The following is a 576,716-nucleotide window of genomic DNA, read 5'->3' as shown; positions in this document are numbered from 1 at the left end:
TAGCCCTGTAACAATAGTGAGGGCCGACTGCTGTCCCTCTACAAACAGTGATTGCTACCTGATGGCCCTTAAAAAAAAATTGTGGCATTCAGAATCCCTCCTTCATAAATTAAACATTGATGTGTGATCATGTATTACCCATGACCTGGCCAGATAAGATAGAGAAATGTTAAAATTACATTTCTTGGTGATTGTTTTTTTCACTATTGAAAGCAGTGCAGATGTGCAAAAATGCAGCAAAAACACTGCAGTTGAATATAGCCCAAAGTATGGAGGTGCATTTTTTCTTTTATTTATTTTGCCTTATTTACAAGTCATTATCCTGGAAAGAATGTTTCTTAAAATGGATTTTACTGGAAAAAATTTTTAACTTCAGTTTTGTACTTTTTATTGTCAGTCCGTAAAAGTAGAGCAATACTCTGACAACATTGTTCCCAGCAGTGACCTGGGATTCAGAGATGCTTTCACATGTCTTCCCCATACTGTTCACATGCTATTTCAGCACTGTTTCCATCAATTTCAGTAATTTTTAGATCCCCTCCAGACATCCTGGGGTAAAGGGGTGCCGGAAAAGTGCTCGAGTTTATAACTTCCATTATACTCGTTACTCGGGTCCTTACGATATGCTCGACTCGAGTAACGATCACCCGAGTATTTTAGTGCTTGCTCATCACTAATACTGATGCCATTACTTACAGGACAATTTCTAAACTACTGAAGGTTGCAGAGAGCACTGCAGGGGCCATAACCTTGATGTGGAAACATAATTTCTCAATAAACTATATGTAATACATGCAACCTTCATGGGTTGTATGCATACTCACCATGCAAGAATCCGTTGCTGAGCATAAAACATATTCAAGCACGTTTAAAGTTTGCGCAATAGCATTTAGACAAGTCTGTGAAATACTTGGAGAATGTAATCTGGTTAGATGAGACCAAAATTAAACTCTTTGGATGCCATAATACATATCACCCCAAAAATGCCATACCAACTGCTTAGTTTGCATGTGGAAACATCATGGAGTTTGGCTGTTTTTCAACATATGGCACTGTCAAACTTCATGTAATTGAAGGAGGGATAAACGGACAAATGTGCTGCGATATTCTTGATAAAAATTTGCTGCCATCTACCAGGATGATGAAGATGAAATGAGGGAAAACATTTCAGCAAAACAATGAATAAAACACACAGCCAATTAAACTCTTAATTGGTTTCAGAGAAAGAAAACAATAGAATGACCCAGCCAATCACCTGACCTTAATCCAATAAAAAACTTATGAAAGGAACTAAAGATCAGAGTTCATGGAACTTTCAGGATTTGTGTGGAAGAATGGGCTAAACTCACACCTTAGCAATGCTTGCAACTAGTTTCTCAATACAGGAGGCATCTTAAAGCTGTAATTGCCAACAAATTATTTTGTACTAAGTATTAATTAAATTTCAATAAGTGCATTCAATACTTTTTACCAGTTTCATTTCTCATTATTACACATAACTTAATTTATAGACATCTATGGTTTGATATATTTGCCTGTGATGATTGTATGGGATGTTACCAACATCTGGGGAGAATTTCATGTCCACAGCATGATTAGAAATATATTTACTGAGAAAATTGGTGACTTGTTCAATACTTATTTCACCCTCTGTATATGTTAATTGCTTTAAGGCGCAATATTTAAAAATATCCCAGCTCAAAATCCACTATAGGGAAAGCGAATAATTTCATGGACAAAGTCACATTGTAATATATAAAAGTAGCAACCCCAACGGATGATATATACTTAATTGCAGCTGTTGGACTGTGCAATTGATGCATTGGCATGAGTTTGGCCATTGCAACAAATAAATAACATGGTTGAAGTGAGAATTCCTTAACAATAAAGCCCTTATATTTACAGTATGTGTTCTAACAAAATTAAGCATAATAATAAGATATGGCTTAATGGCACATAGGGCAGCCATTCATTGTTAAGGTTGAATCCTCGTTTTCTAAATGGTTTTTTTAGAAAGAGTTATTTTCTGAGCTCTCATGGCCTTTGACCAAGCCCCATGATATAACTCCCTTTTTCTGCCTTATCATGTACCGTACTTTTCAGACTATAAGACGCACTTTTTTCCTTCCAAAATGTGGAGGAAAATGTGGGGTGCATCTTATAGTCTGGATATATTGGCTCTAGCTCTGGTGGGGAGGTGGGGGACAGGTATCAGATGAGCAGCGGGTCAGAGAGACAGGAGCCGGCAGCTCCAGCTAACTCCTGTGCCCGCTGCTAAAGAGAAATTAATATGCACTGCATTCCATGCCCATGGACATGGAGGGCAATGAATATTCATTTATTCCTGGCATCCTGGTATGATTGATTGGCCCCATCCCCTTTACTCTTACCTTCCTCCGCTTCCTCGAAGCATACTGCTCCTCTGCCAGCAGCTGATTAATGCTTGTAAGTAGCGCATGGACATCATGCGCTGCTCACAAGCAGAGCACAGCTGCCGGAATACTCACTGGGTGTTCATCAGAGATCGTGTTGAGTATCCATTCCTCTTCAGTAGCACGCATTGTCAGCCGCCCACTTCCTTCTGCCGGCGGTCACATGTGCCAATACTTAAGAGAAATGAATATTTTGATTATTCATTTCTCTTAAGTATTGGCACACGTGACCGCCGGCAGCAGCAGGAAGCAGGCTGCTCACAGTGCACACACTAAGCAATGGATACCAAGCATTAATCAACTGCTGGCACAGGAGCAGGACGCTGCGACTGCGAGGGAGCGGAGGAAGGTACGAGTAAAGGTTTGTTTTTTTAATCTTTTCTGATAGGGCCATGAATACCAGGACTGGGATGGGACCAATCATACCAACAAGGGGATGGGGCCAATCAATCATACCAGCAAGGGGATGGGGCCAATCAATCATACCAGGAACTGGATGGGGCCAATCAATAAATTATACCAGACTAAGAATGAGACCAAGCATGCCAGGATGGAGATGGGGCCAATCATACCAGAATAAGGATGGGGCCATGCATACCAGAATAAGGATGGGGCCATGCATACCAGGATGGAGATGAGGGTACCATATTTACCAGGATGGTTGCGCTTAAGTACAGAATTGACCACATTTGCTTCAGTTTGTTTTCTTCCTAATTTCCTCCTCTAAAACCTAGGTGCCTCTTATGGTCCGGTGCGTCTTATAGTCCGGAAAATACTGTATACACATTTCTGTTGTTTCTCAATGCCCAATCAATGAATAGCCAGGTGATGAATTCACGCAAGCAATGAATAGCCAGGTCTTTCACCGGGAAGGAACAACCATGGGAAGGGCAGCATCCAATAAAGGAAAACCACCTATGCCAAAACACGTGATGGTGTCTCCGCGGTGTTGGATGTTGTGATCTCCCCGAGGTCATTCATTGCTTGCATTGAGAAACACGTGATGGTGTCTCCACGGCTTTTCTACATGCATTTGCTTATTTCCCATAAGGGATGCAGGCAGTGTTCTTGATCACTGCGTTGAGAAACACGTGATGGTGTCTCCGCGGTGTTGGATGTTTTGATCTCCCCGAGGTCATTCATCCTCATCTTTATAGTCTTTTCACTAGGCACTGCTCCTAATAGCCAGTTTCCTACTCCACACTGATGAGGGGCAAATACCCCGAAACAGCTGTCTGTGGATGGATACCATGTTTTGGCATAGGTGGTTTTCCTTTTTTGGATGCTGCCCTTCCTGTGGTTGTTCCTTCCCGGTGAAAGACCTGGCTATTCATTGCTTGCGTTGAGAAACACGTGATGGTGTCTCCGCGGCTTTTCTACATGCATGACTGATTTAAGGGCATAAAAATTAGAAGTTTGAAAATTGCTAAGTTTTATAAATTTTTGCCAAATTTCTGATTTTTTCAGAAACAAACGCAAGTCATAGTGAAGAAATTTTACCACTATCATGAAGTACAATATGTCACAAAAAACAATCTCAGAATCAGTGAAATTGGCCCGGTCAGGAAGGTCAAGACAGGATGCAGGATGAAGGGGTTAACACTGTTTTTTAACCCCTTAAGGACCGCCAATACGTCTTTTAACTGACCTGAGATATAAGAGAATAGCATCCCCATACAGGTGACAATCCAGCAGCTGCCTGCTGTACACTATAGCTGACAACTTGCTGCATCAGCCACAATCAGTGTTTGCACCATCCAAATCTGTTTAACCTCTTAGATGCTGCTGTCAATAGTGACTATATCATATAAAGGGTTAACAGAGTGTGGGGGTTCCTCTTTATCCCAGTTTTTGCCCTCAGATCATGAATTGCCATGGCAAACATCAGGACCACACAATCATGACCAAATAGTGGCCTTAGAGTCTGATGGCTGTAATCTGTTCAGAAGTTTTTAGTAATGTTTGAAAATTGCTAATTTTTAACATTTTTCTCAAATTTTTGATATATTTTATAAATAAACACAAAACATATCGACCTAAATTTACCATTATAATAAAGTATAATGTGTCACGAGAAAACAATCTCAAAATCAGTTGAATTTGTTGAAGCGTGCCAGAGTTATTACCACATAAAGTGATAGTGCTCAGATTTAAAAAATTAGGCTCCGTCACTAAGGGGTTGATATTGTGTTGCATTACTACTGTATATGTGTTTAATAAACAACTATATTTATATATACATGACCACAATCTCAATGTTCTTTACATGTACTGATGCAAACCCTCAAAATAAGCAGTGAAATTCCAGGATGTGTGGTAGCAAAACATGCAGTACACTTTCCATGTTTCTATAAGGGTACAATTTGGTGAATGTGCTGAAGGTCACTACACTGTTGCTGACCAGAGGAGCTGCCTAGCAACCAGCCTGGCATCTGGCGGCATGTCTCATTAGAAGCCAGCATGCTGAGATGTTAATCCCAAGATGGCAGCTCCCATAAACTGTGATTATTTCATGTTTAATTACTTATATCTACTGTCTCATTACTGTAATATATCATAATTTATGTGAAGGTAATAGGTCCTCTTTAAGCATGTTGTGTTGCAGGGGGGGGGGGCATATCAGGTAATAGAAGTGCTATGTAGAGCAATTAATCTAAAAAGCCTAACATCTGTTACTGTTCAAACAGTACTAATGATATTACTAATAATGATGATAGCATTTTAACATGTCGGAAATAAATTAAAAGTTGTGTTAGTGGCCTGTTAAGAAGGGGCTACTGTTCTGCTTAGCTTTTATGCCCTATGAGTTAATTCTTATTAGAGTTATTAGAGTAGAGGTTTTTCTCCCAGGTTACTTTTTCTACCCAGTTCTACTATTAATTTTACAAAATTGCATTCAGAAATAGACCTTTCAGTACACAAAACAAAATGGTAATAGCTTACCTTTCATATGGATGTGTGTGGCAGATTCCAAAAGAAAAACTAAATAGTACTGTAGGTTCTATTATATATTTGTACAAACCTATGCTTACCAGAAGAAATGCTTCTTCGGAAGAATGCCTCCACATACACAGCAGGTGAGTCTGTATAGTAACTCAAGGAAGTCATGTTACTTTATGCAACTCATAATTCCACTGAATAGAAAAGCAATGGTATAACCATTTCAATCTGAGGGCCAGTTGGTAAAACCATTTTCATCAGTGTATATTATATAAAAAAGAAGAGGCAAAATGTCTATGAAACATGAGCATTATTACTTATTTTGAACCTTTGAACTCCCTGGTTCTTAGACATAACTAAGAGTTATTATGCATTTCAAACGGTTCTAGACCTTTTGCCTAATCTTTTTGTGAAATACACACTAATCATAATGTATTTAATAAATATGAAATAAATATTGATTTTCCCTACTTGTGAGTTGGATCCTATACTACTGTGAAACCTTCTATATTGGATTGACTCTCCCGAGTGCTCCTGTGCACTGCGTTTCCTGTGATTGCTAGCTGATAGGAGTGTGAGCTGAATCATTTTTCTCCTTTTTTCATTATTTGATATTTTTTATTGTGCATGATGAAAATGAGATGACTACTGGAAAATTATCTCTGCAGAACAGCAGATCTTAACCTATTATTATGGTTAGTACTCAGATTGAAAACTTCAAGTCTTCATGTTATTTTTAATTTTAACAAAATTTACACTTGGGAGTTAGTAGCATGTCCGGCATATTATATATAGAGTTATAAATAAAATATAAAACACATATAACATGCTCTTGATATGATAGGACTTATAGATATGTCAGGACAAATTGTCAACAAAGGGGGAGAATGCATATCCATCCAGAAACCCCTGCATCTACTCTGTGTAAATTCTCGGTAATACAATAGTTTACTTTAATTTTCACTGTCTATATATATAATTTTCTAAGGGGTACTTCCGTCTGTTTGTCCCGGAAATCCCGCGTCGCTGATTGGTCTCGCCAGCTGCCTGTCATGGCTGCCGCTACCAATCAGCGACGGGCACAGTCCGATTAGTCCCTCCCTACTCCCCTGCAGTCAGTGCTCGGCGCCCGCTCCATACTCCTCTACGGTCACCGCTCACACAGGGTTAATGCCAGCGGTAACGGACTGCGTTATGCTGTGGGTAACGCACTCCGTTATCGCTGCTATTAACCCTGTGTGACCAACTTTTTACTATTGATGCTGCCTATGCAGCATCAATAGTAAAAAGATGTAATGTTAGAAATAATAAAAAAACAAAAAACCTGCTATTCTCACCTTCCGTCGAGGCGCGCGCGGCTGCCGCCAGCTTCCATTCCCAGAGATGCATTGCGAAATTACCCAGAAGACTTAGTGGTCTTGCGAGACCACTAAGTCATCTGGGTAATTTCACAATGCATCCTGGGAACGGAAGATGGCTACAGCCGTGCGCATCGCCAGAGCTTCGCTGGATCCCTGTGGGTGAGTATATATTTATTTTTTATTTTAATTATTTTTTTAACAGGGATATGGTGCCCACACTTCTGTATACTACGTGGGCTGTGTTATATACTGTGTGGCTGCTGTATACTACGTGGCTAGTGTTATATACCGCGTGGCTGCTGTATACTACGTGGCCAGTGTTAGATACTATGTGGCCTGTGTTTTGAACTGCGTGGGCTGTGCTATATATTACGTGGGCAGTGTTATATACTGCGTGGCTGCTATATACTGCGTGGGCTGTTATATAGTAAGTGGGCTGTGTTATATACTGTTTGGGCTGTGTTATATACTGAGTGGCCACTGTTATATATTGCGTGGCCTGTATTATCGCATCAGGTGTTCTACAATATGTATGTATGTATGTATGTATATAGCAGCCACATAGTATACAGCACAGGCCACATACTTTTTGTCTGCTATATACTACATGGCTCCTATATACTACGTGGCCTGTGCTATATACTATGTGGCTGCTATATACATACATACATACATACATATTCTAGAATACCCGATGCGTTAGAATCGGGCCACCATCTAGTCAATATATACATACTTACAGTTGCATTCCTGGATACACACTTTTCTTGTACTATTGCAGAATTAGATTTTGTATTTGAGCCAAATCCATGTACAACCTTCATTTACATTGTGATATTTTGTATACTAACATGCCCACACTCCTGTCTTGTGCGTCCCTGCTTTTTTACACATGTGTATATATTTCCCCCTCCCCATCCTGATTTTTTTTCTAATAAAAGTTTTGCACTTTGATTATCAGGATCGTCATTCTTTCTCTTTTCCAATAACTCTTTTAAATATAGAATACAATGCAAAAAAAAGGGGGAAAATCTAGTCAACATAACAAACTATAGTACAGTGCAAAAGTTTTAGGCAGGTGTGGAAGAAATGTAATAAAATAATCATGCTTTCAAAAAACTGTTATCTCTCCAAGATGTTTGGATCAACCTCACTCCAAGTCTGCTTAAAATTTGTGTGACTAAAAGTACTCGTACTATTTTGAATGTGTAGGGAGGTCACACCTAATATTGATTTGATTTTGATTTCTCTTTTCTTCATTCACTTTTCAATATGTTAAATGATTTAAATAAAAAAAGAATAACACTTCTATTTTTTAAATGTTCTTGCTTTCCAACATTTTTCCCACAATTGCCAAATCTTTTGCACAGCACTATATATTTAAACAATATATTTTATTTAATTACAAATTATCTTTCAGAAAGTGATTTTTATATTTTTTTCTTAGGAGAGGGGAGTTTTTGGTCATCATTCTGATAACGCTTTGATACTTTAAAAATGTTAGATAAGCGCAAAGACATCATAGTAGTCAGCTGAAGCCATAAATGTAAGGAACTGGAGTGTAATAGAAATAATCAGACTATCCAAGAAGCCAAGAAATAATTATGATTCTTTGTGCTCAAAAAGCAAATTATCAGTTAATTACTCCAAGGAAAAGGTAATATGCACTTAGGTTCACAGTAATTCCCAACACTGCATTATGAATGGCTCAAACTTAATTGCTGAAGTATTAATTGAAGCTCTTGCTAAATTAAGTATGTGCAAAAAAATTGAATTTTAGGTTAATGTTATGTAAGATATTCTTCTAAGGTTTGATACTTGATTATTTTAGGAATTTCAATGTGAAGTCATAGAGCATACAAACCTTACACTCCATTGAGAAAATCTGTAATAATTAATTAATTGTGCTTTGAGCATGTAAGAATAAGTAAATTAAGCATTTTTATTAAACTTGTATGCAGGCCTTTTCATTCTCATCCTACTATCAATAATCAAACTGATGTAGTGAATGGATAAAGTTAACAATAAGTGAGTGTTGTATTCACTGGAAGATAATATTAATTTTTGTTTTATGTTGAGAACTATATTTATATATGATTATAGCAAACTGTCATTTATTGAGTATAACCCTGTGCAAATACTATGACATCGTTTAGGGGAGAATGATTAAAACCTATAGAGACGTTGCTAATAGAGATGAGCGAATTTGCTCGGGTTCCCTCTTGGTCAGCAAAGCTATAGTTCTTGCCAAATAAGCTGCGGGGGGAACCCGGCTTCCTGGATCGCGCCAGCCGATGAGCTGATCGGCGCCGCAGCTGCATGTGTCACGGCTGTTTCACAGTCTCAACACATGTATGGAGAGCCTGTTTATTTGTCTCCATACATGTGTCATGACTGTCACAGTCGTGACACATGCAGCTGCAGTGCCGATCAGCTGATCAACCGGCGCCGATCAGCTGATCAACCGGCACAATCCAGGAAGCCGGGTTCCCTCTGTAGCTTATTCGGCAAGCGCTATAGCTTGCCGAATAAGAGGGAACCCAAGCAAATTCGCTCATCTCTAGTTGCTGATAAGAATCAGCAAAGTTGCAGTTTGAAAACTGAGAGGTAAAATGTGATTGAAATTTGTTGGGAGCCAGAGCAAAGACAAGAAATCAATGGCATTTAAAACCAGAATGCAAGAGGTAAAGTACATTTCAGAATATAAGTAGAATGCGCTGCCAAGAAAAGGTACAACAATGTTATGATTGTTTCATAGTTACAGATTGAAAAAAGACGTAGGCCCATCAAGTTCAACATTTCTCTATTAACATATATTATCTATCACAAGATTATTTATAACTCAAAATGCAATTTTCTATACAAAAAAAGCATCTAGAATCTTTTAGAAATGCTGAAACAGTATCTGCTAGGGTTGAGCGAAATGGATCGTTCATTTTCATAAGTCGCTGACTTTTGGCAAAGTCGGCGTCTCATGAAACCGACCCGATCCCTGTGTGGGGTCGGCCATGCGGTACATGACTTTCGAGCCAAAGTCGCGTTTCAATGACGCTAAAAGCGCCATTTCTCAGCCAATGAAGGTGGACGCAGAGTGTGGGCAGCGTGATGACATAGATCTCAGTCCCCACCATCTTAGAGAAGGGCATTGCAGTGATTGGCTTGCTTTCTGCAGCGTCACAGGGGCTATAAAGGGGCGTTCCCGCTGACCGCCATCTTACTGCTGCTGATCTGAGCGTAGGGAGAGGTGCCGCTTCGTCAGAAGCAGGGATAATGTCAGGCAGGGTACATAAAGCCACAAACCGCTTGTGCTGTAGCGATTTCCACTGTCCAACACCACCTTTTGTTTGCAGGGACAGTGGAAGCTACATTTTTTTTTCCTCAGCGCTGTAGCTCATTGGGCTGCCCTAGAAGGCTCCCTGATAGCTGCGTTGCTGTGTGTGTACGCCGCTGTTCAAACCAACTGCTTTTTTCAAAGCACAAATCCTGTTGTTCCTTCCTTTCTGCACAGCTATCTTGTGTGTTTGTCCACACTTTTGTGTGCAGCAGTCCTTTTCATAGCTGCCTGCCATACTTTTCTGAGATTACTGCAGGGAGATAAAGATTGGCAAGTCTGCCTCTGTGCCATTGCTGTGTGTGGCATCTGTCTCTCATTGTGTGCCACCAAAAACCAGTGTGTAATACTGGGCCTTTTTTTTTTTTTTTTTTTTAATTCTCCCTGAAAAAAAAAAAAAATAGTGGGAGATAAAGATTGGCAAGTCTGCCTCTGTGCCATTGCTGTGTTTGGCATCTGTCTCTCATTGTGTGCCACCGAAAACCAGTGTGTAATACTGGGCCATTTTTTGGGGGGGTTAATTCTCCCTGTAAAAAAAAAATTAATAGTGGGAGTCTGGGAGATAAAGATTGGCAAGTCTGCCTCTGTGCCAGTCCTGTTTGTGGCATCTGTCTCTCATTGTGTGCCACCGAAAACCAGTGTGTAATACTGGGCCATTTTTTTGGGGGGGTAAATTCTCCCTGTAAATAAAAAATTAATAGTGGGAGTCTGGGAGATAAAGATTGGCAAGTCTGCCTCTGTGCCATTGCTGTGTGTGGCATCTGTCTCTCATTGTGTGCCACCGAAAACCAGTGTGTAATACTGGGCCTTTTTTTTTTTTGTAAATTCTCCCTGTAAAAAAAATAAATAAATAGTGGGAGATAAAGATTGGTAAGTCTGCCTCTGTGCCATTGCTGTGTGTGGCATCTGTCTCTCATTGTGTGCCACCGAAAACCAGTGTGTAATACTGGGCCATTTTTTGGGGGGGTAAATTCTCCCTGTAAAAAAAAAAATTAATATTGGGAGTCTGGGAGATAATGATTGGCAAGTCTGCCTTTGTGCCAGTCCTGTGTGTGGCATCTGTCTCTCATTGTGTGCCACCGAAAACCAGTGTGTAATACTGGGCCATTTTTTTTTTTTTGTAAATTCTCCCTGTAAAAAAAAAAAATTAATAGTGGGAGTCTGGGAGATAAAGATTGGCAAGTCTGCCTCTATGCCATTGCTGTGTGTGGCATCTGTCTCTCATTGTGTGCCACCGAAAACCAGTGTGTAATACTGGGCCATTTTTTTTTTTTTTGTAAATTCTCTCTGTAAAAAAAAATAAATAGTGGGAGTCTGGGAGATAAAGATTGGCAAGTCTGCCTCTGTGCCAGTCCTGTGTGTGGCATCTGTCTCTCATTGTGTGCCACCGAAAACCAGTGTGTAATACTGGGCCATTTTTTTTGGGGGGTAAATTCTCCTTGTAAAAAAAAAATTAATAGTGGGAGTCTGGGAGATAAAGATTGGCAAGTCTGCCTCTGTGCCAGTCCTGTGTGTGGCATCTGTCTTTCATTGTGTGCCACCGAAAACCAGTGTGTAATACTGGGCCATTTTTTTTTTTAGGGGGGTAAATTCTCCCTGTAAAAAAAAATTAATAGTGGGAGTCTGGGAGATAAAGATTGGCAAGTCTGCCTCTGTGCCAGTCCTGTGTGTGGCATCTGTCTCTCATTGTGTGCCACCGAAAACCAGTGTGTAATACTGGGCCATTTTTTTTTTTTTTGTAAATTCTCCCTGTAAAAAAATAAATAAATAGAGGGAGATAAAGATTGGCAAGTCTGCCTCTGTGCCATTGCTGTGTGTGGCATCTGTCTCTCATTGTGTGCCACAGAAAACCTAGTGTGTAATATTTTTTTTTTTTTAATTCTCCCTGAAAAAAAAAAATAGTGGGAGATTAAGATTGGCATTTCTGCTTGAGTGCCGGTCCTGTGTGTGCCATCTGTCTCAAATTATTGGGGCACAGAAAACCTAGTGTGTAACATTGGGCCTGATTTTCCTTTCAGTGTCAGGCACCTATAAAGGTATATATAAATCCTACATAAGTTTGAGTTCACCTTATAAGTTGTTTTACAGTAACAAATACCATTACTTTGGTTACGTTTTGCAAACAATGAGGAAGTCTAGTGGAAGAGGTCGTGGCCGTGGGCGGTCATTGTCAGCTGGTAATGATGGTAGTGGTGGTGGAGCATCAGGTGGTCGTGGTAAAAGCAGTACAGCACCTAAGTCTCGAGTTGTTGAGCCAGGTTCGTTGTCTGGCTACACAAGGCCTCGAACGCTCTCTTTTCTGGGAGTAGGAAAACCACTTTTGAAGCCGGAGCAGGAGGAACAAGTATTGGCTTTCATTGCTGACTCTGCCTCTAGCTCTTTTGCCTCCTCCTCGGAAAGTGCCAAATGTCAGAGCAGTGCATCGTCAGTGGATGCTCCCGGTCAGGAACAAGTCGCTTCCTTGTGTCCTTCACCCTGAACAACAGTGAAGGATGCGTCAGTCGACACAACAGGTTACTCCATGGAGCTCTTTACACATACCGTTCCTGGGTTAGACAGTGAAACAGTTAACAGGCCATGCCCATTAGGCAGAATTAAACCCAGCGGAGACTATGGTGCCCCGTCACGAAGGCTATACCACCGGCTTACACGGTGACACAGACGAAGTTGCACACAACATAGAAGAGGAGGTCATAGATGACCCAGTTGTTGACCCCGATTGGCAGCCATTGGGGGAACAGGGTGCAGGCGGCAGTAGTTCTGAAGCGGAGGAGGAGGAGCCACAGCAGGCATCAACATCACAACAGGTTCCATCTGCCGGGCCCGTATCTGGCCAAAAACGCTTGGCAAAACCAAAACCAGTTTGAGGACAGCGTGGCCATCCGGTTAAAGAAGCTCAGTCTGCAATGCCTGAAAAGGTATCCGATAGTAGAAAGAGTGCAGTCTGGCATTTTTTTTAAACAACATCCAAATGATCAGCGCAAAGTCATCTGTCAAAAATGTTCAACTACCTTAAGCAGAGGTCAGAATCTTAAAAGTCTAAATACAAGTTGCATGCATAGACATTTATCCACCATGCATTTGCAAGCCTGGACTAACTACCAAACATCCCTAAAGGTTGCAGCACCCTCGGCCAATGAAGCTAGTCAGCAACGCTACATCCCTTCCCTCACTGTAAACCCACCATTTCCCACACCACCTGCAGTATCTGTGCAGCTTTCGTCACCAGGCCAAAGCAGTCAGGGAATCACCAGGTTTACAGTAGGAAACACTGCATGTAGGGCACCGGCAAGAATACCATCTCCAACCCTCTCTCACTCACCCATGTCCACCGGCACCACCGCTAGTTCCACGATCTCCAGCTCTCCAGTCCAGCTCACCCTACATGAGACTCTTGTTAGGAAAAGGAAGTACTCATCCTCGCATCCGCGTACACAGGGTTTGAACGCCCACATTGCTAGACTAATCTCAGTTGTCAGGTGTGCAGTGGTCGAAGCTACAAGACCTGTGTCAAGTCCTTCAGTGTTTTGAGGAATGCACATGGCTGGTTAGTGCAGACAACGCCATAATTAGCATGAGCATCCCCCTAATGCGTCTGCTGATGCAAAGTTTGACGCACATAAAGGAGCAGGCGTCTGCAGCCGAGGAAGAGGAAAGCCTTGATGACAGTCAGCCATTTTCTGGTCAGGGCCGTGTAGAGGACGCGGTAGCGGGCGAAGAGGAGGAGGAGGACGAGGAGGATGATGGGGATGAGTACTTTTTTAATGAGGAAGCTTCTCCTGGGCCAACCGAAATTAGTGGCGTTGCAAGGCCGGGTTCTCTTTTTTTAAGGGAGACAAGTGACGTAGATTTGCCTGTAACTGCCCCTCAAACCAGCACAACCGCAGATTTGACAACTGGAACTTTGGCCCACATGGCGGATTATGCCTTACGTATCCTCAAAAGGGACCCACGCATTATTAAAATGATGAGCGATGACGATTACAGGTTGGCCTGCATCCTTGACCCTCGCTATAAAGGCAAATTGCAAAATATTATGCCACATGAGAACCTCGAACAAATATTAGCAACCAAACAAGCTACTCTTGTAGACCGTTTGATTCAGGCATTCCCAGCACACAGCGCCGGTGATGGTTCTCCCAAAGTCAGACACACCATTGTAACATGAGGGGCCCTGGGACGGTACCGCCGGCCACAAGAGAGTTCACCCCCCCAGCTCAAACTGTGCTCTACCACGTGCAAAATTATCTTGCACAGCTCCACCAATGTTTAGTCTATGCGCTGACATCATTCAATGCCTGGCACTGACAATACCAATTTGTTGACATCTATGATGCTAGTTAAAGTAGTCTGGGTCAGTGTCCTATATTGACACCAGTAAATACTTACTGCCAAATTACTTTGTCAGAAACTCAGCAGATGAGCCCACCCCTGTACCTAAGTATGCCACACTTTTTTTTTGTTGTTGTTTTGCGAGACATTAACATCTATTTATTTTTTGTGAGTACTAACTGTGTCAGACACTCCTTGCAATCGTCCTCCACTGACCACACCAATGCTGCCTGTGTACCCCTGGAACCTATTTTAAAGTGCATAGAGCCTATTTTTAGTTATTTTAGGCCTAGTAAGCCTGTCTGCGGTCCCTCCTTGCAATCCTCCTCCTCCGCTGACCACAATGCTGCCTGTGTATCCATGTAACCGATTTAAAACTGCCTTGAGCCTATTTTTAGTTATTTTAGGCCTAGTAAGCCTGTCTGCGGTCCCTACTTGCAATCCTCCTCCTCCGCTGACCACACCAATGCTGCCCGTGTACCCCTGGAACCTATTTTAAAGTGCATAGAGCCTATTTTTAGTTATTTTAGGCCTAGTAAGCCTGTCTGCGGTCCCTCCTTGCAATCCTCCTCCTCCGCTGACCACAATGCTGCCTGTGTATCCATGTAACCGATTTAAAACTGCCTTGAGCCTATTTTTAGTTATTTGAGGCCTATTAAGCCTGTCTGTGGTCCCTCCTTGCAATCCTCCTCCTCTGCTGACCACAATGCTGCCTGTGTATCCATGTAACCGATTTAAAACTGCCTTGAGCATATTTTTAGTTATTTTAGGCTTAGTAAGCCTGTGTGCGGTCCCTACTTGCAATCCTCCTCCTCTGCTGACCACACCAATGCTGCCCGTGTACCCCTGGAACCTATTTTAAAGTGCATAGAGCCTATTTTTAGTTATTTTAGGCCTAGTAAGCATGTCTGCGGTCCCTCCTTGCAATCCTCCTCCTTCGCTGACCACAATGCTGCCTGTGTATCCATGTAACCAATTTAAAACTGCCTTGAGCCTATTTTTAGTTATTTTAGGCCTAGTAAGCCTGTCTGCGGTCCCTACTTGCAATCCTCCTCCTCCGCTGACCACACCAATGCTGCCCGTGTACCCCTGGAACCTATTTTAAAGTGCATAGAGCCTATTTTTAGTTATTTTAGGCCTAGTAAGCCTGTCTGCGGTCCCTCCTTGCAATCCTCCTCCTCCGCTGACCACAATGCTGCCTGTGTATCCATGTAACCGATTTAAAACTGCCTTGAGCCTATTTTTAGTTATTTTAGGCCTAGTAAGCCTGTCTGCGGTCCCTCCTTGCAATTCTCCTCCTCCGCTGACCACAATGCTGCCTGTGTATCCATGTAACTGATTTAAAACTGCCTTGAGCCTATTTTTAGTTATTTGAGGCCTATTAAGCCTGTCTGCGGTCCCTCTTTGCAATCCTCCTCCTCCGCTGACCACAATGCTGCCTGTGTATCCATGTAACCGATTTAAAACTGCCTTGAGCATATTTTTAGTTATTTTAGGCCTAGTAAGCCTGTGTGCGGTCCCTACTTGCAATCCTCCTCCTCTGCTGACCACACCAATGCTGCCCGTGTACCCCTGGAACCTATTTTAAAGTGCATAGAGCCTATTTTTAGTTATTTTAGGCCTAGTAAGCCTGTCTGCGGTCCCTCCTTGCAATCCTCCTCCTTCGCTGACCACAATGCTGCCTGTGTATCCATGTAACCAATTTAAAACTGCCTTGAGCCTATTTTTAGTTATTTTAGGCCTAGTAAGCCTGTCTGCGGTCCCTACTTGCAATCCTCCTCCTCCACTGACCACACCAATGCTGCCCGTGTACCCCTGGAACCTATTTTAAAGTGCATAGAGCCTATTTTTAGTTATTTTAGGCCTAGTAAGCCTGTCTGCGGTCCCTCCTTGCAATCCTCCTCCTCCGCTGACCACAATGCTGCCTGTGTATCCATGTAACCGATTTAAAACTGCCTTGAGCCTATTTTTAGTTATTTTAGGCCTAGTAAGCCTGTCTGCGGTCCCTCCTTGCAATCCTCCTCCTCCGCTGACCACACCAATGCTGCCCGTGTACTCCTGGAACCTATTTTAAAGTGCATAGAGCCTATTTTTAGTTATTTGAGGCCTATTAAGCCTGTCTGCCGTCCCTCCTTGCAATCCTCCTCCTCCGCTGACCACAATGCTGCCTGTGTATCCATGTAACCGATTTAAAACTGCCTTGAGCATATTTTTAGTTATTTTAGGCCTAGTAAGCCTGTGTGCGGTCCCTACTTGCAATCCTCCTCCTCTGCTGACCACACCAATGCTGCCCGTGTACCCCTGGAACCTATTTTAAAGTGCATAGAGCCTATTTTTAGTTATTTTAGGCCTAGTAAGCCTGTCTGCGGTCCCTCCTTGCAATCCTCCTCCTTCGCTGACCACAATGCTGCCTGTGTATCCATGTAACCAATTTAAAACTGCCTTGAGCCTATTTTTAGTTATTTTAGGCCTAGTAAGCCTGTCTGCGGTCCCTACTTGCAATCCTCCTCCTCCGCTGACCACACCAATGCTGCCCGTGTACCCCTGGAACCTAATTTAAAGTGCATAGAGCCTATTTTTAGTTATTTTAGGCCTAGTAAGCCTGTCTGCGGTCCCTCCTTGCAATCCTCCTCGTCCGCTGACCACAATGCTGCCTGTGTATCCATGTAACCGATTTAAAACTGCCTTGAGCCTATTTTTAGTTATTTTAGGCCTAGTAAGCCTGTCTGCGGTCCCTCCTTGCAATCCTCCTCCTCCGCTGACCACAATGCTGCCTGTGTATCCATGTAACCAATTTAAAACTGCCTTGAGCCTATTTTTAGTTATTTTAGGCCTAGTAAGCCTGTCTGCGGTCCCTACTTGCAATCCTCCTCCTCCGCTGACCACACCAATGCTGCCCGTGTACCCCTGGAACCTATTTTAAAGTGCATAGAGCCTATTTTTAGTTATTTTAGGCCTAGTAAGCCTGTCTGCGGTTCCTCCTTGCAATCCTCCTCCTCCGCTGACCACAATGCTGCCTGTGTATCCATGTAACCGATTTAAAAGTGCCTTGAGCCTATTTTTAGTTATTTTAGGCCTAGTAAACCTGTCTGCGGTCCCTCCTTGCAATCCTCCTCCTCCGCTGACCACAATGTTGCCTGTGTATCCATGTAACCGATTTAAAACTGCCTTGAGCCTATTTTTAGTTATTTTAGGCCTAGTAAGCCTGTCTGCGGTCCCTACTTGCAATCCTCCTCCTCCGCTGACCACACCAATGCTGCATAGAGCCTATTTCTTTATTTTATGTAATATTAAAAAAGCCATGATGGACTACGCTGTCCCACGCTACGAGCTACCCAGTCGACACTTCTTTTGCAAGAAAAGCCATCCCAGCCCTCCACCAGCACCACCTCCATTGTCCATGCACTCTGGCAATCTGTGAGTACAAAGGTGCACCTGACAACAGACGCATGGACCTGTAGGCATGGCCACGGAAGGTTACGTGTCCATTACGGCGCAATGGGTTAATGTGGTGGATGCATGGTCCACAGGGGACAGCCTACTAAGTCTGTCTGCAGTCCCTAATTCAAATTGTCCTCCACTATCTAAATCTGAGCTTCAACCTTCTGGCTCTCATTAAGTGCTTTTTAAAAAAAAATTGGTGGGTACGGCCTACTAACGGTGTCTGCCGCTCCCTGGTGTTGTCCTCAACTGTATAAAGCTGAGCTTCAGTCTTTAGGCTTTCGGCCTAAAGTATCAGATATTAAACTGCATTTGGCCTTCAACTTTGGTTACGGCCTACTAACGGTGTCTGCCGCTCCCTGGTGTTGTCCTCAACTGTATAAAGCTGAGCTTCAACCTTCTGGCTGTCATTAAGTGCTTTTTTAACAAAAAATTGGTGGTTACGGCCTACTAACGGTGTCTGCCGCTCCCTAGTGTCGTCCTCAAGTGAATAAATCTGAGCTTCAACCTTCTGGCTCTCATTAAGTGCTTTTTTTAAAAAAATTGGTGGTTGGGGCCTAATAACTCTGTTTGCCGCTCCCTGGCGTTGTCCTCAACTGTATAAAGCTGAGCTTCAGTCTTTAGGCTTGCGGCCTAAAGTATAAGATATTAAACTGCATTTGGCCTTCAACTTTGGTTACGGCCTACTAACGGTGTCTGCCGCTCCCTGGTGTTGTCCTCAACTGTATAAAGCTGAGCTTCAACCTTCTGGCTGTCATTAAGTGCTTTTTTAACAAAAAATTGGTGGTTACGGCCTACTAACGGTGTCTGCCGCTCCCTGGTGTTGTCCTCAACTGTATAAAGCTGAGCTTCAACCTTCTGGCTGTCATTAAGTGCTTTTTTAACAAAAAATTGGTGGTTACGGCCTAATAACGGTGTCTGCCGCTCCCTGGTGTTGTCCTCCATTGTATAAAGCTGAGCTTCAGTCTTTAGGCTTTTGGCCTATAGTAGCAGATATTAAACTGCATTTGGCCTACTAGGGTGGTTGGGCCCTTAAAACAGTGTCTGCTGCTCCTGGGTTTGCTACTCCACTGAACAAAGCAATGCCGCCTGTTTAGTCCTGTTACCAATTTTGAACTGCATTTAGCCTACTTTATTCTTTGGCCCTATATCTGTGTTTCCTCCTCATCCTGCCCATTGCCCAGCCACTGCTAGATGAGTCTGCTGGTACATTGACCTAGACCACTACATTCCGTTTGCACTCTACACAGCCAGAATCTGACCCTGCTGAAAGTAAGTTTCCCCTTCCCGCATGTTATACCACCTTACACAGGGACAAAGAGGAAGGTGCAGATGAAAGTGCAGGTTCCTTCATCAGGTGGGGGGGCATACTCGTTGGCGACGTCACTCAGGGCCCCTCAGAGTATGCAAAAGTGTCGCTGCTGGTGGGAGGCGCCCCCGCCGTGCAAACACACCGCTGTACTTTGAGGGGCCCTGTGCCAGTGCCAATGCCAACGAGTGGGCCCCCCCTGCTTGCTTAGGATCACAGCACTTGCAAACTTGACATACTTACCTCTCACTGCTCCACCGCCGTGATGTAGTCCACGTTTCCTGGGCCCACTAAAACCTTGAACCAGCCCTACCCCCCACAACTTTTGCCAAATGACCCCCAATTTCCAATGCCCAACTATTATTATAAAGTTAATTAAGATTGACAAGCTTCAGAAACAAGAATGGATGTTTTTGGCATTAAAATGGGCACTGTAGGTGTTTTCCTGGCCTCCACTCACTGCCAACTATGCTTCTCCATTGACTTGCATTGGGTTTCGTGTTTCGGTCGATCCCCGACTTTTAGCGATAATCGGCCGACTGCACTCGACTCGACTTTAGACAAAGTTGGGTGTCGCAAAACCCGACTCGATCTTAAAAAAATGAAAGTCGCTCAACCCTAGTATCTGCCATTGCTACCTCTTGAGATTGGGCATGCAACAGTCTGGCAACTCCTGAAAAGAACTCTTACTTATGTAGAAAGCATAATCACTTTTCCTCTATTTATAGTGAATGCCACACGGTCCTTTGTAAGGTCCTTGTGGAGCGCCCCCAGATGCAGGGCCGCGGGGTACTCGATACCGGGCCTCTCTGTCTCAGTTCTGGGGTCGTCACGGTGGCTAGACCCGGTCCGTGACCCTGCTAAGAGGTGTCCAATGAAAGGGGTAGATGGTGGTGTGCGGTGCAGGTAGCAATAAATGACGAAGACACAGAGTTGCAGTCTCTTTACCTCTTTACTGAAGGCTTCAAGATCCTCAATCCAGAGTACTGTTAACAGGGCTGTCTGAGACTGGCCGGTCCAATGGCACCTCCAGGGTTCCCTTTGCAGGTGGAAATCTGTGCCTTCCTTCTAGTGCCTGTGTGTTGTAGTACTTCCCTGCTGAGCAACACGGGATAGTCCTCACAACTGTTGTGTCTGTTTCTGATGTTCTTTCCCACAACTTATGTCTATTCTGATGTTCTTCTCCGTCCCCCAGATGATATGGATAGGACGCACCCGTATGACGGGTAGGCCTGGAGTTATTCCAAGACCCTAGTGATGCCCCTCTCCCACAGTTGCCCCCTATGTCTGCTTAGGTGATTTAGGTGAGACAGCCAACCTATAATTAACTGTCCTGCCATTGGTTTGAAGTAATGCTTGGAGCCCAATACTTCCTTGGCGTTCCCGGCCACGCGCCTCAGTAGGATGTTGCCTCGATCTTACAGCACGACTCCTACTGGCTTTTATCTCCTTTTTGCTTTGATCTCATTTCTCACTCTCCACAATAAACCTCGCTTCTTGTCCTTTCTTGAGATACCGCCGCGATGTAGTGCAGGCGCGGTTCCTTAACGTTCTTTTCTGTTTGCTAGGCCTCTGTCAGGATCCCACCCCTGACAGGGACCCCTCTGAATCTTCCCCCGCAACACCCTCTGCCACAGGATGTTGCCTGGTTCCAACCCAGTCAGCTTTCTGTCTAACTTTCTAACTAACCCCCAGTTTTACCAGATTGTGAGGAGTGGCCTAATACATAGCGTCCTTAGCTCCCCCTGGAAGCCAGACTATGAAGTGTATTGGTGTCTGTGATACCTGGTCAGGTGAACTCCTTCAGTGCCATCAGACGTACCATCACTCCCCTTAGCGGCGGAGCATCAGTACTGCAATGACCAGGACTCTGGGGAACTGCACTCCCCCCTGGTTAAATCCAGGACTGGGAAGAAAACAACAATACATGTCAGCAAAAGACATACAAATTTTGAAATGCAGTAAACAAGTAACATGTGAAAGTAACAATGCTTCCCTTTATGGGAGGTGAGGACTCTTGAACGTTACAAACATGGTTTAATATTTTAAATAACAGTCTATAAATAACTTTGCTTACCCAGCCAGATATTCTACTTAAGTGCAAATTCCGAACAATAATTTAACGTTGCCTTTAAGGACGTATAAGCTGGATCCACTAAAGGCCTATGATAAAACTTCTAAAATATAAATTAACTTTTCTTCATCTTTCTTTTCTAAGTGCAATATTTTCTTTTTACTCTCTGATTGTCTCATGCAGGACCGCCTGTCTGTCTGCCCAGGCCTACTGCCTCTTTTCTTAGTACAGGACCACTGAGCCATCTCTCTATGGCTCCTAGGAGGACCACTAACCCCTATGGGTTCACTTTCCTGTCATCATTCTCTAGCACATTATGAAACATTTTCTATAATTAACTAACTAGCTACATATAACTTTTCTATATAAAACATTATTTCGACTTATTCTCTTTTAAGATGACATTGTATCTTGAATACAACTAACGAACATTCCCTTTAAGAGGGTACCAAGTCTCTCTGATGTAGTGCAGCTACTCATGCTGCAAGTCCGTGTAGGGCAGGAACTCCGATGTGGTTTCCAGGAACAGTTTCTTCGCAAAGAGTTCTCTTTGTTGTAAAACCAGTAGAGGGCACCCTTAAGAGGGTGCGAACTATTTACAAAGCAGTTTGTGAACCATTCACCATCCATGATTCGGTAGTCTTTATGTTGTGAATTTGGATTCTGGGCTCCCCCGGTGGCCGCTTGTGGAATTGGACTTGTCATCCTCTTTCCTGTTTCACCTGATTCCATCAGTAGTGGGTGTCGCTATTTAAGCTCATTTCTCTGGTGGTTTCTTGCCGGTCAACAATGTTATCTGATGCCTCTCAGAGCTTGTCCCTCTATAGGCTTGCTATGATCTCTGCCTGCAGAGATCATGACAGTTTGACCGGCCAATAAAGTGTTAAAGACCCAGGTTGAGAAAGGAGAGTTATAAGAAGTCTGCTGGAATTTTTTTTTTTTTTTTCCTCCAGTCTGCCTTGCTGCAGTCTTTTTTCTCTCTCTCCTCCTAATCTCTGTATGCTCTGTGTGCACCTGACAATAATGGATCTCCAGAGTGTAACTGCGGGTGTGAATAATCTCATCATGAAAGTACAAAATTTACAAGATTTTGTAGTACATGCTCCGGTATCTGAGCCGAGAATTCCTTTGCCGGAGTTCTTCACAGGGAATAGATCTAGCTTCCAGAATTTCCGAAATAATTGTAAGCTTTATTTGTCCCTGAAGTCTCGTTCAGCTGGAGACCCTGCTCAGCAGGTTAGGATTGTGATTTCCTTGCTCAGGGGTGACCCTCAAGATTGGGCCTTCTCATTGCCAGCAGGGGATCCTGCGTTACGCGATGTGGATGCGTTTTTTCTGGCCTTGGGCTTGCTTTATGAGGAACCTCATTTGGAACTTCAGGCAGAAAAAACTTTGATGGCACTATCTCAGGGGCAAGACGAAGCTGAAGTTTTCTGCCAAAAATTCCGTAAATGGTCTGTGCTTACTCAGTGGAATGAGTGCGCCTTGGCGGCAACTTTCAGAGAGGGTCTCTCTGATGCCGTTAAGGATGTTATGGTGGGGTTCCCTTTGCCTGCAGGTCTGAATGAGTCCATGACAATGGCTATTCAGATTGATAGGCGTCTGCGGGAGCGCAAACCGATGCACCATCTGGCGGTGTCTATGGAAAAGACGCCAGAAAGTATGCAGTGTGATAGAGTTCTGTCCAGGAGCGAGCGACAGAATTTTAGACGGAAGAATGGATTGTGTTTCTATTGTGGGGATTCTGCTCATGTTATATCGGCATGCTCTAGGCGTACAAAGAAGCTTGATAAGTCTGTTTCCATTGGCACCATTCAGTCTAAGTTTATTTTGTCTGTAACCCTGATTTGCTCTTTGTCATCCATTGCCACGGACGCCTATGTTGACTCTGGCGCCGCTCTGAGTCTTATGGATTGGTCCTTTGCCAATCGTTGTGGTTTTGATTTAGAGCCTTTGGAGACTCTTATTCCTCTGAAGGGGATTGACTCCACCCCATTGGCTAATAATAAACCACAATACTGGACACAAGTAACCATGCGTATCAATCCGGATCACCAGGAGATTATTCGTTTCCTGGTGCTGTATAATTTACATGACGATTTGGTACTGGGATTGCCATGGTTGCAGTCTCACAACCCAGTCTTGGACTGGAGAGCTATTTCTGTGTTGAGCTGGGGATGTAAGGGTATTCATGGGGACGTACCTTTGGTTTCTATTTCGTCGTCCATTCCCTCTGAAGTCCCTGAGTTCCTCTCTGATTATCAAGACGTCTTTGACGAACCCAAGCTTGGGTCGTTACCTCCGCACCGTGAGTGCGATTGTGCCATAGATTTGATACCGGGTTGTAAATGTCCAAAGGGTCGTTTGTTTAATTTGTCTGTGCCGGAACATGCTGCTATGCGGGAATATATAAAGGAGTCTTTGGAAAAGGGACATATTCGTCCATCTTCTTCTCCCTTGGGAGCTGGGTTTTTCTTTGTCTCAAAAAAAGACGGCTCTTTGAGACCATGTATTGATTATCGGCTTCTGAATAAGATCACTGTTAAGTATCAATACCCATTGCCATTGCTTACTGATTTGTTTGCTCGTATAGAGGGTGCTAAGTGGTTCTCTAAAATTGATCTTCGTGGGGCGTATAATTTGGTGCGGATCAGGCAGGGGGATGAGTGGAAGACCGCATTTAATACGCCCGAGGGCCACTTTGAGTATTTGGTCATGCCTTTTGGTCTTTCTAATGCCCCTTCAGTTTTCCAGTCTTTTATGCATGATATTTTCCGCGATTTTCTGGATAAATTTATGATAATATATCTGGATGATATTCTGATTTTTTCTGATGACTGGGACTCTCATGTCCAGCAGGTCAGGAGAGTTTTTCAGGTTCTGCGGTCTAATTCTTTATGTGTGAAGGGGTCTAAGTGCGTTTTTGGGGTCCAGAAAATTTCCTTTTTGGGGTATATTTTTTCTCCCTCTTCCATTGAGATGGATCCCGTCAAGGTGCAAGCTATTTGTGACTGGACTCAGCCCTCCTCTCTTAAGGGTCTTCAGAGATTTTTGGGCTTTGCCAACTTTTACCGCCGATTTATTGTTGGTTTTTCGGATGTCGTTAAACCACTGACTGATTTGACCAGACAAGGCGCTGATGTTGCTAATTGGTCCCCTCATGCTGTAGAGGCCTTTCAGGAGCTTAAGCGCCGTTTTGCCTCTGCCCCTGTGTTGCGTCAGCCTGATGTGAATCTGCCTTTTCAGGTTGAGGTTGACGCTTCGGAGATCGGTGCTGGGGCAGTGTTGTCGCAGAAAGGTTCCGACTGCTCCGTCATTAGGCCTTGTGCCTTCTTTTCTCGCAAATTTTCGCCCGCAGAGCGGAATTATGATGTTGGGAATCGGGAGCTTTTGGCCATGAAGTGGGCGTTTGAGGAGTGGCGCCATTGGCTCGAGGGGGCTAGGCATCAGGTGGTGGTATTGACTGACCACAAAAATTTGATTTATCTTGAGACTGCCAGACGCCTGAATCCTAGACAGGCGCGCTGGTCTTTATTTTTTTCTCGCTTTAATTTTGTGGTGTCATACCTACCGGGTTCTAAGAATGTTAAGGCAGATGCCCTTTCTAGGAGTTTTGACCCGGACTCTCCTGGTAATTCTGAACCCACAGGTATCCTTAGGGAGGGAGTAATTTTGTCGGCCGTTTCTCCTGATCTGCGGCGGTCCTTGCAAGAGTTTCAGGCGGATAGACCGGATCGTTGTCCGCCTGATAGACTGTTTGTTCCGGATGATTGGACCAGCAGAGTCATCTCTGAGGTACATTCTTCTGCATTGGCAGGTCATCCCGGAATTTTTGGTACCAGGGATTTGGTGGCAAGATCCTTCTGGTGGCCTTCTCTGTCACGAGATGTGCGAGTCTTTGTGCAGTCATGTGACGTTTGTGCTCGGGCCAAGTCTTGTAGTTCTCGGGCTAGCGGACTGCTGTTGCCCTTGCCTATTCCTAAGAGGCCTTGGACACACATCTCGATGGATTTCATTTCAGATCTGCCTGTTTCCCAGAAGATGTCTGTCATCTGGGTGGTCTGTGACCGTTTCTCTAAAATGGTCCATTTGGTTCCTCTGCCCAAGTTGCCTTCTTCTTCTGAGTTGGTTCCTCTGTTTTTTCAGAATGTTGTCCGATTGCACGGTATTCCTGAGAATATTGTTTCTGACAGAGGTACCCAATTTGTGTCTAGATTTTGGCGGGCATTCTGTGCTAGGATGGGCATAGATTTGTCTTTTTCATCTGCTTTTCACCCTCAGACTAATGGCCAGACCGAGCGGACTAATCAGACCCTTGAGACATATCTGAGGTGTTTTGTCTCTGCTGACCAGGATGATTGGGTTGCTTTTTTGCCATTGGCAGAGTTCGCCCTCAATAATCGGGCCAGTTCTTCCACCTTGGTGTCCCCGTTTTTCTGTAATTCGGGGTTTCACCCTCGATTTTCCTCCGGTCAGGTGGAATCCTCGGATTGTCCTGGAGTGGATGCGGTGGTGGAGAGATTGCATCACATCTGGGGGCAGGTTATGGACAATTTGAAGTTGTCACAGGAGAAGACTCAGCGTTTTGCCAACCGTCATCGTCGTGTTGGTTCTCGGCTTTGTGTTGGAGATTTAGTGTGGCTGTCTTCTCGTTTTGTCCCTATGAGGGTCTCTTCTCCTAAGTTTAAACCTCGGTTCATCGGCCCTTATAGAATATTGGAGATTCTTAATCCTGTTTCTTTCCGTTTGGACCTCCCTGCGTCCTTTTCCATTCATAACGTTTTTCATCGGTCGTTATTGCGCAGGTATGAGGTACCTGTTGTACCTTCTGTTGAGCCTCCTGCTCCGGTGTTGGTTGAGGGTGAGTTGGAGTACGTTGTGGAGAAAATTTTGGACTCTCGTGTTTCCAGACGGAAACTCCAGTATCTGGTCAACTGGAAGGGTTACGGCCAGGAGGATAATTCTTGGGTCAATGCATCTGATGTTCATGCTTCTGATCTTGTTCGTGCCTTCCATAGGGCTCATCCTGGTCGCCCTGGTGGATCTGGTGAGGGTTCGGTGCCCCCTCCTTGAGGGGGGGGTACTGTTGTGAATTTGGATTCTGGGCTCCCCCGGTGGCCGCTTGTGGAATTGGACTTGTCATCCTCTTTCCTGTTTCACCTGATTCCATCAGTAGTGGGTGTCGCTATTTAAGCTCATTTCTCTGGTGGTTTCTTGCCGGTCAACAATGTTATCTGATGCCTCTCAGAGCTTGTCCCTCTATAGGCTTGCTATGATCTCTGCCTGCAGAGATCATGACATCTTTAAAACAGTGATGAACCAAACAAAAAGGCAAAATAGGGATCCAGGGTCAACTAAGGGATCCCTTTAAGAGTTAACCCTGGTCGGGTTATAGCAGCAGAGAAAACACAAAAAGACAAACAGTTAACTATTTACATACTCGTGGTTCTGAGGTTTATCCTCATAGAAGGTTACACTGCATCAATTGGTGGCGGACACTCACCGGCCGGGGAGGTCGCGGTCCTCTGTCCTCGGCGGATGCAAAATCAGTATGGTTAGTTGGTCTCCCAGACACGGCCAGATCACCCGGTGTCTGGATTCGAATATCGGCTGTTGTTGCAAGTTCAGTGGCAGCAAAAATACACACCGTGGCAACAGTAGTGGTGTTGGTCAAATCAGGGTTAATTGTCAGCGGGACAGCAGGAGGCGCTACTACCGGCTCGCATCGTTGGACGTCTCGAACGCACCACCCCTGCGCGCTCCGGTGGCGGGTGTAGGTCACCTTATCCCCTTTACATGGTAGCTGATTGTCATATCGATTGCGGGAGGGAGTTTTCACATTGTAGCTGGTAAAGAAGATGTCAGTCGGCAGTCCCGGTTCTTGTATAGAGCCCCAACCCCGCTTCGGGTTGAAGGCTACGACCGTCCCCTGCCTTACCGAGTTCCTCCTGTTGTGTTCAGTCTTTGATCTCTGTACTCTCGGTGGGTCATTTGGTTCCATCTCCTTTCGGTTTTGCCATTGTCGAATTAAGCATTGCTTATACTGTTCCCAGGTGAGCGCAGCAATGTTGAGGCCCTCCTGCCTGGCCCAGTCTGGCCCGATCCATGGGGTGTCCCACTGGAAGGTCACCTCCTCTGAGCTTACATCTAGCGGTTCCCCCATCGTGGTTGGTAGCGGAGGCACCAGCTTCTCCATGGTGCCTGGGGTCAGTATCACTAGCTCAGCGGTGAAAACTCGGTTATTGTCAGGCTGGGGAGCAGTCACGGGAGCAGGGTCGGTCAGGAGAGCAGGATCGGTCGGGGGAGCATGGACGCTTTCCATACCTGCATCTGATGTGATTCCACCGATGTCGATCTGTTCCGTTGACAAGGACACTGGAATCGGCTGCAGCCCGGACTGCGGTTCCTCCAGGGCGGTCTCCTGATGCAGCTCCGACCCCCATTGCTTCGCATCGGCTGGCTCCATGTTCGGGATCGCCTGGCTCGGCTCCGCCGCCTGTGGCTCCGAGAGGTCCGGATCCTCCAGCTGCAGTGGATTCGGGTCCGTCTTCAGTAGACGAGTACAGGCCGGGATCACTTCGCCGTCACTCGGGTACTCGCTGATCTTCTTCGTTGTCTCGAGATCGGCAGCTGCACATGCACATGGTTCCGCCATTGCTTCGGGGTAGAGCTCCCTCTTCACCTCGTTCCCGCCGTTGTAAATCAGGGGGTGGTTCTCCTCTGCTTCTGGGCAGGTCGTCATCTCGCAGCAGTAGTCGGAGGGGGCGGTTGCTGCTTTTGGCACCGCTTTGGTAGTCTCCTCCCATGGCATGCCCTACTTCCTCCTCTGCACTCCTCTTGGCGCTGCAATGGCGGCAGTTTTGGCGGGAACTTTTGGCGGCAAGTGGCAATACACAGTCTTTGCAACAAGTCACAGTCCAAGCACAATAAATCACAGTTCCAAGGCACACATGACCTGATTCTTCAGGCTTAAGTAGATCCTGTTCGTGACGCCAAGTTTGGAGCGCCCCCAGATGCAGGGCCGCGGGGTACTCGATACCGGGCCTCTCTGTCTCAGTTCTGGGGTCATCACGGTGGCTAGACCCGGTCCGTGACCCTGCTAAGGGGCGTCCAATGAAAGGGGTAGATGGTGGTGTGCGGTGCAGGTAGCAATAAATGACGAAGACACAGAGTTGCAGTCTCTTTACCTCTTTACTGAAGGCTTCAAGATCCTCAATCCAGAGTACGGTTAACAGAGCTGTCTGAGACCGGCCGGTCCGATGGCACCTCCAGAGTTCCCTTTGCAGGTGGAAATCTGTGCCTTCCTTCTAGCACCTGTGTGTTGTAGTACTTCCCTGCTGAGCAACACGAGATAGTCCTCACAACTGATGTGTCTGTTTCTGATGTTCTTTCCAACAACTTATGTCTATTCTGATGTTCTTCTCCATCCCCCAGATGATATGGATAGGACGCACCCGTATGACGTTTGAAGTAATGCTTGGAGCCCAATACTTCCTCGGCGTTCCCGGCCACCGGCTACGCGCCTCAGTAGGATGTTGACTCGATCTTACAGCACGACTCCTACTGGCTTTTATCTCCTTTTTGCTTTGATCTCGTTTCTCACTCTCCACAATAAACCTCGCTTCTTGTCCTTTCTTGAGATACCGCCGCGATTTAGTGCAGGCGTGGTTCCTCAACGTTCTTTTCTGTTTGCTAGGCCTCTGTCAGGATCCCACCCCTGACAGGGACCCCCCTGAATCTTCCCCCGCAACACCCTCTGCCACAGGATGTTGCTTGGTTCCAACCCAGTCAGCTTTCTGTCTAACTTTCTATCTAACCCCCAGTTTTACCAGATTGTGAGGAGTGGCCTAATACATAGCACCCTTAGCTCCCCCTGGAGCCCAGACTATGAAGTGTACTGGTGTCTGTGATACCTGGTCAGGTGAACTCCTTCAGTGCCATCAGACATACCATCACTCCCCTTAGCGGCGGAGCATCAGTACTGCAACGACCAGGACTCTGGGGCGCTGCACTTGGAAGGAATAAATCATGTGCCAGCTCCTTGTATTGACCACTCTCCTCTGTTACCTGCCCAGCACAGCCTCATCCCGATTGGTTATCTGCCTCTAAGCTTTGTGACTTCATACAAAGGAGACATCAGTCAAGCAGGAGGAGACTGCGCTGGTCGGGGAATAGAGCTGGAATGACAGACTTAAAATCTGAGATAGCTCTTCAGCCTCATTTGCGTATCAGTTCAAATACTGATTTCCTGGTAATGGTAAAACAGACTAGCCATGTACATATATTGCTGGCCTTGTCTTTGAAAGAACTCCAAGTGCATATAAATAGTTTTGGAGTGAAATCATACTGACAAATTCCTTTTAAGTAAGTACAAAGTTTTTTTTATGCCAACTAAAAATTCTCTTTTTTCAGGGAACAATAACAGGCTAGCCAGCTGTTTTAATATTGAAAAAGCAATGGCATGTCAACAAAACTTTTAAAGATTAGTGCTCTTTCATGAGCTGGTTAATGTTTGTGTGTGGGTACCCTCCATAGATTGTGTTTCCCAGTATTAGTATTATGAAACACTAAAAAACACAGTGGGCTGTCAGGAGATTTTTGTTGCTTGGTTGTCTGGTGGCTACATAGTAGAGAAGGTAAAGAGATGACCGCCAACAATGGCAGTCCCAGCAGCAGTAGTACAGTCTAGCACTGGAAAATAAAATGTGCAGCAAGGGGATATTTGTCTGTTACGCCTTTCAATAGTATTGACAGAAGCTGCATGGTGGAAAAAGAGGACTGAGTAGGCAAGGAGAGGTCTGATAGTCTAGAGTGCTGACAGCAGCAGTAATACAGCATAGATTACATGATAAACAAGGGGTAGATGACCTGCTGTGCATGGGTGATCTGCACTGGTAGCAACAGAATGCTGTAGAAGACAGACAATGAACAGTCAGGCAGGCAGATGGTATCACCGAATTAATCAATCACATCAGATGTAGGTGCAAGAAAGTTGGCAATTATCCACTTTGACAAATGTAAGTTTTCCCATGCTTGCGGTGGATGACTGGGTTTGCTTGGGTATGGCAAAGCCTGGGACATGCTGATTAACTGTCACGGGTGTGTCAGATGTGATAGACAGTCATCCTCCATCTGACTATAGAAGGTCTTTGCAATCAGCTCAAGCACCTTATTGATTTTTGCATCTCTGTTATGGAGTGAAAGCCTTCTCCCTCTAGGACCCAACCATTACCTCCACCTTCTGCTGATAATTTCACACCTGAGCTGTAGGTTTAAATACATTCAATTGCTGCAGTATGGTGCTAGTGTTAGCTCTCACTTGTCTCTTTCTAGTTGGAAGTACTAACAGTCATTCAGTTCCTTCTCAGAGGACTCTTCGAGGATTGCTGGCATGACATGTCGGTTGTCTTCCCTAGCCACGTGTTCCCCTCATTCGTCTACCCTCTCTGTCTTTAGTAGTTGTGGTGACTGACTAGTGCACATCCCATCCTCTTCCAAACCAGGGCCTATTGCTAGGGTCAGGCAGGGATTACGTTCCTGCTCAGCTATAGGTGCTGAACCTATATAGGGACAGTTAGGGCAGACAGGGTGATCAAAGATCTGCCTAGGGGTCTCCACTCCCCACTTGTCTAGTGTTTGGGCTCCCCCTCCCTCTACTCGTTGTTGTGCACTTACTTATCCTTCACCCAGTGTGACAATAACCTTTTTGACAGTACACTAGTGGCTGAAGATAACAGCATGCCCACAGCAAGTTGGGTAAATTGTTGCCATTGAATCAATCTGCCCTCCCAGAATTCCAACAGCTGACATGTGCGCGCAATGGGCGCGAGCAGAGTCGTGATCTGCACAAAGTGGTATCATTAAAAACGTCAGCTCGGCATGCAAAAAATAAGCCCTCACTCAACCCCAGATCACGAAAAATGGAGACGCTACGGGTATTGGAAAATTGCACCAATTTTTTTTTTTTTTTAGCAAAGTTTAGGTTTTGTTTTCACTGCCTAGATAAAAAATGAACCTAGACATGTTTGGTGTCTATGAACTCGTAATGACCTGGAGAATCATAATGGCAGGTTCAAAAGTACAACTCGTCCCACAAAAAATAAGCCCTTATATGACCATATTGACGGAAAAATAAAAAAGTTATGGCTCTGAGAAGAAGGGGAGTGAAAAACGAAAATGAAAAAGCAAAAAAAGCTCCTGGGGTTAAGGGGTTAATTCCCCATCGCACAAAAATGAAGAGGAGAGAACATGGTCTAAAATTGCTGTTTGCTGTTACAGTCCACTGTATAATTGTGCATGTACAGCGGCAAAATTGAAACATTAAAACAGGTATGAAAAAAAGTAAAATGTATTTATAATATTTTCCAATTTTTTATTCTGTTTTTTTTATGTCTGTGTATAATCCATATGTCTCTTTTATCCATCCCTATCGCATCCATTTTTTCTGTGTATAGCTTAATAAATAAAACGTCAAATACTGTTTCCTATCTTTATAATTGTATTGGAACTGTGAAAAATGCTTGACATACATATGGTAACCTGCATGTAATCCATTTATACACACCCATTGACTTTTATAGGCAAGTAGTGGATGCTGCAATTTGAAAAATTAGACTAGTAAACAATTGCAAAACCTTTACCTTTTTTTTTTTTTTGGTTACCACACTCTTGACCAAAAATGTGATGTAACTTATATAACCCTAAAATGCTATACACATAGGTTTACAAATAAAAATCTACTTGTGGCAATGGCATAAAGTATGATTATTGAATGCACGGTTGCTAAATTAGACATTGGAAAATGAATTGCGGTAGAATAAAAAGGCTTCCTAAACCTAAAGTGGGGGGAAATAAGTATTTGATTCTTGCTGATTTTGTAAGTTTGCCCACTGACAAAGACATGAACAGTCTATAATTTTAAGGGTAGGTTAATTTTAATATTGAGAGATAGAATATCAAAAATAAAATCCATAAAATCACATTGTATAAATTATATACATTTACTTGCATTTTGCAGTGAGAAATAAGTATTTGATCCCTTACCAACTAATAAGAGTTCTGGCTCCTACAGACCACTTAGATGCTCCTAATCAACTCGTTACCTGCATTAAAGACAGCTGCCTTACATAGTCACCTTTATAAACGACTCCTGCCCACGGACTCAATTAATCAGTCAGACTCTAACCTTTACAACAAGGGCAAGACAGAGAGCTTTATAAGGATGTCAGGGACAAGATCATAGACCTGTACAAAGCTGGAATGGGCAACAAAACCATATGTAAGACGTTGGGTGAGAAGGAGACAACTGTTGGTGCAATAGTAAGAAAATGGAAGAAATACAAAATGACTGTCAATCGACATCAATCTGGGGCACCATGCAAAATCTCACCTCGTGGGGTATCCTTGATCATGAGGAACATGAGTGATCAGCCTAAAACTACATGGGGGAAACTTGTTAATTAATTCAAGGCAGCTGTGACCACAGTCACCAAGAAAACCATTGGTAACACATTACACCGTAAAGGTTTAAAATCCTGCAGGTCCTGCAAGGTCCCCCTGCTCAAGAAGGCACATGTGCAGGCCCATCTGAAGTTTGTCAATGAACACCTGGATGATTCTGTGAGTGACTGGGAGAAGGTACTGTGGTCAGATAAGACAAAAATTGAGGTCTTTGGCATTAACTCAACTCGCTATTTTTGGAGGAAGAGAAATGCTTTTTATGAACCAAAGAACACCATTCCCACTGTCAAGCATAGAGACGGAAACATTATGTTTTGTGGGTGTTTCTCTGCTAAGGGCACAGGACTACTTCACTGCATCAATGCTAGAATAGATGGAGCCACATGCCCTAAAATCCTGAGTGACAACTTCCTTACATCTGCCAGGACATTAGAAATGAGTCATGGGTGGGTCTTCCAGCAAAACAATAAACCAAAACATGCAGCCAAGGCAATAAAAGATTGGCTCAAAAAGAAGCACATTAAGGTCATGGAGTGGCATAGCCAGTCTCCAGACCTTAATTCCATAGAAAACTTAAGGAGGGAGTTGAACCTCTCAGTTGCCAAGCAACAGCCTCAAAATCTTAAGGATTTAGAGATGATCTGCAAAGAGGAGTGGACAAAAATTCCTCCTGACATGTGTGCAAACCTTATCATCAACTACAAAATGTGTTTGACTTCTATGCTTGCCAACAAGGGTTTTACCACCACGTATTAAGTCTTGTTTGCCAGAGGGATCAAATAGTTATTTCTCACTGCAAAATGCAAACAATTCTGTGTAATTTATACAATGTGATTTTCTGGATTTTATTTTTGATATTCTATTTCTCAATGTTAAAATTAACCTACGCTTAACCCCTTTCTGGCATTGGACGTACTATTCCATCCATGTGACCTAGGACTTAAGTCCCATGGATGGAATAGTACGTCATAGGTGATCAGCCGTGCTGACGGGGTGAGCACGGCTGATCGCCGCCAGGTGCCAGCTGATTCTCACAGCTAACACCCGGCTCTAAGTGCCAGGAGCAGTCACGGAGCCGGCAGAGGTGCTGGATCGGAGACACCGCGGCATGACGCGGGGACCTGATAGCTGCCATGGAGACCCGATGTCCACCATGATGACATCTGGGTCTCCAGACTTGAGATACTTTCTCAGTCTCTCAGGTCAGTGTAATAGAAACTGCAGTGCTGACTGCTTCTATAGCATGCAGATCTGCATGCTATAGAATTGATCAGCCTGCACAAAATGATTGTCCCATAGTGGGACAAAGTGTAGAAGTAAGAATTTAAAAAAATAATAATAATAATGGTAAAAATATTTTTAAAAAATAATAAAAAATAATAATGAAAAAATCTATATTTATTCTATCAATAAATAAATATTTGAATTAAAAAAATTTAAACAGTAAAAGTACACATATTTAGCATTGCCGCTTCCGTAAAACTTGACCTATAAAACTGTCCCACTAGTTAACCCATTTAGTGAACACCATTAAAAGAAAAATAACAAGGCAAAAAAACAATGTTTTATCATCATACTGCCAAACAAAAAGTGGAATAACACGCGATCAAAAAGATGGATATAAATAAACATGGCATCACTGAAAACATCATCTTGTCCCATAAAAAACAAGCCACCATATAGCTCCATCACCATAAAAATAAAAAAGTTATAGCTCTCAGAATAAAGCGATGAAAAAATAATTATTTTTTATATAAAATAATTTTCATTGTATAAAAGCGCCAAACATAAAAAAATGAGGTCAAGACAAAGCAGCCCCTGGGACTACTCTACACAGCGCGACGGACTGGACGTCTATGAGTTTTGTTAAAGATATTTCTGATGAAGGTCTTGTGATTTGACCGAAAACGTTTAAATAATCTTTCAACAAGATGCACAAATAAATGGGATGTTCACTTTTTTCATCTGAAAGAAACCATTTGAGTGTCAAGTGATTTATTACTATAAAAAAATGAGGTATCACTGTCATCATACTGACCCAAAGAATAAAACTGCTTTATCAATTTTACTACATGCGGAAGGGTATAAAAGACCCCCAAAAGAAATTCATGAGTTGCTATTCTTTGTTCATTCTGTCTCACAAAAATCGGAATAAAAAGCGATCAAAAAAAGTCATGTGCCTAAAAATGGTACCATTGAAAACGTCAACTCGTCCTGAAAAAAACAAGAACTCACATGACTCTGTGGGCCAAAATATGGAAAAATTATAGCTCTCAAAATATGGTGATGCAAAAGCTATTTTTTGCAATAAAAAGCATCTTTTAGTTTGTGACAGCACAGCAGGCAAACATAAAAACCAGCCTTAAAAACCCTGTGTAAGTAGTAAATCAAACCCGCCTTTATCACCTCCTTAGTTAGGGAAAATAATAAAATAAAAAAAAATGTATTTATTTCCATTTTTCCATTAGGATTAGGGTTAGGGCTAAAGATAGGGTTAGGGTATGTGTCCACGTTCAGGATTGCATCAGGATTTGGTCAGGATTTTCCATCAGTATTTGTAAGCCAAAACCAGGAGTGGAACAATTAGAGGAAAAGTATAATAGAAACACATGCACCAATTCTGCATTTATCACCCACTCCTGGTTTTGGCTTACAAATACTGATGGAAAATCCTGACCAAATCCTGATGCAATCCTGAACGTGGACACATACCCTTAGGGTTGGGGCTAAACTTAGGTTGGATTGGGGTTAATCTAAAGGTTAGGTTTGGGGCTAAAGTTAGGGTGGTGGATAAAGTTAGGGTTGGGGCTAAAGTTAGGATTAGGGTTAGGGTTGGGATTAGGGTTAGGGTTGGGATTAGGGTTAGGGGTGTGTTAGGGTTAGGTTTGTTGTTAAGGTTATGGTTAAAGTTGGGATTAAGGTAAGGGCTGCGTTGAGGTTAGGGTTGGAGTTAGAATTGGGGGTTTGCACTGCTTAAGCACATCAGGGGTTCTCCAAACGCGACATGGCATCCAATATCAATTCCAGCCACCTTTGCATTGAAAAGTCAAATGGCGCTCCTTCCCTTCTGAGCTCTGCCATGCGCCCAAACAGTAATTTACCCCCACATATTGGGTATTGTTGCAATAGCAAAGCAACTTTTGTGCTCCAATTTCTCCTGTTATCCTTGGGAAAGTAAAAAATTGGGGACGAAAAGATCATTTTTGTGAAAAAATGTTTTTTTATTTTTGCGGCTCTACATTATAAACGTCTGTGAAGCACTTGGGGTAAAAAGTGCTCACCATACATCTAGATAAGTTCCTTAGGGGGTCTACTTTCCAAAATGGTGTCACTTGGGAGGGGTTTCCACTGTTTAGCCACATCAGGGGCTCTCCAAACACGACATGGCATCCGATCTCAATTCCAGCCAATTTTGCATTGAAAAGTCAAACGGTGCCCAAACAGTGATTTACCCCCAGATTTGGGGTATCGGCGTACTCAGGACAAATTGTACAATAAATTTTGGGGTCAAGTTTCTCCTGTTACCCTTGGTAAAATAAAACAAATTGGATCTGAAGTAAATTTTTTGTGAAACAAAGTTAAGTGTTCATTTTTTTAAACATTTCAAAAATTCCTGGGAAGCACCTAAACTTCTTGATTGTGGTTATGAGCACTATGAGGGGTGCAGTTTTTAGAATGGTGTCACTTTTGGGTATTTTATATCATATAGACCCCTAAAAGTGACTTCAAATGTGATGTGGTCCCTAAAAAAAAGGTGCTGTTAGGCCGGCCTCACACTAGCGAGTTATACGGACGTATGAGTGCATAAACTATGTCCGTAAAATACGCATTACACACGGCCCAATGAATCTCTATGGCCCAGCTCCTATCTGCCATATATTACGCATCCGTAATATACGGTCTTGTACGGCCATAGAAAATCGCAGCATGCTGCGTTTGTCACCGTATTGCGCAAAAAAATCGCCAATGAAAGTCTATGGGGGCGTGAAAAATACGGATTCCACATGGACCAGCAGTGTGACTTGCGAGAAATACGCAGCGGTGTTAGTGAAAAGCCGGTAATTCAATTGCCGGCTTTTCATTTCTCCTTCACAAACCTGACAGGATATGAGACATGGTTTACATACAGTAAACCATCTCATATCCCTTTTTTTTTACATATTCCACACTACAAATGTTAGTAGTGTGTATGTGCAAAATTTGAGTGCTGTAGCTGCTAAAATAAAAGGTTTTAATGGCGAAAAAAATTGGCGTGGGCTCCCGCGCAATTTTCTCCGCCAGAGTGGTAAAGCCAGTGACTGAGGGCAGATATTAATAGCCTAGAGAGGGTCCATGGTTATTGCCCCCCCCCCTGGCTACAAACATCTGCCCCCAGCCACCCCAGAAAAGGCACATCTGGAAGATGCGCCTATTCTGGCACTTGGCCACTCTCTTCCCACTCCCGTGTAGCGGTGGGATATGGGGTAATGAAGGGTTAATGTCACCTTGCTATTGTAAGGTGACATTAAGCCAGATTAATAATGGAGAGGCGTCAATTATGGCACCTATCCATTATTAATCCAATTGTATGAAAGGGTTAAAAAAACACACACATTATTAAAAAGTATTTTAATGAAATAAACACACAGGTTGTTTTAATATTTTATTGCTCTCTCAATCCACCTGAAGACCCTCGCTCTGAAAAATAATAAACCAACAATATACATACCTTCTGATGATCTGTCACATCCCACGAAGTAAATACATCTGAAGGGGTTAAATCATTTTACAGCCAGGAGCTGTGCTAAAGCACTCGCTCGTGCCTGTAAACCCTGGGTACTGAAAGGAAAGCTGGGTGATCTGTATTTACCTTGAGTTGCGGTGATGCGCCCTCTGCTGGATGGAAACATGAAGAAATGTACGGCAACACTCACCGATCCCAATGTGGTGCAAATTCTTTATTAGAAGCTTGAAGAAACCATCACATTCACGGCCCGGGATGGTGGAACAGGAAAGGAGGTGAGCAGGATATGACGACGGCCGTTTCGCGCCTACGTCAGCGCTTCAACGGGTCTGAAGTGTGGGAGGGTGACATGGATATAAATAGAAAAAAGACAGAAAGGGAGGAAGAACCTCCCTGCTCACGTCCCTTCCCTCCACCCACTCCGGACAAACATACACATGTGCCAAAGATACAATACATTTAAAATCAATAATAAAATCCGGAAACAAGAGTCCGGAATAAGTACTGACCCTGTCAGAGCTCCCATATATAGCAAAAAATATATGGTTACAATACGAGAAATACAGGAAAAATATCCCCATTATATAAAAAATACGCCACGTCTGCTAACAATAGGCATCCAAAAGGACATATACTAGCACAGAGGAACAAAAAAAGGTATAAATATAAATAAATAAATCAAACGAACAGCAGGGGAACATCATCAGAAAGGAAGAGAAGGGAAAACAGAAAAACAAGAAGACATTACAAAAAAATTACAAAAAAATAGACATGTCAATCCTGTCATTTATGCTAGCAGGACCCATAGTGCACGTGCGCATGATCCATATGGCCTCCCTTCTCAAAAGTAACTTCTGTAAATCACCCCCTTGTACGGGTAAAACCACCTTCTCCACCCCGGCAAATGTAAGGACCCCTGGGTCACCCTGATGTACATCCTTAATATGTTCAATTAGCCTCGGTACACCCTTACCTGTCCGGATGGATCGAAAATGTTCTCTAAACCGCACACAAAGTTTACGTATAGTCTTACCTATATAAAACCTTTTGCATGGACAAAACAGAACGTACACTACATAATCAGTTTTGCACGAGATAAATTGCTGTACAAGATGTCTTATAGGGCCAATATTTAGAACCTGTCCTGTTATGTGGTATTTACACGAAAGGCAATGACCACAACAAAAATTGCCTTTAGGGACTGATTTTTCAAGCCATGTGGTCCTAGGATTGGAAATACGGTTACGGACCAATACATCTCTCACCCGTGTGCTACGTTTATTAGAAATAAGAGGTCCCCTGGCCGCTCTGTCAGAGAAGTCCTTGTCCCTGGCCAAAACATGCCAGTGTTTCTGTATAGATGCCCTGATCTCGTGGTCCATTGGACCATAACGAAAACAAAAAGTAAAACGCTGCCCTGATAGTGCCTTGGTGTTATTATTAGTTCTATCCGGTGTCCACACATTAACCCGTTCCATTGCCTCATATAATACGTCATCAGAGTACCCCCGCTCACGAAACCTAGCACATAAATCTTTAGACTGATGTTCAAAGCCCGATCGTGTATTATTAACTCTTCTCGTATGGAGAAGTTGGCTATAAGGCAATGATCGTTTAATGTGTGCGGGGTGAAAGCTACTCGAATGTAATAAAGAGTTAGACGCGGTGGGTTTACGATAAACAGACGTACATATCTCCCCATCAAGAATCTCAACCGCCACGTCTAAAAATTCTAGGTGGGAACCTCCAAACACCGATGTAAAAGACATCCCCATGGAGGTATTGAGGTATCGGACAAATGACTCAAAGTCCTCCTCCGTCCCATCCCACACCAGGAACATGTCATCGATATATCTCAAAAAAAGTTTAATATGCTTAAAAAACTGATTATTAGAGGAATAAACATAAACCTCTTCAAACACCGCCAGATACGAATTGGCGAAAGTACATGCAGCCGGGGTCCCCATGGCAGTCCCAGTGGTCTGAATGAACCAGGTATCCAAAAAACTAAACGCATTATGGGTTAGTATGAACTTTAACCCATTGCAAACAAAATCAACAAAGGTGTCGCTCTTATCAGTAGTGTTCAAAACACGTCTGATCGCGTCAACCCCTGCCAATTGTGGGATCCTGGTATAAAGGTTGACCACATCAATGGACGCCAGGGAGAACCCCGGCAGCCATGTAAATTGTTGTATATGTTGTAAAAACGATTTTGTGTCCCTGATGTAGGAGGGGACGGAGCGGAGTAGAGGTGACAGCAGCCAATCCAGATATTGGAAGAGGGGTTCGGTTAACGAACCGACCCCTGAAACAATCGGTCTTCCGGGGGGGGGGGGGGTGATGGATTTGTGCACCTTGGGGAGGTAGTACCAGTGAGGCCTGGTGGGGAACTCAGGAAAAAGTCTCTCGGCTTTTTTCTGAGTAATGACTTCCAGTTCAACTGAAGTCCGCAAAAAAGAGCGTAACTAAGTCTTGAACTTAGCAGTCGGGTCCCCTGATAACTTTCTATAAGTATCTTCATCTGACAATTGTCATTTTGCCTCAAGAAGGTAAGCCTCTCTGGATATCAAAACAACCTTACCCCCCTTGTCTGTCGGGCGCACAATGACATCAGTCCACCCTGCCATCTCCCTTAAAGCTGTCCTCTCAGGACCTGTCAGATTATATGGAGCCCGTTTATACACCAAGGCCTCCATATCCCTCAACACCAAAGTCTGGAACAAATCCACCAAATTCCCCGGGGAGGTAACAGGCATAAAGGAAAAGGGGACACCACCCATAAATGGAGTAGCCTGACCCGGGGAGTCAACCATGGGGCCAGTATCATAAAAGCTTAACAGCAAGGCCGCATCCTCACGGACATCAGCCAATGCTCCCTCATCCGAGCCAGCCATAAACCCGAGTGGGCCTATGGTGCAAGGTTGCTCCCCTTCCAAAGCTACAGGGCTAACCGTAGTACCAGAAAAAGATTTATGGAGATAAATTTTTCTAATAGCTTTAAACATTTTTGTTGTGGTCATTGCCTTTCGTGTAAATACCACATAACAGGACAGGTTCTAAATATTGGCCCTATAAGACGTCTTGTACAGCAATTTATCTCGTGCAAAACTGATTATGTAGTGTACGTTCTGTTTTGTCCATGCAAAAGGTTTTATATAGGTACTAGATGGCAGCCCGATTCTAAAGAATCGGGAGTCTAGAATCCATATATACTTTATTTATTCAAATGTAAGAATAATACAATTAATAAATAATAGTAAGAAAGAACAAAAAATGGCTGCACTCACCAGCTCTTGACAATTCTTGTTATTTAAGGTACAGTTACACAGGATCCATGAACATGCTTATGAGGGGAGTGATGAAAGACATCAGACAACAACTTTGCGTGTTGTGGCAAATGCCACAACAACGGTTCTTTGCTTAAGAACAATAATGTAAATAATAAATAATATGTATCAATAACTATGTATATTGGTATGTTCTTTCTTGGCACAAATTGCAGGAAGTAGTATTCTAGGCAATTATATATTAGATGGGCATTTCCTGAAGGAAATACATGGTGCTTGAACAGCGCTACCAGCTTTACAGCAGCACTTTTCACACACGGGACTGGGGGGGCGCGCTTACTTTTGCACCCGGGGCCGGGGGCGCGCTTACTTTTGCACCTGGGGGCGCACTTACTTTTGCACCCGGAGGCGCACTTACTTTTGCACCCAGGGGCGCACTTACTTTTGCACCCGGGGCACACTTACTTTTGCACCCGGGGGCTCACTTACTTTTGCACCCGGGGGCGCACTTACTTTTGCACCCCGGGGCGCACTTACTTTTGCACCCGGGGGCGCACTTACTTTTGCACCCGGGGGCGCACTTACTTTTGGGGCCGCACTTACTTTTGGTGGGCGGGGCTCCTCGGCCTCCGATTTGGTTGGTGGGGCCCCTCGTCCTCCGATTTGGTGGGTGGGGACCCTCGGCCTCCGATTTGGTGGGCGGGGACCGGCCTCCGATTTGGTGGGCGGGGACCCACGGCCTCCGATTTGGTGGGCGGGGACCCTCGACCTCCGATTTGGTGGGCGGGGACCCTCAGCCTCCGCTTTGGTGGGCGGGGACCCTCGGCCTCCGATTTGGTGGGCGGGGTCCCTCTTCCTCCGATTTGGTGGGCGGGGCCCCTCGGCCTCCGCTTTGGTTGGCGGGGCCCCACGGCCTCCGATTTGGTGGGCGGGGTCCCTCTGCCTCCGCTTTGGTGGGCGGGGCCGCTCGGCCTTCGATTTGGTGGGCGGGGCTCCTCGGCCTCCGATTTGGTTGGTGGGGCCCCTCGGCCTCCGATTTGGTGGGCGGGGCCCCTTATCCTCCGATTTGGTGGGCGGGGACCCTCGGCCTCCGATTTGGTGGGCGTGGCCTCTCGGCCTCCGATTTGGTGGGCGGGACCCCTCGGCCTCCGATTTGGTTGGCGGGGCCCCTCGGCCTCCAATTTGGTGGGCAGGGACCCTCGGCCTCCGATTTGGTGGGCGGGGCCCCTCGGCCTCCGATTTGGTGGGCGGGGACCCTCAGCCTCCAATTTGGTGGGCGGGGACCCTCGGCCTCCGATTTGGTGGGCGGGGACCCTCGGCCTCCGATTTGGTGGGCGGGGCCCCTCGGCCTCCGATTTGGTGGGTGGGGCCCCTCGGCCTCCGATGTGGTGGTCGGGGCCGTTCGGCCTTCGATTTGTTGGGCGGGGCTCCTCGGCCTCCGATTTGGTTGGCGGGGCCCCTCGGCCTCCGATTTGGTTGGCGGGGCCCCTTATCCTCCGATTTGGTGGGTGGGGACCCTCAGCCTCCGATTTGGTGGGCGGGGACCCTCGGCCTCCGATTTGGTGGGCGGGGCCCCTCGGCCTCTGATTTGGTTGGCGGGGCCCCTCGGCCTCCGATTTGGTGGGTGGGGACCCTCGGCCTCCGATTTGGTGGGCGGGGCCCCTCGGCCTCCGATTTGGTTGGTGGGGCCCCTCGGCCTCCGATTTGGTGGGCGGGGACCCTCGGCCTCCGATTTGGTGGGCGGGGACCCTCGGCCTCCAATTTGGTGGTCGGGGACCCTCGGCTTCCAATTTGGTGGGCGGGGACCCTCGGCCTCCGATTTGGTGGGCGGGAACCCTCGGCCTCCGATTTGGTGGGCGGGGCCCCTCGGCCTCTGATGTGGTGGGCGGGGCCCCTCGGCGTCCGCTTTGGTGGGCGGGGCCAGGCCCCTCGGCCTCCGCTTTGGTGGGCGGGGCCGCTCGGCCTTCGATTTGGTGGGCGGGGCTCCTCGGCCTCCGATTTGGTTGGCGAAGCCCCTCGGCCTCCGATTTGGTTGGCGGGGCCCCTCGGCCTCCGATTTGGTGGGCGGGGACTCTCGGCCTCCGATTTGGTGGGCGGGGACCCTCGGCCTCCGATTTGGTGGGCGGGGACCCTCGGCCTCCGATTTGGTGGGCGGGGACCCTCGGCCTCCGATTTGGTGGTCGGGGACCCTCGGCCTCCGCTTTGGTGGGCGGGGCCCCTCGGCCTCCGATTTGGTGGGCGGGGTCCCTCTGCCTCCGATTTGGTGTGCGGGGCCCCTCGGCCTCCGATTTGGTGGGCGGGGCCCCTCAGCCTCCGATTTGGTGGGCGGGGCCCCTCGGCCTCCGATTTGGTTGGCGGGGCCCCTCGGCCTCCGATTTGGTGGGCAGGGACCCTCAGCCTCCGATTTGGTGGGCGGGGCCCCTCGGCCTCCGATTTGGTGGGCGGGGCCCCTCGGCCTCCGATTTGGTGGGCGGGGCCCCTCGGCCTCCGATTTGGTTGGCGGGGCCCCTCGGCCTCCGATTTGGTGGGCAGGGACCCTCGGCCTCCAATTTGGTGGGCGGGGCCCCTCGGCCTCCGATTTGGTGGGCGGGGACCCTCGGCCTCCGCTTTGGTGGGCGGGGACCCTCGACCTCCGATTTGGTGGGCGGGGACCCTCGGCCTCCGATTTGGTGGGCGGGGCCCCTCGGCCTCCGATTTGGTGGGCGGGGCCCCTCGGCCTCCGATGTGGTGGTCGGGGCCCCTCGGCCCCCGCTTTGGTGGGCGGGGCCGGGCCCCTCGGCCTCCGCTTTGGTGGGCGGGGCCGCTCGGCCTTCGATTTGTTGGGCGGGGCTCCTCGGCCTCCGATTTGGTTGGCGGGGCCCCTCGGCCTCCGATTTGGTTGGCGGGGCCCCTTATCCTCCGATTTGGTGGGCGGGGACCCTCGGCCTCCGATTTGGTGGGCGGGGACCCTCGGCCTCCGATTTGGTGGGCGGGGACCCTCGGCCTCCGATTTGGTGGGCGGGGCCCCTCGGCCTCCGATTTGGTTGGCGGGGCCCCTCGGCCTCCAATTTGGTTGGTGGGGCCCCTCGGCCTCCGATTTGGTGGGCGGGGACCCTCGGCCTCCGATTTGGTTGGTGGGGCCCCTCGGCCTCCGATTTGGTGGGCGGGGACCCTCGGCCTCCGATTTGGTGGGGGGGCCCCTCGGCCTCCGATTTGGTTGGTGGGGCCCCTCGGCCTCCGATTTGGTGGGCGGGGACCCTCGGCCTCCGATTTGGTGGGCGGGGACCCTCGGCCTCCGCTCTGGTGGGCGGGGACCCTCGGCCTCCAATTTGGTGGGCGGGGACCCTCGGCCTCCAATTTGGTGGGCGGGGACCCTCGGCCTCCGATTTGGTGGGCGGGAACCCTCGGCCTCCGATTTGGTGGGCGGGGCCCCTCGGCCTCCGCTTTGGTGGGCGGGGCCGCTCGGCCTTCGATTTGGTGGGCGGGGCTCCTCGGCCTCCGATTTGGTTGGCGAAGCCCCTCGGCCTCCGATTTGGATGGCGGGGCCCCTCGGCCTCCGATTTGGTGGGCGGGGACTCTCGGCCTCCGATTTGGTGGGCGGGGACCCTCGGCCTCCGATTTGGTGGGCGGGGACCCTCGGCCTCCGATTTGGTGGGCAGGGACCCTCGGCCTCCGATTTGGTGGTCGGGGACCCTCGGCCTCCGCTTTGGTGGGCGGGGCCCCTCGGCCTCCGATTTGGTGGGCGGGGTCCCTCTGCCTCCGATTTGGTGTGCGGGGCCCCTCGGCCTCCGATTTTGTTGGCGGGGCCCCTCGGCCTCCGATTTGGTGGGCAGGGACCCTCGGCCTCCGATTTGGTGGGCGGGGCCCCTCGGCCTCCGATTTGGTGGGCGGGGACCCTCGGCCTCCAATTTGGTGGGCGGGGACCCTCGGCCTCCGATTTGGTGGGCGGGGACCCTCGGCCTCCGATTTGGTGGGCGGGGACCCTCGGCCTCCGATTTGGTGGGCGGGGCCCCTCGGCCTCCGATGTGGTGGTCGGGGCCCCTCGGCCCCCGCTTTGGTGGTCGGGGCCGGGCCCCTCGGCCTCCGCTTTGGTGGGCGGGGCCGCTCGGCCTTCGATTTGTTGGGCGGGGCTCCTCGGCCTCCGATTTGGTTGGCGGGGCCCCTCGGCCTCCGATTTGGTTGGCGGGGCCCCTTATCCTCCGATTTGGTGGGCGGGGACCCTCGGCCTCCGATTTGGTGGGCGGGGACCCTCGGCCTCCGATTTGGTGGGCGGGACTCCTCGGCCTCCGATTTGGTTGGCGGGGCCCCTCGGCCTCCGATTTGGTTGGTGGGGCCCCTCGGCCTCCGATTTGGTGGGCGGGGACCCTCGGCCTCCGATTTGGTTGGTGGGGCCCCTCGGCCTCCGATTTGGTGGGCGGGGACCCTCGGCCTCCGATTTGGTGGGGGGGCCCCTCGGCCTCCGATTTGGTTGGTGGGGCCCCTCGGCCTCCGATTTGGTGGGCGGGGACCCTCGGCCTCTGATTTGGTGGGCGGGGACCCTCGGCCTCCGATTTGGTGGGCGGGGACCCTCGGCCTCCAATTTGGTGGGCGGGGACCCTCGGCCTCCAATTTGGTGGGCGAGGAACCTCGGCCTCCGATTTGGTGGGCGGGAACCCTCGGCCTCCGATTTGGTGGGCGGGGCCCCTCGGCCTCCGATGTGGTGGGCGGGGCCCCTCGCGCTTTGGTGGGCGGGGCCAGGCCCCTCGGCCTCCGCTTTGGTGGGCGGGGCCGCTCGGCCTTCGATTTGGTGGGCGGGGCTCCTCGGCCTCCGATTTGGTTGGCGAAGCCCCTCGGCCTCCGATTTGCTTGGCGGGGCCCCTCGGCCTCCGATTTGGTGGGCGGGGACTCTCGGCCTCCGATTTGGTGGGCGGGGACCCTCGGCCTCCGATTTGGTGGGCGGGGACCCTCGGCCTCCGATTTGGTGGGCAGGGACCCTCGGCCTCCGATTTGGTGGTCGGGGACACTCGGCCTCCGCTTTGGTGGGCAGGGCCCCTCGGCCTCCGATTTGGTGGGCGGGGTCCCTCTGCCTCCGATTTGGTGTGCGGGGACCCTCAGCCTCCGCTTTTGTGGGCGGGGCCCCTCGACCTTCGATTTGGTGGGCGGGGCTCCTCGGCCTCCGATTTGGTTGGTGGGGCCCCTCGGCCTCCAATTTGGTGGGCGGGGACCCTCGGCCTCCGATTTGGTGGGCGGGGACTCTCGGCCTCCGATTTGGTGGGCGGGGACCCTCGGCCTCCGATTTGGTGGGCGGGGACCCTCGGCCTCCGATTTGGTGGGCAGGGACCCTCGGCCTCCGATTTGGTGGTCGGGGACCCTCGGCCTCCGCTTTGGTGGGCAGGGCCCCTCGGCCTCCGATTTGGTGGGCGGGGTCCCTCTGCCTCCGATTTGGTGTGCGGGGACCCTCAGCCTCCGCTTTCGTGGGCGGGGCCCCTCGACCTTCGATTTGGTGGGCGGGGCTCCTCGGCCTCCGATTTGGTTGGTGGGGCCCCTCGGCCTCCAATTTGGTGGGCGGGGACCCTCGGCCTCCGATTTGGTGGGCGGGGACCCTCGGCCTCCGATTTGGTGGGCGGGGACCCTCGGCCTCCGATTTGGTGGGCAGGGACCCTCGGCCTCCGATTTGGTGGTCGGGGACCCTCGGCCTCCGCTTTGGTGGGCGGGGCCCCTCGGCCTCCGATTTGGTGGGCGGGGTCCCTCTGCCTCCGATTTGGTGTGCAGGGACCCTCGGCCTCCGCTTTGGTGGGCGGGGCCCCTCGGCCTTCGATTTGGTGGGCGGGGCCTCTTGGCCTCCGATTTGGTTGGTGTGGACCCTCGGCCTCCGATTTGGTGGGCAGGGACCCTCGGCCTCCGATTTGGTGGGCGGGGACCCTCGGCCTCCAATTTGGTGGGCGGGGACCCTCGGCCTCCGATTTGGTGGGCGGGGCCCATCGGCCTCCGATGTGGTGGGCGGGGCCCCTCGGCCTCCGATGTGGTGGGCGGGGACCCCCGGCCTCTGATTTGGTGGGCGGGGCCCCTCGGCCTCCGATTTGGTGGGTGGGGACCCTCGGCCTCCGATTTGGTGGGCGGGGACCCTCGGCCTCCGATTTGGTAGGTGAGGCCCCTCGGCCTCCGATTTGGTGGGCGGGGACCCTCTGCCTCCGATTTGGTGGGCGGGGACCCTCGGCCTCCGATTTGGTGGGCGGGGACCCTCGGCCTCCGATTTGGTGGGCGGGGCCCCTCGGCCTCTGATTTGGTGGGCGGGGCCCCTCGGCCTCCGATGTGGTGGTCGGGGCCCCTCGGCCTCCGCTTTGGTGGGCGGGGCCGGGCCCCTCGGCCTCCGCTTTGGTGGGCGGGGCTGCTCGGCCTTCGATTTGTTGGGCGGGGCTCCTCGGCCTCCGATTTGGTTGGCGGGGCCCCTCGGCCTCCGATTTGGTTGGCGGGGCCCCTTATCCTCCGATTTGGTGGGCGGGGACTCTCGGCCTCCGATTTGGTTGGTGGGGCCCCTCGGCCTCCGATTTGGTGGGCGGGGACCCTCTGCCTCCGATTTGGTGGGCGGGGACCCTCGGCCTCCAATTTGGTGGGCGGGGACCCTCGGCCTCCAATTTGGTGGGCGGGGACCCTCGGCCTCCGATTTGGTGGGCGGGGACCCCCGGCCTCCGATTTGGTGGGCGGGGACCCTCGGCCTCCGATTTGGTGGGCGGGGACCCTCGGCCTCCGATTTGGTGGGCGGGGCCAGGCCCCTCGGCCTCCGCTTTGGTGGGCGGGGCTGCTCGGCCTTCGATTTGGTGGGCGGGGCTCCTTGGCCTCCGATTTGGTTGGCGAAGCCCCTCGGCCTCCGATTTGGTTGGCGGGGCCCCTAGGCCTCCGATTTGGTGGGCGGGGACTCTCGGCCTCCGATTTGGTGGGCGGGGACCCTCGGCCTCCGATTTGGTGGGCGGAGACCCTCGGCCTCCGATTTGGTGGGCAGGGACCCTCGGCCTCCGATTTGGTGGTCGGGGACCCTCGTCCTCCGCTTTGGTGGGTGGGGCCCCTCGTCCTCCGATTTGGTGGGCGGGGTCCCTCTGCCTCCGATTTGGTGTGCGGGGACCCTCGGCCTCCGCTTTCGTGGGCGGGGCCCCTCGGCCTCCGATGTGGTGGGCGGGGCCCCTCGGCCTCCGATTTGGAGGGCGGGGACCCCCGGCCTCCGATTTGGTGGGCGGGGACCCTCGGCCTCCGATTTGGTGGGCGGGGACCCTCGGCCTCCGATTTGGTGGGCGGGGACCCTCGGCCTCCGATTTGGTGGGCGGGGCCCCTCGGCCTCCGATGTGGTGGTCGGGGCCCCTCGGCCTCCGCTTTGGTGGGCGGGGCCGGGCCCCTCGGCCTACGCTTTGGTGGGCGGGGCCGCTCGGCCTTCGATTTGGTGGGCGGGGCCCCTCGGCCTCCGATTTGGTTGTCGGGGCCCCTCGGCCTCCGATTTGGTTGGCGGGGCCCCTCGGCCTCCGATTTGGTGTGTGCTCTGCCTGGGGCCACTGTGCTCTGCCTGGGGCCCCATATGCTGCCTGGGGCCCCTGTGCTCTGCCTGGGGCCCCTGTGCTCTGCCGGGGGCCCCATGTTCTGCCTGGGGCCCCTGTGCTCTGCCTGGGGCCACTGTGCTCTGCCTGGGGCCCCATATGCTGCCTGGGGCCCCTGTGCTCTGCCTGGGGCCACTGTGCTCTGCCTGGGGCCCCATGTTCTGCCTGGGGCCACTGTGCTCTGCCTGGGGCCCCATGTTCTGCCTGGGGCCCCTGTGTTTTGCCTGGGGCCACTGTGCTCTGCCTGGGGCCCCATATGCTGCCTGGGGCCCCTGTGCTCTGCCTGGGGCCCCATATGCTGCCTGGGGCCCCTGTGCTCTGCCTGGGGCCCCTGTGCTCTGCCTGGGGCCCCATATGCTGCCTGGGGCCCCTGTGCTCTGCCTGGGGCCCCTGTGCTCTGCCTGGGGCCCCATGTTCTGCCTGGGGCCCCTGTGCTCTGCCTGGGGCCCCATATGCTGCCTGGGGCCCCTGTGCTCTGCCTGGGGCCCCATATGCTGCCTGGGGCCCCTGTGCTCTGCCTGGGGCCACTGTACTCTGCCTGGGGCCCCATAGGCTGCCTGGGGCCCCTGTGCTCTGCCTGGGACCACTGTGCTCTGCCTGGGGCCCCATATGCTGCCTGGGGCTTCTGTGCTCTGCCTGGGGCCACTGTGCTCTGCCTGGGGCTCCATATGCTGCCTGGGGCCCCTGTGCTCTGCCTGGGTGTAGGACACTAGTGACGTCACTTATCTCCGGACATTAGCTCCGGACATTAGCTCCGGACATTAGCTCCGGACATTATCTCCGGACATTAGCTCCGGACAAAGCCACGGAAGTTGGCACAAATTGCAGGAAGTAGTATTCTAGTCAATTATATATTAGAAGACTATACGTTAACTTTGTGTGCGGTTTAGAGAACATTTTCGATCCATCCGGACAGGTAAGGGTGTACCGAGGCTAATTGAACATATTAAGGATGTACATCAGGGTGACCCAGGGGTCCTTACATTTGCCGGGGTGGAGAAGGTGGTTTTACCAGTACAAGGGGGTGATTTACAGAAGTTACTTTTGAGAAGGGAGGCCATATGGATCATGCGCACGTGCGCTATGGGTCCTGCTGGCCTGAATGACAGGATTGACATGTCTATTTTTTTGTAATTTTTTTGTAATGTCTTCTTGTTTTTCTGTTTTCCCTTCTCTTCCTTACTGATGATGTTCCCCTGCTGTTCGTTTGATTTATTTATTTATATTTATACCTTTTTTTGTTCCTCTGTGCTAGTATATGTCCTTTTGGATGCCTATTAGCAGACGTGGCGTATTTTTGATATAATGGGGATATTCTTCCTGTATTTCTCGTATTGTAACCATATATTTTTTGCTATATATGGGAGCTCTGACAAGGTCAGTACTTATTCCGGACTCTTGTTTCCGGATTTTATTATTGATTTTAAATGTATTGTATCTTTGGCACATGTGTATGTTTGTCCGGAGTGGGTGGAGGGAAGGGACGTGAGCAGGGAGGTTCTTCCTCCCTTTCTGTCTTTTTTCTATTTATATCCATGTCACCCTCCCACACTTCAGACCCGTTGAAGCGCTGACGTAGGCACGAAACGGCCGTCGTCATATCCTGCTCACCTCCTTTCCTGTTCCACGGTCCCGGGCTGTGAACGAGATGGTTTCTTCAAGCTTCTAATAAAGAATTTGCACCACATTGGGATCGGTGAGTGTTGCCGTACATTTCTTCATGTTTCCTGCTGGTTGATTCTTCTTCATACGAGCACCTCTACCGCAACATCAGAACCTCGTTTACCCGGGGAGAGACCGCAGTCAGTTCTTAATCGTACAGCAGCTGTGCAGTCGCGCTTGTTTTTTTCTTTTTGTGCAGCCCTCTGCTGGAGGTCCTCATGAACTGGAGCCTTGGAAAAGTTCCCACGCTTGAGTTCATATGAGGACATCCAGCAGGGGGCGCATCACCGCAACTCAAGGTAACTACAGATCACCCAGCTTTCCTTTCAGTACCCGGGGTTTACAGGCACGAGCGAGTGCTTTAGCACAGCTCCTGGCTGTAAAATGATTTAACCCCTTCAGATGGATTTACTTCAAGGGACGTGACAGATCATCAGAAGGTATGTATATTGTTGGTTTATTATTTTTCAGAGTGAGGGTCTTCAGGTGGATTGAGAGAGCAATAAAATATTAAAACAACCTGTGTGTTTATTTCATTAAAATACTTTTTAATAATGTGTGTGTGTTTTTTTTAACCCTTTCATACAATTGGATTAATAATGGATAGGTGTCATAATTGACGCCTCTCCATTATTAATCTGGCTTAATGTCACCTTACAATAGCAAGGTGACATTAACCCTTCATTACCCCATATCCCACCGCTACACGGGAGTGGGAAGAGAGTGGCCAAGTGCCAGAATAGGTGCATCTTCCAGATGTGCCTTTTCTGGGGTGGCTGGGGGCAGATGTTTGTAGCCAGGGGGGTCCAATAACCATGGACCCTCTCCTGGCTATTAATATCTGCCCTCAGTCACTGGCTTTACCACTCTGGCGGAGAAAATTGCGCGGGAGCTCAAGCCAATTTTTTCCGCCATTTAACCCTTTATTTTAGCAGCTACAGCACTCAAATTTTGCACATACACACTACTAACATAAGTAGTGTGGAATATGCAAAAAAAAAGGGATATGAGATGGTTTACTGTATGTAAACCATGTCTCATATCCTGTCGGGTTTGTGAAGGAGAAATGAAAAGCCGGCAATTGAATTACCAGCTTTTCACATATCTCGCGCTGTATTAAATTTAAATACAGTATATGTATATATATATATATATATATGTGTGTCTCAATGACATATATATACATACTGTATATATGTTTTAATGAACATTTGAGCACATAAATCCATTAGATGTCGGTTTTGCAAGCTTGCGAGATAATCTCGCAGTACGGATGCCATACGGATTACATACGGAGGATGCCATGCGCAAAATACGCTGTCACACCCTGCCTACGGATGACATACGGATCACTATTTTGGGAACATTTCTGCGTATTACGGCCGTAATAAACGGACCGTATTTACATACGCTGAGTGTGAGGCCGGCCTTAAAATGAGAAATTGCTGGTCAACTTTTAACCCTTATAACTTCCTAACAAAAGAAATTTGGTTCCAAAATTGTGCTGATGTAAAGTAGACATGTGGGAAATGTTACTTATTAAGTATTTTGTGACATATCTCTGTGATTAAAGGGCATTAAATTTCAAATTTGGAAAATTGCTAAATTTTCACCAAATTTCCATTTTTTTCACAAATAAACACAAGTCATATCAAAGAAATTTTACCTCTATCATAAAGTACAATATGTCACGTGAAAACCTTGTCAGAATTACCAGGATCCATGGAAGCGTTCCAAAGTTATTACCTCATAAAGGGACAGTGGTCAGAATTGTAAAAATTGGCGTAGTCATTAAAATGCAAACCACCCTTGGGGGTAAACGGGTTAAAATTATTGACTGTTCATGTCTTTGTTAATGGGCAAACTTACAAAATCAGCAAGGGACCAACTACTTATTTCCCTCACTGTATGTGTAAATACTCTAATGTGTGACAACATCTTTGACGACAATTGAAAAAAGAAATAGATGGTAAAATGTTAAAAATTCTGATTGCCCTTGTAATAACTGTTGCTCAAAAGTAGTAACCAACCTTAACCCCTTTCTGACCTCGGACGGGATAGTACGTCCGAGGTCAGATCCCCTGCTTTGATGTGGGCTTCGGCGGTGAGTCCACATCAAAGCCATGACATGTCAGCTGTTTTGAACAGCTGACATGTGCATGCAATAGCGGTGAGTGGAATTGCGATCCACCTGCCGCTATTAACTGGTTAAATGCCGCTGTCAAATGCTCACAGCGGCATTTAACTACCGCTTCTGGCCGCGCAGCCGGAAATGCGCTCATCACCGACCCAGTCACATGATCGGGGTCAGCGATGCATCAGGATAGTAACCATAGAGGTCCTTGAGACCTCTATGGTTACTGATGCCGGTTTGCTGTGAGCGCCACCCTGTGGTCGGCGCCCATAGCAAGCCTGTAATTAAGTTACATAGGAACGATCTGATGATCGCTGCTATGTAGCAGAGCCGATCAGGCTATGCCAGCTTCTAGCCTCCCATTGAGGCTACTAAACCATGGCAAAAGTAAAAATAAAAAAAATTAAAAAAATATGAAATAAAAAAAAATGAAAGTTTAAATCACCCCTTTTTTGCCACATTCAAAATAAAACAATAAAAATAAAATCAAACCTACACATATTTGGTATCGCCGCGTTCAGAATCGCCAGATCTATCAAGTAAAAAAAGGATTGACCTGATCGTTAAATGGCGTAGCGAGAAAAAAATTCAAAACGCCAAAAATATGTTTTTTTGGTCACCATGACATTGCATTAAAATGCAATAACGAGCGATCAAAAGAACGTATCTGCACCAAAATAGTATCACTAAAAACGACAGCTCGGCACGCAAAAAATAAGCCCTCACACGACCCCAGATCACGAAAAATGGAGACCCTGTGGATATCGGAAAATGGCGCAATTTTTTTTTTTTTGCAAAGTTTGGAATTTTTTTTCACCACTTAGATAAAAAAATAACCTAGACATGTTTGGTGTCTATGAACTCATAATGACCAGGAGAATCACAATGGCCAGTCAGTTTTAGCATTTAGTGAACCTAGAAAAAAAACAAAAAACACGTATGGGATTGCACTTTTGTTTTGCAATTTGACCGCACTTGGAATTTTTTTCCGATTTTCTAGTACACGTCATGCTAAAACCAATGATGTTGTTCAAAAGAACAACTCTTCCCGCAAAAGACAAGCCCTCACATGGCCATATTGACGGAAAAATAAAAAAGTTATGGCTTTGGGAAGGAGGGGAGCGAAAAATGAACACGGAAAAACGGAAAATCCCAAGGTCATAAAGGGGTTAAGGCTCTTTTGCACGTCAGTTTCTTTTCAAGTATGAAAAAACTGACCCAGCTTCATCAGTGATTTCGGTCAGAGTTTGGTTTGAGTTTCCTTAGCTTTTATTGTATGTGAAAAACAAAATCTTGATCTTTACAGCTGATGAAAAAGCCTTCCGATTGTGGTCCGATTTTTTTTCATGGATTCATAGACTTGCATTGTCAATTTTGATCTGTATTGGACAAGTTTACTAGACTTTGCTTGAACTGCTCAGTCCAATAAAAATCACAGACATGTGAACAGCCCCATTCTCTGTTGTAAGTATGAATGCTATCTGTGAAAACCACGGATAGAACTTGTACACAAAAAAATAGACCTCTGAATCCAGACCACACCGCAAAAAGAAAAAAAATCGCTCTACCCTGACAGATTAAGTAAATTATGTAATTTTCTATTATGAACATGTAGATCTGTCAGTGAGTTTTGCTGAAGTAAGGCAGACATTTCAACAGCTCATGGTATTCCCTGTTCTACTTTAATAATAATCGCTGGGTTTTCACATTTTAAATGAATACTTTCATACATTTGCAGGCGCTTATTGGATTTTAGAAATAGTGTTGAGGATAATGAACTTGAACTTTTCTATGAGGATTTAATGAATTTCCATTCATAACAACATGTTAGGCTTACAAGCAGGAATTGTAAAGAAATTGTTTCTTTGTTTACTTGCATTGCTGATAATCCTTCATTTTGTTTGCAGTGGTAATAAAACAAATGATCTCTACACAATGAAGGCAAGATTTGGTTATTTGCACCCTGGTAACTTAATAGGTCCTTTAGAATTTATCCTGTGGACATAAAAAGTCACCGAGAACATGATGTATAAGAACATAAGAATAATTCCCTTCACTTTTCAGACTGATCAATTCAGTATCTGTAAAGAAAAGAAGAAATTACACTCTGATTAATTTTCTTATGCAAGTACCATATAATGCTTGACCTTTTCCGAAAATAGTTGTTTGATATATGTAGTTTTTATCTGTATTGTGTCCTCTCAGTACTATGAACAAAAGAAACTGAGTAGGTGATTTCATTTGTCACAAAAAGATATATGTGGAAATGAATTACCTCTTAATAAATGCATAATACAGATTGTAGAGCATTCATTAAGGAATGGGTTTCATATCAGAATTGTATACAGCTGTATACAATAGGCAGCTAGAAGGCCAGGGAGAGGTAGGAGCAATTTCTTACCTCTTTGCGCTCAATACAGAAATCAAAGAACAATCCTCTAATTTGAGAAACATTATTTTCAACAAGGACATTTCCCTGCAACTATAAAAACCCTGTCCATAAATACTGGTCTGCCTATTTAGTTTAGATTAACCATTCTTCATTACATCGCTTCCCTTACTTGTCACTTTACTATTTTATAGATATGTGGTTTTCTGTGTACAAATATGTGAATATAAGATGATATCTTAAACCATGCCATGTTTTCTCTACTGACTAATACTGTACAAGCATACCTTTACCTAGTGCACGTTTACAGAAATATTCTTTAATTAGGAGAAAACTGTTAAAATTCCACCCATTGGTGTGTCTTGAAACGCAGTGATTGAATGAGGAAGAAGAAAAAGACCATGCAATGTGACGTGCACACCTAGAGTATACAATATGGAAAAATTGACAACTATATTCCACCAAATGACAAAAAATTAAAACCACATAAAAAAAATTACAAAAAAGAAGTGATATACAGTGGGTGCAGAAAGTATTCAGACCCCTTTAAATTCTTCACTCTTTGTTTCATTACAGCCATTTGGAATATTCAAAAAAGTTCATTTTCTTTCTCATTAATGTACACTCTGCACCCATCTTGACTGAAAAAAAACAGAAATGTAGCAATTTTTGCAAGTTTGTTAAAAAATAAAAGCTGAAATATCACATGGTCATAAGTTTTCAGTCCCTTTGCTCAGACATTCATATTTAAGTCACATGCTGTCCTTTTCCTTGTGATCCACCTTGAGATGGTTCTAATCCATCATTGGGGTCCAGCTGTGTTTAATTAAACTGATAGGACTTGATTTAGAAAGGCACACACCCGTCTATATAAGACCTTACAGCTCACAGTGCATGTCAGACCAAATGAGAATCATGAGGTCAAAGGAACTGGCCAAGGAGCCCAAAGACAGAATTGTGGCAAATCACACATCTGGCCAAGTTCACAAAAGAATTTCTGCAGTACTCAAGGTTCCTAAAGGTACCTTCACACTAAACGACTTTGCAACGAGAACGACAACGATCCGTGATGTTGCAGCGTCCTGGATAGCGATATCGTTGTGTTTGACACGCAGCAGCGATCTGGATCCCGCTGTGATATCGCTGGTCATTGCTGAAAGTCCAGAACTTTATTTGGTCGTCAGATCGGCGTGTATCATCGTGTTTGACAGCAAAAGCAACGATGCCAGCAATGTTTTACAATGGTAACCAGGGTAAATATCGGGTTACTAAGCGCAGGGCCGTGCTTAGTAACCCGATGTTTACCCTGGTTACCATTGTAAAAGTAAAAAAAAAACACTACATACTCACCCTCTGATGTCTGTCACGTCCCCCGGCGTCCGCGCTGCTGCTCAGAGCTTCCTGCACTGAATGTGTCAGTGCTGGCCATAAAGCAAAGCACAGCGGTGACGTCACCACTGTGCTTTAGAGCCGGCGCTTACACAGTGCAGGGAAGCTGAAGGCGAGGGACGCGACAGACACGGCAATGTAAGTATGTAGTGTTTGTTTTTTTTACATTTACACTGGTAACCAGGGTAAACATCGGGTTACTAAGCACGGCCCTGCGCTTAGTAACCCGATGTTTACCCTGGTTACCCGGGGACTTCGGCATCATTGGTCGCTGGAGAGCTGTCTGTGTGACAGCTCTCCAGCGACCACACAGCGACGCTGCAGCGATCGGCATCGTTGTCAATATCGCTGCAGCGTCGCTTAATGTGACGGTAGCTTAAGAGCACAGTGGCCTCCATAATCTTTAAATGGAGGAAGTTTGGGACCATCAGAAGTCTTCCTAGACCTGGCTGTCCAGCCAAACTGAGCAATCTTTGGAGAAGAGCCATGGTGACAGAGGTAAAGAAGAACCCCAAGATCAGTGTGGCTGAGCTCCAGAGATGCCGTAGGAAGATGGGAGAAAGTTCCCCAAAGTCAATTATCACTGCAGCCCTCCACCAGACAGGCCTTTATGGCAGAGTGGCCCAACAGAAACCTCTCCTCAGTGCAAGACATATGAAAGCATGCATAGTTTGCTAAAAAAATAAAACACATGAAGGACTCCCAGGCTATGAGAAATAAGATTCTCTGGTCTGATGAGACAAAGATAATAATATGTCATGTCGGACACTGTTCAGACCAGGTCGTCTGACAGACAGCGGTAATTCTGCATTTGACCACTGTTTGCTCTTTGGCGTCGGCTAGTTTTCGTCTGGCTGCTCCGGGGTTAATTTATCTGATCCTCGGATTGGAAGCTGGGCCATGCCCATTTACTTTAAATGGTTCTCCTGATCTTTGGGCGTCGCCGATTATAGCTTCTGTCTATTCCGTAGTTATCTCGGTCCGGAGTGGAGAGCTGGTTGTTGGAGAATCGTTGCTGGTGGTGTATTTTCCTTTGTCTTATTTACTCCTTCCTATATTTGTATTTATTATGCCCTGCACCTTTATAGTGTATTCCTGATTGACTGCGGCATGGTGTATATTTTCCTTTATCCTTGTTTGTTATAACTGTGGGTTTTGGTCTATTGCATTCACTGGGTGGTGGGCGGTGGTGCTCAGTCTAGGGCTGAATCAGGAGTCAGGGTGAGGGTGGAGGCCTGAACATGCACACCTTCAGTGTAAACTTCAGGTAGAGGGTCAGACAGGGTTTCCCTAGTCTGAGGGAAATTGCAGGGGCCCGGGTTATTAGCTCTCGCCCTCTTGGTATCCTCGTGACATAATAATAATAATAGTAATGTTATTTATATGGCGCCAACATATTCCGCAGCACTTTACAATTATAGAGGTGATTTGTACAGACAATAGACATTACAGCTTAACATTAATCACAGTTCAAAACAGATACCAAGAGGACAGAGGGCCCTGCTCGCAAGCTTACAAACTATGAGGAAAAAGGGGAGACACGAGAGGTGGATGGTAACAATTGCTTTCCTTGTTCGGACCAGCTATACTGTAAGGATCGGGTGTTCATGTCGGGCTGCATGAACCAGTTAACAGCCTAAATATGTAACAGTACAGACACAGAGGGCTATTAACTGCATAAAGTGTATGAGAAGTCTATGTGCGAGGAACTTTTGGTTTAACTTTTTTGAATGGGCTACCCAGGGATAGTTAGGTTAATGCTTTGAGGTGGTAGACCAGTCTGAACAAATGCGTTTTTTAGGCACACTTAAAACTGTGGGAATTGGGTGTTAATCATATTAGCCGGGGTATTATATTCCAAAGAATTGGCGCTGCACGTGAAAAGTCTTGGAGACGAGAGTGGGAGGTTCTGATTATTGAGGATGTTAACCTCAGGTCATTAGCAGAACGGAGAGCATGGGTAGGGGGGTAGACTGAGACCAGGGAGGATATGTAGGATGGTGCTGAGCCATTGAGCGCTTTGTGGATGAGGGTAATAGTTTTGTACTGGATTCTGGAGTGGATGGGTAACCAGTGTCATGACTGGGACAAGGTAGAGGCATCGGAATACCAGTTGGTGAGGAATATGATCCTAGCTGCAGCATTCAGGACAGATTGGAGAGGAGAGAGTTTGGTAAGAGGAAGGTCAGTTAGTAGAGAATTACAATAGTCCAGATGAGAATGAATAAGTGAAACAGTAAGAGCTTTTGCAGAGTCAAAAGTAAGAAAAGGGCGAATTCTAGAAATTTTTTTGAGATGTAGATAAGAAGAGCGAGTCAGTGATTGAATGTGGGGGGTGAATGAAAGCTCAGAATCAAGTAGGACCCAAAGGCAACGGGTATGTTGCTTGGGAGTAATGGTGGAACACACGGAGATGGCAATGTCAGGGAAAGGTAAGTTAGTAGAGGGAGAGAACATGAGGAGTTCAGTTTTTGACAGGTTCAGTTTCAGATAGAGGGAGGACATCATGTTAGAAACAGCGGTAAGACAATCACTGGTGTTTTCTAAAAGGTAGGCGTGATATCAGGAGAAAAGTGTATAATTGGGTGTCATCAGCATAGAGATGGTACTGGAACCCAAATCTACTGATTGTTTGTCCAAAAGTGGGCAGTATACAAAGAGAAGAGGAGGGGGCCTAGGACTGATCCTTGAGAAACCCCAACAGAAAGGGGAAGGTGAGAGGAAGAGGAACCAGCAAAATATACAGTGAAAAAGTGGTCAGAGAGATAGGAGGAGAACCAGGAGAGAATGGTGTCCTTGCTGCCAATGGAGTGTAGCATAGTGAGGAGGAGCTGATGATCCACAGTATTGAATGCTGCGGAGAGATCCAAGAGAATTAGCATGGAGTAGTGACCAATAGATTTAGCTGTTCATAGATCATTAGAGATTTTAGTGAGGGCAGTTTCAGTAGAGTGTAGAGAGCGGAAACCAGATTGAAGAGGGTCGAGAAGAAGGTTATCTGAGAGATAGCAGATAAGACGGGAGTGGACCAGGCGTTTGAGGAGTTTAGAGACTAAGGGAAGATTAGAGACAGGTCTATAATTAGGGGCACCGTTTTGGTCGAGGGATGGTTTTTTAAGTAATGGATGCTTGATGGCATGCTTAAATGAGGAGGGAAAGATACCGGAAGAGAGTGGTTGCATATTTTTGTTAGGTGAGAGATGACAGCAGGGGAAAGGGACTGGAGGAGATGTGATGGAATGTGGTCACTGGTGCAAGTGTTCGAGCAAGAAGATGCAAGGAGCCTGATTACTTCTTCTTCTGTAACTTGTTCAAAGTCAGAGAGTGAACTAGATGCAATGGGGGAGGGAGGACAGTGCATGGTGTGAAGGAATTGGGAGATAATTTCCTGTCGGATGTGGTCAATTTTATCTTTGAAGTAATTGGCCGGATTCTCAGGGCGGAGATCCGTGGTTGGGGCCTGCACTCTTGGGTTGAGTAGGGAATGAAAAGTGTCAAAGAGACATTTAGGATTATTGGACAGTGAGGTGATGAAGGTGTTAAAATACGTTTGTTTGGAGACGTGAAGGGCAGAGTTATATGTTTTAAGCATGAACTTATAATGGATTAAATCTTCGGGTAGATTAGATTTTCTCCACAGACGTTCGGCACACCTGGAGCACTGCTGCAGTAAATGTGTTTGCAGCATGTGCCACGGTTGTCGCCGTCTGTGCTGAGTTGTTTTATGTGTTGGAGGTGAAATTTCATCCAGGGCACTTTTTCAGGGTTTCATTGTAATGCTTTAGTGCAGAATCAGGACATGAAATGGAGGAGTTAGGGGCCAATGAGGACTGCAATTTCTTCTGGTTGTTAATGACCTGTATGTTTCTATAAGTGTGGAAAGTGGGGGTGACCTGAGCGGGATGGCAGTTCTTGATAGAGAATGAGAGAAGGTTGTGGTCAGAGAGTGGGAGAGGAGAGTTTGTGAAATCATCCACTGATCAAAGCCAGGAGAAGACCAAGTCGAGGGAGTTTATGTCTTCATGCGTTGTAGAATTAGTATGCTGTGAGAGGCCGAAATAGGAAGTTAGAGATAAAAGATGAGAAGCAGATGGTGAGAGGGGAAAAGTAATGAGGATGTTGAAATCACCTATGATGAGGGTGGAGATATTATAGGAGAGAAAGTGTGGAAGCCAGGTGGCAAAGTGATCCAGGAACTAATGAGAGGGGCTGGGAGGATGATACACCACTGCCACTCGCATGGAGAAGGAGATGTAGAGTCTGACAGCATGGACTTCAAAAGAAGGGAATACAAGTGAGGTTACTTGGGGGATAACATTTGGTTGATAGGAGCAGGCCAACGCCTCCACCTGCTCTGTTGTCCGATCTTTGGGTATGAGAAAAGTGTAGTCCACCATATGAAAGAGCAGCAGCAGCGGTGGTGTCTGATTGCTGGTTCCAGGTTTCAGTAAGAGCCAGGAGGTTAAGAGAATTAGAAAGGAAAAAGGCCTGGATGAAGGGGAGTTTATTACACACTGAGTGAGAATTCCAAAGGGCACAATTGAAAGAGGCAGAAGGCATGCATGGGATATTAATAAGGTTAGAGGGGTTTCTGAGTATAACAGTTAGGTGGTTAGACTTGCTATAACATGGGGGGGCCAGGGTTTGGAGAGATGTCTCCAGTGACTAGGAGAAGGAGGATAGAAAGAGTGAGCAGATGGTTAAGTGATTTGTGAGAGCGTCTCTTGTGTTGGATGGTGGGACTGAATGGATCTGCGCTGTTAAGCAATGTGAACAGAGCGTGAGTTCTATACATAGGAGAGGAAAGGACAGAGGGGCCGATATGAAAGGAGTGTAAAGAGTTAATGCAAGGGCTGTGAATGTGAGTGAATGCAGCAGCCAGGATATAGATTATACAAATGCATATTGTGAATATTTGTTCTGTTCCAAATGAACAGGGAATAGATTTATTTAATTGTCTTAACTGTCTCCTGCCCTGTCTAACTGCCATTTTGTAACTGCCAGTACTTTGACAAATGTACTTTGATTAAATGTGCACAAATTAAAGTGCATGAATGCTCCCCTTCAGGAATGCTTCCCCAAACTATGTCTTAACTTATAGGAGGCTAGCTCTTAGATCTTACTTTTTTTCTCTCGTTAGCAATCAATCAAACTAAGTTAAGACTGCAGGACACACTAAATGTAGTGAACAGATAAACAAATGTCCAGGCCTACATGGATCACAAACCACTTTGAAAACAGTTATATGCCTCTCTACATAAGGGACAAGCAGTAGTAAGTTCAATAGCTTTATACAAAAACAAATGCTTGCTAAGATGGCTTACAAATCTAGATACATGCAGGATTCAATCCCGGAAAAAGAATGAGTTAGATATGATTCAGATCGCTTGTTGACATTGAACGGAGTGAAAAGACATGCAAGGTAGTTGAGTTCAGATGTTGAATGATATGATTACCATTCAGGTTGCTTGCTGACATTGAATAGAGTGAAAAGACATGCAAGGTAGCTCAGTTCAGAGATTGAATGATATGATTACCATTCAGGTCGCCTTCTGAAATTGAATGGAGTGAAAAGACAATGAAGGTAGTTCAGTTCAGAGGTTGAATTATATGATTACCTGTATGTAGAGAATAGAGATGTGTGTTAGATTCATCCATGTTGTAACTGCCAGTACTTTGATAAATGTACTTCGATTAAATGTGCACGAATAAAAGTGCACGAATGCTCCCCTGCAAAGATAGACCTTTTTGGTGATAATTCTAAGCGGTATGTGTGGAGAAAACCAGGCATTGGTCATCACCTGCCCAATACAATCCCAACAGTGAAACATGGTAGTGGAAGCATTATGCTATGGGGGTGTTTTTCAGCTGCAGGGACAGGATGACTAGTTGCCATTGAAGGAAACATGAATGCGGTCAAGTACCGAGATATCCTGGATGAAAACCTCTTCCCGAGTGCTCTGGACCTCAGACTTGGCCGAAGGCTCACCTTCCAACAAGACAATGACCCTAAGCACACAGCTAAAATAACAAAGGAGTTGCTTCAGAACAACTCTGCGACCATTCTTGACTGGCCCAGCCAGAGCCCTGACCTAAACCCAATTGAGAATCTCTGGAGAGACCTGAAAATGGTTGTCCACCAACATTCACCATTCAATCTAATGGAACTGGAGAGGACCTGCAAGGAAGAATGGCAGAAGATCCCCAAATCCAGGTGTGAAAAACTTGTTGCATCATTCTTAAGAAGACTCATGGCTGTACTAGCTCAAAGGGGTGTTTCTAGTCAATACTGAGCAAAGGGTCTAAAAACTTATGACCATGTGATATTTCAGCTTTTCTTTTTTAATAAATTTGCAAACATTTTTCCATTTCTGTTTCTTTTCAGTCAAAATGGAGTACAGAGTGTACGTTAGTGAGAAAAAAATGAACTTTTTTTAATTTACCAAATGGCTGCAATGAAACAAAGACTGATATATTTAAAGGGGTTTGAAAACTTTCTGTATCCACTGTACACTATATAAATTCAAATATGCATGTTTTTTTCAATATCTGACATGATTGCGTCAATTTGCACTGTGAAATGAGTACTCTATCAACAAGGCCGCTCTGCCAGGAAGAAGCAATTACTACAAAAGAAACATTAAATAAAAAACAGATTAATGTTTGCAAATGCACACAGGAACAAAGACTTAAATTTTTGAAGACATGTCCTGTGGTCTGATGAAACTAAAATTGAACTTTTTGGGCATAGTGACCGTCGTTACATTTGAAAGAAAAAGAGAGAAGCTTAGAAGCTTAAGAACACCATCTCAACTATGAAACACGGGGGTGGCAGCATCGTGTTGTGGGGTGGTTTTGCTGCATGGGGGACTTGCGCACTTTCATAAAATAGATGACATCATAAGAAAAGAAGATTATGTGTTAAAACTGAAGCAACATCTCAAGTCATCAGCCAGGAAGTTAAAGCTTTGGGAGGAAATGGGTCTTCCAAATGGACACTGACCCGAAGCATACTGCCAAAATGGTAGCAAAGTGGCTTGAGGATAACAAAGTCAATATTTTGGAGTGGCCATCACAAAGCCCTGATCTCAATCCTACTGAAAATGTATGGACAAAGCTGAAAAGACAGGTGCGAGCAGGTATTATATCAAAATGCCTTTATTACATGTTCCTCATGGCAACAATTTAAAAACAATAAATCTGTACGCATAACAGGACATATAAGGTTATTTCATAATATGGTATTGGCAGACCCAGTATCCAAATAATAAGTCCCTCAATAAGTGAAAACAAAGTGTAATCAAATATAACTCATAAAAAATATATCTCATAAAAAAATATATAGTGCACTCAAATCCACCATGTATTGCATATATCCACTCCAGAATATAAAATATAATTGCAGTGTGCTATAAGCCAAAAAATAGGCAAACCATGTGCTTCAATCTTAACAAAGTGCTATGTGCTGGGAGGGACTCAAAAAATTGCAGGTATATACCTTTAAGGATCGCCACGCCCTGTGATCGCGCACCCCGACTCGCATTTCGAAGATTTCCTTCGTCAGGGGGTGATTACTGTAAGGTCCAGGGGACGTTTTATACTGTGCGTCCTCCTATCACTGTAGCCCCGAGTGTTACTGGCGCGTGCGCGGTCAGGAGGACCCGGAAATTGTTGCCATGAATATGTAATAAAGGCATTTTGATATAATACCTGCGTGGGGTTTCTCTGGCAGTCCATAGCTTGGTTGATTTGGTTCTTAGCCTTGCAGCGCTGGAGTCCTGGGTTCTAATCCCACCTTAGACAACATCTGCAAAGAGTTTTTATGCTCTCCTCGTGTTTGCGTGGGTTTCCTCCGGGCACTCCAGTTTCCTCCCACACTCCAAAGACATAGTAATAGGGATCCTAGATTGTGAGCCCCATTGGGGACAGCAATGATAATGTGTGCAAAACTGTAAAGCGCTGCGGAATATGTTAGCGCTATATAAAAATAAAGATTATCATTATTTAACATGCTCATATTATTGTAAATTCTCAATTGCGAAAGAATCAGGCCGAATATGCTAATAACACTTGTGTCAAACTCCATAAGGTGCGGAGAAGATGAAAAACGTTAATTTCTCCATTGACTCTGTGTGAGTACATTGGACTGCACTCAGATAACATATGAGTGCAGTCCGATGTTTCACACTTACCCAAAGACTTGTATGAGTTCATGTGATCTAAATATTAAAGCTACATGCAGCATGCTGTGATTGTTTTCTTATGCCGGAATTGGCATGACAAAATGATTGCAGGTCTGCACTGCCCCATAGTATCACAGCGGCCCGAGTGCTACCTGATAAAATATTGCTCTCGGCCATATTAGAAGTCAGTGTGACCGTACTATGTGAATAGTTGAAACAGTCCAATCACACAGAACTAAGAATGAATGATAACTAAAATTACTTTTTGGCTATGACATGCAACAATGTGTAAGCTATCAAAATAGTTTTCTGATGCAAAAAACAGGAATTATTAATTAAGACGCATGCACTTTATAATTAATTTTGCACATTCTTCCAGACTAGACATTAATAGTATGCAATATTATATACCTCGAGCAGTTCAGATCACACTCAGTTCAAAGAGATCTGAGCTGTAGTAAATTAGAACGGCAGCTACATAGCTACATGAGCATGATGTTGTAGTTCTGTGCCCTGTGTCTAAGACCAGGGCTGCCACTAGGAATTTCAGGGCCCCATACTGACAAAATTTTCAGGGCCCCCCCCCCAAGACTCCACCCAGACTTCACCCAAACCACGCCTCCACCCCTCAAACTGTCCACAGCCCCACCGCTCTATTGGAAAAACTCCACTTCTCACCACACATTAACAGTTCCCATCACCAGATCACACATATAGCCAGCAGCTTTTCTTTTGGCCAAAAGATTTTTTAAGTCGCCACTACGACAAGGTAGTATTTTTAGATTTTTTTCAATTTTTAAAATGACCAATAATATCATCTGAAAGGGACAAATACCACCGCACCATGACCAGACACAATATTACTACCACATAGAGACCTATATTACCACATACAAGGAGCAAATACTGCCACACCATGTCCAGATCACATATTACCACCACATAGTGACTGAATAGTACCACATACAAGGAACAAATACAACCACAGCATGACTAGACCACATATTACCACCACATAGTGACCAAATAATAGCACATACAAGAAACAAATACAGCCACACCATGGCCGGACAACATATTACCACCACATAGTGACTGAGTACTACAATACTGATCATTAATAAAAAAAACACAATACTAATATCACCATAAGTGCCATTATACACAGGAAATCTGTACTTAGAATGCAGTGTCTGTGTAAAGGTATTAAAGTGATTACTGGTGACTTTATACACACAAGAACTGTATATATTGAACATGTTATACTGTGATCGATGACATTATAGACAGGAGCTCTGTATATAGTCTAAGTGTACAGGTAATACAGTGATCACTGGTGACATTATACACACGAGGACTGTATATATTGTACAGGTTATACTGTGATCAATGACATTATACACAGGAGCTCTGTATATAGTGTTAGTGTACAGGTAATACAGTGATCATCGGTGACATTATACACAGGAGCTCTGTATATAGTGTATAGTGTACAGGTAATACAGTGATCCAGGTGACATTATACACAGGAGCTCTGTATACAGTATTAGTGTACAGGTAATACAATAATCAACAGTGACATTATACACACGAGAACTGTATATATTGTATAGGTTATACTGTGATCAATGACATTACACAAAGGCGCTCTATATATAGTGTCAGTGTAAAGGTAATACAGTGATCACTGGTGACATTATACACAGGACCGCTGTACAGTATATAGTATACATTGTATAGTGTCAGTGTCAGCATAGCAGAAAACGAGGCGGCTGGAGCCCAGCTAAAGACCAGCAGTATCACTCAAAGCCACCAGAGGGAGCCCACGAACAGAACTCAACAAAGTACCATCCAATACCACAGGAGGGAGCCCGAGAACGGAATTCACAACAGTACCCCCCCTTGAGGAGGGGTCACCGAACCCTCACCAGAGCCCCCAGGCTGATCAGGACGAGCCAAATGAAAGGCACGAACCAAGCACGAAGCAGCATGGACATCAGAGGCAACAACCCAGGAATTATCCTCCTGACCATAGCCCTTCCATTTAACCAAGTACTGAAGCTTCCGTCTCGAAATACGAGAATCCAAGATCTTCTCCACCACATACTCCAATTCTCCCTCGACCAACACCGGAGCAGGAGGATCAACAGAAGGAACCACAGGTACCACATAGCTCCGCAACAATGACCTATGGAACACATTATGGATGGCAAAAGATGCTGGGAGGTCCAAAAGAAATGACACAGGATTGAGGATTTCAGAGATCTTATAAGGACCAATGAAACGAGGCTTAAACTTAGGAGAGGAAACCTTCATAGGAACATAACGAGAAGACAACCAAACCAAATCCCCCACACGAAGTTGGGGACCCACACAGTGACGGCGGTTAGCAAAGCGTTGAGCCTTCTCCTGTGACAGCGACAAATTGTCCACTACGTGGTTCCAAATCTGCTGCAACCTGTCCACCACAGAATCCACACCAGGACAGTCAGAAGGCTCAACCTGCCCTGAGGAAAAACGAGGATGAAAACCGGAGTTACAAAAAAAAGGCAAAACCAAAGTAGCCGAACTAACCCGATTATTGAGGGCGAACTCAGCCAATGGCAAAAAAGTAACCCAATCATCCTGATCAGCAGAAACAAAACATCTCAGATAAGTTTCTAAGGTCTGGTTAGTTCGTTCAGTTTGGCCATTTGTCTGAGGATGGAAAGCCGAAGAAAAAGACAAATCAATGCCCATCTTAGCACAAAAGGGACGCCAAAATCTGGACACAAACTGGGACCCTCTGTCAGACACAATGTTCTCCGGAATACCATGCAAACGAACCACATTCTGAAAAAACTGCGGAACCAAATCAGAGGAGGAAGGTAACTTAGGCAAGGGCACCAAATGGACCATCTTAGAAAAATGGTCACAAACCACCCAGATGACAGACATCCTCTGAGAGACAGGAAGATCCAAAATAAAATCCATGGAAATATGCGTCCAGGGCCTCTTTGGGACAGGCAAAGGCAAAAGCAATCCACTGGCACGAGAACAGCAAGGCTTGGCCCGAGCACAAATCCCACAGGACTGCACAAAGGAACGCACATCCCGCGACAAGGAAGGCCACCAAAAGGACCTAGCCACCAAATCTCTGGTCCCAAAAATCCCAGGATGACCCGCCAACACTGAACAATGAACCTCGGAAATAACTCTACTGGTCCATCTATCCGGGACAAACAGTCTCTCCGTTGGACAACGGTCAGGTCTATCGACCTGAAACTCCTGCAGCACCCGCCGCAAATCAGGGGAGATGGCAGACAGAATCACCCCCTCTCTGAGGATACTAGCTGGTTCAGGAACTCCCGGAGAGTCAGGCACAAAACTCCTAGAAAGGGCATCAGCCTTCACATTCTTAGAGCCCGGAAGGTACGAAACCACGAAATCGAAACGGGAGAAAAACAGCGACCAGGATTTAGCCGCTTGGCCGACTCCAGATAAATCAAATTCTTGTGATCCATCAAGACCACCATACGATGTTTGGCTCCCTCAAGCCAATGTCGCCACTCCTCAAAGGCCCAATTCATTGCCAACAACTCCCATTGTGAAGAGCGGAACAAAAATGGTTACCTCAATGAACCAAAAAGAATTTGTGATCAATATTGACCTGTCCATTCAAGGACATTTTAGCTATAGTGTGAAATCCTATTTTTTTTGTGAAACTGCCACTTAGGCGAAACTGTACTGTTTTGTTTGTTGTGAAACTATCACATAGCCGAAACTGTTTTTTTTGTCTTCTCTTTTTTCTCTTTGTTTAAACAAGCAAAACTTGTATAACCACTGAAACTACCTGTACAACTATATAAAGAGGGGATAGCACCTTGAAGGCAGGCGTGCGTCAGAGGCTTCCCAGTGATATACTATACGAGACGTGTCTTGTGTATTATTTCTGGTGATTCCCCACTTCCAAAGGCTGCTCCGACTGAGTGTGGTCCCGACATTTCCTGGCGCCCGAACAGGGACCCGAGGTCTGTGTACTCCTTCAAGAACACCGGCAGAATACGAACGAAAAGAGAATCTGGGATAATGGACGGCAGATGAATAAAAACCTGGCCAGGTAAGAGACACTGTTAGATCTCTTATATCTGCCCTGCACTGTCCGTAAAATTTTCTGTGTCGTGTCCTTTAGCGGGTAGTTCTAGTAGAGGAGGATACCTATAGCTCGGGTTCTTGAACTACTTAGGAATTGACCACCTCACGGAGTACGGCATTGAATGAGAGTGAATGTGAATAGAAGGTGTGTGGAAGTTGGGAATAGCCCTATAAGCCGCCCAGGGTGTTGAAACAGAAGAAGTGACTGTCCCACTGGGCAACGTGGTTGCGTCCTTTCGGGGAGACCTCCGCGCCTATGTTCAATCTCTGATCCTGTCTTTGACGAAAACCTGGTGACGGATAAGTGTATGATAGTATGAGCCCAGGACAGATAAATTAGCCTGGGACAAGATACGTTGTATTTTGATCCTCTGTCTGGTTGCATTTGTGTTGTTTGCTATAGGTGTAGGAATCAGGATTTTCTTACATCAACACGGTACGCAGAAGCCGTTAAACATCCTAGCTCCTTAGGAAGAAGGTAACGAGGTATTCTCATACCCAAACGCCACCTAGGGCAAGAAAAGAAAAAAGCTCAGGATAAGAAAATGGGGAATAAGCAAACAAAGTCGGAACCAGAAGAATTAGATATCTATACTATCATAAAGGAGAGAAGTGGTGAAGATGCCACTAAGGGGCTGAGAAAGATTTTTAGTAAGTTTGGAGTTACTAAGGCAGAAGCCTTTAGTAGAAAAAAATGGGAAGGAATTCAGGAAAAAAAAAAAGGCATAATCAGAGACAAGAAATGGATAGATCAGATCCAAGCGTTGATTGATGTCTCTAGGGTAGCAGAAAAAGAGGGATGGACATATAATCAACAGAATAAAAAGTGGTGTATTAGACCCGCAGGCTATGGAGAAAAACAAAATGTGGAATATAAGAACACCCCACCCCCATACCTTAACCCACATGCCCCATCTTTTCTCCAAACACCACCTCAAAGTTTAGCCGGACCAGGAGGATGGGTATGTCCGCACTGTGGACAACAAAATCCAGACTGGAGAAATGATTGCCTAGCCTGTGGTACACCTAGACATGGCGCTGTACTTGCCCCTGTTAGGGTAGTACCAAGACCCTTTAGGGAACCTGGTGCTGACGGAGTAATGGGAACTAGATATCACCAAACTCGACAATATTTCCCTTGGTCCCCCGCTGAAGGCATGTCTCTCTTGCATAACGCACCAGATCCCACCCAGTGTCCAGTTAGATTTGCACAATATATACAGCAAATTATGCAGACTCACGCTGGCGTTTGGGCAGATGGAGAAGAATTATGTAGAATGAAAATGACTCCTGGACTCTTCCAGGAGCTATTAGCAAATCTACAGGTACATAGGCCCCAGGCAGGAGATGGTGCCTTACAAACGATAGAATCAGGTACGCAATTTGTAGATCACTTAATGGTTTTCATGAGGGAAAAACAGAGGCAGAGAGGAACAACGGGAGTGGTGGCTCAGAAATCTGGACAATCAGTAGACGAATATTATCTAAGTGTAGAAAATAATTTCAGAGATGAAGGCATGGATCTAACCGCTTCAAGAATGATGAGGTTAGTTACAAAAACCTTTATAGATGGATTGTCTCCAAAAGTGAAGGAAAAGCTTAAGGCCGCAACCCCTGATTGGAGAACCTTGGAAGACCCACACCTGGCTAGACAGAAAGCTGTAGGGATAGAAATGGACTTAAGAGAAAATTCTAAGCCAGTAAGAATTGCACAGGCTAATACTGGCTCTGCTAATCAAAAGTTTACTTGTCATTACTGTAAGAAGCCAGGACATTTCCAAAGGGAATGTAGGAAGAGAAAAGCAGATATAGATTCAGGAACCTTTGTACCCAAAAACAGGATAAATAACCCAGCGCCTGATCAAACAGACAGCTCAGAATGACTGAAGGTTATGCAGGTCTCTCTTCCTTCTAGAAGACCAATAATACAAGTTGAGGTTGAGGGTAAAAATGTACCTTTTCTGATAGATACGGGAGCAACATCCTCCATTTTAAATCAAGACTTTTTACCATATCCTGACAATATATCCTCAAAGGTAACATATGCAGAAGGGTATGATGGTAAAATTCAGGCGTTGCCCTTTACAAAACCTTTAAATGTGAGCTTTGGCCCTAAAACCTTTGTATCCAAATTTTTATTTGCTAAAGGTGCACCTACCTGCTTGCTGGGTACTGATGTCTTAAGTAAAATGCACGCAAACATCCATTTTAGAGAAAATGGCACAGTTATGCTGACCATCCCTGAAGATGCAGAAACTCTGGAACAATATGTTAGAATACAGGGAATGGAGGATTTTCCCGAAATTTACACTCAACAAGCAAAAATTGACTTGTCTCGGGTTCCTGACAGCCTATGGGCAAAAGGAGACACTGATGTAGGATTCTTATCAGTAGCTCCTATACTGTTAGAAACTGCCCCGGGAACCATTTTACCTCAGCTTAGGCAATACCCCATCAGCGCCCAGCAAGAACTGGCGATTTCTCAACAAATTCAGGATTATGTGTTACAAGGTGTTTTGGTAGAAATCAGGTCACCCGCCAATACACCCTTATATCCTGTTAAAAAGAAAGTTTCCTCCAAAGAAACTATGGTGAAATATCGCATGGTGCACGACCTACGGGAAATCAATAAGGTTTTGGCACCGGTCACCCCTGTGGTACCGAATCCTCATACCTTACTGTCTCAAATTCCCAGCACTGCTGCATATTTTACGGTAATTGACTTATCAAACGCATTTTTTTCTGTGCCACTACATAAGAACTGTTGGCATTTGTTTGCCTTTACATTCAAGGGTAAACAATTAGCATGGACAAGATTGCCACAAGGTATGGTACACTCACCAACTTTGTACTCTGAAGCAATGCAGACCGTGCTGAAAAATTTCACCCCAGAACCAGGAGTAGTCATTCTACAGTATGTAGATGACTTACTTATTTGTTGCCCTGATGAGCAGACGGCAGTTACCTCAACTGTTAATTTCTTAATTTTCCTAGCGCAAGAAGGCTGTAAAGTAAATAGACAGAAACTCCAGGCTTGTCAACAAACAGTCGTGTTCTTAGGTCACTGCATATCACAGGGCATCAGACACCTCACACCTCAACGTACGGAAGCCATACGTAACATGCTTGAACCCAGGAATCACAAACAGCTGCGTGCTTTCCTGGGTATTGTTTCACACTGTAGACAGTGGATCATACATGCAAGTCAACTCATGCAGTCTTTATATGACTGTATTGCCAACACGCCATATTCACTCAGTGAAGAGGCTAAACAGTCATTTTCCTCTTTGAAAACAGCACTGGTATCAGCTCCGGCTTTGGGACTCCCAGACTACACTAAACCTTTTCAATTGATGGCAGCTGAGATATCCTCACATGCTACAGGGGTGCTCACACAAAAACATGGAAACAAACAGAGACCTGTGGCATACATATCAGCTCATCTGGACCCTGTAGCTAGAGCCGCACCTTCTTGTGTAAGGGTACCATCACACAGTACCATTTTGATCGCTACGATGGTACGATTCGTGACGTTCTAGCGATATCGTTACGATATCGCAGTGTCTGACACGCAGCAGCGATCAGGGACCCTGCTGAGAATCATACGTCGTAGCAGATCGTATGGAACTTTCTTTCGTCGCTTGATCACCCGCTGACATCGCTGGATCGTTGTTTGTGACAGCGATCCAGCGATGTGTTCGCTTGTAACCAGGGTAAACATCGGGTAACTAAGCGCAGGGCCGCGCTTAGTAACCCGATGTTTACCGTGGTTACCAGCGTAAACGTAAAAAAACCAAACAGTACATACTCACATTCCGGTGTCTGTCCTCCGGCGTCTCAGCTTCTCTGCAGTGTGAGCGCCGGCCGGAAAGCGAGCACAGCGGTGACGTCTGACGTCACCGCTGTGCTTTCCGGCTATGGCGCTTACACAGTGGAGAGAAGCAGAACGCCGGGGACAGACACCGGTATGTAAGTATGTACTGTTTGTTTTTTTTACGTTTACGCTGGTAACCAGGGTAAACATCGGGTTACTAAGCGCGGCCCTGTTCTTAGTTACCCGATGTTTACCCTGGTTACCGGGGACTTCGGCATCGCTCCAGCGCCGTGATTGCAACGTGTGACCGCAGTCTACGACGCTGGAGCGATATTTGTCATGGTTCTCAATGGCGAGAGAACATAGCCCAGCATATATGAGAACTAGCTCTTGGAAGATGGAAACTATACTGACCATGAACTAAACCTGCCACACAACTAGAAGTGGCCGGGTAGCATGCCTACGTTTTTTAACCCTAGATGCCCAGCGCCAGCCGGAGAACTACCTAATCCTAGCAGAGGAAAAGACAGTCCTGGCTCACCTCTAGAGAAATTTTCCCAAAAGGCAGACAGAGGCCCCCACATATATTGGCGGTGATTTTAGATGAAATGACAAACGTAGTATGAAAATAGGTTTAGCAAAATCGAGGTCCGCTTTCTAGATAGCAGGAAGACAGAAAGGACACTTTCATGGTCAGCAGAAAACCCTATCAAAACACCATCCAGAAATTCCTTTAAGACTCTAGCATTAACTCATAACACCAGAGTGGCAATTTCCGATCACAAGAGCTTTCCAGACACAGTAACGAAACAGCAGCTGTGAACAGGAACAAAATGCAAAAACACACAAGGACAAAAGTCCAACTTAGCTGGGAGTTGTCTAGTAGCAGGAACAAGCACAGAAGGCTTCTGATTACATTGTTGACCGGCAAGAAACTGACAGAGGAGCATGGTTATATAGCGACTCCCACATCCTGATAGGAGCAGGCGAACAGAGGGGATGATGCACACAAGTTCAATTCCACAAGTGGCCACCGGGGGAGCCCAGAATCCAATTTCACAACAGTACCCCCCCCTCAAGGAGGGGGCACCGAACCCTCACCAGAACCACCAGGGCGATCAGGATGAGCCCTATGAAAGGCACGGACAAGATCGGAGGCATGAACATCAGAGGCAGTGACCCAAGAATTATCCTCCTGACCGTATCCCTTCCATTTGACCAGATACTGGAGTCTCCGTCTGGAAACACGAGAGTCTAAGATCTTTTCCACAACGTACTCCAACTCACCCTCAACCAACACCGGAGCAGGAGGCTCAACGGAAGGCACAACCGGTACCTCATACCTGCGCAACAATGACCGATGAAAAACATTATGAATCGAAAAGGATGCAGGGAGGTCCAAACGGAAGGACACAGGGTTAAGAATCTCCAATATCTTGTACGGGCCGATGAACCGAGGCTTAAACTTAGGAGAAGAAACCCTCATAGGGACAAAACGAGAAGACAACCACACCAAGTCCCCAACACAAAGCCGAGGACCAACACGACGACGGCGGTTGGCAAAAAGCTGAGTCTTCTCCTGGGACAACTTCAAATTGTCCACCACCTGCCCCCAAATCTGATGCAACCTCTCCACCACAGCATCCACTCCAGGACAATCCGAAGATTCCACTTGACCGGAGGAAAATCGAGGATGAAACCCCAAATTACAGAAAAACGGGGACACCAAGGTGGCAGAGCTGGCCCGATTATTGAGGGCGAACTCCGCCAAAGGCAAAAAAGCAACCCAATCATCCTGATCCGCAGACACAAAACACCTCAAATATGTCTCCAAGGTCTGATTGGTCCGCTCGGTCTGGCCATTAGTCTGAGGATGGAAAGCAGACGAAAAAGACAAATCTATGCCCATCCTAGCACAGAATGCCCGCCAAAATCTAGACACGAATTGGGTCCCTCTGTCAGAAACGATATTCTCAGGAATACCATGCAAACGAACAACATTTTGAAAAAACAGAGGAACCAACTCGGAAGAAGAAGGCAACTTAGGCAAGGGAACCAGATGGACCATCTTAGAGAAACGGTCACACACCACCCAGATGACAGACATCTTCTGAGAAACAGGCAGATCCGAAATAAAATCCATCGAGATGTGCGTCCAAGGCCTCTTCGGGATAGGCAAGGGCAACAACAATCCACTAGCCCGAGAACAACAAGGCTTGGCCCGAGCACAAACGTCACAAGACTGCACAAAGCCTCGCACATCTCGTGACAGGGAAGGCCACCAGAAGGACCTTGCCACCAAATCCCTGGTACCAAAGATTCCAGGATGACCTGCCAACGCAGAAGAATGAACTTCAGAGATGACTCTACTGGTCCAATCATCAGGAACAAACAGTCTACCAGTTGGGCAACGATCAGGTCTATCCGCCTGAAACTCCTGCAAGGCCCGCCGCAGGTCTGGAGAAACGGCAGACAATATCACTCCATCTTTAAGGATACCTGTGGGCTCAGAATTACCAGGGGAGTCAGGCTCAAAACTCCTAGAAAGGGCATCCGCCTTAACATTCTTAGAACCCGGTAGGTACGACACCACAAAATTAAACCGAGAGAAAAACAACGACCAGCGCGCCTGTCTAGGATTCAGGCGCCTGGCAGACTCAAGGTAAATTAAATTTTTGTGGTCAGTCAATACCACCACCTGATGTCTGGCCCCCTCAAGCCAGTGACGCCACTCCTCAAAAGCCCACTTCATGGCCAAAAGCTCCCGATTCCCAATATCATAATTCCGCTCGGCGGGCGAAAATTTACGGGAAAAAAAAGCACAAGGTCTCATCACGGAGCAGTCGGAACTTCTCTGCGACAACACCGCCCCAGCTCCGATTTCAGAAGCGTCGACCTCAACCTGAAAAGGAAGAGCAACATCAGGCTGACGCAACACTGGGGCGGAAGAAAAGCGGCGCTTGAGCTCCCGAAAGGCCTCCACAGCATCAGGGGACCAATCAGCAACATCAGCACCCTTCTTAGTCAAATCAGTCAATGGTTTTACAACATCAGAAAAACCAGCAATAAATCGACGATAAAAGTTAGCAAAGCCCAAAAATTTCTGAAGTCTCTTAAGAGAAGAGGGTTGCGTCCAATCACCAATAGCCTGAACCTTGACAGGATCCATCTCGATGGAAGAGGGGGAAAAAATGTATCCCAAGAAAGAAATCTTTTGAACCCCAAAAACACACTTAGAACCCTTCACACACAAGGAATTAGACCGCAAAACCTGAAAAACCCTCCTGACCTGCTGGACATGAGAGTCCCAGTCATCCGAAAAAATCAGAATATCATCCAGATACACAATCATAAATTTATCCAAATAATCGCGGAAAATGTCATGCATAAAGGACTGGAAGACTGAAGGGGCATTTGAAAGACCAAAAGGCATCACCAAATACTCAAAATGGCCCTCGGGCGTATTAAATGCGGTTTTCCACTCATCCCCCTGCTTGATTCGCACCAAATTATACGCCCCACGGAGATCAATCTTAGAGAACCACTTGGCCCCCTTTATACGAGCAAACAAATCAGTAAGCAGTGGTAACGGATATTGATATTTAACCGTGATTTTATTCAAAAGTCGATAATCAATACACGGCCTCAAAGAGCCGTCTTTCTTAGACACAAAGAAAAAACCGGCTCCTAAGGGAGATGACGAAGGACGAATATGTCCCTTTTCCAAGGACTCCTTTATATATTCTCGCATAGCAGCGTGTTCAGGCACAGACAGATTAAATAAACGACCCTTAGGGTATTTACTACCCGGAATCAAGTCTATGGCACAATCGCACTCCCGGTGCGGAGGTAGTGAACCAACCTTGGGTTCTTCAAAAACGTCACGAAAGTCAGACAAGAATTCAGGAATCTCAGAGGGAATAGATGATGAAATGGAAACCAAAGGTACGTCCCCATGAGTTCCTTTACATCCCCAGCTTAACACAGACATAGCTCTCCAGTCGAGGACTGGGTTATGAGATTGCAGCCATGGCAATCCCAGCACCAAAACATCATGTAGATTATACAGCACCAGAAAGCGAATAACCTCCTGGTGATCCGGATTAACACGCATAGTCACTTGTGTCCAGTATTGTGGTTTATTACTAGCCAATGGGGTGGAGTCAATCCCTTTCAGAGGTATCGGAGCCTCCAGTGGCTCCAAATCATACCCACAGCGTTTGGCAAAGGACCAATCCATAAGACTCAAAGCAGCGCCAGAGTCGACATAGGCGTCCGCGGTAATAGATGACAAAGAACAAATCAGGGTCACAGATAGAATAAACTTAGACTGTAAAGTGTTAATTGAAACAGACTTGTCAGGCTTCTTAGTACGCTTAAAGCATGCTGATATAACATGAGTTGAATCACCACAATAGAAGCACAACCCATTTTTTCGTCTAAAATTCTGCCGCTCGCTTCTGGACAGAATTCTATCACATTGCATATTTTCTGGCGTTTTCTCAGTAGACACCGCCAAATGGTGCACAGGTTTGCGCTCCCGCAGACGCCTATCGATCTGAATAGCCATCGTCATGGACTCATTCAGACTCGCAGGCACAGGGAACCCCACCATAACATCCTTAATGGCATCAGAGAGACCTTCTCTGAAAATCGCCGCCAGGGCGCACTCATTCCACTGAGTAAGCACAGACCATTTGCGGAATTTTTGGCAGTATATTTCAGCTTCATCTTGCCCCTGAGACAAGGACATCAAGGCCTTTTCCGCCTGAAGCTCTAAATGAGGTTCCTCATAAAGCAACCCCAAGGCCAGAAAAAACGCATCCACATTGAGCAACGCAGGATCCCCTGGTGCCAATGCAAAAGCCCAGTCTTGAGGGTCGCCCCGGAGCAAGGAAATTACAATCCTGACCTGCTGTGCAGGGTCTCCGGCAGAGCGAGACTTCAGGGACAAAAACAATTTGCAATTATTTTTAAAATTTTGAAAGTGAGATCTATTCCCCGAGAAGAATTCAGGCAAAGGAATTCTAGGCTCAGACATAGGTGCATGAACAACAAAATCTTGCAAATTTTGTACCTTTGTGGCGAGATTATTCAAACCTGTAGCTACACTCTGAAGATCCATTTGAAACAGGTGAACACAGAGCCATTCAAGGATTAGAAGGAGAGAAAGAGAGGAAGGCTGCAGTATAGGCAGACTAGCAAGTGATTCAATTAAGAGCACACTCAGAACTAGAGGAAAAAAAAAAAAAAAAAAAAAAAAATTGTAGCAGACTTCTTTTTTCTCTCCTTTCTCAGCCAGTAATTTAACCCTTTTTTAGGCCGGTCAAACTGTCATGGTTCTCAATGGCGAGAGAACATAGCCCAGCATATATGAGAACTAGCTCTTGGAAGATGGAAACTATACTGACCATGAACTAAACCTGCCGCACAACTAGAAGTGGCCGGGTAGCATGCCTACGTTTTTTAACCCTAGATGCCCAGCGCCAGCCGGAGAACTACCTAATCCTAGCAGAGGAAAAGACAGTCCTGGCTCACCTCTAGAGAAATTTTCCCAAAAGGCAGACAGAGGCCCCCACATATATTGGCGGTGATTTTAGATGAAATGACAAACGTAGTATGAAAATAGGTTTAGCAAAATCGAGGTCCGCTTTCTAGATAGCAGGAAGACAGAAAGGACACTTTCATGGTCAGCAGAAAACCCTATCAAAACACCATCCAGAAATTCCTTTAAGACTCTAGCATTAACTCATAACACCAGAGTGGCAATTTCCGATCACAAGAGCTTTCCAGACACAGTAACGAAACAGCAGCTGTGAACAGGAACAAAATGCAAAAACACACAAGGACAAAAGTCCAACTTAGCTGGGAGTTGTCTAGTAGCAGGAACAAGCACAGAAGGCTTCTGATTACATTGTTGACCGGCAAGAAACTGACAGAGGAGCATGGTTATATAGCGACTCCCACATCCTGATAGGAGCAGGCGAACAGAGGGGATGATGCACACAAGTTCAATTCCACAAGTGGCCACCGGGGGAGCCCAGAATCCAATTTCACAACAGATATTCATACGATCGCTGCGACGTCACGGATCGTGCCGTCGTAGCGATTAAAATGGTACTGTGTGACGGTACCCTAAGAGTAGTATCCGCAATTTCACTGTTATTAGATAAAGCTTCTGAGATTGTTCTTGATCACCCACTTCTAGTTCAGACCACTCATGATGTACATGGCATTCTTAACCAGGTCCAACCTAAACATATTTCAATGGCCAGACACCTCCGTCTCCAATGTTCCCTACTACTGCCGCCCAACATTTCCTTTGCCAGGGTTCAGACTCTTAATCTCGCGTCTTTGCTCCCTTTAGAGTCTGAGGGGGGTACCATACCTGAGGAAACTGCACTCTCCAACTCCTTTGACCCATCAGAGTCAATGCATGATTGTGTACAATTAATGGAACAAGAGACTCAGGGCTTACGTAATGTACGTGACAAGCCACTCTGTAATGCTACATTTGAACTTTTCATAGATGGCAGTAGATATGCAGATATGAATGGACAATTTCATACAGGTTATGCGGTAGTAACTCAGCATGAAGTGCTGAAAGCAGAACCTCTCCCTGCTAATCAGTCTGCACAAGAAGCAGAACTTACGGCATTAGTTGAAGCTCTAAAAATAGCCAAAGATCAGACAGCAAACATATACACTGATTCTAGATATGCACATGGCATTATTTTCGATTTTGGCGTAATATGGAGAGCCAGAGGTTATATGACTGCTTCAGGCCAACCTGTTAAACATGCCTCCCTCATTAGACAGATTCTGGAGGCAGCACAAGAAACTAAAGAAATAGCGGTGATAAAGGTAGCTGCACATGTGAGACTCGACACCGAGGAAGCCAGGGGTAACGATAAAGCCGACAAAGCAGCAAAACAGGCAGCACGTAAACCCTTACATCATGCCCACACACTAGATAGCTCTGAAGATGATGAGGAGAGATTGAAGGAAGCCCAGAAACAGGTAGACGACGAAGAACGAGGGCAGTGGCAGAAAAAAGGGGCAGAAGATCAGCAAGGATTATGGAAAAAAGGAACTTTGTTGTGTTTACCCAGAGCCTGGTACCCCGCAGTGGCGAGTGACCTCCACCTACCTACGCATGTATCGGCAAACGGTATGACGCTCAAGGTAAAAGAAAGGTGGTTGGCTCCAGGCTTTGGTAATTTCGCTCGGAACATGTGTGCTGCATGCGCTATATGCCTGGCACACAATCCAGGTCAGACCATTAGAACCCCAACCAAGCATCATGTAAGACCACTGTATCCCTTTCAAAGACTCCAGATCGATTACATCCAGCTTCCTAGGTACAATGGATACGAATATGTGCTTGTGTGTGTGGACATGTTCTCAGGGTGGCCAGAGGCTTGTCCAGTTCATAAAGCCTCAGCAAAAACTACTGCCATTAAAATAGCACATGAACTGATACCCCGTTACGGCATGCCTGAGGTGATCGAGTCAGATAGGGGTACCCATTTTACTGGAGAAATATTCCAGAATGTTATGAAAATGTTGGGAGTAGAAAACCAGTTTCACACTCCGTATCACCCACAGAGTTCAGGTAAAGTGGAAAGATTAAATGGAACAATAAAATTAAAAATCCAGAAGGCCATGGCAGAAACAGGAAAGCCTTGGACCGAGTGTCTACCACTTGCCCTGTATTCCATCCGAAACGCCCCAAGGGGGAAGGCTAAGCTGTCACCACATGAGATTCTTTTTGGTAGAGCAGCAAATTTGGGTTGTTATTTTCCACAACAACTGATGTTGAATACTGAGACTTTAACTGCTTATGTACAAGAATTACAAAAACGTTTAACTAAAGTGCATTCGCAAGTTTTTGCTTCCCTTCCAGATCCAGAAAATCTCGAAGGAGGCCACAAGTTGGAACCTGGTGATCAAATCTACGTGAAAAGACACACCAGAAAGACTCTGGAACCGAGATTTGACGGACCTTTCCAAGTCCTGTTAACAACTCCAACAGCAGTCAAGCTTGAAGGAAAGGCATCATGGATACATGCAAGCCATTGCAAAAAAGCAGTATAAGACTCATGATATTGATGTTAATAATGTTAACCTCAACGGAGGCATGGGAAAGATTGAATTCTCTAGCCCCTTTGAACAATAGATTCGTACAACATCATAGAAAATTAGTGCATGATTTGTTAAATAATACGCAACCCCTGGCAGATTGTTGGATCTGTACCCATTCACCAGTATCAGCCACAAGTATACCTTTTCTAGCAGTTCCCGTGTCAGCTGAAGAAATATTCGCTTGGCCTAATTGTTCAGACAACCTGGCCAACAACCAACCTGGCAATACTAGACTATGGAATACTACAATCGCCATACCAGTTGTGGGATGGGTAGAATTTCCTTGGTGGCAGGGCAATCTTACAGGAAAAATAGGCAACTTACAATATTTAGCACTCAGAGGAGGAGCATGGGTACCTAGGAATAAGACTGGATTAACTGATTTAGGACAGGTCCCCACTGAAAATCTACAGCTCAGTTTCAGTACAACCACCCCTTCCTCTGATGCTTTCAAACCTACAGTATTGGAAAGGTACATACATAATAGAAAATGGGAACATTCCGAGTTGTTCCCCCAAGGTGATGCAAACAGTTGTACAAGTAAGCCGGGGAACCTGGTTTGTAATGAATCCGATGAGTATGTCAACGGAATGCATGTATGTGGGAATCCCGCAGCCGGGTACTGTAGCCCCTTGGGACAAAAACCCTCTTGGTGTATGCTTCAGAATGTATCTAGTTTTGTGGATTTGGCTCACAGATTGGTATTGCAGCACTCAGCTTTGTGGGATCTGCCTGAGGGTACATTTTGGATATGCGGAGAAGGAGCATATAAATGGCTTCCCGTAGGTATAAAGGGTACTTGTACATTAGGACGCCTAACCCCGGCTACTTTCATAATTTCGAACAAACAAGTGAATATGCAAGCCGTGCCCAAGCACACACTGTATAAAAGAGCTGCAGATAACTCACCACGTCCCTCGGGGAGGCCACATATAGTACAAATGGGAATTCCCAACAAAATTGCTAGTACCATTTTTATTTATCCTATGTTAACACAGATGTGGGATAAATTAGTTAGAGCCACGGATTATCTAGATGACCAGATTTGGGATATATTGGACATATTAAATACTAGTATAGCTGTACAGAATCAGCTTATAATAGTCACTAACCAACATACCCTGGTATTGGATTACCTAACTGCCTCACAAGGGGGTATGTGTCAAATCATCGGACCCACCTGCTGTCATTATATAGACCCGAATAGTACTATGAGTATGAGATTTAAATTAGAAGACGTACAACGACTCAGGGATCAGTATGACAAAGACAATGACCAAAATAAGGATAGCTGGTGGTCAGATATCTTTTCTTTTCTTAACCCGGCCAATTGGTTCAGGGGGATCGGTGGGTGGGTTACCGGGATTATGCAAAGCCTAATACATACAGTTATAGTTATTGTAATTATATATGTATTATTCAAGGTTGTACTCAAGGGTATCTCGGTATGCACAAATAAATTTTGTGTAATGGATGCGAGAATATAAAGTTTTTTTTTGTAATATCACAAAAAGAATGACTAAAATAATCGTCTATATGACAAGGTTTTGAATGGAATATGTCAAAGGGGGGATTGTGAAGAGCGGAACAAAAATGGTTACCTCAATGAACCAAAAATAATTTGTGATCAATATTGACCTGTCCATTCAAGGACATTTTAGCTATAGTGTGAAATCCTATTTTTTGTTTGTGAAACTGCCACTTAGGCGAAACTGTACTGTTTTGTTTGTTTGTTGTGAAACTATCACATAGCCAAAACTGTTTTTTTTGTCTTCTCTTTTTTCTCTTTGTTTAAACAAGCAAAACTTGTATAACCACTGAAACTACCTGTACAACTATATAAAGAGGGGATAGCACCTTGAAGGCAGGCGTGCGTCAGAGGCTTCCCAGTGATATACTATACGAGACGTGTCTTGTGTATTATTTCTGGTGATTCCCCACTTCCAAAGGCTGCTCCGACTGAGTGTGGTCCCGACATTACCAACATCATAATTATGCTCGGCAGGCGAAAACTTTCTAGAAAAGAATGCACATGGCTTCATCACAGAGCCATCAGAGCCTCTCTGAGACAAGACAACCCCTGCTCCAATCTCAGACGCATCAACCTCGACCTGAAAAGGGAGAGAAACATCCGGCTGACTCAAGACAGGAGCCGAAGAAAACCGACGCTTCAGCTCCTGAAAGGCCTCAACGGCCGCAGAAGACCAATTCGTCACATCAGCACCCTTTTTGGTCAGATCAGTCAAAGGCTTAACCACACTAGAAAAATTAGTGATGAAGCGACGGTAAAAATTAGCAAAGCCCAGGAACTTCTGAAGACTGTTCACAGATGTAGGTTGAGTCCAATCATAAATGGCCTGGACTTTAACTGGATCCATCTCAGTAGTAGAAGGGGAAAAAATAAATCCCAAAAAGGAAACCTTCTGGACTCCGAAGAGACATTTAGAGCCCTTCACAAACAAGGCATTAGCACGCAGGACCTGAAATACCATCCTGACCTGCTTCACATGAGATTCCCAATCATCAGAAAAGACCAGAATATCATCCAGGTATACAATCATGAATCTATCCAGATACTCTCGAAAGATGTCGTGCATAAAGGACTGAAACACAGAAGGGGCATTAGAAAGCCCAAATGGCATCACCAAGTACTCAAAATGGCCTTCGGGCGTATTAAATGCTATTTTCCATTCATCGCCCTGTTTTATACGCACAAGATTATACGCACCTCGTAGATCTATCTTGGTGAACCAACTAGCCCCCTTAATCCGAGCAAACAGATCGGACAGCAGAGGCAGAGGGTACTGAAATTTGACCGTGATTTTATTAAGAAGGCGATAATCTATACAGGGTCTCAGAGAACCATCCTTCTTGGCCACAAAAAAGAACCCTGCTCCCAAGGGTCACGAGGACGGGCAAATATGCCCTTTCTCCAAGGACTCCTTTATATAACTCCGCATAGCGGCATGTTCTGGCACAGATAAATTAAAAAGTCGACCCTTTAGCGAACTTACTACCAGGAATCAAATTTATAGCACAATCACAATCCCTATGAGGAGGTAGGGCACTGGATTTAGGCTCATCAAATACATCCTGGTAATCCGACAAAAATTCAGGGACTTCAGAAGGAGTAGAAGAAGCAATTGACACCAAAGGAACATCGCCATGTACCCCTTGACAACCCCAACAAGACACAGACATTGATTTCCAATCCAATACTGGATTATGAACCTGCAGCCATGGCAAACCCAAGACGACAACATCATGCAGATTATGTAACACCAGAAAGCGAATATCCTCCTGATGTGCAGGAGTCATGCACATGGTCACTTGAGTCCAGTACTGAGGCTTATTCTTGGCCAATGGCGTAGCATCAATTCCCCTGAGTGGAATAGGGACTTGCAAAGGCTCCAAGAAAAAACCACAGCGCCTGGCAAAATCCAAATCCATCAAATTCAGGGCAGCGCCTGAATCCACAAAAGCCATAACAGAGTAGGATGACAGAGAGCAAATCAAAGTAACAGACAAAATAAATTTAGGCTGTACAGTACCAATGGTGACAGACTTAGCGAACCTTTTAGTGCGCTTAGGACAATCAGAGATAGCATGAGTGGAGTCACCACAGTAAAAACACAACCCATTCTGACGTCTGTGATTTTGCCGTTCAATTCTGGTCAGAATCCTATCACATTGCATAGGCTCAGGCTTCTGCTCAGAGAACACCGCCAGATGGTGCACCGGTTTGCGCTCCCGCAAACGCCGATCAATCTGAATGGCCAAGGACATTGATTCATTCAGACCCGCAGGCGTGGGGAAACCCACCATAACATCCTTAAGGCCCTCAGAAAGACCCTTTCTGAAAATTGCTGCCAGGGCACACTCATTCCATTGAGTAAGCACAGACCACTTCCTAAACCTCTGGCAGTAAACCTCCGCTTCATCCTGACCCTGAGACAGAGCCAGCAAGGTCTTTTCTGCCTGGTCTACTGAATTAGGCTCCTCATAAAGCAATCCAAGCGCCAGAAAAAACGCATCAACATTTAGCAATGCAGGATCCCCTGGCGCCATGGAGAATGCCCAATCTTGAGGGTCGCCACGTAACAAAGAAATAATAATTTTAACTTGCTGAGTAGGGTCACTAGAAGAGCGGGGTTTCAGAGCAAGAAACAATTTGCAATTGTTTTTGAAATTCAGAAACTTAGATCTATCTCCAGAAACCAAATCAGGAATTGGTATTCTAGGCTCTAACATAGGATTCTGAACTAGATAATCCTGAATGCTTTGTACCCTTGCAGTGAGATGATCCAAACTAGAGGACAGACTTTGAATATTCATATCTGCAGCTGAGTCCTGAACCACCCAGAGATTAAGGGGAGGAGAGGAGCAAAACACACAGCAGAGAAAAAAAAATGAGCTCAAAACTTCTCTTATCCCTCTTTTGCGATGCATTAACACTTTAGGGCCAGCTGTACTGTTATGGACCTGGTGGTTAGGAACACTAGGAATGACCTTATAGGTAAACCAGAAATATAGGACAAGCTCTGGGGATGTGGGAACTTTACTGACCGCAACCCTGATCCTATAACACACACTATAGGCAGCCGTGGAGCGTACCTAACTCTCCCTAGACGCCTCTTCACAGCCTGAGAGCTAGCTACCCCTAGAGAGAAACAAAGCCTCACTTGCCTCAGAGAAATTTCCCCAAAGTAAAGTCAGCCCCCCACAAATAATGACGGTGAGTTGAGAGGAAAATACAAACATAGGAATGAAAACAGGTTTTTATCAAATGAGGCCCACTAATACTGAATAGTAAGAAGATAGCAAGGGAACTGTGCGGTCAGTATAAAATACTACAAAAATATCCACGCAGAGAATACAAAAGACCCTCACACCAACTCACGATATGAGGGAGCAACTCTGCTCCCCAGAGCTTCCAGCTAGCAAGGAAATAGAATATAAGCAAGCTGGACTGAACTTAACATGTACTGAGAAACATTTTCCAAACGCAATGAGCAAAAATGAACTAACATGAACTTAGCTTCTCCTGGAGGAGACAGGTCACAAGGGAAGTCCCAGAGAGATCTGAACCAATACTGAATACAACGACAGCTGGCAACAAGTAAAGATCTAGGTGGAGTTAAATAGGCAGCCAGCATAGCAGAAAACGAGGCAGCTGGAGCCCAGCTAAAGACCAGCAGTATCACTCAAAGCCACCAGAGGGAGCCCACGAACAGAACTCAACAAAGTACCATTCACGACCACAGGAGGGAGCCCGAGAACGGAATTCACAACAGAAGTCCTTCATCTTAGCTTTCCATCTTCATCCAGCACAGACCGCAATCACTACCAGCCAGGGCTCATCTGCAGGAAATAACACAGTTAGCTAGAGCACCGCTTGCAGAACACATTACTTAATTTTTTCCCAACTTCTAAACTACACGAGATGAAGAAAAAAAGGTGACATGGTGTCGTTCCGCACAGCAACAGGACCACCTCCCGCATTTAAAACAGTATTCTCCAAAAATAAAATAAATGCATCACTGCAGTAATAATCTCCCTTAATTAGCCCTTATGGTGATAATATCCCCCATCCTGGCCCCTGTGTGTCTCATTCCTGGCTCCAGACATATGTTCCCCCATCCTGGCCCCATATGTTCTACCATCCTGCCCTCATGAGTATCCATTCTGCCCTCATGTGATGTCCGATCCAAATCAATCTGTCCCATTATCCTACCCCAAATGTCCCATGATCGTGCCACATCTGTCCTGGGTTCATGCCACATCTGCCCCTGTGATCTTGCCCATCTGCCTCCATTGTGTCCATCCTGCCCATGATCCTGCACCATCTGTATCCATCCTGCCCCATCTTTCTTCATCTTGCCCCATGATCCTGCTCCATCTGTCTTCATCCTGCCCAATGAACCTGCCCCATCTGTCTCAGTCTTGCCCCATGATCCTGCCCCATCTGTCTCCAGCCTGCCCCATGATTGTGCCCCATCTGTCTCCATCTTGCCCCATGATCCTGCCCCATCTGTCTCCAGCCTGTCCCATGATTGTGCCCCATCTGTCTCCATCTTGCCCCATGATCCTGCCCCATCTGTCTCCATCCTGCTCCATGATCCTGCCCCATCTGTCTCCATCCTGCCCCATGATGCTGCCCCACTGCCTCCATCCTGCCCCATGATCCTGCCCCATCTGTCTCCATCCTGCCCATGATCCTGCCCCATCTCTTTCCATCCTGCCCCATGATCCTGCTCCATCTGTCTCCATCCTGCCTCATGATCCTGCCCCATCTGTCTCCATCCTGCCCATGATCCTGCACCATGTCTCCATCCTGCCCCCTGTGTCTCCCATCCTGCCCCCTGTGTGTCCCATCCTGCTCCCTGTGTCTCCCATCCTGCCCCCTGTGTCTCCCATCCTGCCCCATGTCTCCCATCCTGCCCCTGTGACTCCCATCCTGCCCGCAGTGTCTCCATTCTGCCCGTGTCTCCCATCCTGCCCCAGTGTCTCCATCCTGTCCCCTGTGTCTCCATTCTTCCCCCTATGTCTCCATTCAACCCCCTGTGTCTCTATTCTTCCCCTGTATCTCCATTCTTCCCCCTGTATCTCCATACTTCTTCATGTATCTCCATACTCCCTCATGTCTGTAGAACTGTGATTTCTGTTATGCTGTAATGTCTATTGTCTGTACAAGTCCCCTCTATAAGTTGTAAAGCGCTGCGGAATATGTTGGCGCTATATAAATAAAAATTATTATTATTATTATTATGTCTCCATTCTTCCCCCTGTGTCTCCATTCTTCCCCATATCTCCTTTCTTCCCCCTGTGCCTCCATTCTTCCCCGCATCTCCATTCTTCCCCCGGTGTCTTCATTCTTACCCTGGTGTCTCCATACTTCCCTCTGTGTCTCCATACTTCCCCCTGTGTCTCCATTCCTCCCCCTGTATCTCAATTCTTCCCCCATGTTTCCTTTCTTCCCCCTGTATCTCCATTCTGCCCCCTGTATCTCTATTCTGCCCCTGTGTCTCCATATTTTCCTGTGTCTCCATTCTTCCAAGTGAATCTCCATTGTTCCCCCGTATCTTCCATCCTGCCTCCATGTCTCCCATCCTGCCCCTGGCGTGCCACCTTCAATAAAAATAAAAAAACTTTCTACTTACCTGGCCGCGCTCCTGCAGTGAAGTTCCATCAATGCAGTCCTGGCACGCACTCACCGGCGAATGACATTGACCTGTGACGCAGGGTCAGTTACTGCCTCGGCAGAATCCTGCTGCTGGGGCCCAATGACCAGAAGAGATGGGGCCCGATGCAGGCCCCTTCTGGTCATCGGGCCCCATATGCCATTCAGGGAAGTATTGCCCTGATGGCTGCCCTGTCTAGGACTGGTTGTGGGTGATGGAGGAATTTTATTGACACAACAGTCTGCAGACAAACTCATTAATCAATATGCCCTTCAATTTTATATAGCCTTGTGTCAATATTGATGCAGCTCAGCACATTCTCCCAGTGCTTGTCTCTGCCTCCCTGTCATGTCTCTTGACATCATTGTTTTACAATTACTTGCAGAACTTTGTGCCAGTGCAACAGTCTCTCATACAAGGGGAACAGTCTCTTGCTGTATTTGGCCTAGCAGTTCTCTTCAGGCTAAGCTCACACTAGGTTTTTTCTCTGCACTCTTGGCAGAAAAGTAGAGCATCAAAAACCCATGTTTTGGTGCGTTTTTTGCTATGTTTTTTGCTGCATTTTTCAGGATCCTAAAGTTCAGCTTTGTTTGTATCGCAGAAGCATGAACACAGGTCACCAATATAAGACATACCGTATGTTCATGAAAAATACACATACAAATGTAACAGCTGAGGGAGGGTAATTGGTCTGAAATAATTTACCAAAGACACCAGCAGTGCATAGAGTTATGATGACACTGTATAACTTTCACACTTTGATCAGCCATTGATTTGTTCAGGCATGCTCTTCAATCTCACATCTTTGTTGGCCAATGTTTACTTTTTAAAAAATAAAATTGAAATGCCAGAATAATGTTTTTTTGGTTGCTATTAGTGTTGAGCGATACCTTTCCGATATCGGAAAGTATCGGTATCGGAAAGTATCGGTCGATACCGGCAAAGTATCGGATCTCGCCGATTCCGATACCCGATACCAACGCAAGTCAATGGGACGAAAATATCGGAATTAAAATAAACCCTTTCTTTCCTTGTAGGTTCATTCTACATGAAGGAAAACAACTAAGAATAATGTAGGATGTATTGGGGGAGGTGGCGGAGACATTAAAGGCATAGAGGTTTAGCCTAATCAAATAGAATAGCAGGAATTATAATTTTTTTTAAAGACGTTCGGAGTTACAAAGATATTGACTATGTTAAGTTTTTTTTATTTTGTCAGATACTGATGTTTCACTACTTCCACGCCCTTCACCCTCTTTTTTACTTCTCCCACACTTTCTTCTTCATCATCATCAGCATCTTTGACATCAAGTTCTTCTTCACCTTATTCATCTTCTTCTTCATCTTCTACCTATAATTTTTTTTGTTACATTGTTCATATTCTTTTTATTTAACTATTATTCTTCTTCATATTCAAGTTCTTCATCATATTCTTATTTGTGACTGGTAGGGTTGAGCGACTTTCATTTTTTTAAGATCGAGTCGGGTTTTGTGAAACCCGACTTTGTCCAGAGTCGAGTCGAGTGCAATCGGCCGATTATCGGTAAAAGTCGGGGATCGACCGAAACACGAAACCCAATGCAAGTCAATGGGGAAGCATAGTCGGCAGTGAGTGGAGGCCAGAAAAACACCTACAGTGCCCATTTTAATGCCCAAAACATCCATTCTTGTTTCTGAAGCTTGTCAATCTTAATTAACTTTATAATAATAGTTGGGCATAGGAAATTGGGGGTCATTTGGCAAAAGTTGTGGGGGGTAGGGCTGGTTCAAGGCTTTAGTGGGCCCAGGAAATGTGGACTACGTCATGGCGGTGGAGCAGGGAGAGGTAAGTATTTCAACGTTGCAAGTGCTGTGATCCTGAGCAAGCAGGGGGGGCCCACTCGTTCGCATTGGCACTGGCACAGGGCCCCTCAAAGTACAGCAGTGTGTTTGCATGGCGGGGGCGCCTCCCACCGGCAGCGACACTTTTGCATACTCTGAGGGGCCCTGTGCCCGTGACGTCGCCAACGAGTATGTCCCCCCCACCTGATGAAGGAACCTGCACTTTCATCTGCACATTCCTCTTTGTCCCTGTGTAAGGTGGTATAACATGCGGGAAGGGGAACCTTACTTTCAGCAGGGTCAGATTCTGGCTGTGTAGAGTGCAAGGGGAATGTAGTGGTCTAGGTCAATGTACCAGCAGACTCATCTAGCAGTGGCTGGGCAATGGGCAGGATGAGGAGGAAACAGATATAGGGCCAAAGAATAAAGTAGGCTAAATGCAGTTCAAAATTGGTAACAGGACTAAACAGGCGGCATTGCTTTGTTCAGTGGAGTAGCAAACCCAAGAGCAGCAGACACTGTTTTAAGGGCCCAACCACACTAGTAGGCCAAATGCAGTTTAATATCTGCTACTGTAGGCCAAAAGCAAGAAGGTTGAAGCTCAGCTTTATTCAGTTGAGGACAAACAACATGGAGGGGCAGACACCGTTAGTAGGCCCTAACCACCAATTTTTAAAAACACAGCACTTAATGAGAGCCAGAAGGTTGAAGCTCAGCTGTATTCAGTTGAGGTCAGACTCAACACCAGGGAGGGGCAGACACTGTTAGTAGGCCGTAACCAAGTTGGTCAAATGCAGTTTAATATCTGATACTATAGGCCGAAAGCCAGAAGGTTGAAGCTCAGCTGTGTTCAGTTGAGGGAAAACACCAGGGAGCAGCAAACAGAGCTATTAGGCCCCAACCAGCACTTAACCCTGCTGTTCTGTTTAGATTTCACATACACTTGTGAAAACAAAACAAAACAAAACAAAAATTAAAAAAAAAAAAATTCCCACAGAGAGTACCCCCCTAATGACGAAAAGTCAGGGAGCCTCAAGTCTCAGAATCACACGCTGAATTTTTATAACATTATAGAATTTCAAAAACGGTCATTTTTGACCTAACAGAACAGCAGGGTTAAAAAAATAAAAATAAAAAATAAAAAAAAATATATATATATATATTAGAGCCAGAAGGTTGAAGCTCAGCTGTATTCAGTTGAGGTCAACACCAGGGAGGGGCAGACACCATTAGTAGGCCGTAACCAAAGTTGAAGGCCAAATGCAGTTTAATATCTGATACTATAGGCCGAAAGCCAGAAGGTTGAAGCTCAGCTGTATTCAGTTGAGGGCAAACACCAGGGAGGGGCAGACACCGTTAGTAGGCCCTAAACACCAATTTTTTTTTAAACAACAGCACTTAATGAGAGCCAGAAGGTTGAAGCTCAGATTTATTCATTTGAGGACAACTTGAATTAGGGACTGCAGACAGACTTACCAGGCTGTCCCCTGTGTGGACCATGCATCCAATACATTAACCCATTGCGCCACAAAGGACACGTAACCTTCCGTGGCCATGCCTACAGGTCCATGTGTCTGTTGTCAGGTGTACCTTTGGACTCACAGATTGACATAGTGCATGGACAATGCGGTCTTTTACATGCTGGTGGAGGGGTGGGATGGCTTTTCTCGCAAAAGAATTGTCAACTGGGTAGCCCATAGCGTGGTACAGCGTAGTCCATCATGGCTTTATTAATATTAAATAAAATAAAAAAATAGGCTCTATGCACTGTAAAATAGGTTCCAGGGGTAAACGGGCAGCATTGGTGTGGTCAGTGGAGGAGTAATGCAAGTAGGGACCGCAGACAGGCTATCAAAGGCCTAAAATAACAAACAATAGGCTCATGGCAGTTTTATATCGGTTACATGGATGCACAGGCAGGCAGCATTGTGGTCAGTGGAGGAGTAATGCAAGTAGGGACCGCAGACAGGCTATCAAAGGCCTAAAATAACAAACAATAGGCTCATGGCAGTTTTACATTGGTTACATGGATACACAGGCAGGCAGCATTGTGGTCAGTGGAGGAGTAATGCAAGTAGGGACCGCAGACAGGCTATCAAAGGCCTAAAATAACAAACAATAGTCTCATGGCAGTTTTAAATCGGTTACATGGATACACAGGCAGCATTAAGGTCAGTGGAGGAGTAATGCAACTAGGGACCGCAGACAGGCTATCAAAGGCCTAAAATAACAAACAATAGGCTCATGGCAGTTTTACATCGGTTACATGGATACACAGGCAGGCAGCATTGTGGTCAGTGGAGGAGTATTGCAAGGAGTGTCTGACACAGTTAGTACTCCAAAAAAATAAATAGATGTTAATGTCTCGCAAAACAACTATAAGTAAAAAAAGGGTGGCATGCTTAGGTACAGGGGTGGGCTCATCTGCAGAGTTTATGACAAAGTAATTTGGCAGTAAATTAGTATTTACTGGTGTCAATATAGGACACTGACCCAGACTACTTTAACTAGCATCATAGATGCAAACAAATTGGTATTGTTTGCCAGTGCCAGGCATTGAATGATGTCAGTACATAGACTAAACATTGGTGGAGCTGTGCGAGATAATTTTGCACGTGGTAGAGCACAGTTTGAGCTGGGGGGGGGACTCTCTTGTGGCCGGCGGTACCGCCCCAGGGCCCCTCATGTTACAACGGTGTGTCTGATGTTGGGTGCGCACCACCACCACCAGAGACACTACATTGTACTATGAGGGACCCAGTGGCAGTGCCGTCGACCAAAAGCGGGCACACCCACCTCTTCAGACAATCAGCACTGTAACGGGTGCTTGCGCCAAGTGGCGAGACAACGGCCCCGTGGGGGGATTTTTCCCATTGGGGGAGGTGTAAACATGTCGTATGCTGGACAAACAGCTGCTGCAAATTAACAGATTGGAACACTCAGTAAGACCAGTCCACAAGCAAGACCTTTTTATAGGAAAGCTAGGTGTCAGCCGGGAAAGGTGGGGCAAAATAATTTGAAATCCAGGAGTGGTTCATTTTAATGAAGGTGAGATCATCCACATTTTGGGTAGCCAGACGAGTCCTTTTTTCGGTTAATATTGAACCGGGAGCACTGAATACTCTTTCTGATAGCACACTAGCTGCTGGGCAAGCAAGCTCCTGCAACGCATATTCTGCCAATTCAGACCAGGTGTCTAATTTTGATGCCCAGTAATCAAATGGGAATGACGGTTGAGGGAGAACATCGATAAGGGAAGAAAAATAGTTGGTAACCATACTGGACAAATGTTGTCTCCTGTCACTTTGAATAGATGCTGCAGTACCTGTCCTGTCTGCGGTCATTGCGAAATCACTCCACAACCTGGTCAGAAAACCCCTCTGTCCAACGCCACTTCTGATCTGTGCACCTCTAACACCTCTGCCATGTAGCCCCCTGCAGCTTGTGTGAGACTGAGAACCATCACCGGCGCTGTGTGCTGGGAATGCCTGAATCAAATGGTCTACAAGAGTAGCTTGTTTGGTTGCTAATATTTGTTCGAGGTTCTCATGTGGCATAATATTTTGCAATTTGCCTTTATAGCGAGGGTCAAGGATGCAGGCCAACCAATAATCGTTATCGTTCATCATTTTAATAATGCGTGTGTCCCTTTTGAGGATACGTAAGGCATAATCCGCCATGTGGGCCAAAGTTCCAGTTGTCAAATCTGCGGTTGTGCTGGTTGGAGGGGCAGTTACAGGCAAATCTACGTCACTTGTCTCCCTTAAAAAAACAGAACCCGGCCTTGCAACGCCACTAATTTCTGTTGGCCCAGGAGAAGCTTCCTCATTCAAAAAGTACTCATCCCCATCATCCTCCTCGTCCTCCTCCTCCTCTTCGCCCGCTGCCGCGTCCTCTACACGGCCCTGACCAGACAATGGCTGACTGTCATCAAGGCTTTCCTCTTCCTCAGCTGCAGACGCCTGCTCCTTTATGTGCGTCAAACTTTGCATCAGCAGACGCATTAGGGGGATGCTCATGCTTATTATGGCGTTGTCTGCACTAACCAGCCATGTGCATTCCTCAAAACACTGAAGGACTTGACACAGGTCTTGTAGCTTTGACCACTGCACACCTGACAACTCCATGTCTGCCATCCAACTGCCTGCCCGTGTATGTGTATCCTCCCACAAAAACATAACAGCACGCCTCTGTTCGCACAGTCTCTGAAGCATGTGCAGTGTTGAGTTCCACCTGTTGCAGCGTCGATAATTAGGCGATGCTGGGGAAGGTTCAAAGACCGCTGATAGTTCTGCATATGGCTGGAGTGTACGGGCGAACGGCGGATATGCGAGCAAAGTCTGCGCACTTTGAGGAGCCGGTCGGGTAGCCCCGGGTAACTTTCAGGAAGCACTGCACCACCAGGTTTAAGGTGTGAGCTAGGCAAGGAATGTGTTTCAGTTGGGAAAGGGCTATGGCAGCCATTAAATGCCTTCCGTTATCACTCACAACCTTGCCTGCCTCAAGATGTACAGTGCCCAGCCATGACTGAGTTTCATTCTGCAAGAACTCGGACAGAAGTTCTGCGGTGTGTCTGTTGTCGCCCAAACACTTCATTGCCAATACAGCCTGCTGACGCTTGCCACTAGCTGTCCCATATTGGCACACCTGGTGTGCAACAGTGGCAGCTGTGGATGGAGTGGATGTGCGACTGCGGTGTGTGGACGAGCTCTCGCTTCTGCATGAGGAGGAGGAAGAGGAGGAGGGGGGGCGAACGCCTACAGCCAACTCTTTCCTTGACCGTGGACTAGGCAAAACTGTCCCAATATTGCTGTCCCCTGTGGACCCTGCATCCACCACATTCACCCAGTGTGCCGTGATGGACACGTAACGTCCCTGGCCATGCCTACTGGTCCATGCATCTGTTGTCAGGTGCACCTTTGTAGTCACAGACTGCCTGAGTGCATGGACGATGCGGTCTTTAACATGCTGTTGGAGGGCTGGGATGGCTTTTCTAGAAAAGAAGTGCCGACTGGGTAGCTCGTAGCGTGGTACAGCGTAGTCCATCAGTGCTTTGAAAGCTTCGCTTTCAACTAACTGGTAGGGCATCATCTCTAATGAGATTAGTCTAGCAATGTGGGCGTTCAAATCCTGTGTACGCGGATGCGAGGATGAGTACTTCCTTTTCCTAACAAGAGTCTCGTGTAGGGTGAGCTGGACTGGAGAGCTGGAGATCATGGAACTAGTGGTGGTGCCGGTGGACATGGGTGAGTGAGAGACGGTTGGAGATGGTATTCTTGCCGGTGCCCTACATGCAGTGTTTCCTACTGCAAACCTGGTGATTCCCTGACTGCTTTGGCCTGGCAACGAAAGCTGCACAGATACTGCCGGTGGTGCAGGAAATGGTGGGTTTACAGTGAGGGAAGGGATGTAGCGTTGCTGACTAGCTTCATTGGCCGAGGGTTCTGCAACCTTTAGGGACATTTGGTAGTTATTCCAGGCTTGCAAATGCATGGTGGATAAATGTCTATGCATGCAACTTGTATTTAGACTTTTAAGATTCTGACCTCTGCTTAAGGTAGTTGAACATTTTTGACAGATGACTTTGCGCTGATCATTTGGATGTTGTTTAAAAAAATGCCAGACTGCACTCTTTCTACTATCGGATAACTTTTCAGGCATTGCAGACTGAGCTTCTTTAACCGGATGGCCACGCTGTCCTCCAACAGGTTTTGGTTTTGCCATGCGTTTTTGGCCAGATACGGGCCCGGTAGATGGAACCTGTTGTGATGTTGATGCCTGCTGCGGCTCCTCCTCCTCCGCTTCTGAACTACTGCCACCTGCACCCTGTTCCCCCAATGGCTGCCAATCGGGGTCAACAACTGGGTCATTTATGACCTCCTCTTCTATGTCGTGTGCAACTTCGTCTGTGTCACCGTGTAAGCCGGTGGTATAGCGTTCGTGACGGGGCACCATAGTCTCCGCTGGGTTTGATTCTGCCTCAGTACACTGCGAGGGCAATGTTCTGGTCTGAGTCAAAGGAACAGCATAGTAATCTGGCTGTGGCTGTGCATCTGTGCACTCCATGTCCGATTCAACTTCTAATGGGCATGGCCTGTTAACTGTTTCACTGTCTAACCCAGGAACGGTATGTGTAAAGAGCTCCATGGAGTAACCTGTTGTGTCGACTGACGCATCCTTCACTGTTGTTCTGGGTGAAGGACACAAGGAAGCGACTTGTTCCTGACCGGGAGCATCCACTGATGATGCACTGCTCTGACATTTGGCACTTTCCGAGGAGGAGGCGAAAGAGCTAGAGGCAGAGTGAGCAATGAAAGCCAATACTTGTTCCTCCTGCTCCGGCTTCAAAAGTGGTTTTCCTACTCCCAGAAAAGAGAGCGTTCGAGGCCTTGTGTAGGCAGATGACATTTTTGGCTCAACAACTCGAGACTTAGGTGCTGTACTGCTTTTACCACGACCACCTGATGCTCCACCACCACTACCATCATTACCAGCTGACAATGACCGCCCACGGCCACGACCTCTTCCACTAGACTTCCTCATTGTTTGCAAAACGTAACCAAAGTAACGCTATTTGTTACTGTAAAACAACTTATAAGGTGAACTCAAACTTCTGTAGGATTTATATATACCTTTATAGGTGCCTGACACTGAAAGGAAAATCAGGCCCAATGTTACACACTAGGCTTTCTGTGCCCCAATAATTTGAGACAGATGGCACACACAGGAGCAGCACTCAAGCAGACTTGCCAATATTTATCTCCCACTAATTATTTTTCTTTGAAAAGGGAGAATGTCCCCAAAAACAAACAAAATTGCCAAGTATCACACACTGGTTTTCGGTGGCACACAATGAGAGACAGATGCCACACACAGGACTGGCACTGAGGCAGACTTGCCAATATTTATCTCCCACTAACTATTTTTTTTTTGAAAAGGGAGAATGTCCCCAAAAACAAAAAAAATGGCCAAGTATCACACACTGGTTTTCGGTGGCACACAATGAGAGACAGATGCCACACACAGGACTGGCACGGAGGCAGACTTGCCAATATTTATCTCCCACTAATTTTTTTTTTTGAAAAGGGAGAATTTAGAAAAAAAAAAAAAGGCCAAGTATCACACAGTGTTTTTTGGTGGCACACAATGAGAGACAGATGCCACACACAGGACTGGCACGGAGGCAGACTTGCCAATATTTATCTCCCACTAATTTTTTTTTTTGAAAAGGGAGAATTTAGAAAAAAAAAAAAAAAAGGCCAAGTATCACACAGTGTTTTTCGGTGGCACACAATGAGAGAGAGATGCCACCCACAGCAATGGCATGGAGGCAGACTTGCCAATATTTATCTCCCACTATTTTTTTTTTTTTTAAAGGGAGAATTTAGAAAAAAAAAAATGGCCATGTATCACACAGTGTTTTTCGGTGGCACACAATGAGAGACAGATGCCACACACAGGACTGGCACGGAGGCAGACTTGCCAATATTTATCTCCCACTAATTATTTTTTTTTGAAAAGGGAGAATTTAGAAAAAAAACAAAATGGCCAAGTATCACACAGTGTTTTTCGGTGGCACACAATGAGAGACAGATGCCACACACAGGACTGGCACGGAGGCAGACTTGCCAATATTTATCTCCCACTAATTATTTTTTTTTTAAAAGGGAGAATGTACCCAAAAACAAAAAAAATGGCTTATTATCACACAGTGTTTTTCGGTGGCACACAATGAGAGAGAGATGCCACCCACAGCAATGGCACGGAAGCAGACTTGCCAATATTTATCTCCCACTAATTTTTTTTTTTGGAAAGGGAGAATTTAGCAAAAAAAAAAAAAAATGGCCAAGTATCACACAGTGGTTTTTGGTGGCACACAATGAGAGACAGATGCCACACACAGGACTGGCACAGAGGCAGACTTGCCAATATTTATCTCCCTGCAGTAATCTCAGAAAAGTATGGCAGGCAGCTATAAAAAGGACTGCTGCACACAAAAGTGTGGACAAACACACAAGATAGCTGTGCAGAAAGGAAGGAAAAACAGGATTTGTGCTTTGAAAAAAGCAGTTGGTTTGCACAGCGGCGTACACACAGGCACAGCAACGCAGCTATCAGGGTCAGGGAGCCTTCTAGGGCAGCCCAATGAGCGACAGCGCTGAGGAAAAAAAATGTAGCTTCCACTGTCCCTGCAAACAAAAGGTGGTGTTGGACAGTGGAAATCGCTACAGCACAAGCGGTTTGTAGCTTTATGTACCCTGCCTATCACTATCCTTGCTTCTGAAGAAGCGGCAGCAACCTCTCCCTACGCTCAGAGCAGCAGCAGTAAGATGGCGGTCGGCGGGAACGCCCCTTTATAGCCCCTGTGATGCCGCAGAAAGCAAGCCAATCAATGCAATGCCCTTCTCTAAGATGGTGGGGACTGAGAACTATGTCATCACGCTGCCCACACTCTGCGTCCACCTTCATTGGCTGAGAAATGGCACTTTTAGCGTCATCGAAACGCGACTTTGGCGCGAAAGTCGTGTACCGCATGGCCGACCCCACACAGGGATCAGCTTGGTTTCATGAGACGCCGACTTTGCCAAAAGTCGGCGACTTATGAAAATGAACGATCCGTTTCGCTCAACCCTAGTGACTGGCATTCCCGTAGTTGTTATCTATAAAAGTTTGAAGATTACACCTTCCGTTCTGCCTGTCACAAAACTTTATCCAGGGGCACCACGAGGAGGAACAGACTCACTCCCATACACTGCTTAGTCTTCTTCTGCTTATAATTTAGATAATATCTTTTGCTCTGATATTTATTGTTATGCTTAATGTTCTTCTGCTCTTTGTACTGCAGCCTCTTGTTCTTCTGCTTCTCGGTCTCCCATGTCGTCGTCGTCTCCAGGGTCGTCGTCATCTCAGTGGTTGTCGTCTCTGGTGTCGTCATCATCTTAGGGGTGGTCTTCTGGGTCATCGTCTTTAGGGTCTTGAACTTGGAAATGTAGCAGAAGGTACAAGAGCAAAAGACACTGCCGAGAACCAGCTGACGGTACTGGAACCCGGATGGGTAGCCAAAGGTCCAAGAGCCAATGGAACTACCGAGGACCAGCTGACGTTACTGGAACCCGGTTACTAAGCAGGAGGTACCCGTGCCTGAAAGCACTACCAAGGACCACCTGACGTTGGTGGAACTCGGATACCCAGAGGGAGGCACCTAAGCCAAAGGCTCTGCCCGGAACCAGCTGACGGTGCTGGAACCAGGATGGGGACCTATTTTCAAGCTTGTCTTCCTAGAGCCCCAACTAGTGGTGTTGGAGCAAAGGGTCAGCAGGGGGAGCAGAGTGTAGGCCGAAGCCTGCACTGGAGGCATTTGGAGGTCTGTTGTGTCTGCGTGGCATTTGCAGGACACGATGCTGGCTACACAGCAGGGGAACAGCTGGCGTTACTGAACCCCACTGACACATTGGCTGGTGTTTTTCTCTGTGCAGCTAGCACTTCCAGGCACCAATTGGCGGTGTTAGAGCCCAGGGTCAGCAGGAGGAGCAGAGTGTAGGCCGAAGCCTGCACTGGCGGCAGCTTTGTGTCTGCGTGGCTTTTGCAGGACACGTTGCCAGCTACACAGCAGGGGAACAGCTGGCAGTGCTGAACCCCACTGACACATTGGCGGGTGTTTTTCTCTGTGCAGCCAGCACTTCCGGGCACCAACTGGCGGTGTTAGAGCCCAGGGTCAGCAGGAGCAGAGTGTAGGCCGAAGCCTAATTGAACCAATTTTAAAGGTAACTTTTAACCCCCCCTCAGATGTTACAAACTAGAAGAGCCACACCTTATGCAGCAGTAGTGCTGCACAAGTCAAAGGTTGCTCTTTTAATTTTGTTCCTTGCACACTCTGAATGAAACACGCACAACATTTTGGCCCTTATACAGTCAAACTGTCTTGAAGGCGGGAGTTCCCTTCTTAATGAGACGCAGCACAGCTGTCAAAAATCCCACCTTGGTGCTGGGCGCAGCCTCCTGAGCTTCGCTATTTGCTGTACAGGAGTCTGCGCTGTCGTGTTATCCCTTGGCCATGCGCTGTTAGCGCTGCCCGTCTTCAGACATCATTTCATGTCGGCCGGTGCGGTTCGCGATGCCCATGAATCCCAGCCCCGCAGTGACTTTTCCTTAGTTCACACTGCGGGGCTGGGATTCATGGCCTTGCGCAGTACATATGTTCGCCTCTCACACTCGGGTCCTTACACCTGCTTCAGACTGTGCGGCGTCAGCTGATCCCTTATCGCATGCCACGGCCATGAAGCCGTACAGTCTGAAGAAGGCGGAAGGAGATGAGTGACAACAGGCGAAGATATGCACTGCTCATGCCCGTCAATCACACCCTCGCAGTCAAAATAAATAAGACACTGAAAGGCGTTGTGTCGGGCAGGGTGGCCACAGAGGCGCAGCCAGCCAAACAATGATGTCAGAAGACGGGCAGCGCTACCAAGGGGGTTGCAGCATGTCATTACAAAGGATAGTCACACCTCAAGGACGGTTTAATGGTCTCAGGGGACACATTTTAGACCTGTTGCGTTTGGCGTGTGCAAGGAGAGTAACTTAATGAGCCACCTTGTACAAATGCAGCATTACTGCTGTACAAGGTGGCTGTTATACATGCCAACGCCTGAGGTAGGGGGACAGGTTTCCTTCAATTTCAGTTCTTGTGTCTGCGTGGCATTTGCAGGACACGATGCCGGCTACACAGCAGGGGAACAGCTGGCGTTATTGAACCCCACTGTCACATTGGCTGGTGTTTTTCTCTGTGCAGCTAGCACTTCCGGCACCAACTGGCGTTGTTAGAGCCCAGGGTCAGCAGGAGCAGAGGGAGCAGAATGTAGGCCGAAGCCTAATTGAACCAATTTTAAAGTTAACCTTTAACCCCCCCTCAGGTGTTACAAACTAGAAGAGCCACACCTTATGCAGCAGTAGTGCTGCACAATTCAAAGGTTGCTCTTTTAATTTTGTTACTTGCCCAAGCTGAATGAAACACGTACAACATTTTGGCCCTTATACAGTCAATCTGTCTTGGAGGCGGGAGTTCCCTTCGTAATGAGACGCAGCACAGCTGGCAAAAATACCAACTTGGTGCTTGGCGCGGCCTCCTGAGCATCGCATTTTGCTGTACAGGAGTCTGCGCTGTTGCGTTATCCCTTGGCCATGCGCTGTCCGTCTTCTGACATCATTTGATGTCGGCCGGTGCGGTACGCGATGCCCATGAATCCCAGCCCCGCAGTCTCTTTACATTGTTAAAACACTGCGGGGCTGGGATTCATGGCCTTGCGCAGTACATATGTTCGCCTCTCACTCGGGTCCTTACACCTGCTTCATACTGTGCAGCGCCAGCTGATCCCTTATCGCATGCCACGGCCATGAGGCCACACAGTGTGAAGAAGGCGGAAGGAGATAAGTGCCATGTGAAGATAGGCACTGCTCATGCCCATCAATCACACCCTCGCAGTCAAAATAAATAAGACACCGAGGGGCGTTGTGTCGGGTAGGGCGGCCGCAGAGGCGCAGCCAGCCAAACAATAATGTCAGAAGACAGGCAGCGCTACCAAGGGGGTTGCAGCGTGTCATTACAAAGGAAAGTCACACCTCAGGGACGGTTTAATGGTCTCAGGGGACACATTTTAGACGTGTTGCGTTCGGCGTGTGCAAGGAGAGTAACTTAATGAGCCACCTTGTACAAATGCAGCATTACTGCTGTACAAGGTGGCTGTTATACATACAAACGCCTGGGGGGGAGACAGTTTCCCTTCAATTTCAGTTCTTGTGTCTGCGTGGCGTTTGCAGGACACGATGCCGGCTACACAGCAGGGGAACAGCTGGCGTTGCTGAACCCCACTGACACATTGGCGAGGTGTTTGGCTCTGTGCAGCCAGCACTTCCGGGCCCCAACTGGCGTTGTTAGAGCCCAGGGTCAGCAGGAGGAGTAGAGGGATCAGAGTGTAGGCCAAAGCCTGCACTGGAGCAAGTTGAAAGGGAACCGTTAACCCCCCCCCAAAAGGCGTTTGTAGCTGAAAGAGCCATCTTGTACAGCACTAATGCTGAAAAAGGTAAACTTAGCTCTTTTAATTATGGTCCTTGCAAACGCTGAACTTGACACTTATGAAATGTGTCCCCTCACACCATTAAACCGTCCGGTAGGTGGAACTTTCATTTGTCATGTGACGCAGCACAGTCGTCATTCTTACCCCCTTGGCGCCATGCGCCGCATCCTCAGCATTGTTTGAATGTGTCCCGGAGCCTGCGCTGTTATGTTAGCCCTTGGCCATGCACACATTTTGCGCTGCCCGTCTTCTGACATCATTTGTTGTCAGGCTGGCTGCGCCTGTGCGGCCGCGCTGGCCAAGATCCCGCCTCGCTGTGTCATCTAATGTAATCACTCTGCGGACCTGTGATCCATGGGCATGAGCAGTGCATATCCTCGCCTCTCACTCCCCTCCCTACGGCTTCTTCAGACTGTGCGGCGTCACGGCCGTGGCATGCTATTAGGGATCAGCTGACGTTGCACAGTCTGAAGAAGGCGTAGGGAGATGAATGAGAGGCGGAGGTTAAGATATGCACTGCACATGTCCATGGATCACAGGCCCGCAGTGGGATTAAATCAGAAGACACTACGAGGCGGGATCTCGTCCAGCGCGGCCGCACAGGCGCAGCCAGCCTGACACAAAATAATGTCAGAAGACGGGCAGCGCTAAGTGTGCATGGCCAAGTGTTATGGTCCTGGTGGTTAGGAACACAAGAACTGACCTGATAAACCAGAAATAAAGGACAAGCTCTGGGAATGTGGGAACTTTACTGACCGCAACCCTGGTCTTATCAACACACACTATAGGCAGCCGTGGAGCATTCCTGACAGGCCTAGACGCCTCTTCACAGCCTGAGAAACTAGCTATCCCTAGAGAGAAACAAAGCCTCACTTGCCTCAGAGAAATTTACCCCAAAGTATAGACAGCCCCCCACAAATAATAACGGTGAGTTAAGGGGAAACACAAACGTAGAAATGAAAACAGGTTTTAGCAAATGAGGCCCGTTAATCACTAAATAGTCAGAAGATAGCAAGGAATCTGTGCGATCAGTATAAAATACTACCAAAATTATCCACGCAGAGAATACAAAAAAACCCCACACCGACTCACGATGTGAGGGGCGCAACTCTGCACCCCAGAGCTTCCAGCAAGCGAGAAAATAGCATATAAGCAAGCTGGACTGAACTCATCATATACTGAGAAACATTTTCAAAAAAGCAATGAGCAAGAATGAACTAGCAAGACTTAGCTTCTCCAGGAGGAGACAGGTCACAAGGGAAGTCCCAGAGAGATCTGAACCAGTACTGAATACAACGGCAGCAGGCAACAAGTAAAGGTCCAGGTGGAGGTAAATAGGCAGCCAGAATGGCAGAAAACGAGGCAGCTGGAGCCCAGCTACAGACCAGCTCAAAGCCACCAGAGGGAGCCCAAGAACAGAACTCACAGTGGTACACTCATGACCACAGGAGGGAGCCCGAGAACGGAATTCACAACAGCCAAGGGCTAACATAACAGCGCAGGCTCCGGGACAGATTCAAACAATGCTGAGGAGGCAGCGCACGGCGCCAAGGGGGTAAGGATGATGGCTGTTCTGCGTCACATGACAAATGAAAGTTCCACCTACCGGACGGTTTAACGGTGTGAGGGGACACATTTCATAAGTGTTAGGTTCAGCATGTGCAAGGAGCACCACGAAAAGAGGCACTTTTTAACTTTTGCATCATTACTGCTGCACAAGGTGGCTCTTTCAGTAACAAACGCCTGGGGGGGCAGGTTCCCTTAAATTTAAGTTGTTGTGCCTGCGTGGCGGTCGCATGACATGTTGACGTATACACAGCAGGGGAGCAGCAGGCATTACTGAACCCCACTAACACATTGGCGAGGTGTTTGGCTCTGTGCGGACAGCACTTCCGGACAACAACTAGCGGTGTTGGAGCCCAGGGACAGCAGGAGGAGGAGGTGGAGGAGATAGGAGGGATTGCCACACACACAGCTGGGGAACAGCTGACGTTACTGAACCCCAATAACAGAGGAGCGACTGTTGACTGTGCGGCCAGCACTTCCAGACAACAACTAGCGGTGTTGGAGCCCAGGGACAGCAGGAGGAGGAGGTGGAGGAGATAGGAGGGATTGCCACACACACAGCTGGGGAACAGCTGATGTTACTGAACCCCAATAACAGAGGAGCGACTGTTGACTGTGCGGCCAGCACTTCCAGACAACAGCTAGTGGTGTTGGAGCCCAGGGACAGCAGGAGGAGGAGGTGGAGGAGATAGGAGGGATTGCCACACACACAGCTGGGGAACAGCTGATGTTACTGAACCCCAATAACAGAGGAGCGACTGTTGACTGTGCGGACAGCACTTCCAGGCAACAACTAGCGGTGTTGGAGCCCAGGGACAGCAGGAGGAGGAGGTGGAGGAGATAGGAGGGATTGCCACACACACAGCTGGGGAACAGCTGACGTTACTGAACCCCAATAACAGAGGAGCGACTGTTGACTGTGCGGACAGCACTTCCAGACAACAACTAGCGGTGTTGGAGCCCAGGGACAGCAGGAGGAGGAGGTGGAGGAGATAGGAGGGATTGCCACACACACAGCTGGGGAACAGCTGACGTTACTGAACCCCAATAACAGAGGAGCGACTGTTGACTGTGAGGACAGCACTTCCAGGCAACAACTAGCGGTGTTGGAGCCCAGGGACAGCAGGAGGAGGAGGTGGAGGAGATAGGAATAGGAGGTATTGCCACACACACAGCTGGGGAACAGCTGACGTTACTGAACCCCAATAACAGAGGAGCGACTGTTGACTGTGCGGACAGCACTTCCAGGCAACAACTAGCGGTGTTGGAGCCCAGGGACAGCAGGAGGAGGAGGTGGAGGAGATAGGAGGGATTGCCACACACACACAGCTGGAGAATAGCTGACGTTACTGAACCCCAATAACAGAGGAGCGACTGTTGACTGTGCGGACAGCACTTCCAGGCAACAACTAGCGGTGTTGGAGCCCAGGGACAGCAGGAGGAGCAGATAGGAGGTATTGCAGCATACACAGCAGGGGAGCAGCTGACGTTACTGAACCCCAATAACACGGCAGCAAGTGTTGACTGTGCGGACAGCACTTCCAGGCAACAACTAGCGGTGTTGGAGCCCAGGGACAGCAGGAGGAGCAGAGGAACACAGTGTAGGCCGAAGCCTGATTGGAGAAAGTCGAAAGGGAACCTTTAACCCCCCCAAGGCGTTTGTAGCTGAAAGAGCCAGCTTGTGCAGCACAAAGGATGCAAAAGGAAAAGGTGGCTCTTTTCATTATGCTCCTTGCAAACACAGAACTAAACACTTATAAAATGCGTCCCCTGATACCGTGAGACTGTCCCGGAGGTGGGACTTTCCTTCGTAATATGATGCAGCACAGCCGTCATTCCTACCCCCTTGGCGCCGTGCCCCGGCTCCTCAGCGTTGTTTGATTCCGTCCCGGAGCCTGCGCTGTTATGTTATCCCTTGGCCAGGCACACTTAGTGCTGCGCATCTTCTGAAATCATTTGGTGTCAGTCTGGCTGCGCCTGTGTGGCCGCTCTGGCCGAGAGCCCGCCTAGCAGTGTCGTCTAATGTAATCCCACCACGGGCCTGGGTTCCGTGGCCATGCGCAGTGCATATCCTCGCCTCTCACTCCCCTCCCTCTGGCTTCTTCAGACTGTGTGGTGTCACGGCCGTGGCATGCTATTAGGGATCAGCTGACGGTGCACAGTCTGAAGAAGGCGAAGGGAGATGAGTGAGAGGCGGAGGTGAAGATATGCACTGCGCATGCCCATGGATCCCAGGCCCGCAGTGTGATTAAATCAGAAGACACTGCTAGGCAGGATCTCGGACAGCGTGGACGCACAGGCGCAGTCAGCCTGACACCAAATGATGTCAGAAGAGGGGCAGCGCTAAGTGTGCCTGGCCAAGGGATAACATAACAGCACAGACTTCGGGACAGAATCAAACAATGCTGAGGAACCGGCGCACGGCGCCAAGGGGGTAAGACTGACGGCTGTGCTGTGTCACATTACGAAGGAAAGTCCCACCTCCGGGACGGTTTTACGGTATCAGTGGACACATTTTATAAGTGTTAAGTTCTGCGTGTGCAAGGAGCTAAACAAAAATAGCTACCTTTTCCTTGTGCAGCATTACTGCTGCACAAGGTGGCTCTTTCAGTAACAAATGCCTGGCGGGGGGGGACAGGTTCCCTTACATTTCAGTTGTTGTGTCAGCGTGGTGGTCGCAGGACACATTGCCGGCTACACAGCTGGGGATTAGCTGACGTTACTGACACCCAATAACACTGGGCCGTATGTTTTGACTGTGCAGACGGCACTTCTGAGCCTCAACTGGCGGTGTTGGAGCCCAGGAATGAAAGTTCAGGTGGTAGAAAGATGAACACAACAGGAGACCTGGACACTGTAGACAGTCACCTAATTATTTATTCAGGAAGAGGAGTGGCAAATTCATGCGAGATCCAGGCCTGGTTCATTTTCAGGAAAGTAAGCCGGTCAACATTATCGGAGGATAGTCGCATGCGACAGTCAGTTAGTACACCACCTGCAGCACTAAAGACGCATTCCGATAATACACTAGCCGCAAGGCAAGCCAGCACCTCCAATGCATACTGGCTTAGCTCTGGCCATGTATCCAGCTTTGAGACCCAAAACTTGAAAGGGGAAGAGCCATCTGGGAGTACAGCAAGAGGGCAAGACATGTAGTCTGTCACCATCTGAAGGAACCGTTGCCTCCTGCTGACTGGAGCCGTCTGTGATGGTGTAGACTTTTGTGGCGGGCACACAAAACTGTGCCACAGTTGGGCCATACTGGTCTTGCCTTGGGCAGAGGCACTGCTTCTGCTCCCTCTTTGTGCAGAGCCTCCTCCACTGCCTGGACGCACTGAGCTGCTTTGTAATGCACTAGCAGCACTTCTCTCAGTTGGACTGGAGAAGATGATGGAATTCACCAGTGTGTCTTGGTACTCCAGCATTTTTCGCTCCCGGTTCAACGGTGCGATGAGGCTTTCTACGTTGTCCCAGTAGCGAGGATCGCGGAGGGTGAACACCCAATAATCAGACATGTTGAGAATGTGGGCGATGCGGCGGTCGTTTCTCAGGCACTGCAGCATGTAATCCACCATGTGCTGCAGACTGCCAACTGGCCAAGAAACGCTGTCCCCTGCTTGAGGCATGATCTCTGCCCGCTCGTCATCACCCCACCGTCGCTGTACACACTGACTACTGGATAATTGTGTAACTCCCTCCTCTGGACAGATGTCTTCCTCCTCCATTGACTCCTCCTCATCCTCCTCACAAAGTGTCCCCTGCCTACGCGTTTGTGAGGAACCACTTGGCGCTGACTGTCCAGAAGATGATGGAAATGGTGAATCCTCATCCTCCACCTCTTCCACAACATCATCCCTTAGCGCTTGCAGTGATTTTTCAAGCAGGCAGGTAAGGGGGACAGTCATGCTGACTAGTGCATCATCTGCACTCGCCATCCGCGTGGAATAATCGAAGGGACGCAACACCTGGCAGACGTCCTTCATAGTGGCCCACTCTGTGGTTGTGAAGTCTGAACGGCACGGAGTGCGACTTCTTTGCGCCTGATGCAGCTGGTACTCCATTACTGCTTGCTGCTGCTCACACAACTGCTCCAACATATGTAATGTAGAATTCCACCTGGTAGGTAGGTCACATATGATGCAATGTTCCGGAAGGCGGAATCGGCGCTGCAGAGCCGCAATACGTGATTTTGCCATGCTGGAACGCCGCAAGTGAGCACACTCTAGGCGGACCTTGTGCAGCAGTGCATCAAGATCTGGATAGTCCCTCAAAAAACTCTGCACGACCAAATTGAGCACATGTGCCAGACATGGGATGTGAGTGAGGTTGCCGAGGCCCAGAGCTGCCACCAGATTTCGGCCATTATCACACACTACCATGCCTGACTGGAGATTCGCTGGCACAAACCACACATCGCTCTCCTGCTTGATGGCATTCCAGAGCTCCTGCGCTGTGTGGCTTTGATTCCCCAAAGAAATTAATTTCAAGATGGCCTGTTGACGTTTGGCCACGGCTGTACTCATGTCGGTCGTAACAGGTAAACGTTCATGGGTCCATGTGGAGGTGGACTGTGACGGCTCCTGCAGCGATTATTCTGAGGAACTTGTGTAAGAGGAGGAGTCAATGCGTACAGACTGGATTCCTGCAATCCTTGGAGTGGGCAGGACACGTCCTGCGCCACTCGCACGATCTGTACCCGGCTCAACAACATTAACCCAATGGGCAGTGAGGGAAAGGTATCGCCCCTGTCCATGTTGACTGGTCCACACATCGGTGGTGAGGTGGACCTTGCTACTGACGGCGTTCAGTAGCGCATGTTTTATGTGTCCCTCCACATGCTTGTGCAGGGCAGGGACGGCTTGCCTTCTGAAATAAAAGCGGCTGGGCACATTGTACTGTGGGACTGCCAATGACATCAAGTCACGGAAGCTGTCAGTCTCCACCAGCCTGAATGACAGCATTTCCAGTGACAGAAGTTTGGCAATGCCTGCAGTCAGAGCCTGTGCTCATTGGTGGTTTGACGAGAAAGGCCGCCTTTTCTCCCATGCCTGTACTACCAATGGCTGTAGACTGGGCTGGGAGTGTGAGGATGACTGGGAACGTGGTGCTGCGGGTGGAATTACAGTGGGTCTCTGGACAACAGGGCCAGAGGTTCTTCCACGGCGATCCTGGGAGGAAGCCGAACCAGCTGCGTGTGAGCTGGAGGAAGAGGCAACATGAGCTGAAGAGGAGGTAGCTGCCGCTGTTGGTTGGCCTAGCTCTTCAGTGTGTTTTTGTAACTCCGCCGCGTGCCTGATCCGCACATGTTTCTACATGTTGGAGGTATTGAGGTTGCTGACATTTCTCCCTCTTTTGACTTTGTGATGACACACCTTGCATTTGACATAGCAAATGTCATCTGCAACTGTGTCAAAAAAGGACCAGGCCTGCAAGTCTTGGGAGCGCCCTTTTTGGCTTTTGGAAGAGACATGCTCCTAACAGGTGCCAAAGTGGAGGCTACAGCATCCGCAGTCTTCCCCCTCCCTCTCCCTCTTTGGCCCGTTCGGGGAATCTCTTCCTCAGAGCTGCTCTCACCACCTTCCTGTCCCTCAGCCAAGATGGGTCAAGGACCTCATCATCTACACTACCCTCTGCCACCAACTGCTCCTCCTGGGTAGTCTCAGCAACAGAGCACGCACCAGAAAGTGGCACCTGAGTGTCATCAACGGATGCGTCCTGCGATGTGGTGACCGGAGGCACTGGCCCACCCGCCTCTTCAGACTCAGAGAGAAAAAGCTGTTGGGCATCACTGCACACTGCCTCTTTTTCCATTTCTCCAATGCTGCTTGGCTGGCCCCGTTTCCAAGCCAAGAGATTCAGAGAACAGAAGTAGAGACGGCTCCTGTCCTGGGCTCTCTGTCTGCCTAGGCAATTTGGCAGGTGGTGAAGAGACAGATGGGTGCTCTCCAGTGCTCTGTGTCTGAGAGGATGTGGCACTAATTGAAGTCGATGCGTTAGCTGCCATCCATCCGACAATGGCTTCAATTTGGTCTTCACGCAGCAGTGTATGGTGCTCTACAACAAAGCTGCGCATGAAGGACTGTTCCCTGCTGAAACTGGGCGATGATGAGTCACCGGTGCCCGCAGCAGGCACAGAATCTGTTATGGTCCCAATGGCAGGGGACCTCCGAGATTACCGCAAAGTCTGCAAAACATAAATACTCGCTCATAGGGAAGTGGTAACTAGGCTGACCATATACCTGATCCTAGCGCAAACACTAACAGCAGCCGGGGAACGTGCCTACGTTGATCCTAGACGTCTCGCGCCAGCTGGAGAACTAACTAACCCTATCAGGGAAAATAAGACCTCTCTTGCCTCCAGAGAAAAGACCCCAAAGTAATACAAGCCCCCAACAAATAATAACGGTGAGGTAAGGAGAAAAGAGAAAACGTAAGAATGAACTAGATTTAGCAAAGAGAGGCCTACTGACTAATAGCAGAATATAGTAAGAAGACTTATATGGTCACCAAAAACCCTGCAAAATATCCACGCTGAATATCCAAGAACCCCCAAACCGACTGACGGTGTGGGGGGAGAATATCAGCCCCCTAGAGCTTCCAGCGATATCAGGAATCACATTTTGTACAAGCTGGACAAAAAATAAGAACAATGCAAATGATCAAAAGTACGAAAGCAGGACTTAGCTTATCTTGCAAAGAACCAGGACCTGAAGACAGGAGCAAACAGAAGTGAACTGATTACAACGATGCCAGGCACTGGACTGAGAATCCAGAAAGTTTAAATAGCAACACCCATGGTCTAACGAAGCAGGTGAGTACCAACCTGGTAAAAGACAATCCAAGTGCCAAATCACTAGTGACCACAAGAGGGAGCCAAAAGGTATAGTTCACAACAGTACCCCCCCTTTAAGGAGGGGTCACCGAACCCTCACCAAGACCACCAGGGCGACCAGGATGAGCAGCGTGGAAGGCACGAACCAAATCGGCCGCATGAACATCAGAGGCGGCCACCCAGGAATTATCCTCCTGACCATGACCCTTCCATTTGACCAAATACTGAAGCCACCATCTAGAGAGACGAGAATCCAAGATCTTCTCAACTACATACTCCAACTTGCCCTCAACCAACACCGGAGCAGGAGGCTCAACAGCAGGAACCACAGGCACAACGTACAGCCGCAACAAAGACCTATGAAACACGTTGTGAATGGCAAACGACACCGGAAGATCCAAACGAAAAGAAACCGGGTTAAGAACTTCCAAAATTTTATAAGGACCAATAAAGCGAGGCTTAAACTTAGGAGAGGAAACCTTCAGAGGGACATACCGAGAAGACAACCAAACCAAATCCCCAACACGAAGTCGGGGGCCCACACCGCGGCGGCGGTTGGCAAAACGCTGAGGCTTCTCCTGTGACAACTTCAAGTTGTCCACCACATGATTCCAAATCCGCTGCAACCTATCCACCACGGAATCCACCCCAGGACAGTCAGAAGACTCAACATGACCCGAGGAGAAACGAGGATGAAAACCAGAGTTGCAGAAGAATGGCGAAACCAAAGTATCGGAACTAGCCCGATTATTAAGGGCAAACTCCGCCAATGGCAAGAAGGTCACCCAATCATCCTGGTCCGCAGAAACAAAACATCTCAAATAAGCCTCCAGTGTCTGATTAGTTCGCTCCGTTTGACCATTAGTCTGAGGATGGAAGGCAGATGAAAACGACAAATCAATGCCCATTTTAGCACAAAAAGATCGCCAGAATCTGGACACAAACTGGGATCCTCTGTCGGACACGATATTCTCCGGAATGCCGTGTAACCGAACCACATTCTGAAAAAACAAAGGAACCAGATCGGAAGAGGAAGGCAACTTAGGCAAGGGTACTAAATGGACCATCTTGGAAAAACGATCACACACCACCCAAATGACAGACATTCCTTGAGACACCGGAAGATCAGAAATGAAATCCATGGAAATGTGTGTCCAAGGCCTCTTCGGGACGGGCAAGGGCAGAAGCAACCCGCTAGCACGAGAACAACAAGGCTTAGCCCGAGCACAAGTCCCACAGGACTGCACAAATGACCGCACATCCCGTGAAAAGGAAGGCCACCAAAAGGACCTAGCCACCAAATCTCGGGTACCAAAAATTCCCGGATGCCCTGCCAACACCAAGGAATGAACCTCGGAAATGACTTTGCTGGTCCATTTATCAGGAACAAACAGTCTGTCGGGTGGACAAGAGTCAGGTCTACCAGCCAGAAATCTCTGCAACACAAGTCGCAAATCAGGAGATATGGCCGACACGATTACTCCCTCTTTAAGAATACCAGCCGGCTCCGAGACTCCAGGAGAGTCAGGCACAAAGCTCCTAGAAAGAGCATCAGCCTTAACATTCTTCGAACCAGGCAGGTACGAGACCACAAAGTCAAAACGAGAGAAAAACAATGACCAACGAGCCTGTCTAGGATTCAGGCGCTTAGCAGACTCGAGATACATCAGATTTTTGTGATCAGTCAAGACCACCACACGATGCTTAGCACCCTCGAGCCAATGACGCCACTCCTCAAATGCCCACTTCATGGCCAACAACTCCCGATTACCAACATCATAGTTCCGCTCAGCAGGCGAAAACTTCCTAGAGAAAAAAGCACATGGTCTCATCACAGAGCAACCAGAGCCTCTCTGCGACAAAACAGCCCCAGCACCAATCTCAGAAGCATCCACTTCAACCTGAAAGGGAAGTGAGACATCAGGCTGGCACAAAACAGGCGCCGAAGTAAACCGGCGCTTCAGCTCCTGGAAGGCCTCCACGGCTGCAGGAGCCCAATTAGCCACATCAGAACCTTTCTTGGTCATATCCGTCAAAGGTTTAACAACGCTAGAAAAATTAGCGATAAAGCGACGATAGAAATTAGCAAACCCCAAGAACTTCTGAAGACTCTTAACAGAAGTGGGCTGAGTCCAATCATGAATAGCTTGGACCTTGACTGGGTCCATCTCCACAGCAGAAGGGGAGAAAATAAAACCCAAAAAGGAAACCTTCTGCACTCCAAAGAGACACTTTGAGCCCTTCACAAACAAAGCGTTATCACGCAAAACCTGAAACACCATCCTGACCTGCTTTACATGAGAATCCCAATCATCCGAGAAAACTAGAATATCATCCAGATACACAATCAAAAATTTATCCAGATACTTCCGGAAGATATCATGCATAAAGGACTGAAACACTGAAGGGGCATTAGAGAGCCCAAAGGGCATCACCAAGTATTCAAAATGACCTTCGGGCGTATTGAATGCAGTTTTCCATTCATCTCCCTGCCTAATGCGCACAAGGTTGTACGCCCCACGAAGATCTATCTTGGTGAACCACTTGGCACCCTTAATCCGAGCAAACAAGTCTGACAATAGTGGCAAAGGATACTGAAGCTTAACAGTGATTTTATTCAGAAGCCGATAGTCTATACAAGGTCTCAAAGACCCGTCTTTCTTGGCCACAAAAAAGAATCCCGCACCGAGAGGGGAAGAGGATGGACGAATATGCCCCTTCTCCAAAGATTCCTTGACATAAGAACGCATCGCGGCATGCTCGGGTACAGACAAATTAAATAATCGTCCCTTAGGAAATTTACTGCCAGGAATCAAATCTATAGCGCAGTCACAGTCCCTATGAGGAGGAAGAGCACTGGACCTGGACTCACTGAATACATCCTGATAGTCACACAAATACTCAGGAACTTCTGAAGGAATAGAAGTAGCAATAGACACCGGCGGAGAATCGAAATGAATTCCCTGACAACCCCAACTTGACACAGACATAGCCTTCCAATCCAAAACAGGATTATGGGTCTGTAACCATGGCAGACCTAAAACAACCAAATCATTCATTTTATGCAGAACAAGAAAACGAATCACCTCCCGATGTTCAGGAGTCATGCACATGGTCACTTGTGTCCAATACTGCGGTTTATTTTCCGCCAGTGGCGTAGCATCAATTCCTCTGAGAGGAATCGGAACTTTTAAAGGCTCCAGGACAAAACCGCAGTGTTTGGCAAACGACAAGTCCATAAGACTCAGGGCAGCACCTGAATCCACAAATGCCATAACAGGGTAGGAAGACAATGAACAAATTAACGTCACAGACAAAATAAATTTAGGCTGCAAATTACCAATGGTGACAGGACTAACAACCTTGGTTAGGCGTTTAGAGCATGCTGATATAACATGTGTAGAATCACCACAGTAAAAACACAGCCCATTCTGACGTCTATGATTTTGTCTTTCGGTTCTAGTCAGGAATCTATCACATTGCATTGAGACAGGTGTCTGTTCAGACAACACCGCCAGAGGTTTAGCGGATTTGCGCTCCCGCAAACGCTGATCAATCTGAATAGCCAGCGCCATAGAATCATTCAGACTTGTAGGAATTGTAAAACCCACCATCACATTCTTAATGGCTTCAGAAAGGCCATTTCTGAAATTTGCGGCCAGAGCACATTCATTCCATCGAGTAAGCACGGACCACTTCCAAAATTTTTGGCAGTACACCTCAGCTTCATCCTGGCCCTGAGAGATGGCCATTAGAGCTTTTTCTGCCTGAATTTCAAGATTAGGCTCCTCATAAAGCAATCCGAGCGCCAGAAAAAACGCATCAACATCCGCCAATGCCGGATCTCCTGGCGCTAACGAGAAAGCCCAATCCTGAGGGTCGCCACGCAAGAAGGAGATAACAATTTTTACTTGCTGAGCTGAATCTCCAGACGAACAAGGTTTCAAAGATAGAAACAATTTACAATTATTCCTAAAATTCCTAAATTTAAATCGATCTCCAGAGAACAGCTCAGGAATAGGTATCTTAGGCTCTGACATAGGACTGCTAACAACAAAATCCTGAATGCCCTGCACACGAGCAGCAAACTGATCCACACTAGTAATCAAGGTCTGAACATTCATGTCTGCAGCAAAGTTTCAAGCCACTCAGAGATAAAGGGGAGGAAGAAAAAAAAACAAAAACTCAGAACTTCTTTTCTTTTAATCCCACTTCAGCAATGCATTAACTATTTAATGGCCTGGCATACTGTTATGGTCCCAATGGCAGGGGACCTCAGAGATTACCGCAAAGTCTGCAAAACATAAATACTCGCTCATAGGGAAGTGGTAACTAGGCTGACCATATACCTGATCCTAGCGCAAACACTAACAGCAGCCTGGGAATGTGCCTACATTGATCCTAGACATCTTGCGCCAGCCGGAGAACTAACTAACCCTATCAGGGAAAATAAGACCTCTCTTGCCTCCAGAGAAAAGACCCCAAAGTAATACAAGCCCCCAACAAATAATAACGGTGAGGTAAGGAGAAAAGACAAACGTAAGAATGAACTAGATTTAGCAAAGAGAGACCCACTGACTAATAGCAGAATATAGTAAGAAGACTTATATGGTCAGCAAAAAACCCTGCAAAATATCCACGCTGAATATCCAAGAACCCCCAAACCGACTGACGGTGTGGGGGGAGAATATCAGCCCCCTAGAGCTTCCAGCGATATCAGGAATCACATTTTGTACAAGCTGGACAAAAAATAAGAACAATGCAAATGATCAAAAGTACGAAAGCAGGACTTAGCTTATCTTGCAAAGAACCAGGACCTGAAGACAGGAGCAAACAGAAGTGAACTGATTACAACGATGCCAGACACTGGACTGAGAATCCAGGAAGTTTAAATAGCAACACCCATGGTCTAACGAAGCAGGTGAGTACCAACCTGGTAAAAGACAATCCAAGTGCCAAATCACTAGTGACCACAAGAGGGAGCCAAAAGGTATAGTTCACAACAAGAATCCCCAGGAACTCTCCCTGCTCCGCGCCCACGCCCACGTGCCTTACTCCCTGCCTTCTTCATCTTGGTTGACTGATAAAGATAAGCAGAAAAGTACTAACGGCTTTGTGTGCTTATTCCTGAACAACTCCTAACAGGTATAAGAAACACTAATTTTCTAAAGTGTGGACTAGACTTTAATATGAGCTAATGTGGCCTACACAACTGTAAAGTGGTGTGTTTGGTGAACTTTATTATTTATTTATTTTGTGGGGGCTGAACTGACAACAGGGAGAGCTGCACTCACACGGAGACCGTGCAGACAGCCGTAAACGGCGCTGCAAGGCCCCAAAAACACTCCTCTACGTTATCCTATCTAGTGTTTTTCCACAATTTAGCTGGATACGGGTGGAAAGACACTAATAGGAATTTTTTGAAAAAATGTGCAGCAGCCTGCACTACTTACAAAAAAGGAAAATGGATTTTACGGTGTGACGCAGTGACGCACCCTGAGCTGGATACAACCGGCTATGGCTGCACACAGACTACAGGGCGAGCTGCAGTCACACGGAGACCATGCAGACAGCCGTAAACGGCGCTGCAAGGCCCAAAAACACTGCTCTACCTTATCCTATCTAGTGTTTTTCCACAATTTAGCTGGATAAGGGTGGAAAGACACTAATAGGAATTTTTTGAAAAAATGTGCAGCAACCTGCACTACTTAAAAAAAAGGAAAATGGATTTTACGGTATGACGCAGTGACGCACCCTGAGCTGGATACAACTGGCTATGGCTGCACACAGACTACAGGGCGAGTTGCAGTCACATGGAGACCGTGCAGACAGCCGTAAACGGCGCTGCAAGGCCCCAAAAACACTCCTCTACGTTATCCTATCTAGTGTTTTTCCACAATTTAGCTGGATAAGGGTGGAAAGACACTAATAGGATTTTTTTGAAAAAATGTGCAGCAGCCTGCATTACTTAAAAAAAAGGAAAATGGATTTTATGGTATGACGCAGTGACGCACCCTGAGCTGGATACAACCGGCTATGGCTGCACACAGACTACAGGGCGAGCTGCAGTCACACGGAGACCGTGCAGACAGCCGTAAACGGCACTGCAAGGCCCAAAAACACTCCTCTACGTTATCCTATCTAGTGTTTTTCCACAATTTAGCTGGATACGGGTGGAAAGTCACTAATAGGAATTATTAGAAAAAATGTGCAGCAGCCTGCACTACTTGAAAAAAAAAATAGATCAGTATGAGGCAGTGAACCACCCTTCCTGAACTGAATACAACCAGCTATGGCCTATGGCTGCACACAGACTAGAGAGTGGGCTGCACTCACACACACACACACACACACACAGACCTTGCAGATCGCTGTGAAAACAGCGCTGCAAGGCAAAAGCAAGGTGATTAGTAGGTGAACACAGCGGTTGCTACATTAGCCTTGGAAAAGAACAATGAAGCAAATCGCTATCTCAACTGGCCCTCAGTCAGCACACAGCGTCCTGTCACTAACTGAATTCACAGCAGAGTGAGCGCAAAATGGCGCCAGCGACTTTTAAACTGCAGCATGACATCATTTCAGCAGCCAATCACAGCCTTGCCAGTAGTTACATGCCCTCCATGCTGAACAAGATGTGCCCACACTCAGAATCATTCCTCATTGGCTGAATTCGTGCAGTTTGAATCCTGGGAACTTCCGATTCTGGTATCCGATATGCGGCAAGTATCGGATCTCGGTATCGGAATTCCGATACCACAAGTATCGGCCGATACCCGATACTTGTGGTATCGGAATGCTCAACACTAGTTGCTATAACTCCATGAAAAGTATAATAAGCTATTAAAATGTCTTATCTACCCCAAAAATATGCCCTTGTACAGCTCTATCCAAAATATGAAAAAGTTAGTTTTATGAAAATGGCGAAATAAGCAATTTTTTAAAATACATTTCAAAATTATTTTTCATCACCACTGAAAAGAAAGCTATACATGTCTGATATCTCCATAATTGCAGTGGTCTTGGATACTGACATGTCATTCTTACCAAACAATAAATACCATAAAAACAAAACACAAAAAACAATTGCAGGATTGCATTTTTTTTTTTATTTCACCTCACTTGGATTTTTTCCTCATTTTCCAGTGCAATGAAAAGTAAAATGGATGGTGCCATTCAAAAGTACCTTTGTATGGCAATATTGAAAGAAAGGTAACAAAAAGATAAGGCTTTTAGAAGAGAGGGAGGAAAAAAGAAAATTGCACAAACGGAAAATAGCCCAGTGGGGAAAAAAATCTATGTCCATCTGCAAAATGTGGAGACCTCTTTGCTCTGTACAGTGGCCATTAAAGGTTTCCTAGCTTCTTCTTCTTCTTCTTCCTGTGAGAGGATCACGCGACCACTGCAGCCAATTACCAGCTCTGATCAGCTCCAGCCTTGACATTTTGTAGGAGCAAAAATGTAAAAAATTGCTGTTCTAGCTTTGACACAATGTGAAATCTTCAGTAAATCGATGCTGAAGTTTAGTAGCAGCAGACATGAGAATGCCATCCTTTGGGTCAAGAAGCCAGAAGAGACAGTGCTGAGTATGGAAAAACAGGCTGGACTGGTAAGAGAGTTTTGTTTGGGAGAACTCATTCAATAAACATGAAAGGGTAAAAAGTAATTAAAATTTATTGCAGTGATGACGAGCCATAATTTGTTCTTCATAATCTGTGCGTTCAATTATTTATTATGCTGTACAATGTGAGGGTGGCAATGAAACACTGGGATCCACAGTGGGATAGACTTACAATTGTAAAACAACTATTTTTTCATCTTTAGTAAATAATTAATTGTTATATAGAATGTAGGTCCGCAAGGACAGGGTCCTCTCCCCTCTGTACCAGTGTGTCACTGTAAACCTGTTTACTGTAAATGATATCTATAACTCTGTATGTAACCCCTTTCTCATGTACAGCACCATGGAATTAATGGTGCTATATAAATAAATAATAATAATAATAATAATACATTTTGCTTGGAAAAACAAAGGATTTGCTCATGAATGATATTATTATTTTACCCGTGAGGTCTTGCCTAAGCGCAATTAAATTCATAAATGATAATCCTAGAAAACCATGGAGAAATAGCAATCTCTTTAGGTAAAATCTTGATTTCTAGTGATAAAATAGGAAACTGAGACATGTTCAGAAAACAGTTCACTCTGAAATGTCATTAAAGGGACTCTGTCACCTGAATTTGGAGGGAACAATTTTCAGCCATAGGGGTGGGGTTTTCGGCTGTTTGATTCACCCTTTCCTTACCCGCTGGCTGCATGCTGGCTGCAATATTGGATTGAAGTTCATTCTCTGTCCTCCGTAGTACATGCCTGCACAAGGTAATCTTGCCTTACGCAGGCGTGTACTATGGAGGACAGAGAATGAACTTCAATCCAATATTGCAGCCAGCATGCAGCCAGCAGGTAAGGAAAGGGTGAATCAAACACCCGAAAACCCCGCCTCTATGGCTGAAAATTGTTCCCTCCAAATTCAGGTGACAGAGTCCCTTTAGACCATGTTGCCTCAGCTTTCTCCCTTTATCAGAGATCAATGTAGTAACAGTGCTGGTACAGAAGCTGACAGACATTTGTCTTACTTGTCTTTACCCTATGGCATTAGTGGTGGGGTGGCCTTTTTATATTTAATGAGTTTGACAGCCAAAAAAAAAAGACTGGTAATGGCTTGTTAATGAGATATGGAACTAGACATTGTTATCTGAGTCTGAAGTTACTGGGATATTAACAAAGCATTAATGCAATCAAGCCCAAGAAGGTGGGGATTTGGTTTACAGATATTATGGATCTGTAACAAGTGAGATCAAAATGTTCTCAGCATAATATTCCAAGTCATTTTGATTAAGTATGTCAAGAATTGTAGAAAAATTGGAGAGTTTGCATAATATAAAAGAAAGGAACAAGCTTTTTACTTGACGTATTGATCTTTTTATAACAATGTACATGTCTTGCAGTTAGACTAAATAATTGCTAGAGTTAAAAGACACTTTTGGGTTATGGTTTTTACTGTTCTATTCTTCTGTTCTCATTCTTATAGTGTTTCATCCACATTAACCTCTATACTTAAATATTTTCTTGTTATCACTGAATAGAAACTAAAAGGTAAAATGAGGTTTCATCTGAAGTTACTGTGCCATCCATACTGCAAATGGTCTGGGTCAATCTTGGTGAACTGTTGAAGCATATCAGTTTTGTACAGGTGTCATTTATAAATTGACAATATTAATATAATTGAGGTGTATGGATAACCCCATATTCCAGAGACTGAAAACAAGCTGTTATCAATTTTCTCCAAAACTGTGGTTGCTGTTGCTACTAGAGATGTGCGAACCTTACAAAGTTCAGTTTGGATTTGGCGAATGGACCGATGTTCGCCGAATCATTTGCCAAAAGGTTTCTTCAAACATATCTGAACCTTATTAAATTCAATGGGAGGCAGAATCAAATGCATAGACAACACCTTCAGGGTGGCAAAAAGATCCCATAAAGCTCAAATTAGGGGCAGACACCATGAAAAGTGGCATCAATTGACACACAGTAGAAATTTTAATGGCTCAGCAGTCAGGCTTGGGCCATGCATGAAATACAATCTGAGCCAGCATTTACAGCTTGGAACTGAAGTTTCAATGAGGACCTCATGGTTAAGGGAGCAGTGTAAGCTTTCTAAGCTGGGAGATCTGATAACTCATGCAACACCTCCAATTTTTTTTCTATTCCAGCCACACTCAGATGGCACACATATTGGTTTCATAAAGTACTATTGGTAGAAAAATGTAAGGAAAGTAACACAGGTTGTTGACTGATCAATTGACCCACAGTACAGGTTGGGCCATTTATATGGATACACCTAAATAAAATTGAAATGGTTGGTGATATCAACTTCCTGTTTGAGGCACATTAGTATATGGGATGAGGCGAACTTTTCAAAATGGGTGGTGACCATGGCGGCTATTTTGAAGTCAGCCATTTTGGATCCAACTTTATTTTTTTTCAATGGGAAGAGGGTCATGTGACACATCAAACTTACTGAGAATTTCACAAGAAAAACAATGGTTTGCTTGGTTTTAATGTAACTTTATTCTTTCATTTATTACTTACGAGTTTATGATCACATATAAAATATGTTCAAAGTGCTGCCCACTGTGTTGGATTGTCAATGCAACCCTCTTCTCCCACTCTTGACACACTGATAGCAACACTGCAGAAGAAATTCTAGCAAAGGGTTCCAATATCGTTGTTTCAGATGCTGCACTGTTGTGAATTAGACTTTTTTGGCTCCCTCTTGTGGTCACTAGTGATATGACTCTGGGATTGTCTTTCCTCAGTTTGGCACCCACCTGGGTCGTTAGTCCAGGGGTGTTGCTATATAAACTTCCTGGTTTCTCAGTCCTGTGCCTGGCATCGTTGTAATCAGTTCCTTTTTGTTTGCTCCTGTCTGCTGGTCTTGGATCTTGCAAAATTAAGCTAAGTCCTGCTTCCTTGTTTTTTGGTTATTTGCTTTGCTTTTATTTTTTGTCCAGCTTGTACTAAATGTGATTCCTGATTTTGCTGGAAGCTCTAGGGGGCTGGTGTTCTCCCCCCGGGCCGTTAGATGGTTCGGGGGTTCTTAAATATCCAGCGTGGAAATTTTGATAGGGTTTTTGCTGACCATATAAGTCATCTTACTATATTCTGCTATTAGTCAGTGGGCCTCTCTTTGCTAAATATCTAGTTCATTCTTACGTTTGTCTTTTCTCCTTACCTCACCGTTATTATTTGTTGGGGGCTTGTATCCAACTTTTGGGGTCTTTTCTCTGGAGGCAAGAAAGGTCTATCTTTTCCCTTCTAGGGTTAGTTAGTTCTCCGGCTGGCGCGAGACGTCTAGAACCAACGTAGGCACGTTCCCCGGCTGCTGCTATTTGTGGTGCTAGGATTAGATATATGGTCAGCCCAGTTACCACTGCCCTATGAGCTGGTTTTTTGTGTTTGCAGACTTGGTATGTACTTTTGAGACCCTCTGCCATTGGGGTCATAACAGTATGCCAGGCCAAGGTTGAATGTTTAATGCATTGCAGAAGTGGGATTACAAGAAAGGAAAGTCTGAGTTTTTTTTTTTTTCCTCTCTTTTTTCCTCCCCTTTACCTCTGAGTGGCTTGTGCTTGCTGCAGACATGAATGTCCAGACTTTGATTACAAGTGTGGATCAGCTTGCTGCTCGTGTGTTATGACCCCAATGGCGAGGGTCTCAGAGGAACGTGGAAGTCTGCAGAATACAAAAATCCAGCTCATAGGGCAGTGGTAACTGGGTTGACCATATATCTACTCCTAACGCCAACACTAGAAGTAGCCGGGGATCATTCCTACGATGATTCTAGATGACACGCTCCAGCCGGAGAATCTAGCTACCCCTAGTAGAGGGAAACAAAAGACCTTTCTTGCCTCCAGAGAAGGGGACCCCAAAGCTGGATAGAAGCCCCCCACAAATAATAACGGTGAGGTAAGAGGAAATGACAAACACAGAAATGAACCAGGTTTAGCACAGAGAGGCCCGCTAACTGATAGCAGAATAAAGAAAGGTAACTTATATGGTCAACAAAAACCCTATCAAAATCCACACTGGAAATTCAAGAACCCCCGAACCGTCTAACGGTCCGGGGGGAGAACACCAGCCCCCTAGAGCTTCCAGCAAAGGTCAGGATATAGATTTGGAACAAGCTGGACAAAAATACAAAACCAAAACAAAATAGCAAAAAGCGGACTTAGCTGATATAACTGGAACCAGGATCAGTAGACAAGAGCACAGCAGACTAGCTCTGATAACTACGTTGCCAGGCATTGAACTGAAGGTCCAGGGAGCTTATATAGCAACACCCTTAACTAACGACCAGGTGCGGATAAAAGGAATGACAGAAAAACCAGAGTCAAAAAACTAGTAACCACTAGAGGGAGCAAAAAGCAAATTCACAACAGTACCCCCCCCTTAGTGAGGGGTCACCGAACCCTCACCACGACCACCAGGGCGATCAGGATGAGCGGCATGAAAGGCACGAACTAAATCGGCCGCATGAACATCAGAGGCGACCACCCAGGAATTATCCTCCTGACCATAGCCCTTCCACTTGACCAGGTACTGAAGCCTCCGCCTGGAGAGGCGAGAATCCAAGATCTTCTCCACCACGTACTCTAACTCGCCCTCAACCAACACCGGAGCAGGAGGCTCAGCAGAAGGAACTACAGGCACAATGTACCGCCGCAACAAGGACCTATGAAATACATTGTGAATAGCAAACGACACAGGAAGATCCAGACGAAAAGATACAGGATTAAGGATTTCCAATATCTTGTAAGGCCCAATAAAACGAGGTTTAAATTTGGGAGAGGAGACCTTCATAGGAACAAAGCGGGAAGAAAGCCATACCAAATCCCCAACGCGTAGTCGGGGACCCACACCGCGGCGGCGGTTGGCAAAGCGCTGAGCCCTCTCCTGTGACAACTTCAAGTTGTCCACCACATGATTCCAGATCCGCTGCAACCTATCCACCACAGAATCCACCCCAGGACAGTCAGAAGGCTCCACATGACCCGAAGAAAAGCGAGGATGGAAACCAGAGTTGCAGAAAAAAGGCGAAACCAAGGTGGCGGAACTAGCCCGATTATTAAGGGCAAACTCAGCCAACGGCAAGAATGTCACCCAATTGTCCTGATCAGCAGAGACAAAACACCTCAAATAAGCCTCCAAAGTCTGATTGGTTCGCTCCGTCTGTCCATTAGTCTGAGGATGGAAAGCAGACGAAAACGACAAATCAATGCCCATCCTACTACAAAAGGATCGCCAGAACCTGGAAACGAACTGGGATCCTCTGTCTGACACAATATTCTCAGGGATGCCGTGCAAACGAACCACGTTCTGGAAAAACACAGGAACCAGATCGGAAGAGGAAGGCAGCTTAGGCAAAGGAACCAAATGGACCATCTTGGAGAAGCGATCACATATCACCCAGATAACGGACATGCCCTGAGATAGCGGAAGATCAGAAATGAAATCCATGGAGATATGTGTCCAAGGTCTCTTCGGGACAGGCAAGGGCAAGAGCAAACCGCTGGCACGAGAACAGCAAGGCTTAGCTCGAGCACAAGTCCCACAGGACTGCACAAATGACCGCACATCCCTTGACAAGGAAGGCCACCAAAAGGACCTGGCCACCAGATCTCTGGTGCCAAAAATTCCCGGGTGACCTGCCAACACCGAGGAATGAACCTCGGAAATGACTCTGCTGGTCCACTTATCCGGGACAAACAATCTGTCAGGTGGACAAGACTCAGGCCTATCAGCCTGAAATCTCTGCAACACACGTCGCAGATCCGGAGAAATAGCTGACAAGATAACTCCATCTTTAAGAATACCAACAGGATCAGCGACTTCAGGAGCATCAGGCACAAAGCTCCTAGAAAGAGCATCGGCCTTCACATTTTTTGAACCTGGTAAATACGAGACAACAAAATCAAAGCGGGAGAAAAACAATGACCAGCGGGCCTGTCTCGGATTAAGGCGCTTAGCAGACTCGAGATACATCAGATTTTTGTGATCAGTCAAGACCACCACACGATGCTTAGCACCCTCGAGCCAATGACGCCACTCCTCAAATGCCCATTTCATGGCCAACAACTCCCGATTGCCCACATCATAATTTCGCTCGGCAGGCGAAAACTTCCTAGAGAAAAAGGCACAAGGTTTCATAACAGAGCAACCAGGGCCTCTCTGCGACAAAACAGCCCCTGCTCCAATCTCTGAAGCATCCACCTCAACCTGAAAGGGAAGTGAGACATCGGGCTGGCACAAAACAGGCGCCGAAGTAAACCGGCGTTTCAACTCCTGGAAAGCCTCCACGGCAGCAGAAGCCCAGTTAGCTACATCGGAGCCCTTCTTGGTCATATCCGTCAAAGGTTTCACAATGCTAGAAAAATTAGCGATAAAACGACGGTAGAAGTTAGCGAAACCCAAGAACTTCTGAAGACTCTTAACTGACGAGGGCTGAGTCCAATCAAGAATAGCTCGGACCTTGACTGGGTCCATCTCCACAGCAGAAGGGGAAAAAATGAACCCCAAAAAGGGAACCTTCTGTACACCAAAGAGACACTTTGAGCCCTTGACAAACAAAGAATTTTCACGCAAAATTTTAAAGACCAACCTGACCTGCTCCACATGCGAATCCCAATTATCAGAAAAAACCAAAATATCATCCAGATAAACAATCAAAAATTTATCCAGATACTTCCGGAAAATGTCATGCATAAAGGACTGAAAAACTGAAGGCGCATTGGAGAGCCCAAAAGGCATCACCAAGTACTCAAAATGACCTTCGGGCGTATTGAATGCGGTTTTCCATTCATCACCTTGCTTAATACGCACAAGGTTGTACGCACCACGAAGGTCTATCTTGGTAAACCACTTGGCACCTTTAATCCGGGCAAACAAGTCAGACAACAGCGGTAAAGGATACTGAAATTTGACAGTGATCTTATTTAAAAGCCGATAATCAATACAAGGCCTCAAAGATCCGTCCTTTTTTGCCACAAAAAAGAATCCCGCACCAAGAGGGGAAGAAGACGGACGAATATGTCCTTTCTCCAGAGACTCCTTGATATATGAACGCATAGCGGTATGTTCAGGTACCGACAGATTAAACAGTCTCCCCTTAGGAAACTTACTGCCTGGAATCAAATCTATAGCACAGTCACAGTCCCTATGAGGAGGCAGTGCACTGGACTCAGACTCACTGAAGACATCCTGATAATCAGACAAATACTCCGGAACTTCCGAAGGCGTAGAAGAAGCAATAGACACAGGCAGGGAATCCCCATGAATACCCCGACAGCCCCAACTTGAGACTGACATAGCCTTCCAGTCCAGGACTGGATTATGGGTCTGTAACCATGGCAGCCCTAAAACAACCAAATCATGCATTTTATGTAAAACCAGGAAACGTATCACCTCGCGGTGTTCAGGAATCATGCACATGGTAACCTGTGTCCAATACTGCGGTTTATTTGCTGCCAATGGCGTAGCATCAATACCCCTAAGAGGAATAGGATTTTCTAATGGTTCAAGAGTAAAACCACAGCGCTTAGCAAATGACAGATCCATAAGACTCAGGGCAGCACCTGAATCTACAAACGCCATGACAGGATAAGACGACAGTGAGCAAATCAAAGTTACAGACAGAATAAATTTAGGTTGCAAATTACCAACGGTGACAGGACTAACAACCTTAGCTATACGTTTAGAGCATGCTGAGATAACATGTGTAGAATCACCACAGTAGTAGCACAAGCCATTCCGGCGTCTATGAATTTTCCGCTCATTTCTAGTCAGGATTCTATCACATTGCATTGAATCAGGTGTCTGTTCAGACAACACCATGAGGGAATTTGCGGTTTTTCTATCACATTGCACCGAATTAGGTGTCTGTTCAGACAACACCATGAGGGAATTTGCGGTTTTGCGCTCCCGCAACCGCCGGTCAATTTGAATAGCCAGTGCCATAGTATCATTCAGACCTGTGGGAATGGGAAAACCCACCATAACATTCTTAATGGCTTCAGAAAGGCCATTTCTAAAATTAGCGGCCAGTGCACACTCGTTCCAATGTGTCAGCACGGACCATTTCCGAAATTTTTGGCAATACACCTCAGCCTCGTCCTGCCCCTGAGACATAGCCAGCAAGGCCTTTTCTGCCTGAATCTCAAGATTGGGTTCCTCATAAAGTAAACCGAGCGCCAGAAAAAACGCATCAATATCAGCCAATGCCGGATCTCCTGGCGCCAGCGAAAAAGCCCAATCCTGAGGGTCGCCCCGTAAGAACGAAATAACAATTTTTACTTGCTGAGCAGAGTCTCCAGATGAACAGGGTCTCAGGGACAAAAACAATTTACAATTATTCACGAAATTCCTAAACTTAAACCTGTCTCCGGAAAACAGTTCAGGAATCGGTACTTTAGGTTCTGACCTAGGATTTCTGATAACATAGTCTTGTATGCCCTGCACACGAGTAGCCAGCTGGTCCACACTTGTAATCAAGGTCTGGACATTCATGTCTGCAGCAAGCATAGCCACTCTGTGGTAAAGGGGAAGAAGAAAAAAAAAAAAAAAAAACTCAGAATCTTCTTTCTTATAATCCCTCTTCTGCAATGCATTAAACATTTAATACTGGCCTGGCAAACTGTTATGACCCCAATGGCGAGGGTCTCAGAGGAACGTGGAAGTCTGCAGAATACAAAAATCCAGCTCATAGGGCAGTGGTAACTGGGTTGACCATATATCTACTCCTAACGCCAACACTAGAAGTAGCCGGGGATCATTCCTACGATGATTCTAGATGACACGCTCCAGCCGGAGAATCTAGCTACCCCTAGTAGAGGGAAACAAAAGACCTTTCTTGCCTCCAGAGAAGGGGACCCCAAAGCTGGATAGAAGCCCCCCACAAATAATAACGGTGAGGTAAGAGGAAATGACAAACACAGAAATGAACCAGGTTTAGCACAGAGAGGCCCGCTAACTGATAGCAGAATAAAGAAAGGTAACTTATATGGTCAACAAAAACCCTATCAAAATCCACACTGGAAATTCAAGAACCCCCGAACCGTCTAACGGTCCGGGGGGAGAACACCAGCCCCCTAGAGCTTCCAGCAAAGGTCAGGATATAGATTTGGAACAAGCTGGACAAAAATACAAAACCAAAACAAAATAGCAAAAAGCGGACTTAGCTGATATAACTGGAACCAGGATCAGTAGACAAGAGCACAGCAGACTAGCTCTGATAACTACGTTGCCAGGCATTGAACTGAAGGTCCAGGGAGCTTATATAGCAACACCCTTAACTAACGACCAGGTGCGGATAAAAGGAATGACAGAAAAACCAGAGTCAAAAAACTAGTAACCACTAGAGGGAGCAAAAAGCAAATTCACAACATCGTGTGCAGGGCATACAAGATTTTGTTACCAGTAGTCCAATGTCTGAACCTAAAATACCTATTCCTGAACTGTTCTCTGGAGACCGATTTAAGTTTAGGAATTTCAGGAATAATTGTAAATTGTTTCTATCTCTGAGACCCCGTTCATCTGGAGACTCAGCTCAGCAAGTAAAAATTGTTATCTCTTTCTTACGGGGCGACCCTCAGGATTGGGCCTTCTCGCTAGCGCCAGGAGATCCGGCATTGGCAAATATTGATGCGTTTTTTCTGGCGCTCGGATTGCTTTACGAGGAACCCAATCTTGAAATTCAGGCAGAAAAAGCCTTGCTGGCTATTTCTCAGGGTCAGGATGAAGCTGAAGTGTATTGCCAAAAATTTCGGAAATGGTCCGTGCTTACTCAGTGGAATGAGTGTGCTCTGGCCGCAAATTTCAGAAATGGCCTTTCTGAAGCCATTAAGAATGTGATGGTGGGTTTCTCCATTCCTACAGGTCTGAATTATTCCATGACGCTGGCTATTCAAATTGACCGGCGTTTGCGGGAGCGCAAAGCCGCGAATCCTCTGGTGGTGTTGTCTGAACAAACACCTGATTTAATGCAATGTGGTAGAATTCAGACTAGAAATGAACGGAAAAATCATAGACGTCAGAATGGGTTGTGTTTTTACTGTGGTGATTCTACACATGTTATATCAGCATGCTCTAAACGCCTAACTAGGGTTGTTAGTCCTGTCGCCATTGGTAATTTGCAACCTAAGTTTATTTTGTCTGTGACTTTAATTTGCTCATTGTCCTCCTACCCTTTTATGGTGTTTGTGGATTCAGGTGCTGCCCTGAGTCTTATGGATCTGTCGTTTGCCAAGCGCTGTGGTTTTGTTCTTGAGCCGTTGGTAAATCCTATCCTTCTTAGAGGTATTGATGCTACGCCATTGGCGGAAAATAAACCGCAGTTTTGGACACAGGTAACCATGTGCATGACTCCTGAACATCGGGAGGTGATTCGTTTTCTTGTTCTGCATAAAATGCATGATTTGGTCGTTTTGGGTCTGCCATGGTTACAGACCCATAATCCAGTCTTGGATTGGAAGGCAATGTCTGTGTCAAGTTGGGGCTGTCAGAGAATTCATGGTGATTCCCCGCCGGTGTCTATTGCTTCCTCTACTCCTTCGGAAGTTCCTGAGTATTTGTCTGATTACCAGGATGTATTCAGCGAGTCCAGGTCCAGTGCTCTTCCTCCTCATAGGGACTGTGACTGCGCTATAGATTTGATTCCAGGTAGTAAATTTCCTAACGGAAGATTATTTAATCTGTCTGTACCTGAGCATACCGCAATGCGTTCGTATATCAAGGAATCTCTGGAGAAGGGGCATATCCGTCCATCCTCTTCCCCTCTTGGTGCGGGATTCTTTTTTGTGGCCAAGAAGGACGGATCTTTGAGACCTTGTATTGACTATCGGCTTCTGAATAAAATCACTGTTAAATTTCAGTATCCTTTGCCTCTGTTGTCGGACTTGTTTGCCCGGATTAAAGGTGCCAAGTTGTTCACCAAGATAGATCTTCGTGGTGCGTACAACCTTGTGCGCATTAAGCAAGGAGATGAATGGAAAACTGCATTTAATACGCCCGAAGGTCATTTTGAGTACTTGGTGATGCCTTTCGGGCTCTCTAATGCTCCTTCAGTGTTTCAGTCCTTTATGCATGATATTTTCCGGAAGTATCTGGATAAATTTATGATTGTTTATCTGGATGATATTCTGTTTTTTTCTGATGATTGGGACTCGCATGTAGAGCAGGTCAGGATGGTGTTTCAGGTTTTGCGTGAGAATGCTTTGTTTGTTAAGGGCTCAAAGTGTCTCTTTGGAGTACAGAAGGTTCCCTTTTTGGGTTTTATTTTTTCCCCTTCTGCGGTGGAGATGGACCCAGTCAAGGTCCGAGCTATTCATGATTGGACTCAACCCACGTCAGTTAAGAGTCTTCAGAAGTTCTTGGGTTTTGCTAACTTCTACCGTCGTTTTATCGCTAATTTTTCTAGCGTTGTTAAACCTTTGACGGATATGACCAAGAAAGGTTCTGATGTTGCTAACTGGGCTCCTGCAGCCGTGGAAGCCTTTCAAGAGTTGAAGCGCCGGTTTACTTCGGCGCCTGTTTTGTGCCAGCCTGATGTCTCACTTCCCTTTCAGGTTGAAGTGGATGCTTCTGAGATTGGGGCAGGGGCCGTTTTGTCGCAGAGAGGCCCTGGTTGCTCTGTAATGAGACCATGTGCTTTTTTCTCTAGGAAGTTTTCGCCTGCTGAGCGGAATTATGATGTTGGCAATCGGGAGTTGTTGGCCATGAAGTGGGCATTTGAGGAGTGGCATCATTGGCTCGAGGGTGCTAAGCATCGTGTGGTGGTCTTGACTGATCACAAAAATCTGATGTATCTCGAGTCTGCTAAACGCCTGAATCCTAGACAGGCCGCTGGTCATTGTTTTTCTCCCGTTTTGACTTTGTGGTCTCGTATTTACCAGGTTCAAAGAATGTGAAGGCTGATGCTCTTTCAAGGAGCTTTGTGCCTGACTCTCCTGGAGTCGCAGAACCAGTTGGTATTCTCAAAGAGGGAGTTATCCTGTCAGCCATTTCTCCGGATTTGCGACGTGTGTTGCAGAGATTTCAGGCTGGTAGACCTGACTCTTGTCCACCTGACAGACTGTTTGTTCCTGATAAGTGGACCAGCAGAGTCATTTCCGAGGTTCATTCCTCGGTGTTGGCAGGGCATCCGAGAATTTTTGGCACCAGAGATCTGGTGGCTAGGTCCTTTTGGTGGCCTTCCTTGTCACGGGATGTGCGGTCATTTGTGCAGTCCTGTGGGACTTGTGCTCGAGCTAAGCCTTGCTGTTCTCATGCCAGCGGGTTGCTCTTGCCCTTGCCTGTCCCGAAGAGGCCTTGGACACACATTTCCATGGATTTCATTTCAGATCTTCCGGTGTCTCAGGGCATGTCTGTCATCTGGGTGGTATGTGATCGCTTTTCCAAGATGGTCCATTTGGTATCTTTGCCTAAGCTGCCTTCCTCTTCCGATCTGGTTCCTTTGTTCTTTCAGAATGTGGTTCGTTTACACGGCATTCCTGAGAATATTGTGTCTGACAGAGGATCCCAGTTTGTTTCCAGGTTCTGGCGATCCTTTTGTGCTAAGATGGGCATTGATTTGTCGTTTTCGTCTGCCTTTCATCCTCAGACTAATGGACAAACGGAGCAAACTAATCAGACTCTGGAGGCTTATTTGAGGTGTTTTGTTTCTGCAGATCAGGATGATTGGGTGACCTTCTTGCCGTTGGCTGAGTTTGCCCTTAATAATCGGGCTAGTTCCGCTACTTTGGTTTCGCCATTTTTTTGCAACTCTGGTTTCCATCCTCGTTTTTCCTCGGGACATGTGGAGCCTTCTGACTGTCCTGGGGTAGATTCCGTGGTGGATAGGTTGCAGCGGATCTGGAATCATGTGGTGGACAACTTGAAGTTGTCACAGGAGAAGGCTCAGCGTTTTGCCAACCGCCGCCGCGGTGTGGGTCCCCGACTTCGTGTTGGGGATTTGGTATGGCTGTCTTCTCAATTTGGTCCTATGAAGGTCTCCTCTCCTAAATTTAAGCCTCGCTTCATCGGTCCTTACAAGATATTGGAAATCCTTAATCCTGTGTCCTTTCGCTTGGATCTTCCGGTGTCGTTTGCCATTCACAACATGTTCCATAGGTCTTTGTTGCGGCGGTACGTTGTACCTGTGGTTCCTTCTGTTGAGCCTCCTGCTCCGGTGTTGGTTGAGGGCGAGTTGGAGTACGTGGTGGAGAAGATCTTGGATTCTCATCTCTCCAGGCGGAGGCTTCAGTATCTGGTCAAGTGGAAGGGCTATGGTCAGGAGGATAATTCCTGGGTGGTTGCCTCTGATGTGCATGCGGCCGATTTAGTTCGTGCCTTTCACGCTGCTCATCCTGATCGCCCTGGTGGTCTTGGTGAGGGTTCGGTGACCCCTCCTTAAAGGGGGGGTACTGTTGTGAATTAGACTTTTTTGGCTCCCTCTTGTGGTCACTAGTGATATGACTCTGGGATTGTCTTTCCTCAGTTTGGCACCCACCTGGGTCGTTAGTCCAGGGGTGTTGCTATATAAACTTCCCGGTTTCTCAGTCCTGTGCCTGGCATCGTTGTAATCAGTTCCTTTTTGTTTGCTCCTGTCTGCTGGTCTTGGATCTTGCAAAATTAAGCTAAGTCCTGCTTCCTTGTTTTTTGGTTATTTGCTTTGCTTTTATTTTTTTGTCCAGCTTGTACTAAATGTGATTCCTGATTTTGCTGGAAGCTCTAGGGGGCTGGTGTTCTCCCCCCGGGCTGTTAGACGGTTCGGGGGTTCTTGAATATCCAGCGTGGAAATTTTGATAGGGTTTTTGCTGACCATATAAGTCATCTTACTATATTCTGCTATTAGTCAGTGGACCTCTCTTTGCTAAATATCTAGTTCATTCTTACGTTTGTCTTTTCTCCTTACCTCACCGTTATTATTTGTTGGGGGCTTGTATCCAACTTTTGGGGTCTTTTCTCTGGAGGCAAGAAAGGTCTATCTTTTCCCTTCTAGGGTTAGTTAGTTCTCCGGCTGGCGCGAGACGTCTAGAACCAACGTAGGCACGTTCCCCGGCTGCTGCTATTTGTGGTGCTAGGATTAGATATATGGTCAGCCCAGTTACCACTGCCCTATGAGCTGGTTTTTTGTGTTTGCAGACTTGGTATGTACTTTTGAGACCCTCTGCCATTGGGGTCATAACACTGCACATCTCGCATCTTCACAGCATAGACAATTGCCTTCAGATGACCCCAGCATCTGAAACAATGGATATTGGAATGCTAGCTGATTTTCCCATGCCGGCAGGGAGCACAGCTTTGGTGACATCACCGCTAGTCACTGAATCTCCGCTCCCAACATTTCATTAATTCCCCAGTAGTTTACAACCGGGGCAGTCACATTAGCACCACTCCCGGTTGTAAACTTTATATACCCCAGATACAGAGTATGGCGTGGGACTGACTGTACACCGGACAGGTATCAGTATATTGTTGATTTATTGTTTTCATTTATTACAGGAGATCAAGGGATTCATTTGGAATGGCAGAAAAATGTAGATGGCAAAACTGTGTGGTCTTTCATTTCATTAAAATACTTTATTCTGCATGTGTGTGTGTGTGTGTGTTTATTTAACCCTTTACAAACTTTAGGATTAGTAATGGATAGGTGTCTTATTGACACCTCTCTATTACTATGGGCTTAATGTCACCTTACAATACAAAGGTGACTTACCCCATATGGTACTGCTACAGGTGCTCCTTTTCTGGGGTGGCTGGGGGCAGATATTTTTAGCCGAGAGGGGAATAACCATTGTCTCTCTCTGGGCTATTAATATCTGCCCTCAATTACTGGCTTTCCCTCTCTGGCACAGAAAATTGCCCGGGAGCCCACGCCAGTTTTTTCCGTGAATATATTCTTTTATTAAATACATAAAGGTCCCAAACTTTACACACATACTACTAACAGTATTAGACACAGACATATATAAATGTAACTGTTCTGCAATGGTTTACTGTATGTAAACCATGTCTCCTATCCTGTCAGCTTCTGCAATGATTTCACAGAATCCGACAAATGAATTACCAGCTTTTCTGCTATCTATCGCTCTATGAAATATATATATATATATATATATATATATATATATATATATATATATATATATAATATACTGTATATATATATATATATATATATATATATATATATATATATATATATATATATATATATATATATATATATGTGTGTGTGTGTCACTGCTCTGGCAACAATTAAGAGACCACTGCAAAATGTTCAGTTTGTCTGATTCTTCTCTTTATAGGTACTGTATATTTTTGAGTAAAATGTAAATTGTTCTTTTATTCTATAAACTTCTGACAACATGTCTCTGAATTTCCAAGCAATAAATTTTGTATTTCTTTCTGAAAAAGAAAAATGTTAAAATTTTTTTAAAAAAACACAGTACTTTCAGACCTCAAATAATGCAAAGAAAACAAGTTCATAATCATTTAGAAACAACAATACTAATGTTTTAACTTGGGAAGAGTTCAGAAATCAATATTATGTGGAATAATCACAATTTTTAATCACAATTTTGATGTGGTGGCCTCTTAATTTTAGAGTCATTACATATAGAGTGAAGTATTTCATGTGTTTTTTTTCTGTTAGTGTTGATGATTATGGCTTACAGCCAATGACAATCCAAAAGTCATTATCTCAGTAAATTAGAATACTTTATAACACCAGCTTGAAAAAATGATTTTAACATCTGAAATGTTCACCTACTGAAATGTATGTATGTATGCATCAATGCAGTGTGGCATGGAGGCGATCAGCCTGTGGCACTGCTGAGGTGTTATGGAAGCCCAGGTTACTTTGATAGCAGCCTTCAACTCGTCATCATTGTTGGGTCTGGTGTCTCTCATCTTCCTCTTGGCAATACCCCATAGATTCTCTATGGGGTTAAGGTCAGATGAGTTTGCTGTCCAATCAAGCACAGTGATACTGTTGTTTTTAAACCAAGTATTGGTACTTTTGGAAAAGTGGACTGGTACCAAATCCTGCTGGAGAATGAAATTTCCATCTCCAAAATGCTTGTTGACAAGGGAATCATGAAGTGCTGTGAAATTTCCTGGTAGATGGCTGCACTGACTTTGGTCTTGATAAAACACAGTGCACCTATACCAGCAGATGACATGGCTCCCCAGATGACATCACCACTAGTCCCTGAGGCTGCGCTCGCAGCAGCTCTTTTTCCCAATGGTCTCAGCCTGGATGGGTGCATTTTGACACCATCCAGGTTGAAAATTGTTTTTCCCCAGACATGGATTAAGGCATGGGAAAAAATGACAGACAGGTAAGGGATATGACTGTTTTTTATTATCTATTTATTACAGTGGATGAGGGCTTCTATGGAATGGACTGGAGGCTGTTGGTGGTTGTTATTGGAGAAGGCATTTGATGGATTTATCTGTGACTTGCTAGGTTTTGCATGTGATAATTCCCTTTCTTCTCCTACTTTGATTTAACCGCATCCTCCACTCCCCGGTGTTTACCTCTTGTTTATGAGGGTATATTTGTATGATTGGAGGCCTTATTTGTATTTCTTTGTTAGTCTATTTGGTGTATTACAGTACACTACTACTCCCCTATCCCCTGGGTGGGGGAAGGGTACAGAATGAGGACATATTCAGGAGCTAAAGCCAGGTATGCAGCCTTACCGTCTTCACCATTAGAATTAATCTGGAGCATTAGGCCATGTGCACACGCTGCGGATTCCATTGCGGAATTTTCCGCAGCAGATTTGATAAATCCGCAGTGAAAAACTGCTGCGGTTTTTACTGCGGATTTATCGCGTTTTTTATTGCGGTTTCCGCTGTGGGTTTTCAAATGCAGTTTCCTATTGGAGCAGGTTGAAAACCGCTGTGGATTCCGCACAAAAAATTGACATGCTGCAGAAAATAAACCGCTGCGTTTCCGCTCGGTTTTTTATGCAGCATGTGCACTGCAGATTTCATTTCCCATAGCTTTACATGGTACTGTAAATGCATGGGAAACCGCTGCGGATCCGCAGCTGTGGAAATGCTGCGGATCCGCAGCAAAATCCGCAGCATGTGCACATACCCTTAGGGACAGAGAAGAGACACACGACAACAGATTTGTGACACAATCACAGTGGCAATAAAAGAATAACAAGGCTTAACAAGGTAAAATGTCAGTTGAAGAGGTGGGAGACAGAAGAAAAATGGAGGAGGGAAAAAGGGAACTGAAAAACTGACTCTTAACATGCCCAATGATCATATGTTGGTTCAGTATAAGGCCGGCCTACGGACGTATGAACGCATAAACTACGTCCGTAAAATTCGCATTACACACGGCCCAATGAATCTCTATGGCCCAGCTCCTATCTGCCGTATATTACGCATCCGTAATATACGGTCTTGTACGGCCGTAGAAAATCGCAGCATGCTGCGTTTGTCACCGTATTGCACAAAAAAATCGCCAATGAAAGTCTATGGGGGTGAGAAAAATACGGATTCCACACGGACCAGCAGTGTGACTTGCGAGAAATACGCAGCGGTGTTAGTGAAAAGCCGGTAATTCAATTGCCGGCTTTTCATTTCTCCTTCACAAACCCGACATGATATGAGACATGGTTTACATACAGTAAACCATCTCATATCCCCCTTTTTTTTTGCATATTCCACACTACTAATGTTAGTAGTGTGTATGTGCAAAATTTGGGCACTGTAGCTGCTAAAATAAAGGGTTAAATGGCGGAAAAATTGGTGTGGGCTCCTGCGCAATTTTCTTCGCCAGAGTGGTAAAGCAGGTGACTGAGGGCAGATATTAATAGCCTAGAGAGGGTCCATGGTTATTGGCCCCCCCTGGCTACAAACATCTGCCCCCAGCCACCCCAGAAAAGGCACATCTGGAAGATGCGCCTATTCTGGCACTTGGCCACTCTCTTCCCACTCCCGTGTAGTGGTGGGATATGGGGTAATGAAGGGTTAATGTCACCTTGCTATTGTAAGGTGACATTAAGCCAGATTAATAATGGAGAGGCGTCAGTTATGTCACCTATCTATTATTAATCCAATTGTATGAAAGGGTTAAAAAACACACACACATTATTAAAAATTATTTTAATGAAATAAACACACAGGTTGTTTTAATATTTTATTGCTCTCTCAATCCACCTGAAGACCCTCGCTTGGCAAAATAATAAACCAACAATATACATACCTTCTGATGAACTGTCACGTCCCACGAAGTAAATCCATCTGAAGGGGTTAAATCAATTTACAAGCAGGAGCTGTGCTAAAGCACTCGCTCGTACCTGTAAACCCCAGGTGCTGAAAGGAAAGCTGGGTGATCTGTACTTACATTGAGTCGCGGTGAGGTGCCCTCTGCAGGATGAACTCACATGAACTCGAGCGTGGGAACTTTTCCAAGGCTGCAGTTCATGAGAACATCCAGCAGAGGGCGCCTCACCGTGACTCAATGTAAGTACAGATTACCCAGCTTTCCATTCAGCACCCGGGGTTTACAGGTACGAGCGAGTGCTTTAGCACAGCTCCTGCCTGTAAATTGATTTAACCCCTTCAGATGGATTTACTTCGTGGGACGTGACAGTGTTGTGAATTTGCTTTTTGCTCCCTCTAGTGGTTACTAGTTTTTTGACTCTGGTTTTTCTGTCATTCCTTTTATCCGCACCTGGGTCGTTAGTTAGGGGTGTTGCTATATAAGCTCCCTGGACCTTCAGTTCAATGCCTGGCAACGTAGTTATCAGAGCTAGTCTGCTGTGCTCTTGTCTACTGATCCTGGTTCCAGTTATATCAGCTAAGTCTGCCTTTTGCTTTTTGCTATTTGTTTTGGTTTTGTATTTTTGTCCAGCTTGTTCCAAATCTATATCCTGACCTTTGCTGGAAGCTCTAGGGGGCTGGTGTTCTCCCCCCGGACCGTTAGACGGTTCGGGGGTTCTTGAATTTCCAGTGTGGATTTTGATAGGGTTTTTGTTGACCATATAAGTTACCTTTCTTTATTCTGCTATCAGTAAGCGGGCCTCTCTGTGCTAAACCTGGTTCATTTCTGTGTTTGTCATTTCCTCTTACCTCACCGTCATTATTTGTGGGGGGCTTCTATCCAGCTTTGGGGTCCCCTTCTCTGGAGGCAAGAAAGGTCTTTGTTTTCCTCTACTAGGGGTAGCTAGATTCTCCGGCTGGCGCGTGTCATCTAGAATCAACGTAGGAATGATCCCCGGCTACTTCTAGTGTTGGCGTTAGGAGTAGATATATGGTCAACCCAGTTACCACTGCCCTATGAGCTGGATTTTTGTATTCTGCAGACTTCCACGTTCCTCTGAGACCCTCGCCATTGGGGTCATAACAGTTTGCCAGGCCAGTATTAAATGTTTAATGCATTGCAGAAGAGGGATTATAAGAAAGAAGATTCTGAGTTTTTTTTTTTCTCCTTCCCCTTTACCTCAGAGTGGCTATGCTTGCTGCAGACATGAATGTCCAGACCTTGATTACAAGTGTGGACCAGCTGGCTACTCGTGTGCAGGGCATACAAGACTATGTTATCAGAAATCCTAGGTCAGAACCTAAAATACCGATTCCTGAACTGTTTTCCGGAGACAGGTTTAAGTTTAGGAATTTCGTGAATAATTGTAAATTGTTTTTGTCCCTGAGACCCTGTTCATCAGGAGATTCTGCTCAGCAAGTAAAAATTGTTATTTCGTTCTTACGGGGCGACCCTCAGGATTGGGCTTTTTCGCTGGCGCCAGGAGATCCGGCATTGGCTGATCTTGATGCGTTTTTTCTGGCGCTCGGTTTACTTTATGAGGAACCCAATCTTGAGATTCAGGCAGAAAAGGCCTTGCTGTCTATGTCTCAGGGGCAGGACGAGGCTGAAGTGTATTGCCAAAAATTTCGGAAATGGTCCGTGCTGACACATTGGAACGAGTGTGCACTGGCCACTAATTTTAGAAATGGCCTTTCTGAAGCCATTAAGAATGTTATGGTGGGTTTTCCCATTCCCACAGGTCTGAATGATACTATGGCACTGGCTATTCAAATTGACCGGCGGTTGCGGGAGCGCAAAACCGCAAATTCCCTCATGGTGTTGTCTGAACAGACACCTAATTCGGTGCAATGTGATAGAAAAACCGCAAATTCCCTCATGGTGTTGTCTGAACAGACACCTGATTTAATGCAATGTGATAGAATCCTGACTAGAAATGAGCGGAAAATTCATAGACGCCGGAATGGCTTGTGCTACTACTGTGGTGATTCTACACATGTTATCTCAGCATGCTCTAAACGTATAGCTAAGGTCGTTAGTCCTGTCACCGTTGGTAATTTGCAACCTAAATTTATTCTGTCTGTAACTTTGATTTGCTCACTGTCATCTTATCCTGTCATGGCGTTTGTAGATTCAGGTGCTGCCCTGAGTCTCATGGATCTCTCATTTGCTAAGCGCTGTGGATTTACTCTTGAACCATTAGAAAATCCTATTCCTCTTAGGGGTATTGATGCTACACCATTGGCAGCAAATAAACCGCAGTATTGGACTCAGGTTACCATGTGCATGACTCCTGAACACCGCGAGGTGATACGTTTCCTGGTTTTACATAAAATGCATGATTTGGTCGTTTTAGGGCTGCCATGGTTACAGACCCATAATCCAGTCCTGGACTGGAAGGCTATGTCAGTCTCAAGTTGGGGCTGTCGTGGTATTCATGAGGATTCCCTGCCTGTGTCTATTGCTTCTTCTACGCCTTCGGAAGTTCCGGAGTATTTGTCTGATTATCAGGATGTCTTCAGTGAGTCTGAGTCCAGTGCACTGCCTCCTCATAGGGACTGTGACTGTGCTATAGATTTGATCCCAGGCAGTAAATTTCCTAAGGGAAGACTGTTTAATCTGTCGGTACCTGAACATACCGCTATGCGTTCATATATCAAGGAGTCTCTGGAAAAAGGACATATTCGTCCGTCTTCTTCCCCTCTTGGTGCGGGATTCTTTTTTGTGGCAAAAAAGGACGGATCTTTGAGACCTTGTATTGATTATCGGCTTTTAAATAAGATCACTGTCAAATTTCAGTATCCTTTACCGCTGTTGTCTGACTTGTTTGCCCGGATTAAGGGTGCCAAGTGGTTCACCAAGATAGACCTTCGTGGTGCGTACAACCTTGTGCGCATTAAGCAAGGTGATGAATGGAAAACCGCATTCAATACGCCCGAAGGTCATTTTGAGTACTTGGTGATGCCTTTTGGGCTCTCCAATGCGCCTTCAGTTTTTCAGTCCTTTATGCATGACATTTTCCGGAAGTATCTGGATAAATTTTTGATTGTTTATCTGGATGATATTTTGGTTTTTTCTGATAATTGGGATTCGCATGTGGAGCAGGTCAGGTTGGTCTTTAAAATTTTGCGTGAAAATTCTTTGTTTGTCAAGGGCTCAAAGTGTCTCTTTGGTGTACAGAAGGTTCCCTTTTTGGGGTTCATTTTTTCCCCTTCTGCTGTGGAGATGGACCCAGTCAAGGTCCGAGCTATTCTTGATTGGACTCAGCCCTCGTCAGTTAAGAGTCTTCAGAAGTTCTTGGGCTTCGCTAACTTCTACCGTCGTTTTATCGCTAATTTTTCTAGCATTGTGAAACCTTTGACGGATATGACCAAGAAGGGCTCCGATGTAGCTAACTGGGCTCCTGCTGCCGTGGAGGCTTTCCAGGAGTTGAAACGCCGGTTTACTTCGGCGCCTGTTTTGTGCCAGCCTGACGTCTCACTTCCCTTTCAGGTTGAGGTGGATGCTTCGGAGATTGGGGCAGGGGCCGTTTTGTCGCAGAGAGGCCCTGGTTGCTCTGTTATGAAACCTTGTGCCTTTTTCTCTAGGAAGTTTTCGCCTGCCGAGCGAAATTATGATGTGGGCAATCGGGAGTTGTTGGCCATGAAATGGGCATTTGAGGAGTGGCGTCATTGGCTCGAGGGTGCTAAGCATCGTGTGGTGGTCTTGACTGATCACAAAAATCTGATGTATCTCGAGTCTGCTAAACGCCTTAATCCGAGACAGGCCCGCTGGTCATTGTTTTTCTCCCGCTTTGATTTTGTTGTCTCGTATTTACCAGGTTCAAAGAATGTGAAGGCCGATGCTCTTTCTAGGAGCTTTGTGCCTGATGCTCCTGGAGTCGCTGATCCTGTTGGTATTCTTAAAGATGGAGTTATCTTGTCAGCTATTTCTCCGGATCTGCGACGTGTGTTGCAGAGATTTCAGGCTGATAGGCCTGAGTCTTGTCCACCTGACAGACTGTTTGTCCCGGATAAGTGGACCAGCAGAGTCATTTCCGAGGTTCATTCCTCGGTGTTGGCAGGTCACCCGGGAATTTTTGGCACCAGAGATCTGGTGGCCAGGTCCTTTTGGTGGCCTTCCTTGTCAAGGGATGTGCGGTCATTTGTGCAGTCCTGTGGGACTTGTGCTCGAGCTAAGCCTTGCTGTTCTCGTGCCAGCGGTTTGCTCTTGCCCTTGCCTGTCCCGAAGAGACCTTGGACACATATCTCCATGGATTTCATTTCTGATCTTCCGCTATCTCAGGGCATGTCCGTTATCTGGGTGATATGTGATCGCTTCTCCAAGATGGTCCATTTGGTTCCTTTGCCTAAGCTGCCTTCCTCTTCCGATCTGGTTCCTGTGTTTTTCCAGAACGTGGTTCGTTTGCACGGCATCCCTGAGAATATTGTGTCAGACAGAGGATCCCAGTTCGTTTCCAGGTTCTGGCGATCCTTTTGTAGTAGGATGGGCATTGATTTGTCGTTTTCGTCTGCTTTCCATCCTCAGACTAATGGACAGACGGAGCGAACCAATCAGACTTTGGAGGCTTATTTGAGGTGTTTTGTCTCTGCTGATCAGGACGATTGGGTGACATTCTTGCCGTTGGCTGAGTTTGCCCTTAATAATCGGGCTAGTTCCGCCACCTTGGTTTCGCCTTTTTTCTGCAACTCTGGTTTCCATCCTCGCTTTTCTTCGGGTCATGTGGAGCCTTCTGACTGTCCTGGGGTGGATTCTGTGGTGGATAGGTTGCAGCAGATCTGGAATCATGTGGTGGACAACTTGAAGTTGTCACAGGAGAAGGCTCAGCGCTTTGCCAACCGCCGCCGCGGTGTGGGTCCCCGACTACGCGTTGGGGATTTGGTGTGGCTTTCTTCCCGCTTTGTTCCTATGAAGGTCTCCTCTCCCAAATTTAAACCTCGTTTTATTGGGCCTTACAAGATATTGGAAATCCTTAATCCTGTATCTTTTCGTCTGGATCTTCCTGTGTCGTTTGCTATTCACAATGTATTTCATAGGTCCTTGTTGCGGCGGTACATTGTGCCTGTAGTTCCTTCTGCTGAGCCTCCTGCTCCGGTGTTGGTTGAGGGCGAGTTGGAGTACGTGGTGGAGAAGATCTTGGATTCTCGCCTCTCCAGGCGGAGGCTTCAGTACCTGGTCAAGTGGAAGGGCTATGGTCAGGAGGATAATTCCTGGGTGGTCGCCTCTGATGTTCATGCGGCCGATTTAGTTCGTGCCTTTCATGCCGCTCATCCTGATCGCCCTGGTGGTCGTGGTGAGGGTTCGGTGACCCCTCACTAAGGGGGGGGTACTGTTGTGAATTTGCTTTTTGCTCCCTCTAGTGGTTACTAGTTTTTTGACTCTGGTTTTTCTGTCATTCCTTTTATCCGCACCTGGGTCGTTAGTTAGGGGTGTTGCTATATAAGCTCCCTGGACCTTCAGTTCAATGCCTGGCAACGTAGTTATCAGAGCTAGTCTGCTGTGCTCTTGTCTACTGATCCTGGTTCCAGTTATATCAGCTAAGTCTGCCTTTTGCTTTTTGCTATTTGTTTTGGTTTTGTATTTTTGTCCAGCTTGTTCCAAATCTATATCCTGACCTTTGCTGGAAGCTCTAGGGGGCTGGTGTTCTCCCCCCGGACCGTTAGACGGTTCGGGGGTTCTTGAATTTCCAGTGTGGATTTTGATAGGGTTTTTGTTGACCATATAAGTTACCTTTCTTTATTCTACTATCAGTAAGCGGGCCTCTCTGTGCTAAACCTGGTTCATTTCTGTGTTTGTCATTTCTTCTTACCTCACCGTCATTATTTGTGGGGGGCTTCTATCCAGCTTTGGGGTCCCCTTCTCTGGAGGCAAGAAAGGTCTTTGTTTTCCTCTACTAGGGGTAGCTAGATTCTCCGGCTGGCGCGTGTCATCTAGAATCAACGTAGGAATGATCCCCGGCTACTTCTAGTGTTGGCGTTAGGAGTAGATATATGGTCAACCCAGTTACCACTGCCCTATGAGCTGGATTTTTGTATTCTGCAGACTTCCACGTTCCTCTGAGACCCTCGCCATTGGGGTCATAACAGACAGTTCATCAGAAGGTATGTATATTGTTGGTTTATTATTTTGCCAAGCGAGGGTCTTCAGGTGGATTGAGAGAGCAATAAAATATTAAAACAACCTGTGTGTTTATTTCATTAAAATAATTTTTAATAATGTGTGTGTGTGTTTTTTAACCCTTTCATACAATTGGATTAATAATGGATAGGTGACATAATTGACGCCTCTCCATTATTAATCTGGCTTAATGTCACCTTACAATAGCAAGGTGACATTAACCCTTCATTACCCCATATCCCACCGCTACACGGGAGTGGGAAGAGAGTGGCCAAGTGCCAGAATAGGCGCATCTTCCAGATGTGCCTTTTCTGGGGTGGCTGGGGGCAGATGTTTGTAGCCAGGGGGGGCCAATAACCATGGACCCTCTCTAGGCTATTAATATCTGCCCTCAGTCACTGGCTTTACCACTCTGGCAGAGAAAATTGTGCGGGAGCCCACGCCAATTTTTTCCGCCATTTAACCCTTTATTTTAGCAGCTACAGTGCCCAAATTTTGCACATACACACTACTAACATTAGTAGTGTGGAATATGCAAAAAAAGGGGGATATCAGATGGTTTACTGTATGTAAACCATGTCTCATATCCTGTCGGGTTTGTGAAGGAGAAATGAAAAGCCGGCTATTGAATTACCGGCTTTTCACATATATCGCGCTGAATTAAATTTAAATACAGAATATATATATATGTGTCTCAATGACATATATATATATATATATATATATATATATATATATATATATATATACATATATATATACTGTATATATTTTTTAACGAACATTTGAGCACATAAATCCATTAGATGTCGGTTTTGCAAGCCTGCGAGAAAATATTGCAGTACGGATGCCATACGGATTACATACGGAGGATGCCATGCGCAAAATACGCTGACACACCATGCCTACGGATGACATACGGACAACTATTTTGGGGACTTTTCTGCGTATTACGTCTGTAAAAAACGGACCATATTTTTATACGCTGAGTGTGAGGCCGGCCTAAGAAGTAAAGAAATTCTAGAAAGAAAACAGTTGAGGTTTCAAAGTGATCTCCACATTGGAATGTAAAACCTCATGATCAATGTTGGCACTATAAAATGCAATGGATTTTCCAAAAGTGAATATGTGGCTGCATTTTAGCAAAATGTGAGCATGCCTTAAGTGAGACATTTTGAGGATCAGGATAGGTATAGCATGCTGTAATATTTTTACCATAATCCTTTAGGGTGTCTCTTTATAAATGTTTACGTAAGCCATTGGAAATGAACTGATCTTTTAAAATTCAAATTCACAGACTTCACAAAATATTCCCTAAAAATTTGTTTTGGGACAAATAAACTTGCATGAGTTTCAATACTCGACTGTAAAGCTTGTATTTCATCATAAAATATACGTTGGGGAGGGGAGCGAGAGAGAATTTCAAGGACCATAGGAGCTTACACTTTACAGGCTAGAAAGGACCCTGTTAAAGAGTTTAAAAGCTATAGGAGAGCGAGGACCCCACTAACCATAAGAGCTTACACTCTATAGCAATGAGAAAGATGACCCTGCTGATCAAAAGAGCTGACATTCTAAAAAGAGAGGGAGAAAGGACCCCGCTGAACATAAGAGCTTAGACTCATCAGAAATGAGAAAGTGGACCCTGCTGAACATAAGAGCTTAGACTCTAAAGGAGAAAGAGAGAGAGAGAGAGGACTCTGCTGACCATAAGATTTTAAAGTCTACAGAGGAGAGAGACTTATCAACTGACTCTGGACATATAAACTGTGTTCTGCTGGGAACCGCTGAACTGTGATGGCCCATATACTGACCACCATTGTACAAGGCATAATTAATAATACATAAAATGTCATAGCTGCGGAGCATTTTGGGGAAGCCAATGCAAAATGAAAAAAGAACACGCTCTAATTCATCAGGAGCTTCAGCAGTGTGGGAAATAGAGCTGTGCAATTTTTTTTTTTTTGCAGAGAATTGCATCTCAAAATGTTTGAATTTTCCTATTTCAGGAAATTAGGTTCAAACTTTGTCCTTCGCGAATTGATCTTCTCATCTCTATGAGCCATCGTTATTTCAGCTTGTTGTGTTGGTTGAAAACACTTGTACAAATATTTTTCTTTGAAAAAAAGAACAAACTTTGTGTAAGAAAATATTTTTATACATTTAACATATATGAAATCCGTTATTGTACTGTAAGTTTGCAATTTATTACATACTGTAAGCAAATATAAAGGAAAGAATTCACATTGTAGCATAGTAACTACTCAGAAATGTTTTTGCTGAATCTACTGTTATCTTAACCTTGACAATTTAAAAGTATTATTCATACTAAAATATCTTGAAGTCAATTTGTCTTGGTATTTCTCCGTGAAATCACTGCTTTTATGTAAAACAACACAGTATTTACCAAGTATCCACATAATTTGCTATTTATTTCAAGGAAGATTTACAGTTAGTGTTGAGCGATACCTTCCGATACTCAAAGGTATCAGTATCGGATGGGATCGGCCGATATCCAAAAAATATCGGATATCGCCGATACCGATACCCGATACCAATGCAAGTCAATGGGACACAAGTATCGGAAGCTATCCTGGATGGTTCCCAGGGTCTGAAGGAGAGGAAACTCTCCTTCAGGCCCTGGGATCCATATTCATGTAAAAAATAAAGAATTAAAATAAAAAATATGGATATACTCACCCCTCCGGCGGCCCCTGGACCTTAGCGATGTAACTGGCAGCCTCCGTTCCTAAGAATGAGGAGTGAAGGACCTTCGATGGCGTTGCAGCTTGTGATTGGTCACGTGACCGCTCATGTGACCGCTCACGCGACCAATCACAAGCCGCAACGTCATCGCAGGTCCTAAACTCACTGCATTCTTAGGAATGGAGGCTGCCGGTTACATCGCTAAGGTCCAGGGGGCGCCGGAGGGGTGAGTATATCCATATTTTTTATTTTAATTATTTATTTTTTACATGAATATGGATCCCAGGGCCTGAAGGAGAGTCTCCTCTCCTCCAGACCCTGGAACCATACACTGGGAACTTCCGATTCCGATTTCCGATATCACAAAAATATTGGAACTCGGTATCGGAATTCCGATACAGCAAATATCGGCCGATACCCGATACTTGTGGTATCGGAATGCTCAACACTATTTACAGTATCTACAATATTGTTTCAATGATAGGTAGTAGCCTTAATTGACCGTAAAGTTTCGGCAATGTGGATGGGATTCATAGAGATCTCATGCCCACCATGCTTTTTTGTCCTCAGAATAAATTGACTTGCGGTAAGTGTTTCAAATTCACAACATGTCAATTTCTTGACCGAATACACCTGATTTTTCTTTGCAGATTTTGACCATACATATGGAAATTTTGCAGGTAAAAAGACATGCATTTTGAGCATATTTCTGCTGTGGCAACGCCCTGAACACCCATGTAAACCGCATATGACTGTGTCAATAAAGTGTAATGCTAGTCTCTACTCACAGACAGTCCATGAGGCAGAAGAGACATTCCGGTGTCAATACCGAGAGAGTACATAGATAACCTAAGGAAAAGACGAAGGCGTAAGTCAGATCACAGTTCAGGGTCGACCACAAGAGATAGCGGAGCAAAAGCTGAAGGACAAGACAAAGGGGCACTTGTAACATTGTGACTACCTCCAAAATTTCATATGGACCAATAAATTTAGGACCCAGCTTGGCTGATGGCACTTTCAATTTAATATTGTTGGAAGAAAGCCAGACCTTATCACCAACCTTGAATATGGGACCTCCTGAACATTTCCTATCGGCCTTCTGTTTCTGGCGACAGTGGGCCACCTCAATATTCCTCTGAACCTCTCTGGAGACATCCCCTAGTATTTGTATGGCAATTTCTACTACTGTACAACCAGAAATCATCCTTGAGAATTTACCAAAATGAGGATGAAAACCATGATTACAAAAAAAGGCGAGGTCCAGCAGACTGGTTAACTCATCTGTTAAAGATGAATTCAGCAACAGGTAAGAATGAGGACCATTCCTCAATTGCATCTGATGACCAAACCTTTAGATATGTGCAACACCCACTAGGATCTGGGGTACTCGGTACCAGGTTGGCACAGTTCTTAAAGGGGATATGTCACGGCAACAACTGACCTGGTCCATGGCCCTGGGCATGCAATAAAAGGCCTGAAGGAAATGTTGGTGAATTGGGAATAAAGTTTGTAGGGACAAAGGGGAAAATGTTAGTGATGCCACCTGTGGTTTTCAGAGTTAAAGGTGTTAGCCAATGCTGCTGTACAGTCCTCTGGGGGCAGATGATAATGCAGCTGAGTGGGTATGGCTCTCCACAGGTAGAGCTTGGTCCCTAGGGCAGTTAGTGGTGTGGGTGGCAATGTTACTAGTGACAGGTAAGGGAGCAGAGTAGATGATGCCGGAAAGAAATGGAAGGACACAGCCTGTCTGTCTGTCCCCTGGACCCTCTGTATCCAGCTTTTCTGCGAGTAGGTGTAAATGTGGCTGCTGCACCTACAGTCACAGCAGCCTCTGGATTGCTAGCTGGAGCCTGATGTTTTCCCACTAATTCAGGGGCTGGTTCCCCTACTGTGGCCTGGTCCCTTCACCTGATGCTGGTCAGCCTGGACGCAGACCGCACTAGTGGCTTCAGCACTTCCCGTACCCCTGAGACCCCTTCTTGTTCCCAAGTGCTTCTTGCTTTCTTTCTCCCTTTAACCTGTCCGGAGCTGCAGACCCCCACATCTGCTCTGCTCCACTTCCTTTCTCCGTCTCCCTCTGTGTGTCTCTCTGTGTGTCTAGCTCCCCCCTCTTCTCTACCTTCCCCACCCACTCCCCAACACTCTTTCTTATCCAGGCTGGGATGAGGCCATCCTCCCTAAAGGTACACCCAGATGCCCCATCTAAACTGGTGTGTGCTGGGTGTGAGAGTTAGAGTTCTGAATAGTGTTGAGAATTCCGATACCGCAAGTATCGGGTATCGGCCGATACTTGCGGGTATCGGAATTCCGATACCGAGATCCGATACTTTTGTGGTATCGGGTATCGGTATCGAAACAACATTAATGTGTAAAATAAAGAATTAAAATAAAAAATATTGCTATACTCACCTCTCCGACGCAGCCTGGACCTCACCGAGGGAACGGGCAGCGTTCTTTGCTTAAAATGCGCGCGTTTCCTGCCTCCCGTGATGTCACGGCTTCTGATTGGTCGCGTGCCGCCCATGTGGCCGCGACGCGACCAATCACAGCAAGCCGTGACGTAATTTTCAGGTCCTGAATGCCTAATTCTAGGCATTCAGGATTTTAAAATTACGTTACGGCTTGTGATTGGTCGCGTCACGGTCACATGGGCGACGCGACCAATCACAAGCCGTGACGTCACGGGAGGCAGGAAACGCGCGCATTTTAAAATTACGTCTCGGCTTGTGATTGGTTGCGTGCCGCCCATGTGACCGCGACGCGACCAATCACCATGCCATGCAGAATTAGGCATTCAGGACCTGAAATTACGTCACGGCTTGCTGTGATTGGTCGCGTCGCGGTCACATGGGCAGCATGCAACCAATCACAAGCCGTGGCTTGTGATTGGTCGCGTCGCCCATGTGACCGCGACGCGACCAATCACAAGCCGTAACGTAATTTTAAAATCCTGAATGCCTAGAATTAGGCATTCAGGACCTGAAAATTACGTCACGGCTTGCTGTGATTGGTCGCGTCGTGGCCACATGGGCGGCACGTGACCAATCATAAGCCGTGACGTCACGGGAGGCAGGAAACGCGCGCATTTTAAGCAAAGAACGCTGCCGGTTCCCTCGGTGAGGTCCAGGCTGCGTCGGAGAGGTGAGTATATCAATATTTTTTATTTAATTCTTTATTTTACACATTAATATGGATCCCAGGGCCTGAAGGAGAGTTTCCTCTCCTTCAGACCCTGGGAACCATCAGGGATACCGTCCGATACTTGAGTCCCATTGACTTGTATTGGTATCGGGTATCGGTATCGGATTAGATCCGATACTTTGCCGGTATCGGCCGATACTTTCCGATACCGATACTTTCAAGTATCGGACGGTATCGCTCAACACTAGTTCTGAACAATTTCCCTCCTTTCCAGAGAGTTGGGATACCATGCCTCTGGCTGACATGCAGTATCTCTGTGGCGACTGGCCCTTTAGGGGCGCCACATACGCAGCCTTACATTTGAGATTGGTAATAGGTTTAATGATCTGTGAAAACCCCTAATACATTTTCTATAATAATTTGCAAATTCTATAAAGCTCTGTAGTGCCTTAAGGTTGTGAGGTTTAACCCAATCACTTATAGCTTGCACCTTACCAGGATCCATCTTAAACCATTCAGGAGATATGAAGAACCCCAGAAATTATATTTCCTGAGCAAAGAATGTACATTTTTCTAATTTGGCAAACTAAAATTTTTCCCTGAGTCTTTGTAAGACATAACGAACATGCTTAGAGTGCAAATCCAGATCAGATGAAAAAAATAGAATGTCATCAAGATATGCCACAATAAACCTTCTAGTGATATCAGAAAAAAATGTCATTCATATAGTTCTGAAAGCCAGCAGGTGCATTGTTCAGGGCTGCCATCAGGGCATTACTGCCCTGATTGGCATATGGGGACCGATGATCAGAAGGGGCCCTCATCGGGCCCTGTCTCTTCTGGTCATCGGGCCACAGCAGCAGTACTCTGCTGAGGCACTAACTGAAACTGCGTCCCAAGTCAATGTCATGGGGCAGAATGGGAGACACGGGTGCAGAATGGGAGACATGGGGGGAACAATTGAGATACAGAGGGAAGAATGGAGACACAGGGGGAAGTATGCAGACACAGGAGGCAGTTTGGAGACACAGGAGTAAGAATGGAAACATGGGGAAGAATGGAGATACAGGGGGAAGAATGGAGACACGAAGAATGGAGACACAGGAGGAAGGATGGAGACACAGGGGGAAGAATGGGGACACGAGGAAGAATGGATACACAGGGGGAAGAATGGAGACACGGGGAGAATGGAGATACAGGGGGAAGAATGGAGGCACAGGGGGAAGAATGGAGACAGCGGGGGAAGAATGGAGACACGGGGCAGGATGGAGATACTGGGAGACAGGATGGGAGACACAGAAGGCAGGATGGAGACACTGTGGGGACAGGATTGGAGACACAGGGGGCAGGATGGGAGACATGGGGCAGGATGGGAGACACAGGGAGCAGGATGGGAGACATAGGGGGCAGGATGGGAGACACAGGGGCAGGATGGAGACACAGGGTGCAGGATGGAGACATGGTGCAGGATGGAGACAGATGGGGCAGGATCATGGGGCAGGATGGAGACAGATGGGGCAGGATCATGACGCAGGATGGAGACAGATAGGGCAGGATCATGGGGCAGGAAAGAAATAGATGTGGCAGGACCATGGGGCAGGATGGAGACAGATAGGGCATGATCATGGTGCAGGATGGAGACAGATGGGGCTGGATCATGGGGCAGGATGGAGACAGATGGACTGTGTTCATAGAACTTTGCCGCTGGAGCATGGCCAGATAAGAAGAAAGTTTTATTTTATTGAAAGCTGCAAGCTCAGGGCAGGATGGGAGACATGGGGGCAGGATGGGAGACACGGGGGCAGGATGAGAGACAAAGGGGGAACAATGGAGATACAAGGGGAAGAATGGAGACACTGGGATATATGGAGACACAGGGGTCAGAACAGAGATACAGGGGGCAGAATGGAGATACAGAGGGAATAATGGAGACACGGGGGAAGAACGGAGATACAAGGGGAAGAATGGAGACATAGTAAAGAATGGAGACACAGGAGGAAGGATGGAGATACAGGGGGAATAATGGAGACGCGAGGAAGAATGGATACACAGGGGGAAGAATAGAGACACTGGGAGAATGGAGATACAGGGGGAATTATGGAGATACAAGGGGAAGAATGGAGATACAGGGGAAGAATGGAGACAGCGGGGGAAGAATGGAGACACAGGGGCCAGGATGGGAGACACAGGGGGCAGGATGGGAGATACAGGGCAGGATAGAGACACAGGGTGCAGGATAAAGACATGGTGCAGGATGGAGACAGATGGGGAAGGATTATGTGGCAGGATGGAGACAGATGGGGCGGGATGGAGACAGATAGGGCAGAATCATGGGCAGGATGGAGATAGATGGGGCAGGATCATGGGGCAGGATGGAGACAGATTGGGCAGGAGCATGGGGCAGGATGGAGACAGATGGTAAAGGATCATGGGGCAGGATGGAGACAGTTAGGGCAGGACCATGGGGCAGGATGGAGACAGATGGGGCAGGATCATGGGGCAGGATAAAGACAGATGGGGCAGGATAATGGGGCAGGATTGAGACAGATGGGGCAGGATGCAGACAGAGGAGGCAGCATCATGGGGCAGGATGGAGACAGATGGGGTAGGATCATGGGGCAGGATGGAGACAGATGGGGCAGGATCATGGGGCAGGATGGAGACAGATGGGGCAGGATCATGGGGCAGATTGGAGACAGATGGGGCAGAATCATGGGGCAGGATGGAGACAGATGGGGCAGGATCATGGTGCAGGATGGAGACAGATTGGGCAGGATCATGGGCAGGATGGAGACAGATGGGGCAGGATCATGGGGCAGGATTGAGACAGATGGGGCAGGATCATGGTGCAGGATGGAGACAGATGGGGCAGGATCATGGGGCAGGATGGAGACAGATGGGGCAGGATCATGGGTCAGGATTGAGACAGACAGATGGGGCAGGATGGAGACAGATGGGGCAGGATCATGGGGCAGGATTGAGACAGACAGATGGGGCAGGATGGAGACAGATGAGGCAGGATCATGGGGCAGGATGGAGACACATGGTAAAAGATCATGGGGCAGAATGTAAGCAGATGGGGTAGGATCATGGGGCAGGATGGAGACAGATGGGGCAGGATCATGGGGCAGGATGGAGACAGATGTTAAAGGATCATGGGGCAGGGTGGAGACAGATGGGGCAGGATCATGGGACAGGATGGAAACAGATGGGGCAGGATCATGCGGCAGGATGGAAACAAATTGGGCAGTATCATAGGGCAGGAAGGAGACAGATGGGGCAGGAATATGGGGCATTACGGAGACATATGGGGCAGGATCATGGGGCAGGATGGAGACAGATGAGGCAGGATCATTGTATTGAATATTTTAACAAATTTTTAATAGGTTAGAGTAGAGTAAAGCTCGGCCAAAAGAGTCTACCTTGTCATGGTGGCGACTTAAAAAATCTTTTGGCCAAAACAAAAACTGCTGGCTATATGTGTGATCTGGTGATGGGAACTGTTAATGTGTGGTGAGAAGTGGAGTTTTTCCAAGAGAGAGCGGTGGGGCTGTGGACAGTTCGAGGAGTGGAAGCGGGGCTGTGGAGGAGCCTGGGAGGAGCCTCGGGGGGGCCTGAAAATTTTGCCAGTATGGGGCCCCAAATTCCTAGTGGCAGCCCTGGCATTGTTAAACCAAAAGGCATGACCAGATTCTCAAATATATCCTCAGATATTAAAAACGTCTTCCACTCATCACCCTCCCGGATCTGTATCAGATTATATGTCCCTCTAAGGTCAAGCTTAGAAAAACATTTGGCCCCAGTATGCTGATTATATAGGTCAGGGATGAGTGGATGTGGGTAAGTTTTTTAACAGTAAATTTGTTTAGTTCACGGATATTGAGGCAAAGGTGGAGCCCCCCATCCTTTTTCACAAAGAAGAATCCAGCCACTACAGGCTAGGAGGAGTGACGGATATCACCATTCCGTAAACTTTCATTGACATATTCTTTCATAGCGGTCCATTTCGGTCCTGACAAGTTGTAGAGGTGAGCTTTAGGCAATTTGGCATTAGGAATAAGATCAATAATACAATCATAGGGATGATGGGGAGGTAGTATCTCTGCTTCTTTTTCCGAGAACGCATCTCCAAAGTCTTGCAAGTATGCCGGCAGACCCTCTAGACTAGTGGAGAAAATTTTCACAGAATGAAGACACTTTTTAAGAGAGGTGGGGCCCCACTTAACAAGTTGCTTTTGCCACCAATCAATTACTGGATTATGAACATGCAGCCAAGGAAACCCCAACACCAACTCAGCAGGTAAATTACCCAAGACATAACAGGAGATGGACTCAGATGGGAGTGTTCCCACTATTAGTGTGAATTCCACCATTACCAGCTGGACAAAGTTCTGGAGTAACAGTGTTTTGTCAATAGCATCAATCCGAATAGGTCTTTCCAATCTAGCTGTCCCTAATCCTAATTTAAGAGCTAGTCCTGAATCAATAAAGTTCACTGCAGACCCACAGTCAATGAAAGCAAGAGCAGATAACCACAGGTTTGAAAACATAGTTCCACATTCAGCAACACTTTATCTGAGGAGTAAAAGGGTAGCTGGATGTCTGAATGATCTCCTCGAATATCACCTAGACTTAGGCATTTCCCGACGGCTCGTTTGTTTGAGGGTGAATAGAGCAGTCCTTGAGATAATGTCCAGCATGACCACAGTAGGAGCAGAGTCCCAGAAAATGGGAAAGAAGGAAGGGAGTTGCCAGCACGTCCATCCAGTTTGAATAAAATTTCAATTTTATTTGAACATTTTAAAAAACTATTTTAAAAAATGAAAGAAAGAGACTCTCATCCTGATGCGTTTCTGGCGCACCATGGTGCCCTTAGTCATAGGATTTAATACAAAATAAATGGACAGGTATATATAGCAAGAAACCAATCACAAGCATAGCAATTAATGACATTGGAAAAACAACAACTGGAGGCACATAGCATGAATGTCTCCTTTCAAAGCATATCTAAATTGCATAAATTTGTAATTTATATCACCACATAGTTTTAATAGATGACTTTCAGTTTAATAGAATATAATAGAATCTTATAAAAAAGTGTGTGGATGTTTAGTGTCTAAGGTCAAAATCCAAAAGGCTTCCCGCAATTGTTTCTTCCAGTCACCACCTCTTGGTGACTAACTCTTTCTATGCCAAAAAAATGAGAAATTTGATAAATCTCCCTTGTGCACAGAAATGAAATGTTTAGTAGCTCTAGAATAGCCTAAATTATTGTTATTTATATTAGCTATATGTTCTGAAATTCTCATCTTAATTTTTCTTGTAGTATAACTTATGTAACGAATATTGCATGCCTGGCACTCTATACAATATATAACATGGTCAGAATCACAATTGATAAATTATTTTATTTTATAAGTAATGTTGTGATTGGAAGAAAAAGTAGTTATTTTATTGTCTGCAAATTGGCAGACATTACATCTGTTACCGGAGCATTTGTAAAAGCCTTTTATTGATAGCCATGATGTGGGAGTTTTTTCTTTATGCACCATGCTGGGAGACAGTATATTACCCAGTGTGCAGCCTCACCTAGCCACTACTCTGCATCCATTCTGGAGGATCGTGTATAAGGATTTGTCCTGATTGACTACAGGGAGATATCTGAGTATTATCTACCTAATTTTATTGTACTGACTACTATAAGAGGTGGAAAACATAACCTGTGTTTCAGAAATGTCATTTAGATTTGTGTTATCAAAATATAATAAATCAGCGCGTGGGCTTTTGGAAACATTTCTGAGTGTGTGTTTTATGTTTGGTTTTTATATCCCCTGTCAAGCAGCCTATTAGTAACTAGATGGTGGCCCAACTCTAATGCATCGGGTATTTTAGAATATGCATGTCCACGTAGTATATTGCCCAGTGACGTAGTATATTGCCCAGTGACGTAGTATATTGCCCAGTTATGTAGTATATTGCCCAGTGACGTAGTATATTGCCCAGTTACGTAGTATATTGCACAGCCACGTAGTATATTGCCCAGTGACGTAGTATATTGCCCAGTTACGTATTATACACCACAGAGCCACGTAGTATATTGCCCAGTGACGTAGTATACAGCACAGAGCCATGTAGTATATTGCCCAGCCACGTAGTATATTGCCCAGCCACGTATGTCACAGGTTAAAAAATAAAAAATAAACATATACTCACCTTCCGAGGGACCCCTTGTAGTTCTGTCGCCTGTGTTCGGTTCAGGCGGCAGCTTCCGGTCCAAGGGTGTGATGACGTCGCGGTCACATGACTGTGATGTCACGGCAGGTCCTTCTCGTGCAGGACCTGCGATGATGCCGTGGTCACATGGCCGTGACGTCACAGCAGGTCCTTCTCGCGCAGGCGCGCAGGGCCTGCGCTGACGTCATGGTCACATGACCGTGACGTCATGGCAGGTCCTTCTTGCACACCATCCTTAGCACCGGAACCTGCCGCTTGCATGGACCGGTCACCGGAGCGTCAGAAAGGCGGCGGAAGGTGAGTATATAATGATTTGTTATTTTTTTATTATTATTTTTAACATTAGATGTTTTTACTATTGAGTCTGCATAGGCAGCCTTAATAGTAAAAACTTGGTCACACAGGGTTAATAGCGGCGGTAACGGAGTGAGTTACCCGTGGCATAATGCGGTCCGTTACCACTGGCATTAACCCTGTGTGAGCCGTGACTGCAGGGAGTATGGAGCGGGCGCCGGGCAGTGACTGCAGGGGGGTAGGGAGGGACTAATCAGACTGTGCCAGTCGCTGATTGGTCGCAGCAGCCATGACAGGCAGCTGGCGAGACCAATCAGCGAATGAATAACTGTGACGGAAGTTGCCGACAGAAAGACGGAAGTACCCCTTAGACAATTATATATATATAGATAGCACTACTCTCCTTGTGAAAACTTTCATCCCTGGAGCAGATTCTTCTCACTCTAGTGAGCTCGCCCCTAGGAATAGCATGAATGGTTTGTTAGGGATGTGCGCTTGAAGACATCAGGATCGTATTACCAGAATTGCTTTTTCTGTAAAGAGAGGTATTAACCCTGTGTGTTATGTTGCTGCCTGTGAGAAGCACGTCTAGAAAGGGACCTCATTTGATGGAATACGACAAGTAAACCACAAGTTACATTTATTATTATTCAAGTAAGATGAAATTAGAAAATTTAATCACATCACCCTGCCAAATTAGCAAAATATCATCCGCATATCTCCCATACCAAATAAGGTATGGCAGAAAAGGATTATCCTCTGTAAATATATAAATTTCTTCCCACCACGCCATGAATAAAACGGCAAGAGATGGGGAGAATTTAGACCCCATAGGGTCTGAATGAAGTATTCATTTTGAAACATGAAAAAATTGTGTTTTTATAAGTAATGTAAAGACACAAGAATAAATTGTTTCAATGAATATGAATAACCGCTATATTTGTTTAGATGATATTCAATAGCTCTCATGGCCAAGGAGTGGGGAATACACAAATATAGATTTATGACATCACAGGTTACAAAGAAATAATTGTGAAACCATTGAAATGTGTCAAAAACCTTCAAAACTGCTGAGGGATCTTTGCGATAACCAGGAATTCTTGGAATAAGAGGTTGAAGATATTCATCAACTAAGTGACTAAGGATTTCATTGAGAGAACCTATCCCAAAAATTATAGGTCGTAAGGGTGGAGGAAAAATGTCTTTGTGCATTTTTGGAAGCCCATGAAAAATGGGGGTGATTGGATGTTCAGGCAGTAACCATTTGTCAATTTTACTGTTGATAACTCCCAATCTCTGTGCTTCATTGAGTATTTCAGTCATGTCATGTCTAAATGATAGGGAAGGATCAAATCTTAAAGGTGTGTATGTACTGGTGTCTCGTATGATTGACCATATCAGTTTATAATACAAAGCAGTATCCATAGCTACCAAACAACCCCCTTTATCTGACTGGTCGAACTATCAAATTGTGAATAAGTTGTAAGTCTTTAATAGCCAGGAATTGATCTCTGGTTAAGTTGCTCCAATGGTTGGTACTCTGGGTTTCTGTTATGATCCTTAGTGGCTGAGGATCACGAATAGACCAGCAAGTGAATAAACTAAGGACAAGCTCTAGGGAGATGGTAACTGGACTGATCGCAAATCTGAACCTATCCAACACAACTAGAGGTAGCCGGTGAACGTGCCTAAAAAATTCCTAGACGTCTCGAGCCAGCCTGAGGAACTAGCTACCCCTAAAGAGAAAGAAAGACCTCGCTTGCCTCCAGAGAAATAATCCCCAAAGATATAGAAGCCCCCAACAAATATTAACGGTGAGGTAAGAAGAAGGCACATACGTAGGGATGAAATCAGATTCAGCAAAAGAGGCCCACTAGTACTAGAAAGCAGAAAATAGAGCAGGGGTCTATGCGATCAATAAAAAACCCTTACAAAATATCCATCCTGAGATTTCAAGAACCCACACACCAACTAATGGTGTGTGGGGAGAAACTCAGTCCACTAGAGAATCCAGCAAGCGAGGGAATCACATTTTAGCAAGCTGGACAGCATTCTATAATGCTGTATATCTGCCCCCAACCTGACCTGTAAGAGAAGAAAAATAACTTTTATTATACTCACCTGCGGGGCAGTCCAGCCATAGAGGTGTTGCTCTTCTTGGTCTGGCACCTCCCATCTGCTTGCGATGTCACCCTGCTGCTTGCTTCATGTAGATGACACCTCCCTGCATCATCAACACAGTCTGCTCAGCATTGTGCTCCTGCACAGCCATACTTATTTGACCTGTTGAGGGCAGAGCAAAGTGCTGCAGTGCGCAGATGCTGGGCAGATCAGTACGCCTGTGCAGGAGCGCGATGCCGAGGAGACTGTGTGGATGATGCAGGGATGTGTCATCCACATGAACCAAGAAAGAGGACGGAATCACAAGAAGATGGGAGGCTCCGGACCAAGAAGAGACACACCCCTCAGACCAGACCGCCCCACAGGTGAGCATAATAAAAGTTATTTTTCTTCTCTTACAGGTCGGGTTGGGGGCAGATATACAGCATTCCTGTTTATCAGCCCTGAAAGTTGGTGCCTTACTTCATATCTGTCAAACCTGGAAACCATCAAGTTTCTATGCACCACAGAGTAGGTGGGTTCCCTGTTACAAATTTGGGATTGGCTTCCAGATGCTTTAGGCTTACCTTTTGGTTTCATTCATTTATTTTAATATTTCAACCAATTTGGCTTCTTATAGACATTACATTTTTCACCTTTTCTTCTTTGTTAATAAGTAAATAAAGACATTAATTAGAGCGTTTGTTTTCTGATAAGGTTAATGATTGATTTTGATTGCAAAATTTGACAACAGCATACCTCTGCCTGTTTGTCTTCCACTAGGCTCTTCTTGTTGATGCTAAATCTAAAGGTCAGGGCTGAACGGGCCCCTCTCTGTAGCCTTAAAATTAATCATTCATCTACTTTGAGCTGTGCATAATATATAAATCTGGAGTGAAGGTGTAAGGTGTAAAACGTGTCCTCACACTGTTTGGAAGTAAGGCAGTAAAATGAAGAGACTGATTTTTGTGATTTTCATCATATCTCTCAGCCATGGAGACCCCAGAGGTAAGGGAAACATATTTAATTGATGGGTTTGACTGGAAATATATTAATTTAATGAACATGTCTCAAATGAATCACAGTGTGCAGTAAAGTCTGTAGATGTGGGTCACATCGCTGTGGCATGTCAGATAAGTAAAGTTGTTATTTCAAAATATAATTAATTGACATTCAAGAGAGAAATTGTTTACCTTTTAGATTTCAACTTTTTTATTATATTTTATTTAAACACTAAATAACTGTTTTAAATGCAGATTAAATGCAAAATAAATCTTTATTTTTTATTTTTTTGCAAATCTTTTAAAATGTATCTTTTCCTTTTTGTTTTTAAGAATATACACTTTGTTTAGCTGTGGTTAATTTAATCCAGGTCAGCGATGCATTTTTAGCAGGGAATAGTGGTGACATCCTGTTTCTTAAGAATCATATTTCAATAATTTAACGTATTGATCCTTTTTGCACAAAGTATTATCGCCCAAATACTGGAAGAAAAAGGGAATATGGATCTAAAACTAAATTTTCTGTAACAAATCACTCCTGCCTTCTTCTGTCTGTTAAGACGATGCGTTATAGAAGCAGGCACGCTAAAATCTTACATAGATGAATGACACATTTATTCCTTTAATAATGTGAATAAAATAATTATAGTAAAATAGTTTTGACATGGAAATTGCCCTTAATGATCTCCAAAATATTCATATTCGCATTATGAAAAAGTTTTTCTTATCTCTTGTTATGCTGTATATCAAGAGTATGTAACATCACTTTCGGATAAGTGGAGATCTGACTTCAGCAACTTCCTTGACTCTGAGAATGATAAGAAGTCACTTAGTATTGTTTCCTCTTTAGTTTATCCATCCTGCCCCTGACCATCAACCTTGAATTATTATTATTATTTATTGTTATAGCGCCATTTATTCCATGGCGCTTTACATGTGAGGAGGGGTATACATAATAAAAACAAGTACAATAATCTTAATACAAGTCATGACTGGTACAGGAGGAGAGAGGACCCTGCCCACGAGGGCTCACAATCTACAAGGGATGGGTGAGAGTACAGTAGGTGAGGATAAAGCTGGTCATGCAGTGGTTTGGTTGATCGGTGGTTACTGCAGGTTGTAGGCTTGTCGGAAGAGGTGGGTCTTTCGGCTCTTTTTGAAGGTTTCAATGGTAGGCGAGAGTCTGATGTGTTGTGGTAGAGGGTTCTAGAGGGTGCACTTTGCCCAGTACGAGATACTTTGTGATTAAGCAAAGAAAGATATACAGCCGCTTGGAAATAAAGCTTCACCAATTTATTACTAAAGCTTAAAAATATTGCATCAAGGCAAAACCGATCAGCTGAGGTCATCCCCACCGATGAGAAAGCATGCCATCCCTTTATATGATATGAAAACCACCATAAGGACACTTTTTTCTATTTGCTAGCATTCATCAATATCTTTTGCAATTTCCAGGAACCACTTAAAGCAATCATACAATTAGCCTAAATTCACACTCGGCAGATACATTGGAGATACCTCTGAAAATAAAAAATATCTAGATTTCACATTTGTAGAATGTTAATTTATGCTGCAGATATTAGCTATATATCCACAAATAGGGACCAATAAGTCCTCAGTGTAATGAAAAAGGCTGTGAAATTTAGTGCATATTTAGCCATTCTCTGTGTATTATCCCAAATGGAAATTCGTCACGTTTAGAAGTACCCTGCCCAATGTAAGGCAATATAGAACTAGTCATCTTCTGGTATCGCTAGACTTCACATGTCTCACTTCTGTGCTCGCTATACCAGGCTTTGCAGCTGACGAGCAGTATGAAAAGTATTTCCGCAGCTTATCATAATTTACAAAAATGAAAAAAAGAAATCTCATTACACCGTGTAGCCTTAAAGCCATGATTTTAGTCACCGCATTTTTGTTGTTTGTGAAATCTTTATTGCTATTGCTTTGCCTCCCATTGCCGGCTATATACTGTGTTCAGTATATTACTTTTTGTGTCAAATGTTGCAGAAAAATCTCAAGCAATGAATTGACTTTTGTGTAGTGTGAAACTAGCCTTGAGGATAAATGAATAATTATGTTTTTATACTTTTTACCAAGTTTTACTGATGATAAATTGTCTTCTCTGTTTATCATATTTTGCAGAAAAGTCAGATTATGCTGTGTAGCCTTAAAACCTTGCTTTTATAGCATATCTGACGTCTGTAAAATCTATATTGTAATTACTTTCCACTTATTTCCTTCTCTGCAAAGCTGTTAACGTCTGCACTGAAAGTGCCGATTATTATTTGTCATACCAATAGTTAAGCGAAACATGGAGGGAAGAAAACTAAAGCCTCAGTGTATGTGTAATATGCAAATATAGTCATGAGAATAAATGAATAAATTATAGTCATTGAGTGAGCTACTTACCTAGAGACGATTATAGTGCTATAACTTTCTATTGTTCAATCTCTTTTTAAATCCACTGAGCAACAAAGAAGGCACAAGTCCTTCAGCATCCATTATGCAATATTGGAGTCTTCTGCGTTCCCCAATCTTTACTTGTTAGAAGAGTTAATTAATAATAAGCAGTTCACATGGTGTCCTTGTGCTGGGACCTCCAGTGATCATCAATTATCTGCTATTAAACCTGATCATGAGTGCCCAGTTTCCCTTCCTTATCATCACTAGGGTAAGCATTACATACTGTGGTTCAAACCCTTGGGTCATGAGCGAACACAGACAGCAGAAGAGAACAGTATGTGAGCCCTTTGCTGTCCAATAGCCAATCATAATGCACAATTCAACCTGCTTTGGAAGTAGAAGTGGCCCCCTTACCTCCCGGGCCTCTGTGCAGCTGCCCTGGGTGCACCACTGGAATGTCAGCCCCTGCTTTTGGTTCTTTAATTAATTCCAGACAGGACCGATCTCCCAGAGCGAAATATGCTTTTTTGCAGTCACTCTCTACTCTGCCTCTGACTTTAATCGTGATCAATGGATCCTCATTTATAAATACAGAATTCCGAAATATAGTATGTCAAAATAGGTTTCCTAAGTTTAAATTACTGAACGTCTCTGTTACTTCAGAACTGCGTGTTCATCCCTTTATAATTTATGGTTAATATTTGAAGTTACGCTGAGTAAATATGTTTGAGACTAAAGTCCAGGAAAAAGTAATATGTTGCTGTAGAGTTCTCATTATGCCCCCTAATATTATTTACTCAAAATATTTTATTTGCGTTTTAAATAGAAGTAGAAATCATTATTGGGATAACGTTTTATATTTGAAAAATTATTAAAATTCATTTAACAATTCATATTGTATATCAGTCAAAAGTGTAACTTACAGGGGATTTGTCACCCTTTTGAGCTATTTTAGTTATGAATATGGGCATACAGTTTTGGTCTTTCATATTATTTAGGAGTATACAAATATTGTCCAGATTTGATTACATGGGGAAACACAAATGCTTGATGAAACCAATATATTCCCAATTATGTATCATTCATGTAATTTCTCTGAGTTTGTTTATATGGGTGTAACAAAGTGGCACGGGGTGGTAGTCATAGCCGAGTCCACTAGGTCACAGTCAGTAAGCACCCCGGCTCCATGCACATGAAATGATAGTACTAATCCCAGCCCCAGGTCACAGTGGGTTACCTCAGTTCTGCAACTGTTTTCCCAACAGGGGAGCATATTCTGCCACAGCCAAGCCTGGTTGGGCTCTCCCCAGGAAGCAGGAGCTTTCTGCTCCCTTGAGGCTGCAAGTCCAGCCCCCTCAGTTAACCATTTCTGTCCCTGCCTCTAGTATGTGCATTACAAACACAGCACAACAGTTATTCATGGCAGGCACAGCATATTTAACAGTGTAAAGCACAAGGGGGTAACATTAAGGCATAAGTGGTACATAGCATTACACAACAGCCTAAAACACATGACAATACAAAGCCATTTTACAATAAGGTCTTCACACATAGGTGCACCATCTGGGTACTGCATAAAGTGCACAGGACCAGCATATAGGAGAGAGGAGGCAGACAAGGGTTCTCGCCACCTGCTTTCATAGCCATGCAGGTTGTATACAGGTGAAATTAGTCATACCTGTATGCCTCCTAGATGTGGCTTTGTTTTGTAAAAATTATTAGAGGCCGCAATTCCAACGCCTGCACATTCTGCCTGCTTTCGCTCCTCTGCACTGTGGAGAATTCACCTACTGTATGCCGGAGATCACTGGGATCAAAAGTTGTGGTGACTCTCTGGCACCGGCGCACATCAAAATTGAAGACATTGTCCACAGAAGGGTGGAACAGAGCAGAGGAGAGTGGGCAGGCAGAATGTGCAGGAAAAGGATTTTTGGCCATGTTTATTAGATGACAGCCTCGTAGCCTGGAAATTCCAAGCTATAAAATATTATTGTCACTTAACAAGGCCATAGTTATACAGGTATGACAAATTTCACCTGTATACAACCTGTATACACATATTCATAACTAAAAATGCTCAAAAGGGTGACAGATTCCCTTTAAGCTGTGGCTCAAATGCCTACAGTTTATGATTGTTTAAATCAGACTAGTGCTATCCATGGTTTTGATGAATAGCACTCGTACCTATGTACGATATCCATGGAGGATCAGCGGTGAAATCATCTCTGCCAGACAGAGAGCTGCGGTTCCCATGCTTAGCTGTGATTGGAAATTATAAATTTGTAGAATAACAGCCGCACTCAAAATATAGATTTTCAAATGCAAAAATTTATTAATTTTATTCCCCACAGTAGAAAACAAAGATTGCTGAGGTAACGTTTCGACCCCGTAGTGGGCCTTTGTCAAACCTCACTTGTTGTAGAGTAAGAAAAAACCCCAGTAGAGGAGAAGGCGGTTTGTGGAGGTTTTTTTGAAGATATACAGGCTCCAAAGTAGAGCTCTAGCCACTGTGCGGAGTGGTGTGGTGAGCTTGGAAGGGGGATGCAGGCGCAGTCCGAGCTGCGGGTCTGGGGCAGTAAGCTCCCTGTGGTGATGGAGCCTGTGGCTGTAGGAAACTGGCTATTAGGAGCAGTGCCTAGTGAAAAGACTATAAACATAAGGATGAATGACCTCGGGGAGATCAAAACATCCAACACCGCGGAGACAACATCACGTGTTTCTCAACATGTTTCTCATTCCTTTAGGGATGGGGGCAGTGTTCTGGATCACTGCGTTGAGAAACACGTGATGTTATGTTCATAGTCTCTTCACCAGGCACTGCTACTAATAGCCAGTTTCCTACTCCACACTGATGAGGGGCAAATACCCCGAAACAGCTGTCTGTGGATGGATACCATGTTTTGGCATAGGTGGTTTTCCTTTATTGGATGCTGCCCTTCCCATGGTTGTTCCTTCCCGGTGAAAGACCTGGCTATTCATTGCTTGCGTTGAGAAACACGTGATGGTGTCTCCGCGGCTTTTCTACATGCATTTGCATATTTCCCTTTAGGGATGGGGGCAGTGTACTGGATAGTATAGGACATCAGCTTTCCATTGTCTATTTGCTGATCTGATACTCTGCAATGCTTTTGCATTGCACTGCATTAGATCAGGCAATCGTATGAGACAGAGAACCCTATGGACATGAATATGCACTTGTCATAAGTGGAAGGAACAAGTTTTTGTTTTTTTACTTCTTTTTATTGTTAGTAGGCAAATAAATATTTTCCCAGGGGAAATCAACTGTATGACTAAACAGCAACACAATTGACAAATAAAAAATTATGTTACCATGACTGCATAGAGCTCCGAGGTCTAATTTCAGCACAGCTAAAAAAATGAACATTGCCCTCTAGCAGTTTTTTTAACACGACTAGCTAGTATTGACATTGGATTGTGTTAATCTGCATTATTTGTGATTCAGAACTAGGATAAAGCTTGAATCAATGAATAAGGGAGTTTAATTCAGAAATATATATACCGTATTTTCCGGCGTATAAGACGACTGGGCGTATAAGACGACCCCCCAACTTTACCAGTTAAAATATAAAATCTTCTTAAAAGTCGGGGGTCTTCTTATACACCCTATGTCGTCTTATAGGGCCGGTGAATATGTGCCTTTTGGGGGGGGGGGGGAGTGATCCTGATGCCGAGGGGGCGTCTCACAGGAAAGTGAGTATCCCCCATTACCTTATCGTAGCGGTGCAGCGTGGGGGTCTCAGTGCTGGGAGTGGCGGCGGCGGCTGCTGTGCTCTGGTGCGGCGGCTGCTGTGCTCTGGTGCGGCGGCTCCTCTTCTGTGTGGGGCCTCTGTGCTGTGAGGTGGCGGTGGCGGCGGCATATCTTTATCCAGTTGGGGCTCCTCCGGCATCTCCTTAGCCCTGGAGGCCCCGCCGCAACTCCATCGGTGCAATGCAGCGGCCATTTTCCCGGAGGCAGCTCAATAGGTGCGATGCGGTGGCCTCCGGGAAAATGGCCGCTGCTCAGATTCAGATCTCGTCCCGAAATCTCGGGACACGAGATCTGAATCTGAGCAGCGGCCATTTTCCCGGAGGCCACCACATTGCACCGATGGAGTTGCGGCGGGGCCTCCAGGGCTAAGGAGATGCCGGAGGAGCCCCAACTGGATAAAGATACGCCGCTGCCGCCGCCGCCGCCACCTCACAGCACAGAGGCCCCACACAGAAGAGGAGCCGCCGCACCAGAACACAGCAGCTGCCGCCGCTCCCAGCACTGACACCCCCACGCTGCACCGCTAGGATAAGGTAATGGGGATTACTCACTTTCCTGTGAGACGCCCCCTCGTCATCAGGATCACTCCCCCTCCCCACCCACCATATACACCGGCGTACACGACGATTCCCGGCGTATAAGACGACCCCCGACTTTTAAGAAGATTTTCGGGGGTTAAAAAGTCGTCTTATACGCCGGAAAATACGGTATATATATATATATACGTATATATATATATATATATATATATACACTGTGTTCCAAGTTATTATGCAAATTGGATTTAAGTGTCAAAACAATTTAATTGTTTTGTTTTTCAAATAAACTCATGGATGGTATTGTGTCTCAGGGCTCAATGGATCACTGAAATCAATCTTAAACACATGTGATATTTAGTTTTCCAGGTGATTCTAATTAAAGGAAAACTACTTAAAAATGATGTTCCACATTATTAAGCAGGCCACAGTTTTCAAGTAACATGGGAAAGAAAAAGGATCTATCTGCTGCCAAAAAGCATCAAATAGTGCAATGCCTTGGTCAAGGGATGAAAACATTAGATATTTCTTGAAAATTTAAGCGTGATCATCTTACTGTTAAGAGATTTGTGGCTGAATCTGAGCACAGTCGTGTTCATGCTGAAAAAGGCATAATGAGGAAGGTTTCTGCCAGGCAAGTTCATCGGATAAAGAGAGCAGCTGCTAAAAAGCCATTACAAACCATTAAACAGATATTTGAAGCCGCTGATGCCTCTGGAGTCCCTCGATCCTCAAGGTGTAGGATCCTTCAAAGGCTTGCTGTGGTGCATAAACCTACTATTCGGCCACCTCTAAACAGTGTTCACAAGCAGAAACAGTTGTAGTGGGCCCAAACATACATGAAGACTAATTTTCAAACAGTCTTGTTTACTGATGACTAGTGTTGAGCGATACCGTCCGATACTTGAAAGTATCGGTATCGGAAAGTATCGGCCGATACCGGCAAAGTATCGGATCCAATCCGATACCGATACCCGATACCAATACAAGTCAATGGGACTCAGGTATCGGACGGTATTCCTGATGGTTCCCAGGGTCTGAAGGAGAGGAAACTCTCCTTCAGGCCCTGGGAACCATATAAATGTGTAAAAGAAAGAATTAAAATAAAAAATATCGCTATACTCACCTGTCCGACGCAGCCGGGACTTCAGCGAGGGAACCGGCAGCGTTGTTTGTTTAAAATTCGTGCTATTACTTGGTTACGTGAATTCCCGGCTTGTGATTGGTCAGGTCGGCCATGTTGCCGGGACGCGGACCAATCACAGCAAGCCGTGACGAAATTACGTCACGGCTTGCTGTGATTGGTCCGCGTCCCGGCAATATGGCCGCCCTGACCAATCACAAGCCGTGACGTCACGGGAGGCTGGACACGCGCTTATTTTAAAATGGGCGCGTGTCCAGCCTCCCGTGACGTCACGGCTTGTGATTGGTTGCGCCGCGGTCAACCAATCACAAGCCGGGAGGCTGGACGCGCTCATTTTAAAATGGGCGCGTGTCCAGCCTCCCGTGACGTCACGGCTTGTGATTGGTCAGGGCGGCCATATTGCCGGGACGCGGACCAATCACAGCAAGCCGTGACGTAATTTCGTCACGGCTTGCTGTGATTGGTCCGCGTCCCGGCAACATGGCCGACCTGACCAATCACAAGCCGGGAATTCACGTAACCAAGTAATAGCGCGAATTTTAAACAAACAACGCTGCCGGTTCCCTCGCTGAAGTCCCGGCTGCGTCGGACAGGTGAGTATAGCGATATTTTTTATTTTAATTCTCTCTTTTACACATTTTAACATTAATGTTGTTGCGATACCCGATATCCGATACCACAAGAGTATCGGAATCCCGGTATCGGAATTCCGATACAGCAAGTATCGGCCGATACCCGATACTTGCAGCATCGGAATGCTCAACACTACTGATGACTAATTTTCCAGATGAATGGAGTAGTGGATAATTGGTGGATGGCCACCATGTCCCAACAAGGCTGCAACGTCAGCAAGGAGGTGGAGGAGTCATGTTTTGGGACGGAATCATGGGGAAACAGCTAGTAGGGCCCTTTAAAGTTCCTGAAGATGTGAAAATGATCTCTGCAAAGTATATAGAGTTTCTGACTAACAACTGTCTTCCATGGTATAAAAAGCAGAAACGTGCCTTCAGGAGCAAAATCATCTACATGCATGACAATGCACCATCTCCTGCTGCAAAGAATACCTCTGAGTCATTGGCTGCTATGGAAATAAAGGGAGATAAACTCATGGTGTGGCCACCATCTTCCCCTGACCTTAACCCTATAGAGAACCTTAGGAGTATCATCAAGCAAAAGATCTATGAGGGTGGGAGGCAGTTCACATCAAAACAGCAGCTCTGGGAGGCTATTATGACTTCATGCAAAGAAATACAAGCAGAAAATCTCCAAAAACTCACAAGTTCAATGGATGCAAGAATTGTGAAGGTGATATCAAAGAAGGGGTCCTAGGTTAACATGTAACTTGGCCTGTTAGGATGTTTGGGAGTTAAATAGCTTTTTTGTTCAGTGAATGTGACCTCCTAATGCTGCAAATTCCACAAATGAGCATTTTCAGTTCTTTAAAACATATGAAATGTCTAGAAATTCTACTGTGCCTAATAATTTGGAACAGTGCATTTTGAGGTTTTATTTATTTTGGAGATTGTACTGTTATCATTGGGAGGTTTCTTCAATAAAATTCGATGTATACTCTAACGGGTGATGACTTTTATTAGACTGACTGTCATTTGCACCGACCATTTAGGAAAATCCGAGAAAAATATCATTTGCATAATAATTTGGAACATAGTGTATACACAGTATAAAAATATATACAGTGAGGAAAATAAGTATTTGATCCCTTGCTGATTTAGTAAGTTTGCACACTGACAAAGACATGAACAGTCTATAATTTTAAGGTGAGGTTAATTGTAACATTGAGAGACAGACTATCAAAAATAAAATCCAGAAAATCACATTGTATAAAGTATATAAATGTATTTGCATTTTGCAGTGAGAAATAAGTATGTGATCCACTACCAACCATTAAGAGTTCTGGGTCCTACAGGCTAGTTAGACGGTCCTAATCAACTCATTACCTGCATTATTAAATACATGTACATTAAGCTACACAGATACTGTACTAATTATATACTGTATGTGTTACTGACATCTGTATATCTATTATATGTGTATATACTCTATGAAATCCATCAACTCTATCCTGTCAGGTCTTGGTGTGATTTTACTGTACGTGGCTGCTAAATTGCCGGCTTTTTATCTATCTATCTATCTATCTATCTATCTATCTATCTATCTATCTATCTACCTATCTATCTATCTATCTATCTATCTATCTATCTATTATCTACTTTAAAATATTTTAGTGGCAATGCAATTATTTTCCCTCACTTTTACTGAATTTTACCGACTTTTTTCAATTTTAAGCCGAGATTTTCAGCCAAAAAAATGGGCTGAAAGTGCCCCTCTCGGCTTATACTCGAGTCGTGGATGGCGGGAGGGTTGGCAGGTGAGGGGGAGCGATGCCTGTCAAGTACTCACCTGCTCCTAGTGCTCCTGGCGCTGTCCCCACATGTCCCATGGTCTTCGGGCACGGCAGCTTCTTCCCCTGTTCAGCGGTCACTGGTACCGCTCATTAAAGTTATGAATATGGTCTCCATTCCCATAGGGGTGGAGCCGCATATTCATTACTGTAATGAGCGGTACCACGAGACCGCTCACTACAGGAAGAAGCTGCCACTCCCGGAGATGTAGGACAAGCAGGGACTGCGCAAGGAGCGCTGGGAGCAGGTGAGTATGTCATATTCACCTTTCCTCCGCCACCTCGTCTTCCGCGTCCTCTGCAGTGACTGTTCAGGTCAGAGGGCGCGATGACGTATTAGTGTGCGCGCCGCTCTCTGCCTGAACAGTCAGTGCAGAGAGACGGGACACTGAGGAGCTGCGGGCAGCAATGAGAGGTATGTCATTTTTTTTTCGTGCAACAGCAGCAGCATTACATGTGGCACAATGCTATATGGAGCGTCTATGGGGCCATAACTGCATGGAGCATTATATGTGGCATCTATGGGGCCATAACTGCATGGAGCATTATATGAGGCATTATATGGGGCATCTATGGGGCCATAAAGAACTGCATGGAGCATTATATGGAGCATCTATGGGGCCATAATGAACTGCATGGAGCATTATATGAAGCATTACATGGGGCCATAAAGAACTGCATGGAGCATTATCTGGAGCATCTATGGGGCCATAAAGAACTGCATGGAGCATTATATGAAGCATTACATGGGGCCACAAAGAACTGCATGAAGCATTATATGGAGCATCTATGGGGCCATAAAGAACTGCATGGAGCATTATATGGGGCATCTATGGTGCCATAAAGAACTGCATGGAGCATTATATGGGGCATCTATGGTGCCATAAAGAACTGTATGGAGCATTATATGGGGCCTATTTTGTATGGAGCATCTTATGGGGCCATAATGTACAGTATGGAGCATTATATGGGGCTCCTGATTCAATATGGATATTCAAAAACACTTAACCTACTGATGTATCAATTAATTTTTACTTTTATTGGTATCTATTTTTATGCAAATTGCCTCTTGCCACCTGTTGGAATTATCGATCCTACAAGTCACAATCAACCCTTTAACGAGTCATACAATATGACGCCTGTCAAATACTCACCTGCTCCCATGGTCTTCGGGCACGGCAGCTTCTTCCCCTGTTCAGCGGTCACTGGTACCGATCATTAAAGTTATGAATATGGACTCCACTCCCATAGGGGTGGAGCCACATATTCATTACTGTAATGAGCGGTACCACGAGACCGCTCACTACAGGAAGAAGCTGCCACTCCCGGAGATGTGGGACATGCAGGGACCACGCCAGGAGCGCTGGGAGCAGGTGAGTATGTCATATTCACCTTTCCGCGTTCCACCGCCGCCTCGTCTTCCGAGTTCTCTGCAGTGACTGTTCAGGTCAGAGGGCGCGATGACGTATTAGTGTGCGTGCCGCTCTTTGCCTGAACAGTCAGTGCAGAGAGACGGGATGCTGAGGAGCAGCAGGAAGCAACGAGAGGTATGTAATTTTTTTTTTAGTGCAACAGCAGCAGCAGCATTACATGTGGCACAATGCTATATGGAGCGTCTATGGGGCCATAACTGCATGGAGCATTATATGGGGCATCTATGGGGCCATAACTGCAAGGAGCATTATATGGGGCATCAATGGGGCCATAAAGAACTGCATGGAGCATAATATGGAGCATCTATGGGGCCATAACTGCATGGAGCATTATATGGGGCATTATATGGGGCATCTATGGGGCCATAAAGAACTGCATGGAGCATTATATGGAGCATCTATGGGGCCATAACTGCATGGTGCATTACATGGAGAATCTGTGGGGCCATAACTGCATGGAGCATTATATGGAGCATCTATGGGGCCATAACTGCATGGAGCATTATATGGGGCATCTATGGGGCCATAAAGAACTGCATGGAGCATTATATGGAGCATCTATGGGGCCATAATGAACTGCATGGAGCATTATATTAAGCATTACATGGGGCCATAAAGAACTGCATGGAGCATTATATGGAGCATCTATGGGGCCATAAAGAACTGCATGGAGCATTATATGGGGCATCTATGGGGCCATAAAAGAATGGCATGGAACATTATATGGAGCATGTATGGGGCCATAAAGAACTGCATGGAGCATTATATGGAGCATCTATGGGGCCATAAAGAACTGCATGGAGCATTATATGGGGCATCTATGGGGTCATAAAGAACTGCATGGAGAATTATATGGGGCATCTATGGGGCCATAAAGAACTGAATGGAGCATTATATGGGGCATCTTATGTGGCCACAAAGAACTGCATGGAGCGTTATATGGGGCATATTTGTATATGGAGCATCTTATGGGGCCATAATAAACTTTATGGAGCATTATATGGGGCCTATTTTGTATGCAGCATCTTATGGGGCCATAATGAACAGTATGGAGCATTATATGGGGCTCCTGATTCAATATGGATATTCAAAAACACTTAACCTACTGATGTCTCAATTAATTTTACTTTTATTGGTATCTATTTTTATGCAAATTGCCTCTTGCCACCTGTTGGAATTATCGATCCTACAAGTCACAATCAGCCCTTTAACGAGTCGTACAATATGACTTAGGATAAAAGCCAAATCAGCATCTCAATTCGCAGACACGGTGTTTCGGGCTGTTGGCCCTCGTCAGTGCAAAGCATGAGAACTGATTTGGCTAGGTGAGAGGCTCTGGACTGGAGTCTAAGGGGTAACGTTTCTCCTTATGGCTTGTCTCCTTTCTCTGGCTTGTCAAGGTAAGGAGGCTTATTCACCGTGCAATGCTCCTCTGGCAAATATAATATGCAAATTGCCTCTTCTGAGAAAAAGAGGACTTAAACTCTATAGCGCCACCAGTTGAAACTAGCGATCCTACAAGTCACAATCAACCCTTTAACGAGTCGTACAATATGACTTATGATAAAAGCCAAATCAGTATCTCAATTCGCAGACACAGTGTTTCGGGCTGTTGGCCCTTGTCATTGCGTAGCTGCTGCATTTTCCACCCTAGGTTTATACTCGAGTCAATACGTTTTCCCAGTTTTTTGTTGCAAAATTAGGGGGGTCGGCTTATACTCGGGTCAGGTTATACTCGAGTATATATGGTATTTGTGCCAAATTTATGTTTGAGCAGTGCATGTATGTATTTATCATTGTATAAGTACCGTGTATACTATCTCAGGGTGTGTGTATGTGTGTGTGTATATATATATATATATATATATATATATATATATATATATATATATATATATACACTGTTAAAAAGAACTAAAAAAACTAAAACTAAAGGAAACACTTAAACAACAGAATGTAACCCAAAGTAAATCAAACTTCTGTGAAATCAAACTGTCCACTTTGGAAGCAACACTGATTGACAATAATGAATTTCACATGCTGATGTGCAAATGGAATAGACAACAGATGGAAGTTATTGGCATTATTGACTCCCTCAATAAAGGAGTGACCGGTTTGGAAGTGGGTCAGTATTGGTGTGGGGTGGCATTTCTTTGGAGAGCCGCACAGCCCTCCATGTGCTCGCCAGAGGTAGCCTGACTGCCATTAGTAAGACCATATGCTTGTGAGACCATATGCTTGTGCAGTTGGCCGTGGGTTTTGAGTGAATCCCACTCCCTTGGATGAAAAGCAACCTCACACATGAATGGTCTCAGGATGCTTTGGTGTTTGCATGGCACTTATATTATTATTCACCTTTTCTACTTCCAAATGACCCGAACAGTCTGACTCAAGGGGGCTTCATCCAATAAGATAACTTTATCTCAGTCATCTGACATCAGACAGTAGGCCCTATTTGCTAATCCAAATCTTTGTGGATAAAACTGTGTTACAGTGAGGAATCAGGAGGCCCCATTTGCTCATCAAAATATTTAGGCCTAATGTTGTGGTTCAGCCAGGAGGCCCTATTTTCTAATCCAAATCTTTTGGGATAAAACTGTTGCAGTGAGGAATCAGGAGGCCCTATTTGTTCATCAAAATATTTAGGCCTAATATTAGGGTTCAGCCAGGAGGCCCTATTTGCTAATCCAAATTGATTGAGATAAACTTGTGTTGAAGTTCTCCCAAAGCTCCCCCAAATTGTTAGTTTTAATATAACCCAAATTGTTTGTGCTAAAACTGTGTTGCAGTGACGAATCAGGAAGCCGCATTTGCTCCTCAAAACCGTTAGTCCTAATAAAGGTGTTCAGCCAGGAGGTGCTAATTGCTAATCCAAATAGTATTTGCTAAAACTGTGTTGCAGTGAGGAATCAGGAGGCCCCATTTGCTCTTAAAATTGTTAGGCTTAATATAGAAGGTGAGCCAGGAGGCTCTATTTGCAAATCCAAATCATTTGGATAAAACAATGTTGCCATTAGGAATCAGAAAGTCCAATTTGCTTTTATAAATTGTTAGGCCTAATATAGGGGTTCAGTCAGGAGGCCCTATTTTCTAATCTTTTTGGATAAAATTGTGTTACAGTGAGGAATTAGGAGGCCTCATTTTCTCATCAAAATCGCTAGGCCTAATATTGAGGTCCAGCCAGGAGGCCCTATTTGCTAATCCAAATCTTTTTGGTGTTAGGTATGTACGCGGGTTAAGTTTTAATGTTATTGAAATCTCAACTGAATAAACACTGTCTCATACAATCCAAAGAGCAATGACAACATTTGTTACTAGACGGGCTACTTTAATCCCTTTCTTTGGCAGTCACAAAGCGGTGATGTAGATGAGGGTCAGAAAGATCATGTGCTACAGTGGATGCCAAGCGATGTATCAAGTGGCCTCCTTTCCTCTTGCTCCACTGTAACATCACACAGTACCATCCCAATCACCATTGTTTCACCCAGCATCCCAATTTTCAAATGCCCAACTGATTGTGGGGAACCAAAGATGGGCCATTCTGCAGAGCTGTTCACACATTCTATTACAAGGGCATCAGAGGTCTGCTCCAAAGATTCACGGAATAAAGAGGAGGAAAGCAACTCACTGATGTCAAAACTTTTTAATGTTGGATCCAGGGCTGGAAGGAGCAGGGTCCAAGAAGAATCCTGACCCTTGTCACCAGACATTACCCCCTGGCAGGTCTAATGAGATTCAGAAACATGAGTTGCCCGCATACTGTATTGTGCTGTCAGGGTATGAAGAGCAAGAAGGTGACTCTCAGGGTGAGAAATCAGAGAACAGAGAGGATGATGATGAGATTATAGATCCCACTTGGTGTGAACCCAGAGCCACACATCTGTGGATTTTGCCAGCAGCGGTTGAGAATCTGTAGTTTGCCAGGGTGGCAAGGGTTGCCTAGCCTAGGCCTTTATTGAGACCTTTTGATGTGTGATGTACCGACACAGTGGAATTCCACTCTGCACTAGGGATGGGCGAACCCAAACTCAAACTTTACCAGAGTCAATGGTGAATGACAGCGTGGCAAACAAAACTTCTCATAGATGGCAAAATCATCAACAGCGGTTCGACAGCCATGGCTCCCACTCTGTCATAAGAAGCATTAGTGCGCAGCTGTGATCAGATGTATAAAGTTTACCTCTGGTCACCTGTGTCAGCCGATGGGACTGCTACTCTCATCAGCCAACACCTACTACTGCTAATAGCAGCGAGAGCAGGAGCAGTTGATGGGAGTATTTATCAGCCGATGCCCGCACTGCAAATAAATAATTTTTAAAAAATGGCATGTGTTCCCCAGTATTTTTCATAACCAGTGGGGCAAAACTCACAGCTGTGGTCTGCAACCAGCTGGTTATCAAGAATAGAGGGGTCCCCACTTCAATTTTTTAATTATTTAAATAGTCTAAAAAAATGGCATGTGTCCCCCCATTTTAGGCAACCAGCCATGCTAAAGCAAACAACTAGGGGCTGGTATACTAAGTGTTGTGAATTCTGTTCTCGAACTCCCTCCTGTGGTTATGAATGGTACTTCGGTGAGTTCTGTCCATGGACTCCCTCTGGTGGCTGTGAGTGGAGCTGCTGGTTCTGAGGTTCCTTCTTCAGCTGACCTCGTTTAGTCCTGGCTGGCTGCTCTATTTAACTCCACTTAGATCGTTACTTGATGCCAGCTGTCAATGTCCTAGTACTGGTTCAGTTCTCTCTTGGATCTTTCAGATGACCTGTCTATTCCAGCAAAAGCTAAGTCCCTGCTAGCTTATTTGTTTACCACTGTTTTCTTGTCCAGCTTGCTATCATGATTATGCCTTGCTAGCTGGAAGCTCTGGGATGCAGAGTGGCACCTCCACGCCGTGAGTCGGTGCGGGGTCTCTTTTGCACACTCTGCGTGGTTTTTTGGTAGTTTTTATGCTGACCGCAAAGATACCTTTTCTATCTTCAAGTCTGTTTAGTTAAGTCTGGCCTCCTTTGCTGAAACCTATTTCATTCCTGTGTTTGTGACTTCCATCTTAACTCACAGTCAATATGTGTGGGGGGCTGCCTTTTTCTTTGGGGAATTTCTCTGAGGCAAGTTAGGCTTAATTTTCTATCTTTAGGGGTAGTTAGCTCTTAGGCTGTGAAGAGGCGTCTAGGCAGAGTCAGGTACGCTCCACGGCTATTTCTAGTTGTTGTGATAGGATTAGGGGTTGCGGTCAGCAGAGCTCCCACTTCCCAGAGCTTGTCCTGTATTACTAGTTTGCTCATCAGGTCATTCCTAGTGCTCCTAACCACCAGGTCTTCATAACAATTAAGGCTGGTAAAAGGCCATGGATATTGGCACCCCATTCTAAAAGTAGCAGCCCGCATCTGTTCAGAAAAGGTACATCTATTAGATGTGCCAATTCTGGTACTTTTCTGGCTCTTCCCACTTGCCCTGTAGTGGTGGCAAGTTGGATTCATATTTATGGGGTTGATGTCACTTTTATATTGTCCGGTGACATCAAGCCCACAGATTAGTAATGGAGAGGCATCTATAAGATCTTCCCACTTGCCAATGCTACAGGGACAGTGGGAAGTGCCAGGCAAAGTGCTAGAATTGGCGCATCTAATGGAGGGGCAATATCCATAGCCCCTAAGCAGCCTGAGAATACCAGCCCCCAAGGCTTGTTGTCAAAAAATGGGGGCCCCACCCCATTTTTAATTATTTATTCTTGATAACCAAGCTTGCTGAAGCTGACAGCTGACAGTTTCCCCTGGCTGGCTATCAAAAATGCACGGGAACCCACGCCATTTAAAAAAAATATATATTTAGTTACAGTACTGGCACCGGCTGATGAATAGCCGTAACAGCGTGGCAAACACTGGATGTTCGGGACCCCCATTCAAGTGAATGAGGTCCGGGTTTGGGTCAGGGTACTATTCTGGTCCCCGAACCCAAACTTTTTGCTACTGTTCAGCCGAACCTGCTGAACTCGAACATCCAGGTGTCCGCCCATCTCTACTCTACACATATTGCAGTGACTATGGAAGCAGCGATGAGCCCTGGTGCTGTGTATCCTTTTGCATAGCCTGGGCCAGCTCAGTATGGATGTGGTGCAAATGACGCTTGCTGAGTGGGCACAAATGAAAGACCTCTGCACCCTTCTGCACAGTTTTGACATGGCTACTAAGGTGGTTAATACTGACAATGCCATCATCAGCATCACTATTCTGGTCAACTACATGCTGGAGCACACTTTGAATTGTCTGCGTGAGGAGGTGGTGGTTCGGATGGAAGAGTTAGAAGCAAAGGAGGAAGCAGAAGGGATAGGATATCACTAAGTTCCGGTCTGTCGTCGCACAGGCGGCTGCCATGGAAGGGTTGATTAAAGCGATCAAGGGGGGCTCATGGTACGAGACAAACTGTTAGTGAAGGTGTAGGAGCCCAGGAACAAATTGATGAGGACAAGAAGGAAGAGGTGATGGACGCGCAGTAGTCATGAGATGAAGAGGATAATAATCCCCTCTCTCTTGTCCATGGTTGGCGGGAAAAGAGGGAGCAAGCAACCTTGAGTGTTACTCCAAAAGCAACACACCATGGACTTGGACTTCATGGAAGCACGACACGACACGAGCGCTTTCTTGCTTGTTTAACATGATGCCCCTATTCTTAGGATTAGAAATAGTGCTGACTACTGGGCTGCCACTCTTTTAGATCCATGGTACAAGAGTAAATTTTGCCACATTCTTTTCCTCCTGGACCTTTTTGCATTTTGGTCTTCAAAGATGGAAGAGTGGCCTGGGCTCGCCTGTCACGCTTTGGAGGTTTTGTCAAGCCCGTGTGTTCATCGCTGCTGGTGGTGTACTGATGGATAAGCGCATCCAGATATGCCCTGAAAGTATAAACCATCTAACTTTCATAAAAATGAACAAGTCATGGATTTCCAATGACTTTTAAATCCAGTCATAGACTGAGCAGACTAGACAATGGTGTCATTTTTATTGTCATGCATTGATCTCGCATTATTGCAGTCTGTGCCACCTTTGTCATGGCTTCTGTGCCTGTTATTGATACTGCTGCTGATGTTACAAACAATTTTTTGATAAGTTGAGACTTGAAATTTGGAGACTCCAAGTTGGGTCCCAATCTGGTGTGTTGACTGTAGTGAAAGGTGTGGCAGAGGCCTATCATACGGTTTCTACTTTGTGGAAATTTATGTCAGTTTAGTGGTTTGTAACAATAAGTTTCTGAAATGTGGTGTTAGGTGTCGAGTTCCCGCTGCTGCACAGGGGGAATCTTGAACCATGTCTCTCATTCTTCCTCAGCCGCAGAGGAGCCTGCTCAGCAGAGACGTCAGTCCCAGCATCTTGCTCAAGCTGATGCTGTACGTCTGGTTACTGCTGCTGTCCAGCTATTGTAACCAGCATTAATCAGCAGCGAGCAGACGCTCCTGTGAATAAGTCCTGCTTGTGTCTACTGAGTCGGAGGTCACATGCTCAGGTCCTCTGATTGGACCACTGGCAAGGTCCCAGAAGGCTGCAACTATAAAAGGTTTGCATGGCTGCTCGGCCATGTGCTAGTATAAACAGAAATCGTGTGTGTGGATGCGTGTATGTTATCTTGTGAAAGCTCCTAATTATCCCCTTCCCAAGCGTTGTTGTATGTGATTGGATGTTTGGAGCAAGTATAGCACCAGATAGTGCAAACCTGAACAGAGCACAAGTACAGCATCAATTGAGCAGCAGTCGTCAGTGCGGCACCGTGCGCAACCAGTGTGCTTTCCAGTCCCTAGTTAGGGCAGTTAGTGGCATTCGCCAGAGCGGCGCTGCGCACACCCAGTGCACTAAATCTATTAATTAATTTTCCCCAGGCACCGCCGGTGCGGCGCCCAGCACCAGTGGGTCTAGAGGGACTCTAACCCTGTGTCCTTGTGGCAGAGTCCTGTGACCAAACACTAGCGTTCATTCTGCGGTATTGCGGCTCGGTGACACAACAGGGTCCGTCTCTATTCATACCGGATGACGTTAACCCATGTGTGTTCTTATTATACTGCCATATACTGTCCGCCATTACCAAGTAGCAGGTAATATCTCTGCACGTTGGACCCGGAGCCGCCAACGCACCTTATAGCTTCCTTTTTATTATTTGGTGCATTCCGCCAGCCCTAACATGTGGAGGCTTCAGGTTGGGTCACCAACTTGTGGGTTGCATGTGGTGGAAGGTGTGTCAGAGGTCCATTATACTGTCTCTACTCTGTAGAAATGGATGCCAGTTTAGTGGTGTGCGAATAATTTTTTGAAATGTGGAGAACCCAAGCTGGATCTCCTTCATGTACAGTATGTTGCCTGTAGCAGTAGGGCTTCTAGATTGGTAGGCCTGTACTTACTTTCACTCATCTACCTGTGTTACTATCCTTACATTTTTTAACAATAATATTCTATAAAACTGATGCTTATGCCACCTGAGTGTGGCTGGGAAAAAAAATAACTTGAGCAGCTGCATGAGTTATCAGGGCTCCCATCAAAGAAGGCTTACACTGCTCCCTTAACTGCCATGTTTTAATTGCAACCTTCATTTCAAAGCTCTTAATGCTGGCTTACACCCTGACACCTAATGCACGGCCCATGGATAACTGCTTCTGTGCCATTATAAAATGCTCTACTGTGGGTAAGTTGATCATTCAACTACCTGTGTTACTTTGCTTACATTTTTCTACCAGTAGTACTCTATGAAACTAATGATTGTGCCACCTGAGTGTGGCTGAGAAAAAAAATATTTGAGCTGTTGCATGAGTTATCAGGGCTTCGAGCAAAGAATGCTTTCACCGCTCACATAACCACCAAGTCTCAGTCGAAACTTCAATTCAGCTCTAAATGCTGAACCAGAACCTGATACCTCATGCATGGCCCATGGCTGACTGCTAATTTTTATTATATGCAGCAATAATGTGGTAGTGCTTTAAAAAGCAAAAGCTATCGGATGAACACAGATTCAAGTCCACTAAGGTGACTAGCAAGTACAGTGAACATTAAAAAATGATGAAAAATAAAAAAAAGCCTGAAAAGTCAAATCACCACCACCCTTTGGTGGAAATAAAAATTAAAATGAAAAAATTGTAGAATTGCACTTTTTTTGCAATTTTGAAGCACTTGAAATTTGTTTTCTGCTTTCTAGTGCATCACATGATAAAATGAATGATGTAATGCAAAAGTACAACTTGTCCTGCAAAAATTAATCCCCCATACATTGATTCTGATGTGTTTCTATTATACTTTTCCTCTGATTGTCCTGCTTTTGGCTTACAAATACTAATGCAAAAACTGACCAAATGCTGAAAATGTGAACGTGGCCACATACCCACAATACCCACACTTTACCTTGTAGCATTTGTACAAAGTGTGTGTATTTTAAGTTTCTACATATTTTTTTTCTGATATATCACCAACGAGGAAGAGTTTGAAATCATTTTTTTGCTCAGGAATCCTTTGCTGTCAATGATTGCACCTGCAGCCTAATACAGTTATATTGACTTGATATAAATACTATAGTTGCTGGACTGATTCTGTGGATAAATAAATAGATATGAGTGTATTTTGAGTGGATATAGATTGATATATTTGTTTTCCATTATAGCTTGCTGGAATGTGTCCACATTTATATTTAGATTTTCAGTAAAGTAAAATAAGGTTATCTTTGTAAGTTTTGGTAAGTATATTTTGAAATAAGGTAGAAAACTAAACCATTTTCTGTTCTGAAACTTAAGACATTTTAAATGCAAGATAATAATACATTATCATTACATTACAAGGCCAAATCAGACAAAAGCTGTACTCTTTGAAGTGTAATTTAGTAGTTCAATGTTGTGGGTTATTTAAGAGTGAAAAAGGGAAAGCTTTTATATGTTGCCATGTCTTCGATCTAATTATATTTTCTAATACTAGGTATACTCTTTTACTGTCATGTTAAATATATTATTATACTTAATAATCTCATCTCATCCTTACCTTCAAAAAAAGATTCAGTTATAGTTCAGTAATTTTGAAGTTTCAACACAGCTGGAATGGAGATGATTCAGGAGATGAGTATAATTGTTCTTATTTTAACAGAGGCAAAGGTTCCGATTGAGAAGTGGTTATCCTAGTAGTGGACAACCTCTTTATGTATTTGGTGCATATAGTCATTTGATTACTATATGCTGTATATGTTTCACTACATCATGTTATATACTGTATATATTATGTTGTAATGTTTTCGTTTTTCTCAGTAGATTCCCCATTTGTAGCAAGGACAGGAAGAGATGTAAGAGGCGGCTGAACAGGAAATGGAGTCTTTTATGTGTTGTGATGCTGGGGCTGCAAAGGACTCACAATATTCTGAAAGGCAGTCGCAGTGGTGATGGGAGTGGTGGGAGTACTAGCTAGGTGGGGTTTTGTTCTAGCTGGGAGATGAAGTGTGGTGAAGACGATTTGCTACATCATGAGAGTGTTAGGTGGACTAGAGACGAGTCTGATGGAGAGATTTGACATTTGTGCTGATGCCTGTCACTTCTTTGATCATTGACCTATGAATGGGGACTATTCAGTAGCCATGTTTTACTCCTGAGACTTGTGGCTCTGGCCAGTCCAGAAGCTTTGTGGTAAAAAACTAGTTTGTTTTTCTTCTTACAGTACGCCCTAAGTGGGGCTGCTTACTATTGAAACCACTGAAAATTAGTTCCCACTGCCAGATATAGCCTAAGTAGTTCTGGTTTTGTATGTATCACAACTCACTTATCTTAGTGGATGTTTCTGATTTTGATTTCAGCTTGTTTACTGATTTTTCTACTGCCTGATGATTTTGTACCTACCTGTGCATCCTGGTCATGACTCAACTCTCCGTACCTGACTTACCTTCTTTCCAGCTTGCACCACTTATCAGAAGCCAACCGTGTGGGCTCATTAGAAGCCCAGATCCCTGTAAAGAGGTTAAAAGTGAAAGCCAGGGCAATCCTCAGGATCTGGTAAATGGAGTGGCTAGAGCCAAGCCAGATCATGGTATCCATCTTTAGAGCTGTCAAGTGACCGCTAACAGTGCCCATATGGCAGGGTAATGCTGGTTATTGTGTGAACAGGAAAGCCGGATTTTGCAAGTGTAAGCAAAATGTTAGACTTGGACTTGGTCATTGGAAAACTAATTTGTGTAAATGGAAAAATAAAAAGTTGAAGCAGAAAGAAAAAAATCTCTGCCTCCTCAAGGTCAAAATAGGCAGTAGAAATTGGCAATAATCACTCATTACCACTTTAAAAGCCAGAGAAAAGAGGAGTCTATTATATACTGTAGATATTAGGTTAGGACTATGGTAACCACAAATTGAAATGAATACACATTACATTCTCAGCTAATACAGATTTGAATGGAACCTGTTATTAGATTAGGTTTGGGCAGCATGAATCAGAGTCTGGTTGTGTGATTGCAGGCAAGTACACTATGTTCACTCTGAAATGCTGCACAGTTCCAGAGAAAATATAGTTTTGATAGCTGGACGAGAACTACAGGGAAATATCTAATTAGTCCAATGACGTCCCTGGATACATTTTCTAAGTGCAAATGTAGTTAATTGACAAGTTCCCCCCTCTGCAAATCTCTTCACTGGCTCCCATTCCCTCAGCATATCCAGTTCAAATTACTAATACTAACCTAATTATGCAAATTGTCTCTTCAGAAAGGAAGAGAGCTAGAACTCTAGTGCCACCTATTGGAAGGTAGCAATCCTACAAGTCAATGTTGACCCTTTAACGAGCTTTGTCACATGACAGGATAATAGAGAAACCAGAATCTCAATTTGCAGACACTGTGTTTTGGGGTACTGCCCCTCGTCAGTGCAAAGCGGAGATCTGGTTTGGCTGTGTGAAAGACATCAGACCGTTATCCAAGAAGTATCGTTTCTCCTTGCGGAAATCGACATGCTAAGCATGCCAAGATGAGGAGACTTAAAGCCGCAATGTTCCTCTGGGTAATATGCTAATTATGCAAATTGTCTCTTCAGAGAGGAAGAGAGCTAGAACTCTAGTGCAACATATTGGAAGGTAGCAATCCTACAAGTTAAAGGGAACCTGTCACCCCGTTTTTTCCGTATGAGATAAAAATACTGTTAAATAGGGCCTGAGCTGTGCATTACAATAGTGTATTTTGTGGACCCCGATTCCCCACCTATGCTGCCGAAATACGTTACCAAAGTAGTCGTTTTCGCCTGTCAATCAGGCTGGTCTGGTCAGATGGGCGTGGTGTCTTCCCCCAGATCTTGCTTAGTTTTCCGTTGGTGGCATAGTGGTGTGCTTGTCCAACGTCCCGAATCCACTGCACAGGGGAGTGAAAAGAGCGCGATGTGTGCTATTTCATTGGTGATCGGTGGGGGTGGCCATCTTCCTTTGGCCGCGCGTGCGCAGAAGCGGCGCTCTGCTGGCCGCGGCTTCAGGAAAATGGCCGCGGGATGCCGCGCGTGCGCAGATGGAGATCGCGGCGGCCATTTTCCTGAAGCAGAGATGCGAACACAAAATACACTATTGCAATGCACAGCTCAGGCCCTATTTAACAGTATTTTTATCTCATACGGAAAAAACGGGGTGACAGGTTCCCTTTAATGTTGACCCTGTAACAAGCCTTGTCACATGACTTAGGATAATAGCCAAACCAGAATCTCAATTTGCAGACACTGTGTTTTGGGGTACTGCCCCTCGTCAGTGCAAAGCGGAGATCTGGTTTGGCTGTGTGAGGGGCGTCAGACCGTTATCCATCCTCATCTCGGCATGCTTAGCCTAATGAAAAAATTGAGTAAATAAAAAATCCAGAAAAATTACATTAGTTAAGTGATGTGATCAGCCTGTTCAGGACAAGTTCTAGCTTTTCTAGTGCCTGAGTTTAAAATTGAAATGGCGCCCCTCTTCTCAATACAATACACACCTGCAGTAAATAAACTTAATTTTGTCATTTTTTTTAGATTTTAATTTTAAAGTATTCACTGTGTGGTAAAAGTGACCACTATAATTCTCCAGGTCGATCCAATTACAGGGATATTAAAGTTTCATCATTTTTTTTTTTTTGCAAAGAAAATATTTGGTTTGTAATGGTGTTTTTTAAGACCTGCTACAATTATATGTTTCTGACCATGGAGCTGCGTGAGTGCTTGTCTATTGTGTGGTGAGATCACGTTTTTATTGATAATAGTTTAGCCTACATGTGACATTTTGATTGCTTTTTAGTGCATTTTCGGGGGGGAAGTTATGGTGACAAAAAGAAAGCAGTTCTATAACTATTTTCTCCTTACTATATGGGATAATTTGTTTTATGTTCTTAGAATTCATTTTCTGTTTGATCATGTTGCTAACCAGAGCTTTTATGGATGTGATCATTCCCAATATTTAATATTTTTTCATTTCTTTATTTTTAATGAGGGATTACTGCAATAGAACCATCATCAGTGCATGAACACATTACCACAGCCACCATGAATACATGGATATATCCTTAGAATCACTATCAATACAGTAATACATCACTATAACAACCATCAGTACATAAAGATATCACCTGAGACACCATACTGTAAGTACATGAATACAACACCCGAACAAATATCAGTAGATGAATACTTCACCAGAGCCACCATCAGTACATGAATACATCACCTGTACCACCATCAGCACATGACTACATCACCAATAGGGATGAGCAGACCCATTGAAATTCAATTTTGGTACTAGAACTGTGTCCAACTTGAACCAGAACCCAAGACCCATTGAAAACAATGGAGACCTGAACTTTTGGTAGGAAAACTGTCTCTCTCGCTCTCTCTTTCTCAATGGACTTCCCCTGGAACTCCAAAAATTGCAGTGGCCTACCACTATAAGTCCATGATTATAGCACCAAAATCATCATTACTGCATGAATGCAGCACCAAGCATAAAAGGGTTTCCACGTTTCAGAAAATTCCTATCTCTGAGCAAATGGGATACAAATACTGTGCTTTACTCATCGTCTCCTGGTCCACTGATGAGTTTCTGCTCATGCTCCGGTGCCTTGAATTGGCTGATGTATTGTCAACAGAGTGGTAGCCAATCTGTGAGCTCTGTCAGTATAGACAAAACACCCCATTCAGAGCTGATGAGCTCAGCAATTGGCTTCTGCACTGTTTACAAAGCATCACTGTCTTCCTCACACTGCCCCCTCTTCACACTGTCAACCACAAGCTTCCCCCTTTCCATAGTGTCATCACAATCTGCCCCACTCCATATTGTCCACCATATGCTGCCCCTTTCTATACTGCTTCCCACAAGCTGCCCCTCCATTCTGTCCTTCATAAGCTATACCTCTCCATACTGTCATTTACAAGCTGCCTAATCCATTTTTTTCACCAGACAAACTGTCCCTTTCCATACTGTCACTCACAAGCTTCCCCATCTTCATACCATTCACTCAATATCTCCATATGTCACTCTCTTGCACATGTCTCTCCCTTCTTGCACCTTGTTAAATACATCTCTCTTATACTAAGACCCCCATCCTCCACTATACAAAACATTCTTGTGTGCCTTCAGCTCCTAAGTACTTACTTTTCTGCTATCTCCAGCACCTGTGGGGCGTAGTCGTGTATTCATCATCACCCCCCTGGGGAAGGTTAATCCAAAACGCGCGTTGGGGTGGGAGACATTGTGGCACACTCTGCAAATCTCACTGGGTATGTTGCTTTGATTGCAAAGTATATCTTGCTGATTAGTGTATATTTATACACAGGTACTTTCCTATAACAGCGCAGCAATGTTTTTTGTTAGCATATGATGTGTTTCGTATACAGCATCTCAGTTGTTATTAGCATTATGTTTTGCTTGATTCCATTGGGGCATAATTTGTCACCCTGTTCTCCTGCCATGTAGTGTGCATTTGATTGCCGATTTTAGCTTTTTTTTACTGCTAGAGACTCCTTGTATTTACTAAAACATTTTGCAATGCTTATTTAAATTATGAACTATTGCACTGTTCTTTTCTTGTGGTTTTCTGTAGTTTTAAGTTCCAGTGTGTCCCACACTTCCATTTACTAAGGCTCTATAATTAAGATTCTCTATATTATCATGATTTTATATTGTCTTAGGAGCCTTTTTTGTTTTCCGTGTTTCTATCATCATCATGTGCCTAATCACGCCAATGAACGGTATGAACATCAGCATGTTGTGGCTGGGGGCAAATGAGCGCTCCTCTTTCACAGTGCCAGTGCCTCTGGTATGTTTAATACACAGTACAGTAAGAGGCTTTCTCCCTGTTGCGCTTACAGTCAGTCAGTCAAGAGCTGGCTAAGTTGCACTCCTAGGAGATGGTTAAGTCAGCAACCTGAGGCGAAATGCTTGTCTTGCCTCAAGACAGAAGCACCCCTCTGCCTCATTAAAAAATGAGTTTTTAGGGCATGTTAATAATCAAAATCTTCCACTTCCATCCCCAAGACTTTTCTTGTGCTGCAGTTACTCTTTGGAATGAACTTCCGAAAACAGTCAGGTTAAAGGAATTGTCTAGTCAAATGATATTTATGAACTCCCACCAGGATATCCACAGAAGGAATTAAATAGAGCACTCCTTAGGAAGTTTCATATATAAGTTATTTATTCTTCTATATGATAACAACAGCAACATCTCGACCTGTATGGTCTTTTTCAAGCAATGAAACATAAGGAGAGTTGTCTTCAACTGGTTCTGTGTATTTTACATCAAATGGATCCCTCGGGTATTTTTTGACTGTGCCTCAAGTGTGCTGCAGCCCAGGATATGTCATAAAAATCAAATTCCTGGGCACCTAACACTCAGCATGCCTACTGATCAGCTAGTATTTGCAGTCAAATAAAAGCATTGAATGGATCTGCCCTGCACTACCCAAATCTGTATAAAATTACAATACACTTACATCAGAGCTGAGCAAAGCAGCTCCGTTCAATGTTTGCATCTGGTCACCATCAGAGCCAATAACAGCTGAACAGTGCGGTTTCTGAGTTTTAGATTTGTAATGATCTGATATTGATAACCTATTCCAAGGATGGATCATCAATAGCGATGAGAGCATCTGTCAAGATTAAAATTCATTAGATTTGACAGGGAAATTTGTTTCCCAGTGAAGGTGTTTGATGATAATTGAATGCTCTTTATTATTATTCTCTAGACACCCTAGAGCAGGGATGTCAAACTCAAATACACAGAGGGCCAAAATTAAATACTTGGAAAAAGTTGCAGGCCAACCTTGATATTTTTTAAAACAATGTCTACAACTGAGGATGTTTTCCCTTATCAATAAAGATAAGGGCATGTGTTATGAAGGAGTTAAAGGTGTTGTTTGGTTTAAAATGACAAGTCTGTAGTCATTCTGTGTGACTGCAGACTTGTGAATCCTCCCAGTGCATGCACTTAGCGCTCTGAGGATTTTCCGTTGTCGGCGCCAGAAACAGGAGTCATGTGACCGCAAGTACGCGGTATGCAAACTCCTGGCCAGAACCTGACTACACTGTTTTTGGCAGGCTCAATATTAGCATATTTAATGAGGTCTTGTCTATCCTTACACAGAAGCATCTCTTGTCTGGTCACCTTTTGAGACTTCTCCAATTGGACTGAAGAAGTGACAGCAAGTAACATTACATTCACTGTACACAGGGCATTTGCTTGTTTCTGATGCAGCTTCTTCAGACTGCAGGGTGAGGGTGGGGGGCTGCATTCCTTGAAGGCCAGATATTGTCAGCTCCAGGGCCATATTTGGCAAATGGGCCAGAGTTTGACACATGTGCCCTAGAGCATAATGACAAAAGGATAACTATATTCTGTAAAAAAGTTAAAAATACTCAATTTGCTTCTCACTTGTCTTGTCACTTCTCTACCCTCTATCGGGTCCTCTGCTCAGTATTGCCTCTTCTTTCTGATGCGCCCATTGTGCATCATCCTCCTCAAACTTTTTCACTTGATGCCTGTGCCAACTAGGACACAGACATTTTACAAGCATGAATTCACACATAATGACACGGTGTACCACAACATCTGAGTTATAGTTGGCACAGGAAGCACAGGCATCGAGTGAGGAAGAATGAGGAGGATGACATTGATAATGTATATCAGAAACAAGCAAGACCATGCAGAGGAATGGAAGGCAGGACAGGTGAGAGTTAAGGTTTTATTTTTCATTTTTATCAGTTTCCGGGTCCTTTATAATTTTGTTAAATTCACACAAAAATCCCCAAATTTTTGTAAAATTTTATTAGAATTTAGTTGTACTTGAAAAAGATATGTTGATCTCTAGCCATCAATTTTGAATAATTGGACAACACCTATACCTGATTTATCTTGGTTAGTAAAGTTTAGAGAGCTGATGTAGCATGAGACAATTATTGAGGACAAGAGTTGACGCTACAAGTTATGGAAAATGATAATCTTAAATCATTAGCAGTGTGATGAGCACAATTAGGGGTGCAAAGAGATTAAGGGAAGATTTACGGTCAGACTAGTGACTTATCAGAAATATAAGTCTGAATGCTGTATTCAAGATGAACTAAAAAGGTGAGTTTTTTTAGGGTAAATCCTATTATTAGAGAGTTGTGGTAATCAAAAACAAGAGCAAAGTCATAACAGTAAAAGTTTCTAAGATTTTTATGATTTGAATAGAGCAATTTGGAGATGTTTTTGAAGTTCAGATTAAAGATTGTGCAAGTAAATGGGAAAATGGGTGAAAGAAGAATCTCAGTCAACCAAGACAGTGGAGTTGTGGTAGTACCACTTCTAAATTCTAAGGAGTTGTCCTCTTTTTTTTTTTTTTCTAAATTCAGACTTGTCTTTGGTTTCTTATGAGAAAGAGGAGGCAAGGAAACCAGGGCAGGACCTAAGAAACTCTACTAGTGATGAGGAGTGTGCTCGGATATTGTGCTATTTGAGCCTGCTCAGGTGTTATCTGAGTATCTTGGGCATGCTCAAGTAATAAGTTTTGGTCCCAGCAACTGCATGATTCACAGCTGTTAGGCTGCTGCAACACATGCGAGAATTGCCTAACAAGCAGGCAATCCCTGCATGTGTTGCTGCTATCTAACAGCCGTGAATCATGCAGCTGCGGGAACTCAAGCATATTACTCTAGCATGCCCCAGATACTCAAAAAACATCTGAGCATGCTCAGATAACACTGTGTCTGAGCACTCTCGCCCATCACTAATCTCTACAAAGGACTCAAAGTAGATCGGAGGTTAAATATATATATATTTTAAAACCACACTGGCCCAATATTACAGAAAAAGAGCTTTATTCTTTCTTGTTTCTTTTCATTTATTGAGACAATCATGTGTATTTATTTCTTTACCTTTTTTAGTGATTTACCCTAAAACACATCCTTTTAAGTGATTTTACAAATATGGTGTGAGCCTTGGACTAAAAAATATTGGAGCAATGCATGTAGAGCAGAATCCAAGGCTCTAAATGTTTCCAGCACGGAGCCCCAATTAATTCGATCTTATTGTTGTGTTTAATTTGAGATTTGCTTGCTGTGTTTTATGAAAGATTTGCCTGCTCACAAGTTTTTGGTCACAAATCCCTCCTGGACAGTAGTGTTGAGCATTCCGATACCGCAAGTATCGGGTATCGGCCGATATTTGCTGTATCGGAATTCCGATACCGAGTTCCGATATTTTTGTGATATCGGAAATCGGAATTGGAAGTTCCCAGTGTATGGTTCCCAGGGTCTGGAGGAGAGGAGACTCTCCTTCAGGCCCTGGGATCCATATTCATGTAAAAAATAAAGAATTAAAATGAAAAATATGGATATACTCACCCTTCCGGCGGCCCCTGGACCTTACCGATGTAACCGGCAGCCTCCGTTCCTAAGAATGAGGAGTTTAGGTCATGCGACGACGTCGCGGCTTGTGATTGGTCGCGTGAGCGGTCACATGAGCGGTCACGCGACCAATCACAAGCCGCGACGTCATCGAAGGTCCTAAACTCCTCATTCTTAGGAACGGAGGCTGCCAGTTACATCGGTAAGGTCCAGGGGCCGCCGGATGGGTGAGTATATCCATATTTTTTATTTTAATTCTTTATTTTTTACATGAATATGGATCCCAGGGCCTGAAGGAGAGTTCCTCTCCTTCAGACCCTGGGAACTGTTGTGAATTTGGATTCTGGGCTCCCCCGGTGGCTACTGGTGGAATTGAACTGGTGTCTTCATCTTCTCTGTTCACCTGTTCCCATCAAGATGTGGGAGTCGCTATATAACCTTGCTGCTCTGTTAGTTGCTTGCCGGTCAACAATGTTATCAGAAGCCTCTCTGTGCTTGTTCCTGCTCCTAGACAACTACTAGATAAGTTGGACTCTTGTCCATGTTTGTTTTTGCATTTTTGTTCCAGTTCACAGCTGTAGTTTCGTTACTGTGTCTGGAAAGCTCTTGTGAACAGGAATTGCCACTCTGGTGTTATGAGTTAATGCCAGAGTTTTAAAGTAATTTCTGGATGGTGTTTTGATAGGGTTTTTAGCTGACCATGAAAGTGTCCTTTCTGTCTTCTGCTATGTAGTAAGTGGACCTCAAATTTGCTAAACCTATTTTCATACTACGTTTGTTATTTCATCTTGATTCACCGCCAATACATGTGGGGGGCCTCTGTCTCCTTTCGGGGTATTTCTCTAGAGGTGAGCTAGGACTAATATTTTCCTCTGCTAGCTTTATTTAGTCCTCCGGCTGGTGCTGGGCATCTAGAATCAACGTAGGCATGCTACCCGGCCACTGCTAGTTGTGCGTTAGGTTTAGTTCATGGTCAGCTCAGTTTCCATCTTCCAAGAGCTAGTTCCTATATATGCTGATGCTATGATCTCTTGCCATTGAGATCATGACAGTTTGACCGGCCCACTAAAGGGTTAAAATCCTTGGCTGAGAAAGGAGAGAAATAAGTAGTCTGCTGAAATTTTTTTTTTTTTTTTTCTCTCCTTTGAATGGCTCTGTGTTCACCTGTTTGCAATGGATCTTCAGAGTGTAACTGCAGGTTTGAATAATCTCGCCACGAAGGTACAAAATTTGCAAGATTTTGTTTGTCATGCACCTGTATCTGAGCCGAGAATTCCTTTGCCGGAATTTTTCTCGGGGAATAGATCTGGGTTTCAGAATTTTCGAAATAATTGCAAATTATTTTTGTCCCTGAAATCTCGCTCTGCCGGAGATCCTGCACAGCAGGTCAGGATTGTGATTTCCTTGCTCCGGGGCGACCCTCAAGACTGGGCTTTTTCATTGACACCAGGGGATCCTGCGTTGCTCAATGTGGATGCGTTTTTTCTGGCCTTGGGGTTGCTTTATGACGAACCTCATTTGGAGCTTCAGGCAGAAAAAACTTTGATGTCCCTATCTCAGGGGCAAGATGAAGCGGAAATTTACTGCCAAAGATTCCGTAAATGGTCTGTGCTTACTCAGTGGAATGAGTGCGCCCTGGCGGCGACTTTCAGAGAGGGTCTCTCTGATGCCATTAAGGATGTTATGGTGGGGTTCCCTGTGCCTGCGGGTCTGAATGAGTCCATGACAATGGCTATTCAGATCGATAGGCGTTTGCGGGAGCGCAAACCAGTGCACCATCTGGCGGTGTCCACTGAGAAATCGCCAGAGAGTATGCAGTGTGATAGAATTCTGTCCCGAAGCGAGCGGCAGAATTTTAGACGGAAAAATGGGTTGTGTTTCTATTGTGGTGATTCTACTCATGTTATATCAGCATGCTCTAAGCGCACTAAAAAGCTTGGTAAATCTGTTTCCATTTGCACCTTACCGTCTAAGTTTATTCTATCTGTGACCCTGATTTGCTCTTTGTCATCTATTACCACGGACGCCTATGTCGACTCTGGCGCCGCTTTGAGTCTTATGGATTGGTCCTTTGCCAAACGCTGTGGGTATGATTTAGAGCCTTTGGAGACTCCTATTCCTCTGAAGGGGATTGACTCCACCCCATTGGCTAATAATAAACCACAATACTGGACACAAGTAACTATGCGTATTAATCCGGATCACCAGGAGATTATTCGCTTTCTGGTGCTGTATAATCTACATGATGATTTGGTGCTAGGATTGCCTTGGCTGCAATCTCACAACCCAGTCCTCGACTGGAAAGCTATGTCTGTGTTGAGCTGGGGATGTAAGGGGGCTCATGGGGATGTACCTGTGGTTTCCATTTCATCATCTATTCCCTCTGAAATTCCTGAGTTCCTGTCTGACTATCGTGACGTCTTTGAAGAATCCAAGCTTGATTCGTTACCTCCGCACCGAGAGTGCGATTGTGCCATAGATTTAATCCCGGGTAGTAAATACCCAAAGGGTCGTTTATTTAATCTGTCTGTGCCTGAACATGCTGCTATGCGTGAATATATAAAGGAGTCCTTGGAAAAGGGACATATTCGTCCATCGTCATCTCCCTTAGGAGCCGGTTTTTTCTTCGTGTCAAAAAAAGACGGCTCTTTGAGACCATGTATTGATTATCGGCTTTTGAATAAAATCACTGTTAAATATCAATACCCATTGCCGTTGCTGACTGATTTGTTTGCTCGCATAAAGGGGGCCAAGTGGTTCTCTAAGATTGACCTTCGTGGGGCGTATAATTTGGTGCGAATCAGGCAGGGGGATGAGTGGAAAACCGCATTTAATACGCCCGAGGGCCACTTTGAGTATTTAGTGATGCCTTTTGGTCTTTCAAATGCTCCGTCAGTTTTCCAGTCCTTTATGCATGATATTTTTCGCGATTATTTGGATAAATTTATGATTGTGTATCTGGATGATATTCTGATTTTTTCGGATGACTGGGACTCTCATGTCCAGCAAGTCAGGAGGGTTTTTCAGGTTTTGCGGTCTAATTCTTTGTGTGTGAAGGGTTCTAAGTGTGTTTTTGGGGTACAGAGGATTTCCTTTTTGGGATATATTTTTTCCCCCTCTTCCATTGAAATGGATCCTGTCAAGGTTCAAGCTATTTGTGATTGGACGCAGCCCTCTTCTCTTAAGAGTCTTCAGAAATTTTTGGGCTTTGCTAACTTTTATCGTCGATTTATTGCTGGTTTTTCGGATATTGCTAAGCCATTGACCGATTTGACTAAGAAGGGTGCTGATGTTGCTGATTGGTCCCCTGATGCTGTGGAGGCCTTTCGGGAGCTTAAGCGCCGTTTTTCCTCTGCCCCTGTGTTGCGTCAGCCTGATGTTGCTCTACCTTTTCAGGTTGAGGTCGACGCTTCTGAGATCGGAGCTGGGGCAGTGTTGTCGCAGAAAAGTTCTGACTGCTCCGTGATGAGGCCTTGTGCCTTCTTTTCCCGTAAATTTTCGCCCGCTGAGCGGAATTATGATGTTGGGAATCGGGAGCTTTTGGCCATGAAGTGGGCTTTTGAGGAGTGGCGCCATTGGCTTGAGGGGGCCAGACATCAGGTGGTGGTATTGACTGACCACAAAAATTTGGTTTATCTTGAGACTGCCAGGCGCCTGAATCCTAGACAGGCGCGCTGGTCATTATTTTTCTCTCGGTTTAATTTTGTGGTGTCATACCTACCGGGTTCTAAGAATGTTAAGGCGGATGCCCTTTCTAGGAGTTTTGAGCCTGACTCGCCTGGTAACTCTGAGCCCACAGGTATCCTTAAGGATGGAGTGGTATTGTCAGCCGTTTCTCCAGACCTGCGGCGGGCCTTGCAGGAGTTTCAGGCGGATAGACCTGATCGTTGCCCACCTGATAAACTGTTTGTTCCTGATGATTGGACCAGTAGAGTCATCTCTGAGGTTCATTCTTCTGCGTTGGCAGGTCATCCTGGCATTTTTGGTACCAGGGATTTGGTGGCAAGGTCCTTCTGGTGGCCTTCCCTGTCACGAGATGTGCGAGGCTTTGTGCAGTCTTGTGACGTTTGTGCTCGGGCCAAGCCTTGTTGTTCTCGGGCTAGTGGATTGTTGTTGCCCTTGCCTATTCCTAAGAGGCCTTGGACGCACATCTCGATGGATTTTATTTCAGATCTGCCTGTTTCTCAGAAGATGTCTGTCATCTGGGTGGTGTGTGACCGTTTCTCTAAGATGGTCCATTTGGTTCCTCTGCCCAAGTTGCCTTCTTCTTCCGAGTTGGTTCCTCTGTTTTTTCAAAATGTTGTTCGTTTGCATGGTATTCCTGAGAATATCGTTTCTGACAGAGGGACCCAATTCGTGTCTAGATTTTGGCGGGCATTCTGTGCTAGGATGGGCATAGATTTATCTTTTTCGTCCGCTTTCCATCCTCAGACGAATGGCCAGACTGAGCGGATTAATCAGACCCTGGAGACATATCTGAGGTGTTTTGTGTCTGCTGACCAGGATGATTGGGTTGCTTTTTTGCCATTGGCGGAGTTCGCTCTCAATAATCGGGCCAGCTCTGCCACTTTGGTGTCCCCGTTTTTCTGTAATTCGGGGTTTCATCCTCGATTTTCCTCTGGTCATGTGGAATCTTCGGATTGTCCTGGAGTGGATGCTGTGGTGGAGAGATTGCATCAGATCTGGGGGCAGGTGGTGGACAATTTGAGGTTGTCCCAGGAGAAGACTCAGCTTTTTGCTAACCGCCGTCGTCGTGTTGGTCCTCGTCTTCATGTTGGGGACTTGGTGTGGTTGTCTTCTCGTTTTGTCCCTATGAGGGTCTCTTCTCCTAAGTTTAAGCCTCGGTTCATCGGCCCGTATAAGATATTGGAGATTCTTAACCCTGTTTCCTTCCGTTTGGACCTCCCTGCATCCTTTTCTATTCATAACGTTTTTCATCGGTCATTATTGCGCAGGTATGAGGTACCGGTTGTGCCTTCCGTTGAGCCTCCTGCTCCGGTGTTGGTTGAGGGTGAGTTGGAGTACGTTGTGGAGAAAATCTTAGACTCTCGTGTTTCCAGACGGAGACTCCAGTATCTGGTCAAGTGGAAGGGATACGGCCAGGAGGATAATTCTTGGGTGAATGCATCTGATGTTCATGCCTCTGATCTGGTTCGTGCCTTTCATAGGGCCCATCCTGATCGCCCTGGTGGTTCGGGTGAGGGTTCGGTGCCCCCTCCTTGAGGGGGGGGTACTGTTGTGAATTTGGATTCTGGGCTCCCCCGGTGGCTACTGGTGGAATTGAACTGGTGTCTTCATCTTCTCTGTTCACCTGTTCCCATCAAGATGTGGGAGTCGCTATATAACCTTGCTGCTCTGTTAGTTGCTTGCCGGTCAACAATGTTATCAGAAGCCTCTCTGTGCTTGTTCCTGCTCCTAGACAACTACTAGATAAGTTGGACTCTTGTCCATGTTTGTTTTTGCATTTTTGTTCCAGTTCACAGCTGTAGTTTCGTTACTGTGTCTGGAAAGCTCTTGTGAACAGGAATTGCCACTCTGGTGTTATGAGTTAATGCCAGAGTTTTAAAGTAATTTCTGGATGGTGTTTTGATAGGGTTTTTAGCTGACCATGAAAGTGTCCTTTCTGTCTTCTGCTATGTAGTAAGTGGACCTCAAATTTGCTAAACCTATTTTCATACTACGTTTGTTATTTCATCTTGATTCACCGCCAATACATGTGGGGGGCCTCTGTCTCCTTTCGGGGTATTTCTCTAGAGGTGAGCTAGGACTAATATTTTCCTCTGCTAGCTTTATTTAGTCCTCCGGCTGGTGCTGGGCATCTAGAATCAACGTAGGCATGCTACCCGGCCACTGCTAGTTGTGCGTTAGGTTTAGTTCATGGTCAGCTCAGTTTCCATCTTCCAAGAGCTAGTTCCTATATATGCTGATGCTATGATCTCTTGCCATTGAGATCATGACAGGGAACCATCCAGGATACCTTCTGATACTTGTGTCCCATTGACTTGCATTGGTATCGGGTATCGGTATCGGCGATATCCGATATTTTTTGGATATCGGCCGATCCCATCCGATACTGATACCTAAGAGTATCGGAAGGTATCGCTCAACACTACTGGACAGTGTTCAGCATCAGGAATCAATGTTTCCACTCACTGACATTAAAGGGACTCTGTCACCTGAATTTGGAGGGAACAATTTTCAGCCATAGGGGCGGGGTTTTCGGGTGTTTGATTCACCCTTTCCTTACCCGCTAGCTGCATGCTCGCTGCAATATTGGATTGAAGTTCATTCTCTGTCCTCTATAGTACACGCCTGCGTAAGGCAAGATTGCCTTGTGCAGGCATGTACTACGGAGGACAGAGAATGAACTTCAATCCAATATTGCAGCCAGCATGCAGCCAGCGGGTAAGGAAAGGGTGAATCAAACACCCGAAAACCCCGCCCATATGGCTGAAAATTGTTCCCTCCAAATTCAGGTGACAGAGTCCCTTTAAGCAGAGGGAGACGTGCAGGCTGGATCTTATGCATACATAAGGCCAGACACAAGATTGGTAATCAGGTAAAGCAATGATTGCATTACTCTTGTTAGTGTTTCAGGGGCCTCAAACCATTATTCTTCCTGTGACTATTCCCATTATGTGGATGGAGATAGTAGAACCAGTGGAGCCATCACCACATGGGGGTCTCACATGCAGTCTCAGGTGATGGGCACGGCATTAGAAAAATACCTCCACCAATGCACAGTTAGCTATGAGTGTATCCCGAAGGCCAGGCTTAATTCTGGGAGGGCTGTTTGACGGTATTTAGGACACTGATGAGGGAATGAGGGGTGTTGCTGGCTCGAGTTGGATGTATGTGCTACGGTCGTAGTATCTATCGTCTGGTTTGAGGAACTATCTTAAGGATTGTTGATGCTGGCTGGAGCTGGATACATGTGCTATGGTCATGGTATCTGCCATCTGGATATATGTACTGCAGTTGTGGTATCAATCATCTGTAGGAACATGGGATGTGACTGTAGACTATACGTGTTGGAGATACAAAAGCTGTGGGCCAACTCAAAATTGGGAGACAGTGGGTAAAACCTAGTACAAGGGCAGTGTAAATACTAGCCCCTGGTTGGGGTCTTGTGGACTGGGGACATTGCATTGTGGCCATCTTCCCAGAGTTTATGTAAGACATAAGGAATAAAAAATTGTTGCATTGTAACCTACCTAGGTGATTATTGCAAGACACAATCTCAGATCGTCACATATAATTTTATTTCAAGGGGAGAATATAACAAATTAATTTGGGGTGTGGATGTAAGGATTTGCCTCTTGTGATTGGGGCATGAGCTGACCAAGTTATTGATCATAGCTCAGTCAGATATATTCTGAAGTAACCATTAGTCGCTGACGAGGTATGTTTGTTTATATGCATGGTAAGCAATTAAATAGAATGTAAGATCACATATTATGTTTTGTTATAGTTTAACCATGAACTAAAACTGATGTTAATAACGTTTCATAGATATAGCATATACAGTATAAGATGTATTACGAAGTTTATTAAGTTTGCAGAAAGTACAGTTCAATTTTAAAGTCTAAAAAAATGTAATTTTTATTAAATACTATTCCTGAAACTATTATATAAACCTACTATAAAGGAAACAGATTAATTAAAACTGTGAAAATATTGAGAAAGAAAAAAAATGAGACCTTTGTAACTATATATATATATATATATATATATATATATATATATATATATATATATATATATATATACTGTATATATATATATATATATATATATATAAATATATATATATATATATATATATATATATATATATATATATAATTAAAAGATTATATACTTCCTAGAGAACAAAGCTTCTGACAGGCTTTAAAAGATCTGTGCTACCAGGTCTTCCCAGAACTAAAAGGGCAGTGAAAGGCCAGGAGAAGAGAGACTGCATAATTGCCAGAATCACCTCATATCATCCCCGAGGCAAGAAAACCTGTCAAGACATATGGTTTTATATCCAGGTTATGTCATTTATAAAATAAAACCATTATATTATTTTCTAGGTTGAATGTTATTTGGGCAGTTGTATTATTTTTACCTCAGACTTAAGAATTATGAGGTAATTTGCGCAGCGCTTAACAGCTTGGATCAATATACAACGAACAAACGACACCAACAAGAAAGATTTCTAATGAGCTTACTTTTCATACTGGTGTATATATGCAGACAATTTAGTTATAAATTTATTACATTTTGGTTACTCCATGTAAAGCTTATGTGCTTTTTTAACGCCTTTAATGGCTCAAGGGGAAGTGCATTGTACAGGTATTCAAAGATCATCAAGCTGTATAAAGCACGGCCACCTACATCCCTCAGGCCCTGCAATATAATACCATGTGTCTATTTTACATGTAGTAATCGTTTATCACGTTTAACTCCTCAGAACATACTATTAGGTTGTGGGAAGGTGCGGGTATTCATACTATTACAGCAGCTTCATAGTGCACTCTGACAGGGTCATATAGCTGCCATGCTGCTGCAAAAGTCAGGTATGATACTAGCATCGATCTTGACTATTTATCTCACTGGATGCTATGGTCAGCAGCATCTAGGTAGTTTTTCACATTAGTTGTAACGCACTCAAATATTTGATTGAGAGATTCAAGTAGAGGGGGCTATGTGGACCCTTGGGCAAAAGATTGAAGAATGAACTGTAAATACTGTGATTAATTGCAAAATTGACAAACCAGTATATTCCTCCCAGTTTTTATTGTTAGGTATCTCTATGAAAGAAATATAACAACAATAAAGAGCCATAGAGTAGAAGACGATATATATATATATATATACAAGTAAATAGTACTAGATACATACAATATATTCAAAATTACAAAGATTACATAATCACAGAGTATAAAAGTATAATACAACAATGAGAGCTATGTCTCTGAAATAGAAAAAAAACAGCAGGGTGAGGGTCCATGAAAAAGAAAAAAATGTTGTGGTATTATAAAGCATGTATCATTAGACAAGAAGTAGAGTTTAGCAAATATATTAGAGTGGAATTGGATTCTATAAAAAATTTGCAATTGCCAAAACTAATCTCTGCACCACCGGTCGGTCGCCTTTTTTCTGAACCATGAACAGCCATAAGATTAAAAAAATTAAAAAAAAGTCTACTTCCCTTACCGCTCACATTTCCAGCCTCTCTGCTTCTCACTGCTATCAGTTCGGTCCTTGTTGCATCTTCTGATTGCAATTGCAAACACTGAGGCCATGTGCACACGTTCAGGATTTCTCACGTTTTTTTCGCGTTTTTTCACGATAAAAACGTGAAAAAAACGCTTACATATGCCTCCTATTATTTAAAGTGTATTCCGCATTTTTTGTGCAAATGTTGCATTTTTTTCCGGAAAAAAAAGCAACATGTTCATTAAAAATGCGGAATTGCGGGGATTCCGCACACCTAGGAGTGCATTGATCTGCTTACTTCCCGCACGGGGCTGTGCACACCATGCGGGAAGTAAGCAGATTATGTGCGGTTGGTACCCAGGGTGGAGGAGAGGAGACTCTCCTCCACGGACTGGGTACCATATAATTGGTAAAAAAAAGAATTAAAATAAAAAATAGTGATATACTCACCCTCTGATGGCCCCCGAAGTGTTCCCGCCTCTCCGGTGCATGCTCTCTCTTCCATTCCTATAGATGGTGTGGTTCAGGACCTGTGATGACGTCGCTGTCTTGTGATTGGTCGCGTGACCGCTCATGTGACTCACGCGACCAATCACAAGCCGCGACGTCATCGAAGGTCCTGAACCACACCGGCATCTATAGGAACTGACGCCACTGAGGAGATTGGCTGTCTGCAGAGGGTGAGTATAACCATTTTTTTATTTTTTTTATTATTTTTAAACATTCTATCTTTTACTATAGATGCTGCATAAGCAGCATCTATAGTAAAAAGTTGGTCACACTTGTCAAACAGTATGTTTGACAAGTGTGACCAACTTGTCAGTCAGTTTTCCAAGCGATGCTACAGATCGCTTGGAAAACTTTAGCATTCTGCAAGCTAATTACGCTTGCAGAATGCTAAAAAAAAACGCGAAAAAAACGGGAAAAAAACGCAAAAAAAAATTGCGGATTTCTTGCAGAAAATTTCCGGTTTTCTTCAGGAAATTTCTGCAAGAAATCCGGACGTGTGCACATACCCTGAATCTCTGGGCTTCTTCACACTAGGCCAGAGCTTCTGGCTCTGATAAAACCTAGGATGGTTCAGTACTATCTGACACAAGGTCACAGCACATGCCATGTCATCATGATGTTGTGACCTTCCAGATGCTTGAGCAGAACAGTTCCAGTCCTCCTCAGATCTGTAAGTGCTGGTCTAGCATTAAGAGGTCAGGGAATTTAGTACTTGTGGTGGTGATAAGAAGGTGCAACGAGGGTAAGATGGGTGAAGATGAGAAGAGGAGGTGTTGGAGAGATGCACGGTAAGGTAAGTATGATGATTTTTTTGTATTCAGCATCTCATGATTAATATGCTTTGGGGTCTGGAAATTGAATTTTGCATGTTCCATTCATCTCTAAGGCTATGTTCACATTTGCGGCCAGCGCCGCAGCGTCGGGCGCCGCAGCGGCGCCGCATGCGTCATGCGCCCCTATATTTAACATGGGGGCGCATGGACATGCGGCGCACTTGCGTTTTGCGCCGCATGCGTCGCTGTGGCGCCCGCGTCGGGGCGCAGAGGACGCAGCAAGTTTGCTGCGTCCAAATTCAATGAAAAAAACGACGCATGCGGCGCAAAACGCAGCGTTGTGCATGCGTTTTGCTGCGTTTTTGTTTGCGTTGTGCGCTGCGGCACCGACGCTGCGGCGCACAACGCAAATGTGAACGTAGCCTAATAGCAACATAATATTCATGGCATTTGTAAGGTGCAACTGGAATTGATACTTGAGAGGGCATAGTGCAATATTGTAGGAAAAATAAAGGTAGTTAATAAAATCCAAGTGATACAAAACAAAGCAGAGCAAAGTAAAACATGCTATTACATAGCAATAGTATACAGGCCATAATAAAAATAGTATAAATGAATAGGGCTTACCACATTGCTATTCTCAAATTACGTAGATAGTCCCTCACATGAGTACACCAAAACCATTGCAACTTATCGACTATTAAAACATATTTACAAAGATGAAAGTGGTAAAACCACTTGTAAAATAAATAAATGTAATTTCTTCTTTATTTAAATTCCATTAAAATTATGTGAAAAGAACATAATCATCATGAGATACAGACTGATGCTTTTCTCATTTGCCAAGCGCTCTTAGTCGTAGTCTTATTTAGAAATAATCATTGGACAACATTTGAAAACCAAATTATCTAATCTCAGGGGAACAAAATTTTGACTTTTAAGTAACATAAAGTTTACATACACTGTATAAAAAGACACATATGCATGTTTTTCTCAATATCTGACATAAAATCAGAATAAACCTTTTCCATTTTAGGTCAATTAGGATTACCATAATTATTAATATTTGCCAAATGCCAAACTAGTGAGAGAAATAGAATGTTTTAAGGCATTTTTATTACTTATTGCATAGCCAAAAGTTTACATACACTAAGATTACTATGCCTTTAAACAATTCTGGACTGCCCATGTGATGATGTCATGTGTTTGGAAGTTTCTGGTTTTCTGGCAATTTATGAGTTAATTAGAGACAAACCTGTGGATATATTTTAATGCACACTTGAAATGCACAGCTTATTTTTGTAGCTTCATGCGAAGGTCTCAAGAAATCAGCCAAGATATAAGGAAGAAAATTGTGGACTTGCACAAGTCTGGCTCATTCTTGGGTCCAATTTCAAGATACCTGAACGAAGATGGGAATGTCCAGCCATGATACCGCTCAGGAAAGAGACAGGTTTTGTGTTCCAGAGATGAACGTGCTTTGGTCCGACGTGTATATCAACACAGGACCAAAAGCAAAAGAGCTCGTGAAGATGATGGTGAAAGCTGATAAGATTGTGTCAATATCCACAGTGAAACAAGTACTGTATCAACATGGGCTGAAAGGCCACTCTGCCCTGAAGATGCCATTACTCCAAAAGAAACATAAAAAACATTAATGTTTGCAAATGTGCACAGGTACAAATACCTTAATTTCTGGAGAAATGTCCTGTGGTCTGATGAAACTAAAATTTTACTTTTTGGGCATAATGACCATCATTCCGTTTGGAGTAAAAAATTGCAATACTGAAGCAACATCTCAAGACATCAGCCATAAATTTAGAGCTTGGGTGGAAATGGGCCTTCCAAATGGACAATGGCCCAAAGCATACTGCCAAAATGGTAATAAATTGATGTAAGGATAACAAAGTCAATGTTTTCGAGTGGCCATCACAAAGCCCTGATCTCAATTGTATTGAAAATTTATGAGCAAAGCTGAAAAGGCAGGTGCGAGCAAAGTGACCTACAAACCTGGATCAATTACACCAGTTTTGTCAGGAGGAATGGGTCTAAATTCTGACCAACTATTGAGAGAAGTTTGTGTAAGGATATGCCAAAGGTTTGACCCAAGGCATTCAGTTTAAGGGCAATGGCACCAAATACTAATGAAATGTATGTAAACTTTTGTTTTTGTAGTAAGTAATAAAAATGCCTTAAAACATTTTCTCTCTCTCTTATTATTCTGGCATTTGGCAAATATTAATAACTAGATGGAGGCAATGGTAATGTCACGATGGGGGCAGGCATGGGGCGCTGTTGTTGCCTAATGGCATCCTGTGATAATCTAATGACATTTGCATCAGGGTACTCAAGTGCTTGACGCCTACGCTTATATGCATTATTTTTGTCCCAGCGATGCTGTTGCTCTTCTAGAGTTTCATTTGCCCTTTGTTGTCTTCGATGTTGTGCCTTTGCCGCTTTCCTTTCATTGTCATTGGCATACTTTTTAGGAGGAGCCATGTTGACGTTGATATTTGCTTTTTAAAGGGGTTTTCCCACGCACAAAAGTTAATTTTAAAAATTGTCTGTGTCTGACTGTGTACCGAACCTACCACAGCTCCTGGGCAGGGGAAAAAGCAAAAGACAATACTGAGATTACAGCAGGAGAATGCAGAGGATATATTTTGTGAGGTAAAATATAAAAAAAAAACAGGTCGTGAAATATTTCACCTCACAAAATGAATCCACTGTGATCCCCTGCTGCAATGGCAGTATTGTCTTTAGCTTCCTCCCCTGCCCAGGAGATGTGGTATACTCCGTACACGGTCATACACACTCACCCCTGTGTCTGACCGTGTGCAGAACATACCACAGCTCCTGGGCAGGGGAGGAAGCAAAAGACTATACTGACATTACAGCAGGAGATCACGGAGGATACATTTTGTGAGGTAAAATATTTTTAAAAAACAGTCAGTGAAATATTTTACCTCACAAAATGAATTCACTGTGATCTCCTGCTGTAATATCAGTATTATCTTTTGCTTCCTCCCTGCCCAGGAGATGTGGTATGCTTCGTACATGGTCAGACACAGTCAATTTTTAAAATTAACTTTCGTTCATGGAAAAACCCCTTTATTGTGACCAGCTTCCTCTGCCTGCAGGCACATTATGCATCTGCCTCCGGGATCAGCTGAATGATTAATAATAGTCTTTATATTGTGCTAATATATACCGCAGCATTTTACACACATTATCATCGCTGTCCCCGATGGGGCTCACAATCTAAATTCCCTATCAGTATGTCTTTGGAATGTGGGAGGAAACCGAAGAAAAACCACGCAAACAAGAAGAGAACATACAAACTCCTTGCAGATGTTGTCCGAGGTGGGATTAGAACCCAGGACTCCAGCGCTGCAAGGCTGCAGTGCTAACCGCTGAGCCACCGTGTTGATTCCCTGCACCTGTGTGTAATTTGCAGTGGTGTGCACCTCTGTGTGTGCCTCACCACAAATCCTATTCAGCTCTTGGTGGAGTAAGATTTGTGGTGTAGTGAGCGCTGCCACTCATCACAAATTTGAAGAACAGCAGTCTCTATGCTCCCATCCTGCCAGCCCCAGCTCTGCCCATTTTGGTGGAGCCAGAAGAAACTGCTATGAAAAAGTCAGAATTCTCAAAATGTAGACACAACTCTGAGTTATGACTACATTTTGCAACTCTCAAAGCTTTTCAGCTACAATTTTGTCATGAAAGTTTTAATGAATATGGTGTATTGTTGCCAGAAAAACGACATACAGTTGTGTGAAAAAGTGTTTGCCCCTTCCTGATTTCCTATTCTTTTGCATGTTTGTCACACTTAAATGTTTCAGATCACCAAGCAAATTTAATTCTTAGACAAAGATAACACAAGTAAATACAGAATGTACAAAAAGAAAATTTGGAAAAAGCCTCCCTGTATGGTAAATGCAGTGTTGCACCTTGTTAACACACTGTGTGTAGGTTACGATGCACAATCCTGCTGACAGGTTCCCTTTAATAGTACAGACTTTCATTTAAAAACTGCATTTTGTGTTTGACAAAAAAAAAGATCCACATGGCCGTATGAAAAAAAATGTAACTTAATTTCACATGGTTAAAAAAAGTTGTCCAGACAATAAAAAAACATTGCCCATTCTGGCGTACTTTTCTGGCCGAAGCCCTTATTCATAGAATGAGAGAAAAGCCTTCTGCCAGAAACATGTGTCAGAATGGGGAATGTTTTTTAATTGTCTGAACAACTTTTTTTAACCATGTGAAATAGAGTTACATATTTTTTAAAGGGAACCTGTCATTGGGATTGTGCATAGTAACCTACCCACAGTGTCAAGTTGGCGCCGTTATACTGAATATAATGATACATTGATTGATGAAATCCATCTTGTGGCTGTTTCTTAATCTTTTTTTTCGGTTTTGTGTTAATGAGATTCTCGTGCTCTAAGGCAGGATTGGTGTATGTGGTGCTCTGATTAGATATTCATAATTCAGACTGCTGACAGGTTACTGATCCCTCACTGACCTGCCCCCTAGTTTGCATAATGAATATATGTACAAAGTGAAGAAAAAAAAGACTTCTGCAGGCAGGTACTGACCGTGGCACCTGCTCTGTAGCATAATCGCATGTCTACTGTGCACTTAATCCCTTTTGCTTATTTAATTGAGCTTACATGTTCCTTTCAAGGAAAAAATAAATCCAAAAACTACAAGTGCCTGTGTGATTCTCCCCCTTAAAACATAAATTATCTGTGGTTTATCATATCTTTAGGAAGCTGAGTTCAAATTCCTTAGCCACATGCAGGCCTGATTACTGCCACACCCGTTCTTAACCAAGAAATCACTTAAAGGGAACCTGTCACCCCCCCAGGCGTTTTTAACTAAAAGAGCCATCTTGTGCAGCAGTAATGCTGCATTCTGACAAGGTGGCTCTTTTAGTTATTGGTGCTGTAACTGCAGAAATAATCCATTTTGTAATTTGTCCTAAATATCTTTCTTCAGTCCTGGAGGCAGGCCTTTCCCCCCTGCTGCAGATGCCACTCAGCCGTCACTCAAGTCTTCTTGGCGCCGGGCGCCGCCTCCTCAGCGCTGTTTTGAAATCATCCGGCGCCTGCGCTCTTTTGTCATGCCTTGGGCAGGCGCAGTGAGCGCTGCCCGTCCTCTGTCCTCATATGCAGTCTAGCTGACTGCGCCTGTGCGGCCGCCCTGCCTGTGAATCCCAGCCCTGCAATGAGAATAAATCAGAAGACACTGCGGGGCTATTACTAGACAGCTTGATTACATGTGGGCATTCCCTAGCAACCAGGCAACCCCCAAATGTACTCAGGCTGGTTAGTAGTAGTAAATCATTCAACTGAGGTGATGAAAACTAAATCTCCAAGCAGTTACAAATACTCGGAGGTCACCCGAGTGTGCTTGGGAAAACTCGAGCAAAGAGTATACTGGCTCATCACTATTTATGTCCCATTAAATCTGTCATAGAAGCAACACAGCATTTCAGAAAAGGAACATCATATCAACAGTAAAATATGGTGGTGGTAGTTTGTTGGTCAGAGGCTGTTTTTGCTGATTCAGGACCTGGAAAACTAGCTGTAGTAAATGTAACCATTCATTTTGCTGTCTACAAAATAATCTTCTAGGACAGTGTCTGCCCATCTGTTTGTAGCCTCAAGCTGAAGTGCACTTGGGTTATGCAGCAGGACAATGATCCAAAACACACCAGCAAGTCCACCTCTGAATAGCTTAGAAAAAACTTTGGAGTGGCCTAGTCTAAGTCCTGACATTAATACGATTGAGATGCAGGGCCATGATCTTAAAAAGGTGGTTCATGCTGGGAAATCCTCCATTGTGACTGAATTACAACAATTCTGCATAGATGGGCCAAAATTCCTCCAGAGCAAGTGCTTGATTGCAGTTGTTCCTGCTAAGGTTGGCCCAACTGGTAATTAGATTTAGGGGGCAATCACGTTTTCAAACAGGGCCCTGTAGGTTTGGATTTATTTTTCCGCTAATAATAAAAATCTTCATTTCAAAACTGCATTTTGGGTTTACTTGTGTTGTCTTTGTCTAATATTTAAATTTGTTTTGAGATCTGAAACATTTATTGTGGCTTGCAAAAGAATAGGAAATCAGGAAGGTGGCAAACACTTTTTGACACAACTGTATATTAGCGACATATTAGAAAAAATACCCTTTGCAAAAACCGCATTCATAAATTAAATATAAATAATATCTAAAATTAGTTCCATAGTGTTTATTGTTTAAGGATCCATGCTCCCTTAACAAGAAGGTTCTGCAGAAATTTTCCCCTCTAGTTGAATAATTAACCCTCTCTATTGCAAAAAATTTAAAGTCATAAGTATTTCCTTTATGCAATTCTACAAAGTGTTAATGACATCAAAATAAGTTGTGCATTTTTACTGATATAAAAGAGCTGTTCCGTAATTCTATTCTTTAATTTTCTGATGGTACACCCTACATAGCAAACATTAGCTGCCAAGCACTCTTCACAATATGCCACATGATGCATATCATATTTGATTAAAGTTTCAATCATGTGAATGCACCATGAAGTATATAAATGTATATACTGTATACTTATTCTAATTAAATTCCTCTAATTAAATTCCAAGTGTATGTTATGCAAAAAAATCACTGAAGCAGTATCTTTTTGAGATGGACATAATTTATCCTCAATCATAGATTTTTCTGACACTTTTATTCACTTTTTTTTAAAGCTGTATTTATATTTCATTTTGGATTTCCATATTTGATTACGTCTAGACATATTTTTCTTATTTTTGCTTCCACATTATGTGAACATAGCTCTCGTTAGTTTGTCAATTAGAATGGCTCTTTTTACGTTTCATATATGACATGAATCCTTTCTTAGAATTGCATTTTTCAAGATTTCTTGGGGATATATTATAGAAAAAATTAATCCTTTTGGGGCTTTTCCTTCAATTGGAAATATCATAAAATACACTTTAAAATTCTGAATTTTAAAAGCTTTAGATAAAGGGGATTGACATTTAAAGGGAACCTGTCAGCAGGTTTGTGCTGAGTGTCAGGTTGGTGCTGTTGTACTGATTAATATGATATCTTGGTTGATGAAATCCATCTTGTGGTTGTTGTTTAATCTTTATTTTCAATTTTGAGTTAATGAAATGCTCATTCTCTGCGGCGGCCTGGGAGGGTCTTCATGTGGTGCTCTGCTTAGGTATTCATGTGTAAGGCTTCTGACAGGTCACTGATCTCTCTCTGACCTGTCCCCTATTTTACATAATGAATATTATGCACTGCTCCAAAAAATAAAGGGAACACTAAAATCCCACATCCTAGATATCACTGAAATAAATATTCCAGTTGTAAATCTTTATTAATTAAATAGTGGAATGTGTTGAGAACAATAAAACCTAAAAATGATCAACGTAAATCGCAACTAATATCCCACGGAAGTCTGGAGTTGGAATGATGCTCAAAATCAAAGTGGAAAATGAAGTTACAGGCTGATCCAACTTCACTGAAAATGCCTCAAGACAAGGAAATGATGCTCAGTAGTGTGTGTGGCCTCCACGTGCCTGTATGACCTCCCTACAATGCCTGGGCATGCTCCTGATGAGGCGATGGAAGGTCTCTTGAGGGATCTCCTCCAAGACCTGGACGAAAGCTTCCGCCAACTCCTGGACACTCTGTGGTGCAACATGACGTTGGGGGATGGTGCAAGACATGATATCCCAGATGTGTTTAATCGGATTCAGGTCTAGGGAATGGGCCGGCCAGTCCATAGCTTCAATGCCTTCATCTTGCAGGAACTGCTGACACACTCCAGCCATATGAGGTCTGGCATTGTCCTGCATTAGGAGGAATCCAGGGCCAACCACACCAGCATATGGTCTCACAAGGGGTCTGAGGATCTCATCTCGGTATCTAATGCAGTCAGGCTACCTCTGGCGAGCGCATGGAGGGCTGTGCGGCCCTCCAAAGAAATGCCACCCCACACCATTACTGACCCACTGCCAAACCGGTCATGCTGAAGGATGTTACAGGCAGCAGATCACTCTCCATAGCGACTCCAGACTCTGTCACGTCTGTCACATGTGCTCAGTGTGAACCTGCTTTCATCTGTGAAGAGCACAGGGCACCAGTGGCAAATTTGCCAATCCTGGTGTTCTGTGGCAAATGCCAAGCATCCTGCATGGTGTTAGGCTGTGAGCACAACCCCCATCTGTGTACGTTGGGAAAGCAGACATCCTCATAGAGTCGGTTTCTAACTGTGCAGACACTTGCATATTTGTGGCCTGCTGGAGGTCATTTTGCAGGGCTCTGGCAGTGCTCCTCCTGTTCCAATGTGCACAAAGGCTGAGGTAGCAGTCCTGCTGCAGGGTTTTTGCCCTCCTATGGCCCCCTCCACGTCTCCTGGTGTACTGGCCTGTCACCTGGTAGAGCTTCCAGTCTCTGGACACTATGCTGACTGACACAGCAAACCTTCTTGCCATTGCTCGCATTGATGTGCCATGCTGGATGAGCTGTACTACCTGAGCCACTTGTGTGGGTTGTAAAGTCTGCCTCATGCTACCATGAGTGTGAAAGCAGAACCAACATTCAAAAGTGACCAAAACATCAGCCAGAAAGCATTGGTACTGAGATGTGGTCTGTGGTCCCCACCTGCAGAACCGCTCCTTTATTGAGTCTTGATAATTGCCAATAATTTCCATCCGTTGTCTATTCCATTTTGCACAACAGCATGTGAAATTGATTATTAAACAGTGTTGCTTCCTAAGTGGACAGTTTGGTTTCAAAGAAGTTTGATTCACTTGGAGTTATGTTCTGTTTTTTAAGTGTTCCCTTTATTTTTTTGAGCAGTGTATATACTTAAAGAAATTAATACCTAGCCATTGAAATGCTGACATTCCTACTGGTGGAGACAGACAGCGTTCAAAACCTGATAGCAGCGGCTGTCCCACAGTATGTTGTTCCCAGCCACTGCTACTTTCTGGGCTGGTAATCCACTGCACATGTTGCGGACCAAATCAAGTGTGCACTGTGCAATGCCATCAGTGGCAGGGTCCACATAACAACTGATATGTGAACCAGAAGGCATGGCTAGGAAAGTTACATCTCCCTAACTGCCCACTGAGTTAATATAGCTGGCACAGAGATGGAAGGCGTACTAGCACATGTCATACAACCACTGAGGATTGCTGGACGTTTCTCTATCCAGGCTGCCTCCTACTCCGCTTGCTCCATCACCTCCTCCAGTCACAGTAAGACCTGCATCACCATTTTCAGCACAGCCAGGGGGAAATAACAGCAGACTATTATGAAACTCATCTGTTTGGGGGACAAATTCCAAGCCATGCAGAAGTTGTGGACTGGGATCAAACAGTAGACAGATGTGTGGTTGGTGTCAGTGAACCTCAAGCCTGGTCTGGTGGTGTGCAAAATATCGTAGCAGCTCTGGGTCTAGTTGTGTTGGTGCACTTCCCTTGCCTGGCACATGCATTGAATTTGGTGGAGCAGAGCTTCCTGGAAAATTATGCACATATGTCAGAGCTGCTGCTGAAAGTGAGGGCAGTGTATGCACGCTTTGGGGAGATGATGAGGGCCTTGACAAGGGTTTTTGCAGATTCTTGGTTTAGGAATGTACGGATCCGTGAAATATTTGTGAGTTGAAGGCGACAGGAAGTGGAAAGGGCTTGGATATGTGGTTTGAAGGAGAGATCAGTGTAAAGGATTACCCTGAGACAGCAAGCTTGTGGGACTGGGGTAAGTGGGCAGCCGTTTACTGTAATGGATAGGTTCGTTGGGGTGGTCGCGTGAGATGGGGAAGGACGATGAATTCTGTTTTGCCCATGTTAAGTTTTAGAAGTCTAGCGGAGAAGAAGGATGAAATAGCGGATAGACATTGAGGGGTTCTGGTTAGTAGGGTGGTGATATCTGGTCCAGAGAAGTAGATCTGTGTGTCATCAGCATAGAGATGATACTGAAAACCATGAGATTCTATGAGCTGTCCCAGGCCAAAAGTGTAAATGGAGAAGAGCATGGGCCCAAGAATTGAACCTTGCAGGACTCCGACAGATAGGGTCGAGGTGAGGAGGTAGTGTGTGAGTGGGAGACAATGAATGTCCGGTCAGTTAGGTATGACGAGATCCAGGATAAGGCCAAGTCTGTGATGCCAAAGGATGAGAGGGTCAACAAGGGAATGGTTCACTGTGTCAAAGGCAGAGGACAGGTCCAGGAGGAGGAGGATAGAGTAGTGTTGCTTGCTCTTGGCGGTTAAGAGGTCATTGGTCACCTTAGTTAGGGCAGTTTCAGTGGAGTGGTGTGACCGGAAGCCTGATTGTAAGCGGTTGAAGAGGAAGCAGGAAGATAGATGGGAGGACAGTTCAAGATGGACGTGTTGTTCCAGTAGTTTTGAGGCATAGGTACAAAGTGATATAGGGCGATAGCTAGATCCAGAGGATGGGTTAAGAGAGGGCTTTGTGAGGATAGGTGTGATTGAGGCATGTTTAAAGCTTGAGGGGAAAACACCAGTTGTTAGTGATAGGTTGAAGAGATGGTTAGGGTTGGAATGAAGACTGTGGCAAGGATTGGGATGAAGTGGGAAGGGATCGAGTCAAGTGCACAGTTGGTGAGATGCGATCTTGAGAGTAGAGTGGAGAGTCGATCGTCTGTAATAGTGTAGAAGTTGGTTTTAGAGGTGGAGGGCTGGGTAGTCGACTAAAACTGTCTCTAATATTCAAAATCTTCTGCTTGAAAAATGAGGCAAAGTCTTCAGCTGAGATCAGTGGGGAGGGAGGAGGTGCTGGGGGACAGAGGAGAGAATTGAAGGTGTTGAATAACTGTTTAGGGTTGTGAGACAGGGAGGATATGAGAGATGAGAAGTAGGTTTGTTTTGCTGTGGCAAGTGTGGTCTTGAAAGTAGTGAAGGACTGATTGAATGCGATGAAGTGCTCGCTGGAGTGGGATCTTTTCCATCTCCACTTCAGCATCCCTGGAAGCTCGCCTCAGTTCTTTGGTCAGGCTTGTGTGCCAGGGCTGTCTGTTGATTTTGCGAGCTTTGGTATATGTGAAAGGGGCAAGAGATTCCAAATCTACAGCTATTGTGGTGTTATATAGAGCGGCAGCATCATCCACATTGTGTAGGGAACTTATGTCTGTGAGAGGGAGGAAGGATTCAGAGAGTGAGTGTAGATCAAGGTATTTAAGATTTCTGCGATGGTGTGCAAGTTTATGGGGTTGGGATTGTAGACAAGGAGTAGAGAGGGAAGAGAATGTGAGTAAATTGTGGTTAGAAAGAGGAAGAGGTGAGTTAGAGAGGTTAGATAGGGAGCAGAGGTGGGTGAAGATGAGGTCCAGTGTGTGACCATCTTTGTGAGTGGCTGCAGAAGACCATTGAGTGAGGCCATAGGAGGAAGTGAGAGATAGAAGTTTAGTGGCAGCTGAGAGGGAAGTGTCAATGGGTATGTTGAAATTGCCCATGATGATAGAGGGGATGTCCGCAGAAAGGAAATGAAGTAGCCAGGTGGTGAAGTGGTCAAAGAAGGTGGTGGCTGGCCCTGGGGGGGCGGTAAATGACAACCAGTTGGAGGTTGGAGGGGGAGTAGATGCGCACAGAGTGCATCTCAAAGGAAGGGAGGGTAACAGAGGATGACAGTGGGTTGTGGGTGAAGGAGCAGTTATCTTACAAGAGAAAACCAACTCCTCTGCCATGCATGCTGCAGGGGCGGGGTGTGTGAGAAAGGTGGAAGCCACCATACGAAAGTGCAGCAGGAGAAGCTGTGTCAGAAGGGGTGAGCCAGGTTTTGGTGATGGTGAGGAAGGAAAGTTTGTTAGTAATAAAAAGATCATGGATGTAGGAAAGCTTGTTGAAGACAGAGCGAGCATTCCATAGAGCTCCTGTTAGTGGGACTGCAGAGAGGTTACAGAGATTTGTAATAGTAATTTTGTAATAGAGCATGGATGGGAGGTAGAACTGACTGTGGGGATGTGGTGAGGAGGACCAGGATTTGGAGAGATATCACCAGCAGTGAGAAGGAGCAGAGAAAGTGTTAGCAGGTGGGAGCAGGAGAGGGTATGAGGTGGAGGTGGCTGTGCTTTGAGACAGAGGATTGTATGTTGAGGAACAGTTCTGAGGAGGAGGAGAGATGGATGGGGAGGATTGAAGAAGAGATAAACAGTTACATACTAGGTGAAGGGATTAGGGGAGTTAGCAGAAAGTGAAGGATTATAGGGTGAAAGTGAAAATAAACAGAAACATTGTTTACCATGACTGGCCAGTTTCCTTAAGTTCCCTTCTGTATCAATTCTGGTTTAAATTCTACATTAAACTTCACACTTCTAGGACACACTTATTGGAATCACACTGCAGACTAAAGTCTTTGCAGACTTGTGCTATGCAATATATGTACTACTGAGTGCATTCGGGTGTGAAGCAGAGAGGAGTAGTCTCTGTTCATCTTGGTCAGAGAATTAATAGTGGACCAGATGCATATAATCAAGCCAGAGTAAACAAGGTCATAAATAACACGATTGGGGGGGGGGGTAAAGCTGGGGTTCGTTGAAAGGCATACCAAGTGGAAGCTAGGAGCAGAGGTAAGTATGTGCGGAAAGTTGGATGATGTACTATATGCACTTTATAGACAGACAAGGCAGGAGAGCAGGCTGGAGAGCTGGGTGCATGAACATACCAAGTGGAAGCTAGGAGCAGAGGTAAGTCTGTGTGGAAAGTTGGATACACTAGGGGACAGTTTAGGAGGAGGAACCATGTTTACAGCAGGGTAGCACTCAAAGCAGTATCACTGGAGTATGGCTGGGGGGATACAGAGAACAAGGACATACACCTCTCACTGAGCACAGCTTTTCGTTTCCTCTGGGCATCTTGCCACACATGAGCCAATACATGCAGTTGTGCCTGCACAACGAATTGCCAGGGTTGCTACCACTGCTTATTACTGTGTGGCCACCCTGCTGGAACCTCACTACATGGAAAACATACCATCCTTATATTACTGGAGAGGGATGGCAATATTCTTGAATTTCAGCGCACGATGGTAGAGGCACTTACACTTGACAGAGTGGGCTCAGTGGAAAAACAAGGCAGAGTAGAAGGAAGTCACCAACACAGCTGGGGCACTGCCACCACCTTGGAAGAGATGGACAAAATGTGGCTAAACTTTCTCAGCACACCACATTTGGTACTACCATCTGATGCTATCTGTATTAGCAGGAAGTTGGAAGTGTATGTGTCCACACGTCTCCATGTACTAAGTGATGAGTTTGCACCATTTAGCTTCTGGGTCTCCAAATTGGACACATGATCTGAGCTTGGCGCTTATCCCTACTAGAAAGTTTATGATCAGAAAATACACATGGGGAGAGGAAAAAGAGGGAGAGAAAACCCTGTTGACCATATGAGCTTACATTTTCTAGGAGAGAGAGAGGAACCCGCTGTCCATAAGTGCTTATACACTATAAGAGAGAGAGACACAAAGAGAGAACCCCACTGATCATAAGAGCTTTACACTCTACAGGAGAGAAAGAGAGTGAAAGAGAGAGAATACAGATGACCATAAGAGCTTACACACTACAAAGGGAGATACTTTCCCAATTATTTGGAGATGGCAAATGACTGCCATTCAAACTGTGCTCTGCTGGGAACCACTGATCTATGATGGCCAAGTACTGACCACTACTGTACAAGGCATGATAATCTGCTACATGTCATAGATGCAGGGCATAATAGGAAAGCCCACACAAAAATACATTTGCCCACTCTGTAAAGCTTCAGCACTGTGGGTGTTAGGTGTCAAGTTCCCACTGCTGCACACTGGGGCATCTCGATACATGTCTGCTGCGGTCTCCCATTCTCCTCCAGCCACAGTGGAGCCTGCTCAGCAGAGATGTCGGTCCCAGCGTCTGGCTCAAGCTGATACTGTGTGCTTGGTTACTGATGCCTTTCCAGGTCCTGCATTTGTAGCCAGTACTAATCAACAGCGAGCAGGCGTTCTGCTTTTCCCATACTGAGCATGCCCACTGGTCGACCTCACATTGGAGGTCGGGGTCACATGCTCAGGTCCTGTTGCGACTCCTATTGGACCACCGTAAGGTCCCGGAGCGCAACTACTTTAAAAGGTTCTCATGGCCGCTAGTATAAACTTGCAAACTTGTGTGGATGTAGGCCTGTCGATGGATGAAAGCTCCGAATCATTCCCATCCCTAGAGTTCTTGACTGCTTGCGAATGGTGGAAGCTACCTAGCACCTGACAGTGCTTTCCCGCATATCTAGCACACGATACTGCGTCTGTTAGCAGTGACCGCCAGTGTGACACCGTGCGCAACCAGTGAGCTTTCCTTGCCCTAGTTAAGGTGGTTAGTGGAGTCCGCCAGAGCAGTGCTATACGCACTCTGTGCGGTAATCTTTAATCTGTCCTGACTACCGGTCAGAGTAGGGTGGGAACTCCTGCTTGATCTCAGCATCTGACTCAGGGCGTCCTCAGGCACGGGCTCAAAAGCCACCGAGGGTCAGCGGGAGATCAATCACCAGCGTAGTGGGAGTGAGTTTCAGGGATCCCACTATCGTTCATCTGCTGCACCCTGTGACTGCTAACAGGGCACAGCATTTCCTTTGTTTCCTTGCAAATCTGACTCAACAGAGTTCACATCAGCTCATACCAGGTGACGGAACCCATGTCTATTCCGATGTAGTACCGCCATATAGTGCTGCCATTACCTAGCAGCAGGTTCCATCTCTGCACGGTGGACCCCGGGCTGCGAACGCACCTTATTACTATCTATAAAATTTATTAGGTGCATTCCGTCAGCCCTAACAGTGGGAAATAATGAAGGGCAAGTTTGGTTTTTTTTTGCAAACTGCGAATCAATTCTCAAAATGTTCAAATTTGCATGAAACTTGACCCCATTCTCCACAGATCGATCCTCACATCTCTATATACAGTAATACAGTACACTGTCATGAAATATCAATTATCAAAAACCGGAATAAAACAGAATAACATTTGATATCTAAAAAATAGCTAAAATCTATTCCTATGATAACTTGTAGTTTTATGCTTTTTGCATACAAGTCTTTTACTGTATTGGCAGCAAAGTAACAATTCATGTTGGAAAGAGCAGATGGGTTGTCAAAGAGACAGACATTTGCACATTAAATACATGATTTGAAATGTCAACCTGATGATTTTGTCTGTCACATTAGATGCAGAAAGGAACAGCTACATTTTGAAATTGTTACACATCTGTCATATCAGTATGGCAATATCTCTATGTTTATTTAAATTCTAATTATTTCTATTATTTACTAAAAAAAACTGAAAAGTTAAATAATTATGTTTGACTAAATATACATAAGATTATACCTAAACGGGAAAAAAAAAAGATTTAAGAATGTGGCCTCGGTTTATATCTGGTTTCACTGTGATGCAGCGAAAATAACAACGGCATGCAGATTTCTGTGGTGTGTCACTTTCTACTTGATGGCAATTAAAAGCAGGTTGTTAGTGGGTGCATGGTAAAGTGTAATTTAGTTGCAAAAACACTGCTAATAAACATCACTATGATTATAGATGTTCTGAATTTGAAAACCACACAAGCAATTTTGACTGCATAAGAGAAGCAGCCAATGAAATTAGTTTCTGGTGTATCATGTACCAAAGAATTACTTGGCTGTGCAGAATCAATTAGAAAGATTTGAGAGAATTATCTATTAAAGGGAATCTGTCACAAGCATCTTGTTATGTAATCTGAGAGCAGCATAATGTAGGGACAGTGACCCTGATTCCAGTGATGTGTCACTTACTGGTCACCTTCTTGTAAAACTACCCCGTCCAGCGTTCTGTGTACATTGTGCCTAATCAGAAAACTGCTAATCAGCGGTAGGGGTGGGATTACACAGAGCAGAAGGACTACATGGCATGTGACTACTAGTCCTTTCTAAATAATCCCCATTTTGAAAAAAATATATATTTTATTGAAACTGCAACTAATAAGCCAGTAAGTGACAATGGAATCAGGGTCTCTGCCACTGCATTATGCTGTATATACACACCAGGGTCTTATCCAAATAGCAACAGGTATATAGCTGGGGAGTACTTGCTCACCTGATGTGGTTGTGTAGCTGACAAAATTTCAAAGCTTTGGTAGAACAGCTACTGCAGAACCACGGGTCACAAAACCAAGAGAGTTCTGTGGAGAAAAACAGAGTGCTTTTTCTGCGCTGCTGGTGAAGTCCCACAGGGACGATCCAGGAAACACAGAGGTTGAAAACATGCAGTTTTGTTATCGATGCATTTCAAAGTCATCAAACTTCTTCCTCAGGATCAAACCACGCAGTGCATAAGACCTACGACACAAGTATAAATTGTACATGACCCACAGAGAAACTAAGTGAAAAAGTAAAACAAATACATAAACTGTGCAAAAAAGTTAAAAACACAGAAAAAAACACACACAAAGGGTCTATGGATGATTGGACAAAACTCCTTATATTTTTTTCCTGACTTTGTACTTTGATGTACTTCCACACTCATAAAGGCTTTGTACAAAATACAAAGCCAGAAAAAAAATATAAGGAGGGTCATCCAGTCATCCATAAACCATTGAAGGCAAAAACTTTCGGGCCTCATTTAAATATTTTGAAAGTGTAGTTAATGTGCTACCACACTCAAAGGCTTTGCATAAAGTGCAAAGCTTGGAAAAAATGATTAGGAGGGTAATAGAGTAATCCATAGACCCTTGAAGGCAACACCTTGCAGGCCTCATTCAAATATTTTGAAAGTGTAGTTGATGTACTAATACTCTCATAAAGGCGTTGCACAACTACATTTTCTAAATATTTGAATGAGGCCCACCAGCTGTTGCCTGCAAGGGTCTATGGATGACTAAATAACCCTCCTTATATTTTTTTTCTGGCTTTGCACGTTTTTAATATTTGAATGATGAACTAAAGTTGGTGCCTTCAAGGGTGTACTGATGGCCCTGCTTGTATTTTTGGCAGGCTTTGCACTGTGTACAGAGCTTTTATAAGAGTAGGAGTGCCACAACTACACTTTGATCACAATATTTTAATGAGGCACTAAAGTAGGTGCCTTTAAGGGTCTATGGATGACCCTGTTTGAAATTTTTGGGAGGCTTTGCACTTACTGCATAGCATTTATATATCTAGTACCACTACATGACAATTTGAACCTAATGTGCTTGTGACCCTCCTTTATGTGTAATACATTGTGTATTTGAGTCCCTCTTTCATTTAATTTTTGGCAGTACTTGCTTCCTTCATAAATTACAGTGAAATTTCCAATTTTTTATTAAAGTATTCAATTTTGGTTTACTTAAAGGGGCCTGTCAGCAGTATTTTGCTCAGTAAACTACAGATACTATCAAGTTGCGGCCATTTACTAATTGAAAGGATACCTTGGTTGATTAAATACATCTGTGGCTGTTGTTTAATCTGTATTTGTAGTTTTCAGTTAAGGAGATTCTCGTGCTTCGAGGCGGACATGTGGGTGGGGCTTTAGGTCATGCTCTGCTTACATATTCATTTGTATTGGTTTATGACAGGTCACTAATCCTTCAGTGATTTCACCCTTATTTTACATACTGCATATACTATGGTTGGTATAGAAAAAAAAAATTAACGTTGAGCAAAATGGCGACAGATGCACTGCACAGGCACTTCCGCCGGCACCATTTTACAGCAGCCAATTTTTTTTTCTACCAAAATTGCACTATGTTGCTACAGAGAAAAAAATTGGCTGCAGTAAAAAAGCACCGCCAGATATTTTTCTAAATCCACCATAGTTAATGCAGTTTGTAAAACAGGAGGTAAGTCACAGGAGGATCAGTGACCTGTCATAAGACAACCTAGAGGAATATTTAATCAGAGCACATAAAACCCTGCTCAGAGGGCTGCATCGAAGCACGAAAATCTCATTAACTGAAAACTACAAATACAGATTAAACAGCCACAAGATGGATTTCATAAACCAAGGTATCATTTTAATCAGTATGACAGCACCAAACTGACAGTGTCTGTAGTTTATTGTGCAAAATCCTGCTGACAGGTTCACTTTAACCCCTTAAAGACCAGAGGTAGTTTTGCTTTTGCATTTTCATTTTTTGCTCCCCTTCTTCCCAGAGCCATAACTTTTTTATTTTTTTTATCAAAATGGCCATATAAGGGCTTGTTTTTTGCAGAACGAGTTGTACGTTTGAACAAAACCATCGGTTTTTTTGTCATATCATGTACTGGAAAACGGGAAAAAAATTTGTAGTGCGGTGAAATTGAAAAAAAGTGCAATTCCACAATTTTTTTTACTATGTTCGCTAAATGCTAAAACTGACCTGCTTTTATGATTCTCCAGGTCGATACAAGTTCATAGTCACCAAACATGTCTAGGTTCTTTTTTATTTAAATGATGAAACAATTCAATATTTTGTTAAGAAAAAGCATTGCGCCATTTTCCGATACCCATAGCGTCTCCATTTTTCATGATCTTGGGTTGAGTGAGGGTCTATTTTTTTTGCAGAGTTGACATTTTTAATTATACCATTTTGGTGCAGATACAATCTTTTGACCGCCCGTTATTGTATTTTAATGTAATGTCATGGTGACCAAAAAAACGTAATTCCGGCGGTTTAACTTTTTTTCTCGTTACGTCGTGATCGGGTTAAATCTTTTTTTATATTGATAGATCGGGCGATCCTGAATAGGGCGATATATATATATATATATATATATATATATATATATATATATATATATATACTACCATTCTAAAGTTTAGGGTCACCAAGACAATTTTGTGTTTTCCATGATAACTCATACTTTTATTAATCAAATGAGTTGCAATGTGAATTGAAAATCTAGTCCAGACATTGACAAGGTTTGAAAAAAAGATTTTTATTTGAAATTATAATTTTCTCCTTCCAACTTTGCTGTCGTCAAAGAATGCTCCCTTTGCAGCAATTACAGCATTGCTGACCTTTGGCATTCTAGCAATTAATTTTTCTGGAGTAATTTCACCCAATGCTTGCAGAAGCCCCTTCCACAAGTTGCTTTGGCTTGATGGGCACTTTTTGCATACCAGATGGTTAAGCTGCTCCCACAACAGCTACTTAAACAAAGGAATTTTCAAATAGAAAATCAAGGCACAAAATCAAGAAAAAACAAAACAAAAAACCTTGTACCTAGCGGACACCAGATAAAACTGCTATTTTATTATTGTTCACTTAAAATGCTGAACACACTGACCACACAGACAACCGTGCTTGACTAAAATATACCCCTCACACTGTCAATATTCTGAATTTTCCCTGCCTGTGCAGCGGAGGTTGGCACCCTACGATTATTCGAGATAGGCGCCCCCGCTCGAATAATCACATTACATCCACCATGCTTGACAGATGGCATCAGGCACTCTTCCAGCATTTTTTCAGTTGTTCTGTGTCTCACAAATGTTCTTCTGTGTGATCCAGACACCTCAAACTTGGATTCGTCAGTCCATAACACTTGTTTTCCAATCTTCTGTCCAATGTCTGTGTTCTATTGCCCATATTAATCTTTTGCTTTTATTAGCCACTCTCAGATATGGCTTTTTCTTTGCCACTCTGCCCTGAAGGCCAGCATCCCACAGTTGCCTCTTCACTGTAGACATTGACACTGGCGTTTTGCATGTACTATTTAATGAAGCTGCCAGTTGAGGACCTGTGAGGCGTCGATTTCTCAAACTACAGACTCTAATGTACTTGTCTTGCTGCTCAGTTGTGCAGTGGGGCCTCCCACTTCTCTTTCTACTCTGGTTAGAGCCTGTTTGTGCTCTCCTCTGAAGGGAGTAGTTCACACCGTTGTAGGAAATATTTGGTTTCTTGGCAATTTCTCACATAGAATAGCCTTAGTTTCTAAGAACAACAATAGACTGTCGAGTTTCACATGAAAGTTCTTCTTTTCTGGCCATTTTGAGAGTTTAATGGAACCAACAAATGTAATGTTCCATATTCTCAACTAGCTCAAAGGAAGGTCAGATTTATAGGTTCTCTAATCAGAAAAACGGTTTTCAGCTGTGCTAACATACTTGCACAAGGGTTTTCAAGGGTATTCTAATCATCCATTAGCCTTCTTACACAGTTGGCAAACACGAAGTACCATAAGAACAGTGGACAGATGGTTGTTGGAAATGGGCCTCTATACACCTATGAATATATATCATTAAAAACCAGACGTTTGCAGCTAGAATAGTCATTTACCACATTAACAATGTATAGAGTGTATTTCTGAATCATTTAAAGTTAGCTTCATTTTAAAAAACTGTGCTTTTCTTTAAAAAATAAGGAAATTTCTACGTGACCCTAAATTTTTTAACTATAGTGCATATATATATATATTTTTTTTTTATTAAACTGTCTTTATTGAACAATAAACAAAGGGTGCCCATAGATGAAGAATACTTTTGTGGGTGGATGCCGCCCAGATGAATAGATAGCAGTGCTGCTGAACCGAAAGCCTCACCAACTGATCTTGTGGGAGAATGTTGAATATGGTCCTCTCCAGAGAAAGAGAAATAGATACACCAAAGGTATTAGTGAGATATTGCAAGAGTGTATCCCAAATCTCCCATATTTTTGAACAGTCCCAGAGACAATAAAAAATATCAGCTGGAGAATGTACGCATTTAGGGCAGGGAAAATCACCTGAAGGGGACATTTAGATTTAATGTAATGTAAAGAAACATGCCGGCTGCCTTGGGGTCATACTTGATTCCGAGCTTTCTTTCACCCTCCTGGCTCGCTCTTCTTATCTGCATCTCAAAAACATTTCTAGAATTTCTAAAATTACTGTTTCACTCATTCATTCTTATCTGGACTATTGTAACTCCTTACTAATCGGCCTCCCTCATACCAAACTCTCCCCCCTCCAATCTGTCCTAAAGGCTGCTGCCAGGATCACATTCCCCACCAACCGTTACACCGATGCCTCTATCTTGTGCCAGTCATTACACTAGTTACCCATCCACTCCAGAATCCAGTACAAAACTATTACCCTCATCCACAAAGTACTCCATGGCTCAGCACCACCCTACATCTCCTCCCTGGTCTCAGTCTACCACACTACCCATGCTCTCCGTTCTGCTAATGACCTGAGGCTAGCATCCTCAATAATCAGAACCTTCCACTCCCATCTCCAAGACTTTTCACGTGCTTTGCCAATTCCCAATCCCCACAGTTTTAAGCGTGTCCTAAAAACGCATTTGTTCAGACTGGTCTACCGCCTCAACGTAGTAACCTAACTATCCCTCTGTGGCCCATTCAAAAAACTTAAACAATAATCAAGTTCCTTGCATCATGTTCTCATACACTTTATACAGTTAATAGCCCTCTATGTCTGTACTGTTACATACTTAGGCTGTTAACTGGTTCATGCAGCTTTACATGAACACCCGAGCCTTGCACTATGGCTGGTCTGAACAACGAAAGCAATTGTTACCATCCACCTCTCGTGTCTCCCCCTTTTTCCTCATAGATTGTAAGCTTGCGAGCAGGGCCCTCACTCCTCTTGGTATCTATTTTGAACTGTGATTTTTGTTATGCTGTAATGTCTATTGTCTGTACAAATCCCCTCAAAGCGCTGCAGAATATGTTGGCGCTATATATATAAAATTATTATTATAATTAATCTCTGGGTACATATACGCTCTATGGAATATCATGAGAGTCATGGTTATGCAACTATCATACAGTAACATAGAGTTAATACGTAATGTGGCTTTGAAGAGGTCTTTTACGTGACAGTCAGTTGGTTGAGATACCCATCTCCCGGGGCCCAGTGAAGAGTCTGACCACTGTATGGAAGGTTTCAGCGACTTGTATATAAAACTCAAAGAATAATTCCCCGAGTGAGCTTTAAAGGAGATTAAGTTTAGAGGGTGCGCTCTAGCGTCATCCGGTATATCCCACAGTACGGAGCCTACATAATGTCTAATTTGAGTAATAGTAAAGCTATCTCTCCTACCAGGTTTGGGTATTTAAAGCCAGTTTCTTCCAAAGTAAGAGGACACTGATTGGCTGCCAACATGTCACAAACCAGTCTAGATCCATTATTCCCAAACACATGATAGATGGGAGACAGCCTGCCCTGTAGAAAGGAGGGATTGCCTTGGAACGGAAGAAACACCGAGATATAGGGGGTCAAGTCCACCAATTCATCTAGCATGGTCCCATCCCAAGATTACTGAACATAGCAGGGGGTTATCCCTAACCTCCACAGGGACCTCGGCTTATCATAGGTGAAGCAGAGCAGGGAGACTAAAAGTTCTACACATCGCCTCATCTAGTGGAGTATTGGTGAAGCGGGTGAAGGCATAGATCCAGTTCAGGGAGTGGCGGAAGAAAGCCGCTAAACTATATAGATGTATATTAGGGAGATTGCGGCCACCATAGGATTTAGTTTGTTGCAGCTTAAAAATACTAATTCTAGAGCCCCAATTTGAGCCCCAAAAGGAAAGAGGATATTTCCTGACAGTTTAAGAGATTTCCAGGATTGTATTTCCTGTACAACCACAGAGATGAGGGGTCAAACATTCAGTTTATAAATGCCATAGCCATTGGCGTTTGAGGGTAAGTAGACCCCAAATATAGTGCAGGTAGTCTCTCCTCCACCGAAAGGGGAAAGGGAACTACCACCATTTCTGAGCAGCTTTGAAGATAGCTAAAGCAAAATATTTGTCGTAAGTTATGCAAAATCCCAAAACTCTTTAACATTTTTAAAATATTTTTAAGCACTTTTTTTTACTTTTGGCATGCTTCAATAGTCTCCATGGAAGACTAGAAGCTGCCATAACTGACCGAACCAACAGAATTGCTCACTTGCTATGAGCGCTAACCACCGGGCGGTGCTCATAGGAATCCAGCAGTGACAACCATAGAGGTCTGAGGGAGACCTCTAGTTGCCATGCCAACTCATCAGTGACCCGCAGTCATATATACAAGTCATTATATAATAAAGAATGTTTCTTAAATTTTTTTTCCTTTAAACTCCAATTTCTCTTCGATTTTGAATGTAATATTGTCAGTCCTTAAAGTGCAGTAAAAGTGTGACACCATTGTTCTTAGCAGCGATCTAGGAGTCAGAAATGCTTCCAGGGGTCTTCCCCATGCTATTCTCCTTCCACTCAGTACTTTTTTCCATCCATTACATCATTTTCACTGCCCCACAGACATCTTTGCATGGTCTGCCAGAGAAATGCTTGGATTTTCTGTTGACTCCCTTTTTACTCGTTATTCAAAATGAGCATCTTAGCATTGGGAATTGTTCAGCTCAGTAACGAGCATCCGAGCATTTTAATGCTCTTTCATCCCTAAAATCGATCAAAATTACATATGTAAAAATAAATGGTACCAATGAAAATGCCAATCTATCCCACAAAAACAAGCCCTAATTTTGCTCATTCTGCAAAAAAGTAAAAAAATTACAGCTTTCAAAATATGATAATGCAAAAAGATAGATTTTTGAAAATTATTGTTTTTAGTTGTATAATCTTTCATACAGTTGTTTGCCAAAACATGAAAAAGTTACAGCTCTCAGTATTTGGCAGTGAAAAAACTATTTTCATAAAAAAAAGCTTACCTCGAGGTTATCAAATTCTGTGTAGTACCTGTGAGTTCAGAATGTTCACTATATGTCACGCTTGGTGCGGGTAAGTTCGGTCGATGGCAGAACATACAGTACATAAACAATGGGATGGAATAAGGAGAGGAAGGTTTTAACAGTAGGGAATGAGGGATGAGGCATCTCCTAACTCCAACCTGTGCCTATCTCTAAGCTCCCCTAATTCCCTATTTAGGTCCTTTACCCCGCTGCCATCACATGCCTAGTCTCTAGCTGTCACCTCACTATACTCTGGCTAATGTACTAGCTGGCAAGGATGCTAGCCTCACCATTGCAGATGGTTTCAACACAGTGGAAGTGACAATCAGGAAACAGATAAGGAAAGGGAAAATGATACTTAGCTACTGTCTCTGCTGCCATGTTCCAAACAGCAGAGGAAATGGCACCTGAACCCAAACTCCACAGAAACTGCAGATACACTATTTGCACCAGAGAGCAACAGTCTCCAGGCTGGTCTTCATAGAAAAACTCTATTACCAAAAGTCAGCTGATGTGTCGTGATTATTTAAAGGATATGGGAGAGGTCATCATCCACATCAGTTAGCCACCAACAAAGCGAATGCCAGCAAGGAAACTGACATTAACCCTTCCTGGCCCAAAAGGAAAAAAGCAACATTTAAATTATAGCAGAACCAGAGCTGTCACGAATCCAAAAATGAATCGTGACAGTACCCCCCTTTCAACGAGGAGCCTCTGGACTCTTAACACTAGACATCACCAGAACTGATGTACGGTAAGGACGCCATAACCCACTAGGATTCACTTCCATTGTCATCTGATCCTCAGGTTTATGTCAAATGCAGCCCGATGGTGATGGAAATGACTTAGGCTCTGAGGGCGCAACAAACTTCTGGAGCGACAACCTGTGGAATACGTTATGTACCTGCATTACTGGGGGTAATTCCAACTGGAAGTTTCTTGGGCTGAGACTGGCAGACACCTGATATGACCTGATCACCCTAGAACTCCAGATCCTACATGCATACTTCCAATTGATGTTTTTAGTGGACACCCACACGTAATCATTCACACACACGTCCACACCTAAAAGTTTATTTCCACATGTATGTTTCCCAACAGATGGTAATCTCATCAACAGAGTCATCCCATGTGACCAAACTCATGCCTTCACTGTATTCAGAGAGAACCACCATCTTCCATTGATCCCTCCTCCTGAGAGGACACCAAGACTCAGGGTTTACTTGTGGTGAGGGTTGAGTCTTGCCCCTACTCCCTGGTAGCACCTCAGCTGCCTCCACTGGAGAAGAATGGGTAGACTTGAAAAGGATGGCAGAGACTGTAGCTCCCAGGCAACAGTCTTTACAAGACTAGTCCCAACTAACTACTTAACTGGACTGACAATCTATGACCGGAATGTGTCTCTGCCAGGGAAGGCCTAAGACGATACTAATTGACATAGCCTTTAAGACGTAGCACAAAATGGACTCTTCATAAGTAGTCCTTATGCGCAAGTTAATATTGTCTACGACTTGGGTCAAACTCCTCTGGGTGAGAACAATATAGTCAACTGCATGAATGGAAATGTGTCTTGTTAGTGTCCTATTAATCAGATCATGAGTTTGAACAAAGCAAGAACCCACCAAATTTACTCCAACTCCAATATCCACAAGAACCAGTACAGTCTCAGTTTCCCCAACAACCACCACTTCAGCTGAAATGGTAAACTGAGACGTGAAGGTTGAGGAAATGTGCACACCCTGGTCATCTCCCTCCACATGATCAGGGTAATGCGGCTTGATGTAATGATCAGTCAGACCACAGAAAAAACATGCCCCTCTCCCACGGTGAGCCACACGCAACTTAGTTTGAGGGGAGTCTACTCCCACCTGCATGGGTTTGTCCAGCTGCACCAGTGTGTCCTCCTCCCTAGAAAGAACAACAGGGGGTATATTCAGTGTACGTCTCTCCCTGAGGGGTCTATTCATCCAGATAGCAAGGGCTGGACACTCTAGGGGCTGTGCAAATGAGACATGGTGACTGCAATCTATTCTAGCCAAAGTGGTGTTCCAAAACTCAAATGGAGCTCCTTCACTGCCGTTTGGACACACAGAGCCTTCTGACCATGTTGGGTATCTGTGCAGAAGAAACTGAGTAAGAGATTGTTGGATCCATTTTCTTGTGCTATTTCTTGTAAAAGTGAAAAAATTGGGTTAAACCCTTTCTGCCATCAAATGTACTATCCCTTCCATGTGACCTGGGACTTAATTCTCATGGACGGAATAGTATGTCATTAGCGATCGGCCACGTACACGGGTGCTGTGTGGCCGATCGCGGCTGGGTGTCAGCTGATTCTCACAGCTGACACCCGGCACTAAGTGCCAGTAGCGGTTATGGACCGCTCCCGGCACTTTAACCCCCAGAATACTGCGATCGAACACGATCGCAGCATTCCAGGAGCAGGCAGAGGGCTGACAGCCACTCAAGCCCGATCGCTGCTATGGTAACCCGATGTCATCATGATGACATCCGGGTTACCAGAGCTGAGAAACTTCCTGTCATGCGCAGTGCATGTTAGGAAGTCTCTCAGGTCAGTGCGCAGGGACTGCAGCGCTGACAGCTTCTGTGGCATGCAGATACTGCTTCATCTGCATGCTATAGAAGCGATGATGAAATACGGAGAAAAAAGAGTATATAGGTAAAAAGATACTTTAATAATAGGTATACAAAAGTAAATAATAATTATAGACAATGAAAACACAGGGTAAAGAGAACAAGGATAATGCTGAAGGATCACCGATGCTGTGCACCCGCAAACAGTAAACAGGGAGCGTTTATCTACTAAGATCAATAGTAGCAGTAATCGTGACTAGTGTTGAGCATTCCAATACCGCAAGTATCGGGTATCGGCCGATACTTGCGGGTATCGGAATTCCGATACCGAGATCCGATACTTTTGTGGTATCGGGTATCGGTATCGAAACAACATTAATGTAAAAATGTGTAAAAGAGAGAATTAAAATAAAAAATATTGCCATACTCACCTCTCCGACGCAGCCTGCACCTTACCGAGGGAAGCGGTAGCGTTCTTTGTTTAAAATTCGCGCTTTTCTTTCCTTTACGTGAAGTCCCGGCTTGTGATTGGTTGCGTCGCAGTCACATGGGCGACGCAACCAATCACAGCAAGCCGTGACGTAATTTCAGGTCCTTAAGGATTTTAAAATTACGTCCCGGCTTTGTGATTGGTTGCGTCGCAGTCACATGGGCGACACAACCAATCACAGCAAGCCGTGACGTAATTTCAGGCCCTTAAGGATTTTAAAATTACGTCCCGGCTTTGTGATTGGTTGCGTCGCAGTCACATGGGCGACGCAACCAATCACAAGCCGTGACGTCACGGGAGGCTGGACACGCGCGCATTTTAAAATGCGCGCTTGTCCAGCCTCCCGTGATGTCCCGGCTTGTGATTGGTTGCATCGCGGTCAACCAATCACAAGCCGGGAGGCTGGACATGCGCGCATTTTAAAATGTGACTGCGACGCAATGCGATGCCCATGTGACTGCGACGCAACCAATCACAAAGCTGGGACGTAATTTTAAAATCCTTAAGGGCCTGAAATTACGTCACGGCTTGCTGTGATTGGTTGCGTCGCCCATGTGACTGCGACGCAACCAATCACAAAGCCGGGACGTAATTTTAAAATCCTTAAGGACCTGAAATTACGTCACGGCTTGCTGTGATTGGTTGCGTCGCCCATGTGACTGCGACGCAACCAACCACAAAGCCGGGACTTCACTTAAGGAAAGAAAAGCGCGAATTTTAAGCAAACAACGCTGCCGGTTCCCTCGGAGAGGTGAGTATAGCAATATTTTTTATTTTAATTCTTTCTTTTACACATTAATATGGTTCCCAGGGCCTGAAGGAGAGTTTCCTCTCCTTCAGACCCTGGGAACCATCAGGAATACCGTCCGATACTTGAGTCCCATTGACTTGTATTGGTATCGGGTATCGGTATCGGATTGGATCCGATACTTTGCCGGTATCGGCCGATACTTTCCGATACCGATACTTTCAAGTATCGGACGGTATCGCTCAACACTAATCGTGACCAAATAGTCCAAAAATAGTATAAATAGATGCGGATAAATAACGCTTACCAGTATATAAGTTGGAAGGTTAGCAGCACCGGACAGGACCCGAAAAAAAAACAACACACGTTAGTATGCTTTCTTAAGGGATGTAATGAAAAACAAGATATATATCTAGAGTGGCTGGTCACATGGTCGGATCTGGCCAATAACATCAATTCAGTTGGCACATGTGCATTAGCATCAACAGGTCCAGCACTGACACAAGTATCAGTCACAACTGCGCATTAGTGGTTACTCGGGTAACTGGTCACATGATTTAATCTGACCAATACTGTCATTTCAGTTGGCACAGTTCCCCTGATGGGCAGGGAAAAGTGATTTCCCACTAGTTAACCCCTTTAGTGCACTCCATAAAAAAATAAATAAAAAACGAGGCACAAAATAATGCTTTATCATCATACTGCCGAAAATAAACGTGGAATAACACGCGATAAAAAAGACGCGTATAAATAAACATGGTACCATAAAAAACTTCATCTTGTCTCGCAAAAAATGAGCTGCCATACAGCATCATAAGTGAAAAAAAAAAAAAAAGTTATAGCTGTCAGAATATTAGAGATGCAAAAAATAATTATTTTCATATAAAATAGTTTTTAGCTCCAAAACATAAAAAATGATATAAATGAGGTATCACTGTAATTGTACTAACCCGAAGAATAAAACTGCTTTATCAATTATACCACACGCAGAACGGTATAAACACCTCCCCCCAAAAGAAATGAATGAATTGCTGGTTTTTGCTCATTTTGTCTCCCAAAAATCGGAATAAAAAGAGATAAAAAAAAGTAATGTGTCCAAAAACGGTAGCAATAAAAACGTCAAACTCGTCCCGCAAAAACAAGACTTCGCATGACTCTGTGGGCCAAAATATGGAATATTATAGCTCTCAAAACATGGTGATGCAAAAACTATTTTTTGCAATAAAAAGCATCTTTTAGTGTGTGACAGCAGCCAAACATAAAAACCCGCTATAACGCCTCTTTCATATGTCCTGATATTTCCAATTCTAGAGATGACAGTGTCCGTCTGTGTAATTCTTGCGGAACATGTGTGGCATGTGTGCTGCATGAGTACCCCAAGGATGGGCGCCAGGGAAGAAGCGTTACAGTAAACGCTGTTCCCCGATGCTGGGTGCTGAACACAGCTCTCATCATTCTCCCCTGCTCTATCGCAATCAGCACAAGCAGGGGAGAATGATGAGAGCTGTGTTCAGAATCCGGCGCCGGGGAACAGCACTTACTGTAACGTTTCTTCCTGGACTCCGGGGCAGGTCACATGGATGACATCATTGTGCGTTATGCATATGCACGTGTGCTGGATGTTTTGTGGACATGCTGAAATTAAAAAATGGACATGAAAGCTTGTTTTGCCAACAGACACAAGGTCTGTGGAAACACGCTGACATGTGCACAGAATCATTCACTTGATTAGGCAAATAGCACTCCTCTCCGCATGGTTGCCCAAAAGAATAAAATTCTTTGACACACCCATGGTGTCAATATTACCACTGCATTCCTAGATGAATTCATTGAGAGGTGTAATTTGTAAAATGGGGTCACTTATGGAGAATTCTGCTGTTTTGGCAAATCAAAATGGGTCATGGCACCTACAAACCATAACAGTAAAATCTCGTGCCCCTTCCCTTCTGAGCTCTACCATGTGCTCAAACAGTGGTTTACCGACACATATGGGGTATCAGCGTACTCAGGACAAATTGCAAAATAAATCTTAAAATCCAATTTCTTCTGTTACCCTTGGAGAAATAAAAATAAATATGATTTTTTTTATTTTCACGCCCGGGCGTTATAAACTTTAGTGAAACACCTGGGGGTTCAAAGTTCTCACCACATATCTAGATAAGTTCCTTGGGGGGGTCTAGTTTCCAAAATGGGGTCACCTGTGGTGGTTTTCCATGGTTTAGGCACATCAGGGGCTCTCCAAACGCAACATGATGCCAGCAGACCATTCCATCAAAGTCTGCAAACCAAAACATCACTACTTCCCTTCCGAGCCCCGACGTGTGCCCATACAGTAGTTTTCTCCCACATTGGGTATTAGTATACTCAGGACAAATTGGACATCAACTCTTCGGGTCCAATTTCTCCTGTTACCCTTGGGAAAATAAAAAATAGGGACTAAAAGATCATGTTTGTGGAAAAAATATGATTTTTTTTATTTTCACGCCCGGGCATTATAAACTTTAATGAAACACCTGGAGGTTCAAAGTTCTCACCACAAATCTGGATACATTCCTTGGGGGGTCTAGTTTCCAAAATGGGGTCACTTGTGGGGGTTTCCACTGTTTAGGCACATCAGGGGCTCTCCAAACGCAACATGGTGTCTGATCTCAATTCCAGCCAATTTTGCGTGGAAAAACACAAATGGTGCTACTTCCCTTCCGAGCTCTGCCGTGCACTCAAACAGTGGTTTACCCACACATATCAGATATCAGCATACTCAGGACAAATTTTACAATAGCTTTTGGGGCCCTGTTACCCTTGGGAAAAAAAAAATTGGGGGTGAAAAGATAATTTTTGTGGAAAAAATATGATTTAATTTTACGGCTCTACGTTATAAACTTCTATGAAGGCCTTGGGGGTTCAAAATGCTCACCACACATCTAGATAAGTTCCTTCTGGGGTCTAGTTTCCAACATGTTGTCACTTGTGGGGGGTTTCCACTGTTTAGGCACATCAGGGGCTCTCCAAACGCGACATGGCGTCCGATCTCAATTCCGGCCAATTTTGCGTTGAAAAAGTCAAACGGCGCTCCTTCCCTTCAGAGCTCTGCCATGCGCACAGACAGTGGTTCCCTCCACATATGGCATATCAGCGTACTCAGGACAAATTGCACAATAACTTTTGGTGTCCAATTTCTCTTGTTACCCTTGGAAAATTAAAAAAAATTGGATCTGAAGTAATTTTTTTGTGAAAAAAGTTAAATGTTCATTTTTTTTAAACTTTCCAAAAATTCATGTGAAGCACTAAAAGAATTAATGAACTTCTTGAATGTGGTTTTTTTTGCACCTTGAGGGGTGCAGTTTTTAGAATGGTGTCAATTTTGGGTATTTTCTATCATATAGACAACTCAAAGTGACCTCAAATGTGCTGTGGTCCCTAAAAAAAATGGTGTAAAAATGAGAAATCGCTGTTTAGCTTTTAACCCTCATAACTTCCTAAATCAAATCAAATCAAAAATTTGGTTTCAAAATTGTGCTAATGTAAAGTAGATATGTGGGAAATATAACTTATTAAGTATTTTGTGCGACATATCTCTGTGATTTAAGGGCATGAAAGTTCAAAATTTGAAAATTGCGAAAATTTCTAAATTTTCGCCAAATTTCCATTTTTTTCACAAATAAATACAAGTCCTATCAAATAAATTTTACCACTATTATGAATGTCTTGAGAAAACATTGACAGAATCACTGGGATGCATGGAAGCATTCCAAAGTTATTACCTCATAAAGAAACAGAGGTCAGAATTGTAAAAATTGGCCCGGTTATTAACGTGCAAATGACCCTTGGAGTAAAGGGTTAAAGCAACATTTAGAAGTAAAAATTTTAAAAAAATTCATTCGACTTTGCATTAATTGTTGTGTAGTAGCTGAGGATTAAAACATTTCCCTAACAGCATTTTTGAAGTATTTTCAGTTTTATCAGTTTTGGTGAGTTCCCAATATATAGGCCCCTCGAAGTCCCTAAAGAAACAGGTTTCGTAAATTTCTTGGAAAAAAAATGAAAAATTGCTACTAAACTTTTATCCCGTCTATCATCCAAGCAAAATAAAATTGTTTGAAAAATGATGCAGTTGTTTAGTTGACATATGGGAAATGTTATTTCTTAATTATTTTGCACAGTGTGACTAACTGGTTTAAGTATATAAAGATTGAAAGTTTGAAAATTGCAAATGTTTCAAAATATTTGCCATAATGTCTGGTTTTCACAAATAGATGCAAAACATGTCAACCTAAATTTACCACTAACATAAAGTACAGTGTATCATAAAAAAATAACCTTGGAATTACAGACATAATTGAAACTGTCCCCATTGAGGCTCACAATCTAGCTTCCCTATCAGAATGTCTTTGGCGTGTGGGAAGAAACAACATACGCAAAGAAAGGAGAATATACAAACTCCTTGCAGATGTTGTCCTTGGTGGCATTTGAACCCAGGACCCAAGCGCTGCAATGCTAACTACTGAGCCACCATGCTTCCCACAATACAGCAATGATAACTTTTTATGTAATTTACTTCCAGACTAAAAAGCACCTAGAACCTAAAAATGCTAATTTTATCTAATAAAATTAGAAAGCAGGAATATAAGCTATGATTAAACAGAATAGATAGAAACGAAATCAGTTTGAAGCATACATGGTTGATTAGCCATTAGGAATGTCTTTTGTTTCTGAAGATGAGTAATGCGAGTTGTCTCTCTAGCATTGAATTGATGTTCTTTCATTTATTAGCTTTCCACTATAAGACATTGCATTCACATGCAGCGGTCATAATGCACTGTCTACAACTGTAGCAGCACTTTATAGCTATAGTCTTTCCATTGTTTCCTGGACAATCACTTAATCTCACAGGGAAAGAGCTATTTCATCTGCAAGATCTCAAGGCCGACTGTAATTGCCATGAGGTTTTGCAGGGGACACAGCTATTTCCTTGTAAGATTAATTGGTTGTGTAGGAAAATAGTGGAAAGAAGATAGCAGCCCAAAGGTTTTAGCCGCACATAAACACAGCATGAGAGAGATGGTAACAATAGCAGAAAACATTGTTGATACCGTTACATATTACTATTTTTGTTTCTTATTGTAGAGCTTAGTATTCGGTGTATAACAACAACTCAGTTTCGGATTACCTGTTCCTCTAACGTAAGTTACTGTAGGTGTTACATACTAAACTAGCTTTGCCTTTGCAGTCTTTATGCCACTGCTCTGATAATGAGTGGTACTGATAGCGGAGGAGTCAGAACTGATACCATTGCTGGGTATTGCGCCAACCACTCATCATGTTGTTTAATAAACAAAAGGTTAGTTCGCCTGCAGGACAGTATGATGGCTGTCCAGTTTTATTCCATTTTTACAGCTGATGTAAATTAAGTTGCTCTTCTGCTGATTTTGTCTTATAACACTATAATTAACTTTGGATAATCTCGTCAACCCAATTATTTAAGACTTGCCAAAAAGGAAAAAAGGACATTAGGTAGATAAGTAAGTACACATACAGTCAAATTCTTCATGACTGTTATCCTCTGCCAAGGCAATGAATGATATAACAAACACTGCACTGTGCTTTCCTACAGCTCCCTACTTCTCATATATTTTGTTATTTTGAGAGAGGAGCGACAAACACTTGCTGGGTGAAATGTTCCAAATTTTAAAAATTGTCCCCAATTGAAAAAAACTGGCTTGAAAAAAAACAAACACTGAAGTAAACTTTAGGCTTTTACATAGTTGTTCCAACCTTAACAAGAGTTGGGAGTAGGATTAGATTTATGATTAGTGATAGAGTTAGGGTACTGTCACACTCTGCAACTTTCCAACGATCACGACCAGCGATACGACCTGGCCGTGATCGTTGGAAAGTCATTGTGTGGTCGCTGGGGAGCTGTCACACAGACCGCTCTCCAGCGACCAACGATGCCGAGGTCCCGGGTAACCGTAAAGTGAAAGCAGATCACAGCGGTGACGTCACCGCTGTGATCTGCTCTTACTTTCCGGCCGGCAGTCAGTCAGAGGGGGAAGCAGACGGCAAGGGACCTGAAGGACACTGGAATGTGAGTATGTACGTTTTTTTTTTTTTTACTTTTACGCTGGTAACCACGGTAAACATCGGGTTACTAAGCGCGGCCCTGCGCTTAGTAACCCGATGTTTACCCTGGATACAAGCGAACGCATCGCTGGATCGCTGTCACACACAACGATCCAGCGATGACAGCGGGAGATCCAGCGACGAAATAAAGTTTCAAACGATCTGCTACGACGTACGATTCTCAGCGGGGTCCATGATCGCATTAGCGTGTCAGACACTGCGATATCGTATGGATATCGCTGGAATGTCACGGATCATACCATCGTAGCGATCAAAGTGCCACTGTGTGACAGTACCCTTAGAACGAGATTTAGTGACTGTGGTTGAAGTTAGGACTAAGGTTAAAGTTAGCACTAGAGATAGGGTTAGTGCTTGCATTAGGTATAGGGTTAGGTGTGTGGCTAGGATAATAAAATAGCTACACTAAAAGAAAAAGTGAAAAAAAATGATGGTACCTAGGTTAGAGATTGCAAAATAATTGTCTTGCCAAAGACCGATCCAATACTTCTCTACTGGTTTATGTACTAAATAAGTAACAGCTACTGCTGTGACTTAAAGGAAACCTGTCACCAGATTTTTCCCATATGAGGTAAGGACAGTACCTGTAATCCCTCATACACAGCATTCTATTATGCTGTATACATGCCCACAATTCGGCCTGCGAGACAAAAAAAGACCTTTTATAAGTACTCGTATAGGAGGCGGTCCAGTTCAATAGACTTTACTGATCTAGGTCGGGAGCCACTTCACTTCTTACGATCTTTGTCCTCCTTCTCTTCTTCATGTGGATGACACATCTGTCGAGGGCAGAGCAAAAGTACTTAGTACTGCAGTGTGCCAAAGAGTGCTGGCGTATGTGGACTTCAGTACTAGGTCAGAGAGAAGTATGCTTCTGCAAGTGCTGGACACTATGTGCATGATGTAGGATGTGTCATCCACACGAAGCAGAAAAAGAGGATGATGATTTCAAGAAGAGAGGATGGGGCGAACATAGACATTGGATCGGACAGGTGAATATAATAGAATGTATTTTTCTTGTCTTGCAGGCCGGATTAAGGGTATATATTCAGCACATTATAATGCTGTATATGAGGGCTTGCAGATACTGGCCTTACCTCATATGGGAGAAATCTGGTGACAGGTTTAACCACTGAGGAAAAATGAAAACTACAATTATCTTTGAGGTAGTAGTTGCTGTGATTTTGAAGAAAGTGAGGCTCTTACTCTTTAAATGTTCAACTAGTCTATTGTATGCTCCTGTGAGAGAATGAGGGCTATCATGTCTCCTGGGGGAGCAAGCATTCTATAGAACTTGTCTAGAAACGAGCACTTAGATGGTGATGGGCTGCTTTGAGTACTAGGGAGTATTGGCACCTGCCTGGGCTACTAGGGAATACAGGAAGCACCTGCTATGACTACTTTTGAAGCAGGGGGACAACTTTAATGACAAGCAAAGTAAAGGGTGCATACTACTATGAATATGCCAGCCATGGTTGTTATTTCTAAGTGACTTTCGACTCTGACTACTAGGGGAAGCGGTTCAAAACGTTACATGTATGGCCAAGCTCATACATGTCTAGTTGCTGGATGTTTTATGTATATGTGTATCAATTAAGTTAACTACGTTTTGTGGTTGCAGCCTGTGAGGCAGTGACTGGTGTTATATGTGGGGGTCGCTATGTGTCCCCCAAGATGTGCAAAGAAGCATACGGAGGCTATGGGAGTGCATTGCAGTTACAAGCGTAGCTGTGATTGCAGTGCAAAATAAAAGTGAGTATTGGTCTTGGGCATGCTATGTGTCCAGGGCCAGGGCAGATTTTAGAAAATCTGTTGGACTTTTTTGAAATGGACTACAGGATGGTAGTGGGGCAGTCTGTTTCCACCCATCCAGCCCGGGTTTTCCATGTGGCCATTGACCACAGATTCAAGTAAAGAACCCTGCAGTAAAGGGTTTGGGGGTGTCAGTTTTGGCCTTGCAAGCAGGCAGAGCAGAAGGCTCTGCAGAGCTCAACCTGTGTGAGGCAACACAGGGCCAAACGGAGCCAATAGGCCTGGCACCCTCAGTGTGCACGGCATGCAGTCACCCATGGCAATCGGTCATGGACTATATTGTTTCCCGGCTGCGATCTGGAGGATACCATTTTGTTTTGTTTGTAAGTTTGGAAATTATAACTACGTTTTACTTTAACTTTCCTGGGTCACTGCCTCATCACTGCACAGTGAGGACAACGCTGCACTTCAAGCCTTACAGCAGGTTGTTGATGACTAATAATTATTACAGCTGACTGAGATTTGTCCAGTCCAATGTGTTTTACTGGAAAAGTGAGAGGTCATCTTTGTTATTACTACTAGGTAAATAGTAAATGTATGAAAAGGCATTTTTCATTTTGCAAATGAACTGGTAAAAAAGGACCTGATTTATTATCACATTTTTCTTTTGCATTTTTCATGTGTGGCTAATTCTTCTTTTAATTTGTGCTTTTTTAAAATCCTAATGTATATGTGGTTACCTGTTTGTTTGGTTGTTTGTTTGTTTGTTTGTTTGTAGGTGTGGTGTAAGGTTTTTGGGAATTCATGTATTCTGACTTTTTAAAATGTCGCTAAATTTGGCCAAAGTATACTACAATCTTCCCGGAGAGATATTACAGTCATTTTGGTGCACATTTTGTATAATATTGTAAAATGTGTGATTTCTTGAGATAAAAAGTCACAAAACAAGTCAAAGACAGAATGATTTTGTGCAAAACTCAAGAACCACATATGCCATTTTGAAGAATTTAGCACAAAAATGTCAATGCATACCTTAAGTAAAAAAAGGTATTTAGAAAACCTACAAATTATTAATTTGGCCCATAGTTTGAGGCTAGTGCAGTTTTAACCCCTTTCTGACATTTGTCATAAATGTGTCTGTGCCCTGGGCCTATTTTACCAGGGATGGATTATTACAGCTGACACCAGGTGCCAGAAGCGGTCATGCACTGCTCCCGGCACTGTAACCCCCTAAATTCTGCGATTGAACGAGATTGCAGCATTCTGGGAGCTGGAAGAGGGATGACAGCCCCTCTGGCCTTGGATCGGAGACCCTGTGGTATGAAGAGGCATCCCCATCGTTGCCAAGGTGACCTGATGTCTTCATGACAACATCCAGGTCACCAGAGCTAGTAAAGTTGCATGACCATGTGCAGTCCATGATCAGCTACTTTCTATGACAGTGCAGAGCTGAGTACACATATTTAGTATTGCCGTGTCCGCAACGACCTGATTTATAAAACTGTCCCACTTGTTAACCTCTTCAGTAATCACCAAAAATAAATAAAAAACAAAGTAAAAACAATGCTTAATAATCATATTGCCAAACAAAATATAGAATAAAACGCAATCAAAAAGAAGGATATAAATAAACATGTTGCCACTGAAAACGTCATCTTGTCCTGCAAAAAACAAGCTGCCATACAGCTCCATCAGCCGTAAAATAGAAAAGTTATAGCTTTCAGAATATGCAAAAATACATATTTTTTCTCTAAAATAGTTATTATTGTGTAAAAGTGCCAGAACATAAATAAAAATATATACACGTGGTATCGCTGTAATCATACTGAACAGATGAATAAAGCTGCTTTACCAATTTTACCGCACACGGAAGGGCATAAACCTCCCCCCCAAAAAAATCCAGAATTGCTTGTTTTTGCTCATTTTGCCTCATTTGCCCGAAAATGGTACCAATAAAAAGGTTAACTCGTCCCTCAAAAAACAAGCCCTCACATGACTCTGAGGGCCAAAATATGGAAAAATTATAACTCTCAAAATGTGGTGATGCAAAAACTATTTTTTTTGCAAAAAAAGTATCTTTTAGTGTGTGACAGCTACCAAAATAAAAACCTAATGTAAATCTGGTTTTGCTGTAATTGCCCTGACGCGAAAAATAAAGTTGCCTAGTCACTTTTGCTGCATGAGGAATGGCGTAAAAAATAAATAAAACCAATTCTTCACCTGCTATTTTTTCATTCTGCCTCTCAATGACCGCAGTAAGGCTTGGCACACATTTATCCTGCACTTTGCGCTGAGAGCTTGCACCAGGGTTTCCATGTAAATCTCTGAAATATATGATTCAGATATAACTCCTGGAGGAAGATTTCCTACAATGAGGCAGATGGAGGCTGTTGTGAACCGGGGGTGTATGGTTGCCTCAAGTTCTTCATCAGGGATTTATTTATATCCCACTTCCCAGTTCCGGTTTGGAACTTACAGCTCTCTGGCACCACCTTTACCCTCAGGTCAGTCAGGAAATGGCACCTAGGATAATTAGTCGCCAGAGAGGCTGCCCGGTCATGTACTGGCTAATGGGCATGCTGCAGTGAGGACAATATAACTATTCGCAGCCAGACAATACACTTATAAACCCCTTTCCATCACTGCCAGCTTTACCCAACAAGCTCAGTATGCTCCGCTGCCTCCAGCTCCTATTACTAGATTAATAGCGGGTCAGAAGCCAGCCCAATCAGTAGCAATGGCTTAGGTCGGAGGACTTAGGGTACAATTAGAGCAAGGAAAACGACAATAGTAAATATTATAGCTTTTACTCCAAAAAGGCTAAGGAGTGTTTACAAAAAGTGTAAAAAAGATATTACAAAAATGAGACAAATATAGTATGTACAGACAGTTATAAATAAAAAGGTATTAAATATGAAAAAACATTTACAGTTATCTCATATCATGGTTGCCATGTGGTGTGGGGGAAGGGAGTGACATCCTAATGCAACAGGCTGGTTGCAGAGCCTCCTGTAGCAGGCTTCCTGGGCAAAAGACCCACTCATAACTCAGCAGGTTAAAGATATACCCTCTGATCGTGACATCACTGGGTGGGCTGAGTTATGAAATGCACTCCTCTTTTCTCAGAGGGACTGAAACTTACTGAAAACTCATAACCGTCGTAGCTCTGGTATGGCACCCCGCATAGCGATGATGGAACTACCATTCTTCCAAGCATGAGCTAGGTGTTAATTTGAGCCCAGACATGAAGTATCTGTTTGACCTGGTTAAGTAGTAATCCATTTCTCGGATTCTGCTGGTACAGGAAATTAGAAAACGCACTGGTGTGTAGCTCTATCATTGCACATTCCAAATATGTAACTTTCACACTTATATCACTACCTGGGGTCGAGTTATTTTGTCTTGAATAACACTATCCTACAACAAAGGGACACATGTTTCCAGAACTGCTTTCAGCCAGTTTCACAGCTGCCAGGAAGGAGGAGGGATGAGTGGTTTAAAAATAACACAGACATGGTGAGAGGCCATGCAGCTGTGTGTCTGCCTAAGCACTTTTTGTTTAGAACAGCAACCCTAATGGATGTAGCAGAGCTCAGTGTGCATGATAATTAAGAACCAAATATGTCATATTTCCTGACAGAGGCACTGTGAACTGGCAGTGTCTGTCTTTTTAGGATTGCTTGAAAGTGCCGTCAGCCACAGTTTTGTGCACTTCTGAAAGGAAAGACAACTCTGAACAGAGGTCAGAAAGAGTCTAGAGTAACTCTGTGGCCTCATTATAGTGAATGGATCCCTTGGGGGTTTCATCTGAATCACATCACTCAGAGATTTATAGAGAAACCCCAAAGTAAGCGCTCAGCATAGAGCACCTGATAAATGTCATCCCAAACGTTTTGTAAAATGGTCCCAATAAAACAATAAAAGCTACACCTCAATCCACAAAAAAATGGAAATTGCCACTCTGATGTTATGAGTAGTGTTGAGCGATACCGTCCGATACTTGAAAGTATCGGTATCGGAAAGTATCGGCCGATACCGGCAAAATATCGGATCCAATCCGATACCGATACCCGATACCAATACAAGTCAATGGGACTCATGTATCGGACGGTATCCCTGATGGTTCCCAGGGTCTGAAGGAGAGGAAACTCTCCTTCAGGCCCTGGGAACCATATAAATGTGTAAAAGAAAGAATTAAAATAAAAAATATCGCTATACTCACCTGTCCGACGCAGCCGGGACTTCAGCGAGGGAACCGGCAGCGTTGTTTGTTTAAAAATCGCGCTATTACTTGGTTACGTGAATTCCCGGCTTGTGATTGGTCAGGTCGGCCATGTTGCCGGGACGCGGACCAATCACAGCAAGCCGTGACGAAATTACGTCACGGCTTGCTGTGATTGGTCCGCGTCCCGGCAATATGGCCGCCCTGACCAATCACAAGCCGGGACGTCACGGGAGGCTGGACACGCGCTCATTTTAAAATGGGCGCGTGTCCAGCCTCCCGTGACGTCACGGCTTGTGATTGGTTGCGCCGCGATCAACCAATCACAAGCCGGGAGGCTGGACGCGCTCATTTTGAAATGGGCGCGTGTCCAGCCTCCCGTGACGTCACGGCTTGTGATTGGTTGCGCCGCGATCAACCAATCACAAGCCGGGAGGCTGGACGCGCTCATTTTGAAATGGGCGCGTGTCCAGCCTCCCGGCTTGTGATTGGTTGACCGTGACGCAACCAATCACAAGCCGTGACGTCACGGGAGGCTGGACACGCGCCCTTTTTAAAATGAGCGCGTTTCCAGCCTCCCGTGACGTCACGGCTTGTGATTGGTTAATGGCGGCCATGTTGCCGGGACGCGGACCAATCACAGCAAGTCGTGACGTATTTTCGTCACGGCTTGCTGTGATTGGTCCGCGGCCCGGCAACATGGCCGCCCTGACCAATCACAAGCCGGGACTTCGCGTAACCATGTAAAAGCGGGAATTTTAAACAAACAACGCTGCCGGTTCCTGCGCTGAGGTCCCGGCTGCGTCGGACAGGTGAGTATAGCGATATTTTTTATTTTAATTCTCTATTTTACACATTTTAACATTAATGTTGTTCCGATACCCGATACCCGATACCACAAGAGTATCGGAATCCCGGTATCGGAATTCCGATACAGCAAGTATCGGCCGATACCCGATACTTGCAGCATCGGAATGCTCAACACTAGTTATGAGTTAATACTAGAGTCTTAAAGTAATTTCAGGATGGTATTTTGATAGGGTTTTCAGCTGACCATGAAAGTGCCCTTTCTGTCTTCCTGCTATCTAGTAAGCGGACCTCAATTTTGCTAAACCTATTTTCATACTACGTTTGTCATTTCATCTAAAATCACCGCCAATATTTGTGGGGGCCTCTGTCTGCCTTTCGGGGAAATTTCTCTAGAGGTGAGCCAGGACTATATTTTCCTCTGCCAGGATTAGTTAGTCCTCCGGCCGGCGCTGGGCGTCTAGGGATAAAACGCAGGCTACGCTACCCGGCTACTGTTAGTTGTGCGGCAGGTTTAGTTCATGGTCAGTTTAGTTTCCATCCTTCCAAGAGCTAGTTCGTATGTTTGCTGGGCTATGTTCTCTTGCCATTGAGAACCATAACAGTTTGACCGGCCTAAAGGGTTAAATTAATTGACAGAGAAAGGAGAGAAAAGAGAAGTCTGCTGAAGATTTTTTTTTTTTCTCAGTTCTGAGTGTGCTTGTAATTGAATCTCTTGCAAGTCTGCCTATATTGCAGCCTTTCTCTCTCTCTCTCCTTCTAATCCTGGAATGGCTCTGTGTTCACCTGTTTAAAATGGATATTCAGAGTTTAGCTGCAGGTTTGAATAATCTCACCACGAAAGTTCAAAACTTACAAGATTTTGTTGTTCATGTTCCTATATCTGAACCTAGAATTCCTTTGCCTGAATTTTTCTCGGGGAATAGATCTTGCTTTCAAAATTTCAAAAATAATTGCAAGTTGTTTTTGTCCCTGAAATCTCGCTCTGCTGGAGATCCTGCTCAGCAGGTCAGGATTGTGATTTCTTTGCTCCGGGGCGACCCTCAGGATTGGGCTTTTGCATTGGCTCCAGGGGATCCTGCGTTGCTCAATGTGGATGCGTTTTTTCTGGCCTTGGGGTTGCTTTATGAGGAACCTCAGTTAGAACTTCAGGCGGAAAAGGCCTTGATGTCCCTATCTCAGGGGCAAGACGAAGCTGAAATATACTGCCAGAAATTCCGTAAATGGGCTGTGCTTACTCAGTGGAATGAGTGCGCCCTGGTGGCGAATTTCAGGGAGGGTCTCTCTGATGCCATTAAGGATGTTATGGTGGGGTTCCCTGTGCCTGCGGGTCTGAATGAGTCCATGACAATGGCTATCCAGATCGATAGGCGTCTGCGGGAGCGCAAACCTGTGCACCATTTGGCGGTGTCTACTGAGAAGACGCCAGAGAATATGCAATGTGATAGAATTCTGTCCAGAAGTGAACGGCAGAATTTTAGACGAAAAAATGGGTTGTGCTTCTATTGCGGTGATTCAACTCATGTTATATCAGCATGCTCTAAGCGTACTAAGAAGCTTGATAAGTCTGTTTCAATTGGCACTTTACAGTCTAAGTTTATTCTATCTGTGACCCTGATTTGTTCTTTATCATCTATTACCGCGGATGCCTATGTCGACTCTGGCGCCGCTTTGAGTCTTATGGATTGGTCCTTTGCCAAACGCTGTGGGTATGATTTGGAGCCTCTTGAAACTCCTATACCCCTGAAGGGGATTGACTCCACCCCATTGGCTAGCAATAAACCACAATACTGGACACAAGTAACTATGCGGATTAATCCGGATCACCAGGAGATTATTCGCTTTCTTGTGCTGTATAACCTACATGATGTGTTGGTGCTTGGATTGCCATGGCTGCAATCTCATAACCCAGTCCTTGACTGGAAAGCTATGTCTGTGTTAAGCTGGGGATGTAAGGGGACGCATGGGGATGTACCTGTGGTTTCCATTTCATCATCTATTCCCTCTGAGATTCCTGAATTCTTGACTGAATATCGTGATGTTTTTGAAGAACCTAAGCTTGGTTCATTACCTCCGCACCGGGAGTGCGATTGTGCCATAGATTTGATTCCGGGTAGTAAATACCCTAAGGGTCGTTTATTTAATCTGTCTGTGCCTGAACATGCTGCTATGCGAGAATATATAAAGGAGTCCTTGGAAAAGGGACATATTCGTCCTTCGTCATCTCCCTTAGGAGCCGTTTTTTTCTTTGTGGCTAAGAAAGATGGCTCTTTGAGGCCGTGCATTGATTATCGGCTTTTGAATAAAATCACGGTTAAATATCAATATCCGTTGCCACTGCTGACTGATTTGTTTGCTCGCATAAAGGGGGCCAAGTGGTTCTCTAAGATAGATCTTCGTGGGGCGTATAATTTGGTGCGAATTAAGCAGGGGGATGAGTGGAAAACCGCATTTAATACGCCCGAGGGCCACTTTGAGTATTTGGTGATGCCTTTTGGTCTTTCAAATGCCCCTTCAGTCTTTCAGTCCTTTATGCATGACATTTTCCGTGATTATTTGGATAAATTTATGATTGTGTATCTGGATGATATTTTGATTTTTTCGGATGACTGGGACTCTCATGTCCAGCAGGTCAGGAGGGTTTTTCAGGTTTTGCGGTCTAATTCCTTGTGTGTGAAGGGTTCTAAGTGCGTTTTTGGGGTTCAAAAGATTTCCTTTTTGGGATATATTTTTTCCCCCTCTTCCATCGAGATGGATCCTGTCAAGGTTCAGGCTATTGGTGATTGGACGCAACCCTCTTCTCTTAAGAGTCTTCAGAAATTTTTGGGCTTTGCTAACTTTTATCGTCGATTTATTGCTGGTTTTTCTGATGTTGTTAAACCATTGACTGATTTGACTAAGAAGGGTGCTGATGTTGCTGATTGGTCCCCTGCTGCTGTGGAGGCCTTTCGGGAGCTTAAGCGCCGCTTTTCTTCCGCCCCTGTGTTGCGTCAGCCTGATGTTGCTCTTCCTTTTCAGGTTGAGGTCGACGCGTCTGAAATCGGAGCTGGGGCGGTTTTGTCGCAGAGAAGTTCCGATTGCTCCGTGATGAGACCTTGTGCTTTTTTCTCGCGTAAATTTTCGCCCGCCGAGCGGAATTATGATGTTGGGAATCGGGAGCTTTTGGCCATGAAGTGGGCTTTTGAGGAGTGGCGTCATTGGCTTGAGGGGGCTAGACATCAGGTGGTGGTATTGACTGACCACAAAAATCTAATTTATCTTGAGTCCGCCAGACGCCTGAATCCTAGACAGGCGCGCTGGTCGTTGTTTTTCTCTCGGTTTAATTTTGTGGTGTCCTACCTGCCGGGTTCTAAGAATGTTAAGGCGGATGCCCTTTCTAGGAGTTTTGAGCCTGACTCCCCTGGTAATTCTGAACCTACAGGTATCCTTAAGGATGGAGTGATATTGTCTGCCGTTTCTCCAGACCTGCGGCGGGCCTTGCAGGAGTTTCAGGCGGATAGACCTGATCGTTGCCCACCTGGTAGACTGTTTGTTCCTGATGATTGGACCAGTAAAGTCATTTCTGAGGTTCATTCTTCTGCGTTGGCAGGTCATCCTGGAATCTTTGGTACCAGGGATTTGGTGGCAAGGTCCTTCTGGTGGCCTTCCCTGTCTCGAGATGTGCGAGGCTTCGTGCAGTCTTGTGACGTTTGTGCTCGGGCCAAGCCTTGTTGTTCTCGGGCTAGTGGATTGTTGTTGCCCTTGCCTATCCCAAAGAGGCCCTGGACGCACATCTCGATGGATTTTATTTCGGATCTTCCTGTTTCTCAGAAGATGTCTGTCATCTGGGTGGTGTGTGATCGTTTCTCTAAGATGGTCCATTTGGTTCCCCTGCCTAAGTTGCCTTCTTCTTCCGAGTTGGTTCCTCTGTTTTTTCAAAATGTGGTCCGTTTGCATGGTATTCCGGAGAATATCGTTTCTGACAGAGGTACCCAATTCGTGTCTAGATTTTGGCGAGCATTCTGTGCTAGGATGGGCATAGATTTGTCTTTCTCGTCTGCTTTCCATCCTCAGACTAATGGCCAGACCGAGCGGACGAATCAGACCTTGGAGACATATTTGAGGTGTTTTGTGTCTGCAGATCAGGATGATTGGGTTGCTTTTTTGCCTTTAGCGGAGTTTGCCCTCAATAATCGGGCCAGTTCTGCCACCTTGGTGTCTCCCTTTTTCTGTAATTCGGGGTTTCATCCTCGATTTTCTTCTGGTCAGGTGGAATCTTCGGATTGTCCTGGAGTGGATGCTGTGGTGGAGAGGTTGCATCAGATTTGGGGGCAGGTAGTGGACAATTTGAAGTTGTCCCAGGAGAAGACTCAGCTTTTTGCCAACCGCCGGCGTCGGGTTGGTCCTCGGCTTTGTGTTGGGGACTTGGTGTGGTTGTCTTCTCGTTTTGTCCCTATGAGGGTTTCTTCTCCCAAGTTTAAGCCTCGGTTCATCGGCCCGTACAAGATATTGGAGATTCTTAACCCTGTGTCCTTCCGTTTGGACCTCCCTGCATCTTTTTCTATTCATAATGTTTTTCATCGGTCATTATTGCGCAGGTATGAGGTACCGGTTGTGCCTTCCGTTGAGCCTCCTGCTCCGGTGTTGGTTGAGGGCGAGTTGGAGTACGTTGTGGAAAAAATCTTGGACTCCCGTGTTTCCAGACGGAAACTCCAGTATCTGGTCTGTTATGACCCCAATGGCGAGGGTCTCAGAGGAACGTGGAAGTCTGCAGAATACAAAAATCCAGCTCATAGGGCAGTGGTAACTGGTTTGACCATATATCTACTCCTAACGCCAACACTAGAAGTAGCCGGGGATCATTCCTACGTTGATTCTAGATGACACGCGCCAGCCGGAGAATCTAGCTACCCCTAGTAGAGGAAAACAAAGACCTTTCTTGCCTCCAGAGAAGGGGACCCCAAAGCTGGATAGAAGCCCCCCACAAATAATGACGGTGAGGTAAGAGGAAATGACAAACACAGAAATGAACCAGGTTTAGCACAGAGAGGACCGCTTACTGATAGCAGAATAAAGAAAGGTAACTTATATGGTCAACAAAAACCCTATCAAAATCCACACTGGAAATTCAAGAACCCCCGAACCGTCTAACGGTCCGGGGGGAGAACACCAGCCCCCCTAGAGCTTCCAGCAAAGGTCAGGATATAGATTTGGAACAAGCTGGACAAAAATACAAAACCAAAACAAATAGCAAAAAGCAAAAGGCAGACTTAGCTGATATAACTGGAACCAGGATCAGTAGACAAGAGCACAGCAGACTAGCTCTGATAACTACGTTGCCAGGCATTGAACTGAAGGTCCAGGGAGCTTATATAGCAACACCCCTAACTAACGACCCAGGTGCGGATAAAAGGAATGACAGAAAAACCAGAGTCAAAAAACTAGTAACCACTAGAGGGAGCAAAAAGCAAATTCACAACAGTACCCCCCCCTTAGTGAGGGGTCACCGAACCCTCACCACGACCACCAGGGCGATCAGGATGAGCGGCATGAAAGGCACGAACTAAATCGGCCGCATGAACATCAGAGGCGACCACCCAGGAATTATCCTCCTGACCATAGCCCTTCCACTTGACCAGGTACTGAAGCCTCCGCCTGGAGAGGCGAGAATCCAAGATCTTCTCCACCACGTACTCCAACTCGCCCTCAACCAACACCGGAGCAGGAGGCTCAGCAGAAGGAACTACAGGCACAATGTACCGCCGCAACAAGGACCTATGAAATACATTGTGAATAGCAAACGACACAGGAAGATCCAGACGAAAAGATACAGGATTAAGGATTTCCAATATCTTGTAAGGCCCAATAAAACGAGGTTTAAATTTGGGAGAGGAGACCTTCATAGGAACAAAGCGGGAAGAAAGCCATACCAAATCCCCAACGCGTAGTCGGGGACCCACACCGCGGCGGCGGTTGGCAAAGCGCTGAGCCTTCTCCTGTGACAACTTCAAGTTGTCCACCACATGATTCCAGATCTGCTGCAACCTATCCACCACAGAATCCACCCCAGGACAGTCAGAAGGCTCCACATGACCCGAAGAAAAGCGAGGATGGAAACCAGAGTTGCAGAAAAAAGGCGAAACCAAGGTGGCGGAACTAGCCCGATTATTAAGGGCAAACTCAGCCAACGGCAAGAATGTAACCCAATCGTCCTGATCAGCAGAGACAAAACACCTCAAATAAGCCTCCAAAGTCTGATTGGTTCGCTCCGTCTGTCCATTAGTCTGAGGATGGAAAGCAGACGAAAACGACAAATCAATGCCCATCCTACTACAAAAGGATCGCCAGAACCTGGAAACGAACTGGGATCCTCTGTCTGACACAATATTCTCAGGGATGCCGTGCAAACGAACCACGTTCTGGAAAAACACAGGAACCAGATCGGAAGAGGAAGGCAGCTTAGGCAAAGGAACCAAATGGACCATCTTGGAGAAGCGATCACATATCACCCAGATAACGGACATGCCCTGAGATAGCGGAAGATCAGAAATGAAATCCATGGAGATATGTGTCCAAGGTCTCTTCGGGACAGGCAAGGGCAAGAGCAAACCGCTGGCACGAGAACAGCAAGGCTTAGCTCGAGCACAAGTCCCACAGGACTGCACAAATGACCGCACATCCCTTGACAAGGAAGGCCACCAAAAGGACCTGGCCACCAGATCTCTGGTGCCAAAAATTCCCGGGTGACCTGCCAACACCGAGGAATGAACCTCGGAAATGACTCTGCTGGTCCACTTATCCGGGACAAACAGTCTGTCAGGTGGACAAGACTCAGGCCTATCAGCCTGAAATCTCTGCAACACACGTCGCAGATCCGGAGAAATAGCTGACAAGATAACTCCATCTTTAAGAATACCAACAGGATCAGCGACTCCAGGAGCATCAGGCACAAAGCTCCTAGAAAGAGCATCGGCCTTCACATTCTTTGAACCTGGTAAATACGAGACAACAAAATCAAAGCGGGAGAAAAACAATGACCAGCGGGCCTGTCTAGGATTAAGGCGTTTAGCAGACTCGAGATACATCAGATTTTTGTGATCAGTCAAGACCACCACACGATGCTTAGCACCCTCGAGCCAATGACGCCACTCCTCAAATGCCCATTTCATGGCCAACAACTCCCGATTGCCCACATCACAATTTCGCTCGGCAGGCGAAAACTTCCTAGAGAAAAAGGCACAAGGTTTCATAACAGAGCAACCAGGGCCTCTCTGCGACAAAACGGCCCCGGCCCCAATCTCCGAAGCATCCACCTCAACCTGAAAGGGAAGTGAGACGTCAGGCTGGCACAAAACAGGCGCCGAAGTAAACCGGCGTTTCAACTCCTGGAAAGCCTCCACGGCAGCAGGAGCCCAGTTAGCTACATCGGAGCCCTTCTTGGTCATATCCGTCAAAGGTTTCACAATGCTAGAAAAATTAGCGATAAAACGACGGTAGAAGTTAGCGAAGCCCAAGAACTTCTGAAGACTCTTAACTGACGAGGGCTGAGTCCAATCAAGAATAGCTCGGACCTTGACTGGGTCCATCTCCACAGCAGAAGGGGAAAAAATGAACCCCAAAAAGGGAACCTATATGGTCAACAAAAACCCTATCAAAATCCACACTGGAAATTCAAGAACCCCCGAACCGTCTAACGGTCCGGGGGGAGAACACCAGCCCCCCTAGAGCTTCCAGCAAAGGTCAGGATATAGATTTGGAACAAGCTGGACAAAAATACAAAACCAAAACAAATAGCAAAAAGCAAAAGGCAGACTTAGCTGATATAACTGGAACCAGGATCAGTAGACAAGAGCACAGCAGACTAGCTCTGATAACTACGTTGCCAGGCATTGAACTGAAGGTCCAGGGAGCTTATATAGCAACACCCCTAACTAACGACCCAGGTGCGGATAAAAGGAATGACAGAAAAACCAGAGTCAAAAAACTAGTAACCACTAGAGGGAGCAAAAAGCAAATTCACAACACTGGTCAAATGGAAGGGATACGGTCAGGAGGATAATTCTTGGGTGACTGCCTCTGATGTTCATGCCTCCGATTTGGTCCGTGCCTTTCATAGGGCTCGTCCTGATCGCCCTGGTGGTTCTGGTGAGGGTTCGGTGCCCCCTCCTTGAGGGGGGGTACTGTTGTGAAATTGGATTTTGGGCTCCCCCGGTGGCCACTGGTGGAATTGAACTGGTGTGCATCATCCTCTCTGTTCACCTGTTTCCATCAGGATGTGGGAGTCGCTATTTAGCCTTGCTCCTCTGTCACTTCCATGCCGGTCAACATTGTAATCAGAAGCCTTTCTGTGCATGTTCCTGCTGCTAGACAACTCCCAGCTAAGTTGGACTTAGTCCTTGTTTGTTTTTGCATTTTGTTCCAGTTCACAGCTGTAGTTTCGTTTCTGTGTCTGGAAAGCTCTTGTGATCTGAAATTGCCACTCTGATGTTATGAGTTAATACTAGAGTCTTAAAGTAATTTCAGGATGGTATTTTGATAGGGTTTTCAGCTGACCATGAAAGTGCCCTTTCTGTCTTCCTGCTATCTAGTAAGCGGACCTCAATTTTGCTAAACCTATTTTCATACTACGTTTGTCATTTCATCTAAAATCACCGCCAATATTTGTGGGGGCCTCTGTCTGCCTTTCGGGGAAATTTCTCTAGAGGTGAGCCAGGACTATATTTTCCTCTGCCAGGATTAGTTAGTCCTCCGGCCGGCGCTGGGCGTCTAGGGATAAAACGCAGGCTACGCTACCCGGCTACTGTTAGTTGTGCGGCAGGTTTAGTTCATGGTCAGTTTAGTTTCCATCCTTCCAAGAGCTAGTTCGTATGTTTGCTGGGCTATGTTCTCTTGCCATTGAGAACCATAACAGATTCTGCTCTTCTAGAAATTAGGGGCTCTGTATATAGAGCCTGCAAACTGTTCTAGGAACAAAATAGCAATTTGTTTCTCCCAAGTCTTTCTCCATATGGCTAAGTAGTACTGTACAGCCACATATGGGGTATTGCCACATTCAGTAGAAGTTGTGTGACAAATTTTGGTGCCCTTTTTATCCACTTCTTGTGTGAAAATGTAAAATCTGGAACTAAAACTAAATTTTGGTGGTAAAAATTTAGTTATTTTTTCTTCACTGCCCAATGGTATAAAATTCTGTGACACACCCGTGGTGTTACTATGATCACTGCACAACTAGATAAATTCATTCAGAGGTGCGATTTGTAAAATGGGGTCACTTATGGGGGGTTCTGCTGTGTTGCCACCTCATGGGCTCTCCCAGTGGGTCATGGCACCTGCAAACCATAACAGTAAAATCTGGTGCTCCTTGCCTTCTGAGCTTTGCCTGTGCCTGAAAAATATTTCCTGATTAAATGTAGGGTATTGGCGCACTCAGAAAAAAATGGACCTCACTTTGTTTTACAAAAAATTCCTATTAGCCCTTAGAAAAATTAAACATTTTGGGCTGACACAACATTTTAGAGTTAAAAATCTCATTTATTCTTTCTTCACCGCTCAATGGTATAAAATTCTGTGAAGCACATGTAGTGTCAATATGATCACTGCACCCTAGATCAATTTATTGGGAAGTGAAGTTTGTAATATGAGTTCACATATAGGGGTTTCTGTTGTTCTGGCACCTCAGGGGCTCTTCCAATGTGACATGGCACCCTCAAACCATTACAGCAAAATTTAAACTCCAATATGGCTCCTTTTCCCTTCTGAGCTTTGCACTGTGCCTCAAAAGTAGCATTCCCTCACAAATGGGTTACCGGCGTACTCAGAAATCTTCTGTGAAGCAGTGGGGGTTCAAAATGCTCACCACACATCTAGATAAGTTCCTTTTAGGGTCTAGTTTCCAAAATGTTGTCACTTGTAGGGGGTTTCCACTGTTTAAGTACATCAGGGGCTCTCCAAATGGGACATGATGTCCAGTAATGATTCCAGGAAATTTTACATGCAAAAAGTCAAATGACGCTCCTTCCATTCTGAGCGCTGTCGTGCACCCAAACAGTAGTTTTCTTCCTCATATGGGATATTGATGTACTCAGGAGAAATTCTCATGTTACCCTTATGAAAATGCTAAATTTAGGGCTAAAATAACATTTTTGTGAGGAAAATGTGATTTTATTAATTTCACGCTTAACCTTATAAACTTCTGTGAAGCACCTGGGGGTTCAAGGTGCTCACCAAACATCTAAATGCATTTCTTGAGGGGTCTAGTTTCCAAAATTGGGTCACTTGTGGGGTGTTTCCATTTTTTAGGCATATCAGGGTCTCTACAAATGGGACATGACGTCTGCTAATGATTCCAGGAAAAGTTACATTCAAAAAGTCAAATGATGCTCCTTCCCTTTCGAGCCCTGCCTTGCTCCCACACAGTAGCTTTCTCTGGGTATCGGCGTACTCAGGAAAAATTGGACAACAAATTATATGGTGCAATTTTTCATGTTACTCTTATAAAAATGCAATATTTGACTGACAGAACTTTTGCCAGACAGAACTATTATGTCTGTCTATAGCGTTATGACCTATTAAGGACAGTGAATCTGAAGGTCCCCTGATGAACCCCCTTGAATGACGGGGGAGAAACGCGTTGGGACAGTTGTGAGCCGATGCATTTGCATGGTTGCCTGAACAGAATATCCATGAACTATGAGCTAAGTGTTGGTTATGAGCTATATATTTATGACATGTGAATCAGCTTGTGTCATGTATTAAGCACTCCATTGATGTTCCTCTGTTTATGTGGAATTGTGTGTACACATTTGATTGGCCTACTAAGGCAATTTGGATTACTGCACTCGTATGTCTATGAAGATATAGTATACAGATAGCAAGATCAGCAGTAATATAGCCTGTTCATATATCCACCTGTATGATTAAGAATGGCAGCTGATAATCAGTACAGTGAATAAATAGAGATGGCTGGCAGGGCTATGATTAGATGGTGACATTAAGCTGCAGTCCGAAGTTTACACTACAAACCCCTTAATCTCCAGAGGTATTTTAGTGGAAGGAGTAGTGGGTGTTTACTGTGAGGAACATATATAGAGTGATACCCATTTGGGATTATTATGGATCTATTCTGATCCATATATGTATGTCTTTTGTCTGTGATTATTAGTTTATTAGGGACAACCCAGGGATAGGAGGGACAGCCGTCGTTGAGTGGGGGCGCCATATCGCTTTATAGGGTGCCAACCTCCGCTGTCAGGAAGGATTACAGTTTCCAGAGCCTATTAGGGCCAGTATAGGTATTGCTTATCCAGAGAGATATTTTTTGTATTTTTGATTGTTTCATTTTTTGATAATTTTTTATTATTACTTTAAAAAAATTTTGTTCATTTTTTCTATTTAGTTTTTTCTATATGTGGTTTTCTGGTATCATGTAAAAAACTTCTTGGAGGGTACCTTTTGATACTAAACTTTATCCCTATCCCTGGAGGGCCCCTATAGGGATGTATTTTCATTTCATTTTGTATAAAAAAAATTTTGGTATCTTACGTAATTATTAATAAAGATTGATGTTTTTAGGGGTAGGTTTTGGTCTCTTTTTGGTTTGTTTAGTCATATACTCCCCTGTAAATATTGACTGGCTGGTTGTACTGGACAACTTTTAACCCTAAATTCCCAACAAAAAAAGTTTGTTTCCAAAATTGTGCTGATATAAAGAAGACATGTGAGAAATGTTACTTATTAACTATTTTGTGTGACATCTCTCTGTGATTTAAGGGCATGAAAATTCAAATTTGGAAAATTTTCATTTTTTCACAAATAAAGGCAAATTATCAATATCATGAAGTACTCTAAAACAAAAAATAAAAAAACACAATTTTTGAATTGGGGCAGAGAGCATATTAGAGTACAACTCTCTCAACATATGGCAGAAATATAATTACAATAGTGGGAGTACTTCCAATAGTATAGCAAACTTGAAACAGCAGAGTAAGCTGAAATCCACCTAAGGATAATATAAATCAAGTCAGTTTTATTAAAACATCACATTAAAAACGTGTCAAACAGAAAATACATGACAATGATTAGAGAACTGTGGAGGAGACATGAAGGTAGGATAACGAGAGGGTAGAGGTCAGAGTAACTTGGGGAAGCAGGACCACAAGATCACTGCAGCATAAGTATAGGTAACACCAAATGTTTAGACAATGCAATTAATTAAAGAGTATACCTTGTATACCAATAATATACGCTGTCATAACAGATAAAGCCTGCTTACCCACTGTGAGTCTGGACCGCTGATGCCCTCCTTGCAGCCCCTGACGTGCATTTTGCATACCTGCCTTATCGAAGGGGTTCTGTTTGACATGTTTTTTAATGTAATGTTCTAATAAAATTTACTTGATTTATATTATCCTTTGGTGGATTTGATCTTACTCCCCACTATTATGAAGTACAATATGTCATGAAAAAATAATTTCAGAATCAGTGGGATCCGTTGAAGCGTTCCAGAGTTAATACCTCATAAATTGACAGTGGTCATAATTGTAAAAATTGGTCTGGTCAGTAACGTACAAGCCACCTTTGGGGGTAAAGGGGTTAAAATACTTTATAACTTAAATTGTACAAAGCTAAGCACAGTTATTTTAAGACATGGAAAATACAGATATCAATCATTTTCTCATATTAGTCCACTCTCGCCTTTACTGACTCAACACCAATGAAAGTGGAGATTTTAAGCATCAGAAAGATGTTAGTTTAATAAACCACTTTTTTCCAGCTGCTGCTCTGTGGATCATTATGGAACTTGTTTACTGCACAACCTATAATGAAAATAATAAAGTAAGTCCTTAGAGACGTTCACACTCATTCAAGTTCAATATTGAAGAGCATAAGAATTAATATTACAGTAATATGAGGGGAGAAACACAGATCTTGTGTCCTCTGCACTGTGGCTACTAACTTAACAATAAAAGAAAACCCTTTTTCTCATGGACTATACACTTGCTTATTCTCCAAGTTGTTTGATGTCAAATATTTTGCTTGTCTTTCTACTTTATATGTACTTTAAACATATTTGTATATGTAATAGATCCTGTAAAAATAAAATTATAGGCAGTACATTAAACAAAGGATCATATAAATCAATGCTAATGTCAGTAACCAGTTTAAAGCTACGTTCACACATTCAATGTTTTCAATCAATATTTCTAAGCCAAAACCAGGAGTGGGTGATAAATACAGAAGTGGTGACGTGTTTCGATTATACTTTTCCTCTGATTGGTCCACTCCTGTTTTTTTCTTCCAAAACTGATGTAAAATAATTACCAAATACTGAACGTGTGAATGTGGCCTAGCTTCTTCTTGCATACAGTGCATACATACTGTACTATACAGGTCATCAAGGTCTTTCCCACACTCACCCATGCAAGGTCCTTCTCATGATCTCATAGACAAAGCAGTTGTATCCACCTGCAAAAGATAAAGTGGTTACCTTTTTTATTAAAATACAGTGATTAGATAAAAAGGAAAGGTGAAGTTAGGGATGTGGCTTTATCCTTACGGTATTTTTACACTGGTCAACAGTGGCCGTTCGATAGCCAATTTGCTACATGCAAGCTGATCAGCAGTCATTTAGTAACCTGTGTACTTAGGACAACGACACACTCCATGCACACAGAACAATTGCTGATAGTTCACACAGAGTACTATTCTTCTTGGCAGCACATGTCCTGTTTATACAAGATGATATGCGCCAAGAACTATCATTTTTAAGCTAGCATAACCCCTTGATAACTAAGCAACGTTTACCTTAATAACCAAGCCAAATTTTTGAATTCTGATAAGTTTCACTTTATGATTGTTTTTTCGTGACATACTGTACTTCATGATAGTGTTAAAATTTGTCCTTTATGACTTGCATTTACTTAAAATTTTACATTAAATATTTAGCAATTTTAAAACTTTTAATTCTTATGCTCTTAAACCAAAGCGTTATATCGCATAAAATAGTTAATAACCTTTATCACATGTCTACTTTACATCTGCATCATTTTTCAAACATAATTTATTTTTGTTAGGAAGTTAGAAGGGTTAAAAGTATTTTCTCATTTTTCCAACAAAATTTGCAAAACCATTTTTTAGGGACCACATCAGAGTGACTTTGCGGGGCCTATATAACAGAAAATATCAAAAAGTGACAACAATCAAAAACAACACAACTCAAAGTCCTCAAAATCACATTCAAGAAGTTTATTTACCCTTCAGGTGCTTCACAGGAACTAAAGCAATGTGGAAAGAAAAAAGTAATATTTTACATTTTTTTCACATAAATTTTAATCTAGCCCCATGTATTTTATTTTCACAAGGGTTACTGGAGAAAATGGACCCCAAAATTTGTTGATCAATTTCTCCTGAGTATGCCAGTACAGGGATGTGGGGGAAAACTATTGTTTGTGTGCATGGCAGGGCTTGGAAGGGAAGGAGCACAGTTTGACTTTTTGAACATAAAATACATGGAATTGCGATTAGAGAGCCCCTGATATTCCTAAATAGTAGAAGTGTCACCACAAGTAACCTCTTTTTGTAAACTAGATCCCTCAAGGATTGTATCTAGATGTGTGCTGAGCACCTTGAGCACCAAGGAGCTTCACAGAAGTTTATAACAGAGAGTCGTGAAAATAAAAAAATAGAAATTTTCCCACAAAAATTTAAGTTTATATTTACATTTTTGACTTTAACAAGCTGAACCCCAAAATTTGTTGAGCAATTTCCCCTGGGTATGCCGATACCCAGTATATGTGGGGAAACTACTGTTTGAGCTCATGGCTGGGCTTGGAAAGAGTACAGTTTGATTTTTTGAATGCAAAAATGTCTAAAAATTGAGAGCCAACACCATGTTGTGCTTAAACAGTGGAAACCCCTACAAGTGACCCCATTTTGGAAACTACACCCCACAAGGATTGTATCCAGGGGTATAGTGAGCATTTTGAACACACAGGTATAACACAGAATTTGATAACATTAGGTCTTCATATTGAAAAAATTCAGTTTGTTCACGAAAATGTTGTTTTGGCCACAAATTTGTAATTTTCACAATAGATATAAAAGTGAAAAAGAAACCTATAATTGGTTTGGCTAGATAAGGGAAGAGTGCTATTTGTCTGGAATAGATTGTGAATGCCATGTTGCATTTGGAGAGACCCTAACATGCAAAAACAGCAGAAAGCCCCTCCAAGTGACCACATTTTGGAAACTACACCCCTCAAGGAATTCATCTAGGGGTGAACTGAGCATTTTTATTCTGCAGGCGATTCACAAAATGTATAACTTTTATATGTAAAAACAAAAATGTTAATTTTTTCCACTAAAATACTGTTTTAGCACCAAATTTATAATTTACACTGGGGATAACGGGACCACACAATTTGTTATGCAATTTCTTGAGAATATCGCAGTACCCAATATGTTGTTGGTCACTACTGTTTCAGCGCATAGCAGGGGACGGATGGGAAGGAGGGATACTTGGCTTTTGTAATGCAGATTCCGTTTGAATAGATTGTAGGCTCCATTAGCTGAGCCCCTGGGGTGCCAGAATAGCAGAAGCCTTCCCAGTTGTCCCCATATTGGAAACTTCACTACCTAAGGGTACCGTCACACAGTGCCATTTTGATCGCTACGACGGCACGATCCGTGACGTCGCAGCAATCATATGATTATCGCTCCAGCGTCGTAGACTGCGGTCACACGTTGCAATCACGGCGCTGGAGCGATGCCGAAGTCCCCGGGTAACCAGGGTAAACATCGGGTTACTAAGCGCAGGGCCGCGCTTAGTAACCCGATGTTTACCCTGGTTACCAGCGTAAACGTAAAAAAAACAAACACTACATACTCACATTCCGGTGTCTGTCCCCCGGCGTCTCAGCTTCTCTGCACTGTGTAAGCAGCAGAGCCGGAAAGCACAGCGGTGACGTCAGACGTCACCGCTGTGCTCGCTTTCTGGCCGGCCGGCGCTCACAGTGCAGAGAAGCTGAGACGCCGGAGGACAGACACCGGAATGTAAGTATGTACTGTTTGTTTTTTTTACGTTTACGCTGGTAACCACGGTAAACATCGGGTTACTAAGCGCGGCCCTGCGCTTAGTTACCCGATGTTTACCCTGGTTACAAGCGAACACATCGCTGGATCGCTGTCACACACAACGATCCAGCGATGTCAGCGGGTGATCAAGCGACAAAAGAAAGTTCCATACGATCTGCTACGACGTACGATTCTCAGCAGGGTCCCTGATCGCTGCTGCGTGTCAGACACTGCGATATCGTAACGATATCGCTAGAACGTCACAAATCGTACCGTCGTAGTGATCAAAATGGCACTGTGTGACGGTACCCTAAGGAATTCATCTAGGGGTGTAGTGAGTATTTTGAACCCATATTTGCCGTTTTATTGCGCATTGGCGGTCATTAAAGGGTTAAAAATTATTTCACCTGAACAATGATTATTTTGCATGTTTACTGGGTGTCTGGCAGCCTGCTAAACAATCCAATTATCAGGAAACAAGCATACCTGATAATTGGTTACTGTAAATGCACCCTTTTGCATACATTTCACAATCTAATAATAATGATGTCTAGGCTAGTAAAAAGGTAAATATAGCATTTCTAGATAAATATGAAGGTTTCAGTGATACTTTTTATTTTGAGGTTCATGAGCATTTTCAGAAGTTTGTTTCCTATGGGTCTTGGGTCAAGTAATACTGATTCGCAGACATAGAAAAATAACTTAAAATGTACAAACACGATTTCCCATGTGAGAACACACGGAGCGTACAAAGTGAAGTAAAATAGTATTTGCCTATGAGCAAAATTGAGGTGAAAGTTAAAAAGCAGACAAGATGAACATGATCTTTAAAATTCCCACTATAGGGACTAAGGTCATAGAATATCTAAAGATACACTAAAATATATTTTTCATGAAGAAGTAAAATTGAAATAACTGTATATTTGCAAAAACATTTCTCATCATAACATATGTAGTTTTCTTGACACAAATATATTATATTAGGCAATGCATTTTTCTCTGCCTTTGTATTCATATTATCTCTGTTTGGAAATATTTGATTTAAATATAGTCTTTTAATATGACTGTTTATAATAAAAGCTTTATAAAAGTCCACACATTTAATGTCCAAATTGCCATTAATAGTTTTCTATTCAAATATGCTAGTGAGGTGTTCTTGCTGCTGAGCTGCCAGATCCTATCTTACTGTGTCTCTCGTTTCAGCCACCCAGGGGGGCTTCGTACCCTGGCCTGTACCTGTGTCCTGTGTCTCTTGTTTCTGTCACCCAGGGGGCTTCGTGCCCTGGGCTGAATCCTTGTTTCTGTGCCTTGTCCTGTACCTGACACTGTCTGAACTAAGTCCTATTCCTGTGTCTGTTTGTATCCCTATCTGTAGCCTCTTCTTTCCTGCTGAGTGTTTCCTTGTGTTCACTCCTTCTGCTCTTTGTTCTGTAACCTGCGGCTTTGCGCTTTGCTCCGCAGCCTGCTGCTCTGCTCTGCTCTCTGCCTGCTCCGCATCCTGCGATTCTGCTCTACTCCGACTCCTGCAGTCTTGCTCTGCTCCGCCTCCTGCGATTCTGCTCTGCTCTGCCTCCTGCGATTCTGCTCCTTTAGTCTGTATTGGTTCCTACCTGCTCTCTTATCCTACTCATTCCTGCTTGTGGTCCCGTGTCTCCTGTAGCCCTTCTTGTCCCTCCAGTCTGAACTGGTTCCTATCTGTTCCCTACTCATACCTGCCTATGTTGAGGTCCTGCTAGCCATGCCTACCTGCCTACCAAAAGTAACAGCCGTGCCCGCCTGCCTGCCAAGAGCAACAGCCATGCCCACCTGCCTGCCAAGAGTGCCAGCCATGCCTGCCAGAGTACCAGTCATGCTCATCCATACTTGCTCGCACCTGTTAATAGTGTTCAGTCCCTCAGCTGGATCAGCTGCCACAGCCAGACACCTCCTTGGAGTGGTTCCTGGCAACTACCTGCCGCACAAGCCTGACCTCACCATCGGAGTCTCCAGTGAACACCAAGGTAGCTGCTTAGTCATGCCTCTTCCAGTGTAGTCTGGTTTGTGGCACAGTGGGGCCACAATCCCCATGCTCATGCCACCCAGTCGCCATCATGTAGGATGGGAAACACAAAACAGAGTTATCTTACATGAACCTACTCTTTTGTGAGAATGAGTGGTGCTTACTTGATATAAATCTGAGTGCCAATGTCAGGTTCATAATGTGAGATCTTTGTCTTGTGGAAGAAGGAGTGATCCTGAGTGAACATGTCCGGCCAGTAAGCACATATGGCTATTGCCTTAGCTTGTATTAGTCACTTCTTTGCAGCACTACCTGCCCACTGAGCTAATAAAACAGTAGTGCTTTATTGAAGGTTGTGCATGAGAAAACACTGCTCTCCATTAGAAAAGTGCTGTGGTCTGAGCTTGTGTTTGCAAAACATGGAAGTGTAAGCACGTGGCCCTGATTTGCTTCAGTTAAAATAGGTTTTTAAAAGATAAGTCCTGAAGTTGGTATATTCAATTAATATTGGCTGAGTGAGTGAAACCACCTTGCCACTGTAACATCTCTGCACATATATAGTTGATAGAAGATGCCTATGGGGAGATAGAGAACTATTTTTGTATCCTGCAAAGTTAAGTTGTGCCTTCATCTGCTACTTAAATCCATACTATCCAACAACCTGACTGTTGTTCCCCAATACTTTTACATTGCATTTTATAAAGTGGCATGAACAAAAGTGAAATAAAATGGGTAACAACCTTGTGTATACTGTTTACCTTGTAAAAGCAAGTCCTCTAAAGAGTTACATTGATGGAAAAAAAAGAAAATAATCGGTCTCAGATTATGAAAACATTTTTTGTAAACAATTACTTAATTGTGAATACCACCCAAAGAAAATTAGGTGCATATAGTCTCTTTAAAAATATTTCTTTAAAATGTATTGAAGAATTAAACAATTTAAAATACATATAGGTTAAACATAGAAATGCAATGGAGGACCAAATGTTGCATTCGTATAGTTATATCTGATCAATATGGAATTATACAAAGCATATAATGGAAATATAGCTTTCTTTGTAGATGCAAATTTAACCTCATTAGCTATCTTATAAATATTTGCATAGTGCACAGGTACTACCTTTTCCACGCTGATGCCACTAATTGCCTTTATTGATAACCCATTAACAACAAGATAACTCACTTATTTTTGCAAACTAATGTGGAATGTGGTCCTGGTGCCCCAACGTACGTTTCACCCGGCAGCGCAAGGGGGATTCTGGCATTTACGCTGACATGGTCATACATCATAATGGTGCGGACAGCGTGAGCATGAACTCTGTTGTGCACCATTTTCGGGTGTGTATGCCTACGGGAGACAGACAAATAGATGCAGTCTATACTTCTCCCTTTTTCCAAGGCATTTTGGGAAATTCAAGCAGTGACTCGATTGCTTTATTTGCATTGTAAATGCGGTAAGTTTTCAGCAGAAGAAGCAATAGAATAAATTCACAGCTGTTAATAGCAATGCAGATTGCATTGCATAAAGGGTACAGATATTATTCTACTTATATTCCTCCTTGATTTGTAAGGGTTTGAATACTCAAGAATATCTGGTACCAACATAAATTGGCATGCAGGATTTCAAATCTGAAGCACTGGAGATTTCATACAGTGGGTTTTTTCTCAGTGTGGGAAGGAGATTTTGTTAAATCTTATTTACAATGCTGGTACTTTAAAACTCATATGACTTTAATCAATCATATCTTCAGTGGGCAATCTGCAGGATTTACTCTGCATGGTAACTTACCCTTATGCTTCGGTCTACTAGAACACAACAGATCGAATTATCCATAGCACATTCTTATTACATCTTGAGTTCAGGCTATTCAAATGTTAAGAGCCAGAAAGCTGAACCTGACAAGTCAGGACCTCGTCTACATGCATAACTGACCGCAGCAAATCTGACTCCATAATGCTACTTTTTCAAGTATAAAACTACTTTCTATAGTGCTGCAGTTAAGCTATGTTTGATTGTGATCTATTTGGTCTTTCTGTCTTCTGTCAGCATTTTTCTTTCATTTACTTACAATGAAAAACTTCTAAAACTCAACAGCTAAAGTTATTAGATAAAAATTATAAGGAAAAAGACAAGCATTTTCATTCTTTATCTTTTATGCTTTTGGCTTGTCCAAGCAATATGTGGGTGAGATACATCTCCGGTACAAAAGGAAGAATTTCTCTCTATTCATTGGAGTAGTAATTGTAGAAAATGTTCCAGAATTCAAGAGCATGCTTTTTAAGCAAAATTATTATCATCCAGTAAGTGATAGAATTATTTTGCACTTATTTTCTTTTTTTATTTCTAATTTTTTTTACGTGAAATGCGTTGAACACTCCTAAAATTTTAGAAACTACTCTTCTATATGTAGCAATATTATTTCAATAACTGCTAATTTTTGTTGTTGCTTTTTCATTTTTTAGGTAAAGTAAACTAAAGCACATGCAAAGTAGATAATTGCAACTAAACATACTTAAGAGGTTAAATAAGGTGCAGGTACAGAACATGAAAATGTTCATTATATTTCTGATACTGTTCATTCAGTAAATTTGTTTTATGATCGTTGTACGGGTTTGCCCTGCAATATAATGATAGTTTCAGGGTCATGTAGAAAACTCTGCAAACTAACAAATAGTGGGGACAAATAAAATGTCCTTTACTTTTCTTTGTATTTTATATGTATAATGTTGATGAATGGTAGGGTCACAGCAAGAGATTTCTTGGGTAAAGTACTGTAAGTGGCAAATCATTTCCATGCTTCATCGTGTTGCAGATTATTTTATTATCATTATCATCATCCATCATTCCCCATCCTCCATATTCCTCCATTTCTATTTGAATCATCTAAATTTTCCGGACATTGGATGTACATGTGAAAATGTGCACCTTCAGAGCCTTTACAGAGTACATGCAAACCTTCATGTAATTTTAAACATAAGACCATATTACGTAAAAAAACTTTCTTTGAAAATTCCAAAATGTGAATCCATAATTTAAAAAGAGATTCTATGCAGATGGGAGGAGCTAGAGACAGAGCTCCACCCCCTCCTATCCAGATAGAATTTTATCAGTAACAATTCTTATCTCCTATCTCAGTAATGCGAAAGTGTGTTCATGGAACACAGATTTTAACTCAGGATTAAGAATTGTGGCAGAGAAAGAAGCTGATGTCTATGATAAGATCTATTAAAAGATGCTTATTTTCATGCTTACTATTAATTTATAAAATAAATATTAAAACAACGGTTATGCTTTCAGTGCTCTTATAAACCTTTGCTGACACAATCACTAGATGCTGATGGGTTGCACTTGGCATGTCCTGCAGGACCTAATGAATGCCCGTCATATTTGTACAACTTTTAAACCCAGCTGCAGGCCATGGCCATAAAAGCTCTAAGAAAATGTAAAATCAATTACCCTTATGGTAAATAAAAAATCAAACTGCAAGAAATGTTTTCAATAAGTACACCTTCTTAAAAAAAAATCTATAAAAGCAGTTTAAAAATGCTATGTAAAGTACTTCAAACAGCAAGACCTCACACAACTTCCTTGACTGAAACATAAGTTGTGCAACATAAACCTATTTTTTTTTACAAAGCTTACAATTTTTTAACCACTAAAATAAAAAAATTATAAGCTTAGTATCGCTGTAATCATACTAACCTGAAGAATTGTGTTGCTAGGTAATTTTAAGGGTCTCTTAGTTTACATACACTATACAATAAGACACATATGCATGCTTTTCTCAATATCTGACATGAAATCAGAATAAACCTTTCCCATTTTAGATCAATTAGGATTACCATAGTTATTAATATTTGCCAAATTCCTTCCACAAACTTCTCAATATAGTTGGTCGGAATTTGGATCCATTCCTTCTGAGAAAACTAGAGTAACTAATCCAGGTTTTTAGGTCGCCTTGCTCGCACCTGCCTTTTCAGCTTTGCCTTTCCGTTCCAATAGGATTGAGATCAGGGTTTTGTTCCAAAGCATTGACTTGTCAATTTATGTAGTAATAACTCTGGAATGCTTCAACATATCCCATTGATTTTAAGACACATTATACTTTGTGATAATAGTAAAGTTAGGTTGATATGTTTTATCAAATATCAAAAATTTGGCAAAAAATGTTAATAATTTGCAATTCTCAAACTTTTAATGATTATCCCTTTAATCCAGATACAGTTGTGCTCAAAAGTTTACATACCCGGCAACTTTCGAGCACAACTGTAGTTATATCACACAAAAAGATTAATAAATAATATTTCCCTCATGCTTTACATCAGCACAATTTGTAAAATGTTGTTTTATGTTGATAGCATTTTAGAAGGTTTAAAAATGTAGCAGTAACTTTTCATTTTTGTTAAGGAAATTTACAAAACTCACTTTTTTATAGGGACCTGATAAGTTTTTGAAGTGACTTTGGGAGTCCTATATATTGGAAACCCCAAAAGTGATACCTTTATAAAAACCACACCCCTCAACATATTCAAAATTGCTTTCAAGTATTCCATTAACCCTTCAGGAGCTTTTCAGGAATTAATGAAAAGTGGCATAGCAAGAATGAAGAATTTTATTTTTAGCACCTATCTTCTAAACAGGCCACTGTAGTCAGCAGAATCTAAGGTCATTATATGGTCATGAACTGCCATGGCAAACATCATGACCACCTGATCATGATCTTAGAGTGCTAATAGGGTTAAAGAGGGAGCTTCGGCATTCTGTTAACCATTTAGATGCTGTAGTCACTATTGACAGCAGCATCTGAGGAGTTAACTGGCCATGGTCGGTGCCTACACTGATCGTGACTGATGAAGCAAGTTATCAGGTTTTGTGTATAGCTGATAGCTGCAGGATTGTCACCCATTGGGGAATGCTAGTCTTTATGTTGCAGGTCAGTAAAAATACGTATTGGTGTTCATTAAAGGGTTAAGCCACTTTGTTACTATTTTGGCAGTATGCTTGGGGTCATTGTCCATTTGGGAGACCCATTTCCACCCAAGCTTTAACTTCCTGAGTGATGTCTTGAGATGTTGCTTAATTATTACCACAATCTTCTTTTCTCATGATGCCATCTACTTTGTGAAGTGCAGCAGTCCCTCCTGCAGCAAAACATGATGCTGCCACCCCCATGTTTCACAGTTGGGATGGTGTTCTTAGACTTCCAAGCATATCCCTTTTCCTCCAAACGTAACAATGGCCATTATGCCCAAATAGTTCAATTTTAGTTTCATCAGACCACAGGACATGTCTCTAAAGATTAAAGTCTTTGTTCCTGTGTGCATTTATAAATATATCTGGCCTTTTTATGTTTCTTTTGGAGTAATGGCTTCTTCCTGGCAGAGTGGCCTTTCATCCCATGTTGAGACAGTACTCGTTTCACTGTGGATATTGGCACAAATTTAACAGCTTCTGCCATCATCTTCACAAGGTCTTTTGATATGCACATGTCGGACCAAAACACTTTCATCTCTGGGACACAGAACCCATCTCCTTCCTGAGTTGCATGACGGCTGAATGTTCTCATCTAGTTTGTACTTGGGTATAAATGTTTGTACAGATGAACAAAGCACCTTCAAGTACCTTGAAATTGTACCCAAGTATGAACCAGACTTGTGCAAGTCCACAGACTTGTGCAAGTCCACAATTCTCTTCCTGATATCATGGCTGATTTCTTGAGACTTTCTCATGATGCTATACAAAGAAGCACTGTGTTTCAGTTGTGTATTAATATATATCCACAGGTGTGTTTCAAATTAACTCAGATGTTGCAAAAAAAAAAAAAAATCAGAATCTTCCAAACACATGACATCATCATTTGGGCAATTCAGAATTGTTTAAAGGCATAGTAATCTTATTGTTTATAAACTTTTGACTTTGCAGTAAGTAATAAAAATGCCTTAAAACATTCTCTCTCCCTCATCATTCTGGTATTATAGGCACATATTAATAATTATGGTAATCCTAATTGATGTAAAATAATTATGATAATCCTAATTGATGTAAAATGGGAAAGGTTTATTGTGATTTCATGTCAGATATTGAGAAAAACATGCACATGTGTCTTTTTATTTAGTTTATGTAAACTTATGGTTTCAACTGTATGTATAGATAATTTCTTACCCTGATGCCTTGGTTGCATTTTTTGTGGGGATTTGTTGATTTTGAGTCTTTTTTTTATTTTAAATAGATTAATAAAGCATAAGTTTTAAAGGTTTAGTTTTCTCTCTATTTCTTAGGTAATATTAACCCCTTCACGCCATGGCCATTTTATTTTATTGTTTTTATTTTCTCCTCCCCTTCCTCCAAGATCCATAACTTTTTTTTCCCTTCAATTTAGTAATATAGAGGCTTGTTTTTTTGTGGGACCAGTTGTACTTTTGATTCTCACCATTGATGTATACAGCCTACTAGAAAAGTGGAAAACAAATTTGAAGTGCGATGCAATTAAAAAAAGTGCAATTCCAAAATAGTTTTTTGGGTTCTTTATTTACCATATTCACTATATGGTAAAGCTGACCTGCTATTATGATTATCCAGGTCAGTGTGAGTATGCAAACAACAAACATGTATAGTTTATTTTTTACTTAAGTAATGAAAATAAAGATTTTGCATTTGTCGACATTTTCCGAGACCCATAGTATTTGAATTTTTTGGGATTTGGGGTAAAGTGATGGCTTATTCTTTGTATCCTAAGCTAATGTTTTAATTGATATCATTTTGGAGCAGATATGATGTTTTGATCGTCTTGTATTGCATTTTATTGCAATGCTGCGGTAGACAAAATTCCATTTTTTCTTCTTACGTTGTTTACTGATCTAATTTATTTTATATTTTGATAGGTCTGACATTTCTGAAAGCAGCGATTTGTACTTTTTTTATTTTATTTTCAATTGGGCAAAATGTTTGGAGTTTTTTAATTTTTTTCAGCTTTTTAAAAACTTATTTTTCACTGTCTTCAATAGTCTCCTTAAGAGACATGAAGCTGTGATCGTTCGATTGCCTGTGCTATACACAGCAGTGCTTTGTCACAGCAGGGATGAAATGATTAAGAGCTGCGAGTGGGTCTCTGATCCACCCGCAGGGATGAAATGATTAACAGCTGCGATTGGGTCTCTGATCCACCCGCAGGGATGAAATGATTAACAGCTGCGAGTGGGTCTCTGACCCACCCGCAGGGATGAAATGATTAACAGCTGCGAGTGGGTCTCTGATCCACCCGCATGGATGAAATGATTAACAGCTGCGAGTGGGTCTCTGATCCATCCGCAGGGATGAAATGATTAACAGCTGCGAGTGGGTCTCTGATCCAGCCGCAGTGATGAAATGATTAACAGTAGTAATGGGCGAGCACTAAAATGTTCGGGTGCTCGTTGCTCGGGTCGAGCAAATTGGAATACTCGGGTTCTCGGCCAGAACATTGAGCCCAATGTAAGTCTGTGCGAGACCTGAGTATTTTTAACGCGATCCCCGTGGGGGTCCTTTTAAGGTCTAAAAACATCTGGAAATGATGGAAACACTACACAAATGACACAGGTACATCATGGGGATCGCCCTTGGAAGCATTCCTGACTCCTAGTTCACTGCTTTAATCATTTTTTTCTGAGATTCATGCCATTTTTCCCGATGCCACAAAAAACACATTAAAACGAAACTAAAACGGATTTGGCTGGGAAATATGTCAAGGTACATCCTTTGCAGGTTAATGACTTGCCTGTAAGGCCAAATAATTAACCCCAGAATGAAAATTTCCTCCCCCACTTAAAGGGAACCTATCACCCCGTTTTTTAAAAATTAGATAAAAATAGTGTGAAATAGGGGCAGAGCTGGGCTTTACATTAGTGCCTTTTTGGTGCCTTTACACCCCCGTTAGGCTGCCGAAATACCTTTGTGAAGTGGCTGTTTTGTCTTGTCACTCAAGTTGGTCAGGTCGGATGGGCGTGGTCACAGCGCTGTTTCTCCCCCAGATCAGGCTCATCATTACGTTGGTGTGCGCATGTCCAAGGTCCCGAATCCTGCACAGGGGAGTGAAAATAGCAGCGATGTCCGTTATTTCATTGGTGGTCGGTGGGCGCGGCCATCTTGCTTTGGCCGCGCGTGCGCAGAAGCGGCGCTCTGCTGGCCGCGGCTTCAGGAAAATGGCCGCGGGCATCCGCGCGTGCGCAGATGGCTATCGCGGCGGCCATTTTCGTGAAGCCGAGATGCGAACTCTGCTTCACGAAAATGGCCGCCGCGATAGCCATCTGCGCACGCGCGGATGCCCGCGGCCATTTTCCTGAAGCCGCGGCCAGCAGAGCGCCGCTTCTGCGCACGCGCGGCCAAAGCAAGATGGCCGCGCCCACCGACCACCAATGAAATAACGGACATCGCTGCTATTTTCACTCCCCTGTGCAGGATTTGGGACCTTGGACATGCACACACCACTACGCCACCAACGTAATGATGAGCCTGATCTGGGGGAGAAACGGCGCTGTGACCACGCCCATCCGACCTGACCAACTTGAGTGACAGCAGAAAACGGCCACTTCACAAAGGTATTTCGGCAGCCTAACGGGGGTGTAAAGGCACCGAAAAGGCACTAATGTAAAGCCCAGCTCTGCCCCTATTTCACACTATTTTTATCTAATTTTTAAAAAACGGGGTGATAGGTTCCCTTTAAGCTTAGCTCAGACGCAGCGTTTTTGAAGCGTTTTTCAACTTTAAAATTGCTTTCAACCACTACAAATGCATTCACTGGGAAATGTCATTGTAACATTTAACAACCCTAGCTGGCCATGTGGTGTGTGACAAATAAGCAGACCCATCGTGTTAAATTTACAAAGGAGGGACTCTTAAAGTCACAGAGCCTATTTTTAATGGTGCATCAGGCTAAAGTATTAATCTTCTTAATGGGCCATTATGAAACAATGGGTCTCCTAAGCTGTTGTAGCCTAGGCTGTGAGTGGATGGGCTGCTAAGAATTACAATGCACCACAATACCCCTGTGTAAGATGTCCAGGGGGAACTCCAGAAAAAGTGTTATATTCAATTCAAGGCCTGCCCTGCTACCAATTCATATGCACCCCACATACTTTATGGGCCCATGAAAATCCAATTCACAATATGCATTTTGTACTCCGTACTCCTTTGTTTTATGCATTGGCAGCAAGGCGAGCCCTGCTGCATAGTCATATGCACCACATTAGGCCTTGGAACCCACATACTGGATGGGCCCATGAAAATCCACTTAACAATATGCATTTTGTACTCCATACTCCTTTGTTTTACACATTGGCAGCAAGGCCAGCCCAGCTGCATAGTCAGTCATATGCACCCCATTAGGCCTTGGAACCCACATACTGGATGGGCCCATGGAAATCCACTTCACAAAATGCATTTTGTACTCCATACTCCTTTGTTTTACACATTGGCAGCAAGGCGAGCCCTGCTGCATAGTCATATGCACCCTATTAGGCCTTGGAACCCACATACTGGATGGGCCCATGAAAATCCACTTCACAATATGCATATTGTACTCCGTACTCCTTTGTTTTACACATTAGCAGCAAGTCCAGCCTTGCTGCATAGTCATATGCCCCCCATTAGGCCTTGGAACCCACATACTGGATGGGCCCATGAAAAATCCACTTCACAATATGCATTTTGTACTCCGTTTTCCTTTGTTTTACACATTTTCAGCAAAGCCAGCCCAGTTGCATGTAAGTCATATGCACCCCATTAGGCCTTTGAACCCACATACTGGATGGGCCCATGAAAATCCACTTCACAATATGCATTTTGTAATCCATACTCCTTTGTTTTACACATTGGCAGCAAGGCCAGCCCTGCTGCATAGTCAGTCATATGCACCCCATTAGGCCTTGGAACCCACATACTGGATGGGCCCATGAAAATCCACTTCACAATATGCATTTTGTACTCCGCACTCCTTTGTTTTACACATTGGCAGCAAGGCCAGCCAAGCTGCATAGTCAGTCATATGTGTTGTGAACTCTGTTTTCAGGCTCCCTCTTGTGGTCACTGGTGGTATGGTGTGACTTTTGCTTTGGGCTCCCCCTGGTGGCTTTGTTTGTTATCCTGCTGGTCTCTGGCTATCAGCTGGTTCGTTATCCTCTGGGAGGTTTCTATATAGCTCTGTTTCACTTCCACTTGTTGCCGGCTGTCGATGTAATCAGTGCTACTCAGACTCCTTCTGACTACCTTGCTCCCAGTCCATCCAGGACAAGCTAAGTTATGTTTGCTCATTTTTTGATCAGCAGTGTTTATCATGTTTTCTTGTCCAGCTTGCTAAAATGTGATTCCCTCGTTTGCTGGTTGCTCTAGTGGACTGAGTTTCTCCCCACACACCGTTAGTTGGTGCGTGGGTTCTTGAAATCTCAGGATGGATATTTTGTAAGGGTTTTTTATTGATCGCATAGACCCCTGCTCTATTTTCTGCTTTCTAGTACTAGTGGGCCTCTTTTGCTGAATCTGATTTCATCTCTATGTATGTGCCTTCTTCTTACTTCACCGTTAATATATGTTGGGGGCTTCTATATCTTTGGGGATTATTTCTCTGGAGGCAAGCGAGGTCTTTCTTTCTCTTTAGGGGTAGCTAGTTCCTCAGGCTGGCTCGAGACGTCTAGGAATTTTTTAGGCACGTTCACCGGCTACCTCTAGTTGTGTTGGATAGGTTCAGATTTGCGATCAGTCCAGTTACCATCTCCCTAGAGCTTGTCCTAAGTTTATTCACTTGCTGGTCTATTTGTGATCCTCAGCCACAAAGGATCATAACAGTACAGCCGGCCGAAAAGTGTTAATTGCATGGCAGAAGCAGGAGAAAAGAAGCCTTGAGAATTTTTTTTTTTTTTTTTTTGCTGTGTGTCTAGCTGCTGTGGCTAGCTTCTCTCCTCCTCTTAATCTTGGTGTGGCTCTGAGTTCAGCTGCTGACATGGATGTCCAGAGCTTGGCTTCCAGTCTGGATCATCTTGCTGCTAGGGTTCAAAGTATTCAGGATTTTGTTGTTCACAGTCCTATGTCAGAGCCTAGAATACCTATTCCGGAGTTGTTTTCTGGAGATAGATCTAGGTTCCTGAATTTTAAGAACAATTGTAAGTTGTTTCTTTCTTTGAAACCTCATTCCTCTGGTGATGCCATTCAGAAAGTTAAGATTGTCATTTCTTTTTTGCGTGGTGACCCTCAAGATTGGGCCTTCGCATTGGCGCCAGGGGACCCTGCATTGCTTAGTGTAGATGCATTTTTTCTGGCCCTTGGATTGCTCTATGAGGAACCTAATCTTGAGAACCAGGCTGAAAAAGCGTTATTGGCCCTCTCGCAGGGGCAAGATGAAGCAGAGGTGTACTGCCAGAAATTTCGGAAATGGTCGGTGCTTACTCAATGGAATGAGTGTGCCCTGGCTGCAAATTTCAGAGAAGGTCTTTCTGAAGCCATTAAAAATGTCATGGTGGGGTTCCCTACGCCTGCAGGTCTGAATTAGTCAATGACTCTGGCCATTCAGATTGATCGGCGTTTGCGGGAGTGCAAACCTGTGCACCATTTGGCGGTGTCTTCTGAACAGACACCTGAATCTATGCAATGTGACAGAATTCTGACCAGAAGTGAACGGCAAAATTATAGACGGCAAAATGGGTTGTGCTTTTACTGTGGTGACTCAGCTCCTGTTATCTCAGCATGCTCTAAGCGCAAAAAAAAGGTTGATAAATCTGTCACCATTGGTACTTTGCAGCCTAAGTTCATTTTGTCTGTTACCCTGATTTGTTCCCTGTCATCTTACCCGGTTAATGCTTTTGTAGATTCAGGTGCCGCCCTGAGTCTGATGGATTGGTCATTTGCCAGGCGCTGTGGTTTTGATTTGGAGCCTTTAAAATTCCCTATTCCACTAAGGGGAATTGATTCTACACCATTGGCTACGAATAGACCTCAGTACTGGACACAGGTGACCATGTGCATGACTCCTGTTCATCAGGAGGTGATTCGCTTTCTTGTATTGCATAATTTGCATGATGTGGTCGTGTTGGGTCTACCATGGTTGCAGACTCATAATCCAGTCCTGGATTGGAAAGCTATGTCTGTGTCAAGTTGGGGTTGTCAGGGAATTCATGGTGACGCTCCTGTGGTGTCAATTGCTTCGTCCACTCCTTCTGAAGTCCCTACGTTTTTGTCAGACTACCAGGATGTATTTGAGGAGCCCAAACTCAATTCTCTACCTCCTCATAGGGACTGTGATTGTGCTATAAATTTGATTCCTGGTAGTAAGTTTCCTAAGGGACGACTTTTCAATTTATCTGTGCCGGAGCATGCTGCTATGCGGAGTTATATAAAGGAGTCTTTGGAGAAGGGACATATTCGCCCGTCCTCATCCCCTCTTGGTGCAGGATTCTTTTTTGTGGCTAAGAAGGATGGTTCCCTGAGACCTTGTATTGATTATCGCCTTTTGAATAAAATCACGGTCAAATTTCAGTATCCTTTGCCATTGTTAACTGATTTGTTTGCTCGCATTAGGGGGTCTAGTTGGTTCACCAAGATAGATCTTCGTGGTGCGTATAACCTTGTGCGTATAAAACAGGGTGATGAATGGAAAACTGCATTTAATACGTCTGAAGGCCATTTTGAGTACTTGGTGATGCCTTTTGGACTTTTGAATGCTCCTTCAGTCTTTCAGTCCTTTATGCACGACATCTTCCGTGAATATCTGGATAAGTTTATGATTGTATATCTGGATGATATTCTGTTTTTTTCGGATGATTGGGAGTCTCATGTTAAGCAGGTCAGGATGGTCTTTCAGGTCCTGCGTGACAATGCTTTATTTGTGAAGGGCTCAAAATGTCTTTTTGGAGTCCAGAAGATTTCTTTTTTGGGTTTCATTTTTTCTCCTTCTGCTATTGAGATGGACCCAGTCAAGGTTCAGGCTATTCATGACTGGACGCAGCCTACATCTGTTATGAGTCTTCAGAAGTTCTTGGGTTTTGCTAATTTTTACCGTCGCTTCACAGCTAATTTTTCTGGTGTTGTTAAGCCTTTGATGGATTTGACCAAGAAAGGTTCTGATGTGACTAATTGGTCTTCTGCGGCTGTGGAGGCCTTTCGGGAGCTGAAGCGTCGGTTTTCTTCGGCTCCGGTCTTATGTCAGCCAGATGTCTCACTCCCCTTCCAGGTGGAGGTTGATGCTTCCGAGATTGGAGCAGGGGCTGTTTTGTCACAGAGAAGCTCCTATGGCTCTGTGATGAAGCCATGTGCTTTCTTTTCAAGAAAGTTTTCGCCTGCCGAGCGGAATTATGATGTCGGTAATCGGGAGCTGTTGGCTATGAAGTGGGCATTTGAGGAGTGGCGACATTGGCTCGAGGGAGCTAAGCATCGTGTGGTGGTCTTGACTGACCACAAGAATTTGATTTATCTCGAGTCGGCCAAGCGGCTGAATCCCAGACAGGCTCGTTGGTCATTGTTTTTCTCTCGTTTTGATTTCGTGGTCTCGTACCTGCCTGGTTCGAAGAATGTGAAGGCTGATGCTCTTTCTAGGAGTTTTGTGCCTGACTCTCCTGGAGATTCAGAGCCGGCTGGTATCCTTAGAGAAGGGGTGATTTTGTCTGCCATCTCCCCAGATTTGAGACGTGTGCTGCAAGAGTTTCAGGCGGATAGACCTGACCGCTGTCCACCGGAGAGACTGTTTGTCCCGGATAGATGGACCAACAGAGTCATCTCTGAGGTTCATTCTTCGGTGTTGGCGGGCCATCCTGGAATATTTGGTACCAGAGACTTGGTGGCCAGGTCTTTTTGGTGGCCTTCCTTGTCACGGGATGTGCGTTCCTTTGTGCAGTCTTGTGGAATTTGTGCTCGGGCTAAGCCTTGCTGTTCTCGTGCCAGTGGTTTGCTGTTAACTTTTCCTGTCCCGAAGAGGCCTTGGATGCACATTTCCATGGATTTTATTTCAGATCTCCCTGTCTCTCAGAGAATGTCTGTTATTTGGGTGGTGTGTGATCGTTTTTCTAAGATGGTCCATTTGGTGCCCTTGCCTAAGTTGCCTTCCTCCTCCGAGTTGGTTCCACTGTTTTTTCAAAATGTGGCTCGTTTGCACGGGATTCCTGAGAACATTGTTTCTGACAGAGGATCCCAGTTTGTGTCCAGATTTTGGCTGACCTTTTGTGCTAAGTTGGGCATTGATTTGTCTTTTTCGTCGGCCTTCCATCCTCAGACGAATGGCCAAACCGAGCGAACTAATCAGACCTTGGAGACTTATTTAAGATGTTTTGTTTCTGCTGATCAGGACGACTGGGTTACTTTTTTGCCGTTGGCCGAGTTTGCCCTTAATAATCGGGCTTGTTCTGCTACTTTGGTTTCTCCTTTTTTTTGTAATTCGGGGTTTCATCCTCGTTTTTCCTCGGGTCAGGTGGAGCCTTCTGACTGTCCTGGAGTGGATGTGGTGGTGGATAGGTTGCATCAGATTTGGAATCATGTGGTGGACAATTTGAAGCTGTCACAAGAGAAGGCTCAGCTCTTTGCCAACCGCCGTCGCTGTGTGGGTCCCCTGTTATGGTTCTCAATGGCAAGAGAACATAGCCCAGCATACATAGGAACTAGCTCTTGGAAGGATGGAAACTTAAACTGACCATGAACTAAACCTGCCGCACAACTAACAGTAGCCGGGTAGCGTAGCCTGCGTTTTATCCCTAGACGCCCAGCGCCGGCCGGAGGACTAACTAATCCTGGCAGAGGAAAATATAGTCCTGGCTCACCTCTAGAGAAATTTCCCCGAAAGGCAGACAGAGGCCCCCACATATATTGGCGGTGATTTATAATGAAAATGACAAACGTAGTATGAAAATAGGTTTAGCAAAATCGAGGTCCACTTACTAGATAGCAGGAAGACAGAAAGGGTACTTTCATGGTCAGCTGAAAACCCTATCAATACACCATCCTGAAATTACTTTAAGACTCTAGTATTAACTCATAACATCAGAGTGGCAATTTCAGATCACAAGAGCTTTCCAGACACAGAAACGAAACTGCAGCTGTGAACTGGAACAAAATGCAAAAAACAAACAAGGACAAAAGTCCGACTTAGCTGGAAGTTGTCTGGTAGCAGGAACATGCACAGAAAGGCTTCTGATTACAATGTTGACCGGCATGGAAGTGACAGAGGAGCAAGGTTAAATAGCGACTCCCACATCCTGATGGGAACAGGTGAACAGAGGGGATAATGCACACAAGTTCAATTCCACCAGTGGCCACCGGGGGAGCCCAAAATCCAATTTCACAACAGTACCCCCCCCTCAAGGAGGGGGCACCGAACCCTCACCAGAACCACCAGGGCGATCAGGATGAGCCCTATGAAAGGCACGGACCAGATCGGAGGCATGAACATCAGAGGCAGTCACCCAAGAATTATCCTCCTGACCGTATCCCTTCCATTTGACCAGATACTGGAGTTTCCGTCTGGAAACACGGGAGTCCAAGATTTTTTCCACAACGTACTCCAACTCGCCCTCAACCAACACCGGAGCAGGAGGCTCAACGGAAGGCACAACCGGTACCTCATACCTGCGCAACAATGACCGATGAAAAACATTATGAATAGAAAAAGATGCAGGGAGGTCCAAACGGAAGGACACAGGGTTAAGAATCTCCAATATCTTGTACGGGCCGATGAACCGAGGCTTAAACTTAGGAGAAGAAACCCTCATAGGGACAAAACGAGAAGACAACCACACCAAGTCCCCGACACAAAGCCGAGGACCAACCCGACGCCGACGGTTGGCAAAAAGCTGAGTCTTCTCCTGGGACAACTTCAAATTGTCCACCACCTGCCCCCAAATCTGATGCAACCTCTCCACCACAGCATCCACTCCAGGACAATCCGAAGATTCCACCTGACCGGAGGAAAATCGAGGATGAAACCCCGAATTACAGAAAAAAGGAGACACCAAGGTGGCAGAGCTGGCCCGATTATTGAGGGCAAACTCCGCTAAAGGCAAAAAAGCAACCCAATCATCCTGATCTGCAGACACAAAACACCTCAAATATGTCTCCAAAGTCTGATTCGTCCGCTCGGTCTGGCCATTAGTCTGAGGATGGAAAGCAGACGAGAAAGACAAATCTATGCCCATCCTAGCACAGAATGCCCGCCAAAATCTAGACACGAATTGGGTTCCTCTGTCAGAAACGATATTCTCCGGAATACCATGCAAACGAACCACATTTTGAAAAAACAGAGGAACCAACTCGGAAGAAGAAGGCAACTTAGGCAGGGGAACCAAATGGACCATCTTAGAGAAACGGTCACACACCACCCAGATGACAGACATCTTCTGAGAAACAGGAAGATCCGAAATAAAATCCATCGAGATGTGCGTCCAAGGCCTCTTCGGGATAGGCAAGGGCAACAACAATCCACTAGCCCGAGAACAACAAGGCTTGGCCCGAGCACAAACGTCACAAGACTGCACAAAGCCTCGTACATCTCGTGACAGGGAAGGCCACCAGAAGGACCTTGCCACCAAATCCCTGGTACCAAAGATTCCAGGATGACCTGCCAACGCAGAAGAATGAACCTCAGAAATGACTTTACTGGTCCAATCATCAGGAACAAACAGTCTACCAGGTGGGCAACGATCAGGTCTATCCGCCTGAAAATCCTGCAAGGCCCGCCGCAGGTCTGGAGAAACGGCAGACAATATCACTCCATCCTTAAGGATACCTGTAGGTTCAGAATTACCAGGGGAGTCAGGCTCAAAACTCCTAGAAAGGGCATCCGCCTTAACATTCTTAGAACCCGGTAGGTATGACACCACAAAATTAAACCGAGAGAAAAACAACGACCAGCGCGCCTGTCTAGGATTCAGGCGTCTGGCGGACTCAAGATAAATTAAATTTTTGTGGTCGGTCAATACCACCACCTGACGTCTAGCCCCCTCAAGCCAATGACGCCACTCCTCAAAAGCCCACTTCATGGCCAAAAGCTCCCGATTCCCAATATCATAATTCCGCTCGGCGGGCGAAAATTTACGAGAAAAAAAAGCACAAGGTTTCATCACGGAGCAGTCGGAACTTCTTTGCGACAAAACCGCCCCAGCTCCGATTTCAGAAGCGTCGACCTCAACCTGAAAAGGAAGAGCAACATCAGGCTGACGCAACACAGGGGCGGAAGAAAAGCGGCGCTTAAGCTCCCGAAAGGCCTCCACAGCAGCAGGGGACCAATCAGCAACATCAGCACCCTTCTTAGTCAAATCAGTCAATGGTTTAACAACATCAGAAAAACCAGCAATAAATCGACGATAAAAGTTAGCAAAGCCCAAAAATTTCTGAAGACTCTTAAGAGAAGAGGGTTGCGTCCAATCACAAATAGCCCGAACCTTGACAGGATCCATCTCGATGGAAGAGGGGGAAAAAATGTATCCCAAGAAGGAAATCTTTTGAACCCCAAAAACGCACTTAGAACCCTTCACACACAAGGAATTAGACCGCAAAACCTGAAAAACCCTCCTGACCTGCTGGACATGAGAGTCCCAGTCATCCGAAAAAATCAGAATATCATCCAGATACACGATCATAAATTTATCCAAATAATCACGGAAAATGTCATGCATAAAGGACTGAAAGACTGAAGGGGCATTTGAAAGGCCAAAAGGCATCACCAAATACTCAAAGTGGCCCTCGGGCGTATTAAATGCGGTTTTCCACTCATCCCCCTGCTTAATTCGCACCAAATTATACGCCCCACGGAGATCTATCTTAGAGAACCACTTGGCCCCCTTTATGCGAGCAAACAAATCAGTCAGCAGTGGCAACGGATATTGATAAAGAACAAATCAGGGTCACAGATAGAATAAACTTAGACTGAAAAGTGCCAATTGAAACTGACTTATCAAGCTTCTTAGTACGCTTAGAGCATGCTGATATAACATGAGTTGAATCACCACAATAAAAGCACAACCCATTTTTTCGTCTAAAATTCTGCCGTTCGCTTCTGGACAGAATTCTATCACATTGCATATTCTCTGGCGTCTTCTCAGTAGACACCGCCAAATGGTGCACAGGTTTGCGCTCCCGCAGACGTCTATCGATCTGGATAGCCATTGTCATGGACTCATTCAGACCCGCAGGCACAGGGAACCCCACCATAACATCCTTAACGGCATCAGAGAGACCCTCTCTGAAATTCGCCGCCAGGGCGCACTCATTCCACTGAGTAAGCACAGACCATTTACGGAATTTTTGGCAGTATATTTCAACTTCATCTTGCCCCTGAGATAGGGACATCAAGGCTTTTTCCGCCTGAAGCTCTAAATGAGGTTCCTCATAAAGCAACCCCAAGGCCAGAAAAAACGCATCCACATTGAGCAACGCAGGATCCCCTGGAGCCAATGCAAAAGCCCAATCTTGAGGGTCGCCCCGGAGCAAGGAAATCACAATCCTGACCTGCTGAGCAGGATCTCCAGCAGAGCGAGATTTCAGGGACAAAAACAACTTGCAATTATTTTTGAAATTTTGAAAGCAAGATCTATTCCCCGAGAAAAATTCAGGCAAAGGAATTCTAGGTTCAGATATAGGAACATGAACAACAAAATCTTGTAAATTTTGAACTTTCGTGGTGAGATTATTCAAACCTGCAGCTAAACTCTGAATATCCATTTTAAACAGGTGAACACAGAGCCATTCCAGGATTAGAAGGAGAGAGAGAGAGGAAGGCTGCAATATAGGCAGACTTGCAAGTGATTCAATTGAAAGCACACTCAGAACTGAAGGAAAAAAAAAAAAAAATTTTTTAGCAGACTTCTTTTTTCTCTCCTTTCTCTGCCAATTAATTTAACCCTTTGTGGGCCGGTCAAACTGTTATGGTTCTCAATGGCAAGAGAACATAGCCCAGCATACATAGGAACTAGCTCTTGGAAGGATGGAAACTTAAACTGACCATGAACTAAACCTGCCGCACAACTAACAGTAGCCGGGTAGCGTAGCCTGCGTTTTATCCCTAGACGCCCAGCGCCGGCCGGAGGACTAACTAATCCTGGCAGAGGAAAATATAGTCCTGGCTCACCTCTAGAGAAATTTCCCCGAAAGGCAGACAGAGGCCCCCACATATATTGGCGGTGATTTAAGATGAAAATGACAAACGTAGTATGAAAATAGGTTTAGCAAAATCGAGGTCCGCTTACTAGATAGCAGGAAGACAGAAAGGGTACTTTCATGGTCAGCTGAAAACCCTATCAATACACCATCCTGAAATTACTTTAAGACTCTAGTATTAACTCATAACATCAGAGTGGCAATTTCAGATCACAAGAGCTTTCCAGACACAGAAACGAAACTGCAGCTGTGAACTGGAACAAAATGCAAAAAACAAACAAGGACAAAAGTCCGACTTAGCTGGAAGTTGTCTGGTAGCAGGAACATGCACAGAAAGGCTTCTGATTACAATGTTGACCGGCATGGAAGTGACAGAGGAGCAAGGTTAAATAGCGACTCCCACATCCTGATGGGAACAGGTGAACAGAGGGGATAATGCACACAAGTTCAATTCCACCAGTGGCCACCGGGGGAGCCCAAAATCCAATTTCACAACAGTCCCCGACTTCGCGTTGGGGACTTGGTGTGGTTGTCTTCTCGCTTCTTTCCTATGAAGGTCTCCTCTCCTAAGTTCAAGCCTCGGTTTATCGGTCCTTATAAGATTCTGGAAGTCCTTGGCCCTGTGTCATTTCGTCTGGACCTCCCGGCATCATTTGCTATTCATAATGTGTTCCATCGCTCATTGTTGCGGAGGTATGTGGTACCTGTGGTTCCTCCGGTTGAGCCTCCTGCCCCGGTGCTGGTTGAGGGAGAATTGGAATACGTGGTGGAGAAGATCTTGGATTCTCGTATTTCTAGACGGAGGCTCCAGTATTTGGTTAAGTGGAAGGGCTATGGTCAGGAGGATAATTCTTGGGTTGTCGCCTCTGATGTTCATGCGGCCGATTTGGTTCGTGCCTTCCATGTGGCTCATCCTGATCGCCCTGGGGGTTTTCATGAGGGTTCGGTGACCCCACCTCAAGGGGGGGGTACTGTTGTGAACTCTGTTTTCAGGCTCCCTCTTGTGGTCACTGGTGGTATGGTGTGACTTTTGCTTTGGGCTCCCCCTGGTGGCTTTGTTTGTTATCCTGCTGGTCTCTGGCTATCAGCTGGTTCGTTATCCTCTGGGAGGTTCCTATATAGCTCTGTTTCACTTCCACTTGTTGCCGGCTGTCGATGTAATCAGTGCTACTCAGACTCCTTCTGACTACCTTGCTCCCAGTCCATCCAGGACAAGCTAAGTTTTGTTTGCTCATTTTTTGATCAGCAGTGTTTATCATGTTTTCTTGTCCAGCTTGCTAAAATGTGATTCCCTCGTTTGCTGGTTGCTCTAGTGGACTGAGTTTCTCCCCACACACCGTTAGTTGGTGCGTGGGTTCTTGAAATCTCAGGATGGATATTTTGTAAGGGTTTTTTATTGATCGCATAGACCCCTGCTCTATTTTCTGCTTTCTAGTACTAGTGGGCCTCTTTTGCTGAATCTGATTTCATCTCTATGTATGTGCCTTCTTCTTACTTCACCGTTAATATATGTTGGGGGCTTCTATATCTTTGGGGATTATTTCTCTGGAGGCAAGCGAGGTCTTTCTTTCTCTTTAGGGGTAGCTAGTTCCTCAGGCTGGCTCGAGACGTCTAGGAATTTTTTAGGCACGTTCACCGGCTACCTCTAGTTGTGTTGGATAGGTTCAGATTTGCGATCAGTCCAGTTACCATCTCCCTAGAGCTTGTCCTAAGTTTATTCACTTGCTGGTCTATTTGTGATCCTCAGCCACAAAGGATCATAACACATATGCACCCCATTAGGCCTTGAAACCCACATACTGGATGGGAAAATGAAAATCCACTTCACTATATGCATTTTGTACTCTGTACTCCTTGGTTTTACACATTGGCAGAAAGGCCAGCCCTGCTGCATAGTCAGTCATATGCACCCCATTAGGCCTTGGAACCCACATACTGGATGGTCCCATGAAAATCCACTTCACAATATGCATTTTGTACTCCGCACTCCTTTGTTTTACACATTGGCAGCAAGGCCAGCCCAGCTGCATAGTCAGTCATATGCACCCAATTAGGCCTTGGAACCCACATACTGGATGGGCCCAGGAAAATCCACTTCACAATATTCATTTTGTACTCCCGTACTCCTTTGTTTTACACATTGGCAGCAAAAGCCAGCAATGCTGCATAGTCATATGCACCCCATTAGGCCTTGGAACCCACATACTGGATGGGCCCATGAAAATCCACTCGTATTTTTAAATGGTATGATGGTACTCTCTTTGTACAATTATTTACAGTAGTATTTGGCAATTTTATTTGTCATGTTTTTAACACTAAGGCTCAGATACGGCTTTAAAAAAGGCTAATATTTGCAATACAAGGCAATTTTATAACAAACTAAAAAATTCAAGGAATAGTGTGATTGAATAGTGTGAGTGCATACACTTTTGTATATGTTAACAAACACAGGTTAATAAGTACATATAAGGATTAAATAAATATAGTGATTACGTATATATGAAGATTAACTACATACAGTATAGTTAGATCATCACCAAGAGGCTTTTATACATCATCCGTCTGGAATATCAAAGAAGCAACACCAAGACAGAGAACCCCTGAAAAATTACCTACACTGCATGGGAGTCCCAATTATGCAGGTATCAGCACACTGTACATGTACAGGTACCCCAGTTTTGGCATCTGTCTTAGTCATGTTTCTCTGGTCTTATATAGTGATTTACACTATGTAGTAACTCTAGTTTCACCCACACCTTCAAGTGGCCACTTTTCAAGGTTGGATGAAACTGAGATATCATGGAGTCATCAGACGAGGGGTCATAAACACCTAGAAAATAAAAGCCACAAGGATTTAGATCAAACCACCACAGTCATAGTTTCAGTAAACCTTAATGTTTTACAATGACAAACAGCAAACATACAGAGGCTTAGAACTGTTTGTGAAGTGAGTAAACAAACATTTATGAAGATTGTGTCACTAAGAGCATTGTCTGTCACATCTGCAAATGTTTTACAAGAATTGCAGCTATGTGATTGAATTCATTGGATATACAGTATTTTAATCTTGGTTACAAATCACCATTTGTATATTCGCCTTTTGTACATTTGAGGCAGCCAAAGTTAAGACTCTCAATGAGAGAATCTAATATAGTGGACAAAGAATTAATTTAACTACTGAGCCAAGCTAACAGCATTGCTTTATCAAATTTATATGAAGTGTATTGTGTCCAATATGAGCAACCAGGCAACACAAAAAGGAGCTTTTTCAAGTGAGCTCTTTAAGGTACTCAAATGTTCTGAAGTGTTTGCCAACAATGATGTGGTTTCACCAATGTGGGGTACCTTTTTTAAAAATATACTAGTGCTATCACAGCCCCCCTTGCCCAAACTTTACCGGCCTATAACAGTAAAAAGCATGTTAACCCTGGTGATCTAGTGGCAGTTAAACAAAAGACATTGCAGGAGACACAGTTAAGATGTAGGCCCAATGGAATGCCATGCCCAATTCCCCAATGTGGGGTCCTTTTTGGACTGATTAAAATTGTGCTATCACAGCCGCCTAGACCTAAATTATCCATACAGACCACGTTCACCCTGTTCATCTAGTGGAAGTTAAAGGACACATTGAAGGAGAGAGAGTTAAGAGGTAGGCCCAATGGAATATCATGCCCAATTCCCCAATTCATTGTCCTTTTTTAAAAAATAAAAGAGTGCCATTACAGCCTCCTTGGCCAAAATGCACCATACAGAGCACGTTCACCCTGATGATCTACTGGCAGGAACAGGACAGATTGCAGAAGACAGATTTAAGACGTAGACCCAAAGTTATGTCATGCCCAATTCCCGAATGTGTTGTCCTTTTTTAAAAAAATAAATGTTTGCCATCACAGCCCCTTTGCCCAAAATGCACCGTAAAGAGCACGTTCACCCTTGTGATCTAGTGGCAGTTAAAGGACACATTGCAGGAGACACAGTTAAGAGGTAGGCCCAATAGAATATCATGCCCAATTCTCCAATTCGTTGTCCTTTTTAAAAAAAATAAAGGAGTGCCATCACAGCCTCCTTGGCCAAAATGCACCATACAGAGCACATTCACCCTGGTGATCTACTGGCAAGAACAGGACAGATTGCAGGAGACAAAGTTAAGAGGTAGGCCCAATGGAATGTCATGCCCAATTCCCCAATGTGGGATCCTTTTTTAAAAAATAAGAGTGCCATCACAGCCCCCTTGGACAAAATGCACCATACAGAGCACGTTCACCCTGGTCATCTAGTGGCAGGTACAGGACAGATTGCAGGAGCCCGAGTTATGAAGTAGGCCCAAAGTTATGTCATGCCCAATTCCCCAATGTTTTGTGCATTTTAAAAAAAAATAAAAGTGTGCCATCACAGCCCCTTTGCCAAAAATGCACCGTACAGAGCACGTTCACCCTGGTGATCTAGTGGCGGTTAAAGGGCACATTGCAGGAGACAGAGTTAATAATTAGGCCCAATGTAGTGGTGTGTGTCTCTTAAACTTGTAATGCAGTGCATAAGCTGCCAAACAATTCCTCAGTGGGGCTACCTTTTTTAAAAATAGACTATTTCCATCGCAGGCCCCTTGCCCAAAATTCACCAGCCTATAACAGTACAAAGCACGCTCACTCTGGTGATCTAGTGGCAGTTAAAGGACACATTGCAGGAGGCAGAGTTAAGAATTAGGCCCAATGTAGTGGTGTGTGTCTCTTAAACTTGTAATGCAGTGCATGATCTGCCAAACAATTCCCCAATGGGGTTACCTTTTTTAAAAATAGACTAGTGCCATCGCAGGCCCCTTGCCCAAAATTGACCGGCCTATAACTGTACTGAGCAAGTTCACCCTGGTAATCTAGTGGCAGTTAAAGGACACATTGCAGAAGACAGACTTAAGAAGTTGGCCCAATGTAATGCCCAATTCCCCAATGTGGGGTCCTGTTTTTACAAAATAAAATAGTGCCTTCACAGCCCCATGTCCAAAAATCACCGGCCTATAACAGTACAGAGCACGTTCACCCTGGTCTTCTAGTGGTTCTGGATGATGAGGATGAGGATAAGGAGGAGGATAACAACAAACAGTCCAAATGTGGAAGTGTATACCCATGTGTGGTTGTGAAGAAGTGCAAGAGAATACACCTCCCCAAAAGAGAGAATGTTTTTGAGGTTATGCTTTGCTGTCTTCACTTGGTGGTGTACAGAGGTCTTTCCCAATCCAGGCCTTGTTCATTTTTATAAGAGTCAGCCCGTCAGCATTTTCAGTTGACAGGCAGATGTGCTTATCTGTGATAATTCCACCAGCAGCAGTAAAAACCCGCTCTGAAAGAACGCTAGCAGGAGGGTAGGCCAGGACTTCCAAGGCATAGAGAGCCAGTTCATGCCACGTGTCCAGCTTGGATTCCCAATAATGAAAAGGCACAGAGGAATCACGGAGGACATTTGTACAATCTGCAAGGTACTCCCTCACCATCTTCCCAAACATTGCACTTCTTGTGACAGCACCCCTTGCCTCTGTGCCACCACGATGGAAGGGTCTGAGAAAACTGTCCCAGAACTTAGCCATTGTTCCCCTTCCTGAGCTGGATTGTACTTCTGTCTTTCTCGCTTGGACTCCTTTGTTGTACAATAAACTCTGATGTCTGCTGCCAGCATTCTCAAATGGGAATTTTCTAAGTAATTAAAGGACCCTGGGATACTGCAACAATTTAGTACACCTCTCTGTCTCAGGCAGAAGAGATTGAAAGTTCTCCTTGTAGCGTGGGTCTAGAAGTGTTACCAACCAGCAATGAGTGTCACCCAAAAGTTTGATAATCCAAGGGTCACGTGAAATGCAGTGCAACATAAAGTCAGCCATGCGTGCCAGACTGCTAACAGGCAAAACTACCATGTCCTCACCAACAGGACGACTGACCATGCTCTCCTCTTCCTCGTCATCCTCCTCCTCCCTGTCCTCAGGCCATCCTCACTGAACAGAAGCTAATACAGATGTGTTTGTAGTACCAACTATAGCTAATGAAAGTAGCTCCTGTTCTTCCTCCTCCTCCTACTCCTCCTCCTCATTGCCTACCAATCCACGTTGAGAAGAAATGAGGCTGGGCTGAGTGTAATCCCCGTGTATGTTTCCTTGCTCCATGTCCTCGTGCTCCACCTGCAATGCATCCTCTTTGATTGTGAGCAGAGAGCTTTTCAGAATGCTGAGAAGCGGGATGGTGACGCTAATTATGGCGTCATCGCCGCTCACCATCTTGGAGCAGTCCTCAAAGTTTTGGAGGATGTTACATATGTCTGACATCCATGTCCACTCCTGAGGTCTTATGTGTGGAGTCTCACCTGAAATTCGACGGCCTTGTTGATGTTGGTAGTCAAAAATGGCCCTTTTCTGCTCACAAATCCTTTCCAACATATGCAGCGTAGAGTTCCAGCGCGTGGGGACATCACACAAGAGTCGGTGAGCTGGAAGCTGAAAACGCTGCTGAAGCACGGCAAGGGTGGCTGAAGCTGTAGCTGACTTTCTAAAATGGGCAGACGGGCGGCGTACTTTCACTAGCAGATCCAGCAGCTCCGGGTAGCTTTTCCGAAAACGTTTAACCACAAGGTTAAGCACATGGGCCAAGCAAGGTATGTGTGTGAGCTCACTGTCATGGTTCCCAATGGCAAGGGAACGTAAGAAACATATAAATAACGAACGAGCTCTCGGGTGATGGAAACTCGAGTTGACCGTGAGCTAAATCTACCACACAACTAATAGTAGCCAGGGAGCATACCTACGGCTTCCTATATGCCACGCGCCAGCCGGAGGACTAACTACGCCTGGTAGAGGAAGAAACAGACCTGGCTTACCTCTAGGGAAATACCCCAAAAGATGATAGCAGCCCCCCACATGTAATAACGGTGAATTAAGAGGAAAAGACATACACAGTATGAAAGTAGATTTAGCAAAGAGAGGTCCACTTACTAAATAGCAGAAAGATACAAAAGAGGACTTCACGGTCAACTGAAAAAAACCCTTTCAAAAACCATCCTGAAATTACTTTAAGACTCCTGTGTCAACTCATGACACAGGAGTGGCAATTTCAGCCCGCAAGAGCTTCCAGCTACAGAGAATTACAAAAACTGCAAACTGGACAAAAGATACAAAACAAAAGGACAAAGTCCACTTAGCTGATCAGCAGACTAGTAGCAGGAACATGCAACCGAAGGCTCTGGTTACAATGATGACCGGCAAGGAAATGACTGGAGAGCAAGGCTAAATAGGAAACTCCCAAACGCTGATGGAAGCAGGTGAACAGAAGCAGCAAAGTGCAAACAAGTCACCAATACCACCAGCAACCACCAGGGGAGCCCAAAAAGCGGATACACAACAGTACCCTCCCCTTAAGGAGGGGGCACTGAACCCTCACAAGAACCGCCAGGGCGATCTGGATGAGCCCTATGAAAGGCACGAACCAAATCCGAGGCATGAACATCAGAGGCAGTTACCCAAGAATTATCTTCCTGACCATAGCCCTTCCATTTAACCAGATATTGAAGTCTCCGTCTGGAAATACGGGAGTCCAAGATCTTTTCTACCACGTACTCCAATTCACCCTCCACCAGCACAGGAGCAGGAGGTTCAGTAGAAGGAACCACCGGTACCTCATATCTCCGCAACAGCGACCGATGGAACACATTATGGATAGCGAAAGATGCCGGGAGGTCCAAACGAAAGGAGACAGGGTTAAGAATCTCCAAAATCCTATAAGGACCGATGAACCGAGGCTTAAATTTAGGAGAAGAAACCCTCATAGGGACAAAACGGGAAGACAACCACACCAAGTCCCCAACACGAAGGTGGGGGCCAACACGACGACGGCGGTTAGCAAACTGCTGAGTCCTCTCCTGGGACAATTCCAAATTATCCACCACTTGTCCCCAAATCTGATGCAACCGATCCACTACCGCATCCACTCCAGGACAATCCGAAGATTCAACCTGACCAGATGAAAAACGCGGATGAAACCCTGAATTGCAAAAGAAAGGAGAAACCAAAGTGGCAGAACTAGCCCGATTATTAAGAGCAAACTCCGCCAACGGCAGAAAGGCAACCCAATCATCCTGATCCGCAGACACAAAACACCTCAAATAAGTCTCCAAAGTTTGATTAGTTCGTTCCGTCTGGCCATTGGTTTGAGGATGGAATGCAGACGAAAAAGACAAATCAATGCCCAACCTGGCACAGACTGCCCGCCAAAATCTAGACACGAACTGGGTACCCCTGTCAGAAACGATGTTTTCCGGAATACCATGCAAGCGAACCACATTTTGAAAAAACAGAGGGACCAACTCAGATGAGGAAGGCAACTTAGGCAATGGCACCAAATGAACCATTTTAGAAAAACAGTCACACACCACCCAGATGACAGACATCTTCTGAGAAACAGGGAGGTCCGAGATAAAGTCCATAGAGATGTGCGTCCAAGGCCTCTTCGGAATAGGCAAGGGCAACAACAACCCACTAGCCCTAGAACAACAAGGCTTGGCCCGAGCACACACATCGCAAGACTGCACAAAAACATGCACATCTCGAGACAGGGAAGGCCACCAGAAGGATCTAGCCACCAAATCTCTGGTGCCAAAAATTCCCGGATGACCTGCCAGAGTAGAAGAATGAACTTCCGAGATGACTCTAGTGGTCCACTCGTCAGGAACAAACAGTCTACCAGACGGACAACGATCAGGTCTATCCGCCTGAAATTCTTGCAAAGCACGTCGCAAATCTGGAGAGACAGCAGACAAAACCACTCCATCCTTAAGGACACCAGCAGGTTCAGAATTCCCAGGAGAGTCAGGCTCAAAACTCCTAGAAAGAGCATCTGCCTTCACATTCCTAGAACCCGGTAAGTACGAGACCACAAAATTAAACCGGGAAAAGAACAACGACCAACGTGCCTGTCTAGGATTCAGGCGCCTGGCAGACTCCAAATAAATTAAATTCTTGTGATCAGTCAAAACTACCACCTGATGTTTGGCACCCTCAAGCCAATGACGCCACTCCTCAAATGCCCACTTCATGGCCAAAAGCTCCCGATTACCAACATCATAGTTTCGCTCGGCGGCCGAAAATTTTCGCAAAAAGAACGCACAAGGTCTCATCACTGAGCAGTCGGAACTTTTCTGCGACAAAACCGCCCCCGCTCCGATCTCGGAAGCATCAACCTCAACCTGAAAGGGAAGAGAAACATCAGGCTGGCGCAACACAGGTGCAGACAAAAAGCGGCGCTTAAGCTCCCGAAAGGCCTCCACGGCAGCAGGGGACCAATTGGCAACATCAGCACCCTTTTTAGTCAAATCCGTCAGAGGTTTAGCAACGCCAGAAAAACCAGCTATAAATCGACGATAAAAATTAGCAAAGCCCAAGAATTTCTGGAGACTCTTCAGAGAAGTAGGCTGCGTCCAGTCGTAAATAGCCCGAACCTTGACAGGGTCCATCTCAATAGAAGAAGGGGAAAAAATGTACACCAAAAAGGAAATTTTTTGAACCCCAAAAACACACTTTGAACCCTTTACACACAAAGAATTCTCCCGCAAAACCTGAAAAACCCTCCTGACCTGCTGAACATGAGACTCCCAGTCATCAGAAAAAATCAAAATATCATCCAAGTACACTATCATAAATTTATCCAAATATTCACGGAAAATATCATGCATTAAGGACTGAAAGACAGAAGGTGCATTAGAAAGGCCGAAAGGCATAACCAAATACTCAAAATGGCCCTCAGGCGTATTAAATGCGGTTTTCCACTCATCCCCCTGCTTAATTCGCACCAAATTATACGCCCCACGAAGATCAATCTTAGAGAACCACTTAGCCCCCCTTATGCGAGCAAACAAATCAGTCAGCAAAGGCAACGGATACTGATATTTGACTGTAATTTTATTCAGGAGTCAATAATCAATACAGGGCCTCAGAGAGCCATCCTTTTTAGAGACAAAGAAAAAACCGGCTCCTAAAGGTGATGAAGAAGGACAAATATGTCCCTTTTCCAGGGACTCCTTAATATACTCGCGCATAGCAGCATGTTCAGGTACAGATAGGTTAAACAAACGACCCTTTGGAAATTTACTGCCAGGAATCAGATCTATGGCGCAATCACAATCCCTGTGAGGAGGGAGTGAACCAATTTTAGGCTCTTCAAAAATATCACGATAATCAGACAAAAATGCCGGAATCTCAGATGGAATAGATGACGAAATGGACACCAAACGAGTGTCCCCATGAGCCCCCCGACATCCCCAGCTTAACACAGACATAGCTTTCCAGTCAAGGACTGGGTTATGAGACTGTAACCATGGTAATCCAAGCACCAAAACATCATGTAAATTGTACAATACAAGGAAGCGAATCCTCTCCTGATGGTCTGGAGTCATACGCATAGTCACTTGCGTCCAGAACTGTGGTTTATTACAAGCCAAAGGTGTAGAATCAATACCCTTCAGAGGTATAGGGACTTCCAGAGGCTCTAAATCAAACCCACAGCGCCTGGCAAAGGACCAGTCCATAAGACTCAGAGCGGCGCCAGAGTCCACATAGGCATCCACGGTAATAACTGATAATGAACAAATCAAGGTTACAGACAAAATAAATTTGGACTGTAAAGTGCCAATTGAAATAGACTTGTCAACCTTCCTAGTATGTTTAGAGCATGCCGATATAACATGAGCTGAATCACCACAATAGAAGCATAACCAATTTTTATGCCTATAATTCTGCCGCTCGCTTCTGGACATAATTCTGTCACATTGCATTTTCTCTGGCGTCTCTTCAGAAGATACCGCCAAATGGTGCACGGGTTTGCGCTCCCGCAAACGCCGATCAATCTGAATTGCCAATGTCATGGACTCATTCAGACCTGTAGGCGCAGGGAACCCGACCATAACATCTTTAACGGCATCAGAAAGGCCCTCTCTGAAATTTGCCGCTAAGGCGCACTCATTCCACTGAGTAAGCACAGACCATTTACGAAATTTTTGGCAGTATATCTCAGCTTCATCTTGCCCTTGAGATAGGGCTATCAAAGCTTTTTCAGCTTGAATCTCCAAATTAGGTTCCTCATAAAGCAACCCTAAAGCCAGGAAAAACGCATCCACATTGAGCAACGCATGATCCCCTGGTGCCAATGAAAATGCCCAATTTTGAGGGTCACCTCGCAGCAAAGAAAGTACAATCTTAACCTTCTGGACAGGATCTCCTGAGGAGTGAGGTCTGAGAGAAAGGAACAATTTACAATTATATTTGAAATTCAGAAACCGAGATCTATCTCCGGAAAACACCTCTGGTGTAGGGATTTTAGGTTCAGAAATAGGAGTATGCATAACAAAATCTTGTAAATTTTGAACCTTCGTAGCAAGATTATTTAAACCTGCAGCCAAACTCTGAGGATCCATCTTTAAACAGGTGAGCTCAGAGCCATTCAAGGATTATAAGGAGAGAAAGGCAAAGGCAGTAATTAGAGCTGAAATACAACTGATCCAACTATGGAGCAAGCATAGGGAAAAAGAAGAAAAAAAAAAAAAAATTTTACCGACTTCTTTTTTCTCTCCTTTCTTCTGCCAATAAGTTTTAACTTGGCCGGTCATACTGTCATGGTTCCCAATGGCAAGGGAACGTAAGAAACATATAAATAACGAACGAGCTCTCGGGTGATGGAAACTCGAGTTGACCGTGAGCTAAATCTACCACACAACTAATAGTAGCCAGGGAGCATACCTACGGCTTCCTATATGCCACGCGCCAGCCGGAGGACTAACTACACCTGGTAGAGGAAGAAACAGACCTGGCTTACCTCTAGGGAAATACCCCAAAAGATGATAGCAGCCCCCCACATGTAATAACGGTGAATTAAGAGGAAAAGACATACACAGTATGAAAGTAGATTTAGCAAAGAGAGGTCCACTTACTAGATAGCAGAAAGATACAAAAGAGGACTTCACGGTCAACTGAAAAAAACCCTTTCAAAAACCATCCTGAAATTACTTTAAGACTCCTGTGTCAACTCATGACACAGGAGTGGCAATTTCAGCCCGCAAGAGCTTCCAGCTACAGAGAATTACAAAAACTGCAAACTGGACAAAAGATACAAAACAAAAGGACAAAGTCCACTTAGCTGATCAGCAGACTAGTAGCAGGAACATGCAACCGAAGGCTCTGGTTACAACGATGACCGGCAAGGAAATGACTGGAGAGCAAGGCTAAATAGGAAACTCCCAAGCGCTGATGGAAGCAGGTGAACAGAAGCAGCAAAGTGCAAACAAGTCACCAATACCACCAGCAACCACCAGGGGAGCCCAAAAAGCGGATACACAACAGCTCACCTTGCCTCAGAGTCGCCACCAGGTTACGGCCATTGTCACACACGACCATGCCTGGCTATAGGTTCAGCGTTGTCATCCAAACATCTGACTGCTCTTTCAGTGCTGTCCACAACTCTTCTGCATTGTGCGGTTTGTCACCTATACAGATTAGTTTCAGCACAGCCTGTTGCCACTTGGCTGAGGCAGTGCTGCAGTGCTTCTAGCTTCTGACTGATGTGTTGATTTTAGAGATGGAGGATGAATAAGGGGAGGAGGAGGTGGTGCAGGATCTGTAGACTGTGGGGGCAACCCTAATTGACGTAGGGCAAGCAATCCTCGGTGTGGGGAGGATGTGTTCCATCCCAAGGCTGGACCTGGGATCCTGGCTTCACTATGTTAACCCAGTGTGCCATAATTGAGATGTACCGTCCCTGCCCACAAGCACTTGTCCACATGTACATGGTTAAGTGGAATTTCCCGGCAACAGCATTGTTGAGGGCATGGCTAATGTTGTGGAACACATGCTGGTGTAATGCTGGTACAGCACTCCAGGAGGAATAGTGGCGACTGGGGATCAAGTACCTTGGGACGGCCGCCGCCATCTTGTTGCAGAAAGCTTTCGTCTCAACAAGCCTAAAAGGCAGCATTTCTAGCGCAAGCAGAAGAGAAATATTAGAATTAAGGACTGTGGCCTGTGCTGCGTTGGCTGGGTATTTCCACTTGCGTTCCAAAGACTGGGTTATAGACAACTGAATGCTGTGTTGGGACAAGGACGTGGACAGGCTTCCTGATGGTGCTGCTTGACTGTGGGCCACAACAGGTGAAGGGCTAGAGACATCTTCACATGCACGGTGTGCTGTGGATTGGCTTCTATGCAAAACAGTGGAAGAAGCAGTGGTGTGACCAGCAGGCAGTGGTCCTGGAGCCTGGGGTTCGGCCCGCAAAGTCGGGTGCTTTGCTTGTATGTGTCTGATCATGCTGGTGGTGGTCAGCCTGGTTCTTTTGCTAGCCCTGCTGATGCGGGCATGGCAGGTGCTGCAAATGGCCTGTTTGGGGTTATCAACAGAGTCTTTAAAAAATAACCAGTCTCGGGAAGATCTAACAGTTGGAATGGCAGCTTCCCTCATTTTCGTGTTACTGGGAATGGATGCACGCCTTCTGTCTGTTGCAACCACACTGCTTCTTCCTGCCTGTTGGTAGGATATGCCTCCTTCCCCATTTGTGCTGCTGTCCTAACTATGCATGTCCTCCTGCCAGATTGGGTCAGTCACTATGTCATGCACCACCTCGTCTTCCACGTCCGCACCCTGCTCCTACTCCTGACTTTTTGGCAATTGTGTCTCATCATCGTCCACCTCTTGAGGCACTTTCCCACCATCGCCTTCATGTGACCGGGGCTGGTCAAAGCTTTGAGCAGCTCTACATGCGATCTCATCTTTCCCCACTTCAAGTTGACCAGCAGAGATTTCTGAATCTTGAAATGGAAAACTGAACAGCTCTTCAGAGTGTCCAATTGTGGGATCAGTTGTCTTAAGACACTCGGCATGGTGGGAGGAAGGAGGATCAGGGTGAGGAATATCCTGGCCACACTATCGGCTACTCAGACTTGACCGTGTGGAAGACAAGGTGGTGGTGGTGACTAAGTGACTGGAAGCATTATCCGCTATCCAACCAACAACCATTTCACACTGCTCTGGCTTCAATAGTGGTGTGCTGTGGTCCCCTACAAACTGGGACAAGAAGGTCGAGCAAGAAGATGTGGGTCTTTGTTGTTACCCACTTTTATCTTGGCCACGGCCTCGTCCTCTGATTTCACCATCAGCATCATGTCCACTTCCCCGTTCCCTTGCCCCTTGCCTTAACCATTTTAAATGGACCACTGCACTATTTCAAATGCTCAACACAAATGTCTTTATTAGTAACAAAATAATATCTGATCAGTATGCATGCAAATCTAAGATTTTTCAAGCCCAAACACCAGGCAGGCCTTACCCTGACCTAACAGACTGTATTCAACTTTTGGGGTTTTTTTTGTGAAGTTAATTTATGCAAAATAGCGCTGTATAGAATTTGAGAATCAGACAGCCAAAACATAAGTACACCGGCCTACAATGCCCAAACTTGGAGCAGAGATATATGAGGGCTCTCACAGAAATACCACACTGGCAAATCAGTGGCCTTTGAATTTTTTTTATGCTAAATAGTGCTGTATAGAATTTGAGTATAAGACAGCCAAAAAACAGTACACCGGCCTACAATGCCCAAACTTGGAGCACAGAGATATAAAAGGGCTCTCACAGAAATAAGGAAGAAATATAAACCAGCTCACCCGTGATGCATAAACCAATCTTCGGGAGCACGGACCCGCTGTGTCCAGGCGTATAGAATCCAAAAAAGAAAAGAAAGTCCAACTTCACCGAATCCATAAAAAAGAGTTTTCTTTATTCACAAACTTTAAGCATAGAGGATACAGACTTCAGCACGAACCATATGGGTAAGAATCTCAACGCGTTTCTGGAGACTAAGCTCCCTCATGTCATGAGATTCTTACCCATATGGTTCGTGCTGAAGTCTGTATCCTCTATGCTTAAAGTTTGTGAATAAAGAAAACTCTTTTTTACGGATTCGGTGAAGCTGGACATTCTCTTCTTTTTTGGGCTCTCACAGAAATACTACACTGGCAAATCTGTGGCCTTTGAATTTTTTTATGTTAAATAGTGCTGTATAGAATTTGAGTATAAGACAGCAAAAAAATAAGTACAACGGTCTACAATGCCCAAACTTGGAGCACAGAGATATATGAGGGCTCTCACTGAAATACCACACTGGCAAATATGTGGCCTTAGAATTTTTTTATGCTAAATAGTGCTGTATGGAATTTGAGTTTCAAACAGCTAAAAAATAAGTACACCGGCCTACAATGCCCAACCTTGGAGCAGAGTTATATGAGGGCTCTCACAGAAATACCACACTGGCAAATATATGGCCTTTCAATTTTTTTTTGCTAAATAGTGCCGTATAGAATTTGAGTATAAGACAGACAAAAAATAGTGCACCGGCCTACAATGTCCAAAGTTGGAGCATGCAGATATATGAGGCCTTTTTCGGTGACTTTAAAACACCCAAAAAAAAAAGGGACACAAGGCTAGCACACACAACTATGCTATGTATGCCTGACAAACTATGATCTTTCAACAGGCCTCTGTCTGACAGAACAGACTGTATTTTTTTTTGGGGGGGGTGATTTTTTGGAAGAAAAAAAAATGGTATATAGTAAATAAGCTGCAGCAGCAGGCAGTTATGGAGCTTTGGGAAGGACGCAGTGGGAACAATTGTGTTTTTTTCTTCATTTTACTCCACTTTGATTTGTTTGCCCATTTTCCTACATTTTATAGTGTTAATAGTGTAATGCAAAAGTAAATCATTAAAATATTTAGAGACACGCATGGAACTATGTTGATGGAAAAATTTAGAAAGATTCAATAACTTGCATTTCCCAATATGTTTTTTTTATCTTATAGGATATTGGCCCTAAATATATTGTGTATATGTAATATATACTGTATATTAAGTAAATTTTTGTGCGTAATTAGTAAAAAATACACATACTGTTACTGTGTCATGGTTGTTGCAACCTACAGCTCACTGCTTTCTCTTGGATTTCTAGGAAAGCTGTACCAAAGAGATAGAGTATGCCAGGAGTTTACCATGCTTGGAACAGAAAAGTTTTCTGCTGCGTAAGTTTTAAATTCAATGAACCAGTTATAATATGCTTATCTTCCCATGTTCTGTAGAAGAAAATTAGAGAAATGCGCTTTATAAATAAAAATGCTATGAGCAATTTATTCTATCTAGCAAAATCTTTAACAGGAACACATTCATCAGACAATATTGTCTTTTTAATTAAATATGCCCCTTTCCATGTGGCCGGCTTGTATGCTGCTCCATTAGATAACACGTGTCATGAATTAATCATTGTATGTTTGTCTCCAGTGAGAATAAGTAATTACCACATTACTGGGAAATACATTAAACAGTCAGTGATATTTAATTACATTTCTTCTAAACTTCAAATGTGACGGTTACTATCAATGGAAGCCATGGGGCCTCACGGACTGCTGATTACATGTCATTCATTTGAATTGTACCACAAAGCCTTAAACAGAAAAATTATTAGAAAAAGTAATATGGTTCCTGTGCCCAAATTTAAAACTAAATCTTCAAAATCAATCTTTAGTACAAAGGTCTAGAACATGATTACAACTATCTTCTTGTAGTTGAAGCACTTCCCTACTGATACTCTTCACAGCCTCTTTGAATATGCACTGTATGAAAATGGATTTGTAATATATCAGCTAAAGATGAACACGCTGTACTCATACATTAGATGCCTGCCATCACAACAGGTGCTTGGTCTGTGTAAGGTTACATGCGGTTCCTAATTAAAGAATTAGAGCCTGGCTGCAGTCATTTAAAGATCTGAACAGGAACCACAGAGATTAGACCAGTCTGACACAGCCCCCAGCCACCTCTTTAATCTTCTGCTATAGGTGATTGACACCTCTCCCTATGTAAACACAAGGGAGAGACCTATCAAATATCTGCTGCAGCACTTGGAAGCGCTGGCTGTGGGCCCCAGCTGGATTTCTAAACTGGATTATGTCTAAAATGCTTTCATAGAAAAATATAACTGGCTGCAATAGTGCACCTAAGCTCTGATTTATGCCTTCAACAGTTTTGGGAAGCATGAATCGAATGGAAGGTTCCCTTTAACCCCTTCACGACATGCGCCGTACTAGTGCATATCATGTCCATAACGTGTTTTGAACAGCTGACATGTGCCCCTAGCAGCTGCAGATTAAATTGTGATCCTCCCATGACTAATAACCCGTTAAATGCTGCTGTCAATCGAAGACAGCGGCATTTAATGTGATCGCACTGGTAGTGTGTCACTAATCCCGCCCATCGATGACCACGTCGCATGATCGCGGGTCACCGATGAGTCAGCATGACAACCAGAGATTTTCAGTAGACCTTTATGGTTGTCATTTCCGGATTGCTATGAGCGCTGCCTGGTGGTCGGCGCTCATAACAAATGAATATTTCTGCTACAAACAGGCAATTTGATCATTGGCTGTGTGCCGCAGAGGCGATCAGGTTATCGCAGCTTCTAGTATCCCAAAAAGTAAAAAAAAAAAGCTTTAAAAAATGTTTAAAAAGTAAAAAATCAATAAATGTTCAAATCACCCCTCATTCAAAATAAAATAATTTAAAAAAATATATATATACACATATTTGGTATTTCAGAATTGCCCGATCTATCAAGCTGTAAAAAGAATTAATCTGACTGGTAAATGGTGTAGCGAAAAAAAAGTCAAAACGCCAGAATTACGTTTTTTTGCTCGCTGCAACATCGCAATAAAATTCAATAACAGGCAATCAAATGATTGTATCCACACCAAAATGTCTGGGGCAGGGACAATTAGACACTGCACTGGGACAACGAAGTGGACGTGGTTGCAACAGCTGTTTGTGGGCAAAAAGCATCAGTGCCCGCTTCATGGTCAGCAGATTAGGAAGGCCAAAACACAGGGGAAGGGGCAGTGGTTTGACCCTCAGACACAGACACAGATTTGGTACTCAGGCATTCCGCCCACCTACTGAGGTGCTTGGCTGCCATGTGCTTTTGCACGCTGGGGTACTCAGGTTGGCAGTGTTCTTGCCATTTCTTAGCTTGGTTTAGCAGATGCGGCAAATTACAGTTGTTTTATCTGAAGGACTTTCAGAAAAAAAACTGCCATACAGAGGGTGCTTTGGCCTGTTATCTAGCCAAGTGGGGGGTGACCGAGTTCTACCTTTTGGGCAAACCACTACGTCTTCTTGCATGTTTTTTTGCTACAGATCCATCCTTCTCTGTACTGCTGTGCTCGCTAGTTGTGCCACCGAGCCAGGTTGGATCAGTAGCCTCATCATCGACAATGTCGTCTTCCAATTCATTAATCTGATCCTACTTCTGAGCTGCGATTTGAGTCTGATCTGATGGCATCTATGCCTCATGATTATCCTCCACCTCTTCAGACATCAATTGACCTTCCCAAACGTGCTTTTCTCCTGGCCGTGGGTGCTCAAATGTTTGGACATCACTGCACTCCACCTCCTCATGACCTTCTTTACTGGTGCTGAGAAGCCTGACAATTTACAAGGGAAAATAAACAGTTCCTCAGAGAGGCCAGCGTTGGGGTCATATGTCCCTGGGATTCTTGATCGTGGGAGGAAGAAGGACCAGGTTGAGAATACAGAGGCCGAGCTTCATGGCTACTGAGACTGGACCATGTAGAAGACTTTGTGGTGCTGCTTGTCAACACACTGAAACATTTGTCTGCCATCCAACCCTCAAAATCCTCACACTTGTCTGGTCTGGGTTTGTGGTGTAGTGCAGTGACCAAATTTTGACAGGAACCTAGAACAAGAAACAGTCTCCTTCAGATCTGTCACACGCCCTTAGCGGACACTACCACATCCACGTCTCTTAAAGTCACCTTTCATCGCCCTCTCATCTTGCATGCGTTATGCTTATGAAAAAAAAATACTGGCTTTAATTTTCATAAGTACCTTTACAAAGGTCTTATGTACAAATTCACTGTATCTAGCAATGTGTGGCTATTATTTTTTAGATTGTTTTGCTGACACACTAGAAATGCTGAGTAATGAAGATTATTGCCCCTGCTAAATTGTCACGTAAGATCATCTATAAACAGTTTGCGGCAGTTGCAGAACTGCTAGAAAAAGATACGCTATTTTTTAAACTAATAGGAAATGCTAGACAAATATTAGGTATTTTAAGTGGAAAATGGCAGAGAGCTGCAGCATGTACTTGCAGTGATGAGAACACCCACCTGCCTGCCTTTCACAATCCCTCCTATTAAATCTCTCCCTACTTATATCCCCACCTAACAAACAAGTAATCTCTTGACAATCTTCAGCTCTTAAAAGAGCTTTTTGGAATAAATAACGCTCACTATAACCTCCTATCACTCTCCATATGTTACTTTCAATCTCCCTACACTAAAACTATGCTCTGCCTACCCTGCTTCCAACTGCAATGTGTGGAATATGATGCTGGCAGCCTTTAAATAGTCCCTATAACGCTGGAAGGCCAGCCAATTACAGTTATGCCACACCAAAGATGGAGTCAGCATTACTGTGATGGGCAAGCCAGGCAAGCGTGTTCATTGGCTGCAAATAGAGCACCAAACATGCTGGGCAGGTCACTCGAATATGCCAAGGTGAATACCTAATTACTCGCCGAGTAACAAATAGCTGGAGTACCGTACTAGTCATGCAAGTAACTAATAGTGCTAAATGTTTTCGCTCATCACTATTTATTAGACTTTAGTGTTGTGTTACACTGTTCTACTGTTCAGAGACACCTGCACAAATATGGCCTTAATGGAAGAGTCATCAGAAGAAAACATCTCCTGCATCTTCACCATAAAATTCAGTGTCAGAAGTATGCAAATGAACATCGAAACAAACCCATGCATCTTGGAAACAACCCTGTAGACTTGTGAGGTTAAAATAGAACTATTTTGCCGCAATTATCAAAGTTATGTGTGGAGAAAAAAGGGCACATAATTTCAGGAAAAGAACATCTCCCCGACCATTAAGCATGGGGGTAGAGCAATCATGCTTTAGGGTTGTTTTGCAGTCAATGACACAGGGAACATTTCACATGTGAATGGATGAATGCAAATTCTTGATGCAAACATAACACCATCTGTAAAAAAGGTGAAGTTGAAAAGAGGATGGTTTCTATAAATTGATAATGATCCTAAACACACGTCATAAACATGTCAAGTAGACTACCTCTTAAAGCGCAAGATGAAGGTTTTATAATGGTCCTCACAGTCACCTGATCTGAACATTATTGAAAATCTGTGGCTAGACCTCAAAATGCAAGACGACCCAAGAATCTCACAGGATTGGAAGAATTTTCCAAGGAAGAATGAATGAAAATCTCTCAAACAAGAATTGAAAGACCCTTATCTGCCAACAAAATGCGTTTACAAGCTTTGATACTTGCAAAAGGGAGTGCTACTAGGCAATAGCCATACAGGGTGCCTAAACTTGGGTATTTGCTCTGATTGCTTGCCACACTGTTTTACCCTCACCCTCTATTGTCTTAGTAATTTTCTGTCCACAGGAAGAGAAAGCAGGTGTCAAGTGATATGAGCCCTGGTCCATGCAGTCTTTCTAAAGACAGCCAGGCCAGCGGACGAGAGCACCCACTGACCCTGTGTCTCTACAACATACAGTATATCCCTCTAGCAAGTTAAATGATTGTAGTAATAGATACAAAAACAAAGTGTGCTTAATTGACATATTTTTGGTAAAAACAAGCATAAAAGCCATCATACCTTGACAAGATGTGCACACGCAATGGTTATTTGTACATTTGGAGTGTTCCTCCACCTCTCACCCCTTTGTGCTGTGTCTTTTTAGTCAGGTCCAAGTCCTTCTCTACCTCAGTTTTTTTGAGGCCTTCTGGAACATATACTAGGGAAAATAAGTATTTGATACACTACCGATATTGCAAGTTTTCCCACCTACAAAGAATGGACAGGTCTGTAATTTTTATGACAGGTAGACTTCAACTGTGAGACGCAGAACCTAAAAATAAAATTGACATTCCAGGATTTTTAAATAATTAAATTGCAGTTATTGCAAGCAAGCAAGAATAGACCTGTTAATTTTTCTTTGCGAGGCCCTTCTGCTCTGCACTCATTCCATGTATAAATTGCACCTGTTTGAACTTGTTACCTGTCTAATATACCCCTTTCCACACACTCAGTCACCATACTCTAACCTCTCCACCATGGCCAAGACCAAAGAGCTGTCTACAAACACCCTTGACAAAATTCTAGATCTTTACAGGCTCGGATGGGCTGCAGGGCAATAGGCAAACAGCTTAGTGAGAAGACAGCAACTGTTGACTCAATTATTAGAAAATGGAAGAAGCACAAGATGACTATCAATCTTCCTTGGTCTGGGGCTCCATGCAAGATGTCACCTCGTGGGGTAAGGATGATTCTGATAAAGATCAGGAATCAGCCCAAAAGTACACAGGAGCACCTGGTCAATGACCTGAAAGCAACTGGGACTACAGTCTCAAACATTACCATTAATAACATACTACACCATCATGGATTCAAATCCTGCAGGGAACAAAAGGTTCCCCTGCTCATGCCAGCACATGACCAAGACCTTTTGAAATTTGCCAATGACCATCTGGATGATTCAAAGCAGGCATGGGAGAAGGTCATATGGTTCGATGAGGCCCAAAGATGAATATGGGTCGAGGCTGGGTCTTCCAGCATGACAATAACCTGAAATACCTAGCCAGGGCATTCAGTGATATGAACCTTGGTCCATGAAGTCTTTCTAAAGACAGACATGCCTGCGGACGAGAGCCCCCATTTAGCCTTGTGTCTCTACAATATGTATTCCCTCTAGCAAGTTGATAGTAGTAATAGATACAAAAACATACGGTGCTTAATTGACATCTTTTTGGAAACAAAAAGCATAAAAGCCATCCCATCATGACAAGATATAGACACTCAGTGGTTATTTGTACATTTGCGGGTGTGCCGCCATCTCTCACCACTTTGTGATGCATCTATTTAGCTTTTTGGTCAGGTCCAAGTCCTTAAACCCTAGATACAAAAACCCTAAATACCCTGCCAGGGCAACTAAGCAGTGGCTTCGGAAGAAGCATTTCAAGGTCCTGAAGTGGCCTAGACAGTCTCCAGACCTTCAGCCAATTAAAAAATATTTGGTGGGAGCTGAAGCTCAATGTTGCTCGGCAACAGCCACAAAACCTGAAAAATCTGGAGAAGATCTGTATGTGGGAATGGGCCAAAATCCCTGCTGCAGTGTGTGCAAACTTGGTTCAAGAACTACAGGAAATGTCTGACCTCTGTAATTGCAAACAAAGGTTTCTGCACCAAATATTAAGTTCTGTTTTTCTATTACATCACTTATTTCATGCAATAAAATGCAAATTAATGACGAAAAATCACACAAAGTGATTTTCTCGATTTTTTTAAAGATTCTATCTCTCACAGCTGTAGTCTAACTACGATAAAAATTAAAGACCTCTCCATTATTTGTAAGTGGGAAACAATGCAAAATCAGCAGTGCATCAAATACTTATTTTACCCACTGCAGCAAGCTGAGATACTAGATTTAGAAATTTATATATATATATATATATATATATATATACATATCAATATATCTTCTTGTGTGGTTTTTCATTTTCTACCTGAGTCTAGGAAAGCTTTATTGTTCTGCAATCCTCTACAATGGAGATGCAAATCTGTGTTTGTTGGTTGTTGCTAATAGATCTCTGATGTTAAACTACATATGTCACTGTATTAATTTAAATGACAACAGAGAATCCTTTGTCATATTCATCTATTGAGTATTAATTCCCAGTTTCTCCCAACTGGATTTTCAATAACAGGAAACAAACATAGTCCAACTCTCACGCCGTTCTGTCTGTATCTGGTTTTCGGCGTGACAATGCATGTCTTTGCTTAAACCCTTTGCTCCTTTCCCCCTAATTTGAGCTGGGATACTGTTGGCTGTTACCTGTATGGAGCCTTCTCAGTTCCCTGCTCTGCTGTGCAGCTGTACATGAGTGTTTAGGTCTTTGCCCTGCTGAATGACTATCCGCATGTGCGGTCCCTGCTTGCCGCTGTGAAAGCTGTCCGTGGGTTGTGAGGTCATTTGCAGCTGGTGCATGACTTTCCATATGGGTCAGTGCGTGCAGTCACAGCCTGAAGCCCTGAGCCTCAGTTCCTGCACTGATTGTGCTTTAATGGTTTCTGTTTGTGCTTAGGGTGTGCGTGGCCACACCTCCCCTGCTTTTATCAGGGTTAGGGTGTGTACTTGAAATGCTGTCCCCAGCCAATTGCTGAGGGGCAGCTCCTATATAAAGTTCCCCTGCCCTATAGGTTGGGCCTGAGCTACTCACAAAGCTTCTGAACTTTGCTATGTATGTTTGTGTTCCTGCACCTCTCCTGTCTATGTTTTGGTACCAAAGTCCTTGCTTTGATTCCTGTTTTGTCATGTTCTGGCGCCTGTCCTGGAGGCGGTATATCCAGGCCCGAATCCTTGATCCTGTACCTGTCCTGTACCTGAACCTGTCTGAACTGTCTGCTGTGATTATATTCCTGGAATACCTTTGCATCTGGAGCCTCACACCCTGTGACTTTGAGTCTCTTGTAACCGGTGTTTTTGCTAAACATCTACTACTTTGTGCTCTGACTACCATGCGGTGTTAACCCCGTCTGGCCCATGTCCAGTTCGGTGGTGCTTGCACCATCACGCTTGAGTTCTTTCCTAGGTCTCATGCCGGAGACTCACGACCACAGTCTGGAACCTGATGACCGCTGCCTGGAGCTTGGAGCCTGATGACTGGTAGTGCTTGTAGGTCGTGTTGGATGTCCATAACCGAATGACTGCTGTCTGATGTCTGCCGGTGACCCGGGGTCCAGATGTACTGATGCCCTGTCTGTACTCTGTAACCCTGCCTGTGTCCTGATGTCCTGCCTGCGTCCTGATGACCTTGTGTTCCCTGATGTCCTGATGACCTCATGTACCCTGATGTCCTGACGTCCTCGTGTGTCCTGATGTCTTACCTGCGTCCTGATGACCTCATGTACCCTGATGTCCTGCCTGTGTCCTGATGTCCTGCCTATATGTGCATCAGTGATCAGTTGGTGCCTTGGGGTCCACTGGGTGGTACCCTTCTGAAGGTGTGGAATTGGGAGCCTGGCATAGTCATGTTTGGTTTATGTACTGTGTGACTTTACTTTAGTAAACTTTACTTTCTCTATACCTGAAGTTGTGCGGTGTAATCAAGTCCTACGTGTCTCTTTCCTTGTCCACATGCTCAGCTGCCACAGAACCCCGGTCTCTGCCCTCCCCTAGTTTGGGTAGGCCCAGGTCCCCCTCTGCGGTATAAAGGGTCCCTATTGCGTCCCCGGGGGACTCGTGCCCCACTCCTTCTTCGGTCGGTCGGCTTGGGGGCGTCTATGGGCTGGGCCGCATCGGCGACTGCAGCTGACCGTGACACCAACAAATCTCAGTGCCTATGTAGAGCCCATTCTGTAGTATATGCTCTCTGCTCTTTTATACTGAGCCCCATCCTGTGCATTGCTCATTTACCCCCCCGTCTGCAGTATATCTCTCCTGATAATCCCCTTCTGCAGTATATCACTCCTCTCAGACCCTCTGTACAAAGCCCCAACCTGCAGCACATAGCTCCGTTTAGTTACGAGTAGTGTTGAGCATTCCGATACCGCAAGTATCGGGTATCGGCCGATCCTTGCGGTATCGGAATTCCAATACCGAGATCCGATATTTTTGTGGTATCGGGTATCGGAATCGGAAGTCCCCACAGTGCTAAAATCACTATAATGTAAAGTGGGCGGTGCGTGGGCGGAGACTGCGTGTCTCTGTGCGGGCGGGGTCTGTGCGGGCCTGCCAGGGATCTCATTCTATGCGGCCGGCGCTGTATGCCCAGGCTTGATGCGGCGTGCCGGGGCTTGATGCGGCGTGGGAGGGCTCTGTGGCGTGCTGGGGGGGTCTATGCGGCATGAGGGGGGGGTCTATGCGGCGTGAGGGGCTCTCTGCGGCGTTCTGGGGCGTCTATGCGGCGTGCTGGGGGATCTATGCGGCGTGAGGGGCTCTCTGCGGCGTTCTGGGGCGTCTATGCGGCGTGCTGGGGGGTCTATGCGGCGTGCTGGGGGGTCTATGCGGCATGCTGGGGGGTCTATGCGGCGTGCGGGGGTCTCTGCGGCGTGCTGGGGGGTCTCTGCGGCGTGGGGGGGGTCTCTGCGGCGTGGAGGGGGGTCTCTGCGGCATGCGGGGGTCTCAGTGCGGGCATCGTCCGATGGGACTACAAGTCCCATCGGGCTATGCCTGCTACACTGACAGTGATTGACACATTAGCCAATGATGGGACAGTAGTAGTCCCATCATCCGGCTAATGTGTTGAATGAAAAAAAAAAAAATACATAAATACATATAGACATACAGTACATTCATACATTACATACATTACATACATGACATACATTACATTAAACATAGATTACATACTCACCATTACTTGTCATTTTGATCCCCGAAGCCAGTGTCATCTATAAAAAATGTGAAAAAAACAAACAACCAATATACTCCCTGTCTGCAGAAATCCACGAGTGTCCCACGACGATCTCCCATGGAGAGCAGCAGCATCAAATAATGCGACCGCTCTCTAGGGGCTCAGAAACACAATGACGGGAGGAAGGTATCCTTCCGCCACTGTATTCCTCCGCCGCTGTAAAAAAAAAAGTCCCTAGTCTCACTTTATGGCATTGCTGTATGAGACATTTTCCCATGCAGCAATTATATAAAGTGACACTTTGAACTCAGGTAACCTCAGTGATGCACTGCAGGAGCCATTGTCTCCTGTCAGTGTGTCACTGAGGGTCCTATAGAGCAGTGACGTCACCCGATGTCACTGTTCTATAGGGGAGATCGTCGTGGGACACTCGTTATTAATTGGACTACGGCGGACAGGTAGTATGCGGTTTATTATTTTACGTTTTTTGCAGGCGCTGAAGTATGGTAAGTATGGTGAAATGAAGAATATTAAAATACTTTTTCCTAATGTGTGCGTGTTTTATTAACCCTTTTCTTACTATTGGATTAATAACGGATAGGCGTCTTATTGACGCCTCTCCGTTATTAACCCGGCTTAATGTCACCTTACGATAGCAAGGTGACATTAACCCCTTATTACCCCATATCCCACCGCTACACGGGAGTGGGAAGAGAGGGGCTAAGTGCCGGAATTGGCGCATCTTACGGATGCGCCATTTTCGGGGCGGCTGTGGACTGGTATTTGTAGCCGGGGGGGGGGCCAATATCCATGGCCCCTCTCTAGGCTATGAATATCAGCCCGCAGCTGTCTGCGTAGCCTTTCTGGCTATAAAATATAGGGGGACCCCACGTCATTTTTTTGGGGGTCCCCCTATTTTAATAGCCAGTAAAGGCTACGCAGACAGCTGCGAGCTGATATTCATAGCAGGCTACAAATATTGGCCCCCGGCCGTCGGCTTTCCCCCTCTGGCGCAGAAAATTGCGCGGGAGCCCACGCCGTTTTTTTCCATTTTTTTTTTTTAAATTCAACGCTCATAAAGGCCTCTTTCACCCTTGCGTCAGTACGGGTCAGTCGCTATGCGTCGAGCCGACGTACCGACGCACGTTGTGAAATTTGTACACGACGTGGGCAGCGGATGCAGTTTTTCAACGCATCCACTGCCCATTCTGAAGTGCGGGGAGGAGGGGGCAGAGTTTCTGCTGCGCATGCGCAGTAGAAAATGGCAGACGCGACGGACAAAAAAACGTTCACTTGAACGTTTTTTCGTGCCGACGGTCCGCCAAAACTCGACGGATCCGTTGCAGAACGGACGCGACGTGTGGCCATTCGTCGCGATCCGTCGCTAATACAAGTCTATGGGGAAAAAAAATGCATCCTGCGAGCACATTTGCAGGATCCGTTTTTTTCCGCCAGATCCGTTTTTTCAGTCGGATCCGTTGTTTTCCGCCAGATCGTTTTTTTCCACCGGATCCGTTTTTTTCCGCTAGATCCGTTTTTTTTCCGCCGGATCCGTTTTTTCCTGCCGGATCCATTTTTTTCCGCCAGATCCGTTTTTTCTCATAGAGTTGTAATAGCGCTGGATTGCGCCTGATGGCCACACATTTCATCCGTTGTTTGCAGAATTCGTAAAAAAAAACTTTCCGCTGGACGGACTCATAGGAACGTTTTTTGTCCGTTATTTTTCATGCATGTTTCCATTCAAATCATGCACATTTTCCGTTTATTTATTTTCCAAAAACCTCATCAAAACCTGCATCAAAACTAAACTGCATGAAAAACCGCACCAAAAACCTGCATCAAAAACAGCATCAAAAACTGCATCAAAAACGGCATCAAAAACCTGCAGCAAAAAAAGCACCAAAAACCTGCAGCAAAAAAAGCACCAAAAACTGCATCAAAAAACGCATCAAAAAGCTACATCAAAAACAGCACCAAAAACTGCATCAAAAACCGCATCAAAAACTGCACCAAAAACCTGCAGCAAAAAAGCACCAAAAACTGCATCAAAAACGGCATCAAAAACCTGCAGCAAAAAAAGCACCAAAAACTGCATCAAAAACCTCAACAAAAAGCTACATAAAAAACAGCACCAAAAACTGCATCAAAAACCGCACCAAAAACCTGCAGCAAAAAAAGCACCAAAAACTGCAGCAAAAACTGAACCAAAAACTACATCAAAAACCGCACCAAAAACATGCAGCAAAAAGCACCAAAAACTGCATCAAAAAACGCATCAAAAACTGCACCAAAAACTGCATCAAAAACCGCACCAAAAACCTGCAGCAAAAAAAGCACCAAAAACCTGCAGCAAAAAAAGCACCAAAAACTGCATCAAAAAACGCATCAAAAAGCTACATCAAAAACAGCACCAAAAACTGCATCAAAAACCGCATCAAAAACTGCACCAAAAACCTGCAGCAAAAAAGCACCAAAAACTGCATCAAAAACGGCATCAAAAACCTGCAGCAAAAAAAGCACCAAAAACTGCATCAAAAACCTCAACAAAAAGCTACATAAAAAACAGCACCAAAAACTGCATCAAAAACCGCACCAAAAACCTGCAGCAAAAAAAGCACCAAAAACTGCATCAAAAACTGAACCAAAAACTACATCAAAAACCGCACCAAAAACATGCAGCAAAAAGCACCAAAAACTGCATCAAAAAACGCATCAAAAACTGCACCAAAAACTGCATCAAAAACCGCACCAAAAACCTGCAGCAAAAAGCACCAAAAACTGCATCAAAAACCGCATCAAAAATTGCACCAAAAACTGCATCAAAAACCGCACCAAAAACCTGCAGCAAAAAAGCACCAAAAACTGCATCAAAAACTGCATCAAAAACAGCACCAAAAACCTGCAGCAAAAAAAGCACCAAAAACTGCATCAAAAACCACATCAAAAAGCTACATCAAAAACAGCACCAAAACCTGCATCAAAAACCGCATCAAAAACTGCACCAAAAACTGCATCAAAACCTGCATAAAAAACTGGTGCAGTTTTGATGCGGTTTTTGATGCAGTTTTTGCTGCAGGTTTTTGGTGCGGTTTTTGATGCAGTTTTTGGTGCAGTATTTGATGCAGTTTTTGGTGCTTTTTTTGCTCCAGCTTTTTGATGCGGTTTTTGATGCAGTTTTTGGTGCAGTTTTTGATGCGGTTTTTGATGCAGTTTTTGGTGCTTTTTTGCTGCAGGTTTTTTGTGCGGTTTTTGATGCAGTTTTTGGTGCTGTTTTTGATGTAGCTTTTTGATGCGGTTTTTGATGCAGTTTTTGGTGCTTTTTTTGCTGCAGTTTTTTGGTGCTGTTTTTGATGCAGTTTTTGGTGCAGTTTTTGGTGCTGTTTTTGATGTAGCTTTTTGATGCGGTTTCTGATGCAGTTTTTGGTGCTTTTTTTGCTGCAGTTTTTTGCTGCAGTTTTTTGGTGCGGTTTTTGATGCAGTTTTTGATGCAGTTTTTGGTGCTTTTTTGCTGCAGGTTTTTGGTGCGGTTTTTGATGCAGTTTTTGGTGCGGTTTTTGATGCAGTTTTTGGTGCGGTTTTTGATGCAGGTTTTTGGTGCGGTTTTTGATGCTGTTTTTGATGCAGGTTTTTGGTGCGGTTTTTCATGCAGTTTTGATGCAGGTTTTGATGAGGTTTTTGGAATAAACGGAAAATGTGCATGATTTGAATGGAAACATGCATGAAAAATAACGGACAAAAAACGTTCCTATGAGTTTTACGTCCGGCGGAAACAGTTTTTTTTAACGAATCCTGCAAAAAACGGATGAAATGTGTGGCCATCAGGCGCAATCCGGCGCTATTACAACTCTATGAGAAAAAACGGATCTGGCGGAAAAAAATGGATCCGGCAGGAAAAAACGGATCTGGCGGAAAAAAAACGGATCTGGTGGAAAAAAACGGATCCGGTGGAAAAAAACAGATCTGGCAGAAAAAAACGGATCCAATGTAAAAAAAACGGATCTGGCGGAAAAAAACGGATCCGGTGGAAAAAAACCGATCTGGCGGAAAACAACGCATCCGACTGAAAAAACGGATCTGGCGGAAAAAAACGGATCCTGCAAATGTGCTCGCAGGATGCATTTTTTTTCCCCATAGACTTGTATTAGCGATGGATCGCGACGAATGGCCACACGTCGCGTCCGTTCTGCAACGGATCCGTCGAGTTTTGGCGGACCGTCGGCACGAAAAAACGTTCAAGTGAACGTTTTTTTGTCCGTCGCGTCTGCCATTTTCTACTGCGCATGCGCAGCAGAAACTCTGCCCCCTCCTCCCCGCACTTCAGAATGGGCAGTGGATGCGTTGAAAAACTGCATCCGCTGCCCACGTCGTGTACAAATTTCACAACGTGCGTCGGTACGTCGGCTCGACGCATAGCGATGGACCCGTACTGACGCAAGGGTGAAAGAGGCCTTTATGAGCGTTGAATTTAAAAAAAAAAAAAATGGAAAAAAACGGCGTGGGCTCCCGCGCAATTTTCTGCGCCAGAGGGGGAAAGCCGACGGCCGGGGGCCAATATTTGTAGCCTGCTATGAATATCAGCTCGCAGCTGTCTGCGTAGCCTTTACTGGCTATTAAAATAGGGGGACCCCCCAAAAAAATGACGTGGGGTCCCCCTATATTTTATAGCCAGAAAGGCTACGCAGACAGCTGCGGGCTGATATTCGTAGCCTAGAGAGGGGCCATGGATATTGGCCCCCCCGGCTACAAATACCAGTCCGCAGCCGCCCCGAAAATGGCGCATCCGTAAGATGCGCCAATTCCGGCACTTAGCCCCTCTCTTCCCACTCCCGTGTAGCGGTGGGATATGGGGTAATAAGGGGTTAATGTCACCTTGCTATCGTAAGGTGACATTAAGCCGGGTTAATAACGGAGAGGCGTCAATAAGACGCCTATCCGTTATTAATCCAATAGTAAGAAAAGGGTTAATAAAACACGCACACATTAGGAAAAAGTATTTTAATATTCTTCATTTCACCATACTTACCATACTTCAGCGCCTGCAAAAAACGTAAAATAATAAACCGCATACTACCTGTCCGCCGTAGTCCAATTAATAACGAGTGTCCCACGACGATCTCCCCTATAGAACAGTGACATCGGGTGATGTCACTGCTCTATAGGACCCTCAGTGACACACTGACAGGAGACAATGGCTCCTGCAGTGCATCACTGAGGTTACCTGAGTTCAAAGTGTCACTTTATATAATTGCTGCATGGGAAAATGTCTCATACAGCAATGCCATAAAGTGAGACTAGGGACTTTTTTTTTTACAGTGGAATACAGTGGCGGAAGGATACCTTCCTCCCGTCATTGTGTTTCTGAGCCCCTTGAGAGCGGTCGCATTATTTGATGCTGCTGCTCTCCACGGGAGATCGTCGTGGGACGCTCGTGGATTTCTGCGGACAGGGAGTATATTGGTTGTTTGTTTTTTTCACATTTTTTATAGATGACACTGGCTTCGGGGATCAAAATGACAAGTAATGGTGAGTATGTAATCTATGTTTAATGTAATGTATGTCATGTATGTAATGTATGTAATGTATGAATGTACTGTATGTCTATATGTATTTATGTATGTAGAATGTATGTATGGAGTATTTTTTTTTTTTTCATTCAACACATTAGCCGGATGATGGGACTACTACTGTCCCATCATTGGCTAATGTGTCAATCACTGTCAGTGTAGCAGGCATAGCCCGATGGGACTTGTAGTCCCATCGGACGATGCCCGCACTGAGACCCCCGCACGCTGCAGAGACCCCCCCCACGCCGCAGAGACCCCCCCCATGCCGCAGAGACCCCCCCCAGCATGCCGCAGAGACCCCCGCACGCCGCTGAGACCCCCGCACGCCGCATAGACCCCCCAGCACGCCGCATAGACCCCCCAGCACGCCGCATAGACCCCCCAGCACGCCGCAGAGACCCCCGCACGCCGCTGAGACCCCCGCACGCCGCATAGACCCCCCAGCACGCCGCATAGACCCCCCAGCACGCCACATAGACCCCCCAGCACGCCGCATAGACCCCCCAGCACGCCGCATAGACGCCCCAGAACGCCGCAGAGAGCCCCTCACGCCGCATAGACCCCCCAGCACGCCGCATAGACCCCCCAGCACGCCGCATAGACGCCCCAGAACGCCGCAGAGAGCCCCTCACGCCGCATAGATCCCCCAGCACGCCGCTTAGACGCCCCAGAACGCCGCAGAGAGCCCCTCACGCCGCATAGACCCCCCAGCACGCCGCTTAGACCCCCTCACGCCGCATAGACCCCCCCAGCACGCCGCAGAGCCCTCCCACGCCGCATCAAGCCCCGGCACGCTGCATCAAGCCTGGGCATACAGCGCCGGCCGCATAGAATGAGATCCCTGGCAGGCCCGCACAGACCCCGCCCGCACAGAGACACGCAGTCTCCGCCCACGCACCGCCCACACTCTCCCCCCCCTCCAGAACCCCATATAGAAGGACAGAAAGGGCTGATTTACCGTCCGATACTTGAGTCCCATTCACTTGTATTGGTATCGGGTATCGGTATCGGATTAGATCCGATACTTTGCCGGTATCGGCCGATACTTTCCGATACCGATACTTTCAAGTATCGGACGGTATCGCTCAACCCTAGTTACGAGTACACCCGCGTTGCTGCTACTTCCTGGTGTGCGCTCTCTGCACTCTAATAACATAGGCTCTGCCCCTTTCCATGATGCCATCCCTCACAGTAGAAGCTCTGTTCGACACAGCACACTGTGCTGGCAGGAAGCCAGCTTAGAGAGACTGCACATGATCAACCAAGGCCACTGGAACTACAGGATGGTTCCAATGGAAAATGAATGGTAAATACAGTAGAGGTTTGAGGGGAATCTTTTGCAGGGTGATATCTGCAAAACAGGACATATTTAAAAATGGGTTATATAGGCACAAATTCAACAATATACAGTATGTGCACATTGTGATAAAACAGCTTTTTTATTTTGGGAATAGTCATTTAAATAAATTGGAAATTTTAGGAAATATTTTGAAGGCTGCAAGTCCTGGCTTCATGCAAATTGCCTTTTTTTTCATACATTCAATTTTAATTTTAGAAAATGTAGTTATCCTGATTGTAAACTACAAAGCACAATTAATATTATGTAGTGGTATTATATATTTTACTGTATTGCACACCATTTATTAAAAGCAGATTGTGTCCATAATATCCAGGTAATATACCACATTAATAAATGGGACTATGCTCTGACAGCTCTATCTGTATAAATGGATATACTTTTTTATTACCTGAGTTTTCATTAGAATTTTCTGCTTCCGAGAATACATCTACTGATATGGTTTATTCTTTCCAGAGCGGTCATCATGAACAGCAGGAAGTACTCCAATGCTACTTTTGAAGAAATAGGTCACCTAGTGAAAGCCATAGTCTCACTGGCAGCAACATGCTGCGCCAAAGGAGCTGCTGCAGACTGCTATGACAATGGGGTAAGCGTATAACATGCTTCCATTCTTAACAATAAAGTCTCTCTTTCTATACCTGTTTTTTTTCTTCAGTTTGTCAATAAACATTTTTTTTTCAGAGTTAAAAAATGTATTAAAGCAGGACACGGAGAGAATGTGTTTCAGGTGATGCCCTGTTGATAACAACTAAGAATCATCTGAGAATGACACGTTCAGTATTCTCTATTTACTGTAGAAAAAGCTGCCTTTTAACTCAAAGAACAAATATTTCTGCTAGGTTTCATTGATCATTGTTTTTCATGATCTATTTCAGCTATAGGGTTGTTACATCTTTAATCTTAAGGAACGCACCACTCCCGTGCCTCCTGGCTAACCTTAAACTCTAAAATTACAAATGATTCTAAGACCAATCATTTTTTTACAACAAGTAAAATTTTCCCATATAACATGATGAAACAACCAATATGAAGGAATCCTCCAAAAAAATCTGAATACACTCCAAAATACCTTTAATTAGCAAATCACATTCATTTTGTCTTGGGCGGTAATCACTATGATACATTAAAATGGCCATCTTATTATACTGATAGAAACCTGCCTTAGAATTTTAGGACAGATCAGGCGCTTGTCGGCATGGACAGCAGAAATCTGTACTGCTCTGACTTGGTGATTTGGGATGACAAGACCAGTGGATTTTTTGGGTTCGTTGGGTTCAAACGAACTTTAGTCCAAAGTTCGGTTCGGGTAATAGAGTCCCAAACTTGAACGCAAACCCGATAGAAGTCAATGGGGACCCACAAAATGGTATTACTAAGGGCTAGGGGGCTGAAAAAGTCTCTATCTCTTTCCTCAGCATCCAATTGTAGAACACTGAAATGGACTTGAGGGAGAAGTCCCTGTTTGGAGTTCGGTATGGGACAATAGGTGTCCGGTACAAACCCCCAACTTTATACTTCGGGTTTGCTCATCTCTATTGGAGATAACCTATATCACATATTGTAATGTTATCTTCAGGTCCGATTAGTGCAGTCTCCTACTGCACATGCCTATTGTGAATGGTGTTATACACGATACATAGAGCTGTTATCTTTCATTTTCATTCTTTTTATGATGATAATGAGAATGCTGAAATGACTCTATAACAGGAAGTATAATGCTACTACTAGGCTTTGAGGGCAGTGTTGAAATATAATATTTCTGATTTTTTTTATATAGTGTTGCCACGTAATGTGTGACGTTCTGAGACATTGTGTGTGCTCCAAATTAAATTGTAAAATCTAGGGTTGAGTGACTTTCATTTTTTAAAGATCGAGTCGGGTTTTGCGAAACCCGACTTTGTCCAAAGTCGAGTCGAGTGAAGTCGGGCCGATTATCGCGAAAAGTCGAGGATCGACCGAAACATGAAACCCAATGCAAATCAATGGGGAAGCATAATCGGCAGTGAGTGGAGGCCAGGAAAACACCTACAGTGCCCATTGTAATGCCAAAAACATCCATTCTTGTTTCTGAAGCTTGTCAATCTTAATTAACTTTATAATAATAGCTGGGCATTGGAAATTGGGGGGCATTTGGCAAAAGTTGTGGGGGGTAAGGCTGCTTCAAGGTTTTAGTGGGCCCAGGAATCGTGGACTACGTCACGGCGGTGGAGCAGTGAGAGGTATTTCAACTTTGCAAGTGCTGTGATCCTGAGCAAGCAGGGAGGCCCACTCGTTCGCATTGGCACTGGCACAGGGCCCCTCAAAGTACGGTGGTGTGTTTGCACGGCGGGGGCGCCTCCCACCGGCAGCGACACTTTTGCGTACTCTGAGGGGCCCTGTGCCTGTGACGTTGCCAACGAGTATGCCCCCCTACCTGTTGAAGAAACCTGCACTTTCATCTGCACCTTCCTCTTTGTCCCTGTGTAAGGTGGTATAGTATGCGGGAAGGGGAACCTGACATTCAGCAGGGTCAGATTGTGGCTGTGTAGCGTGCAAGGGGAATGTAGTGGTCTGGGTCAAAGTACCACAAGACTCATCTAGCACCGGCTGGGCAATGGGCAGGATGAGGCGGAAACACTGATATAGGCCCAAATAATAAAGTGGGTAAAATGCAGGTTAAAATTGGTAACAGGAAAAACCAGGTGGCATTGCTTAGTTCAGTGGAGTAGAAAACCCAGGAGCGGCAGACAGACACCATTAGTAGGGCCGAACCACACAAGTAGGCCCTATGCAGTTTAATATTACAAATGAAGGCCGAAAGCCTGAAGATTAAAGGTCAGGAAAATAACACAGGACAACACCAAGGTGCGGCACACACCGTTACTAGGCCCAACCAAAGTAGTAGGCCAACTGCAGTTTAATTATTTAAAATGTAAGCTGAAAGCCTGAACATTGAAGGTCGGGACAACAAAACAGGAGAAAACCCAGTAGCGTCAGACACCGTTTTAAGGGCCCAACCACACATTTTAAAAACAACTACTTAATGAGAGCTTTAAGATTGAAGCTCAGCTTTATACAGTGGAGGACAACACCAGGGAGCGGCACACACCGTTAGTAGGGCCCCAACCACCAATTTTTACCAACAAATACTTAATGAGAGCCAGAAGGTTGAAGCTCAGACAAGGAAACCTGGAGGAGAACACCAAGGAGGAGGAGAACACCAAGGAGGAGGACAACACCGTTACTAGGCCCCAACCCAAGTAGTATGGCAACTGTAGTGTTACATTTAAAAATACTTAATGAGAGCCTGAAGGTTAAAGCTTAGACAAGGAAACCTGGAGTAGAACACAAAGGAGGAGGAGAACACCAAGGAGCGGCAGACACCGTTACTAGGCCCAAACCCAAGTAGTATGGCAACTGCAGTGTTACATTTAAAAATACTTAATGAGAGCCTGAAGGTTGAAGCTCAGACAAGGAAACCTGGAGGAGAACACCAAGGAGGAGGAGAACACCGTTACTAGGCCCCAACCCAAGTAGTATGGCAACTGCAGTGTTACATTTAAAAATACTTAATGAGAGCCTGAAGGTTGAAGCTCAGACAATGAAACCTGGAGGAGAACACCAAGGAGGAGGAGAACACCCAGGAGGAGGAGAACACCGTTACTAGGCCCCAACCCAAGTAGTATGGCAACTGTAGTGTTACATTTAAAAATACTTAAGGAGAGCCTGAAGGTTGAAGCTCAGACAAGGAAACCTGGAGGAGAACACCAAGGAGGAGGAGAACACCAAGGAGGAGGAGAACGCTGTTACTAGGCCCCAACCCAAGTAGTATGGCAACTGTAGTGTTACATTTAAAAATACTTAATGAGAGCTTGAAGGTTGAAGCTCAGACAAGGAAACCCGGAGAAGAACACCAAGGAGGAGGAGAACACCCAGGAGGAGGAGAACACCATTACTAGGCCCCAACCCAAGTAGTATGGCAACTGTAGTGTTACATTTAAAAATACTTAATGAGAGCCTGAAGGTTGAAGCTCAGACAAGGAAACCTGGAGGAGAACACCAAGGAGGAGGAGAACACCGTTACTAGGCCCCAACCGAAGTAGTATGGCAACTGCAGTGTTACATTTAAAAATACTTAATGAGAGCCTGAAGGTTGAAGCTCAAACAAGGAAACCTGGAGGAGAACACCAAGGAGGAGGAGAACACCCAGGAGAAGGAGAACACCGTTACTAGGCCCCAACCCAAGTAGTATGGCAACTGTAGTGTTACATTTAAAAATACTTAATGAGAGCCTGAAGGTTGAAGCTCAGACAAGGAAACCTGGAGGAGAACACCAAGGAGGAGGAGAACACCCAGGAGGAGGAGAACACCGTTACTAGGCCCCAACCCAAGTAGTATGGCAACTGTAGTGTTACATTTAAAAATACTTAATGAGAGCCTGAAGGTTGAAGCTCAGACAAGGAATCCTGGAGGAGAACACCAAGGAGGAGGAGAACACCGTTACTAGACCCCAACCCAAGTAGTATGGCAACTGTAGTGTTACATTTAAAAATACTTAATGAGAGCCTGAAGGTTGAAGCTCAGACAAGGAAACCTGGAGGAGAACACCAAGGAGGAGGAGAACACCCAGGAGGAGGAGAACACCGTTACTAGGCCCCAACCGAAGTAGTATGGCAACTGCAGTGTTACATTTAAAAATACTTAATGAGAGCCTGAAGGTTGAAGCTCAGACAAGGAAACCTGGAGGAGAACACCAAGGAGGAGGAGAACACCCAGGAGGAGGAGAACACCGTTACTAGGCCCCAACCCAAGTAGTATGGCAACTGTAGTGTTACATTTAAAAATACTTAATGAGAGCCTGAAGGTTGAAGCTCAGACAAGGAAACCTGGAGGAGAACACCAAGGAGGAGGAGAACACCGTTACTAGGCCCCAACCGAAGTAGTATGGCAACTGCAGTGTTACATTTAAAAATACTTAATGAGAGCCTGAAGGTTGAAGCTCAGACAAGGAAACCTGGAGGAGAACACCAAGGAGGAGGAGAACACCCAGGAGAAGGAGAACACCGTTACTAGGCCCCAACCCAAGTAGTATGGCAACTGTAGTGTTACATTTAAAAATACAGTGGAGGACAACACCAGGGAGTGGCAGACACCGTTAGTAGGCCCCAACCACCAATTTTTACCAACAAATACTTAATGAGAGCCAGAAGGTTGAAGCGCAGATTTAGACAGTGGAGGACAACACCAGGGAGCGGCAAACACCGTTAGTAGGCCCCAACCACCAATTTTTACCAACAAATACTTAAATGAGAGCCAGAAGGTTGAAGATCAGATTTAGACAGTGGAGGACAACACCAGGGAGTGGCAGACACCGTTAGTAGGCCCCAACCACCAATTTTTACCAACAAATACTTAATGAGAGACAGAAGGTTGAAGCTCAGATTTAGACAGTGGAGGACAACACCAGGGAGCGGCAGACACCGTTAGTAGGCCCCAACCACCAATTTTTACCAACAAATACTTAATGAGAGCCAGAAGGTTGAAGCTCAGATTCATACAGTGGAGGACAACACCAGGGAGCGGCAGACACCGTTAGTAGGCCCCAACCACCAATTTTTACCAACAAATACTTAATGAGAGCCAGAAGGTTGAAGCTCAGACAAGGAAACCTGGAGGAGAACACCAAGAGGAGGAGAACACCAAGGAGGAGGAGAACACCCAGGAATTGCAGACATTACTAGTAGGCCCCAACCAAACTAGTAGCCCAAATGCAGTTTCCTATTTTTTAAAAAAGCCCGAAAACCTGAATTGAGTACAATTTTAATTAGGGACTGCAGACAGACATAGTAGGCTGCCCCCTGTGGACCATGCATCCACCACATTAACCCATTGCGCCAGAATAGACACGTAATCTTCCGTGGCCATGCCTACAGGTCCATGCGTCTGTTGTCAGGTGCACCTTTGTACTCACAGATTGCCAGAGTGCATGGACAATGCGGTCTTTTACATGCTGGTGGAGGGTTGGGATGGCTTTTCTCGCAAAAGAAGTGTCGACTGGTTAGCTTGTAGCGTGGTACAGCGTAGTCCATCATGGCTTTATTCATATTAAATAAAATATTTAAATAGGCTCTATGAACTTTTAAATTGGTTCCAGGGGTACACGGGCAGCATTGGTGTGGTCAGCGAAGGACGATTGCACGGAGGGACAGCAGACAGACTTACTAGGCCTAAAATAATAAAATAGGCTCAATCCAGTTTTAAATAGGTTACATGGGTACACAGGCAGCATTGGTGTGGTCAGCGGAGGACGATTGCAAGGAGGGACCGCAGACAGACTTACTAGGCCTAAAATAATAAAATAGGCTCAATCCAGTTTTAAATAGGTTACATGGGTACACAGGCAGCATTGTTGTGGTCAGTGGAGGAGGATTGCAAGGAGGGACTGCAGACAGGCTTACTAGGCCTAAAATAAATAAAAATTGGCTCAAGGTACTTAGAGTTATCTCGCAGGGGTACACAGGCAGCATTGTTGTGGTCAGCGGAGGAGGATTGCAAGGAGGGACCGCAGACAGACTTACTAGGCCTAAAATAATAAAATAGGGTCAATCCAGTTTTAAATAGGTTACATGGGTACACAGGCAGCATTGTTGTGGTCAGTGGAGGAGGATTGCAAGGAGGGACCGCAGACAGGCTAACTAGGCCTAAAATAAATAAAAATTGGCTCAAGGCACTTAGAGTTATCTCGCAGGGGTACACAGGCAGCATTGTTGTGGTCAGCGGAGGAGGATTGCAAGGACGGACCGCAGACAGACTTACTAGGCCTAAAATAATAAAATAGGCTCAATCCAGTTTTAAATAGGTTACATGGGTACACAGGCAGCATTGTTGTGGTCAGTGGAGGAGGATTGCAAGGAGGGTCCGCAGACAGGCTTACTAGGCCTAAAATAAATAAAAATTGGCTCAAGGTACTTAGAGTTATCTCGCAGGGGTACACAGGCAGCATTGTTGTGGTCAGCGGAGGAGGATTGCAAGGAGGGACCGCAGACAGACTTACTAGGCCTAAAATAATAAAATAGGCTCAATCCAGTTTTAAATAGGTTACATGGGTACACAGGCAGCATTGTTGTGGTCAGTGGAGGAGGATTGCAAGGAGGGACCGCAAACAGGCTTACTAGGCCTAAAATAAATAAAAATTGGCTCAAGGTACTTAGAGTTATCTCGCAGGGGTACACAGGCAGCATTGTTGTGGTCAGCGGAGGAGGATTGCAAGGAGGGACTGCAGACAGGCTTACTGGGCCTAAAATTAATAAAAATAGTCTCTATGCAGTTTTAAATAGGTTACATGGGTACACAGGCAGCATTGTTGTGGTCAGTGGAGGAGGATTGCAAGGAGGGACCGCAGACAGGCTTACTAGGCCTAAAATAAATAAAAATTGGCTCAAGGTACTTAGAGTTATCTCGCAGGGGTACACAGGCAGCATTGTTGTGGTCAGCGGAGGAGGATTGCAAGGAAGGACCGCAGACAGGCTTACTGGGCCTAAAATAAATAAAAATAGGCTCTATGCAGTTTTAAATAGGTTACATGGGTACACAGGCAGCATTGTTGTGGTCAGTGGAGGAGGATTGCAAGGAGGGACCGCAGACAGGCTTACTAGGCCTAAAATAAATAAAAATTGGCTCAAGGTACTTAGAGTTATCTCGCAGGGGTACACAGGCAGCATTGTTGTGGTCAGCGGAGGAGGATTGCAAGGAAGGACCGCAGACAGGCTTACTGGGCCTAAAATAAATAAAAATAGGCTCTATGCAGTTTTAAATAGGTTACATGGGTACACAGGCAGCATTGTTGTGGTCAGTGAAGGAGGATTGCAAGGAGGGACCGCAGACAGGCTTACTAGGCCTAAAATAAATAAAAATAGGCTCAAGGCACTTAGAGTTATCTCGCAGGGGTACACAGGCAGCATTGGTGTGGTCAGCGGAGGACGATTGCAAGGAGTGTCTGACACAGTTAGTACTCCCAAAAAATAAATAGATGTTAATGTCTCGCAAAACAACAAACCAAAAAAACAAAAGTGTGGCATACTTAGGTACAGGGGTGGGCTCATCTGCTGAGTTTCTGACATAGTAATTTGGCAGTAAGTATTTACTGGTGTCAATATAGGACACTGACCCAGACTATTTTAACTAGCATCATAGATGTCAACAAATTGTTATTGTCAGTGCCAGGCATTGAATGATGTCAGCGCATAGACTAAACATTGGTGGAGCTGTGAGAGATAATTTTGCACGTGGTAGAGCACAGTTTGAGCTGGGGGGGTGAACTCTCTTGTGGCCGGCGGTACCGTCCCAGGGCCCCTCATATTACAACGGTGCGTCTGACGTTGGGTGCGCGCCACCACCGCCAGAGACACTTTATTGTACTATGAGGGACCCAGTGGCAGTGCCGTCGACCAAAAGCGGGCACACCCACCTCTTCAGACAAACGGCACTCTAACGGGTGCTTGCGCCAAGTGGCGAGACCACGGCCCCGTGGGGGGAGTTTTCCCATTGAGGGAGGTGTAAACATGTTGTATGCTGGACAAACAGCTGCTGCAAATTAAGAGATTGGAACACTCAGTAAGACCAGTCCACAAGCAAGACCTTTTTATAGGAAAGCTAGGTGTCAGCCGGGAAAGGTGGGGCAAAATAATTTGAAATCCAGGAGTGGTTCATTTTAATGAAGGTTAGATCATCCACATTTTGGGTAGCCAGACGAGTCCTTTTTTCGGTTAATATTGAACCAGCAGCACTGAATACTCTTTCTGATAGCACACTAGCTGCTGGGCAAGCAAGATCCTGCAATGCATATTCTGCCAATTCAGGCCAGGTGTCTAATTTGGATGCCCAGTAATCAAATGGGAATGACGGTTGATGGAGAACATCGACAAGGGATGAAAAATAGTTAGTAACCATACTGGACAAATGTTATCTCCTGTCACTTTGAATAGATGCTGCAGTACCTGTCCTGTCTGCGGTCATTGCAAAATCACTCCACAACCTGGTCAGAAAACCCCTCTGTCCAACACCACATCTGATTTGTGCACCTCTAACACCTCTGCCCTGCAGCCCCCTGCAGCTCGTTTGAGAACCATCACCGGCGCTGTGTGCTGGGAATGCCTGAATCAAACGGTCTACAAGAGTTGCTTGTTTGGTTGCTAATATTTGTTCGAGGTTCTCATGTGGCATAATATTTTGCAATTTGCCTTTATAGCGAGGGTCAAGGATGCAGGCCAACCAGTAATCGTCATCGGTCATCATTTTAATAATGCGTGGGTCCCTTTTGAGGATACGTAAGGCATAATCTGCCATGTGGGCCAAAGTTCCAGTTGTCAAATCTGCGGTTGTGCTGGTCTGAGGGGCAGTTACAGGCAAATCTACGTCACTTGTCTCCCTTAAAAAACCAGAACCAGCCTTGCAATGCCACTAATTTCTGTTGGCCCAGGAGAAGCTTCCTCATTAAAAAAGTACTCATCCCTATCATCCTTCTCGTCCTCCTCATCCTCTTCGCCCACTACCGCGTCCTCTACACGGCCCTGACCAGACAATGGCTGACTGTCATCAAGGCTTTCCTCTTCCTCGGCTGCAGACGCCTGCTCCTTTATGTGTGTCAAACTTTGCATCAGCAGACGCATTAGGGGGATGCTCATGCTTATTATGGCGTTGTCTGCACTAACCAGCCGTGTGCATTCCTCAAAACACTGAAGGACTTGACACAGGTCTTGTAGCTTCGACCACTGCACACCTGACAACTCCATGTCTGCCATCCAACTGCCTGCCCGTGTATCCTCCCACAAATACATAACAGCACGCCTCTGTTTGCACAGTCTCTGAAGCATGTGCAGTGTGGAGTTCCACCTTGTTGCAACGTCGATGATTAGGCGATGCTGGGGAAGGTTCAAAGACCGCTGATAGTTCTGCATACGGCTGGAGTGTACGGGCGAATGGCGGATATGCGAGCAAAGTCTGCGCACTTTGAGGAGCAGGTCGGGTAACCCCGGATAACTTTTCAGGAAGCACTGCACCACCAGGTTTAAGGTGTGAGCCAGGCAAGGAATGTGTTTCAGTTGGGAAAGGGCTATGGCAGCCATGAAATTCCTTCCGTTATCTGTTGTGAATTCTGTTCTCGAACTCCCTCCTGTGGTTATGAATGGTACTTCGGCGAGTTCTGTTCATGGACTCCCTCTGGTGGCTGTGAGTGGAGCTGCTGGTTCTGAGGTTCCTTCTCCAGCTGATCTCGTTTAGGCCTTGGCTTGCTGCTCTATTTAACTCCACTCAGATCGTTACTTGATGCCAGCTGTCAATGTCCTAGTACTGGTTCAGTTTGCTCTTGGATCTTTCAGATGACCTGTCTACTCCAGCAAAAGCTAAGTCCCTGCTAGCTTATTTGTTTACCACTGTTTTCTTGTCCAGCTTGCTATCATGATTCTGCCTGGCTAAGCTGGAAGCTCTGGGATGCAGAGTGGCACCTCCACGCCGTGAGTCGGTGTGGGGTCTCTTTTGCACACTCTGCGTGATTTTTTTGGTAGTTTTTCATGCTGACCGCAAAGATACCTTTTCTATCCTCAAGTCTGTTTAAGTTAAGTCTGGCCTCCTTTGCTGAAACCTATTTCATTCCTGTGTTTGTGACTTCCATCTTAACTCACAGTCAATACGTGTGGGGGGCTGCCTATTTCTTTGGGGAATTTCTCTGAGGCAAGTTAGGCCTTATTTTCTTTCTTTAGGGGTAGTTAGCTCTTAGGCTGTGAAGAGGCGTCTAGGCAGAATCAGGTACGCTCCACGGCTATTTCTAGTTGTTGTGATAGGTTTAGGGGTTGCGGTCAGCAAAGTTCCCACTTCCCAGAGCTTGTCCTGTATTACTAGTTTGCTCATCAGGTCATTCCTAGTGCTCCTAACCATCAGCTCATCATAACAGTTATCACTCACTACCTTGCCTGCCTCAAGATGTACAGTGCCCAGCCATGACTGAGTTTCTTTCTGCAAGAACTCGGACAGAACTTCCGCGGTGTGTCTTTTGTCGCCCAAACACTTCATTGCCAATACAGCCTGCTGACGCTTGCCACTAGCTGTCCCATAATGGGACACCTGGTGTGCAACAGTGGCAGCTGTGGATGGACTGGTCGTGCGACTGCGGTCTGCGGACGAGCTCTCGCTTCTGCTGGAGGATGAGGAGGAGGGGGGGCGAACGCCTACAGCCAACTCTTTCCTAGACCGTGGGCTAGGCAGAACTGTCCCAATATTGCTGTCCCCTGTGGACCCTGCATCCACCACATTCACCCAGTGTGCCGTGATGGACACGTAACGTCCCTGGCCATGCCTACTGCTCCATGCATCTGTTGTCAGGTGCACCTTTGTAGTCACAGACTGCCTGAGTGCATGGACAATGCGGTCTTTAACATGCTGTTGGAGGGCTGGGATGGCTTTTCTAGAAAAGAAGTGTCGATTGGGTAGCTCGTAGCGTGGTACAGCGTAGTCCATCAGCGCTTTGAAAGCTTCCCTTTCAACTAACCGGTAGGGCATCATCTCTAATGAGATTAGTCTAGCAATGTGGGCGTTCAAACCCTGTGTACGCGGATGCGAGGATGAGTACTTCCTTTTCCTAACAAGAGTCTCATGTAGGGTGAGCTGGACTGGAGAGCTGGAGATCGTGGAACTAGCGGTGGTGCATGGCAGACTGAGAGAGGGTTGGAGATGGTATTCTTGCCGGTGCCCTACATGCAGTGTTTCCTACTATGAACCTGGTGATTCCCTGACTGCTTTGGCCTGGAGACAAAAGCTGCACAGATACTGCAGGTGTTGCGGGAAATGGTGGGCTTACAGTGAGGGAAGGGATGTAGCGTTGCTGACTAGCTTCATTGGCCGAGGGTGCTGCAACCTTTAGGCACGTTTGGTAGTTAGTCCAGGCTTGCAAATGCATGGTGGATAAATGTCTATGCATGCAACTTGTATTTAGACTTTTAAGATTCTGACCTCTGCTTAAGGTAGTTGAACATTTTTGACAGATGACTTTGCGCTGATCATTTGGATGTTGTTTAAAAAAATGCCAGACTGCACTCTTTCTACTATCGGATACCTTTTCAGGCATTGCAGACTGAGCTTCTTTAACCGGATGGCCACGATGTCCTCCAACTGGTTTTGTTTTTGCCACGCGTTTTTGGCCAGATACGGGCCCGGCAGATGGAACCTGTTGTTATGTTGATGCCTGCTGCGGCTCCTCCTCCTCCACTTCAGAACTACTGCCGCCTGCACCCTGTTCCCCCAATGGCTGCCAATCGGGGTCAACAACTGGGTCATCTATGACCTCCTCTTCTATCTCATGTGCAACTTCGTCTGTGTCACCGTGTAAGCCGGTGGTATAGCGTTCGTGACGGGGCACCATAGTCTCAGCTGGGTTTGATTCTGGCTCAGTACACTGCGAGGGCAATGTTCTGGTCTGAGTCAAAGGAACAGCATAGTAATCTGGCTGTGGCTGTGCATCAGTGCACTCCATGTCCGATTCAACTTCTAATGGGCATGGCCTGTTAACTGTTTCACTGTCTAACCCAGGAACGGTATGTGTAAAGAGCTCCATGGAGTAACCCATTGTGTCTCCTGACTCATCCTTCTCTCTTGTTCTGGGTGAAGAAGACAAGGAAGCGACTTGTCCCTGACCGTGAACATCCACTAACGACGCGCTGCTTTTACATTTAGCACTTTCAGAAGAGGAGGCAAAAGAGCTAGAGGCTGAGTCAGCAAGGAAAGCCAAAACTTGTTCTTGCTGCTCCGGCTTTAAAAGCGGTTTTCCTACTCCCAGAAAAGGGAGCGTTTGAGGCCTTGTGTAGCCAGACGACGCACCTGGCTCAACAACTCGAGACTTAGGTGCTGTACTGCTTTTACCACGACCACCTGATGCTCCACCACCACTACCATCATTACCAGCTGACAATGACCGCCCACGGCCACGACCTCTTCCACCAGACTTCCTCATTGTTTGCAAAACGTAACCAAAGTAACGGTATTTGTTACTGTAAAACAACTTATAAGATGAACTCAAACTTCTGTAGGATTTATATACACCTTTATAGGTGGCTGACACTGAAAGGAAAACTAGGCCCAATGTTACACACTAGGTTTTCTGTGCCCCAATAATTTGAGACAGATGGCACACACACGGCCGGCACTCAAGCAGAAATGCCAATCTTAATCTTCCACTATTTTTTGTTTTCAGGGAGAATTAAAAAAAAAAAAAATTAACAGTATGACACACTAGGTTTTCTGTGCCCCAATAATTTGAGACAGATGGCACACACAGGACCGGCACTCTAGCAGAAATGCCAATCTTAATCTCCCACTATTTTTTTTTCTTCAGGGAGAATAAAAAAAAAAAAAAATGGCCCAGTATTACACACTAGGTTTTCTGTGGCACACAATGAGAGACAGATGCCACACACAGCACTGGCACAGAGGCAGACTTGCCAATCTTTATCTCCCACTATTTATTTTTTTTTTCAGGGATAATAAAAAAAAAATGGCCCAGTATTACACACTAGGTTTTCTGTGGCACACAATGAGACACAGATGCCACACACAGCACTGGCACAGAGGCAGACTTGCCAATCTTTATCTCCCACTATTTATTTTTTTCAGGGAGAATAAATAAAAAAATAAAAAATGGCACAGTATTACACACTAGGTTTTCTGTGGCACACAATGAGAGACAGATGCCACACACATCACTGGCACAGAGGCAGACTTGCCAATCTTTATCTCCCACAATTTTTTTTTTGCAGGGAGAATAAAAAAAAAAAAAAAATGGCCCAGTATTACACACTAGGTTTTCTGTGGCACACAATGAGAGACAGATGCCACACACAGCACTGGCACAGAGGCAGACTTGCCAATCTTTATCTCCGACTATTTTTTTTTTTCAGGGAGAATAAAAAAAAATGGCCCAGTATTACACACTAGGTTTTCTGTGGCACACAATGAGAGACAGATGCCACACACAGCAGTGGCACAGAGGCAGACTTGCCAATCTTTATCTCCTTGCAGTAATCTCAGAAAAGTATGGCAGGCAGCTATAAAAAGGACTGCTGCACACAAAAGTGTGGACAAACAAACAAGATAGCTGTGCAGAAAGGAAGGAACAACAGGATTTGTGCTTTGAAAAAAGCGGTTGGTTTGCACAGCGGCGTACACACACAGCAACGCAGCTATCAGGGAGCCTTCTAGGGCCGCCCAATGAGCTACAGCGCTGAGGAAAAAAAAAAGTAGCTTCCACTGTCCCTGCAAACAAAAGGTGGTGTTGGACAGTGGAAATCGCTACAGCACAAGCGGTTTGGGGGTGAATGTACCCTGCCTAACACTATCCCTGCTTCTGAGGAAGCGGCACCTCTCCCTACGCTCAGATCAGCAGCAGTAAGATGGCGGTCGGCGGGAATGCCCCTTTATAGCCCCTGTGACGCCGCAGAAAGCAAGCCAATCACTGCAATGCCCTTCTCTTAGATGGTGGGGACTGAGATCTATGTCATCACGCTGCCCACACTCTGCGTCCACCTTCATTGGCTGAGAAATGGCGCTTTTAGCGTCATTGAAACTTGACTTTGGCGCGAAAGTCGCGTACCGCATGGCCGACCCCACACAGGGATCGGGTCGGGTTTCATGAGACGCCGACTTTGCCAAAAGTCGGTGACTTATGAAAATGAACGATCCGTTTCGCTCAACCCTAGTAAAATCCAAGTACATACAGGGAGAGAACTATGCTAAGCTTAGTATCAGAACAACATCAGTCTGTGTTTACAGTGCTTTGCGAAAGTATTCGGCTCCCTGGAACTTTACAGCTTTTGAATTTCAACAAAAATTTAAAATAACCAATACATTTCATTCAACTTCACAATTGTGTTCCACTTGTTGTTGATTCTTCACCAAAAATTTACATTTGGTATCTTTATGTTTGAAGCATTATTTGTGGGAAAAGGTTGAAAAGTTCCAGTGAGCCGAATACTTTCGCAAGGCACTGTATATAGGTTTTCATTGGACATTCATTATAGCATTATAATTAGCTCAGCTTATCTCTTCATATAGTCTGGAATTAGCATACACACATCTAATTAGCTAAAGTTAATATCATCTACACCCTAGGTGTGCCTCTCTCTTCTTTATTTCGCTTTTCTATGTGCTATCTCTATGTCCTGTTAAACAAAGAAATTCCAGAAACAACTTATCTCAAAACATACACAGACTCCTTTTTGGAAAGAAAGGAGACGTAGGTAGAATAACCATAAAGGAGTTGGAAAGATAAATATCATACTCTCATAATAGTGACATGGGAAAGTGCTTTGAAGAAAAAAATATAATTGTTTAAAGGGAACCTGTCAGCAGGATTGTGCCCAGTAACCTACAGACAGTGTCAGGTCGGCGCTGTTATACTGATTACAATGATATCTTGGTTGATGAAATCCATCTTGTGGTTGTTGTTTAATCATTATTTTCAGTTTTGTGTTAGTGATATGCTCGTCCTGCGGGGCGGCCTGTGGGGGGTCTACATGTGGTGCTCTGATTAGGTATTGATCTGTATGGCTTCTGACAGGTCACTAATCCCTCGGTGACCTGCCCCCTAGTTTATATAATGAATACTCTACATATAGCTATCAGCAATTGCCGATAGCTACTACTGCGTAGGCACAGGCAGCGCCATCTTGGAGGAGGAATTTTATTTTTCTCTAGCAAGATGCCACCATCCGTGCATGCGTAATAGCAGCTTTTGGAGATCGCCGATAGTTGCTACTGCACAGGTGTCGGCAGCGCCATCTTGGAGGAGGATTTTTTTTCTCTCTAGCAAGATGATGCCGCCGGTGCCTGCGCAGTAGCAACTATCAGATCACTGATAGCTGCTACTGCGCAGGAGCGGTCAGTGCCATTTTCACACAGATTTTTTTAATATAAATATTAGGATTACATCAGAAAGCTTAATTACATGTACATTACATATGTGATCATGCTGCAATGCAAGTGCCACTACGGGTGCCAGCATGCTGAAGAGTTTTTACTTTTCAAGCTATATGTATGTAGAATATTCATTATGTAAACTAGGGGGCATGTCAGTGAGGGATCAGTGACCAGTCAGAAGCCATACAGATGAATACCTTATCAGAGCACCACAAGAAGCCCCCCGCAGGCCGCCCCGGAGCATGAGAATATCGTTAACTGAAAACTACAAATAAAGATTAAACAACAACCACAAGACGGATTTCATCAACCAAGGTATCATTTTAATCAGTATAACAGTGCCAACTGGTCTGTAGGTTACTGTGCACAATCCTGCTGACAGGTTCCCTTTAATACATTAAATATGAATGTATTAAAAAATATATTTTTTTCATAGCACTATGTATATATAGGTCCATGTATATATTTGTTTTGTTCATATTTTGCTTTGCTATAGTTTACATACTATTTTGTTACATTTTCTTGCCTGTCAATTTATATTTCTAGATGTCACTTATTAACTGCACACTATTTTTGTCTTAAGGCATCTGCTTTGTCAGCTAAGTCCTGTGATCCGAAGTCTCCATTCCCTAAACACCCTGGTGTTACAAGTTGCTGTGTTCACAAGGGTCTTGAAAGAAAACTCTGTTTGGCTGACTTAAAACAACCTCCAAAAGAATTTCCAACCTATGTGGAACAATCTAATGAAGAAGTATGTGATGCCTTTAAGACTGATGCGCAAATGTTTTCCACGAGGCAAGTCAAAATATATTATGACTTTTATGTCTTCAAAAAGCGGGTATATAAGTACAATAGGCTTGCTGTCAGTGTTCTCACTGAGCCAACTGGGAATGCATTGAATGATGTATATTTTATTACAGTGACTGATACTTATCTAATCATCTCTCGGACAAGCTTTTCAGATCTTTACCAGAATTCTGCATAAATATATTGAGCATGAATAGTTTGGATTTTTCTAAAGCTTTACATTTTTAAAATTTTAAACCTCTGTAGTTCACCTGAATTATTAGTAAGAGGATGAAATCTTAACAGAGCTATGCAGCACAGTATAAATATGGCTTTACTCGAATGACTGCACAGCCAAAAGCTAACTCTCCTGCCTCCATCATTGGCACTATCAGCTTGGCCGAGCACTCCTGTTTTCTCTAAGAAAGTCACTGCCAGATAATTTTTCAGGGAGAACAAAACAATCCGCTGTTGAAATTCAACAGGGCTCCTTTTCATCCCTGACATCATCTCTTCCCAGATTAGAGGTGTCCAATAGAAGCACGATTTTTCGCCTAATTTCCCGCTAGGTAACACTTCAGTGAAATTTACTATTTCCTGCCAGGTTTCCATGCAGATTAGCTGATTTCTGGGAATCCCAGCAGCAGGCAATATTTTTTCAAGTAACCTTGTAAGAAATAAAAATGATCTAAAAGCACATCATTCCTTTAAAGCACAGGGCAAATCGGGCATGCAAATAAATTTGGAGGAACCTGTGCAGTGCCATAGGCACCCAAGAGGTAAGGTGGCTCACTTCTGCTTCCAAAGCAGAAATAAAACAAAGTATTAGACTGAAAAGAGCCCTCATATTATTCATGCACAGGGATCCTCTTCTCTCTGTGCCTGCAGCTGAGCAAAATAATTAAACTTTACTGAGGTCCAAAATGAAGAAGATCAAAATAATCATTAAAGTGTGAATTACTTCTTTCCTTCCAGATTTTTATATGAGTATTCCAGTAATTATGCACAAACGCCGCTTCCTGTTATCATCAATTCTACAGAAAACTATTTGAGCATGGTAAAGGATTGTTGCACATCTGACAAGTCTACATTATGCTTTCTGAAAAAGGTGGGCTTCTCATTATGTTATTGATTATTGTGTTCTCTATTTTAACCATTTCAATTGTTATGATCAAACGTATTGTTGGTAGCGGATTAATCTCTGCACTGTCCAGCACTGTCCAGTACAGGAACAAAGATAACACAGCTAACAACTGGTATTTCTTATGGATCTTAGCATCTTGTCTGTTAGCTTTCAAAGTGAAAGTAAAAATGTGCTCCATCTACACACACAGAGAGAGAACAGGAACTTCTTGGTTCTTTTTTTTAACACTGCTTTACTGTCAATATACAGTTACACTATTGTTGGAGACAGAAACGCATGCACTATTAACCCCTTCATGACTTGCGACATACATGTACAGTGCATGTTGGGTCTTACCCTTTGATGTGGGCTCCGGGGCTGAGCCCACATTTTTTCTGGCTTGTCAGTTGATTTCAACAGCTGACATGTACCCCTAACGGGTGGAATTGCAATATGCCGCTATCAATCTCTGACAGCGGCATTTAACACTATCGCTCCATAAGCACATCACTAATCCCACCCATCGTCGCTCGTGTCACCGATGCATTGGCATGACAAACTTGGGTCTGTAAGAGACCCTTGTGGTTGTCATTGCCAGATAGTTATGAGTGCCACCCAGCGGTCGGCTCTCATTGCAAGTGAGCATTTCTGCAACACAGAGAAGGGCTTTGGCACAAGCGATCAGATGTTCGCAGCTTCTAGTCTCCCATGGAAACTATTGAAGCTAGTGTAAAGTAAAAATAAAAATGTAAAAAAAAAATAAAAAAAATTACAGCTTAAATCACCCCCCATTTGCCCCATTCAAAATAAAACAGTCTTAAAAAAATCCGAACAACAAACGGCGTAATGAGAAAAAAGTCAAAATGCCAGAATTACAGATTTTGGTCGCCGAAACATGGCATTAAAATGCAACAACAGGCGATAAAAACAACCTATCAATGCTAAAATGGTTTCAATGAAAACGTCAGCTCAGCAACCAAAAAATAAGTGCTCACCCAACCCCAGATCCTGAAAAATGGAGATGCTACGGGTCTTGGAAAATGACTCCATTTTTTTTTCTTTTTTAACAACTTTAGATTTTTTTCACCACTTAGCCAAAAAACAACCTATACATGTTTGGTATATGCAAACTCATAATGACCTGGGAAATCATAATGGCAGGTCAGTTTTAGCATTTCGGGAACTTGGTAAAAAAAAAACCCAAAGAACAATTGTGGAATTGCACTTTTTTTGCAGTTTCACCGCATTTGGATTTTTTTTCCCCATTTTCCAGGACACTATATGGAAAAACAATGGTGTCGTTGAAAAGTACAACTCATCCCACAAAGAACAAGCCCTCACATGGCCATATTGCTGGAAACATAAAAAAGTTATGGCTCTGGGAATAAAGGGAGAAAAAACAGAAGCACAAAAACGGAAAATGGCCCGGGGCTGAAGGGGTACATAGTAGTAAATAGCAGTTGTTGCAATTTCTGACTTACACGTTCAGTCAGACCATTGGTCTTTTGGTGGTTGGCAGATGAAAAAGTCTATTCTACAGTATTTTGATCTTTTCACAGAATACCCTCCAGAACATGAAAACAGACTGAGTTCCTCAATGAGAAACAATATTTCCTGGAATCCCATGTAACTGAACAATGTGTTTGATAAACAACTTACTTAAAAACAATCTGTCACCAGAAAAAAACACTATTAGGCCATGTTCACACTTTGTGGGTGACCTCTGCCGGTTCTCCCGCCGCGGATTTGATAAATCTGCAGGGCAAAACCGCTGCGGTTATCCCTGCAGATTTATCGCGGTTTGTTCCGCGGTTTCCGCCTATACTATTGATGCTGCATATGCAGCAATATGCAGCATCAATAGTAATGTTAAAATAAAAAAAACGTTTATATACTCACCCTCTGACGTCTGATCTCCTCGGCGCTGCACCCGGTGCTCCGGTTCCAAAGATGATGTGCGAGAAGGACCTTCGTGACGTCACGGTCATGTGACCGCGGCGTCATCACGGTCATGTGACCGCGAAATCACCGCAGGTCCTGTTCGCACAGCAACTCTGACCGGACGGCCGCGTGCAGCGCTGAGAGGTGAGTATAACATGATTTTTTATTTTAATTCTTTTTTTTACCCCAAATATGGTTCCCAGGGCCTGGAGGAGAGTCTCCTCTCCTCCACCCCGGGTACCACCCGCACATTATCCGCTTACTTCCTGCAACGTGGGCACATTCCCATGCGGGAAGTAAGTGGTTCAATGCATTCCTATGGGTGCAGAATCGCAGCGATTCTGCACAAAGAAGTGACATGCTGCGGGTTGTAAACCGCTGCGTTTCTGCGTGTTTGTTCCCGCAGCATGTGCACTGCGGTTTGCGGTTTCCATAGGGTTTACATGTTAATGTAAACGCAATGGAAACTGCTGCGGACCCGCAGCATCAAAATCACCGCGGTAAAAACCGCAAAGTGTGAACATGGCCTTAACCTTCATGTATGGAATAAATCTGCAGGCTAATAGTATTATTAACCTGCCTGCTGCCTGCCCAGGAAGAAAATGCACTTTATTCCCCCTGACAGCTTTCCAGTTTCAGTCACGGTGGAGGCGCTGGCATGGGTTCGGTATAAAGAGGTTGTAATTGTAACCACACCCACGGCACTGCCTAACAGTCAACCCCAGTGCAGATCCAGTGTCAGTCAGGGCTGGGGGGTGCAGATTCAGCCGCCGCTCTGTATGCCCAGAGCAGTGACTAAACCCACACAGGAGCTGCCCCTGTGGTTGAAAACAGAAAAGGATAAAGTTCATTTTACCCCCAGAGTGTTTGGCTAAGTGTGGGAGCCAGGCAGGTTAATAGCGCTATTAACCATTAGGTTAATCTATTAAACTAATGGTTAATAGCGTTATAATCTATAGGTTAAGCTATTAACATGTGGGTTTAATTTGTAAGCTGCTAATGTACAGTGCTCCACCCCATGGTCTGTGGGTGAAATTTGTAAGCTGTTTCTTAGGGGGTACTCTGCCCCATGCTCTGTGGGGGACATTTGTAAGCTGCTTCTGAGGGAGTACTTGGCCCCATGCTCTGTAGGGGACATTTGTAAGCTGCTAATATAGGGATACAGTGCCCCATGCTCTGTGGGTGAAATATTTATCTGGACTGGAAGTAGCTAGCCTCAGTGTCTGTGAGAGCACATTTTTATGCTATTCATTTACTTCCTATTTTTCCACTGGTTGCAATGGTGACAGAACCCCTTCAAGTAATTTCCTTTTTCACATTTTTTCAGGGCAATTGTCCAATTCTTACCCTATTTATCTTCCTTTTGCAGCTAACTAGCCCTCATTATCACCATTTTACAGCCATTTTAAAGCACTGAAGTTCGGGTCCCCATTGACTTCTATTGTGTTCAGGTCTGGGGTCAGGTTTCACGTCAAGTTCAGACCCCAAACTGAATTTTCAACTGTATGTTTGTTGAAATCAGCAAACCCGAAAAAGGACAATTATGAAATACTGTATCTCTTAAAATTTTCAGTCTTTTCTTTCTTTTTTTAGAGACTCCAAAGGCAGCCATTACATTTACTTACTGTGATGTCCAACAGGCTGTGTTCTCGCTTTGACAGTTTTGGGGTGGATAAATTGAAATTCAGGTAAAAAAGGAAGAGTTAGATGTGAAAGGTTTTTATTTTTTTTCCCAATGACTGTTTAAGGAATTCCTCCTGTATTTTCAAAAGTCATTAGTAATTTTTTTGTTTGTTTTTTTCATTTGCCCAGTGCTGCTATAATGTTCAGTCAAAAGGTTCCTTCTGCAGACCTCAAGGATGTGCTGACACTTGCAGAGCAGGGGACACAAGTCCTTGTTAACAGTTGTGGATTCTTCACCGATAAGAACATTGAAAGTGAGGTATGGCCTTTATCTACAGCGTTGCAGTATGTTGTATGACATATGATATTAGAATTTGAATTGCTTCACTTTACACAACAGCAAAATATGCATACCGCTTGACATTTACTTGCAATTGCTGAACAGGACAAGTCTGTATTTTAAGTACTGATAAGGTCATGATGCACTTTACTGTCACAATTATAGGATAACAATATGATTCCTGAAGTATTTGAAAAGCATTTAATACTATTAGATCATGTGTATTACAATAGTTTCAATAAGCAACCAGAATAAAAAAAAGTTATGCTATCTCACTACTTGGCATTATCTTAGCAGACAATGAAGAAACATACACAATATAATATATAGAGAAGAACAAACAAAACCAATAATAGTTTTTTTAACATATTAATCCAATAATGACCAAGCACCGTACTTTTATACCACTTGGTCCTGGACTTTAACCCTGCACCATTGTAAATTTACACCGTAGATAGGGAAAAGATAGAAGTGGTTTATTACCAATTCTGTCTTCTCTTTTGCTGGCTGCACAATGCTCTGTGAGTAAACAGAAACACCTGTTGTTGATGCTTTTGTCACATGATCACCATATCGCTAACCAGCATAACAGATTTTCTGGGTCCTAAGAGACTTTGATCAGGTTACCAAATTATACCTGTACAGCAGGGAACTGTTTTTCCTGCTAACTGGAGCTCGTATGGATGCACAAATTAAAGTGCAAAAAATTAGCAAATAAAGAAAAATAAAGTCGTCAGTGATCTTTTATAAACAATACGGGACAAATTACGTAAAAAATATGCATGTTTATAAAACATCTACAGCAAAGAAAACATAAAAAGGTGATATAAAATGAAAAGACTCCACCTGAAAAAATGAAAAAAGTCTGATTTTGTTCATAGAAATACATTTTATGATACACAGATAGCAAAAAAAAACAACAAAACATACTAGGTATTAGCACAATTGTCGGACCTTATAAATTCATTCAACATAGTACTTAGTGGATAACTTGGACATTAAGAAATATAAACAAAAAACAGTAACAGAACATTTTGTTCACTATTTGCATGAGAAAGAAAAATTATATTTACCCCCCAAAAAGCACTAAAAATATTAACATTTGCCCGCATAATACCTTAAAGCCTTACCCAACCAAGCCATTGAAAAAAAAGTAAAACACCTTTGTAAAGTATGTATTCCGCCAGAAATAAAAAATGTCTTTCTTTCATTATATTGACATATGCAATCATTAATAAAAAGAGATCAAAAAGTCATATGTAGAAAAAATAGTATAAATAAAAAAAGTTAAATTATAGAAAATATTATTGTTAGTGTGCAAAAGTAGCAAAGCATAAAAAAGCTATATAAATCTGCTATAATCGTACTTACTCAAAGAATAAATTGTTCTTATCACTTTTACCATACGGTGAAGAGTACAAAAAAATATGTAAAAGCAATAACTGAATTGTTGTTTTTGTTCTTTCTGCATCTGAAAAATCTGAATAAAAAGCGAACAAAAAAGGAAATATACCCCAAATTGGTACCAAAAATTTTTCAACTCCTGCAAAAAAATAAGCCTTCACACAGCTCTGCTCACCAAAATGTAAAAGTTACACAAATAAGCAATATAATTCTGGCATCAGTGTAATCACACTGACAAGAGAAATATACCAATCTTATCACTTACACCACACGGAAAATGTTGTAAAAATGAAAACTATTCTTGTGATGCTGTTTATTTGTTCATTCTGCCTCCCAAAAATCGGAATAAGGCTTTACATTTATCTTGCCTTTTCCGCTGAGCACTTACATAGGGGTTTCTGATTTAATTCCCAAACCACAATTCAAACAAAGCTCCTGACGGAACCACACACTATAATTAGACAGATCAAGTGACTTTGGACTCCATCTGCTCTCTGTTCCAATGGTGTCCAACATTATTTTAGGTGCCTTTTTAGAGCACAAGTGTGGACAACACGAGGCCAATAACTATACTTTTTCATCATACCGTCAATTTTTTTTTACTCTTTTACAATTTTTTTTTACTTTTTTACTTACTTTAGGACTCTCACTTTTACAGCTCTGATTGCTGTTGTAAACCATTGCAATGCAATTGCAATGCATAATCCTTGGTGCTGATATGTACAAGCAAAACACTTTTCAGTTACAATTTAAATAGATTATTTTCTTAATAATAGCACTCTAAGCTGCAAAGATAATTTAAAATGTGTAAGGCGTGAGGTAAGGAACGGGGAAGTTAACCTGCCTCTGATGGTGCATGCATAAGGCCGATGTCCGTGGTGCAGGTGAAACTGTGCCTGCTGTGGGAGCACAGCAAACACACTCATCTATGAGACATAGCTTCCTGTCCCACTTTTCAGGGGGTGCAGGACACCACTCTCGAAACCAGAAGAGTGTGAACAGTTGTGGGTTGGATGGCAGATAATGCTTTCAGTCTGTTTACCAGCATCCAGTCTTCCACACGGTCCAGTCTCACTATCCAACAGTCTGGACCAAATATTCCTCACCCTGATCCTTTTCCTTACACCATGGTGAGTCAGTGAGTCCCAGGAGACAAGTATCCCGATGCTTGGACACTCTGAGAAGCTCTTCACCTTTGCATTTATGGCTTTTTCTGGCGTCTCACTGTGCATGATTCAAGAGAGACATGAGGAGATTGTGTGCAGTGATGCCCAAATATTTGAGCAGCTACAGTCAGAAAAAGCTGACATTGGTGAATGACAATTACTGTCTCAAGAGGTGGATGATGACAAGACACAGTTGCCAACAAGTGATGTTAAGACAAATCAGCAAAAGTACCAGAGTGAGGAAGTGGAAGACGAAGTGGTGGATAATATGATATGATACGATAGACTTTATTGATCCCAAAATTATGGTATTACAGCAGTGTTACAAACAGCACTTCTAACATTACAACATTACAAATAGCATTACATAAAGTAATTACTAGACACAGATCTTGCACTTGACTAACCACATTACGTAACAAACAAATTTGACTGAATGTAGGTACTTAAAGGGAACCTGTCACCTCGTTTTTTCGGTATGAGATAAAAATACTGTTAAATAGGGCCTTAGCTGTGCATTACAATAGTGTAGTTTGTGGACCCCGATTCCCCCCCTATGCTGCCGAAATACGTTACCAAAGTAGTCGTTTTCGCCTGTCAATCAGGCTGGTCAGGTCGGATGGGCGTGGTGTCTTCCCCCAGATCTTGCGTAGTTTTCCGTTGGTGGCGTAGTGGTGTGCGCATGTCCAAGGTCCCGAATCCTGCACAGGGGTGTGAAAATAGCAGCGATGTCCGTTATTCCATTGGTGGTCGGTGGGCGCGGCCATCTTGCTTTGGAAGCGGCGCTCTGCTGGCCGCGGCTTCAGGAAAATGGCCGCGGGCATCCGCGCGTGCGCAGATGGCTATCGCGGCGGCCATTTTCGAGAAGCAGAGTTCGCATCTCGGCTTCACGAAAATGGCCGCCGCGATAGCCATCTGCGCACGCGCGGATGCCCGCGGCCATTTTCCTGAAGCCGCGGCCAGCAGAGCGCCGCTTCTGCGATACCCGATACCAATACAAGTCAATGGGACACAAATATCGGAAGTGATCCTGGATGGTTCCCAGGGTCTGAAGGAGAGGAAACTCTCCTTCAGGCCCTGGGATCCATATTCATGTGTAAAATAAAGAATAAAAATAAAAAATAGGGATATAGTCACCCTCGGACGCGCCCTGGTTGTAACCGCTGCAACCGGCAGCCTCCGTTCCTAAGAATGAGCGCGTGAAGGACCTTCGATGACGTCGCAGTCACGTGAGCGGTTACGCGACCAATCACAAGACCGCGACGTCATCGCAGGTCCTTCACTCGCTCATTCTTAGGAACGGAGGCTGCCGGTTGCAGCGGTTACAACCAGGGCGCGTCCGAGGGTGAGTATATCCCTATTTTTTATTTTTATTCTTTATCTTACACATGAATATGCATCCCGATCCCGATTCCCGATATCGCAAAAATATCGGAACTCGGTATCGGAATTCCGATACCGCAAATATCAGCCGATACCCGATACTTGCGGTATCGAAATGCTCAACACTAGTGTTCACCAGTCGGGTGCTTTTTCAGACCTCTACCAGCCTGGCCACCACCAACATGCTCAGGCACATGTAATGCAAGCATCCGAATAGGTGGGCCGAACACCTGGCTCCATAATCAGTGACTGTGGGTTACATCACTGTCTCTTCCCCTGTGCTAAGTGCTTGCCTATCCTCTGATCAGGATGCAGGTGTGGGTGCCTCCCATGTTCCAACTGTAATTGAACATATGCAATCAACATGTGCAACCACATCCACTTCCTTGTCCGAGCACAGAATTTAGCTGTCCCTACTACAGGCCTTGCAAAACAAGCAGAAATACACAGCTATCCACAAGCTCAAATAGTAAACAGCCACATTTCCAGACTGCTTGCCCTGGAAATGTTGCCATTTAGGCTTGTGGACACCAAGGTTTTCTGCAACCTCATGCCAGCCGCTGCCCCTTGGTATTCGGTTTCCAAGCGCCACTATTTCTCCTGGAAAGCCATCCCCGGATTACACCAGCACATATCCCATAATTTAACCTGTGCTCTGACTAACACAGTCACTGAAAAGGTTAACCTAACCACCAACTATTGGGCAAGTGCTTTTGACTAGGGATGCTACTTCTCCCTGATAGCACACTGGGTGAACCTGCTGGAGGCTGGGACTGCATTGGACCCCAGGAGAGCACACGTACTACCAATGCCTAAAATTGTTTTCCCAAGTTACATCAGGTTTTCTCCCTCCTATGCCAGTTCCTGAACCTCCATCCTGCTGCTCATCCTCCATCTCAGAAATGTCATCCATATCAGTCTCAAGCTGGAAGCACTGCAGCACTGCCTTGGTGAAGCGGATAAGGCTCTGATAAAACTCATATTTAGGTAACAAACAGGACACTGCCACAGAGGTTTTGAAAGGTCTAACAGAGCAGACAGACCTGTGGCTTTTTGCAGCTAAACCTACAATCATGCATGATTGTGTGTGACAATGGCCGTAACCTGGTGGTGTCTCTGAAGCTTAGCAAGCTCACACACACCATGCCTGACCCACATGCTTAACTTGGTGGTTCAGTGCTTTCTTGGAAACCAACCCAATTTGTGTGAGCTACTTGTGAAGGCACACTGCGTGTGCACCCATTTCCTCAAGTCACTGGTCTGGCAGTGCTGAAGCAGTGCTTGTAACTACCACCTCAGTGACTGTTTTGCGGTCTACCCATGCCCTGGAATTCAACATAACATTTTCTGGCTAGACTTTGTGAGTAACATAGGGCACTAGCTGAATACTAACTAAACATGCCCATTGGTATTCCTTTTAGCCTCCACACATAATGACTGTTGAGTGGCCATTAGTGTTGAGTGATACCGTCCGATACTTGAAAGTATCGGTATCGGAAAGTATCGGCCGATACCGGCAAAGTATTGGATCTAATCCGATACCGATACCCGATACCAATACAAGTCAATGGGACACCAAGTATCGGACGGTATCCTGTATGGTTCCCAGGGTCTGAAGGAGAGGAAACTCTCCTTCAGGCCCTGGGATCCATATCAATGTGTAAAAGAAAGAATTAAAATAAAAAATAGGGATATACTCACCCTCCGACGCAGCCTGGACTTTACCGCCGTAACCGGGAGCCGTTGTACCTAAGAATGCTTGCTTGAAGGGCCTTAGATGAGGTCACGGCGCTCTGATTGGTCCGTAGCGGTCGCGAGAAAGACCTTAAGGTGACGTCACTGCTTTGTGATTGGTCGCGTAGCGGTCACGCGACCGCTACGGACCAATCAGAGCGTTGTGACGTCATCTAAGGCCCTTCAAGCGCGCATTTTTAGGTACAACGGCTCCCGGTTCCGGCGGTAAAGTCCAGGCTGTGTCGGAGAGGTGAGTATATCCCTATTTTTTATTTTAATTCTTTCTTTTACACATTGATATTAATCCCGATACCGATTCCCGATACCACAAAAGTATCGGATCTCGGTATCGGAATTCCGATACCCGCAAGTATCGGCCGATACCCAATACTTGCGGTATCGGAATGCTCAACACTAGTGGCCATGGATATATGACATCTGTGCGGTTCTCCAAAACTTTGAGAATCAACCAAGAGTCACAGAGCTGATTATGATGACATAATCAATGTAACTATCCCACTTCTGTGTTTAATGAAACAGTCGCTGCTCACAATTAGGCAGGGGTCATACTTGCAACCGCAAAGCAAAAAAATTGCGCGAGTCTCTCGCCTCAATACCCGGTAATGCCACCCCCACTCAGGACCGGTGTATGCAGCTGCATGTGCTTCTATGCAGCTGAATGCTCATGTCTGAACCACCGGCGGCAGTGCTGGGTATTGAGGCGAGAGACACGTGCAAGTTTCTCGCATTGCAGTTGCAAGTGTGACCCCAGCCTTAAAGAGGAAGCTTTGCATGTGGACTATGTGGCGATGAAGGAAGAAACTAGACAGGGTTATACTACTCAGCTCTGTCTCATGTCATCTTTTCAGCATGTATTGGGTGATAATGAGAAGGATGCGACTGAGGAGCAGGAATAATAGATTGTTACCTGTGCTAGAGTGGGTACTACCAACACCAGCTTCTCGTCTGTTCAGTATGGATGGCCTAAAGAGCAGGAGCAGAAGGAGGAGAGGTAGGAGATGGAGAATTGTCCTCCTGGTGGGTACAGAGAAGCCGTACCTGTTGGAAATCTGGCACACATGGCTGACTTTATGCTGCCTTTCACATGACCCTCACGTTATACACATTGTGGCCACCACCAATTACTGGCTGTTCACTCTTGTCAACCCATGCTACAAGGAAAACTTTCTATCTCTCCTTCCTGCATCAGAGAGTGCTAATAAAATTTTGCAATACCAGAAGGCCTTAGTTGAAGAATTAGTGTAAAAAAAATTCCCATCTCACAACGTTGTTTGAAAAGGTCAGAGTTCTTTGGACAACCAAGGAGAAGAGAGGAGGGAGACACACACCAGGTGCTATCTAAAGTCAGGGACATTTTCAATAGACCCTCCCAGTGCCCTGGCCCTGAGCCCTGATTTGTGGGGTACTCAGACAAGGATGGAAAAGTTTTTGAAGATGGTGAAGGAGTACCTAGCCAACCATACCAGCTTTCTCTTTGATTCCTCTGTGCCGTACAACTATTGGGTGTAAAAAAAAAAAAAAAAAAAGATTCAGATAGACCAAAGTAAAGGACTCAGCTCTTACTTACTCAAAAAAATGACTAAGGCTACTTTCACACTAGCATCGGTACGGGGCCGTCACGCTGCGTCAGCCCGACGTACCGACGCATACTGTGAAGAAAATGCCCGATGTTGGCAGCGCAAGCAGTCTTAAGACGCTTCCGCTGCTTTATTGTAAGGTCCGGGGAGGAGGGAGCGGAGTTTTGGCCGCGCATGCGCGGTCGAAAATGGCAGTCCCGACGCACAAAAAAAGTTACATGTAACTTTTTTTGTGCCGACGGTCTGACGCAACACGACGCAACCGTGGCACGACGGTTGTGACGTGTGGCAATCCGTTGCAATGCGTCGCTAATGCAAGTCTATTCCAAGTCTATTCCAAGTCTATTGCAAGTCTATTCCAAGTCTTTCCAAAACGACGCATTGCGACGTGCGTCGTATGACGCTAGTGTGAAAGAGGCCTAAGCTCATTGGAGCAATATCCATAGGTATACAAAATTATATTCTTATTAATTAAAAAAATTGATGAATGTTAAAAGCGATAAAAGAAAATATCAGACATAGCCATAAACCACACCATGTACCACAAGTTTAAATACAGATACTGTTGCATAAACATGCTATTTTAGTAGATAAATTGGTTGGAAACATAAAAAGGAGTAATTTCACTAAAGGTATATTACAATATTGTGGATTGATATCCTACAAAAAATAATGAAAAACACCTTGAAAATATATGTAACTAGCAAACATTGCCACTAAAGGGAAAAATAGGAGCTAGAAGGTATACAATATTATACTGATAATAGTGAATGTATAGAGCTACTAAATATACCTCTGATTAGTGCTGATAAGCAATGTATGGAAAAAGTATTTATGTGGCCAAAAAACAATTCAAATTAAACCTAAAGAGTCATATGAAGCAACACAAAAGCTAAAATATAAAACAATAGTAGTAAATCATAGGAACATTTAATACAATCTGTGTGGCAGCCACAGAATCATCCCTGATGTGTGGTGCTTCCAAAGCACCCCTTGGAAGTGCCTCAGAAATAGCAGGTGAAACGAGCGTCAGGGGTGCTTCTGTGGCTGCCACACTGACTGTACTAAATGTTCTTATGGCAAATCAGCTGTTTCTGTAAAATAACTTGGAGAAGACAAAGTTGCTAACTTTCCCACTAAAATATAATGGCCACATAGCAAGGTAAAGTTAAGGCAGAGGCTTTTACATTTAAAGAGATTGTGCCACTAAAAAGAATACATTTAAACATGCAGAAAAGGTGGAAATAAATGATATTATAATTTGCAGTTATTAAAAATCATGCTCCATTCAAAGAAGTATGCTCCTTGGAGCCCCCTGGCGTTATCCCGTCTGCAAGCTTTATCCGTCATCTGAGTGGCCGATCAGTTGGTCGAGCATGTGTAGTGTTGTGAATTTGCTTTTTGGCTCCCTCTAGTGGTTACTAGTGATTTGACTCTGGGTATGTCAGTCATCCCTTGTATGCTCACCTGGGCCGTTAGTTCAGGGGTGTTGCTATATAAGCTCCCTGGACCTTCAGTTCAATGCCTGGCAACGTTGTAATCAGAGCTAATCTGTTGTGCTCTTGTCTACTGATCCTGGTTCCTGCTAGATTAAGCTAAGTCTGCTTTCTTGCTTTTTGCTATTTGTTTTTGTTTGCATTTTGTCCAGCTTGTACATAATCTGTATCCTAACCTTGCTGGAAGCTCTAGGGAGGCTGGAGTTCTCCCCCCGGGCCGTTAGACGGTTCGGGGGTTCTTGAATTTCCAGTGTGGTATTTTGATAGGGTTTTTGTTGACCATATAAGTTATCTTACTACATTCTGCTATTAGTAAGTGGGCCTCTCTTTGCTAAACCTAGTTCATCTCTGTGTTTGTCATTTCCTCTTACCTCACCGTTATTATTTGTGGGGGGCTTGTATCCAACTTTTGGGGTCTATTATCTGGAGGCAAGAGAGGTCTTTGTTTTCCTCTTCTAGGGGTAGTTAGTCCTCCGGCTGGCGCGAGACATCTAGCGACCAACGTAGGCATGTTCCCCGGCTACTTCTAGTGTTGGCGTTAGGAGTAGATATATGGTCAACCCAGTTACCACTGCCCTATGAGCTGGATTTTTGTACTTCGCAGACTTACTTGTTCCTCTGAGACCCTCGCCATTGGGGTCATAACAGTTTGCCAGGCCAGTATTAAATGTTAAATGCATTGCAGAAGCGGGATTATAAGAAAGAAAATTCTGATTTTTTTTTTTTCTCTTTTTCTCATTTTTTTTTCTTTTCCCCTTTACCTCTGAGTGGCTTGTGTTTGCTGCAGACATGAATGTCCAGACCTTGATTACAGGTGTGGACCAGCTTACTGCTCGTGTGCAGGGCATACAAGATTATGTTATCAGAAATCCTATGTCAGAACCTAAGATACCGATTCCTGAACTGTTTTCCGGAGACCGATTTAAATTTAGAAATTTCAGGAATAATTGTAAATTGTTTTTGTCCCTGAGACCCTGTTCATCTGGAGACTCCGTTCAGCAAGTGAAAATTGTTATTTCTTTTTTACGGGGCGACCCTCAGGATTGGGCCTTCTCGCTGGCGCCAGGAGATCCGGCATTGGCTGATATTGATGCGTTTTTTCTGGCGCTCGGTTTGCTTTATGAGGAACCCAATCTTGAGATTCAGGCAGAAAAAGCCTTGCTGGCTATGTCTCAGGGCCAGGACGAGGCTGAAGTGTATTGCCAAAAATTTCGGAAATGGTCCGTGCTGACCCAGTGGAACGAGTGTGCATTGGCTGCAAATTTCAGAAATGGCCTTTCTGAAGCCATTAAGAATGTGATGGTGGGTTTTCCCATTCCCACAGGTCTGAATGATTCCATGGCCCTGGCAATTCAAATCGACTGGCGGTTGCGGGAGCGCAAAACCGCAAATTCCCTCATGGTGTTGTCTGAACAGGCACCTGATTTAATGCAATGTGATAGAATCCTGACTAGAAATGAGCGGAAAATTCATAGACGCCAGAATGGCTTGTGTTACTACTGTGGTGATTCTACACATGTTATCTCAGCATGCTCTAAACGTCTTACTAGGGTTGTTAGTCCTGTCGCCATTGGTAATTTGCAACCTAAATTTATTCTATCTGTAACTTTGATTTGCTCACTGTCATCGTATCCTGTCATGGCGTTTGTAGACTCAGATGCTGCCCTGAGTCTGATGGATCTGTCATTTGCCAAACGCTGCGGTTTTGTTCTGGAGCCATTAGAAAATCCTATCCCTCTTAGGGGTATTGATGCTACGCCTTTGGCAAAAAATAAACCGCAGTTTTGGACACAGGTTACCATGTGCATGACTCCCGAACATCGGGAGGTGATACGTTTTCTTGTTCTGCATAAGATGCATGATTTGGTTGTTTTGGGTTTGCCATGGTTACAGACCCATAATCCAGTCTTGGACTGGAAGGCAATGTCGGTGTCAAGTTGGGGCTGCCATGGAATTCATGGAGATTCCCTGCCCTTGTCTATTGCTTCTTCTACGCCTTCGGAAGTTCCGGCGTATTTGTCTGATTATCAGGATGTCTTCAGCGAGTCTAAGTCCAGTGCACTGCCTCCTCATAGGGAATGTGACTGTGCAATAGATTTGATTCCTGGCAGTAAGTTTCCTAAGGGGAGACTGTTTAATTTGTCGGTACCTGAACATACCGCGATGCGTTCATATATCAAGGAGTCTCTTGAGAAGGGGCATATCCGTCCTTCTTCTTCCCCTCTTGGTGCGGGATTCTTTTTTGTGGCCAAAAAGGACGGATCTTTGAGGCCTTGTATTGACTATCGGCTTTTAAACAAGATCACTGTCAAATTTCAGTATCCTTTGCCGCTGTTGTCAGACTTGTTTGCCCGGATTAAAGGTGCCAAGTGGTTCACCAAGATAGACCTTCGTGGTGCGTACAACCTTGTGCGCATTAAGCAAGGCGATGAATGGAAAACCGCATTCAATACGCCCGAAGGTCATTTTGAGTACTTGGTGATGCCATTTGGGCTCTCTAATACACCTTCAGTTTTTCAGTCCTTCATGCATGACATTTTCCGGAAGTATCTGGATAAATTTTTGATTGTTTATCTGGATGATATTCTGGTTTTTTCTGATGATTGGGACTCGCATGTGGAGCAGGTCAGGATGGTTTTTAAGATTTTGCGTGAAAATTCTTTGTTTGTTAAAGGCTCAAAGTGTCTCTTTGGTGTACAGAGGGTTCCCTTTTTGGGGTTCATTTTTTCCCCTTCTGCTGTGGAGATGGACCCAGTCAAGGTCCGAGCTATTCATGATTGGACTCAACCCTCGTCAGTTAAGAGTCTTCAGAAGTTCTTGGGTTTTGCTAACTTCTACCGTCGTTTTATCGCAAATTTTTCTAGCGTTGTTAAACCATTGACGGATATGACCAAGAAAGGCTCTGATGTAGCTAACTGGGCTCCTGCTGCCGTGGAGGCTTTCCAGGAGTTGAAACGCCGGTTTACTTCGGCGCCTGTTTTGTGCCAACCTGACACCTCACTTCCCTTTCAGGTGGAGGTGGATGCTTCGGAGATTGGGGCAGGGGCCGTTTTGTCGCAGAGAGGCCCTGGTTGCTCTACTATGAGACCTTGTGCCTATTTCTCCAGGAAGTTTTCGCCGGCAGAGCGAAATTATGATGTGGGCAATCGGGAGTTGTTGGCCATGAAGTGGGCATTTGAGGAGTGGCGTCATTGGCTCGAGGGTGCTAAGCATCGTGTGGTGGTCTTGACTGATCACAAAAATCTGATGTATCTCGAGTCTGCTAAACGCCTGAATCCTAGACAGGCCCGCTGGTCATTGTTTTTCTCCCGTTTTGACTTTGTGGTCTCGTATTTACCAGGTTCTAAGAATGTGAAGGCCGATGCTCTGTCTATGAGCTTTGTGCCTGATGCTCCTGGAGTCGCTGAACCTGTGGGTATTCTTAAGGAAGGAGTTATCTTGTCAGCTATTTCTCCTGATCTGCGGCGTGTGTTGCAGAGATTTCAGGCTGGTAGGCCTGACTCTTGTCCATCTGACAGATTGTTTGTGCCTGCTAAATGGACCAGCAGAGTCATTTCCGAGGTTCATTCCTCAGTGTTGGCAGGGCACCCGGGAATTTTTGGCACCAGAGATCTGGTGGCCAGGTCCTTTTGGTGGCCTTCCTTGTCAAGGGATGTGCGGTCATTTGTGCAGTCCTGTGGAACTTGTGCTCGAGCTAAGCCTTGCTGTTCTCGTGCCAGCGGGTTGCTCTTGCCCTTGCCTGTCCCGAAGAGACCTTGGACACACATCTCTATGGATTTCATTTCTGATCTTCCGGTGTCTCAGGGCATGTCTGTCATCTGGGTGATATGTGATCGTTTCTCCAAGATGGTCCATTTGGTTCCTTTACCTAAGCTGCCCTCCTCTTCTGATCTGGTTCCTGTGTTCTTCCAGAACGTGGTTCGTTTGCACGGCATTCCTGAGAATATTGTGTCGGACAGAGGATCCCAGTTTGTTTCCAGGTTCTGGCGATCCTTTTGTGGTAGGATGGGCATTGATTTGTCGTTTTCGTCCGCTTTTCATCCCCAGACTAACGGACAAACGGAGCAAACTAATCAGACTCTGGAGGCTTATTTGAGGTGTTTTGTCTCTTCTGATCAGGATGATTGGGTGACCTTCTTGCCGTTGGCTGAATTTGCCCTTAATAATCGGGCTAGTTCCGCCACCTTGGTTTCGCCATTTTTCTGCAACTCTGGTTTCCATCCTCGTTTTTCCTCGGGACATGTGGAGCCTTCTGACTGTCCTGGGGTGGATTCTGTGGTGGATAGGTTGCAGCGGATCTGGAGTCATGTGGTGGACAACTTGAAGTTGTCACAGGAGAAGGCTCAGCGTTTTGCCAACCGCCGCCGCGGTGTGGGTCCCCGACTTCGCGTTGGGGATTTGGTATGGCTGTCTTCTCGATTTGTTCCTATGAAGGTCTCCTCTCCCAAGTTTAAGCCTCGCTTCATTGGTCCTTACAAGATATTGGAAATCCTTAATCCTGTATCCTTTCGCCTGGATCTTCCGGTGTCGTTTGCCATTCACAACGTATTTCATAGGTCCTTGTTGCGGCGGTACGTTGTGCCTGTGGTCCCTTCTGTGGAGCCTCCTGCTCCGGTGTTGGTTGAGGGCGAGTTGGAGTACGTGGTGGAGAAGATCTTAGATTCTCGTCTCTCCAGGCGGAGGCTTCAGTACCTGGTCAAGTGGAAGGGCTATGGTCAGGAGGATAATTCCTGGGTGGTCGCCTCTGATGTGCATGCGGCCGATTTGGTTCGTGCCTTTCACGCCGCTCATCCTGATCGCCCTGGTGGTCTTGGTGAGGGTTCGGTGACCCCTCACTAAGGGGGGGGGTACTGTTGTGAATTTGCTTTTTGGCTCCCTCTAGTGGTTACTAGTGATTTGACTCTGGGTATGTCAGTCATCCCTTGTATGCTCACCTGGGCCGTTAGTTCAGGGGTGTTGCTATATAAGCTCCCTGGACCTTCAGTTCAATGCCTGGCAACGTTGTAATCAGAGCTAATCTGTTGTGCTCTTGTCTACTGATCCTGGTTCCTGCTAGATTAAGCTAAGTCTGCTTTCTTGCTTTTTGCTATTTGTTTTTGTTTGCATTTTTGTCAAGCTTGTACATAATCTGTATCCTAACCTTGCTGGAAGCTCTAGGGAGGCTGGAGTTCTCCCCCCGGGCCGTTAGACGGTTCGGGGGTTCTTGAATTTCCAGTGTGGTATTTTGATAGGGTTTTTGTTGACCATATAAGTTATCTTACTACATTTTGCTATTAGTAAGTGGGCCTCTCTTTGCTAAACCTAGTTCATCTCTGTGTTTGTCATTTCCTCTTACCTCACCGTTATTATTATTATTTGTGGGGGGCTTGTATCCAACTTTTGGGGTCTATTATCTGGAGGCAAGAGAGGTCTTTGTTTTCCTCTTCTAGGGGTAGTTAGTCCTCCGGCTGGCGCGAGACATCTAGCGACCAACGTAGGCATGTTCCCCGGCTACTTCTAGTGTTGGCGTTAGGAGTAGATATATGGTCAACCCAGTTACCACTGCCCTATGAGCTGGATTTTTGTACTTCGCAGACTTACTTGTTCCTCTGAGACCCTCGCCATTGGGGTCATAACAGTGTAGTACCTGTCATCATAAGAGGTCCCCCCAACACCTCACTCCCAGTGTGCACAAGTATTCTTACTGCACTCACCTCACACAGGTATGACAGTGCAGGGAGCAGATTCCTGAAAGCACAGAAGTATGTCAGTGATTCTCCACCCCTACCATTCCTTCCTGCGCTCACACTGGTCAGACCTCCAAGTGAGATCCTTCTGCTTCACAGAGCTGTGAGTGTGGGAAGTGTCAGCAGCAAGCGTGCTTCTCAACAATCTGCTCCCTGCACTGTCAGACATACTGTATGTGAGGTGAATGTAGGAAGGGAGCAACTCACATACGTTGTCCACATTGGGGTGGGGAGTTGGACGTATGATGATAGGTAGTGCATGAGCTCAGCCACTTGGAGGACGGATAAAGCTTGTAGACGGAATAACGCCAGGGAGCATGCTTCAGCAGATGAAAGCTTGTTATTTTTTCAATGGAGCATAAATTTTAATAAGGTCGGGGTCACACTTGCGAGTACAATGCGAGAAACTCGCATGAATAACCGGTACTGCCATCAGCACTCAGGACCGGAGCGTGCAGCTGCATGTATTTCTATGTATTTTTATGCGACCGCACACTCTGGTCCCGAGTGCCGGTGGCAGTGCCGGGTATTCATACGAGAGACTCGCGCAAGTTTCTCGCATTGTACTCTCAAGTGTGACCCCGGCCTAACTGTAAATTACAAAACCATTTATTTCCACCTTTTCTGCTTGCTTAAATGTATTCTTTATGGAGGCACAACCCCATTAAACTTGTTAACTATCTAATAACAATGAGGTCTAGTGTACTAAATGGGTCTATAGTATGGTAACATCACTCTAGTAATTAAAGTGTTAAAACCCATCTGTATGTTCATCTAGAAACTCAAGGGTTCAATTCGGTTCGATAGACTGATAGATTTGGAGGTTTGAGAAATATTTTTTATTTTGACATTTATGAGCATTTCCAGAAGTTTCTTTCTTTCCTATGGGTCTTGGGTCACGTAATACTGATTCACAGACATCATAGAAAAATAGTTCAAAATGTACAAACAAGATTTCCCATCTGAGAACACATAGAGAGTACAAAGTGAAGTAAAATAGCGTTTCTCTCTGAGCAACATCGAGGTGAATGTTAGAAGGCAGAAAAGACAAGCGCGATCATTAAAGTAGAGTACAAAGGCACAAAGGTCAAGCGCGATCTAAAGAGGAGTGAAACTGTGTTCATCATGATGAAGCGGGAACATTAAAATTATTCTATTCTTTGCGAGCTTAAAAACATTTTAAATTGTTGCATATTACAGTTTTATTGTGTTTTGGTAAACTGACATTTTTGGGTACATACAGAGCTTTGATGACTTTTTATTGCCTTTTTTATGGTGGTGCGACAACCAAAAAATTACAATTCTGGTCTTCTTTATGGAGTCCACAGAATGGATATTTAATTTTATATTTTGATGAATCAACTTATCAAATATGAGTGTTTGCTTTTTTTTATTTTCCAACTTGATAAAAGAAGTGATTAGATTTATTCTTTAGATTTTTCTAAACATTTTTTTCAATTTGAATTTTTACTTCCCATAGAGGTCAAACCTGCAATTGCAGTATGTGGAGAAAATCTCATTCTACTTTGAAGTTAGGGGTCTCTAAATTGTCGATGTTCGAGAGCCCATTCAATACAGACGCATCCGACATAGGACATCATTATTGCCCTACGTAAAAGACGAGTTATTGGTAATGCTTTTTTCCTTTTTACAGCTATCTGAACATGTTAAGCAAGTCTGCCATAAACTTTCCAAAGATGAAAGAGTTTCTACCTGCTGCAAGAAAACATCAATAGATGCTCTCCTCTGCTTACATTCCATGCCTGCTGCTGAACCCATTAAGCTTTCAAAACTTCAGCTCCCAACCAGTGAAAAACTGTGCAAGAAAGGCAAAAACCAGGAGCTTAAAAAGTAGGTGAAAATTTCAGGATAAATGATACATATTTAATCAAGCATATACCATATATACTTGAGTATAAGCCGAGATTTTCAGCCCATTTTTTAGGCTGAAAATGCCCCTCTCGGCTTATACTCTAGTCATTCTCCCAGGGGGTCGGCAGGGGAGGGGGAGCGGCAGCTGTCCATTATACTCTCCTGCTCCCGGCGCGGTCCCTGCTTCTCCAGCGCCCGCAGCTCTTCCTGTACTCAGCGGTCACATGGTACCGCTCATTAAAGTAATGAATATCGTTGCAAATCCACTCCCATAGGGGTGGAGCCACATATTCATTACTTTAATGAGCGGTAACCGTGACCACTGAACACCGGAACAAGCTGCCGATGTCAGAGACCATCACGGAGAAGCAGGGATCGCGCCGGGAGGGTGAGTATAACGGGGGAGGTGAGCCTTGCGATAATCACCTGTCCCCGTTCCACTGCTGCACGCCGCTCCGTCATCCGGGTCCCCTGGCTGTGACATACAGGTCAGAGGGCGCGATGATGTGTTTATTGTGCGCGCCACCCTCTGCCTGAACAGTCACTGCCAGAGGACCGGGAAGACAGAGCGGCGTGCAGCGGTGTAACGGGTACAGGTGAATATTGCAAGTGTCGGTGTCCCCGCATGCCCAGGACAAGAGGTGGGTATATCATTTTTTATTTTAATTGCAGCAACAGCATATGAGGCAAATGTTTCTATGGAGCATCTTATGGGGCCATAATCAACCTTAATGCAGCATTATATGGGGCAAATGTTTCTATGGAGCATCTTATGGGGTCATAATCAACCTTTATGCAGCATTATATAGGGCACATTTTCTATGGAGCATCTTATGGGGCAATAATCAATCTTTATGCAGCATTATATGGGGCAAATGTTTCTATGGAGCATCGTATGGGGCCATAATCAACCTCTATGCAGTATTATATGGAGCAAATGTTTCTATGGAGCATTTTATGGGGCCATAATCAACCTTTATGCAGCATTGTATGGAGCAAATGTTTCTATGGAGCATCTTATGGGGCCATAATCAACCTTTGTGCAGCATTATATGGGGAAAATGTTTCTATGGAGCATTTTATGGGGCCATAATCAAACCTTAATGCAGCATTATATGGGGCAAATGTTTCTACAGAGCATCTTATGGGGCCATAATCAAACTTAATGCAGCATTATATGGGGCAAATGTTTCTATGGAGCATCTTATGGGGCCATAATCAACCTTAATGCAGCATTATATGGGGCACATTTTCTATGGAGCATTTTATGGGGCCATAATCAAACCTTAATGCAGCATTATATGGGGCAAATGTTTCTACAGAGCATCTTATGGGGCCATAATCAAACTTAATGCAGCATTATATGGGGCAAATGTTTCTATGGAGCATCTTATGGGGCCATAATCAACCTTAATGCAGCATTATATGGGGCACATTTTCTATGGAGCATTTTATGGGGCCATAATCAACCTTTATGCAGCATTGTATGGGGCATATTTTTGTATGAAGCATTTTAATGGGCCCATCATAAACTTTATGGAGCATAATATGGGGCATATTTTATTATGGAGCATCTTATGGGGCCATCATGAACTTTATGGAGCATTATATGGGGCGTATTTTGTATGGAGCATCTTATGCGGCCCATCATAAACTTTATGGAGCATTATATGGTCTCCTGATTCAATATGGATATTCAAAAACACTTAACCTACTAATGTCTCAATTATTTTTACTTTTATTGGAATCTATTTTTATTTTTGAAATTTACGGGTAGCTGCTGCATTTCCCACCCTAGGCTTACACTCGAGTCATTAAGTTTTCCCAGTTTTTTGTTGCAAAATTAGGGGCCTCGGCTTATATTCAGGTCAGCTTATACTCAAATTTATATGGTATATATAAAATTAGTATGCAATACAAGAAGTACATATGTCAGTCCACATGTCAGACTCTTCCATCCCTTCTCCCTGTGAATGGCGGTTCTATGCCACCCTCAGGGCCAACCCCACCATTTCCTTGTCCAAGTTTTCATGCTGCCTTCCCTATTTTCTGTCCACTAATATACCCATTCTCACTATGGGGAACTTTACCATCCTCAATTAATTTCATCTCCCCATCTGCTGCTTATGATCTATCTCTAACCACCTCTCACAACTTACTAACTCACATATCCATTTAAACAGAATCTGGCTCCACTCACCATATGACTTTTCTAAGTCTTCTCTCCTGCTCTGATAAAAAACCTTCTTTCCTTCCCTTTTAAGATTTATAACCCTATTTAGGTTACCCCTACATACTGGACACATAAAAATGTTCATTCCTCAGCACAAATGACATTGTGGGTTATAGATAATTTAGTGGCAAAACATTTATAATTGGTGAAGAAATTTGAACTTGATGGACCTAGGTCTTTTTTCTTTTTAAAATATTTGTATTTGCTTTTATATTAAAACTGGGATTTGGGAAAGGCTAGGAGGAAGGGAGGGGAAGGTAACAATGGACAGAGGAAAGGATCAGTAAAATTAGAGAACCCTTATAACAGTTTCCATCATGCGAATACCAATCTTCACATTTAAATGGGTATCATACTTAAATGTACTTAATTCAAAGGAAAGAGATATCATTTTTTTCAACCTATGTAAGACTGGGCAATGTGTAAAGAATTTCCAGCCATATTTGTCCACAATCTCCTCCATCTGTCCTGATTTAGCTGCTTCACATCCTATTCCTGCACATCTCTTCCATTCTCTCTCCCCAACAATCACTACCCACTAAAATATTGAACCTCTCTCTTCTAGTATATTTTGTTCCTATTTAAAACTTGCTGTCAGTATCCCATTACTTAAAAAAACATCTATTGGCCAGTACTGCTCTAACAGATCTTTCTCTAATCTCTTGGTCTACTCTTGTCTAATCCACTATCTTTAAGATTATTTTCTTCTTGACCCTTTACAATACATTTTCCACTCCTTATGCTCTACAGAAGCAGCTTTTAATAAAGTCTATAATGATCTATTAACAGCTAAATCTAATGCTCACTACTCTATTCTGACTCTACTCTTTTCTGAATCTAACTGCAGCATTTGACCAACTGCACCTACTCCTCCTCACTTTACTCCACTCCATCGGCCTCAAGTATATAAGAAAATAGCACAGTAAAGATCAAAAATTAGGAAAAGGTGCAAGTACAACTATAAGGCCACAATGGGTATAAAAGGGGCTGTATGAAGACCTATTAGTGAACACAATGCCACTATGTGGAAATGCCAAGTATTACACATACAAATGAAGACAGACTGTCCCAAAACAAAATGGAAAGTAAGGCAGGAGCATAAGAATGTGGTAGGCACAATTGTGCACTGGTAGATGAAAATAACTAAGTGAAACGGTTACCTGTGTGGTCACGTAGGTGAATGCAGGAATGCGCCCCGACGCGCGCTTCGGATCAATTCCTTGTTGAGTGTTTGCAGGCACTCTCTGAATGTTGTTAGTGACATTTTTTACCCATTCTTATTTTTGTCTCAATAAAAATAATGTTTTATTCTTCACAATCATTGTCCTATCATCCTTTGTGACTAGTGTTGAGCGATACCGTCCGATACTTGAAAGTATCGGTATCGGATAGTATCGGCCGATACCCGAAAAGTATTGGATATCGCCGATACCGATACCCGATACCAATACAAGTCAATGGGACACCAAGTATCGGAAGGTATCCTGATGGTTCCCAGGGTCTGAAGGAGAGGAAACTCTCCTTCAGGCCCTGGGATCCATATTACTGTGTAAAATAAAGAATTAAAATAAAAAATATTAATATACTCACCTCTCCGGAAGCCCCTGGACATCACTGCTGGTAACCGGCAGCCTTCTTTGCTTAAAATGAGCGCGATTAGGGCCTTCCATGACGTCACGGCTTCTGATTGGTTGCGTGCCGCTTATGTGACCGCCACGCGACCAATCAAAAGCCGTGACGTCATTCTCAGGTCCTAAATTCCGAATTCTAGAAATTTAGGACCTGAGAATTACGTCACGGCTTGTGATTGGTCGCGTGGCGGTCACATGAGCGGCACGCGACCAATCAGAAGCCGTGACGTCATGGAAGGTGCTGAACGCGCTCATTTTAAGCAAAGCAGGCTGCCGGTTACCAGCGGTGATGTCCAGGGGCCTCCGGAGAGGTGAGTATATCAATATTTTTTATTTTAATTCTTTATTTTTTACATGGATATGGATCCCAGGGCCTGAAGGAGAGTTTCCTCTCCTTCAGACCCTGGGAACCATACACTGGGAACTTCCGATTCCGATTCCCGATACCACAAAAGTATTGGATCTCGGTATCGGAATTCCGATACCGCAAGTATCGGCCGATACCCGATACTTGCGGTATCGGAATGCTCAACACTATTTGTGACCTTATGTTCACGTTTTCCTCCTCTTTGACATCTCTGTAGGCAGACATATTACATCACTTCAAAAATCTAACTGTTCAGACCTCTGCCTTCCTACAATTTTCTTAGGATCTAGTCACTTCCACCATTTGACCACCCATACTCTCAGTAGCACTTTGTATCTGACCATAGATTGATACTGGCTAATTACTGGCTCTTGCGGCTTTACATGAGCACCCTTATTCATTATAAAAATGGCTGAATTTACATTACAAAAACTTCCTTTGAGATTGTATTATCATGTGAGCATGTGAGCAGGAACCCTATTCTTTTTATTTGAATTGGATTCACAAATTTTAAAGCACCAATGTATATAATAATGTTTATTACTGCTATTGTGATGTCTAGTGCTGCTATAGAAGGGCAGTAAGCTGTGCGACAGGTGGAGCAGAGTATGAGCGATGTTAGTAAATGATTGATTAATGGTAGATCACCCTTGTCATAAAATGCCAAAGAGGATTAGAAGAGTCTGAGGGGCTGATAAGTGAGAGTCATGGTAATGCTGTGTCATACAAAGATTTGATTCAGTAAAATGCTAGCTGCATGGCTGGGTAACAGTAGATGAATGGTTTGGCAATAGAATGACTACCCATGTCCCCAGTAACAAACAAAAAAGGACAAAAGGTTACTGCCTCCCACATGTAAATGTCAGCCACAAGCAGACATACAGCCTGGCAAAAAAAGAAGGCCCGTTGAACTGAACAGAAAATTGTCTATGTCATATCTAGCTAATAGTTGTCATTAGTAGTATTGACTACATATAGGTTGTTACGCGTGGGCAATAGTAAGGGTCACGGAAGAGCAAGAACTGGAAACCATCCTGTACTGCTGTTGGTGTGGTTTGTAGTTGAGGGATATCTGCTCACTTGCAACAAAGGTTATCTCTTTTGCACAGAGAATGAACATTGCCATCACAAGGAAAAGCTTATTTCCATGGGTGACAAAAGCATCTGTCAGAAAAGTGCCCACAAGATTAGATGATTTGCCACACTATAGGGAGAATAAACCACTATCCCTCTGGCAGTAATTGTTTATGTCACATATATAATGTGTGTTGGACCAGAACTCATAAAAAAAGGTCCATTGGTGACTTTTAGCGATCCTATCTAGTCGAACACAGAGTGGATCAGTTTTGAAGCCTAAAGGAGTAGCTGGCTCGGGTGTCTTCATAATTTTTCTGTAGTCAAGGTCATGTGATAGAGTGTCAGGTGGCATTTGCCTTGACAGGCCTCCATGAACTATAACCTGTCCCTGGCTCTATCCTCTCTATATGAAGCTAGCTATTGAACCCGTTCTACGCCTGGGTGGCGAGCATTTATATTGATATATGGTCTCCATCCTGGTATGTGCTGCTTCCATCCTGCGCCCTAATCTTGTCATGTGCTGCTACCATCTTGTGCCCCCATCCTGTCATGTGCAGCCCCCATCCTGCGCCCTCATCCTGTTTTGTGCATCTCCATCTTGTCATGTGCTACTCTCTTCCTGAGCCCTCATCCTGTCATGTGCTTCTCCCGTCCTGCACCCCCATTCAGTCATGTGCTGCCTTCATCCTGCGCCCCATCATGTCATGTGCTGCTCCCATCCTGCACCCCCATTCTGTCATGTGCTGATCCCATCCTGCGCCCCCATTCTGTCATGTGCTGCTCCCATCCTGTGCCCCAATCCTGTCATATGCTCTCATCCTGCGCCCCCATCCTGTAATGTGCTGCTTCCATCCTGCACCCCCATTCTTTCATATGCTGTTCTCATCCTGCGCCCCCATCCTGTCATTTTCTGCTCCCATCCTGCACCCCATCCTGTCATGTGCTTATCCCATCCTGTGCCCCATCCTGTAATGTGCTGTTTTCATCCTGCATCCCCATTCTCTCATGTGCTGCACCCATTCTGTGCCCCTATTCTGTCATGTGCTGCTCCCATCCTGTGCCCCATCCTGTAATTTGCTGCTCCCATCCTGCACCCCCATACTGTCATGTGCTGATCCCATCCTGCACCCCCTTCCTGTAATGTGCTGTTCCCATCCTGCGTCCCCATTCTGTCACGTGCTGCTCTCATCCTGTTCCCCCATCCTGTTATGTGCTGCCCCATCCTGCGCCCCCATCCTGTCATGTGCTGCTCTCATCCTGTTCCCCCATCCTGTTATGTTCTGCCCCCATCCTGTGCCCCCATCCTGTCATGTGCTGCTCTCACATCTTGCGCCCCCATCCTGTCATGTGCTGCACGCATCCTGCATCCCCATTCTGTAATGTCCTGCGCCCATCCTGTGCCCCCATCCTGTCATATCCTGCGCCCCAATCTGTCAAGTGCAGCTCCCTTTTTGTGCCCCCATTCTGTCATATGCTGCTCCCATCTTGCACCCCATCCTACCATGTGGTGCTACCATCCTTTACCACCATTCTGTAATGTACTGTACCCATGCTGCGCCCCATCCTGTCATGTGCTGCTCTTATCCTGTGCCCCCATCCTGTCATGTGCTGATCGCATCCTGCACCCTCATCCTGTAATATGTTGTTCCCATCCTGCTTCCCCATTCTGTCATGTGCTACACCCATTCTGCGCCCCCATTCTGTCTTGTGCTGTGCCTATCCTGCACCCCCTTCTGTAATGTGCTGCACCCATCCTGCTCCCCCATCCTGTCATGTGCTGCTCTCATCCTGTGCCCCAATTCTGTCATGTGCTCCCATCCTGCGCCCCAATCCTGTCATGTGGTGCTCATATCCTGCGCCCCATTCTGTCATGTGCTGCACCCATCCTGTGCCCCCATTCTCTCATGTGCTGCACCCATCCTGTGCCCCCATTCTGTCATGTGCTTCTCCCATCCTGCTCCCCCATTCTGTAATTTGCTGCACCTATCCTGCGCCCCATTCTATCATGTGCTTCTCCCATCCTGTGCCCCCATTCTGTCATGTGCTGCTCTCACATCCTGTGCCCCCATCCTGTCATGTGGTGCTTAGTGTTGAGCGATACCGTCCGATACTTGAAAGTATCGGTATCGGAAAGTATCGGCCGATACCGGCAAAGTATCGGATCTGATCCGATACCGATACCTGATACCAATACAAGTCAATGGGACTCAAGTATCGGAAGGTATCCCTGATGGTTCCCAGGGTCTGAAGGAGAGGAAACTCTCCTTCAGGCCCTGGGATCCATATTAATGTGTAAAATAAAGAATTAAAATAAAAAATATTGATATACTCACCTCTCCGACACAGCCTGGACCTTACCGCTGGTAACCGGCAGCCTTCTTTGCTTAAAATGAGCGCGTTCAGGGCCTTCCATGACGTCACGGCTTGTGATTGGTCGCGGCCGCCCATGTGACCGCCACGCGACCAATCACAAGCCGTGACGTAATTCTCAGGTCCTAAATTCCTAATTCTCGGCTTGTGATTGGTTGCGTGGCGGTCACATGGGCGGCCGCGACCAATCACAAGCCGTGACATCATCTAAGGCCCTGAACGCGCTCACTCTTAGGAAGGAAGGCTGCCGGAAAGAAGCCGAGGGTGAGTATATTCCTATTAGGTATATACTCACCCTTGGACGTGCCCTGCTTCTTTCCGGCAGCCTTCCTTCTTAAGAATGAGCGCGTTCAGGGCCTTAGATGACGTCACAGCTTGTGATTGGTCGCGGCCGCCCATGTGACCGCTCACGCGACCAATCACAAGCCGTGACGTCATCCCTCAGGTCCTAAATTCCTAGAAGGGAATTTAGGACCTGAGGGATGACGTCGCGGCTTGTGATTGGTTGCGTGGTAGTCACATGAGCGGCACGCGACCAATCAGAAGCCGTGACGTCATGGAAGGTGCTGAACGCGCTCATTTTAAACAAAGAAGGCTGCCGGTTACCAGCGGTGATGTCCAGGGGCCTCCGGACAGGTGAGTATATCAATATTTTTTATTTTAATTCTTTATTTTACACATTCATATGGATCCCAGGGCCTGAAGGAGAGTCTCCTCTCCTTCAGACCCTGGGAACCATACACTGGAAACTTCCGATTCTGATTCCCGATACCACAAAAGTATCGGATCTCGGTATCGGAATTCCGATACCGCAAGTATCGGCCGATACCCGATACTTGCGGTATCGGAATGCTCAACACTAGTGGTGCTCCCATCCTTCGCCCCATTCTGTAATGTGCTGCACCCATCCTGAGCCCCCATCCTGTTATGTGGTGCTCCCATCCTGTGCCCCTATTCTTTCATGTGCTGCTCCCATCCTGCGTCCCCATTCTGTCATGTGCTGCTCTCACATCTTGCACCCCCATCCTGTCATGTGCTGCACCCATCCTGCGTCCCAATTCTGTAATGTGCTGCACCCATCCTGCGCCTCCATCCTGTCATGTGATGCTCTCACATCCTGCGCCCCATCCTGTCATGTGCTGCTCCCATCCTGCGCCCCATTCTGTCATGTGCTGCACCCATCCTGCACCTCCATCCTGTCATGTGTTGCTCTCACATTCTGCACCTCCATCCTGTCATGTACTACACCCATCCTGCGCCCCATCCTGTCATGTGGTGCCCCATCTTGTGCCCCCATCCTGTCATGTGCTTCCCCCATCCTGCGCCCCCATCCTGTCATGTGGTGCTCCCATCCTGCGCCCCAATCCTGTCATGTGCTCCCATCCTGTCATGTGCTTCTCCCATCCTGCACCCCAATCCTGTCTTGAGCTCCCATCCTGTGCTCCAATCCTGTCATGTGGTGCTACCAACCTGTGCCCCCATTCTGTCATGTGCTGCACCCATCCTTCGCCCCATTCTGTCCTGGGCCCCATATGCTGTTCCATAAAGGTTGATGGGCCCATAAGATGCTCCATAGCATAATATGCCCTGTATGCTGCTCCATAAAAGTTAATAATGGCCCCATAAGATGCTCCATAGCATAATATGCCCCGTGATGCTGCTGCTGCTATAAAAAAAAAAAAAAATGACATACTCACCTTTTGTCACTGGGCGCCGAGTGCCGGGGCCAGAGCAGGCGGGGACACTGGCGGTGTCAGGTGCCAGAGTCGTCGCTGGCTCAGGCCCCTGTCACTTGCGATATTCACCTGTCCTTCTTCCACCACCGGGCGCCACTGTGTCTTCCGGGTCTCTGCTGTGATGTTCAGGCAGGGGGCATGCACTAACCACATCATCGTGCCCTTTGACCTGTACGTCACACCCAGAGGATGAGGAAGATGGTGCCCGGCGGTGGAACAGGGACAGGTGAATATCGGATACTCACGCTCCCCGTCATACTCACCCCCTCCTGGCATGTCCCTGCTTCTCTGTCGGAGATCGCAGTATGCGTTCAGTGTTTACCCATACTGCTATCTCCTGGGCTGCACCACTCTGTGGGGTCCAGACTGCGCAGGCGCTTGCACCGTCTATAAAGGCTTTGGACAGAGTGACACTCCCAGCGTTATATTATAGATGATTATTGTACAAAAAGTCCCATACCAGAAAATATTGTAAAAAAATGTCATGAACCCTGACCACCGTCTCAAGTTTGTTTGTCCAAAGTCCTTTAATTATATTTTGTTTATATATTTTCATTAATTACCCATTTTACTGTCTTTCTGTTACATTATTAAAAAAACTGTTTCAGTACAGTTTATATGGTAAGTTTTATAGCATCTAACAAAATTGCATTTCATGTCAATCTTCTATCACCTATCATGACACCTACTGTATATGAATCAAGACTGTGAATATCAATGTATTGTTTGAACTCTTTAAGTGAAAAGCTTTATGCCACAGTTTCTATTTGTGATACTTTAAGGATGTCAGAAGTCTTCCCCCTCCCCCCCCAATCATGAATACAGTGTTAGAAGATAGTTCTGAACAGCGTCGGACTGGGGTGTCTGGGGCCCACCAGAGGAATGGACTCTAGGGGCCCACCCTACAGCTATATGCAAATATCTGTCATTATAGTGGAGCATCGGCTGTAAAACACCGGCGGCTGCTGCACATCTACTATGTGCCCCAATAACTGGGATGTATAATTATGGTAGTTTACATTAATGGGGTTCTTGGTTAAAACAAGTTATCACTGATCCATGGGCTCCACAGGATAGGTGATCGCTTAGATCCGACCATTAGAAATTGCACCGATCGGAAGAATGGGGAAGTTTTATCCCTGACAGGACACTTTTATCACTATTTTAAAATGCAGCGGCAGGTGGGATTTCTGACCGCAGCTCCATTCATTCTCTTTGGGGCTTCCAGAAAAAAACAAGTGCAGCCACTAAGGGAATGAATGGATCAGTGATCTAGTCGGACATGCCACTCCAGTCTAATGGGGATAAAAAGTTCCACATTTTGCGGAGTGGGTCCAAGCAGTCAGACCCCCCACCAATCAATACGTTATCACTTATCCTGTGGAGAGGTGATTACTTTTTTCCACAGGAAACCCCTGTAAGTGCATCTCCGCCGCTGTGTACAAAGCATTACAACTCTAATGGAAATAAAGATTCTTCTCCTAATTAATATCAGAGAGAACAAATGACCGCCATACACAACACAATCCACTATACCAAGACCAATAATACCACTTACAGGAAGAAATACCACCACACCATGACCAGACCACATAGTGACCGAATAATACTACATACAAGGGACAAATACCACCGCACCATGTCAAGACCACATATTATCACCACTTGGTGACCAAATAGCACATACAAGGGACAAATACCACAACACCATTTCCAGACCACATATTACCACCACATAGTGACTGAATACTACAATACTGATCAGAAATAAAAAAAAACAAACAAAACAAAATACTATCATCATAAGGCTGCCGTCACACTAGCAGTATTTGGTCAGTATTTTACATCAGTATTTGTAAGCCAAAACCAGGAGTGGAACAATCAGAGGCAAAGTATAATAGAAACATATGCACCACTTCTGTATTTATCACCCACTCCTGGTTTTGGCTTACAAATACTGATGTAAATTACAGACCAAATACTGAATGTGTGACGGCAGCCTAAGTGACATTATACACAGGAGATCTGTACTTAGTATGCAGTGTCTGTGTAGAGGTAATACAGAGATCACTGGTGACATTATACACAGGAGCTCTGTATATAATGTATAGGTAATACAGTGATCACTGGTGACATTGTACACAGGAGCTCTGTATATAGTATACAGTGTATAGTGTCAGTGTATAGGTAACACTGACTCACCAGTGACGTCTCTAGGTGAAGTCCTTCATCTTTCATCCAGCACAGACCGCCGTCACTTCATCCAGCCAGGACTCGTTTCTGCAGGAAATAACACAGTTATCTCGAGCTCCGCTTGCAGAACACATTACTTAATTTTTCACAACTTCTACATTACCCCACATGAAGAAAAAAAGGCGATATAGTGTCACTCTGCACACTAACAGGACTGCCCCCCCATTTAAAACAGTGTCCTCAAAAAATAAAATAAATACATCACTGCAGTAATAATATCCCTTAATTAGCCCCTATGGTAATAATATTCCCCACCCTGGCCCCGTTTATCTCATTCCTGGCTCCAGCCATATGTTCTCGCATCCTGCCCTCATGAGTATCCATTCTACCCCATATGATCTCCCCATCCTGCCCCATCTGTCTCCATCGTATCCATCCTGCCCCATGATCCAATCCTGCCCCATGTCTTTCATTCTGCCCCGTGTCTCCAATCATGCCCCGTGTCTACATTCTGCCCATGCCTCCAGTCCTGCCCCCCAGTGTGTCCAGCAATCTGCCCCAGTATGTCCAGCATTGCCCCCAGACAGTGTGTCCAGCAATCTTCCCCAGTATGTCAAGCATATTGCCCCAGTGTGTCCCGCATTTCCCCCAGTGTGTCCAGAAATCTGCCCCAGTGTGTCCAGCATATTACCCCAGAGTGTCCAGCATTGCCCCCAGACAGTGTGTCCAGCAATCTGCCCCAGTGTGTCCAGCATATTACCCCCAGTGTGTCCAGCAATCTGCCCCAGTATGTCCAGCACTGCCCCCAGTGTGTCCAGCAATCTGCCCCAGTGTCCAGCATTGCCCCCAGACAGTGTGTCCAGCAATCTTCCCCAGTATGTCAAGCATATAACCCCCAGGTTGTCCAGCAATCTGCCCCAGTGTCCAGCACTGCCCCCAGTGTGTCCAGCACTGCCCCCAGTGTGTCCAGCAATCTGCCCCAGTGTCCAGCATTGCCCCCAGTGTGTCCAGCAATCTGCCCCAGTGTGTCCAGCAATCTGCCCCAGTGTACAGCATTGCCCCAGTGTGTCCAGCAATCTGCCCCAGTGTCCAGCACTGCCCCCAGTGTGTCCAGCAATCTGCCCCAGTGTCCAGCATTGCCCCCAGTGTGTCCAGCAATCTGCCCCAGTGTTCAGCATTGCCCCCAGTGTGTCCAGCAATCTGCCCCAGTGTCCAGCATTGCCCCCAGTGTGTCCAGCAATCTGCCCCAGTGTCCAGCATTGCCCCCAGTGTGTCCAGCAATCTGCCCCAGTGTACAGCATTGCCCCCAGTGTGTCCAGCAATCTGCCCCAGTGTCCAGCACTGCCCCCAGTGTGACCATCAATCTGCCCCAGTGTCCAGCATTGCCCCCAGTGAGTCCAGCAATCTATCTGCCCCATTGTCCAGCAATCTGCCCCAGTGTCCAGCATTGCCCCAGTGTACAGCACTGCCCCCAGTGTGACCAGCAATCTGCCCCAGTGTCCAGCAATCTGCCCCAGTGTCCAGCATTGCCCCAGTGTACAGCACTGCCCCCAGTGTGACCAGCAATCTGCCCCAGTGTCCAGCAATCTGCCCCAGTGTCCAGCATTGCCCCAGTGTACAGCACTGCCCCCAGTGTGACCAGCAATCTGCCCCAGTGTACAGCACTGTCCCAAGTGTGAAAAGCAATCTGTCCCAGTGTCCAGCATTGCCCCCAGTGTGTCCAGAAATCTATCTGCCCCATTGTCCAGCATTGCCCCAGTGTACAGCACTGCCCCCAGTGTGACCAGCAATCTTCCCCAGACTTACCCCCACCCCCCCGCCGCCGCCGCCGTCGCCGCCGCCCCCGCACCGCGCGCCGCATTATGTCCTCCTTCAGCCCCCAGAACCCCCGTCCTCATACTCACCTGTCCCACACACTGCACGGCCGTGCCGACATCCCTCGCGCTCTGTCCCGACTCCCGGCGGCGGCGCAGCATCGCATCTGCTTCCTGCTTGTGCGGTCATGTGATACTGTCATTAAGGCCATGAATATGTGCATATTCATGGCCTTAATGAGCGGTACCACGTGACTGCACAAGCAGGACGAGCTGCAGTGCAGACGCCGAGACCATCGCTGGAGCAGGGTCCTGGTGAGTATCGTCTTCAAGGGAGGGGGCCGGCGGGGGGGCCCTGGAGCAGTGGGGGCCCTGGAGCAGTGGGGGCCCTACCAGCAGGTGTCTGTGCCTGGGCCCACCGGAGGATCCTCCGGTTCTCCGGTGGGCCAGTCCGAGCCTGCCCATAGCCCATGCCCACCCAAATAGCCTATACACATGAGAAAAGAAAAATGAACACCACGTACTCACCTCTGTCCCGTTCCTTGGCGCTCTGCTTCTCTCCCTGCCTCCAGTGCGCTGACTCCTCGGGGTACACAGCTGACACAATGAAGTGACGTCAACGCATCAGCTGTTTCACACGCTGATTGGTGGAGGAATTGGCATGAATGTCCTGTATTTACCTTGAGTCGCGGTGATGCGCCCTCTGCTGGATGTCCTCCTCTGACCTCGAGGCTGGGAAAATATTCTGAAAAGTTCCCATGCTCGAGGTCATATGAGGACATCCAGCAGAGGGCGCATCACAAAGACTGAAGGTAACTATAGGTCATTCCCCTGCATTCCCTGGCTTCATTCCTCGGGTTTTTACATCCACGAGCACAGCTGCATTAGTAGAGCTCCTGGATGTGAAATGATTTAACCCATTCAGATGGATTTACATCGTGGGATGTGACTGGACGACGGAAGGTATGAGATATTGTTGATTTTTTATTTTTCCTTTGTCACAGAACGAGGGTCTTCAGGTGGATTAAGAGTCTAATAAAATATTACAACACCCTGTGTCTTTATTTCATTTAAATACTTTGTAATCATGTGTGTGTGTTTTATTAACCATTTAGTACAATTGGATTAATAATGGATATGTGACATAATTGACGCCTTTCCATTATTAATCTGGCTTAATGTCACCTTACAATAGCAAGGTGATATTAACCCTTCATTACCCCATATCCCACTGCTACATGGGAGTGGGAAGAGAGTGGCCAAGTGCCAGAATAGGCGCATCTTCCAGATGTGCCTTTTCTGGGGTGGCTGGGGGCAGATGTTTGTAGCCAGGGGGGAGCAACAACCATGGACCCTCTCTAGGCTATTAATATGTGCCCTCAGTCACTGGCTTTACCACTCTGGCAGAGAAAATTGCGCGGGAGCCCACGCCAATTTTTTCCGCGATTTAAGGGTGGTTTCACACTTGCGTTTTTGTCTGCAGCGTTTTTTTGCACAAAAAAACGCATGCGTTTTTTCCCTATATTTAACATTGAAAACGCATGCGTTTTTTTGTATGCGTTTGGTCGCGTTTTCAAACGCATGCGTTTTTTTCTGCATGCGTTCATTTTCAGAAATGCAACCTGCAGTATTTTCTTGCGGCGTTTTTTCGCGGCAAAAAAATGCATTGATGTCTATGTAAACGCGTGCGTTTTTAAGCACATGCGTTTGTTTGCGTTTTTAACGCATGCGTTTTTATAGAAAAAAAACAGAAAACACACTGAAAAGTCACCCACCACCAAGGTGATAAAGGGATCCAAACCCTAACCCTAACCCTACCCCTAACCTCACCCCTAACCGTTTAATGAACATTTTCTGACAGTCATAGTGCCACGTATTTAAGTGCCACGTATTTCAGTGCCACGATATTTCAGTGCCACGTATTTCAGTGCCACGATATTTCAGTGCCACGTCTTTCAGTGCCACATATTTCAGTGCCACAATATTTCAGTGCCACGTATTTCAGTGCCACGTATTTAAGGGCCACGTACTATAAATACTATAACTACGTGGTTATACGTGGCACTGAAATATTGTGGCACTTAAATCCGTGGCATTTACGTGAAATACGTGGCACTTAAATACGTGGCACTTAAATACGTGGCACTTAAATACGTGGCACTTATATACGTGGCACTTAAATACTTGGCACTTAAATACGTGGCACTTAAATACGTGGCCACTGAAATATCGTATATATACATATATACATATATACACGTATTTCAGTGCCACGTATTTCAGTGGCACGTATTTCAGGTTAGGGTTAGGGGTAGGGTTAGGGTTTTTTGTTTTTTTCTTGTGTTTTTCACACATGCGTTTTTTTAAAAAACGCATGCAGATAAAAACGCAAGTGTGAAACCAGCCTTACCCTTTATTTTACAAGCTACAGCGCCAAAATTTTGCACATACACACCACTAACAGTAGTGTGGAATATGCAAAAAAAAAAAGGGATATGAGATGGTTTACTGTATGTAATCATGTCTCATATCATGTCGGGTTTGGGAAGGAGAAATGAAAAGCCGGCAATTGAAATACCGGCTTTTCTGCTTGCTAGCGCTGTATGAAATATTAATATATGTGTGTCTCAATGACATATATATATATATATATATATATATATACTTACTGTATATATGTTTTTACGAACATTTGAGCCCATGGATCCATTGACTGTTGATTTTGCAAGCCTGCGAAAAAAACTAGCAGTACGGATGCCATACGGATTACATACGGAGGATGCCATGCGCAAAATACGCTGACACACCCTGACTACGGATGACATACGGATCACTGTTTTGGGAACATTTCTGCGTATTAAGGCCAGTAAAAAATGGACAGTATTTTCATATGCTGAGTGAGTGTGACGCCGGCCTGATGCACACACATGTCGGCGCCACATGTTTAATGCGGCTGTCAGAGATTGACAGTGGTATGGCATTTAACATGCGCCATACATGTAAGGCGGATGTTGTGAAGGGGTCAAATATCTGAGGGCGTCTTCCCCACTGTGTCACCTAATTTCATGAGGGCCCCCTTCCCCACTGTGTCACCTAATTTTCTGTGTGCCCCTTTCTCCACAGCATCACCTAATTTCCTGAGGGCCCACGGGCCCTTCCCCACTGTTTCATCTAATTTCCTGAGGGCCCCCTTCCCCAGTGGTGAAATGGTGGGAGAGGTGATCCACAGTAAATTAGGAGACAGTGGGGAAGGGGGAGGGGACCACAGGAAATTAGAAATTTTCTATGGGGGACCCCCACCTTGTTGTGTCACCTTCAGATTGCAGGGGGGCCTCCCATAACTGACTCAGTGTCTCAAACTATGCTGGAGGCTGCCTGCAGACATATTTTACTTACACCTTACTGACTGGCTGCGATCATCATCCCTCACAGCTCCAGGCAGCCTCTCCAATCACAGTATTGCAGACAGTGCACGCCTGTGCTGCTTGGGCAAGAGGACAGACGACCAATCACAGCACAGCTCATTGAGGTGTGCTGTGACCTGACCTGTGAGGTCACACAAAGAAAACTAATGCTGATTGGCTGCTCCTGCCTGCATCTGTCAGCCAATCAGCATTAGAAATTTACACCCTTAGTCCAGACTCCAGTCAGACCACAGAGTTTTACTGATGAAGAGGCGGAGTCGAGGGCGGGCAAAGGAACAATAAACAGGTCGGTGATGATGAACAGTGCAGACTGCAGACTCAGTGCAGACAGTGCGTGCAGGTGCGTGTGTCCCTCCCTGTCTTCTCCTCTCTGACTCTGAGTCACACAGTCAGCTGTTTCTTCGGACTGTGCTGTGTCTGGCTGAAGTCAGTGAGGTGACGGTCGGCACTCGCGCTGCGCACGGGCCGCTCTAGACTGAGCCTCTGAGCACAGACTTGGCAGCAGGCCAGTGCGAGATGAGAGAGTGATTATTTCAGTTTCAGATGTGAAGGAGCGAGCAGCTGCCGCGCGGCTGCTTGCACAGCGCTGCACTTCACATTCTCTTCAGTACAGCATGTGCGCAGGCCGCCGGCTATACAATAATAAACTGTGCACCACCGCATGCAGGGCAGGGACAAATGAAGGAGGCAGGGGCTGAGGGCGGGGCCCACAGGAGGATTCACCGGTGCCCCAGTCCGAGCCTGGTTCTGAAAAAGCTAAAGAAACCAGCCATCTTCTATTATCTATTTGTTTGTCTAGAGTATTTTGTCAACCGTAGATGAAAGGCAAGACATTTCATTTACACAAATGTTTCCTCTGTCTTATCTCCAGGTACATATATGAGTTAGCACGAAGAAATACTAAGCTTCCAGAAGTGTTTGTTGACAAGCTGCATGAGTCTATGGCAGATATGGTGGAGAAATGCTGCAGTTCAGAAAATGCTAATTCTTGCTTGGAAAAGAAGGTATTTTTTATAGTTTTTCATTACTAAAGCAATGCTGCTGTTGTGAAAATGTTTTATAACTTAGATATTTTGGTTATAGTTCACAAGAAGAGAACAGTTTAGTTTTTATCTTTTAGATTTCTTCTATCACCCAACTTCTGAAAACGTTGGTCTTATACTTCTGCGTCAATATGTTTCCTGTGTGGGATATGGATCTCAGCTTCAGGATTAAGTGCATTTTATGTTCTTGCTGATAGGATTTGTTCCTGCTTTGATTTTTATAAAGATAGGAAAAATTAAAGAGACCAAAACTGCTGTGACCAAACTTGTAAGTTGGCTGTTAGATTGGTAGCATGGTTATTCCACAGAAAACATATTTTAATAATATGCATAAAATGCTATAAGATTTCAGAAATAACACTAATATCTAGATATTCACAAATTCTTTATAGCAAATCTGTCACCAGATTTCACAATACCAAATATATAAATAATTAAAGCATCACTCCCACATTTTGCTTTTATTTTACCACCACCAGCCCCACTAAGGACAACATCTGCAAAGAGTTTGTATGTTCTCTCTGTGTTTGCATGGGTTTCCTCCGGGTACTCCGGTTTCCTCCCACATTCCAAAGACATACTGATAGGGAATTTAGATTGTGAGCCCCATCAGGGACAGCGACGATAATGTGTGTGCAACCTGTAAAGCGCTGCGGAATATGTTAGCGCTATATAAAAATAAAGATTATTATTAATATACTTCCCAGCCACCGTCTTCTGCTCTTCCCAATGCTGCTTCAGTCCTACGCTGTTAGGGCTGGCGGAACGCACGCATATGATACTAAAGGTGTGTTCGCAGCCCGGGGTCTGGAAGGAGTGGAACCTGCTGCTAGGTAATGGCGGCACTATATGGCGGTACTACGCCAGAATAGACATGAGTTCCGTCACCCAGTCTGTATAGGAGTTAACTCTGTTGCTTCACAGAGTCGCAGGGAATAAAGGTAACATTGTGCCCTGTTAGCAGTTACAGGGTGCAGCAAATGCATACTAGTGGGATCCCTGCAATTCACCCCCACTATGATGGCAATTGATCCCGCTCTGACCCTCGGTGGCTTTTGAGCCCGCACCTGAGGATGCCCTGGGTCAGATGCTGAGATCAAGCCGGAGTTCCCACCCTACACTGGATTCAAAACTGGCTTAGTGACCGGACATAAGAGTGGTCATATGTATATGCTTTGTGTATATGCTTTTTTCATTTTTCTTGCCCAGATGTAAGACTGTGCATTTCTCCCTTTTAAAAATCATTGTTAGCTGCTGCCCACAATTATTGTTTGTTTAGATCTTTTTTAATCTTCTCTCTTTTCTCTAGTATTAGGTATCCCTCCTAGATTTGTGTCATAAGCAAATTAATCACTTTACCCTCAATTCCTTCATCTAAATAATTGATAAAAATGTTGAATAACACAGGGCCAGGGACAGAGCCCTGTGGTACCTTGATTCACTTGAGACATTCTTCCAACTGGATGTGCAGCCATTTATGACCCTCTTTGGGTCCGGTCACTAAGCCAGTTTTGAATCCAGTTATGAATCCACCTAACAGTTGCCTTGTTCATTCCATACTTGGTCATGTTTTCAATAAGGATGGTATGAGATAGTTTATCAAATGCTTTGCTGAAGTCAAGATTTACTATATCTACTGCATTTCCCTGATCCACCCAGTCAGTGATTCTGTCATAGAAGGAAATTTAGTTAGTCTGACATTACTTATTAGTTAAAAATCTATGATTGTTCTGGTTAATCACTTAATTCTTATCCAAGTACTTGCATATATGTTGTTTTATATTGCATATTTGTTCAAAGATCTTTACTGACATAGAAGCCAGGCTCACAAGCCTACAATTCCCTGGGTTCACCTTCTCACCCCATACTCTTTTCCAGTCTCCTGGGGCTTCTCCTGTTCTCCAAGAATTTTCAAAGATTATGGGGAGTGGCTGAGCAATTTCCTCTGCTATCTCCTAAAATGTAATTCATCTGGACCAGGAGACTTGCATTAATTTATGTTAGCTAAGTTAGCTATGTTAACTGGTGGTCCTCCACCATTTTTATTTTCAGAGTGCTAGGCTATTGGTTAGAAGAACCCATGACTGCTGTTTTTGGCACAAATTTAGAGGAGGCTGGGTTTTTATCAAGCTGGGAAATTTGTATCACCTGGCTTTTCCTAACAATGATAGTCAACAATTCATAACCCTAACAGGCTAATTAAGGTCTGAAGTCTTGGTCAATGTTATCTGAGCACACAAATTGCCCAAACTATTGCATCAGCACATTTTCCTTTTTGTAATTTTTAAAATGTAATACATGGCTATATATATTTTCTTGCCTAAGATACAAAGGAAATGTGTTATCTTTAACTTTAGACCTTTTAGAGATCACTCATCTTCAACTTGCTTAACTGTTCATAATAACAGTAATTTTTGACAAGAGGTGCCCAAACTTTTATACATCAATGTAAACTCAACAATTTTACAACAAATAATCCCTTCACAGGGGATCAAAATATGTTGTTCAAGATACAATATGCACATTATTGTTTTGTTGTGAGTCTTAAAACAAAAAATTAAAATATATAATATAAAAGAAACATTTCAAAAGAATAAACTGGAGAATATGAACAGTTTTAGAAAAGGAGGGCTACCCACATCCAATTATTTTTAGATTAAAGTAAATTGATGAGTATGCAAACCAATCTTTCATCATAGTAATCATGGTGAAAAATGTAGTTTTGGTCATGTTGGAGGCCCATGTATGATGTCCATACACTTAGAATAAGCTCTAATGTGTAAGTTTTAATATCAGCAATTATTTCATATTGCATTATCATATTGACTCTTTAACCATTTGCATTGACAAATAGACTTCCATTTTGAAGCTATCCCATGTGGTTTATCTCCAAATAATATGACAGTAGGACAACACTGGGCGGACCTTTCTGTGACTCTTGAAATTTAGGCTTTAACCCCTTCCCGACCTTTGACGCATACGCTGCGTCATGAAAGTCTGTGCCTTCCCGACCTATGACGCAGCGTATGCGTCATGGAGGGATCGCGTCCCTGCAGATCGGGTGAAGGGGTTAACTCCCATTTTACCCGATCTGCAGAGACAGGGGGAGTGGTGCTTCAGCCCAGGGGGGGTGGCTTCACCCCCCCGTGGCTACGATCGCTCTGATTGGCTGTTGAAAGTGAAACTGCCAATCAGAGCGATTTGTAATATTTCACCTAAAAAACTGGTGAAATATTACAATCCAGCCATGGCCGATGCTGCAATATCATCGGCCATGGCTGGAAAACCTGAAGTCACCCCCCCCCCACACCCACCAATCGCCCCCCCAGCCCTCCGTTAGTCCTCCGGTCCCCTCCGTCCGCCTGCCGGCTCCCCCGTCCTCCTGTCCGCTCCCTCCTTGCTCAGGATCCCCCCCCTGTGCTCCGATCACCCCCCCTGTGCTCCGATCCACCCCCCCACCACCCCTTCATACTTACCGATCCTCCCGGTGTCCGGCCGTCTCCTCGCTGGGCGCCGCCATCTTGGAAAATGGCGGGCGCATGCTCAGTGCGCCCGCCGAATCTGCCAGTCGGCAGATTCCTTACAAGTACATTTTGATCGCTGTGGTAGGTTCTATCACAGCGATCAAAATAAAAAAAATAATAAATAACCCCCCCCCCCTTTATCACCCCCATAGGGACAATAATAAAATAAAGAATTTTTTTTTTTTTTCCACTAGGGTTAGGGTTAGAACTAGGGTTAGAACTAGGGGTAGGGGTAGGGGTTTACAGTACCATGTACACCTAAGGAAAACCAAATCCGCTGTGCCCATGGTGCGGAAAATTCCGTGCAGAAACGCTGCGTTGTATTTTCCGCAGCATGTCAATTCTTTGTGCGGATTCCGCAGCGTTTTACACCTGTTCCTCAATAGGAATCCGCAGGTGAAATCCGCACAAAAAAACACTGGAAATCTGCTGTAAATCCGCAGGTAAAACGCAGTGCCTTTTACCTGCAGATTTTTCAAAAATCGTGTGGAAAAATCTCACACGAATCCGCAACGTGGGCACATAGCCTTAGGGTTAGGGTTGGAATTAGAGTTAGGGTTGGAATTAGGGCTAGGGTTTGAAATAGGGTTAAGATTAGGCTTGTGGTTAGGGTTACGGATAGGGTTAGGGGTGTGTTGGGGTTACAGTTGTGGTTAGGGTTGGGATTAGGGTTACGGTTGGGATTAGGGTTAGGATTAGGGTTGGAATTAGGGTTACGGTTGTGTTGCGGTTAGGGTTATGGTTAGGGGTATGTTGGGGTTAGGGTTGTGATTAGGGTTATGGCTACAGTTGGGATTAGGATTAGGGGTGTGTTGGGGTTAGTGTTGAAGTTAGAATTGAGGGGTTTCCACTGTTTAGGCACATCAGGGGTCTCCAAACGCAACATGGCGCCACCATTGATTCCAGCCAATCTTGCGTTCAAAAAGTCAAATGGTGCTCCCGCCCTTCCAAGCCCCGACGTGCGCCCAAACAGTGGTTTACCCCCACATTTGGGGTACCAGCGTACTCAGGACAAACTGGGCAACAACTGTTGGGGTCCAATTTCTCCTGTTACCCTTGCAAAAATAAAAAATTACTTGCTAAAACATAATTTTTGAGGAAAGAACAATTATTTTTTTATTTTCACGGCTCTGCGTTATAAACTTCTGTGAAGCACTTGGGGGTTGAAAGTGCTCACCACACATCTAGATAAGTTCCTTCGGGGGTCTAGTTTCCAAAATGGGGTCACTTGTGGGGTGTTTCTACTGTTTAGGCACATCAGGGGCTCTGCAAATGCAATGTGACGCCCGCAGACCATTCCATCAAAGTCTGCATTTCAAATGTCACTACTTCCCTTCCGAGCCCTGACGTGCGCCCAAACAGTGGTTTACCCCCACATATGGGGTATGAGCGTACTCACAACAAACTGAGCAACAAATATTGGGGTCCAAATTCTCCTGTTACCCTTGTGAAAATAAAAAATTGCTTGCTAAAACATCTTTTTTGAGGAAAGAAAAATGATTTTTTATTTTCACGGCTCTGCGTTGTAAACTTCTGTGAAGCACTTGGGGGTTGAACGTGCTCACCACACATCTAGATAAGTTCCTTGGGGGGGTCTAGTTTCCAAAATGGGGTCACTTGTGGGGGGTTTCTACTGTTTAGGCACATCAGGGGCTCTGCAAATGCAATGTGACGCCCGCAGACCATTCCATCAAAGTCTGCATTTCAAATGTCACTACTTCCCTTCCGAGCCCTGACGTGCGCCCAAACAGTGGTTTACCCCCACATATGGGGTATGAGCGTACTCACAACAAACTGGGCAACAAATATTGGGGTCCAAATTCTCCTGTTACCCTTGTGAAAATAAAAAATTGCTTGCTAAAACATCTTTTTTGAGGAAAGAAAAATGATTTTTTATTTTCACGGCTCTGCGTTGTAAATTTCTGTGAAGCACTTGGGGGTTGAACGTGCTCACCACACATCTAGATAAGTTCCTTGGGGGGTCTAGTTTCCAAAATGGGGTCACTTGTGGGGGGTTTCTACTGTTTAGGCACATCAGGGGCTCTGCAAATGCAATGTGACGCCCGCAGACCATTCCATCAAAGTCTGCATTTCAAATGTCACTACTTCCCTTCCGAGCCCTGACGTGCGCCCAAACAGTGGTTTACCCCCACATATGGGGTATGAGCGTACTCACAACAAACTGGGCAACAAATATTGGGGTCCAAATTCTCCTGTTACCCTTGTGAAAATAAAAAATTGCTTGCTAAAACATCTTTTTTGAGGAAAGAAAAATTATTTTTTATTTTCACGGCTCTGCGTTGTAAACTTCTGTGAAGCACTTGGGGGTTCAAAGTGCTCACCACACATCTAGATAAGTTCCTTGGGGGGTCTAGTTTCCAAAATGGGGTCACTTGTGGGGAGTTCCTACTGTTTAGGCACATCAGGGGCTCTGCAAACGCAACCTGATGCCCGCAGAGCATTCCATCAAAGTATGCATTTCAAAACGTCACTACTTCCCTTCCGAACCCCGACGTGTGCCAAAACAGTGGTTTACAGCCACATATGGGGTATCAGCGTACTCAGGAGAAACTGGACAACAACTTTTGGGGTCCAATTTCTCCTGTTACTCTTGCAAAAATAAAAAAATTCTGGGCTAAAAAAATATTTTTGAGTAAAGGAAACACATTTTTTATTTTCACGGCTCTGCGTTATAAACTTCTGTGAAGCACTTGGGGGTTCAAAGTGCTCACCACACATCTAGATTAGTTCCTTGGGAGGTCTAGTTTCCAAAATGGGGTCACTTGTGCGGGAGCTCCAATGTTTAGGCACACAGGGGCTCTCCAAACGCGACATGGTGTCCGCTAATGATTGGAGCTAATTTTCCATTCAAAAAGCCAAATGGCGTGCCTTCCCTTCCGAGCCCTGCCGTGCGCCCAAACAGTGGTTTACCCCCACATATGGGGTATCATCGTACTCAGGACAAACTGGACAACAACATTTGGGATCCAATTTCTCCTATTACCCTTGGGAAAATAAAAAATTCTGGGCTAAAAATCATTTTTGAGGAAAGAAAAATTATTTTTTTATTTTCACGGCTCTGCATTATAAACTTCTGTGAAGCACCTGGGGGTTATAAGTGCTCACTATGCATCTAGATAAGTTCCTTGGGGGGTCTAGTTTCCAAAATGGGGTCACTTGTAGGGGAGCTCCAATGTTTAGGCACACAGGGGCTCTCCAAACGCGACATGGTGTCCGCTAACGATTGGAGCTAATTTTCCATTCAAAAAGTCAAATGGCACGCCTCCCCTTCCGAGCCTTGCCGTGCACCCAAACAGTGGTTTACCCCCACATATGAGGTATCGGCATACTCAGGAGAAATTGCCCAACAAATTTTAGGATCCATTTTATCCTGTTGCCCATGTGAAAATGAAAGAATTGAGGCTAAAAGAAATTTTGTGTGAAAAAAAAGTCCTTTTTCATTTTTGCGGATCAATTTGTGAAGCACCTGGGGGTTTAAAGTGCTCACTATGCCTCTAGATGAGTTCCTTGGGGGGTCTAGTTTCCAAAATGGGGTCACTTGTGGAGGAGCTCCAATGTTTAGGCACACAGGGGCTTTCCAAACGCGACATGGTGTCCGCTAACGATGGAGATAATTTTTCATTCAAAAAGTCAAATGGCGCTCCTTCCCTTCCGAGCCTTACCATGTGCCCAAACAGTGGTTTACCCCCACATGTGAGGTATTGGTGTACTCAGGAGAAATTGCCCAACAAAATTTAGGATCCATTTTATCCTGTTGCCCATGTGAAAATGAAAAAATTGAGGCAAAAATAATTTTTTTGTGAAAAAAAAGTACTTTTTCATTTTTACGGATCAATTTGTGAAGCACCTGGGGGTTTAAAGTGCTCACTATGCTTCTAGATAAGTTCCTTGGGGGGTCTAGTTTCCAAAATGGGGTCACTTGTGGGGGAGCTCCAATGTTTAGGCACACGGGGGCTCTCCAAACGTGACATGGTGTCCGCTAAAGATTGGAGCCAATTTTTCATTCAAAAAGTCAAATGGCGCTCCTTCCCTTCCGAGCCCTGCCGTGCGCCCAAACAGTGGTTTACCCCCACATATGAGGTATCAGCGTACTCAGGACAAATTGGACAACAATGTCCGTGGTCCAGTTTCTCCTTTTACCGCTGGGAAAATAAAAAAATTGTTGCTAAAAGATCATTTTTGTGACTAAAAAGTTAAATGTTCATTTTTTACTTCCATGTTGCTTCTGCTGCTGTGAAACACCTGAAGGGTTAATAAACTTCTTGAATGTGGTTTTGAGCACCTTGAGGGGTGCAGTTTTTAGAATGGTGTCACTTTTGGGTATTTTCAGCCATATAGAACCCTCAAAATGACTTCAAATGTGAGGTGGTCCGTAAAAAAAATGGTTTTGTAAATTTTGTTGTAAAAATGAGAAATCACTGGTCAAATTTTAACCCTTATAACTTCCTAGCAAAAAAAAAATTGTTTCCAAAATTGTGCTGATGTAAAGTAGACATGTGGGAAACGTTATTTATTAACTATTTTGTGTCACATAACTCTCTGGTTTAACAGAATAAAAATTCAAAATGTGAAAATTGCGAAATTTTCAAATTTTTTGCCAAATTTCCGTTTTTTTCAAAAATAAACTCAGAAATTATCGACCTAAATTTACCACTAACATGAAGCCCAATATGTCACGAAAAAACAATCTCAGAATCGCTAGGATCCGTTGAAGCGTTCCTGAATTATTACCTCATAAAGGGACACTGGTCAGAATTGCAAAAAACGGCAAGGTCATTAAGGCCAAAATAGGCTGGGTCATGAAGGGGTTAACATGAATTCAAAAGGTTTTTACGTGTTGACAGAGCCACCATATGTGTTTCACCTAATACATCACAACCTCTAAAACATTTATCTCAGACATTAAGGTATATTTTATTAGTTGTACAGAGACATAACATGCGATTTTTCTGGCAGTGATGTCTGATTACTCCCTTTTGATCATTTATCACAGCCATTTTTCTATTGACATTGTGCACTTTAGATCTCTTTCCATTGTTCCATAAACTTAGATTTACTATTCCCTGGTAGAGAATTAAAGATAGAATAAAGTGAGTAGATCACTTCTTTTCCAAATGGGTTATTTAGACACATTCGCTCAAAGCTTAACCCATTATCTACCAATGTCCTTTTTTTGGGACGCCTAATCTTTAGCTTCTAGCAACTAAGATTTTATAATTTTTATAATTAGGTCCAATTTTTTGTGTTCTGTTTGTAAAATGAATGTTTTCAAAATAGGAAATCATGTAATTGTCATTTTTAATTGAATATTGGCACGCCCTTTTCTGAAAAATCCGTACTTGTAAAAATTTTAAGTTGACAAGTAATGGGTTAAAATTGGTGCTATAGTGTTATAAGAGACATTATTCGCAACAAAATGAAAAACCTGATTTATGTGGATTTATTCTCCAGGTGGAGGGTTATATTTGTACATAAATTCTTGTCTGGTTAAAACCTTGTTGCAGTCACTGCTCACTACACATTGAGCACTGCTGTAATCACTTCCCTATAAACACACTCATTGAGCACGGCTGTAATCACTCCCCTACAAACACATTCTACTTGCACACATATTCTACAGAGCAGGCTGTCAATCCAAGTGGCTTGTAGTGATTACAGTGCACTCTCTGTCTAGTGAATGGTGACAGGAACCGCTCTCTGTACTGCTCATATGACTTGAAGCAAGTGGCTACAGGGAGGATATAAGTTCATTTTCTCCCTGTAATTGCAGTTCCCCTAAGAGAGGCAGAAATAACTTTAATGTTATTTAAAGCACCACCACAGCATTTTTTTTTCAATTGATTTTCTGGAGTGGTGCTTTAAATGTAATTCCCCTGCCCCCTCTCTCATGTTCACCTTCCACTACCTTCATCCTTTTCAAGTGTCCACAGCTCCAGTGTTTTATGGAGCACCAGTGGTCACTTTTCAATACATCTTTATGAGAGCCTCCTTCTGGTTCTCATAGAGTTGCATTGAGCTCTTGTAAAGAAACTTCTGACTTATGGCCAGTTAGAAGTTACAGGCACAAGGTGGTGCCGTGGGACCAGAGCGGCATTGGTAAAAGGTGATGCCACCTGAAGGCGATTATAAGAATAGGGTCGGAGGCTTACATTTTAACATTCAGTCCAGCGGTGAGAAAAAAAAGTGCTGGTTTAGTGCTTTAATTGTAGACTAACCCTATATATGAAGGTAAATAACATTTCTGGAAATGGCTGGATCACTTTTAACAATTAAAAAATATTACATGTATTAAGCACCTTAGCATGGATGATAATTTTGAAACAGATGCAATTGAAAACTAGGTCCTTGGGCTCATTGATTCATAAGAAGACACAAATTATATAAGTAACACATAGTAGGTAGGGAAAGTGGGTGGCTCAGTTACAGATTTTACAATTTAAGTTTCAATTTAAATGTTTGTTAGCACTTAAGTTCAAACATAAATCTGAGAAAAACACAAAAGCAATAAAGCTCATCCTGACTTTGTAAGAGTTCTGTAGTCTTATCAAGCTTTTGTAGCTTTAAGAACCCCAAGTTAGGGGTTCCTCTCTCACAAATTTGATTTTTTCAAAACTCTCTTTAAACTGCGAAAAATCTTACTAACTTAAGATTTTGTCAGATAAATGGCTATATATGCAACCCTTAAGGAATTCTTGACAAATGAAACATCTGTCCTCTATTTCAGAAAGCACAGCTGAGTGAAGAAATGAAAAAGTACATAAGTGAGGGTAATGAACTGTGTGGAGACTACAACAAATATCCGTTCTCTGAATTCAAGGAGAAGTAAGTTCCGCAAATAGCCAATGTTAAACATAACAGGCAGAAAATTGTCAGAAAATCTATTTTAGATAAAATGTAGTCATTTGTTCTGCCTTTACACTGTGCAAAATTAAGATACCCCTTAGATTTGCCTATATGCATTTACCTAGTAATAGTAATAAATGGCTTTGTGAAATTTATTGTGGAATGTATTTTATAATTTAATTATAAGATTATATTTTTGCATTTTTTCCTTACTCGTTTTTTTCCAATGGCAATTATCTTTGGGTAAATTTAGTTCACTAATATAACACTCTGACAACTGATATACAGGTGCTTCTCACAAAATTAGAATATCATCAAAAAGTTAATTTATTTCAGTTCTTCAATACAAAAAGTGAAACTCATATATTTTATAGAGTCATTACAGAGTGATCTATTTTAAGTGTTTATTTCTGTTAATGTTGATGATTATGGCTTACAGCCAATGAAAACCAAAAAGTCATTATCTCAGCAAACTAGAATACTTTATAGCATCAGCTTAAAAAATGATTTTAAAATCCAAAATGTTGTCCTACTGAAATGTATGTTCAGTAAATGTGCGCAATACTTGGACGGGGCTCCTTTTGCATCAATTACTGCACCAATGCGGTGGGACATGGAGGCGATCAGCCTGTAGCACTGCTGAGGTGTTATGGAAGCCCAGGTTGCTTTGATAGCAGCCTTCAGCTCATCTGCATTGTTGGGTCTGGAGTCTCTCATCTTCCTCTTGACAATACCCCATAGATTCTCTATGGTGTTAAGGTCAGGCGAGTTTGCTGGCCAATCAAGCACAGTGATACTGTTATTTTTAAACCAGGAATTGATTCTTTTGGCAGCGTAGACAGGTGCCAATTACTGCTGGAAAATGAAATTTCCATCAACAAAAAGCTTGTCAGCAGAGGGAAGCATGAAGTGTTCTAAAATGCACTGACTTTGGACTTGATAAAACACAGTGGACCTACATCAGCAGATGACATGGCTCCCCAAACCATCACTGATTGTGGAAACTTCACACGACCTCAAGCAGCTTGGATTCTGTGCCTGTCCACTCTTCCTCCAGACTCTGGGACCTTGATTTTCAAATGAAATGCAATGTTTACTTTAATCTGAAAGCAACACCTTGGACCACTGAGACCAAATCTTTTTCTCCTTGGCACAGGTAAGATGCTTCTGGCGTTGTCTATTGGTCATGAGTGTCTTGACACAAGGAATGCAACACTTGTAGCCCATGTCATGGATACATCTGTGTGTGGTGGCTCTTGAAGCATTGACTCCAGCACAGTCCACTCCTTGTGAATCTCTAACAAATGTTAGAAGGGCGTTTTCTTAACAATCCTTTCAATGCTGCGGTTATCCTGGTTGCTTGTGCATCTTTTTCTACCACACTTTTCCCTTCCACTCAATCTTCTATTAATATGCTTGGATACAGCACTTTATGAACAGCCAGCTTCTTTATGATCTTTCTTGGCTTACCCTCCTTCTGGAGTGTGTCAATGACTGTCTTCTGGACATCTATCAAGTCAGCAGTCTTCCCCATGATTGTGGAACCTACTGAAACAGACTAAGGGACCTTTTTAAATGCTTAGTAAGCGTTTGCAGATGGTTTTTGTTAATTATTCTAATTTACTGAGACAATGATTTTTGGGTTTTCATTGGCTATAAGCCATAATCATCAACATTAACAGAAATAAACACTTGAAGTAGGTCATTCCATTTGCAATGACTATATGAGCATTCTGGAATTCTGTATGTTCTCAATCCGCTCTGCAAAGCCAAAAAAAGTTCTTTATTATACTCACAAAAACTGTGGTCCAGTCCAATGGGTGTCACTGGTCTTGATCTATCACCTCCTTTCTACTTGCAGTAGCCAACATCCTTCCCTGCTTTGTGTGGATGATGTCTACAGTGTCAGCCACACAGTGGTTTCCATCTTCCTCCTGCACAAGGCATAGCAAAGTACTCTAGTGCGCTGGCTTTCCTACAGGTCATAGGTGCTCTTTGGCCTTTACTTGCACATGCACATGACAGTACTTGTCTATGCCCTCTGCAAGGCAGACAGAAGTGTGCCTGCGCAGGAGGATAATGGAGGACACTGAATGAATTAATCCCTTGATAGTCTTGAGATTTCATTGTACTCTTCACAGATTCTAGACACCCTGTGCCATATGCAACTCAGCAGCCCCAGAACATAACAGATCCCCCACCATGTTTCACAGTAGGGACAGTGTTTTTTTCTTATTTTGCTTCATTTTTCTGTCTGTGAACAAAGAGCTTATGTGCCTTTCCAAAAAGTTCCATTTTTGTCTCACCTGTCCATAGGACATTCTCCCAGAAGCTTTGTGGCTTGTCAACATGTAGTTTGACAAATTCCAGTCTGGCTTTTTTATGATTTTTTTTCAACAATGGTGTTCTCCTTGGTTGTCTCCCGTGAAGTTCACTTTGGTTCATACAACGACGGATGATGCGATCTGACACTGATGTTCCTTGAGCTTAAAGTTCACATTTAATTTGTTTAGAAGTTTTTCTGGGCTCTTTTGTTACCATTCGTATTATCCGTCTCTTTGATTTGTCATCAATTTTCCTCCTGCAGCCACGTCCAGGTTGGTTGGCTACAGTCCCATGGATCTTAAATTTCTGAACAATATGTGCAACTGTAGTCACAGGAACATCAAGCTGCTTGGAAATGGTCTTATAACTTTTACCTATAACATGTAATGTCTATAATTTTCTTTCTAATCTCCTGAGACACCTCTTTTCTTTGCTTCTTCTGTTACATGTTGAGTGTGATACACACTATGTCACCAAACAGCATAGTGAATATCTGTAGCTCTATTTACAGGCCCACTCACTGATTCCAAGATTGTAGATACCTGTGATGCTAGTTAGTGGACACACCTTGATTTAACATGTCCCTTTTGTCGCATTATTTTCAGGGGTACCATCATTTCTGCCCAGGCCTATTTCATGAGCTTTATATTTTTTTTTTTAATTCTGTGGAAGCATGTTTGAAAAGCAATGTCTGACTTTCATTTGTTCATTTTCATAGATCTTTTATTTATTATTACTTATTATTTATAATCCCAAAAATTAGGGGGAAAATGGGGGTGGGTCTTATAAACCAAACACTGTTCTTACTGAGGGGTCAATGCTGCTGGCCCAGAGCTGGGGGTGTTGCGATGGTGGTGTGGTGGTCCTGTGGTGTACGGTGGTGGTAAAGTGGTGAGTGGTGGTCCTGCGGTGGTACTGTGGCGAGTGGTGGTGGTACGGTGGCGAGCGGTATCCCTGCGGCGACGGCTTATGGCGGTGCAGGTGCAGATGGAGGAAAGCTGAGATCTCCATCTGCGCCTGCCTCTACGCGATGTTTCCAGGAAAATGGCCGCGCATGCAGTGCAGGCGCAGATGGAGATCTCGGCACCAAGATCTTGGGAGATGAAATCTCTTTGCCAAGATCTCCATCTGTGCTTGTGCCTCGGCAGCCATTTTCCCAGAGTCCATAACAAATAGTGCCAGGGCTCTGGGCTTTCACAAAATGTCAGCGGAGCTCCCGCACCACCGAACACCCACAGCGCCACTCTTGCCTCCTCCAGCAGTGACCCTGGGACCCCGTTTCACCGCAGCCACCACCACGGTAAGCAACAAGACACCTGGATTGTAAGAATCACCACCATTTTATTAAAAAAAAAGGTTTTTTTCCCTATTTTTCTCCTCAAAATTTGTGGTGCGTCTTATAATCTGGTGCATCTTATAAACCGCAAAATACGGTACTAGATTCACTATGCACAGACAAAGGCAGCATCTTATTCATTAAAGCTAACCTGTCACCTGGAATAATGCTGTAAATCTGCAGATATGCTATTAATCTGCAGGTTAACAGCGTTATTATGCTGCCCGGCATCTGCACCTGCTTCACATGCTGCTGTAAGAGGCAGATGCTGGTAATATAGCACAGCCAGTGTCTTGTAGCAATGATGCATGCTCAGCTCTTTAACTTGCCTCAAAGAAGGGGACCCGACATATTATGTAATATTCTGTATGTTAGAAGAATATTATTCATATTCAGATGCTGCATTGTTAACTCAGAGATAATAGGGAAAGAATTCTGAAATATTTGTAGAATGAGCATCTGTTTGGAATCCCATAGTCTGGTAGTCAGATGGCATCTCTAAAAGACAAAGTGATATGCTACCATACGCACAATCTCTCTGTCATTCATTATATGAACTGGCTAATATTTTAGCTAGTTTGGGAGCAATGGCATACATAGAAGCTATGAGACAGAGTAAAATGTCCCCTGCATAGCTCTCCACACAGTATAATGGCCCTCCACATAGTATAATGGCAACCAAACAGGCTCCCACACAGTAAAATCTTCAGCAGAACACTCACGCATGCACAAATTGTCATTGTCGCCTCACTCTCACTCATAGATTGATCACCTCCACAATCCCCTTTCATACAGTTGATGGATCCGCCAAAACTTAAGATGGCTTCATATCTTCTTACACTAGGTATGATGGCCTCACAGTATGTCCCTCACACACAAAATGACAGCCCCATAGAAGTAATTTCATTTCCAAAGACATACTGATAGGGAATCTAGATTGTGAGCCCCATCAGGGACAGTGATGATAATGTGTGCAAACTGTAAAGCGCTGCGGAATATGTTAGCGCTATATAAAAATAAAGATTATTAAATAAAGATTATTATTTGTATTCATTAAATAAACTACTCAACTGACCCTGTTCCCCATGCTGCTGCTGTCTCTCACAATGTAGTAATGTCATTTCTCCTGTTGACCTGACTCTCAAAGCTCACACCTTACTGAATGATACACTCAGCCTGTTCCATAATTATTTTCAACTTTACGTGTATCCATGATGCAGATACCATTGAAAGTGTGACGCCAGGCAGAGTGGACCTCATAGGTGCCACGTACCTCTATTAGCAGTAATCCACTGCTTGTTAGGCATATTATACTGTCTAAATAGTATTTGAAAAATGATTCATAGTGGTAGTGCACTTAGTGCTTTTTAGAATAATTGTGCATTCTATACCCATGTAATGACTAGTGTTGAGCATTCCGATACCGCAAGTATCGGGTATCGGCCGATATTTGCTGTATCGGAATTCCGATACCGAGATCCGATACTTTTGTGGTATCGGGTATCGGTATCGAAACAACATTAATGTGTAAAATAAAGAATTAAAATAAAAAATATTGCTATACTCACCTTTCCGACGCAGCCTGGACCTCACCGAGGGAACCGGCAGCGTTGTTTGCTTAAAATTCGCGCGTGTCCTGCCTCCCGTGACGTCCCGGCTTGTGATTGGTCGCGTCGCCCATGTGGCCACGACGCGACCAATCACAAAGCCGGAATGTAATTTTAAAATCCTGAAGGACCTGAAATTACGTCACGGCTTGCTGTGATTGGTTGCGTCGCGGCCACATGGGCGGCGCGCGACCAATCACAAGCCGGGACTTCACGTAAGGAAGTTAAAGCGCGAATTTTAAGCAAACAACGCTGCCGGTTCCCTCGGTGAGGTCCAGGCTGCGTCGGAGAGGTGAGTATAGCAATATTTTTTATTTTAATTCTTTATTTTACACATTAATATGGTTCCCAGGGCCTGAAGGAGATTTTCCTCTCCTTCAGACCCTGGGAACCATCAGGAATACCGTCCGATACATGAGTCCCATTGACTTGTATTGGTATCGGGTATCGGTATCGGATTAGATCCGATACTTTGCCGGTATCGGCCGATACTTTCCGATACCGGACGATACTTTCCGATACCGATACTTTCAAGTATCGGACGGTATCGCTCAACACTAGTAATGACCTGTAAGCTACTACATACATTTTCAACAAAGGTTGACAAGTAACATATGAAGACAGATCAAGAGCTTGACCTGTGTTTATTGCTGTCTGTACTTAATGCTTTTATAAGTCTAGTAGAGGAATTAACCTTTGATTGCATACATAGCGTCTGTTTTAAAACAAATTTGACTTTGTAGTAGGTAAGGTCTATATAGTGATATATATGTTGTTATACTTTTACATTTTTTTCTTCATTTATTTTATTTTTGACTGGGCAAAAGAGAATTGATTTGAACTTTTATATATATATATATTTATTAAAAAAAATAAATAAAAAAAAAAGCTTTTCTCTGTATCTAATAGTCCCATTAGGGGGCTTGAAGCTTTAATCATCCTGTTAATTGTGTTATAGAGTAGATAGCAGTGCATTAGCACTGCTATGTACAGTGGCAAGTTAAGTTTGGGCACCTCTGGTCAAAATAACTGTTATTGTGAATAGTTAAGCAAGTTGAAGATAAAATTATCTCTCAAATGCCTAAAGTTAAAAATGACACATTTTCTTCGTATTTTAGGAAAATAATATATATACAGCTCTGTTAAAAATTTAGAGACCATTGCACAGTTTTATAAAAATCAGCTTCTCTACATGTCTGACAGCCATTCCATTCCAGTGTCAGTTAAATTCCAACCAGAGTACACCTCATTCTGATTAATGTGCTTCTGATTAGGTGATCACCTGAATCAAATCTTATTTAACGAAGGAAAGTATAAAAAACACTGCTGTGCTGTTCACAATCCTCTTGCAATAGGACAAGCTGGATGGCAGAACAAGTGCTAGTAATATCCCAAAAGTAATAGGAATGAAAAAATAACTTTAACCTTGCCAAAGGAGTTGAAAAGAAAAGCCTTGAGTGAGGAAAAGAAGGGCTTTACTGGCAGAGGGACACAATGAGAGTCATGTTGCCTCCATCCTTAAAATGTCTAAGGGTACCGTCACACATTGAAATTTTCATCGCTGCGACGGCACGATTCGTGACTTAGTTACCCGATGTTTACCCTGGTTACAAGCGAAGACATCGCTGGATCGCTGTCACACACAACGATCCAGCGATGTCAGCGGGTGATCAAGCGACGAAAGAAAGTTCCAAACGATCTGCTACAACGTACGATTCTCAGCAGGGTGTCTGATCGCAGTAGCGTGTCAGACACAGCGATATCGTAACGATATCGCTAGAACGTCACGAATCGTAACGTCGTAGCGATGGAAATTTCAATGTGTGACGGTACCCTAAGACATCAGTCCATTAGAACAAGGTCAAGCAGCTGACATTGATGACAACAAAGCTACAGACTGACAGAGGGTGAAAACGACTCTCCACTCACTGGGATGACTGTCATCTTATTCAAATATCACTCAGCAACTGCAGGATGACATCAAGTGACCTACAAAAGGAATGGCAGGCTCCTAGATGCAGGACTCAAGTCATGTAAAGCTAGAAAAAAGCCTTTCATCAATGAGAAGCAAAGGAGAGTCAGACTGAAGTTTGCCAAAGACCATAAGGATTGGACCATAAAAGACTGGCGTAAGGTAATCTTCTCTGATGAGTCTAATTTTCAGCTTTGCCCAACATCTGGTCATCTAATGATTAGACAGAGACCTGGAGAGGCGTACAAGCCACAGTGTCTTGCACCCACTGTGAAATTTGGTAGAGGATCGGTGATGATCTGGGGATGTGTCAGCAAGGCTGGAATTGGGCAGGTTAATCTTTGCGAAGGACGTATGAATCAAGCCACATACAATATCCTGGAAAAACAGGTGATTCCTTCTGCTAAGGCATTGTTTCCCATCTCTGAGGATTGTTTTTTTCCAGCAGGACAATGTGCCATGCCACAAAGCTAGGTCAATCAAGATGTGGATGAAGGACAACCACATCAAATCCCTGTCATGGTCAGCCCAATCTCCAGACCTGAACCCTATTGAAAACCTCTGGAATGTAGTCAAGAGAAAGATGGATAGTCATAAGCCATCAAACAAAGAAGAATAGCTTAATTTTTTGTACCAGGAGTGGAGTAAGGTCACCCAAAAGCAGTGTGAAAGACTGATGGAAAGCATGCCAAGACGCATGAAAGCTGTGATTAAAAATCATGGTTATTCCCCAAAATATTGATTTCTGAACTCTTTCTGAGTTAAAACGTTAGTAATGTTGTTTCTAAATGATTATGAACTTGTTTTTTTTTGCATTATTTGAGGTCTGCAAGCAATGCATTTTTTTGCTATTTTGACCATTTCTCATTTTCAGAAAATAAATACAAAATTTATTGCTTGGAAATTCAGAGACATGTTATCAGTAGTTTATAGAATAAAAGAACAATTTACATTTCACTCAAAAAAACTCAAAAATATACCCATAAAGAGAAAGACAAACTGAAAATTTTGCAGTGGTCTCTTAATTTTTGCCTTTCCTAACGATGACAGTGAACAAGCATTAACCCTAACAGGCTAAATAAAGTCTGAAACCTTGGTCAAAGTTGACTGAGCACACAAATCTCCAAGGGTACAAAAAACTTTTGCATCCTCCCATTCTCCTTTTTTTAATTTTTAAAATGTAAAAAATAACTATATATATATATATATATATATATATATATATATATATACAGTGGGGCAAAAAAGTATTTAGTCAGTCAGCAATAGTGCAAGTTCCACCACTTAAAAAGATGAGAGGCGTCTGCAATTTACATCATAGGTAGACCTCAACTATGGGAGACAAACTGAGAAAAAAAAATCCAGAAAATCACATTTTCTGTTTTTTTATCATTTTATTTGCATATTATGGTGGAAAATAAGTATTTGGTCAGAAACAAAATTTCATCTCAATACTTTGTAATATATCCTTTGTTGGCAATGACAGAGGTCAAACGTTTTCTGTAAGTCTTCACAAGGTTGCCACACACTGTTGTTGGTATGTTGGCCCATTCCTCCATGCAGATCTCCTCTAGAGCAGTGATGTTTTTGGCTTTTCGCTTGGCAACACGGACTTTCAACTCCCTCCAAAGGTTTTCTATAGGGTTGAGATCTGGAGACTGGCTAGGCCACTCCAGGACCTTGAAATGCTTCTTACGAAGCCACTTCTTCGTTGCCCTGGCGGTATGCTTTGGATCATTGTCATGTTGAAAGACCCAGCCACGTTTCATCTTCAATGCCCTTGCTGATGGAAGGAGGTTTGCACTCAAAATCTCACGATACATGGCCCCATTCATTCTTTCATGTACCCGGATCAGTCGTCCTGGCCCCTTTGCAGAGAAACAGCCCCAAAGCATGATGTTTCCACCACCATGCTTTACAGTAGGTATGGTGTTGGATGGATGCAACTCAGTATTCTTTTTCCTCCAAACACGACAAGTTGTGTTTCTACCAAACAGTTCCAGTTTGGTTTCATCAGACCATAGGACATTCTCCCAAAACTCCTCTGGATCATCCAAATTCTCTCTAGCAAACTTCAGACGGGCCCGGACATGTACTGGCTTAAGCAGTGGGACACGTCTGGCACTGCAGGATCTGAGTCCATGGTGGCGTAGTGTGTTACTTATGGTAGGCCTTGGTCCCAGCTCTCTGCAGCTCATTCACTAGGTCCCCCCGCGTGGTTCTGGGATTTTTGCTCACCGTTCTTGTGATCATTCTGACCCCACGGGGTGGGATTTTGCGTGGAGCCCCAGATCGAGGGAGATTATCAGTGGTCTTGAATGTCTTCCATTTTATAATTATTGCTCCCACTGTTGATTTCTTCACTCCAAGCTGGTTGGCTATTGCAGATTCAGTCTTCCCAGCCTGGTGCAGGGCTACAATTTTGTTTCTGGTGTCCTTTGACAGCTCTTTGGTCTTCACCATAGTGGAGTTTGGAGTCAGACTGTTTGAGGGTGTGCACAGGTGTCTTTTTATACTGATAACAAGTTTAAACAGGTGTCATTACTACAGGTAATGAGTGGAGGAAAGAGGAGACTCTTAAAGAAGAAGTTACAGGTCTGTGAGAGCCAGAAATCTTGATTGTTTTTTTCTGACCAAATACTTATTTTCCACCATAATATGCAAATAAAATGATAAAAAAACAGAAAATGTGATTTTCTGGATTTTTTTTTCTCAGTTTGTCTCCCATAGTTGAGGTCTACCTATGATGTAAATTACAGACGCCTCTCATCTTTTCAAGTGGTGGAACTTGCACTATTGCTGACTGACTAAATACTTTTTTGCCCCACTGTATATATATATATATATATACACTCACCGGCCACTTTATTAGGTACACCATGCTAGTAACGGGTTGGACCCCCTTTTGCCTTCAGAACTGCCTCAATTCTTCGTGGCATAGATTCAACAAGGTGCTGGAAGCATTCCTCAGAGATTTTGGTCCATATTGACATGATGGCATCACACAGTTGCCTCAGATTTGTCGGCTGCACATCCCAAAGATGCTCCATACAAGGCAGGATGGATCCATGCTTTCATGTTGTTTACGCCAAATTCTGACCCTACCATCCGAATGTCGCAGCAGAAATCGAGACTCATCAGACCAAGCAACGTTTTTCCAATCTTCTACTGTCCAATTTCGATGAGCTTGTACAAATTGTAGCCTCAGTTTCCTGTTCTTAGCTGAAAGGAGTGGTACCCGGTGTGGTCTTCTGCTGCTGTAGCCCATCTGCCTCAAAGTTCGACGCACTGTGCGTTCAGAGATGCTCTTAGGCCTACCTTGGTTGTAACGGGTGGCGATTTGAGTCACTGTTGCCTTTCTATCAGCTCGAACCAGTCTGCCCATTCTCCTCTGACCTCTGGCATCAACAAGGCATTTCCGCCCACAGAACTGCCACTCACTGGATTTTTTTTCTTTTTCGGACCATTCTCTGTAAACCCTAGAGATGGTTGTGCGTGAAAATCCCAGTAGATCAGCAGTTTCTGAAATACTCAGACCAGCCCTTCTGGCACCAACAACCATGCCACGTTCAAAGGCACTCAAATCACCTTTCTTCCCCATACTGATGCTCGGTTTGAACTGCAGGAGATTGTCTTGACCATGTCTACATGCCTAAATGCACTGAGTTGCCGCCATGTGATTGGCTGATTAGAAATTAAGTGTTAACAAGAAGTTGGACAGGTGTACCTAATAAAGTGGCCGGTGAGTGTATATATATCAGGTCAGTTAACTTTGACCAAGGTTTCAGACCTTATTTACTCTGTTAGGGTTATGGCTTATTCACTGTCATCATTAGGAAAAGCCAGGTGATGCAAATTTCGCAGCTTTATAAAAATCCAGCTTCCTCTACCCTTGGCCCAAAAGACTGCTGCCATGGGTTATTCTAAGCTGCTGCCTAGGACTCTGAAAATGAAAATGGTGGAGGCACACAAAGGAGGAGAAGGCTTTGAGAAGATAACAAAGCATTTTCACATTGTGCTTTCCTCAGTTCAAATTGTAATTAAGAAATGGCAGTTAACAGAAACAGTGGAGGTCAAGATAAGGTCTGGAAGACCAAGCAAAATTTCAGTGAGACCTGTTTGTAGGATTGCTAGAGAGGCAAATCAGAACTCCCTCTTGACTTCAAAAACCCTTCACAAAGATTTAGCAGACTCTGGAATTGTGGTACATTGTTCTACTGTATAGCGACACCTGCACAAATATGACCTTCATGGAAGATTCATCAGAAGAAAACCTTTCTTGCGACCTCACCATAATTTTCAGCATCAGAAGTATGCAAAAGAACATCTAAATAAGCCTGACGAATTTTGGAAACAAATGACCGATGAGTTTAAAATAGAGCTCTGGCTACAGTGATCAAAGATATGCAAAAATAAAAAAATGGCGCAGAATTTCAGGAAAAGATCCTGAAAACATGACCTGTTGGTGGCTCTTGAGGACTGGAGTTTGGGAACACTGGTCTAAGGGATATCTTGGTTTTCATCTTTGCCCCTGAAAGTAAGGCAGGATCTGGCTGCAGTTGGTTTCCCAGATCATGGTCCCCAGTAGAGCTGTTGACTGGCAGTTGTAGAACAAGTTGAATGATCATTGACAAAGGTTGAGTGCACTCACTTGGAACAGTAATAAAAGATTATAAAGATCTTTCTAAAGTACAATGCTCTGCAGGAATAGCCTGAAGCAAAAGCAAAGTCAGGAAGAGCCTGAAGTCGGGTAAGGATAGGATGATGGATTGACTAGAGGAATTAAAAGTCGTAAAAAGGTTTCTGTATGTGAATCTATGGAAGGATTTAAGCCAGAAGACAGGCCAGAAGATTAGTCAAAAGTGTGGGCAAGAGCAGTTGAGTATTAAAACTTAGATGAAGCCAAGCAGAGTATGAACTCTATATAAAAGTTACTCCAATATTAAGTATCCTAAATTGAGAAGTGAGTAGGAATGTTCTGGTTTGTAGGGTTCGGGCAAACTTTTTAAAAAGTCTGATTCAGGACCTGAATTTCAACCGAACTCCAAACCCCATTTAAGTCAAAGGGGACCCGAACTTCAGTGCTGTAAAATGGCTGTAAAATGGTTGGAGTAAGGGCTAGGGGGCTGTGAAAGGAAGCAAAATGAGGATTAGAGCAGAACTATTGTCCTGCAACCAAATATGAGTAGGGAAATTACTAAAAAGGGTTCTTTCTCCATAGCAATCATGGTAAAATCGTAAATTAATGAATAACATAAAAATTTTAACAGTGCACTCACTGAGACTGAGGCTTGTTACCGCCAGTCCAATTAAGAATTTCACTCGCAGAGCTTGGGGCAGAGTACCCCCATAGAAGTAGCTTACAAATTTCACCCGCAGACCATGGGACATAGTGCCAACCTGCTCTGAACACGGTTGTTCCAGCTCCTCATCATCATCATCCTCTCAAACTGTCCCCTGGCTGAACAGTTGGGTACCTGGCTGCTGTTGGGATAGTAACCCACCCTCCAAGCCATGTGTGGATGACAGGCCTGATAAAGGTGTGAATTGGCCATGATCCTCCTGCTTCTCTTCCTCCAGTGCTACCACCTCATCCATCATAGCCTGGATTGTTCTTTCCAGCAGGCATATGTTGTATAGTAATGCCAGCGTCGGACTGGAGCACCTTGGGCCCACCAGAGAAAATCATTCTTGGTGCCCACTATGTAGCTACATAGAAATAGATACAAGACCACCAATTGTGCTGTAAAAAGCACTAATATCAGGGTATAATATAAGGTATTTCATGTCTTAATTATGTAGCAAGGGTTGGGGGCCCCCTCACAGAATATAATGTAGTCCCCTGATAAAGCATAATGCGGCACCCCACAAAATATAATGCAACCCCCTCAGGTATAACGCAGTTCCCACCATAGAATATAATGTAGCACCCTCATATAGTATAATGCAACCCACCACAGAATATAATGTAGTCCCCTGAGAATAATGCAGTCCCCCCACAGAATATAATGCAGCCCCCCATAGAGTATACTGTAGCCCCCTCTTAGAGTATGATGTAGCCCCCCATAATATAATGTAGTCCCCTGAGAATGCAGTCCCCCCACAGAATATAATGTAGCCCCCTCATAAAGTATAATGCAGACCCTCTCCACCCTCATCATTGTCCTCATCACCACCTCTATCATTGCCTTCTCCCCCACCACCCCTATCATTCTCCCCCACCACCCCATCACTGCCCATTCCACCACCTGCATCATTGGCTCCTCCCCCACCATCATTGTCCATTTCATCACCTCCCTGCCACCATCCTTGCCTATCACCTCCATCATTGCCCATCACCTCCATCATTGCCTCCCCCACCACCATTACCCATCAGCTCCATCATTGCCTCCCCCCACCACCATCATTGCCCATCACCTCCATCATTGTCTCCCCCCACCACCATCATTGCCCATCACCTCCATCATTGCCTATCAACTCCATCATTGACTCCCCACCATCATTGCCTATCACCTCCATCATTGCCTCCCCCACCATCAGTGCCTATCACCTCCATAATTGCCCATCACCTCCATCATGGCCTACCCCCACCATCATTGCCTATCACCTCCATCATTGCCCATCGCCTCCATCATTGTCTCCCCCCACCACCATCATTGCCCATCACCTCCATCATTGCCTCCACCACCACCATCATTGCCCATCACCTCCATCATTGCCCCCCACCACCATCATTGCCCATCACCTCCATCATTGCCTCCCCCCACCACCATCATTGCCTATCACCTCCATCATTGCCTCCCCACCATCACTGCCTATCACCTCCATCATTGCCTCCCCCACCATCAGTGCCTATCACCTCCATCATTGCCCATCACCTCCATCATTGCCTCCCCCCACCATCATTGCCTATCACCTCCATCATTGCCCATCACCTCCATCATTGCCTCCCCTCACCTCCATCATTGCCTCCCCTCATCCTCATTGCCCATCACCTCCATCATTCCCTCCCTCACCATCATTGCCCATCACCTCCATCATTGTCTCCTCCACCATCATTGCCCATCACTTCCATTATTGCCTCCCCTCACCTCCATCATTGCACCCCCCCACCACCATCATTGTCCATCACCTCCATCATTGTCTTCCCCCTCACCATCATTGCCCATCACCTCCATCATTGTCCTTCACCACACACACACAGCACAGCTCACCGCAGCAGCTCATCACACACACACACAGCACAGCTCACCTCGCCGCAGCAGCAGCTCGTCACACACACAGCACAGCTCACCTCCCTGCAGAAGCAGCTCATCACACACACACAGCACAGCTCACCTCCCCTCAGCAGCAGCTCATCACACCCAAACATGCATGCGCACACACACAGCTCACCTCCCCACAGCAGCAGCTCATCCCAGCAGCCTCTTCCTCGCTGGAAGCTTTCTGACCGAGACAGCGCACTGGATGACATCATCCAGCTGGGCTGTCTCAAACAGGAAGCAGAACACTGGGAGGTGAGCTGCTCTGTGAGTCTGTGTGCCTGCATGTGTGTATGTGTGCAGTGCTGTGTGTGTATGTGTGTGGTGCTTTGTGCGTGTGTGTAGTGCGGTGGTGGGGCTTTACATGCGGGCAGTGTTAGCTGCAACCTGCGGCTAACGCTGCCTGCTATTAAAGAGAAATGGTATTCATGCCTCTCCACGCCCATAGGGGTGTGAGGAAGCGTGAATATTCATTTTGCTTTAGCAGCGGGGACAGGATCCTGTCTCCAGCTGCTGCTACTGGCACAGGGGGGCCCCTTGACTCAAGGGCCCTACAGCCACTGGCTGGGGGCCCCTGGAACAGTGGGGGCCCTAGGCAGCTGCTGGCCAGTATGCCAGCAGGTGTCAGTGCCTGGGCCCACCAGAGAATCTGGTTCTGTGGTGGGCCAGTCTGAGCATGAGTAACGCTGATGATGATGTTATCAGTGCTTGCCATATTGGTGGAATATTCAAAGCAGCGCAAGATAGCACACACATCCTGCATGTAAGCCCACTCATTAGTGGTGAACTGGTGTTCTGCAGGGCGAATCAGCCATGTGTACTGCAGCTGAAACACCACTATTGCATGCAGCTGCTCGTACAGTCTCTCCTGTATATGCAACATTGGTACATCGCATATCAGTCAGTGTGTGGGAAGGCAGAAGTGACATTGCAGTGCATTCAGGCGAATAGCAGCAGGGTAAGAACAGCAAAATTGTCCACTCACTGCCTGCACTTTCAGAAGCAGCTCCGATGTGTGGGTAGATTTTCAGAAAGCTCGGCACCACCAAAGAAAGCACATACTCCATGGAAGGGATGTTTGTCAAACCAGCTAGTCCCAGAGTTGTTACGATATTTCACCTGTTATCACACACCACCTGGCTGGTCCTGAGTTCTGCTGGCACCAACCACTCATCCGTCTACTGTTTGATCATAGTCCACAACTCCTACGCATTGTGGGATTTGTCCCACAAACAGATTAGTTTCAGAACAGCCTTCTGTCATTTCCCCCTGGCTGTGCTGAAGTTGGTGGAGCAGGTCTTACTGTGACTGAATGAGGAGATAGTGGAGGAAGCGGAGTAAGAGGAGGAGGCAACCTGAACAGATAAACGTCCAGCAATCTTTAGTGATGGTAGGACATGTACTACAATGCCTTCCGCCTTTGTCCCAGCTGCCACTACATTTAACCAGTGGGCACTTACGGAGATGTAACATCGCTGGCCATGTTTATCGGTCCACTTATCGGTGGTTATTGACACCTTGTTACTGATTGTGTTGAGCAGTGCACCAATGATTTGTCCTTAACATGATTGTGCAGGGCAGGGATGACCCACCTGTAAAGTATTGGCAGCTGGAAGCAACGTATTGTTGGACAACCACCTCTATTAGCATTTTAAAACTGTCCATCTCCACCAATTGGAATGACAGCATTTTAACTGCCAATCATTTTGAAATGCTGTCATTCAGGACCATGGTTTATGCATGGCTAAGGGAGTATTTCCTCTTTCTCTCTAGTGTTTGAGGGATTGAAAGCTGAACACTTCCATGGGACAATGTAGAGATGCTCGTTGACACTGGCAGTGGTGGTGGTGATGGAGAAGCTGTCATATTCTGTATTTGTGGAGAGGCAGATGGCCCTGTTGGTCATGAGCAGGAGGAAGAGGCCAAGACTGCAGCAGAAGAGGGAGCAGGAGGAGGCTCTGTCATGTTTTTTAAGGGGTGTACTCCACTGCACCTCGTGTTTGGAATTCAGATGCTTCATCATACAGGTGGTGCTCAGGCTCAGAATATTTATGCCTTGCTTCAGGGTCTAACAGCACAGTGTGGAAACCACCAGTTGCTTGTTTGCAGCACATTCCCTGAAGAGAAGCCAAGGGAACTCTTTTGAGCTGTTTTTTGTGTGCTCATTTCAGAGGGGCAGTGTGCTGTTGCATCCGACATACAGGCTAGTGGCTGCCCCCTGTGCCTTTGCATCCTGCTCCCTCTTTTGCTGTGCTGCTGTGGCATCATGACGAACTCCTCTACCTCCAAACTGCGCACCTCAATAGGATGGCCTCTGCTCCATTCGAGTTCTAGGACCTCATCCCCTCCTATATCATCTTCCACAAACTCTTCAACCCTAACCTCCTCGCCGATTTGGACACTGCAGAAAGACACTGTAGTTGGAAAGTTGTACTGCCGTGGTCCACTGACTATGTGCACTAGTCATCATCCTCCAACCTAACAAGTGGTTGGACATCAGTGCAATCAATCTCTTTCACTTCTGAGGCAGGGTCAGGTGTATGAGGCACAGAACCACAACCAGCAGAGTAATCAAAAGGCAGAAAAGACTGCTACATGACTTGGAACTCAGGCTGCTTGACTGATTTGCAAGGGCAGCGGTATTCAGGTCTATGAAAGAATGTATAACATCCTGTAGCTTGCGTGCACCATAAGAAGATGTTGTATTTGGCCACATAGAAGGTATATAATGACCATATCCTCTCCTTGCATCAGCTACACCACCACCATCAGCAACTTCAGCAGCACCACCATAGCCACGTCGATGTCCCCTTTTTTATGTTCTCCATATTTTTGGAAGTGGTTTTTCTAAACACTATTTGCAAAGAGATGGCGGAAGAGTAGATTTATTTATTGGCAACACTACTAGAAAATACATAGCGGTCCGGAAAAATTATATCATTGGCCTATAAATGTCAGAGATGGCTGACACAAATTATCTATTTCCCAGACTACTATAAAACACACACCTGTTAAGGAAAATTATTTATTTGGTCTAGAAATGGCAACGAGATGGCTGATGTCAATTATTTATTTCCCAGATTATTCAAAAGCACACAGCGGTCCTGAAACATTATTTCTTTAGCCTAAATAAATGTGAACAAGATGGCTGATACCATTTATTTATTTCTCAGACTATTAAAAAATACACAGCGGCCCTGAAAAATTATTTCTTTGGACTATAAATGTCAACGAGATGGTTGATGCTAATTAACCCCTTCACCCCCAAGGGTGGTTTGCACGTTATGGACCGGGCCAATTTTTACAATTCTGACCACTGTCCCTTTATGAGGTTATAACTCTGGAACGCTTCAACGGATCCTGGTGATTCTGACATTGTTTTCTCGTGACATATTGTACTTTATGATAGTGGTAAAATTTCTTTGATATTACCTGCGTTTATTTGTGAAAAAAATGGAAATTTGGTGAAAATTTTGAAAATTTCGCAATTTTCCAAATTTGAATTCAGCTCCAATTTGTTTTATTTTACCAAGGGTAACAGGAGAAAATGGACCCCAAAAGATGTTATACAATTTGTCCTGAGTACGCCTATACCCAATATGTGGGGGTAAACCACTGTTTGGGCGCATGACAGAGCTCGGAAGCGAAGGAGCGCCATTTGACTTTTCAATGCAAAATTGACTGGAATTGAGATGGGACGCCATGTTGCGTTTGGAGAGCCACTGATGTGCCTAAACATTGAAACCCCCCCACAAGTGACACCATTTTGGAAAGTAGACCCCCTAAGGAACTTATCTAGAGGTGTGGTGAGCACTTTGACCCACCAAGTGCTTCACAGAAGTTTATAATGCAGAGCCGTAAAAATAAAACAAAAATTTTTTCCCACAAAAATTATATTTTAGCCCCCAGTTTTGTATTTTCCCGAGGGTAACAGGAGAAATTGGACCCCAAAAGTTGTTGTCCAATTTGTCCTGAGTACGCTGATACCCCATATGTGGGGGTAAACCACTGTTTGGGCACATGGGAGAGCTCGGAAGGGAAGGAGCGCCGTTTGACTTTTCACTGCAAAATTGACAGGAATTGAGATGGGACGCCATGTTGCGTTTGGAGAGCCACTGATGTGCCTAAACATTGAAACCCCGCACAAGTGACACCATTTTGGAAAGTAGACCCCCTAAGGAACTTATCTAGAGGTGTGGTGAGCACTTTGACCCACCAAGTGCTTCACAGAAGTTTATAATGCAGAGCCATAAAAATAAAACAAAATTTTTTTCCCACAAAAATTATATTTTAGCCCCCAGTTTTGTATTTTCCCGAGGGTAACAGGAGAAATTGGACCACAAAAGTTGTTGTCCAATTTGTCCTGAGTACGCTGATACCCCATATGTGGGGGGGAACCACCGTTTGGGCGCATGGGAGGGCTCGGAAGGGATGGAGCGCCATTTGGAATGCGGACTGTTGTGAATTTGGATTCTGGGCTCCCCCGGTGGCCGCTTGTGGAATTGGACTTGTCATCCTCTTTCCTGTTTCACCTGATTCCATCAGTAGTGGGTGTCGCTATTTAAGCTCATTTCTCTGGTGGTTTCTTGCCGGTCAACAATGTTATCTGATGCCTCTCAGTGCTTGTTCCTGCTTCTAGACAACTACTGATAAGTTGGACTTTTGTCCATGTTTTGTTTTGCCTATTTGTTCCAGTTCGCAGCTGAAGTTTTGTTACTGTGTCTGGAAAGCTCTCGTCGATCAGGGATTGCTACTCTGGCGTTATGAGTTAATGCCAGAGTTTAAGGTAATCTCTGGATGGTGTTTTGTTAGTATTTTTCTGCTGACCATGAAAGTATACTATCTGTCTTCTGCTATCTAGTAAGCGGACCTCAAATTTGCTAAGACTATTTTCCTGCTGCGTTTGTTGTTTCATCTGAACTCACCGTCATTATATGTGGGGGGCTACTGTCTTCTTTGGAATATTTCTCTAGAGGTGAGCCAGGTCTTATATTTCCCTCTGCTAGCTATTTAGGTCTTAGGCCAGAGCTGGGCATCTAGCGATAAATAGGAAATGCTACCTGGCTATTTCTAGTTGCGCGGCAGGCTTAGTTCATGGTCAGTATAGTTCCATCTTCCGAGAGCTTGTCCCTCTATAGGCTTGCTATGATCTCTGCCTGCAGAGATCATGACAGTTTGACCGGCCCGTAAAGTGTTAAAGACCCAGGTTGAGAAAGGAGAGTTATAAGAAGTCTGCTGGAATTTTTTTTTTTTTTTTTTTTTTTTTTTTCCTCCAGTCTGCCTTGCTGCAGTCTTTTCTCTCTCTCTCCTCCTAATCTCTGTATGCTCTGTGTGCACCTGACAATAATGGATCTCCAGAGTGTAACTGCGGGTTTGAATAATCTCATCACGAAAGTACAAAATTTACAAGATTTTGTAGTACATGCTCCGGTATCTGAGCCGAGAATTCCTTTGCCGGAGTTCTTCACAGGGAATAGAGCTAGCTTCCAGAATTTCCGAAATAATTGTAAGCTTTATTTGTCCCTGAAGTCTCGTTCAGCTGGAGACCCTGCTCAGCAGGTTAGGATTGTGATTTCCTTGCTCAGGGGTGACCCTCAAGATTGGGCCTTCTCATTGCCAGCAGGGGATCCTGCGTTACGCGATGTGGATGCGTTTTTTCTGGCCTTGGGCTTGCTTTATGAGGAACCTCATTTGGAACTTCAGGCAGAAAAAACTTTGATGGCACTATCTCAGGGGCAAGACGAAGCTGAAGTTTTCTGCCAAAAATTCCGTAAATGGTCTGTGCTTACTCAGTGGAATGAGTGCGCCTTGGCGGCAACTTTCAGAGAAGGTCTCTCTGATGCCGTTAAGGATGTTATGGTGGGGTTCCCTTTGCCTGCAGGTCTGAATGAGTCCATGACAATGGCTATTCAGATTGATAGGCGTCTGCGGGAGCGCAAACCGATGCACCATCTGGCGGTGTCTATGGAAAAGACACCAGAAAGTATGCAGTGTGATAGAATTCTGTCCAGGAGCGAGCGACAGAATTTTAGACGGAAGAATGGATTGTGTTTCTATTGTGGGGATTCTACTCATGTTATATCGGCATGCTCTAGGCGTACAAAGAAGCTTGATAAGTCTGTTTCCATTGGCACCATTCAGTCTAAGTTTATTTTGTCTGTAACCCTGATTTGCTCTTTGTCATCCATTGCCACGGACGCCTATGTTGACTCTGGCGCCGCTCTGAGTCTTATGGATTGGTCCTTTGCCAATCGTTGTGGTTTTGATTTAGAGCCTTTGGAGACTCTTATTCCTCTGAAGGGGATTGACTCCACCCCATTGGCTAATAATAAACCACAATACTGGACACAAGTAACCATGCGTATCAATCCGGATCACCAGGAGATTATTCGTTTCCTGGTGCTGTATAATTTACATGACGATTTGGTACTGGGATTGCCATGGTTGCAGTCTCACAACCCAGTCTTGGACTGGAGAGCAATGTCTGTGTTGAGCTGGGGATGTAAGGGTATTCATGGGGACGTACCTTTGGTTTCTATTTCGTCGTCCATTCCCTCTGAAGTCCCTGAGTTCCTCTCTGATTATCAAGACGTCTTTGACGAACCCAAGCTTGGGTCGTTACCTCCGCACCGTGAGTGCGATTGTGCCATAGATTTAATACCGGGTTGTAAATATCCAAAGGGTCGTTTGTTTAATTTGTCTGTGCCGGAACATGCTGCTATGCGGGAATATATAAAGGAGTCTTTGGAAAAGGGACATATTCGTCCATCTTCTTCCCCCTTGGGAGCTGGGTTTTTCTTTGTCTCAAAAAAAGACGGCTCTTTGAGACCATGTATTGATTATCGGCTTCTGAATAAGATCACTGTTAAGTATCAATACCCATTGCCATTGCTTACTGATTTGTTTGCTCGTATAGAGGGTGCTAAGTGGTTCTCTAAAATTGATCTTCGTGGGGCGTATAATTTGGTGCGGATCAGGCAGGGGGATGAGTGGAAGACCGCATTTAATACGCCCGAGGGCCACTTTGAGTATTTGGTCATGCCTTTTGGTCTTTCTAATGCCCCTTCAGTTTTCCAGTCTTTTATGCATGATATTTTCCGCGATTTTCTGGATAAATTTATGATAATATATCTGGATGATATTCTGATTTTTTCTGATGACTGGGACTCTCATGTCCAGCAGGTCAGGAGAGTTTTTCAGGTTCTGCGGTCTAATTCTTTATGTGTGAAGGGGTCTAAGTGCGTTTTTGGGGTCCAGAAAATTTCCTTTTTGGGGTATATTTTTTCTCCCTCTTCCATTGAGATGGATCCCGTCAAGGTGCAAGCTATTTGTGACTGGACTCAGCCCTCCTCTCTTAAGGGTCTTCAGAGATTTTTGGGCTTTGCCAACTTTTACCGCCGATTTATTGCTGGTTTTTCGGATGTCGTTAAACCACTGACTGATTTGACCAGACAGGGCGCTGATGTTGCTAATTGGTCCCCTCATGCTGTAGAGGCCTTTCAGGAGCTTAAGCGCCGTTTTGCCTCTGCCCCTGTGTTGCGTCAGCCTGATGTGAATCTGCCTTTTCAGGTTGAGGTTGACGCTTCGGAGATCGGAGCTGGGGCAGTGTTGTCGCAGAAAGGTTCCGACTGCTCCGTCATTAGGCCTTGTGCCTTCTTTTCTCGCAAATTTTCGCCCGCAGAGCGGAATTATGATGTTGGGAATCGGGAGCTTTTGGCCATGAAGTGGGCGTTTGAGGAGTGGCGCCATTGGCTCGAGGGGGCTAGGCATCAGGTGGTGGTATTGACTGACCACAAAAATTTGATTTATCTTGAGACTGCCAGACGCCTGAATCCTAGACAGGCGCGCTGGTCTTTATTTTTTTCTCGCTTTAATTTTGTGGTGTCATACCTACCGGGTTCTAAGAATGTTAAGGCAGATGCCCTTTCTAGGAGTTTTGACCCGGACTCTCCTGGTAATTCTGAACCCACAGGTATCCTTAGGGAGGGAGTAATTTTGTCGGCCGTTTCTCCTGATCTGCGGCGGTCCTTGCAAGAGTTTCAGGCGGATAGACCGGATCGTTGTCCGCCTGATAGACTGTTTGTTCCGGATGATTGGACCAGCAGAGTCATCTCTGAGGTACATTCTTCTGCATTGGCAGGTCATCCCGGAATTTTTGGTACCAGGGATTTGGTGGCAAGATCCTTCTGGTGGCCTTCTCTGTCACGAGATGTGCGAGTCTTTGTGCAGTCATGTGACGTTTGTGCTCGGGCCAAGTCTTGTAGTTCTCGGGCTAGCGGACTGCTGTTGCCCTTGCCTATTCCTAAGAGGCCTTGGACACACATCTCGATGGATTTTATTTCAGATCTGCCTGTTTCCCAGAAGATGTCTGTCATCTGGGTGGTCTGTGACCGTTTCTCTAAAATGGTCCATTTAGTTCCTCTGCCCAAGTTGCCTTCTTCTTCTGAGTTGGTTCCTCTGTTTTTTCAGAATGTTGTCCAATTGCACGGTATTCCTGAGAATATTGTTTCTGACAGAGGTACCCAATTTGTGTCTAGATTTTGGCGGGCATTCTGTGCTAGGATGGGCATAGATTTGTCTTTTTCATCTGCTTTTCACCCTCAGACTAATGGCCAGACCGAGCGGACTAATCAGACCCTTGAGACATATCTGAGGTGTTTTGTCTCTGCTGACCAGGATGATTGGGTTGCTTTTTTGCCATTGGCAGAGTTCGCCCTCAATAATCGGGCCAGTTCTTCCACCTTGGTGTCCCCGTTTTTCTGTAATTCGGGGTTTCACCCTCGATTTTCCTCCGGTCAGGTGGAATCCTCGGATTGTCCTGGAGTGGATGCGGTGGTGGAGAGATTGCATCACATCTGGGGGCAGGTTATGGACAATTTGAAGTTGTCACAGGAGAAGACTCAGCGTTTTGCCAACCGTCATCGTCGTGTTGGTTCTCGGCTTTGTGTTGGAGATTTAGTGTGGTTGTCTTCTCGTTTTGTCCCTATGAGGGTCTCTTCTCCTAAGTTTAAACCTCGGTTCATCGGCCCTTATAGAATATTGGAGATTCTTAATCCTGTTTCTTTCCGTTTGGACCTCCCTGCGTCCTTTTCCATTCATAACGTTTTTCATCGGTCGTTATTGCGCAGGTATGAGGTACCTGTTGTACCTTCTGTTGAGCCTCCTGCTCCGGTGTTGGTTGAGGGTGAGTTGGAGTACGTTGTGGAGAAAATTTTGGACTCTCGTGTTTCCAGACGGAAACTCCAGTATCTGGTCAACTGGAAGGGTTACGGCCAGGAGGATAATTCTTGGGTCAATGCATCTGATGTTCATGCTTCTGATCTTGTTCGTGCCTTCCATAGGGCTCATCCTGGTCGCCCTGGTGGATCTGGTGAGGGTTCGGTGCCCCCTCCTTGAGGGGGGGGTACTGTTGTGAATTTGGATTCTGGGCTCCCCCGGTGGCCGCTTGTGGAATTGGACTTGTCATCCTCTTTCCTGTTTCACCTGATTCCATCAGTAGTGGGTGTCGCTATTTAAGCTCATTTCTCTGGTGGTTTCTTGCCGGTCAACAATGTTATCTGATGCCTCTCAGTGCTTGTTCCTGCTTCTAGACAACTACTGATAAGTTGGACTTTTGTCCATGTTTTGTTTTGCCTATTTGTTCCAGTTCGCAGCTGAAGTTTTGTTACTGTGTCTGGAAAGCTCTCGTCGATCAGGGATTGCTACTCTGGCGTTATGAGTTAATGCCAGAGTTTAAGGTAATCTCTGGATGGTGTTTTGTTAGTATTTTTCTGCTGACCATGAAAGTATACTATCTGTCTTCTGCTATCTAGTAAGCGGACCTCAAATTTGCTAAGACTATTTTCCTGCTGCGTTTGTTGTTTCATCTGAACTCACCGTCATTATATGTGGGGGGCTACTGTCTTCTTTGGAATATTTCTCTAGAGGTGAGCCAGGTCTTATATTTCCCTCTGCTAGCTATTTAGGTCTTAGGCCAGAGCTGGGCATCTAGCGATAAATAGGAAATGCTACCTGGCTATTTCTAGTTGCGCGGCAGGCTTAGTTCATGGTCAGTATAGTTCCATCTTCCGAGAGCTTGTCCCTCTATAGGCTTGCTATGATCTCTGCCTGCAGAGATCATGACAGCGGACTTAGATGGAATGGTCTGCAGGCGTCACATTGCGTTTGCAGAGCCCCTAATGTACCTAAACAGTAAAAAAAAAACACATGTGACACCATTTTGGAAAGGAGACCCCCTAAGGAACTCATCTAGATGTGTTGTGAGAGATTTGAACCCCTAAGTGTTTCAGTACAGTTTATAACGCAGAGCCGTGCAAATAAAAAATATTTTTTTTTTCCACAAAAATTATTTTTTAGCCCCCAGTTTTGTATTTTTCCAAGGGTAACAGGAAAAATTAGACCCTACATATTGTTGTCCAATTTGTCCTGAGTACGCTGATACCTGATATCTGGGGGGGAACCACCGTTTGAGCGCATGGCAGAGCTCGGAAGGGAAGGAGCATCATTTGCAATGCAGACTTAGATGGATTGGTCTGCAGGCGTCACATTGCGTTTGCAGAGCCCCTAATGTTCCTAAACAGTAGAAACCCCCCACAAGTGACCCAATATTGGAAACTAGACCCCCCAAGGAACTTATCTAGTTGTGTTGTAAGAACTTTGAACCCCCAAGTGTTTCACTACAGTTTATAACGCAGAGCTGTGAAAATAAAAAAATAAAAAATTTCCCCCCAAAATTATTTTTTAGCCCCCAGTTTTGTATTTTCCCAATGGTAACAGGAGAAATTGGACCCCAAAAGTTGTTGTCCAATTTGTCTTGAGTACGCTGATACCCCATATGTGGGGGGGAACCACCGTTTGGGCGCATGGGAGGGCTCGGAAGGGAAGGAGCGCCATTTGGAATGCAGACTTAGATGGAATGGTCTGCAGGCGTCACATTGCGTTTGCAGAGCCCCTAATGTACCTAAACAGTAGAAACCCCCCACAAGTGACACCATTTTGGAAAGTAGACCCCCTAAGGAACTCATCTAGATGTGTTTTGAGAGCTTTGAACCCCATAGTGTTTCACTACAGTTTATAACGCAGAGCCATGCAAATAAAAAATATTTTTTTTTTCCACAAAAATTATTTTTTAGCCCCAGTTTTGTATTTTCCCAAGGGTAACAGGAGAAATTGGACCCCAAAAGTTGTTCTCCCAATGTGTTCCGAGTACGCTGATACCCCATAGGTAAACCCCTGTTTGGGCGCACGGGAGAGCTTGGAAGGGAAGGAGCACTGTTTTACTTTTTCAACGCAGAATTGGCTGGAATTGAAATGGGACGCCATGTCACGTTTGGAGAGCCCCTGATGTGCCTAAACAGTGGAAACCCCCCATTTATAACTGAAACCCTAATCCACACACACCCCTAGCCCTAATCCCAACGGTAACCCTAACCACACCTCTAACCCAGACACACCCCTAACCCTAATCCCAACCCTATTTCCAACCGTAAATGTAATCCAAACCCTAACCCTAACTTTAGCCCCAACCCTAACCCTAACTTTAGCCCCAGCCCTAAATGTAGCCCTAACCCTAGCCCTAGCCCTAACCCTAGCCCTAACCCTAACCCTAATGGGAAAATGGAAATAAATACATTTTTTAATTTTTTTTTTAATTTTTCCCTAACTAAGGCTACGTTCACATTAGCGTTCTGCGCCGCAGCGTCGGGCGCCACAGCGTCGCCGCATGCGTCATGTGCCCCTATATTTAACATGGAGGCGCATGGACATGCGTTGCACTTGCGTTTTGCGACGCATGCGTCACTGCGGCGCACGCATCATGGCGCAGAGGACGCAGCAAGTTGCATTTTTTGTGCGTACAAAATCAAGCAAAAAAAGGATGCATGCGTCGCAAAACGCAGCGTTGTGCATGCGTTGTGCATGCGGTGTTCCTGCGTTGTGTGTTGCGTCGCCGACGCTGCAGCGCACAACACAAATGTGAACGTAGCCTAAGCGGGTGATGAAGGGGGGTTTGATTTACTTTTATAGCGGGTTATTTAGCGGATTTTTATGATTGGCAGCCGTCACACACTGAAAGACGCTTTTTATTGCAAAAAATATTTTTTGCGTTACCACATTTTGAGAGCTATAATTTTTCCATATTTGAGTCCACAGAGTCATGTGAGGTCTTGTTTTTTGCGGGACGAGTTGACGTTTTTATTGGTAACATGTTCGGGCACGGGAGATTTTTTGATCGCTTTTTATTCCGATTTTTGTGAGGCAGAATGACCAAAAACCAGCTATTCATTAATTTTTTTGGGGGGAGGCGTTTATACCGTTCCGCGTTTGGTAAAATTGATAAAGCAGTTTTATTCTTCGGGTCAGTACGATTACAGCGATATCTCATTAACATCATTTTTTTATGTTTTGGCGCTTTTATACGATAAAAGCTATTTTATAGAAAAAATAATTATTTTGGCATCGCTTTATTCTGAGGACTATAACTTTTTTATTTTTTCACTGATGATGGTGTATGGCGCCTCGTTTTCAGCGGTACCATGGTTATTTATATCCGTCTTTTTGATCGCGTGTTATTCCACTTTTTGATTGGCGGTATGAGAATAAAGCATTGTTTTTGCCTCGTTTTTTTTTCTTTTTTTTTACGGTGTTCACTGAAGGGGTTAACTAGTTATGTAGTTTTATAGGTGGGGTCGTTACGGACGCGGCGATACTAAATATGTGTACTTTTATTGTTTGATTTTTTTTTTATTTAGATAAAGAAATGTATTTATTTGAATAATTTTTTTTTTTTATTTATTTATTTAGGAATTTTTATTTTATTTTTTTTTTACACATGTGGACATTTTTTTTTTACTTTTTTACTTTGTCCCAGGGGGGGACATCACAGATCGGTGATTTGACAGTGTGCACAGCACTCTGTCATATCACCGATCTCACTGACAGGGCTGCAGGCTTACCAGCGTCTGCACTGAGCAGACACTCGGTAAGCCACCTCCCTCCCTGCAGGACCCGGATGCCGCGGCCATCTTGGATCCGGGACCTGCAGCGAGGAAGGAGGTAGGAGACCCTCGGAGCAACGCGATCACATCGCGTTGCTCCGGGGGTCTCAGGGAAGCACGCAGGGAGCCCCCTCCCTGCGCGATGCTTCCCTATACCGCCGGTACACCGCGATCATGTTTGATCGCGGTGTGCCGGGGGTTAATGTGCCGGGGGCGGTCCGTGACCGCTCCTGGCACATAGTGCCGGATGTCAGCTGCGATAGTCAGCTGACACCCGGCCGCGATCGGCCGCGCTCCCCCCGTGAGCGCGGCCGATCGTGCTGGATGTACTATTCCGTATTTGGGAAGTAGGGCCCACCCCACATGGACGGAATAGTACGTCCAATGACAGAAAGGGGTTAATGGTTTACCAAACTGCTAAAAAACACACATCTGTCCTGAAAAATTATTTATTTGGCCTATAAATGGTAGCGAGATGGCTAATGCCAATTAGCTTAAAGGCATAATACTCCCAGGTGGGGGGGTGCGAAGTACACACAGCAGATTAAAGGCACAGTACTCCCATAACCCAGTGGGGGCTGAGTACACAGTGGGGGCATAGTCCTCCCACAGGCGAGTTGGCTTACATGCAGCAGATTGAAAGCACAGTACTACAGGTGAAGGTTGCATTGTACGCACAGTGGCTTAAAAGCACAGTACTCCCACAGTTATTTTTTGCAGAGTACACACAGCAGCTTTTAGTCCAATAATCCCATAGATATCGGTTGCAGAGTACACACAGTGACTTTTTTGTAGAGTACGTAGTCTGAATCTGTTCCTTACTCCAGCTGTATTTCTATACTAATGAGAGCATAATGGCAAGGCACTCGTGATCCGGCCTTTATGATTGGCATGGCGGTGATGGCTCCGGAAGTGCCCACAGTCTAAAAGCTAGTTGATTGACTGCACTGCAGCCTTTCAACAAGCTTTATTAGACTGGCAAACCTAAACACGAATCTGGGTGTACAGTAAAAAGTTTGTGTTCGAGGTTCGGTAACAGACACTAGTTGTACTTTCCAGAGCCTGAACTTTACCATTCAGGGTCGCTCATCCCTAGTATTGAGTTCAAAGAGCAATCTAAGTAAGCTAAGGTTTGAGTACAGTTGAAAGTTCAGATATTACCCAAAACTCTGGTTGTTTGGACAGTTGTGTGATTCGATTGAGTCAATGGCTGTGCAGTAAGACTAATTACAAAATCATGATATATAGTAATACAACCACTTTAAAGGGGTTGTCCGGTCCAAGTCGATAAGCCTACAGTCACTGTGTGTGACTACAGACTTATAAATTCCCCAGCACAATCACTGTGTGCTACTGGGATTCGCAGATTTATGAGATAGGAACAGAGGGTATGTATGCATTATACATACTGTATTTTTTGGACTATAAGACGCACCGGACTATAAGACACACCTAGGTTTTAGAAGTGGAAAATAGGGAAAAATATATTTGAAGCAACAAAATGTGGTAAAATATTTAATAACATAAATAACATACTATTATATATAATAACACCACCTAATAGTATGTTATTATTTTGGATGCTACGGGTAGGAGATGGTGCTGCGGATCAGTGTGGTATATGTAAAGTACTATATGAAGATGCTGGAGGGTGAGTATAAGAATGGGGGCACAGGGCTTATATTTAAAGCACCATTCCAGCACTGAAAAATAACATTGGATTGCTGCTTTAAGATCCCATGGGAGAACTATAACTCCCTGCATGTCCTGCAGATCCTATGGCATGCTGGGAGTTATAGTTCACCACAGGAGTGGCAGAGTGCTTTTTTGTGTGTTGTAATGACTAACCATTAAATTAATTCTTAGTTGTTCAGGCTGTGCAGGTCCTGCAGTCAGCCAGCCATGCTGTGGTGACAGGTAATGAAGGGCTAGAGCATCCCATGACTACACAGAGCTCTCTCCATAGGTCATAATAGAAAGCTTGCAGATTCTAATGCGATGTCTGAAGGACTTGTGATGACATTATGAAGAGGGAGGGCTTTGTGCTGTCATGTGATGCTCCAGCCCACCCTCTTCATCACCACACACAGGTCTTATGCCAGAGCACTCAGCATCCAGCACAGCCCGGCCGGGGCTGTCCTGTTAGGTATGCTAATCCCGCCCTCCTCTGGCACCCTGCTCCTGCCCCCTCCTCTACCGGACACAAGATCTCCCCAGCTTCTGCAGGAATCCGGCACTGGGGAAACCATGTGGGTCCACTGTTTAAGTGAAGGAATGTTAATTTGCTGCTCCCCGCTCACTGCTAGGTAAGCTGGGGAAGCGGCTAATGAATATTCCTTCACTATAAGCATCGGGACCACGTGGTTTCCTTTGCGCCGGAATCTTGCAACAAGGACATTTTCCTGCCTCCTACCAGTGGGATCCCAGTGCAATCCCACTCGCCGCTGCCCCCTCCCCACATGTTACATCCGTACCATAAGATTCACCCCACACTTTCCTCCCACATTTGGAGGAAAAAAAGTGCATCTTATGGTCTGAAAAATACGGTACTCCCGTCCAGTCAGCATGGCATACATGCATATGAAGCAAGTGCACACCCTTTAGTCGGCCATGCCCACTGGACAACAGCATCACTAGACAGGGCGCAGCCTCGCTCTATACAAATGTATGGAAGGCTCTGGCCCTGGGTATGTATAACTCATACACTCCCTCCAGTCCCAGTTCAGAAACCAGTGAACCCTCATAGTGCACAGTGTGTGCACTGGGAGGATTCACAAGTCTACAGTCACACTGAGTGACTGCAGACTTATTGATTTGGGCTAGACAACCCCTTTAACTTATTCCAACAAATTATGCATATCTGCTTTATTTTTGAACATCCATGTCTTTTTGCACAACTCATTATGATAAAAGAAACTTGATTTAGTTAGTCGAAAATGTATTTTGGCCTCTGTGTAAGGATTAATCCTAATGACAACCCATGGAGGACTACATAGTTATCAGAACATTTTCTGTTGGGTACTAATCTTCAGCTGTAACCTAATGTTGTAATGGGCATTTCTGTCTGATAGAGATCATTTTTATCCATTATTGTAAAAGAACTTAAAATGAATTTATCATCAAAGATTTTAGTACCTTTAAACACAGCCTCAAAAGCTTTGAGCTTTTATATCACATGGGTTTTATGTTTTCATTGAAGATCTATGAGATTTGGTATTCTTGGCATCATGTTCAATCCTCAGTTAACTTGCAACCCATAGTAGGCAATAGTGGGTGTCATTATTAATGAGCATGGCGCCTGATAAGAGATTATTAAGAAGAGTCACAGGATAAAAGTACAATAAAACACATCATGAACATCAGAACGTATCTCTTAGGAACAAAACACATGAAAAGTTAAAGAGAACAGAAAAACAAAAAAAAGTTGGTCTTTGATATGAACACTCAGTGGCAAGCTGGATCATGAAGAGTTGAAAATTGTGCTTACTGCCATCAGATCTGCTGGACATGAGTGGTCATCAGCTGCGACACGGAGAGATCTATTGTATGTTTTATGTGAAAAACTATCTTTTAATGATTTCCGTTAAAAAATAAACTTTTTGGAAGGAATAACATTTTACTGCACAGCAAAGAACAGGCCACAACTTTGTAGTACAGGAAAACGACCTTTGCGCAAGGACTTGGAGTCGGAATGTGATTGCTGCAAAACTCATGTTTGAATTTATATACTGTTTATTTATAGATATATGGAATAATGCAGAACTTATGACAGGAAAGGATTTTTTTTTAACATGAACTCATAAATATCTGTATTGTATCTTGTGACATTTTCAATTTACAAGGTGATTCTGACTCAAACAGCAAAATTATCAGCATACATCCTGCATAAATGAAAGAAATAAACAGCATGCTGTATTTTCTGTGTCTTGTGGAGGCTGCGACATAAAAAAACAGCAAAACACACAATGTAGAAATTGTTATCCTTTAATATCTTCTAATAAAAACCTACTGTGAAGTGCACAAACAGAAAACAAAATGTCCACTATGCGTCCACAGACACCTGCAGGTCACCTGTGGAGACGGACATGCGGCGCATTTTTCCAGACTGCAGCATTTCAATTTATCTTGCAGAGATGCTCAGTCTCCGCAAGATAAATGTCTCACACACACAATGTATTGGACTCGGTGATTCCGCACGGTTCAATGAACACACGCGGAATCACCTGTGTTCCATAGCCGGAAGCGCTTTGGACGCAGCGGACATGTGCTGCCTTCAAAGTGCTGCTGATTCCTGACTGTGGGCACCAACCCTTGAAGGTGCAGTGTGTGGATGAGATTTGGTAAAAGTTGAATCCACTTTGCTTGTGCTTTGATATGCTATGGAGATTATGTTCATAAAAACTATAGTGTTTAAAGTTGGTTTCCACTTTCATTCTTCAATAGAAATGGTGGGAGTCTCAATGCCCACCAATACAATTAGTCCAATATTATATTAACAGAACTTCGACCCCATGTTTTCTCCTACGCCATCTAAGAGCAGCTTGATATAGAGGCAGAGACTCTGATTCCAACTCTGTATTACTTTATTGGTTGCTACAGTTTTTATTAAACACTTTTTTATCTACTGCAGATCTATCAGTTCTCTGAATGCTGAGCTCTGTATAAACCCGCCCCCACCGCTGATTGGCACAGTTCTGTGTACACTGTGCATAGGCAGAAAGCTGTAAATCAATGGTGGAGGTTTACAGAGCTCATTAATATGGAGGCCTGCATGGCAACAGCTTTTTTAGTCCTCTAGTGCTAATCTCCTGCTAACAAAATAGTGATTATACAAGAACTGCAGCAAACAACCCAGTAATTGACATATTGCTGCAATTAAAGGTAAAAGTATATAAAACCTGGTGACAGATTCCCTTTAATTAGGTGCAGCGGAGAGTAGGTTTATTTTGCCCTGTTGTAATTAGTATTTATAATATTGGTAAATAACGACAGTAAGGAATCAGATACTGTCTGTACTTGCACATCTCATTATGTTAAGGGCAGAAAATGATTGAGTGATCAAAAATACATATTCCTAATTAGTTTAATTACCAATAAACAATATCAAAGAAGTCTACTTATTGAGTGCATTTATCTTTCCCACAAGTATGAGGTAGCTAGTTACAGATATTAAATAGTATGCAAACACTCATTAGTCAATGATTATCTACAGTAAATGGATCAATATAAAAAATGCATATTCAACATCATGATGCTTCAGATAGCTAGTCACAAATAATTAACGTATTTAATCACAGCTAATTAGACATGCATCTGTTTCAGAATCAATAAATGTATACATATGCTGAACAGCGAGAACCAGATCTCATTATCACATTTCATTTCGAGCTGCAATTCTATTCACAAAGCTTGAATAAGAATTAACTTGATTCTTGATGAGACTCGCAAAGTTTCCGTAGTTGAGTTCTAGGTGCAGAATAAATTATGAAATATTGCTCATAAATAACATCCAGCCCATGATCAGCCACATATTAGAGAACAAGCAGTTAATCTAATGAGTATCACGGAATTAGCAATATTCCAGCTCTCCATGCCGGACAAGATTATTAGTTGCTCCCTACTTTAAAGGGAACCTGACATCTGATCTGTGGGCAGCATGTATCAGACACTGGATATATGATTTCAGCAGAGTAACTTTAACCTAAAAATCTGCTTGTTTAAGAGAAAGCCATACTTTAAAGGCTTCTGGGGACTAAGCCACATGGGAGACTAGTTGGACAGGTGGGTTCCCGGCGGCTTCTCCCCACCATGCAAAGGATACACCCAAGCTTCCTCATTTTCATACATTTTAAAAGTTATTTTCCCAGGCACTGTACCAGTAACAGATACAGTGTTAGTATGCTTAATATAGGAGCTAAGTACCCTACAACACTCTGTAGTCCATTTAAACTGTATTTTGGGGTGACGAACTCCCTTTAAAGTAGTTATTGCACTTTAGAGCACACAGACTTCAACATCTGATGTGCGTCTGACTCATGAGAATCATCTGAAATCTGTGTGTATATCCAACTTGCACTCCACAAAAGTAGTGTAAGGATACATTAATATGTGGCCACTTTTTGCTGATTTATTCTCTTCTGAAAAAGTTGTGAGGTTTCGGCTGGAGTCACAAGACCATATGTTCTCCAAGCTAGAAAAACAGTGAAATTATGCTGATCAGACTCTGATCAGAGTTTGACCATGCTGGGATCTGTTTTTCCATCTTCTCCATTCCGTCAGACTCTTAAAATGGTCCAATTTTTTTCATGAACCCATAGACTTGAATGGCTGAGTGCAATCTGATTATCAGAGGCAAATCGTCCATGCTCTAATTTTCTCCTTGAACCACTCGATACAAGGAAAAATAGGCTAGGTAAACTTGAAAATTGTTTGTAAAAGCAAGCAACTTTGCACTTTACTTGACATATTTTATTTTATTGCCTCTGTTCGCATCATTGGAGAATGCACTGTTTAGTCTAGCGGTGCAATGATGGTCATGGTCTGATCTGTTAATAAAATCAGGTGCACACCAGCCCCCCCAAGTAAGGAGGAAGCTGGAAGGCTGGGGAGTTCTACGCTCCCAAAATAAAGAATTTGTTGAATAGCGAAGTTGAACTTTTCATGCCGGTCGAGTAATTAAAATGTTTGATAATCTACTAAAACCAGAATAATAGAATTGTTCCAGTACTTTTAAATTGTCGTACTCTTGAGAAAGCAGCTAAATTTCATACATCATAAAAGCATTTTAAAAAGTTATTTTATAAAAATGTTACACTGATGCATTTATGGAGAAATATTGTAATTAAACTTTTTACCACAAGGTTGGTTTAGAGTCAGAGAACACAAACAATACAACATTGTGGAGCTTCCCACAGTGAGTGTTTTCATTTTTCTCTGCCAAGGTATTATATATTTTAAGTACCGGTAAGTTCATTTTGTATGATTGGCTTTGGCTCAGGGACAGATTATTGATCGTCTGTGGGTTTATTCCCACAATGAATTAGCAGAATACAACACCATTGCTGGCTCAAATCCAAGCAACTGCTCCTAATGAATGATGGTTTGTTTTTTACCACAGGTTAATTAAGACTCTCAGCAGCAAGACTCCGAAACTCGCAGCAAAGAAGGTGGAAGAATTAGCAGAAGAGAGAGCAAATCTAGCATCTACGTGCTGCATAATAAATGCTCCTCCGGTGTACTGCAAGGAGAAGGTGAGCAGCGCGCCGTCCACGAGACCAGCACAATTCACTGCTTCATGAGAGCTGGAAATAGTTAAAGTAGAAAGATGTGGAAATACCTCAGTATAGATCATCAGGGCTATAGCCGTCCTTAGCTCCTTCATGACCTTGCGATTTTCCATTTTTGCTCTATTATTTTTCTCTCCTTTTTTATTTTTTCGGGCCCATAGCCGTATGAGGGTTTGTTCTTTGTGGCCCGAATTGTGCTTTAGAATTACACCATTCAGTTTATTATGCAATGCACTGGAAAGTGGGAAAAAATGCAAGTGCATTGAAATTGCAAAAAAAAAAAGTGCAATTCCACAATTTTTTTTTTATTAACCGTTTTTACAATACGGTAAAACTGTCCTGGCAATACCATTCTTCAGGTCAGTACGAGTACACAGATGCCAAACAAGCATAGGTTTTTTATGATTATTTAAGTGTTGGAAAAAAAATAAGTGAAAATTTATAAGAAAATTATTTTGCTTTTGTTGCCATTTTCCAAGACTCATAACGTTATCATTTTTTGGAATATGAGGCTGTGATAGGGCTTATTTTTGCACCCTGAGTTGATCTTTTTATTGACACCATTAGGAGGTAGATATGAAGTTTTGATGACCTGCTATTGCATTTTATTGCCGTGTTGCGGTAGCCAAAAAAACATAATTCTGGCATTTTTATTTTTTTCTTACACTGTTTACCAATTGTATTCATTTATTTTATATTTTGATAGATGGGACATTTTTGAATGCAGCAATACCAAATATGTGTATTTTCTTTTAATTGTTTTATTTTTAATGGGGCAAAAGGGGGTGATTTTAACTTTTGTGGTTTTTTCTTAAAACTTTTTTTCAGCTTTTACTGTATTGAATAGTCTCCATATCATATGATTGTTTGTGCTATTTATACAGTGCTTCAGTAATGCTATGTATAGCAGAAATATTGATCTCCTACGAACACAGTAGGATCGTAATGTCAGGCACGAGGGTCATCAGCAGACCCTCGACTGTTGTGACAACCCATCAATTCAACACCCCACGTTCACATGACGGGGCGTCGATGGGCGGGATGAATGACACATTTTAAATCCCACTGTCAGTGATTGACAGCGCAATTTAACTGGTTAACAGCGGTGGAAGGATTAAAATTGAAAAAATTTAATTTATTTATGTTTAATAAAAAAATATATATTTTTGTTTTGCAAATTGAGCGTGCCGATCTGGCATCAATTGAACATCCCTTCAGTGGATATTAGCTACTCACAGATGGCACCCTTACAAAATGCAGCTGCTGCAGCATCTCAACAAGGATGACGCAGATCGGCGCGCTGAATTTGCAGAATGGGTAAAATTGGAACAGGACCCTCAGTTTACACAGCACATTATGTTCAGTGATGAGGCAAACTTTTTTGGGTTGGCCACTTACATGGATACACCTAAATCAAATAGGAATGGTGACATTTTATTGTTTAGGGTGTCTTGCATTGAAATCTGCTGCAGTGACCCGGGTACTGCATTCACCAGACATCAACACAATTTCTATCCGCTCCTCACGTGTTAACCTCTGTGACATGTCAATGGCTGTAAACAAAGAGTAACTTGACAATAACTCATGAAAGATTAAAGTTACATTAACACCAAGCACACCATTGTTTTTCTTGTTAAATTTTCAATAAGTTTGATGTGTCACATGACCCACTTCCCATTGGAAAAAATTAATTTGGATCCAAAATGGCCAGGTTCAAAATGGCCACCATGGTCACCACCCATCTTGAAAAGTTTCCCCCCTCCCGTATACTAAAGTGCTACAAACTGGAAGTTGATATCACCAACCATTCCCATTTTATTTAGGTGTATCCATATACACTTTTGGAAGTGCATGGAACAGCAAGGTGGATTGCTGCTGAGGGGAAAAAGAAAAAAAAATCTTTAAATCTTCAGCTTAGTGAGTGTGAAAGAGCTGAGTGTGACCTGAGCATAAGTGTGAATGGCGGTAAGTGTGACTTGTGATTCAGTGACTTTGGATTCAGGGAGTTTCCAAGGGAGGAATTGCTGTTTGTATTTTATTAATACTTTGCATTTATTTTTATTTAACGCTTTGGTCTGGTGCAATCCCCATTAGGAAATGTGCTCCACTATTGTTAATGCCATCCAGTGCACATCCTGCCACATGTATGCAGTCCTTGATCAGCCGGTCAAGGGTGCATACTGCTGTGTGAGATGTGAGTACGTTGAGCATTTGGAAGCCCAGATTCTGGATCTAAATGTGCAGCTGGCAACACTGAGATCCATAGACAATATGGAGAGGAGTCTTCTGCTCACTGAGCAGACGCTCAATGGGATAGATGAGGGGGGATGGTAGGATGGAGCTGCAGGACAGTGAAGTAGCAAGCTGGGTGACAGTTAGAAGGCTGGGTAGAGGGAAGAGTGCCAGGGAGGCTATTCCTGATCTGGCACACCCCAATAAGTTTGCCAAGTTGGCAGATGAGGGTGGTGCCAGTACAGGGGTAGCACTGTTGCAGCCAGGCATGTCCTCTGAAAGCCGGAGGAGTGACTGCTCCAGTAAGAAGGGAAATAGGAGAGCAGGGAAGGCCATACAGGTGCTGGTAGTGGGGGACTCAATTATTAGGGGAACAGATAGGGCGATCTGTCACAAAGACAGGGATTGTCGAACGGTGTGCTGCCTACCTGGTGCTCAAGTCCGGCACATCGCTGATTGGGTTGACAGATTACTGGGAGGGGCAGGTGAGGACCCAGCGGTCATAGTGCACATTGGCACAAATTACAAAGTTAGAGGTAGGAGGAAGGTCCTTAAAAACAATTTCAGGGAATTAGGCTGCAAGCCGAAAGCAAGGACCTCCAACGTGGTATTTTCCGAAATACTGCCTGTACTGTTGTGAATTCTGTTTGTGGGCTCCCTCTGGTGGCTACTGGTGGTACTGGTTGACTTCTGTCTTCTATCTCCAGTGCACCTGTTCCCTTCAGGAAATGGGAGTTTCCTATATAGTCTGGCTTCTCACTCATTCACTTGCCGGCTATCAATGTTACCAGAGCTCCTCTGTTACTTGCTACCTGCTCCAAGTCTGCTGAGTCAGATAAGTTTGATCATTTGTATCTTTTGTCCAGCGTGCATTTATATGAATCTTGCTGCTGGAAGCTCTAGTGAACTGAAGTGACCACTCCGGTGTCATGAGTTGATACCGGAGTTTAAAGTCACTTCAGGATGGTATTTTGTAGGGTTTTGAGTTGACCGCGAAGTCCACTTTTGTATTTTCTGCTATCTAGTTAGTGGGCCTCTCTTTGCTGAACCTGTATTCATACTACGTATGTGTTTTCTTCTTAACTAACCGTCAATATATGTTGGGGGCTACTATTACTTTGGGGTTTTCTCTGGAGGCAAGCCAGGTCTGTGTTTCCTCTATTAGGGGTAGCTAGATCTCCGGCTGGTGCGAGACGTCTAGGGATAAAACGCAGGTACGTTCCCCGGCCACTGGTAGTTGTGTGTGAGGTTCAGCATCGCGGTCAGCTTAGATTCCATCATCCTAGAGCTAGTCCTGTTTTTGCCTATGTCCCTGCCATTGGGAATCATGACAGTATAGCCGGAGTCCCTATTCCTTTGAAGGGTATCGACTCCACACCATTGGCTAGGAATAAACCTCAATACTGGACACAAGTGACTATGTGTATGACTCCAGACCATCAGGAGGTGATTCGATTCCTTGTGTTGCACAACTTGCATGATGTCTTAGTGCTTGGATTGCCATGGTTACAAACTCACAACCCAGTTCTTGACTGGAAAACAATGTCCGTATTAAACTGGGGATGTCAGGGGGTTCATGGGGAGGTACCTTTGGTTTCCATTGCTTCATCTACTCCCTCTGAGGTTCCGGCATTTTTGTCTGACTATTGTGATGTGTTTGAGGAGCCTAAACTTAGTTCGCTCCCTCCTCATAGGGATTGCGATTGTGCTATAGATTTGATTCCTGGCAGCAAATTTCCTAAAGGTCGTTTGTTCAATCTGTCTGTGCCAGAGCATGCCGCTATGCGAGAGTATATTAAAGAGTCCTTGGAAAAGGGACATATCCGTCCATCCTCATCCCCTTTAGGAGCAGGTTTTTTTTTCGTGGGTAAAAAAGATGGTTCCCTGAGGCCTTGTATTGATTATCGGCTGTTGAATAAGATTACAGTCAAATATCAGTATCCTTTGCCACTGTTGACTGATTTGTTTTCTCGTATTAAGGGGGCAAGGTGGTTCTCTAAGATTGACCTTCGGGGTGCGTATAATTTGGTGCGGATTAAGCAGGGAGATGAGTGGAAAACTGCATTTAATACGCCCGAGGGCCATTTTGAGTATCTGGTAATGCCTTTTGGTCTTTCTAATGCCCCTTCAGTCTTTCAGTCTTTTATGCACAATATTTTCCGTGAATATCTGGATAAATTTATGATTGTGTATTTGGATGATATTTTGATTTTTTCCGATGACTGGGAGTCGCATGTTCAACAGGTCAGGAAGGTTTTTCAGGTTTTGCGGGCCGATTCTTTGTTTGTAAAGGGCTCAAAGTGTATTTTTGGGGTTCAGAAGATCTCTTTTTTGGGGTACATTTTTTCCCCTTCTTCTATTGAGATGGATCCTGTCAAGGTTCGGGCTATTTGTGATTGGACGCAACCGACTTCCCTTAAGAGCCTTCAGAAATTCTTGGGCTTTGCTAATTTCTATCGTCGATTTATAACTGGTTTTTCAAGTGTTGTTAAGCCTCTAACGGATTTGACTAAGAAGGGTGCTGATGTTTCCAATTGGTCCTCGGCGGCTGTGGAGGCCTTTCGGGAGCTTAAGCACCGCTTTTCTTCTGCTCCTGTGTTGCGCCAACCTGATGTGTCACTTCCTTTTCAGGTCGAAGTTGATGCTTCAGAGATCGGAGCGGGGGCGGTTTTGTCGCAGAGAAGTTCCGATTGCTCGGTGATGAGACCATGTGCGTTCTTTTCTCGAAAATTTTCGCCCGCCGAGCGAAACTATGATGTTGGTAATCGGGAACTCTTGGCTATGAAGTGGGCCTTTGAAGAGTGGCGTCATTGGCTTGAGGGTGCTAGGCATCAGGTGGTGGTCTTGACTGATCACAAGAATCTGATTTACCTTGAGTCAGCCAGGCGTCTGAATCCTAGACAGGCGCGCTGGTCGTTATTTTTCTCCCGGTTTAATTTTGTGGTCTCATATCTACCGGGTTCAAAGAATGTGAAGGCAGATGCCCTTTCTAGGAGTTTTGAGCCTGACTCCCCTGGTGATTCTGAGCCTACGGGTATTCTTAAGGATGGGGTGATATTGTCTGCTGTCTCTCCAGACTTGCGACGTGCTTTGCAGGAGTTTCAGGTGGATAGGCCTGATCGTTGTCCGCCTGGGAGACTGTTTGTTCCAGATGAGTGGACCAGTAGAGTCATCTTGGAGGTTCATTCTTCTGTGTTGGCAGGTCACCCTGGAATCTTTGGTACCAGAGATTTGGTGGCCAGGTCCTTCTGGTGGCCTTCTCTGTCTCGGGATGTGCGTACTTTTGTACAGTCTTGTGATGTTTGTGCTCGGGCCAAGCCTTGTTGTTCTCGGGCTAGTGGATTGTTGTTGCCCTTGCCTATTCCAAAGAGGCCTTGGACGCACATCTCTATGGACTTTATTTCGGATCTCCCGGTTTCTCAGAAAATGACCGTCATCTGGGTGGTGTGTGACCGTTTTTCTAAAATGGTTCATTTGGTAACCTTGCCCAAGTTGCCTTCTTCATCGGAGTTGGTTCCTCTATTTTTTCAGAATGTGGTTCATCTACATGGTATCCCGGAAAACATCGTTTCTGACAGGGGATCCCAATTTGTGTCTAGATTTTGGCGGGCGTTCTGTGCCAGGATGGGCATTGATTTGTCTTTTTCGTCTGCTTTCCATCCTCAGACGAATGGCCAGACAGAGCAAACTAATCAGACCCTGGAGACTTATTTGAGGTGTTTTGTGTCTGCTGATCAGGATGACTGGGTCGCCTTTTTGCCGTTGGCGGAGTTTGCCCTTAATAATCGGGCTAGTTCTGCCACTCTGGTTTCTCCTTTCTTCTGCAATTCGGGGTTTCACCCTCGTTTTTCATCTGGTCAGGTGGAATCTCCGGATTGTCCTGGAGTGGACACTGTGGTGGATAGATTGCACCAGATTTGGAGTCATGTGGTGGACAACTTGAAGTTGTCCCAGGAGAAGACTCAGCAGTTTGCTAATCGTCGTCGTCGTGCTGGTAATCGTCTTCGCGTTGGGGACTTGGTGTGGTTGTCTTCTCGTTTTGTCCCTATGAAGGTCTCTTCTCCTAAGTTTAAACCTCGGTTCATAGGTCCTTATAAGATTTTGGAGATTCTTAATCCTGTATCGTTTCGTTTGGACCTACCAGCATCTTTCACTATTCATAATGTCTTCCATCGGTCCTTGTTGCGGAGGTACGAGATACCGGTTGTTCCTTCTGTTGAGTCTCCTGCTCCTGTGCTGGTGCAGGGTGAATTGGAGTATGTTGTGGAGAAGATTTTGGACTCTCGCATTTCCAGATGGAGACTTCAATATTTGGTCAAGTGGAAGGGATACGGTCAGGAGGATAATTCTTGGGTGACTGCCTCTGATGTTCATGCCTCTGATTTGGTTCGCGCCTTTCATAGGGCTCGTCCAGATCGCCCTGGTGGTTCTCATGAGGGTTCGGTGCCCCCTCCTCAAGGGGGGGGTACTGTTGTGAATTCTGTTTGTGGGCTCCCTCTGGTGGCTACTGGTGGTACTGGTTGACTTCTGTCTTCTATCTCCAGTGCACCTGTTCCCTTCAGGAAATGGGAGTTTCCTATATAGTCTGGCTTCTCACTCATTCACTTGCCGGCTATCAATGTTACCAGAGCTCCTCTGTTACTTGCTACCTGCTCCAAGTCTGCTGAGTCAGATAAGTTTGATCATTTGTATCTTTTGTCCAGCGTGCATTTATATGAATCTTGCTGCTGGAAGCTCTAGTGAACTGAAGTGACCACTCCGGTGTCATGAGTTGATACCGGAGTTTAAAGTCACTTCAGGATGGTATTTTGTAGGGTTTTGAGTTGACCGCGAAGTCCACTTTTGTATTTTCTGCTATCTAGTTAGTGGGCCTCTCTTTGCTGAACCTGTATTCATACTACGTATGTGTTTTCTTCTTAACTAACCGTCATTATATGTTGGGGGCTACTATTACTTTGGGGTTTTCTCTGGAGGCAAGCCAGGTCTGTGTTTCCTCTATTAGGGGTAGCTAGATCTCCGGCTGGTGCGAGACGTCTAGGGGTAAAACGCAGGTACGTTCCCCGGCCACTGGTAGTTGTGTGTGAGGTTCAGCATCGCGGTCAGCTTAGATTCCATCATCCTAGAGCTAGTCCTGTTTTTGCCTATGTCCCTGCCATTGGGAATCATGACACTGTACCTCGTGCCACGCCAGAGAGGCAACGGGAGATTAGGAAGGTTAATAAGTGGCTCAAGAATTGGTGTAGGAAGGAGGGGTTTGGGTTCCTGCAGAACTGGGCCGACTTCTCAGTGGGCTACAGGCTCTACGCTAGGGACAGGCTGCACCTCAATGGGGAAGGTGCAGCTGTGCTGGGGGAGAAAATGGCTAGAAGGTAGGAGGAGTGTTTAAACTAGGGATTGGGGGGAGGGTATTCAATTTATAGGAGGGGAAGATAGTGCAGATAGAGACCTGGGCACAAATAAGGAAGTTGGGGGTGGCGGTGGCATGGGAGGTAAGGTTAGAACAGTTAATAATTTAAGAAAGAATAGAGGTACAGAGAGGAACATCAAGTGCATGTATACTAATGCCAGAAGCCTCGCCAACAAAATGGACTAGCGTATATACTCGAGTATAAGCCGACCCGAGTATAAGCCGACCCCCCTAATTTTGCTACAAAAAACTGGGAACACTTAATGACTCGAGTATAAGCCTAGGGTGGGAAATGCAGCAGCTACCGGTAAATGTCAAAAGTAAAAATAGATACCAATAAAAGTAAAATTAATTGAGACATCAGCAGGTTAAGTGTTTTTGAATATCCATATTGAATCAGGAGCCCCATATAATGCTCCATACAGTTCATGATGGGCCCCATAAGATGCTCTATATTAAAATATGCCCCATATAATCCTGCATAATGGTTAATAAAGGCCCCATAAGATGCTCCATAGACACATTTGCCCAATATAATGCTGCACAAATGCTGATTATGGCCCCATAAGATGCTCTATAAAGATATTTGCCCCATATCGTGCTGCACAAACCTTGATTATGGCGTCATAAGATGCTCCATACAGACACTTGCCCCACATACTGTAGTGCCCTACAAACGTTATGGCCCCATATAGTGCTGCACAAACATTATGGCCCCATATAGTGCTGCACAAACATTATGGCCCCATATAGTGCTGCACAAACATTATGGCCCCATATAGTGCTGCACAAACGTTATGCCCCCATATAGTGCTGCACAAACGTTATGGCCCCCATATAGTGCTGCACAAACTTTATGGCCCACATATAGTGCTGCACAAACATTATGGCCCCCATATAGTGCTGCACAAACATTATGGCCCCCACATAGTGCTGCACAAACGTTATGGCCCCATATAGTGCTGCACAAATGTTATGGCCCCATATAGTGCTGCACAAACATTATGGCCCCATATAGTGCTGCACAAACATTATGGCCCCATATAGTGCTGCACAAACGTTATGGCCCCATATAGTGCTGCACAAACATTATGGCCCCATATAGTGCTGCACAAACGTTATGGCCCCATATAGTGCTGCACAAACGTTATGGCCCCCATATAGTGCTGCACAAACTTTATGGTCCCCATATAGTGCTGCACAAATGTTATGGCCCCATATAGTGCTGCACAAACATTATGGCCCCATATAGTGCTGCACAAACATTATGGCCCCATATAGTGCTGCACAAACATTATGGCCCCCATATAGTGCTGCACAAACATTATGGCCCCATATAGTGCTGCACAAACATTATGGCCCCATATAGTGCTGCACAAACATTATGGCCCCATATAGTGCTGCACAAACATTATGGCCCCATATAGTGCTGCACAAACGTTATGGCCCCATATAGTGCTGCACAAACGTTATGGCCCCCATATAGTGCTGCACAAACTTTATGGTCCCCATATAGTGCTGCACAAATGTTATGGCCCCATATAGTGCTGCACAAACATTATGGCCCCATATAGTGCTGCACAAACATTATGGCCCCATATAGTGCTGCACAAATGTTATGGCCCCATATAGTGCTGCACAAACATTATGGCCCCCATATAGTGCTGCACAAACATTATGGCCCCATATAGTGCTGCACAAACATTATGGCCCCATATAGTGCTGCACAAACATTATGGCCCCATATAGTGCTGCACAAACGTTATGGCCCCATATAGTGCTGCACAAACATTATGGCCCCATATAGTGCTGCACAAACATTATGGCCCCATATAGTGCTGCCCAAACGTTATGGCCCCAAATAGTGCTGCACAAACGTTATGGCCCCCATATAGTGCTGCACAAACTTTATGGCCCACATATAGTGCTGCACAAACATTATGGCCCCATATAGTGCTGCCCAAACGTTATGGCCCCATATAGTGCTGCACAAACGTTATGGCCCCCATATAGTGCTGCACAAACTTTATGGCCCACATATAGTGCTGCACAAACATTATGGCCCCCATATAGTGCTGCACAAACATTATGGCCCCCATATAGTGCTGCACAAATGTTATGGCCCCATATAGTGCTGCACAAACGTTATGGCCTCATATAGTGCTGCACAAACATTATGGCCCCATATAGTGCTGCACAAACATTATGGCCCCCATATAGTGCTGCACAAACATTATGGCCCCCATATAGTGTTGCACAAACGTTATGGCCCCCATATAGTGCTGCACAAACTTTATGGCCCCCATATAGTGCTGCACAAATGTTATGGCCCAATATAGTGCTGCACAAACATTATGGCCCCATATAGTGCTGCACAAACATTATGGCCCCATATAGTGCTGCACAAACGTTATGGCCCCATATAGTGCTGCACAAACGTTATGGCCCCCATATAGTGCTGCACAAACGTTATGGCTCCATATAGTGCTGCAGAAACATTATGGCCCCATAGATGCCCCATACAGATATTTGCCCCATTTGCTGCGATAAAAAAAAAAATCACATACTCACCTCTCCGTCGGTCAGGCCCCCGGCACTTTCAATAGTCACCCGCACCTCGTTCCGGCGCCACTCCATGCTCAGCACTGACGTTCAGCAGAGGGCACACACTATCTACATCACCGCGCCCTCTGACCTGAGCGTCACTGCTGAAGACAGATCGGCGCCCGGAACGAGGAAACGTGACTATCGCGCAGCGCTGCGCACCACCTCCCCATTATACTCACCTGGTCCTGGCGCTGTGCAGTCCCTGCTTCCCCGATGCCGCAGCTTCTAACTGTACTGAGCGGTCACTGTTACCGCTCAATACAGTAATTAATATGCGGCTCCACCCCTATGGGAGGTGGAGCCGCATATTCATTTACTGTAATGAGCGGTACCATGTGACCACTCAGTACAGGAAGAAGCTGAAGCTGCTTCTGCCGGCGCCGGGGAAGCCAGCGACCTGCAGGGACCGCGCCATGAGCAGGTGAGTATAATTAGACAGCCCCCGCTCCCCCTCCCCTGCCGACCTCTGGGTATGACTCAAGTATAAGCCGAGAGGGGGACTTTCAGCCCAAAAAAGTGGGCTGAAAATCTCGGCTTATACTCGAGTATATACGGTAATTAGAATTAATGTTGTTGGAGCATAATTATGACAAGGTGGGGATATCTGAAACATGGCTGGATGAGAGCCATAACTGGGCTGTTAACTTGCAGGGCTATAGCCTTTTCAGAAATGACCCTACAGATAAGCGAGGGGGAGGGGTGTGTCTGTATGTAAAATCGTCCTTAAAACCCATCCTGAATGATAATATAGGTGAATCTAATGAAAATGTAGAGTCCCTGTGGGTGGAGATAAGGGGAGGGGGAAAAATAATAAATTACTGATAGGGGTTTGTTATAAATCTCCAAAAATAATGGAAGCAATGGAGAATATCCTCGTAAAGCAAATGGATGAAGCTGCGACTCAAATAGAAGTCATTATTATGGGGGACTTCAACTACCCTGAAATAGATTGGGGAACAGAAACCTGCAGTTCCAGCAAAGGTAATCGGTTTTTGACAACTATGAGAGACAATTACCTTTCACAACTGGTTCAGGACCCAACAAGAAGGGGGGCACTGCTAGACCTAATATTAACCAACAGGTCAGACCGCATATCAAATATAACGGTTGGGGGTCACTTGGGGAATAGTGATCACAAAATAATAAGTTTTCATGTCTCCTTTAATAAGATGTGTAGTAGGGGGGTGACAAGGACACTAAACTTCAGGAGGGCAAATTTCCAACGGATGAGAGAGGATCTTGGTGCAATTAATTGGGACGATCTCCTGAGACATAAAAATACACAAAGAAAATGGGAGACGTGTATTAGCATCCTGGATAGGACCTGTGCACAGTATATAGCGTATGGAAATAAACATACTAGAAATAGGAGGAAACCAATATGGCTAAATAGAGCTGTAAGGGGCGCAATAAGGGAGAATAAGAAAGCATTTAGAGAATTAAAGGAAGTAGGTAGTGAGGAGGCATTAAATAAATACAGAAAATTAAATAAATTCTGTAAAAAGCAAACCAAGGCAGCAAAGATTGAGACAGAGAGACTCATTGCCAGAGAGAGTAAAAATAATCCCAAAATATTCTTTAACTAGATAAATAGTAATAAACTAAAAAATGACAGTGTTGGCCCCCTTAAAAATAGTCTGGGTGAAATGGTGGATGAGGATGAGGAAAAGGCCAATATGCTAAATCACTTTTTTTCATCAGTATTTACAAAAGAAAATCCCATGGCAGACAAAATGATCAGTGATAACAAAAAATCCCCATTAAGTGTCACCTGCTTAACCCAGCAGGAAGTACGGTGGCGTCTAAAAATCACTAAAATTGACAAATCTCCGGGCCCGGATGGGATACACCCCCGAGTACGGCAGGAATTAAGTACAGTCATTGATAGACCATTATTTATAATCTATAAAGAGTCCATAATAACAGGGTCTGTACCACAGGACTGGCGTATAGCAAATGTGGTGCCAATATTCAAAAAGGGGACAAAAACTGAACGCGGAAATTATAGGCCAGTAAGCTTAACCTCTACTGTGGGTAAAATCCTGGAGGGTTTTCTAAGGGATGCTATACTGGAGTATCTGAAGAGGAATAACCTCATGACCCAGTATCAGCACGGGTTTTCTAGGGACCGTTCATGTCAGACTAATTTGATCAGCTTCTATGAAGAGGTAAGTTCCGGACTGGACCAAGGGAACCCAGTAGATGTAGTGTATACGGACTTTTCAAAAGCTTTTGATACGGTGCCACACAAAAGGTTGATACATAAAATGAGAATAATGGGGATAGGGGAAAATATGTGTAAGTGGGTTGAGAGCTGGCTCAGGGATAGGAAACAAAGGGTGGTTATTAATGGAGCACACTCGGACTGGGTCGCGGTTAGCAGTGGGGTACCACAGGGGTCAGTATTGGGCCCTCTTCTTTTTAACATATTTATTAATGACCTTGTAGGGGGCATTCAGAGTAGAATTTCAATATTTGCAGATGACACTAAACTCTGCAGGGTAATCACTACAGGGGAGGACAATTTTATATTACAGGATGATTTATGTAAACTAGAAGCTTGGGCTGATAAATGGCAAATGAGCTTTAATGGGGATAAATGTAAGGTCATGCACTTGGGTAGAAGTAATAAGGTGTATAACTTCTAAAACTCTGGGCAAAACCGTCAATGAAAAAGACCTGGGTGTATGTGTGGATGACAAACTCATATTCAGTGGCCAGTGTCAGGCAGCTGCTACAAAGGAAAATAAAATAATGGGATGCATTAAAAGAGACATGGATTCTCATGAGGAGAACATAATTTTACCTCTATACAAGTCACTAGTTCGAGCACACTTAGAATACTGTGCACAGTTCTGGTCTCCAGTGTATAAGAAAGACATAGCTGAACTAGAGCGGGTGCAGAGAAGAGCGACCAAGGTTATTAGAGGACTGGGGGGTCTGCAATACCAAGATAGGTTATTTCACTTGGGGCTATTTAGTTTGGAAAAATGAAGACTAAGGGGTGATCTTAATTTAATGTATAAATATATGAGTGGACAGTACAAAGACCTTTCTGATGATCTTTTTAATCATAGACCTGAGACAGGGACAAGGGGGCATCCTCTACGTCTGGAGGAAAGAAGTTTTAAGCATAATAACAGACGCGGATTCTTTACTGTAAGAGCAGTGAGACTATGGAACTCTCTGCCGTATGATGTTGTAATGAGTGATTTGTTACTTAAATTTAAGAGGGGACTGGATACCTTTCTGGAAAAGTATAATGTTACAGGGTATATACCCTAGATTCCTTGATAGGGCGTTGATCCAGGGAACTAGTCTGACTGCCGTATGTGGAGTCGGGAAGGAATTTTTTTCCCCAATGTGGAGCTTACTCTTTGCCACATGGTTTTTTTTTTGCCTTCCTCTGGATCAACATGTTAACCCTGTACTTTGTTCACAATATCTGAATGAGGCACTACAGTTCGTGTCTTCAAATGTATATGGATGACCCTGCATGTAATTTTTGGCAAGATTTTCACTTAGTGCATAGCTTTTAAGAGTCTAAGTGTACCACTACATTACAATTTGAACAGAATGTGTATGCTGCCCTCCTTAATGTCTAATTTAGGGTGTGTTGAGAACCTTTGAGTCCCTAATTATTGGCACTTCTTGCTTTCTTCATAAACTTCACTGAAATTTCCAATTTTTTTTTATAAAAAATCCAATTTCAGTTTACTTAAATTATAATTTTTTAAAATCCTTTTTACGTTTTGCCTTATATACAAGTCATTATGAAGGAAACAATGTTTCTTAATATTTTTTTCCTGTAAACTCCAATTTCTCATCAATTTTGAATGATTTATTGTCAGTCCTTAAAGTGGAGTAAAAGTGTGACACTATTGTTCTCAGCAGCTATCTGGGAGCTAGAGATGCTTCCAGAGGTCTTCCCCGTGCTGTTTTTCCATTGAATGCTTTTTCCATCCAGTTCAACATTTTCACTGCCCCCCCCCCCCCGAACCTCCTTGTAGGGTTTACCAGAAACATTTTCCAATTTCTCATTTCACTCGTTATACTCGTTGCTCAAAACAAGCACCCGAGCATTAGAAATTGCTTGGTTAGAGTAACGAGCATCTGAGCATTTTAACTCTCGCTCATCTCTAGTAAAGATGTAATTTTTCTTTCTTCACAGCCCTATGATATAACATTTTGTGAGGCACATATGGCGTCAACATGCTCACTACACCCCTAGATTAATTCATTGGGGGTTTAGTTTGTTAAATGGGGTCACTAATTCAGGGGTTCTGTTGTTCTGGCACCCCAGGGTCTCTGTCAATATGACATGGCATCCTCCAGCCATTGCAGCAAAGCCTTAACTCCAATATGGCACTATCTTGCTTCTGGGTTTTGGTACTGAAAGCCATTGGACTTTATGAACTTTATGAGTTGCCCCAGGCCGAGTATAGATGGAGAAGAGTAGGGGTCCTAGGACAGAGACTCGAGAGACACCAACAGAGAGAGGGCAAGATGATGAGGTAATATGGGTGTAGGAAACGCATATCCCAGTAATTATGATGTTTTGGGGATGATATGCAATGACATTTGGCCCACAAATGACATTTGGCCCACAGATGTGTATTTTGGCATCCAAAGATTTTGTTCTAATTTGACAACATTATATTCTCTCAGTATTTCTCAGGCATGTCTAAACATTGTTGAGCAAACTTTAAAAGCACGTGGATATGCTTTTTTGTTCACAAATGGAGTCGTGTGTGGTGAGTGTGCATACAGGCCATGGAGATTGAATGCATTACTTATAGTTCTCTTTGAAACAATTGTATCTGATAATTTAAGGTCTTTCTGTAGCTCTCCACATATGGGTCTTAGCTCTTGGCCAACTTTTCACTCTTATGTCTGAAATTTTGCAGGGAGCACCTGGTCGTGGTCAGTTTATGGTGAAATTGTGTTCTTTCCACTTCCAGATTATGGTCCCAACAGTGATCACTAGAACTTTCAGTAGTTTAGAAATTCTTCTATAACCAATGCTATCAGTATGTTTTGCAACATTAATGTTTTGAAGGTCTTGAGACAGCTCACTGATTTTATACATCATTATATGTTTCTTGTGTGGCATCTTGGTAATGAGACACATTCTTACAGGCCATCATTTGAACCAGATGATATTATGTTTCACTAAGTGTCTGGATTGCTTTCTAATTACTGATAGATTTCAGCTGGTGCCATGACTTTCCATGGCTTTTTGCACCTCCCTTCCATGTGTTCAAAACTTTTTCCCTGTGTAATTTCTTATCAAACAAAGTAGCACACTGTAGCGCTATAGCATGCCAACACAAAATATGAAAATATTGAATTGCATTACTGCACTAGAAATATGAAAAACTGAAAATACTTAGCGCATAAATTGGCCAATTCATGTGTACCCAGAAGCCACGATAAGGTGATTTTCATTGCCAGGACCTAATTAATGCCAATCCTCTCTTAGACTGAAGTCTACATCTGTTGGGCATTATTCTCAATTTTTCATATTTCTAGTGCAGTAATGCAATTCAATTTTCATATTTCATCTTGGCATGCTATAGCGCTACAGTGTGCTACTTTATTTGTTTGGTCGTATGTGAGATGGCTACTTTTACTAAGCACCTGTTCAGACCCAATTTCTGTTTGGATGTGACGGTCAGTCTTTTGATATTAATTTCTTGTTATAACACATAACATAATTTATGGACATATATGGTTTCATTTCTTTGCCTGTGTGGATTGGATGGGTTGAATTTCATGTCAATAGCACCTTTAGAATTATATTTACTTCAAAATTGGTGATGTAGTCAATACTTTTTTCACCCATTGTACCAGGGGTGGTAATCAACTCGAAATAATGCCAGATTTACATATTGATTCCATTCAGCTGAAAAACTCCATCACATAATACCACAAAAAGGAGAAAAATGAGCCATAATTCGATAAAACGTAACAAACGTTTATGCTATTAAATTAAAACACAATTATTGTGGTCCTCAGTAGGGATGAGCGAGTGTACTCGTTGCTCGGGTTTTCCCGAGCACTCTCGGGTGATCTCTGAGTATTTGTTAGTGTTCGGAGATTTAGTTTTCATCGCCTCAGCTGAATGATTTACAGCTACTACCCAGCCTGAGTACATGTGGGGGTTGCCTGGTTGCTAGGGAATCCCCACATGTAATCAAGCTGGCTAATAGCTGTAAATCATTCAGCTGCTGCGATGAAAACTAAATCTCCGAGCAGTCACAAATACTCGGAGACCACCCGAGCGTGCTGGGGAAAACCCGAGCAACGAGTACACTCGCTCATCACTAGTCGTCAGACTTATCACTGGTGAAATAGTGATGACAGGGGTTGAACAATGCTATTTCTCAGTACAATAAATGTATCAGTCATGTAGAAAAATCACATGATATTAAATGGTTGCTCTTAGTAACATCTACAACCACATAACATGAGCAGGCCTGTGTATATAGGTATAGAATTAAACTGTTTGTAATAGTACTCACAAAAATTGATTATGTAGTTGTAAATGTTACTAGAAGCAACCGCTTAATATCATGTGATTTTCTACATTTATTGTACTGAGAAATAGCATTGTTCAAACCCCTGTCATCACTTTTTCACTAGTGATATCCAATGAGTAATAGTTATTTTTTTATTACTTTTTATCTTCTTTGGTAACTTTCACAAAATTCACAACTACTGTAATCAGAAAACAATCTGAACTTTTATTGAATATGTATTGTTTGCTTATTTTTGCTGAGGTTAACTTCATTTGCACATACCGTATTTTACGCTTTGTAAGACGCACTTTATTTCCCCCAAATTTGGGGGGGGAAATGTGGGTGCGTCTAACAAAGCGGATATACCGCTTACCATTACAGGCTGGGATGAGGGGGTGTCCGCCGCCGCTACCGCCCGCCGCCGCTGTCGTCCGCCACCACTGCCGGGGTTGTCCGCTGCTGCCCCGGGTGATGCTGGAGGCTCCGGTGCTGCGGGGGGCTCTGGCGACATTTTGTGAAAGACCAGAGCCCCCCGGCAGTTCGTCCATGCGTTCCAGTATGACTAATTCCGGGAAAATGGCCGCCGGAATCTCGGGAGATGAGATTTCAGCGCTGAGATCTCATCTCTCGAGATTCCGGCGGCCATTTTCCCGGAGTTAGTTCCAGTATGACTGACTCCGGGAAAATGGCCGCCGGAATCTCGGGAGATGAGATTTCAGCGCTGAGATCTCATCTCTCGAGATTCCGGCGGCCATTTTCCCGGAGTCAGTCATACAGGAACTCATGAACGAACTGCCGGGGGCTCTGGCCTTTCACAAAATGTCGCCAGAGCCCCCCGCAGCACCGGAGACAGCCCTGCAGCATCGGAGACAGCCCTGCAGCACAGGAGCCCCCTGCAGACCCCTCATCCCAGCCTGCAGCACAGGAGCCCCCCTGCAGCACAGGAGCCCCCTGCAGACCCCCTCATCCCAGCCTGCAGCAATGCTCCACTCCTGCCTCCAGCAACGACCCTGGGACCCTGATCCACCACAGCCACAACCCCTGGTAAGTAATAAGACGCATGGATTATAAGACGCCCCACCAATTTATTAAAAAAAAGTTTTTTCCTATTTTTCTCCTCAAAATTTGGGGTGCGTCTTATAATCCGGAGCGTCTTACAAAGCGAAAAATACGGTATATAGTTCTGTTTAAAATCATCAGAAAACACATTTCCATCTGTTCCTCTAAATAATAAATCGATAGAATTCCTGTGATATTTCTAGGTGAAGAATATGTATTTTTCAACTACTTGTAGCATCAGTTGTTTACCTGCTCATTTTGAGCAGACATAAAATTCTTATGAAGGAGACGCAAGCTTCTCTTGCACAATTTATTATAAAATGAAATTACTGATGAAAATGATCACATTTTGTGTTTAGTGATGTGGGAATGATGAAGAGGACGGATGAACACTTTCATGAAGTTTGTTGACTTCCACTAAGTAATAATGTTTTTTTTGTGTACAGGGGTCAGTGATGAGGCCAAAGTCACAAAGAGGATGGGGAGAAGTCATATAAATGTCGTACATACTGCATTCTCCTTTTTGTTCATTCTGTGACACCTGTTACCTTCAGCACTTTATAGAGATTTCCCGCTGTATTAATGACGTTCAATCTATCTGCCTCCGCTCCATTTCCTTGTCAAGCAAACAACTGAGCTCAGAAAGAAAATGCCCACTTAGTAGAGGAGTCTAAAGAAAGAAAGAAAAGAGCTCTGAAAGTTCTAGTTTTTTTCTTGATATTTCATAGAAAAGGGTTTACGAATCTTTGTTACTTGTTACTCAAACAAGATAGGTGTGACAAGGTCGGACTTCGTTCAGTGCAGAAATGTGCAGTAATGAAAACCTGCTTCTGCTTACACTCTGTATGAACATGATCTGATCTTCATCATTAGTGCCACATTTGACTTGGTGACAGCTAATTACTTTGCTTCATCTGTCTCCATGCAAGCTTAAAGTTAACTCACTGCTGCATATTTCACATTTAATGTTCTCAGACTCTAAAGGGGAGAGCTAGCTTTACTTCATTTGTGTATATGTAAATGTTTAAAGGGAATCCACCACCAGGTTATTGCTACCACATCTGAGAGCAGCATGATGCCAAGGCAGAGACCCTGATTCCAGCAATGTATCACTTAGTTTACTGGGTGCAGCAGTTGGGATACAGTCAGAATTCTTAGATGTAGCATGAAGCAGAGTTTAGAAAGGTAACTCCGCCCACAACACAACTTTCTGAGTACATTGTCTATTGACAGTGAGCTGCTTATCAGAGGAGGGGATGTAGTTGGACCATGTGGCACCAGCTAGTCTGGGGAATGATGTCCTAGTGATGAAAGCACCAAGCCTCATTAATGACACATTGCTGAGTTTATTGCTTTAATCCCTACATCTTTTCTTACTTTCGACTCTGTAAAAACTCTTACTGTCTCACTTATTCATTCTCGTCTGGACTATTGTAACTCTCTACTAATCTGCCTCCCTCTTACCAAACTCTCCCCGCTCCAGTCTGTCCTGAATGCTGCAGCCAGGATCATATTCCTCACCAACCGTTACACCGATGCCTCTACCTTGTGCCAGTCATTACACTGGTTACCCATCCACTCCAGAATCCAGTAAAACTTATTACCCTCATCCACAAAGCACTCCATGGCTCAGCACCACCCTACATCTCCTCCCTGGTCTCAGTCTACCACCCTACCCGTGCCCTCCACTCCGCTAATGACCTCAGGTTAGCATCCTCAATAATCAGAACCTCCCACTCCCGTCTCCAAGACTTTTCACGTGCTGCGCCAATTCTTTGGAATGCACTACCTAGGTTAATATGATTAATCCTGAATCCCCACAGCTTTAAGCGTGCAGTAAAAATGCATTTGTTCAGACTGGCCTACCGCCTCAACGCATTAACCTAATTATCCCTGTGTGGCCCATTCAAAAAACTTAAAGGGAACCTATCACCCCGTTTTTTAAAGATTAGATAAAAATAGTGTGAAATAGGGGCAGAGCTGGGCTTTACATTACTGCTTTTTTGGAGACTTTATTCCCCCGTTAGGCCGCCGAAATACCTTTGTGAAGTGGCCATTTTGTCCTGTCACTCAAGTTGGTCAGGTCGGATGGGCGTGGTTAAATAGCGGTTCCTCCCCCCTGCTTCTCGGCGTGTCTTTCATAAACGCGATCTGTGAATGGCACAGATCGTGCTTTTTCTTAGCAGTTGCGCATTGAATTTGCCTCCGGCGCCTGCGCATTATGTTTTGCCCAACTGTGGGCATAGCATATTTTACTGCGACTGCGACTGCGTTACGACTGCGCATGCGCGGGTCGTAATGTTAGCCTTGGTGCCCCGGATGTGATCATATGGGCATAGTGTTTATCTGGATGCCGGTAAAGTTTTCTCAGCCCGAACTGCGATTTTGGCACCAAACTTACGCTCGCAGCGTAAGTTTGGTGCCAAAATCGCAGTTCGGGCTGAGAAAACTTTACCGGCATCCAGATAAACACTATGCCCATATGATCACATCCGGGGCACCAAGGCTAACGTTACGACCCGCGCATGCGCAGTGATGTAAAATATGCTATGCCCACAGTTGGGCAAAACATAATGCGCAGGCGCCGGAGGCAAATTCAATGCGCAACTGCTAAGAAAAAGCGCGATCTGTGCCATTCACAGATCGCGTTTACGAAAGACACGCCGAGAAGCAGGGGGGAGGAACCGCTACTTAACCATGCCCATCCGACCTGACCAACTTGAGTGACAGGACAAAATGGCCACTTCACAAAGGTATTTCGGCAGCCTAACGGGGGAATAAAGTCTCCAAAAAAGCAGTAATGTAAAGCCCAGCTCTGCCCCTATTTCACACTATTTTTATCTAATCTTTAAAAAACGGGGTGATAGGTTCCCTTTAAACCATAATCAGGTTCCTCACATCATGTTCTCATACACTTTATGCAGTTAATAGCCCTCTGTGTCTGTACTGTTACACACTTAGGCTGTTAACTGGTTCATGCAGCTTCACATGAACACCCAATCCTTACACTATGGCTGGTGCGAACAACGAAAGCAATTGTTACCATCCACCTCTCGTGTCCCCCCTTTACCTCATAGTTTGTAAGCTTGCGAGCAGGGCCCTCACTCCTCTTGGTATCTATTTTGATCTGTGTTTATTGTTATGCTGTAATGTCTATTGTCTGCAAATCCCCTCTATAATGTAAAGTGCTGGGGAATATGTTGGCGCTATATAAATAAAATTATTATTATTATTACATCATGCTGTTCCCAGATTACATAACAAAAATCTGCTGACAAATTTTACTTTAAAGGGAATCTGTCAGCACAATCCTCTTCCCTGCCCCCAAATGATTCATATATTCATGTTTTGATCTAATGCTATCTAATGTTATTTCTTAAGCAATTTGTTGCTCCTTGACTATATCATTATGCAAATAAGGCTTAAGTTCTCTAGGAGTGTCAGAGCTCTTCCCACTCTTTTTCCTTCCTGAATCTATTCCCCGCTGCCATCTTCCTCTACTTAACTGACAGATCACTACTTCTGCAGTGAAGCCAGTGTGGTCTCAGTCAAGCAGAGGAAAGTGGGGCTGGGCACCTAATAGAGATAGGGCGATAAAGGTATGGGTAGAGCTCTGACACTTGCAGAGCACTTCAGCTTCATTTACACATGAATTAAAAATGTGATTTTCAGTCAGGAAGCAAGTGGAGCAACAACAGCAACCAGCCCTGTGATAATATCTCCTTCTCTGCAGTCCATGATCTAGAACTGAGTGCAATCAGATGTTATCAGGGACCTGGCAGCTGCTAGCAGTTTGGACTAGGCCATGCCCACTGATATCTGACTAAATAGACGGAAATCATATGGGGGAAGGTAGCAGGGAGAAGGCCATGCCCCCTGATTGACTGAATACAAGTAGATGGTATCAGGGCAGGAGCTGCTGCTAGCAGCCAGGAGCAGGCTTTTGTGAAAGGTAACAAGGAAAAAGGGAGGGGGAGCACCAAGGAGCAGCTCCTGCGTCACAAAATTCTAGCTACTATGAGGATGGAAAGCAGCACTATTAATGTTATCCGAATAGTTTATGAGAGTATGAGCATTAGGATAATTTGCTATTTCTCCAGAGTACCCATTTAAAGAGTCATTGTTCAATTAGAATTACCCCTTCATTCTGCGTGTTGATGAATTTATGTATATTATTTATCTATATTCAGGTCTCACAACTATTTACCTTTATTTTCAGATACAAAAAGTTATTGGAAATTTGTGCAGACGGGAACCGTGTATTCTTCAATAGGTATGAGCCTACATGTTGTCCAATATAATATAGTTTTCATTATGTCTACTACATCATAATTAAAGGGTATCTGTCACCCTGAAATGCAGTCCAATCTACAGGTAAGATATTATAGAACCAAAGATGCGGATCAAAGCGATATGTAGTTTTTATCGGAAGATATCAACATAGATTACAATTTATTAAAATCAGTCGTTTTGGAGTCCAGTAGGGGGGTCACACTGATTGTCAGGCAAGTTTACAAAACGTTATAACTGTGCATTTAATAGGACAGAATTTTGTAAGTATCTTTCAGTTAATCAAACTCTTTGCATGGCCATGTCACTGTATAGATGCAATACTATTTTATTACATTTCAGAAGATATTTTAGGACAAACAAATGGACTGAATCAATTCAGATGATGGCTATTAAAACCACAATTACTTGCCCAGCTTCTAGTATTCTATATGGGCACGTACTACACCACTAACTATAGAAGACAAGTATCCAATCTCTTTCTTACTGTTGACCTTGTTTTGACTATTAAATATACATGTAGCAATATTCTATTACTTTCAAAATTCGCCTCAGGAGCAGACAACTAGCTACAGTTTTGCTGACACTAAAAAAGTAAAACTGGTCCATCACTGGATATGGAATTTTATGACAAGTTAAGTCACCTCACAATTGGCACAAAATATATAAAAATAGCAAATATTAAATATTTCTGTGCCCGGCCATGCATTACTAGGACTGCTGGGAAATGTGGTTAAAAAAAGTACAAAAACATCACAATATTATGTGTATATACGGGTATACAGGTGCTTCTCATAAAATTAGAATATCATCAAAAAGTTATTTCAGTTCTTCAATACAAAAAGTGAGACTCATATATTATATAGACTCAGTACAAACAGAGTGATCTATTTCAAGTGTTCATTTCATTAACAGAAATAAACACTTGAAATAGATCACCCTGTTTGTAATGACTCTATGTAAAATATGAGTCTCACTTTTTGTATTGTTGAACTGAAATAAATTAACTTTTTGATGGTATTCTAATTTTGCGAGAAGCACCTGTATATGTATATATATACTTTGTGTGTGTATATATACAGTATACTATATATATATATATACAGTATATGTGTATATATTTCTATATACATATATACAGCAGTGTGCAAAAGTTTTCCAAGTTTTAGGCCATTTTCTGAACCATAAAAGTCTATCAAAATGTTAGAGACATATGACTTCACTGCGTGCGCCTCAACCTACGAAACCCGGAAGACTCGGCCAATGTCGATGCAAAGATGCAATGAGGACGGGATGGGTGGCAGCGAGTAGAGCAGGGGCCAATGAGGTCAGCAGTGAGGTGTAGGGTTGAGCGACCTTAGCTTTTTTAGGATCGAGGTGGGTTTTGTGAAACCCGACCTTCTCGGATGTCGGATCGTATGGAATCGGCCGATTCTACTGTAAAGTCGGGTTCCGGACCCGGAACACGAAACCCAATGTATGTCAATGAAATTATTTTTTTTATTCTCTCTCTCTCTCTCTCTCTCTCTCTCTCTCTCTCTCTCTCTCTCTCTCTCTCTCCTCCGTGCAAGGCATATGTTATTTTTTGACTCCGGAAATTACTACGTCCGAAAACGTAACATAGCACTATGATGCCGCAGGAGCCGGAACCTATGTCATCACGCTGCCCACAATTAATTGGCTCAAAAAAATGGCGGGGAAGGCGTCATTCGAAACGCGACTTTGGCGCCAAGTTCGCGTTCCACGTGGCCGACCCACACTGGGATCGGATCGGGTTTCATGAGACGCCGACTTTGCCAAAAGTCGGCGACTTATGAAAATGAACGACCCGTTTCGCTCAACCCTAGTGAGGTGAGTATAACGATTTTTTTTAGAGAAACCCCTGAACATAATAAGCGACATTAAATTTGTGGAGAATAACTAACATACAATCAGGCAAAGTATCAATTCTTCTAGATAACTTACACACAGCTTTTGAAGGAACTCAGGAGAGAGGTTGTTCTAAACATCTTGAAGAATTAGCCACAGATCTTCTGTCGATGTAGCCTTCCGTAAATATTTCTGTTTTTTCCTGTAATTCTGGATAGACTTAATGATATTGAGATCAGAGCTCTGTTGTGGCCATATCATCCCTTTCAAGAATACTTGTTCTTCTTTACCCTGAAGATAGTTCATAATGACATTGGCTGTACAGTTGTGCTCAAATGTTTACATACCCCTGCAGAATTTCTGCTTTCTTGGCCTTTTTTATCAGAGAATATGAATGATAACACCAAAACTTTTTCTCCATTCATGGTTAGTGGTTGGGTGAAGACATTTATTGTCAAACTACTGTGTTTTCTCTTTATAAATCATATTGACAACCCAAAACATCCAAATGACCCTGATCAAAAGTTCACATACCCCATTTCTTAATACCGTGTATTGCCCCCTGTACCATCAAGAACAGCTTGAATTCTTTTGTGGTAGTTGTGGATGAGGTTATTTATTATTTCAGAGAGTAAAGCTGCCCACTCTTCTTGGCAAAAAGCCTCCAGTTCCTGTAAATTCCTGGGGTCTAGCATGAACTGCATGCTTGAGATCTCCCCAGAGTGGCTCAATGTTATTGAGGTCAGGAGACTGAGATGGCCACTCCAGAACATTCACTGTGCTCTGCTGTAGCCAATGACAGTTTGACTTGGCCTTGTGTTTTGGATCGTTGTCATGTTGGAACGTTCGAATATGTCCCATACTCAGCTTCCGGGCTGATTAGTACAAATTTCCCTCCAGTATTTGCTGATAACGTGCTGCATTCACCTTTCCTTCAACTTTGACCAAGTTTCCTGTGCCTTTTTAGCTCACACATCGATCCACCTTCGTGCTTCACAGTAAGATTGGTGTTCCTTTCATCAAAAGCCTTGTTGACCTCTCTTCAAATGTAACATTTATGGTTGTGGCCAAAAAATTCAATTTTGGTCTCATCACTCCAAATTACCTTGTTCCAGAAGTTTTGAGGCTTGTCTCTGTTTATATATACTATATATATATACTGCATATTGTAGGCGAGATACTTTGTGGCATTTGCACAATAATGGCTTTCTTCTGGCGACTTGACCATGCAGCCCATTTTTCTTCAAGTGCCTCCTTATCGTGCATCTTGAAACAGCCACACCGCTAGTTTTCACAGAGTCCAGTATGTCCGCTGCTGTTATTTGTGGGTTTTTCTTTGCATCTCAAACAATTTTCCTGGCAGTTGTAGATGACATTTTTGCTGGTCTACCGGATCGTGGTTTTGTTTTTACAGAGCCCCTGATTTTCCATTTGTTAATCACAGTTTGAACACTGCTGACTGGCATTATCAATTCCTTGGATATATTTTTGTATCCCTTTCCTCTTTTATACTGTTCAACTACGTTTTCCCATAGATCGATTGACAATTATTTTGCTTTCCCCATGACTCACAATCCAGAAACGTCAGTGGCTGGATGAAAGATGCAAGAGTCTGTCTAGATCCCAGAAACAGGTCACAGGTGAGGATGTTACCTTTAGTAACCATTCAAACCCATTTGTGTCAATTTATGCGCATGTTATCAAGTCAAAATCACCAGGGTAAGTGAACTTTTGATCAGGATCATTTGGATGTTTTGGGTTGTCATGACTTAAAATGAGTAAATTTGTAGCCAATCAAATGCCTCTCTGATGATATTGCATTACGGATAAGTATCTGCCTTTATTTCTCAGCATTCAGAAAACCAAAAAATGTAAACACTGAGGACAGTAGATGGCCAAGATACAAAAACGAGTGTCTGTGGGCAACAGTTTTAGGAAATAGAGTGGGGAATTCAGTCAGGATTAATGGCGTCCTCAATGTTGAATAATACAGGCAGATACTCATCCATCATGCAATACCATCAAGTGTACCTAGTAGAATTGATGCTTTCATGATTCAGGCAAGGAGTAGTCAGATCAAGTGTTCATTTGATAAATATCTCTCATTTGTTCATTCGCTTTGCATTTTGCTAATTGATCAAAATAAATTGCTAATGCTTCCATTTTTTAAACATTGTTATTTTGCAGCATTTTTTCTATACCGGACTAAACCTATTGCACAGTAGTGTACATATACTATATATATACTATATATATGTATACAGTGTGTATGTATGTGTCTATATATATATATATATATATATATATATATATATTTGTACGCTTTGCAATACGCTCTGGATTATAAGACGCACCCCAAATTTTGAGGAGTAAAATAGGAAAACAACTTTTATTAATAAAATGGTGGTGCTTCTTATAATCCATGCGTCTCATTGCTCACCAGAGGTGGTCACTGCGGTGAAGCGGGGTCCAGGGTCACTGCTGGAGGAGGCAGGAGTGGAGCGTTGCTGCAGGCTGGGATGAGAAGGTGTGCAGGTGTCCTGTGCTGTGGGGGGCTCCTGTGCTGTGGAGGGGCTCCTGTGCTGTGGGGGTGTCTCCAGTGATGCTGGCATCTGCAGAACTGCGGGGGGCTCTGTCGACATTTTGTGAAGGGCCAGAGCCCCACGGCGGTTCATCCATGCTTTCCTGTGCAGTGGACTTTGGGAAAATGGCCATCGGGAGGTGGCGCATGTACAGATGGAGATCTCGGCACCAAGATCTTGGGAGATGAGATTTCAGTGCTGAGATCTCATCTCTCGAGATCTTGGTGTCGAGATCTCCATCTGCGCATGCGCCGACTCCCAGCGGCCATTTTCCCGAAGTCCACCACACAGGAAAGCATGGATGAACTGCCGTGGGGCTCTGGCCTTTCACAAAATGTCGACCGAGCCCTCTGCAGCACTGGAGATACCAGCATCACCCTGGACAGCAGTGGACACCCAGGGCAGTGGCAGCTGTGGCAGACACCCTCTCATCCCAGCCTGCAATGGTACCGTTAAATGGTATATCTGCATTGCAAGACACCCCTCCATTTCACCCTCAAATTTTGGGGAAAAAAGTGCATCTTACAAAGCAAAAAATACGGTATATATTCTTGGTGATTAAACCTTAAGGAAGCACTCCCAACTTTTATCCTTTTAATATTTTGCAGTCATCATATTATATTATTATACAGCACTGTGTACTTACAATTGCACATTTTGCCCTTCTACCCAGACAACTCTTCTTTTCATGTTATATTGGTAACTTTAAAAGGAACATGTCACCCACCCAGGGCCTAATAAGGTAAAAGAGCCACCTTCAGCAGCACTAAGGCTGCATGCTGTGAAGGTAGCTCTTATGTTTAGTATCCCTAGGAACGCTGAAATAATCATTTTTATAAATTTCATGCCATACCTCTATTGAGTCAGGGAGGTATGATTTCTCCCTGACTCAAGCGCCTCGCAGCCGTCCATCATCCCACCGAGCACTGCCTCCTCTCTGTCTTGTGCCATCATCGGCGCCTGCGCTCTGCAATTATTTCTCGGGCATGCACCGTGCGGGCTGCCCTGGAACTTACATCAAGTGATGTAAGTAGATCGCGCCTGAGCACAGTGAAGGGCCCAGATCCCGCCCCTCAGTGTGTTATGATGTATTCGCACTGCGGTGCTTGGAATTTGGTGCTGTGCACAGGTGCAATATACTTACAACGAATAATGATACGATAAATTTTATTTGTGATGGCCTGACATTTGTCCTGAAACATAATGTGTTTAGATTTGATGATCAATGGTATGCACAATGCGAGGGGACTGCTATGGGTGTGTCGGTAGCATGTACCCTAGCAAACCTCTTTTAGGCAGTGCTGGAAGAAAAATGTGTCTATTCCATGATTAACCCTTTTCTAAAACACAATAAACTGTTTATAAGATATGTGGACGATGTCCTGGTGGTATGGGATGGTACGGAAGATAGTTTTACACAATTTGTGGATTTTTGGGCAAAAATAACACCATGAATATGAAATTTACTTCTCAATATGGTGGTCAAAACTTAGAGTTTTTGGATCTTAGACTGGAAATACAAGATGGTACATTGCACATTGAAGTTTTCCGAAAACCTACTTCTAATGCACTTCTCCATTACAACAGCGCCCATCCAAATTATACGAAGGAGGCTTCACCATATAGCCAGTTTCTAAGGGTAAAAAGAATCAGTAGTAGCCAAAGTGGTTTCAAAAAACAGTCACAGGAATTATATAAACGTTTTGAAAATCGGGGTTACCCATGTCCCTTGTTGAATGCAGCCCTGGAAAGGGCGGAAACAGAAGATTTTTTTAAAAGTAAGTTAGAGAAAAAAACAACAAAAGAAAAACAATTTGTGTTCAGTTTTAAGTTCGGCCCCATGGACACGTATATCAGATCTATAATTAGAAAAAATTGGCATATACTGGGCAAAGATATTGATCTAACAGATAGAGTCGCAAAGAGCCCATTATTTGCTAATCGGCGGGGTAAAAATATAAAGGATCTGCTGGTCCGCAATCGTATTCAGAATGACCATACAAATTGGTTAGATAGTAGTATTCCGAAGGGAAACTTTAAGTGCGGGCAGTGTAACTTTTGTCCCTACCATTTAATAGGTAACACTATAAAAATTGGGCCCATTAATCTCACAGTTCAAGAATGTATCTCTTGTAAAACAACATACGTGGTATATGTAATATTTTGCCCTTGTGGCTTCTATTATATAGGAAAAACCATTAGCCCCCTCTTTGTGCGAATAAGAGAACATTTTCAGTACGCACAGGAAAGGGGGTTCCTCGCTTAGTGAACCACGTAAGACAGTGTCATGCAGGTAATGTTTATACGCTCCATTTTGCAGTCATTGAAAGGGTGAATCCACTGCAGCAAGGAGGGAATTGAAATCAGCTACTTCTGAGACGGGAAGCAAGATGGATATTGCGCACATGCGCAACAGGGCCAATTGGCCTGAATGACAGAATAGATATGTCAGTCTTCCTATAAGGTTCCCATCCAGCGGTGTGTTTGAATTCCCCAAAATTGTTTATGTTTCGAGTTTTTTGTGCTATTTATGTTTTTCTAAGCATCACATGTTTTTATAAATATGTATAATATACCGGTAGATATTTGTTTGTTATTCACGTTTTGAAAAAGGGTGTTTTGTTGCACCGATGACGTAAGTAAGGGGGAGGTTACATGCTTTGGGTTAACTTTAAATCCAACCTCCCCACTTCCTTTAGCCATTGGGACCTGTAGAATCACACTTGTGCGAAACAGCTGTCGTCCTTTTACCTACACGTTTCTCCCTGTCTGTTATGCCAAATGTCCAAATAAAAGAAACTGATTTTACGGGACCGGTGAGTGCACATCATTTTCTCTTTTGATTCTGGACTATGGTTTTGTTTATGGATGTAGAACCCGAGGTGGCCCAAAAAGTTTTTTGAGGCATTGAAAATACAGCTACATGGTGATATGGAATTTGTGGGTTCATGATAAGCAGCGGTGCGGATTTTCCTGTTTCTTCATTGTTGGATAGCAATATACTTACATCACTTGATGTAAGTTCCAGGGCAGCCCGCACGGCGCATGCCCGAGAAATAACTGCAGAGCGCAGGCGCCGGTGACATCATCACAGAGAGGAGGCAGCGCCCGGTGGGATGGTGAATGGCTGCGAGGCGCTTGAGTCAGGGAGAAATCATACCTCCCTGACTCAATAGATGTATGCAGCAAAATTTATAAAAGTGATTGTTTCAGTGTTCCTAGGGATACTAAACATAAGAGCCACCTTCACAGAATGCAGCCTTAGCGCTGCTGAAGGTGGCTCTTTTACCTTAATAGGCCCTGGGGGGGTGACAGGTTCCATTTAAACCTTGGGTAAGAGTGAGAGTTTGCTTAGTATGTTTTCTTTACTTTTCACTTTACTTTCACCATTTTCTGAGAATAATTCAAGAGTTACAGACAACATTACTGCTGTTTCAGTTGGCTGTCATTTTTACAAAAGTGACTGCCATAAAAAAAAATCTAAGAAATGCTAATATACAAGTCAGTAAGAGGTTATTACCAGACATTAATTATAACTTTTGATTTACTTTTATATAATTATTCTTACTTTTATTGATTTACGATTTTTTGTGGCATTGTCAAATTTATTCAGAGAAATAACAGAAAAAATATTGAGTATAGGATTAAAAATATATAAAAATAAAATATAGTCTGCTGTATATATTATATTAATGCAGGAGAAGCTGGGAACGAAAAAGTAAGAAAGTTGTAGAAGTGAAATGAGGATAAAATATAATGATTGATAGGTCCAGAAAGAAGAATGAAGAAAGAGAATAAGATAGAAAGCCAATATGTACAAAATCACTGTTACATGAAATGCAAATGAGAAGCTGCAATACATTAGCTACAATCTCTAAGTATTTTTCCCCTTTTAAAGTTGAATGTCACTTTCCTGAGTTATGTTTAACACATAGAATCTGCTACAGTAAAGTCTACTGAGAACATTTATAATTTCAAACCACGGCACACAATGACTTCTTCTCGCCATTATGGCATCATTAAAAAATGTAAGCATGGACTATGACTTTTTTTAACCTAATGTTCTGCATGAAATCGGGCATCTACATTAACTTAAAAAAATATTGAATTCATTAATAATACCACAGTTTTACATTCATTTAACATCTTGGGAAATGTGCGTACTGTTTTACATAAATGTAATAATGTGCACAATCTATGGAGACATATGCATGTATTCTTGCCAGTAATAATAACATATATCCTGACTTTTAAAAGTCAAATGAAACGTACACAAAATTATCTTGCAGTAATTTGTGCCAGCATGGCATGTTTATTCACTGGGAAACTGATCCAAAGTTAGAAAAATATTTTTTACGTTACCTCTAAGCTGCCATACATACTGTATGTGTCACAATGTGAGCCTCATTCTATCTTTCATCTGAATAAATCTGGCTGAAATATACCATTAAAAACCCCAGACCTATTGTGGCTAGCACTGTGTAAGAATTGCTGGGACCTTTTTTAACACACTTTTGTGATTTTTTTTTTTTTGCTGGCAAAAGCAGATTACTAACTGTAAGCCATGATTCATAATATAAAACCTAAGCAAATATGTAAATAATTGTTATTATAATTAATCAAACTGTTGTGTATGCAGCTTTTATGCAGATTCATTTGTTAACCTGGTACCGACTATAGTCTAATCCAGCAGCAGAGCAAGTTTTAGGCAAAGTGGGGCCCTGTGTAAAAATTTAAAATAGGACCCCAAATGCTCACATATTGCACCATCACAAAGAATAAGCTACACAAGAACCATAACAAACAATACTAAAGGGCTAAACTCATTTACACCTTCAGTAACACAAAGGCTGGGGTCACACATGGCGTAAGAAAATACGCCACGTATTATACGTCCGTACTACGGCCGTAATACGGAGAAATGTCCCCAAAATATTGATCCGTAGTCAGGGTGTTTCAGCGTATTTTGCGCATGGCATCCTCCGTATGTAATCCGTATGGCATCCGTACTGCGAGATTTTCGCGCAGGCTTGCAAAACCGACATCTAATGGATTTATGTGCTCAAATGTTAGGGAAAACATATATACAGTATATATATATATATATATATGTCATTGAGACACATATATATATATTCTGTATTTAGATTTCATTCAGCGCGATATCTGTGAACAGCCGCTAATTCAATTGCCGGCTTTTCATTTCTCCTGCACAAACCCGACAGGATATGAGACATGGTTTACATACAGTAAACCATCTCATATCCCCTTTTTTTTTGCATATTCCACATTACTAATGTTAGTAGTGTGTATGTGCAAAATTTCAGCGCTGTAGCTGCTGAAATAAAGGGTTAAATGGCGGAAAAAATTGGCGTGGGCTCCCGCGCAATTTTCTCCGCCAGAGTGGTAAAGCCAGTGACTGAGGGCAGATATTAATAGCCAGGAGAGGGTCCATGGTTATTGGCCCCCCCGTGGCTAAAAACATCTGCCCCCAGCCACCCCAGAAAAGGCACATCTGGAAGATGCGCCAATTCTGGCACTTGGCCACTCTCTTCCCACTCCCTGTAGCGGTGGGATATGGGGTAATGAAGGGTTAATGCCACCTTGCTATTGTAAGGTGACATTAAGCCAGATTAATAATGGAGAGGCGTCAATTATGACACCTATCCATTATTAATCCAATTGTAGGAAAGGGTTAAAAAACACACACACACATGATTACAAAGTAGTTTAATGAAATAAACACAGCGGTTGTTGTAATAATTTATTGTTCTCCCATTCCATTTCCAGGACCTCGCTTGGCAACATAATAAACGCACAAGATACATACCTTCTGCTGTCAGATCTCGTCCCACGAAGTAATCCATCTGAAGGGGTTAACTAATATTACAGGCAGGAGCCCTGCAAATGCAGCTGTGCTCCGTGCTTGTAATCCCCGGGGAATGAATGAAATGTAGGTCATTGACCTACATTTCCTTCAGTCGCGGTGATGCGCCCCCTGGTGGATGTCCTCATATGACCTGGAGCGTGGGAAAAAGTTCCCAGGCTGCAGTTCATGAGAACATCCAGCAGGGGCGCATCACCGCGACTGAAGGAAATGTAGGTCAATGACCTACATTTCATTCATTCGCTGGGGATTACAGGCAGGGAGCACAGCTGCATTTGCAGGGCTCCTGCCTGTAATATTAGTTAACCCCTTCAGATGGATTACTTCGTGGGACGAGATCTGACAGCAGAAGGTATGTATCTTGTGCGTTTATTATGTTGCCAAGCGAGGTCCTGGAAATGGAATGGGAGAACAATAAATTATTACAACAACCGCTGTGTTTATTTCATTAAACTACTTTGTAATCATGTGTGTGTGTGTTTTTTAACCCTTTCCTACAATTGGATTAATAATGGATAGGTGTCATAATTGACGCCTCTCGATTATTAATCTGGCTTAATGTCACCTTACAATAGCAAGGTGGCATTAACCCTTCATTACCCCATATCCCACCGCTACAGGGAGTGGGAAGAGAGTGGCCAAGTGCCAGAATTGGCGCATCTTCCAGATGTGCCTTTTCTGGGGTGGCTGGGGGCAGATGTTTTTAGCCACGGGGGGGCCAATAACCATGGACCCTCTCCTGGCTATTAATATCTGCCCTCAGTCACTGGCTTTACCACTCTGGCGGAGAAAATTGCGCGGGAGCCCACGCCAATTTTTTCCGCAATTTAACCCTTTATTTTAGCAGCTACAGCGCTGAAATTTTGCACATACACACTACTAACATTAGTAGTGTGGAATATGCAAAAAAAAAGGGGGATATGAGATGGTTTACTGTATGTAAACCATGTCTCATATCCTGTCGGGTTTGTGCAGGAGAAGGAAAAAGCCGGCAATTGAATTTCCGACTTTTCACTAACAGCGCTGCGTATTTCTCGCAAGTCACACTGCTGGTCCGTGTGGAATCCGTATTTTTCTCGCCCCCATAGACTTTCATTGGCGTATTATTTGCGCAGTACGCTGACAAACGCAGCATGCTGCGATTTTGTACGGCCGTAGAAAGCCGTATAATACTGAACCGTAATATACGGCTGATAGGAGCAGCCCCATTGAGAAGCATTGTGCCGTATGTAATGCGAGTTTTACGGACGTAGTTTATGCGCTCTTACGTACGTAAAACACGCATGTGTGACCCCAGCCAAAAAGGTAGGAAAAAACCAAAGGAGTATATTTGCGCATAAAAAAGATTTTTATTATTATGAACATAATACATATATAGAAAAAGGAAAAAGACTAAAAAAAAACCTAGCACCTCTAGGGGACTATGATATACTTATACTGCAATACACATGTCTTTTTTCACCTGCTGCATATGCCTATGTTCCCCTGCATGTGTATCTAGCAGCATTTTTTTTAGTCTTTTTCCTTTTTTCTATATATGTATTATGTTTAGAATAATACAAATCTTTTTTAATGGGCCAATATACTCTGTAGGTTTTTTCCTACCATTTTGGTTTACTGATCATCACAAAGAAGCATTTTGGTTGTATTTGCATGCGCTGAGTTCAAGTTGTTAACCCCTTTAAGACCTTGCCCTTTTTCATTTTTGTGTTTTTGTTCCCTCTTTCCCAGAGACATAACTTTTTTATTTTTCCATCAATATGGCCATATGAGGGCTTGTTTTTTTGTGGGACAAGTTGTACTTTTGAACGACATCATTGGTTTTAGCATGTCATGTACTAGAAACTGGGAAAAAAATTCCAAGTGCGGTGAAATTGCAAAAAAAGTGCAATCCCACACTAATTTTCTGTTTGGCTTTTTTGCTAGGTTCACTAAATGCTAAAACTGACCTGCCATTTTGATTCTCCAGGTCATTATGAGTTCATAGACACCAAACATGTGTAGGTTATGTTTTATCTAAGCGGTAAAAAAATTCCAAACGTTGCTTAAAAAAAAAATTTAAAAAATTGCACAATTTTCCAATACCTGTAGCGTCTCCATTTTTCGTGATCTGGGGTCAGGTGAGGGCTTATTTTTTGCGTGCCGAGCTGACATTTTTAATGATACCATTTTGGTGCAGATATATTCTTTTGATCGCCCTTTATTACATTTTAATTCAATGTCGTGGCGACCAGAAAAACGTAATTCTGGCGTTTTTAATTTTTTTCTCGCTACGCCGTTTTGCGATCAGGTTAATCCTTTTTTTATTGATAGATCGGGCGATTCTGAACGCGGCAATACCAGATATGTGTAGGTTTGTGGGTTTTTTTAATTGTTTTATTTTTAATGCGGTGAAAGGGGGGTGATTTAAACTTTTATATTTTTTTATTTTTTCATATTTTTTTAAAGCATTTTTTTTACTTTTGCCATGCTTCAATAGCCTCCATGGGAGGCTAGAAGCTGGCATAACTCGATCGGCTCTGCTATATAGGAGCGATCCTCAGATCGTCCCTATGTAGTAGATTTATTGCATTGCTATGAGCGCTGACCACAGGGTGGCGCTCATAGCAATCAGGCATCAACAACCATAGAGGTCTCGAGACCTCTGGTTGTTATGCCAACACATCGCTGACCCCCGATCATGTGACGGGGTCTGCGATGCACTCATTTCCGGCCCGATGGCCGGAAGCGGCAGTTAAATGCCGCTGTCAGCATTTGGCAGAGCATTTAACTAGTTAATAGTGGTGGGTGAATCGCGATTCCACCAGCTGCTATTCCGGGCACATGTCCGCTGTTCAAAACACGGCAAAGGTCGATAAGGTGTTAAATGAGCGTGATCAGCAATAATCAAGTCATTTGTCGCTTGTTTCTCGACCTCTTTATACCAGAGGAAGAATAATGGGCACAGAGCAATCACTAATAGATCAATCTATCCCTATACAGTATCATCTTATCAGCAGCATGTCTGCAGTTTTCACCGGGTGATATGCTGCTAAGAACAATGATATTTGTTCCTGCATAAACAATCCAATCACTCGATGAATAGGCAGCATTCTGCTTGTTTGGTAGAATACGCCCCATAGTCCTCCACATAGCATAATGCACCCCATAGTCCTCCACATAGTATAATGCACCCCACAGTCCTCTATATAGTATCATGTACACCACAGTCCTCCATACTTTGTAATACACTCCCCATAGTCCTCAATATAGTATAATGTGCACCACAGTACTCCACATTGTATAATACACTCCCCATAGTCCTCCACAAAGTATAATTCACCCTACAGTCCTCCATATAGTATAATGTGCACCACAGTCCTCAATACTGTATAATACACTCCCCATAGTCCTCCACATAGTATAATGTGCCCCATAGTCCTCCATGTAGAACACATCTGGTCAAAATTGTTAATACTTCTCATTTAATGACAGAAAACCCAAAATGGTGATAGAAATAACGTGAATCTGACAAAAATATTAATAAATAAAAAATCTATGAAAATGAACAAATGAAAGTCAGACATTATTTTTCAGCCATGCTTCCACAGAATTAAAAAAATAAAACTCATGAAATAGGATGGATCAGAAATGATGGGACCCTTAACTTAATATTTTGTTGCACAACCTTTTGAGGCAATCACTGCAATCAAATGATTCCTTTAACTGTCAATGAGACTTCTGCACCTCTCGACGGGTATTTTGGCCTATTCCTCAAGAGCAAACTGCTCGTGTTTGAAGGTTGCCTTTTCCATATGGCATGTTTCAGCTCTTTCCAAAAATGCTCAAAAGGATTTAGGTCAGGGCTCATAGAAGCCCACTTCAGAATAGTCCAATGTTTCCTCTTAGCCATTCTTGGGTGTTTTTAGCTGTGTGATTTGGGTCATTATCGTGTTGCAAGACCCATGACCTTAGACCAAGCTTTCTGACACTGGGAGGCACATTTCTCTCTAGAATCCCTTGATAGTCTTGAGATTTCATTGTACCCTGCACAGTTTCTAGACACTCTGTGCCAGATGCAGCAAAGCAGCCCCAGGACATAACAGAGCCTCCCCCATGTTTCACAGTAGGGACAGTGTTCTTTTCTTGATATGCTTCATGCTTCCATCTGTGAACATAGAGCTGATGTGCCTTGCCAAAAAGTTCCATAGGACATTCTCCCAGAAGCTTTGTGGCTTGTCAATATGTAGCTTGGCAAATTCCAGTCTGGCTTTTTTATGATTTTTTTCAACAATGGCGTCCTTCTTGGTCGTCTCCCATGAAGTCCACTTTGGCTCATACAATGACGGATTGTGAGATCTGACACTGATGTTGATTGAGCTTGAAGTTCACCTTTAATCTGTTTAGAAGTTTTTCTGGGCTGTTTTGTTACCACTCGTATTATCCTTCTCTTTGATTTGTTATCAATTTTCCTCCTGCGGCCACGTCCAGGGAGGTTGGCTACAGTCCCATGCATCTTACATTTCTGAATAATATGTGCAACTGTAGTCACAGGAACATCAAGCTACTTGGAGATGGTCTTATAACTTTTACCTTTAAGATGTTTGTCTATAATTTTATTTCTAATCTCCTGAGACAACTCTTTCCTTTGTTTCCTCTGGTCCATTTTGAGTGTGATAGACACCATGTCACCAAACAGCACTGTGAGTATCTGTAGCCCTGTATATTGTATAGATTGTAGACACCTGTGATGCTAGTTAGTGTACACACCGTGATTTAACATATCCCTTTTGTCACACATTATTTCCAGGGGTACCATCATTTCTGTCCAGGCTTTTTTCATGAGTTTTTTTTTTTTTTTAAATTCTGTGGAAGCACGGTTGAAAAGCAGTGTCTGACTTTCATTTGTTCATTTTCATATATCTTTTATTTATTATTACTTTTGAGATTCAAGTTATTTCTGTGACCATTGTGGGTTTTTCTGTCATTAAAAGAGGGATACCAACAATTTTGACCACGTGTGTATAATGTGCTCCACAGTCCTCCATATAGTAGCACCCACATGGTCCTCCATATTGTATAATATACTCCCCATAGTACTCCATATATGTGTCCCATAGTCCTCCATAGAGTATAATACACTACCTATCGTCCTCCATATAATATAATATACACTCGCCATAGTCCATATCACATAATACACTCTCCATAGTCCTCCACACAATATAATACACTCTCCATAGTCCTCCATACAGTATAATACACTTCCCATAGCCCACCATATAGTGTAATACACTTCCCATAGTCCTCCATATAGTATAATGCACGCTCCATTGTTCTCCATATAGTATAATACACTCCTCAGTCCTCCATGTAGTATAATACACTCCTCATAGTCTACCATATAGTATAATGCACTCCCCATAATCCTCCATATAGTATAATACATGTATAATGCAGCCCCCTTCATGTAGTATAATGTAGCCCCCTCAGTGTGGCCCCCCATATAGTATAATGCAGCCTCCCATAGCATATAATGTAGTCCCCATAGAATATAATGTAGCCCCCTCAGAGTATAATGCAGCCCCCTCATACAGTATAATGCAGCCCCCACAGAATATATTGTAGTTCCCTCATATAGTATAATGCAGCCCTCATATAATATAATGTAGCCCCTTCACATAGTATAACGCTGCCCCTATAGAATATAATGTAGCTCCCTCATATAGTATAATGCAGCCACCCATAGAATATAATGCAGCCCCCTCATAGAACATAATACAGCCCTCTTCAGAGTATAATGCAGCCCCCTCATAAAATATAATACAGGCCTCATAGAGTATAATGTAGCCCCTCATATAGTATAATGCAGCCCCCACAGAATATAATGTAGCCTCCTCATATTCTAAAATGCAGCACCCAATAGAATATAACGTATCCCCCTGTATATAGTATAATGCAACCCCATATAATATAAGTTTGTCCCCTCATAGAGTATAATGCAGTCCCCCTCATAGAATAAAATACAGCCCCCTCATAGAGCATAATGCAGCACCCCCATAGAATATAATGCAGCCCCCCTCATAGAATATAACACTGTCCCCTCAGAGTATAATGCAGTCCCCATAGAATATAATGTAGCCCCCTCATAGAGTATAATGCAGCCCCTTCATGGAATATAATGTAGCCCTCTCATAGAATATAATGCAGCCCTCTCATAGAGTATAATGTAGCCCCCTCACATAGTATAATACATCCCCCTCAGAGTATAATGCAGCCCCTCTCATAAAATATAATGTAAACCCCCATAGAAATATAATCCAGTCCGACAGTCCTACAGTTTTATTGCCACCTCGTTCTTGCTGATATGTAGATATGAATATATATTGTGGTATGGTGACTGGTCATGTGATTAATGGTATGTATCACAGAGGTGGGTGGCCCTGTGATGGAAGCCTGGGCGTGTTTTGCTCAGCAAATATACTGCTTACGGATTTGTTTTACATTCGGAAGGCTTCCAGGTGACATGGAGAGATGGGTGGGTCCAGTCACCTACAAACCCACCCAAAGGGGTGTGTCTGAACACCTAAGATGGTTGTATGTTTGAGGACCTACGGTGATGTCACGATCACCAGACTAGCCATGTGATAGGTACCTGGGTGTGGTTACAACTATGCAATGGGGGTGTGTTTGGCACATAGGAGCGAGTGCTGGCTAGTCTGAGCCAGAGCAAGGAGGTCTGTGAGATACTTCTGGAGTAGACGGCCTGATAACGGTGATACTCACCGGGGTCAGTGACAGACACCTGTGGGTACCTCTGAGGATAAGAGGTATCCGGTAGAGTTGAGCGACTTTTACTTTTGAGAAACCCGACTCGATCCTAAAAAAGTTGGGTCAGGTGAAATCGGCCGATTATTGCAAAAAGTCGGGGGCCGACTGAAACACGAAACCCAATGCAAGTCAATGGGGAATCAAAGTCGGCAGTGAGTGGAAGACAGGAAAACACCTACAGTGCCCATTTTAATGCCAAAAACATCAATTCTTGTTACTTAAGCTTGTCAATCTTAACTTACCTTATACTCATAGTTAGTCATTGAAAATTGGGGGTCATTTGGCTAAAGTTGTGGGGGGTAGGGCTGGTTCAAGTTTTTCGTGGGCCCAGGAAACGCGGACTACATCACGGCGGTGGAGTAGGGAGAGGTAAGTATTTCAACTTTGCAAGTGCTGTGATCCTGAGCAAGCAGGGGGGCCCACTTGTTCGCATTGGCACTGGCACAGGGCCCCTCAAAGTACGGCGGTGTGTTTGATGGCGGGGACGCCTCCCACCGGCAGAGATACTTTTGCGTACTATGAGGGGTCCTGTGCCAGTGACATCACCAACAAGTATGCCCCCTCACCTGATGAAGGAACCTGCACTTTCATCTGCACCTTCCCCTTTGTCCCTGTGTAAGGTGGTATAGTATGCGGGAAGGGGAACCTGACTTTCAGCAGGGTCAGATTCTTGCTGTGTAGAGTGCAAGGGGAATGTAGTGGTCTAGGTCAAGGTACCAGCAGACTCATCTAGCAGTGGCTGGGCAATGGGCAGGATGAGAAGGAAACACAGTTAGTAGGCCCAAATAATAAAGTAAGCCAAATGCAGATCAAATGTGGTAACAGGACTAAACAGGAGGCATTGCTTTGTTCAGTGGAGGACAACTGTAATGAGTGGCAGACACAGTTAGTAGGCCCAAGTAATAAAGTGGGCCAAATGCAGTTCAAAATTGGTAACAGGAGTAAACAGGCGGCACTGCTGTGTTCAGTGGAGGAGAACGACAAGCAGCGGCAGACACCGTTAGTAGGCCCAACCAAACAAGTAGGCCAAATGCAGTTTAATATTCAAAACAGGATGAATATTGAGGCTCAGCTTTGTTCAGTGGAGGAGAACAACAAGCTGCGGCAGACACCGTTAGTAGGCCCAAACAAGCAAGTAGGCCAAATGCAGTTTAATATTCGAAACAGGATGAAAATTGAGGCTCAGCTTTGTTCAGTAGAGGAGAAAAACAAGGAGCGGCAGACACCGTTTGTAGGCCCAAACAAACAAGTAGGCCAAATGCAGTTTAATATTCGAAACAGGATGAAAATTTAGGCTCAGCTTTGTTCAGTGGAGGAGAAAAACAAGCAGCGGCAGACACCGTTAGTAGGTCCAACCAAACAAGTAGGCCAAATGCAGTTTAATATCCGAAACAGGATGAAAATTGAGGCTCAGCTTTGTTCAGTGGAGGAGAAAAGCAAGGAGCGGCAGACACCGTTAGTAGGCCCAACCAAACAAGTAGTCCAAATGCAGTTTAATATTCGAAACAGGATGAAAATTGAGGCTCAGCTTTGTTCAGTGGAGGAGAAAAGCAAGGAGCGGCAGACACCGTTAGTAGGCCCAACCATACAAGTAGGCCAAATGCAGTTTAATATCCGAAACAGGAGTAAACAGGCGGCATAGCTTTGTGCAGTGTAGGACAACTGTAATGGGAGGCTGACACTGTTAGTAGGCCCCAAAAAGTAAGTAGGCTAAATGCAGTTCAAAATTGGTAACAGGAGTAAACAGGCGGCATACCTTTTTGCAGTGGAGGACAGCTGTAATGAGTGACACAGACACAGTTTGTAGGCCTACATTAAAAAAAGTTTATACAAAAAAGGTTGCACTCTATCGTGCCAAAGCATGTCTAATATGGAATACATGAAATTTGAATAGCAAAATGGCTTTTGAACATTAGAAAAATATTTAAGAGACGCTTTGCACAGAATTTGATATAAATCAAATAATGTGAGCCCATCAACTTCGTCAAAGTGGTCTCAGACTGATGGGTCCCTGACCTCCCTGTCCAAATGTGAACACTTACCAAAGGCCAATATCTGTATGCCTGGGTGAATGTGGACACCTCTATTCAGCAAAGCCTACATATGAGTTAGCCGGGACCAAGTGTGATGAGATGCAATTAAAAACCACATGGTGATGGGAGGAGTGCTCAGCCAGTAAGCTAACATGGAATTAACAGAAAAACGGCTCGCGCATCCTAACCAGTGTGAATAGGTGCATACCAGGAGCAGCTACCTCCATACATAAATATACAAAAAAGGTTGCACTCTATCGTGCCAAAGCATGTCTAATATGGAATACATGAAATTTGAATAGCAAAATGGCTTTTCAACATTAGAAAAATATTTAAGAGACGCTTTGCACAGAATTTGATATAAATCAAATAATGTGAGCCCATCAACTTCGTCAAAGTGGTCTCAGACTGATGGGTCCCTGACCTCCCTGTCCAAATGTGAACACTTACCAAAGGCCAATATCTGTATGCCTGGGTGAATGTGGACACCTCTATTCAGCAAAGCCTACATATGAGTTAGCCGGGACCAAGTGTGATGAGATGCAATTAAAAACCACATGGTGATGGGAGGAGTGCTCAGCCAGTAAGCTAACATGGAATTAACAGAAAAACGGCTCGCACATCCTAACCAGTGTGAATAGGTGCATACCAGGAGCAGCTACCTCCATACATAAATATACAAAAAAGGTTGCACTCTATCGTGCCAAAGCATGTCTAATATGGAATACATGAAATTTGAATAGCAAAATGGCTTTTGAACATTAGAAAAATATTTAAGAGACGCTTTGCACAGAATTTGATATAAATCAAATAATGTGAGCCCATCAACTTCGTCAAAGTGGTCTCAGACTGATGGGTCCCTGACCTCCCTGTCCAAATGTGAACACTTACCAAAGGCCAATATCTGTATGCCTGGGTGAATGTGGACACCTCTATTCAGCAAAGCCTACATATGAGTTAGCCGGGACCAAGTGTGATGAGTTGCAATTAAAAACCACATGGTGATGGGAGGAGTGCTCAGCCAGTAAGCTAACATGGAATTAACAGAAAAACGGCTCGCACATCCTAACCAGTGTGAATAGGTGCATACCAGGAGCAGCTACCTCCATACATAAATATACAAAAAAGGTTGCACTCTATCGTGCCAAAGCATGTCTAATATGGAATACATGAAATTTGAATAGCAAAATGGCTTTTGAACATTAGAAAAATATTTAAGAGACGCTTTGCACAGAATTTGATATAAATCAAATAATGTGAGCCCATCAACTTCGTCAAAGTGGTCTCAGGCTGATGGGTCCCTGACCTCCCTGTCCAAATGTGAACACTTACCAAAGGCCAATATCTGTATGCCTGGGTGAATGTGGACACCTCTATTCAGCAAAGCCTACATATGAGTTAGCCGGGACCAAGTGTGATGAGATGCAATTAAAAACCACATGGTGATGGGAGGAGTGCTCAGCCAGTAAGCTAACATGGAATTAACAGAAAAACGGCTCGCACATCCTAACCAGTGTGAATAGGTGCATACCAGGAGCAGCTACCTCCATACATAAATATACAAAAAAGGTTGCACTCTATCGTGCCAAAGCATGTCTAATATGGAATATATGAAATTTGAATAGCAGAATGGCTTTTGAACATTAGAAAAATATTTAAGAGACGCTTTGCACAGAATTTGATATAAATCAAATAATGTGAGCCCATCAACTTCGCCAAAGTGGTCTCAGACTGATGGGTCCCTGACCTCCCTGTCCAAATGTGAACACTTACCAAAGGCCAATATCTGTATGCCTGGGTGAATGTGGACACCTCTATTCAGCAAAGCCTACATATGAGTTAGCTTTTTTGTATATTTATGTATGGAGGTAGCTGCTCCTGGTATGCACCTATTCACACTGGTTAGGATGTGCGAGCCGTTTTTCTGTTAATTCCATGTTAGCTTACTGGCTGAGCACTCCTCCCATCACCATGAGGTTTTTAATTGCATCTCATCACACTTGGTCCCGGCTAACTCATATGTAGGCTTTGCTGAATAGAGGTGTCCACATTCACCCAGGCATACAGATATTGGCCTTTGGTAAGTGTTCACATTTGGACAGGGAGGTCAGGGACCCATCAGTCTGAGACCACTTTGACGAAGTTGATGGGCTCACATTATTTGATTTATATCAAATTCTGTGCAAAGCGTCTCTTAAATATTTTTCTAATGTTCAAAAGCCATTTTGCTATTCAAATTTCATGTATTCCATATTAGACATGCTTTGGCACGATAGAGTGCAACCTTTTTTGTATATTTATGTATGGAGGTAGCTGCTCCTGGTATGCACCTATTTACACTGGTTAGGATGTGCGAGCCGTTTTTCTGTTAATTCCATGTTAGCTTACTGGCTGAGCACTCCTCCCATCACCATGTGGTTTTTAATTGCATCTCATCACACTTGGTCCCGGCTAACTCATATGTAGGCTTTGCTGAATAGAGGTGTCCACATTCACCCAGGCATACAGATATTGGCCTTTGGTAAGTGTTCACATTTGGACAGGGAGGTCAGGGACCCATCAGTCTGAGACCACTTTGACGAAGTTGATGGGCTCACATTATTTGATTTATATCAAATTCTGTGCAAAGCGTCTCTTAAATATTTTTCTAATGTTCAAAAGCCATTTTGCTATTCAAATGTCATGTATTCCATATTAGACATGCTTTGGCACGATAGAGTGCAACCTTTTTTGTATATTTATGTATGGAGGTAGCTGCTCCTGGTATGCACCTATTCACACTGGTTAGGATGTGCGAGCCGTTTTTCTGTTAATTCCATGTTAGCTTACTGGCTGAGCACTCCTCCCATCACCATGTGGTTTTTAATTGCATCTCATCACACTTGGTCCCGGCTAACTCATATGTAGGCTTTGCTGAATAGAGGTGTCCACATTCACCCAGGCATACAGATATTGGCCTTTGGTAAGTGTTCACATTTGGACAGGGAGGTCAGGGACCCATCAGTCTGAGACCACTTTGACGAAGTTGATGGGCTCACATTATTTGATTTATATCAAATTCTGTGCAAAGCGTCTCTTAAATATTTTTCTAATGTTCAAAAGCCATTTTGCTATTCAAATTTCATGTATTCCATATTAGACATGCTTTGGCACAATAGAGTGCAACCTTTTTTGTATATTTATGTATGGAGGTAGCTGCTCCTGGTATGCACCTATTCACACTGGTTAGGATGTGCGAGCCGTTTTTCTGTTAATTACATTAAAAAAGTTGGCTCCAAGCAGTTCAAAAATGGAAACAGGAGTAAACAGGTGGCATAGGTTTGTTCAGCGGAGGACAATTGTAAGGAGTGGTGCAGACAGACACAGGTAGTAGGCCTAAAATAAAAAAGTAGGCTCAATGCAGTTCAAAACTGGTAACAGGAGTGAACTGGAGGCATAACCTTGTTCAGCGGAGGACAATTGTAATGAGTGGCGCAGACAGACTTAGTAGGCCTAAAATAAAAAAGTAGGCTCAATGCAGTTCAATACTGGTAAAAGGAGTAAACTGGCAGCATAGGTTTGTTCAGCGGAGGACAATTGTAAATAGTGGCGCAGACAGACATAGGTAGTAGGCCTAAAATAAAAAAGTAGGCTCAATGCAATTCAAAACTGGTAACAGGATTAAACTGGCCGCATAGGTTTGTTCAGTAGAGGACAATTGTAAAGAGTGGTGCAGACAGACTTAGTAGGCCTAAAATAAAAAAGTAGGCTCAATGCAGTTCAAAACTGGTTACATTAATGGACTGGCGGCATAGCGTTGTTCAGCGGAGGACAATTGTAATGAGTGGCACAGACAGACTTAGTAGGCCTAAAAAAAAAGTAGGCTCAATGCAGTTCAAAACTGGTTACAGGAGTGAACTGGCGGCATAGCGTTGTTCAGCGGAGGACAATTGTAATGAGTGGCGCAGACAGACTTAGTAGGCCTAAAATAAAAAAGTAGGCTCAATGCAGTTCAAAACTGGTAACAGGAGTAAACTGGCGGCATAGGTTTGTTCAGCGGAGGACAATTGTAAGGAGTGGCACAGACAGACACAGGTAGTAGGCCTAAAATAAAAAAGCCCAATGCAGTTCAAAACTGGTAACAGGAGTAAACTGGCGGCATAGGTTTCTTCAGCGGAGGACAATTGTAAGGAGTGGCGCAGACAGACACATGTAGTAGGCCTAAAATGAAAAAGTAGGCTCAATGCAGTTCAAAACTGGTTACAGTAGTGAACTGGCGGCATAGGTTTGCTCAGCAGAGGACAATTGTAAGGAGTGGTGCAGACAGACTTAGTAGGCCTAAAATAAAAAAGTAGGCTCAATGCAGTTCAAAACTGGTAACAGGAGTAAACTGGCAGCATAGGTTTGTTCAGCAGAGGACAATTGTAAGGAGTGGCGCAGACAGACTCAGTAGGCTTAAAATAAAAAAGTTGGCTCAATGCAGTTCAAAACTGGTAACAGGAGTAAACTGACGGCATAGGTTTGTTCAACGGAGGACGATTGTAATGAGTGGCGCAGACAGACTTAGTAGGCTGAAAATATAAAAGTTGGCTCCATGCAGTTCAAAACTGGTTACAGGAGTAAACGGGCGGCATAGGTTTGTTCAGCGGAGGACGATTGTAATGAGTGGTGCAGACAGACTTAGTAGGCCAAAAATAAAAAAGTTGGCTCAATGCAGTTCAAAACTGGTAACAGGAGTAAACTGGCGGCATAGGTTTGTTCAGGGGAGGACAATTGTAAGGTGTGGCGCAGACAGACTTAGTAGGCCGAAAATAAAAAAGTAGGTCAATGCAGTTTTAAATTGGTTACAGGGGTACACAGGCGGCATAGCGTTGTTCAGCGGAGGACGATTGTAAGGAGTGGCGCAGACAGACACAGGTAGTAGGCCTAAAATGAAAAAGTAGGCTCAATGCAGTTCAAAACTGGTTACAGTAGTGAACTGGCGGCATAGGTTTGCTCAGCAGAGGACAATTGTAAGGAGTGGCACAGACAGACACAGATAGTAGGCCTAAAATAAAAAAGTTGGCTCAATGCAGTTCAAAATTGGTTACAGGAGTACACAGGCAGCATAGCTTTGTTCAGTGGAGGACTACTGTAAGGAATGGCTGGCACAGTTAGTAAGCGAAAATAATAAAGTGAGGTAAATGTCTGCCCAAAAATTTTTCATAAATAAACAGGTGGCATAGCTGTTGTGAATTTGGATTCTGGGCTCCCCCGGTGGCCGCTTGTGGAATTGGACTTGTCATCCTCTTTCCTGTTTCACCTGATTCCATCAGTAGTGGGTGTCGCTATTTAAGCTCATTTCTCTGGTGGTTTCTTGCCGGTCAACAATGTTATCTGATGCCTCTCAGTGCTTGTTCCTGCTTCTGACAACTACTAGATAAGTTGGACTTTTGTCCATGTTTTGTTTTGCCTATTTGTTCCAGTTCACAGCTGAAGTTTTGTTACTGTGTCTGGAAAGCTCTCGTGGATCAGGGATTGCTACTCTGGCGTTATGAGTTAATGCCAGAGTTTAAGGTAATCTCTGGATGGTGTTTTGTTAGTGTTTTTCTGCTGACCATGAAAGTATACTATCTGTCTTCTGCTATCTAGTAAGCGGACCTCAAATTTGCTAAGACTATTTTCCTGCTGCGTTTGTTGTTTCATCTGAACTCACCGTCATTATATGTGGGGGGCTACTGTCTTCTTGGGAATATTTCTCTAGAGGTGAGCCAGGTCTTATATTTCCCTCTGCTAGCTATTTAGGTCTTAGGCCAGAGCTGGGCATCTAGCGATAAATAGGAAATGCTACCTGGCTATTTCTAGTTGCGCGGCAGGCTTAGTTCATGGTCAGTATAGTTCCATCTTCCGAGAGCTTGTCCCTCTATAGGCTTGCTATGATCTCTGCCTGCAGAGATCATGACAGTTTGACCGGCCAATAAAGTGTTAAAGACCCAGGTTGAGAAAGGAGAGTGATAAGAAGTCTGCTGGAATTTTTTTTTTTTTTTTCCTCCAGTCTGCCTTGCTGCAGTCTTTTTTCTCTCCCTCCTCCTAATCTCTGTATGCTCTGTGTGCACCTGACAATAATGGATCTCCAGAGTGTAACTGCGGGTTTGAATAATCTCATCACGAAAGTACAAAATTTACAAGATTTTGTGGTACATGCTCCGGTATCTGAGCCGAGAATTCCTTTGCCGGAGTTCTTCACAGGGAATAGAGCTAGCTTCCAGAATTTCCGAAATAATTGTAAGCTTTATTTGTCCCTGAAGTCTCGTTTAGCTGGAGACCCTGCTCAGCAGGTTAGGATTGTGATTTCCTTGCTCAGGGGTGACCCTCAAGATTGGGCCTTCTCATTGCCAGCAGGGGATTCTACTCATGTTATATCGGCATGCTCTAGGCGTACAAAGAAGCTTGATAAGTCTGTTTCCATTGGCACCATTCAGTCTAAGTTTATTTTGTCTGTAACCCTGATTTGCTCTTTGTCATCCATTGCCACGGACGCCTATGTTGACTCTGGCGCCGCTCTGAGTCTTATGGATTGGTCCTTTGCCAATCGTTGTGGTTTTGATTTAGAGCCTTTGGAGACTCTTATTCCTCTGAAGGGGATTGACTCCACCCCATTGGCTAATAATAAACCACAATACTGGACACAAGTAACCATGCGTATCAATCCGGATCACCAGGAGATTATTCGTTTCCTGGTACTGTATAATTTACATGACGATGTGGTACTGGGATTGCCATGGTTGCAGTCTCACAACCCAGTCTTGGACTGGAGAGCAATGTCTGTGTTGAGCTGGGGATGTAAGGGTATTCATGGGGACGTACCTTTGGTTTCTATTTCGTCGTCCATTCCCTCTGAAGTCCCTGAGTTCCTTTCTGATTATCAAGACGTCTTTGACGAACCCAAGCTTGGGTCGTTACCTCCGCACCGTGAGTGCGATTGTGCCATAGATTTGATACCGGGTTGTAAATATCCAAAGGGTCGTTTGTTTAATTTGTCTGTGCCGGAACATGCTGCTATGCGGGAATATATAAAGGAGTCTTTGGAAAAGGGACATATTCGTCCATCTTCTTCTCCCTTGGGAGCTGGGTTTTTCTTTGTCTCAAAAAAAGACGGCTCTTTGAGACCATGTATTGATTATCGGCTTCTGAATAAGATCACTGTTAAGTATCAATACCCATTGCCATTGCTTACTGATTTGTTTGCTCGTATAGAGGGTGCTAAGTGGTTCTCTAAAATTGATCTTCGTGGGGCGTATAATTTGGTGCGGATCAGGCAGGGGGATGAGTGGAAGACCGCATTTAATACGCCCGAGGGCCACTTTGAGTATTTGGTCATGCCTTTTGGTCTTTCTAATGCCCCTTCAGTTTTCCAGTCTTTTATGCATGATATTTTCCGCGATTTTCTGGATAAATTTATGATAATATATCTGGATGATATTCTGATTTTTTCTGATGACTGGGACTCTCATGTCCAGCAGGTCAGGAGAGTTTTTCAGGTTCTGCGGTCTAATTCTTTATGTGTGAAGGGGTCTAAGTGCGTTTTTGGAGTCCAGAAAATTTCCTTTTTGGGGTATATTTTTTCTCCCTCTTCCATTGAGATGGATCCCGTCAAGGTGCAAGCTATTTGTGACTGGACTCAGCCCTCCTCTCTTAAGGGTCTTCAGAGATTTTTGGGCTTTGCCAACTTTTACCGCCGATTTATTGCTGGTTTTTCGGATGTCGTTAAACCACTGACTGATTTGACCAGACAAGGCGCTGATGTTGCTAATTGGTCCCCTCATGCTGTAGAGGCCTTTCAGGAGCTTAAGCGCCGTTTTGCCTCTGCCCCTGTGTTGCGTCAGCCTGATGTGAATCTGCCTTTTCAGGTTGAGGTTGACGCTTCGGAGATCGGAGCTGGGGCAGTGTTGTCGCAGAAAGGTTCCGACTGCTCCGTCATTAGGCCTTGTGCTTTCTTTTCTCGCAAATTTTCGCCCGCAGAGCGGAATTATGATGTTGGGAATCGGGAGCTTTTGGCCATGAAGTGGGCGTTTGAGGAGTGGCGCCATTGGCTCGAGGGGGCTAGGCATCAGGTGGTGGTATTGACTGACCACAAAAATTTGATTTATCTTGAGACTGCCAGACGCCTGAATCCTAGACAGGCGCGCTGGTCTTTATTTTTTTCTCGCTTTAATTTTGTGGTGTCATACCTACCGGGTTCTAAGAATGTTAAGGCAGATGCCCTTTCTAGGAGTTTTGACCCGGACTCTCCTGGTAATTCTGAACCCACAGGTATCCTTAGGGAGGGAGTAATTTTGTCGGCCGTTTCTCCTGATCTGCGGCGGTCCTTGCAAGAGTTTCAGGCGGATAGACCGGATCGTTGTCCGCCTGATAGACTGTTTGTTCCGGATGATTGGACCAGCAGAGTCATTTCTGAGGTACATTCTTCTGCATTGGCAGGTCATCCCGGAATTTTTGGTACCAGGGATTTGGTGGCAAGATCCTTCTGGTGGCCTTCTCTGTCACGAGATGTGCGAGTCTTTGTGCAGTCATGTGACGTTTGTGCTCGGGCCAAGTCTTGTAGTTCTCGGGCTAGCGGACTGCTGTTGCCCTTGCCTATTCCTAAGAGGCCTTGGACACACATCTCGATGGATTTTATTTCAGATCTGCCTGTTTCCCAGAAGATGTCTGTCATCTGGGTGGTCTGTGACCGTTTCTCTAAAATGGTCCATTTGGTTCCTCTGCCCAAGTTGCCTTCTTCTTCTGAGTTGGTTCCTCTGTTTTTTCAGAATGTTGTCCGATTGCACGGTATTCCTGAGAATATTGTTTCTGACAGAGGTACCCAATTTGTGTCTAGATTTTGGCGGGCATTCTGTGCTAGGATGGGCATAGATTTGTCTTTTTCATCTGCTTTTCACCCTCAGACTAATGGCCAGACCGAGCGGACTAATCAGACCCTTGAGACATATCTGAGGTGTTTTGTCTCTGCTGACCAGGATGATTGGGTTGCTTTTTTGCCATTGGCAGAGTTCGCCCTCAATAATCGGGCCAGTTCTTCCACCTTGGTGTCCCCGTTTTTCTGTAATTCGGGGTTTCATCCTCGATTTTCCTCCGGTCAGGTGGAATCCTCGGATTGTCCTGGAGTGGATGCTGTGGTGGAGAGATTGCATCACATCTGGGGGCAGGTTATGGACAATTTGAAGTTGTCCCAGGAGAAGACTCAGCGTTTTGCCAACCGTCATCGTCGTGTTGGTTCTCGGCTTTGTGTTGGAGATTTGGTGTGGTTGTCTTCTCGTTTTGTCCCTATGAGGGTCTCTTCTCCTAAGTTTAAACCTCGGTTCATCGGCCCTTATAGAATATTGGAGATCCTTAATCCTGTTTCTTTCCGTTTGGACCTCCCTGCGTCCTTTTCCATTCATAACGTTTTTCATCGGTCGTTATTGCGCAGGTATGAGGTACCTGTTGTACCTTCAGTTGAGCCTCCTGCTCCGGTGTTGGTTGAGGGTGAGTTGGAGTACGTTGTGGAGAAAATTTTGGACTCTCGTGTTTCCAGACGGAAACTCCAGTATCTGGTCAACTGGAAGGGTTACGGCCAGGAGGATAATTCTTGGGTCAATGCATCTGATGTTCATGCTTCTGATCTTGTTCGTGCCTTCCATAGGGCTCATCCTGGTCGCCCTGGTGGATCTGGTGAGGGTTCGGTGCCCCCTCCTTGAGGGGGGGGTACTGTTGTGAATTTGGATTCTGGGCTCCCCCGGTGGCCGCTTGTGGAATTGGACTTGTCATCCTCTTTCCTGTTTCACCTGATTCCATCAGTAGTGGGTGTCGCTATTTAAGCTCATTTCTCTGGTGGTTTCTTGCCGGTCAACAATGTTATCTGATGCCTCTCAGTGCTTGTTCCTGCTTCTGACAACTACTAGATAAGTTGGACTTTTGTCCATGTTTTGTTTTGCCTATTTGTTCCAGTTCACAGCTGAAGTTTTGTTACTGTGTCTGGAAAGCTCTCGTGGATCAGGGATTGCTACTCTGGCGTTATGAGTTAATGCCAGAGTTTAAGGTAATCTCTGGATGGTGTTTTGTTAGTGTTTTTCTGCTGACCATGAAAGTATACTATCTGTCTTCTGCTATCTAGTAAGCGGACCTCAAATTTGCTAAGACTATTTTCCTGCTGCGTTTGTTGTTTCATCTGAACTCACCGTCATTATATGTGGGGGGCTACTGTCTTCTTGGGAATATTTCTCTAGAGGTGAGCCAGGTCTTATATTTCCCTCTGCTAGCTATTTAGGTCTTAGGCCAGAGCTGGGCATCTAGCGATAAATAGGAAATGCTACCTGGCTATTTCTAGTTGCGCGGCAGGCTTAGTTCATGGTCAGTATAGTTCCATCTTCCGAGAGCTTGTCCCTCTATAGGCTTGCTATGATCTCTGCCTGCAGAGATCATGACACATAGCTAGGTACAGGGGTGGGCTCCTCTGCTGACTTGCAGACAGTGGTAGTTGGCGCAAAGTATTAGCTGATCTAAATGGAGGCCAGGGCCCTTGTATATTTTTACTATCATCTATCATTTCAACAAATTTGTATTGGCAGTGCCATTGAAGGATTTAACAGCACAGACTACAGAGTGATGGAGCCGGGAGAGGTAAGTATTGCAAGTGGTAGAGCACTGTTCGAGCTGTGGGGGAACACTCTCTCGTGGGCGGCGGTACTGGCACAGGGCCCCTCATATTACAACGGTGTGTCTGACGTTGGTTGTGCACCACCACCGTCAGAGACACTTCATTGTACTATGAGGGACCCTGTGCTAGTGCCATCGCTCAAGAGTGGGCACACCCACCTGTCCAGGCAAACGGCACTCGCACGGGTGCTTGCGCTAGGTGGTGACCACGGCCCTGTGGGGGGAGTCAGCCCATTTAGGGAGGTAAAAAATGGCCTATGGTGGACATTCAGCAGCTGCAAATGGAGGAATTGGAGCAGTCAGTAACAGGAGGCCAAAAGCAAGACATTTTTCAGGCCAGCTACGTGTCAGCAGGGGAAGGTGGGGCAAAATAATTTGAAATCCATGATTGGTTCATTTTAATGAAGGTTAGATCATCAACATTCTGGGTAGCCAGACGAGTCCTTTTTTCGGTCATTATTGAACCAGCAGCACTGAAGACTCTTTCTGAAAGCACACTAGCAGCTGGGCAAGCGAGCTCCTGTAATGCATATTCTGCCAATTCAGGCCAGGTTTCTAATTTAGATGCCCAGTAATCAAAGGGGAATGACGTGTGAGGGAGAACATCGATAAGGGAGGAAAAATAGTTTGTAACCATACTGGACAAATGCTGTCTCCTGTCACTTTGAATCGATGCAGCAGTACCTGTCGTGTCTGCGGTCATTGCAAAATCACTCCACAACCTGGTCATAAAACCCCTCTGTCCAACCCCACTTCTGATTTGTGCACCTCTAACACCTCTGCCATGTTGCCCCCTACAGCTCGTGTAAGAACCATTACCGCCGCTGTGTGCTGGGAATGCCTGAACCAAACAGTCTACAAGAGTTGCTTGTTTGGTAGCCAATATTTGCTCAAGGTTCTCATGTGGCATGATATTTTGTAAAATCCCTTTATATCGTGGATCCAGGACGCAGGCCAACCAGTAATCGTCATCGGTCATCATTTTTATAATGCGGGGGTCCCTTTTTAGGATACGCAAGGCATAATCAGCCATGTGGGCCAATGTTCCAGGTGTCAATTCACTGCTTGTGCTGGGTTGAGGAGCACTTTCTTGCAAATCAACATTAGTTGTCTCCCGCAAAAACCCTGTACCTGACCTTGCAATGCCACCAGTTTCTATTGCCCCCTGAGAAGCATCCTCCTCCCATAAATATTCATCCCCATCATCCTCCTCCTCCTCTTCGTCCGCCACCTCGTCCAGGAGAGTTCCCTGAGCAGACAATGGCTGACTGGTATCAAGGCTTCCCTCCTCCTTGGCCGCAGACGCCTGCTCCTTAATGTGCGTCAAACTTTGCATCAGCAGACGCATTAGTTGGATGCTCATGATTATGATGGCGTCGTCTGCACTTACCAGCCGTGTGCATTCCTCAAAACACTGAAGGACTTGACAGAGGTCTTGTAGCTTCGACCACTGCACACCAGACAACTCCATGTCTGCCATCCAACTGCCTGCCCGTGTATGTGTATCCTCCCACAAATACATTACAGCACGCCTCTGTTCGCACAGCCTCTGAAGCATGTGCAGTGTGGAGTTCCACCTTGTTGCAACGTCGATTATTAGGCGGTGCTGGGGAAGCTTCAGCGATCGCTGATGGTTCAGCATACGGCTGGAGTGTACGGGCGACCGGCGGATGTGCGAGCAAAGTCTTTGCACCTTCAGGAGCAGGCCTGGTAACCCCGGATCATTTTTCAGGAAGCACTGCACCACCAGGTTCAAGGTGTGAGCCAGGCAAGGTATGTGTTTAAGTTCTGAAAGGGCTATGGCAGCCATAAAATTCCTTCTGTTATCACTGACTACCTTGCCTGCCTCAAGATGTACAGTGCCCAGCCATGACTGAGTTTCTTGCTGCAAGTACTCGGCAGTGTGTCTGTTGTCGCCCACTTAATTTCCAACACAGCCTGCTGACACTTACCACTAGCTGTTCCATTATGGGACACCTCGTGTGCAACACTGGCAGCTGTGGATGGAGTGGTAGGGCGACTGCGCTCTGTGGACGAGCTTTCGCTTCTGGAGGAGGAGGAGGAGGAGGGGTATCGAACGACTACTGCCAACTCTTTCCTAGACCGTGGGCTAGGCAGAACTGTCCCACTATGGCTGTCCCCTGTGGACCCTGCATCCACCACATTAACCCAGTGCGCCGTGATGGACACGTAATGTCCCTGGCCATGCCTACTGGTCCATGCATCTGTTGTGAGGTGCACCTTTCTACTGACTGATTGCCTGAGTGCATGGACAATGCGGTCTTTGACATGCTGGTGGAGGGCTGGGATGGCTTTTCTCGCAAAGAAGTGTCAACTGGGTAGGTCATAGCGTGGTACCGCATAGGCCATCAGGGCTTTGAAAGCTTCACTTTCAACCAACCGGTAGGGCATCATCTCTAACGAGATTAGTCTAGCAATGTGGGCGTTCAAACCCTGTGTACGTGGATGAAAGGATGAGTACTTCCTTTTCCTAATGAGAGTCTCTTGTAGGGTGAGCTGGACTGGAGAACTGCATATGGTGGAAGTAGCGGGGGTGGTGGTGGACATGGCAGATTGAGAGAGGGTTGGTGATGGTATTCTTGATGTTGGCCTACATACAGTGTTTCCTACCAAGAACCTTGTGATTCCCTGACTGCTTTGGCCTTGCGACGATACCTCCACATTTGTTGCTGGTGGTGTCCTAAGCGGTGGGTTTACAGTGAGGGAAGCAATGTAGCATTGCTGACTACCTTCATTCTGAGCGGGTGCACCAATGGTACGGGATGTTTGGTAGGTAGTCCAGGCTTGCAAGTGCATGCTGGTTAAATGTCTACGCATGCACGTTGTATTTAAATTTTGGAGATTCTTCCCTCTGCTACAGGTCTTTGAGCATTTCTTACAGATAACTTTGTACTGATCATTCGGATCTTGGTTAAAAAATTCCCACACTGCATTCTTCCTACTATCAAATACCTTTTCAGGCATTGCACGCTGTGCTACTTTCCCCGGATGGCCACGCTGTCCTAAAACTGTTTTTGGTTTTGTCAAACATTTTTGGCCTGATACGGGCCTGCCAGATGAAAGCTGTTGTGATGTAGATGCCTGCTGCGGATCATCCTCCTCCGCTTCAGAGCTACTGCCAGCGGCACCCTGTTCCCCCAATGGCTGCCAATCTGGGTCAACAACTGGGTCATCTATCACCTCCTCTTCAATGTCATGTGCACCTTCCTCTGTGTCACCGCGTAAGGTGCTATAGCGTTCTGGATGGGGCACCATAGTCTCATCAGGGTCAGATTCTGGCTCAGTACACTGCAAGGGCAATGTAGTGATCTGAGTCAATGGAACAGCATAATAATCTAGCTGTGCCTCTGCATCTGTGCACTCCATGTCCGATTCATCTTGTAATGGGCTGTTAACTACTTTCCTTTCTAACCCTGGCACGGTATGTGTAAAGAGCTCCATGGAGTAAACTGTAGTGTCGCCTGCCGCATCCTTCACTTTTGCTTTGGGTGAAGGACACAAGGAAGTGACTTGTTCCTGACCGGGAGCATCCACTGACGACTCGCTGCTTTTATATTTCGAACTTTCTGAAGAGGAGGCGAAAGAGCTAGAGGCTGAGTCAGCAATGAAAGCCAAAACTTTTTCCTGCTGCTCCGGCTTTAAAAGCGGTTTTCCTACTCCCAGACAAGGGAGCCTTCGAGGCCTTGTGTAGCCAGACGATGACGCTGGCTCAACAACTCAAGCCTTAGGTGCTATTTTGCTTTTCCCACTACCACCAGATGCTCCACCACCACCACCATCATTACCAGCTGGCAATGACCGCCCACGGCCTCTTCCACCAGACTTCCTAATATTTTGGAAAATGTAACCAAACTAACAACAGTTATATGGTACTGTAAAACAAGGTAGAAGGTGTATATAAACTTGTTAAGAATTTAAATCTCCCTTTTTTGGGGGGGAGACTTCAGCAAAAAACAGGCCCGGTGTATTAGACTACACAATGTAAAAGGCAGAACGTGGCTTGCAGGTATACGACAAACAGAACTGACGTAGATCCACTTAGTGGCAATTTAAATCTCCCTTTTTTGGAGGGGAGACTGCAGCAAAAAACAGGCCCTGTGTATTAGACTATACAATGTAAGTGGCAGAACGTGGCTGGCAGATATACGACAAACAGAACTGATGTAGATCCACTTAGCGGCAATTTAAATCTTTGTTTTTTTGGGGGGAGACTGCAGCAAAAAAAAAGGCCATGTGTATTAGACTATTCAATGAAAGTAGCAGAACGTGGCTGGCAGATATACGACAAACAGAACTGACGTAGATCCGCTTAGTGACAATTTAAATCTCCCTTTTTTGGGGGGGAGACTGCAGCAAAAAACTGGCCCTATGTATTACACTACAAAAAGTAAAAGGCAGAACGTGGCTGGCAGATATATGACAAACAGAACTGATGTAGATCCACTTAGTGGCAATTTAAATCTCCCTTTTTTGGGGGGGAGACTGCAGCAAAAAAAAGGCCCTGTGTATTAGACTATACAATGTAAGTGGCAGAACGTGGCTGGCAGATGTACGACAAACAGAACTGACGTAGATCCACTTAGTGGCAATTTAAATCTCCCATTTTTGGGGGGGAGACTGCAGCAAAAAACAGGCCCTATGTATTACACTACACAATGTAAAAGGCAGAACGTGGCTGGCAGATATACGACAAACAGAACTGACGTAGATCCACTTAGTGGCAATTTAAATCTCCCTTTTTTGGGGGGGAGACTGCAGCAAAAAACAAGCCCTGTGTATTAGACTATACAATGTAAGTGGCAGAACGTGGCTGGAAGATATATCAAAAAATACAAGGACTGAACTACAATTTCAATCTCCCTACAATGATGTCTGGACAAGTATGGCAGCCAGCAATAAAAAGGACTGCTGCACACAAAAGTTTGGACAAATAAACAAGATAACTGTGCAGAAAGGAGCAACAGGATTTTTGCTTTTAAAAAAGCAGTTGGTTTGCACAGCGGCGTACAAACAGCAACGCAGCTATCAGGGAGCCTTATAAGCTACAGAGCTGATGCACAAAAATCTAGCCTCCACTGTCCCTGCAAAGAAAAGGTGGTGTTAGACAGTAGAAATCGCTACAGCACAAGCGGTTTGGGGGTTAATCTTCCCTCCCTAACGATATCCCTGCTTCTGATGAAGCTGCAGCAACCTCACCCTATGCTGAGATCGGCAGAAATAAGATGGCGGTCAGCGTGCAGGCCCTTTTATAGCCCCTGTGACGCCGCAGAAAGCAAGCCAATCACTGTCATGCCCTTCTCTAAGATGGTGGGGACCGAGACCTATGTCATCACGCTGCCCACACTCTGCGTCCTCCTTCATTAGCTGAAAAATGGCGCTGAAAGCGTCATACGAAACGCGACTTTGGCACAAAGATCACCGACCTCCTTATTGCTTTCAACTGTATTGGCATCTATCATGCCGATACAGATGAATGCAGGGCATGGAGGGCCATGCTGGTGCCGGACAGGCCCCCATTATTTACGGGTCCATAGTGGCCATGTGGTGTGCCGCTATTAGCACCACATCACTGGCTGGGGGCCCCTGTGGGAGTGGAGGCCCTCGGTAGCTGCCTAGTCTGCCAGCCCCTAACGCCGGCCCTGTCCAGCAGTTAAGTGTAAAACTATCCATAGCAAATAAAAAAGCCAAGAAGTCAGCACTGCCTATGGTTAGCACACAATACATATTAATTTCTAATTGTACTTTAAACTAAGACATTTAGCAAACAATTGATTAATTCTTTGAGCTACCCCGACATGTCACGGCATTCTCAGATGGGGCAGTCCTACTCTACGTTTTTATATACACTGTGCCATTACGGCCTCCTAAATGTATTAAAAGTAAGACTATATTAAATGCAAACGTACCTGAAGCATTTCTGAAACACTCCCATGGCACCAAAAGGGCAAGCAGATAAAGGCCGACCAGGTCCGGGCAAGACATCCGAACATTTCAGATCTGACCTCCACACTGCCAAACCAGCAACCATGGATGAAAGGTGAGACAGGCCCAGACACAGATGCATAATCAAGTAGAGCCTATTGGGGCGGGGAGGGCTGCTGCAAGTGTGTACAACAGCCTAGATCAATCCTGATAAAGACAGATAAAATGGCATGCATAACCAAGCGCGCACGGCAAAAGTGGGGGTCAGCCACAAACGTGCAGAACGTGGCTGGCAGATATACGACAAACAGAACTGATGTAGATCCACTTAGTGGCAATTTAAATCTCCCTTTTTTGGGGGGGAGACTGCAGCAAAAAAAGGCCCTGTGTATTAGACTACACAATGTAAGTGGCAGAACGTGGCTGGCAGATATATGACAAACAGAACTGACGTAGATCCGCTTAGAGGCAATTTAAATCTCCCTATTTTTATTCACAGATGCATAATCAAGTAGAGCCTATTGGGGCGGGGAGGGCTGCTGCAAGTGTGTACAACAGCCTAGATCAATCATGATAAAGACAGATAAAATGTCATGCATAACCAAGCGCGCACGGCAAAAGTGGGGGTCAGCCACAAACCAATATGAAATAAAAAAGCCAAGAAGCCAGTTCTGCCTATGGTTAGCACACAATACATAAAGTGTATATGCACATATTAATTTCTAACTGTACTTTAAACTGACTTTTTCTATCCATTCAACATTTTCATTGCCCCCCGACCTCCTTGTACAGTCTGCCGGAAAAATACTTTGATTTCCTATTGACTTCGACTATACTCATTACTCAAAACAAGCACTCAAGCATTAGAAATTGCTTGATTTGGATAACTTGCATCCGAGCATTTTAGTGCTTGCTCATCTCTACACACGCAAGGCACAACTTGGATGGCCAACAGAAAACCACATGGATAATGAAATCAGACCATCTCATGTGTATGTATTTTTAAGTGGACATGTGAAGGGGACCTAAGTTTGTAATCTCTTATTAACTGTAGTCCTACACATCAATTTTAAAATCTGCATGGTTTGAATTAGGAGACAATTAGTTGGAGGTAACAGAAATACAAGCCTGTCATTCTAGGACATGAGTTCACAGCCTGCGTCCAGGGACCACATGCCGCTCACAATATCATTAAAACCTCTAAATATTCTCCAAATCATGGCAACACATCTGATTTATAACTACAGGAGAATATCCTAATTATAGTGGCTTATTCTGCTGGTCAGTATAATTAAGACGATGATTAATTTAGAAATGCTTTTGATCCTTTAATAATTAAAAAAAAGTTGCAGCTGCAAATAAAGCAAGTATTCAGATTCAGGCTAGGGCTACATGTAGACTATGGTTATGACCGTCATTACACAGTTGAAGATCGCAATGCTACATTGTAATGTAAAGAATGTGTGTGTGATCACATTGAAACCCACAAATTGGTGACACTTAGGCTACTTTCACACTTCCGTCTTTTTGCCTCCGTCGCAATCCGTCGTTATGGCAAAAAAACGGATCCTGCAAATGTGCCCGCAGGATCCGTTTTTTTGCCATACACTTTAATGGATGACGGATTGCGACGGATGGCCACACGTCGCATCCGTCGTGCAACGGATGCGTCGTGTTTTAGCGGTCCGTCGTGACAAAAAAGTTCAATGTAACATTTTTTGGCCGTCGGATCCGCCATTTCCAACCGCGCATGCGCGGCCGGAACTCCGCCCTCTCCTCCCCGCTCATCACAATGGGCAGCGGATGCGTTGTAAAACTGCATCCATTGCCCACGTTGTGCTAAATTTAGCACCATGTCCGTCGGTACGTCGGGCCGACAGTTTGCGACGGCCCCGTACCGACGAATGTGTGAAAGTAGCCTTATATCCTAATAATAGTCTAATAGTGAAAATAGGAATTACTTTTTTTAAATTTCATTTTATTTTGTATACTTACTTTCCAATCTCATGCTGCTATCCAGTTCTGCTGACCAGGACCCTCACCGATCTCCTTGCTTACTTTTCTGACAGAGATCTTTTAATAGTTTTTCAGACTATAATGGGTCTTTTAATAAACAGAACAAAGTGGTTTAAAGCCATTTTAAAGTTTTGGCAATAACAATTCATTATATGTTTCATATGGCCCCCTCCGCATATTAATGGATAAACATTTGGAGGCTAGAGATGAGGAGATCATGTGAAATTTGAATTTATCAACTTGGCAGAATTCTCCCAAAAATAAGACTTACCACAAATTCAATACTGCAAAACTTGTAATTACCTGCAAAAGACTTGAATAACACTCAGAGGTCCCTGAGGACTGAATTGAACCCCTTTCGAAATTATAGTCGAATCTGTAAACCTTGTGTTAATAGAGCAGGGCGAGCTAGGCAGATTGATTTATAGTTTTGTGAGAAAAGATTTAATATAACCTGTTTTCATAGTTTATAGCATCCACTTTTTCTGGGATTTTTCATCCAGCGGGTGGTCCTTTCAGAGTTTGTATAAGTGTGCCTAAAGAGGTGGCTGTCAGTCACTGATAGGACTGCCCACTGGACCTAAAATCCTAGAAAGAGCAGAGGATTAAAGGATTAAAACAAGTCATACTGAATCTTTTCTCAGAAAACTATACATCAATCTCATCAGCTCCACCTGCTCTATAACATAGTGTCTGCAAATTGGACTGTATTTTTGTGGTCACAGGTTCTATTTAATGCAAACACAGCTTTAATATTCTCCAAGTGATTTCAACCTATCTGGCTAATGGAATAAGAATAGTAACTGTTGTAAGAAATAGAAAGAGAACATGCCCACAAATTGGGAATCCCCGTAACTAGTAAAAGGCATAAATTTTATTATCCAAAAAATACACAATTTGAACAGAACACAGCAACAACAGAGTTAAAAACATTTAAAAACAACATGAATGCATGTACTGGTCATGCCTTAATATAGAGGCAATGACAACCCACAAACAAAAAGATAGCAAAAAGATATAATGCGGCTCACAAAGAAAAAGGATTGCAATATTTTGCTAGAAATATCGATAGCATGGTCAAAAGAGCATATAACAACCATGCTTGCTCACTGTACCATATCAGGAATGGAAAAGGAGAGTTAAAGGTCCTTTTTCTAATAATAAATGAAAAAGAAAAAGGGATGGAAATCAAAATACTCAGACCAAAAGATGTGGGAATCCTAAAGTCCTGGATGGAGCCATGGTAGCAAAGAGGGGAGAGAGTGGGGGATAGAAACCCACGCGTATCGCCAAACTAGAAGCAGGTTCTTCAGGGAAAGTAACATGCTGTGTCCCAAAATTGTGATATATATATATATATATATATATATATATATATATATATATATATACAAAGATATCAATTAGTAAGTTAATCACCTGGAAGAGAAAGCCGACCGGCAAGAGAGCAGACAGAAAGCACATAGTAGCAGCCATCTTGTCAGTGTCAGTCTGTCGTCAATAGTCAATAATGTCAGTTGAAAGTCTAATCGCGCATGTGGAGAGAGTGCCGCATCGCGCATGTGCGGTAGTGTTGTGAATTGAGTCTAGCGGCACAGGCCCAAAATAAAGCCACAAAAGCGCGTGCACCGTCACCTAGCAACACCAGGATCAGGCAGAAAGTAAAATGCAGACACATAATGAATTTGTTTGCGCATGCGCAGTATATCTGCAAGTTTATCAACATAAATAGGGTGAGCCTGAGCGATTATATTGCGATTATTCATTGATATAGATAGACTGAATGATATATGAACTAAACATAGAAAGGTGGCACAGAAATTGCGCATATATATATATATATATATATATATAAAAAAATGACAACTATGGGGCTAGTATGCATCGGCAATGATTCCGATACATAGCACAAAAAGACCAAAGCAAAATTAAATTGATTAAATTAATTAAGAAGGGTAAAAAGTATGTGGAGACACAAATTAAATTAAATAAAACGAAAAAATGAAACAAAAAAAAAAAAGTGAAAAAATGTTGAAAAATTAATATACATATTTATATACAGTACATAAATCATAAAATTAATGAAAAAAAATAAAATATAAATATAAAAATATTAATAATGAAAATGAAAAAATAATAATGAAGAAATAAATAATGTATTAAAGTAAGATAACACAGAACCACGAGAATATTTTATAGCTATCACACTGTATAAAGCATACTGAACCTCTCTGCGCTTGCACAATTAGACTTTCAACTGACTTTATTGACTATTGACGACAGACGGACACTGATAAGATCGTTGCTACCATGTGATTTCTGTCTGCTCTCTTGCCGGCCGGCTATCTCTTCCTGGTATTTCTTACATGCTCATGGAGAACCCCGAATACATTACTTAGTGGTGCCCTCTAACTCTTCCTCATTCAAGATTAGTAACTGATAGCAACCAATATCCTATTTAACAGCATTGCACCTTCAGACTTTTTAGGCTACTTAAACTGTAAAATGATTCCAAAAATTATCTATTTGGGGGGCAGAAGCCTGCCTTGTTAATGATTATACACAGAAAAAACAATGGTTTTTCCACATAGTATGTTGTAAAAATTCTTCATATTTAGGTAGCATTAAGAGATTTTTTGCTTTACATAATAAAGAAGTAATAGCTCTTCAATAGCTGTAAAAAAAAAGGTACCTTTATTTAAAGAGAAGGAACAAGTGAGCTGTTTTAACCCCTTAACGACTGTCGATACGCCTTTTAACGGCAGCAGTTAAGGGTACTTATTCCTCATCGCCACTTTTAAAAGGCGCTGAGAAATAAGTGTACAGCGCCCACCAGCATCGGAAATTCTCCGGGGTCTCAGCTACCGAGAATAGCTAAGACTCCAGAGAACATGATTCTGGTCGGATTTTACCTTCCCGAGTCTTGATATCGCTGTTATTTTCCAAATAATGGCGATCGCAAAAAAAAAGATTTTCCATTCATTTCTCTCTCCTCTGGTATGATCTAGCATACCAGAGCAGAGATAAATGGGGTCACCTGAGATCCCCCCTGGTACCTCCAGCATCCCTGGACCTTCCAGCTCCTTCCCCCAGCACTCAGTGTAATTTTCTTGGTAGAAAATGGCGGAAACATGCGCAGTGCGCCCGTCGAGATCTGCTGGCCGGCACCTGGCAACAATAGATTTTTCCTATTGGTTCATTTTGATCATTGTGATAGATCCTATCACAGTGATCAAAATAAAAAAAAAAGTAAATCAACCCCCCCTTTGTCACTGCCTTAGTTAGGTAAAAATAATAAAATTTTAAAAAAGTATTTTCTCCATTCTTTGCAGTTAGGGTTGGGGCTAGGGTTAGGCTTAGATCTAGGATTAGGGTTGGGGCTAGGGTAGGGCTAGGGTTAGGTTTGGGGTTAGAGCTAGGGTTAGGGATGGGGGTTACAGCTAAGGTTAGGGTTAGAGCTAGGATTAGGGTTGAGCTAGGGTTACAGTTGTGGTGTTGTTGTTAAGGTGGTGTTGGGGTTAGGGTTGTGTTGGGATATGTTGGTGTTGGAGTAAGGGTTAGGGTTGTGTTGTTGTTAGGGTGGTGGTGGGGTTAGGGTTGTGTTGGGGCTAGGGTTGGAGTTAGGGCTGTTAGGGTTGGAGTTAGAACTGGGAGGTTTCCACTGTTTAAGTACATCAGGGTGCCTCCAAACGCGACATGGCACCCGCCATTTATTCCAGCCAATTTAAATATTGTTGGAAAAATGAGAAATCACTGGTCAACTTTTAACCTTTATAACGTCCTAACAAAAAAAAAGTTCCAAAATTGTGCTGATGTAAATTTCACCTGTGTGATATGTTATTTATTAACTATTTTGTGTGACATATTTCTCTGATTTAATGGTAGAAAAACTAAAAGTTTGAAAATTGCTAAATTTTCAAATTTGTTGACAAATTTTCATTTTTTTCATAAATAAGCGCAAGTCATTTTGAAGAAATTTTACCACTAACAGGACATACAATATGTCATGAAAAAAACATGTTAAGAATCACTGGGATATGTTGAAGTGTTCCAGAGCTAAAACTTCTTAAACCGACAGTGGTCGGAATTGTAAAAATTGGCTTGGTCATTAAGATCAAAATTGGCTTGGTCATTAACCCCTTTCTGACCTCAGACGGGATAGTACGTCCGAGGTCAGAATCCCCGCTTTAATGCGGGCTCCAGCGGTGAGCCCGCATCAAAGTCGGGACATGTCAGCTGTTTTGAACAGCTGACATGTGCCCGCAATAGCGGCGGGTGAAATCGAGATTCACCCACCGCTATTAACTAGTTAAATGCTGCTGTCAAACGCTGACAGCGGCATTTAACCGGCGCTTCCAGGCCATCGGGCCGGAAATGAGCGCATCGCCAACCCCCGTCACATGATCGGGGATCAGCGATGCTTCTGCATAGTAACCATAGAGGTCCTTGAGACCTCTATGGTTACTGATGCCGGTTTGCTGTGAGCGCCACCCTGTGGTCGGCACTCATAGCAAGCCTGCAATTCAGCTACATAGCAGCGATCTGATGATCGCTGCTATGTAGCTGAGCCGATCCAGTTGTGCCAGCTTCTAGCCTCCCATGGAGGCTATTGAAGCATGGCAAAAGTAAAAAAAATGTGAAAAAAATTAAAAAATATATAAAAGTTGAAATCACCCTCCTTTCGCTCCATTCAAAATAAAACAATAAAAAAAAAATCAAACCTACACATATTTGGTGTTGCCGCGTTCAGAATCGCCCGATCTATCAAATAAAAAAAGCATTAACCTGATCGCTAAACAGCGTTGTGAGAAAAAAATTTGGAACTCCAGAATTACCTTTTTTTGGTCGCCGCGACATTGCATTAAAATGCAATAACAGGCGATCAAAAGAACGTATCTGCACAGATGTGGTGTCAATAAAAACATCAGCTTGGAACGCAAAAAATAAGCCTTCAACCGACCCCAGATCACAAAAAATGGAGGCTCTACGGGTATCAGAAAATGGCGCAATTTTTTGTTTTTTTAAGCAAAGTTTGGAATTTTTTTTCACCACTTAGGTAAAAGAGAACCTTGACATGTTTGGTGTCTATGAACTCGTAATGACCTGAAGAATCATAATGGTAGGTCAGTTTTAGCATTTAGTGAATCTAGCAAAAAAGCCAAACAAAAGTGTGGGATTGCACTTTTTTTGCAATTTCACCGCACTTGGAATTTTTTTCCCGTTTTCTAGTACATGACATGGTAAAACCAATGGTGTCGTTCAAAAGTACAACTTGTTTCGCAAAAAATAAGCCCTCAAATGGCCGTATTGACCGAAAAATAAAATAGTTATGGCTCTGGGAAAGAGGGGAGTGAAAAACGAACATGGAAAAACGGAAAATCCCAAGGTCATGAAGGGGTTAAAGGGTTAAAAGTGAAAAAGAATTGGCTTCTGAACAAAACTATTCTTTTTTGGGATACACAACAGGTTTGCTATTCTTAACATGATTAAACAACTACTGGGGATTTTTATTTAATAATCCAATTTTTTTTAGGGAACAGGTGAGGAAACAATGGCTTATGAACAAGCCTTTCAAAAAATTTGCCTTATTTTTGGAGCTGTTTCCTTTTTGTGCACCATCAAGGCAGTACGCTTCCCAGCAGCAGCACACTATAGTTATAAAACAGTGGTCAGCTAGGAAATGTGTGGCTGGTATGGCTGTGCAGTGGCAGGGCCAGAAGCCACACGATAGAAAAATAGGATGGAGTGGAGCATGCAGAGAGATAAAAGCCACCAGCCTACTTAATTACTTAATTCCCTCTGTCACAGTACACTGGAGACTGGTCATGACAGCACGCTTATACTAAGCTTGTCCACTTCCTGTCACTGTTCTAATCTACTGAGCCAGAAATACCGGTGATTGCAGTACAGGGTATCTGTTGGAGGAAGGACATAGTGCAGGTATGGCTGAACTTGGCCGTTCAGAAGGTGAGTTTGCTGATGTGCATAAGGTTGATGCAGCAGGAAATAAAACTTACAGTTTACTATTTCAATTATACTGGAACTGTTGCACTGCATTGGTTATTTGTTGTAGCTGTAGTGCTGACACATGAGGGGAAGTGCTGCCCCAATAAATCATTCTAAGTTATGTATCGATAATATATGTTTTCCCTCATGAGCATAGCCCTCAAAATAACACTTCCTAAGTCTGATCCATGTTATCTTGGTTACTGCAAATGCATAGGAACTCAGCGATGGAGATAACAGTAATTATAAAGAAGTATTGAGTGCACGCTGCTCGCAGGGTAAGGGTTGACAGTGCTGCTTGACAAGGAAGAAGTACCGCTCTGAGAATTCACCAGCTCACTGATTTGCTAGCACTTGGGCCCCTAAATGTGAGTATACCCAAGGCAGCCAACATACCCACACTGCGCCCAACTAGCTATACCTCTGTGCTGCCTAATGCTGCGCAGTACTGCGATACTCTTGAGCATCACTCTACCTCCAGCACGAGTCTCTGAAAGAGGGCATTCTTAAAGAATGGAAAAAGATCATGGATCATGGAGATCATGCAAAATAGTAGTTTTTGAGGGGGTGTGTATTTATGCTTACATCATCCAATTAGAGTAAAACTGAAGGTTTTGCAATTAAAGATATATTACTCACCTTACTTTCATGGGTTAAAAAATGTTTAATGAAACTCAGTTTTCTCAAAATTTGGGAAATTGTGTTCAGTGAGATATTGATCAAAATGTTACTTCTCATTAATTCTGGTTGATCACTGTGTTTATGTATGTATACATGTATATATATATATATATATATATATATATATATATATATATATATATATATATATTCGCAATATACCATAAATGTAATAACTGAGCAGTCCTTATATGCATATATACAGTACTGTTTAAACTTTTTAAGCAGGTGTGAAACAAAATGCTGCCAAGTATGCTTTCTAAAATTGTATGTATGTAAAAATTGCATATGCTTTTGTATACTTTTTTTTCCTTTTCTATCTATTCATCCTCATTACAGTCATTACGGGTACTGAACAGATAACACTGTTGTTTCTTTCATTAGCCAGACTATTGAGTTATATTTAAATTTAGGAATCCTTAAAAATTCATTTTTTTCTATATTTTAGGAACGTGGTTTGCGGTCAGTTTTAAAGATTGGAGAAACAAGAAGAGCTTTGGGAGCAGGAGTAATAGAGCCATGATGGATAATACATCAGTGCTCCTCTCAGAAATGTTGTTGCTGCACAATTTATTATATAACTAATTCCAAATAAAATGTGTTCAGTTCCTTCTGAGTTCATTTGGCTTCATTAGTTCTATGCAGTAGGAAGTTTTGATGGATGAAAAATACATCTTTCTTTGCAGAAAACCCCTCTCGTTTACAATAATAATTGCTATCTTTCAATCATTGGTAGCCCTGGGAATAGTATTATCTGACATCGTTATTTATCACTTTGACCAAAAGTAGAGAGCTGTCCTTTTTCTTACTCCTCTTGGATTTATAATTAGGGAGAAAGCCTCCATAGTCTTCAAAGCAAATGGACCTGAACAAAGCTGCAGGCAACAGAGTATAGACATAAGTGAGCACATCTACCTTAATAAATCTCCAATAAAAGAGCTGATGAAAAAAATCTCCAACTTTCTGCTTGATGTAATCATTCCATTAAGATCTGACCTGCATTTTAGATTATAGCTTTAGAATTTTATGCAAAGATATTTTCAGTGAAAGAAGCCATTTACGCTGTAGAGGTGGTAAATCCATGTCAGGTAGATAAGCGCAAAGTAGAAATCTTGCCCTCTAATAGCATAGGCAAACTAAGTTTTATTAGAAAACAGGAAATATGAAAACAATTACTGACCCAATACTGAGTGTGTAAGATGAAAGATAAAGGTACATCTGCCTAATTCTACATTGTACAGTTGTGTGAAAAAGTGTTTGCCCCTTCATGATTTCCTATTCTTTTATACATTTGTCACTCTTAAATGTTTCACATCACCAAACAAATTTAAATATTAGGCAAAAGATAACATAAGTAAACGCAAAATGCAGTTTTTAAATGAAGGTCTTTATTATTAAGGGAAAAAAATCCAAACCTACAGGGCCCTGTATGAATGGTATCCTAAACAACTAAAGAAGTAGTAAAAGACAGGGAAGAAAAAGCAGTGTTGAATGTTGATGCTTGGATGTAGAAAAATGTTACAGATTCGGAGAAGAGAAAAAGTGGTGGATAAGCAATAAAAAAAGGAACATCAAGTAAATATATGGTGTCATGTGGTTGAAGAAGTGCAGCTGTACAGCCGTAAATAAACTACAATTGGTTGTATGCTGCATTATGAATGTTTTAATGCACCAAAAGCTAAAAATGCTACTTCTCCACATCTCTATTATCAGAAATCCAGAACAGACAGACAGACTTGTAAACATTGTGGTCAGCAAAGCCAGAAAGGAGAGATCCTTGTGTGATGTGTGGTGCTCACTGTCTTAAGGTACCGTCACATTAAGCGACGCTGCAGCGATAGCGACAACGATGCCGATCGCTGCAGCGTCGCTGTTTGGTCGCTGGAGAGCTGTCACACAGACCGCTCTCCAGCGACCAACGATGCCGAGGTCCCCGGGTAACCAGGGTAAACATCGGGTTGCTAAGCGCAGAGCCGCGCTTAGTAACCCGATGTTTACCCTGGTTACCAACGTAAAAGTAAAAAAAACAAACAGTACATGCTCACCTGCGCGTCTCCCAGCGTCCGCTTCCTGACACTGACTGAGCTCCGGCCCTAACAGCACAGCGGTGACGTCACCGCTGTGCTTTCACTTTCACTTTAGGGCCGGATCTCAGTCAGAGCAGGAAGCAGACGCTCGGAGACGCGCAGGTGAGCATGTACTGTTTGTTTTTTTTACTTTTACGCTGGTAACCAGGGTAAACATCGGGTTACTAAGCGCGGCCCTGCGCTTAGTAACCCGATGTTTACCCTGGTTACCAGTGTAAAACATCGCTGGTATCGTTGCTTTTGGTGTCAAACACAACGATACACGGCGATCGGACGACCAAATAAAGTTCTGGACTTTATTCAGCGACCAGCGACATCACAGCAGGATCCTGATCGCTGCTGCGTGTCAAACTAAACGATATCGCTAGCGAGGACGCTGCAACGTCACGGATCGCTAGCGATATCGTTTAGTGTGACGGTACCTTTAAGCAAATCACCTTAAATCCTATTCTGACAAGATCACATGTAGTGACATAGAAGTAGTGGGAGCACTGGATTTTGAGGAGGAAATTGACTGTAAGGCTATGTGCACACGTTGCGTCACGCTGCAAAAACGCATACACAACACAGCCCATTGAATTCAATGGGATTCCACAATGCTGTGCTAATGCTGCGTTTTTTTCCGTGGCAGAATAGCGTCACGGAAAAATATGCAGCATGCTCATTCTTTGTGCGGAATCGCGACGATTCCGCACACATAGGAATGAATTGATCCGCTTACTTTCCGGCGGCCCCCGCAGCCTTTCCGCTCCTCGCCTCACGATGCTCCCGTTCCCAGTGATTTTTTGCAACAATGACCTGTGATGACGCAGCGGTCTCGCATGATGCTACGTCATCTGGGGTCATTGTCGCGAGGAATCACTGGGAACAGGAGCATCGCGAGGAGCTGGAAGGCTACGGGGGCCGCCGGAAGGTGAGAATATCATTTTTTATTTTTTTAATTATTTTTAACATTCTATCTTTTACTATTGATGCTGCATAGGCAGCATCAATAGTAAAAAGTTGGTCACACGTGTCAAACACTATGTTTGACAAGTGTGACCAACCTGTCAATCAGTTTTCCAAGCGATGCTACAGATCGCTTGGAAAACACTAGTATTCAGCAAGCTAATTACGCTTGCAAAACGCTAGTGTTTAGCTGGAATATGCATGCTAATTCTGCAACATGTGCACATAGCCTAACTGTGAAAGGAAGGGAAGTGTGGAATTCCCTGGGACCTCCACTACACCAGCAGACACAGCAGGACTGCTGAGGAGAGTGGCTAGAATCAGACACACACAAGATTATTACTTTGGAGCCCTGTGGCCACCTAGTTATGTTGAAACAGTTGCTTGACTGCAACAGCCAACAAAACATGCCGTCTGCTGGTCTCGTTAATGCTGCTTTTGTCGCTTTGGTGAATGCACAGAACTAACTTTAACAAATTTAAAAAAAATTACAGTTGTGGATGGCAGAAAGAAATAACTGCTTTTTACAGACTGTGAATTTACAGATTGATTCAAACCCATCCTGTTAAATTCATGACTTAATTTCCTTATTGCAGACACTCTCCTAAAGGTCAATTACATAGAACAAAAATCTTTTCTGTGGAAAGTCAGAATAAACCTGGACTCTCCATGCAGTTCCCCGTGCTGATTACTCATAAAGCTTTGTAGCACTCCATTTTTTGCACTCGATATTAATAATCCAAAAATGTCACAATGTCTATACACAACATGAGGCAGTTTGAAAAAACAGCAGGAAGCATCTAAGAAATGCACTATATAAAAACACAATGGAGCTGTCATGAGTGGGAGATCTGGGGTCAGAAGAACACTATGTATCGTGAATCGCAGATCTGCCGGTGTTTTTGTGTTTCATATTAAATGGATTTTTTTCCCCTTTGGTGCTGAAAAGGTTAATGACCCTTTCTATGCTGGTTAGAAACTTGCAGTTCCATGTCAAAGCTCTTCCTAACCTGGTCATTTCCTTTCCCTATAAAATCTGGTCAGACCTTCTCTTCCCTGCCAGAGATTGCTCTCTTCCCTGCCAGTCACCATAATCAACCCTGTAGCTTTTCATTTCAAGCTACATCTGACTCTTAAGTTCCATAGTGTTTTCCACAGGGCCTTGCTGAAAAAATTTGTTATGCTTGTAGAACCATCACCTTTACCACCACTGGTTATTATGGATGGCAATTGAGAGTTTCAGGTAGCGAAAATCATTGTTCCTCGATTGATCACCGCTCTATACAGTACCTGGTACATTTAAAGGGGTATGATCCCCAACCTACTGTCTCCTTCCCCATAATCCTGTAGAATGTAAGCCCGCAAGGGCAGGGTCCTCGCCCCTCTGTATCAGTCTGTCATTATTAGTTTGTTTACTGTAAGTGATATCTGTAACATGTATGTAACCCCTTCTCATGTACAGCACCTTGGAATCAATGGTGCTATATAAATAAATAATAATAATAATAATAATGATCCGGAGGAGAGGATGTGGGTGCCGGCAACTGAAATTAATGCTGGTAGGTTGATACGGTCCTTTTATCTGGCCCACCTGGATAAACCCAGTCCCGAGAGTCCTGATGCCCGGGTACTGTCACGAATGGATCAGGCCCTCCTCAGAGATCTAGAGTTAGAAGATCACTACATATTGTGAATCGCAAATATTCCATTTAGCCAGTGTGTTTGTGTTTCATATTAAATGTATTTTGTTTCCTTTGGTGCTGAAGAGGTTAACAGCCCTTTCTATGCTGGTTAGAAACTTGCAGCTCCATCTCACAGCTGTTCCTGACCTGGACATTTCCTCTCTCTATAAAATCTGGTCAGACCTTCTCTTCCCTGCCATTGAAAGTTTTTCTTCTTACCTCCTTGGAGTCTCTATGCTGAACCGAAGATCATTGTTGATACTGGAGATTATTGCATGCTGTTTTGGGGTGTATGCTTTCCTCAGTGTCCTATTCCCATATAGTTGGTACATTCCTATGCTTCCCAATGTACCTCTCTACCTTTGGTGAGTGTTTTGTATATTTGCTGCTTTCTGTTATTCCTGCCTGTAATGTGTTTATTCACTAGCATATCTGTCCCAGGCCTCCTGGGACAGGGGGGCAGCTTAGGGAATAACAGGAGAGCAGTAAGGCTGGTGGCCCTACCCTCCTCTCCTTTAGAGGTACATTTGCGAGCAGGGATAGTTAGGGCCCCAGTCCTAGGGACAATAAAGGGTCTTTTTCCCTAATCACATACAGTCACAGCAAGACAAGCATATAAATCATTAAATATGCAACACAGTGGCACAGTGGTCAGCATTGCAGCCTTGCAGTGCTGGAGTCCTTGGGTTCAAATCCAACCAAGTACAACATCTGCAATGAGTGTGTATGTTCTCCCCATGTTTGTATGGGCTTCCTCTCACACTCCAAAGGCATACTAATAGGGAATTTGGATTGCGAGCCACGATGGGGATAGCGATAATTATTTCTGTAAAGCACTGTGGAATATGAAGGCGCTATATAAGCAAGCATAATAAATAATCAGAACTGTCTACTCTTTAGGCAGTGCAAAATTAAAATATGCCAAATTTACAATGGTGGTTCATACTGTTTGATAAAGCCGGGGGGGCTTGTCACTTGACACTGAAATCACAGTGCAACATTGTATCTACTGATTTTCTATGTGTCACACGGTGAGCAGCGACATTCTGTGACACAGAATCACAAATGTTTCCAAATGAGCCGGATTTCCTGTCGCTGGTCACAAGTCACATGCAACTCATTTGTCATAAATTGCAATGCAGGCTGCATGCATGCGACAAGTGACTTGTGTGTGACCTATCTGCAACCTGCCTGCTTTATTTGCAGCAAAATCAGAAAGTCAGAAAGACGTTGTAGTCACACAATTGTTGCTGTCTAGCAATAACCTAAATCTGACAATTCTCGACTGTCTAGTAGAAGTTTAAACCGCCTATTACTTGGCTTGCTTTGTGTTAAAAATGTGAACCACAATTGTTGCAAATTTATGATTAGCATGTGCTGCATGGCACAACAAGTGTCCAAAATAATAATAACTGTGGAGAAAATCATGAAAAACAATTCTAAATCTCCCCTAGAACTTGTGGTTTTTACAAATCCTTTTCATATAAATATAGCATCTAGCTAATACGTGCTTTGCCTTAAACATTCATGTTTTGTTCTAGTGCTGCACGAGACAGAAGAGAACAACCACATTATCGCATGCAATGAATAAGATCTAAGATTAAAGACTGCCTAGGTGGCAGACGAAATATAAAAAAAACTCTTGGAATTAGCATAGGCTTGTCCTGCCGTGTCCTTTCTAATAATATATGCTTAGTACATTTATTAAAATTCACTCTGGAAGGAGATTTCCATCAGGTAAACAAGACGTACAGCGTTACAGGAAAATACATCAGTGACTTATGACATTCCAAATGATTTTCTGTTTCCTATAAAGCAGATTTATGTGTTGGAGGAGTGATAGAAGTGATTTTTAGCAGCTGCATGAGTAGTTTAGCCTTCATAAAACTTTTGTCTGATCTTTAAATGGCTTTGATCTTCACAAGTTCTCACTTATGCAAAGGAAAGATAATAACTTAACAGTGAGACTCACTGATCATAAGAATGGGGCGCTGAAGAATGAAACAGTGACTGGGCATGTCGGCCACAGCTCCATTCATTGTCTATTGGACTGCTTGAGAAAACCGAGCAATATACAACAGGATACATAGCTAGAGTCTCTATAAAGTATTTAATTTTTCCCTAACCCTTCTGCCAATTGGCATGTTTGGCTCTGGACTCACAGCATCTCAGCTTCTCCCATTTGTAGCTTCACTTACTACTTTCAGCTTTCTAGCTCAAGTGCCAAAAGAACCTCTCTTTCTAGCATTTTCATATCCCAAGTGTCTTCTGGCTACCTGACACATGGTGTAACAACCTGCTTTATAGACTTTACATCACTTCTATCTCACAACTTTCATAGACAGCATCTACATTTATGGTCTCTATCTTTTCCCCCCAACCCAAAAAAATGTGATTTAAACGCGATATGCCATCTCTCTTGCTGAATGGCAAGAACTACAGTCTTCTCCCCATTAGAAAGTTGCTTGAGGAATATGTACCTTAGTTCTGTCTTTGTGGGATGGTCACAGGAGTAAAAAAGGAGAAACCACCAAGAGGACAGCATCTTCAAAGACCAAATCTGACAGATTAGGAGCCTCGAGGTCCACCGTTATAAGCCAAGAGTATTCAGAGAATGACTTTGAGCTTTTTCCATTTTGCATTCATCACCCATATTCAGAACCTAAAGAGACTATAAAGGTAAAATTCCATTACTGTCATACCCTCAGCCGCAGGCCCAGTCTCCGCTGCGCAGGGAGATCTGGGCCTATCACACAGCCTTACTCACCCTGTCCGTGGCTCCAGACGATCAGCGGCACCTTTCTCTGCTAAGAACCTGCATCCTCTTGGCAAGCCTCCTGGAAATGCCCTTAGGAGGCGTGCCCCGCTTCCTGCACATACTTAAAATAGCAGGGCACCTGTTCTCTATTAGGGTTGTCTGTGCTGTGATGCTCTGTGCATAAAAGGTATCCTCCCCTTTAGGGAGCTGCCAAGGCAACATGCTCATTCTCTGGGATTGTTGCCTTAGCTTCAGGCCACGCTCTGCTGTGCTCTGCACTATACTGATGTCTCTATTTTCACAGAATCCTCTTCTGGCGATTCCTATCCTGGATCCCTCTGGTCTCTCCAGTTCCTACTCCAACCTGATTTAGCCTCTCCTCATAGAACCCTCCGGATACTGCTACCAGCGGGATCAGCCTTTCTGGGATTTCATGGAGCTTCCGGGATTCTCTCCATCAGCAGAGCAAAGTATTCCATAGTGTTTCTAGTCTGTCAATACGGGTCATCCTCTGGTCCTGGATTTCCGGCATTCAGGCCACCTGGTGCTGTAACGGGGGAATCCATGTATAGGGGTACACCTTGACCGGTGATCCACTACGTGGTACAGTGCCGTGATCCAGAGGTTCCTTCCCTCTGACACCTTTTACCTTTTTGTTTAACCTTACTAATAAATATCTTTTGGTTTATGAGATCCACTCTCCTGTCTTTTGAGTATCGGGTATACAGCCACCACTGCACCATCAGTGGTCTAGTGAGTCCACTATACTTTATCACGCCCTGTGGGCATAACAGTCACCAATATTGTCTATGATTCTGCATTTTTCCCTGATGTCAGCTAACAGTAAATTTGTGTTAAAAACAAATCCAGTTCTGGTGTCATTGTCACCTATCCAACTGTATCTTAAAATCTGCATACTCAGAAGAATGGATTCAAGTATGGAGGAGCAGCATCCCCCTCTAAGACTACCCCCCAATAGCAGTGAGAGCTCTGCTAAATCATCTGCCAAAACTCAATGGATTTAGTTTGATATTGGAAGCCTAATGAGAGAGACTGAAACGAGCAGTTCAGTTGTGCAATGTGGCTCAACATTTGGAGGTATAGTGATGTTCGTCCTTCGTAGACGAAGATGACCATGACTTCAGGGTTAGAAGAGAATTAGTAGTTTTGGGTTCGGAGGTGGCTGATGTGTCCAATCTGGGCCCTGAAGGCTTGCCCACATACTTGACATAAGGAAGCAGATGTGGTCAGTACACCAGATTCTACTTGTGCCTTGCATACAGCGCGCTTTCTTTTTGCGTCAAAGATTTTCCTATCTTCAGCTGCACGTGCTCCAGAGGTGATCCTGCTCCGCCAACCTGGATGATCCAGGGCAAGCTCTCCCCATTTATTGGTGTTGACTTCCAGGTTTTTGAGAGACATCTTAAGGCAGTCTTTATAGTGCTTCTTCTGCCCCCCAACTGCTCGCTTTCCTTGGCACAGTTCTCCTTACAGCAGTTGTTTCGGTAGTCAGCCGTCAGGCATTCTGATCACTTGTCCAGCCCACCTGGCTTTGACTTTCAGCAGGAGAGTATAAACGCTGCAGAGCCCAGTTTGTTCCAGAATTGCCGTGTCCGGGACATTGTCTTGTCACTTGATGTGGAGGAGTCTGCAGAGGCAACTAATTTGAAAATGATTACGCTGTTTAGCATGCCGGCTGTAGACTGTCCAGGTCTCGCTAGCATGGAGAAGTTTGGTGAGGACCACCGCACAATAGACCTTCAGCTTGGTGGTAAGGCTGAGTCCCCTTCACTCTCAGACGTTCTCCCGAACTCGGCACTGGCTTTGTCAATTCTTTTATCAACCTCAGCCTCTATGGTTACTTCACGGGAAAGTGTGCTGCCTAAGTAGGTGAACTTATAAACTGCTTTGAGGTTTTCATCCTTCACCGTGATACGTGGCTCCTTGAATAGTTTTCCTGGAACAGGTTGATACAAGACTTCGGTTTTTCTAATGTTGATCTTGAGACCAAAACTGTCGCAAGCTTGCAAAAAACAGTCCATTTCATGCTGCATCAGCTGTACCCTGCTAGCGTTAAGTGCACAGTCATCAGCAAATAATAATTCACGGATAGCAGTCTCATGCACTTTTGTAACCGCCTTCAGGTGTTTTGGGTTGAATAGCTTGCCATCAGTCCTGTACTTAACCTGGATTTCATCTTCACAGTTGTTAAAGGCATCACTTAACATTGCAGAGAATAGCATACTGAACAGGGTTGGAGCAAGCACACAGCCTTGTTTTAAGTCGTTTGTTACTGGGAAAGCCTCAGATTCATCTCCATCATTCAGAACCTTCACCATCATGCCATCATGGAATTGCCAGACGATTGAGATGAACTTGCTCGGGCAGCCGTCTCTACTGACTGTGTCGAAAGCCTTGGTCAAATCAACAAAAGTTACATTAAGGTCATGGTGTTGCTCCTGGCACTTTTCCTGAAGTTGGCGTGCTAAAAAGACCATATCTACTGTTCCACATTTAGCACGGAAACCACACTGGATTTTGGGTAATAGGCCTTGCTCAAGGTGATGTAAAAGGTGGTTGAGCAAGAGATGAGCTAATATCAGTATAGTACTTTGGAAGGAAAAGCAAAAACATATTTTGTTGTTACAGCAAGCCAGAGAAAAGCAAACATTTGAACAGATCCTCAGGGTGTTTAAAAAATGTGCATATTGAGGTGTCCTCTGAGGGCACACTACTCAAGAAGTTATTCACATGGCATGAAAAGGAAGATGAGACCCTGCTGTAGTTTGTTAATAATCTACAGGTATTGTCAGCCATTAATGCTCAAGTGCTCGGTATTCAAATTAAGCAGGTCAGACCAGAGGTGTAGCTAGGGTTTTGGTTCCTGGGTGGGCAAAACTTCTGAGTGAGCACCTAACCAGGTAACCTTGATTACAACTGGGTGACGCACCCCATAATAGTGGATGTACGAGAACCTCAACACATGGCCGTGCTGTTGCTGAAAACAATCTCTATACAAAAACCAACATTGATATTACCACCATGTGGTCAGTGGTAGATACCAGTCCAATGGAACATATAAGAGAATATACCACAGTTATAGATGGTGACTTACCGCTGACGTTCTTTCTGATGGAATCGTTCACTTTTCCCGTCTTTTCCATCTGGCCTAGACCAGCATGACAACCTCTCCAGCCAGAACTCGGCTGTAGAGATTATAACAAAGACACATCTGATTTCTCACATTTTCAGCACTATCCACATCTATTCCCACCCTGTGCAAACTCCTTATCCTGCTGATACCTCAATGCTGAACAGCTGCTGCGTATATGTCCCTATTACTTCACCTGTGTTTTGGTCGTGTGTGCCCTCTAAATTGTAAAACAAACTTCTAGAATATAGTAATTCCGTGTGCAAGTGCCCTAGAAAACAGTGCCCACATTTTGCCCTCTAGAAACCTAGAAAGTAATAATGCCCTGTGTGTGCCCTTTGACAGTCACAGTAACCTGAGTTCCCCTATAACAAGTGCCCACTTTACATTTAATAATGTCCTGCGTCTTCCCCCTGTACAGCTCCCACACAGTATACTGACCACTTAATAGCCCCCAAACTGTTTAAAGGGGACCTGTCAGTAGTATTGTGCACAGTAACCTACACACAGTGTCAGGTCGGCACCGTTATACTGAATAAAATTATATCTCGGTTGATGAAATCTGTCTTGTGGTTTTTTCATAATCTTTATTTTCAGTTTTGTGTTAATGAGATTCTCGTGCCCTATGGTGGGGTTGGTGTATGTGGTGCTCTGATTAGATATTCATAATGCAGACTGCTGACAGGTCACTGATCCCCAGTTTGCATAATGAATACCAGCACGTACTGAATTAAAAAAACACTTCTGCAGGCAGGTGCCAGCCATGGCACCTGTGCTGCAGCATGTTCGCATGTGTACTGTGCACTTAATCCCTTCTGCGTATTTAATTGAGCATGGGAAAAAAAGTAAATTTAAAAACGGCGCCCGCTGACCTGGCGCAGTAGCAGCTATCGGTATGTATAGAGATCCAATACCTGCTATAGCGCAGGCGGCGGCGCCATCTTGCTGGAGAATAAAAATAGATTTTCTACTCCAAGATGGTGCCGCTCTCGCCTGTGCAATAGCAGTTATCCTGTTTAGTTTATGGAGGAGGGACTCTGAAACTCATAAAGCCTACGTGGACAATGCACGAACTGCAAAAAATTTGAAGGAAGAAAGACTCGGATACACTGTGTATTTTTAGCTAGTGAGACTCCTAGACTCATAATAAGAGATAAATGAACCTTTCAAGGTTCAGTTAAGTTCGGATTGGCGAACATCCCGATGTTCACCGAACATATCCGAACCCTATTGAATTCAATGAGAGGCAAAAGTCAAACGCACAGACAACACTTTCTGGGTGGCCAAAAAGCTGCCAAAACAGCTCAAATTCAGGACAGACACCAGGAAGAGAGGCATCAATTGACCCATAGTACAAATAGTATAATTGCACAGCATGGATGCATGGGACAGGGCCTGGGAGAACGCTTGAGCCAGCATTTACAGCTTAAACATTGATCAGTAACAGGTAGATGAATGAAAGTGTAGGCCTGGTGCTCTGAGATCCCTGCCAAATTCAGGCAACACTTGAAGGATACCCTAACTGGAGTCCAAACATTTCCAAAAAATTTTCCAGATTCCACTAAAATGGCATCAATTTCCCTAGAGTAGAAATAGCATAATTGAGCAGCATTTTGACAGCTTCTTGAGGAGGGTGACCCTCAGAGTGAGAAGTGGGAGAACAAAGAGGATGAATATGAGGTTGTAAATCCCACTGGTCCCGCAGTTGTGGTCACGTAAAAGTTTGCTTTCTCCTACACATGTCAAATCTAAGAACTTCACCATCTTCAATCTGTTTGCCACAAAAATGCTACCCTTCCACCTGGTGCATACATATGGTTAAAAAATGCTGATGGTCGTCGCAGTCCCCCAGTACCAGTTGACCAGTTGCCATTACTGCTGTACGAAAGCTGTGCCTTCACTACACCAGCATGTCGCAAACAACATCACCTGTTCCTTAAAAAAATCTATGTCTGCCAGGGTGCATTTCACCACTGAAACGTGGATGAGCAAGCAAGGACAGTGGCGTTACATCTCGGTGACTGGGAACTTGGTGACTCTGGTGGCCATGGGGGCAGGCGGGAAGTGTCTGCTCCTCAACTCTTGGAATCTCCAAGGCTTGCAGGGCACATCGGAATGGAGAACAAAACCACTACACCCCAGAGGATGGAGAAATAAACTTCTAGACAACAGCGGTTGTAGGACTAAACTACTAAACACCTAGGGTTGGATAACTAAACCACTACACACCAAGGGATGGAGAACTAATCCACTACACACCAGACAATGGAGAACTAAACTACAAACAGGGGTGTAAATAGAGCTCACAGGGTACCATAGCAAAAGTTGCCTTCGTGCCTGCACACTCCTCTAAAAATATATATATATATTTTTTTTTTACTGAGATGGAGATACAGTATGTGTCTTCGTTAGGATTCTGTTCCGCTGAGCCCGATAATGTATATATTATATATCTGGTATCTATAACACCTGGTTATTCCCCAAATAAATCAAGTTTTCCCCAATTCCGATGATAAGAACAGGACTCTGCAGCTCAGCCATGAATGGATTGGAGAGGCGCATTCTTGACTTATGTTCTTTCATCTATGGAACTGATTCAAATATCTGAGCACAGCACTCAGCAGCTCTATAGATAATGAAGAGAGCAGAGGCCGAGTGCACAACTCTGCTCCATTCAGGATGAGTCTGCAGACCACTGTTCTCAGAATCTCTGGGCGGGCAGTGGTTGTATCATATGGATCGGATTAAACTTGATTATTTGGTGAATAAAACTTTAAACAGCAAGCTTGATTTTCCTATTCTTTACAATTACAGTATTATACATGAACCCAGGGCCGGCTCCAGGTTTTTGAGGGCCCCGGGGGAAAAAATCTTAGTGAGCCCCCCCCCCCCTTTAACACATACCACGATTCATGATGTACAGATACAGCAGAGAAATGTAGGTATAGTACAATGCCAGATTTCACTTCTTACATAAGTGATAGCTATTGTAAATTCTACAATACAATACTGCAGAGGGGCTTTATATAAGTCAACCCCTTACATGCCAATTTTTGTGACCAACTCCCTCTTCCACAGTTACCAGTAGGCATTTTATTGTTAGCTGAACTTGCTGCAAAGAAAAAACTGCATACTTTGAATATGACAATTTTTTATGGAAACCTTTTTAACCCCTTCACCCCCAAGGGTGGTTTGCACGTTATGGACCGGGCCAATTTTTACAATTCTGACCACTGTCCCTTTATGAGGTTATAACTCTGGAACGCTTCAACGGATCCTGGTGATTCTGACATTGTTTTCTCATGACATATTGTACTTCATGATAGTGGTAACATTTATTTGATATTACCTGCGTTTATTTGTGAAAAAAATGGAAATTTGGTGAAAATTTTGAAAATTTCGCAATTTTCCAAATTTGAATTTTTATGCAATTAAATCACAGTGATATGTCACACAAAATACTTAATAAGTAACATTTCCCACATGTCTACTTTACATCAGCATCATTTTGGAACCAAAATTTTTTTTTGTTAGGGAGTTATAAGGGTTAAAAGTTGACCAGCAATTTCTCATTTTTACAACACCATTTTTTTTTAGGGACCACATCTCATTTGAAGTCATTTTGAGGGGTCTATATGACAGAAAATACCCAAGTGTGACACCATTCTAAAAACTGCACCCCTCAAGGTGCTCAAAACCACATTCAAAAAGTTTATTAACCCTTCAGGTGTTTCACAGGAATTTTTGGAATGTTTAAATAAAAATGAACATTTAACTTTTTTTCACACAAAATTTAATTCAGCTCCAATTTGTTTTATTTTACCAAGGGTAACAGGAGAAAATTGACCCCAAAAGATGTTATACAATTTGTCCTGAGTACGCCGATACCCCATATGTGGGGGTAAACCACTGTTTGGGTGCATGACAGAGCTCGGAAGCGAAGGAGCGCCATTTGACTTTTCAATGCAAAATTGACTGGAATTGAGATGGGACGCCATGTTGCGTTTGGAGAGCCACTGATGTGCCTAAACATTGAAACCCCCCACAAGTGACACCATTTTGGAAAGTAGAGGTGTGGTGAGCACTTTGACCCACCAAGTGCTTCACAGAAGTTTATAATGCAGAACCGTAAAAATAAAAAATCATATTTTTTCACAAAAATGATCTTTTCGCCCCCAATTTTTTATTTTCCCAAGGGTAAGAGAAGAAATTGGACCCCAAAAGTTGTTGTACAATTTGTCCTGAGTACGCTGATACCCCATATGTGGGGGTAAACCACTGTTTGGGCGCATGGGAGAGCTCGGAAGGGAAGGAGCGCCGTTTGACTTTTCACTGCAAAATTGACAGGAATTGAGATGGGACGCCATGTTGCGTTTGGAGAGCCACTGATGTGCCTAAACATTGAAACCCCCCACAAGTGACACCATTTTGGAAAGTAGACCCCCTAAGGAACTTATCTAGATGTGTGGTGAGCACTTTGAGCCACCAAGTGCTTCACAGAAGTTTATAATGCAGGACCGTAAAAATAAAAAATCATATTTTTTCACAAAAATGATCTTTTTGCCCCCAATTTTTTATTTTCCCAAGGGTAAGAGAAGAAATTGGACCCCAAAAGTTGTTGTACAATTTGTCCTGAGTACGCTGATACCCCATATGTGGGGGTAAACCACTGTTTGGGCGCATGGGAGAGCTCGGAAGGGAAGGAGCGCCGTTTGACTTTTCACTTCAAAATTGACAGGAATTGAGATGGGACGCCATGTTGCGTTTGGAGAGCCACTGTTGTGCCTAAACATTGAAACCCCCCACAAGTGACACCATTTTGGAAAGTAGACCCCCTAAGGAACTTATCTAGATGTGTGGTGAGCACTTTGACCCACCAAGTGCTTCACGGAAGTTTATAATGCAGGACCGTAAAAATAAAAAATCATATTTTTTCACAAAAATGATCTTTTCGCCCCCAATTTTTTATTTTCCCAAGGGTAAGAGAAGAAATTGGACCCCAAAAGTTGTTGTACAATTTGTCCTGAGTACGCTGATACCCCATATGTGGGGGTAAACCACTGTTTGGGCGCATGGGAGAGCTTGGAAGGGAAGGAGCGCCGTTTGACTTTTCACTGCAAAATTGACAGGAATTGAGATGGGACGCCATGTTGCGTTTGGAGAGCCACTGTTGTGCCTAAACATTGAAACCCCCCACAAGTGACACCATTTTGGAAAGTAGACCCCCTAAGGAACTTATCTAGATGTGTGGTGAGCACTTTGACCCACCAAGTGCTTCACGGAAGTTTATAATGCAGGACCGTAAAAATAAAAAATCATATTTTTTCACAAAAATGATCTTTTCGCCCCCAATTTTTTATTTTCCCAAGGGTAAGAGAAGAAATTGGACCCCAAAAGTTGTTGTACAATTTGTCCTGAGTACGCTGATACCCCATATGTGGGGGTAAACCACTGTTTGGGCGCATGGGAGAGCTTGGAAGGGAAGGAGCGCCGTTTGACTTTTCACTGCAAAATTGACAGGAATTGAGATGGGACGCCATGTTGCGTTTGGAGAGCCACTGATGTGCCTAAACATTGAAACCCCCCCACAAGTGACACCATTTTGGAAAGTAGACCCCCTAAGGAACTCATCTAAATGTGTTGTGAGAGATTTGAACCCCTAAGTGTTTCACTACAGGTTATAACGCAGAGCCGTGCAAATAAAAAATATTTTTTTTTTCCACAAAAATTATTTTTTAGCCCCCAGTTTTGTATTTTTCCAAGGGTAACAGGAGAAATTAGACCATATATATTATTGTCCAATTTGTCCTGAGTACGCTGATACCTGATATCTAGGGGGGAACCACCGTTTGAGCGCATGGCAGAGCTCGGAAGGGAAGGAGCATCATTTGCAATGCAGACTTAGATGGATTGGTCTGCAGGCCTCACATTGCGTTTGCAGAGCCCCTAATGTTCCTAAACAGTAGAAACCCCCCACAAGTGACCCAATATTGGAAACTAGACCCCCCAAGGAACTCATCTAGTTGTGTTGTGAGAACTTTGAACCCCCAAGTGTTTCACTACAGTTTATAACGCAGAGCCGTGAAAATAAAAAAATTAAAAATTTCCCCCCCAAATTATTTTTTAGCCCCCAGTTTTGTATTTTCCCAATGGTAACAGGAGAAATTGGACCCCAAAAGTTGTTGCCAATTTGACTTGAGTACGCTGATACCCCATATGTGGGGGGGAACCACCGTTTGGGCGCATGGGAGGGCTCGGAAGGGAAGGAGCGCCATTTGGAATGCAGACTTAGATGGAATGGTCTGCAGGCGTCACATTGCGTTTGCAGAGCCCCTAATGTACCTAAACAGTAGAAACCCCCCACAATTGACACCATTTTGGAAAGTAGACCCCCTAAGGAACTCATCTAGATGTGTTGTGAGAGCTTTGAACCCCCTAGTGTTTCACTACAGTTTATAACGCAGAGCCATGCAAATAAAAAATATTTTTTTTTTCCACAAAAATTATTTTTTAGACCCAGTTTTGTATTTTTCCAAGGGTAACAGGAGAAATTGGACCCCAAAAGTTGTTCTCCAATGTGTTCCGAGTATGCTGATACCCCATATGTTGGGGTAAACCCCTGTTTGGGCGCACGGGAGAGCTTGGAAGGGAAGGAGCACTGTTTTACTTTTTCAACGCAGAATTGGCTGGAATTGAAATGGGACGCCATGTCACGTTTGGAGAGCCCCTGATGTGCCTAAACAGTGGAAACCCCCCAATTATAACTGAAACCCTAATCCACACACCCCTAACCCTAATCCCAATGGTAACCCTAACCACAACTCTAACCCAGACACAACCCTAATCCCAACCCTATTCCCAACCGTAAATGTAATCCAAACCCTAACCCTAACTTTAGCCCCAACCCTAACCCTAACTTTAGCCCCAACCCTAAATGTAGCCCTAACCCTAGCCCTAGCCCTAACCCTAGCCCTAACCCTAGCCCTAGCCCTAGCCCTAACCCTAACTCTAACCCTAACCCTAGCCCTAACCCTAACCCTAGCCCTAACCCTAACCCTAGCCCTAACCCTAATGGGAAAATGGAAATAAATACATTTTTTAATTTTTTTTAATTTTTCCCTAACTAAGGCTACGTTCACATTAGCATTCTGCGCCGCATGCGTCATGCGCCCCTATATTTAACATGGGGGCGCATGGACATGCGTTGCACTTGCGTTTTGCGACGCATGCATCACTGCGGCACACGCATCATGGCGCAGAGGACGCAGCAAGTTGCATTTTTTGTGCGTACAAAATCAAGCAAAAAAAGGACGCATGTGTCGCAAAACGCAGCGTTGTGCATGCGTTGTGCATGCGGTGTTCCTGCGTTGTGTGTTGCGTCGCCGACGCTGCGGCGCACAACGCAAATGTGAATGTAGCCTAAGCGGGTGATGAAGGGGGGTTTGATTTACTTTTATAGCGGGTTATTTAGCGGATTTTTATGATTGGCAGCCGTCACACACTGAAAGACGCTTTTTATTGCAAAAAATATTTTTTGCGTTACCACATTTTGAGAGCTATAATTTTTCCATATTTGAGTCCACAGAGTCATGTGAGGTCTTGTTTTTTGTGGGACGAGTTGACGTTTTTATTGGTAACATGTTCGGGCACGGGAGATTTTTTGATTGCTTTTTATTCCGATTTTTGTGAGGCAGAATGACCAAAAACCAGCTATTCATTAATTTCTTTTGGGGGAGGCGTTTATACCGTTCCGCGTTTGGTGAAATTGATAAAGCAGTTTTATTCTTCGGGTCAGTACGATTACAGCGATATCTCATTTACATCATTTTTTTATGTTTTGGCGCTTTTATACGATAGAAGCTATTTTATAGAAAAAATAATTATTTTGGCATCGCTTTATTCTGAGGACTATAACTTTTTTATTTTTTCGCTGATGATGGTGTATGGCACCTCGTTTTTTGCGGGACAAGATGACGTTTTCAGCGGTACCATGGTTATTTTTATCTGTCTTTTTGATCACGTGTTATTCCACTTTTTGATTGGCGGTATGAGAATAAAGCGTTGTTTTTTGCCTCGTTTTTTTTTTTTTTTTTTACGGTGTTCACTGAAGGGGTTAACTAGTTATGTAGTTTTATAGGTGGGGTCGTTACGGACGCGGCGATACTAAATATGGGTACTTTTATTGTTTGATTTTTTTTTTATTTAGATAGAGAAATGTATTTATGGGAATAATTTTTTTAATTTATTTATTTATTTAGGATTTTTTTTTTTATTTTTTTTTTTACACGTGGACATTTTTTTAACTTTTTTACTTTGTCCCAGGGGGGACATCACAGATCATTGATCTGGCAGTGTGCACAGCACTCTGCCAGATCTGCGATCTGCTGTGCAGGGCTGCAGACTTACCAAGTGTCTGCACTGAGCAGACACTCGGTAAGCCACCTCCTTCCCTGCAGGACCCGGATGCCGCGGCCATCTTGGATCCGGGACCTGCAGCGAGGAAGGAGGTAGGAGACCCTCGGAGCAACGCGATCACATCGCGTTGCTCCGGGGGTCTCAGGGAAGCACGCAGGGAGCCCCCTCCCTGCGCAATGCTTCCCTATACCGCCGGTACACCGCGATCATGTTTGATCGCGGTGTGCCGGGGGTTAATGTGCCGGGGGCGGTCCATGACCGCTCCTGGCACATAGTGCCGGATGTCAGCTGCGATAGTCAGCTGACACCCGGCCGAGATCGGCCGCGCTCCCCCCGTGAGCGCGGCCGATCGTGCTGGACGTACTATTCCGTCCTTGGGAAGTAGGGCCCACCCCACATGGATGGAATAGTACATCCAATGACAGAAAATGGTTAAAGTAAACATTAGAAAATATTACCGTAGAACATTTGTAAAAGTGCAAAATGTGTAGCATATAGCACAGCCGCATAGTACATAACACAGCCCACGTAGTATATAACACAGCCACATAGTATATAGCACAGCCACGTTGTATATAACAAAGCCCACATAGTATATAACACAGTCCACGTAGTATATAGCACAGCCACATAGTATATAACACAGCCACGTAGTATATAACACAGTCCACATAGTATATAGCACAGCCACATAGTATACAACACAGCCACGTAGTATTTAACACAGTCCATGTAGTATCTAGCACAGCTACGTAGTGTATAGCACAGCCACGTAGTATATAACACAGCCACATAGTATATAGCACAGGCATGTAGTATATAGCACAGCCACATAGTATATAACACAGCCACGTAGTATATAACAAAGCCCACATAGCCCACGTAGTATATAGCACAGCCACATAACAGCCACATAGTATATAACACAGTCCACATAGTATATAGCACAGTCATGTAGTATACCACACAGCCACATAGTATATAACACAGCCCACATAGAATATAACACAGCCCACGTAGTATATAACACAGCCTTGTAGTATATAGCACAGCCCACATAGTATATAACAGTCCACATAGTATATAGCACAGCCACGTAGTATATAACACAGCCACGTAGTATTTAACACAGTCCACGTAGTATATAACACAGTCCATGTAGTATCTAGCACAGCCACGTAGTATATAGCACAGGCACGTAGTATATAACACAGCCACATAGTATATAGCACAGCCATGTAGTATATAACACAGCCACATAGTATATAACACAGCCACATAGCATATAACAAAGCCCACATAGCCCACGTAGTATATAGCACAGCCACGTAACAGTCACATAGTATATAACACAGCCCACATAGTATGTAACACAGTCCATGTATTATATAGCACAGTCATGCAGTATATCACACAGCCACATAGTATATAACACAGCGCACATAGAATATAACACAGCCAACGTAGTATATAACACAGCCATGTAGTATATAACACAGCCCACATAGTATATAACAGTCTACATAGTATATAGCACAACCATGTAGTATATAGCATAGCCGCATAGTATATAACAGCCCACGTAGTATATAACACAGCCATGTAGTATCTACCACAGCCACGTAGTATATAGTACAGCCACATAGTATATACCACAGCCATGTTGTATAGCACAGCCACGTAGTATATAATACAGCCACGTAGTATATAGCACAGCCACATAGCATATAACAAAGCCCAAGTAGTATATAGCACAGCCACATAGTATATAGCACAGCCACATAGTATATAACACAGCCCAAGTAGAATATAGCACAGCCACATAGCATATAACACAGCCCATTTAGTATAGAGCACAGCCACATGGTATGTAACACAGCCCACATAGTATATAAAACAGCCCACGTATCATATAGCACAGCCGTGTAGTATATAGCACAGCCCACATCTCCCCCCGAGAATGGTCCTACAGTCCAGTTCTCACTGTTATAGTAAAAAACCCACACTCCTCACCTCTCCTTGTGTCTGCGCTGCTCCAGGCTCCTGTCTCAGCGGCTGCACTGCCTGGCACACAGTGAGTGCGCAATTACATCATCGCGCACCCGCAGTGTTAGAGGCAGAGAGGGGAATGATGGGAGAGGGATTGTCAGCTGATGTTCTCTCCTCCATCATTGCTTTGAATTGTACCAGCAGACGCAGGTATGGTTCAATGCTGTGGCGGCGGTGGGGGAGTCGGCGCTGGCAGCAGATGGGCCCCCCAGCATGATGTGCCGCCAGCTGAGGGCCACTGGGGGAAAGGGGGCCCTAGGCAACTGCTTGCCCCTAACACCGGCCCTGCCTGCAGGAGCCCCCCGGAGCCTCAGTGTACCGTACCGTGAATGGGCCCCCATCTCACCAGGGCCCTGGCACTTGCCCAGGTGCGCTGGGTGCTGATGCCAGCCCTGCATGAACCAAAAACAAATATGTACACATACATACAAGCACACACACATATACATACTTACGTACATGAGGCCCTTGCACCTAATTTTGTGAGAACCATCAGGGGGACCTCAGTCATACATTTTGGAGGGCCAGCAGTCATAACCGTTTTAAAGCCATCAGGCGGCTCTCAGTCATAAATAAAGCACTTGTCATCGTGTCAGTGGCTAAGTGGAGCTTCTCAGAAACTGCTTTGGTCAGGCACAGGTGATGTTATGGGACACATGCTGGTGTAAGATGGGTATGGCACACTGGAAAAAAGTGGTGGCTGTGGACCAAGTACCAAGGGATGGCCGCTGCCATAAGATTGCAGAAACCTCTGGGTCCACAAGCTTAAAACACAAAACTTTGGTGCAAGCAGCAATTTAGCGTAAGGACCACCTGAAGGCCTTCCAATATTTTTTGTGTGAAGGCCGCCTGATGGCCCTCCAAAATATATGACTGAAAGCCACAGATCTTTCTGTTCTGTTATATTTTTCCACAACTCTGCAGTGGTGTACTTTTTGTCACCTAAACAAATGAGTTTTATCAGAGCATGTTGCTGCGTCACCGAGCCAGTGCTGTAGTGATTCCAGTTTGTGACTAATATGGACTTCAATTCGGAGATGGAAACTGTAAGAGTGAGGGCCACCTGTTGGCCCTCCAAAATGTATGACAGAGGGCTGCCTGATGGCCCTCCAAAATGTATGACTGAGGGCTGCCTGATGGTCATACAAAATTTATGAGTAAGGGCCGCCTTATGTCCCTCCAACATTAATGGCTGATGGACCTCCAAAATGTATGACTGGGTCCACCTAGTGGCACTCAAAAAGTTTGGAGCAAGGGTATCATGATAACTCTGTTGACATAGTGTAGGAGGAGGAAGAGGACAAGAAAAGTAATAAACCATGAACTGTATACTTTATCGGGTAGGAAGGGGTGCATGGGAACACAACTGAAAAAAAGGAACATTTATTTTTGCTTTATGTTTCTCTACTGTCACCTGCTGAGGATGAGAGGTTCGGTCCAATCCAAGGCTTGTTCATTTTGAGGACTGTCAGCATGTCAGCATTTTCAGTTGACCGGAAAACTGACAGGCATTTTGTAGCTGTCATTCTACTGCCCTTTGCTGCTCACAAAGCCTTTCCAACATGTATAATGTGTAGGGATAAGCAAGTGTGATCATCACTGCTTGTTACTCGGTGAGTATTTTTGAATGCTTTTGTAAAGTCAAGACCCCGCCCTGCATGTTTGCCGCTTGTTAGACAGCCAATAAACATGTGGGGATTGCTTGTCAGTCATTGTAATGCCATAGTCATCTTAGTTGTTGACGTCACTGCGAGCGTGAAAAAGTTCTCATGCTCTTGGTTCCATAAGAAAGGTCCACAGCCAATGAACTTCAGTTTAACTCACTGACATCAGCGCGAGCGGTGTGAGAAATAATGAGAAATGTTGTAAGTGAGAAAAGTTGGTGAGGAAAGTTGTAATGGTGCTCGTGCTGACATCCATGAGTTCATTGGTTGTTAACTCCAAGGGCATTTCTGATGGCATTGTGAACGTGAGAACATGAGACAGTGAGCAGTGCTAGCACACACTGCCCAGTGTCTCTGCTAGATGGCAGGCTGTATAGTCACATCAATGAACAATGCAGTCTGCCATCTAGATGTTGCAGAGCTAGACCCGTTGTGGGGTGAATGGATTATTATCTTCTCAGTGGACAGGTAAGGGGTATGGTTGTTTATTTTTTAAATTCTGTTACATGAGACATAGGCTTCAGTGGAATGGGCAATGTGTGATTATGGTTTAATTTAGTTTCATTAAAGGAATCTTTGTCATTCTTTCAATTAAAGGACTTAAATATGGGTGTGGGTTTTTTATACAATATTACTATGGGGTTAGTAATGGGGGTGTCTTATCCCTCTCCATTACCTATCTGTGGGATTTATGACACCTGGCAAAAAAAAAAACTGACATCAACCCAATACTATTATCCCACTTGCCACCAAACCAGTGCAAGTGAGAAGAGTGAGGGTAAGCACCAGGACTGGCCCATCTAATGGATTCACCATTTCTGGGGCAGCTCAGAGCTGATCTTTTTAGTCTGGCAGGGGCCAATAACCAAGGCCTCTTCCAAGGCTATTAATAACAGCCTGCAGCTGTCTCTTTAGCCTTTTCTGGTTATTGAATATAGGGGGACCCCATGTTATTTTTTGGTGGGTCTCCCCTAAAATAACTAGTAAAGGATAAGTAAACAGCTGTGAGCTGATATTAATAGCTTGGGAACCTTTATGAATGTTGGCCCATTCCCAGAATATTAACTTCAGCCCCCAGCCATTGGCTTTCCCTCAGCTGTTTATGAAAATTACGGGGGGGATCCCACTCTGTTTTATTTGTTTATTTTTTATTTATTAACAAGTACAGTAAAATACACACCCAAGGTAACCTTTGTTCAAAGCCTTCAAGTGTTCCAGCAGCTGGAAACTTCAGTAACTTTAAAATGTCCCTCAAAGTTTCATATGAGGTTTCCAGGTATTGCAGCCTCCAGGAGACATGCTAGCTGTGAACTATGGTAACCAAGGTTACCTGAGTTCAAGCCACCGAGTCTCACGGTAGTGCCAGTGCAGGACTGTTACCTGAGTTAAAGAGACCGGATCTCACAGTAGCTCCATTGCCAGACTGTTGAATGACAGAGTGCCGAGTGCCAGCCTCCTGGGCATTCATCAGTCCAGCACTGGCGCTTGCAAAGCAAGAGAAACAGCTGCTAGAACTCAGGTGACCTTACTGCTTTTGTTGACAATTTAAAAGTGATTGAAAAAAATACCTAGGGGTCCCCCGTAATTTTCATAACCAGCAGAGGGAAAGCCAATGGCTGGGAGCTGATGGTAAAATTCTGAAAAATAGACAATATTCATAAAGGTTCCCAGGCTATTAATATCAGCTCACAGCTGTATGCTTAGCCTTTCCTGGTTATTAAAATGGGCCTCCCCAAAAAATATGGACCCCCTTATATTGAATAACCAGCAAAGGCTAGGCAGATAGGAGCAGGCTGATATTAATAGCCAAGGAAAGGGTCATGGATATTTGCTGCCTCACATACTAAAAACATCAGCTCTCAGCCGCCCCAGAAATGGCATATTCAAAGATGCGCTAATTGTGGCACTTAGTCTTTCTCTTCCCACTTGCCTTCGTGCGGTGGCAAGTGGGATGGGACTTGGAGGGGTTAATGTCACCTTTGCATTATCAGGTGACATCAAGCCCAGAGGTTAGTAATGGAAAGGCATCTATAAGACGCCCCATTACTAACCCATAGTCATATTGTATAGCAAAACACACACCCAAAATAAAGTCCATTAATTGAAAGAATAACACAGACTATTTTAACCCCTTTCTGACACTGGGCATAATAGTACGCCCACGTTGAACTCCCCTCTTCAGTGCCGCAGCCTGCACCTTTCTGGGCACATGACAGATGATCTGTACTGCTAACAGGTGCTCACAACAGCCATGAGTAGAATAGCGATCCACCCACAGCTGTTAAATGCTGCTGTCAGTCCCTGAAAGCAGCATTTAACTGGAAGCGCATTGCAAATCCCACCCATCGGTGACCCCACCACATGATTGTGAGTCACTGATGGGTTGGCATGACAACCAGACATCTGAGGCAGACCTCTACGGTTGTCATTGCTGGATTGTTATGAGCAGTGGTCGGCGCTCACAGCAAGTAAGCATTACTGCTACACACAGACGATCGAAGTACTGCAGCTTCTAGAATCCCACGGATACTATTGAAGCATGCAAAAAGTAAAAACGGTTTTAAAAAATTTAAAAAATAAGTAAAAGGTCAAATCACCTCCTTTCGCCCCATTCAAAATAAATTTAAATTAAATATACACATTTTTGGTATGGACGAGAGCAGAATTGCCTGATCTAGCAATATAAAAAAAAAATAGCCTGATTGCTAAACGCTGTAACAAGAGAAAAAATTCAAAAAGCCAGAATTACATTTTTTGGTCAATGCTACATTGTAATAAAATCCAATAAAGGGCTATCAAAAGATCATATATACACCAAATGGTATCAATAAAATTATCAGCTTGGCGTGCAAAAAATAAGCCCTCACCCAGCCCCAGATCATGAAAACTGGAGTTGCTACAGGTCTTGGAAAATGGCACCATTTTTTTTTAGCAAATTTTAGAATTCTTTTTCAACACTTAATTAAAAAAAAATCTATACATGTTTGGTGTCTGTGAACTCGTAATGACCTGGAGAATCATAAGGGCAGGTAAGTTTTAGCATTTAGTGAACATGGTAAAAAAAAATTTTTTGCGATTTCCCCACACTTTTTTTCCTGTTTTCCAGTCCATGATATGTTAAAATCAATCTTAACATTCAAAATTACAACTTGTCCCACAAAAAACAAGTCCTCACAATGCCATATTGACTAAAAAATAAAAAAAAGTTATGGCCCTGGAAATAAGGGCAGCAAAAAACAGAAATTCAAAAACTGAAATACCCCTGGTAATTAAGGGGTTAATGTATCTAAATTAAACCACACTAACGTCATCCCCCAGTCCACTGCAGCCAATTTCCCCTGTAACAAAATTAAAATAATAAACAAGAATACTCCTCACCTGTCCATTCTTCTATAGTTATTGGATTATCCTAAATCAACTGAGCAGTTTCTATCTGTCATTCTATTCCCTCTTAATTTATTTAATGTCTTCCCTGACATTCGTCTTCTTTGTAGTTGGTATGACTAACCCCTAGGAGTTATTCTCCCTTAACCGTCTTTTTTGAAAAGGTGGTGAAAGTCATGAAACACTGTGTGTATGTTAAACATTGCTCATTTAGAATTCAATTTTAAAACATTAACAGCAATTTTATGCTAACTAACTCTTGCTTGTGCATCTCCTTCAAGAAATAAAACAATTTAAACAATCAGCATCTCATCAGCTGTATCTTTTTGTCCTCCATCTTCAACCCGCTAAGGCTAACTAGTCTCAAGTACTTTTAACATTCTTTGTTATTACAATGTGTTTTTGTTTAACCCCTTTCTGACATCTGACGTACTATCCCGTCGAGGTGGGGTGGGCCCGTATGACCACCGACGGGATAGTACGTCATACGCGATCGGCCGCACTCACGGGGGGAGCGCGGCCGATCGCGGCCGGGTGTCAGCTGCATATCGCAGCTGACATCCGGCACTATGTGCCAGGAGCGGTCATGGACCGCCCCCGGCACATTAACCCCCGGCACACCGCGATCAAACATGATCGCGGTGTACCGGCGGTATAGGGAAGCATCGCGCAGGGATGGGGCTCCCTGCGGGCTTCCTGAGACCCCCGCAGCAACGCGATGTGATCGCGTTGCTCCGAGGGTCTCCTACCTCCCTCCTCGCCGCAGGTCCCGGATCCAAGATGGCCGCGGCATCCGGGTCCTGCAGGGAGGGAGGTGGCTTACCGAGTGCCTGCTCAGAGCAGGCGCTGGTAAGCCTGCAGCCCTGCACAGCAGATCGCCGATCTGACAGAGTGCTGTGCACACTGTCAGATCACCGATCTGTAATGTCCCCCCCTGGAACAAAGTAAAAAAGTTAAAAAAAAAAATTTCCACATGTGTAAAAAAATAAATAAAAAATAAATTCCTAAATAAAGAAAAAAAAAAAATATTATTCCCATAAATACATTCCTTTATCTAAATAATAAAAAAAACAATAAAAGTACACATATTTAGTATCGCCGCGTCCGTAACGACCCAACCTATAAAACTGTCCCACTAGTTAACCCCTTCAGTAAACACCGTGAGAAAAAAAAAACGAGGCAAAAAACAACGCTTTATTACCATACCGCCGAACAAAAAGTGGAATAACACGCGATCAAAAAGACAGATATAAATAACCATGGTACCGCTGAAAACGTCATCTTGTCCCACAAAAAATGAGCTGCCATACAGCATCATCAGCAAAAAAATTAAAAAGTTATAGTCCTGAGAATAAAGCGATACCAAAATAATTATTTTTTCTATAAAATAGCTTTTATCGTATAAAAGCGCCAAAACATAAAAAAAGATATAAATGAGGTATCGCTGTAATCGTACTGACCCGAAGAATAAAACTGCTAAATCAATTTTACCAAACGCGTAACGGTATAAACGCCACCCCTAAAAGAAATTCATGAATAGCTGGCTTTTGATCATTCTGCCTCACAAAAATCGGAATAAAAAGCGATCAAAAAAATGTCATGTGCCCGAAAATGTTACCAATAAAAACGTCAACTCGTCCCGCAAAAAACAAGACCTCACATGACTCTGTGGACTCAAATATGGAAAAATTATAGCTTTCAAAATGTCGTAACGCAAAAAATATTTTTTGCAATAAAAAGCGTCTTTCAGTGTGTGACGGCTGCCAATCATAAAAATCCGCTAAACAACCTGCTATAAAAGTAAATCAAACCCCCCTTCATCACCCCCATAGTAAGGGAAAAATAAAAAAATTAAAAATTGTATTTATTTCCATTTTCCCATTAGGGTTAGGGCTAGGGTTAGGGTTAGGGCTAGGGTTAGGGTTAGGGCTAGGGTTAGGGCTAGGGCTAGGGTTAGGGCTAGGGTTAGGGTTAGGGCTAGGGTTAGGGCTAGGGTTATTGCTAGGGTTAGGGCTAGGGTTAGGGCTAGGGTTAGGGTTAGGGTTATTGCTAGGGTTAGGGCTAGGGTTATTGCTAGGGTTAGGGCTAGGGCTAGGGCTAGGGTTATTGCTAGGGTTAGGGCTAGGGTTAGGGCTAGGGTTAGGGCTAGGGTTAAGGCTACAGTTAGGGTTGGGGCTAAAGTTAGGGTTAGGGTTTGGATTACATTTACGGTTGGGAATAGGGTTGGGATTAGGGTTAGGGGTGTGTCAGGGTTAGGGGTGTGGTTAGGGTTACCGTTTGGATTAGGGTAAGGGGTGTGTTTGGATTAGGGTTTCAGTTATAATTGGGGGGTTTCCACTGTTTAGGCACATCAGGGGCTCTCCAAACGGGACATGGCATCCGATCTCAATTCCAGACAATTCTGCGTTGAAAATGTAAAACAGTGCTCCTTCCCTTCAGAGCTCACCCGTGTACACAAACAGGGGTTTACCCCAACATATGGGATATCGGCGTACTCAGGACAAATTGGACAACATCTTTTGGGGTCCAATTTCTCCTGTTACCCTTGGGAAAATACAAAACTAGGGGCTAAAAAATAAGTTTTGTGGGAAAAAAAAGATATTTTATTTTCACGGCTCTGCGTTGTAAACTGTAGTGAAACACTTGGGGGTTCAAAGTTTTCACAACACATCTAGATAAGTTCCTTGGGGGGTCTAATTTCCAATATGGGGTCACTTGTGGGGGGTTTCTACTGTTTAGGTACATCAGGGGCTCTGCAAATGCAACGTGACGCCTGCAGACCAATCCATCTAAGTCTGCATTCCAAACGGCGCTCCTTCCCTTCCGAGCTCTGCCATGCGCCCAAACAGTGGTTTACCCCCACATATGGGGTATCAGCGTACACAGGACAAATTGGACAACAACTTTTGGGGTCCAATTTATCCTGTTACCCTTGTGAAAATACAAAACTGGGGGCTAAAAATCATTTCTGTGAAAAAAAAGAGGAATTTTTATTTTCACGGCTCTGCGTTATAAACTGTAGTGAAACACTTGGGGGTTCAAAGCTCTCAAAACACATCTAGATAAGTTCCTTAGGGGGTCTACTTTCCAAAATGGTGTCACTTGTGGGGGGTTTTAATGTTTAGGCACATCAGGGGCTCTCCAAACGCAACATGGCGTCCCATCTTAATTCCAGTCAATTTTGCATTGAAAAGTAAAATAGCGCTCCTTCCCTTCCGAGCTCTGCTATGCGCCCAAACAGTGGTTTACCCCCACATATGGGGTATCGTCATACTCAGGACAAATTGCACAACAACTTTTGTGGTCTAATTTCTTTTCCTACCCTTGGGAAAATAAAAAAATGGGGGCGAAAAGATCATTTTTGTGAACAAATATGATTTTTTATTTTTACGGCTCTGCATTATAAACTTCTGTGAAGCACTTGTTGGGTCAAAGTGCTCAACACACATCTAGATAAGTTCCTTAAGGGGTCTACTTTCCAAAATGGTGTCACTTGTGGGGGGTTTCAATGTTTCGGCACATCAGGGGCTCTCCAAACGCAACATGGCGTCCCATCTCAATTCCAGTCAATTTTGCATTGAAAAGTCAAATGGCGCTCCTTCCCTTCCGAGCTCTGCCCTGCGCCCAAACAATGGTTTACACCCACATATGGGGTACCGTTGTACTCAGGACAAATTGCACAACAACTTTTGTGGTCAAATTTCTTCTCTTACCCTTGGGAAAATAAAAAAATGGGGGCAAAAAGATCATTTTTGTGAAAAAATATGATTTTTTATTTTTACGGCTCTGCATTATAAACTTCTGTGAAGCACTTGTTGGGTCAAAGTGCTCACCACACATCTAGATAAGTTCCTTAGGGGGTCTACTTTCCAAAATGGTGTCAGTTGTGGGGGGTTTCAATGTTTAGGCACATCAGGGGCTCTCCAAACGCAACATGGCGTCCCATGTCAATTCCAGTCAATTTTGCATTGAAAAGTCAAATGGCGCTCCTTTCCTTCCGAGCTCTGCCATGAGCCCAAACAGTGGTTTACCCCCACATATGGGGTATTAGCGTACTCAGGACAAATTGTACAACAACTTTTGGGGTCCATTTTCTCCTGTTACCCTTGGTAAAATAAAACAAATTGGAGCTGAAATAAATTTTGTGTAAATAAAAATGAACATTTAACTTTTTTTCAAACATTCCAAAAATTCCTGTGAAACACCTGAAGGGTTAATAAATTTCTTGAATGTGATTTTGAGCACCTTGAGGGGTGCAGTTTTTAGAATGGTGTCACACTTGGGTATTTTCTGTCATATAGACCCCTCAAAATGACTTCAAATGAGATGTGGTCCCTGAAAAAAAATGGTGTTGTAAAAATGAGAAATTGCTGGTCAATTTTTAACCCTTATAACTCAATAACAAAAAAAAAATTTGGTTCCAAAATTGTGCTGATGTAAAGTAGACATGTGGGAAATGTTACTTATTAAGTATTTTGCGTGACATATGTCTGTGATTTAAGGGCATAAAAATTCAAAGTTGGAAAATTGCGAAATTTTCAAAATTTTTGCCAAATATCCTTTTTTTTAACAAAAAACAAGTTAAAAAGCAAGTTATATCGAAGAAATTTTATGACTATCATGAAGTACAATATGTCACGAGAAAACAGTGTCAGAATCGCCAAGATCCGTTGAAGCGTTCCAGAGTTATAACCTCATAAAGGGACAGTGGTCAGAATTGTAAAAATTGGCCTGGTCATTAACGTGCAAACCACCCTTGGGGGTGAAGGGGTTAAGTTAAGGCAAAGAGTCTATTCACTCAGGTAAAGTCTCTTGTAAAGTATATCTTTGGGAGATACCACTCAGATTGACTTTCCTGGTCCATAGGCAGCAATACCTGTTTCGCCCTGACAGTCCTTGGTGCTCTACTCAGTTCACCTAATGTATCATAGGTCAGCATCACTGGTCTTCTTGCTTCTCGAGTCAAAGTCCTCCTGCAGGGTTGTTCCTCTGATACAACCTGTTCTTCCATTACAGTGGTTTATTCCTCCACATTCATTTACAGTACTTCCTCCAAAGCTCTTGGAACTACTGTAGGGGATGTAAGTGCATATTGTTCCTTCTTCTTCCTCAACCCCTTTAAGATTGTAAATAATGTGTTATTGATGTATTCGTGCACGGTGGCAGTGCTACACATAAAGTATATTGTCACCGTGTACGACAGTACTGCTACACACTGCATGTGTATTGCTCTTTATGTTTGTATGCTTTTACATGTTTTGCACATTTAGTGTTAGGGAAAGTTTGTCCCTGGGCCAAGTGTAATGATAGGGGCGTAGTGTCCATAGTTGGCCATTAGAGGGGGCACTGTAGCATATAGTTAGAGTAGGAGGGGCACAGTGCATAAGTATAGAGCAGCTTCCTGCTTTTAGTTAGTTGGAGTCAGGGCCTGAGCGCCTGTGCAGCTCATTGGGCTGCCCAGTCAGAAGTTGCTGTGCCCCGTAATGTTGAAGCAGGGTGGCCCAGAATAGAACAGTTACAGAGAAAGGATTCCTCTAGGAGTAAAAAAGAACAGAAGTGCTGTGGATGCAGCTGAAGGAAATCTGTCCCAATAGAACCAGAAGACAGGTTAGCATGGTCACTACACGAGATGTGGCAGATCTCTGCCTGGGCGGCAGTACCTAGAACTGGTGCAAAACAGTATGGGACTCCCCCACGTGAGGCAAGAATTCGGGACAGAATAGACTCTGCGGGACCGACAGAAGTGGTCTGACCTGGGGCTGAGTGCAAAGAAGGAAGGGACAGAGCAGAGACAGAGAAGGATGTGTTGCATGCATTACTCAAAGTGCCTGTAATTGAACAAGTTGTGTTAAGTAAAGAAGTTATCTTTGAAGTTAACCCGGAGCGTGTCTCTTTTATTCTGGAGCCATCTGTGATGAAACCATCCCCGCACCGGAGAAGTCCAGATGATGCAGAGAGCCAACACAGAGGTAACGCAGTGAAGAATTGTGAACTTTTAGAGGGAAGGGACCAGGGAGTCATACAAGGATTACTGTCGGCCATGACTACACTCTAGCAGCCCCTGGCCTTTCCTTCACTACATCCGTATGTTCTTGTTCTGCTGCCAGGATCATCCGTTTCTGTATGGTCTGGTGATTCCTCTAACCTTAGGTTTCTATTGATATCTTGGCAACAGGCATTTGATCATCAGATCTGAAATGAAACTCGGTTGTGTTTTTTGGTACAAACTCTCAACTTCAGGACTAAGTTCCCTTTTATGATGATGGTAAGTTTCACTTCTTGTTGGTATGCGAAGTTCAAACATCTGGTCTTCTTCATCTGGACTCTCAAGGTACTATTCTTGCTCTGTTGACTCCCGTTTCCAGTCTGATTTCATAAACCGGGCTGTTTTCGGACTTCCTCTTGATGGCCAAATACACCTTGTCTTCCCAATAAGAACAAAGTTTTCCTGGACCAACTTTCTCATGTACACTTTTGACCAACACACAACTTCCAGGTATCAGTTCCGCTCCATGACATTTCCAATCATAGTACTCTTTGCTCTTGTTTTGCCCTTCCATGACCACTTTTGATATGTTGTATGCTTCTGCTGATGGTTGTCATTGCAACTTTGCTGTCTTTGTCAACTTTGAAGTACTGATCTTAGACTGGGTTTCTTAAGAGATCATAATTTTTTTCTATATGTTGCAACAGTAGTTACATATTGTACAAGTGATCAAACAATGACAGGTGACAGATTCAAGGGAATATAAAAAAATATTAATTTTTTTCAAATATTAAATACAAAAAAAATACTAAAGTTTTAACTATCCCCTTTGCCCGTGAAAAAAAAAATTAAGTAAACAACATATTTTGTGCTGGGTGTCCATAAAAGTAAAATATTTTAAAAAATTACATTTCCTTACGATATATGCTGTAACAAGAAAAAAAACTGCAATGCCAAAATTGCTGTTTTTGTACCTCCACTCAAAAATTAGATCACATTTTATGCAATCAAAACATTGCACAGTACACCTCTTTCCAAGCCATTATGCAGACTGAATTAAAGTGTCATAAAGATGTAATTCTTTGCTTTTCAAAAAAACTCATAGATATTGTTATGTTTCAGTGCTCTGTGGCTCACTGAGATAAATGTCAATCAACTGTGATAATTAATTTTGCCAGGTGAGCCCAATTAAAGGAAAATAGTTAAAAGGATGCTTCACATTATTAATAATATGGGTTTCAAGTAATATGGGAAAGAAAATGGATCTCTGATGATGAAAAGCGTCAAATAGTGTAATGCCTTGAACATTATGGACAATAGATATTTCATGAAAACATAAGCGTGATCATTGTACTGGCTGATACAGAGCACAAAAGTGTTTCTGCAGATAAAGGCATAATGAGGAAGATTTCTGCCAGACAAATTCATTAAGAGAGCATTTTCTAAAATACCACAAAAAAGCAGAAAATAAGTATTTGCAGCTGCTGGTGCCTTTAGAGCCCTGGCAACCTCAATATGTAGGATCCTCCAGAAGCTTGCAGTTGTAAATAAGCCTATTATTCAGCCACCCTTAAACAGTGCTCACATGTAGAAACGGTTGCAGTGGGCCCATAAGTACATGAAGACTAATTTTTTAAAAGTCTTATTAACTGATGAGAGATGTGCAACCCTGGATAGTCTAGATGGATGGAGTAGTGGAGGGTTGGTCGTTAGCCATCATACTCCAACCATCTACGATGTCAGCAAGGAGGTGCTCTGTCATGTTATGGGCTGGAATCATGGGGAGAGAGCTGGTAGGGCTGTTTGAGGTTCCCAAAAGTGAGAAAATGGCCTCAGTAAAGTAAATAGAGTTTGTTTCTAACTGACCACTTTCTTCCATGGTACAAAAAGAAGAACCGTTTCATGAGTAGAAAAATCATCCCCATACATGACAATGCATCATCTCATGCTACAAAGAATACCTCTGAGTCATTGACTATTATGGACATAAAAGGAGAGAGACTAGTGGTGTAGCCACCATTTCCCTGATCTCAGCCCTATTGAGAACCTTTGGTGCATTTCAAGTATAAACTCTCCAAAAAATCACAAGATCAATGGATGCAAGATTTGTGAAGGTGATATCAAAGAAGGGGTCCTAGGTTAAAATATAACTTGGCCTGTTAAGATGTTTTGGATTAAAATTGATTTCAGTAAATATGACATCTTAATACAGTAAACTTTACACATGACAATTTTTTGCTCTTTACAGCCTATACAATTTTTGGAAACTCTGTTGTGCATAATGATTTGGTATAGTGCATTTTGAGTTTTTTTAGTATTGAAAAAAATAGTGTTATCATTGGGAGGTTTGTCCAATAAAATCTGATTCACGGTTGATGATTTGAACATTATTCCTACTCATTTGCAGCGGCCATTTCGAAAAATCTGAGAATAGAATTTGCATAATAATTTGCAACACAGTGTATGTACCATAAATTCATATCAATAAAAATGTCAGCTTTCCTCGCAAACATCAAGACCTCCTACAGGTGCATCAATGAAAAAAACTGTTATGTTACAGATATCAGAAAATGGCAGCACAGACCAAAAATATTTTTAACGATGCTCTGATTTTTTTTTAATTACTAACTTAAAAAAAATACTATTTAGGTTTGCATTGCAATAGCTGTACTGGCCTGAAGAATCACATTGCAAGATCATTTTTACCGCACAATGAATCCTGTAAATATAAAACTCAAAACACAATGGCAGAATAAGTTATTTGGTAAAGTGAATGGGCCATTCAAAATCTTAACTCATCCTGCAAAAACAAGCTCTCATATATGGTTATATTAAAGGAAAAATAAAAAATTAGAAAAAGGAGAGAAAAAAACAAAAGCACAAATTGCCCATTCATTAAATGGTTAAAGCCCCATTTTACATAACACCTGAAACTTCTTACTGTGTTTATGTTTAGTGCACCAATATATTTTTAAATTTTTGTTGATTCATGATTAAAAAAACCCACTCCAATGTAATCGTCTTAGATTTGACTAAGCACCACAAACAAAATAGAAACCAATCAGCTAGTTTCCACATTGGTGTGAAATATATATCATAGTATAATAAAACTGCAAACCTGGTCATAATGATTCTCCTCTGTCAGTGATCCTGCTGAATTAACAAACATAAAACTGCACTGTAAGCTGCCAGAGAATATTACATTATGCCATAACTATCTAAACTATTGACAAATGTCAGGTTACAGAATACCACTCATAAGTAGAAGATATTTATACCAAACATTCTATTCCTTAGAGGGCAGTTCACATAGCTCTTCATCTTGTAAAAAAAAAAGTTCCTGCGCTCACAGACCTCCAATGTAATCTCACAAAGAGCCACTTGGTGGCAGTATGTCGCTATTGCAAACGTTATCAGTGCACTCAACCTTTTTATTGGTTAGAATGAAATTTGGGTTATTCACTTGAATAATCAGATCAATCTGCATGTAACGTCAATCAAGTAAAAAAAAATGTTCTAGAATATATCTGTATCTTAACAAATTAGACAAACTAATAATGAGGATGTTCTTAAAAGTGTTGTTAGATTTAAATTAATTTTAATAAAATAGTTGCATGTTAAACGTAATGTATGATAAAATGTAGTGCTGAGTGCTAATCATAAAAATTGCATTATTTACATATCCACATCCAAAAAACATACGTACATATTTTAATTTGGTGCAGCCGTTTAGGCATCATATATATATATATTTATATATATATATATATATATATATATATATATATATATATATATATATATATGTATATATATATATATATATATATATGTATATATATATATATATATATATATATATATATATATATATATATATATATATATATATATATATATATATATAGTGGAAATTGGAACAGCACTATGAAACAGGTCCAATGAAGGTGCAGAGTCTCCAAAACAAAAATATCCAGCTTTGGCAAGATTATAATAAAGTAGAATAAGTAGGCAGCACTCCAATGGTTACCAATTCAAGTGGACTTTATTTACCCATTTGGCGTGGCGATGTTTCGGCTCAAATGAATCAGTGAAACAGGTGTACATTAGAAGTACATATACAGATATTTCAGTATTGTACAATTTGATAATTGTTTACAAAATAAACTTAAAAATAACGCATCCTGATTTGTGCAAAACATGCATAAAGTCAATTCATCTAATATAAAGTGCTAGTATCATAAAGTAAATCATACACATTCTCACAATTATGTGGGAAAGCAAAAGTGTTTTGAACACAGAAATGTAAAATTATATATCTTTACTGAAACCATTTAAAACACACATACCTTAAAAGGTGCTTCAAACCCAACAAGAGAGGGAGGCAGATGCAGTCATAAGAATATATAGTATGACCTCATAAATTTCGAGTAAATACTTCTAAATTTTCAACCAGAATATGTGCACACAAAATATGCTGAAATCATGGTGGGAACAGAGTAAATAGCATGCAATGCATATAAAATATTAATCAAATATTTGAAAAAAGATTATCTGCAAAAAAAATAGCTCTTTGTCTACAGGGAATATCTATCAAATGTACTTATAGCCAATCATGGGTGGAAAAGTCTGTATGTTTCCGCTCATATTTTTACTATTTAAACCCCACCATAATATACATTTATATACAGTTGATGACATAGATCATATGCCATATTATACAGGTGGCCAGCATTGTAAGGATTTAGAAAGGTACAGTGGGTACAGAAAGTATTCATTCTTCACTCTTTGTTTCATTGCAGCCATTTGGTAAATTCAAAAAAGTTCATTTTTTTTCCCATTAATGTACACTCTAAAAAACCAGAAATGTAGTAACATTTTGCAAATTTATTAAAAAAGAAAAACTGAAATATCACATGGTCAAAGAGGAATTCAGATACACCCTGTATTAGACATACAGGAAGGCCTCATATACATTTTGCTCAGATTGTTATGTAGTGGTACTCCTATACTCATAATGGCTATGCACTAAGTGCAAAGCCTGCCAAAAATTACAAGCAGGATCATCCATGTACCCTTGAAGGCACCAACTGTAGTACCTCATTCAAATATTGTGAACAAAGTGTACTTGTGGTCCTCCTACACTCATAAATGTTCTGCACAGTGCAAAGCCTGAAAAAAATTAGAAGCAGGGTCATTCATATACCCTTGGAGGCACCAACTGTAGTACTTCATTCAAATATTGTGAACAAAGTGTACTTGGGGTACTCCAACACTCATAAAGGCCCTACACACTGTGCAGAGCCAGGAAAAAATTATAAGCAGTTTCATCCATAGACTCTTAAAGGACATGTGAGTGCCTCATTAAAATATTAAGAAAGTATAGTTGATGTGCTTCTACACTCATAAAACCTCTAAACAAGGTGGAAAGCCTTGTAAAAATGATAAGGAGTATAATACAGTGATCCATAAACCCTTGAAGGCAACAACTTGAGGGCCTTATTAAAATATTTTGAAAGTGTAGTTGATGTACTCCTAAACTCATAAAGGCTTTGCAAAAAGTTCAAAGCCAGGAAAAAAATAAAAGCAGGCTCGTCCAGTCATCCATAGATCTTTCAAGGCAACAACTGGCGGGTCTCATTCAAATATTGAAGATTAAAAACACTTTATGTGATGCTGTCATCTGGTCGTATGGAAAGGTTGGGGCTAATCTAAGTTTTGTTCATTTTTTATCAGAGTGAGCCTGTCAGCACTTTCTGTGACAGGTGAAAACACCTGTCTATTTTGACCCCTTCAGCAGCACTAAAAACCCACTCAGACATGATGCTAGAATGAGAGCAGCACAACACTTCCAAGGCATAGAGGAACAGCTCATGCCAGGTGTCTGACTTTGAGACCCAATAGCGGAAGGTAACAGAGGAATTAGGGAATACACTTGTTTTGTCTGCCAGATTTTTCTTGACCATCTTTAAAAATGTTTCACTCTTTGTCAAAAATGCACAGTCATCAGGGCAGAATGCTGGGTTGGTGTCATGAAATTGGCCCAGAATTCTGACAGTGTACCCCTGCCTTTGTTGTGTGTCTCCTTCACCTCACCTCCTTAGTTTTCTTATTTTAGCAGACCTCTCTGCCTCAGGAAGGAGAGATGCAATGTTCTTCTTGAGGCATGGGTCTAGCAGAGGGAACAACCATTACTCTTGTTAGGCCAAGATGAAGGTAACGCAAGGGTTACGGCAAAGGCAGCGGTATATAAAGTCTGCCATATGTGCCAAGGTCTCTACAGACTGCACTCTCCTGTCTCCATCATAATGACTACACTCCATCTCCTCCTCTCCTCCATCTCTTCCCCCTCATTCCCCTCCTCAGCCCATCAACGTAGGAGAGCCAGCTCCTATACATTTTCCTCCTTCTCAGCCTTCACGTCCTCATTCTTACCCATTCCGCGCTGAGCAGAAGAGATGAGGCTGGGCTAGGTAGTATCTCCCTGTCTCATGTATTTCTCCATCTCCACCTAGTCCACATGCAAAGCGTCATGTTTAATTGTCAGCAGCGACTGTTTATGTAGGCACAGAAGTAAGATTATTGTGCTAAAGATGTCGTTAACGTTGCTCACCATCTTTGTGGAGTCCTCAAAATCTTGGAGAATTGCATATATGTCAGTCATCCATGCCCACTCTTTAGTTGTTATGTACCGAGGCTGCCCAGAATACTGACGGGCGTAATGGAGTTGGTATTCCACAACTGACTTCTTCTGCTCAAAAAGCCTTGCCAGCATATGCAGTGTGGAATTCCAGCCTGTGGTGACTTCAGACACAAGTCGGTGAGCAAGCACTTGCATGCGCTGCTGCATCACTGCCAGTGCAGCGGTAGCTGAGCTGACTTGCGGAAATGGGCGCTGACATGGCATACCTTGAACATAAGCTCTGGCAAATGAAGGCAGGTTTTTTAAAACCAATGAAATACCAAGTTGAGCACTTGTGCCAAGCATGGTACATGTATGAGCTTGCTAAGCTTCACAGCCGCCACCAGGTTATGGCCATTATTACACATGACTATGCCTGGTTGTGGGTTAAGCGGCAAAAGCTACAGATCTGTCTGGTCTGTTATTCCTTTCAATAGCTGTGCCGTGGTGTACGGTTTGTCATCTAGACACATTGGCTTCAGTAGAGCCTGTTGCCGCTTTGCTGAGACAGTGCTGCAGAGCTTCCAGCTTATGTGTGCTCTGAGATAGCACATTGGAGATAGAAAATGAAGATGAATAAGAGGAGGTGCAGGAACTGGTGAAAGTGATGGAGGACACCCTGACAGAAGTAGGCCCAGCAATCCTCGGCGTCAGTAGCAAATGTGCCATGCCAGGATGGGGCTCGGCCCTGGCCTCCACCATATTCACCAAGTGTCCATGTGTCAGTCGTTAAGTGAACAATCCCAGTAACCATGTTGGTAAGAACACAAGTGATGTTCCTGAAAATGTGCTAGTACAAGGCAGGATATGCCATATCGGAAGAAATAATAGCAGCTGAGGACCAAGTAGCGACTGACCAAATTTGCACACCTGTAGCAGGCCATTTTTTTTTTATTTCAAACCAATGAAATTGTACACCAACCAAGTTCTACGATATGTATGGCAATAGTCAATTTTTCAACAACCAAATATGTACACCTGTAGCAGACCAATTTTGTTTTTTATTTCAAACCAACAAAATTTCACACAAAGCAGGATCTACAGTATATGTAACAATAGTTATTTTTTAACAAAAATATTTTGTGAACTGTACCAACTCATAATTTTTAAAAATTTGAACCTACCATAATTTTACATAATTAACACATTTTTTCACATTAAACTGTATGGATGACTAATTAAATCCATCAAAATATTTGGAAGGTTTTCGGGGATTTTTATATATCACCGTAATATAACAATAACAGCTTTAAACTGCATAAATGACTAATTGAATCTTTAAGAAAAATGTGAAGGTTTTTTTTTTAAGTACCACTGTAATGTAACAAGAAATGAATTAAACTGTATGGATGAATAATTGAATCTATAACATTTTTTGAAAGTTTTTTAGTTTTTTATACAACTGTAATGTAGAAAAAATCACATTACGAATTTATGGATTATGGATGAATAATTTAATCCATGTAAATTTTTTGAACTTTTTTTTTGTTTTATATACCACCGTAATGTACCAAGAACAGTAATTGAATCCAGAAAAATAATTTAATGCTTTTTCAGAGTTTTACATACCACTGAAATGTAACAAGAACCACATTAAACTGTATGGATGAATAATTGAATCCATGATAAAAATTTGGAAGGGGTTTTTTGAGTTTTATATAGCATCGTATTATAACAAAAGCTGTGTTAAACTGTGTGGATAACTAATTGAATCCATATAACAGTTTGGAATGTTTTTTGGAATTTTATATACCACCATAATGTAACAAGACTCCATTAAATTGTATGGATGACTAATTGAATTAATAAAAATTTGGGGAACTTTTCTTGGAGTATTATATACCACTGAAATTTAACGCAAAGCACGTAATACTATATGGATGAGTAATTGAATCAAGATAAATTTTTCACGTTACCTAATGTCCAAGAAAGTACCTAATACTCTATGAATGGTTAATTGAATACAGACAAATTTGTCAATGCTTTTTTGGAGCATTATGCACTCTCCTAATGTCACAGAAAGCATGTAATACCCAATGGATAACTGATTGAATCCAGACAAATTTTTCAACACGTCTTTGGAGTGTTATACTGTGTACCACCGTAATGTACCACAAAGCCTATGACTAATTGATTACACACAAAAATGTAAACGCTTTTTCAGAATGTTACATACTACCATTATGTAACAAGAACAAATTTAACAGTATGAGTGACTAATTGAATCCAAAAAATAATTAATTGAACATAATTATTTTGGAACTTTAGTTTATGTACTCATACACTCATAAAGGCTTTGTACAAAGTGCAAAGCCAGGAAAAAGTTATAACAAGGGTAGTGCAGTAATCCTCTTCAGGTGTCTGCTTCTTCTCCTTCCTCTGGACCCTGGGGGAACTGCCTCCACCTACTCCCAAATTCTTTGATGGACCCCCATTTACCCTGCTAGTCATACGTAGCAACCTCCCCTTGTGATGCCAACTCTTGGTACCTTGTGGCTAGAGGGCCCTCAAGAATTTCTCCAGCCTTGGTCCTGGCTTGACTCCTTTTCTCTTCTGACGAGTAATTGAATCAGGAAATTTTTTTCAACTAATTTTTTGGAGTGTTATATAACACAGATTTGTGCCAAAAAGCATACAATAATGTATGGATGAGTAATTAAATCTAGAAAAATGTTTCAAAGCTTTTTTGAAGTGTTATATACCAAAGAAATGTACCGCAATGCATGTAATGCTCTATGGATGAGTAATTGAAAAAATACAAATTTTTCAATGCTTTTTTGGAGATTTAAACACCAAAATGTACTAGAAAGCACATAAAACTATATGGGTTAGTAATTGAATCCAGATACATTTTCTAACCCTTTTTAGTAGTGTTATATACCACCAAGTAATTGAATCCAGAAAAAAATGTCAACACTTATTGGAGTGTTATATACCACAGACGTGTACCACAAAGCAAGTAATACTCTATGGATGAAAATATAGTAAATATTTTCAATCAAAAAATTGAAAATGTGGTCACGTGCAGCACATATATAATTAGCAATGGACTGCACATGGTAAGCCCTGCCTAGAGACTATATTATGCCACTCTCCCTGCTCCCGCAACTGTCCTTAAGCTAAATGCAGAATGTGTCTCAAACAGTATAGCACAGATTTACCCCTTGCAAGGACTGTTAATATGATGATTCAGAATTTGCACCAGTATCAGTGCTAGAGGACTCTGAATCATTCAGCTGTGCACACACAGCATTAGACAAGCACTCTCTCCAATAAGAACTGTCCCTGAACTGCGCAATGGCATCAGTGAGCCAAGCGCAGGTAGCACCTGTTCTTTTATAAAGACCTCTGTACCAATGAAACTACAACAATGACCTGCAGGGTGTGAATGCCAGAAGTCAGCACACAGAGTCTGTGCTTTCTGTAGAAGCACATCAAGACCTTGATAGTGGAGGAGAAATTGCTGTACCACCAGGTTGAGGACGTGAGCCATGCAAGGCCGTGTGTTAGGTTGCCCCGGCGTAGTGCTGCTTCCAGATTTGCATCGTTATTGCACAGGGATTTCCTTGGCTCCAGGTTCAGTGGAGACATCATTGCTCAAACTCAGCCTGGATAGCTGTCTACAACTCTTGAGCTGTGTGACTGTAATCTCCAAGGCATATTAATTTAAACACTTTCTGATTGTGGTGAGCCCTGGCTGCATAGTACGGAGGTACGGGGATTCTCTCTGCATTGTTGGAGCGTGTGTCTCATTAGTGGAGAGGTTGAGGCACAGGTGGAGGCCCTAGAGGAGGTGGAGGAAATAAAAGCAGTGGAGGAACTGTTGGATACAGAGGTTTGTCCTGCAAGTCTTGGGGTTTCCAAGAATTGTGGAGAAGCCACTTAACCTCTTGCTCCCACAGCAACAAGAATCACCCAGTGCCCAGTCAGTGAGATGTAATGTTCCTGGTCATGTTTGCTTGCCCAGGTGTCAATGGTGAAATGCACCCTGGCAGATATAGATTTTTTCAAGAAACGGGTGATGCAACATGCTGGTGTGGCACAGGCACAGCTTTCTTAGAGATGTAATTGTGACCGGGCAACTGGTACGGGGGGACCGCGACAGCCATCATCTTTTGGAAACCAAAAGGCAGCATTTCTGTGGCCAGCAGATTGGAGCTGGTGGAGTTCAAGCTCTTAGCTTTGCAACATGTGAGGAAACATTCTTTTACTTGACCACAAATGTGGGACCAATGAATGGCTGTTGTGCTGAGAGAGGGTGTAGTAAGGTGAACATGATAAACTGCTGGACTGTGAGTGAGGTGCAGGCGGAGATATTATGGTGGATTAAGAAAGATGTGGTATGCTTGGCAAAACAAAACAGCAGGCATGTCCACTTCCATAACAGCTGACAGGCTCTCACTCACCCCCACTGCAAGGAGTAAACAAGTGGGGGTTCTGTAGCCGTTGACCTTTGTGAACACACTTGCCATGGTGACAGAGGAGGAAGAAGCAGCATATCCAGCTGATGGGATGGCCGGTGTTTTGCGTGGCCAGCTAGTCCACATTTTAGTGCAGTGAGATTCCAAGACTAATGAATGTTGATGGCGCATGTGCTGGTTCATGCATGTAGTGGCCAGATTATTGCAAATTTTGCCTTTTCTGAGTCATTTTTGCAAAGTTGTCAGATAACGTGAGTTGGGTAATCCTTTGCAGTCTCAAAAAAAGCCCAGGCTAGACAACCCTTGCTGCCCATGCAAACTGCAGACCCGTGACCACTGCTGGCTACAGCCAGAGTTGTGGCTGAGGATTCAGTGATTGTCCTGGTTGCATCACTCCATATCTGTGCGGTAAGCCACAATGTAACCTCCTCGTCTTCTTGTCTTCCTGCTCCTCCACCTCCTATGCTGAGCTTCTCAGCTGTGTGCCTCTGGGTTCACACCAAGTGGGATTTACAACCTCATGGTCATTCTTTCTGTTCTCTCATTCCTCACCCAGAGAGTCACCATCCTCCTCTTCCAATGCAATTTGTGCAATTTCTTCTGAGTACGCTAATAACCCATATGTGAGATAAAAGTACTGTTTGGGAGCACCGCAGGCCTCGGAAGGGAAGGAGCATTGTTCAACTTTATGAACGTAAAATGTGATGGAATCATTAGCAGATGCAATGTCCCATTTAGAGAGCCCTGATGTGTCTAAACAGTGGAAACCCTTCACAACTCCATTTTGGAAAGTTTACCCCTCAAGAAATGTATCTAGATGTGTGGTGTGCACCTTGGACTCCCATGTGCTTTACAGAAGTTTACAACATTGAGGTGTGAAAATAAAAAAAATAAAAAATTTCCCACAAAAAAAGTTATTTTAGCCCTAAAGTCAATTTTTTTTATTTAAAAAGGGTAGCAGGTGAACATGCACTATACCATTTGTTGTTCAATTTCTCTTGAGTACACAGATGCCCCATATGTGGGTAAAAACTACTGTGCTTACGACGAGACTCAGAAGGGAAGGAGTACCGTTTGACCTTTTGAACGCAAAAATTTGCTGGAATTATTAGCGTACAACATATCGCGTTTGGAGAGCCCCTGATGTGCCTAAACAGTGGAAACCTCCCTCAAGTGTCCCCATTTTGAAAACTAGACCCCTCGTGGTATGTATGTAGATGTGTGGTGAGCACCTTCATCCCCCAGGTGCTTCACAGAAGTTTATAACGTTAAGCTGTGAAAATAAAAAAATCACATTTTTCCCACAAAAATATTATTCTAGCCCCATTTTTTTATTTTCACCATGGTAACAGGAGAAATTGTGCCATACAAATTGTTATGCAATTTCTCTTGAATATGCTGATACCCCATATGTGGGGGAAAACTACTGTTCTGACACACAGCAGAGCTCAGAAGGAGCACCATTAGACTTTTTGAATGCAAAATTTGCTGGAATCATTAGATGTGCCTAAACAATGACCCTATTTTGGAAACTAAAGCCCTCAATGTATGTATCTAAATGTGTGATGGGCACTTTGAACCCCCAGGTGCTTCACAGAAGTAGAGTTTAACGTTGAGCTGTGAAAATTAAAAAAATCACATTTTTCCACAAAAATTTTATTTTAGCCATTATTTTCTACAAGGGTAGCAGAGGAGAGAGTAGAGAAACTGCAACCTAAAAATTGTTGTGAATTTTCTCCTGATTACGACAATGCCCCATATGTGTGGGAAAACTAATGTTTGGGCACACGGCACACAGCAGAGCTCAGAAAGGAAGGAGTGATGTTTTGGAATGCAGACTTTGATAGAATTGTATGCAAGTATCATGTCGTGTTTGGGGAGCCCCTGGTATGCCTAAACAGTGGAAACTCTCCACGAGTGACCCCATTTTGTAAACTAGATCCCTAAAGGAATTTATCTAGATGTATGGTGAGCAACTTCAACCCCCAAGAGCTTCACAGAATTTTACAACATTGATCTGTGAAAATAAAAAAGCCCCAATTTTTTCCAGTTTCACAAGTATAGCAGGAGAAAATGTATCCCAACAGTTGCTATACAATTTCTCCTGAATACACCAATTTCATATATGTGGTCAAAAACTAGTTTTGAGGCACTGTGCAATGCTCTGAAGGGAAAAAAACACCATATTGGAGTTCAGATTTTGAAAGTGGACCCCAAAAATTGCTATGCAATTTTTCCTGAGTACACCAATTTCCTAAATATGGTCAAAAACTAGTTTTGAGGTACTGTGCAATGCTTTGAAGGTAAAAAAACACCATATTGAAGTTCAGATTTTGCTGGAATGGTTTGAGGGTGCCATGTCCCTTTGACAAAGCCGCTGAGTTGACAGAACAGCAGAAACCCTCATATATGATGTCATTTTACAAACTACACTCCCCAGTGAATTCATCTAGGGGTGCAGTGATCATATTAAAACCATATGTCCCTCACAGAATTGTATACTATTAGGCGGTGATCAATGAAATGTTGTTTAAGCCCCAATGTTTTAATTTTTCTAAGGGCTAATAGGAAAAAATCGACCTCAGTTTGTTGTAAAAATTTCTCCTGAGTATATGTAAACAGGAAATACTTTTCAGGCACTCTGCAAAGTTCAGAAGGGAAGGAGCGCCATATTATAGTGCAGATTTTACTGCTATGGTTTGCTGGTGCCATGGTGCCATTGAAGCGTCCCCAGAAGCAGGGCAGCGGGGTACTCGGTACCGGGTCTCTCTCTCTCGGTTCTGGGGATGTCACGGTGGCCTGACCCGGTCCGTGGCCCTGCTAAGGGGCGTCCAATTAAAGATGTAGGTGACGGTGTAGGTCGCAGTAAATAACGAGGACACAGGGTTGCAGTATCTTTACCTCTTTACTGAAGGCTTCGGCATCCGCAATCCAGAGCACTGTTAACAGGGCTGGCTGAGACCGGCTGGTCCGAAGGCACATCCAGAGTTCCCTTTGCAGTTGGAAATCAGTAGCCTACCTACCAGCGCCTGGGTGTTGTAGTACTTCGCTGCTGAGCACCACGGGATAGTCCTCACAACTGTCGTGTATGTTTCTGTTCTTTCTCTCCGTCCCCCAGATGATATGGATAGGACGCACCCGTATGACGGGGTAGGCCTGGAGTTATTTTATAGGGACCCTAGAGACGCCCCTCTCCCACAATTGCCTCCGTTGTCTTCATTAGGTGTAAAAGGTGAGACAGCCAACCTAAAGTTAACTGTCCTGCCATTGGTTTAAAGTAATGCGTAGAGTCTGATACTTTCTCGGCGTTCCGGCCACCGGCTACGTGCCTCAGTAGGATGTTGCCGATCTCGGGGCACGACTCCTACTGGTTCTATCGCCTTTGTGCTGTGATCCCGTTTCTCACTTCTCCACAATATACTTCGCTTTGTGTCCTTTCTTAAGATGCCGTCGCAATGAGGTGCAGGCGCAGCTCCGTAACAATCTGTCCTTTCGCTAGGCCACTGTCAGGATCCCACCCCTGACAGGGACCCCCCTGAATCTTCCCAAGTAACGCTCTCCTCTCACTAGATGTTACCTGGGCAAAACCCAGTCAGCTTCTCTCTAACTTCCTATCCAACCCCCAGTTTTACCAGAGTGTGAGGAGTGGCCTAATACATAGAACCCTTTGCTCCCCCTGGTGGCCGGATTGTGAAGTGTAATGTGTGACTGTGATACCTGGTCAGGTGAACTCCTTTAGTGCAATCAGACGTAACATCGCTCCCCTTAGTGGCAGAGCGACATTACTGCAACGACCAGGACTCTGGGGCGCTGCACCATAAAAGCAGAACTCCTCATAAGTGACCTGATTTTGCAAAATACACCTCTTGATTAAATAATTTGCAGTGCAGTGCAGTGGATCATATTGACTCAATAGGCGTGTCATAGAATTTTATATAATTGGTCAGTAAAGAAAAAAAAGTACATTTTTACCACATAAATTTAGTTTTAGCCCCAGACTTTCCCTTTTCACAAGGATAAATGGGTATAAATGGCACCAAAATTTGTCCCACAATTTCTCCTGAATGGAGAAATACCCTATATGTGATTGTACAGTACTGATTAGCCATACAGTGAAGGTATTACGGAGCGTTACTTGCCTCCTGGAGCGCAGACTTTCCTATAATAGTTTGAGAACTCCATATACACAGCCCCTAAGTGCTGCTAGAAGAGCAGAATCCCATTTCAAGTGACCCCATTTGGAAATTATACCTCTTTGGGAATTTATCTACAGGTGTAGTGACAATTTTGACTCCATGAGTGTTTTCCATAAACAAGCAGAAGTGGATGTTATTGAGTAACTTCCAAACTGCCATTGTAGTGCTTAGTACTGTACATTGTAGTGGCCAGTACGTTATACCCAGATTGTGTTTCTGGAGACATACACCTGCAAATTAGGCTGGCCCTCGTCACTACAGAAATGCCAAATATGTGGACTAAATGTGGTTTAGGTACATTGGAGCTCATAAGAGAAGGAGTATTTGGATTTGGGATTGCAGAATTTGCTGGATTTCTTTTGGGGGGTGAGGAGACATTTTGCTTTTCCAGAGCCTTTGCACTACCAGTAACGTGGAAGCCCCCTATTTTTCCATTGACAGATGATGGACCTGAGTGGGAACTTGCTATTCTTGTGGATTGAGTTGAAGCTTTTACTGGGAACCATTTACAAAACATTTAGGATCACATTTTTCCAGCTCTCTATGCTGAGCACTCACTTTAGGGTTTCCATTTAATTTTTCGAGTTACGAGATCCAGATGAAACCCCTGAGGGGTCCATTCACAATAATGAATTCGTAGACTTACTCTGGACTCCGTCTGGCTTCTGTTCAGCAGTTTCTTTCTTTTCAGAAGTGCACAAAATTGTGGTGGACCCCACTTTTATGCATACCTAAAAAGATGGACATCGTCGGATCATAGGCCAGACAGCATCCACAGTGCCTCCACCTACCCCATTATAGGAAATTTTCCTTAGGAGGTAATGTTTGAATCAGATATTTAAGAGATTTACACATAAACCCCAGTCTAAGTGCTCAGCGCTTACCTGTGTTTTACCTGTGGATTCATCAAAAACAGTGCGAAAAAATCCGCACACGAATCCGCGATGTGTGCACATCTACTATATAATTGTCTAAGGGTCACTTCCGTCTGTCTTTCTGTCTGTCACGGATATTCATTGGTCGCAGCCTCTGTCTGTCATGGAAATCCAAGTCACTGATTGGTCGTGGAAAAACGCCACGACCATTGCCACGACCAATCAGCGACAGGCACAGTCCGGCGGCAACATGGCCTCTCCTTCCCCCCCGCAGTCAGTGCCCGCTCCATACTCCGCTCCAGACAGCGCTCACACAGGATTATTGCCAGTGTTAATGGACGCACTCCATCAACACAGCTATTAACCCTCTGTGACCAACTTTTTACTATTGATGCTGCCTATGCAGCATCAATAGTAAAAAGATCTGTTACAAATAATAATAATAAAAAAAAGGTTATTTTCACCCTCCGACGTGGCGCAGTGTACTCGGCAGTGCAAGCAGTAGGTTCCGGTGCCAGGGATGCTATGCGAGAAGGACCTGCCATGACGTCACGGTCATGTGACCGTGACGTCATCACAGGTCCTGCAAGCCTGCACGAGAAGGACCTGCCTTGACATCATGGTCATGTGACCGCGAAGTCATCACAGGTCCTGCGCGCCTGCGTGAGAAGGACCTGCCATGATGTCATGGTCATGTGACCGTGATGTCATCACAGGTCCTGCGCTCATACCAACCCTGGGACTGGAAGCTGCCGCGTGCACCGTACACAGGCACCAGGACTTCATCAGCACTTTGGCAGGTGAGTATATTTTTATATTTTATTTAACGTCACTGGGCAATATACTACGTTACTGGGCAATATACTACGTGGCTGACCAATATACTACATACTACGTGGCTGGGCAAAATACTTTGTGGCTGGGCAATATACTATGTGGCTGGGCAATATACTATGTCGCTGGGCAATATACTACGTTACTGGGCAATATACTACGTGACTGGGCAATATTCTACATGACTGGGCAATATACTACATGGCTGGGCAATATACTATGGGGCTGGGCAATATACTACGTGACTGGGCAATATACTATGTGGGCTGTGCATTATACTATGTGACTGGGCAATATACTACGTGGCAGGGCAATATACTACGTGACTGGGCAATATACTACATGGGCTGTGCAATATACTATGTGACTGGGCAACATACTATGTGGCTGGGCAATATTCTACGTCACTGGGCAATATACTACATGGCTGGGCAATATACTATGTCACTGGGCAATATACTACGTCGCTGGGCAATATACGACGTGGCTGATCAATATACTATGTGACTGGGCAATATACGACGTGACTGGGCAATATACTACGTGCCTGGGCAAAATACTACGTGGCTGGGCAATATTCTACGTCACTGGGCAATATACTACATGGCTGGGCAATATACTATGTCATTGGGCAATATGCTACGTCGCTGGGCAATATACTACGTGACTGGGCAATATACTATGTGGATGGGCAAAATACTACGTGGCTTTGCAATATACTACATGGCTGGGCAATATACTACGTGACAGGGCAATATACTACGTGACTGGGCAATATACTATGTGGCTGGGCAATGTACTACATGTCTAGGCAATATACTATGTGACTGGGCAATATACTATTTGGCTGGGCAATATACTGCGTGGCTGGGCAATATACTACGTGGCTGCGCAATATACTACGTGACTGGGCCAAATACTACGTGGGTGGGCAATATTCTACTTCACTGGGCAATATACTATGTGGCTGGGCAATATACTACGTCGCTGAGCAATATACTACGTGGCTGGGCAATATACTTTGTCGCTGGGCAATATACTATGTGACTGGGCAATATACTACATGACTGGGCAATATACTACGTGGCTGGGCAATATACTACGTCGCTGGGCAATATACTATGTGGCTGGCCAATATACTACGTGACTGGGCAATATACTACGTGGCTGGGCAATATACTACGTGGCTTGGCAATATACTGTGTGGCTGGGCAATATACTACGTGGCTGGGCAATATACTATGTGACTGGGCAATACACTACGTGGCTGGGCAATATTCTACGTCACTGGGCAATATACTACGTGGCTGGGCAATATACTACGCGACTGGGCAATATACTACATGGGCTGTGCAATATACTACGTGACTGAGCAATATACTACGTGACTGGGCAATATACTACGTGGCTGGGCAATATACTACGGCACTGGGCAATATACTACGTGACTGGGCAATATACTATGTGGATGGACAATATACTACGTCACTTGGCAATATACTATGTGGATGGGCAAAATACTACGTGACTGGGCAATATACTACGTGGCTGGGCAATATACTACGTGACAGGGCAATATACTATGTGACTGGGCAATATACTATGTGGCTGGGCAATGTACTACATGTCTAGGCAATATACTATGTGACTGGGCAATATACTATGTGGCTGGGCAATATACTGCGTGGCTGGGCAATATACTACGTGGCTGGGCAAAATACTACGTGACTGGGCCAAATACTACGTGGGTGGGCAATATTCTACTTCACTGGGCAATATACTATGTGGCTGGGCAATATACTACGTCGCTGAGCAATATACTACGTGGCTGGGCAATATACTATGTCGCTGGGCAATATACTATGTGACTGGGCAATATACTACATGACTGGGCAATATACTACGTGGCTGGGCAATATACTACGTTGCTGGGCAATATACTATGTGACTGGGCAATATACCATGTTGACTGGGCAATATACTACGTGGCTGGGCAATATACTACGTGACTGGGCAATATACTACGTGGCTGGGCAATAAACTACATCACTGGGTAATATACTACGTGGCTGGGCAATATACTAAGTCGCTGGGCAATATACTATGTCGCTGGGCAATATACTATGTGGCTGGGCAATATACTATGCGACTGGGCAATATACTACATGAGCTGTGCAATATACTACGTGGCTGGGCAATATACTACGTGGCTGGGCAATATACTATGTGACTGGGCAATACACTACGTGGCTGGGCAATATTCTATGTCACTGGGCAATGTACTACGTGGCTGGGCAATATACTACGTCGCTGGGCAAAATACTACATTGCTGGGCAATATACTACGTGGCTGGACAATATACTATGTGGCTGGGCAATATACTACATGACTGGGCAATATACTACGTAACTGGGCAATATAGTACGTGACTGGGCAATATACTATGTGGCTGGGCAATATACTACGTGGCTGGGAAATATACTACTTGGCTGGGCAATATACTACGTGGCTGGGCAATATACTACGTGACTAGGCAATATACTACGTGGCTGGGCAATATACTACGTGACTGGGCAATATACTACGTGGCTGGGAAATAAACTACGTCACTGGGCAATATACTACGTGGCTGGGCAATATACTTAGTCGCTGGGCAATATAGTACGTCGCTGGGCAATATACTACTTGGCTGGGCAATATACTACGCGGCTGGGCAATATACTACGTGGGCTGGGCAATATACTACGTGGGCTGGGCTATATACTACGTGGGCTGGGCAATATACTACGTTGGCTGGACAATATACTGCATGGGCTGGGCAATATACTACGTGGACATGCATATTCTAGAATACCCGATGCGTTAGAATCGGGCCACCATCTAGTAGCCTTTATCTTTTCGAAGTTTTCAAAAACATATTTATGAGTAATATAAAATATCTTTGAGTTTGTGTAACATATAATTGCTTTAGACAATAAATAAGGAGTTATGAGTGGAAATAATGATACTTCCATCCCATAAATGATTAAAAAAAACTGTAACAAAAGCCTCTGAGAGATGTTGGGGCGTGAGAAGAGACCTAACTATTTTAGAGTCAGATCAAAGTTTTTTTTTTAATTTGAACTAATTACAAAGCACAGAAATAATCTTACTGCTTGTCAAGTCAATGTGACATTACAAATGTGGGAAGGCAAGTACTGTGCTCTCTCCCAAGGTAAAAGCTACTGCTCTCCCGCACAGTTTCTCATGCACACTATCAGTCACCTTTTGTTATAAATTCAACTGACAGAAGGCTGCCTTGTTCATTATGTTAGAATACCAGCATCCTAATGTGCACTTGTTTTAGAGTTGTACTTGTATTTTTCTCTGTTTGTTTTAATATGTAACACAGGTGAATGACAAACTGGTCCACAGCATATAGAAGATGTTACTAGTTGATTAATATTGTATCAAGATAGCATAGAAAGCTATGTTATGATATAAAACAATTCCCTCAATTCATCAAGACCGTCACAGTTCACGGTATGTTGGAGTCAGAGGTGTCTGATATATTAAGAGGAGCACAACTCTAAGGGTAGATGCACACAATTGGTAAATGCTGCGAGTTGCACGCTGCATACTTTTGCAGCGTCCAACCTGCAGCATCCAGATATTACAGCATAGTGGATGAGATTTCAAGAAATCCCATGCCCACTATGCGTGCACAGACCCCTGCGGATTACCCACGGAGACGGACATGGGGCGCTTCTTTACAGTCCGCAGCATGTCTATTTTTCTTGCAGAGACACGAGATAACTTTCACCCGCAGTGTATTGGACTCGGTGAATCCACACGGTTCAATGAACATATGCGGCTTCACCTGTGTTCAATAGCCTGCAGCACTTTGGACGCAGTGGACGTGTGCTGCGTCCATAGCGCTGCCAATTCCTGAAAGTCTTCACATACCCTTAGGTATTTGCGTGTGTTGAGTATTTGCTTGCAGAAATTTCTGCATGGTTTCTGCATCTCTTGGCAGCAAAATCATGTGCTTTTGTTTCATTTTTGTATGTGTTTTTTGCATGCGCTTTGTATGCGCTTTTGTACAGCAATGAAGACTGTTTTGAGCTAAAAAAAGATATTTAAAAAAATGTTTTGATATAATTTCTTGGTTCAACACCTTCTTTTTCATTCTGATGCCGGGGCTTCAGAGTAATGGGATTAGAGCTTGGTGTCCAGACACCCTGGAGTGGGGTACTCGGTACCAGGTCCTGCGGTTCACAGGGGGATGTCACGGTGGCTGACCACGGGGCGCTGTTACTGCACGAGGAGGCACGGCTGGTGTCTTAGAGCTAGACAGTCTTGGAATGGGGTCTCTTTATTTATGAACTTTTACAGCGAACCACCCTTTTGCACCAAAGTGCCTGGTGTATGTGACGCCTCTATAAAAATCTGACCAGCAAAGTCTAGGCAGACAGCTGTGGGCCATTGTTGTGAATTCTGCTCTTGGGCTCCCTCCGGTGGTTGTAAGTGGTAGCGCTGCTGTCTCTGAATCACAGCATTTATCAGGTGTTTTCACTTTTTGCAATTTGGACAGGGCTATTTAGTCTTGCTTCACCCTTTAGTCAGTGCCAGTTTTCCATTGTTCCTGGAGGATTCACATCCCTGCCTGGTCTCTTCTGCTTTGCAGTTCTTTTCAACAAAGATAAGTTCTGGCCTTGATTTTGCTGTCCACATGCTGTGGTCTTATTGTTCAGTTATTTTCCATGTTTTGTCTTGTCCAGCTTGGTCTGTATAAGGATTTGTTTAGCCAAGCTGGTATCTCTGGAGATGCAGATATACCCTCCATGTCTTTAGTTAGCTGTGGAGTTTTTGTATTTTCTGTGGTGGATATTTTCTAGTATTTTAATACTGACCGCATAGTACTCTGTCCTGTCCTTTCTATTTAGCTAGAAGTGGCCTCCTTTGCTAAATTCTCATTTCAGTCTGTGTATGTTTTTTCCCTCTCCTCTCACAGTCAATATTTGTGGGGGGCTGCCTGTTCTTTGGGGATTTTCTCTGAGGCAAGATAGTTTTCCCTTTTCTATCTCTAGGGGTAATTAGTCCTCCGGCTGTGTCAAGATGTCTAGGGAGCGCTAGGTACATTCCACGGCTACTTCTAGTTGCGGTGTTAGGTTCAGGGTCTGCGGTCAGTACAGGTACCACATTCTCCAGAGTACGTCCCATGCTGCTCTTAGGCCACCAGATCATAACAGTACAACTGGCCAACAATGAGTTAACCGTATCTCAGAAGAAGGGAAGGAAAGTGCTGAGCCATTTTTTTTTCTGTAGTCTGTTGTGGTTTTTTTTTCTCTTCCCTCTTTGCCTCTGGGTGGCTCAGGAGTTCGGCGCTGGTATGGATGTTCAGGGATTGGCTTCTCGTGTGGATCAACTTGCTGCTAGAGTACAGGGTATTTCCGATTATATCATTCAGACTCCAGTTTTAGAGCCTAAAATTCCAACTCCTGATTTGTTTTTTGGGGATAGGTCCAAATTTCTGAGCTTTAAAAATAACTGTAAACTTTTTTTTTCTCTGAAACCCCGTTCCTCTGGTGATCCCATCCAGCAGGTTAAAATTATTATATCTCTGCTGCGTGGTGACCCCCAGGATTGGGCATTTGCCCTGGAACCTGGGAATCCAGCGTTGCTTAATGTAGACACCTTTTTTCAGGCGCTTGGGTTATTGTATGACGAACCTAATTCAGTGGATCATGCTGAGAAAACCTTGTTGGCCCTGTCTCAGGGTCAAGAAGCGGCAGAATCATATTGCCAGAAGTTTAGAAAATGGTCTGTACGGACTAAATGGAATGAGGATGCCTTGGCGGCAATCTTCAGAAAGGGTCTTTCTGAATCCGTTAAAGATGTTATGGTGGGGTTCCCCACGCCTGCTGGTCTGAGTGATTCTATGTCTCTGTCCATTCAGATTGATCGGCGCTTGCGCGAGCGCAGAGTTGTGCACACTATGGCATTGTCTTCCGAGCACAGTCCTGAGCCTATGCAGTGTGATAGGATTGTGTCTAGAGCTGAACGACAAGGATTCAGACGTCAGAATAGGTTGTGTTTTTACTGCGGCGATTCTGCTCATGTTATTTCTGATTGCCCTAAGCATACCAAGAGAATTGCTGGCTCTGTTACCATCAGTACTGTACAACCTAAATTTCTGTTATCTGTGACCCTGATCTGCTCATTATCGTCATTTTCTGTCATGGCATTTGTGGATTCAGGCGCCGCTCTAAATTTAATGGACTTAGAATTTACCAGACGTTGTGGTTTCCCCTTGCAGCCTTTGCAGAGTCCTATTCCTTTGAGGGGCATTGATGCTACACCGTTGGCTAAAAATAAACCTCAGTTTTGGACACAGCTGACCATGTGCATGGCACCAGCCCATCAGGAAGATTGTCGTTTTCTGATGTTGCATAATTTGCATGATGCTATTGTGCTGGGTTTCCCATGGTTACAGGTGCATAATCCGGTATTAGATTGGAAATCTATATCTGTGACTAGTTGGGGTTGTCAGGGGGCTCATGGTGACGTTCCTGTGATGTCAATTGCCTCCTCCCCCTCTTCTGAAATTCCTGAGTTTTTGTCAGATTTCCAGGATGTATTCAATGAGCCCAAGTCCAGTTCCCTTCCACCGCATAGGGACTGTGATTGTGCTATTGACTTGATTTCGGGCTGTAAGTTCCCTAAAGGCCAACTTTTCAACCTGTCTGTGCCAGAACATACCGCCATGCGGAGCTATGTGAAGGAGTCCATGGAGAAGGGGCATATTCGGCCATCTTCTTCACCATTGGGAGCAGGTTTTTTCTTTGTTGCCAAAAAAGATGGCTCCTTGAGACCCTGTATTGATTATCGCCTCTTGAACAAGATCACGGTCAAATTCCAATACCCTTTGCCTTTGCTTTCTGATCTGTTTGCTAGGATTAAGGGGGCTAGTTGGTTTACTAAGATTGACCTTCGAGGGGCATATAATCTGGTTCTTATTAAGCAGGGTGACGAATGGAAAACTGCGTTTAATACGCCCGAAGGCCATTTTGAATACCTTGTGATGCCATTCGGACTCTCTAATGCTCCATCTGTGTTTCAGTCCTTCATGCATGATATATTTCGGAATTATCTTGATAAATTCATGATTGTATATTTGGATGATATTTTGATTTTTTCAGATGATTGGGAGTCTCATGTGAAACAAGTCAGGATGGTATTTCAGATCCTTCGTGATAATGCCTTGTTTGTGAAGGGGTCTAAGTGCCTTTTTGGAGTACAGAAGATTTCTTTTTTGGGCTTCATTTTTTCTCCCTCATCTATAGAAATGGATCCGGTTAAGGTTCAGGCCATTCATGATTGGATTCAGCCCACATCCGTGAAGAGCCTTCAGAAATTTTTGGGCTTTGCTAATTTTTATCGCCGTTTCATTGCCAACTTCTCCAGTGTGGTTAAACCCCTGACTGATTTGACGAAGAAAGGCGCTGATGTTACGAATTGGTCCTCTGCGGCTGTTTCTGCCTTTCAGGAGCTTAAACGCCGATTTACTTTTGCCCCTGTGTTGCGTCAGCCGGATGTTTCTCTTCCTTTTCAGGTTGAGGTTGACGCTTCTGAGATTGGGGCAGGGGCCGTTTTATCTCAGAGGAATTCTGATGGTTCCTTGATGAAACCGTGTGCCTTCTTTTCTCGAAAGTTTTCGCCTGCGGAACGCAATTATGATGTCGGCAATCGTGAGTTGTTGGCTATGAAGTTGGCATTTGAGGAGTAGCGACATTGGCTTGAGGGGGCCAAGCACCGTATAATGGTCTTGACCGATCATAAGAATCTGATTTATCTCGAGTCTGCCAAACGGCTGAATCCTAGACAGGCCCGATGGTCCCTGTTTTTCTCCCGTTTTGATTTTGTGGTCTCGTATCTTCCGGGTTCTAAGAATGTTAAAGCTGATGCCCTCTCTAGGAGCTTTTTGCCTGATTCTCCTGGGGTCCTTGAGCCAGTCGGTATTCTGAAGGAAGGGGTGATTCTTTCTGCCATCTCCCCTGATTTACGACGGGTTCTTCAGAAATTTCAGGCTGATAAACCTGACCGCTGTCCAGTGGGGAAATTGTTTGTTCCTGACAGATGGACTAGTAAAGTGATTTCGGAGGTTCATTGTTCTATGTTGGCCGGTCATCCTGGGATTTTTGGTACCAGAGATTTGGTTGGTAGGTCCTTTTGGTGGCCTTCTTTGTCATGGGATGTGCATTCTTTTGTGCAGTCCTGTGGGACTTGTGCGCGGGCCAAGCCTTGCTGTTCCCGCGCTAGTGGGTTGCTTTTGCCTTTGCCGGTCCCTGAGAGGCCTTGGACGCATATTTCTATGGATTTTATTTCGGATCTTCCGGTTTCCCAGAGGATGTCAGTTATCTGGGTGATTTGTGACCGGTTTTCTAAGATGGTTCATTTGGTACCTTTGCCTAAGTTGCCTTCCTCTTCTGATTTGTTTCCATTGTTTTTTCAGCATGTGGTTCGTTTGCATGGCATTCCGGAGAACATTGTGTCCGATAGAGGTTCCCAGTTTGTTTCTAGGTTTTGGCGGGCCTTTTGTGCTAGGCTGGGCATTGATTTGTCTTTTTCTTCCGCATTTCATCCTCAGACAAATGGCTAAACCGAGCGAACTAATCAGACTTTGGAAACTTATTTGAGATGCTTTGTGTCTGCTGATCAGGATGATTGGGTGGCTTTCTTGCCATTGGCCGAGTTTGCCCTTAATAATCGGGCTAGTTCTGCTACCTTGGTTTCACCATTCTTTTGTAACTCTGGTTTTCATCCTCATTTTTCTTCAGGGCAGGTTGAGCCTTCTGATTGTCCTGGGGTGGACTCTGTGGTTGACAGGTTGCAGCAAATTTGGGCTCATGTTGTTGACAATTTGGTGTTGTCTCAGGAAGGGGCTCAGCGTTTTGCTAACCGTCGTCGCTGTGTTGGTTCCCGGCTTCGGGTTGGGGATTTGGTCTGGTTGTCTTCCCATCATGTCCCTATGAAGGTTTCTTCCCCTAAGTTTAAGCCTCGGTTTATTGGCTCTTATAGGATTTCTGAGATTATCAATCCAGTGTCTTTTCGTTTGGCCCTTCCAGCCTCTTTTTCCATCCATAATGTTTTTCATAGATCTTTGTTGCGGAAATATGTGGTGCCCGTTGTTCCCTCTGTTGATCCTCCTGCCCCGGTGTTGATTGATGGGGAGTTGGAGTATGTGGTTGAGAAGATTTTGGATTCTTGTTTTTCGAGGTGGAGGCTTCAGTATCTTGTCAAATGGAAGGGTTATGGCCAGGAGGATAATTCTTGGGTTGTTGCCTCCGATGTTCATGCTGATGATTTGGTTCGTGCCTTTCATTTGGCTCATCCGGATCGGCCTGGGGGCTCTGGTGAGGGTTCGGTGACCCCTCCACAAGGAAGGGGTACTGTTGTGAATTCTGCTCTTGGGCTCCCTCCGGTGGTTGTAAGTGGTAGCGCTGCTGTCTCTGAATCACAGCATTTATCAGGTGTTTTCACTTTTTGCAATTTGGACAGGGCTATTTAGTCTTGCTTCACCCTTTAAGCCCCCGTCTCACATAGCGAGATCGCTAGCGATATCGCTGCTGAGTCACAAGTTTTGTGACGCAACAGCGACCTCAGTAGCGATCTCGCTATGTGTGACACGTACCAGCGATCAGGCCCCTGCTGTGAGATCGCTGGTCGTGTCGGAATGGCCTGGACCTTTTTTTGGTCGCTGAGGTCCCGCTGACATCGCTGAATCGGTGTGTGTGACACCGATCCAGCGATGTCTTCACTGGTAACCAGGGTAAACATTGGGTTACTACGCGCAGGGCCGCGCTTAGTAACCCGATGTTTACCCTGGTTACCAGCGTAAATGTAAAAAAAAAAAAACACTACATGCTCACCATCTGATGTCCGTCAGGTCCCTTGCCGTCTGCTTCCTGCTCTGACTGAGATCCGGCCGTACAGCGAGAGCGCAGCACAGCAGTGACGTCACCGCTGCACTCTCGCTGTACGGCTGCTCAGTCAGAGCAGGAAGCAGACGGCAAGGGACCTGACGGACATCAGATGGTCAGTATGTAGTGTTTGTTTTTTTTTACATTTACGCTGGTAACCAGGGTAAACATCGGGTTACTAAGCGCGGCCCTGCGCTTAGTAACCCGATGTTTACCCTGGTTACCCGGGTGCTGCAGGGGGACTTTGGCATCGTTGAAGACAGTTTCAACGATGCCGAAGTCGTTCCCCTGAGCGTTGGTCGCTGGAGAGCGGTCTGTGTGACAGCTCCCCAGCGACCACACAGCGACTTACCAACGATCACGGCCAGGTTGTATCGCTGGTCGTGATCGTTGGTAAATCGCTATGTGAGACAGGGCCTTTAGTCAGTGCCAGTTTTCCATTGTTCCTGGAGGATTCACATCCCTGCCTGGTCTCTTTTGCTTTGCAGTTCTTTTCAACAAAGATAAGTTCTGGCCTTGATTTTGCTGTCCACATGCTGTGGTCTTATTGTTCAGTTATTTTCCATGTTTTGTCTTGTCCAGCTTGGTCTGTATAAGGATTTGTTTAGCCAAGCTGGTATCTCTGGAGATGCAGATATGCTCTCCATGTCTTTAGTTAGCTGTGGAGTTTTTGTATTTTCTGTGGTGGATATTTTCTAGTATTTTAATACTGACCGTATAGTACTCTGTCCTGTCCTTTCTATTTAGCTAGAAGTGGCCTCCTTTGCTAAATTCTCATTTCAGTCTGTGTATGTTTTTTCCCTCTCCTCTCACAGTCAATATTTGTGGGGGGCTGCCTGTTCTTTGGGGATTTTCTCTGAGGCAAGATAGTTTTCCCTTTTCTATCTCTAGGGGTAATTAGTCCTCCGGCTGTGTCAAGATGTCTAGGGAGCGCTAGGTACATTCCACGGCTACTTCTAGTTGCGGTGTTAGGTTCAGGGTCTGCGGTCAGTACAGGTACCACCTTCTCCAGAGTACGTCCCATGCTGCTCTTAGGCCACCAGATCATAACAGGCCATGGTTATTGATGCCCTCCCAGATAAAAAAACATCAGCTGTCAGCCACCTTAGATATGGCAAATCAATAACATGCACCAAATCTGGCACTTAGACTCGCTCACACCTTTCCTGGTGTGGTGGCAAGTGGGGTGATAGTTGGGGGGTTGATGTCACCTTTGTAATGTCAGGTGACATCAAGCACAGAGGTTAGTAATGGAGAGGCATTTGTAATAAAATAAAATAATAAACATTAATGCTCCTCACCTGTCCGCTGAGAAGATATTAATCCATAATGTCCCACAATGATCCTGATGACTTTGAGAGCAGTCGCCTACACAGTGACACAGGAGGTAATCTCACACAGGTAAAGTTCTCACGCAGCGGTGGTGCTGTAAGTGAGATCACTGGAGCTCATCAGCTGATGAACTCGTATGACCTCTCTCACAGCAGTGCAGCACTATACACTGCAGGAGTGATGACGCTCCTGTCAGCAAGTAGCCGACGGCCAGTTACAGCAGTCACATCTCCCGATCTGATTGTTCTAAAAGTGAGGTTGCCATGGGACACGCTGGATTACGTTGACTACAGCGGACAGGATGTGATAGAAATATATATATCATGTAGATCTCACTTGCATGTATACTCCTCTATAATCATATATACTCATATACTCACAGCTAATATATACATTATAATCAATGGTTTAAAATGGCTGACATGAACTGATATAAGCCAGACAGATTGTATGGGGTTTTCCATCTCAAAAGCGGAACTTGGGCCAGATGTCCTGAAATAATGCCTAGAATATAGCTGAATCTTGCTGAAACGGCAGACCAACAGTGTCAGATGTATTAAGTGCTGATCAGATGTCTCAACTCTGTCCTACATGCAGAGAGCTCAATTCTAGTTGGTTAATCAGCAGTCATATGAGCGTTAATCACAATATTCCATATATGTTTAGATAACTAATGACAGAGGAGCTAGACAATATGGTAATTAACTAACCACCCCTAACAACCCCTAACCACTCCTTTCTATATGCTATCATAAAAACTATGTATGTACAATAAAGTATCAGTATTGATGGAATGTTATTGACACAATGATGTTGCAGTCTCATTCCTTGAGCACTCAAAATACTCAGTCTAATTGGGAGCGGCCGCAGCACACACAGGGATAAATTTATCCAACCCAAATTTCCATAACAAATGGCGCCCAACGTGGGGCAAAGGGACGAAACGCACCCTATTGACCGGAGAGACGGAGGTGTTGCCACAGCCTTGGTTCACGGGACGGAGACTGCGCAGCTCCATAAGTAAGGTAAGAAAATGTTATCATCTTACCTGAAAGTCCCCTGTGCCCAGTCTGGGTCTATGCCTCTTGCCGGTCAGGTGTGGTCACCACTGCATTTCCCAGGTAGTGTAAAAAGTCTGAAGCCTGAATCCAAACCCTGGGAGGTGTCTGCTGTGTGCCGTGTATGTGTTCTGTGTTTGTGTAAGATCCGGGAGAAGGAAGGAAAAGTGACTTTTGTTTGTGGTGGCTGGGTAACAGACAGCAGGAGGTCAAATCGCTGAATAAGCTATCACAGATTCCCATGCAATAGGAGAGACAGGAGGTCTCGGGACAGGTAGTTCCATGATCCAGGCTCGGATGGTGATAGCTTTGAGGGCTGCCACAGATTCCCGTAGCCGGCGGCAAGTCAGGATGACCGGAGCGGAGGGTGGTAGAACCCGGCATATGCATGGCCAGTGCGATTGGCAGTAGTCTGTTCCCAGCGCAACCTGCACGTGTCACAGAATAAAAAGGGCCATCTCTCGGACGTCTATCTGTATCTGTTCTGTTTGTGTCACGTACTAATTGCTGCCTTAAGAGCATACAACTGTAAAGAAAGTTTTTTTTTCTCTTTTCTTTTTACTTCCTCTTTTCTAAGCTGCAGCAAGCAGAGATATATGCATCGTAAATCACACAGTCACATCTGTTTTTTTCTGGCTGTTTCTACAATGCTAGCTATGTGTAGCTATTTGTGAAGAAATGAAACAAATTGTATCTATTATTTTTGATGCGACATACGTGTTTTCAGATACGTGATTTTAGTGACATTGGATACAATAGCATAAGAAAGGGGGAAGTGTGTCTCTGACTGCATTTAAGCACAGAGAGTTTAGGGGGAAAAAAAAGAGAGAGAGAAGCCGTTTCAACTTTTTATTTATTTTTTATTTATTTATTTATTTATTTATTTATTTGAACATTTTTCTTCTTTCCTTCTGTCTTTTTTTACATTTTAAAGTTTTCCTAAGTTTTTTCCTTTCTGCCTCTTTACTTTTTGTTTAAAAGAAGTTTTTTTCCCTTTTTGTATAAAAATTTTGAGTTTTTGGTAGTGTACTAAGTTTTTTGACGGTTTTATCATTTTGGTTTTTTGTTTTTTTTTGGAGTTCTATATACTCATTTTTAGAAGTTTTTTGGTGTTGTTTTCTTTTTTTTTTTTTTCTTTTTAGTGTGTTTTTCATTCTTTGCTTTTGCCATGGGGAATAAAGTGGCCAGGCAACAGGAGAGTCTTTTTGCTTCCTGATGAGAAAAAACAGCTCCTAGATAGTGGCAGAACACGAAGGTGTTAAGTATGTGAAGAATTTTGGAAGGTATAAAGTACGTGAAATTCATAAGAATGGCAGACTTCAAGCTGTGGAGTGGCATGACGTAGAAAGGAAAATAAGGGAAGTTAGCTGATGTTAAATTGCTGAATACTAATACATGGTATGAAGTAGAAGCAGAGCTTATATCGTTTAGGTGGTACAGAAAGTTATGTGAGCAAACCAGGAAGTGTTTTTTTTGTGTGTATAAGACGGGAAATTGTTATGACCTGGTGGTTACGGAGCTGTACTGAGATGACCTGGTGGGTAAAACCAATCATGGACAAGCTCAGAGGAGGTGGCAGCTCCACAGACAGTAATCACCAATATGACCTAGTGATTACAGAGCAGCACTGAAATGACCTAGTGGGTAAAACAAATAATATACTAGCTCTGAGGAGGTGGTAGCTTTACTGACCGCAATCCCTACTCCTAACAACAACACTAGAAAAAGCCGTGGAGCGTTCCTATCTCTGCCTAGATGCCTCTTCACAGCCTAAGAACTAACTACCCCTGAAGATGGAAACGGAAAACTATCTTGCCTCAGAGAAACCCCCAAACGAAGGATAGCCCCCCACAGATATTGACGGTGAGTGAAGAGGGAAATGACAAACTCAGAATGAAACTAGATTTTAGCAAAGGAGGCCAATACTATCTAAATAGACAGAGATAGAAAAGGTTACTGTGCGGTCAGTATAAAAACTAAATGTCCACGCAGAGTTTACAAAAATAACCTCCACACCGACTCACGGTGTGGAGGGGGCAAATCTGCAACCCGAGAGCTTCCAACTAGCCGGAATATTTCATAATGACAAGCTGGACAAAAGAGACATAACTTAAACTGAACAGAAGGTCATAAGCAAGGAAACACCCAAAAACTAGCAAAACTTATCTTAAGCTGAAATGCACTGGCCAACAGAGAACTTCCAGGAAAGGACTGAATCCACAGGAGAACATTGACAGCTGGCATCAACTACAGCCAAAAGCCCAGTTAAATAACAAGGCCAGGGAACTGATTAGTGAAAGCAGCTGCTAAGTTCCACTTGAAACCACCAGAGGGAGCCCAAGAGCAGAACTCCCAAAAATACCATCAGCAACCACAGGATGGAGCCCAAGAACGGAATTTACAACAGGAAATATTGGATCTGCGCAGTCTGCTTTTAGCAGAATCCATGGTATAGGTAGTTATTTTTGCACAGTATGTGGTGCACCCCATCCCTCCCTACAGGGAGAAGGCATCGTTGCTCCACTCTATTGTTCTTGTTCTTCTCTATCCTCCTTTTCTCTGTCACTCTCTCTCTCCTCATTCTTCTCTCTCACTCTCCTTTCCTCTCCTCTTTCTCCACACTTTTCTCTTCTCTCTCCCTCTCTCTATCTCTCTCCTCCCTCCTTCTCCACTCCCCCACCACACCCATCTCCTCCTTCTTTTCCTTCTCCACACCCATCTCTCCTCCCTCTTCTCCTCACCCTCACTCTCTCCTCCTTCTCCACTCCTCTCTTCTCCTCACTCTCTCTCTCTCTTCCACACCTTCTCCTCACTCTCTCTCTCTCTTCCTTTGTCTCACTCATCAACCCCTCCCCCTTCTTCTTCCTCTTTCTTCCTCTTCGTTGCCGGCTCTGCCAACGCCCAATTCAAACAATGTGGTGCTTACAGCACAAGGTTCCCCTTCTATGCCCCTGGCACAGTCCAGCCATTGCCAGTTGTGATATCGGGGAAAGAAGGTGAAAATCCCCCCCTGCAGTGGGCAGCCCCCAGACACATCAGGTAGCAGTCAGCTCAGCCCTGGGTGCAGAGGGGGAGGACTGATATCACCATCTATTGATAATGTACAACTTCAGCACCGGTCAGAGCTACCTACATTCACACCAACATGAAACTATAAGCCTAATTCATCACAGCTTCAGCAAGGGGGGAGACATCCTCACAGAAAAAAAGAAAAGGCAACTTCTAAGTCCAAAATCAGTCAGTGCATGACCCCAGTACACGCTATCACAACTATTCCTCTGATGAAGATGAAGAGGGAACATCATACATGCTGCCCAGTTCTAGGGAAAGAAACCCACAGGCACCAAGAATGCAGGGGCAGATAGAGGCACCACCATGACACTATGTGCACTGCACTTCAAGTCAGGTGACAATCTTCCAGACCCAGGGATGCATCCCATGCCATTTTACCGAAGAATGTAGCAGAACCAGCGAACATATGCAGCCACCTGGAATGATCTCTGGGCCATGAATGGAAATAGAAGCAGGTGATGCACTCTGGCCAATCATGAAGGAACAATTCAAACTTCCAGCAGAATTAGATGTACATGCTTGGGAGTCAGGGCCACAGCTAATTGAACAGCTCAGAGAGTGGGCCAAAGGCAGATTGGCAGGACAAACCCTCATCTTACATGACATGAGCCAAGACAAGACAGAGTCTGTAAAGAAGTTTCATGGCAGAGTAAATGCAAGTATTCCAAGACTTGGGCTTCACCATTCAAGACCAGATACACAGGCAAATGTTGGCACAGGCCTTTGTGCATGGACTGAGACAGCCAATCAGGAAACCACTTAGTGGCTAGGCCTGAGAACAGGTCAATGGCAGTGGACTGACCCAGCAAAATGTTTTATGTGCGCCTAAGAGACTGTTTATTGCCGATTGTTGCCAAAACTGCCGCCATTATAGCACCACAAAGAGCGCGAAGAAGGAAACGGGTGCCGTGCTGCTGAGAATGCCAGAAGGGGAGCCAGAGGTGAAGACGCTGCAAAGTGCCAAGCAACACACCGGAAGAAACGCTGCAGACTCCAGAGAAGAGACACCGACCTCAATAAGGTTAGAAAAGGGGAGAAGCTATGTCAGAACAGGGGGAAGAAGTGTTGGCAGATGCAGCCGCAACCCCTGTAATGCCCCAAGACCTTGGGTTGAATGCACCCGCCGGTCTCATGGCACCCCCGCACCTGCAGGCCCCATCTTACCACCGCAGCTTCAATCAGCAGGCCGGACCCCGCTGCCGCTACAGTACCCATCATGTTGTCCACAGTAGCCAAAGGGATTGAGTCCCAACCAGGGGTGCAGAAGACAGCCCCTCTCATGGTGATCACTGACCTGGAAGCGCAACCACCCTACGAAGACAGAAGAAGTGTCAAGTGTTACATCTGTGGCGAGTTTGGCCATTTCCAGAACCAGTGCAAAGCACCCACGCCCCTGAGGAGACTGGACCCATGCAACCCAAGAGTTGGTCCAGAGAAACAGGTCAAAGAAGAAGTGCAGAAAGCAGTGAAGTACCCCGTCCATAGGACAGAGGCAAGCAAGCCAGGTCCGCAAGACACTATGCTCCTGACATGTAAAACTTCATCTGCAAGACCAATACCTCAAATTACCCTTAAAATGGATGGCGTTGTCAGATCCAACGTGGTGCAGCCAGAAGTGTGATGACACCTGTGGAACTCGCTGATCCCACCTGCCTATCAGAATCCTTTGTGCCTCGCATGGGCATTGATGGTCAAGTCAGACATTCTCAGCTTACAAAGCCACTGAGCGTGTGCACTCAGCCAGGACACTCTATCCTGTCCCAGTTTGTGGTGTCAAGGACCTTCCACTCAACCTGCTGGGAGCGAACCTACTGCAGAAGCTGAAGGCAACCACAGTGCTCCAGGAAAATGGGTCCGTGACACTTTCTTCATCCCTGACCCAAGAAGAGTCATGCTGGCGGTCCTACAAGAACATTAAACAACTGATGAGGCCTACTCAAGGAGGTATTGGACGTAGTACCAGAAAGTCTATGGTCTGAGGGACCCCAGGACGTGAGAAAACCTCAAGTTGCCCCAGTACGGGTGTCACTCAAGCCAGATACCCCGTACCCTCGTAAGGCCCAGGCCAGGCCTAGAGTCAAGCTGCCTCTGAGCAACTGAAGGTCTACCTGGAAATAGGAATCATTGTTCCTTGCACATCGCCTTGCAATACCCCGCTTTTCCCGGTCAAGAAAAAACTGTAAAAGGAGAGCCAGCAAATTCAGAATATTACATGACCTGAGAGCTGTGAATGACGTCACGGTGTTTGAAACTCCAATTGTGCCGAATCCGCACACATGCTGCTCACAAATGTGCCTGCCACAGCAAAAGTGTTCACAGTGACCGACCTGGCTAATGCTTTCTCCAGTGTTCCCCTTCATCCGGAAGACCAGTTCCTGTTTGCCTTAACGCACCAGGGGGGACACCACACATGGACAGTGATGCCACAGTGGGCCCAGAACAGCCCTTCACAGTTCACCAAAGCAATGTCCACAGTCCTCACCAACTGGGTCACAGAACAAGCAGAAGTAACCCTGCTACAATACATGGACAATCTACTCCTTTGTGCAGTTGACTTTGACACGTGTAAAGCCCATTCCTTGTATCTCCTACTCTACCTGGCGGAGCAGCACTGCAAGATCTCAAAGAACAAAGTCCAGTGGTGTCTGAAGCGAGTTACGTTCCAGAGACACTGTATTGCTCACCAGGCGAAACACCTGACAGATGACCGGAAGACCACAGTGGAGAAGATGGTTCCTCCAACAACTCAAAAGGTGCTACAGGCCTTCCTTGGTCTAGATTCGTATTGCAGAGCCTGGATCCCTGATGCTTCAGTCCTAATGCAGCCTCTGTGTGAATACGTCAGCGTGACCCCGTTCCTCCTGACAGATGCAGCCTTCAGTTCATTCAAGAAGTTAAAAGGCTCTGTAGTCTCAGCGCCAGCACTAGGCCTATCTGACTACGAGAAGCCATTCCGTCTCTACTTGATGAGAAAAGAAGGCCTTGCTACTGGAGTCCTGACGCAGCTTCAGGGGTGCAAGCAGAGACTTTTGGACTACTTTTCAGCTCGCCTGGATCCAGTTGCAAGGGGAGCCTCTTCCTCCCGCATGAGAGGAGCAGTTGCAGCACACGCCCTCCTGGACAGGACTGCTGACATCATTGGAAGAACCATTGGAAATCCTGGATCCGCACGACATCTCAGCAATCCTCAACCAAACCCAGCCAAAACATCTCTCCACCACCTGGCATCTTCGCCTCCAGTGCTCTCTACTCCTGCCCGACAATGTCACCATCTCCAGATGCACAGTCCTCAGCCCATCCACTCTACTCCCACTCCCAAGGGGGGATACAGATATGGACCCTCAGATAAAAAGTCTGATCAAAATCTGCATGATACCTTCTGCAGGGATCTGAATTTGCGCCGGACGGATGACCATGATTGCTTCAGCATCATGCAACAGGAAACAGCAGGACTACCCAAGGTGGCAGAAGAGCCACTGACCAACCCAGAGTTGATCCTCTATGTGGATGGCTCCAGATTTGCAGATGATGAAGGAAGATTCCACACGGGATGTGCAGTGACCAGCAATCAAGAGATCCTGTGTTCCAGAAGTCTGCTGCCCAGTCTGTCAGCCCAGGAAGCAGAACTGATAGCGCCGATGAAGGCCTACCAGATGGCAGAAGACAAGACTGAGAAAATGTATACCGATTCGAGGTACTCACATGGCATAAAGAAAAAAAAGAGCATGAACCGCACATCCCAAAATCATACGTTGATCTAAAGCCGCTAGGCAAAAATTTAAATACTGAACATGAGGTTTTCAGTTTAACATTCTGATCAGACTGTATGAAGCCCACTGCCCCTTCACGGCAAACCTCGTAGTGGGTCCTAACGCCCTAACGGAGCGGAGCCGTGCGGCGACCACCGCCGCAGCGGCCATGCACCAGCAGGGCGGACGGCCTGTTGCCCCACAGCACCCATGCTGCGAGACTGAGCCCCCATGACTCCAGACCGCGCCGCCCCACCAGCACAAAGCCACAGCAACAATGGCCGCCACACAGCACCAGCACCAAAATGAAAAGGAGCATTTAAACTCACCTTCCTCCAGCTCTTCAGTGAGAGCCAAAATGGGCTAGACCCCTTACTTTGCAGTCTCCTGCTAATTAAAATCACCTGAGCCAAATGGGAGGAGTGCTGGTCCAAAAAAAGACAAGTACATGCTTTGTGCAAAAAGAAAAAAAAGAGCATGAACCGCACATCCCAAAATCATACGTTGATCTAAAGCCGCTAGGCAAAAATTTAAATACTGAACATGAGGTTTTCAGTTTAACATTCTGATCAGACTGTATGAAGCCCACTGCCCCTTCACGGCAAACCTCGTAGTGGGTCCTAACGCCCTAACGGAGCGGAGCCGTGCGGCGACCACCGCCGCAGCGGCCATGCACCAGCAGGGCGGACGGCCTGTTGCCCCACAGCACCCATGCTGCGAGACTGAGCCCCCATGACTCCAGACCGTGCCGCCCCACCAGCACAAAGCCACAGCAACAATGGCCGCCACACAGCACCAGCACCAAAATGAAAAGGAGCATTTAAACTCACCTTCCTCCAGCTCTTCAGTGAGAGCCAAAATGGGCTAGACCCCTTACTTTGCAGTCTCCTGCTAATTAAAATCACCTGAGCCAAATGGGAGGAGTGCTGGTCCAAAAAAAAAGACAAGTACATGCTTTGTGCAAAAAGAAATGCTCCCTTCATTTTGGTGCTGGTTCTGTGTGGCGGCCATTGTTGCTGTGGCTTTGTGCTGGTGGGGCAGCGCGGTCTGGAGTCTTGGGGGCTCAGTCTCGCAGCATGGGTGCTGTGGGGCAACAGGCCATCCGCCCTGCTGGTGCATGGCCGCTGCGGCGGTGGTCGCCGCACGGCTCCGCTCCGTTAGGGCGTTAGGACCCACTACGAGGTTTGCCGTGAAGGGGCAGTGGGCTTCATACAGTCTGATCAGAATGTTAAACTGAAAACCTCATGTTCAGTATTTAAATTTTTGCCTAGCGGCTTTAGATCAACGTATGATTTTGGGATGTGCGGTTCATGCTCTTTTTTTTCTTTTTCCACAAAGCATGTACTTGACTCTTTTTTTGGACCAGCACTCCTCCCATTTGGCACAGGTGATTTTAATTAGCAGGAGACTGCAAAGTAAGGGGTCTAGCCCATTTTGGCTCTCACTGAAGAGCTGGAGGATGGTGAGTTTAAATGCTCCCTTCATTTTGGTGCTGGTGCTGTGTGGCGGCCATTGTTGCTGTGGCTTTGTGCTGGTGGGGCGGCGCGGTCTGGAGTCTTGGGGGCTCAGTCTCGCAGCATGGGTGCTGTGGGGCAACAGGCCGTCCGCCCTGCTGGTGCATGGCCGCTGCGGCGGTGGTCGCCGCACGGCTCCGCTCCGTTAGGGCGTTAGGACCCACTACGAGGTTTGCCGTGAAGGGGCAGTGGGCTTCATACAGTCTGATCAGAATGTTAAACTGAAAACCTCATGTTCAGTATTTAAATTTTTGCCTAGCGGCTTTAGATCAACGTATGATTTTGGGATGTGCAGTTCATGCTCTTTTTTTTCTTTTTCCACTCACATGGCATAGCACACGACTTCGGACCCATCTGGGCTGCAAGTGACTTCATCACAGCAAGCGGAACAACCGTGAAGCATCATGGAGCCATTAAGGACCTGCTGAACGCACTTCAACTTCCAAAAGTGGTGGCAGTACTAAAAGTCAAAGCGCATGGAAAACTAAACACAGTAGAGGCATGAGGCAACAACATGGCGGATATGGCAGCCAAAGAAGCAGTCAAGGGAAGACAATATGGTGAAGTGGGAGAGGTCGTAGAGCTGGACGGCTACTACAGGACGGCTGAAGACAGGAAACCTTACAAGATGACATCCTGGGATCTGCTCAAAAAAGCTGCAAGAGCAAGCCCCAAAGGACAAGAAGGAATGCTGGATGCAGAAGTGAGCAACACATGAAGAAGGAAGGGTATACTCAATGGACTACAAACCCTGTTTACCCCGAAGCATGTACCCTATCGTGGTCCAGTGGGCACATGGGCCCACACACAGATTAAAGACACAGATGAATGATCTGATTGGTGCTTACTGGTTCGCTCCAGGGATCCCCAACCTAACAGCCAAGTTCACTAGCAGCTGTCTGACCTGCGGCAAATGCAACCCTGGAAGAATGGAGAAAGTTCCCACACATCGTCTTGCCAGACCACTGTACCCCTTCCAGAGGATCCAGATAAGACCACATCCAAATGCCGCCAAGTGGAGGATTCGACTATGCCCTTGTGGTCGTGGACGTGTTCTCAGGATGGCCAGAAGCTTTCCCAGTGAGTGAGGAACCAGTCAGCAAAGACTACTGCAAAGAAGCTACTCTCAGAGACGAGATATGCAGCTATGGGGTCCCAGAAGTGATAGAGAGTGACCAGGGACCCGCATTCACAACAAACCTCACACGAGAGATCTAGTCAGCAGTAGGGTCAGACTTAGGCCTACACACTCCCAACCACACTACTCAGTGTTAGGCACACTCCCAGAGGCCCAGAAAAGCTGTCACCATATGAAATTTTGTTTGGGTCTAGTCCCAGGTTAGGGGTATCCTTTCCCTCAGCAGCTGATTATGCAATATGATACTTTGTCTGCTTATGTAAATTGAACTCACCAAGAAACTTGCTAACATACATTCTCGAGTTTTTTTCTTCATTGCCAGATCCAGATTCAGTGTCCGGTACGCACTCCTCGAAGCCAGGAGACTGGGTGTTGGTGAAAAAGTTTGTAAGGAGAACACCACTCGATCCCAGATTTGATGGTCCTGTTCAAGTGCTGCTGATGACACCAAACTCTGTGAAACTGGAGGGAAGACCGACTTGGAGCCACTCATTGCATTGCAAGAAAGCTCCCCTACAAGAAGATGACATCCAAGCCAGAATGATGTTGTGGCCTTACCGAATAGATGACCTACCTGATAAAGACTACACATCGCTCACTACACGTGCTGTTGACTAAGAGACTGATTGCAACGAACCCCCATTAGGGACAGATCTCCTGACCACCCATTTGCGAAAAGTCTGTACGGAGTGGGGTGCAGGCGTTAGGCTTGTGTCAGTTCACCGACAGCACAAAAGAGTTGCAGCGCTTTGGGACAGGAGGCTAGGATTAGGGCAAGTGATATCTAAGGGGGGCTTGTGATAGAAATATATATATCATGTAGATCTCACTTGCATGTATACTCCTCTATAATCATATATAATCATATACTCACAGCTAATATATACATTATAATCAATGGTTTAAAATGGCTGACATGAACTGATATAAGCCAGACAGATTGTATGGGGTTTTCCATCTCAAAAGCGGAACTTGGGCCAGATGTCCTGAAATAATGCCTAGAATATAGCTGAATCTTGCTGAAATGGCAGACCAACAGTGTCAGCTGTATTAAGTGCTGATCAGATGTCTCAACTCTGTCCTACATGCAGAGAGCTCAATTCTAGTTGCTTAATCAGCAGTCATATGAGCGTTAATCACAATATTCCATATATGTTTAGATAACCAATGACAGAGGAGCTAGACAATATGGTAATTAACTAACCACCCCTAACAACCCCTAACCACTCCTTTCTATATGCTATCATAAAAACTATGTATGTACAATAAAGTATCAGTATTGATGGAATGTTATTGACACAATGATGTTGCAGTCTCATTCCTTGAGCGCTCAAAATACTCAGTCTAATTGGGAGCGGCCGCAGCACACACAGGGATAAATTTATCCAACCCAAATTTCCATAACAAGGACAGTGTACGGTTGTTTATTTTTTTGATTGTTTACAGGAGACATGGGCATCAGGGATAAGGCATTAAGGTGAGTATATGTTGTTTTTATAATTTAAGTTTTTTTAGGAGACAAGGGCATCGGGGATTTAGTGTTAGGTGTGTATAATGTGGTTTTTATTTTCATTTTGATATGTTTACTCATGTTAAATGTTTTTTTTTAGGTTTGAGCAGTGATAGCACTAAGCTTTTTACCATGGGTCACATTCATAGCTGCGGGGTTAAGTTGACATCTGAGAGTATGACCCCGCAGAGCTCTGACCAAAAGTAACGATCTTACCAGCAATAACATTACCGCCGATCTGAACTGCCTCTCCAGTGTTTCCCACATTGTCACACAGATGACAGCATAGGAAACAACGTAAGTAGTCCATAAAAACGCAAGCAAAAACTCAGCAAATCCGCAAACAGTTTTATACATGCGTTTTTGCTGCAGATTTGACTGACTCAATTGAAGTCAATGGGTGAAAAACGCTAAAAATCTGCAGAGAATTGAATTTATTGCAGAAATAAACGCACTGCAGATACTTAAAGGAAAATTACTGATCATGTGCACAGCACTTTAGGACTGGATTCTCATTGAATTACCTGGCATAGATTTCCCTAGCATTTTTGGCCCAGTTCCAGGTGGAAAAAACACAGCAAAATGAACCAAAAACGTGCTGTGTACACACCTCTTATCTCACTCTAGTCAAATTGGTGGCATAAGGCATGCCACAACTTGTCATTAATTAGATAAGCAGGCATCGCCATCGCCTTTTTGGTGGGGCTGGCCAAAACTGGAGCAAAAATGCCAAAAGCCACAACGTTTTTGTCAAAAATTTATCTGTTGATCAAGAATCTTTCAACTTTTCAAAATGTTTCATGCCAAATTCTTGTTGTAATCGCTTTGATAAATCGGGGTCTATATGTGTTAGACAACATCTAAGTAATATTAGTAACAGAATACACAAAAGTAACATTGCTTGGGTCAGAATCATAAATATCTATCATGTACATGGCCCATAATTATTTTGTGTTTTACATTTACCCCATTAATGGTTTGTCCAGAAAGAAATGTATCCTGCCTTTGAAGCAATGCTTCTAGAGGAGAAGACTTCAATGCAACACCAGGATTTGCACTTGATAAATTAGGATGCAAATTCTAAGGAACACTGCTGCTCTTCTTAAATAAATTACTTAATGCGGAACAATACTTTCATGTAATGTTTCAGTAATAGCTGTTATGTGTGCGTACATTACACATAACGCAATCTCTGGATATTATATGGCTTGTATCATACATTTTCACCAGGTTTCCTCTCTCAAGGCTCTAAAGGCCCCGTCTCACATAGCGATTTACCAACAATCACGACCAGCGATACGACCTGGCCGTGATCGTTGGTAAGTCGCTGTGTGGTCGCTGGGGAGCTGTCACACAGACAGCACTCTCCAGCGACCAACGATCAGGGGAACGACTTCGGCATCGTTGAAACTGTCTTCAACGATGCCGAAGTCCCCCTGCAGCAGCCGGGTAACCGGGGTAAACATCGGGTTACTAAGCGCAGGGCCGCGCTTAGTAACCCGATGTTTACCCTGGTTACCAAAAAAAAACAAACAGTACATACTCGCCTTTCGGTGTCCCTTGCCGTCTGCTTCCTGCTCTGACTGAGCCGCCGTACAGTGAGAGCAGATCACAGCAGTGACGTCACCGCTGCGCTCTCACTGTACGGCGGCTCAGTCAGAGCAGGAAGCAGACGGCAAGGGACACCAAAAGGCGAGTATGTACTGTTTGTTTTTTTTGGTAACCAGGGTAAACATCGGGTTACTAAGCGCGGCCCTGCGCTTAGTAACCCGATGTTTACCCTGGTTACCAGTGAAGACATCGCTGGATCGGTGTCACACACACCGATTCAGCGATGTCAGCGGGACCTCAGCGACCAAAAAAAGGTCCAGGCCATTCCGACACGACCAGCGATCTCGCAGCAGGGGCCTGATCGCTGGTACGTGTCACACATAGCGAGATCGCTACTGAGGTCGCTGTTGCGTCACAAAACTAGTGACTCAGCAGCGATCTCGCTAGCGATCTCGCTATGTGAGACGGGGCCTTAACTCTAATTTGCAATTCATTCTGAACTAGTGGAAGGAGATTAGCTGCTATTTGGTGTCAAATAAACTAAACAATCATACAGAGTAAATCCTGCTTTAATTCCTTTAGCAGCACAAAGAGAATAAGTATGAGTATGGAGAACAATATACAGCATACATAGCAGTGCAGCTGTAAATTCAACTATGGGTGAGAAAAATCACTTGTGTTACCCACGCAGGTGGCACCCGTGGTTTCGTAGACTCACTGTGCCATGGGGCCGGGCTTACTTAGGCATATAAGCAGCTTCCTGGTGTCCACTAGGGCTCCTGATGGTGGAGTCTGGCTTGAGCTGCAGGTAGACACCTGTTACCACTCCTAGGCAGTCCCCAGGGCTTCAGCTGCTGAACCCAGAGGTCAGGTACATAGACATGATTAGGACTATGGCTCCGTTCAGACTAATACGTTCAGGATACATAGCAGAATGGTTACTGACACACAGTCTCAGACAGGGCTGATTCGGAGATAGTTAGGACAGTCTGGATACACGGAATACTCGGATAGGCACATTTTCAAACACATGGGCCTCAGATACTGATTAGGGGACTGGCCACACGAGGACCAGGAATTTCAGGTTCAGGACTGGCTACATCAGAACCAGGGGACCTCACAATTTCACTAGTAGACTACACACTACTTAATGAAACTTTGGTTGCTTGGCACCTACTTATTAGAGAGGGTGCCTTTTAAACAAGATGCCTCCCAGCTATCTTGCCAGTGTACTCTTATACTAAATGCCTCCCAGCCACTGGCTGAGAGCATTTCGTTATGTGCTCACGTTGCCCCTTTAAGTGCAGGGGATCGCTCATGCATGCACACTAGGCGTGCTGCCGAGAACTATGACATGCACAACACCAGAAGACAGTACCACCCTTCCGCCCCCTCTTCTTCAAGCCCGCGAAGACTCTCTGCAGAGAAGTTGGAGGCAGACACCTCTTCACAGACTCTCATGACTTTTCTTCATGACCACTTCTCCTGTCCACTAGAAGAAAAGTGATATTTAGCACCATCTTCATGACAAGGATGCTTCTCTCCATCAACAAGCATAGTACCAGGAACATGGCATTGGGAAGTCTCTCAAGGACCAAGTGGAGTTCCTCTGCCTGGCTGTTGGATCGCAGAGACTTTGAAGATGTCATGGTCTTGATGTTCTCTTCAACAGACCATCTAGAAACTGAAGATACCTTCTTTGGGTCCATCTTTAGCCTGGTCTTCAATACAACACATCCATCAAGCGTGGAGGTTCCTATGGGCAGATCATTGAGACAATTGTCAGGACTTGTGGGGATATTGCCTCCACTTCCTTTCCTTTGGCGATGCCAGCATACAGCAAGACGGCAACTAGCGGACCTGGTGACATTGATTTTTACAAGGTTTGATGAAAATACAGTTTTTTGTAAGGAGGTATGAAGTTTCCTGATGCAATATTAAGGCAGCTTTAGTTGGGCACAGTCAGAGATGAGAAGGCAGGAATCACCCTATTGAACTATTCTGAATTTTTTTTCTGCTAATTTATTTTATCTTGAAAAAAATACATTTGAAAAAGAGGTAGCCAAATCTATAGACATATTTTATATGGGAGTATAACGTGGAAATGGCAGGTCAAGAGGAAAGTCATGCAACATCATGAGAATGCACCAATTGCCAGAAATGGGGCTTCAGTAACTACTGCTGGACAGCAGCAGAGCAGAACCAGAACATATAAGAGGCAAGACTCTGTCAGTATGGACTGGACCCATCCCCTTGCCTCTATGGCTGTAGATCTTTATGATGCACAGGTTATTTTGAATGAAAATAACTCTATGCCCAGATACTGCATCTTCAGACAATCAATGAGCAAGACAATCACAGAGATTCAGTCACCCGCTGTATTACATATAAAGGTAGATTTAGATAAAATGGTGAAAAAGTGTCAATACTTGAGCAAAGAAATGGGGAGCAGTTGGGTGTTTATGAGTAAAAATGTAATTTTTTCAATCATTTGCAAACAAATAACCAATGTCAAACTTCGATATACACATTAAACTTCATCAAAAGAGATTAAAAAAAACCCTATCTCATTGATTGTCATTTTACAGTAATTTACTTATCTTAAGAAAAATCTTATTGCACAAGGGCACATTGGAAGCACTTAATAGCATAATCATCATGCCTTGATAATATATGAAATCAGCTATTCTTGGAAGACCCTGAACTCTTTTACACAGGAATTACTGCATAAGATTGTTATTTGCACTAGAAAGTATGTAAGGTCATGGACAACTAATGTTTGCTTTATCCCATGCTTGGTTGCCATTTGACATTTAAAGTGCTAAATGAGTCATGTGATGATCATTAACATTCCATACATTGAGAACTTGTGTTCTTCAAAAGTAATGTTAAATTGTCCTTTCTTCACACAGTAGATCAAGCTGAAATCTTACGGTTCTTGATCTCTTTATTATATCTCTGTGAACTTATGAAGTGTAAGGAGTTTGCATGTTCTCTATTTTCTCTTCATGTCAATTGGGTATTTGAGCTTCTTCCCATTTCCAGAAACAAACTTATTGTTTTCTCTTTTTATGAAAATGGCCTTTTACTCAGAAACCGGTACTCCACTCAATGATAGCTCATTGATCACAATGACATCAGTGTTATACTGAAACATGGTATGGTCCCACAGGGCTTTGCAGTGACTACAAGTGACTACTTTGCAGTGACATACAAGACTAAGGGTGTTTTCACACTGCGTTTAGGCACGCTTCTTTGGCTCACATCGGGCTTATGTCTGAAACAGCAGAAAAAAATGTATGCACAGATGGGGCGATAAACTAAAATAATGCAGACAGAGTGAACACGTGCTCTGCCGGACATTATTTCCAGGCGTATGCTCCTACTGGAGATGGACAGTCAGACGTAGTTTGATTGCATCTGGATCTCCACTTTCCTGTAGCAGTATACACCCAAAAATGGTGCACGGCAGAGCACACGTTCGCTCTGTAAGCACCATTATAGTCTATGGACCCATCGACGCATTCTCCTGAATCCTGTTTAGCTGAGGGTTCAGAGTTATTCCCCAACGGTGCCACTGTATGGGTGACTAAACGCAATGTGATTGCACACTTATCAGTTATATTTCAAGACTGAGGAACAAAGCTTGGCTATTACCATTAACAGCTTAAACACTCTTACTCACTGGTACACACCATAGTGAAACACAATAATACAGTTTCCAGTTGAACCAGAGGTGCAGCTAAGGGATCAACTAAGGAGGGGTTGAAACACTAGAGTGGGCCCCTATCAGGTAACCTTGATTACAACTATGGTGGTACACTATAATTGTGATTTCAGGGGAACCTCAGCCAATGACCACGGTATTACTGAATATAAATCTCTAAATAAAGACCAATGCCAATAATACCGCCAAACAGTGACCCCATAATGTTAGATACCAGTCCTGCAGAACATATAAGATATTATAGTATAGTTATAAATGGCAACTTATAGGTGATGTTGTTTCTGATGGAATAGTTCACTTCTCATGTCTTTCCATTTGCCCCAGACTGACAGAACTTCTCCAGTCATGACTTATCTGCAGAGATTACAACAAAGACACATTTGACTTCTCACATTTCAAGCAAAGTCCTCATCCAGGGTCGGAATGGCCTGGCATGGTATCAGGGAAATCCAAGGTGTGCCCTTGTCAGTGGGAAGAAAGAAAGGAGGAGAAAAAAAAAGACTGCGGCTTTTAGGGGCACGGGCCCTTTAAAAGCGCAGACAGAGAGAGTGCAGGGCACGCGCACGCAGTGGTCGTTACCTGAACCACGGCATTGCACATCCTGATCGATACTTGCAAGTGTGCGTCCATCATCACCGGTGTATGACGTCAGTGTCATGCACCACATGCAACGGGTGCACATCAGCCGCCGGCCTCTGCTAGGTCTGCCGCCATTTTACTACAGTATGTGCACACCTGCAAAGGAGGAGGAGGACGCCACCTGGAGCTGGGAGTACAGGAAGGTAAGAGGAATCTTCTGCCTGTCTGTCTCTCTGTCTGTCTCTCTCCATGAAGCCAGGATAAGGGGCCAGGATGGATATATGGGAGGCAGGAAAAAAGGACCAGGATGGATATAAGGGAAGCGGCAGGATGGATACATGGGGGGCAGGAAAAATGGACCAGGATGGATATAAGGGAAGCGGCAGGATGGATATATGGGAGGCAGGAAAAAAGGACCAGGATGGATATAAGGGAAGCGGCAGGATGGATACATGGGAGGCAGGAAAAAAGGACCAGGATGGATATAAGGGAAGCGGCAGGATGGATACATGGGGGGCAGGAGAAAAGGACCAGGATGGATATAAGGGGGGTGGCAGAATGGATATATGGGAGGCAGGAGAAAAGGACCAGGATGGATATAGAGGGGGTTGTAGGATGGATATATGGGGGATAGAAAAAAAGGATCAAGATGGATACATATGAGGAGCCAGGATGAATACATATGGGGGAAGGAAAAAAGGAACAGTCTGGATATAAGAGGGGAGGTAGGATGGATATATGGGGGGCAGGACAAAGGACCAGGATGAATACATATGGGGCATGGGGAGCCAGGATGGATACATATGGAAGGATATTCATTGCAAAACACACATGGAGTACATAGTCCAATTTAGAATTACTTAAAAAGTACTTTAACTTTATTAAATTACAGAAAGGCACAATGTAAACAACATTGAGTCACGACAAAGCATATTTACATAGAGAGGGAACGTTAACAATGAAAATGCGGGTCTTAAAGAAAAATTATGGGCATATGAAAGGATAGCATACATACAGTATATGGGGGCAGCACAAAGGACCAGGATGCATATATATGGGGGGGCCAGGATCGATATATGCGGACCAGGATGGATTTATGAAGGGGGGGGGCAGGATAAGGGAACAGGATGCATATATATATGGGGGGCCAAGATGCATTTATATGGGGGGCCAGTATGCATATATATGGGGGAGCCAGTATGCATATATATGAGGAGCCAGGATGGATATATGGTAGAGCCAGGATGCATATATATGGGGGTCCAAGATCGACACATGGGGGCCAGGGTGGATATATGGGGGGGAGGACAAGAGAACAGGATGCATATATATGGGGGGACAGAAATGATATATATGGGGGGCCAGGAGGATATATGGGGGCAGGACAAGGATGGCTATATAGGGGGGAGCCAGGATGGATATATGGTAGAGCCAAGATGCATATATATGGGGGACTTGGATCAATATATGGGGGGGCAGGATGGATTTATGGGGGCAGGACAAGGGACCAGGATACATATCTATGGAGGGCCAGGATGGATATATATTGGGGAGCCAGGATGGATATATATTGGGGAGCCAGGATGGATATATAAATGGGACCAGGATGGATATATGGGGGGAGCCAGGATGGATTTATGGGGGAGAGGCCAGGATAATGGACCAGGATGGATATATGGGGGTTCAGGAGAGATATATGGGGGGGGCAGGACAAGGGACATATGGGGCCAGTATGGATAGCTGGGGGGCAGGATGGATATCTGTGGGCCAACTTGCACAAGGGACATAGGGGGCCAGGCTGGGGCATATTATAAAATAAAAGGGGCCAGGATGGGCGAGATTATTAAATAAAGGGGGCCAGGATGAGTGACTTAATTACTGTTTGGGGGCCAGAATGAGGAACACTCTATATTAGTTTATGGTGACAAGTGGGGAGCATTATTTCTTTAGGGTCCAATTAGGGACATTATTACTACTGTAATATAATTTACTTTTCAGGAAACTGTTTTCCATGGAGGGAACAAAGGGGGTGTCCTGCTACTGTGCAGGGCAGCACTACTTCACTTTTTTTCTTCATCTGATGTAGTGTAGAAGTTAGGGAAAAAGTGCTCTGGAAGCAATCAGCTATTGAAGACTGTGTGTTATTTTTTGCAGAGATGAGTCCTGGCTGGAAGAAGTGATGGTGGTCTGTGCTAGCTGAAGAAGAAAAGTGAAGACGAAGGACTTCAACTAGAGACATCACCAGTGAGTCAGTGTTTTACATGTACATGCACACTATACACTATATACTGTGTACAGCGTTCCTGTGTATAATGTCACTGGTGATCAGTATATTACCTGTACATTGACACTATACAGAGCTCCTGTGTATAAAGTCACTGGTGATCACTGTATTACCTGTTGCCTATACACTATAAACAAAGCTTCTGTGTATGTCACTGGTGATCACTGTATTACCTGTACACTATATACAGAGCTCCTGTGTATAATGTCACTGGTGGTCACTGTATTGTATTTTATAGCGCCATTTATTCCATGGCGCATTACATGTGAAAAGGGTGCAAATATAGACAAATACATTAAACATGAGCAAAAAAACAAGGCACACAGGTGCATAAGGAGGGAGGACCCTGCCCGCGAGGGCTCACAGTCTGCAGGGGATGTGTGAGGATACACTAGGAGAGGGTAGAGCTGGTTGTGCAGCAGTTCAGTAGGTTGAGGATCACTGCAGGCTGTAGACTTGTCGGAAGAGATGAGTCTTCATGTTCTTTTTGAAGGTTTCTATGGTAGACAAGAGTCTGAAGTGTTGGGGTGGAGAGTTCCATAGTATGGGGGAAGCGCGGGAGAAGTCTTGGATGCGGTTATGGGAAGAAGAGATGAGAGGGGAGTAGAGAAGGAGATCTTGAGAGGATCAGAGGTTGCGTGTAGGTAAGTACCGGGAGACCATGTCACAAATGTATGGAGGAGACCGATTGTGGATGGCTTTGCAGTCATTGTTAGGGTTTTGAACTGGAGTCTCTGGGTAATAGGAAGCCAGTGAAGGGCTTGGCATAGGGGAGAGGCTGGGGAATAGGGGGGAGACAGGTAGATTAGTCAGGCAGCAGAGTGTAGGATGGATTGGAGAGGTGCCAGAGAGCTAGAGGGGAGGCCAGAGTAGGAGGTAGCAGAACATATTCAACCACCGAGACTCCCATAGTTTTGAGGTCACTCTCCCAAAAGTCCTTAATCAGATCAAGTGGCCCCCTGAACCTCCACCCATAAACCAGTATGAAGGGGAAGAATCCTGTAGACGCCTGGAGTACCTCTCTGTATGCAGACATGAGAGAGGTACTGCTCCGAGTCTCTCCTTTCAGTCTCCACCTGCATTTTGAGAATTTGTTTTAATGTCCCGTTAAAACACTCACAAAGTCCGTTGGTTTGGGGATGATAGGCGCTAGCCACAAAATGCTGCACTTGTATTTTATCACAGAGGCTTTCCATCAGATTGGACATGAATTGGGTTCCCTGATCGGTTAACATTTCCCTGGGGAAACCCACCGGAGAGAAAGTCAGTAAAGCATCCGCTACTTTGTCTGCTTGGATGGAGGAGAGTACCACAGCTTCCAGATATCGTGTATCATAGTCCACCACTGTGAGGATGAACTTTTTTGCCAGTACTGCTAGCTATTGCAAGTGGCCCTATGATATCCACAGCCACTCATTGGAAAGGCTCACTGATCACTGGCAGTGGTATCAATGGAGCTTTCTGTATATTCCCGGACTTTCCGACTCTATGACAAACTACGCAGGATCGACAGTAACTGGCTATATCTATCCCCATCTTGGGCTAATAGAAGTTGTCAGGTGAGCTTAGTCTTTTGTACTCCGAGGTGTGTAGCCAGATGAATTTCATGAGCAATTCTCTAATTGTTTCCTAAATAGATAAGGAATGACCAGCAGCTTTTCACAGTCCCAATGCTCTGTAGTATCAGTGGGGAGAGTCTTTTTATACAGTCTTCCCTGGTCCCAGTATATTCTCTCTATGTCAGAAGCAGTTAGGTTGGTCTGCAAGACATCAGAGCTTCTCCAGACTGACATCTGTCAGCAGGGCCTCCTGGAATCTGTCAGTCTGCAGGCCCTGGCGTAGTGTGAATGCCAGTCTCTGGTCTGAAGCTGAGTCTTCAGTGTCGGCTATATACTGAAGCCTGTGTATAATATCATTGGTAGTCACTGTATTACCTGTACGCTGACACTATATACAGAGCTCCTGTGTATAATGTCACTGGTGACCCTGTATTACCTGTAAACTGACACTATATACCGAGCTCCTGTGTATAATGTCCCTAGTGATCACTGTATTACCTGTACACTATATACAGGTCTCCTGTGTATAATGTCATTGGTGATCCATGTATTACCTGTACACTGAAACTATATACAGAGCTCCTGTGTATAATGTCACTGGTGATCATTGTATTATCTGTACACTATACACTATGTACACAGCTCCTGTGTATAAGATGTCATTTGTGATCCCTGTATTACCTGTACACTGACACTATATACAGAGCTCCTGTGTATAATGTCACTGTTGATCATTGAATTATCTGTACACTATACACTGTATACACAGCTCCTGTGTATAAAGTCATTGTATTACCTGTACACTGACACTATACACAGTTGCTGTGGCTATGAGCGCTGCTCTTGTTTTTTTCTGGAAGCCCCCAAAGAGAAAGAATGGAGCTGCGGTAAGACATCTGAACTGCTGCTACAATTTAAAATGGGGATAAGTGTCCTGTCATAGATAAAACTCCCCCATTCTTCCGATCGGTGCAGTTTTCAATGGTCGGACCTAAGCAATCACCTATCCTGTGGAGCCCATGAATCAGTGATAACTTTTTTTAATCATAGAACCTTTAATGTAAAATACTATAATTGTGCATCCCAGTTATGGGGGCGCAAAATACTGTAGATGTGCAGCAGCTGCCTGTATTTTACAGTCGATGCTCCACTATAATGGGGGATAACGACTTACAGATATTTGCATATAGCTGTAGGGTGGGCCCCTAGAGTCAATTCCCCTGGTGGGCCCCAGACACCACAGTCCACCCCTGTCCCCATCTATTCCCAACCTGCACAAACTCCTCATCCTGCTGATAACCCAATATTGAGCTGCTGCTGCCATATGTACCCCTATTACTGCCCAGCTGTGTGTCACAAAAACTGTGCTCTTTTTACTGCCCCACATAGTAATGCCCACCACTTTGCCCCTTACAAAGTAAGTGCTTTCTTTCTACCCTCTAGATGGTAAAATTCACCTTTAGAAAAAATGAATGCCCTGTGCAAATACCCTAGAAAACAGTGCCCACATTTTGCCCCTAGAAAGTAATAATGCCCTCATGCGAACCTTTGACGGTCGCATTACCCTGCTTGCCCCTACTTCTTAAGTGCCCACTTAACATTTAATAATGTCCCATGATTTCTTCCATGTTCAGCTCCCCTATACACAGCATGGTGGGCCCATGGTTCTCCTATTCACATTATGATGAGCCTATAGCTCCGCTATACAAAGTATAATGCCCCCACAGGTCCACTATAAACAGTATGATGGCGCACAGCTCCTTTATGCATAGTATGATGGGCACATAGCTCCCCGAGGGTTCGCAAAGATAAAAAAGAAGGTAAGGAACATACTGCATACAGTTAGACAGTTTGTCCCCACATGCCATTAATGAAGAGATTATTTTTCTGACATTTATAAAAAATAGGGTTATCACTAGAGATGAGCGAACCTTTCAAGGTTCGGTTCGATTCACTGAGCAATTAAGCGTTTGCCGAACATGTTCCACGAACGTACCCGAATGTCATTTAGATTCAATGGAAGGCCAAACGAAACATATACACAACATATTAAGGAGTGACAAAAAGCTTCCCAAACAGCTAAAATTAGGGGTAGTAATTTTTAAATTATTTAAATAGTGGAAGTGCTGATGATGGTGCACGCAGATGCTGAGGACGTAGGACAGGTGTGACTATGGCTGTTGCTGGAGCACAAGAAACACACCCATCCATGACACATTGGTTTCTGTTCAATTTTGCAGTGAGGCTCAGTACACCACTTCTGAAGATAATTTAAAAAAGTTGTGGGGTCCCTTCCATTTCTGACAACCAGCCTTGCTAAAGCAGACAGGTGGGGGCTAGTATTCTCAGGTTGGTAAGGGGCTATGGATATTGGCTCCCTCAAGTATAAAAATAGCAGCTCATAGCTGCCCAGAAAAGGCACATCTACTTTATAAGATGCGCCAATTCTGGCGCTTTGTTCAGCTCTTGTCACTTGCCCTGTAGCGGTGGGAAGTGGGGTTCATATTCGTGGGGTTGATGTCACCTTTCTATTGGAGAATTCTCACGATGATCTGCTGTGAAGTCACCGAGCTTGAACTTCGGTGACCTCATCACTGACTTTTTCCCACGGTGCTGAGGATACGGCAGCTTAGCCCTGCTGGGAACACAGCTTCAATGACTGGAGGTAACCTCGATGACATCACCGCTAGTCTGTGCTCACAGCAGTTCTGTCATCAGTGGTTCTCAGCCTGGAAAGTCATATCTTAGCACTGTCCAGGCTGAAAACTATTAATCCCCCTAACATAGATTATGGCATGGGTCAAAACGACAGACAGCTATAGTACATTGTTGTTTTATTACAGGAGAACGAGGGTTTTGGTGGAACTAGGTGTTAGGTGAGTATAACTGTGTTTGTTATTTTTAAATAAAATGGAAAACTGTGTTTAGACTTATTTCTAATAAAGGACTTTATTCTGGTTTATTCTGGCTATATATCTGTTCTATATACACATAGAATATATAGATGCCAGTGGCACACATATATATGTACAGTTAGGTCCATATATATTTGGACAGAGACAACATTTTTCTAATTTTGGTTATAGACATTACCACAATGAATTTTAAACAAAACAATTCAGATGCAGTTGAAGTTCAGACTTTCAGCTTTCATTTGAGGGTATCCACATTAAAATTGGATGAAGGGTTTAGGAGTTTCAGCTCCTTAACATGTGCCACCCTGTTTTTAAAGGGACCAAAAGTAATTGGACAGATTCAAAAATTTTAAATAAAATGTTCATTTTTAGTACTTGGTTGAAAATCCTTTGTTGGCAATGACTGCCTGAAGTCTTGAACTCATGGACATCACCAGAAGCTGTGTTTCCTCCTTTTTGATGCTCTGCCAGGCCTTTACTGCGGTGGTTTTCAGTTGCTGTTTGTGGGCTTTTCTGTCTGAAGTTTAGTCTTTAACAAGTGAAATGCATGCTCAATTGGGTTGAGATCAGGTGACTGACTTGGCTATTCAAGAATATTCCACTTCTTTGCTTTTATAGACTCCTGGGTTGCTTTGGCTTTGCTTTGGGTCATTGTCCATCTGTAGTATGTAATGATGACCTATCAGTTTTGCTGCATTTGGTTGGATCTGAGCACACAGTATGGCTCTGAATATCTCAGAATTCATTCGGCTGCTTCTGTCCTGTGTCACATCATCAATAAACACTAGTGACCCAGTGCCACTGGCAGCCATGCATGCCCAAGCCAGCTTACTTCCTCCGCCGTGTTTTACAGATGATGTGGTATGCTTTGGATCATGAGCTGTGCCACGCCTTCGCCATACTTTTCTCTTTCCATCATTCTGGTAGAGGTTGATCTTGGTTTCATCTGTCCAAAGAATGTTCTTCCAGAACTGTTTTTTTTAGATATTTTTTAGTAAAGTCCAGTCTAGCCTTTTCATTCTTGCTGCTTATGAGTGGCTTGCACCGCACAGTGAACCCTCTGTATTTACTTTCATGCAGTCTTCTCTTCATGGTAGATTTGGATATTGATATGCCTACCTCCCTGAGAGTGTTGTTCACTTGGTTGGCTGTTTAGAAGGTGTTTCTCTTCACCATAGAGATTATTGTGAGATCATCCACCACTGTTGTCTTCCGTGGGCGCCCAGGTATTTTTGCATTGATGAGTTCACCATTCCTTTCTTTCTTTCTCAGGATGTACCAAACTGTAGATTTTGCCACTCCTAATATTGTAGCAATTTCTCGGATGGGTTTTTTCTGTTTTCGCACCTTAAGGATGGCTTGTTTCACCTGCATGGAGAGCTCATTTGACCGCATGTTTACTTCACAGCAAAACCTTCCAAATGCAATCACCACACCTCATATCAACTCCAGGCCTTTTATCTGCTTAATTGAGAATAACAACAAAGGGATTGCCCACACCTGTCCATGAAATAGCCTTGGAGTCAATTGTCCAATTACTTTTGGTCCCGTTAAAAACAGGGTGGAACATGTTAAGGAGCTGAAACTCCTAAACCCTTCATACAATTTTAGGGTATGTGCACACGTTCAGGAATTTTCGCGTTTTTGCGCGTTTTTTCAAGATAAAAACTCTATAAAAATGCATAAAAAACGCATACATATGCATCCTATCATTTAGAATGCATTCTGCAATTTTTGTGCACATGATGCATTTTTTTCCGCAAAAAAAAAATGCATTGCAGGAAAAGAAGCTATGTGATATTTCAGTTTTTCTTTTTTAATAAATTTGCATAAAATACTACATTTCAGCTTTTTTCAGTCAAGATGGGGTGCAGAGCATACATTAATGAGAAAAAAATGAACTTTTTGAATTTACCAAATGGATGCAATGAAACAGTGAGTGAAAAATGTAAAGGGGTCTGAATACTTTTCCATATCCACTGTATATTATATAGATAGAAGAAAAGCTGGCAATTCATCTGCTGTGTACAGTAATATCACTGCAGGAGCCGACAGGATAGAAGAGATAGATTACATAGAGTAAATACAAATAGAATATGTAGATATATAGATGTCTGTGACAAATACAATTAGTGCACTGTGTGTACAAATTACTGTACATGTATTTAATTATTAAGTGATTATTTTTCTGAAAAAAATGGCTTGGACTCCAGTGTAATTTTCGTAACCAGCAGAGAGAAAGCCAACAGCTGGGGGCAGATGTTTATAGCCTGGGAAGGGGGTAGTTTTGCTTTATTTGTGAGGGCTGAAAAAATTGAATATATTTTAAGCCATCAAGTATCACATGCTTTGAGGTCCTTGTTTGTGTTATATAACACACCCCAAAAATTGTTGAAACATTTTCCTGGGCTACATTTCTCACCCATACACTATTCCATAGTGTGGAATACATTTCTGTGATCTCTAAAACTGAGTAACAGCTTTTAAAGTTTTTGTATGCTTCCATTTCTCAGCCACACAGTATTACATGGTTTGTTAACATTTCAATGATCTATAAACTGAAAAACAGCTTTTAAAAATTTTGTAGGCTTTCATATCTCAGTCATAGAGTGTTACATGGTCTATGATCATTTCTGTAATCTCCAAAACTTAAAAATAGCTTTTAAAAAATATGTTGGCTTGCATTTGTACGCCATACAGTGCTATATAGTCTGTGAACATTTTTGTGATCTCTAAAACTGAAAAAAAAGCTTTTAAAAATTTTGTAGGCTTTCATTTTGTTAGCCATAGAGTGTTACGTGATCTGTTAACATTTATGTGATCTCTAAAACTGAAAAAAAAAAGTTCAAAAATTTTTTGTATTCTTCCATTTCTCAGTCATACAGTTTTAGGCCTGTTTCACACGTCCGTGCCTCTGATACGTGTAGTGACAGTTTTCTCATGTAATGGAGACACTGATATACATAGACCCATTCAAATGAATGGGTCTATGCAGATGTCAGCATGTTTTGACGGACCATGTGCCCATGTGCAAAACACGCAGACATGTCTGTTTTTACTCGGACACACTGCCCGCCAAACATCCTGCAAACATGCACACGCAGAACTGTGTACACTGTCTGTCTGTAGTTATCAGAGCTAGTCTGCTGTGCTCTTGTCTACTGATCCTGGTTCCAGTTATATCAGCTAAGTCTGCCTTTTGCTTTTTGCTATTTGTTTTGGTTTTGTATTTTTGTCCAGCTTGTTCCAAATCTATATCCTGACCTTTGCTGGAAGCTCTAGGGGGGCTGGTGTTCTCCCCCCGGACCGTTAGACGGTTCGGGGGTTCTTGAACTTCCAGTGTGGATTTTGATAGGGTTTTTGTTGACCATATAAGTTACCTTTCTTTATTCTGCTATCAGTAAGCGGGCCTCTCTGTGCTAAACCTGGTTCATTTCTGTGTTTGTCATTTCCTCTTACCTCACCGTCATTATTTGTGGGGGGCTTCTATCCAGCTTTGGGGTCCCCTTCTCTGGAGGCAAGAAAGGTCTTTGTTTTCCTCTACTAGGGGTAGCTAGATTCTCCGGCTGGCGCGTGTCATCTAGAATCAATGTAGGTATGATCCCCGGCTACTTCTAGTGTTGGCGTTAGGAGTAGATATATGGTCAACCCAGTTACCACTGCCCTATGAGCTGGATTTTTGTATTCTGCAGACTTCCACGTTCCTCTGAGACCCTCGCCATTGGGGTCATAACAGTTTGCCAGGCCAGTATTAAATGTTTAATGCATTGCAGAAGAGGGATTATAAGAAAGAAGATTCTGAGTTTTTTTTTTCTCCTTCCCCTTTACCTCAGAGTGGCTATGCTTGCTGCAGACATGAATGTCCAGACCTTGATTACAAGTGTGGACCAGCTGGCTACTCGTGTGCAGGGCATACAAGACTATGTTATCAGAAATCCTAGGTCAGAACCTAAAATACCGATTCCTGAACTGTTTTCCGGAGACAGGTTTAAGTTTAGGAATTTCGTGAATAATTGTAAATTGTTTTTGTCCCTGAGACCCTGTTCATCAGGAGATTCTGCTCAGCAAGTAAAAATTGTTATTTCGTTCTTACGGGGCGACCCTCAGGATTGGGCTTTTTCGCTGGCGCCAGGAGATCCGGCATTGGCTGATCTTGATGCGTTTTTTCTGGCGCTCGGTTTACTTTATGAGGAACCCAATCTTGAGATTCAGGCAGAAAAGGCCTTGCTGTCTATGTCTCAGGGGCAGGACGAGGCTGAAGTGTATTGCCAAAAATTTCGGAAATGGTCCGTGCTGACACATTGGAACGAGTGTGCACTGGCCGCTAATTTTAGAAATGGTCTTTCTGAAGCCATTAAGAATGTTATGGTGGGTTTTCCCATTCCCACAGGTCTGAATGATACTATGGCACTGGCTATTCAAATTGACCGGCGGTTGCGGGAGCGCAAAACCGCAAATTCCCTCATGGTGTTGTCTGAACAGACACCTGATTTAATGCAATGTGATAGAATCCTGACTAGAAATGAGCGGAAAATTCATAGACGCCGGAATGGCTTGTGCTACTACTGTGGTGATTCTACACATGTTATCTCAGCATGCTCTAAACGTATAGCTAAGGTTGTTAGTCCTGTCACCGTTGGTAATTTGCAACCTAAATTTATTCTGTCTGTAACTTTGATTTGCTCACTGTCATCTTATCCTGTCATCCATGACACATTGGTTTCTGTTCAATTTTGCAGTGAGGCTCAGTACACCACTTCTGAAGATAATTTAAAAAAGTTGTGGGGTCCCTTCCATTTCTGACAACCAGCCTTGCTAAAGCAGACAGGTGGGGGCTAGTATTCTCAGGTTGGTAAGGGGCTATGGATATTGGCTCCCTCAAGTATAAAAATAGCAGCTCATAGCTGCCCAGAAAAGGCACATCTACTTTATAAGATGCGCCAATTCTGGCGCTTTGTTCAGCTCTTGTCACTTGCCCTGTAGCGGTGGGAAGTGGGGTTCATATTCGTGGGGTTGATGTCACCTTTCTATTGGAGAATTCTCACGATGATCTGCTGTGAAGTCACCGAGCTTGAACTTCGGTGACCTCATCACTGACTTTTTCCCACGGTGCTGAGGATACGGCAGCTTAGCCCTGCTGGGAACACAGCTTCAATGACTGGAGGTAACCTCGATGACATCACCGCTAGTCTGTGCTCACAGCAGTTCTGTCATCAGTGGTTCTCAGCCTGGAAAGTCATATCTTAGCACTGTCCAGGCTGAAAACTATTAATCCCCCTAACATAGATTATGGCATGGGTCAAAACGACAGACAGCTATAGTACATTGTTGTTTTATTACAGGAGAACGAGGGTTTTGGTGGAACTAGGTGTTAGGTGAGTATAACTGTGTTTGTTATTTTTAAATAAAATGGAAAACTGTGTTTAGACTTATTTCTAATAAAGGACTTTATTCTGGTTTATTCTGGCTATATATCTGTTCTATATACACATAGAATATATAGATGCCAGTGGCACACATATATATGTACAGTTAGGTCCATATATATTTGGACAGAGACAACATTTTTCTAATTTTGGTTATAGACATTACCACAATGAATTTTAAACAAAACAATTCAGATGCAGTTGAAGTTCAGACTTTCAGCTTTCATTTGAGGGTATCCACATTAAAATTGGATGAAGGGTTTAGGAGTTTCAGCTCCTTAACATGTGCCACCCTGTTTTTAAAGGGACCAAAAGTAATTGGACAGATTCAAAAATTTTAACTAAAATGTTCATTTTTAGTACTTGGTTGAAAATCCTTTGTTGGCAATGACTGCCTGAAGTCTTGAACTCATGGACATCACCAGAAGCTGTGTTTCCTCCTTTTTGATGCTCTGCCAGGCCTTTACTGCGGTGGTTTTCAGTTGCTGTTTGTGGGCTTTTCTGTCTGAAGTTTAGTCTTTAACAAGTGAAATGCATGCTCAATTGGGTTGAGATCAGGTGACTGACTTGGCTATTCAAGAATATTCCACTTCTTTGCTTTTATAGACTCCTGGGTTGCTTTGGCTTTGCTTTGGGTCATTGTCCATCTGTAGTATGTAATGATGACCTATCAGTTTTGCTGCATTTGGTTGGATCTGAGCACACAGTATGGCTCTGAATATCTCAGAATTCATTCGGCTGCTTCTGTCCTGTGTCACATCATCAATAAACACTAGTGACCCAGTGCCACTGGCAGCCATGCATGCCCAAGCCAGCTTACTTCCTCCGCCGTGTTTTACAGATGATGTGGTATGCTTTGGATCATGAGCTGTGCCACGCCTTCGCCATACTTTTCTCTTTCCATCATTCTGGTAGAGGTTGATCTTGGTTTCATCTGTCCAAAGAATGTTCTTCCAGAACAGTTTTTTTTAGATATTTTTTAGTAAAGTCCAGTCTAGCCTTTTCATTCTTGCTGCTTATGAGTGGCTTGCACCGCACAGTGAACCCTCTGTATTTACTTTCATGCAGTCTTCTCTTCATGGTAGATTTGGATATTGATATGCCTACCTCCCTGAGAGTGTTGTTCACTTGGTTGGCTGTTTAGAAGGTGTTTCTCTTCACCATAGAGATTATTGTGAGATCATCCACCACTGTTGTCTTCCGTGGGCGCCCAGGTATTTTTGCATTGATGAGTTCACCATTCCTTTCTTTCTTTCTCAGGATGTACCAAACTGTAGATTTTGCCACTCCTAATATTGTAGCAATTTCTCGGATGGGTTTTTTCTGTTTTCGCACCTTAAGGATGGCTTGTTTCACCTGCATGGAGAGCTCATTTGACCGCATGTTTACTTCACAGCAAAACCTTCCAAATGCAATCACCACACCTCATATCAACTCCAGGCCTTTTATCTGCTTAATTGAGAATAACAACAAAGGGATTGCCCACACCTGTCCATGAAATAGCCTTGGAGTCAATTGTCCAATTACTTTTGGTCCCGTTAAAAACAGGGTGGAACATGTTAAGGAGCTGAAACTCCTAAACCCTTCATACAATTTTAGGGTATGTGCACACGTTCAGGAATTTTCGCGTTTTTGCGCGTTTTTTCAAGATAAAAACTCTATAAAAATGCATAAAAAACGCATACATATGCATCCTATCATTTAGAATGCATTCTGCAATTTTTGTGCACATGATGCATTTTTTTCCGCAAAAAAAAAATGCATTGCAGGAAAAGAAGCTATGTGATATTTCAGTTTTTCTTTTTTAATAAATTTGCATAAAATACTACATTTCAGCTTTTTTCAGTCAAGATGGGGTGCAGAGCATACATTAATGAGAAAAAAATGAACTTTTTGAATTTACCAAATGGATGCAATGAAACAGTGAGTGAAAAATGTAAAGGGGTCTGAATACTTTTCCATATCCACTGTATATTATATAGATAGAAGAAAAGCTGGCAATTCATCTGCTGTGTACAGTAATATCACTGCAGGAGCCGACAGGATAGAAGAGATAGATTACATAGAGTAAATACAAATAGAATATGTAGATATATAGATGTCTGTGACAAATACAATTAGTGCACTGTGTGTACAAATTACTGTACATGTATTTAATTATTAAGTGATTATTTTTCTGAAAAAAATGGCTTGGACTCCAGTGTAATTTTCGTAACCAGCAGAGAGAAAGCCAACAGCTGGGGGCAGATGTTTATAGCCTGGGAAGGGGGTAGTTTTGCTTTATTTGTGAGGGCTGAAAAAATTGAATATATTTTAAGCCATCAAGTATCACATGCTTTGAGGTCCTTGTTTGTGTTATATAACACACCCCAAAAATTGTTGAAACATTTTCCTGGGCTACATTTCTCACCCATACACTATTCCATAGTGTGGAATACATTTCTGTGATCTCTAAAACTGAGTAACAGCTTTTAAAGTTTTTGTATGCTTCCATTTCTCAGCCACACAGTATTACATGGTTTGTTAACATTTCAATGATCTATAAACTGAAAAACAGCTTTTAAAAATTTTGTAGGCTTTCATATCTCAGTCATAGAGTGTTACATGGTCTATGATCATTTCTGTAATCTCCAAAACTTAAAAATAGCTTTTAAAAAATATGTTGGCTTGCATTTGTACGCCATACAGTGCTATATAGTCTGTGAACATTTTTGTGATCTCTAAAACTGAAAAAAAAGCTTTTAAAAATTTTGTAGGCTTTCATTTTGTTAGCCATAGAGTGTTACGTGATCTGTTAACATTTATGTGATCTCTAAAACTGAAAAAAAAAAGTTCAAAAATTTTTTGTATTCTTCCATTTCTCAGTCATACAGTTTTAGGCCTGTTTCACACGTCCGTGCCTCTGATACGTGTAGTGACAGTTTTCTCATGTAATGGAGACACTGATATACATAGACCCATTCAAATGAATGGGTCTATGCAGATGTCAGCATGTTTTGACGGACCATGTGCCCATGTGCAAAACACGCAGACATGTCTGTTTTTACTCGGACACACTGCCCGCCAAACATCCTGCAAACATGCACACGCAGAACTGTGTACACTGTCCTCCGTGCGCACGGATGGCCACGGGGAAGCAGCGCTACTGTAAGCCTCTGTTCCCCTGTGTGGTGCAAAACCTGGCTTTCATCCATTGTCCCCTGCGCTACAGGCAGCAGCGTGAGCAGGGGACAATGAATGAATGAAAAAAACTACATGGGGTCCTTTCTATATTTTACAACCAACCTAGCAAAACTCACAGGTGCGGGCTGCTATTCTCAGGCTGGTAAGGGGCCAAGGATATGGGTCCCCCAGCCTAAAAAAAGCAGCCCGCAGCTGCCCCAAAAAGGTTTGCTCAATTCTTCCCACTTGCCCTCTAGCAGTGGAAGGTGGGGTAATAGGGGTTAATGTCACCTATTGTATGGTGACATTAAGCCGGGTTAGTAATGGAGAGGTGTCAATAAGACACCTATCCATTACTAATCCTATTGTTGTTAAAGGGTTAATCAAACACATCACACAGTTAGAAAAAAGTTTTTAATGAAATAAAACAATATACTAAAATGAACTCTTCAGCGTGGGAAAATCAGCTGTGATTTTTTCACCCTGAAGAGTTCATTTTAGTTTAGGCCGCCAAGGAGCGCAGCTTCGGTGACTTCACCGCTATTCACCGAAGCGCCGCCCCCAGCATTTCATTCATTCACCAGTAGTTTACAGCCGGGAGTGGTCGCATTAGCAGCGCTCCCGGTTGTAAACTGTACATTCCCCTAGATATGGATTACTGCGTGGGACTGACTGTACGCTGGACAGGTATGTTATATTGTTGGTTTATTATTTTGCCATTTTTTCCTGGAGATCAAGGGCATCGCTTGGAATGGCAGACTAATAAAGATGGAAAAAATGTGTATATTGTTTTATTTCATTAAAATACTTTTTTCTGTGTGGTGTATTTGATTAACTCTTTAACTACCATAGGATTAGTAATAGATAGGTGTCTTATTGACACCTCTCCATTACTAAGCCGGCTTAATGTCACCTTACAATACGAAGGTGACATTACCCCACTTGCCACTGCTACCAACTTCTGCCAGGTTGGTTTATAAATATAGGGGGGACACCACGTCATTTTTTTCTTTCATCCCTTCTCCCCTGCTCGTGGCTTAGCATCCTCTTCCACCACCCAATTCATTTACATCCATATTTAACGTCTTCCTCCATGTCCCCCCTGATCGTAAGTCCATTATAAGTCCCCCTTTCTCCCATCCCAATCCCCCACATCCCTCATTGTCCTCCCCACCCACACCTCCATCATTGCCCTCTCCATCACCCCATCATTGCATTATCCCCCACCCCCATCATTGCACTCTCCACCAGCCCAATCAATGTCTTCTATACCACTCCAATCATTGCCCTCCCCATCACCTCAATCATTGCCCTCTCCACCACCTCCATAAATACCTTTCCACAACCTCCATCATTTTTCTCCCCCTCCACCCCATCTGTATGCTCTCCACCAAATTCATCATTGCCTTCTCCCCCACCACTCCCATCATTGTCCTTTCCACCACCTCCATCATTGCCTTGTCCACCACTTCCATGACTACCCTCTCCACCACTTCCATAATTGCTCTCCCCTCCACTCCATCATTGTCCTCTCCACCAACTTCATTATTGCCTTCTCCCCCACAACCCTATCATTGCCTTCTTCCTCACCAGCCCCATCATTGCCCTTTCCACCACCTATATCATTGCCTTCTTCCCCACCACCCCCATCATTGCCCTTTCCACCACCTCCATCATTGCCTTCTCCCCCACCAGCTCCATCATTGCTCCCCCCAACCCAATCAATGCCCTCTCCACCACCTACACACACAGACACAAACACACAGCACCACTCAACTCTCAGCACGTTCCCCGGCAGCCGCAGCACACACACACAGACACAGACAGACACACACAAGCAGACAGACACACACACCACTCACCTCTCCGCACATTCCCATCAGTCACAGCATCACCATCCCTGGCAGCTTTCTCTCTGACATCATCCAGCTGCACTGCTGTGTCAGGCAGGAAGCACGGCTAGGAAACAGGAAGGATCCCTGCAGCTCCGCTTTGCTGTCATTTTCTCCTGTAGGCAGCAGAGCTGCAAAGATCACTCCCTGCCCACCACACATGAGGGCAATCTGTCCCAGGGGTCCCCTGGACCTTCGGGTCCAGATAAACAGGCCAGATTGCCCTCAGTGTTAGCTGCCCTGCATGGGCCCCCTCCATCTTTGGGCCCTGGTGCAGTCACACCAGCTGCACATGCAATATGTCTGCCCCTGCTGCAGTAGACACCACCGCCTCTTCTTATGTTCCATGTGCACGCCAATCCCCTGTCCATGAATTTGGCAAACATACTTCCCACCCTGCACCTGTAGTTGTACACTTACAACCACCATCAGCTGCCACGTTCACGTTCTTTTCTTGGTGAAGTGTTCAGTTGTCACTACCCCAGTCCTTGGACCGCAAGCATAAATACACAGCCACCCACCCACAGGCCACAATATTAAACGGCCAAATTTCCAGGCTGATTTTCCAACCTCATGATGGTGGCTGTTCCTCGATACTCTGTCCCCAGCCACCACTACTTCTCATGGTGTGCCGTCCCCACTTCACGCAAGCACGTGTCCCATAACATCAGCTGTGCCCTGACTAATGCTGTGATTGGTAAGGTCCACCTCACCACAGATACCTGGACAAGTGCTTATGGCCAGTTATGCTACATTTCCCTGACTGCACAATGGGAGAATATTGTGGGAGCCGGGACCCAGTCAGACCCTGGGATGGAACAGGTGCTACCGAAACTGAGGATTGCAGGCCTTGGTTCAATCTGGGTTGCCCTCACCTTTTACAGCAGTTCCTGCACCTCTTCCTCCTCACCCTCCATATCACAAATGTCAACATCAGTTTAAAGCTGGAAGCACTGTCTCGGCCAACTGACAACAAGCCTTGCACAGCTAATCTGCTTAGGTAACAAACCACAAACCGCCGCAAAGTTGTTGAACTGTAAGTAAAATATCCCCAAGAGAAAATTACAAAGACTTGTCATGGCCACACCAAAGGAGCATGGACAATGAAACTCTAATGATGAATAAATGTAGCACACCTTGTCTTAAAAGCTATTTGGTACTACTCTATACATCTGATTACTGCAGCCAATCATAAGCGTCAACAGCCCTGTCACATCTATGGCTTAGTTAAGGCTCCTAGAGCCTGTGCTGAGCATCAGAGTGGCCTACGCTGGATCCATAGGGCTAGTAGGAGAAAAATTAAGGCTGGATAAGCCCTTTCACTACATGCTGTACTTTAGATCCACGTTCACTATATGACGTGCCAGTGCCGGACAACACATGCATTAGGTTTGCGCTCCCTATGTTGCTTTGATCTCTTAGCATACTCAGAAAAACATGTACTAATGAGGAATCTAATTTATTTTCTGCTTATTTTCTAATTATCCACACATTTATTTAATAAAGAACATGATTACCATTTGACTTCTAAATAATTGATATATCTCTTTGAACTGAGAAAATAATGACTACATTAGGGTGTACAGTTAAAAATATAGTATATATTTCAACAGGATAATTACTTTGCAATTTTAGCATTTTAGATGTAATTTGGCAAACTTCAGTTTTAAATTGGTATAATTAAAATCCAAAAATAATGTATTTTAATGATGTTTATCATATAATTTGTCAGTTATACAAATTAAAGCTTTTTTCAAAACAAAGTAATCTAAACTGTGACACAGTCAACACACTTCGGGCCTTGAGAACTCAGATCCAGTGTACTGGTATAGTATTCATGATTTATATAATATAATTAATAAACTATTAACATGACACATCATATGTTGGGGCACAAAACCGTGCACATCTTCCCTGTTGGTAGCATGAACCAGTCCCCAAGCAGGATGCAGTATTAGGTTATGTGTACAACAGTACATGGCATCTTTTATAGGCAAATTCTGCGGAAATCCTGAAGTGGTTAAAAGAAGTGACTAGTCCAATCTTTTCTATACTTTATACTTGAAAGGATAGGGTAAAAAATGCCAGCAGCAAAGAACGATGGCAAATCTGCCAGTGAAACTGCTTCTGTAAAAGAACTGTAACACACCAGGTTCCTGGCTGGTACAGTGGCATTGCTTTCCTCATGGGGAGAGTGATGTCATGCTTGGAAGCGAGGAAGAATCTCTTTTAGCAGGTAATCACAAGCATGCAACATGTTCATACTCCAGGCCAGAAAGGGGGGCTATGATCCAGCTTGTGGGTGGCTCCCCTATATACATACTGGTCTGGATGGAAAGTAGTTAGTCAGTGAGATAGTGAGTGCCAGACAGCAGACTGGAGCAGTCTGAGGCAGAGAGGAAAGAGAGGGGCCGTGCAGCCACAAGAGCTGCTGCAGCTCTTGGAAAGAGCAAAAGGCAAAAGCAGAACAGATTGTAGAGAGCGTGTAGGGGAAGTGAAGCACAGGAGAGTGAAGAACTGGGCGGATAGCTGCGACTGAGCTACCTCCCTACTGAGCACAGATTCCAGTAGCCAGAAGATCGGGGTTGTGAAGAACGCTATGTCTCACAGCAGAAACCAGCAGGACAGCTGGATTGCAAGTCACCTGTCCACCATTAAAACCTAAGGACACAGTACCGCATAGACCCCAGGTCAGGATAGAGACTGTTGTGAATTTGCTTTTTGCTCCCTCTAGTGGTTACTAGTTTTTTGACTCTGGTTTTTCTGTCATTCCTTTTATCCGCACCTGGGTCGTTAGTTAGGGGTGTTGCTATATAAGCTCCCTGGACCTTCAGTTCAATGCCTGGCAACGTAGTTATCAGAGCTAGTCTGCTGTGCTCTTGTCTACTGATCCTGGTTCCAGTTATATCAGCTAAGTCTGCCTTTTGCTTTTTGCTATTTGTTTTGGTTTTGTATTTTTGTCCAGCTTGTTCCAAATCTATATCCTGACCTTTGCTGGAAGCTCTAGGGGGGCTGGTGTTCTCCCCCCGGACCGTTAGACGGTTCGGGGGTTCTTGAACTTCCAGTGTGGATTTTGATAGGGTTTTTGTTGACCATATAAGTTACCTTTCTTTATTCTGCTATCAGTAAGCGGGCCTCTCTGTGCTAAACCTGGTTCATTTCTGTGTTTGTCATTTCCTCTTACCTCACCGTCATTATTTGTGGGGGGCTTCTATCCAGCTTTGGGGTCCCCTTCTCTGGAGGCAAGAAAGGTCTTTGTTTTCCTCTACTAGGGGTAGCTAGATTCTCCGGCTGGCGCGTGTCATCTAGAATCAATGTAGGTATGATCCCCGGCTACTTCTAGTGTTGGCGTTAGGAGTAGATATATGGTCAACCCAGTTACCACTGCCCTATGAGCTGGATTTTTGTATTCTGCAGACTTCCACGTTCCTCTGAGACCCTCGCCATTGGGGTCATAACAGTTTGCCAGGCCAGTATTAAATGTTTAATGCATTGCAGAAGAGGGATTATAAGAAAGAAGATTCTGAGTTTTTTTTTTCTCCTTCCCCTTTACCTCAGAGTGGCTATGCTTGCTGCAGACATGAATGTCCAGACCTTGATTACAAGTGTGGACCAGCTGGCTACTCGTGTGCAGGGCATACAAGACTATGTTATCAGAAATCCTAGGTCAGAACCTAAAATACCGATTCCTGAACTGTTTTCCGGAGACAGGTTTAAGTTTAGGAATTTCGTGAATAATTGTAAATTGTTTTTGTCCCTGAGACCCTGTTCATCAGGAGATTCTGCTCAGCAAGTAAAAATTGTTATTTCGTTCTTACGGGGCGACCCTCAGGATTGGGCTTTTTCGCTGGCGCCAGGAGATCCGGCATTGGCTGATCTTGATGCGTTTTTTCTGGCGCTCGGTTTACTTTATGAGGAACCCAATCTTGAGATTCAGGCAGAAAAGGCCTTGCTGTCTATGTCTCAGGGGCAGGACGAGGCTGAAGTGTATTGCCAAAAATTTCGGAAATGGTCCGTGCTGACACATTGGAACGAGTGTGCACTGGCCGCTAATTTTAGAAATGGTCTTTCTGAAGCCATTAAGAATGTTATGGTGGGTTTTCCCATTCCCACAGGTCTGAATGATACTATGGCACTGGCTATTCAAATTGACCGGCGGTTGCGGGAGCGCAAAACCGCAAATTCCCTCATGGTGTTGTCTGAACAGACACCTGATTTAATGCAATGTGATAGAATCCTGACTAGAAATGAGCGGAAAATTCATAGACGCCGGAATGGCTTGTGCTACTACTGTGGTGATTCTACACATGTTATCTCAGCATGCTCTAAACGTATAGCTAAGGTTGTTAGTCCTGTCACCGTTGGTAATTTGCAACCTAAATTTATTCTGTCTGTAACTTTGATTTGCTCACTGTCATCTTATCCTGTCATGGCGTTTGTAGATTCAGGTGCTGCCCTGAGTCTCATGGATCTCTCATTTGCTAAGCGCTGTGGATTTACTCTTGAACCATTAGAAAATCCTATTCCTCTTAGGGGTATTGATGCTACACCATTGGCAGCAAATAAACCGCAGTATTGGACTCAGGTTACCATGTGCATGACTCCTGAACACCGCGAGGTGATACGTTTCCTGGTTTTACATAAAATGCATGATTTGGTCGTTTTGGGGCTGCCATGGTTACAGACCCATAATCCAGTCCTGGACTGGAAGGCCGATGCTCTTTCTAGGAGCTTTGTGCCTGATGCTCCTGGAGTCGCTGATCCTGTTGGTATTCTTAAAGATGGAGTTATCTTGTCAGCTATTTCTCCGGATCTGCGACGTGTGTTGCAGAGATTTCAGGCTGATAGGCCTGAGTCTTGTCCACCTGACAGACTGTTTGTCCCGGATAAGTGGACCAGCAGAGTCATTTCCGAGGTTCATTCCTCGGTGTTGGCAGGTCACCCGGGAATTTTTGGCACCAGAGATCTGGTGGCCAGGTCCTTTTGGTGGCCTTCCTTGTCAAGGGATGTGCGGTCATTTGTGCAGTCCTGTGGGACTTGTGCTCGAGCTAAGCCTTGCTGTTCTCGTGCCAGCGGTTTGCTCTTGCCCTTGCCTGTCCCGAAGAGACCTTGGACACATATCTCCATGGATTTCATTTCTGATCTTCCGCTATCTCAGGGCATGTCCGTTATCTGGGTGATATGTGATCGCTTCTCCAAGATGGTCCATTTGGTTCCGTTGCCTAAGCTGCCTTCCTCTTCCGATCTGGTTCCTGTGTTTTTCCAGAACGTGGTTCGTTTGCACGGCATCCCTGAGAATATTGTGTCAGACAGAGGA

At 44.1% G+C, this 576,716-nt stretch overlaps 1 protein-coding gene across 1 annotated transcript; it reads left to right on the top strand.

Annotated features, from left to right (window-relative positions):
• Positions 1 to 156,804: 156,804 nt before the first annotated feature.
• Positions 156,805 to 476,445, top strand: GC (GC vitamin D binding protein). Its single transcript, XM_077276816.1, has 13 exons — positions 156,805 to 157,041; positions 291,619 to 291,688; positions 308,503 to 308,635; positions 324,572 to 324,783; positions 325,750 to 325,882; positions 329,432 to 329,526; positions 329,651 to 329,780; positions 345,963 to 346,159; positions 363,898 to 364,030; positions 374,339 to 374,436; positions 409,072 to 409,204; positions 431,286 to 431,339; positions 476,285 to 476,445. The coding sequence occupies exons 1-12, from the start codon at positions 156,984 to 156,986 to the stop codon at positions 431,337 to 431,339; spliced, it is 1,446 nt and encodes a 481-aa protein (XP_077132931.1). The 5' UTR covers positions 156,805 to 156,983; the 3' UTR covers positions 476,285 to 476,445.
• Positions 476,446 to 576,716: the final 100,271 nt, after the last annotated feature.

This window comes from Ranitomeya variabilis, chromosome 1 (genome assembly GCF_051348905.1).
Source record: "Ranitomeya variabilis isolate aRanVar5 chromosome 1, aRanVar5.hap1, whole genome shotgun sequence".
NCBI classification, from domain to species: domain Eukaryota; kingdom Metazoa; phylum Chordata; class Amphibia; order Anura; family Dendrobatidae; genus Ranitomeya; species Ranitomeya variabilis.
This window is presented reverse-complemented; position numbering and strand designations above follow the sequence as displayed.

Coding starts and splice junctions, on each gene's coding strand:
- GC (XM_077276816.1), top strand. CDS start 156,984: ATGAAGAGACTGATTTTTGTGATTTTCATCATATCTCTCAGCCATGGA. Junction 364,031..374,338: donor ATTCTTGCTTGGAAAAGAAG/GTATTTTTTATA, acceptor CCTCTATTTCAG/AAAGCACAGCTGAGTGAAGA. Junction 374,437..409,071: donor TTCTCTGAATTCAAGGAGAA/GTAAGTTCCGCA, acceptor TTTTTACCACAG/GTTAATTAAGACTCTCAGCA.